At 43.9% G+C, this 507387-nt stretch overlaps 7 protein-coding genes across 11 annotated transcripts; 4 read left to right on the plus strand and 3 right to left on the minus strand.

Moving 5' to 3' along the window:
- Positions 1-20642: 20642 nt before the first annotated feature.
- Positions 20643-37315, plus strand: SSPN (sarcospan). Its single transcript, XM_054282105.1, has 3 exons — positions 20643-21100; positions 31907-31993; positions 36774-37315. The coding sequence occupies exons 1-3, from the start codon at positions 20777-20779 to the stop codon at positions 37134-37136; spliced, it is 774 nt and encodes a 257-aa protein (XP_054138080.1). The 5' UTR covers positions 20643-20776; the 3' UTR covers positions 37137-37315.
- A 29006-nt stretch (positions 37316-66321) lies between these two features.
- Positions 66322-310199, minus strand: ITPR2 (inositol 1,4,5-trisphosphate receptor type 2). Its single transcript, XM_054281843.1, has 57 exons — positions 309993-310199; positions 281390-281460; positions 274219-274334; positions 273016-273102; positions 272190-272348; positions 268245-268343; positions 267047-267130; positions 266015-266161; positions 264696-264791; positions 252886-252930; positions 243999-244153; positions 242531-242630; positions 242250-242410; positions 239861-240002; positions 238951-239109; positions 237910-238082; positions 235648-235767; positions 235361-235546; positions 234519-234770; positions 233536-233680; positions 232461-232611; positions 218225-218418; positions 215789-215921; positions 214801-214858; positions 213132-213297; positions 211033-211206; positions 206323-206412; positions 206032-206157; positions 204816-204938; positions 203113-203313; positions 199454-199705; positions 197896-198021; positions 192881-193009; positions 192178-192298; positions 182217-182407; positions 180771-180913; positions 179099-179207; positions 144044-144152; positions 142294-142481; positions 141004-141187; positions 140166-140422; positions 139064-139264; positions 136995-137105; positions 132163-132258; positions 130983-131102; positions 112738-112845; positions 111016-111208; positions 107889-108014; positions 104325-104500; positions 102845-103009; positions 100600-100795; positions 98420-98512; positions 93851-93978; positions 92335-92500; positions 90954-91114; positions 70457-70618; positions 66322-69222 (listed from the first exon to the last, which is right to left on the minus strand). Exons 1-57 carry the CDS (start codon positions 310082-310084, stop codon positions 69136-69138), a joined length of 8103 nt encoding a protein of 2700 aa, XP_054137818.1. The 5' UTR covers positions 310085-310199; the 3' UTR covers positions 66322-69135.
- A 36407-nt stretch (positions 310200-346606) lies between these two features.
- INTS13 (integrator complex subunit 13) lies at positions 346607-363332 on the minus strand. Of its 3 annotated transcripts, XM_054282144.1 has the most exons (18): positions 363234-363332; positions 361941-362172; positions 360960-361034; positions 360060-360262; positions 359821-359901; positions 358563-358653; positions 357477-357605; positions 357305-357328; positions 355754-355838; positions 353963-354052; positions 353431-353520; positions 352251-352429; positions 351325-351495; positions 350788-350942; positions 349651-349881; positions 348619-348758; positions 347823-347958; positions 346607-347014 (listed from the first exon to the last, which is right to left on the minus strand). In XM_054282144.1, exons 2-18 carry the CDS (start codon positions 362163-362165, stop codon positions 346975-346977), a joined length of 2145 nt encoding a protein of 714 aa, XP_054138119.1. In that variant the 5' UTR covers positions 362166-362172; positions 363234-363332; the 3' UTR covers positions 346607-346974. The 3 variants fall into 3 exon arrangements, with proteins under 3 accessions (XP_054138119.1, XP_054138120.1, XP_054138118.1); XM_054282145.1 differs by lacking the exon at positions 357305-357328 and having other exon boundaries at positions 363234-363331; XM_054282143.1 differs by lacking the exon at positions 363234-363332 and having other exon boundaries at positions 361941-362189.
- Positions 363333-364741: 1409 nt separating this feature from the next.
- Positions 364742-375842, plus strand: FGFR1OP2 (FGFR1 oncogene partner 2). The gene is made up of 6 exons (XM_054282062.1): positions 364742-364845; positions 367678-367814; positions 368917-369034; positions 369922-370064; positions 373035-373148; positions 373489-375842. The coding sequence occupies exons 1-6, from the start codon at positions 364842-364844 to the stop codon at positions 373624-373626; spliced, it is 654 nt and encodes a 217-aa protein (XP_054138037.1). The 5' UTR covers positions 364742-364841; the 3' UTR covers positions 373627-375842.
- Positions 375843-378594: 2752 nt separating this feature from the next.
- Positions 378595-397053, minus strand: TM7SF3 (transmembrane 7 superfamily member 3). The gene is made up of 12 exons (XM_054281880.1): positions 396973-397053; positions 390848-391002; positions 388888-389038; positions 387180-387300; positions 386247-386418; positions 385782-385959; positions 384436-384522; positions 383958-384038; positions 383093-383245; positions 381934-382031; positions 381209-381371; positions 378595-380743 (listed from the first exon to the last, which is right to left on the minus strand). Exons 1-12 carry the CDS (start codon positions 397040-397042, stop codon positions 380481-380483), a joined length of 1692 nt encoding a protein of 563 aa, XP_054137855.1. The 5' UTR covers positions 397043-397053; the 3' UTR covers positions 378595-380480.
- Positions 397054-398182: 1129 nt separating this feature from the next.
- MED21 (mediator complex subunit 21) lies at positions 398183-401375 on the plus strand. Its single transcript, XM_054281957.1, has 4 exons — positions 398183-398270; positions 398522-398636; positions 398859-398959; positions 401102-401375. Exons 1-4 carry the CDS (start codon positions 398229-398231, stop codon positions 401276-401278), a joined length of 435 nt encoding a protein of 144 aa, XP_054137932.1. The 5' UTR covers positions 398183-398228; the 3' UTR covers positions 401279-401375.
- Positions 401376-454996: 53621 nt separating this feature from the next.
- STK38L (serine/threonine kinase 38 like) lies at positions 454997-499057 on the plus strand. 3 transcript variants are annotated; one of them, XM_054282034.1, is made up of 14 exons: positions 454997-455047; positions 482565-482709; positions 484496-484547; positions 485829-485951; positions 486508-486591; positions 488229-488352; positions 488897-489051; positions 489914-490016; positions 490625-490686; positions 492195-492312; positions 492485-492608; positions 494889-494984; positions 495869-495960; positions 497130-499057. In XM_054282034.1, the coding sequence occupies exons 2-14, from the start codon at positions 482576-482578 to the stop codon at positions 497255-497257; spliced, it is 1395 nt and encodes a 464-aa protein (XP_054138009.1). In that variant the 5' UTR covers positions 454997-455047; positions 482565-482575; the 3' UTR covers positions 497258-499057. The 3 variants fall into 3 exon arrangements, with proteins under 3 accessions (XP_054138009.1, XP_054138007.1, XP_054138008.1); XM_054282032.1 differs by lacking the exon at positions 497130-499057 and having other exon boundaries at positions 495869-496103; XM_054282033.1 differs by lacking the exons at positions 454997-455047; positions 497130-499057 and adding an exon at positions 477677-477815 and having other exon boundaries at positions 495869-496103.
- The last annotated feature ends 8330 nt before the right edge of the window (positions 499058-507387 follow it).

Consider the following 507387-nt stretch of genomic DNA (forward strand, 5'->3'; position numbering starts at 1 on the left):
GTGCCAGAGGAGAAATGTGGGCTCCTGAAGGTTCATCACAGAAAGAATCCCGGTAGGATACAACTAGAAAATGAGCTGGGAAACTCCACTGTCCTAGAGCACAATTACATACTTTTGGAGCACAATGGAGTGATGGATACCAGGGGAAAAGCATTCTGGTCATGGTGGAAAAGTCTGGAATGAAAGGTCAAATACGGCACAAAAGTTTTAGTGCATGAAAACGACCTATAGAGCACATTGTTAGGTGGTGTCTGGAGCAGGAAGTTCTGAGATTATTATTTTAAAAGCTGGCAAGTGTTTTAAGCCCCACGGTGTTTCTGTGCATTTCCAACAAGGCTTAGCTAAGCTAAGGGGAAAAGTCCTACACTGGTTAAGAATGAGGAAGGATGTAGAGAATGCATGCAGGAGATGAATGCCTTTATGGCAAATAACAGTCCCACAGAAACACAGAGACACCCCATGAAACAGTATCTGACAGACTCATTCCCCTAATGGGCTGCATTGCCTGGTGTCCTTGGGTTTCTGTCTGGAGCACATTCTAAAGGCTGCAGACTATTTCACAAAATGCCCTGGAGCTTGTCTGTTAGGACACCAGTGCCAGATGTCCCAGTGAAAGACGTCCTCTCCCTCCAAGTCCTAGGAGGTACGGGAGGATTGCACAAAGCTCGAGGGAGAAACTCTGAAGCCAGAACTTTTCAGCAGATCTGTGGGGTGGTTGGGATCCCTAAAACAGTTCCATGTGACCACAGCCTAAAGGGTTGGTGTGATTTTTTTTTTTTTGCAGACTCTTCCAGTCAAGTGGCTTGCTCCTCAGAACTGCCTGAAGTAACACCCAGCATATTCCAGTCCTTTGGGAGGCTCCAGGAGAAGCAAAGCACTTCCTCACCATTTTGATGAAAACCTAAGGCCTTCTGCATGCCTTTTTATGGACTTCTGGGAGAAGAAGAAAGAGTTTTGGGTCATGCATAGAAGCACATGTTCCTTTTTTTTTTTTTTTTAATCAAGTGGAAATCTGGGATATTTTACAATCTTTGTGTGAAAGTCTTTAAAAGGATAAACCTAGAGCAACACTATTGAACTTGCTGTATAAAGCCATATGGTACTGACCTGGATATTTATGGTGGTTACACACTACAGTGGGGTCCCAGGCTGTCACAAGGCCCATTAGAAAATGTAGGAGGAAAACAACAAACCGGGCAAACAAAACTTCAGGACTTCGCTCTTCCTCTGTCCTTCCTTCACTGCCAATGTAGCTGTGGAAAGATGAGGCTGGAGAAGTTGGAGCACAGATCCCCTTCTTCCCTGCTAGGGGAAGGGGCAGAGATTTGCAGGAACACTGCAGGGCACCTGGGAGTGGCTGCCTAGAAGGAAATCAAGGAGCAGAAAACTGCAAGAAAGGGGCGTATAAATGTTTTGGATTAACGATAGGAAAATACCTTCCTGAAGCACACTGTGTAATTACAGTAAATAAGAATGTGTCATTCATCACTTCTTAAATTATTTTCCCTCATTCACAGGATGGTGGGTTTATTAGAGCCTTGTCATTCTGAGCTCCTTCAGAGTAAAGGAGGAGGCTGAGAGGTCAGATGTGGCAGGGAAGCCAAGTCCTTCTAAACCCAAGTGTGCAGGACAGGTGGGACAGCCTCCCTCCTCTATGAAACAGAAACCACCCCATTCCAGACACTTGGCAGCAGACAGGTGAGTGCCAAGAAGATGTGAGAGAAGTCAGAGGAGAAGCCCAGTGTGTGTTTTTGGGTACAGATGGTACTTGGAGCAGGCTGACTCGGAGCAAAGAGCCCAACTGCTGTTGTGAGTCCTCCTGGGTTCTGCCTGGGAAGGGCTGAGCTTTTTAGCTAGAAGGACAGGAGGAGAAATCAGGGGATCTGTTGGCACCTGTCTGTTTCAGCCACCACCCCAGATGTACCTGGAATGTGCAAGCAAGGAGAAGTCCTCTGCATTGTATAAACAGCACTGTAAAAGCCAAAGTATTCCATAGGCACCAGCTGCAGTCCAGCCCCAGAGCACAAGCAGGACAGCACAGAGCTCAGTACAGACACTCAGGAGAAGGGACAGGCATGTGTGATGATCACTAAAACCCACTGTCCCAGCCCTTAGACCCATCCTAGCTTGTCAGGATGTATCCAGGATACCTCTGGACCTTGTACCAGCTGGGAAATACCCCCTCAGCCATTGTGCCTGAATTCCCTGCTCTCTCCAGCGTGCCCTTTGCTCCCAGAGCAGATGGCAGCACGGTCCCCTGTGCTGGCAGTGCTCCCTGGGGTGTGCAGTGCCACAGGGAGCTATCCCATGGTACGTGGGGCTCTGAAGCTCTTGGAAATCCTGCTTGCAGGGTCATTTCCCTGGTGTTATTCACCTCCCCGGTGTTTTACCAGGCTGCTGCAGCCGGGCGGGAGCACGGCCTGCATGCGAGCAGTGGCGGTGGCAGGCCTGGCAAGCCTCCCTCCTCACAGGGAGACTCTCCTCCCCCAGTGAGCAGGTTTCCAGACAGCTGCCTTTTATGAGGGCAGATTTCAGGAAGGCTCTGAAACCCAGGCTCGTTCAGCTCGTCTCCAGCCCTGTGCTCTGTGTCCTGCTGGGGAGGCACTGCATGACCCCTTCCAGCTGCCGGCAGCCAGGCTTTCAACGTGGCAAGGGGCCGGGCTGTGTCTGGGCAAATGTTTTCTTTGTGCGGTCAGAAAGCTGGGCTGGGCACAGGCGCCTGCCCGAGGCACATCCTGACAATGAGCCCCTGCCCACCCAGGCCACGCCGGGTCCCGATCTCCCACGTTGATGGCAGCGACAGCGAGGGTGGCAGTCACCCTGGGCCTTCCCCAGGCCTAGTGCTTTCATCTCAGGAGCAGCAGGGACACTCACCCTGGCGGGGAGGGATGCAGGGTGCTGGGAAAAGAGCCCGGGGTGCGCCACAGGATGGGGACAGTGCCACCCACACGGCCCACCTGGGGAATGGGCTGGCACCCGCTGCCTCCATGGCTTGGCTTTAGTGTTGGGCTCTGAGCAGAAGGTGGTGTGCAGCCTGTGCACCCCTGCAGGACCACCAGGGACTCCTGTCCACAGCCAGGCATTGCTGAGGTTGCTGTTCCTTCATTCTCACACACCCCACAGCATGGGGGTCCAAATCACCTTAGCATTCCAGACCCCAAGCACAAACCTGCCACGCCTGCTGGTGGCCTTGGCAAAGAGAAAGGCATTAAATCACCAAACCCTAGGCTTCAGTATGTGCCCATTAAAGCTCATGAATTTATGTCAAAGTTAGAAAAGGTCTGCGTTGTGCAAAGGTCAGTGTTCTGTTTTATTGCCCTTTGCTGTCCTTCCAAGGTGTGAGGAGGAAGCCACAGGCTGGAGGGGTGTGGGACTCATGGAAGTGAGCGGATGAGGTGTGACAGCCAAGCCAGGCAAAGCAGTGGGTGATGCTCACCCCACCCTCCCACTCAGAGCAGGGCAGGCAGCAGGTCCCCCACACATCTGCTCTGCTGCTAGGAGAAGAAGCCATGCAGACATTTCCATATTTTCTTTGAACTTTACTCTGTGACTTTTCTAAAACAGCTGTGGCCAAATTCAGCCCGCGGATCTTGGCACAGTGTCCAGGCCTTTGGAAGGAGGTCTCACTTGTGGGATTTCCTGTATGGTACAAACCACTCTTTAAAACCCCCAGTGTGTGAAGTCTTTAGCAAGGCAAGACCTGGACCAGAACAGGTTTTTTGCTGAAGATCAGAGGCACAGTGAGGGACAAACACCTGCACCTGCCCTTGGAGCTGAGCTGAGGTGTGGGAGCTCAGCTGACCAGAGTCAAGCAAGCAGGACTATGACCACATCCCCATTCATACCCATCCATGGCAAGGAGTTTGGAAGGAGATGATTTTTAAGGTCCCTTCCAACCCAGGCCATTCTATAATTCTGTGATTCCACAGCCCCACAAACCTGAGGGGGACAAGAAAGCTTAGAGACTTTTATTACCTTCCCATTTTGCAGATTAGCGTTATCATTCCTGTTATACTTTTCATTTTAAACACCTTTTCTTGGGGTAGCCAAAACCATTTAGAGGAGTTTCTTGAAGCCCTACAGAAGGGGAACAGCAGCTGGGTGCTGGCAAGTGCCTGCAGCAGGACAGTGTGTCTCCTTTGTGTCTCCATCTTCTGTGAGGCCAGTCCATCCTCTCCCAGGAGCACTACCCTCAACAGCTGGGGTTTTTAGCCTCCTTTCTGGGGCTGACCACTGCAAGAGTCCCCTCAAAGCACTTGTACGCAGCTCAGTGTGGTAAAGTCCCTTGTATGCAGCTCAGTGTGGCAAAGTCCACGCTGGCAGTTCGAGATCTCCACTGGCACCAGCAACGGATGCCAGAATCAGGCAAATTTCAGATCTGTACCTTCATACCTGGAGAATTCAGGCCAGATGAGACAAGAAGTGGAGACTTTCTCCATAGAGGGAGGAAAGAGACCCCAAGATGCCACACTGATATCACTCACCCTGCTTTTGCCACTGGCTGGCAGCTGGAGCCCTGGCAACAGGAGAGCTGGAGGCAGTTTCCAGCCTGTGTGCAACATGGTGCCTTAGGGACCTATAATCAAAGTTTTGATTATTAGCGTAACATGGGTCATAAAGAGGAAATAGAATGAAATAAAATGAAAGTGCAGCTATCAGCTTCCCTTGAGTTTAGCTTGATCTATTTTAATTTAAATGGAAAATGCCACATAACTTATCTATAACACTCTAAAGCCCTAGTAAGGAACACATTGCCTGCGCAAGATAGTGGCATGTTTTAGCAGCAATATGATGGACATAAAGCTCTTTAATACACAGAGAAAACCAGACCTCAAATGCTCTATGAGGAAAATTATTTGGGCCTTGTCAAGAAAATAGGGAGCTTGGGGCAGGGAGAAATGCACAGTAGCTGGCACAGTGTCCCATAGTGTACCTTGGCACCTTTTTATCTGTTTCTGGAAGTTCTGAATGGCAAGAATAGAAAACATCCATAGCAAAGGTGCTGTGAGGCAATTTTGTGCACGTGAAATGTTTCGAAAGCCCCGGGAGCCTTGCCCAGCTGTCACAGAGTCTCCTCAGGCAGGGAGGGGGTCATTGCCATGAGTTCCCAATGTCCCTTCAGCAAAATGGCTGGAGGAGCTTTGCTCCAATGCAATTTGCACTGCACATCCTGAGGGCAAAAGCTCTTGGTTTGATGGACTCCTCAAGATTATGTTCATGACAGATTGCAAGTGGAATAAAATTCCTCTTCCCCTCAAAAAAGGCTTTGGAGAGGTGTGCAAGGTTTGTCTTCTGGAAATGCCCCCTCACATGGAGCTGGCACCCAGCTGGCAGGGACCGTCCCCCTGTCCTTGTGCCATGGCCCTGGGAACGCAAACCTCTTCCAGCTCCCACCAGCACACTTGAGTTCCCACTCGACGTGGAAAGCACCGGGATGGTGTGGAGAGCGCTGCTCCAGGGCCTGGCACCGATATCAAAGGCAGGTATGGGGCCTCATTTGCCACTCGAGGCAGCTGCAGGACGGCGCCGCTTCCCTCTGCAGGGGGAAGCTCGTGCACAGGGCCGGAAGCCATCATGGAACAGCCAGCTCAGGAAGGGGCCAGGGCCAAGATTTTGTTTTTGACCTGTTTCTTGTTTATTTAAGCCTTTGAGGAAGGCGAATAAAAGCAGCCAGTGAGCGAGGCGGGCGGTGTCGCAATCGGAGCTGCGTGTGCTGGCCGGGCCGCGGCGGAGGCGGCCGTGTGACAGTGGACACCGCCTGTCCGGCCACTCCTGGGCCCCACAGAGCCAGCAGCGGCTTGCACAGCAGCCAGGCTGCTCAGAGAAGGTGTCCTGAGCACATCCAGCAGCAGCTGGTGCTTTGGCTGGCTGCAGGAGAGCCGTGCTCCTGCCAGGCAGCCCTGCGGGATCAGGGCGCTGCTGCTGAAGGAGGAGGAATTAGAGGCACAGATGTTTTGGTTATTTTGTGCAGAACAAGTTAAAGTAACTCGTTCCCTTTTGCAGAGAGGCATCAGTCCCAGATGCCTGGTCCCTGCTAGTGCTGCCTGTGCCACAGGGCTCGCTGCCTCCTGCCCCAAGCACAGGGACAGGGACAGGCCAGTCCTACAGAGCTTCTGTCTCTCTGTGCAGCACCAAGAGATGTAGCACTGGCACTTATTTGATGCTGCAATGGGACAGCAACAGATTTGCCATGATCAGCCAATTTTTGTTGCAGTTCAAATCTCCTTTGCCTCATTCATTCTCCCCTGTTTGGCCAAGTTATTTTTGCTAAGGGCAAATTCATGTTCCATCAGAGCAATGCTTACCAGTGAGAGCAGTGGTCCAGGTATGGGCTGTGGGGAATGTCTGCTCCTCCCTCCCATCTGCACCAGCTGCTGCTTCCCCTCTCTGTGATCTCACAGTGCTTTGGTTTGGGAGGACACTGCTTTGGGAACCCCCAACTATTCCCACCAGGGCTCAGCAATGTGGAGCTGGTAGCTGGAAGTGGGACTGGGATCACTGGGGTGGAATTTGAACCAGAATTTGACTGTAGAGCTGGGAAATAAACCCACAGTTTCCTATTGCAGAAAATGTAGACTCAGGTAGAGGTATCTTGTTGTTTTTAACAGGCATAGGATTAGTGCCTCTTTGAAGTCATCCTGATTTTCGGAAGGGTAAATAAGATGTAAAAACTGAATTAAGTGAGAATGTCACCATGGGGAGGGTCTGACTGGGGTTTGGGGTTAAAGTACAATGTATGGAATAAAGTGAAAGCATCGTGGGTTTAGATCCTCTAACTTTCATCACTAGGAGCTACCTTCACCTCTTAATGTCATTTTAGAAGGACCCATAAAGGGCACTTGGTTTAACCCATTTCAAAAAGCTCTAAGCCAATGTTAGGATGCTTTTCTGAAATGCTCTATTCCCCTAAGACAGTGGATGGACATGTCATTATCTATTTGTAATTCTCTTTCCAAGTTTGCTTAAAAAGTAAATGAAGCCATTTCAGAAATTCAGCTGACCAAAAAACCCAGCTCTGGCCAGTGATTTCAGGCTAAGCTAATGCAATTATAATTCTTATCCATATTGTCATGCAGTTAGTCCCGCTGAGCCTAGCACTCAACTGTCCTGATTTTTCATCATAAATTCTCTTTGTTCCTCTTCAAGTATTACTCCTGATTAAGGTCTGTGATTTGAAAACCTTAATGTCAGATTTTAAAGTGACAGCTGATTTTTCTTTGAGCAAGTTTGTTTTGTATGGATAAGCTTTTACACAGCATTGACATATTTTTGACTCCTCTTTGCCATTCGGTTTCCTTTGTAGATACTCTTCTTATTGTCTCTGAAAAGACTTTTGAGCTTGTGCTCTCAGAGACGGTAACAAACCCTCTTGCAGGTGTTGTTGTGCAGCGGGGGGCAGACATGAAATGGAAGCAGGCACCAGGAATGCAAATTCCCGCTGCAATTTGGGTCACATGTCCAAAGGGAATTATAATTCCTCACATGCTTTCTCACGCAGCAGGACACAGGACCAGAGGGAGTGCTGCCTTGGACTGGGCTCCCAGCTCATCTACTCTGCTCTCTTCTCTCTGAAGGTGCCCAGTTGCCAAGTCCTGTAAACCCAGAGCGATGAACACCAGAATGGCTGATCCTAAATTGCTTATAGGAAAATATTTTCCTAACCCTAGGCATATATCACTTGGCATGCCCCCTGAAGAGCTCTGGTTTATATTGCTTCTGCTTGATTATCTCCAATGAGGTAACCCTGGAGATATGCACAACCTTTATAAATGCCCATGCATTTTTTCAGACCTCCTGAGCTCTGCGTCTCGGCAATCTCCGGTGGCAGTGAATCCCAATCCTGCAATGCTCTGCTGAGCACATCCCCATTCCTCCTGCCGTTCACTGCTTGTTTTTAAAATCAAATCAAGCATTCCCATTCCCATTCCCTGGACTTTCCTGCCCCAGCCTCCCTTGGGCTTTGCTCTCTGCTCTCTGTATCCATCAGTCAGTACCACCTTTATTAATATTCCCTTCCACCCCGTGATCCACCTTTGCACAAAAGCTTTCCAGTCCTCTTGAGCAGGAATTTCTTTGGCTCTCGAGGCACGGAATTGCCTGCCCTCCAGTGCATCCCTCTCCCTCCTTTACTGCTCCTCAGCAGGACTGCAGATGTGGTATGGATTATTTTGAGGTCTGGGCATAGGGACTCACACTATAGATAAAACTGTGCTGAAATCAGGAGCTGTCTCAGCCAAGGTAAAAAGATTTGCTTTTGTTACCCTGCACTGGGCCAATACCTACAGCAGGGACATCAGCCAGGGCCTGGTAACTCCTTCCTGCAAGTAGAATTTCACCCTGGCAAGCCAGACCCCCACCTTCACCTTCCCTGTGTCACTGAGGCCATTCACCTGCCCGTGCCAGGACTCTTTACACAGCTGCACAAGGCCTCACTTGCACCAGAAACTTAATTTTGTGTAGAAAAATGTATGTCCATAAACCCTGGTTGGGATCCACAGTGCTGGCAGTGGGCAGTCTGCTCTCAGCCATGCTGGTGGATGAAACAGGTGTAAAAAAATTAGGAGAGGGATTATAAGAGCTATTACAGCCATCAGAGAGACAAAAAATTTAATCTAGCACAGACAAGGCACTCACATGGCACATGGAGAGCCATTGGAGTGAGGGTTTGATTGCCAGCATCCCTTTGATAGTGCTGTGAGAGCAAAACAGATCCTTCGAGTGCTCCCAATTCAGCTGTGGCTGCCCAGAGGAGAGCTCCTGGGCCCTGGAGAGCAGGCAAAGCCAGCAGGGAGCTGCCAGAAAGCACTGCTGTCACTGCAGAGGAGGCCCTCTGGTTGCCTGTTTAGGCTGCTCATGCATGCCTGAGACAAAAGGCTGGTTTTGCTTTTGCCTTGCAGCTTGAGCTCACTGACATCTCCCAGAGCAGGGGATGTCCAAGGGCACAACTCCCTATGAAGTTATGCACCCATATAAAGTGGCCTGTGCTGGCAGGAGGCAGATGACAGTCACAGATAGCACTGACATAATTTTAAGGCTGGGTGAACACACTGCAGCTGGAAAAACATGAAGAAAAAAAGGCATTTACACACCTTGTACAGGCAACTGCACTACAGGCAGCTCTTGTCGGGATGTTTGCTTTTCAAGTTACTCAAGACATCCCATTATACAACCCCCTTTTCAGTCAACTAAAGCTTTGCCAAGCATTTGGAGGTGATATTTTCCATGCTGTATGGCTGCCTCTGACATCTTTGAGGGAAAGATCCAGCCAAATGGACTGGGCCAACACCTGGCATCGAGCACAAGAGGAGAGGGCAGAAGAAGCTGTTTTGCACCACATGAAGTGCTTCTGGTGACCTTTTTGCTGAATGGCTTGAGCATAGCCTTGCTTCAGAGCAGGGCTTGAAGTTTGGCACAAGGGCTCAGTGTCATGTCAGGGGTTTGCCATGGATCTTTCCACTCCCACCCTGCACCACCTCCCTGCTGCTGCCAGTCCCTGGATTGTCTGAGGGGTCTCACCTGGTACCCCCTGGTTTTACAGCCCTGCTAATGAGCCATGGGACTGACAGAGTGGCATGAGACCATGGGATTTCTGTCCTTTTGTGATTTGCAAAGCTACATTCAGAAAGTTGTGTTATAAATTATTACAGCTGCGCAGTGAATTATTGAGAGGTTTAGAAGTGCCAAGATTAAACTGACCTGTGCAAATTCAATTCACTGTCCAAAGCTGGTTTGAAAGAGATATCTGTTGCTGCTTTCTTCATCCCACACAGCTGGCCTTTCCATCTGAAGTTTCCTGTAGTTTTAGTTACAACGTATTAACCACCCCCAACCTTTTGGTGTGCTTTTTCCAACATAGCTTGAACTGGAAGTTCCACATTTGAAACCAGTTAAGATTTCATGAATGTTGCTGTGCATCCTTAAAGAAATACTCTTCCTTGCCTCTTGTGCAGCAATGACATGGAAGAGATGTTTAGGAGAAAGCCCACCCTTTGCCATCAACCCACCAATTTTTGTCTGGATACCTGAGAGCCCCCAGGCTAGCACTGATGGGGCACAGCTCTGTGAATGATGGTCCTGAATCACAGAATGGTCAGTGGGTTTTCAGCCACATGGACAGCCCATTGTAATTGTCACTCTCTGTTGTCTCATTGTTGTGTGTGAACTGGTTTTTATAAATGTCACCATAGCAGTGCCACATGAGCAGACAACTGAAGCTGAAATTTCCCTGGGCATAGTGCTTCTAATATGCGGCTAATAACTCCTCTGCAGCAGAGGAATTAAAGGCATGAGTGACCTTGCTGTAAAGGTACTTGCCTGGGCTCAGATGGCAGGAGGACAGCTCCCATCCCTGCCACAGGCTGCCTGTCTGACCTCAGACAGGCCTCAACCCAATTCACCAGGCACATTTGGGGATGCACTGGCATTACATTGGCATTACCTGGAGGCAACCTGAGCACCCTGTGGACCTGCTGCACTGAGGATCCTCAAGAGAGCCTTTCTCTCATCATCTGGGCAGCCTCTGTCCCCTCCTACATGGCCAGTTCCCTGCACACCTTGCCAGGCTGGGCACTGAGGTGGCTGCTTTGTCCTTCTCACACTGTGACACTTCCCAAAGAAAGAGAAAGGGCCTGGAGAGAAGGATGAGTCCACAGCTGCAAAAGGAGGTTTTCTGGAATTAAGGACCATTACCAAATACTGAGGAAGCCCCTGGGTGCAGTGAGCTGGGATGAGCTAGAATGAGGTAGAGGAGAACCCTGCTTCAACACAGGTCCTAAGGAATGGATAATAAGAGATTAATCTAAGAAACACACAGGATCCCTGGCAGGAGAGAGCAACACAACAAGAAATCACAATGGCATCTTTGGCTCTACGGTGCTTGTCAGAAGACACTGCTTTCAGCATTGCTCCATTGTCACAGTTTCCCTTGCAGTTAGTGCACAGCTCCACGGATCTCAGTTTTAACCTGTGGGTTCCTGAGGGATTTGTGCAGGTGAGGAGCTTAACTGTCTCAGGTGCAGCCAATTTTGTGGGTAATACTGATGCGGAGTGAGCGGCATTCGCAGCTAATTAAAAGTGCTACGCTTTAAAATAATTTCTGCTAATTACAAAATCTTTAGCAGCACTATTTTAACTACATTTTCCATGTTCCATGGGGATTTGAACTCGGTTAATTTTGCACTTAGTCTCTTGGCACCATTTAGCATATCAAAATGGCCATGAAATTAAAAAATCTTAGCCATTTTTGCTTCTCTAGGAATTAATGCTAGCAGGAACAGAAAAGAGTTTTGCTGCAGGAAAAATGTAACTAAATTCAGGTTCTTTTTCCCTTTTTCTCCCCACAAAAGGGCATTATATTATAGTGCTGACTGACCCAGAGGAGCACAGGAGCTGCTCTGGGCACAAACTGTGATTGCTGTGCCAGGAAGAGGATGCACAGGGCCACAATTCCTTGTCCCATAAGGCTGGACAGTGAGTTAGTGCTAAATGACATTCTCTTGGCCTCAAAATGAGTCAGTACCTGTCAAAATCAGTACCCTGGTGTTTTAAATCCCACTCTGGGCACTGGCCACTGAGATGCAGCAATGTCAGACACCAAAGCAGCATCAGAATGAGCACTGGGCCTCAAGTGTGTCGTTCCCAGGTTCCCGTTCTGCCTCACAAACTACACTGCTTGCCCCTGTGAGACAGAAATGTCCTTTAAAAAGGGTGAAAAAGAGAGGGGGAATGTGAGACTTCTCTTTGGAACCAGTCAGAGTGCATTTGCAGGGTCCTGACATGGTCACAGCAACCCAAACACACAAACAACGTCACTCTGTGAATTTGCAAGAAAAATGGCTCTGTTATTTAGCAATGAGATCTCCAAATCAGACTCTGACAGTCACTCTGAAAAACAACATAAACATTCAATACAAGAACCATAAAAAATACATCAGGTGTTATTTTTTTAACTGAGAGAGAAGACTCACATCATTCCACTGAATGCATGTCTACACAGATCAATGTCAGCCCTTATTCATCAGCTACTTCTAACTGTGTGCATTTATTCCTATTTCTTAGGCTGTAGTCACCTAGCCACTGTGATGGCTTTGTTCTGCATGCTCTGATGAAAATGAATTCTGGGTCTTTCTCTGGAGCACATGGCACACAATTTCCTAGTCCTGCATCATCCACACAGCACCCTATGAGTGGCCCTGCTCACAGCCCTCACTGGCAGCCTCTCTGTCTTCTCCCTCTTTGGAGCAAGGGATATCCAGGAGAGTTATCAGCCCTGCCTCCTCCACTGGATTGCTTGTGGGCCCTGTGCACATCATGGAACCTCTCCTTGCCTTTTCGAGCCACAGAGCTGCATCAGTCCTGGTGGGATGAGCCTGGCAGCAAGGATTTGTTCTGTGTTTGCTTTCCCCACTTGTAAACTGAGCATCATAATACTTGCCTAGATCAAAGGGGGTACGGGGAGAATTAAATAATTAATGTATGTAAAGCGCTTTGAAAGATAAAAGATGCTATATAAGTACAAAGTATTAACTACAAAAAAAAAAAAAAAGAAAAAAAAAAAGAAACTGAACTGGTTACTGATGTAAGCCTCCAGTTTATCCTGTAAGAAATGCATGAAATCAAAATAATTGCTACTAACAAATTAGGAGTTTGATTATGCCAAGCCCTAACACAGCTAGTCAGGGGGCTGGCAGCCTTGCCTTCTCCTGTGGCTGAGTTAGGGCACCCATGTGAGCAAGAAGGCTCCAAACGCGTACCCATAATGGGGATTTGGAAGGGAAGGCACATCCTGCATCACTGAATCACCTCAAGCCCCATGTCAAATGGTACAGTTCAAAAACCGATGCTGTGGTGCCTTACAACAAGCTGCTCCTTGCTGTTCCTGCCCCTCACTGCTCAGTGGCCAGAGTGGTTCCCAGGCTCAACGCACTCATGGCCATTTGTATCCATTTGTCCTTGTGCCAACATTGTTTTAAGTTTAGCACAGGATATTTATAGATCAATCGTGTCCTCTCTAAGCACTGATGTTGTTGGGCAGAACCAGGCAATCCCTTTGCATTTCCCAGTGTTGCACAGGGTCTGCAGCCCCCAGCGAGCACCTCAGCTACACCTGGTCCTGTCACTGTTCATTTTTCTCTAACAGAGATGAATAAAGCTGAGTGCAGCCTCCTCACAGGGCCCACCAGTACTTGTTCTCCACCACCAACACTTTTCAGCCCCCTGTGGGAAATACTTGGTTCATCCTCTCTCACATTTACCTTTCTCTATGTCCATGCTGTGCTGCCATTTCAAGGCAATCCAGCGACCAGCCAAGGTGCCTGAGACATTTTATTTTCCCAGGGAAACTCTGGCCCTTCAGCCTTACGTGCCAAACCTTACATTTGGCACAATTGAATTTCTTCCCATTCCCATTGTTCCCACCCTCGAGGTCACGCAGTTCTTCCTGTTTGATAGGCTGGGGCCTCTCTGTATTGACAAGGGCTCGCGTGTCTGTGTCATCAGGAAATATCACCACGCACTCCTCCCTCTTTTGTGTGACAGAAAAATATGGACTAAAAGCAGCCCCCAGGCAGCCTCAGACAAATCCACAAGCTACCTTCCAGATCTGCTTTCAGCTCATCTTGCTTTCACCTCCTACCCCACTATGCCTCACCTATCTTGCAGAGATGGTTGAGGTTCCTCTGGAGGGAAGATGGTGCAAGTCCATAGGGCTTCCCAGACCCAACCAATGCTTTGGAAGTGCTTGTGTTCCCTTGGGGACATTGCAAAAGAGAGTCAGACAAGTTGCGAAGCTCTGACATTTCATAACAATGTCAAGGCAGGGAAATATAATACCCAGGGTAACTTGGGATGGAAGGGAAAAATTCTTCAACATCTGGTGGAGCACATGCAGTAATTCTGGCAGCACAGAGAGCTCTGTGTCCTCAAGAACCCTCTTACATTACAACATGTTGGTATTGCTGCTCACAGGGAAACTGAGCCCAGGTGGAGGGCAGAGACAAGGGCCAGGGAAGAGGTGGGCAGAGGTTGAGCATGCCAAGTCTGTCACACAGCTCTAGCCTAGACACCAGGCCTCTGTTTCACCTCAGATGGAGACCAGACAGCTTTGGTCATTTGTGGAGATGATTTATAGATGGTTTACATCAATGCAGGAAACAAAGGGATACTGATTTTTGTGAGTAACCAGCTCTTTGTGAGGCAGAAGATTATGGCTCAGCTGGGCCCTGCAGTTGCTAAGGCAAGCTCAGGAGGAGACTGGAAAAGACAAACCCCTATATACTCTGGCCTTCTGTCTCCAGGAAGATCATGGGGTCCACCTTGGAACCAGCCAAGAGGTAAAGGCAAAGCTTGGCCATACCAAGGTCAGCAACCAGCTTCACTTGGGCTGAATAAATCAGCTCCAGCACTCAGGTGCTTCAGGGCTCCAGAGATGACTTTGAGAAAAGCCACCACTTCTGGTGGACCTGGTCACAAGAAAGTCACAACCACTCGCTTTCGAAAGACTGACTTCTAGAAAATTCCATCTGGTGCCTTCCAGAGGACCCAGAACTGTATTTCAGGCAACTGCAGTGCCTGTGAGTACACCAGGCCTGGAAGTGCTGCTGGAGCAGTGAGTAACACAGCGAGACTGCCCAAGTGTGAGACCTCGAGCCAGCTGCAGAAACAAAGCCCTGAGTGTCTTCGCCTTCCAGAAAGTGCAAGAAATGAGATATGTGTGAATATGCTCCACAAAGTTTGTCCTGGATCTTTGGAGAGAACACCTTATTACAGCTGCTGGTAGCATTACACTGGCTCAGAAACAGGTTTTCTCATGTGTCTCTTGAAAATAAGGCCTTTCTAACTTTATTACAAAACATCCACTTGCATGGGACAAGCTGAGCACATTTGGCACCCACTGCTATGAAGCTCCTTCGTTTTATCCCTCTTTTTTAATGAAAAGTGAGAGCAGGAGCCCTTGCCCTTCCCTCTGCTGCCCACAATGTCCTGGTGTATAGCCATGGGCAGATTTCCTGGAACTTGCATATGGCTTAAAACAGCACCCTGAGCCCTGCATGTGCATGGGGGGGTGTGAATAATGCATTCCTGTGAGCACAGACATTGAACAGACCTAATTGTTATCCTCAGCAAGAGCATGGCTGAGAGGATTTGCCTCTGTTTAACCAGGTAGTGATTAACACTTGGTGAGAAGATCTAACAGCCATAATATCTCATTAGTGTACTTTGACAGACGATAACCTCTTAAAATATGCATGGGAGAGAGAGAGGACTGGCTGTGGAAAGGGCACAGAGCGTTTGTAAGCTGGTCATCCCTGGTTTTCACACTCCTTAACCCTGCTCAGGGAAAGGCAAAGGTCTCTGGGCTGGTATAAAATTCTCACCAGAGAGTGGTGATGTGTAGAGCAAGCTGCAGCACTCAGCTTTGCTTTTGTGCAGCATCTCAGCTTCTTGCTTCTTACTTCTCCAGCCCAGTTTTGAGGGACTATCAGTTGTAGCCCATAAGGACCCTCTCCAGGCCTCGTGCAGAAATGTGATAATATGTACCTTCCAGCCCAAAGAACCTGCCCTAAGAGTAGAAGATGAGGCAGAAACAGTCAGATCATTATGGACAGCTTAAGCACTGTTAAGACCCCAAAAAATGCCTGAGCCACTGGATCCAGGGAACCACAGCTGGAGGTGAGGAGCCCCAGGCACGAGGCACCTAAGGGAGCTTTAGCAAAAGCAAAGGTCTAGGAATTTGAACTGGTGTAGGACAATCATTTTGGAGACTGCAAGACACCATTTCTTCCCAAGCTGATTTTTTTAATATGCACAAATTTACTTAATGGTCAGAGGCATTGAAAGGAGTAAGGTGCATTGTTAAACAAGTGGCCTCCAGGACTAGAGTACCCTGACACAAAACAACTCCTGTTCTCTACTTCTTCCCACATCTGTCATCCCAGCCAGCTAAACTGAAATGCTCTGTACCTTGGTCTTACCCCAGTGATGCCAAAAGGGCAGATGGAGCACATGCAGAGTACTGTGGGATGGATGGATGGTTCCTCTGGAGGTCACCTGGCACAACCCAGCTCTCACAGCAGAGCCCACAGACACTCAAAACAACATGAACTGACCTCAGCAGAGCCTGTTGAAAACAAGCCTCACCTCCAGATGACCTGAACTTTAAAAGTGGCTGTGGCAGAAAAAACAGCGTGGATTGCATGTGTTGGACCCATTTCTAATTGGCCTTGTCTTTTATGCAAATGTGCTTTCAAGAGCTACATGTTGTCATTATCTGTTGTCAATGGGCATGAGGTTTTGGAAATCACAGCTTGATTTTAAACCTTTTTTCAGGGAGAACCTTTCATCATTTGCTTTAAGGGAGAAGCCCCCTCCCAGTTTGGCCCAGTCTCTGTGCTGAGCTTTGGCTACTCGGCCGTGCTTGGCCCAGCTCTGCAATCCATGGCTTGCTGTGGAGTGAGGGGATCAGGAGAACAAGAAGCAAGGGTTAGGCAAGGTCTTAGCTTCTCCTGAGCCCAGGCTGGCTTGGAGAGTGGTGATCCTTTGGCTGGCTGTGGCACATCTGGCTCCCTCCCAACTCCAGCTGACACACTGGGGGTGGCACCTCTGAGGGGACCCTGGGTCAGCAGCAATTTGTGGAGTGGCTCCTTGGGCAAAGGGAGCCAAATGTCCCACAGTACTTGGGGCAACGAGGACAGCCCTGTTCCAGCCTTTGTTCCTTGATAATTCTGCTGCTCTGCGTTTGTGTGCTGCAACCCTGCCTCTGGCACTTGGCCGGGGCGCTGATGCCTGAGAGAAATATCAGCATAAATGTGATTATGTGGGAACGAGCGCCTGGATGTCTCTGGCAGCCCAACCACGCCAACCCCGCTCTGTTTCCAGGGCAAAGATGGCAGTGGGGAAAAAATCCCAGCTTTCTGGAGTGCCATGCAGTGCTGTGTGTCCCCAGCCCTGGGAGAAGCAGTAGGAAAGACTGTGTCACCATAAAGCTGCGGCCCAGACCTCGCCGCCTCCACGCCTGGCGCTGTGTGTGCTCTTTGACTTGTTGTCACCGTCACCCGGGCTGCGCTGCTCTCTGGCAAGGAGAGGAACAAGAGCAGGCAATGTTTGACAGGGGATGGTGTCTGGCCATGGAAAAGCTGTGCAACATGACTCATTTTGTGTAAAGGACATGAAATTACAACTGCGTGCCACATGAGAGATGCTAGCTGGGCTCGAATCAAAAAACATCCTCATCCAGGAAGGGTATTCAAGCATGTGCTTAATTTAAGAACATACTTAATCAGGGCCTTTGGGCATAAAAGGGTAATGATTATTCTTGTGTTGCTGGGAAAATCCAAGTGACATCCGGAAGATGTATTACTCGAGAAAATTTAATGTTATTTCAGTGTCCTCGTTTAATCTTTCAATTTCCAAAAATGTAATTCTTTTAATTTGTCATTGCTATGAGTTCCTTCACAGCTGTTTTACACTCGATTGTTAATGCCAAGTGGAATCAGCAAACACAATCTGGTTCAGATAATAAGTATGGAAGATCAATCCTGCATCCGTCTCTTTTCTCTGTCCCTATTAAACTTCCCAGCATGTAAGATATCTGAGTTTGACTTTGCAGAGACAGCTAGCCACAGCAAAAGAACCTCTGGTACACACAGTTTAATAATTTAAAATCAGCACTATCCCTGCCTGGAGTTTTTTCAATTGATTTGAGCCTTAATTTTCTCTCTAAATAGCCATGTATTGCTGCAGAGATTAGAAATGGTGGGACTCTGAGATGGATATGCCTTTAAGTGTGCAAGGAGCCAAAGAGAAGCTCCCTGTCTAAGTGTGACCAGGGCAGATGGCAACTAAAGTCTTTGTTTTCCTTGGAAAAACCGTGTGGCACAGCTACTCCAGACCCAGCAGCTGGGAGAAGGCAGCTCTGCCCTGTGTTGGCCACATTTCATGGTTTCATACCCAAACCTGTCACTGCAAAGAAGATGTCCCCTGAGCTGGCCTAGACTTCTCCTGCCCCAAAGCATCTGGGCACCAGCTGGAATTTTCAAAAGGGATGCAGGGATCTGGGACCCGAGGGGACATCCCACGTATGCCCTGGAGGAGAAATTCCAGCTGTGCCCTTGGGCATGGCCTCATTTATTGGTTACTTGCTGTACAGTAAGGATATTTGGGCACCTGTTTTACCAGAGATTCTCCAGCTCAGAGATAAACAAGGGTTGTTATTGGCCATAGGGTAAGTTCTTGTTAATTTTATTGACCTTGGGTTAGATCCTGTTCATCGTCCTCAGGTGATTGCTCCCACTGAAACCAATATGAATGTCGGCACGAATAAAGCAGCTGAATTTTGGCCCCTTTGAGAAAACAGCAATCATAAATCCAGCCACCAGCACAAATCCAGGTGCTAAACCAGGGATTTTCCTGGGGGAAAGTCCACAGTAAAGATCATTGGGATAGAACCAGAGAAATGGATGGGCATAAAGGAAAAGAAAATTCTAACTTCATTTCACTCTAATTATTATTAGGATAGATGCTCAACTGGGCATCATTTAAACATGCCCTCAGCTTTGCCAGTGCTTTCTGGTCTGACCTTGGTGATGATCCTTGAACACCCTGTCCTTCTCAAAGCTGTGGTTAAATATAGTTGTGTGTGGCTTTGAGAGGCAAGATACATCCGTGAGTGCAAGTTATTGTAAGGATATTTTAAAAAGAGGATGATAGTGACAAAACATCTTAGTGGGAAACTGTGAAAACATGATACTCTACTCAACATGACTAGAGGAGGAGGATTTTTTTCACCTCTTGTTTATTTTCCTCTTCCTTTTTTGAACAATGTATCTTAATCTCTCTCTATGGATGTAGCACGAGAGTTATGTGTGCAGAAAGCATCTGAAACCACTTTGTTTCTAGTTTTCTTTCATCCGTTTGGTGTTATAAATAAGCAAAGAGGATATTGCTTAATCCATAAAACAAAGTGACATCATAATTTATTAATACAGAAGACACAGTTCATTGCTGTTTAAATGCCATAAAGAGCTGGAAATGGAGTAGTTTCTCAGAAGGCAGTGCCAGTGTGTCAGAGGAAATATTTCCTCAATGCCATACCAGCATGTGCAAGATCCTCTCTGAGTACCTCACCATTGTGGCCAATCCCAGCTGAGCTGCTCTGCCACATCCAAAGGCAGTTTTAGTGGGGATTTCTCCAGTCTCTGATGTCTTCTTTCCACCAGCCCACTCCTCCCAACGCTGCACTCCTGCTGTCTGCTTCTATGGAAAAGGAAAAAAACTGCACCAGCCCCATGGTGTGACAGGGCTGGCTGGGCCATTTAAGGTTCCCTCACTGGTGCCTGTGGGGCAGCAGCACGAGCCCACGTGTCCTCAGGCTGTCCCTGTGCCAGCGGGGACACGGAGCTGCACGCACGGCGGAGCGGTGCCGTACACACGCTGCACACACTCGGCCCCGCGCCAGCAAAGCATTTAAGCACCTGTTTACCCCTAAGCTTTTGAGTAATTCCTCTGGCCTGAGCTGAGCGCAAGCTTCCCACAGCCTCCCTGCCTCCCTTGGTCTTCCCTTGCAGGATTGTGCACCGTGGCCTGGCTGAACTCCGGGCTGCCAGCACAGCCCTGGCACGGCCCCACTCAGCACCCACCTCTTGTCGCTCCCTCCTCTCCACAGAGCCAGAATCGAGTCTCTGCAGACCCCATTCCTGCTGGCACCTCCATGGGTGAACCCCTCCAGTGCCTGAGAGGCTCTGCCAGAGCTGGATTCAGCCACAGAGCAATTTTTGAGTATTTCAGGAGAGATTCCACCAGTTCTGTTGCTGTGCTGTCTCCAAGCACCAGCCTGAGCCCACATATGGATGAAGTGCAGTGACCACATGTCCACAATAAGACATCCCCTCTGTCTTTTAGGTAACGTAAACAATCTTTCTGCTATGGATAACTGGAAACATGCTCAGCAGATGTTTGCTCCACGCTCTACCACTGCCTGCCCAGAAGCACCCGTCCTCACTGCTGGTCTGCTTCATCATATAACATGCCTAGCTTTTGCAACTTTTGGGAAGAGACAGGATCCCTTTTGGCTCCCCTGGACATTAACTTGTATTTTCATTTGTACTTCGTGCTTTCCATACACGCCATCAGCTCCCTCCCGCGGGGCCGCCCCTCCTCACAGCGGCTCAGGGGGTGTGTGGGACGGGCACTGCGGTGCGGGTGGGTGCCCCCAGCCACGCTGTGCCTGCCCCTAACCCCCCCGCGGGAGCCTCGGTGCCAGGAGCTCCTTCCTGCCGCTCCCTGCACAGGCTCTGCAGCGTTCCCGGCTCCTTGGCCAGGCACATCTCCCCGGTGTTCGGGAGGTGCGGAATTCCTGCCCTGCTGTTTGCCCCGAGGTGCGCTCCCACCAGCCCGGCCCGCTGCGCGCACGGCTGCGCCGGCGCCCGCGCGTTGGCAGTGCGCTACCCCCCTCGCATCCCCCCTTTCTCCGGGCTATATGTGGCATTTCGAGGCTCTGACAATCTGCTTCCAAATGTTTTCCATATTTGTTCAGCCTCCTTGATTCCAATACCAGGAAGAGCTCGGCCGGCACAAAGCGGAGCTTTGGGGGGCAGAACGCTCGCAGCCCCATCGGCGGCACAGACACACACACACACACACACACGCACACACACACACACGCACACACTCACACGCACACACACACACACACACGCACACACTCACACGCACACACACACACACACACACACACACACACACACACACACTCACACGTGAGAGCGCAGAGCCCGCCGGCATGGCGAAGGAGGAGAAGAAAGCCCGGCACGGCACGGCCCCGAATTCCCAGAGCCAGACAGGGAAGGCACCCGGAGGGGAGAAGAGCACCGGCTCGACGCAGGAGCCCGCGACGAAGAAGAAGAAGAAGCAGAAGAAAGCCAAGGGGGATCCCAAAAGTGGCCAGGAGGAGGAATCCCACACTTGTTGTGGCTGCCGTTTCCCGCTGCTGTTTGCGTTGCTGCAGCTGGCGTTGGGCGCCTCTGTAACAGTGCTGGGCTTCCTTATGGCAGGCATCAGTTCCTCTCTGCTAGTCAGAGACACTCCATATTGGGCTGGGATAATTGTAAGCATAAAGTCTGTTTCTCCATAAAGTGCCTGTGCCAGCATTAATGCAAGCTGCATGACGCTCCACTTAAGACTAACCAACTGCATGCACAACACCATTTGAGTTATGCTAACTATAAATATTCCTGGGATTAAGTGTCTGGCTATACTTTCCCAAGGAAAACTGCTCCTGCAGAATAACACAGCCTTTGGTATCCTTCCCTGCAGTACCCAACAGACCTGAAATAAAATACAGGGTTGCTGTTCACTGGATGTATGTATTAGCTTGTGCTTTGCAGTGAACTCCTGCCTGGTGATGCTGAAAAACAAAAGTTAATTTCTTATGCTGCCTACCCTCTTTGCCCACCAAACCATAGCCATCAGGTTTTGGAGGTGAGAGCATTACTCTGTAACTCTCAACTTTTACCTGGGTGAGGAGAGCAGTGTCTGCTCTGGAGCTTCCTCACTGTGCTGTGCTGGAGAACCGCTGGGATTTAACCCTGTTCCTGCTGCTGCTCTGACTGCACGTGGCCATGGGGAAGGGGATGGCACTGGCAGATGTGGCAGGGACAGGGAGCCCTTCCCAGGGCCTGCTGGGGGCTCCTGCCAAGCCAAGTTAGCAGTGACACCCCAGCCTCGCCGCGTGGGCTGGGGGCACTGGGCAGAGGGCAGCACCCTGCTGGGTGTAAATCAGAGGCATCTCTGCTGGGGAAGCCTGGGGTGGCACCACACACCCCATCCCCAGCTGCAGCCACCCCTGCAGGGGTGGGCACAGGGGGTGTGGTGCCATCTGTGCTGTGACTCTGCTGGCTGTGGGCTTGGGGAGGTGAGGTTTGCCTCTGGAGGGACAGGGTCAGTGATTATCAGCCTGGGATAGGCCATGGATATAATCAAGCATGCAGGTTTTCTTCCCTGGGCAACAGGTTTCAGGAAAATGTGTCCTGAAAATATGCCCTGATGTGTTAGCACAGTCCTGTAAGAATTCCCAGCAAAAAAAAAAAATTGTGTTTAGGTACTTGGAGAAAAGATTTCTCAAAGCACTGAAGAGCTATGGGAGTGTCTTCTGTAAATGGAATTTGTTGTTAGAAGATTATCTGAGCATCTGAACTGATTGGGGTTTGCTGTGTTAATCCTGCTGGGCATCCCTTCAGAGGGTGGAAGGAGCAGGGTCTGAGCTCCCAGAGGAAGAGCTCCTCTGACTCATCTCTTCATGTTTCTCTTCTGACTGAAGAGGTATCCAAGAGTTTAGTGGTGTTTTGTGGAGCAAGAGCCTGCCCTTGCTTGGAAGAGGAATTTCCTCCTGGGAAGTTTTGACTGTTACAAACCAGAGGGGAATACAGATTATAGAATAGCAATATTGGCATGTTCACTCCTCCTGTTTACTTTGAGGATTCTGGAGGTCAGATTATGCCTTTTCCAGACAGCACTGTTGCTATCACAGGTTTGAAATAGCTTTTTCACTGGAAAAAGGTGGGGAAAGAGTGAGCTGGACTGAACTAATGTACAGCCAGGGATATGAGAAAAGCCATGAAGCAGCCCCTAGCCTGTGTGAATGTCATCAGGGCCCCAGCAGCATTCATCTGAGACATCCACAAATGGCTGGCCTCCCCTGGGGAGGCCTGAAACCCCACCAAAGTCGCTGCTTTCTGAAAACAGAGCTCTAACCCCTGTTGTTTTTAGCAGCAGCTGCCAGCAGTAGTGACATTTAGATGCCCACACGAGGCCAAGCTCAGTCACTTTCAGAGCTCCCCCCTGAAAATCAGGAATAATTCTCCATGGGTGTTCCTGAGCTCATTCCTGACTCGGAGCAAGGCTCAGCTCTCAGCTGAGTTGGTGGCCACGTTCTGCACTGGCCAGCCAGGGGAATCCCTGGGGAAACACTTCCTGGGGAAACACTTGCTGGCACTGTGGGAGCTGTGGGGGATGCTGCAGGGTGCCCTGGCTGTCGGGAGGAGCAGTGCAGGCTGTGGGCAGCCCATGGGGAAGGGTTAGAGCACCTCGGCTCTGAGTCAGACGGGGACTCTCACCTGGGGACTCTGGTGAGATGTTGAGTCACCAGCACACTCCAGCGTGGTTTGGTTCATCCCTGGCTCAAACTGGCTCTTGGTGCCCCTCTGTTTACCCTCGGGGTGGTGACAGGGACTGTCTGCTGGGGGCACGTGGCCCGGCAGGCTCCTGGGCAGCCATGCTGCTCTCCTGTACCCTCAGCCCAAAGCAGAAGGGAAGGAGGGATCTGGCACCAGGTCAGAGGGAAGTGAAAAGGAAACTGGTGCTGGAAGGAGAGGATGAGGAGGTGGGGCAGCCCCAGAGCTGTGAGGAGCTGTGGTACCATGGGAGCAGTGCAAAGCACATCTGGGGAGCAAAATGCAGCAGGTGCCACACCGTGCTGCATCTGCTCCATGGAGGGACTTGGTGCCCACTGGGACATCAGGTGGAGACAGCCAGAAGCTGCTGAGCTGGAGATTCCAAGTGTGCAGTCACAGGGTGCTGCTGGTGTGCTGTGGTGGGAGCTGTGCTGAGGACTGGCCTCTGGAGAGCTGGAGAAAACTGGTCCATGAAGGAGAACCCTTGGCTAGGAGCTGCATGTGGCTGGATGTCCTGTGGGCTGGTTTTTGGGCTGCAGGAAGGTGTTAGATAGGGGATGGATGACCCCTGTGCCGCTCGAGAATAAACCTCATGGCAGAAAGTGGCTTCCCAAAACTCATATATTCACACTGAAATGAGCAACAGGACAGAAAGATGTGGTGTAAAATACCAGAGCATATTTGTTTTAGTAGCATCCCACTCAAGTGCTCTTTTTAAAGGACTTGATTAGTATTCTGAATCAAGAACTTTAAAAATCTATTATCGAGACCTTTTTAGCAACATTAGATATAATGGGTGAAGCTCATTCCTGGTGTTACTCCTTTGGAATTACACCAGGCTGGATTTGACCCCATGGCTGTTAATGCAGGATGGCAGAAAAATGAAGGAAAATTGCTAATGTGTTAAATAGACCCTGATTGATTGAAAGATGTTTTTTTTTCTTCTTCTTTATTAGTAGCAAAATGGTGACACCATTCCTTGCTGAAAATCAAGTGCTTCAGTGCATTACCATGAATGGAAAGGAACTGTTTTTAGAGAAGCAGCCAGTGGAAAATGCTAGTGAGGAAAACCAGGCTAGGCTGCCTGAATTAAATGGGAATTCAGAATTCCCCTTTCAGAACTCAGCACTAAATGGGTTCAGAACCTGACTGTGTATGTTTGTGAGGCTGGAGCAGGCCAGGGGTGGGGTTCACCATCCTGGGGAATAAATGTGGCCAGGGATGCTCTGACAGGGAGTGGAGGAGGGCTCCAAGCCTGCAGGGCTCCATCCCCAGAGCATCAGCCCTTCCCTCCTGAGCCCCTGCAGAGGGAAACTTGCATTGCACCCAGAGCATTTCACCATGAAAAGCAGGTGAAGCCCACTTCAAACCAAAATGCATTTAGTCCAAAAATGCGTGGGCACAAGTCAGAAACCAAAGGAAAATTTTATGGACAGCAACTACAAAGCCTTCAGGATTTACCACTTCTGCTTCAGCTTCAGGAACCTATTCCCTGTACAAGCCTCTCCCCCACTGCTAGGACAGGCGGATAAATGCAATAAAAGCAGTGAGGGTAGCATTTGTTTCACCTGCCTGGAACCAGCCACAGTGGAGGTGCCCATGAGAGCTGTCCTGATCCCCCCAGACTGCAGGCTGGACTCCCTGGAAGGCAGTATCTTCCTTCTTGCTGCTTTGCAGGACAAACTCTTCACAAACCCACTCATATGGGTGCAGGGCCTTATTTTTTCCTGTGTCTTGCCTCTGGCTTGGAGCAAAGCTTTGGGCAAGTTACTTAACCTTGCTAAGACTTTGTTATTTCCCCTGCAAAGTGGGGTTAATAGTGGCCATCCTTCACCCCTTGCTTTGAGATCCTGGGATGAAAAGTGTTGCAGAGACAGTAGATATTAATGGTATCCTTTTCATTCTTTTTCATTAGCTTGTGGCCTTTTGACACCCAGAAGAAGTAACGATGTATTTCTCCTTGAAAAACCTACTTTAGATGATTTCCACTGCGATCAAAAGTGGAGTATCAGAGTTTTCATGGGCAAGCTCCCCTTTCAGCCCTGTTTTGCAGACTCAGAGAGTTAAGAAAGTTACAGAAGTGCTCATCAGAAATGATTATCCAGGCTGTTTATTAGTTCTGCCAGGAAGTTATTTTAAATGTATATGTATAGATGTTCATAAAATTAGGACTTTTAAAAACATTTTAAAAAATCTGATTCACGAGCAGCTCAAGGCAGCAACTGTGGCTCCAGCTGTCACTGATTTTATTGCAAAAATCATCCCAAAAGATCTGCCATGGGCTGAGCCCCCAGCCCAGCAGCTCTGACACGTCTCCCTGCTCCAGCCCTTCTACATCAGGGAACACCATCAGGTGTTCCCCAGGCCAGAGGGTGCCTGAGCTTTACTCAGGGGTGGCCATGGCTTGTGGCTTTTTGGCATCAGTGCTCAAGCATTGGCTTCTCTGCCCTGCTGGAGGTGAGGCTGATGTGGGGCTGTGGGGTGCAACAGGCAGGCAGATTTTAACTGAAAAAGCAGCTTAATCAACCTTCATTTACCTGGAATCAGAAATGTCTCTGTAGCTGTTTAATGTCTATAATGTTTATGTCTCTATAACTTTTGCTTGGTTTTGGGGAAACCATTTTCAATTTCTAATAGAAGGTGACTCTTGAAACCTGATGCCATCAAAAAGTCATGTAGGCATCCATATTTTTTTGTTACAGCCTAGCTTCAGTTAGCCATGGGCAAACATTAAAAGGTTTAAGGTAGGACTGCCTTGAAGAAGAGTCCAGTGCTTGTTTAGAGCCGTGTGTAGTACCAGAGCAGGACTCTTCAGAACCCTCTGTCCTTAAATCTCATCCTCTTCCAGGAGTAACCATGCATTGATTTACTGAAATTCACACTTTGGATTTGCTCAGGTGTGGAGTGGAAAACTTTGATGGGGAGAAATGTCCAAACACTCTGAAGGAATGTTTGAGGAGGTAACTGCACGCCTGAGGTGTGTCTGATACCTGGCCAGGGCTGGTCTAATCCTGGACCCATCTGTGGCTTGGCCCACAGTTTGACTGCAGAATTCCTGGCAGGAATTTGTGCAAAAAGCCTAGGTAATATCTGGAGAGGGATATCAAGCAGGTTTCCCCAGCCCAGGCAGCCTCATGACTATGGGGATGGTGGCTTTCACAGCCACAGACACAACCCAAACCACGAGTGGTGTTCACAAGTACTCTCAGCCACGCTGCACTTCTCGGGCTGAAAATCACTGCTGGCTCTGTGAACTCTTATTTTATTTTATTTTATTTTTTTGATCCTTCAGGCATTTGTTCAGCCAGGACTGTGTTTCGGGTTTAACAGCAGCAATGGGCTGCTGCTGCAGCTCCTGGCTGTGTAAGCAATTGTAGCCTTTGGGGGAATGAAATCTTACCTTAGCACAAGTGATGAGCAACTGACCTAAACAGCAAAGATTATTATGGAAAAAATAGCATTTCATTTGATTGTGGATGCTCTTGCAGGGTTTTGATGATTTTACAGGATTTAAGAGAAAGTTGTGGATCTGCCAGGGGGTGTTATTGCATGGCCTGAAGGGACCTGTAGTAAAGACATCATTATTTTATTCTGTAGGTGGGGCAGGGATGGGCAGTTATTGTGGGGTTTATGGCTGTTAAAAGAATGATTTCCTAGATGATGATGATGGACTTTGCCTGCAACCACTATAAACATGTTTGTCATCATTATTATTATTATTATTATTATTATTATAGTCATTATTTCTGGAAGTAACTTATATGCAACTAAATTGTCCTTAAATTTAACAAGAAGTCTGTAAGGGGTAAAAAAAAATTAGGGCACAGTACCTCTGTGCTGCAGACTGGCTTCTTTCACACGTGACAGTGAGACCCAGGCTGACCTGAGGCTGATGAAAGCTGGCAGTGGAAGCTGCCTGCAGCACCCACTTTCATCACAGCTTCCTCAAACCTCATAAAGCCAATGAACTTCAATGCTGCTGTCTGCAGCAGCCTGTAGAGATGTCTGGCACCAGAGATGATCCAGGTTTATACTGGCAAAGCCAACAGGGACCGGTTCTTTCCTGCATCAAAATCTGTGTCCAGTGGGAGTGTTAGATTTGGGGGATAAAGCAGCTTCTCCAAAGGTGTAGACAGGAGCTAAGCCTTGCTGTGTCTGATAAACTGGGAGAATCATCAGCCAAATGAGGGAGAGCCAGAAACTCCAGAGACAGCTGCAAGAGAACATTCTTTACCTGTGTCCCTAAAAACAGAGAGATCCCCAGTGTCTCCAAGTGAGCAACTACAAAATAACTTGTCCATAATGGAGCTGTCTTCCTAATTCTATTAACAGCAATTTTCCTCCTGAAGTTTGAGTTTACATTCTCATTAAATAGGAAGAGTCCTCCTGTGGGTCTCAGAAGTGCTGTGTGGCATTGCAAGTGTACCTGGGAGAGGTTTTGTCCTGCAGTGTGTTTGCTTTCTGCCCCTAAAAATCGTGGCAGGAGGTTCTTGCAAACAAAGCCCCCATACAAAGAGCTGTACTGTGCCTTTGTGAGCGTTTGCAGCATTTGCCTTGTGATGTGGCACAGACCCAGGATGCTCCTTAGAGCCAGGTTTTTGTCTCCTGCCTTCATTTCTTGGTGGATGTTCCCAACCCTCCTGCTTTACCAGCCAAGGTTTTCAAGATGCTCTGGGTAGGAGATATTTCGCGAGAGAAAACCACCCATTCTACATTTGGGCTAAAATTGTAGCAATAACAAAAGGAAAGCCAGTTTCACAAGCATACAGGGGAGAGATGGAGACAGATTAGAGCAATCTGTGGTTTTGAAATCTGTCAGAATAAAGCAAACCACATGAATATGTCAGCGTGCAAAGATAATGAGTGCAAACCGCAGCGGAAATTTGTGCCCTGCGTGTTCAGATTTCCCCTAATTACACCCAACCTTCCTCAGCCCTGCCACGGGGTGTCCTTGTGCTCCTCGTACACCTTGTGCTGAATCCTTGCAGGAGCAGATGGGATAGCATGACAACAGGTTCCTGCCCTCTTTGGAGTGGGAGCAAGCTAGAAAACTTCTCCTCCTGTTTTGATTTTGGCTTAAAAAACCAACAATTCTTAAGTCACTTTTCAGCCCTGAGGTGTTCCTGCCCAATGGGAGGAATGCCTACTGCTTCCCTCCAAAAAGAAATATTATTAAAAATTTTGTATAGCCTAAATATTTAAATTCTTCAGCCAGTGTTAGTAAATAGCCGTTCTCCTGGGTTGTGAACTGGGAGGATTTCACAGGGTGTGCCTTAAGCAAAATGAAATCTCTACCTTTCCTAAATACTTCTGTATCACATTTGGGTCTTTTTCTAAGCAGTGCTTTCCAAAATTAAATTCTTCCCTTGGATAACCTTTCACGTCACTACCTATTCAGGAAGGGGTGTGTTAGTCCATATGGAAATTTTGAAGTAGGATCTTGAAATAAACTGGAGTTGAAACATGCACAGAAATGCAAATTCCTGGATTTCTGGGTAACAGTTGACCAGAGCTGATCTAATTAAGTGCCATCCTGCAGGTCTCAGAGAATCAGTTTTATTTGTGTAACAAATGCACATTGATTGGTGGCAAGCACGTGCTGAAGTGGGTTCAATTGCATTTTATGTTGTGTGCTCAGTCAATAAGGCATGGGAAATGTGTGCTTCACACTGGGATGTGGCAGTGGCTGTGGCAGCACCAGGATGTGGGATTACCTAATGCTGCTTAGCAATCAGTATCGACAGCACCTGTAACACGCCAGCAGCTGTTATAGTTACTTAGAGGCTCCTAAAAAATACTTAGCAGTGGATTTTTATAGTTATTCTGTTACACTTCACAGGTGTAATTCAAAGCTGATCTATTAATAATGTATAAAATAGCAGCATAGAACTGTTTCCTATATAAACGTTCCACGCTTTGGTTTCCTCCAAGGAGTGAATTTACCTTTAAAGAGCTGAAATGTTAAACATATGTGGGTCATAATTCTCAGCCACGTTATTTTTTACTGCCACTTAGAAAAACACACATCTCTGGTTAAAAAAAAAAAAAATTAAAATGTTACTGTGTTCTTATAAAAGAAATGCTTAAGCTTTCTGAAATATCCTGGCCAAGACTTGCCGGAATCCTGACCCAGTGTAATCCTTTAGAAATACCTCTCTACAAATGTGCCTCTTCAAGTGTCCCTGAGTATATTATTTAAATCCCAGAGGACCTGTAGAAAGCATGTGCAGGAATGGAGCTGCTTTTAAGTGATAGCCCTTTGTATGGGAAGTTTTCTGAAGAGGGAGGTCTGATCCTGCCATGTGTGAAGCCAGCAGGAGTTTTTGCAAAAGTTGTCTGAGGCACTTGATGGCAGAGAGAAAATTCCAGCATTGGTCTCTGCTCTCGGAAATGAATGCAGCCCTGTCAGCCCTCTGTGGTTAAATGGAAGGGGAAGGAGGAATGGGAACAGTCCCATGATGTCTCATGGCAGTCACCTGGAGGCAAATCTGGCTCTCGGTCCATGCAAGTGTAAATGCCCACTAGTGTAGCTGAAGCAAAGCAAATTTGATTTATTGCTCACAACAAGATCCTTCAGCACCAGATCCTGAAAATACTTAGGTCCAGCTTTGATGTGAGGAGCCCCTATGATTTGTCATGAATTTTGGGGATATGATGTTAAGACAGTGTGTTTAAGCTTATTTCTTTTTTAGTTCTTGCTGCAGGTTCTCTCCTTCAGCCATTACTGGCACTGGGGGAGTTTATCATTTGGATATTATCAGCAATAGAATTTCTTATGATTTAAGTTTTATGGGCATGTTAATTGAATTAAAAGATTAATATATGGTGCAAGGGACCAAGGACATAGGCGATTAATCCTGAGAAATAAAACATGGTTCAGTCATACAGAAGCACTACAGGGAAAAAAAACCCCAGCACTGAAGGACCTTTGACAAGAAAGGTTGTTTTTTCCCCAGACAACCCTGTCAGCTATGGCTGTCAACAATAAAAAGAAAGAAACAAATAAATTGGAGGCCGTGTGTAAGTCACAGGACCAGAATATAAATACACATGACATAGAAAGGAGTAAATAATACTGACGCATTCTTTAGAAATGTTCTCGGGCAACACTTCCTATTCATGTCCCACTGAAATGACATGAAATAAAACTTCATGGGGAAAAGTGTTACTAATTGCCCAGGTTCTGGAGGGACATGGCTCTGTGTGTGTTGGGAGGTACTTCTCCTTTCCAGGGCTGCTGCTTGGGCCTTGCACCAACAATGCAGGTGCAAAAAGTTTGATACTCTTTCTGCAACAGATGATAAAAGGAATGTGTTTATCCATTACTGTCCAAAAGGACAGCTGGGCATTTTTCACTGCAGGTCAAGGTCCCTGTGGAGCTGGAAATCTGGATGTGAGCAGCACTTCCAGGGCATGCAGGTGGGGATGGGGCTGTGATGGAGCCCCACACTCCTGCAGGCATTTCCATGGCTTGGCCCCACCTTGGCAAAGGCAGCTCACATGTGGCTCTGACCAAACAGGGCAAATCCCACTGCTCTGGGAAAGCAGAAAGCCTCAAATTAATGACAACTCTTCCAAACTTCAGAAGTAAAATGGAGAGGGTAAAAAAATACAGAATTTTGCTGCAGTCACTGAGAATTTAACAGCTGTCATTTATAACCAAGATGCTCCTAGCAGGGAGGCACGAACTTGCTCCTGGCCCTCCATGTAGGGAGGACCTCTGAAAAGACAGTGCCTGATCTCATCCAAAGTCCCCACTAAGGCTCATCACACCTAAAATCGCTTCTGAAGGTGTGATTTGAAGGGTCATTTAAAAACATGTGGATGCCATCAACTGACCTGTTTTTCCAAGGCAGCTCAAACATGCGCAGATTCCTCCAAACACAGCTCCAGCTGCCAACAGTCTCTCTCAAGCCCAGATCCAGCCCCACAGGGAGCCCTCACCTGGTGCCTGGTACCCAGCTCCTCCATCCAGGGGATGAACTGCCAAAACCAGCACTCTGCTGCTCCTAAGTCCTCCTGTCAGGTTTGCTCACTGATCCTCCAAAAAGTGGGAGAGGAGAACACTTGACTGGAGTGCTTAGCACAGTGTGGGGACACATTGTGTTTTCTAAACACAAAAAAGCAAGTCACATTCATTGGTTGTTGCTCAGAGGAGGATATTCCCTTCTTACCTGGAAAATGCCAACCTGTGAGTACCTGCTCCTGCAGATAAATCCAGAAATAATAATAAACATGGCTAAATTAATAAACAAGTATGCAAATACTTTTCCATTATGTTTAATCTTCAGCAATTACTGTCACAGGGCTAAAACACAGTTTCAGATTGCAGGGGAGATAGATATCTTCTTCAGTAAGGTGTCTACTCCAAAAGAGGGTGAAAGCCTCTGCAGTAAACTCTGCTGTTCTTACCCAGTGGCAGCCATGGTTTAATGATTTAAAACTTGCATGGGTGACATAAAAACCCTGTCAGCACCCAGAGCTACATAGGATGGTGATCTTTGGGCTTGCAAGCCCAGCTTCAGAAACCTTCTGCTCTTTTTTGATGGTTGTGTGGGCAAAAACTCAACACACATCCTGAGGGCTGTTGCTGTGCTGTGTCTTTGATGACTTTGCTTCCACACTGCTTCTTGAATTATGGTCCTGCAAACACAGAAAGGTGTCTTGGCTTGGGGGGGAAAAAAATTGTGTTTTGTAGTGTATTTTTAACCTTGACACATTTTACATCTCTTCCCTTGCAGGTCTGTGTGGTGGCCTTAGTGGGATTTGTTCTGCTTTGTATCTCGTACCAGCCTGATGAGAAGACATGTGCACAGTTCACAGTGAAGGTACCTGAATATTTTTTAAGCTTTTTTTTTAATTCTCATGTCATTAAATGCAATTTTAAAAGTTGGTACAGGGGATATTTTTAAGACCACAGGAAAAGAAGTGAAAATGCACCTGAAATGCAGGAATGGTTTTCTGTTACTTCCCAGGCAGCCAAGGAAGAAACTATATCCTATAAAGGGGAAACTCTAATAACATTTCAAATCAGAACAAGATACCATTTTATTCACCATGTTTTAGGAATATAGACAAAGCTGGAATAATTTGGGAAGTGTTCAGAGAGTTTAAGTAGATTAAGTGGAGATAGTGAGTGGCATAAGAAGTAAGGTGGCATAAAATGAGTCCACTTAAACCAACGTTTAATATTTAATGGGAAAGTACTGGGAAAGCACAGGGACGTGCATTCTCCCACAAAGCAAATTCCCATCTGAGCATTACAGGAACTGCACCATACCCCACCTTTGTCTCCAAAACTGCTTTGCTGACACTGGTGAGCAACTAGAAGAGCAAGGCTGAGAACGCTTGTTTTTAACACCATTTCTCCTGGGCTATTTTTCCTTATTATTGTAATTTTCAGGGCTCTTAATATTTTGCAGACACATAATAACAGAGAAAAATACCGACGCAAGCAGCACAAAATAACAGTGATTATTAACTGGAAACAGGCAGAAGGAAACAAAATGCAAGGAGCAGCTTTTCAAACCCTGGCATCCATCCTCCCTTAGAAATTAGACCCCGGTGTGTCTTTTGTGTCTTTCTCGAGCTTCTCCTGTACTTAAAGAAAAAAAGGGAGAAGAACAATTGTGCCTGCCCTGTGGCTGCCTCCACATTGTCCCTTGTCACCTTTCTGCCCCCAAGGAAGGTTACTGGGCTGGGCGGGGGCTGCCACGCCAGGCTTTTTACTGCCTGCCCCGCAGCAGTAAATTGAATTTGGCATGCAGGCAGGAAGGGAGTCATCCCTGGTGTTGGGAAGGGCATGTCGGGCTGGGCAGCTCAGATGTGTCTGCCACCCACCCTGACGGTAAGGAATGTGAGCCATCGTTCCCCGTAGGAAAACAGACATTTTGGAATTGCTCCCGAGGTGATGAAAAATGGGCCATTCCTCATCACCTGGCAGAATTAGAGCTTAAATCTCCCTGGTTCAGTCAATAGCCCATGGACTGTTGCTTACCCAAGCCACTATCCTCCTCAAAATCCCCCTTCCCAGCATTTCCTATTGCAGCATGCCACAGAACTTCATCATTCCCAGGCTGTTCACCTCTCCTGTCCCACAGTTTGGGATAACAGGACCAAAAAAAAAAAAAAGCTTCTGTCTGAAGGGCTCATACCTATTTTAACAAAGTAGGAGCTAAAACTCTTCTCCAGGACTTCGATCACATAAGACTCATCTACATCTCCAGTATCACTTCTCAAATCTTTGAATTTCAGTTAAAGGCTCTCTCTGAACTAAAAACAAGCATTAGCTATGACAAGGCTGAGGATGCAAGACTGCAGTCATGAGACATTGTTCAGAGGGTTGTTCTTTTCTCCTTGAGGGCCTGAAGCTTCATCAAGCCCTGCAAGTAGGTTCAGCCAGATTGACTCTGACCATCCTTACCAGGTGTGGCCCAGGTCCTGCCCTCACACTGATAGCTGGTTCCCATCAGGCAAGCAGCATCCTGCAGGAAAATCCATGCTGAACTTCCCTGGAGTGCATTGAGCACCCCAAGTTCCCTTGCACAGCCCAAGGATCACTGCGAGAGGAGGACCACACACACACACACAGAGGCCTGGGGGACTTGGGTCATCCCCAAGATGACCCTCTGACCACTGGTGAGTGACTCCCTCATGGTGGAAAACAGGAGGAGACCTGTGCAGTCCTCTCTGCCTTCCTCCCTCTCAGCAGCTGCTTCTTTCATTTCACACTTGCATGAGCCCTGGATCCTGTTAAAGAAGGAGGTGTCAGAACTGCTTTCGGCAGAAGTCCCTTCCCGAGACTGCTGTGGGTACCCGCAGCACGCCATGTGTCCCTGAGAAAGGGAGGCCACCCAAAGAGAGGGTGGCTGTGCCCTTCAGGGGGACAGCAACAGCCAGTGAGTGCCACACAGGGAAGTCTTGAGCCATCCTTGGAGCTCCTGGGCTGACATTTGACAGATCCCTCCCTGCAGCCCGGGGCAGTGACACCCTCTGCTCCCGCACGCCCACCCCACGCCGTGACACACCATGGTTCCTGTTCCCTGCAGGGGCTCATGCCTGAGCACCACCGCCCTCAAAAGGGGCCTCTCCTGATCCACCTCTGCAAACCCCTCTGCTTTCACCTCTGATAACTATGAGCAGCCTTTTCCATGAGGAACTTAATCCATCTTCCTGTTATTTATTTCAATTTAGTCATGGAGGACAACTATTGCCAGTAAATGTTGCTAAAATGTCTCTTCCTCATATGTGGAGCACGAAGGAGGATGAGCTGCCATGCTCTGAGGTCACTGTGCACTGTCTCTCTCCACTTCCTTTTTCTCCTTCTATTTAAGCAGCAATTGCAGTGCTTGTCTCTCTGAAGCTGTTAACAACCAGTTTTCCAGTGACAAGTCCTGGTTCCTGGGCAGAGCCCACCACACAGTTGTATTTGTGATGCTGCAGTTGCCTCCAGGTCTGGCATGTGATTAATCTGCTGATGGAATCTCAGCACTCACTGTCTTGTGCTCCCTCAGAGGCAGTGCTTGCATTTGGCTCACCTTTGATATTTGGGAACGTGTTCATTTTCAGCAGCTCGCAGAGAGATTCCTCTGCAAACATCTTGTGAGAATAATAAGCTTTTTGGAAATTGCCCTGAGTCCCCCATGCATCTCCCTTTGCCTCCAAGGATTATCATAAGAGCTGCCTGTGTATTCATATTCTGAGATCTCCTTCCCTTTAGGAACACAACAGACAAATTCTCCCTTACTGTACCTGGAGCATAGACTGGGCTGTTGTGTTCTGACTTTGGATAGAAGTTGTTAGCTAAATAAAATGCCTGCCAAGGGAGAATCAGGCACATGGTGCAGTCTTGGCTTAGTATCCCATCTATTAGGGAGGCCTGATTCTGTCTTCTGCTGGGCTGAATCCAGGGACTTCCACCAGGACTTCTATATCACAGAACAACCAACATTTGTCCATTTTCTGTTTTCCCCATCTTTGAAAACAATGCCATTGGCTTATGAATTACCACACCTTGGTTTGGAGGGGGTCCATCGGTCAGCAGCACTCCATCTTCTGTATGCTTCATATGAGGAGGTGGCCCCATTTTCCAGCTTCACCTTTCCCATGGACCCTTCCCTTGAAAGCTGTGGGGGCAAAGTAATTGCATTTAATAAGAGCCACCCTCATTTTGAAGCTGCCCTTGGTTTAAGGCCACATGGGAAGTAATTAAATTTAATAGCAGCCAGGTCTTGGAAAGTAAGATCTTTCAGTAAGAATTTGGTGATATGAGGGGGAAAATGTACATAGTGCTTCAGGACCTGCAATAATCCCAAATATTTTTTTTCAAGCTGGCAACCAAACAGAAAATTGATTCACAGTGTAGTTCTAAGATAAATTCACCAGGAGTGTGAATTTTATCAAGACATACATAGTTGGAGTTTCAAGGTCAAAAAAAAAGCTTTTATATTGATATTTTGCTTGCAGAATTGAGGTTAAGAGAGAGAAAGAGAGAGAGAAGCTGCTGTTTAAAATAACAGATTCCCAACCATGCCATGTGTCTGACAGATAAGACGCCAAGGAAAATAAATGTTTTTACAGTGCTGAACAGAACCAAAAAATGCAATTTTGGCTAAACACAGAACATGATTTTAATATACATTCACACATATTTTGTACGCAGTGCAGCAACAGCCAATTCCAGCTACCAAAAGCAAAGGGAAGCCCATATGTGCTGGTATCCAAAGCTCTCAGGTGAATCCCAGAGTGTCAAAGGCTCTGACTTGCTGCCAGTTTCCATGTGTTTGTGGGGGTGGACTCTGCAGAGCTACCCTTGATAAAAGCCACGCTATTTTTAAGCTGCCACTGCTGTGAGGAGCAGTGGAGGTGACGAGCAGACCCTTGTCCTTCTCACTCTGTAGCACTGGGAAAAGAAAGGTGCTTGCTGCCCTTTCATGCCTGTGAAAGACTTCCCCATGTTTAGGGGACAGGTTTTGGAAGCAGACTGAGCACAGCACACACTTTTTCTGTGGAGATCTGCATTCCCATTCCACAGTGAGACCTGGGAAGCAAAAGGCTGGCTGCATCCACAGGGTCTAAAGTGAGAGATCAGCCACCCCACGGCCTGATTTGCAAGTTTAAATCAGATTTGTTTGGACATGCAAACTGAGAATAACGCATGAGCAAAGCCTCAAAAACACCTAGAGCTCAGCACAGCCTGAGGTAAGATGGCAGCCCAAGGCTCATCTGCTCAGCTCTGCTTCCAGGCACTAATTTGTCTCAGCTGATGACTGTGGCTCCTGTCAATGCAGGTACGACTGGAGAGGAAAATGCTCCCTCCCTCTCTAGAAAGCTTCTTGATGTATAGACACACCAGTTCCTTGGTGCTCTCCCCAGGACTCCAAATTGCAAGGCAATGCTCATATAAAACATGCAAGGCAAGTTCTTGAGATGACCTGCTGAACTGCTCATCACAAGGAGCCTTGCTTGCTGAAGCAGCCAATCTCCAGACAGTACACTGAGGATATGTGTTCCCTGCAAAGTACATGTGCTGCATTCCTTGTGAGTTCCTCAATCTCTATGAAGCTGGGAAAAGGGGGTTTATCTCTTTTTTTCCCCCCTTTCTTTCAGCTGCTGTATTTTCTCCTGAGCGCCCTGGCTCTGGTTGCCTGTGTTTTGGCAGTGGCTTTTGCTGCACACCACTACTTGCAGCTGACCAAGTTCACCTGTGACACCATCCAGGATTCCTGCCAGTGCAAACTGGACACTGCCGACCCGCTGGGCCGCACCTTCGTGTACCGGGACGCCGACTGTGGCAGCCTGAGCAGCATGCTCAGCCTGTACCTCCTCCTGCAGATGGCTCTCAACCTGGTGGCAGCCCTGGTGTGCCTGCTCATGTGCTTCGTGGTGTGGAAGCACCGCTACCAGGTCTTCTACGTGGGCGTTCGCTTCCAGCCCCTCACAGCCACTGAGGGCCACGGGCAGCAAGTGTAGGGGCTGGGCTGGGCTGGGCTGGGCTGGCAGGGGCTTGTGGCCAGGGATGGGATCTGCCACCACAGGCACTGCAAAGGGATGGGCCCTTGGAAGGTGTTTGATGAGGAAATACGCTCACATGGATTTAATGAATTTATTTTTCAATCCTTTTGGGAGCATTTTGTACGGCTGCTCTTGAGAAAAGGCCTCTTGTGAGATTTGCTAGAGGTCACAGAGTCCTAAAGATGCAGCTGTACAAATGCTCCCCGCAGAGGATCTGTCATAGCCATGGATAAACTCTTTGGGAACTCATCTGCAGGGCTACAGCCATTACAAAATAGGGTCCATTTCCCTCTTGCCTTCAGAGAACCTATGCCAATTTCTACCAGATAAGGATCTGATCCAAACTGCTTAATTATATCAGTGGGAACATGCTTTGGGAATATATCATGTCTCGGTGCTCAGGGTGTAATCCATGCTAACCTGATGGGAATTTAACATTCAGGTAGGGACGAGGGAGGTCAAGATCTCTTCCAATGCAGGTTGAGACCAACACCAAAGTGAATATATTGATGGCTGCCATATAAAATATACATGTAACTTTTCTAAGTGAATAATGATTTAGGCTACCTAACCCAATTACTAATAAACAACAAATATGAGTGAGTTCACTGAAGGTTCTTTGGCAGGGCCTGCTTGAAATCCCAGGCAGATTTCTGGTGTTTGGGAGAAAAGATCAGTTTAAGGAACCTTGAGTTGCACTCCTAAAGTAGAGGGACCCTGAATCAGTAGTCATGTTGAAAACTATGTCCATAATGCTCTAATTGCAGGCTGACAAACCCGGATTTTAGCCAGTTCCACCAATTATACTTCCAGCACAAAAGGCCAAATGCATTTTTGGTGTAACTCCTCTGAAGACAATCAGCCTTACACACCAAGAGTGGAGTTGGGCCAACAGCCCTGAAAGATATATCCCTGCAACAATGAATGTTTTTAAAATGGGGTGGAGGGAGGGAAGCAAGAAGAGACTGCCAGTCTCCCAAAGACATCTCTGATAATGATGAGGGCAACAGAATAATAATTTCTTAATGAGGATGGAAAAACAAAGTGTATTTAAGCAGTGCTTTTTCACCCTGAAAGTGCAGCTCTAGAAGTACTTTACATCTCTTTAGCCTTATACCGAGACAACTACGTTGGTTTGTCCCTTGAACTGCCATTTCCACTTGCACAGCATGGACAGCTAAATTTAGGAGCAATTCCTAATTGGCAGCATTTGGCACTGCCTCCTGATCCATATCTGTGCAAGGGCAAGCCAGCTGGTGCTCACACCCTGCCATGACGAGGGATTTCCCGATCCCAGCCAGAACAAGGATGTCTCGGAGGTGGGGTGGAGCAATCACATGGCAGAAAAATTGTGCCATAATCACTAGCTAGGAGGAAGCAAATGAAATTTATATAAGGCTTTAAAGAAAAAAAAAACAGCCAAGTTTATGCAGCAAAAACAGTCATCAAAAAGTCAAAAACCCAGACTGGCACAAACCTAGCTGTCTAAGGAGCTCTAATCCTACAAAAAAACTGTCTTCCATATGGTGATCACACATCATCCAGGGGCTAGACCATCAAGCCTCCAGGGTCAGGATATCACAGTGTAGTGAAGCCTCCTGTGGCCCACCTAGAGCACTGCTGGGTGTAGGGGCTGTAGTTTCAGTCATGGAAAGTGCCTCTGGAGCAGACATAGCATCACCAAGGTGCTCTCTGCCAAGCCACAAAGCGAGGAGCTGCAGGACATGAAGGGTTTTGAGACCTGCTTCCAAATGATCTTTTTTATTGCACCTAAAAGTAACAACCACTCCTAAGCCTGGCTGCAGGGCACATTTGCAAGGGTGCCCATGTCACCACCCATCCAAAGACCTCAGTCTGCCTCCCAGGCCCTGCTGGGGCAAGCTGAGACAGGAGAGGACCGGGATGGCAGGCTGGTGGTATCAGACTCATCCCTGGGGCCATCCATATGGATCTGGCAGGATCCAGCCCATCTCCCATGGCTCTGGAGGAACGTGCTGCCAGCAGTGCTCGCAGACCTGCAACACCATCACTCTGTGGCAGGGCCATGCTGTCTGGAGATGGGTACACAGGGGTGCCTCTCACCTTGTGCTGTGCTCAGGTGTGTCCCCCATCCCACACACGCTCCGGCCCCGCTCTCTGTGAAGCTCAGGGCAGAGGATGTACCTTCCTCCTACCTGCATGTCCCTCAGTGCTCCTGCCCCTCTCTCCAGCCAAGATTGTGGGTTCCTCTCTCCACACAGAAGACAACAAGGAGCAGGAAAGGGATCAAAGGGAGCCTGAATGACAGCTGAGCTCTGGGGCCTCCCCCCACCCTCACCATTGCACGATGGCTGGCACAGCAAGAGGAAGGCTGTGCTGGCAGAGCAGGGCATGCTTCCCCCCACCCATCCCAAATGTCCCTTTGCTCAGGGGATAGCTTGGTGTGCAGCACTCCATCCTGGCCCACCAGCATGTCCAGCAGAGCTGCCCTTTGTCTCCTTGATCCCCTGACCTGTGCCTCACCCACACGTTCTCACCGGGTCTCCCATCACCTCCAGGTGCTGAGGATGGGGCTGGGCTGTGGTGCCTGGGCTCTGCCCGCTCACCCCGGGGCTGAGATTGGCTGGGGCTGCTCTGGGGCACGGCAGGCACAGCGGGGATGATCACAGAGCTGCTGTGAATGCCTTCGGCGTGTGGGCAGGGAGGAGAAGCGAGGTCTGGATAACAGAGCCTGCTCCACTTAACAAGCTCTGCACCTCCGTATCAGCTCGCCCTCCGCTTCCAGCCACGAATTCGGTTTGCTAATCAGCACAATGCAGCTTAACCCTTTGCTCTGGAAGAAAGCAATATTCATCATGTATTCTGTTGGTGGTTTATATGCTTAATGAATAAATATGGGGCATTTCGATCTAGCAAAGATGAACTTCTTTATTTCCTTTTCATGTATCTCAAGAGCATAAAATCAAAACAGGAGAGGTGGAGAAACAGACACAGAAGGTTTAGGAACTGGTTTCCCCCTGGGTATGGTTTTACAATGTGTATTTTGCTTTGATTGAGAATTTTGGAAGGTATTAATTAAAGGATTTTCACCTACCACAGCATATCCAGACACCTCCCAGCCTTTTCCCAGTGTCAGACTCCACGTGGACTGCACCAGGAGAAAGACTGGGACTACAAGGCTTGGAAAGGACAGAGGTGTTGAAGAAGAAAACAATTTTTTATAAGCCTGGGAAATTTATCTTGTAGGTGAATTCCACAGAAACGGGTAGGATTAAACCTCTATGGACACAGAATTTGCGAAGAGCTCGAAGAGCTCGATGTAATTTACTCTCACAAACCCAGGTGTGATTCTCATTTGCACCCCGGCCACTTTACACTGTTTTCCCAGTGTAAAGGGGTTGTAAAGACGGCATCAATCATCTTTACACCTACTTCATGGCCATTTTACACAGCTAAAAGGGCCCTTTGTGTAAATGAGAACTCAAGCCCTAGAGAATTTAATAGAGAGGAGATCCTTTCTATAGACTGTGCTAGACCCTCTAATAGGGTCTATTACTGGGATATAACTCTCCGCTGGATTTTATAGCTTGGCTTAGAGATCATCAGTCTCGATTAAATTCAGTTCTGCAGAACTTTTCCAAAGGCCATAACCCTCTGCTGTCATGTCTGCTCCTCCACCCCGAACACACACAGAGTGATGGTGTTGCATGGATAACTGCTCGGGATTTTAAAAGGAGAAGCAGCAGCAGCAGCCGCCCCTTTCCTCAGGCTCTCAGGCATTTTGATGTCGTGCTATGCAAATGCCGAAGCAACAACAACGGCAGCGAAAAGGGAACCGAGACGCGGCGCCTCCCGGGGAGCCAAAATGTCACATTCTCATCCCCGCCAGGGCCTGTGATCCGTCCCTGCCCTGCTGCCACGGCGGGGCCGGGGGCTGTGGGCGAAGGGGAAGCACGGCCAGGCCCGGCCCCACGCTGGGGCTGCCACCAGCCCTCATGTGACGGCCATCTGCGCCTCGCTGGCCCGGCCGCCGCTGCGTGGGCACCGCTTGGAGCTCTGCCTAAACAACAACCCTGCGCAACAACGCCGGGAGCTGCAATCAACTCGCTGGGCTAATTTTTTTCTAATTTTTTTTTTCCTTTTTTCACGCTCCCAGCCAGTGCAATATTTGCTCTGGGGCCCTTTCGAAAGAGAAAGCACGCTGCTAGCGTGTGAGAGAAGCCGCAGCTCAGGTCCTCTATATTTAGAAAGCCAGGATGTCATACCTCGCCTTGAAATTTTCATAGTCCCCTGCACCCCACCCACCCACACACGTACACATGCTCACGTCTGGAAAATGTTTTTCGGTCTTAGCGAAGGGTGTTGGCTTAGGGGGATTCGAGGGAGGTGCAGAGCAACAACAGCAGCTCAGGCCCGGGCGCGAAGCTCGAGGCCTCCTTAAGGCAGCGGGCACGGCCGGCACTGGGCACCCACCGCTCCCGTGGCTGCCGGGCAGGATCGCTGCTGCTTTGGGTCTGTAACACAAACCCCAAGGCACGGCCGGCACTGGGGACCGCTCCCATGGCTGCAGGGCAGGATCGCTGCTCCTTGGGGTCTGTAACACAAACCCCAAAGCATGGCCGGCACTGGGCACCCCCTGCTCCCGTGGCTGCAGGGCAGGATCGCTGCTCGTTTGGGTCTGTAACACAAGTCCCAAAGCATGGCCGGCACTGGGCACCCCCTGCTCCTGTGGCTGCAGGGCAGGATTGCTGCTCCTTTGGGCCTGTAGCACAAACCCCAAGGCACGGCCTGTTCTGAGGCGTAGGGAAGCCCTGTCCTGTGTCACATCAGGCAGTGCTGGACCCTCAGACAGCCGCATCTTGGCCAGGTCATTTTTGAGTGGCCACACACAGACTGCAGCACCTGTAGCAAAAACTCCAAGAAGGTGAATTGGTGAATTTTGGGGGTAGCTCATCTCTGCAGTTCCTCCTTCCCAGGGGTTTTTACTTTCTGCTAAATGGCTCTCTCTAGTAATCTCTACTCAGTAGCATTTATCCTCTGGTAAACTGCCTCTGTAGCCAAATATCATAAACAGTGATTGTGTCTATGAAGACTGGGGTACATTTTTCTTCTGGTTTTGGTACCTGGTCTCCATGCCTTTGTCTGAGCATATGGTTGCAAGCCTCATCTAAACTTCAAACTTGTTGAGGGGGAGCTGGCGATTTCTTTTTCCTTTCTTTTTAAAGAAGATATGGGCAATACCTATTTAATTTGTTACCTCAGTACTCCACAAAGCCATCTTTACATTGGAGGGAAAGATGCAGCAGGCCCCAAGGCTGGCTTACAGTGACTGGCTGCAGAGACAGCATGGAGCTGAGGCCACCCAAAGTCACCAGTGTCCCCCCTCTCCCCCTGGGTGCATCCAAGTATCCCTGCCTGGCACAGACATCTGAGACACCAAATATGAGCAGCAGCCTGGTCTGAGAGGAGAGAATAACCTACAGAGGGTGATTTGAGGACCTGCCTCTCCTTCAGTCGGATGGATTATGACTGATGAGTGCTGGGCTGACCTCAAGTTACAGGAGATATAGAGAGTGACACCGATTAAGGTAGCCCTCGGCTTTCCAAGCCATGATTGTCCTGGAAATGAGATATTTGAGCTAGACAGGGTTTTAACCCCATTTCACTCTCATAACTTGCAAGGAGAACTATTTTTAATTAGCCCAAAGCTAACTGAAGAGGGATTTCTCCTCAGTGTAGGATTTCTCTTTCACCGAAATGATGATGAGAGGAATCCTTTCCCTGATCCATGAGTCTGCCTGGGAGCATCACTGCTGGAGCCACAGCTGCATGCATGCAGAGGTGTGTGGAACTCACCCTCATTTCTTTTTTGGGACATTTTCTTGCAGTTCCACAGCTGCCAGAGCTGACACGGGGAGGGCAGGGGAAGCTGATGTCCCAGATCCATAATGTGCCCGAGTCAACCAAGCCCTGCAGCGATCCCCATTTATACTGACACTACTGGTCACCAGGGATTTGGTGGGATGGTTTAGGGAACAATCACACTGAAAAGGGAAGAAAATAGACATTTACACTTTCCCTTCCACCTTGTGAATCCAGGCAGGAGAGCAGCACGCACATGAAGGAACCCAAGAGGAAATACAAAATCCTCCCACCCCGTTTTGCTGCCCAAACCTGCCAACGCACTGAGAAACAGTGAAAACATGCAGAAAACAAACCCCCAGAAATCAGGCACTTTGGGCTTTCAAGATCCAAAGTGTTGTTAGATTAGGAATGTGAAAATTAGTGTATTTTTGTGTTTTGTCCAATTCTTCCAGACTGCCTCAGGTGAGGACCCAGGCAGCCAGGCTTCTTTGCTGTCACCAAAGGAAGAAAATTTTGTAACCTGACTGGGAGAGAGGAGGGATGGGAAAGAGCAGTTTTATAGCATGTACTCATATATCTATGTATATATATATATTCTGGTAAGGCTGCTTCTTGCATAGATTCAGCTTTTTTTTTTTTTTTTTTTTTTTTCTTGAGTACAAAAGGAAATTGTAGGATCTCAGCTGGCAAAATTCTGTGATTCTGAATCAACAGGAGTCACAGCATCACAGCATCTGCACTTTATTTCTAATAGAATTTTTCTGTCACCACACCCAGGTTTCAGTGCTTCTCTTGCTTCTCCATTTTCCACTGAGGCAGGACTTTTCTGGCACATCCTCCCCTGACCCCACAAAAGGCACTGGGTCTGTGGGCTCGTGTGAGTTGCTCCTGCTTAGCCAAGGCAGGGGAGGCACGATTTGCAAACTGACTCCTGAGACTTTTCCTGAGTTCTCCAGGCACTGATTATGCTGTTACTTACAGCAAATTATCAAAAAATGACGGAGATCTAGTGCTTGAAAATCCCATAGGATAACTGCCTGCTAATAAACAAGGGCATTTCATTAGCCTAAGTGGCAAATGTGGCTACTGAGTGGTGGGAACAGCAGGCCCTGGTCTTAAAACCACCAAATTACACTTGAAAGGGAAAATCTGGGACCTGCAGACAACAACCAGGGACTTCTCTGTGCTCAGGTGCTGCACTGAGTAAGAGAGGCTTGCAGGGCATGTAGGATCACAGGGTATGAAGGCTCAGATTCATCCTCATCCTTGAGGGAAGCTGACCCCATTTGAAAGGTTCATTCCAGCTGGGGCTCAGTGCCAGGCTGGCTCCACTCCTCATCCCCAGATAGCTCTGGGGTGACAGATCCTCAGCCCTGGAGGGAAGAAGCAGGTGGAGTAGAAGAGGAATAAAGATTTGTTTGATTTGTCTTTGTCTGAGCATGGCACATCTTACTGCAAGGCTTTCCCCACTAACAGGAACATGTTGATTGGGGCTGGGATGGAGCCTGATGGATTTTTTTTTTCAGTGCTTGTATTGTATGAGGATCTGATTTAAGGCACTAAAATGGATGAAAAACTAACTCATATTTCCTGTGCCACTGAAATGGATGAGAAACTAATTCATATTTCCCACACCTAATACAAAGCATCATTAGCCCTGCTGCAGCACAGCAGGGGCAACACCAGCTATTAAAGAAAGCGGGCTGATTAAGGGACAACCTTGAAGACTAAAAATAGTCAGGGAAATAAGGATCAATGCCATATGAAAGCAAACATGCAGTCAGTTGTTATCACAGAGCTTTCACGTGATGGTCTGTGCACTGATCTCACCCGGAGAGTGTTTGTTTTGGACAGTCTTAAAGGGTCCGGCCCCATGGATTGGCAGCAGCACGTATGGAGTGATCCGAGAGCACAGGCCTGATCCAAAGTCCATGGAAGTCAAGGCAGTGACTCCTCCAAGCACTCCCTGCAGGAATCACTCTGGGTTTGGAAAGATATGTTGCAGTTAAAGACATTGGTCTGGGCTTAGGGAAAATGTACTGACACTGTCACTGTCAAATCCAGCCAGAGACAAGTGAAAAACAGAGGGGTTGTAGCTAATAAGTGCAACACTGAATGAAAATAAAGTGGCTGAAGGAAAACTTGAGCAGTCAAGGGAAAATGCAGCAAGTTCAAATGAACTGCCTTGGCCCAGACACATTGCACAGAACATGCAGTGATTTGAAGGGGAAGAGAAGAAGGATGGCAGGAACTCAGCATCCTGCTTTTTCACAAGCCTCAAAAACATCGCAGGCAAGGCAAGAAGAAAAAAATACATGGCTTTAGTCCTGTCTGGGAACATGTGGCACAAACTGAGGCAGGGGAGATTAAACTTGGCTTTGCCCTATTTCCCCCCTCTTTTTTCACTCCCCTGCTCTTTGCTAGTATTAACCGGGCTGCTTGGTCCTCAGCAAACAACCGAGTAGCCAAAATATGGGCAGGATTCACGCCATAACCAAACCAGCCAATGAATGAAATAAGGCACTTGTTTCCCGGAGCAGAGGGAGGGGAAGGGGGGGGATTTAAGCATTTCTGTGTGGTGTTGGAAACCCACCTTGAGCAGAAGCAGTCCCTCAGTTCACACAAACCACCGGCGCTCCTCTGACGTCAATTGGCAGCCGCTGGTTTGCACCATCCCAGGGCTGGCTGCAGCAGCACAAGCAAACAGCTCACCCAGCCAGCGGGACACACGGTGAGAGGCGAGTCCTGCACCGCTTCCCTCTGCCTCACTGCTCTCCAGCATCACCCACTGCTCTGTTCTCAGAGGCAAAAGGGCACAGACCAGCTATGGCAAGCGTGTCTCGGGCGATGGGCACGTTGGCTGGCACTGGGTGGGTGGCACGGGGTTGCAGGGGGATGCCAAAAACCCAAGGGTGCAATGAGTCTCTGCTGCTGAGGCCCTCGGGAGTCAGGGCCACCCCTGAGCTGTGGCAGTGCCCGGGCAGGCTGCCAGGGAGAGAGCAATGCTCATGGAGCTACAAGAGAGGCAGGACCTGCGTCCACAGGGAGACTGCTGGCTCCATGAAAGGGATGGCTGATGTCCTCCAGTCTCCATCTGGGATCCTGTGAGAGAGGGTTTGGGGGAGCTTGTGAAAGAAGGATGGGAAAATTAGTGACCATGGCACATACCACAGGCACTCATCTGCTGTCCCCTTTCTCTCTTTCCACCAAAGAGACTCCAGGCCTGAAGGGAGTGGGAGCAGGAGGAACCTGACTCCTCTCAGGGTGCTTCCTGCAGCCCACAGCAGGAGGAAAAGGAGGCAGCAGCTGTTCAGCTCCTTCCCTGCCCTCCCACACTGGGTTCCATCCCACAGCCACCCATTCCAGGCCATCCCAACCCTGAATGCATCCCACAGGGGACACAGAGGGAGCTGCAATGCAAGAGCTGTGTCCCATCCCTGCTCGTGGGGCTGGGCAGGCCTCGGTTTCGGGGACGCTGCTGAGGCAGCAGTGGCAGGATGAGGCAGCCTGGGGAGCCTCTGGGGACCATGCACAGCTGCCTTCCTGGGCTGCACTTTTCAGCAATGGCAGAGCAACCCACTCCCTTTCTTCCCACCTGAAAGGCCTCCAAAGGCCTTGACTTCCAGAATAGGAGGTAGCTACAGCCCCTGCAAACCAGACCCGATCAGATGAAGCTGCCCTGAATGAACCCACAATGAAGGCAGCCAGAATTGCTGATTTGTCTGAAAATTAAAGCACCAGAGACCTTTAACTCCCATATCTCCTTCCCTATCTGTGTTGAGGGCTGATCAGGAGCTTGGCTTGTGTGGTGCAGCACAGAACCCCCACTGAGGTGTCTGCTCCATCATTCCCAAGGTCAGCACTCATTTTCCAGGAAAAAGCAATGCTGTGTGGAGCCACAGGCTGGAGCTCAAAGGCACAGTGGAGGAAGAAGGCTGGACGTGAGCTGTTCCCAAGCCAGAACCAGTTTGCCCCCAGCACCTTTGCTGCTTCCAGAGACAAGAAGTGGGCTGAGAGGGTGTGTTGTTATGTCTCTTCACAATACACCTCCTTGTTGGAGACCCCTTTGTGGAGTTCCTGGACCTCCATATTAACTGCTCCAATGCAGTTGAAGCGAGGCATAACCCTGCCCTGGGACTTTAGTTTGAACCTGTTCATTTCATGGGACAGTGGGAGAATGTGGGTCCCTTTTCCCAAACCTGCTTGTACAAGTTTTGGTTGAAATGCTCACTGAGAAGGCAGAGGGCCCAGCTGATCCCCTGCAGGGATACAAGGAGACCCAGTTTTGAGGCAGGACAAACTCAGTGACCAGCTGAGGGCCATGGGCTCCATGGGGAGGCAGGAGCCCTGCGAGACAGGGACACAGGGGGAGCACCAGCTGCCTGCAGAGCCCAGGGGCTGGCTGGGACAAGCACAGCAGTGGGCAGGTGTTTCCATCAGCAAAACCTCTCGAGAGCAGCTACTTGCTAAAATAGATGCCACGCAATCAGCTGAAAAAGAAAGTGCCAGTGCCCAGCTGCCTGCTGCAGGCACAGCACAGAGCAGAGTGGCTATTTTTGTCAGGGACAGCCAAAGGCTGTGGAAGGTGATAGGGGCAGCTGGCAGAGGTTTTCCCTCTGCACCATGCCAGGGCTGCATCCCAGCAGTTCCCCGTGCACCTGGGCATCCTGGCTGGCTGGAGGGCCTCTGCTCACCTTCCCAGGAGCTGCCATCCTCCTGCAAGCCCTGTCACCATCGGCTGCACCTGATGGGGATGCCTTCTGGGGATGCCCTCACTGGCAGTGTCCCAAAGGGGAGTTAAGAAACAAACCAAGCCACCCACACTGTGCTGGGTGCTGAGAGAAATGAATCAGCCCCTCCTGCCTTAAATCATGGGATCAGCCTCCGGGTGACTGGGGTGAACTCTGTGTGTGTATGGTACTTGGGAGTGGCCATTCCTCATCCCTGGGGCACCACGGGGCTGGGGGCACCTCCCTGAAGCACAAGGGAATGAGTGCTTGTGCAAAGCAGCACCCTGGGGGCCGAGGAGCCCAAGCAAGCCTCCCCCAAGACATTGTGCAAGCAGAGGGAATGTGTGATTTCTGGGCACACTGGCTCTGGCAGCAGCATCCCACAAGCTCCTCTGAGCAAGCCGTGGTAGCACAGCCCCAAGACTCACACCCCAGCATATGGAATCCAGCCCTCCTCCAAATGTCACTCCGTGCCTCTACAGGCACCACCCAAACCCACCTTCTGCTCCAGTGAAAGCCTGAGTGTGGTTGTGTCATCTGCAAGGAGCAGGATGGCCCCAATCTTCCAGCCTTTCTGCTTGAAACGGGTGGGCTTTTTCCCTATTTAGTGGGCCACGTGTGTTGTGATAATTGTAGCAAACTAGGGCAAGCAAAAAAGAAAAAAAAATCTACAAGAAAAGGGGGAAAAAAAGTAGAAACGTTGTTCTTCCTCCTCCTCTCCTCTAAGATACCCTGCAGCCTCCATCCAAAATGCCCTTCTGTACCCTCACAAGCAGCTCTGTGGCTGGGAGAGGCTGGCACTCAGCAGTGCCACCAGATGCTGATGGGAGGACCACCTTCTCTGGGACTGAGCCTGAAGTTCATCCTGTGGGATTGCAAGATTCACTGCTGATAGCTACTCATTTCCATGGTGATTATTCCCTTCCACACACAGAGTAAATGGCCTGTGTGGCTCTGAGCACCACAGGAGGCAAAGCTGTCGTGGGAAAGCCAGCCCCAAAACACTTGGAGAGAGGAGAGGAAAGGGGGGTAATGATTTGCCATCATGGACCAAGCTCTCAGACTTGACAAATGCCCCTGCTGGGATCCAGACCCCGAGCAGGCTGTCACAGCTTGGTACCACCAGTTGTCCTTTGGGTCATTTGGAAGCTGGCAGCACAATTCCATGTGTGCTAACAGCAGAGCACAAATCTGAGAAACACAAACCCAGCTCTGCTGCTGACCTCCAGCACGGTCCCAGAGAGCCACAGCATCTCTGTGCTCCTGCCCCCAGCCCTTTCCCTCCCCACTGCAAACCTTTTGGCCGGGCACCGTGGGTTTCATGTTTGCAAACAAGCGTGTGAATCATGTGGGGCAAACCCGCTGGGCTTGGGGCAGCATTTCTGATTTACACCGCTGTAAATTACTGCCTCTGCTTTCAAAAATGTTGTTATTCTGTTGGACAGGGTCCCGGTAACTCTGCAAAGAAGGGAGTGGGAGAAATTCCTCATGGATGAATTCCTTATGATTTATTTGCAACCACTCGCCTTGCGCAAGGCTGAGCTCCCCACGAAGAATGACAGGGGACACGAGTGACCTGCAGCTCGTTTGTCACCACCATCTGTCACCAGGGCCACGCAGAGAACCAGGCATGGAGCAAATGGAGGCCAACCTCCTGCTCCAGGGTCCCGGCAGGCTGGCACCAGCAGGACAGGGCTGGGCAAAAGGCTTGTCCTGAGCATCAGGGAGAGGCACACAGGCCCCCAGCACTGCTCTGCCCTCCAGGTGAGCAGGGCAGGGCTGCTGTGTGGTGCTGAACATTTGCTGCTGCTCTTCAGCCTCCAAGGCAAGCTGGGCATCTTGGTTCATTCTCTCCCTTGGGCAATCCCATGGAGCTGCTTGGAGAAGCTTCCGCAAAAGGATTTATTCAGGGGCTTGTGTGTGTGTAAAAGTGCAAAACTTATTTCTGGGCTAAACAGACAAATGGGGATACAAGCATTGTAAAGTCACCCCAGGACATTGTGTTAATATTTGAGGTGTCTGCAGCTCATGTGCTGTAAAAATCAGTGTCCCACAGTGGATAGTGGCTCCAGAACACTTGGTGCTGTACAAACAAGGAATAAATTGGCTGCTTCTACCTAAGAAGGAGCTCACAAGGTTGTTTTTCACCATTGCAAGAGGAAGGTGGAAGAAATAAAAGGAGATACAGGACAGCTCACCAGTAAAATGCACATTGTGACCCAAGGTATTCATTCATCCTTTTAGCAGCAGGTCCAGCCAAAGTCGCTTTGACTGATTAGGAAAACTTTCCAAACATAGATAGGGGTCAAATAAGAAGCTCAGCCATGAAAATACTCATGCTGGGTGGAGGATGAGGAGGGAAGAAGAATATCCTTGGGGAGGGAAGTTGCTGAGAGCAGGGCTGGTGGGGCAGGCACAAGCAGGAGTCCTCAGACTGTGCTGCAGCCAGGGATGCTACACAGATGTCCATCAGGCAGGATGGTTCAGGAATAGAGGTTATATCTCCACAGGATGACCCTCCTGCTGGAGCTGTCAGAGCTACCAGGAAGGCTCTGATTGCTTCTCCTTCTGAGAATGCATTTATCTGTGGGTAAAAATTAGGACCTAGTCTACATCAATCTTGTTGGTTAATTCACTGAAAGTGGTCTGAAAAAATATAGATAAAGAAAAAGACTTTCCCTTGTTAGTCACCTTCCTAGTGATGCATAAATGCTCTGACAGACAATTACCAGTGATATTGATTCTAACTAGGACAGAAAATGAACAGGTGAGTGTGAAACAGAAAATTTTTTATAAAGATGCAATTGAAACAAAATCCATCCTGCAGGTCTGAGAGTCTAAGAAAGAAAAAATGCCTTTACTCCATGTCTTTGCTCTCTCTGCTGAGGTTTGGATGCGTCCTCAGGAGCGGGAAGGCCACATCCCTGGAAACAACAGGCTGAAATAAACAGGCAGCATGGCAACAGCTGAAAATAGGCATGAAGAGCAGCCAGAGAGGGACCCTCGGACCAAGGCAGAGCAGTGCAGCATCCATCAGGCTGAGCTGGTGCTCGCTCTACCCTCCACAGCAGGACATCAATAGTGAATGCATTTTAAAATGGAAACTAAATCTCAACTGTGGCAAATGTGGCTGTAGGTGCTTCTTGCAGAGCTGGGACATGGAAAAATGCCACCACCACTGGTGAGTCTCCTCAAGGCACTGGTGGTGACTCCATTTGCCTCTCCTGGAGACCTGGCCTGTCTTAGCTCTGTGCTTGTGGGTCCTGCAGCCTGGCAGCTGCAGACTCTCACTGTCACAGCACTGAAACCCTTTTGCAGGCTTGTCCTGTGCCAGAATCCCGTGGGAGGCTGTGCTGTGGCTGCTGGCCCCCAGCACCAGGCTCACTTTCCCCAGCCACACATCCTCAAGCCAGGCCAAGACCTAATTTGCTGGCCACAGGCTGGAGGTGGCTCTCGCTGGGGAGGGAAGGCTTTTGCCAATTTGTTATTAAATCACAGCACTATTCATGCCAGCATTAGGCTGTCTGGGACTAAATGCACAGCAACTGCATACCTGGCTTCTGCCAGACAGCTTGGGGCAGGGATGCAGGGAGAGCTGGGTCTTTGAACAGGGCTGTCCTCCTGTGGCTGACTTGAATCCTTGCCCTGCTCAGCCTCTGTTGCTGCCAGATTCGTGACTCTCACCCTGGAGGTACAGGAGGGAGAGAAGGCCTCTGGAGATGTGCTTTGGGGTGTAGGAACCGCTGCAGTGCTGAAGTCTTTTTGCTGCTTTATCCCTCAGTGTTCAAGTGGCTCGTCCTCGCCCCACCCAGAGCCACCACTCCTGGCAGAGCTGTGACAGCACAGAGTTCCATATCTAATGGACAGCTGGTCACCCCCAAGGACACCCCCAAGGCTCTGAGCTGGGAGGAGCTGAGTGTCACAGGAGGTCACCTGGCAACAGTGAGGGTATCCACGTGGAGCTGCATCCCCCAGCAGTGCTGTGTACCTGTCCTTGTGGAGAAGGAGATCCTCGGGGGCCACCAGCCTTCCAGGAGCGGTTCAAACAAAACAGGAAGGCTTATGAGCAGATGTGGTTGCTGCAGCACTGCTGCCAAGGCTCTGCTCCACAGGCATCAGCTGTGGGGAGAGGTTTAACCCGAGCTGTAGTGCCACATGCCCGGCATTGGTGCATAAACAGCCTCCAAAATCATGAGGGGGAGTGTGTAGCTCTTTCAGAGCCGACCGGATGGTTCCCTCACTTGACATGTCCTCGTCTTGAAACAACATCACTTTGTTGAATTTTGTGGCTTTCTATGTGGAACAACATTAGCTCATCCAAGTCTGTGGTTTATTTGAAAATGAAATTCCGGTAAGCTTTTGTACCATCTGGCAGCGTCCAACCGAGTGAGGTTTAGCGAGAAACCGCTGCACACGTGTGCACAAACACATACACACACCAGAAACACTGTAATCATCATAATCAGTACTTGCAGGAAGCCTGGCATCGTCAGGGCAAGGGGAAGAGGGAGAAAATCAGTGCCTGACTCCTCTCCCAGCCGTTTGCCTTCCGTGCGGTTGGCTCCTTCCAGCAGAGGGCATTTTTCGCGGCGTCCCTCCTGGTCCGCTTCTGCCCCTTCCTTCCTCTGACGTGAACTTCCAAATGGCTCCAGATGTAAATCAAACACAGCTGGGTGAGCTGCGAGCCGGCGCGCCCCGTCAAATTCACAGCTGCTGCAGGTCACTGCCCTGCTTTGGGGGAGAGGTTCTGATGTACACCAGCCTGGCCAGAGGCATTGAGGAGGGCCTGAGGCATACAGGAGAGGTGTGGGGCTGAGGTGAGAGCTTCTTGGTCCCTGCAATAGCTGAAGTGTTTCATTAGATGGATTCCCTCCTGGCTCCTCTGGTCCAGGCAGGAAGCAGGACACATGGCAGATCCTTGAGATTTTGTACCACCCATCTCACCCTTTCCCTCCTCCTCCCACATCTGTGTACAGAGACCTGCAGCTGGCAAAGTGAGAGAAGATGTGGCCATCACCCAGGTACACAGGAGACCACCAGGCATCCATCTGTCATCTTCTCCCCTTCAGGAGGGCTTGTTTCTTCTCCCTAGTATCCAGGGATAGGATGCATGGGAAAGGTTCAAAGCTGCACAGGAGAGGTTTGGAACTGGATATTAGGAAGCATTTCTGTACCAAGAAGGTGGGGAAACTGGAGCAGACTTCCTAAAGGGGTGGTCAGTGCCCCGGGTGTGCTTGAGAGGCATTTGGACAATGCCCTTTACAATGTGCCTCAACCTCTGGTCAGCCCCAAAGTGCTCAGGCTGTTGGACTGGATGATCATCATAGGACCCTTCCGAGTGAAATATTCTGTTCTGTTCTATTATACTCTATTCAGTTGCTTTCCTTAATTTCTTTCAGGTTTCTCCCTTCTTTCACACTCAGCTGCTCATGGGTGTAGTATTAAATGTGTGTGTGATGGAAAAGAAATGGTAGGGAACACGAGATGCTGGTTAGGACATGGAGGGCAATTTAGTGGGAGAGAGCCAAAGCCAAAGTCCTTTGGAGCCAGCAGGGAGGTTTCCAGTCATTCAGGAAGCACAGGGTGCCTATACAGGCTCACCTCCACAAACTGGGGGACAGAGGAAAATTGATGTAACTGCTTTAAAACAACCCTAAATTACAGTAGAGACCTGCTTTTGAGAACAAGCAATGGGAGTCTGAAGGATAAGCTCTGATGATAAGCCATCTCACCACTGAAAGACTTCAGATGCACGGAGGTCACGCAGTGCCCTGCTCTGAGGGGACATTTTCCAGCAGCAGCAGCTCGGTTTTTGCATCACAGTTTCCGACTGCATGAGCAGGACTTTTGATGGAAATCGTTGTGGATATCTCCATTCAGAACCGGCACTGCTGGATTTCAGTCAGAATGCATCACATGCATTTAAAACCTGTGCATGCACATCTGAGAGTATTTTTTCCCTGCACTGAACATGAGGAGAAACCTGTGACCCTGAGGCAGGTGGAGGGCAGCAGAGGAAGGCAGGGTGCCCTCGGCCCCAGCCTGACAGGGGCTGCTTTGGCCTGACTGCTGAGTCCCAGCTCCTTCCTCCACATGAGATCACCGGCACCAGCCTAGAGCTGCTGACAATAGCAGGAATTGGATCACCTAAGAGCATCCCCTGTGATCCTGACCAGAGAAATAAAATAAAATCCACTCCATCCACAAAGGCTTTAAGCCCAGGCAGAACAGCATTTCCAAAATGTGGCCCTGGTGAGGCGCTGCTCCAGCTGAGCTGCGGATGGGAGGCTGACACGCTGTGATAATCCTGCTCTAATTCTTTTTTTACAAGGATTTTTTTTTTTTAATATATATATAGTTTTGCCTCCGGCATATGCTGTACCAGTGTAGCAGCTCTTCAAGTACCATGTTTTGCAGTGAATGTGTGAGTGACAGCACCTAAAAACAGCAGCTGTTACATAAATAAGGCTGGCGCTTCCCTGCGAGCGCCGCCGTGGCAGTGGGGACAGAGGCCAGCACAGCCCAGGGATGACATCACTGTCCTGGACAGAGGGGCACAAAGTGGGGGACACCCCCCAGGGCAGCCCTGGGCAGGGCTAAGCTCCCCAGCCCTCACAGATTGTCACCTCCCTGGGGCAGAGGCTGCTGAGTGCCTGCTGTTTGTCACCGGTGACGTTCCTGTCACTGCCATCCTGTAAAACAGCAAATGGATAAAAAGAATAACCTAAACCATGGATTTGTGGCGTCTCACAGTTATTCTGCTGATGCTGTGTATAAGGATTAACGTGGCCGTTGTTCCAGCATGATATATGTTGTGTCTTAATGAGCAGCTTAATTATTTTACTTAGCAGGAGATGGCCAATAAAGTATTAAGAAGCCAAATTTGGGACTTGCTTTCCTTTCATATTAAGATGCAAAAGTCTGATTTGTACTGCCTGTAAATTTGCCATATCTCAGCATGCAAATACTCCTGAATAATTTAGGCTTTCTTTAAGAAGCGATATACTCGGAAAAGATTAATATTCAACAGACGTCCATCATCCAAGCAAACACTTTCTTTTTTTTCTAAAACTGCATTGAGTTTCTCATAAATTCCCTTAATGGGACAGAAACCATCCTGGTCCTTCTTCATAAGGCTTGTCTGTTTGCCTCAGTTCATGCATGTGACAGGAAAACTTCTCCTGCATAAAGCTTAAGAATGTTTGGCCCCTTGGAAGGACAAGAGAGGATGTTGTTTGAGCACTCCCCCAGACCCAAAAGGGAATAACAAAGAGGACAGCAGGAGGAAAGCTGGGATCTGAGGTCTTGTTTGAGTCTGTAGGAAGAGGAGATGGCAGAAGCCTGGCTGGATGCAGCTTTGCTCACACACCCCTGCCTTGGTGGACAGGAGCAGGGTGAGGGTCACTGAGCACTCCCAGGGTGTGCATCCCACTCTGGTAACTCTTCTGCACGTTGTAAGGTGGCAGTCAGGAACCAGGACTCCCACGTTTCCATTTTGAGAGTGGAATTCACTGAAACATAAGCAGGAGAACTGAAACATAGTGTGCTTCAGGCTCAGGTATCAGCAAAAGAAGGTTTTCTCTCTCTGACACACCTACAGCTGATACATCTGTGAGGAAAGTGCTGTGAGTGCATCAGCAAAGGTGTGTGATTCACCCATAACTAAGTGGGTACAAAAAAATATCACCAGGTTGGGATTATAAAATAAGCAACACCTTTAAAATTTATGTCTCTGTTCATAAAGCCAAGATTTCTGGGAGGAAACAAATCCAGCAAAACATAAATGGCCATTGATTATTAATTTTAGCAGAACTTCAAGTTTTTCTGAAGCCTGAAGTGGTCTCAGGTAGCTCAGCCTCCTGGCAGGTGAGAACCAGGTTTGTGTTTTGAACCTGGAACTCAACTTTCTGTGGGTCCAGATGTATTTTTTTGGGCTTGGAACATCTGGCAAAGGATTTATTTCAGATTGTGAAGTCTCAGAGGCAGACATCAAGTCACAGCAGGGAAGAACTGCTCTCTAAAAACTGTTGTTCTAAGAGCAAGTGCCCAAGACATTGATCATTACAGAGGGTGACTGTAAAGGCTGGAGGGAATTAATGGCTTCTTAGGGGTGATATGGTCCCACAGAGGAATTCCAGGCAAACAGCTCTGGAATAAATGATGCTGCTTACTACTTGTTGGAGAAGCAAATGAGTTCCCTTAACTACAGGCTGAGCCTCAGAGCATCTTCAGCCACTTTGGCTTCCCTGGATGAGTTGGGGACACAAAGCCTGTTTGGAAGGCCCAAATATTCCTGTAAGAGCAATGGTTGGACCCCCTTGCCTCATCCTATCAATCCTTTAATTTGAGACATTTCTTGCCCAGGGCATGACTGCAGCCACAGCAGATCCTGCCTGCCCAGCTTCCCCTGGTCTCAGTGCCAGAGGGCAGCCTGGCAGCAGGATCAGCTGAGTGGGACTTGGGAAAGATTTAAGTGAGGGATCAGAGAAAATCCCTCTCTGGTCTCTTCTTTCTCTAAACTACCAATAATGGAAGTTTAGGGAAAGGAGAGTCTCTGGGAGCATTTTGGAAGCCAGGGCTTGGTATTTTGTTAAAGTGCTGCACCTGACAGGAAGGATATAAACACAGCCATAAAAGATACCCCAATGTCTAGTCCCTTCATGTCAAGTTGCAGAGTCAGGTAAGATTATTTATTTCAATAAATAATCAAAAAGTGTCTTCAATCAAGTGACAGCTTGTTCTCATACTGTAATTAAGTTTGAAGCTCAATTACTATTGTCTAAGTCAATGGCATAGACAAGATTATTACAGGAGAATCCCCAGAGATGCCAAGATTGGTATAGAGGGGAGGAAATCAGAGTTCAATGTAAAGCTCAGTGTAGCCCAGGCCAGATCCTGCTGCTGAGCTGTGTGCCTGTGGAACCACACATCAGTCATGGAATTGCCAAAAATCCTTTCTGCAGCCTGCAAAGGGAGGTGAGAACATGTGTGAAAGCAGGAGCTAGCCCTGAGGAAATCAGTGCAAGGTGGACATCAGCTGGATGGGCCAGCAATGTGCACTGGCCCCAAGCCCCCCTGTGCTGGGCTGCAGCCAGAGCCCCAGGGCAGCAGGGCAGGGGGGATTCTGCCCCTCTGCCCCTCTCTGCTGAGCCCCCCTGCAGGGCTGCATCCAGCCCTGGGCCCAGCACAGCAAGGACAGGGAGCTGCTGGAGCCAGGCCAGAGCAGGGACACCAAGGGGAGCAGAGGGATGGAGCAGCTCTGCTGGGAGGAAAGGCTGAGGGAATTGGGATGGTGCAGCCTGGAGAGGAGAAGGCTTTGGGGAAACCTCATCGCTGCGTTTTTCAGCATTTAAAGGGGGCTTGATAAGAAAGATAGGGGCAGAATTTTAGCCGGACCTGCAGCAATAGGACAAGGGGTTATGGTTTTAAGCTAAAAGAGTGTCAATTTAGATTCGATATAAGGAAGAAGTGTTTCACAGCGAGGGTGTTTTACATAGGAATAGGCTGCCCGAGGAGGCGGGGGATGCCCCACCCTCAGAAACACTCAAGGTCAGGTTGGATGGGGCTCTGAGCAACCTGATCTGGTTGAAGATGTCCCTGCTCGTCGCAGGGAGGTTGGGCTGGGTGACCTTTAAAGCTGCCTCCCACCCCGAATTATTGGCTGTGTGTGACTCCACATGTGCGGCCGGGCGCTGCCAGGCGCTGTGGCTGTGTGGGAGCTGCAGCTCGAACGTGCAGCTGCATCCTGCGAGCTCGTTATCCTGATGGGCTCCTCTCCTTCCCCTGCTCCTCTTCCCCACACGCTGGCTCCTCCAGCTGCTGCTCGGCCACACCGGCAGGGCTGGACGGGGACAGATCGCGGCACCGGCAGGGCTGGACGGGGACAAATGGCGGCACCGACAGGGCCGAGGACCTCCCGAGGTGAGGGACCAGCCCTCCCACAGCTCCCTGAGGACAGCTCTGGACCTGCTGGTGTCCAGCTCGCAGCTGTTTTTCCTCAGCTCAGCTCTGGTTACTGCCCGAGAGCTCCATCCCTGCAGCTTCCAAGTCCTTCAGCTGCTTCTCCTGTTTGTGCTGAGGGACCAGGGAAGGCACCAAAGCCTAAACTCTGTGTGTTCCCACTCCAGGGGACAAACAAGGAGAGCATCATCGAGTTTACTTGGCTTGCATTTTGAAATAATTTCAAAAGTGCCTTTAGCTTTGGAGAACCTGGGTGGTAATCCTAAACACAGGGGCTCAGATGTCACTGCTGGGATGCTGCTGCAGCTGGCTCAGAGCCTCAGTGCAGCTTAAGCTCAGGGCCCTTTTGACCATGGAGAACTTTTTGGAAAGTGGGGATGGTTTTTCTCCCCCTGCCCTTTTGAATTTGTTCATGAAGTTCAAAAGGAAACGGTGCCTCTGAGCTGCCAATAGATGTCTAAGATAATGAATACACACAGTGCTGATGGAATTACTGCTTGTACACACAAAAATCCTCACTATAACGCAACCCAGAAGTTACATGATCATTTCATTTATTAAAAAAAGTTATATTTCCTTTATCCCTCCTTGCCAAGTGTTGTCCTGTTATGAAGAAGTTTCCTGCTCTTGCCTGTCCTTTCTGGCTGCCTGTTTGTGTTCCAGGTGTCACAGCTTTACATTTCTTCCCAGCTCTGCCTGAAGCAGCACCACCACTGCACGGAGCTTTTCCTAAGCCCTTTCCCCTCCTGCTGTGAGCTCCCAGCATGGCACCCTGCAGGAAGCCTGGTGCTGAGTGTCTCACTGGCACTCCTGGGCTTGACCAGCAGCTCAGGGCCAGCCAACGTGACCAGGGGCTTTGTCACACTGCTGGTGCTCAGTGTCAGCAGCACGGCATGCTCCAGCCCTGCTGTCCCCTCAGTGTGGGATTGCCACCAGTGCCCTGTGCTGGGCACACATCCCATACCCGTGGGATTGACACCAGTGCCCTGTGCTGGGCACACATCCCATGCCCGTGGGATTGACACCAGTGTCCTGTGGTGGGCACACACCCTGTGCCCGTGGGATTGCCCTCAGTGTCCTGTGGTGGGCACACACCCTGTGCACCTGCCCTGACATCCAATCCCAGGCTGTTCGCCCTGAGCGGAGCAGGCACTGCAGCCTCTCCTGGCTGTGCTCTCAGTGAGCTTTGCTCCCAGCCCTGGGGATCACCTCTGGGCACGAGGAGCCAGCCCAGGCCCCATTGTCTCCTCCACACTTCATCTGCTGCCAAGGAAAGTGCCAATTAGTGCCAGCTGTCCTCAGCTGCTCCTTGCAGGGCTGAGAGGGGGCCTGGAGCTGGGCCCCCTCTCTTGTCTTCTCTTTGTAGTGTTTAACTCCCTCAGTTTGCCCATTGATGCCCAGGGATTTCCTAAAAAAACCCAACAATAAACATAAAATCCTTATTCAGGCAGCTTGATGTTCAGTTCCCTGTTTTATTTCATATGTTAGAAGTGTAATAGATTATTATTAAAATAGAGCAATGTGGGAATAACTCTCCATACTGTGAGGATGCTCAGAAGCCAGAGCAGCCTGGCCTGGGGCATTTGCAGCCCTCTCACCCATCTGCACTTACTGGTCCTTGGCTGCTGTCCGAGTCTAGCACAACCAGCAAAAGGAAATCAAGAGGCATCTCCTAAAAGGAAATATTTCTGGGTTTCAGATGGTCACCAGCACCATGGTGCCACCAGAGCAAGCTGAGATGTCACCAAAGAGCAGCAGCACATTTCCCAGCACAGGTTAGCTCATTTAGCCATCATTCCCAAAAGCTGAGGATCTTAGCTGGAGTTTGAGCCATCCCCCAAGGCTGAGTGGGTAAATCCTTGCCCATCAATGCTGGTGTGCAGTTGTGTTTGAGCCTGACCTGGGACATCTGTGCTCCTGGGAGGCGTCACCAAGCCTTGAGGGACAACAGGGTCCCTTTGGCCACCCTGCCCTGCTGAGCCTGCAGGACTCAGGTGATGGCTCTGTCACCTGGGGTGGTTTTGATGCCTTAAGTTTTAGCTTTCATATTTCCCAGGTTCTGTACTGCCTTGGTGTGTAACTCTGAGCTTCATATAAAGTGTTTGCAAGTTCTCTTCACAGTTGAATTAGACAAAACAATCCTTTTCCAGCCTGAGAAGCAAGGACACTCTTGTAGCTTCAGGCCCAAAAAGTACAAACAACAGCAAATTGATGAGAGCAATATGAGAGAATGGGACTTCATAACCTGAAGCTGTAACTGGACAATTAATCCCAATATGTAAATGGACCAAAACTTATAAAAGTGTGAAAACTCGTGACCAGTCATCCATCTTGGGTAGAGCCACAGCAGGGTTCCTGCACTGCCCAAGGTGCATCCCTTGAAGGCCTTTTAATAAACACCCGCTTTATTCCTTTAACCCTGCCTAGCCTCTGTTCCAGGTAGCCTCTCCTGTTCCCCGTTAGCCTCTCCTGTTCCAGGTTAGCCTCTCCTGTTCCCTGTTAGCCTCTCCTGTTCCAGGTTAGCCTCTCCTGTTCCCCGTTAGCCTCTCCAGGCATCACTTTGAGCTCAGGCCATACAAACCAGTCCCAGTTCCAAGCAGCAACTCCCTGCATGGTCACGGCACTGGGCCCTGCATGGAGTCAGGCTGAAAAGACAGAGGCGGAAAGATTTTGCCACAAAGTAGGAGGCAAGGCAAAACATTTTTTTTTGTCTGAAGCCATTGCTTCATCAAAGCACTGGCATTGCTCACCCTGGCAGTGATTCCCAGCTACCAGGCAGCCCCCCTGGACTCACCGATGGCACGTGGATAACGCCGCAGCCGGCCACTTGGCCATAGCGTGCTTGCAATTTATAGCTGACTTCCCCAGAGCCCTGCTAAGTCACTAAGCAGCCTTGTGGTCTGAGCAAAGGTTTAGGAGCCAGGAAAATCTGGATGAATCATTTGCTCACGCACTGGTGACCTGAGAAAATCAGTTGACCTCCTTGTGCCCGGGCTGTGGGAGCAGCCACCAGGAGCTCTGCAGATGTCAGGGACTGTCTTGCCTGGCCCCAGCCAAGAGCAAGTCCCTGGCCCTGGCAGCAGTTGTGGAATGCTCAGGGTGTGTCCCAGAGCCAGGATCCCACAGAGCTGCAGCCACTCGGGCTGCCTTGACGGGGGTGCCAGCCCCAAGCCCTTTGAAAACCGAGGGAAGACTTGCAGAGATTCTGTGTGTTGCAGCTCGGGACTCACTCACTCCCCTCCAGTGTCTGTCTGGATTTTGAATAGCTCATATAATATGTTATAAATGACAATTAAAACATAAAATGAAGAGGGGAGCAGATGGCTTCAGGCAACATTTAAAAATACCGGGACTATTTCTAAATGCAGATCACCAGATCCAAAACAGCCCTGGGCAGACTCAGCTGAAGGTTGTTTGCTGGCCTGGCTGAAAGGACATGTGTGGTCTCCATCAGTTCTCAGAAGATGCTGTTAACAGGACATTTCTGGCAAAGGCAGGAGGGGACACCCCTCATGGGCAGTGCTGAGGACACAGACCTTCACTCCTCTCTTTTGAGGGGTAGCAGTGACAAAGGCAGGCTGGATCAAGGTCCCTGTTTCGCCCTGAGGAAGGTGCTGTGCTGGAGGCTGGATCAGGGGAGACGAGCTGTGCAGTGCCCTTAATTCCCAGCCATCCTCTCCTTAGGATGTGGCTGCTCACACCATGGGCATTCTCTGCCACAGCAATATCACAGCCACATCATCACACTGTCCCAGCAGTGGCACAGCTTTGTTTCCTTGCCTGACACCTCAGCTGACATAACTTCTGCCTCCAAATATTTGACCAGATGGGGAAAATTACAGGGACCCCACAAGATAACTTGTCACTTCCCTGGAGAAACTGTGTCTGTCAATGGCTGAGGGAAGGCCATTGTGAAGGGAGCCCTTGCCATTAAAACAAGGCAAAATAAAAGGAAAAAAGAGGTGATCTGGCAGCACCACACCTGCCTAGGTTTTGTGTGAGTACAGAACCACATTCAGCCCACGAGACAACTTCACATTTGTGCTCCTTGCCTTGGAGGCGATGACCTCGAGCAGGGTGGGCACGGCTCTTCCTCCACAGGCTCAGTGATGCCCCACCCAAGGCCATGTGCTGAGGCATGTGGGCTGTTATTACAATGCCTGTGCTGCAGAACAAGATTTGCATCCCGAGATTGTGTTAGACTGGATTTCCCTCTCCTGGAGAAATGGGAACCTGCATGGCCCGTGGGGAACCAGGTTTGCTTGGCCAGGATGCAGCACTTGGGCTGAAGAGGAGTCAGATGAGAACCAGCTGGCAGATGCAGCCCATGTCTTCTGCCCATGGAGACTTCCAGGCCAGGTTAGCTCCCATTTCCAGCTCTGTGCCACAGAGGAGCAGATGGATAAACCCTGCACTGCATGTGATGTTTGAGTAGATGATCACAGTGGCCACTTCAAGCATTCTAATTAAGAGTTTGATTTTGCCATGCTAAAAACAAGCATGATTATAATTTGCTTTTGCTTTTCTTTTTCCTCTCTTGAACACACTTCCACCTCCCGCTTTGCGCTGAGCCCGGAAGCAGAAGTGTCACGTTACTCTGAGAGAAGGGAGTCTTGTGGTATTTCCATCCCATCCAGAGCCAGGAAACACAGGCAATTTTGCAAGACAGCTTGTACTCAGTAAATTTCCAGCTTGGTTTATATTTCTGTATTTATTTAGAGCTCATGTAAGAGAGCACTCATCCCAAGTGAGGTGCTGTGGACAAACTTGCAAAAAACCCCAGAGTTCATAGAACAAGGACCCCAAGCAATAGGGATTTCAGTGGACCAGTGAATCCTTTCTTCTGAAAAGGCACTCAAGATTGACAAAGACATGGACAGCCAGCTTCTGGTAACACTAATTCTTCACAGTAACTCAAAGCAAACTTCTAGTAAATCCCACCAGTAAAGTCACCATCCCTGACAACATTTTCTTGTGCCCTTGAGGCCTTCCCTTGAACTTTCTTCCTTCCCTTTCTTTCCCTGCTCTGTAACACATCACATTCACAACTCTCACAGACTGGGGCCAGGTGCACAATGCCCTGCTAGCATCTTCCCACATCCCAGCTGCCAACCAGGAACCTGGACAGATGTTTGCACCTGCATAGGAAGAGCCATGACAGCTCCAGGGACCAAACTCTCCTCTCCTGGCTCCTCCACAGGCAGCAGGATTTGCATTTCTCACGGCAGGGCAGCGCTCACACCAGCTTTGCTTGTTTAGGGCCGCAGCCAAGCCGTCCTGTTCCTGTTCCAGTGTTCCCAAATACCCTCAGACCGGGCTGTGTGTGCAAACCACACACAGTGACACACAGCACGGACACCTCAGCTCCCAGAACAGAGAGATGAAGGGCTGGGAGGGATTTTGGGAGCACCAGGAATTCTGCTGGTTTTATCAAATTGGGGTGGGAGCTTTTGTGCCAGACAAAGGGCTGCAAATGGGCCAGAACCAACCTCAAAGCCAGCAAAAGGTGACTTGAAAAAAAAATAATATAAACTCTGAGCCAACTTCTATCATCCAACACCGACTCACGACTGAAAATGGATTTTTTCAACCCTGTTTCTGGGTTGTCCTGTGCTCTGCTGGACACAACTCCGGGTCTCTACAGCAGGGACTGAGTTAACACAGGTCCCGGGTGTTTCATCCTGTAATGCTGGCAGGGCAGGGAAGAAGAAGCAAGGAAAAATATCCTCATATCTTTGGTAAGGGAGCAAGTGCTCCTAGGAGAGGATTATGAAATTCAGATTGACATATCCCAGTTGAAGGCCATTACAGGAAACACTGAGGACGTGCCAAAATCCCCAGTTTTTGTGGCAACTCAGTGTTACTGGGAACAAAACCTATAAATGTTGCAGATTTTGGGGGCCAGAAGGGAATAACTTATAAAGGGAATTTGGGCCTTTGGGCTGTAACTGGATCCCCCCACTGCTCCTGCCATCTGGATGAGATGTGAATGGTGACAGAGCCCACCCAGAGCAGGACTGGGCTGACCCCACAGCCTTGCACACGGGTGTGCAATGCCTTGGCAAAGGCCACATGGCTGCTCCATCAGGGGATGGAGACTCTGCAATGATTTACCACAAGAAGGGCTGCTAGGAAAACCTCCTGCTTACATGGAGTCAGATATTGGATGCTGATGATCTACAGCATTTAAACAGAATTATTAAGTCATAACAACACCATGCTCCTACACATTTTAGCTCATTGCTTTGGTTGATCAGTAAACCCCGTGGTCCAGGACATGCCCAGGTCTCACCTAACCTGAGTGGCAGCAGACAGAGGTGGAGACATGGAGAAAGACACTGCTAGTACAGAAAGAAAATTAACTCTTGGCTGTTTGCAGCAAGAGAAAAACATGGGAATTGTAAAGTTAGAAAGGCTGCTTGTCTTCTGCCTTGTAGTTTCTGCTCCAGCCTGAAAGAGTGCAGCATATAAACAGAGGGGGCAAGTGTGAGTTTATGGTGGCAATACACCACTGCACATTTCACATCCCCACAGCCTGAGTTCCTTTTGAGGCATTTTGAATGATTCTGTGCAAATTCAGGATGTTCAGCACGGGCACCTGCAGGCAGGAGTTGTGCTCCTGCGGGCATCCCAGGGCAGCAGAGAGGTTAGCAGCCTTAAATCTCAGCCTTCTCCCCCCAAAAATGAACGTGGCAGCCTTTCCCAGAAGATAAGCACGTGCTTTCCAGAGAAAACATCCTTGCCTGCAGATGTTTTTTGTCACAGCAGCAGCAGCAGCAGCAGCAATGGTGGGAAGGGAGGAGCAGAATTCACTTGCAGGCCAGAACAGTGAGCCAGTGCCGAGGGAGAGGTTTGCTCCCTGAAACACCTCTTGAATTAAAATGTGCCTCGGGGGCAAACATTTGGAAAAAGAAAAGCCTTGGCATTAGGTTCTCAGTCCTGCATGTGAAACTGCTCCCCTTTGGGCTTAGAAGCTTAATGCTGGTTTGGGGGCTTTTTGACTGAAATCTTAGGTTGAAAGCTTGCTGCATGAAACCCCGTTTTCTCTTAGGATATACTTTTTGCAAAACCATCTAACAAACCTAGTAGTAAACAAGCTCCTTTCTATTTAGCCTTAAAATCATGCCAGAGAATAGAAAAGGAAGTTAATTCTACTCAAAATCTCAGCAAGTTGGTGGAACAAGTGCACAGGAGAAACAGCATGCTCCATTTAATAGGATTTTTCTTACTAGTTAATTAGCAGGCTTTTTCTTGCTAAGAAGAGGCCTTATTTTTTTCCTCATTAATATTGACTATTTGTAAAAAAAAACAGCTGGGAAAAAGGAAAAGAAAGGACTTATATGGTGTAGTTTATTGACCACAGGTTTGTATGGAGGGCTCTTCCATTTTTCTCAAGACCTAATGTGAAAAGTGCATATTATATGGCTCTACGCAGATATTTACCATAGGTATTTTGCTGTATTGATTAGTAGTGCTGTATTAACATTTTAATAATATGATAAATGTAGTCTTGTAATTAAAAGGTAACTTTTGTAGTTAAAATAAGAAATATGTTCAGTGGGATTTTTTAAGAAAGGAATGAGGCACTCGCACCAGATACCAGCCCCAGAACACCTAAATCTTTCAGAGAAAAAGAATTTATTGCCCTCTTATCAGATGAAACGAACTTCTTCCCACCTCGAAGGTGCTTTTGGGATTAGAAGGAAGAAGTTGACGATGACCACAGAATCCTTTGTTTGAATGGAATTTATGCATCATGTATGAGGTGTATGAATATGCAACAGGCTGTTGTTTTTAAGAGTTAATCCTCTGTTAATGGGTGTCCTTTTTCGGGCTCGTGCTGCCCAGAAAAAGGCACTTGGACATCTGTAACTCTTTGTCTTTTTTGTCTCATATTGTCCTAATTCAATTTGTCCAAATTATTATTACTCTAATTGTATTACTATTTTTATAACCATTTGATTACTATTGAACTTTTAAAATTTTAAAAACAAGTGATTGGCGTTTTTCACACCTAAGATTTCCTTAGCCCAAGTTGAGAGACACAATTTGTCTTTCTCAATTCTTTCACCCAGAGGAGTGGGGAGAGCCCTTGGTCTCTCTCTCAATGTGCTACCTGAGTGAGTTACACTAAAAACATTTTAAAAAAAAGAGAGGACAAAAATGTGCAAAATAATCTCACACAGAAAAGCCTGCATGATGGTACTGTGGAATCATAAAGGTTGGAAAAGATCAGGCAGCAGCAGAACCCCTGAGGCTGTGTGCCTTGAGCCTGCTCATCCCCACCTGGTGACACCTGAGCCATCGCCATCCCTGGCTCTGCCCACCTGCACCCAGGGCTGCCCTGGCCTCCACAAAGAGCACCCAGCAAATCCCACACCCAGCAAATCCCACACCCAGCTGCCACCCAGATGGAGCAATCTGCACCTGAAATGAAACCAATTCTTGCTTTCCTTGCTGCATTCAGCCTCCATCCATTCAGGGCTGAAGGAATGGGTGCACACCCAGAGCCTGACTCCCCACCCAGCCTGCTCCTCCCAAACCAGAACACACATCTCTCCCCAGCCTCAGCACCAAGAATGAGACAGACATATATAAAATGACACATTTTATTAAAAGTTACATTCAGCAGCAATGGACATATTTACTTAAGTAGATTTTAACTGTCAAGGAGCTTATAATTATAAATCTCTCTCTAAGGCATTGAAAGCTCTTAGATGTTTTAACTTCATTGCAATCATTTAATATAAATAGGTAAGGTAAATGATACTTGCCTAGGAAAAGGTTACCCCAGCTGCATTAAACAAAGATATACACATAAATATATGTATAAAACAATGATTTTTGTTATAAACTCATTCATGGGGATATTTCACAATCTTTAAGTCTTGGGGCCTGGTCCTGCAACCATTATCCACACAAGGAGCCTCCTGTTTGCCTTACCACGTGTGAGTGTACAGATTGCTCACATGGATGAGAGCAGGGCAGGGCCTGAGTTTTGACAGAAACAGCAAAGATGTTGAAATTCTCAGTGAAATATATTTACAGTCTGTGCAAGTAGCATCACCTACTGTTACTGATTATGGAGGTCTCTCTGGGAAGCTGTGAACAGCAGAAAGGCACCGTGGCCAAGGCCAACCAGCATCTGTTCTCTGATTTAGATGCTGTAACTCTCCCTTCTGAGGAGCAGGAGCTGTGCTCCTGAGCCCCAGGGGATGTGGGCTGGGTGTGAGCACCAGCAGCACCCACCTGCAGCCCTGAGCTTGGGCACAAACCCATCCAGCCTCGAGCTCTCCCAGCTCCAGCAGCAGAAGCCTCCCCTGACGTGCAGCTGCTTTTTCTGAGTGTAAACAAGAAAAGTGCCAACCCATTCCAGTATTAGCCAACCTCACACCCCCCCAATAAATAATGAGAGTTTAACTTATAATTGAACTGTGCTTTGTGTTTTAGAACCACACTTGTGAGAAAAGGAAATTGCTGTTGCAACAGAAGCTGTGAGTAGATCTGATTAACTGTATGAACTAATTTGAATTAATACAGCTACAGGGTCTGAGTCCCTACCACCTTACTGCTGATTTTATGTTTGTGGGCAGCTCCTTTGGCCATCACCTCTCACAACCAGGGTGCTCTCTGGACTAAGGCCAACAGAAAGAGATTTGCTTCCAGTAAAATACACAAACCTCTGATTTCTACACTATTTTTGAAGGACACAATTGAAGGCAATCGGAGATGTTTCAGTGGTAGAAGATATAAATATGTTGCTACTATATATTACTTTTATCTCAGCCACGTCACTGCCATAAAAAATAAGAAAAAAAAGTAGCTTCAAGAACTGGCTCGAATTTGGGATAAAGAGAGTGATATACCCCTTCCTTCCCTTTACTCTAGGCCTGTTGGTTTGAGTAGTGCCTTCACAAGGTCAACAGCATTTCTCCAGGAAGAAACTGGAAAATATTTACACCAATAATATTTTTTCCTTTGATCAAAATGGCTTTTATAACAAAATTAAAATTTTACGGGGGCTAATAATTGCAAAAATATTTTGGTTTTAAAAGTGGCTCCATGTAACAAGAGGTGAATTTTCCAATGTGAGACAATCTGGTAACTAAAACCCACTGAAAGCAAACTGAGGACACAACTCCCATTTGTGCCCCTCAATTTTTTTCCTAAAAGACAAAAGAGTCCCCTAGGGTTCTGGGAAAACCTGTAACTTTTCTTTCAAGCCATCCCAAGAAATACAGGATAGAGCAGAAACCTGCACTGGTGACTCAGCTGCTGCCTTTTGCAGGGCTGAGAGCTGGAAGGAGCCTCCCTGATGTTGCCCCCCTGTTCTCCACAAGGCTTCCCTGCAAACCCCTGGAAGTGGGAAGAGCAGGCAAAACCATCAACCCATGATCTGTAGCTCAGAGGAAAGCTGGCAGAATTTGGTGTTTATTTACTCAAATCAACTCTTGCTGAAGATGAGTTTATGGAAGGTAATGACACCATTACATGTACAAAAAGACATTTCTAAGCTTTTTTGTAAAAAATAAAATCCCATACACGCTTCAAACTACAGGTATAATTTTTTCCCCTGAATCCTCCATTGGAACTTGAATTTAAAACACAGTTTAACTCCTCAGTATGTGAAACCTCATGGCCACATTAATCGAGAACATCTGAAGCCAGGAGAAAGAAATCACTTCCAGTTATGTTGTCAGTATTATGTGCATAACATTCCCACAGCTGTAGATCCATTGTGCTCCATGTTATAAATAAGAAATTGCATGGTGACAGCTAAAATTCAAAAGCGTTAATGTTTCTCTTTGCAACTTTTTCTATTTTTTCCTTTTTTTTTTTTTTTTCTTCCTCCAGTCTTTTGAGGTTTCTCCCCTTTCCCTCCTAGTAGAAGTTACTTGAAGCAACATCACCGCTTAGGGACTGACATATTTTTGGTAATTAAAAAATAGTAAATGCCAAGCAAATATGACTAATGTTGCTATTTGGCAAGTGAGCCAGAGACGACCTATTGATTCTGAGCCAGGCTGTCGTGCTTGCTTCAATAAATACCTCTCCTTCTTCTGCTCAGCTCGCTCCTCCCGGTGCTCCAAGGAGAAAGGGGCTCCCAGGATGTGGCCAAGTGCTGTCCCAGCCTGTGTCCCAGCCTGTGTCCCAGCCTGTGTCCCAGGCAGCCCTGGAGCCGGAGCCAGGCAGGGAATACAAACGAGCTGCCTTGTATCGCTCACATTCTAGGTTGTGGTCCCTCTCAACCATGAAAAACAGCTACAAATTGTTCCCAGAGCTAAACCACTTAACATCTTGGCACTTGGTTGTTTTTAACTTTGTAACAATAGGCACTGTTCACTCCTCTCAATCTCAGTTTTTTATTCTATAATAAAGCAGGAATACTGATGAAAGGCTAGTCACGGCTTCTCCCCGTGGTATCAGGGTGGTGGCATGTGATGATTCACATGGGGTGTGTTTGATCCAAGAAAGCCCAGCCTCTGCTTATTCTTCCTTTGTTCTGTCATCTAAGGTGGAAAGGCAGAGAGAGACGAGTTGAGATTTTTTTTTTTTTTTTACTATTATTTAGCAGTCACAGAGCAAGATACATATAAGCAAAACAACAGGGAGTGGAATTCTTTTCTTCAGCATAGAAAATTACACGTAAGGGATGCCTTTGAAGTGGGAATCTGATTCCTGCAAAGTATGGACATTTTATTCTCATTTATACATTATTCTTATCCCCCGGCAGGTCTTACAGAGTATTATTTGTGCTGCTATTGTGTTGTGTAGCCCTGCAGAGGGTCAGAGTTTGCACTTGGTGCTGCAGAATCACAGAAGGAAAAGATGGCCCTGGCCACACAGGGTTTAAATTTAAGCCAGGAGAGAACAGATTCAGCCAGAGGGGGATGAAAAAAATCCCACCAGGATGTTGTGGGTAAGCACAATGAGCAATGGTCTCAGCACATCCAGCCTAAACCTTTGTTGGGTTTTTCACAGGGAAAGGTTTTAAGGAGGGATTTGAAGGGGAATAATTAGATAACTCTGTTGATGCCACTGAAGGGCTTCCCATAAAGAAAACACACAGATGCTTTTCTGAAGCTGTAATGAGCAAAGCAGAGGTGAGCAGCACCTGTAGCAAAAAAGGAGCTGGCCTTTTGATCCTGAAGGGAGAGCAAACACAGCAGGCAGGTGATGCGGGCAGGAGCAGGGCTTTAAGGGAGGCTTTGAGGGAGGCCAGCAGCTTGTGCTCCATACGGGAGAGCAGAGGGAGCTGCAGGAGGGGCACCAGCACTAGGGTGACACAAGCAAAGCAACAGGCTCTGCAAATTGTTTTCACAAGGGCACTGTTGATGTTCTCAGTGGGGGAAAAACCCAAGGGCTGGACACAGAAGGCTTTTTTCCCTCCAGGCTCCCATCAGTATGCAGCTATTCCTGACACTACACTGCTTTCACTGCCGGGTTATGCAGCCCCTCATCCCTTCTGCAGTTTCCCCTCTGTCCTTGCACACTCACCATGAGAATTTCATGACCAATTCCCCTCCCTGAGTTTTCTCCTTACCTGATCTCTGCTGTTGCTAACAGAGTACAATTTCACTCCAAACTCTTATCAGTGTATCTACCCAGAAAGCTTGCTGGAGGGAAAGATAAAACCTTCCTGAGACAAAAGTCTCTTTTGTAACGCTGTCCTGACTGCGACGTGATGGAAGGCAGCGCCTTCACCCACACGTGCTCACTTTGCTGCCCACACAGGGCACTTACCTGCTCCTTGAGCTCAGCCAGCTGACTGGAAAGCTGTTTCACAAGGCTCATGGTTGATTCCAGCCTCTCCTGCAGGTTCCTGATTTCATTTTGCTCACTGTCGCCTTCATTGCTAACCAGAGACATGGCTCTCATCCGAGGGAACCAGTCCAAATTCTTCTCCTACATGAGTATTAGAAAAATAAGGCATGTTAGTAGGGGTTTATGCAGGGCTACTAAGCTGAGACTAGAGAATGAAAGCTCAGAAGGACTTCTGCTCAGTGGATGACACACAGCAAGTGAGCTTAAGCAGTAAATTCAGAAAGTATTTCAAACGAGCAGTCTTTTTATTTTTGGTTCTCATTAGCTACAGAGAAGGAACCAACTGGAAAATCTGGGTTCCCCACAGCTGCACCTGCACTGCAGTGTGGGCAGCGTTGGCACATTCACATGTGGCTCTGGCAAGCAGAAAAGCCCCCACTGGGAAGACTCCTCTGGTACACCAGGAAACCCTCAGTGCTCCCCGTGCTTTGCTCTTAAGTGTATGCAGGGACACATTTCCCCTGTGTCTCTTCAGCTTGGCTGGTCTCCATCTATCTCGGCTGTCCTTGCAGCAATGTCAGCAAGGCAACACCAGGGAAACAAGACAAGAACCTTCCAGACCAGCCTCAAGCACTTCTGCTGGAAGAGCAGAAGGTCCTGGAGCCAGCTGCCCCCAGCAGGAGATGTGGGGTCCTGGGAATGGCTTGTGCTTCACTGTGCTGTTCAGACTGTGCATCTTGCATAAATGCAAGCACAACCCCGGGGCCAAGGGCTAACCTGCACTGCATGGAACAGCACTGAGCTGGGTGTTTCTTTATCCGTGGACTCAGGCTATGAATTCAGCCATGACCAAACCACTGTAAACAGACGATATGAGTCAGGAAGGTGCTGCGCATCCGCACGAGCCCGAATGGCTCCATGGCTCAGGGGCACAGATATTTGTGTGCAGAGCTTGACAGATGGAGGAGACAGAAGGGTGCAAGACTAGAGGAGTGGCAGCCACGTGGAAAGCAGCCTGGTTTGCCCTGAGACCAAGGGAACAGAGCAGGTCCTGCAGCGGCAGCACGCACACACCTCTGCCCTGTGCCTCGCGGGCAGCAGGAGGACGTGGCTGGGCCACGTGCACTTGATAACTTGAGAAGCAGAATCAGTGTGTTTCTTCCAGTCCCCTGAGCTGTGAATGGCCCCACACAAATAGCACAGTGTCAGGAGGAATGGAAAGGAGCTCTTGCCAAAAGTCCACCTACAAGACACCTGGAAGGCAGGAGCTCTGCTACTTATGTTGTCCAGGTATTTGGTAGAGTTTTAAGTCCATCGAACTGATCATAGTTTCAGACTTTGCCTCTATTTTTCCTGTGAAAATAGAGAAGGCAGTGATGATTCTGCAGCATTCACAGCTGGGCAGCCCAGGGCAGCCATGCCTGAGCAGGGTCCAGGAGGGCTGGTCTGGCAGAACTGCGAGCTTGGGATACACCAAGGCTTTTATTGTGCTTCCAGGAGGATTTCCTTTCACCTCTGTAGTGCTCTGCCCTGATCACCAAACCCTCCCCTCCTACAGCAGCATGATTTAGAAACATCTAGGCTAAGCCTGAGTGAGCATGGCAGTGCTAACAGTACTCGTGTTTGTCCACTCTTTGTGTTAGCCCAGTCCCCTCTGTTACTCTGCATAAGATTAAATGCAAAGCAAATGCAAATGAATTTTAGCTTTTTTTCTTCTTTTTAACTCAAAAGTGCCAATGGGTTTTGCCTGGCTGTGCAAGCCCCGGTCCTGTCCCCAGATCCCCAAGGCTGCCCAGGGAGCAGGAGCGTGTCCCCGGTTGCATTCGGCAGCCCCGGGCTGGCAGCCGCGGGCGCCGGTGGAACGCGGCCTCGGTGCTCGCCGCTCACTTCTCCAGCCTCGTGATCTCATTATGACAATTTACTGTGGTTACACATGATGCCATTTTCAATGGGTCATAACTCATTCAAATCAAAACCTGTTTTCACCAGCCCTGCTGGTGAGCTGGAGAGGAGCGCACGTGACCCTCCCTGTGGATATCCCCAGCTGACACGCCGGGCGGGAGGATCCTGTTTCTGCCACATGCGCTCCTGCTTACAAGACCAGCATTCATCTCACACCAGTACACGCCGATATTCGTTTTAAATTTATTTTGGCTAGGATGTAGCAGAGCATTCATCACGTGCCTGGTGTCGAGCACAGGTGTACTCATTTATACTAAGCTTAGTTTGTGCACAGTGCCTTTCTGGATTGATGCCTTTTTCTTTTTTTCTTTTTTTCTTTTTTTTTTTTTTTTTCAAAATGTTTGCCAGCAAATTTGTCTGCCACTACAGGCACAGAACTTTAATTCAAGGCAGCTACAGTGAACAGAGCTGCACTTGTACCTGAATGTTTCCTGGAAAGCTCTGGTATCTGTACTCATTACAGCTCCTCCAGCCTGAAACACCTGAGGATACCAAATGCAAGGCCATAGGAGCCAGCGGAGGGAACAGGAGCCCTTTCAAGCCTCACAACACCAGAGTCCCTAAAGCCAGGCTGCACAGGGACAGCAATTTGAGACTCCATCATTGTGGCTCCTCTGTTTGCAGAGTACTGCTGCCAGGTTTGTGAAATGCATTTTGCTAGTTTTGTTTTTTTCCATCTGCCACTCCCTCGCTCCTCCAGGACACAAGGCAGACACCTCTGGCTGCTTTGGAAAGATTTTTGTGGACTGACCCTGCAGCCCACTGCAGCATCCAGAGGAATCTGTGCCAGACACCCTGGCTGTCCCGAGGCTCCCGGTGTCACCTGCTTCCCTCCTCCTCAGCATGACATTACACTGCCTGGAGAGAGGGACGGCCAGGAGCAGCTGGGGACAGGGATGGCATGGGGGCAGCAAGCACCTCACCCGCTGCTGTGGAGCACAGGGAGCAGATGCGGCCCTGCAGCTGGAACCACCCTGCACCACGTGCCAGCTCATCTCAGCCACCACCAGCCCCAGAGTCACGGGACTTCAGCGACACACTCGTGTGTGCCCAGTTATTGCCTTCTTAGAAACGCTGTGACAATCTCTTCCAGGAATGAAACCCAGGTGTGGTTTGGTTACATATCAGGAAAATCTGGGCCTTTTTTCCCCCAAAGTATTGTGGAGGATCAAGCAAGGACTTGATCCAAGTTCTAAGAGAAGCTGATGGTTTGCACGGGCTGGAGACCTCCTGAAAAGATGCTGCTGACTTTTGTAGTGCCAGAGAGGCAACAGGTCAAACATCTGCCCATGGGTCCCACCTGGAGTGCCAAGAGCTGTGCTAGGTGCAGGCCTCTTGGTTCTCAGCTGCAATACACATCTGATGAAATCAGTCCAGCTGTGTATTTTTGTCATGCAAAGGATCAGAAAGATTCAAAATTTGGTAGGAGACACATTATTGCCTGCCAAGCTGTCTTTAGGTTAAAAATACTTACCTAGCTTTCACTGATAGTTCCTTTATAGAGCACACAGCAGGTACTTTCCCTTGCTGAACCACATGCTTTTGCCAGTCAATATGATCTTACTTTTTCATTGCATTATGAACTGCAGAACTTTATTAAAGGGCAGCGTGAAAATTAGCTTTGGCAGACAGCTCTGTTTGCTGAGTCTCTACCACAAACAAACAGCAGTTGGTGCTGGGGACAACAAACTTTTGATCACAGACCTGCCAGGATCCAGAAGGCAAGTTGGACTAGGCTCCTTGGCCAAAAATTTCAGTGTTCATAGGGGGACACGCACTCTTGTGACTGCTCAGCAAGGGGAAAGCTATTTTTACTTCAAGGTAATTGCTTGCCAATTAACTGGAGGTCATTAACATGTTTGTACACCCCTAAACCTTGTTCTGGGACTTAAATGTTTATGGGCTCGGTGCAGGGTTCACCTTGACCAACACCTTCAAGCTGTAACATGCAGGAGCACTCCTGGGGGTGTGCAGGATGTTATCTGTCATGCCTTACCTATTACTCTCAGAAATCCAAGGATTTTGCCCAGGATAGCGTTCACTCAGAAATTTGAACCCTGCCTGGAATGGAGAGGTAATTTGGAGGAGGAAGGCAGGCTGCTGGCAGGGAGCAGGGCAAACCTCTGCAAACAGCTGTCACGGGACTCAATCAACAGCCACCAGGTTAGCCCAAGGTGACACAGCTCGAGCATTAATGAGCTCACAGAGGGTGAGCTATGTGGACGGGATGCTTTTAAACCAAGTAGCTGCCTGGATAAATAATTAATTGTGAAAATGTACCGAAATCTTCTTTCTAAACAACCACTGTTTAAGGCAGTATGTTGTTAGTTGTTATTGTTATTTCATTCTTGCACAGGACGGCAGCAATTCACAGCCCACCCAGGGATCACAGCATCTTCCCTCTCCACGCTCTTCCCGCGAGCGCAACTTGTGCCTCGCAGGATCCACATTGAAGCAGACATCTGTGTCCAGGGCACAGTGTCAGCCAGACAGGAAAGCTGCAGGGACAGAAAGGAGCTGCAGCCTCCTCTCCGTCAGTTCAGCTGGGGGAAAGGGGAAAAAAAGAGAAGAAAGGCAGGTGGGGCGAGCCAAAAGGCTGTGGGCCAGAGAGGCTGCACACGAGCAGAGCAGAGCAGAGCAGAGCAGAGCAGACACTGGTGTGGCGATCCAGCGCGCTCGCCCCTCTGTCCTCCCCTCGGCTGGCAGGGCTCCAGCCACAGGCACAGCTCCCCCAGGGCCAGACTCTGTGCAGGGCTCTGGGTGCACGTACTCGAGGTGCCCACGGCGAGGGCACATGCCTGAGAAATCACAGGGCTCGGAGGATTTGCTCCTTGAGCTCGCTGGAAAACCTCAAACCCTCCGTCTCAAAGAGGCAGGCTCAGAGCAGAAGTCTGTGTCTGCCTCCTGCAGTTTTCTGTGCAACTCTCTCCTTCCCTTCTGTGGGCTTTCCAGGGGGATGGCAGAGCTGTGGGATCAGTCCTCCCTTTGGTAAAATATTGCCATTTTTCTGACTTTGCTGGCTTTGTTTGAGCATGGATGGAGGAAAGACTGAAGAAATCTGTTTAGAGTTTCTATACTTTGTACGAAGCCTCTCTTGAGCCATCCCTGTCCTGTTGGCACAGCCAACTGGCTTCAATCAAGCTCTCACGCTGAGCTGAATCCCTGCCTTCGGAGTAATTGGCAGAGGGATGTTTCTTTAGGAGGTGCTGGTTTCACAGGCTAGCAGCGAGATGGATCAGCTGCAACCAGCAGGAAAGACTGGGCTGAGCCTTTAAAAAATAGATTACTAGATAACAGTGAGAGAAAATAGGTCAAAGAGTAGGACAAGGGGGATGAAGTAGAGGAGCAAAGGCAGCCTAATGCAGACTTTCAGCCCGTGCTACTGCCACGGGCTGCGAGGGCCACGCCGCCGTCAGCTGTGCCAGACTCATTTCTCCAGCACGCTCTAATGCAGTGACTCTCAGCCCTTTCCACCCCGTGACCCCTTGTTGCAACATGAAAACAAGCCCTTTCAGGACTTCCCTCCTATCTGTTCACCAGGAAAAGTGGTGATTACTGCTCACGACTGCTCCTGGGCTGTGATCTGCCCCCCTGCATGCACCAGGGCAGGGGAGCGGCCGCTGTGTCTCCCAGCCCACAGTCCTGCAAGGATCCTTCTCTCCTCGGTGACTCAGCCAGGCTGTCATCAGGAGAGCTGTGCCCTACTGCAGGGCTGAGAAAACAGGGGTGCTGGAAGCCCTCTTGCTCCTCAGCTAGATGGTTGCTGAAGGGTGCACAAGAGGAGCGTGGACATCAATCACCAGGAAGGTTTGCTGCTGGCATCTTTACGTGCTGAGCTGAGCTATCCCAGAACACATCTTTGTGGGCAGGCAGCAACCACAACAGCAGCCCCCAAAAAACCCTCCTACAGCTTTGGGAAGACTGAGCCTCTTTAGAAAGACTGTAGCCCCTCAAGTGCCCCTTTGGGTTGGCAAAAACCCTGCAGAGGTCATCCCGTGGTCTCCAGGGCTGAGGAGTGGCACTGCCAGCCCTCTGTGCCCTCAGCATGAGGGCAAACAAACTGGGCATCACTGCTCTCCAGCAGGCAGCCCCTGTCCTTTCAGGCACGAGAAGGAACAGTTCACTCCCCTTTTCTGGGCCAGCACCTTGAATAAATAGTTCAGCGCTGGGTACAAAGAGATCTATTTACTGAGAACTATTCTGTATGTCTGAAATGCAAATAAATGCATCCGTTCCCTTCCCAGTGTGCTGCCCATGTAAGCAGAGAGGGATCAGTCCAAATGACCTTTCAAAAGCTATTTTTTTTTGTCTAGGAACAGAGTCTGGTCCTAAAAGTCCAGCGTTATGTAGCTCCTATAGCCACCTTAAAAAGGGATTTTCAAGATTTAAGCTATCGTGTGCTTTAGATGACACAGGGCAATAACCACTTTGTGATTTAATCACAGACAATAATAATTTGGTTCAGTGCATGATTCAGCTAATCCACAATTTGATAAACGTTCATCCTAAACTACAAACCCAAATAGCTTTCTGCAAATCCTGTTTGACACTTTAATGTTAAGACTGTATTTGATAAGCAATCTGTGCTGTACAAGAATATAGGGAGGGAAATTAGGAATTGTTATGCATCTATATGCATCCAGAACAGTAATTCAAAGAAAATAAAAATAAACCTTGGCAATTACAGATAAATCTTTATGCAACAAGAACTAATAGGTTTGGCTGGGTCTGCACTGGATTGATACGTGCTACAGCTCCCACAGCTCACAGAAAAACAGAAAAACCTGTTACCCCCTGAAAGAAGGTTGAAACCACAACACAGACCCACAGTCTGCTTTAGCAGTGTCATTGATGCATTTACTTTCATTTTAACTTGGCTGAATGTTTTCGAGGGCTGCAACAGAATCTATCGCCGTAATTCTGAGTAATTGCAAGTTCTTCAAGACTGATATCCAGGCCAGGCAGTTATAAATGTCTCAGTGTTTCTGTATCAGCATTCTCACTTATGATACACCCGCAAAAATTATGGTGAGGAATGATAATAAACTCCAAATTGCAAAGAATTTTCTCTGATGCTCTATGGGGCAGTTTAGACACTCAAATTGAAGCTCTGTAAAGGACAAGCACCACAATATTTCTGCTTATCAAACACACCTAAGGGACTTTGCATTTACCTCCAAAAGATGGAAATAATAATGAGAGTAATTTTTTCCATAAGTTTGAATGTGCTCTCACACTGCAGTTGTGGGCAAGCCACGTGCCAGCAGCAGGTCTGTGAGTCACAGCGTGTCCCTGGAGAGGAAAAGGCCACCCTGACCCCGGCTGCAGCAGCCACAAGGGGAGAGATCCCACTCCAGCAGCTCTGCCCTGGAAGATGGCAAGCAGAAACCAAACTAAGCAGCTTTGTGTCTGAGATGGCACATTCCAGCCATTGTCCAGGTGAGACCCAGGGATCTGCAGGTGTGCAGGGACCTCAGGGGACTCGTGGGAGAGCCAGGGCACAGCTCCTGTGTGCTTGGAGAGCCTCAGCTGGTGTCCCACCCCAGCACTGCTCTCCTTGAAGACACCTTTGCTCCTGGTGTCGTCCCTTCCCCACAGCACATTTCTGAGCTGTTGCTTTCTTCTGCTGTATCAGTTGCTCTCTGCCTCCTTATCTTTCTCATAACCTTGATAATTAATATTGTCCTGTGCAAATATTCAAGAATCCCAACACTACCATCAAAAGCTAGGATTTGGTCCATAATCTTTGCGCCCTTAAAATAGATACAATTATAAATTTGTGTAAAACATGAGTTTATTTTTCCACATTCCTATGTTTTCATGTTGTTAGTGGTTACGAGACATACTTTAGGAAAAACACTTCAGATCATTCATTTAAAATAATTAAATTATTTCTGATATAATCCCTGGATCTTGTGCATAACGAAACATCTGGTACAGAGGTTAGAAAATGAATGTTCTTGGCGTTTTTTTCCCTTCTTTTGTTAAACAGATGTTGTTGATACAAAACACAGAGCTGTAAATCATAGCCTGCATGTGGACACAGACTGTCACTACTGAGCAGGAATTTACTGTGGCTAGATAGAGGTTTGAAACAGCAATGAATCACTGGCTTACTAACTTTGTTCACGTGGGTATGGTTTCAATATTCTGACATTAAGCGCACATGTCCTTAAAGAAAGGACCTTGTAATGGCAGCCTGGGAGGCTCTGCCTCAGTCCCAGCTGTCTCGGTGTGGGAAGCTCAGCACAGTGCCAGGGCAGCCTGTGTGCAGGGAAGGTGGCAGGTCTGTCTGTGCCCTCCCAGCTGGCTGTGCCCGGGGTGCTGCTCAGGCTCAGCTCCCCCAGCGCCACCGGGGCACTGCTGGCACAGCAGAGGGGCTGAGCTGCCCATGCAGCCCCAGCTCTGCCACCAAAACGCGTCCAACTCAAACCTGTTCCTGCCTCCTCTGCTTCCCCTGCTGCTCCCCACAGCATTTCAGTGAGTTCATGCTTGGTTTGTGGGCCAGGACCCCACAGTGACATCGCTGCTTCCCGTTGGCTTTGTTTGGAGTGACCAGAATTCCGATGCCTCTCCGGCCCCTTGCCCTCCCACTCCCACACTGCTTGCACCAGCAAGCTGGAGCCCCCCCTTCTCCCATTCCTCTTTTAATATTGATTTTCCTTCACAAAACACGCCAGCAGCACATCCAGACGCTGAACTCCAGACAAAAGCCACTGGCATGAATCCCACTGCAATGTAAACGTCCCCTGCAGTACCAGACCACAGATGATGTCTTCTCCTCAGACACACATCTACCAACCAGCTGCTGAGGACACCACACCACAAATTTGGACCTGCTTTTTGTCAATGTGCCTGCTGGTTTCATCCAGTAGATCAGGGTCTAACTCCATGGTAAACTCCAAGGCACAACCTCTGCTTCCTATCTTTTGAAGCACAGAATTCAGGAGCATATTTGTTGAAATTTATGTTTTGGGGATTTTTTCACATTTAGCTTTAATTCTCTGGTCCTGTCACCTTGTATTTTGCAAGTACTGTCCATTTCCTGGCTTTAGCTTCAATTTGGTGTAACAGAATCTTTGGGAAATACAAAGACTCAGCTGGAGACTCATTTTTCAGAGGCTCAGGACTTGACCTTGTTCTCAGCTTTACACAGGCAGGGCTCTGCTGATGGCAGTGCAATTGTTCTGGTTTAGGATGCTGCCAGAGCAGAGGCATTTTGAGTCCTGATCTGAATGTTCCTGCTTCAGGCCCATTGTCACTCTGATGCATTTTGCACATGGGGCAGTACGAAAGGACAACTGAAAGAATAACACTTTCTTTGAAAATTAATAAGAATTATTGACTATCACCACACAGAACAGATTTTTAAGCAACGATACAATCATGCACACACCTTACACACGCACAAAATCATGGAGTCATTAAGGTTGGAAGAGACCTGGAAGATCACAAATGCACATACTTGAGTACCACTCAGAGGACAGGATTAAGATCTGAGTTCCTCTATGAAGCATCTCTGGACAAAACAGCCCCAAGCAATGGCCACCTTCCAGCCCTATGGGCTTGAACACTATCAACCTGCCCTCTGACCTCCTGCTCTGCTCAAATGCTTGTCTGTGGCTTCCTCTGCACAGCAGGAACAGCTCCTTGCCCATGCAGGCACAATGGCCAAGGACTGGCCCCATGGCAGGTCTGGCTGCAGCACACAAGGTGCCACCTATCCACTTGCACTATTTCCTTCAGGAAATAGGTGGGAAACAGCAAAACTGGGCCCTCTACTTGTTCAGGTTTGTGTCTACTGTGGGTTGTTTTCAAGGCTGCAGGCATAGATGAATAAAAGAAAAAACCACTATGGTACTGCATGACCCTTTATCTGCCTATACTGCATTTTCATTTAGTGCTTTTGCTAGGAAATATTATGGATCCTCTGTACAGATCTGCTTTTTCTTTTTTGTTTTCTTTCAGTCCAGCATTTTAAATGGTTTGCTGTGTTCAGTTAAACTGAATTTTCGCTTGAGAACAAGCAGATGATCAGTTTCACAGGCCTAAACTTGGGATTTTCCTTCTGCATCACCCAGCAAAATGAAAAACAGAAACAAAACATTTTAATCACATGTGTATAAAATACACAGGGTTCATTAAACACGATTTAAAGCTGCCTGTTTGTTTTGGAGGCTCTTTAGAGCTCCTACTACCCCAAACTCACAGAAGTGTAATGTGATTCCCGATCTATTGAATTTTGCAGGATGGCTGCAGTGGGTTCCATTATATATAAATTGGATGCAGCCACTTCACAATCTCCGATATATACTTTTATCTCAAAATGCCCTGTGAGGCAATTGTGCAAAGTACTTTATCAGGGACTGTTGTTGGTAATATTGCAAGAATTCATGATGTAAAAAATACATCAATGCCATTTAAATTGAACAAAATGGTTCCTATTTTTTTTTCTTGTAGAGCATTTTTAACCATCTTCTCAACAAATTTGTTCAATAAATACTGTATGAAACAAACATTTTGCACTTTGTCCCACAGATGCAATTTGCCAGCCTGATTGATTTCTTTCTCTACAACTAATCTGATTTCTTTAGGCTATACATCTTTGCTTTTATTAAAGATGATGCAATCTTAGCTTTTTATCATACACACATCCACCACACAAACAAGAGAGAAGATTCTGCAAAGCAGCCCTGCAACCAAATAGAAAAGCCTGACACAAATCTCATAAAGCTGATCCCAAAAGATAAATGGCACAATGAGACCAAAGTTACACAAATTCAGAAACTTATCCATGCAGAGTAATATGGGCCAGTGGATTTTTCCTTCCATGATAGATTCAGCAAACAAGTAACTTCATCATATCTGTAGCACCTTGTAAATCAAGCTCACACCAGTGTTGCACTAAATCCCCCCAAATCTGCATTGTGAGAGGTCAGAAGCAGAACTGCATTTTTTTTGTAGCCTTTCCCTGGTTTGCATCTTGCAGAATCTCACTGCTATGTTTTGAGTCCCAACAATTTCAGGCCTTTTAAATGTAGTTCCTGGTAAGGCAATAAATTCATCTCTCTGCTCTTTTACTGACTGCCTTCATGTCTTTGGGGAACCCCACTGTCCTCCCCTTCCTCAGCATCTGCAGATATCTGTCTTGGCTGTAGACAATTTTTCAGTCTCTTTCCCATTCAAGCAGCCAGAGGCTTAGTACCACTGTAATACAAAGAGCAATAATTGTTTTCAAATGTTGCAATAATATTCTCAAACAGCACTGAAGTGTTTTGTGTCTGTTGCCTCTCCCATCGAGCAAAGTCAAATTAATTCAGTTGACACGTTTCAGGATCTGCTCATCACACTATTCCTCTGGGGTTCAACTTCTTATCACTAGCAGTGATCCCAGTGAAGGTCCAGCTTTCACTGGCAAAGCCCTGTGCAGCCAGTCCCAGGAGAACCAGGGCTCTGTCACTGCCAGGATTTTAGGTGCAACAGTAGGTGCCTATGCGGTGCTTGGAGAGCCTTTCCATCACTTGGAATCACAGACTAAAGGTCTGCCCACACACAGATCCATCTCAAGCCACAGGCTTCTTTAACAAAGGGATAAAAGATGGCTTTTGCAGGCTGCCTGGCAAGTGAAGAGCTCCAGTGCCTGGCAGGTGGAGGCAGGAGCAGATTCCAGCAGGGAGCTGCAGCCCGTGTCCTGCCAGCAGCGCTGCTCGGCGCGCTCCAGCTGGAACCCCTCCCTCCCTGCTCCTGGGATGTGCAAGCTGCAAGGAACACAGCCTCGGGTCCAGAGCCCTCCTCAGGTTTTTAAGGCCAGCAGCAAGCAAACAAACAGGAACCCAACTCAGCTCATTTATTTTAATTTGCAAATTGAACAAGAAAAAGTTGGAAGGAGGACAAGGAGGCTGTGACTACACTGTATTGTCAAGGCAGAACCCATCTTTGTAGCAAAATCTTTGAAGCCTAAACAGACAGGTGGCCAAGTCTTGAAAATACAGAGGAAATCAAGCTAAGCTTACAAGTGAGCCACAATATCACAGGGGCCAAAAAGACTAGGTCTGGGTAGCATCAAACTGCTGATTCTGGATCTCAGGGGGAAAAAAGCCCAAATATCAATGAATATACTTTTGAGGAGATTTATGCTCTGCTCTATAACTTGAAATTACATCACAGCTGTGTTCACAGAAGTGATTTTAAAGGAAAGAAGGAAACGGACAGGATTGTGTTGGTACTTTAGAAGTTAACAAGAATGTGAGGGGCTGAGCAGAGACAAGGGTTCTGTGCCATGGCCAGTCCCTCCCCGAGTCAGCTGGGAGACAAAGGTTACCACCATCCCCTCACTGCACACACCACACCTGCCTGTGCTGCAGCACCTGCCCTGGATACCAAGCTCTCTCCTGCTCCAGCTAATGACATCATTTCTAAGGAGGCAGGATCAGATCCTTGGCTTCCTGTTCAAGCAGCAGCAGGATAATGAATTCTGCCTGTCTGAAAAGGATGTGTATAAACATAAACCCACTGAAACCTCAAGCTTTTGCAAGGAGGTACCAAATGAAGCCCACCTTTCCCTTTATTTACCCAAGTCTCATGCATCACTGAGCCAAGCAGGCCAACTAAATTATTTATGGCAGGCCAAAGAGCCCATTGCTGGAAGATGCAGAACCCTTCAAGTAGAAAAGAAGATGCTCAGCTCTCTTGAAGAATAGGAGCTTTGTGCAAAGATGCAAAGTCCTCACGTGATGTTAACTTTTCATGCTTTGAGGAACACAAATGAGCAAGAAAGCAGCTAATTAGGCATGTTACTGTGATTGCTTATTTTATGAAGTGGAGAGGGAGGTGTTCAGCACTTTAATGAGATAATAGCGTAGAGGCAAAATTGTACAGAGAAGCAAAAATAGCAGTGGTCTTCCCACAGAAATGAGAATTGTTTTTGAGGAACAAGAAAAGCAACAATAGAAAAATAACTCTATACCTAGCAGCAGAAAGAACAGTGCCTCAATTTATTCTATCCATGTAAAATCTGGCTAATACTTGGATATCTGAGGGTGGCTCTGTTTTAGTGACTGCATCACTCAATAGTGATCAACTCTGAGCTCCTCTGTGGATTTGGGGCAGGCCTTGATGCAGAAGAAGGACTTTCTCTGGCACCTGGTGCACCTAAACCAAAGCCCTGGACTCCCCACAGGGCCCATGCCCACATGGACGGACACAGAAAGCTGTGTTCTCACTCTCCTATTTTGAGCACAACAGAGAAATGGGAGCTGTAAATCATCTATTTAGGTGTATTTCTTTAATTGCTTATTTTATGAAAACCCAACTGCAGACAAAACCAACACTGCATTTCCTAGGAAATGAGCCCTTCTCAGAGACCTCAGGTCTTATTCAGCAGCTGGCTTTTGTGCTCTTGGTGTCACTGCAATGGTAAGTAATTACTCATAACGTGACATGCATAGTATCAGCCTTTTAAAAGTAATTAAGAAAAAGTTGCATTGCTTAATGATATGCACATACATCTCATCCTTGCAAGTTTGCCTTCGATAACATCTGCTAGTTTTTGGAGCAAAGCCAGTCTTAAAAAGTAAAATAACCCAGCCCTAACAATGGGAGCATTATTAACTTCCCAAAAGCTATAAACTCCATGCCCCACTCCAGCACAACATTTGTGTGCATGAGTCCTGTAAGGATTTTCAAGCCTGTGAGTTGCCAGATCAGAAAGTTCATGCTGAACTGGAATTAATGATAAAGAAGAAGCCTCAAAAACACAGTTCATTTATAGTGAACCAGTTTAGGAGCAGCAGCTCACCGTCCCTGGCAGATTCAGCTGCAGCAGCTGAAGGGGTCACTCCAAACAGCTGGTGCCTTTCTCCCTGCTGACATTATCCCACCTATCCAGAGGCAGCAGAACCAGAGCTGTGTCCTCTCCTCAAACAGTGCAGCTCAGACTGCTGTGACTTCAGTGGCCATCAATTTTCACATTAGTACTCTGGGCTGTGAACTGCAGCAGCTCAAGAGTGAACAAACACGTCCTGGTCCTCCCCCCTCTGCTCTCACTGCAGCAGAAGGGTCTGGTGGACATCTGGGGGAGGAAACTCCTGGAATTGTCTGGGATGAATCACCAAAGTGCATGTGAAAAGCACACAGAGTGTCTGCCCGAGATCCCAAGTGCCCCTTCTGCAGCATTCATGCTACCTTGGGTTGACATTTCTCTGCTTTAGGTCATTCTCTCTACCCATACAGTGTTTCGTGATCCTTGGATGTAATAAGAATATCTACAGAACTAGCAGAGAAAACTTTTACCTCCAAAATTCAAAAGAGTGATGGATAACACAATAGAAGAATTTTGGATGTCAGAACTTTTTTTTTCCTTCTGCAAAGAAGCTTTATTTTAAGAGCAGAGGTCAACAGCCCTCTTAGTACATATAATTTTATTACATTCTTTGACAAAAATCGACAGCAGTAAAGAACAGCTTGTTCCACAAACCCCCATGCTGTCAGCATGCCTTCCCCTTTCTGTACAGCGCTTTTTCACTGTCTCCACCTCTCCTGCCTGAATTTCCCTTGGAGCTGCCTCCCCTAGAAGCTCCACGTGGCCTGCTGGGGGATGGCCACTGACTCTGTCAGACACCAGGGGAGCACACCAGGGCCTGGCATCGGTGAAATGCCTTTTGCTCACTGAGTAACCCTGGAGCAACCTCCCTCAAGGTGTGAGGGGCCGGGCAGGCAGCCTCCTGACCCACAGCTGTTGGGCTCTGTAGGTGCCCTTGGCTCACACCTTGGCTGTTTTGACACTCAGCTACGTCTGCTGGCGTTGGCTAAGATGAAAAAATCCCCTTTGCAAGGTGTGCCAGGGGCTGCACGCCAGCAGCGCTGCCTCCAGGAGGGAGCCTGTCCCCTCTCCCTGCTCCTGTACCGGGGGTCACAGCCTCATGGAGCAGCTCAGGCAGGAGCTGCCATGGCTCACATCACACCTCCCCTCCCGAGGCGGGAACACGGCAAAGGCAGAGCACAAAGAGAGGAGGGTGCCCAGGGAAAAGGGCTGGCGCTGCCCAGCACACAGCATGGGCAGAGTGACAACTATTGTGAGGCTTCTCAATGGCTCATTTGGCATTATTCCCAGCACTGCTTTTCAATCTAACACCCACTTCTGGGTATCTAATAGAGAAAGAAGGCAAAACCATGAGGCTGGAGATAGGAAGAACAGAAACAACAACACCAGCTCAAAGAAGCGCTACATTCAGCTGAATTTTCAAAACTTCAGTATTTAAAAGCAGCAAACAAAACAATCAGAATGTTTCAAAAGGGGAATGCATTTTTCCTCGTGACATGCCTAAATACTTCTTTTATTCAACAATTTAAAAGAAAAATAATAATGGAAAAAAGCTGACTCCTTCAAAATATTTAAAATAAAACAGTTAAAATATTTTGTCACACGGCCAATGCCAGGTCATTGCTGTGTGCCATAAGTGCTTTTAAAAGAACTGAATCAGAAGACAATTGTTCAGAATTTCAGGCTGGTGTTGCTCAACCTGTCTGTACTGCTTCCTCCCTGCCACAGTGATGGGAATAAAAGGTTCATGGTCCCAATGACCATAATGGAGAAAAGAACCTGTAATTTCCCAGCAAAGATTGCCTTGCTTTAGAGAGATGTCCAATTCACCGCAGTATCCTTTACTCTTAGGAGCATAGGCTGGTTTTAGAGCATTTTTCAGCTGACTGAGGAGTTACATAATTGCACAATTACATCCAATTACATAACTAGGGTAAATAAGTAATAATATAATTAGGTGCTGTAATTATGTAGTTATGACAGGTAGCACTAATGCTGATAAAAGCCATTACGAAACTTGCTAAGAACTGTGGACAGAGCACGTGAGAATGAAAGTTCCAGGGCTTCATTTGCTGAAGTCTTTCATTCTTTCAAAGGGAAAAATAACTAATTTAATTGCTAAGCCAATAGCCTTTTTACTTTTGCAAATGAATGGAGGTACAAATCATAGGCTAATTCATATCTCTGTTGAGCTGCAAAAAATTCAGTAACTAATAATGTCCTTTTTTTTTTAACCTCCATATATCTATTTACAGCTACCAAGGCTTGGGTGAAATATGTGTGTACAAATTACACCTTTGAAAAGAGAAGTATAAAAGTTTGGACATTAACCTTCATTGTTCCAGTTATCACATTAAACTGTCTCCTCTGACAAATGGACACAAGGAACATTCAAAGATTGCTGTATCAATGTAATACAAGTTATGCGCATCTCTGGCTTTGCTAGGGATGGTGTTTCTGGTCAAATGGGTCAGATAAACAGGGTTTTTCTACAGGAATGAAAATTCAATAGGGGAATCATTCATGCAGGTTCTCAGTGCAAACACAAGGCATCCAGCCAGCTTTTCAAAGTTTCTGTCTCTTCAGATATTGTATAATACCTGTCTGACTTCATAAAAGAGGCCTGGAGAGCCAACAGATAATAAAACCTACTGCCCTGCTTTAATATTCATTAATATTTCACCCAAAACCTGATAAAAGATAGTGTGCAAGAAGAAAGGGCAGCACTGGAAGAGCTGAAGTGCTTTATTCCCACCAACATCTCCATGAAGCTTGAAGTGTATAAACTGTGTTTTGCTTTAGAATACATTTTATGCTTGATGCTTTTTTCTAAAAAGAAAAATCCCAGAAAAATTAATACCTTACTTTATGAAGGCTGCATAGGTCCTGACTACTTCAATCACTGCTCAGAGCAGTATGCTAAGCACTGAAGCAAACACAGAGCTTCTGGGAAAATCAAAATCACAGAGAATACCAGGAGTTTTCAGAGACAATGTCCACACTCCAGAGCAAGAAAGCAAAAGAAGTGCTCTACCCCAAGGTCATCTGAGGCCAGAGACATGACAGATAATGGGAATACCTTGGAGCAAACCCCCCCTGGAACAGAAATACGAGTGAACTTAGAAGTCTGCAAGAATCTTGCATTTGAGGGAGGGGTGTGTACAGCATCACCCACATGTTTCATTCCCCTTCTTGACTGAAAAACTGGAGAGGTGATCAATGATGTGTAAATAATTGCCATCATTCTGGCATCCAGCCTTTCAAATAACATTCCAAAACAAGGAACAGACTTCCTGGTTTTTTATCTGTTTTATCTGTTGTGCTATCAGCAAACCTTCCAACCAGATGCTGCACTGTTTGCTGGACCAATAATACAAAGTAGACAGTCATATTTTTGGGCTCTGATGAGGGTGGGCAATAGAGAAAAGGACTATCAGAAATTGTAGTTGCTTTCCCTGGTGTTTAGTTAATACTGATCATTATTCCAATGTTACTTTTTGCAATACTTTGTAAGACAGGGGTCAGCAAATGGAAATAATAACTGGCTCCTTATTGCAGTTGTAGGGACAGTGAGGATGATATTTGGAGCAAAACTCTACTTTCAATTAAAGTTACTGCAGCATATTCCAAAATTCTGACCTATGTGTATTGAAGGACTTGAAGACTGGATTTGGGTATGAGTTCTCCTTAAGTGATTTGGCTGTGAAAACACAGAATTCCATTAAATTCCAAGGAATCCATTAAAGCTACAGAAGCAGCCACAGAAGGTATTCCTGATCATAACAAAAACAATTACAATGAAGAGAGTTCTTCCAGGAGTATGAGTCACAGAGTTTTTTCAGCCATATTCTGTATAGTATGAAATATAAAAATCTCATTCCACCTTGTCCTTTTCAAAGAGATCCTGAGACTGCCCTGCTATCCCAACCACTCATTTTTATAAATATGTCCTGCAATCCCATACAAACCCAACAAGCCTTTTTCAGCAATGAGCCAATTCCACTGGCAAGTCCCTTGTGAAAAGTTAATTTCAAGTCTCTATTCTGCCAGATCCTAACCAGGACGTGCTGTCCCACCTGGGACTTGGTCACCTCTCCCAGCATCACAAGGATGGTCACACAGCTTTCAGGCTGTCACAGAGTCTGAATCAGCTTATCTGTCCTCATGACAAAGGCCATGCTCAGGCTTAATTAGTGCATGGAATGCAGCACATCTCACGTGCCTGTGGTGTAATTCATTATTATCAGGCTGTGTTAGGGACACTCCAAACACATTTGCTACAGCAGCTCATATGTCTGACAGCTGCAAAACTGCCTCTGAGAGTTTTCCTTGTGACTCTTCTTTTGGTCCTAAGCAAAGCTGTATCTCTAAATTTTTTCCTCCAGTCAAATATCATACTCCATTCCTGCAGTCAGATTATTTTCTTTAATTTCTTAGTATTCCTTAATGCATGTGACACACAGTAAATTCTCTGGCTTCAAGAGAAAGTGTCCTTTTTTTGTTCACTTAAGAAGTTCCAATTGCTTTTGCTATGCAGCACATCTTCCCTGGATTTCATACTAGGACTTTAAACTACACAAAGACACAACTACTAATCCCATACCAGACACTTGTAGTTTGTACAACCATTTATTTCTCTTTTTTCTCCCACTCTGCCCTTTATACTTTCATCCCACGTAAGCTTTACATTTCTTGATCCATGGGTACCTCTCCAGAATTCAAAATAAACTTTAACTGGAAAAAGAGAGTTTAATAATCCCAAAATCTGGATTACTGCTAACCACTTAAACTACCAGCCTTCTGCCTTGGAGGAACAGGGGCTTTGAGAAATCAGTGCAGTGCTTGGGGTCACGTGAGTTTTTGGTGCTTTTCTGTTTTAGATATTCAAAAAGGAGTTCCAGCCATTAATGCAGAAATAAAATACATTAGTGAATTACACATCAGAAAAGTCAAACCACTGCTGCCACAGGATGAATATACTTATTATGAATATTAATGCATCTCTTGGAATTAAACATTAATACTTAACATACATACCACAAACTTTTAAAACCCTACAAATATTGCAGGGAGAGGAAGAGGAGGAATGAACAAATGAGACAGGCCCCAGAGTCTGGTTCCAGAAATTAAAATGTATTTCTGACATAAGCTAAAATATTACCACGGGTAACAGGACAACTTGCCACTATGAATAATTTTTCTAATGCAACGGAGTCTACAGGGATTTGTTTTAGGTTTTCTACCTCACCCACCAAACTGCAGAAGTGCAGATCCATCACTGCCTACAGCATAAACACTCTGAGCTGGGCAATGAGACTGATGGTTCAAAATTGAAGGAAATAGGCTGTTCCTCTGCACCTGAGCACTGATTTCCCTCACCTGCCACAGCACCTTCCCTTCTAGTGGCAATAGCACTTACAAAAGCTCAATTTAACTGCAGCAATCAAGCATACACTCCTGTCTAAACACCACCATTTCCACTAATGTGAGTTCTTCCAGGTAAGCTCTGCATAAGCCTGCCCAGAGCATGGCAGTCAGCTCTAATTTTAGCCTGCTCCCAATTAGGCACCTTGTCTAAACTAACCATTTGGGCTCTCAATAGAGTGAGAAAGGTGAGTCAGCCCAGCTATCCTGGACACCCATCTGAAGGCAGAATAAATAACCCAGCTTTCTGCACTGTCAAGGCAGAAAGGAGCTGGGATCGATTGAAACCTGGCGCCTGACCTGACAGCTGAAGTGAAAGGAGAAGAATCTTCCCCTTGGCTAAACTGGGGAGTAAAAGGCCACCCAGCACCTCAGTAATGAGGCTGGGTACTATGTCCAGCCAAAGGCTTGATGAGGGATAGCAGGGAGATAGTCTTGATAAGAAATGTGGCTGCAGAAGTGCAGAAACAGCGAAGCCTGATGCGCGTTGGTTACAGCCTCCTCCGGGATTCAGACATATGCCAGCTCTGCAACCACAGAGCCTGGCACAGGCCCTGAGCACTGCAATACCTGCCAGCAAGTCCACAGGAAGAAAATGCTGCATCAGAATAGCCCAGCAGGCAGGCAGAATTCCTCAAAAATTAAGCCCCAAGCCAGGCTTGATAATCCACTCCTATCACTGAGCAGAATGAACCCTCTTCAGCAGCGGGCTGGAAACAAACTGTAATTGAACACCTCTCTGGCCCAGCATCATCACATTTCCCTCTCTGAATCCAAGTACTCTCCCTGCTTCACAAGGCAGTTTCTGTGGCTCTTCAAATCCCTGTGGCTGCTCTGTTTGGTTGTTTCACTAGCATGTTCAGAGCAGCCATAGGAGAAAAGCACCAGCCCTGAGCACTGACCCCGCGTTTCAGTGTGCAGCAGGAAATGTTATTTTTCTGGACAGCAGCCCAGAGACACTGGACAAAGCTGGAGCAGCAGCAGATGTTATGATGCATGCTCTCCTGCCTCAGCTCTGCCTAATGAGGCAGCAGAACCCACAGAGCATGAGAGCACCGACGCCAAACTGGGGACTGAGGCCTGCACCTTCATCTTTTTCATTATGTTTAAGGCCGGGTTTTGTTGCAGACTAAGACATGTGAAAAGATCTTTAAAAATACAGATCGATACCTCCTATTGTTCAGAGAGAGAGGAAACGAAAGATATTCTCTGCCCTAGCTGCAAGGAGCATCTCTCAGTTGCATAAAGCACTTGCCCAAATTGACTCACCACAATCATCTGTGCCACGTAGCTCTCCGGGCCAGTGTATTCAGTTGGATCTTTAACTTTGACAAGAACTATAAAGTACAAATAATGCCACATGTTGTGTTCTGCCTTTATATGCTCCTCAAACGAAACGGTCTTGTTATCAAATTTGTCTCTCTCCAGTCCTGCAAAAAGAGAAGAACATAAAGCCAAAAAATAAACTTGAACATAAAAATACGCAAATCTGTTAAATATGTTAGAGAAGGGAACCTAACTTAATTTAAAGGATCATAAATTTGAAAGATCTTAATTTAAAAGCCATAACTGCCAGGCAAGAAATACCAGGCCAGAAGGCATTCCTGACAGAAGTCTTTCAACGCAGCATTTATTCTCTTTTGTGGTATTTCCTCTTAATAACAATAACAATATAATAAATATGTTACAGTTTAACAGAGCCTTCTATGCTGAGGGCCATGAAGTGTTTTACAAGTGTTGGCTCTGGCTCTTTCTAGATGTACACTGGGAAGCACATAGTGTGCAGTCCAGGCCCTGATCTCCCAAAGATTTATGCACACTTTTAGCATCAAACATATAAAGAATCCCACTTAAGCTTCAGTGGGATTGTTTGTGGGCTTAAAACCTGGCAGAGAGGGTGAGTCCCTGCAGCTCTGTTGTCACACAGTCTTTACAGAGCTGTAGTCATAGGAGTTATTTTTTATTTTTCCCTGTAATGGTTCAGATCTCTGAAGAATACCAGAAGTGAGGAAGGAGAGGAATCACCAATGTTCGTCTCCCTGGATTTCCTGTCCACAGACACTAAAGACAAGTAGTGGTCTGCACAGCATTCATCCCTGTCAGTACAACCACCATGGAAACAGCACCCAGCCTACAAAAAAGCAGGTGTCTGTGAAGTCCCCCAGGGAGTGAAGGTATGTCCCTCTTTGTGAGTGCACTTCAAAATAAGTGTGGGGATGATTTCCACCAAACTCTTTGGTTCCCTGCTTCATATCACCTTCTGAAATGGGCAGCTCTTGCTGATGCTCCCTCTCTGGAGTGCCCTGTGCTGTGAAACAGAAGCTGCACTTTCATCTGCAGCAAGCCCTGAGAAACACAGTCAGCAGCTGCCCCATCTCCATTAGTGGTGATGCTGCAAGCGTGAGACACAGCTCTTCTGCCACGGAGTCTGGGTGGAGACTGTGAAGCCACCTCTCAGCAAAGCTGGCTTTTGATTCACAAACCAAATCTGTCTCCTACTGAGAGGGAATAAATTTGGAATCAGCCTCTGGAATTTTTACACTTTCCTTGTAAAAGACAACCACGCCTGGGGTCCAAGTTTATTTATTGAGGAATAGTTCATTTTCACTCCTTTCACCCTCAAATATCTCAAGAGATCAGTAACACCTACCACAGATAAAACAGGTGGTCTTTAGTATCTCCTCCTTTTTCTGCTTTTCACTCCTGAGATCAGCAAATGTATCAATGATGACTCCAAAGATCAGGTTGAGAACAATAATGATGACAATGAAGTAAAACAGAAGATCATAAACAACTCGTGCAGCAAACAAGGGCTCCTGCAATAGCAAGGTTGCAATAAGGTACAAAAATAGCACAAATCTAAAATATTAAACAACATTTTCACATTAGCTCAAGCAAAGTTACAGTTCTTTCTTTTCATATGCCAAATTCTGCTAGCCTTACTCACAGGACTAGGGAGGGACTACCCAAGTCCTTTTCTTCACCATGATAGAAACCTGAAGTCACCCAATTGCTCCAATTCCCACACATTCATGGGAATGATAGCAGCAATAGCACTACCCTTTGTGGAGTGCGTCAATATAATTAGCATTAAAGAGCTGCTAAGTGGCAAGGGTCAATTTCAAAGGGTCACTTTCAAAGTCTGTAAGTGCTTACAGATTCCACTGGGAATAAATTTTGGCTCCTGCAGAACCTCCCAGTCTGTGAGACAGGATATAGACTGCTAAAACCAGCACAGGGAGCTCTTCCATGCAGATCTGAGCTGTCTCTGGACTCTTGCAAGCCCTGCTGAGATCCTTTATCCTGAATTTATTTATAACATGTATGGTGTGGCTCATCAAGCAAAGTGCTGCTAGATTGCCTTTATTTGTAATGTTCTTTTGGAACCTAAATAAAAATGCATGAAACCACCCAAATATTAAGGGAAGTCCTTAAATGAACCACATTTTTGAGGAAACTTCTGGAGGAGAAAATATGCCACAACAGATTAAATTCTGGTTTGATCTTCATGCTGGTTCAGTACAAGTAAACATCAGGACCTATTCCAGGGCAGGTGCCATGCTGAATATAAACTAAAATGTCCTGGTGGAACCTCCTGGGCTCAGTCCCTGCCCGTTCCTCTGGTGCCATTGCTGGGCCCTGGAGCAGAGCCTGGGCCCTGCTCGGAGCCCTCCCTGCACACAGGGACACCCAGGGCTGAGGGCCCCTCTCAGCTGGGGCTCCTCTCCAGGCTGGACAGCCCCAGCTCCCTCAGCCTTTCCCTGCCACAGATGCTCCAGGCCCTGAATCATCTCTGCAGCCTCCACTGGCCCCAGTCCAGGAGCTCCCTGTCCCTGCTGTGCTGAGGAGCCCAGGACTGGACACAGCATTCCAGATGTGCCACACAGGGCTGACTTCTTAGCAGCTCTTTGAAGGTTATAATATTCTACATTTTTCCAGAAGTGGTAAACAACTACCTAGAAATCCTTTCTTCAAGTATCATCATCACACTAAGCCTAGCTCTTCCCATTAAATATCCCATCTGGGATCTAAAAATCACATGGATTAGTCAACTGTGTGACATGAGATCAGACTAGATACAAACACTGTCTATAACCTCCAAAAATTGACTTTGGCATTCATGAGGTGCACAGGGAGTAATGCATTTCCTGAGCCAAAACACTCACATCTTTGGAAGGCTTTCTGAGCACGTCTCCCACGCCACCACCATTGCGCAGGCCTTGGTTCAACACAGTCACAATGCACATGAGCAGGGTGTCACAGGTCCTTTCTATTCCATCCTCCTCTTCTTCACCTGCAAACAGGAACCATGGCATCAAACAATCACTCATCAAGCAAAGCCACAATTCTGTTTCAGAAAGCAACTGCAAGACACATCTGCCTCTCGTATTTCTCATGCAGAACCTCATTGATCATCCCCACCCATGTGCACATCCCTGCTGGTGACATACTTAGGCACATCAGGCACACTTAGCCTGAAGAGAGATGGAGAAAATCACAAGCAGGGCTCCCACCAGAGCTGTTAATGACCCAGAGCCACCATCTCTGCTCATGGGAGCACCCCCTCTCCTTGCAGTCCTCCCACTGCCTTTCCAGTGGGCCCCCTAAAATGCGGCATAGACAAGAAGCAATATAAAAAGAGAATTAGAAGCACATTTGTAAAAGGATTGTCTTCCTGTGAAATCATTCCTCTACCTACTCATGTAGAAGCCAAGTCATGTTAGCATTTCAAACCATGAAGGAGGGGCTGGCTTTTGTTCGAGTCCGTCTGTCCGTGATCTTTCCACCAGCACACGTGCCCAAGCACAGGTCTGACAGACATTAAATGAAAGGCTCTCCCTGGCCTCAGCCTGAAAACTTGGATTCTGCTCTTATCTGTGCTGCAGAGCTGCTGTGTGGTTTTGGCCGAGCCACAGAGGGTACTATTGTACAGGAGATATTTGAACGTGCAGAGGAGCTGGGCTGGAACACCAAACCCCAGGGGGACTTGGTTCACCTCGGCCAGAGTCCCTCCCACCACATACTCACTGCTTCCACAGGCTCCCTTTGAAGAGCCCTGCTTGAGCTGTTCCCTGTGTGCTGCTGGCTTGGCTGAAGGCTCAGGGCTGTGACTGCCATCCCTCCTGCCCTCCTTCCCCCTCAGGGACACCCTCGCTTGGGGGGAGGCAGCGATTCACACTCGCTGTGCTCCGTGCACTCATTGGAACAGAGTTTAATAAATAACAGCACCCTGCTGGGAGAGCTGACTGATACACATATTTAACAGCCCCAAACCACCACATCTGGGCCACTGAGATAGACTCTGATAAATTGAATTGACTGCAAGCACTCACATTGCAGACAAGTAATTTGGATTTAAATTTAATTTTGGATTTGGGCTCCCAGACTGTGGTGTGTGTATCCTGGCTGGGATGGGCAGGACAGCGCTGGTGTCTGCTGCTTTTGCCACCACTCCTTCTGCTCCACAGGCAAATTAAATGAGAAACAACTCCCTACTGAAGGAGCTTTGAGCAAAAAGAAAAGCAAAAGCAGACATCAGCACAGACTTCCCTGTTAAACTATATGGTCATTACAGACACTACTCCCACAAATAATCCTGGATTTAAAAATAACTGCTTAAATATTGAAACTGAAAGGATTGAAACAAAAAACCTTTTTTATCCTGTCATACCTAGATTTTTTTTTACTAGCACAGTGATGTTATTCATACCAACTAATCTTTGCTGTTGTATCCTGCTATTATTCCCTCTTTTCAAACAATACTCCATTTTTTTTTTTTGCTTGAGAAGGTGACCTTCCACAAAATAAATAAAAAGCCTTCAAAAAAGCCACAGCTTCTATTTGTTTTAGGCAACTACAATATTTTCTCTGTTCACAAGACCAGACTTAGGTGCTGGAAGCAGCAGATGATCAGATTCTGGTGAACAGAGAGGATAATCCAGGGCTGAGAATTGAAGAGGGAATTATCTACCAGCAGCCCTAACACCCAACTCTCCCTGTCCACTGAGATGCTAATTCAGAGCAAGCCAGGCTTCAGAGAAAAAGATACATCACCTTGCACATCTTGCAACACAGACCATCAGCATCCCAGCCAGAAAAACTAGCTCAGGTTGCAAGATCTTTGCCAGAGAACCAGACAGCCCAGAGTTGGCAGAAACCTCTAGTGCAGCAATGTAGGCTGTGGGGAGTGTACAGACATCATTTTTGCTGTTCTATTCCACTCCCAGATGTGGAGCTGCCTTCAAGCTGGGAGCCAGGCACCCCTACAGGCACATGCTCTGCCTCAGCTGTCTGTTCTCAATGCTCTACAGCATTCACAGTGCAGGCTCAGCCCCTCTAGGCACCAGCAATGCCCAGACTTGAAAGAAAGGAGTGGATCTGTAGAGTGCACTGTTGTTAAGGACCCAATATTAATGTTAATTCAGGTTCAGGGGGGGTTATTTGCAAGCAGTTCCACCCTGGAAAGTGGCTTGTGAGGGTCTGGACAGCATTAGGCAGGCTGTCTTCTGATTAAATTTAATTCACAGGCAAAACAGGTTAAGGACTAAGACTGCCCCAAAATGTTAATCATGGGGCAGGGATAATAGGGAGATTTACTTCAAAAATCCTCATCTGATGGCCCACAGCTCCCTGGGCCACACGAGCACATCAGGTGAGACACACCTGTGCCCACGTGGATCCAGCAGGACTTGCACAGAGCAGGACCAGGCCTGGCAGTGGCATGGCTCTTTGGAAATGTCCCATTTTACAAACAGGTATCTGTGCACCTTTCCTGCACAGGTCTTTATGGGCTACAGAGGATGAGGAGGTATGTACTGTAGGATGTGAAGCTCCTATAAGTGATCAGGGACTTCACCAGGCACAGACTGAAGTGCTATGGAAATGTCTTTGGAGGGGAGAGAGGGACACTCCAAGGCAGATGAAATGAAGCATTTTCATGCTGACAGCCCAGAGCAGAGTGAGCAGCAGGCTGCAGAGAGAGGAGCACAGCACACTGCCTCCCAGGCAGCTCCCTCAGCAGTAAGAGCAATGCCTGGGCAAGGCTCCACCAGTGAAACCCAAGGAAGAAGCAGAGCGCCATCAGAAGAAAAGATCAGCAGTGATCTGATCTGAAAAGCAATGTAATTCCTGTCTCACTGGGGACTGAGATGCCACTGAGAACATTTTCTCTCTCCCACACACAGCTGTGGGCTTCTCTGGTGCTGCAATGTGAAACTCCCCAAATCTCACAGAATCAAAGCAACATTAAAGCTGGAAGAGACCTCTGAGACCGAGTGCAACCACTCACCCAACCGTGCCATGTCCTCCACTAAACCACTTCCCAAGTTCCCCATCCCCACAGCTTTTAAACACTTCCAGGGATGGTGATCTCATGCCTTTGCATTCCACCACACTCACACTTTTGCCAGAGGAGAAATTTGTCTCAGGAAAAGACAGAAAGTAGAACAATTCTTTTGACCAGGTGGCTACGGTGAGCAAAACTGCTCTAGCTGAATGTTGGTGGGATTTAATGGAACGGGATAAATAAAATCTCTTCAAGATTAAGTAAGAGTGCACTTAGATGTTTTGTCAGCCCTCTTTCATTATGGTTTGATTTTAAAGGAGCAGTACCCAAACAATGAGAAATGTGAGATTTCTATCATTTAAAGAGCTTGGCAAAAGCCATACTGCATCTTTTTGACTGATTGATTACTCTTTGAATGCAGCAGCTTTGCCAATAGCTCTTAGACTGTTTTCTCTATCTAGCCAGACAGCTTCCCATGTTGTTTATGAGGCCTGTTTACACACCAGCTGGGGAGAAAAAGCCTGCTTTTATAGCCCTCTCCCTGAAGGCTTTGATCCTAAAACCTCAAAAATTAGTGGAAGAATAAAGCTTATGAAACAACATTATACTGGCACACAGTAAGGGACAGTTTGTGTCCTCACTTTCAGCCCCCAGCAGCCACAGGCAACTGTGGCAGTAAATACTTGGAGCCTGCAGACCATCCACTGTGCACACACCTCCACTGCAAAGGCCGCAACATATCAAACCAAAGACCTGCACTGAAACACCAGCCACTCAACTAGGCTGTGCCCCATGCAAAGAGGGGGACAGACAGACAGACAGACATGTGGGCCTGGAGCAGGGTTCTCAGGTCTTCTGGCTACATTACACCCTTGGCCGAGATGCATATAGAAAAAATACACAGAAGCTTGCTGACAGATATGCTATGCCATGAAAATGAATTTCTGTGGCCCTAACTGGACCTACCAGTGCTCAGTGTGTGCAGGTGAGGATGCTGCAGACAAGCAGGGAGCTGCTTCTCTCTGCTAAGTCACTTGGCAAGAAGCAACCTGCACATTCAAGCATAATGATTCAGCAAGTTCTTTTAATAACAAAATTAATGTCAGTGCATTTGGAAATCAGGTGTGGGAAGCACTCCCATTAACAGCAAAGCTGCCAACTAAGCTCCCAGCCTTGCAGAAGTTGAGCACTTCTGACTCACAAGAGTCACTGTCACTTCTCACATCAGCAGAAGTCCCTGCAACAGCAACACACAGATCAGAGAATCCCAGAACCACAGGTCTGGGTTGGAAGGGACCTCAAAGATCATCTCATTCCAACCCTCTGCCATGGGTAGGGGCATCTTCCACTATCCCAGGCTGCTCCAAGCCCAGTCCAACCTGGCCTTGAACATTTCCAGGGATCCCTCAGCTCTAAGTGATCATTGGTCTGAGGGAAGTTCTGTACTGACCTGGGTTAAGAGCTGGGATGCTCGTGGAACAGTTCTCCTTTGCACAGGCTCCCATCATTGATGTCAGGGTTGTAGTGGGAACTTCACCAATACCTGTGGAAAAAAGTGGGATGTTGACAAAAAGACAGGCACTACATTGATGTTAAGTTTTAAATCATTATTTCCTAGGAGCTGGAGAGTTAAGAAGGAAAAACAGAACAAATTACACCAGCAGTTCCTCCCTCCTTGAAAGATTCTGCCTCAACAGCTCAAAGCAATCACAATGAACAAAAACACAGTTTTATATTTACTGTATATCACAGCTATTCCCATTTCATCTCCTGAAATTAATGAATCTACATCAAATGCGGCTGCTTCTGGTGAGCACAAAATATATTCAAAGCAAGAAACAACTGTCAGATATGAAAATAATGTCAGTTTTAAAAACCATTAGATAAATTATTCACAAAAGCTGACAAGAAGGACATCGAGCTGACATTCAGTTATCCTGAATGTAGAATATTTAAGGGTTTTCAAGGATTATAACACAGTTTGGTACTCATTTGTAAATATGTATGGGTTTGTGTAAAACACTAATTTAACATTCCCAAAGTGGTAAATGTGTACATCAGCTTGATTTTATCAAACCAATTTTCTCTTGTGCACCTTCAACAATTTTCTGCATTTCAAATTAGAGATACAAAAAGGTTTAAGGAGAAAAAAATGAAGGCAAAACTATACAACAAAATAACAGCCTAAGACAGTATGTGTAATGCAGAAAACATGCACTCTGACTTACTCTTTCTGCTACTTTATAAAGAAAAAATTTAAAGCACTTGTCCTGGGAAGCATAATGTTCCATCAACATGCAGTCAGCATATTTTCTTGATGAGTTTTTGATCAGAAATGGCAATGTATGAAGCCAGCAAGAACATACCCACACCACAAAAATCTGCCAAGAACTCAACAGAAGCAACACAAACACACAGGAGCTGCTGCCCTGGATCAGACCAGAGCTCTGTGTAGCCTCTTTTATTAAAATGGTCACAACTACCTTTCAAAGTGAAACTTCGCACCCTAAGTTCTGTCCCAAAAATGAAAGGTAAGTCAAATATAAGCCAATTTAGCCCCTAATGGATGATCAGTGGCAGAAAAAATAAAAAAACCCCAAAAAATCCCATAGTATGTTAAAGAAATCTGTCAGGTTTCTTTTTTTTTTATATGGTTTTGAACCAGCTGCAGAAGTATGCCAGGCCCATGAGTCTTGAATGACCTTTGCCTTGTTTGTGAGCTTTAAATCCTGGAAAAACAACTTCAGGGAAAGACTGGCAAACACTGAGTGCACACAGGCCCAGCTGGGTTCCACCAGTTCTGTGCTTGTGTGCAGGTCTGAAGAGCTGAGCATTTGGGAGAATCATGCCTCGAGGAATTTAATCAGCAGCTATTCTCAAGCATTTCTCTGCAGCCAGTCGTTCCTCCCCTGCCCATGTCCCAGCAGGCTGGCTGGCAGCACACACAAAGCCCTCAACTGACCAGACCTGGCTCTTTTCTAGCAAAGCAAGTTTGTAACTCTCTGTTCACTTTGCTAAACTCTCTCATTCCAGAAAGCTGAAATCGTGGCCTTTTTAAAACTGGTTCCAAACCTCCCAATGACTTTACTGAAGCCAGGGTTATACACTAACGATGATGATCATGAAAAACACACTGAATTTAAAAGATGCTCCTATCAGTGGAAATGTGAATTCTGTAAAAAATTTCTGCTGGATGAAGTTTAAAAATCAATGAAATTAATACAGCTAATGAACATGTTAAGATCACATGCCTCATACAGTACACAGAAATTACTATGAGCTGCTTTTAAGTGGGATGAGAACCAATACAATCCACTTGGAGCTGCTTTTCACTTAGGAAGATATTTAGGAAATACAGATTTTTTTTTTAATGTTATCATGAGTTTGTGAAGTAAACATAATAAATCAAATATGCTAGATTTTAACATTTCAACAAATAAGCCCAGACTAAAAGAACCCTATACACATTAAATTTTACACAGAGATTTAATTAGTTCTAAGGTATATGGAATCAGTTCTGCTCTCATGCAGGCACAAATAAAGAAATTTGATGTCCTTAGATGAAAAGTTCGGTTAGGCAGACAGAAAAAGGGATACATCAGAAGCAAATTTTAATATAAAAAACAATACCTGCAGGAGGGGTCCTGATTTTCAACCTGTCAACCTCCATGATAAAGTCATCTTTCAGGAAGAGGAAGCCAATGATGGAGAAGAGATAAACCAGGATGAGAGCAAGCACTGCAGTGAGGATAATTGAACGGCCATTCCTGGTAACACTTTTTATCACATTTAGCAATGTCTCCTCCCTGTACACCAGATCAAACAGCTGGGGAAGGCAGAGAGTAGAGGAAAAATGAATACAAATGAGGCAATATATAGATGCTGCATAGGAAAACAATCTGAACTATTGAAGCATGCATCGAGCCATGTTCTACATTCTCAGCTTCATAAACGCACATTGATCTCAGTGAGAGCTGGTCATGCTTATGGAGGAGGAAATCTAGCACAGAACTTTATATTTTAAAATTAATTATAGCAAAATCCACAAAATATATTTGAGCCTGATTCAGATGGACAACACCTACCATCAAGATCTGTTGTTTCCCCATGTTTAAAACCAGGCTAGATTAAAATTTAAACAGTGTCTTCATACTATGGATATATATCTACAAAATAATTTTTCATATTATCTCTCATCTGACAAACATGCACAGGCTGCAACTCAAAAATACACTCATGGAAGTGATTACATATTTGTAAACTTTCTTAGAGCTCATGGCACCATGTAAATGTCACATGTTCAAGGACTGGGGCCACTTCTTAGGACAAAATTAAATTCATGACACTGTTTGGATAAGACTAGAAACTTCTGTTCTTCTCTACCCTGCACTATATGGTTTCCTGGTATTTAAATGTAAAGAAAACTATATATTAAATAGCTTTAAATGTCAAAAGCCTAAACCAGCAATTAAATGTGACAGGAGCTTTACAAGGACCTTTAACTTCTTTTTTCCTCCTACAATTTTCTTGATGTCCTATAGTGCTTTGGACCTTATCTATGATGTATGCATTTCTACTTCAAAACACTCAGATCCCAGATATAAAGAGACACACTATGATTTATCAAAATGCTCCACAGAAGAAGGTATTAGCCACAATTTATAAGATCTGAAATCGACAGCCTTGTGAAAGGATTAATAATAAAGAAAGAGGGGAGACAGTTATGAACAAATATTAGAGTTTAGACTACATGCACTACTAAGGGAACACCTGGAAGCAACCTGAGTATGTGAATAAAGTCCATGAATCATGGACATTGGTCAATAGCAGTCACTGAAAAAAAGTAAGTACATGTACAGTACAGTAAAATGTTTCTTAAGCTGCTTGACACTTTGCAAAGTATTTTAAAACAGAGATCATTGAAAGAACAGCAAATAACTTGTGCATTTTGTAAGTAGAGAGTTACATCCATTCCAAGAGGGTCCTGCACCTACAGCCACAATCTTGGCTCCTTAGAAATCTTCCCAAACTTTGAAGCAGACTTTAGTGTCAAAATCTGGAAAGTCTGATTTCAACAGGAACTCTACCTGAGTTAGCACTGAACTCCTGAAAATTTTAGTGTGCTCAACACATCTTTGAAATGCTGGGAGTTCACCACTATTCAGGAAGTTGAGAAAAAATACAACAGGAAAGGTAATGACCACAATTTAATTAGTGTCCCTACAAGTTTCACACGTTCCACTATAGAGCAAAAGGATTAGCAAACAAGAGCAGTGAAACACCTTTTACTGCTGCTCAGTATGAAGGGAGCAGTTAGTGGAGTTTAGCATAATTTTGTGTGATTCATTTTCACTGCACCTGTACCACATTATTAAAAGGCATCCCATCTGGAAAATGGCAACAAAAGAAAATGAAGTGAGAAACATTTCAAGTGATGAATCTTCTTGCTACGCCAAAGGCATTCCATCCCCATTTCTAAGTAATTTGTTAAAAATGTATTGGGGATGAGGAATGGGATCCTTTGGTACAGGTATGATCCACACACCCCTGAACAAGTGCCCCCAAAATGTTAGGACTGACAGAAGGCACAGGAACGTTGGACACAGAATATGGAGAAAGCTGAGAAAAAGGAGTGGGCTGGGTGATGACTGTCTGAGAAGAAAGGAACAAACTTTCAGCTCTAAAACAGATAAAATAAGTCCTAACAGAAACAGGTTCTAATAAAAACAGCAGCTCCTAAGGGGCAGCAACACAACGGCATGCTAAAAATACACATGATTTGGCTTGATTGTCAGGAAGAAATTGAAGACAGCTGCAGGGTAACGGTATTTTCTATTTTTGCAAAGTTTTCCCCTCCACAGCAGCACGTACTTACCAGGAAGCTGTAGAAGAACTCGTGCACACAGAGGCCCAGCATGCAGACCAGGACATAAGCCACGTGGTAGAGGAAAGCCATGTCCATGATGACTGCTCTGTAGCCACGGGTGAAGGTCCCACGGTTCCCAACAAAGCTCACCAGGAACACGATTTTGTTACAGAGCTGTGGGGGGAACAAAGGCTAGGTTTATGCCTCAGAAAAATGCTGGTATTTATTGTTTGGGCTGCTGTCTAGATAGGTTGGTTTGACTAAATGCACAACCTTTAGATAGCTGGAGTGAGGTGAGGGAAATCCCTCTCTGACAGCGCTCTGGGAATGAGCCCGTGAGGGTGAGTGGAAGAACATCACCTCTCCAACTCTGCACTGTGCCTCATCACACTGTGATTTATTTCTATAACATTAGTGAATAGGGGGGCAGGGTTAATGTCACAAGGCATTAAAATCCAGCTGGGGAGTGAACTCCCAGCAATTCTGAGTTTGGACCCGAGACACTGTGCTAGCAGCTAGGTATGCTACTACAAGAGAACAATAGTAACACAACAGAAAGTGTGTGTGTGTGGGGGGGGGGGTGTGTGTGTGAGATCTATTTCCTTCAGATCATGTTCTTCAATTTAAAATCCCTAAAAAACCCCCCTCAGAACTGAGGACATTTTGGAAGTATAGCATTGAAACAACAGCATCAGATTCTCCATGGCTCCTGAGCTTTGCCTGCACACAAGTGGCAGTGAATACGAAAGGGTCTCACCTCATCTCTCTGGCAGTCCAGGACAAGGAATGAGGACTCAACACGACTCCTTTGCTCCCAAATTTGACATAGACAAGTGCTGCTTACTTGCCTTTACCTGTGACTGTATGTCTGGGTATTTTTCAGCATGTGAAATTCTCACATACAGAACTGATGGCAAACAGCCCAATACTTAGTGCTGGGGTGAATTAGAGCTATAGCAGTCAGGCAGAAATTTAAATAGATGACTTGTGAGCACGACTGTGTATCTTACCAAGCTCAGTAAGCATGCAGACTTATTCATGGCTAAGTTAAGAGATCTGGCAAAGGGCTGAGAGAATTTTTAATTTTGAAAACTCTTTTCTTCCTGAAAATATATTTAAGGTCTCAGAAACATTTCACAAATTTGTGTCAGTAGTGGTGAGAGTATTGATAGAGAAAATTATTCTTTTAACATGAGAAACTGTAGATTTTATTGCCCTTACGCAGCAATATTTCTTTAAATTTCATGTTGTTTTCGTTTTTAAAATATTTGCATATGCACAAAACTAAACCAACTTTTTTCTTAGCTTCCCACTTCGCTGACACTGCTGTTTCAGGATGACTGGAAATTATTTATTTTTTTGGCTTAAACAATAAACCAGAAAAAGAAGTTTTTGCACAGCTCTAATCAAATGAGTTTTTTATATAGGAGACCCTTAATATCTTTCCTTCTGCTGAAAGGGAAATTCTGGTTGCTTTTGAAGTACTTACATTAGCAGCACCAAGGAGTATCAAGGTAGGACCGAGCCCTATAGTATATATAGACCTGAGAATAACAGACACCAAAAAGGGTCGAATGCCAACTGGCTTGGAGATGAAAAACAGCATTGCTGTGCAAAACGCCACTGCTATCCAGAGGAGCACGGAAAACAACGGTGAGAGCGTGCCTGTGCAGAGGAGAAAGGGAGATTTGAGAAAGGCATCTTTGGAGACTCCATTTTTCACCAAGAAACGGATCCAAAAGATCAATTCCTTTGCCAGCAGAGCTAACAAAAGCGTGATTCATGCATCACAACTGCTGACCACGGCTTGTCCTAATTGCAGCAGGAGCTATTATTCTCAGAGTATTGTTGCTTTTCGCACAGGTAATAATACAGCTAATGAAATTTCCATTAAAATCCAGGGAGTGCTCAGAGATGGAACAGTTTACCCTTCTCCTGGAGCAAGCCACTAATCAGCTCCCTTCTTCAGGGATCATTAGGGCCCCTCCGCTCTGATTCCATGATTGCTCAGCTACAGAAATAGCCGGTCCTGGGGGCAGCACGGCAAGTGGGAGCGCACTGCAGTGCCACGTTTCCAGCCGCGGCTCCCGAAAAAGCAGCGACCTCCCGAAGGGCCGCGGCTGTTCCGCGGGAGCCTCCGCCTCTGCAGGGCAGCGCAGCGCTGGGCACAGCGGGATCGGCCCGGGCAGGGAGCGGGGAGCTGGGCACAGCGGCATCGGCCCGGGCAGGGAGCGGGGAGCTGGGCACAGCGGCATCGGCCCGGGCAGGGCTGGGCACAGCGGGATCGGCCCGGGCAGGGGGCAGGGAGCGGGGAGCTGGGCACACAGGGATCGGCCCGGGCAGGGGGCAGGGAGCGGGGAGCTGGGCACACAGGGATCGGCCCGGGCAGGGCTGGGCAGAGCGGGATCGGCCCGGGCAGGGAGCGGGGAGCTGGGCAGAGCGGGATCGGCCCGGGCAGGGCTGGGCAGAGCGGGATCAGCCCGGGCACAGCTGGTTCAGCCGGGGCAGCGCTGGGCACATCGGGATGGGCCCGGGCAGGGCCCGCAGCGCTCGGGCCGCGCTCGGCTCCGGGCACGCGGCGGGGCCCGGCTCCCGCTGCCCGCACTGCCCGTCCCCGCTGCTCTGCAAGATGCTGGCTCCAGGCGCTCCCCGAGCTTTGAGCGATGCCCCTGTTTTCCCTCTCCCCTCTGCTTAAAGCTCTGGAAGCACACCATGCTGCTGGGATATAAAAAGCACATTCAGATCTCAGGGCACTGTCACACTTGTACACTGACTTCTATTGTTATGGGATGAACTGAGAGGTCAGTGACGGGGGAGAAGGGAATAGAAAATTTAACTAGACTCACAATAGGAATCTCTTTGGCAACAGATACACAGATGAGCAGCATCACTGGGATTAGAAAACAATGGGACCAGGCCCTAGCCTCAACATTCAGATGGCATCCGAACTTTTCCAAAGTTCAGGAGTGTTTCTATCCCTGGTGGGAGGTTCAAGGTCAGCTCTATCAGAGAACTTCTTTGCCAACAAGATTTGGAAACTTTTAATGGATCCTAAAAAAAAATTACTTTTAAGCCCATCTGAAAGACAAGGCCAAAGTTCTCTGTGGTTCTTTCACAAACCATTTTCCTTTTTCCCTACTGCAGGTCCAGCAATTTCATGTTGCAGGACCCACACCAGCACCATGTGGAGACAGGCACCCACTCCCTTGCAGAGGCAAGGAGTCTTCACAGAATCATGGTTTGGGTTGGAAGGGATCTTAGAGAGCATCAATTTCCATTCTCCCTGCCATGGACAGGGACACCTTCCACTATCCCAGGCTGCTCAGAGCCCCATCCAGCCTGGCCTTGGACACTGCCAGGGATGGGGCAGCCACAGCTGCTCTGGGCAATGTGTGCCAGGGCATCACCACCCACACAGGGAAGAGTTTTTTTCTAATATCTAAACTAAACCTGGTCTCTGTCAGCTTGAAGCCATTCTCCCTTGTCCTGTCACCATGTGCTCTTGTCTCCTTTCTTTCTTTTAGGCTCCCTTCAGGAACGGCCTTCAGCAGGAGCAGATTTGCCTATGTCCTATTACATAAGAACTGCAAGTGCCTACTAAAAGGCAGCATTTTGGGATGATTAGATCAGCCCAGGCACCTCAGACAGGTGAATAGAGGTGGATTTACACGGGGTGAAGGGGAAAAATGGGAGACAAACTCCAGCTGTTGGATGAGGCTTTGATGGAGAGGGAGGCTGGAAGTAAGGAACTGCCTCATGACCTGCTAATCTGGTTTGGCCACACCTATTCCTTATTGCTCAGGAGTCACTTTGGCTTTACAAGCACCAGGAGCTGGAATCCTGAAATGAGCTGTGACTGGATTACTGGGGCCACTTAAACTAATGCCATATAAATCTGCAGTTCAGAATAAGTATTAATACCTACTGATTGCAGACTAGAGGATTTCCACGAGTATAGATTAGCTAAAATTTAGTCGCTTAAAAGGTTTATTTTTAACCCTTTACTTCTCCTCCCATCCTCCGTGGGCTCTAACATGCTCTGAGTCACTCCCCAGTTTACAAAGCACGAGATGCTTCCCTTCTCCAGGGCACAGCCCTGCAAACTCTGCCTCACTCCCTGAGGCTGTGGAGCTGCCTGAGCTATGACCTGCAGAGACCACCCCGTGGGCTGCCAGGGCAGTGTGGTCCCCCTGCCAATATATGTTAATCTGCTGCCTTTCTGTTCCACCAGGCAGCAGGAATGTTTGCTGGTGCCAGCTGTGGTGTTTGTGAAAAGCACATGTATCTACTAGAAGCTGGACTGCTTCCACCAGCCCAGTTCACATGCCATCAGACAGAGGTGACTTTCAGTCACATTACTGACTGGCCCCGAATCAAAGGGGCCCAGAGGTGAATGGCTCTGCTCCCATTACCAGTATTCTAAACTATTTAGTGTCCTTTATCCCAATTAAGCTTGTTTGGGCTTCAAAGAGGCCTCCTGCTAGTCTGCTGCATTTATAGCAAATAAAAAACTTCATTAAATATTTCCTGTGGCATGGGATGATGCAGAGACAGAATCATAAGCTTTAATAGTATTTTTACATAATGCATTTCTCCTCTGCAAAAGTTATGTCCTTTTATCCCAATAAACAATACAGTCAAAAGCCAACAAGCTAGTTTTCAAATACTTCTCTTCCATATGTTTTCAAGACTGCAAGTCATTCAATTTGGTCAGCCTTAAGGAATCTCTATCCCTCTGCTGCCAGGAGTCCTCCTTCAGTTCAGAAGCTGCAGCTAAATGTGTGCAGTAGGACACTGCAATATGGCAATATAAAAAAATTAGCTGAGATCATCTAGATAATCTCCATCTTATGCTTTGTCCATTCTGCTCTGCATTGCGTGGGCCACGTGACACACAGATCAACCACCACATTTCAGACAACATCTGGCACCTACTTAGGAGACACTAAATGGCTTCCAGATATCACTGCACCTGAAAATGCAGCTTTATTTGTTACCTTAGAAATGAAAGCAGCTAAAATTAAAACAAAAAATAAGACCAAACTCTACTTGCCTTCATCTCCATCATCTCCAAAAGGGTAGAAGAGAGCAACTGCTAAATTGATGAATACAGCAAGGTTGAAGGAAATGCTTCCCCAGAGAGAGATGTGTCTGGAGAACCAAAACAGGGCTGGATTATCTAGAAAGGGAGAAAAGCAGCAGTCAATAAGCTGAAAGCAAGCAGAAACTCAATCACCAATGGCCCCAAGGGAATTAAATACAGATTAATGTAGAAAATATGCAGATCTTTAAAATAAACTAAAATAGACAAATATTAAACATAAATTTGCCATAAAACAAAGTTTCAAGCAGAGCCTTTAATCCACAGATCACAATACAGTTTATATATACTGGAGTTTTGCCTCTGGTAAGATTTTAGGATATTTTGCAAGGGAGTCTTTTCAGCTGCATCTGAATCTGCAGCTTCTGTGCATGGGGACATAAAACCAAGCAAACAAATAGATTTTAGCACTCTGAATGCCAGTCAACCAGAACACCCAGAATGTACCATCCAGATGACCTATTTGGATCAAATACACCAATGACATAGGCAAAGAACCATGGAATAGGCATGGTTTCAGAACTGCAGCGTTTTCCCCACCTCTGTCAAACTAAAAGCATTTTGATCTGCTTGGGAAGCAGGCAAAATTTGGTCTGCCTGGGTTTTGTTTCTAGAAAAGCTGACTATTTCCTGTGTGGTGCTCAGAAGCTCCATGGTCACCTGCTGACAAACAGCTCTGTACTCCTGCTTCAAAGGACTCAAACAAGCCATGATCTCCGTATGTGAAGTGTTGTACAAACACACAGAAATAGTTGTTATATCCCAAAGATCCTACAGCCTCACTAGAAAAGACTAAAAAGGGGCAAAACAGGGTTGAATTTTTGTCCAGAGCCACATACATGGTTCAGCAAGAAGGTCAGCAACAAGATCAGAGTGTGCTAAAACTCAGGCAAGGACTTGATATATATTAACACACTAAAATACGTTTAAATGAACATTTGAAACAAGATCCTATGTGCAATAGTGTCGAAATATCTCTGGTCAGAGAGGTTTCACACATGATACATCCCTATTAACTAGATTTTAAGGTACTGAAAACTTCCAGCAAGTATGCAGAGCACCCAGTGAAGGTTTTATAAACAGCAGATTCCCTCAAGTGCATATGGCTGCCTCAGGCTTTAGGCCAAACAGTCTTTAATAGCAATTAGGTAAATATTCAGATTTCACTGTGATAACCTTGTGCTGATGACTGCTGAGATTTAAGCATTTGGAGCCACTCCAGAAATGGCACCTATCAATTTAAGCAGCACAGACTTCATGCTAACAGACACTCGGCTAAAAAATGAACCCAGCTCCATCCTGAATTATCTTTTCAAATAATAAAAAGAAAACCAACATGGAGACTTGTGGTTTATTCCACTGATGAAGAAAATGAAGAAATTTCTGCTCTGAATAAAAATAAACACATTTTATTTGTTCATAGTATTAGGCAGGTCTGGTTTATCTAATTGTTGGGTTGGCTCTTTTATTTGTGTTTCTAATGCAAAATCCCCAGATATAATTTTTTTTACTGAAGTAATTTTTCTACAATACAACAACTTTTATTCCCAAATATTCTGCAGATTCTGGAATCATGTATTTTTCAACTTCTATTCTGGTCAGTTTGTCACTACTAAGTTTTTAGGGTGCAACCAAGAGAAGCTGATTTGGGTTGATGGGGTTTACACTGAAGACTTGCTGCTGCTGAAAATTAAAGCCTGAGAATTGACATATAAGAAATTCCAATAGCATCTGTGTTTCCATCACATTCAGGATGCTCCCACATTGCCCTGACTATCATGCTGCTCTAGACTCTATTTCTTCTTTCCTTCCTGATAGTTGCTGTGAGCAGATGATGTGTGACACTCCAAGAACATCTGCATTTTGGCAGTGAATGAAGGGATCACTTTAAGACATTTTTATATATGTTAAGCTTGGAGAAGAGAAGGCTTTGGGGTGACCTCATTTCAGCATTCCAGTGCCTGAAGGGAGCCTAAAGAGTCTCTCTTTAGAAGGGCCTGGAGTGACAGGACAAGGGGGATTGGCTTCAAACTAAGGGTAGGTTTAGATTAGATATCAGGACGAAATTGTTCCCTGTGAGGGTGCTGAGGCCCTGGCACAGGGTGCCCAGAGCATCTGTGGGTGCCCCATCACTGGCAGTGTCCAAGGCCAGGCTGGATGGGGCTCTGAGCAGCCTGGGATAGTGGCAGGTGTCCCTGCCCATGGTAGGGGGGGTGGAACTGTGTGATCTTTAAGGTCCCTCCCAACCCACACCATTCTGTGATTCTATGATATATAAAATACAACTTTCTTCTCCAAAAGCCAAGGGCAGAGTTGACATGGCTGAGCTGGCAGGAGCCTCCTGATGCAGGCACATTGGCAATAGCCCCGTTTCTGCCAAGGGCCAGCAGCTGTAGTGCCCACCAGGGACCTAAAGACATTCAGGGTACCTGGTGGGGCTTCCCTGCCCCTCCTCTTGGTGGCCCTACTTTGACCTGTCTCCCATGATCTTGACCGAGCAGCTCAAGGCCACACCGGTGCCTCCCCAGTACCATGGGCCACACACCAGTATGGGCAAACTGGGACACCCTGCAGCCCAGTCATGCCAGGCTGATGTGGACTGGCAGAGGGGCACTGACTCCATGGGAGCTGGGCAGATTTAAAGCAGCTGAGGTTCTGGTGAGAGATGTTTTTTAAGTGACTGACATTTACAAGTCTTTTAATGGCCTTTCAGGAATCTGCAAACCTCAAATATGCAGCTACACATGTTTTTGTTAAATATTAGGGGCCTTGGTTTAATTAGGTGCAACACTATCAAGACTAGTAGAACTACACCCAGTTCTTCCATCCCTCAGTTTAACCTTTGGAGTCCAAAACATCATCTTGAACACATTAATAACTGCTCCATATTACACTTTTTTTATGGTGGCATGCAAGTGTCTCAGCAGAGCTGCACTCTCAAGCCCAGAACAGTTTTGTCTGTTGTAGTGTCAGAGTGAACAGAGAACAGTGTATCATTAAAATGCAAGTATTTGAAGGTTTAAAAGCAAGGTTTTAGCATAATGAAGCTATTTTTTTCAAATTACTTCAAAGTACTTACTTCTAATTTTCTTTTGCCATTTCATCTCGTTGTACAGATCCTCAGTCTGCTGGAAAAAGTCATTGACTTTGCTCCCTTGCTCATCTCTCTCTGTTGTATTGAACACCCGACTTTTGGATTCCCGAGTGAGGAACTCACAAATATTGGGGACAGGAAAAACAATCTTTTCCATTGTTCTATCGTGGCGAACAATCTATAAATAAAATGCACATTTTTGCCACAGTCAGTGACTACTCAATCATTTTGTCTTTTCTTGTTCACAGCTCCCCTTTTATTTACAAATGAATGCATTAATTATTTGAACACTACAATAAAGTCGGACCAATCAGCCCCAAAAGAGAGTAAAGCTGCTTTTATTTTCAAAAGCCTGCCTGAATAAGGTGGCAAATATAAGTCTCAAGAAAAACCTAGGTTCAGGCTTTGCCAAATATAAAAAATGTTGTAATTCAGAATGCTTCAATTTGTCAGCAAATTGAAACGAATGTGACCCAGTAAAAAGTGGAGAAGTTCAGAGGCTTTCTGCTCTGATTACAAAATGCTTTTCTCATCTTGAATCTATTTCTATGATGGGATAAATTGTAAAGGTGAACATGCAAAAATATCACTCAGGCAGCACCCATATCTTGTCAGTCTTTATCTTTTTACCTGACAAAACCCAAGGTTTTGAATTGTTTGCATTTCAGCACCTTCCAAGCTACTGGTGAGCGAGCTAGATTTTATTTCATCTCACCACACTGCCATCAAAATTGCTTCCCCATTCTGATCGTTGACTCTGCATTACTAAAATTACAGAAATGGGTAGAAAACCCTTTTAGACTCCTACAACCATGCCTCTGTGCAGCCACTGGTGAAAATAACAAAACACCACTATTTGAATTTCAAAACAAACAAATGAGATACATTAATATAGGGGAGATAATATCTGAAACACCAGACAGGTCTAGGACTGCTTTCCAAGACAAGCAGTTATCTATTTTGTATAGCAGCAATGCTGGGTTGAGTTTCACTTTTCTAGAAGAAGCCATTGGCCACATAAAAGTTGACCATTGTGCTCGTTTAATGCCTAAATTTACAAGCTACCCAGATAAACTGGCTGATAATTGCTAAGAGAGATCTCAGCATCAGCCAAAGTATTAAAATAAAATAAAAGCATTAAGAGAAGCACTGAGATACCCCCTGGACAACCAAGGCCGTGGATCTTCCACCCATCCTGTGGGAGGATACCTCTGTGGACCTCTATCTAAGTCCAACCCATGGCAGGTGTAGAATTTAAAATAGAGAACAGAACTGCTGAACCAGGCCAAGCCTTGGTATTTTAAACAAAAGCCATATTGAATGTCTACACCACTTCAAAACCTCTTTGTACTCCAGCCAGAGTTTTAATCTGACCAGCCAGAATCAGTGGCTTTGAAACTCATGATTATTTACTTGAGTGATATACCGTACAGGACAATTCTTGACTTCATGACACAGCTCCTGTCCACAGTCATTATTTCCCTAACAAAACATGTTTGGTAACACACAGGAAAGCTACTTTGAAATGATGGTTTGGAGCCACTTCTAATACAGGTGTAGTCCTTTATCTTCCACAGCCAAAAGCATATTATTCAACCTTCTCCTCAAAAATAACCCACACCGTTTGGAAGCCTAAAGAGAGGAGATACACCCCACACAAGATGCAGACTTGTCTCACAGTCCATCTTCTGGAGAGCAATCCTTTACCTCTATCTGTGCCGTATGTTTGGCATAAAACCTCAAGGCTTCATCTCCTTCATCTGGATCTGACCCTGGCTTCAGCATCTGTTGCAATGTTTTATTGTGGCAAGCCAACTAGAAAAAGAAGAAAAATCTGATTTATGTCCTGCTATGTTTTCAGCTTTATCATCTCTGCTTAACTAACACAAATCCTCCTTCCCCCCATTCCCATATACTTACGTGCTCAAACCAGTGGGGCTCTTTCCACAGATAACAACAAAAATGTAATTACTCGAGAACAATAGAAATAATTTAGTCTTAAGAAGTCAGCAGAAAGTCCTCAATTGAGATTTATGAAAGGCAGCTTAGTCTGCAGCCTGGATGGTTTTTGGAAGGCTTTTGACAAATGCCAAAAAATTAGACTGAATGCTTCTTTTCACTTGAGTTTAGACATAAAATCTGCATACCTCTGAATACTAAATTACATTTACAATTAATTTTTCTCAGTGACTTCAAATGGCTAAACTAGGTTGTAGGTTGGTATTCCAGGGCTGTAACTATTTCTGAGGGAGCTGGACTGTAGCACCAGGCAAATACATCCTTAACTGTAGAGTTTACATATATAGCAAATAGATACATACACACATACACACAAACATGTATCTTCTATAAACTTTTACAAATTATACACTTCACATGATTGATAAAATACATCTGCAATATGTTGAGTAGTAGATGTTTTAAATGCTATATTGCTGTACAAAGTTTAAAAAGAAAGTTGTTGGCAAATGCATTCATGATGTCCTGTAAATGAGTGAGAAACAAAGACTTAATTATAAGGCATAAGGAAATTACTAAAAATTCAATTTTCCCTACATCATAGCAAGTGGTTTCCATCCAGAATAGCTGAGGCGTTTCACCTGTTTCAAGATGGGAAAAACTGCAGCAGGAAAGAGAGGAAAAGCCACCTCAGAGATGTGATCCAGGGCTGAAGCATCACAGCTGACATTACCACAACAGACCATTAGAAATGAGGCAGGCACACACTCAAAATGACCACAGGAACCGGGGCTTTGAAGTGATGATCACCACAGGTGGGCTGGGACTGTGCTACATGAAATAGCACAGCCTGGTGAGGAATTATAAAATAATTGCACAGCTACAAAAAGCCTGACAGGAATTAAGTCTAAAAGTAACAATGGATCCAAACAGATACTGTAATAATGTAACCAGCACAGGGTCTCTCACATCTGGAATTTGCATGTCTCATTATCTCCCTTTTTTTTTAACAAAAAGGCAGGGGAGAGGTACATATACAATTTAGTCCATTTATTGAAGTTCCCTAGAATCTACTGATCAAAATAAATTTTCTTCTGGATCTCAATACAAACTTATTAAATAAAGATGAATAAAAAATGGAACATGCAAAAGTAAGAGAATACCAGAAAGAGATATTCAGGAAGAATAAATGTGCTTCCAGCAACTTCCTTGGGGACAGAAGTCTGTTTGGTCCTGACAGCACAGCCCGAGCCAATGTGGCACAACATCAGCATTTTATAAAAGTGTCATGAGCAGATATTCAGGGAGACCAGCAAAGAAATGACATGAGGGTTAACTGCAGAGGAATATTCCTTCCATCAGTAGTAGATTTCTGTCCTGAATAGTTAATTTTTCACTCTATCTAGAAAATGTATGGATAGTATCTTTACACACATCAATGTCTTTACCTAAACTTGCACTTATTTTTGAGACTAAAAAGGTTCTTTAAGACTATTTGACAAGTTGTTCCCCCTCACACAAGCCAAATAATCTGATCCAACCAGCAGCTTTTGCAGCATGACCACAACAACTGCTTAGCAAGGCAACTTGAATTCATCTCCTAGAGGTCCATGCATGCCCCTCAAGACATGCTCTAGAATCACGGAGAAAGAAGATGAGCCCTTAGAAACAAGATAGTTACTGCTTAAAAATGCCCTTTCAACAGTGTTATTACTTTTGCCTTCTGCTTTATTGGATGTCCCTCTGCTTCTGTACTTACAAAAGGGCAAGCAAGAGTGCCCAGTTCACCTTCTCTGTATCATTCATCATTCTGTACACTGCTGTCACGTTCTCTTTTATTTGTCTCTTCTTTAAATTAAAACAATCCCTATCCTTCCCATCCCTCCTCAAACAGAAGACTCTCTGTGACTCAATTATTTTCCCTGTCTATCTCCAAGTGCCCTTTACTTTGGCTATATCTCTTCTTTAAGATATGAAGAAGAGCACTGACTAGACAGAATGCAATCACACCGTGCTTGGAGTGATGAATTAGCATAACCAGGAGCAAATATATTCCCCTTTTATTATCTTCTGTAATACAGAGGAACTTTGCCTGTATCTTGACCTTTATTTCTCCAATGTGAACCATTAAGATTTTCAGTTTTCTAACAAATGACAAGTCAAGGACATATGGAGAATTCTTCTTATTAAAACTATGCCAGTTTGGAGTAAGGGACCTGCTACAGATTCAGAATTGGAAATGCCATTTGTAAACCATATAAAAACTCTAGATATTGCTTCCTGATATGCATTGAACTGTCCATAACTTTTACTGTAGAAGTCTCTCTTGATAAGTATCAGTAACAGAAATTCCCTTATTACATGGAGTAGAAGGGAAAACAATGTCAACCTCTCATGCTCTGATGGGACTGGCTAGAACAGAGTGTTCAGAGCCTGCTGGGGATTTGAGATTGAGCCTATTTTGCTATCAAGTTTCACATGAACAGCAGCCATGCTCTTTAAAACAGTGTGTATTTGGTGATCTGCACTGTGCTTTCTGACTGTCCCGTGCTGATGTGTGAACAGAACCTAGCACTGCACAGCTGGGCTTTCCAGCACAGCCACTGGACAAAGTGACCTGAAGAACAAGCCAGGATTTTCTGTGCCAGCCCCTTGACTGCCAGAAAAGACACATCAGAAACAACGAGGGATTTCTGACCAAGCTGGAGGAGCTGCAGCACATTTCAGATGGGGAACCTTCCTAAAGGCACCAGCAATCTTCAGCTGGTAAAGCTGAATCTTCTTCACTCATAACTTCATTTCTCTCAGCTTCCAAATCTCTCAATATCCACTTACCTTCCAGACATTCAGACAGTAAGCTCAGGGCAAAGGGCCCATTAATTTTCTGCTGATATCTCAGTTTCTACACAGGATGGATTCCTCTACATCGACACAACAATAGCTACTGCTAATATTTCTGTATTGCCACAGCCACACTGATGAAAGAACGTTGTGGACAGCAATCTGAGAGAGCTCAGATCCGAAGCAGAGGCCCACAGTATGACACAGAACAGCTTTAGGAGTGCTGTTATTTGGCATCCACGGTGTTTTCTGAAGCTCTGCTCTCATGAACCTTCTTTCGCCCCTTAACGAGCTCAGAGGCCCACGTGGGCCAGGGGGACTGTGTCAACAGATGCCTTGACCAGGGCAGAGCTTTTTGTGAGATCAAAGACACAGCAATGAAAACAACAATGAAGTGACAAACTGTGAACCTCAAATACTGACAGCTTATCCAAGTTTATAATACACCCTAGGTGAGAGTTTGTGCATGGCAGATGAAGGCCATGCAAGCTCTGAGTGATTTTTTTTTTTTCATATTTAACTGCTGTGATGCAGTAAAGTGTTATAGCCAGTGTGCTGCACAAACCTCTTGGGGCAGCTGGAGGACATGGCATGGGATGGACATGGCTGAGCGCAACTACAATGAGAAGAACACTTCCATTTATGTTTGCAAAGCAAAGCTCAAAAATGCACCTCAAAAATACACTGCAAGTGTAACTGATACAAAAAAAAATAACCATCATTAGAGCCTGAATTTGCAAAGAGCCCCAGAAAAATCACCATTGTGGAGAAAACTCCCTCACTCACTCACTCACACATCAGCCATGCCAGTGACAATATTTTAAATGTCAACACTGTATTTTACTGCTCATCAAGGCGTGTAGGGACAAGAAGCAATAGCACATAATGGAACAGTGATTTCCAAAGAGGGGATGTGCAAGGCAATAGCTATATGAATAAAGATCATTTGGCTTTCAGTCAGCTCCCAAGGAAGGACTGCTGTTCATCTTGAAAGATTTTTACTTAAAAAATTTGGAAAACACGGTAATAAAGCATCAGTACAAAATGTGAAAGATTGAGGACAGACCAAGAACGCTGAAGACATTAATAAAGAAACAGTAGAGATAAATGACAGAATTACAAGTAATACTCAGTCTAAACTCCTGACACAACATGACTATAAAATCAGATCTGCTACTCATCTGGGATGCCATATATGATCAGCAGTGTGGAAAACCACAGCAGACCCAGCTTTTGCAATTAATATATGAGTTTCCTGCAGGCCTATAGTTTTGTAGCCAAGATTACCTTGAACAAAAATGAAGTTATTTAAATGCTACTAAAGAAAAGACTGATTTAAAGCTGTGAACACTCATTTCACCAGCCTGTCATTAACTCACTGACGTGGTATAGTAGATTGGTTTGCCAAAATACCAGTGTGTGAATACATGTGTGCATGTGGAAAAATTGCTTGGAAAGAGAAAGTTTTTCTCCTCTTTTCAATATTTCTGTAAAACACAGAGCCCTTCCATATTTTAATAAGGGTGTGTCAGTCCCTGGTTGTAACTTGCAAACTGCAGGGGCCTCTCAAGTTCTCATCAAAGGCATGAGGTCTTACCCAGTACATAGCTGAGGTGGTTGTCAAAATTCCTGCTGATTACACCAGGCTTTGCTGAAGCCCCCAAAAGAACAAGAAATAAAAGAATAAAGTACAAGAAATACAGCTATATATACCAGGTTGGAGACCCCCAAATTCGGAGAGATTTATTTCACTCCCCAGCATTTGAAAACTGCCAAACATGGTAGAGGGGGTGGTAAAGGTAACTTTTTATGACTAGACTTGTATAAAGAGATCTAAGGGAGTGAGGTTTAGTGTCCTGTAAGCAATCAGGCTTTTCAAGGAAGAGTCAGTTCACAGGCTAAGTGTCAAACACGTGATTTCCTAGGAAAGGTTGATGGAATAGTACAAAAAGCACTGGATAACTGGCTGAGAAGCAGAAATAAAGACACAAAGAGCACAAACAGCTCCTGTGCCTTGATACAATTTACATTTATAGTATTACTACTAAGCGTTACAAACATCTAAAAAAAAATAGAAACAAAATTCTTGAAATAATTATTATGCTTGTTGCAATTCTCTCAGTTGTTCTCCCAGCTGCAGGGCAGCAGTGAGGCTGGCATGTGATGGGACACTCCTGGCAGGGAGAGGGCACTGGGTCAGGCAGCACCAGGAGTGTGCTGGGGACTGGGGCTTTTTTGGGAGGGAGCTGGGTGTGGACATGCCTGTAAGCTCTGTCACACTGTACAGAGCCCTCTCTGCCCGTGCCTCACTCCCCCAGGCCGCTGCACAGGCCTGGAAGTGAATGAACAACAGCCCCTGGGGGAAGGGAGGTGAGAGTGTTTGTGCCTGATGTCCAAGGTGTGACATCTGGGAGATGTGCTGCAAATTATCTTCACCCCTACCCTGTCAGTAACCACACACCTGCAGTGTGGGTTGCCAGCCCAAAGGCCAGTGGTCTTTCACCGGGGGAAATTGCGACAAAATGTAACTTGCAGCAACAGCAAAATAATGCTCAGATGAGTCTCACCTTGCTGTGCCAAGAGGCTTGTGCAACTGGGGCTCATTTATAGCCTCAATCTCTTCCTCTTTAGTCCCTTTGGATCCCAGAGCCAGGCAGTGTGAGATCTGGCACTACCAAACCCCCTCACCAGGGATCACCCAGTCAGCTCACCAAACACTTCATTTGCTGCTTAGAGAGCAAGAAAGGATAAAAAATCTGGCTGGGGACTGACAAGAAAACCCCCAAGGACTGAGAAAAAACAGCCAAGAAAAAGTCAAGGGAGTAGCAAACAGGATGGGTGACAGACAGAGGAGCATAGGAGACAGAAAGGGAGCTCATTTTCCTTGGTGTGCCAGGACCTCACCATGTGCCAGCTCCCTGGCCAGGGCAAAGGAGAACATTCCAACTCCACCAGTAAACAAGGAGAGAAAAAAGCAGGGAAGAAGGAAATGTCATCTTAACCATAACTGAGCAGAAATTTTTATTCCAAGTAGCTGTACTAAAAGCAATAACAACTCCTCAGCTCCCCATGTTCCAATCAAAACTGAATGGTGCTTTCTGCAATACACAGGGCAACTTCCTTTCCAGAAGTCATTACAGTTTTATAGAGCGGCACCTTTGCACTCTGCCACAAAGCAATCTGTTAACAAACATTAGGAACAGCAGGGATGGAGCAATGGGAGACTCTCAAATCAAGTATTCATTGATTTCATTTAGACAATTATACCGTGCAGAGCAACCAAAAGGGTTTAGAGTTAATCTTTCCCTGATGGCTTGTGGTACATGAGCAGGTCCCTGGGTGGTCCAGACGCTTTGGATTCTGTTGCTGGGTCTTCCACGGCCTCGTGTAACCTCTGAGGCACCAATTCTCCTCCCCAGCCTCCACATGGGGCACACTACAAATTGTGGCTAATAGTGATCTACCTCACAGGGGAGAAATAAAACACCTCGATATTATCACATAAAAGAAACCACCACAGCTAAGTGAACTCTATCACTATTATGTTTGCAGCCCCCCATAGTAATTTCATTGCTATTTTTGTTGTGGTTTTGCTGTTCTTTTTTATCCTGATGAAAACCAGCAGAAGACAAAACAACTTGTTAATATTTCAATGAACTTTACTTCCATTTGCCTCCTTTTTAACTTCTTTTGCAGGCAAAGCTGAGTTCCAAAAACATGAAGTGCACACATGTGTGGGGAAGTTCAGGTCAGCCAAAATGCGCTGCAACCAAACAAAATTAATTCGAGGTGGGTGGATGTGAAACATCTCCACAGGCTACGTGGAAACTGTCACTGACAGCTGTGCCTGATTGAGTCAAACCAACCCAATGCCTACACATGGATTTTGGTGTACTCTGGCCATACCAGACAGCAGTGGACACAGGATGTGGACAGCAGTATCCAATCCAGAATATTCCACCAGGAGGACACAACTGCACTCAGAGACTGCCTCTTGTGATTACTATAAGCAAAATTTTGCAAATTTGCAAATACAGGATAGAAGGAAATCTGATGATGAAAGTGTCAGACATGATTTAGAGAGGTAACGACAAAGTTCAGTGGAAAAGAAAGAAAAGGAGAGAAGAGTTTCTGCAATCAGTCTTCTTCAGAGCAGAAGGAGAAGATCCCAGCCACATGCTACTCCGTAAAAGGCAGACAAAACCACTGGCACCAATGTTGTATAGGCACAGTCTGGCAAAGGCCCAAACCAGCAGTATATGGATCCCAAATCTGCACAGTGAGAGAACTGGTCACCTCTAAAAGCCACCGATACATTACATACATCCAAAATACACAAATACACCTGAGATAAGAGAGCTGGGAAAGGCACATCCTTTTTAGAACTCTTAAAATCCTTTTGCTCCCAAGTCCTTCATTTTCTAATGTTTCTCTTCTCTGCAGAATGGGACTCTCTGTCAGCTATCCTCTTCTGCCTACTATGTGGCTTCTCTAGAAAAGGCAGGCCAGCACAAACAAAAGGAGGAATTGCTGCTGACTCTTAATTTGGGGGCAATGTGGTGAGGGGAACCACAGCTTCACGTTCTTAGGAATGGACAGAAGGAGATGTTGACTGACACTCAGCATCCCTTCCTCTGGCACCATGAGCAGAAAGTTCCTCATGGGTTGATCCTATCAGAATGGACTCATCCTTTCCTTCAGGATCTACCCACTCTTGTCTTCTCTCTTACATTTTCAGGATAGTGCCATGGTTTCTTTGGCACATTGTGACCCCTTCAGCTGGATGCAGTTCACCAACCCAACATGACATCGTCACCAGCTCTGCCATAGGCAGGTGTGGTTTGGAAGACAGCCCTTGCAAAGGCTGGGATAAACCATCTCCCTGTCTTCAATGAGGCACATTGAAGGGGCTTAACTCCTCAGCTGCAGCCTGTAATCATGGTTTAGACTCTGTGATTCAAGTTACATTGATGTCAAACCAAAAACCCTGCTCTTAGCCAGGCCTGTTCACATCCCACCTTCTCAACACACAGTTCCACAACACTCAGAAAAGCATACCTTGCTCATTCAGAGTCAAAAACATACGAGACTGAAGCAGCAAGCTAACAGCTGAAGCTGAAACCTGTTGAATTCCCAGCAGACATGGATTTCCTACTATCTGCTGGGCCTGGTTGTGCATTGTAGGGTACAAAACAAGGCAGTGTGCAAGTGTGGAGATGGACAGGAACTGAGAGATGACTCCTCTCAAACAGTTACAGTGGTGAGATTTTCCAACATTTTCAACCATGCTGTTGAATCTCTGCCTCCCCCTCCAATCAGCAGAGCAAAACATCCCTAAAAAAATAAAACTAGGAGCATAGGACCAGCAAGAAGAGAATGAAAAATGATGAGTTATTCATTCCAAGTCTGTATTATGGCTATTGTCCTCAGGAGAGCACTTTCACCTGGCACCTATGAAATAAGAGTTCTCGGTAGGAGTAAAAATTTCATCTCTCTCCTTATCAGATATTCACAAATAATGCTGTTTTACCCAACCAGCTTAAATGGTGTTCTGCAGACCCAAAGACAGAAAAAGCTGGAAAGATTTTTCAAATTAAGTTCATTTAGGGTTACCACAGACTATCATTTGTGAAACAAACTCTGAAAATCCTTGCCCATAGAAAAAGGCAGAGAAAAGGCTTCTTTAACCCCAGGTTGATTAGATGCTTATCTGTGTGCAGGTCTGAAGGTGACCATAAGTAACTGATCACCTCACTTTTGGTGTAGAAAAGCATAATCAGCTGTTAAAACTAAATTTCACAGCTGGACACTTTTATTCAGTATCTCATAAAGCTGCCTAAGAGAAAGTGCAAGGTGAACCTCATTTTCACTTTTCTGCCCTGTGTTAAATGAATGAAATACAGAGGATGGCAACAGAGCTCTGCTGATTTGTAGATTACAAATTCAGATCTTGTCTGGAAAACTCTATAGTGACTGAGAGACCTAATTAAATTGTGACATCAGAGGAGATGAGAGTTAAAACGGAGCAACTGTGAGGAACAGACATATTTTGACATTCTGTTTAATGCTCTTTATTTTTGTTAACCTGTAATTACTTCAATGAATACTGAACATAAAAAAGTATGTCTTTGTTAGAAGAGATGCCCCCCTCCCTTGATTTTAATTAAGGTGTAGGATTTCACAATGCAGATATCTGAGGCCTATTAGAACTGCTCTGATACTATTAAGTGAGACCAGATTTCACTTCCATGGTATTTCCAAGGTTACCTCATTTCCCCTCCAACCAAACCCCAGCTTAGGGTAAAATGTTTTAGTTGGGCTGTACTTAGAAGAAAAAGGTGCACCTTGGTTCACTTGAAGGTTACTTCTAATGGAAAAGCTCCAGCTCTGTCTCCAGTGCAAGAACTCAATGCTTTGTGTAGATCAACTTCCTTGATGAGGGGAGTTTGCAGCAATTTGAACAAAATAGCTACATTACATACATTTCTGAGCCAGGGAAATGTGCACACAGCACTCAGGGCTGGCTGAGTCTGCAGCGTGCTTTGAAGGGTGGCTTAGGAAAGATGGCACTTTGTGGTCCCACATGTATTGCCTCTCAACAGCTCCTGGATTGAGTTTACTCAGTTTCCAAGGAAAATTATGCTTAATTCTACATAATGCTTCTCCAAGCAATTTCAATCTAAAAGTTTTAAGTCAAGTCAACCTCCTCGTGACCCCCATATCATAACTCTTAAAGCATGACAAACATGAGCAGGCAGCTCCAGGGTAAGAGTATGGTTTGAGGGCAACAGGGCAAGTTCTCTACCAGTATAAATCAGTATAAATCAATATTGCTTGCCTACTTTGAGTGGAGGCATTCCCACGTAGACCAGCTGTGGACACAGCTAAATGAAGAGCCATTGTACAAGTGGGAAGAGAAGGAACTGCCTCACGGGTGACAGAGAACCAAAGGAGGACTGAAGTCCCCCTGTCCACCCCATGCTGCTTCAGACAGCAATAAAAAGGTAGAGTGGTTATTGCTAGGACAGGACTGCAAACAGAGCCTGAGAGCAGAGAATGTTTTGAACAGTATTTCATTGTCCCACAGCCAATTTCAGAGTAAAACCACAGACTAATGTGAAGATTTCACAATGCAGACATTTGACAAAGAAAGGATATTTCTTCTGGTGTAACGTTTGGGCCCCGACACCAATTCAACAGATTTCCCAATGACAAAAAATCTTGTAAACCACAAAACACAAGAACACAAGGATTACAGAAGTTAAAGACAGAAGAAGAAACCCACAAAGCAGAAATATTAAGGCCACCTGTGCACTAGTGAAATGCACACTTGCCACAGTCAAACAGGATATATTCCTCATTAACATTACATATAATAAATCACATACATATGTAGAATAGACACTTCATCTTATTCTAGAGAAGTGGAACCAGAAAAATTAAAATAAGCTAAAGCTTTTGTGGCCAGTCTATGGTAAAAAGCTCTAGCTTGAATCCTAGCAGCTCTTAGCAGCCCAAGTCAACACAACGCCAGATGGAAAACAGAGGTTCCCATGTAGATCCCTATCAAAGCCAGGACAGGACTCTGAGGTGAATGCTTCCAAGGAGAAGGGGAGAAAAAGAAAACATCAAAGGACAAGTTGCCAAGGTTATAACCTGAGACCTAACATCAGCCAGAGAGGTTTATTTAACCTTTCAGGTGCTCATTAGTGTCAAGCCCTCGTGGCAGCCTCCATGCTGTCTCTCCATCCTGCAGCTGGCTGAACGTGGAGCTATATCCCATCCTAATGAGCCACAAGGAGGGTGATGTGCGTCACTGGCTTCTGCTTCAATCTTGGCAATCTCAGCGCAAAAGCCTTGCAACATCTTCTGATTCTCCTGACATTTAATTAGCTGGTGTCATTTTGATGCCATAGCCTGTCTCATCAGGATGATAACTACAAAACAACATGTGGAGCATAAAAGTTCCATGAAAAGTTTCAGGTCTGGCAGCCAAGCTTACGAGTCCCCTGACAGTCACGGTTCCTGGGACTGGTTCCCATTAGCTCTTTGTTTTGGCACTGCTATCAGCAAGAGCTTTTCTGTTAAGGACAGAGAAACAAAAAAACACCCAAAACCTGCAAAGCTCAGCGTAGCCTTGCAAAAAAATTACATCCTTTAGCTTGAAAAATTGTACCTGTCCTGCAGAAAGAGAGCATCCTCACTGCACAAACTCACACCTATTCATCCTGAAGGACAGGTTTATCCTACAGTATAGAGTCCATCATCTTCTGGCCTCAAAAGGCAGTCCTATTTATTTAATTGTGTACAATGTTTTTCTCTATCTGTCATCTGGTACTTGGGAGGACAATCTCCAACAACACCTGCCAACTGCTTCTTGTCCACATCAGCCTCAAAATTTGACAATGGTCATTGCTAGACAAAATGTGAGCCATCTACACCATCTACAGTGGTCTTTTTTCCAAAATCCTAATCTCATACATGAAAACTTTTCTTTTTTGAGAGTGTACCAGTTAGAGATGTGTAAAAACTCAAATGAACCAAGACATTTCCTTCACAAAACAGAATCAACTGAAAATCTTTTGTCATCAGAACCTAGGCACAAGCTAATGTTTTGTATAGACAGACTACCTGAGGCAGAGGATGAGCAGAAAGAACTCCACAAGACTTAAAAATTTACTGAACCACGGTGGTCCCCAGACCAAAGCTCATCTGAAGGATCCTTGCCTGAGCTCAAAGCTGCTTCCCAATTGGATGAGCTTATCTTTTAAAGCAAAATGCTCTGGGAACTCACAGCTCTGACAGGGAGATTTCTTTAAGGCAAATGTTATGGCCCAGTAATGGCAACACCACTATCAAGGATGAAGGTGCTCTTGCAAGACTTTTCCACTTGTCTTCTGTTAATCTTATTTCCAGGGTATAACCATGATGTTACAATTTCAGCCAGTTCGTGCCCACTGCAGACTACTGGGCTGTAACTGCTCCCACCAGTTCCCCATCCTAAACAGCATTTCAGGTGCTTCTTTGCTGTGTCTTAGAGAAGGTGCTTGCCAATGCACATTACTGAGCACCTAATTTCTGCCTTCCTCAGCAACATTTCTTTTTAAAAAGTCAAATTTCACCCTGATTTTACACCTGACCACAGTCACACTTCATGCAGGACAGGGTTTGGTTCAGAAAGCTTTGGAGGAGTCACATGCAGTGATCCTATTCCACATTTGGAGGCCTACATTTACAGTGTTACTTCTTGTTTCCTCACACATTAAACCATGGAAGATCTGCACCCATCATAAGCAAGGTCTTGGCATGGAATCCCTTCACCTGGCTTGAATTATATTCAGGTCAAGACAAATGGATGAGTATAAGAATCCACATCTACCTTTTAGTGTAGGTTTTAATACTTGTCTTTTATTTTATACATGCACACACATACTCAAGGGAAAAAGAAGGATGAAGATCTAAGTGAATCTGTCTAAAAGTTAAAATACAGCAAAGAGGAGGAAATCCAGGAACTGCTCCAAAGTACAAGACCAAAAATAATCACTCACAAAAAAATCCTTAAGCCCTACAATACCTCCCTCACACACATGAACACATTTGCACCCATTACCTTCTTGCCTCAGCAATCCATAACAGTAGCAGCACGGGAAAGTTTATTTGAAAAACACACGTTAGCATGTCTCTGAAAGACTTCTGAAGTACTAATGTGCTCAGTGATTATGCACTACCCAACAAATGCCAACTTTCCACGTTAGCAAAGAGGCTGGGAGAGAGTGAGCATAGGAGGGAGGCCAACGTGGCAGTCAGAGCAAAGCACTGCGGATCAAACAGCCAGACTTCCTTCCCATGACAGCTCTGACTTGCTGTCTGTGCCTGCTTCTGCCTTGGTGTCTTTATCTGCAACACCAGCTAGCACCACCTACCTAAAAAGGGGCAAATGAAATTAATGAGAGCTTTTAACTGCTCCAAAATCCTGTAAAAAGTAAGATTAATTCTTTAAAAGTTTCTGAAACAATTACTATTGCCATTTCTTTGTTCTGCTGGAGCATGTGAGAGTTCCAGAACTATGCAGCAGTAGGCACAGTACTGATGTGGGAAGTAAAAGTGGTCCCAGTCCTGGGTGTACTCAAGTCTGATGAAAGCTACAGAAACACAGACTACAGAGAAAGCCACAGAAACAAAAAGCTTTGCGCTTCTTAGAATTTTTCCTATTTGGATAGCTAATTTTTTTAAACTGTCTTTATTTTATCCTTAATGAATGTATTATATCCAAGTCTCATTATCAAACCTCTGCTATTTCAAATGTCAAAACCAGTAACTTTTAAAAAATAGCTGGTAGTGTATGCCTACTCCCAAACTATAAATCCATGCCATCAATTATTGCCATTTTAATTGCCCAGGTAGCAAATACCCTTCATCTCTCTACACTATTAAGCAGTGAAGTAAACATGGCAGTAAGACATTAGTTTGATAATGCTTGCCAAGTTTGATAAAAAAAATCTTGATTCTGTTATTAATATACTAACAAATATATAAGGCTGAGATATTTATTTTGCTCAGCCCATTTAAAACTAGCACCAGAGAGGAAAATGTGTGTCCTTAGCAGTACCTGCAGTGAGAACCTTACAGCCCACAGCAGATTTTTCCTTGGTTTATTTTAAGAACTTATAAATGGAAGGACACTTCCAACTGTGTTAGTCTATTAGAAGATAACCTGGTTCAAATTTGTCTTCACTGCACTGATATCAGACAGTGATAATTCTTCTAACCTTATGGGGTGAGGAAATATTATTCATTAAGTCTTGGTGGCACCAGATAATTGTATAAATATAAGCAGTTTACTTGGTTGGGATTTAAATAATATTTTAGCTTAATCTTATTGAAAAAAAAACCAAGCAAACAAACAACCTTCTATTTACCTGGAAGTGACAGAGGTATCGTGGAGTTCCAAGACTTGTGCTCCCTCTCCAACACGGCATTTAAGCAGAAACTTAAAAATGAGAAAATTCTGCTAGCCTGAGAGCACAGAACGTGCATCAGGAAAGGGTGACAGGCTGTGTCAGCAGCACTCCACTCCTGCCACAGCCTTGGGAACCAGGCAGAGTTCACGAGGCATTGGAAATCTGAAAGTTTTGTTACAGTTTGCTCCCTTACTCCCCCCTGACTCACATCCTTCCACACCAAGGACATCTCTGCACAGCTCTGCAGGCAGAGGAAAGTGCACTCTTGCCATGCTGCAAGCTGACAAAAAACTTATTTCACATCCTTGTGACCCTCATGAATAAAGCCTCTGCTGAAAGGTACAGTGGATTAGCTTGGGCTCCATGCCTGACTTAGACAGTTTGCATGAGCTGAAAAACACAAATACTCCAAGTATTTTCTGTTAACAGAAGTGCACACACACACATATATATATATATTCATATATATGTATGTATATATATATATATATATGTAAATGTGCATACAGACTACAGGAGTCTCTAGTTATAAGCACTGCCTTATCTTGCTTCACAGTATCACAAAGGGATCCTGAACCTCATGGAAACACTGACAGTGAAGTACTGTGTTTTAGTTTACAAACTTCTGAAGTACTTTGTTATGAATAACAGGCAGCCAGCTCAAGCAGTGATCTGAAAAGCCAGAGGATTTCTTTAGCTTTTTCTAATTTTTTTCTTTGTGTAACCATTTAAAACCTTGATTCTCCTACACTAATGCTCCTGCAGATAAGGACAAGAATAAAACTTTTTTTTGTGCTTCTGTGTCAAAAGCTTTGGTAATTTCCTACAGAGACATCACATCAAGATGAAGTCTCTTTGAGGACAGCCTTACTAACTTTGCAAAATAAAGTGTGACCAGCTCTAACACAATCTCTTAAGAGAACAGGAGCAGAAATACCATACCTATTGACTGAGGCTGGAAGAGGTGATGGCCCTGTCCATAACACACCTCTGGCACTCACCTTCCTACTGCAAAGAAATAGCAAGGTCAAGGCTTGGCTCTGAACATGACATTTGAACCAGGGAAAGAAAGCATAATCTCCTCCATGGATTCTCAAGAGAATTGTGAGCCCTTTCTACCAATAGCAGGCTTATTTTTCCAGGATGTGACCTAAAGTGCCAGCTCGTGTCACTGCTCCACAAGCAGCTGTAGAGGAGCTGGGTCTGGAAGGAGCCCCAAAACCAGGCTGCAGCTCAGGGCACCTCCTCGTGGACAGCTCAGTTCTGCTTTCTCCCTGTGGCCCTCCCTTCTCCCCTCTGCTCAAGGAGGAGCAGGACAAGAGAGGAGCAGCAGAGCCCAGACAGCCCGGGGGCAGTGCAGGGGAAGCAGCAGAGCCACGGCACGTGGCTCACCAGAGGAAGATGAAGAAATAAGGGAAAGAGAGGACCATGTGGAGGATGTGTGATCACTGGCATGACGCAGTGCTGTACCCACACACCTCTCTGTGTGCACCATGTGCACATTTAGGGCAGGGGCTGGGAGGCTGTAAGCAAGATTTACTAACAGAAATCTCAGCCTTGCTTGTGACACATGTACAACTTTCTATGCACTGTGGGTCGAACATTTACAAGAATGCCTCTTGCTTCTGGTAAAATCAACCACAGGAAGGGCAAGGAAGGATGTAGTGGTGGCAAAATGCAGAACCCAGCTTTGCCCTGAAGAGTGCAACGACAAAAACTGAAAGTCGGAGCTCCCCAAAATAAACTGTCTGTGTTTGAGGGCTGGAACAGCAAAAAGGGGAACTCTGAGTCTTGATTCTGCTATTACAGAGGGACCCAAAAGCTGTAACTGGAGCAAGTGGTCACCAGGAAGTGCAAGGAAAGTGACTGAAGAGCCACAGTGGTTGTAGAAAAAATGTAAGAATGATGAAGTGCCACAGCAAAGAAATATTATGCAAATCAGGTCAGCTAAGCCAAGCAGAAGGCCCAGGCACCAGAAAGCCACTCTGACAGCAAAGCAGAGGGTGTTTGTTTGGAGACTGAAGCCAGCAAAGGAACCCAGCAACAATGGCCTTACTGAGGAGGGTCCATGCTTGTATCCTGCCCATCCCAGGGCGAGCAAAAAGGGCACACATGGAAAGAGTTTGGGGTCAAAGATTAGCAGCTCTGTGCCAAGAATTGTAGCACTTCATTAGCAGAGGACACAGAAAGGCCCCAAATTGCCTGTCCTTGCACTGGTTTGTTTTGATATGGGGCTTGACATGGGTGCAAATCTATTGTAAACACATGTACTATCTTACAGAAATGCAAGAAAAAGAAAACATTATTTTTTCTTTTATTTTCTTTTTTTTTTTTTTTTGTAAAAAAGATGGATATTTTTACAGCATACACAGCCAATCATGACATTTAATTTTACAGAACAGGAAGGAGCTCAGTAAGTTGCTGTAAAAATATCCACCCTTATGCAACCAAAACAGCAGCTATGGATCAGGAATAGCTGTGGAGTGGCACCATGGACCTCTCCAGCACTGCAGATATGAACCTAGGGACAGAGCTTAACCTACACCTCAGCCAGCTGGTGCACCCCTGGCAGTGACCTCTTGTGTAAAATGACCCCAGCAGTCACTTCATGTATAGCTTTAGGCCCATATTCCACTCCCCCAAACCATATTTTCCATGTCACAGACCCTGTTAAGTAATTTAACACAAACTGTAGGCAGAACACAGAAAATACCAACATTTCAATTTGGCAGGCATTTAAATTTTCATTATAAGCATTCAGACAAGGAGTAAATTCAGACAAGGTAAGGAGCTGCAGATGCTTTCTAAAAATATTGTCATCTCTGATGGGTATCTTATGTACAGCCCCACACACAGCACAAGAGTAGAACATGGGCAACCACACCACTAGCAAGATAATAACAATACCTACTTATTTAAATGTTCTGTGAGCACACCAGCATAACTCAGGAACTGTTTTTCTGCATTCCTTGCTTGAAAAAAATATTGCATAACACTACTGTAACTATGGATTGTATTCTTTTCTTTTTTTTCCACCGAGTATTTAATTCCTAACAACACTTAATAAACATAAGGAATGAGGAAGACTCCCTATCCCCATCTGTTTATTTCTTCTTAGGGAAAAACATTTGTTTTAAATTTGGCCCTTATATGAAATACCAAATGCTGTAATTTATGATATAACCAAGAAGTTTGTGGCTGTTATTCTTTCAATTACAAAAAACTTTTCAATACTCTGAACATAATTGAAAGATAAACTATTTTTGACACCAGCTACTCTGAAGAATAAACAGCATTAAATAAGAACCTCCAGTGTACATTCTACCTTTACCAGTAGAGAAGTAAAAGTGATCAGAAAAAGCCTGAGGGCACTACAGCATAATTTGAAAGGAGAAAGCAGTGAAAAGGCTGAATTATTCTTATTGGCAAAGTAATATTTCTAAAATAACAGGAATCTTCTGAAATCAAGTTCAGTTGGTATCACAACTGAAGGAACTATTTAAAATACACCGGTAATGGTAACACAATTTATTATTTGATTGATGTAAATGAGCTGTTAATGTTAAAAGAAGACAGAGCTAAGTAGATAGTCACTTTTCTGCTCTACATTGCAATTTCACACAAATAACAATTTGTGTGAAATTTCTCCTCAATGGGAGGACCAACATATTCAGGATTGCCCTCCCCTTGGACAAGGAATGGCTCTCAAGGTTGCTTCTCAAGACTGAGGGATTCCTTACTACAAGAGACTTTTGCAGGTAAGTGGTTAAGAACATGCTAAACTCTGAATTCTTGATGGCTAAATGACATAATGAATTGATCATGCGCAGATAAACCTTCAGCCAAACTGCTGGGAAAGCTGGGATTAAGACTGGATCCAGCTGCACCTAAATTCCCACCTGAGAAGGAGTTTAGAATGCCAGGGGATGCTTCCTTAACATCATGACTCAACAGGAGGGTCTCCCTGACAGTGTGGGCTGAGCCTGTGCTGTGTGCAGCAAACAAGCAAGTGTGCCTTGCCATTGAACCTGGTTAACCCACTGCCACATCTGCCACCAAACTTTGGTTTTTATCAATAAACACATTGTTACTTCTGTCTCACCCCTGAAGTGCATGACTCCATCTCTGACAATGTGGAGTCTAACCATGTAAAGCTTTTCTGGAAGCTGTCACAAAACAAGTAAGACATACCTGATGTGCCAAAATATAGATATTATGGCCAACATCTTTTGGGGAGATGCCATCATCTCCATTCTCCTCCTCGTGGTCACATTCCAGACCTTGGTTGTAGGCATTCTTCATCACATCCACCTGCAACACAAACCCAGCCAGGGAGAGATGAAATAAGTGTGGTTCTTGGGGAAAAACCACACTGTGTTTGAACACAGCCACTCTGCTCAGCTCCAGCCTGCATGGGTGCCCTGCAGTTCTGCAAGAAGAGGGAGCAGCCTGAGAAACACTTTCTGAATAAAAACAAGCTTGAAGGATTTATGAAGTTCCAAACTACTACATTTTTCATCAGCAACCGTGAGAAAGGAAGAGGAATGATGAGCCTTTGTGAGCAGGTATTTTCACAAATGCTTCTAAAGACTGGTCTAGATATGGCAGGCACTGTTGTGCAGCACTTAAAGAGTGCAGCCATGATCTTCTGGCCAGAGCAGGCAGCAACACAATTTCACAGGAAAAACCACACCTAAACCAAAAAGGGATGGCCTCATCCTGCTGAGATGCCACCTCAGTGGTGATTCCCTGAAACCAGCAGGCATTGGGCTCTGCCTAAGGGCAGGGAAGATGTTCCCAGATTCTTCCCTAGAATCCCTCAAGAACTCCCAGATCTCTCAGTCTCTGTTCTTACACAGTCAAGTGGTATTGGAAATTACTCCCCCAGATTTCCAACCCATCTGAAGTTCCTGGAGACCTCCATAAACATCAGTGTTGTTCCAAAACACTGCAACAGCTGCTTGGAACTCTCTTTGTTCACGAGACATAAATAAATAACATACATGTATATTAAACATATAATATGTCCACACACACATTTCTGTTAGCACTGCTTCACAAACTGTACAAGCTTAATTTGCCAGCCCCTGACAAACTGCACTTGAAGACAGTCTACCAGAATATGATAATTTAGTTAGGAAACAATTAAAGAAAAGTGCTTGGAATGGATAAAAATAATGAAGTCGTAAAGACTGAAACCATGCATGCTTGATCCTTTTAAAGTAATTTTGTGAATTAGTACTATCCTGATACATTGTGCCACCATACGCTGCCAACACTTCTCAGCTTAGATACAGATCATTTTAAAAATGTTTTAATGACAGATTTTTTTTCAGCCAAAAGATTTATGAATATTCACAAGTTTTCTCACCAGTTCTCTTGGTCTCATGTTGAAAAGGATTCTTTCCGCATTCTCACTGTCTTGCCTGCTTTCCATAATAGCCAGCAAAAGCTTGGAGGCATTGTTCTGGAGATACAAAACCAAATTAATGCAAATTTTAAATCTCTTTCATGGATTAATGACCCTTGCATTTGTTTTAATTGAGATTATGAGGACCACTTTTTAGTGGATAAGATTTTCAACCACTTGCATCTTTTATTTTACTGACATATTTAATAGCTTTTTTTTAGTGTCAGCATACTGTAACACTAACTCTGCACGCTATATTGGAAGGAAAATTTTCAACACTGAAAAATATTTTACTTAAATACAGAGTGTTGCTGCAGACTGTGCATACAAAATTAAATTCCATGTCCTTTCCTTATTTCCCAACTAGCAATTTTTGCCTTGGCTTTCTGTTAAAACAAGACCCAACAGAGATAATTACAAAACATATTACACAGAAGGCTTTATCATTCAGGCAGGTTTCCTTCCCCTTTGGTTTTTATGAAGTCCAACTGGTTATTATTTGAAAGGCTGCAAAATAACCTGTTTTCATGCACTCCTGAGATTTTGTTTCACTACTAAATATTCCTGGGGGAATATATAAAGACAACCTCTGCTTTGTCAGCTGGCTGCTTTTCCCCAAGGCTCAGGATTACACAGCATGAGCTTTAGCTGCAGTAGCCCAGTGGTGCCTCAGAGACCTGCCTGCCTCCCAGTTAAATCAGCTGTGGTGAAGTGGAGAGGAAGAATGGTTCTGGAGCTTTGGCTGCTTTCTGGCAGAGCAGGGTTGCCTTGGCTGACCTGTCACAGCATCCCCATCATTCCCTGTTACAGACTGAGCTGTTGGAACACCTGGAAGCAGGAGACAGTCCCCAGGGAAGAGGTAGGGGCCGGGAAAATTGCCAACCCATCCTACAGCCTCATTCTCAGCTGCTGATTGCCATTATCAACAATTCCAGCTGAAATTTCTCCAGTGAGGGTGTGCCTCAGACAACTGGCATGGGCAGTTTCAGAGGAAAAAGGTTCAACTGCTTTTGGGACCAGGGCAAAAAGAAAGATGTTATTCCCTACATGTTTAAACAACTTGTGCTTTAAGCAGCCTTTGTATCCCCAAGTTTTGATAATAGACCTAAAATGGAGCACTAGAAGCCAATAGAACAATCACATGAGTTGTAGTCTCCAGGTCAAACTTGTCCAACTCAGAAGCATTTTTTATTATTATTATTATTACATTACAATTTGAGTGCTATAGAGCACAAACACACTCATTTCACAGCTAAAAGCTCACAGGGGTTATTCCTGGTGAGCACAGAATCACAAAACTGCAGGATGGATCATAAAACCACACACTAAAAGCTGTCCTCTGGACTCAGATTCCAGCAGTCCAGCCCCTGCTCAAAGCAGCTTGCTCAGGGCTGTGTTAGGCTGAGCATTAAACACCTCTGACTGGAGGACTGAAGGTAAATGGAAGGAGAGTAGATTAGAATGAAGAGTTGTATGTAACTGGGGAATTAGAAACTTCTGGGAGAAGAGACTGGGAGTGAGACAGAAGCCAGGAGAGAGGAGCCTGGGCTTGCCAACACAGGAATGAGATAAGAACACAGAAAAAGAGATGGAAAGAAAAGACCTAACTGGGACTGGCTCAAGGAGAACAGCATTCCATATGAGTTTTGCCATGTCCCTTTCCTTTTGCTTCTAAATCAAATCAGGACCATCCATGGGAAAGGTCCAATCAGACTCTCTACCTTGCAACCAACACTGCAGAAGTTGAATGTGCACAGTGAACAGGGAGAGGGAGAGAACAGCATTTTGATGAGGATTCCTGACAGGATGCTGCTCTAAAAAGCAGGATGCCAGGCCAAATCAGTAGTGGTAGCATTGACAGGATCTCAAACTGAGGAGGAGGGAAGGGGCTGTGCCAGGCTCCCAGATAGCTTGGTAAGAAAAGGGAGGAAACAGCAGGAAGGCATCAGTCCCCTCACTCATGGCTGAGGAGGACTTTGAAGCTCTTTGCCAGTGCAGACAGCCCTGGGGATGGACAGAAGCCTGCTGCAGCTTCCAGGAGGCTGGGAAAGGTAGAGGGTAGGTAGGACTTTGTGTCATCAACCATCAGCTTCTTGCTACTGACTCAGCAGAAGTGCCTTGCCATGGCATAGAATTACAGCAGGCATTTGTGATGGTTATTTGGCTACTTATTCCTCACTTTCTGAATATTTGGAGAGCCTAGGATCTTTCCCAAACATCAGTGAGGAAAAGACATCCATCACTTGGAAAACACAGCATGAAGTTCATAACACATAAGTACAGTGAAAAATCAGTTTCCAGGTGCTAAAAAACAGCACAGTCCAAAGCACTTCTACTCTTCATTTCACCTTTACCTGGGCTCCCATCTCATCTCCTGATAAAAATTTTGGAAAAGCAAATTAATGAGTGAAGCAACTAGATACAGCTATGAGGGAAAAAGGAAGACACTTGTCTTAGACTCTCTGTACTCTTAGACTGACAATGTCTCCTCATCCTGTCAGATGTGGCAAATATTGAGCTCTTCCCGTGTGCCAGGGCTTACACACCGGTCAGTAAGGAAGGCCAGGGGGTCACACTTGAAATAAAAAGAAGCAGAATTGAACACTGGCCATCTCTGCACTCAATAAACACTATCTGCTCTGCTCACTAAATGATTCAGGAATCCACTGGAAAATATAATCCATGAAGATGTAATTGAATGCCACATCAAAAACTAAGTGCAAAACAAGCTAAACTAAGATGGCATGGGAAAATATAACTCTGCACTGCCTTTCCTGTGGTTGGAGGGTGTAAGTTCAACATATAATGCTCCCTGAACACAGTGCCTGAGCTTGTTTGTAAGTGTAAATGTACAGGCCTGCATACTTTGAATTCTGTATTTTCAGTATGAAATTGATGTATTTGCAACTTCAAAGTTGCCTATGAACACTGACAGTTAAACATTACTTGGTAAATTCATTGCTTTATTACTTCAATGTGTGCCACTCAGAATCAAAACCAGCAGCTTCTTAATTTGGATCCAGTTCTTGAGATCACATCTTGCAATGTGTCTAGATCCAGTACAAGAGTGATATGGATGTAATGGAATGGGTCTAGCAAAAAGCCATAAAAACCATGAAGGGAATGGAGCATTTTTCATATAAGAAGCCACTGAAAGTTGTGACTGTTCAGTCTGGAGTACAGACGGCTTAGATGGATCTCATCAATGTGTATAAATACTTGGTGGGAGGAAATGCAGAAGAGGCTGCCAGACCCCTCTCACCAGTGTCCAGTGAGAGAGCAAGAGACAAAATAAAACACCCATGAAATTCTATCTAAACATCAGAGAACACTTTTGTACTGTGAGAGGGATCAGACAGTGGGATAGGCTGCCCAAAATGGCTGTGGATTTCCAACTGTGGAGATATTCAGCTGCACATGATCCTGAGAAACCTCTAGCTGATCCTGCTTGAGCAGAGGGCTTGGACAAGTTGACCTCAAGACATCCCTGCTAAAGAAAATGACTCTGTGATTCTGCAAATCTGAATCATTTCCACAGTCTGAACCTCTGGTATATTCACCACAATTTTTGCTAATTGAATGAGTCTGAGCACAGCCAGCCTCCTGTGAGCAGGATCACACTGCTCCTTGCAGAGGTGTCTCTAAGCTCTGTGTTTGGTCACTACACAGAAAAGCTGCTCTACAAGCATGTGCTAGCCTCATGGCAATGGCAAATCAAAATGGCACTGGAGTGAATGCAGATACATCTTTACAGACACTGAATTTGGACTTCAAAAGAACTGCCTGCATGCTCAAAGTTAAATGTCTGCCTAAGTGTTTTGCTAGAGGGGGCCTGAATTACATTGCCATTCAAAAAAGTAATTACAGTTATTAAAATCATATGTAAGGCACTGTTGATTCAATGTTTCATTGTACATGATATATAGCTATATTAATTATTTTATTAGACATGTATAACATTGCCAATATGATGCAATGCAGCTACCACAAAGTATTTGCTGGTTTGGGGAGGAAACAGACCATCTGCAATGGAAATACTTAATTTGGGAGGCAAGAAAAGGCAATAACCTAGGGCTCCTCCTGGAGAGATTCTACCCTGCTTGGCAGACAGTGCAGCTGCAGAGCTCCCCTCTGCATGCACTGGCACACAGACAGGAGAAACTTATCTACCAGCCTGTCCAAACCTCCCCACAACACAGAACAAAATTACATTACAAGTCCTCCCTCTCTAGGCTTTGCCCTCACACCCTACACTCTGTGTTTCCCCTCAGAGGACACTCAGAAGGGAAATAAGGTACAACTTACTTGAACCTTGTTTTCAACTTTATTTGACATTGCAGGTCACCTGATGTATTGCTCTTTTTCACAGCATTTCCTTCTCAAATAATTTTTAAGAGTTCGGTATTTAGAGAGCATGGCTGACTTGCTGCATGCTGTACAGTGTGGCTGTTTATCAATCTTGAGAGATTTTACATCCACAATACACACTTTTCATGCTAGCTGTGTCATGCCTGATTGATAGGATTTTTTAAAAAAAAATCCTATCAATCAAGATTTTTGAGATGTTTGAGACATAGTCCCAAACACAGCAGTGGGTCAAAAGGCCTGTGGCAGAGGGCTTGATAAGGATTCAGAAGCTGAGATGAACTCATTTGCAAAATTTTTTTTTAAAGGTTTCTGAGGATACTGTGCTACGGTAAGATTAAGTAAATGTCAGGCTGCCTAGAGCTCTCCCATAGGTATGTCTTCTGTTGCTGCCCAAATTCAAGTAAACAAATTTCCATATACCGTACCTTGAGCTGAAGCACCAAGTCCATGCAGTATTTGCCAAGAGGGTTTATGTCGTTCAAGATGAGTGCAATTATAATATCAATCCCATTAGACTCATGGGTGGCTATGCATGTCTGCAAAACAAGAGAGGAGAAGGGAATGGGGCAGGGGCAGAAGGAAGGGGAGGAGTGGGAAAAAGAGGGAGATGATACAGCCAGAGGGAGGGAGAGAATATACACATCAGCAAATTTCCAAAAGAAGGACCCAGAACTTAAAACACCTTGCAAGAGCAATGAAACCTTCAGTCAGAGCAGAACAGCCTGAAAACACACCACAAGAAGTGCTGGGGGAGACTTGTGTGTACAGAACTAACCCAAACACTGCCAGTAGTGAAATACCCAACTGGAAAAAAGGTGGTGCAAGCTAAAATCTGCTCCCAGAGAATCCCGCAGGGCTTGGCACCAAGCGGCACAACTTGCAGACAGCAGCCCTCAGGAGCACTGCCAGACTCAGCTGAGCACATGCCAGCCTCAGACATAAAAGAGAAGCTTGACTGCAAGCACAACCAAATTTGCACGCTCAGATTCTTCATTTGCCCTCAGCAGCCAGCATTAATATTGCTGTTACAGTACAAAATGTTCATGGAAATCAAAGTTTTTTCCATGAACCTGGACACGTCCTGTAAAGAAGAGTATTTCTGGATATGGAATTTGAAACTGTATTTGTGAGCAGTGGTACTTCCCAAATGCCTTTGCAGCTGGAGTTCTGGGTCTTCTAGGCCTTGTGCATAACAGCCAGTTGTACAAGAGCCTATGGCACTTTTTCCTCTGGCAGGTTTATGGGACAATAGGAAAGGAAAAGACAGAGAGAGGGGGAGAAATGAAAATGTGAGAGTGTGGGGCATTTGCCCCTGAAATATATTAAATTAGAATTGCAGTTGGTGTAAACAAGTGCAACTCAAATCCTGAGTGACTTCCCAGCAGATAGGTCAAAGTAATAAAGTTTAATTCATCATTCCCTTCCATATCAGTGTTCCTCCAGTGCTTCTCACTAACTTTGTTGGAAAACATGTTAACTTGTAACATTTTTTTATCTCCAGTCCTGTAGCTATACTTTTTTATAGTTGTTTTTCCCATCCCCAAGTGGTTTAAATATTACTGCTCAGAATTTATCCACTTAAAGGACTTCTGTTTGTTTTTAAAATATTAAGTAAAGGCAGCTGATTACCAGCAATGGCAGTAATAGCACTTTACATTTCATTGGAGCACATTAATGAAGAAGCATTAATATTGCATGTATTTCTTCAGCTATTTCTAGCATAGAGAACAGATTGCTTCTGTCATTTGTTCACCACAATTTTCCCACTGCTAATCTATAGCAAAAATTCTGCAGTTTCATCCACTATGACAACTTTATTGCAACTTTAATTCTCTTCAGATCAAATATGGCAGCATGTAACCACATCCTTTACATTTCTACACTTCTTCAGCATGGCACTAAAGAGACTTTTACCAAAAGTCACAGCTGTGTGACTTCCAAAGGCTGCAGTGAGGAAGGCACAGAAGATCAGAGGCATGGTCTTTAGTGTCATCCATTTCACTACTGATACCATAATTAAAGATGCTGCTAGGTGGTATGGCAGGAGGGTAAGTTAAACTTTGTGGCAGTTATGTGAAATAAGGAAAGTAAGTGTTAGCAAGATGTACAAACACCAGCAAAAGCAAAATGTGTGAAAATGAAACACATTGAAACACAAACAGTCTGTGTTTGCCATGCACTTCCAAAACTCTTGACTGCAAATCCAGTCTCACAAAGTGAGGGTTAAGCCATGGACACAGCAACATAAAACATGAAACTCCCCCCAAAAGGTCTGCAAATTCTCAGAGGAAGAAGAGGCACTACAGGAAGAGTCTGTTTTGAGCTCTGACTTAAAAGGGTTGCTCAGGCCTCAGGAAAGCTTGAAGCATGTTAAGCCTAGTCATAGCAGCTCCAAGTGAATTTATGTTATCAGGGATCCTCAAAAGTTTGTGATAAGCACCCAGACAGAAACATTCAGGTACAGCCTCCTGCACCCAGAAGTTCTTGAGCTTACCTGGTTTTCATGGCACGGGCCCTGGCAGTATTCTGTCAGGCTTTCCAGGGTCTGGTTGACAAGAGCCACGTTCCTCTCGTTGATGTAAAGCCCCAGCAAGCCCAGCCCACCTGTGGTGCTGCCACAGATACAGTCCAAAAACTGAAGGGTCTCACAAACGAGGTTGTAATTTGTTTTATTGTTTTGATGTCTTAAGAAATTCTGGTGGGTGGAGGAAAGGAACACAAAACAAAACAAAACAACAACAAAAAAAGGAGGAGAGTCAAGGCAAACAAAGTCTTTTAGTCTTTTTTCATGAAAATGTTGAAGGATACAATTTATAACCATATGACTACTGTGTCTCAGGTACTGAAGTACACTGCACTACTATAGAAAATATAATAGGCCTTAATGCAGCAATTGAGAACTATTATCTGATTAAATCATAGAGCAGGGAAGGCTTAGGGAAGTGAACTTGGCAAATATCTGCACTGGCCTTAAATGTCTTTTATATGTCCTGCAGACCTGCTCCCAGTCACCCATCACAGCCCTTCTCTTGGAAGCTGTTGCCCCACAGCCAAGCAGGTCTGGTGGCACATTGTGGAGCTCAGCTCAAACCACCCCAACCACAGCTGGAAGGGGAGGAACCACTCCTGGCCACAGCATTGATGTATATTGGCAGAAAATACATTTTGCAGAGGTTGCTATGGGGACAGTAATTTCTACCAAAAGAACTGACAGCAGGGACATACAGATCATCTTAAAGCCTTCAGCTGTGATACTCTGGGAAAGGGGCAGTACCCAGAAACTTCCTGTGCTCTTCAAGTCTGTGGTAAGTGATTACCAACTATGCACAGGAACCTTACTAACAGGGACATTTAGACCCTGCTCAGTTCCACGTGGCTGTACTGAGATCCCCAAGCAATTCTGAGGATATAAACATGCACTCCTCCAACACAGAACCCAAATGGTTCTTGGAAAGGGTTCTTTTATCCCTTGGACCCAACATTTCAGACAGCCCTATTCTGTAACAGGGGCCAGGCACAGGTGTGTTTTTCTCCCCTTATGAAGGTGCAGCCCCTCCAACATCACCCCTATAAAAGCTCAGCTCAAAACACTTTACCTGGAGCTCTCGGTTGTGGTTCTCACACAGCAGTTGAAGAAATCTCAGTATTGGCTGCATGATTGCAATGGCAGGGCTCATGATTGCTTCTTCTGCAGACTTCTCTTCTGCATTTGCAGCATCTGCCCCTGAGCCCATCAGATCTATTTCTGGGTCCATTTCTCTTCTGTACACAGAGTAAGCCTTGGAGGTTGCAGAGGATGCTTCTGTCAACTGTCCCTTCATTCCCTCCTTCAGATGTAGAGTTGAATCCTTAACTGAAAAGAAGATAATTTTCCTTCATTTCTCCCCATTTGATTAAACAATAAGAAAAGAATAATAATGAATGCAACTTTTTCTTTGTTAGTGTCTAACTCTTCAAAGACCTCTAGGCAACTCACAAAGAATATCAAAGCAACATTCATGCAGGGATAGCACGTTCCAAATAAACCACAAACCAGAGTGAAACAGAACATTAACACAAAAAGCCCTACTATTTCTCTCCCATATACAATAAATGATGAGAACAATGGGAAGACCACAGGGTGGGAAATCAGTTCCTGAGCCTGCTCTTGTGAAATATCCCCAATAGCAGCAGCCTCTGCTTTTGCTCCTCTAAAAATACAGCTCAATATCTTTTATTGATGCAAACTGGCAGAGCTTCACTGATTTCATTAAAGCTAATTCCTTGTGGCCAACCTGAGATGGACTGTAATTCAGAGAAAAACAGGCAAAATATGCAAATTGGCAATGATTAATATTAAAGCTTATTGATCAACTCAGCAGAGCACCAGTGGTGCAGCACATGCAGTGTCAATATAAAGCCCTGCTCCCCTCTCTCCCAGGGGTGCCTCCTTACCTCTCTTTTTGGGAACAGATATGGTGAGGTCACTGTCATCCTCCTTCTTTTTGCTCCCCAAATCAATAGTGTTCACTGTCACTGTGGATCTGATCTCCTGCTGAGCAGCTTTCATGCGATCATACAGCACTTTAAAGAACCTTTCTGACTTCTTCTGCTCCTTTAGTTGCTGGTAAGTCGAATACTGCAAAAAAATAATTCTTTAGATATCAATCTTCTACGGAGGAAGAAAGAAAAAAAATACTATTCTTTTTGTGAAACAAATGATGAATAATTACTTCACTTACACAGAACAAATGTTGGCCACTGCCTGACCGGTTCTTTCACAAAGTGATATACAAGGCTGGTAACAAAGACTGATGATAATATTTTAAAATTTGGGTAAAATGGTGAACTGTGCTATTTGCAGTCTTTTAAATGTCACAATATTGTACTTGAAGTTAAATTACTTTGTGACACTCTCCATTTCTCCAGACTTACTAGTCATTATATTCCATCTACAAGTAACAGTGAAAAGTGACTTATTATGTAACAACAAGAGAAAGCATGGAACATCAAATATGTAATATTATAGCTTGGATTATATTAATTTTTTGGGCTACAGATAGAATTTATTATTAAACATTATTTTAGATTATTAATTCCAGTCCCTTAGTATAACTGTCAAGCAGGCTGAGGACCATTTGAAACAATTTGCAAACAATCCCAATTCTCCCAGCCTTCCCTCCTCATATTAATTCTCTCTATTCCCTCAAATATCTGATTTGGCTAAATCTGGGTGACAACACCTAGAAACCATAGTTTAAAGCAAATATATAAAAAAACACCTAGAAACAAAGCAAATATATAAAAAACACCTCGATACTTTAAAGCAAATATTTTCTATCAACTGGAATACTGGTCTTCTCAAATAACCAAGTTTTTTTCTCTTTGGAGATTTTGATAAACGTCTCTGAAGGTTTCCAGAAAATAATGTGCTTTTATAAACTTAGAAGTATTATAAATTTTAATTTCACAAAGACTGACATAAAATAACTGAGGATAATGCTCACATGGCAATGACCAGATTAAAAGCAGCACAGTGCTACACAGAGAGGGAGAGCTGAAAAACCTTTCCTTCTCCCGAGGAGCTACTGCATAGTAATAGGGCATATTTACATTTGTATTACAGTGGTACATATTCCAGTGACAAACTTCTCAGAGAACTCACAGCAAAAAGGTTCTCTTTATTTGTCTCCAGACCACATGCACCTGAGAATCAATATGTGAATAAGCAGATTAAACAAGTACCTGTGTTTGCGTATTTCCACCTTCAAGCAGCGCAATACCCAGCAGAATGCCCTCGGAGAAAATCCTGTCATTTCTGGTGTTCACTATCACATCTATGACCAGCTCTGAGGCACCTTCTTTGTCCAGGAGGCACTGGATATCAAACATGGTCACCCCAGACTTATCTGCATCTTGTCCTGAAAATCCACCTGCAAATTAGACAAATACACAAATACCATTCGTGTTTGCTTCACACACATGTATGAAAATGAAGCTATTAGTAGTGATAAAGCACACAATAGCAACACAATAAATTTAATTTTGAAATTCTGTCAGGCAAAGTTCCCTTTGATAAAAACAAGATTTTTGTATGAAATTGCAATGTTGGGCTCTAAGAATAAGAAATAAAACAAATCCCTAAGTCATTGTTCTGTCAGGATATTCAGACAATAAATAAGATGGAAAGGACATTGATTTGTTCACTGAGCCCTTTTTTAATTCCACTGCTGCATACACAAAACTGTGAGTAGGGTCAGTGCTCGGAGATGCTTTTTTAATCTGCTCTTCAATCTCAGGCCTAATCTAAAATAAAACTGTGTCCTGGTAAATCCACCCTGGTTATGGGTCTGACCTTCCAGCCAAATGCTTTTGCCAACTCCTAGATCATCATCATCACTATCACCATCATGATGCTTTTTTTAAGAACACAGACCCAAGTTAATCCAAATTAAAGGTGTGGGTTGAAGAAATTTTGCTAAATTGTATTAGCTCATTAAATCAACCACCTTTTATTATCACAGATGATCATCTTTCCTGCTATACTTACTTCTCTAAAGATGTAACTGTGCCTACTTCATTAGTAAAAATACAGTACTGCTTTAATCAGCCAGTACTACTTTGATTAAACTGATTAAAATGCTTCAGACTCTGTGATGATGCCATACACACACACACTTTTTAGAGAGAACTGAAAAAACAGTAAAACTTCAGTCTCTTATTTGTTAGAGAGCAAAATTTGGCATACAGAATGTTAAGACTGCAAAGATTTTCAGAGTCTATATTGTAATAGTAAAGAAGGAACAGCTGGGTAACATCTGCAAAAGCTAACAAATCTGGGCATGCTTTCAGTGTGCACTGAAAATGCAAAATGCAGCTCTGACCTGGCTCTATACCTAGCTCCAGCCTCATTTCCTATGACATCCATTACTATGGGTTTTCCTAGAAATCACCCTGCAGTCACTTCCTGTGGCTTCTACAGTAGAATGATACAAAAAATTAGCTTATAATGGACCTACAGAGATCATCTACTGAAACAGGAAGATAGGACAGGTTCATCAGAGTCTTGTCCAGTAAAGTTGTAACAAGAACTGACACATTCTACAACATCTCAGAAAAATCTGTTCTGTTGTCTAACCAGTATTTTTGTGAAAAGCTTTTCCTTAGATATCTTTCATATATCGATAAAGGATCTGGAATGTCAAAAAATTCTTTAATTTCCAGAAACAACACCATCTCTCTTCAAAAGTTTTCTGCTTTGCTGAATTTCTGGATGGGGATTTTCTGGTACCTGCTTTGGTACCTCCAAATGCACCATCTGAGACAAGTGTGAGCAACTTAAAAATAGAAGAGTCTGATGCTACCTTTCTTCTAAGTGCTTACAGAACACGTTTGATTTATTTACCAACTGAATGCCTGGAGCATGTCCAATGTGCCTATTAGAAAAAATAGTGCTGCTAATTTTGCTCTCTTGAAATGATGTGTGTTGATTTACCTCCCACTTGTGCAGTTTTGCTGTAGCTGGCAGACAGGGGCCCATTCATACCACTTCCATATTCCCCTTTAAAGTACCGATACAGGAGGATTTTCCTTAAAGTGTTGCCCTTTAAGAGAAAAATAAAAATAGAAGAAATGAGAGTTGTGGCCAATTTCCTTTGTTCGAAAAGCAAGCTGTTTAACACAGATACATAATTTAGTAGGTCTTTCCATTATAATTAGTAAGCACACAAACAGGAAAGTTGTCCAGAAAACAAATATCTAACAGTCTTATCTAACAAATCCCGGGGGAAAATTCCAAAATAGTGTTGTATAAACTTTTTTGAAGTTTTTTTTACTTTTTTGAAGTTTATTTATAATCAATAAGTTTTAAACTTATTGATTATAAATAAAACACCTCCACTTCAGTAATTCTGACTGGCTATCTGTGAGATGTGTGTATTGAAACAAGCTCCACAAATAGCCAGTGCTCTGCAGTCAGTGTGTCTGTGCCCTACCCTGCCATGGCAGCACTTTCTTCCTATTTTCTGCAGCTGAGTAGTACCACTCCCTTTTCTCTGATCTCAGATAATCCAGCTGATCATCTGAAAGAAGCCACATCACATAAAATATTAAAACAGAGATATGACATTTGATAGAACAGCTTAAAAAGCATTCTCTGTATCGCCTTGTTTCTTGACTTCCAAAACCACAACCAGTCAAAATTTGCATGCAGCTCTCTGAAGATCTTCCCTTTCATTTCACTTGTGTTCTGCAACACAAGACACCCTGGATTGAGAGTCAGGGGTACCAATTACTTGGCATTTTTATTTTGCCTTCAGTCTCCACAGAACACCTGCAGTCAACACTCAGTTTTACAGAGGCAGAAGGTGACACAACAATTGTAGGCATATGTGTAACCTCAGATTTCATAAAGAGGAATAAGTAAGGTCTCCAATGCTCAACACAGAAGGGGGAAAATGGTCGCTTCAAGTGTTTGGCATTAAAATTGAACATTTTTTTCCCCACTTTTACTAAACTGCTGATTTTAATGAAAAAAATCTGAAAAATATGTGCACTGGAAGCATTCTCAGCATTCAGCAGCTTGCCAGTGCCTGCACATTAGTGCAGCAGTCAAATTTTCAATCAAAACATCTCTGTGGCCGCCACAGGCAGCAGGCAGCAGGGAAGCAAGTCCCAGACACTCTCACTCCCACTTCCCTGTTAACTTGGCAATATTTCCAGTGGCAACCACACACCACAGAGGGGCTTCACTGCTTCAGGCCTTGTCCACCTGAAAAAAGTGCCAAAATGCAGGACTTTGTGTGATGCCTTACAATACCAACCAGCCATTCTTTCCTAGTTCTCCCATTCTGATGTTTTCATTTGATAATAGTCTGTACAGAATTTCCTCATACAGCCAAGGAAAGTACAAGGCCTACAGTAAAATATCAAAAGCTATAAATATAATAGCTGCAAGAAAAATAAGAAGCATCACCTACAGGGAGTTTACTGGGTGGATTTTCCAGGTCAGATTAATCCAGTGTGCTCTGCATGACAGAGCAAGGCAAAGAACCAGAAGTCTCTGAGGACCTCACACAGATTCCTAACCAGCCTGGTTGTGATGGGGTTTAACCTGGAGTGGTACAGTAATGGACAAGTACAGTAACCAAGCTCATAAGCCATTTTAAGATGGGTAAGAGCACCAGCTCCTCCTGCTCAACATCCTGTCTTTAGCTGGGACCAAAATCCAGTGTCTCACAGCAAAGTAAACCTCATTTTCCTCATCTCCCGAAGAAGAAAAATATATTAGTGATGGGAAAAGAGTTCCCAACAGAACTGGTAAACATGGACTGAGAAAAAGGCTAAAGCCCCTTTTCAAGCTTTCACCGGCATATATATCACAGAATCATAAAACTGCCACACAAATGGGATCACAGAGCAGAAACCTTTCCTAACTCCCAACGAGGACCCAATCCAGAATGGATCATGTCTTGAGACATGATCTTTTCAACAGAAAGGCTGGCATTTGCCATAGCACTTGACTAACCACTCAGTTTGAGTCAACCTCCTCAACCAGCAACCTCTGCAGTCTGCTGATGACTAATGGTAAATTATATAAACAGTCACAGAGCAGTCATGGGAAGAAACACCAAAAGCCATCTATAGATAGTTAAGAATACTACCTGTGGTCACGAGCTTTATTGTTCAACCAGAACAGCCCTTATTTTATCAAGAAGAATGTTTAAAACCATAAAATAGCTTTTGACTAATAAACTGAGTGATTTAGCACTGGGGTCTGAATACTAACTACCAGCACATCTCAGATCTTCCTCCTGCCTTGTTACCTTCAAAGACACCAGGGGATATGAAGATGTTTCTCCAGCTGGCTACAGAAAGGGGAAGGAATCCTGCTCCACCCATATCCAAACTAAGGAGCAGATTTAATTTCGTCTTCCAAGAAGTCTTAATTATTGGGGTTCCTGCTCTCTCTCAACCTCCCATGAATCCAGACAATAGTTATAGTTCCCAGAAGCTGAAGTGTCAAGAGTCAAGGATGCCGTGTTTGAAAAGCAGAAATGTGGTGGAACCTCTGCTTTGCCTGACAGCTGTGTCAGAAACGCACCCCAGGCTCAACCCACATATTTGCAAACTCGGGATCCTCATCGCCTCTGTGATGACCTCAGGCAGCCATATGACTTCCATGAGTCTTGTGAAATGAGCTGCCACTACAAAGAGCAGAAGGGCCCAGCCACACCAACCGGGGCTGAGGAATGCACAGAGAAACGCCCAAGGAATGTATCAGAAACACCCATCATCTCCAGCATGTGACTGTGAGGCACCATCCTAGAAAAAGCTGGAAAGACCCAGCTTCTAGAAGAAGTGCTGATCCTGCTGGCATAGGTGTGTGGGAATGCTTTTATGGGAATGCCAGCAAACACAGGCAAGAACAGCCCCATCACACGGACGAGCTTGTTTGGCCGCTGCCAGGACCAGCCAGACAGCCACGCCATTGATGTCCCTGGGAATGGGCTCCTAACTTAGCACAGCCACAAAATTAATACTGCCCAAAAGCAAACGATCACAGCAGCAGCATGAATAAGCAGTTTGCTGCAGCTACTACACACACTTGTGGCACTAAAGCAGAGGCCAAAAATAAAAGCACACTAAGCAGGGCAGTGCTATCTTCCCCGATTACGTTTCTATACGAGGCAGAAGTCCTGGCCTTCCATACTGAAACTCTGCCCTGTTGGCTACAATACACTTTTATACCTCTTATTAGGGTATGGAAGTGACATGTAAACATCACTCAGCTGACTTCAATCCTTCCATAATGGATAGAACATTGTATAGCTTTGGAAAAAACACAATGAAACATAACAGTCTTATTGTTGCTGATGAATACCACTGCATTGTCCCTAACAAAAGCTAGGATAAAGACTGAGGACACAAGAAAGCAACAACTGGATATTGTTGTTGCAGTTTTAAATAGCTGGGGACTGACAGGCAAAAGTTTCCAACAGGGAATAATTATTCTAGTAGGAACATGTAGACACAAACAAATTCCATTTTCTCAGTCCGTATTTCATTATACCCGTTGGTCTTTAAACTTGATTTAAATGCCTTAATACAATGGTTTATTCACTTGCCCTCTCTGGGCCTGCAAAAGGCTGGTTCCACATGAGGATGTGCCAGGAAGCAAAGGCTGAGAGAGGTACCTAAGTCTTATCATGGATACTTGCCTCAGCACCAGCTCTCCCTATTACACCACCAAAACTTATCTATCCTGCCCTGTATAACTCTGCACACTGCTTAAGGAGTTGGAATTATACATACAACATTCTGGAGGCTGAACAAGAGGGTCTGCGATCTCTTCTGGTTCTTAATCTGTATTAAATTAATGAAGTGGAAATGCTCAGATTATCAGTGATTACACAGAAAAGGCAGCTACATCCAACCAGTAATACAGTGGATGATGCTGTGAGCATATTTCAGCATTAATCCAGGAAGAGGTATGAAAACTAGGCTTATTAAATCTTCATATTTTAATAACTTGCAGCCAAGTATAAAAGAGGAGCTGTTGGGGATCTCTGGTCTACTAATACAGATTTTCAGAAAGTTTGGAAGAGACACAAAATCCCAGAGAACTCTGAGACGTCTCACATGCAATGATACTTTTCCAAAAGTACCAGGGAGTACTTACACATTTTAATGATATCCAGCTCCCTGCCATGAGTTTGATGTCAGTTCTAGGAGAGGCAAAGGAATGGCTGATTTTGCATTCCATTAACACAAAATTAAAGGAAGTTACTGTATATTGATGGTAGTTTTAATGTTGGCATCATGTTGTGATAATTGCCTCAATATAGGTTTGCCAAAACAGACCTTCTGAAACTTCTGAAGATTATCTTCTGCTTTTGCTAAAAATAAAAATGTCATTCTGGTAAAGTTTGATAAACTGTGCAGTGTGACACAATGCTGTAGGGCAAAATTTTTGATTAAGTAAGCCCAGAAGGATAGTTATCAAGTGGCTTAACAACTCAGTGACTGATAGAATTCAATGTGCAATTTAAAGCAAGAAATCATAAACAAATATATGGGCTTCTAATGGGCAAACTCATGAAGTATGTATTGTGTGCCTCATTTGGGGCTTTTCTTAATGAAATTAAATCATACAGAAAACAATTATTAATTGTGTTTGGAAAGGACACACACACAAAAAAGAGGGGATAAGGTCAAGTCACTGCTAACAATTTAGGCGTCATTTATAAAACTGACTAGAAGTAAACAATATGAGTGTCATTATGTCCAAACCTCTGTATGTCTTATTAACAATAAAATAGAGAACATACCAAAAAAATGGAGGATTCTGTTCTAGGAGGTCATGACTTTGGGGAAGAATGAAAAACCCAAGAGAAAAATCAGTGCAATGACAACTCCCCAAATCCCACAATTCTGCAAAGGGTAACAAGAGCTGTTAAGTGGGATTTGTGAGACTCTGTCACTTACTCAAATGCAGGAGCACATTACTGTAGCAATAATACCACATCACAAGTTAGTGTCCACAGTTCAAGAATGCTGACAAATTGGATCAGGTTTGGAGAAGCTCCACAAGAGTGATTAGAGAATAAAACAAATCTTTTCATCAGAAATTCAAGGCATTCAATCTACTGAGTTTATCAGTCTAAGCATGAACTCTGTTTCTGACTATCTACATAAGAAATCTGATATAATGGATGACTTCAGTCTAAAGATAAAAGGTGCAAGACATAGTGGTGAGAAGCTGAAAATGGAGAAATTCAGCTAGAAAAGAGGTAGAGGCAGCTGGGTTATTCAGTTTGTGGGTTATGAATTTTATTTTTATTTTATATAACAGTAGTGGCATTTAGCTATTGGAACAGCTTAAGAAGAGGTGTGATAGTCTGTACTGCTGGCAGTTACTAAACCACGACTAGGTGGCTTCTCAGACAGAAACTATTTGAAGATCTTGTGGTCTACATTAGGAGAACAAGCTGGGTGAAAAAAGCATGTCATCTCACATAATCTATGAAGACATCATGCTACCTTTTCCTGTAGTAAATATAGATGAGGCTTTCTATGAAGGCTGTTTAAAAGACACCTACTTCTACATGTTTCTTGTCATTATTTATAAATGAAATTTCTAGTCTACTTAGTCTGAGTGTCTGCCTCAGGATGATTTTTTTGGTTGTTGCTTTAGTTGTTGTTGCTTTTCACCCATTTTGTTCCCTTATTTCTCTTGGAGACAAAACATGGTGGGAGAAGGAGTTTTGTGCAAGTGGTTTATGCAGAGATACCACAATTGGTTTTAAAAGTCTTTAAATTATGATACAACCTGCTCTTGAAATGCAAGATGACACAGAAATCTCCCTGTCTCCAAAAGGGATCAGCTGAGGCCACGGCTACCACACGCATGGAGTTGCACAAGCACGGGCTTGGAAGAGAGCCCCGAAGTCTTGACTCCTATTATGTCCACAAAGTGGAAAATTTCTGTTTTCATGATGCCAGCAGCTTCCAGGGGGCTCACAAATTGGGAGAAGTTGTTTGTTTTGGGGAGTTGTTTGTTTGCTTTTACACAGAGTGAGCTTTTTCTTGGTTTTGATCTTTTTGCAACAAGATGTTTTCATAGCCAACTGATAGTTGAAAGTGATATATTTTCACCAATAAAATATGACGCCCAACAGCACAGTTATTTGCACACTGGGGCGTTTATTCACACCAGGGAAAAAAGCACTTTCAAATATGAAGTTGGGTCCAGCTGGTGTCCAGTTCTGCTTCCACTAAAATGAACGGGAGATTTGCCAGCAACTTAAGCAGGAGAAGGAGCAGACATGCACTTTGCCACGCAAAAGCTTTTTATCCAAGTCTAAAAAGAAAAAACAACCCAAAATATGCACCAGACTTCATGACACAGTTCTCTTAGGAGAACAGAGCTGGCCACCCACACCTCTCAGCTGTCTCTCATTAGGCAGAGACACCCCACATTTAAAATGTGCCATTGTTCAATCCTACATAAAACTGGGAGGAATCCCACTTCTCTCCATACAAATTTCCTGCATCACAAATACTAACTGATAAACTTGAGACTGTAACTAATGCAGAGATGCATTGACAGGCTCAGATAAAAAAAACAACTGAGCATGACCTTCTTTAAAACCAAACTATAGTAGCTCTAAAAAGGAGTTCATTTTTCAAGCAGTCTTTTAATTCTTCTTTCCTTTGCAGTTCCAGGTTCCATAGAAAGCTGGAAGCTCAAGTGCCAAACTATTGCAAAATAACTGCTATTGCCAGTCCATTTTCAATATGGATAGAGAAAAGAATACTGGATACATCACAAAAAACCCCACACGTTTTGCCTGATAACTGTCCAATTTTGCACCCTGAAGAAACTCAGGAAAGCATCATATTAAGAGAAAGATTTTTTTGGCAGTAACTCTAAAAAGTGGCTCCACTAGGAATATAGCAGGAGAGAAAAATGGTTTGGGTTAGTGAAAACCACAGCATTGGGACGTTTATACTTAGACTGAGAAGAAAACACTTTGAAAAACACAGTTTGATTTTGTAATTATATAATTTTTCTATTAGGCCATAAAGTATTAGTAGCTGCTGAATGGGGGTTTTTTTTGCTCAAATATCAGATCTCTAGATATGTATATATGTTTTTATATATAGAGATAACAAGTCTTTGCTGTGGGCAAATATTATTGTTTATATCTGTCACTTGTGCATATAAACTGTGCACTTACAAACCAGGTCATGTTTGCACCTCTGTAATTTTTCCTTTCAGACTTCCTCCAGTACAAGACAAAGCACTGAGATACACAATAACTCAAGTTCTCCAACACAGAAGGAAAACAATATAAGATTTGATCACAATTATTCAGAAGCATTTATGAGTGCACCATCAATAAAAGACTGTAGGAAACGACCAGATCTGAGAAGCACAATTTTCAAAGACTAAAATTATCTAACTCTTATGCTGCAGGGGGTAAACTTTCAAAGTGATGCACAGGGAGTTATGCACACAAATCCCATTATTTTTTTAACAGGATTTCTCTGTGGAACTCCTCATACTCTGGAAGAAAAAAAAAAATTACCCCTAAGTGCCCTAATGTGAATATTTACCAAAACAGACACTTAATTTCCAGATGCATACTTATGAGCACTACCATGCGCTGACGTTCTATGAGCAATTTGTGACAGGCAGCAATGGAAAATAATAGAAGTGGCCAAACAGCAATTTCATGACATTATTCTCTTTTGCCATATTGCTATTAGGTTGAACTTCAAAGCCAGATCATTACAGACACCTGGTTTACTAGCTAAGGGATGCTCAGCAGATGCAGTGCCTGCCCTGGTTTGGATCAGATACAGCAGAATCTTCACCTGTTGGCTCAGAGCTTTCAAGTTAGGTCAGGAGTCACTTCTGTATTTCAGTTTTCTGCTCATTTTTACCTGCCACCAGTTCCACTCACTTCTTGATGTCTTCCTTGACTACTAATAAAGATCACAAAATCATAGAATGATAGCCTGGTTTGGGTTGAAAGGGACCTTAAAGATCATCCAGTCCCACCCCCTGCCATGGGCAGGGACACCTTCCACTATCCCAGGCTGCTCAGAGCCCCATCCAGCCTGGCCTTGGACACTGCCAGGGATCCAGGGGTAGCCACAGCTGCTCTGGGCACCCTGTGCCAGGGCCTCACCACTCTCACAGGGAACAATTTCTTCCTGATATCCAATCTAAACCTGCTCTCTGTCAGTGTGAAACCATTGTTCCTTGTCCTGTCACTCCAGGCCCTTGTCCAGAGTCTCTCTCCATCTTTCCTGTGGGCTCCCTTCAGGCACTGGAAGGCCAAATGAGGTCACTCTGAAGACTGTTGATGACAACTCAGAAATTCAGAATTTGTACTTAGGTCACTGCTTACCTTTGAAGGAACCTATGCGCTTTCTAAACCAGGTTATCAGAATTATTTTGCAACCCAGGTTATAGGCTTTTCTTTGGATTTGACATGATTTTTGGGTAGTACTAATAAAATACTAAATGAGTACTTCTCATTGGTTCTTAACAGTTTCTAGTTTTACTGTGTACATGACATTAAACCATGTCCTGTGCCACTTTCTTCAACCAACAGAAATGTTCACAGTAATATGAATTATTCAGTTAGAAGTGCTCTATATGTCTATATTACTTTTTTAAAAAAGTGATTATAAAAGAAACTAATTTTCAGCATCCTTGCAAAACAATCAAGGGGCCTATGAAGTGTCTCAAAACAATCCCAAGACTGAGTCAAAAGTGACCATTTTTTCCTCCAGTGCCACTCACCTCAGAACACCACTATATTCAACACACGGAACTGCCACATTCTGTCTTTCCATGATTTAAAGATGTGCTTTGGACAATGATAAGCAACCCTGTATCCAGAGTGCCCTAGAGCCAGCCTGACAAAATGATCAACACACCTGACACTTCTGGGAAACGCCTCTTGCATTCTTAGATGGAAACAGATACCAAATTGTTGCTGATTTCTTGGATTTCAGGCATTAAGAGGAAAAAAACCAGGTGTGTATATGTGTTTGTGTCAGCCTCCAAATATACTTGTGGCTAGTGCAAAGGAAAACAGCTGGTCAAAACATATTCCAGCAGCTTCCATCCACACAGCAAACCAGGAACAGAAGGGAACCAACCTTGCAGAGGTTCAGGGCAGCAGAAATATTTAAATCATTATCAGTGGTGTGTGGAAACATTGTCTTAGCATCTACCTTGCTGGAAAACCAGCACAAATCTGCTCCAAAAAATAATGTGGGTGTGGTAAGGATACAGCAGGAGATGTCCTAAGTGGTGACTGCAGTGATGGGCAGATTGTCTCTTTGCTCTGTGCTGCACAGCACAGCAGGGAAAAAAAAACATCCCCCTCCTTTTCTAAGCAGAGGAGAACAATTCCCACCTGGAACAAAGCCAGCTCCTGCACTGCTTTTACTACATCTGTGAAATTAGGTGGCATTTCAGACAAACAGAAAAGTAGAGCAAAGTTAGAAAACACTACAAGTCTAGCGCTTTATTAGCTATCCATTTTGACAGGGATAATTTGAAAATATTTATAATTCATGTTCCCCAGTTAAAAAAAAAAAAAAAAAAAAAAAAAAAAAGAAGTAGTAGTAGTAGTAGTAGCAGCTTGAATAAATTTCCAGTAAATTTGGTCGGGAATTTTCTATTCATGTCAACTCTCCCAACTGTATAATCCTTTTCAGGATGGTATCATAAAAACTGGCACCTGAAGTCCAGCACCTAAAATTTTGTGCTTGTATGAGAATTCGAGTCTACATTGAATAAAAAGTCCAGAACAAAGCCAATCACCCCACCACTATGCTAATTTCTACTGCTCCTGGTCCTAGGAATAGTACTTGGAAATGTGAAACCTGTGCGGCCAGAGCCAGAGGGTCATAAAAAAAAAAAAGAGAAAGACAAGGAAAAAAATCCCTAAAATATGTGGATAGACATTGATTGCCAGATATGGCAAATACCAAATAAATATTAAGCAACTCCTCTGGTAGATTTGTTGATTTTTGTCAGGACCTTGCTGCTGACTCTCAGCAAGCACATAGCTGCTAACACTTGGCTGTCACCACAAGGAGCCTCACCTCCTCTTCCTCAAACAGCAAATCCACTCCCAAGTAGCTAAGAAATAATGGCAATGCAGGATTAGGAGCTAAAGCCTCACCAGAAGGAAGGGACCCCTTGATCAAGTGTGAGAACTGGATCATCTTGTGACTAAAACAGCGTCATTCCCCACCTGAGCTCTTGTTCCTGCCCTGGCAAAGGCTGGGCTGCCACAGAGAACAGTTGGGCTCTGCCACATCCCTGGTGCTGAGCTCCTCAGGAGGCTGGAAAAAGGCCTTTGGGAGGTTTATTCCCCAGGAATGGGGAACCAGCTCCTGGCTCAGGGCCTGGGCTAGGCCAGGCTACCCCACCTCCCATTAATGTCATTCTTTAGTGAGCAGGATAAGCACCTCTCCAGGCTCACTCAGGGATTACCCTGGACTTTACCTACCGATTCACAAACCTACAGTGACTTAGTGATGGAGTTGGTCTTTCCTGGCATATCTGAAGTTTTTATGACAGAGCTTCTCTTCCAAACAACAGACAGACATTCTGATTTTTGAAGGCAACTTTTGCTAGGAAAAACCTCTCTTTTTCCAAAGCAGTTCACAATCTTCCCTTTTAAATTAGAGGCCAATATTAGCTTTTCACTCTTGGAGTCTAAAATTTCATCAGTTCAAACAAATAAATCCAATAACATCCTTTGAAGACTGCCATGGAAATAATTCTGACTTTGTGCAGCACTGCAGCAGAAGGTTCATAAACCACTTCTATTAGCCAAAGTTGCTGCATGAAACTGAGACGTTGTATTAAGAGAGTAGCATTTTGTTTTTAATAACTGTCAGAGATATTTGGCTGTCACATCAGAGCCCAATAGTTTTTTAGGTGTCATCCTATTTCAGGAGCAACAACAATTTCTAAATGCCAGATTTCCCAAGATCGGGAAAAAGTTATCTTCTATATTACACAGAAAAAAACCTAAAACATTGAAGTCACTCCATAACTAATTGAAAAAATGACCAAAATTTGCTTGAAATTAAATCAGCTGTTCAAAGGTACAGACAAGGGGGAGATGAAGTCACATTTTCATGAGCCTGTCTCAGCTTTTCAAATTCCCACTTCTAATAGACAGATTCATATTTATATAAAATTTAATATGCAAGCTGCTCACCCATAATATTAAATTGCCCCTTTATATTTAATATTTGCTAAAATTGTGGAGTTCTTTATGTCCCAGATAAGACTGCAGCACATGTGCATTAGCTGTTTCATCATACCAGATTTTAGCATATATTTGTTATGAAGCTGTTGCCATTATAATGCCTAAATGTCTATTGCTTCCAAGGAGAAATATATTATCACTGGAATGTTCCTACATGCACAGCATGTAGCTATGGAAATACAATGTCATGGGCTTCTTTAGAGGTGTTAAGTACAGCACAGATTGACTGGGAGCCAGCAGGAAACCTGCTCTGGAAGTCCTGGAACAGCAATTTTTTTCTTCTGTGTTTCAAGGGTGCTGATATTCCCACTCCTGACATCTCTGATAAATGCCACACAATATCCCAACATCAGGGCTCAACAGCATTATGAAAACCAAACAGAATTTTACAGTTCCAGTAACTGGGAATTAAACTGCACAGGCATGGCACCAAGTCAGTGCTTTTAATGAACACAAAACAAAACCCAGCAACAGTTTTAGAGGCTACAGAACTGACTGTTTAGGGTATTCTGATTATTGGTAAAATCCTCTGCTCTGAATGCAGCAAAACATCTTGTGAAAACATGGAGTAGGGTGAGAAATAATACAGACAAAATTAGTGCTCTAAGTTGAATCAGTGACACAGTTTCATCTAAGAGCTGTGTTTTCACCAGGTTGTCATTTCCTAGAAGGGTCAGAAAAGTGCTGGGAGCACACAAAGTTGTGGAAAAACTCTGGTATTACAGATTGAGATTGCTGACCTCGGAAAAAACACAGCAAAAGCACAGCAAAGCTTCAATGGGGTGGGGATGGGAGGTTGGGAATTCCTGTCTCTTCTCCCACTCAAAAAGTATCCCCCAGTGAAATGTGAAGAGGATCAATGAAAAAGTGATAAAGAAGGAATTGTTAGCCCACACATAATTACATGGCCATGGGAAGTCACCAAGGCCAAGAATTCAGCGAGACTCAGAAAAGGATTTGGGCATTTCTATAGACAACAAGTAAAACCAGTTACAATAGCAAATGTTAAAAAAACAACTATGGGAAAGAAGACAAAATCTCTTGCTTTAGGGCCCACAGATTTATGATCTTACTGTTAAGGATTATCCCAAGATTTCAGGAAGAATAGAAAACTTGAAGTCTGCCTGCAGTGGGGGTTCTTAGACCTTCTGAAGCATCTGGTGATGGCCACACAGCAAGAAACACTCTTAATCCTCTGGTCTGACCCTCTTTAGCAATCCACATGTGTTTAAAAGAGAACATGAAGTGTACCAAGTCTATCTGTATTGGATCCAAAATCCAGTGCAACCCAATGTAAATTCAAGAGGAAAAGGTTTTTATGAAATCTCTGATGAAGAGACATGGAGAGCACGACAGTGATCCAAAATATCAGCTGGAACCCTGACTCCAACAGGCTAAACAGAGAACTCCCATAGCAAGAAAACACATTACCAAGATCCTAACGTGAAGAAGATCTGCATTTTGTCTATCTGATAAATATTCTTAGCAAAATACTACTGGTTTATACAAAAAACAATGGTAGAAACACTTCAGCTTTTGAACAAAAGGCAGTTTCTTAGAGAGAAGCTCCAGGCTCCCTTCCCCAGGGAGACATTCTGCTGGTGTGGACCTGGGGACACACACTCACTTACTCAGCCAGGTGACTCCAAATTCTCCTTCTCACTCCCACAGAAAACTCTTCTGGTTTGTACTAACAAAGTCCAAAGTACCTTATCCTCTGAGGCACCAAAGAATGTCTCTGCACGGCAGAGACAGCCACAGCACCAGCCTTCTCAACTCTGATGACAGCCTATGAACACCAGATCCCTCATTTAGCCCTAAATAACACTGACCAGAACGTCACCATTATTTAGTTCCTTTAATTAATTACCACTTTGCAAAGGCTTTGTTTCATAAATTGGTTTCCTATACATATTAGTGCCTTTCTGTCTCCCTGTGGGTCCACTTGATGATGAAATGGCTTTTTTTACTGCAAAGGACTGAGTGTCACTCGATGCCTCCACCTACATACTTAATGTCCCTCTCTGGCCTAAAACTCCTCATAAGTAGAAGCAAGCATTAGCATTCTAACTGTGGCACCATGAGCTGCTGAGACTCAGCCAAAAGCCTGACAGATTTATATAGTGCAGAAGGGATGATGCAGGAGACCAGGAGAGGATCTGGATTTTGTCTCTCCTTCTTTGCTGTCCTCCATCTTTTTTCTTCCTCCTTGTCCCCTCCAAATTTGCCTTTTTCCTCCCTATCCCCTGGCTGTTCCAAGGACACATTATAATCCATGTGACACTTGATTTGTAGCTTTTGCCCTTCAGTTACTCTGGCAATCCTGCCTCTTGTTTAACAAAGCAGCTCTGGAGGACACTGGGAAAGGGCAAGTGAGCACTTGGGAAGAAAGCATCTGCTTAAAAGTTGAGCCTTCTCCTTCTCCTCCACACTTGAGTCACCAAGCCAAACTCCCAGCAGAAACACACCTGATGATTCACTTTAGCAAAAGCATTGGAACTGACAGAACAAACCAAGATGAAGCAAAATGATGTCCAAAAAAATTAGACAGGAAAACTTTAAGATGGGAGCAAGCTGGCAGATGAAAAAGTTCCAAGCATGGCAGCTGGTTCTGCAGAGAATTTTCCTCAGGCTTTGGTATATGCAGATAAGTACCTCAGACTACTGCAAAAAATCATTATAGACAAGAACAGAAACTCATCTTGATGAACATGTATTCTGCAAATCAATAAGGAGATGGGGAAGGAAGTAGGATAATTTTTGGAGTCTAATCTTGGACTCAACTATGAGAGAAGTCAAAGAAAACTGAGTATACCAAGTACTGACAGAAGACCTAGATAAAAAAAAGCTATGGCAAACCTCACAGCAGGATGTTCTGCAGTGTTAAGTAGAAACTTTAATTTGGAATTTGCTTGCTGCAAAGCCCTTAACATTTTTAGCACAAGACTCAGGTTTAATTTGAATAGGTCTGAGCAACAGACATATTTACAGTGGCAAAGTTGTTTTATTTTGTTTTCACTAGCAGAATGCTCAAATGGCTAATTAAAACCAAATTCTATTACCAAAAAAGAAAAAAAAATATTAGAGCCAGTGCCTTTTTTAAATTACCTGATGTTTAAGGCAGACTAAATTGAGTCAGTTTCTGGGAATGTGCGTGCTCTGACCTGTGTGAAAAGGCTGCCGAGGGACTGTGTACAGGCAAGACAGTTACCATGGATACCTCACTGCTTTAGGTGTAGAAGCTTAACATTACAAACAACTTTGCAGCATTAGGCTGCCAGCCTCATAAAAACACTGCAAAATAACAATGAGCTCTGAGATAACCATTATGATCTGCTTTGTGACATGCAAATATAAATCTTCTATCCTAAGGCAAAAGACAAAAGTAGGATTGAGGGGACACGGCCAGATCTTGCAGGCCCTAATTTACAGTCTGCTTCAGAAAGATGCTGTGGTCTTTGCATAGCACTGATGATAATGGGAGTGTGCACTACCTGCAAATAAGGAGTGTGCCTCAGAATATTCTCCTCCTGCCTAAAGTTTTACCTAAATTAGGACTCCAAACTTCAGCCACCACAGCACAGGCAGAGGGAAATGCAGTCAAGAGTCAAAAACCCCACAATTATTTTAATTTTTCCCTTTAACAGCACAAGTTACTCTGTAAGTACTACCACAGGGTTTATGGTATCACCCACACTGATTGCATTGAAGGACAGAGCTTTCACATGAGATGTATTATTCCCACATCCTTCCAAGAGCATGGGGTCTTTGTGGGGAGATGCTGACTGTGCCTGCTGGGCAGTGAGCTGTGTGCCTACTGAATGCCCTCAGCCTTGAGAGAGGCCAGAGATTTTTTAGCTTTACAAATGCAAGCCCATCTCTTGGCCTAACTACCACTGCAACTGTCACACAGACAGCCTCAATGAGAAAAGAAAATCTGCTTCATACCATTCTAATAGTGGCAAAAGAGATTCAGTCCCTCACACCAAACTATCTGATCTATTGATCCAACAGCCAACCATTTTTCAGGCAGTGAATGCATCTGTCTCCTCCTTCACCTCGAGCAAAGGTTCACAGGAAATCACTTGAGATGCTTTCTCCTGCTGCTGGTATTAAATTACACACAAAAGAAGTTCAGGTGCAAGTAGGGCCGGGGTTATGTTTCAGGGGATGAAAAATCCATCTCAAGGAGATTTATGATCATTTCAAGTATTCCACAGCCAGGAGCTCACATGGCTCAAAAGCAGTGCTCAAGAGCCAGCTCTTATGACATTAATTAGGATGCTTCAACAACAAGATTATAGATGCATTTATTGCAAAACTGTGATGGCCAAACCCTTCCATGAGGCAGGACAGCAGAACACTGTGCTGGGAGAGCTGCAAGTTACAGGCTGAGGAGCAACCAAGAAGTTGGAGCTGATGTGGGATGCAGAGAGGGGCATTTAGCTCCTGAGACTCAGCTGAGCACAGCTGTGCATACCTGCAATGTTTCATAAGCAAACAGCAGGTACCCCTCCAGCATTTGCAGACATACCTAGCAGAGCAAACTGGACTTCTTTCATGCTCTGTCAAATATTTTTGGCAGTGGGTACATTCCCCCACACTGGAATTAATTTTGCACTGAAGGTACCCTGAGTTGTTGCCAGCACAGAACCATTTTTCAGCCTTCATGGCACAAATCAAAAAAGGCTCATCCAAATGACTGAAACCCTAGACCTGTGCCACAAGAGACCACGTTTTCAATGTCAGGCTTTGTACCCACAGTTACAAGAAGGAATAATGCAGATCACATAAATGGCAAACTAATTGATTCTATCTGCAAACCAGGCAGGCAGATTTTAAATAACAGCACCAAGGGCCCACTTGGCTTGGTTTGAGAGCACTGTGGGTGCTCAGGTTCCCCTGCAGCTCTCCCCATCAGCATTTCATTACAGCTACATGAGTTTTGTAATGGCCAGGAGCAGGTGCAATGACTGGGAAACCTTTAAACCAGTAAACACCAGTTTCCGGAGAGCAGGGGTGCAAAAGTTGCTGCTTGTTATCACTGATCCCACTGGGAACTCTGAGCAGGCAATGCTAGCAGCAAGGGCACAAGGAAAGTGCAGCTGGAGTGATCCCATCATGGCTCTAATAACATTAGAAATCTTTTTACTGGCTTTAATGGGATTTGGATCAGGTGCCAAGGAAGCCACCTTACATTCCCCTGATCTGTTACTCCTACCAGCACAGCAAAACAACCAAATCCCAAGCATCTTTTTTTGCATGTCTGCAGTCTATGAATGATACAATCCCCCCACATCCACACAAAAACAACCTCTGCAGTTGCAAGACAACTTGTTTCTTAATCTACTAATGAGATGAATTAGTAAAGTAGGCAAGAAAAGGAAGTAAGGAATTAAATACGAATTTTTAACTTGGCATTTTCCCCTCTAACAATGTTGCTGCATATTTTAAGCAATCAACCATCCAAAAGAGGCCTGTAAGTGGCTAGAGCTATACTTACAATATTATTAATTTTAGTATCCAGAGAGAGGGAAAGTAAGTCCTCAAAATGCACATTACAGCCTCCCATGTAACAGTGCTGTGCTCCATATCCAAAACCACTGCTAATGCTGCATGAGCTGCAAGAAAAGCCACCTGATTTTTCTGGATTCTGCTGTGCTACAGTTTAATATCAAAGGGAGTATTTAAACAAATACTTCATTATGCACAGTGTTGGCTGAGGTTTGTCACTATTCCTTGCCTTTCTAATGAAGAAATTAAGTGGATTTACAGAAAGACATAAAGTCCTTGGTGTTTTCCTAGATAAAGAATCCCACTCCTCCTCATTTAAAAGCTGCTAGCCTTGCTGTAGGTGGTAATTATGTTGAGGGTGAATTGCTGTGGTTACTGTCTGGCAACACCCAGCACTGGCACATGTCATCCCCACAGTGTCTGGAAACAGCATTACATCAAACCATCCAAGCTAGTGGCTTACACAACCAGCTACACCCCTTTGAAATCTGTCAGCTCCAGTGACTTGCTGTGTGCACTTCTGCTTCTCAGGCATCAGCTTCATCGCTTATATCACACAGGTATCAGCCACCTTTAAAAATAGAAGTTGGAAGCATTGACCTTTATCCTAACTTAAAATCTTAGGATGAAAAAAAAAATCTACATATCAAACAGCAAAGAACTGCTTGATTTTAACACCAAATCTGACCTCAGCTCATAAGAGGCTGTGGGTGCATCCATGCATCACTATGGAGAGGAACCTTAGGAAACAAAACAAGACAGCACCAGAAAGGGAAGCTGCAAAATTCTGCTTGTGAAACTAATTTATTAAATGGGTTAATTTGGAGCTAGCCTAGAGATCCCCAAGGCAGGGCAGCACTGCACGCTGTAAGCAGGTACATCCCATCATTAAATCTAAGGGCTATGGATCAGGTCCTTAATTAAAATCAGTTCTGCTGGGATCTCTGCACCAAAATTAAAAATCACTGAGTAATCTCAAATCAAACAAGGTGTTCATGTCTCCAGCTCTCAGGCAGCCATGTCATATTATGTGAAGACCTGTGAATAAGATTTGTCTCGTGAAATCAGTGGGACCAGACACCAAGCAGGGACTGCTCAGCTCAGAACAGCTGTATCTGCAGCAGAGCTGTCTGCTAAGCAGGCAACAGCCTAAGCCACAGAATCACTGCATTTTCTACAGGATTGGAAAACAAACACGTTGTACTTTAACAAGAAATACTGTAACTATGTCCTTGGAGGATTGTTGTTCTGTACCAAAGAATTATTTCCCTTCCCTCTCCTCTCCTCCCCCACTTCTCTCCCCTATGAATTAGTAAATGAATTTCTGCCACAAACCCTCAAACCATATTCTTCCCAATCAAAGAGTCAAACCATACCCAAGAGAGCAAGGCAGCACAGAACCAGTGAGATCCTGCAGACAGCCAGACTGGGTGGAAAGCTCCTGTCACTGCCACACACAGATGGGCACACACACAAAGCCTATGGGGGGAAAACAGGACAATACCAGAAAGAGGATTACATCCAAACTACATTGCTGGAAAATGTTCTCCTGCAACTGGACAGATGAATCATCTGCAACTGGACCAAAAAAAAAGATGATACTCAACAAAAGACAGTCCATGTAATTTAATAAGTGAGCAGAGTTTTTATGTTTTGCCCTTTTTTTTAATTATTATTTTTTATTTTGATCCTACACCACAAGTTTGGAAACAATTCCTTAAGGGCAAGGTCCATATTATGGGAGAATCCAGCACAGGCAAATCTATTACAATCTGCATATATTTCCAGGGGAAATGAAGCCTGCAGTTTAGCTCAGGGTCTGCACTTCGGTGTTTTAGCAAATGGGGGACATAATGTGTGCCTGTGAACTCAGAGAGAATACAGATCCAAGAAGACAGGATTCTTATAATTTTTTTTTTTTTTTTTTTTTTTTTTTTAGTAAGACACAGTGCTACAGGGGCTAAATAAAAAGCTTTTGAAAAAGTCATTGCACATAGCATGAGAATAAAGTGCCAGTCGCAGCAGTGGCCGCACAGCCGGCATCCACATTGTACAACAATCGCACAGCTCCGGTCGTGACTATGAAAGGACAGCCTGAGCAGCAGGTGGCAGGGAGGGATGGCAGGGGGCCATACCCCAGCACCTCTCTCTCCAATCCCTCCGTTCATCAGTCATGTCACACGGGCTGTTCCCCTGCAAGGAACATCCAGAGGAACAGAGGAACTAGAAATGCAGGTCCTGGGCAGGGGAAGCAGCTGGTAGGCATCTGTAATTGAATTCCAGGAGGACTTGGGCTATTTTTAAAACTCTCTGTAGGCTGGCTTTCTTTCTTTTTTTTTAAACAGGTGAACATTTCCAAAACTCAACAGAGTTTTAAAGTTTCACTGCATACATCTCTGAGTTTCAGCACCATGTAAAAACCAGGCAATAACAGCAAAGCCCAAGCAATCAGAACCAGATTCTAAAATTATGCACCAAGGAGGGAAAAAATAATCAGGTTTTTTTGAATATACAGTTTTCTCTGCAACTGTATATTTTAAGAATTAAGAACTTTTGTCTTGAAGCACAAACACACAAATCCTCTTCTACTGTATTTATACCCTACGGGGACACTGATTTCCTAACAACTCCAAAATAAAACAAATGTCATTATTTATGTGCTGTGCTTCTGCAGTATCTAGTAACCCACAGCTCTGAGGGCACATTGGTATTTAAGGAATGAAGCCCCATAAAATGTAGGCTACAGAATGGGAAGAGTTTTGCTGTTTTCTTCCCATAAATGGTACCTGAATAAGATGATTCCATTCAACCAGTCAAACACTTTCAGCACTGGCAGAGTGCAGCAGGACTCCTGGCATGCTTTTGCTCATAAGCAACCTGACCTGCTCAAGCTGTAGTCAGAGCTTTCCACACCTTTGGAGCTCCTTTATCTCCTGTAATGTCTGTTAGATGATAACCAGAATCCTAATATTCCCTCCCCACCCCTTGGGAGAAGAATGGCCCTTTATTCTGAGAGAAGGCCTGTTGTTAATCTCCAGCTGTCAAGACCTCTGAATCTGTTTACCTGTCTGGGCACTCCCTCTGCTCATGAGAGGCAGGGTCTGGCACCACTTCCATACCCATCCTTGGAAAGATCAGCAACGGATGGTTAAAGGACCTGAACCACAGCTCAGCATGACCGATACGAAGCAGAAAAACCAGAGACTGCTAAAGCTGCAGAGAGGAGAAGTTCTCATTTTGCTCACAACACAGTCCAGTCTGAGCTGTACTCATTTATTTTCTGAGTTGCTGCAGCAAGTGAAATTCTCTGATGATAATGAGCAGTCACCAACTGCATCACCAACTCATTAAATCAACTCAGTATCCACTCGTTAGCAAACACATTTATACTCTTTGGTTTTAAGACTCACTGGCTAGCAAAAGCATGGCATATGACATTTGTTGGGGTTTAATTTCTATTATTTTTGTTCTGATTTGTAGGAAACTATCCTTATGTAGTAGCAGCATGCCTCCCTCTGTCTCTTGACTGTGCTAGATTATACACAAAACCTGTTAATTTTAAAAAATAGAAGATAAAGCCAGGGATCATTTTTCAGCACTTGCAAGACAGAGTTATGTAACTACACATAACAATGTATATTTAAACATGAGTCTGCTGTATATAGAGAGGTGAAGTGAAAGAATAGAGGAAAAGCAACAGAAGGGAAGACAAAAACCTTATATCCACCAAAACAAAACATCCTTTTGTGATGCTTATTAATATAAAAACAACTCCAACAATAACTTCGTCTTGGAAATACAATAAATACAGGATAATGGAATCTGTATCATATGAAGTGGTATTATTTGTTGAATATTCCCCAGATGCACAACCAGTACACCTGATCTTATGAAACAGTATTGGAGTTTGTTGCAAGCACAGCTTTATAAACAGCTATTTTCTTACTGTAGTGGTGGCAGGGGAAATGTTTAAGAGGAAAATGTTTTGACTGCCATGCAATCAGACTGCCTGTAAGCAGTATATTCCGGCCCTTAGAAAGTAGGGGAGATTTAATACAGCTCAACATTTCAGAGGGTTTGGTTTCTTCACAGCTCCTGGGCAGCACTATTGTTCTTTTCAAGGGCAAGACAATGAACATTAGCTTCCATCAGAGGAGGAACGATGGGATTTCAAATGGTACTTTGGAGAAATGGTGAATGCTGCAGGGTGGGGATGGGGGAAGCACTTTTCTATCTGTCAGATCTGTTATGTCAATTTGCTCCTCAGCTGGTTATCAATAAAAATTGTTACTGAAATTTAAAGCTGCCCCAGAAATGCTCCAAATTTCATGGTTTGGTTTTTTTTTTTTTTTTTTTTTTCTGACACAGGACCTTGTTTTTTTGGTTTTTTTTCAGAGAAGTAGAAAAAAGGTGAGGGGTTGATGGCAAGAACATCTGCAGCTTCACACAGGCACCCCCGTGCAATGCCACCGGGGAGTCACACACAGAATAATTTATGGGAACTCCTCGCAGGCCACCTGCACACCCAAACCTCAGTGCCTGCACTCCAGCATCCTCTGCCAAATCCCGCATCCCCAAACCGGGGAGGCAGGTTTGGGGATGCAGGATCCTCTGCTGCCCGCGGAACCCCTCCTCCAGGCGGCAAAGCGGGAGAGGAGCAGGTTAATAAACAAACCGCGTTCCGTGCTCTCGTGGCCGAGGGGAAGGAGCGGGGGCTCCGCTCGCCCCGCGGCGCCGCGTTACATAAGGCGCGGCCGGCGGTCGGGGGCGCGCGCCCCGTGCCCGCGCAGCCCCCGGGCCGCTCGGGAGCCGCTCCCGCCGGCGGGGCCGCGCTCCCCGGGGCCCGGGGCCGCCGCACGGAGCCGGCACTGCGCCCATTACATAACAGCGCCCGCGCCTCCCCCGGCGGCCCCGCTCACATGCGCCGCGGTCACATGCGCAAACAGCTCATTAAATGCTGCCCGGGCAAAGGCGATTACAGCGCGGGGGCCGCTTGGGAAGAAAGGTGGGAGCCGGCGCCTTGCACTCGCCCGCATCCCCCGGCACAGCGCCCGCCCCGCTGGGCACCGCTGGGCACCCCGGGCACAGCTCTGCCCCCTCCTGCTGCCGCGGCTCCCACCCAAATCAGCCTCCTGGCACCTGGGCACAGGGCTGGGCACCCCTCTCCTGTCACCACCACGCTGATCGCCCACACAATCCCAGGATTGTTAGGGCTGGAAGGGAGCTCTGGAGCTCGGCCAGTCCAACCCTCCCCGCCTTGGTGACAAAGGAGCGCGTCCAGGTGGGCTTTGAAATGCCTCCAGTGTCATCCGCAGGGATTTTCTGCAAACAAGGCAGGTGGTATTTGATAATGGATATGTAGTGGCTGCTGGGGATAAAACCTGCTCCTCCCCGTGCCAAATCCACCTGCCCTCCAGGCAAGGGGCTCCATCCCAGTGTCACCGTCTGCAGGGTTGCATCCCCACGGTGTGATGGATATAAACATTTCCACAGGTATGACAGCCATGGATCACAGGAGTGTGAGGTTGACACGTGTCCCAGATCTCCTAACCAGTATCCATCTGGCTGCCTCAGAAGCTGGTAGCCACCCCAGCCACCCTGGGCAGCAGTGCATGTGTGCCACAGGCACGTCTGTAGGGGAGGGTGCTCCATAGAAGCTTTGTCTTTTGTTGGATCATCCCCTTGGGTTGCAGATTTTTGGAGCCACCTTGACCCAGAAATCCGCCTTTAGGAGAGCAGGCACTGCAAATCAAGTTGGCCAACACAGCAGGAAGAGTCTCTGGAGTCTGTACAACTCAAGAAGCGGCTCCTTTTGTGTATGCCAACATTGCAGCAAATTTCTAAAAGCATGGCTTTTTCCAATAGAAGCCAACTTCAGAACAAGACTTTACACAGTAAGCCAAGCTTAATAAATTAATTTTTTTTAAGACTTCATCCCATTTTTTCCCCCCAACAAATCTTTCATTCACAAAGCCCAGGAGCACACTCCTTGATTTAGGAGGAGAAGACGGGCGCCCTGCCAACCTGCGAGGTTCTGCACTGTCATACACAAAGTCCTGCTTCCACTTTCAGAGAGCCCTTCTCTCAAGGTGAGTCACTCAGTCCCCTGGAGAGGAGCCCAAAACAGGAGTGAGCTTGTGCTACTTTAAAAGTGCCCTGTGCTGCACTGACACACTGTGCCCGGGGTGGTGGCAGCTCTCTGTGTGTGCAGCAAGCTCAGGGCAAGAGGCAGAGCTGTGCCTGAGCAGCCTGGCAGGTGGAACCTCAGTTCCCCTCCCTTGTCCTTCAGCAACCCTCCTCACCACAAAATAATCTAGAATTACCAAAGCCCTGGGCCTAAGCACAGCGCTCACCGAGTCAGAAACAAGCATTAGGGCAATATATCTGTTGTCCAATCTCAGGGAAGGAAAAAAAAAGAAAAAGAAAAAAAAAAGACAGCTTCCCCAGGGTGGCTGTTGCTCAAGTCAGATGGGCAGTGGAACTTGTTTTAGCTGCACATGTGCTCTCCTAGCAGGAACGTGTGTGAAAGAGCCCCTTTGTGCAGGGCTGCAGCTGCCTGGTGCTGCTGTGCCACCTCCCGTGGCTCTGGAGGCCCCTGCTGGAGGATGGAGCTGGACGGGCACGGCAGTGGCAGGGGCAAGAGAGCAGCCACTTTTCAGCTGTGAAATGAAGAGTTGAGAGTCGTGCAGAAGAGGCTTGAGAGAACTCTTTTAATTTACTCTGATTTTACTACCTCATGGCTCTTGCAGGGGGCAGAGCCCCAGCTGGCTCAATGGTAACATCACACTGCATAGGGCTGAGCAGCAAAACAGACAGATAGTGATCAAAGTACTGAACTTAAGACACAGGAGCCATAAACTGTGGGGTAGATCAAAAGAAAACATTATTCCAGCAACATTTCCTTTCCTGCTCCCAAATAAAGTCTTTCTTTAGCTAAAAATCGGGGAAAAATAAAGAAAAAGGAAAAAGCATGTGAAAAAATAGGAAAGAGATAAAGAGATAGTTTAAAGAGACAAAGGAATTGTTTCTTTAGTTTCAATTTGTTTATAGTTTAAAAAATATCTTAAATACATGATGAATTAAAGTATATATCAAATAGTTGACTTCTTGGGTTTTCTTTTTACTTTTTTTTTTTTCTTCCTTTAAAAAGGGAAGTAAAAACCTGCATTTAGAGTACCCAGTGTGCTAGAATTTGCTACTGAGTTAAAACAAGCTCTTTCAGTATTGCATGTATGGAAATAATATCTTTATATAAACAGCTTCGTCTAAGTCAAGTGGCTCCCTGCAGACCGCACTGGGGACAGCAAACCCTCCTCAGCAGCCTGGCTGAGCATCAGCTGGGACTCCAGGAGGAGCCAGCTCAGCTGCCACCCCCCAGCCCTGTGCCCACACACACAGCACTGCTCTCACCTGATGCCCTGCACGGGCACAAAGAGGTACCACTTTGCCCAGACTTCTGCAGTACAAATTACTCATTTCTGTATAAGCACACCCCAGCCCCAAGTAATCTCCCAAACTTGCTGCTCTGACTGATGGTTTGGTTTGTTTCTTTTGGGTTTTTTTCTTCATGAAAACATTTCCCCACACAGAACAAAAATCCAAATTCAAACAATAAAATCTGAGGTTTTCCCATGCATGAAGTTATTTGCTTTGAGAATACTTAAATATGAAGGAAAAGAAGAAATGGTTCAGCTTCCATTTTTCAAACAGCCCCTTCTAAGCCCTTATGGTTGGTTTTATTGTGAGAATTATCATGACTACAACAAAGTGCCAGCAAAAACCAGGGCAAATTTAATAAAGACTGTGACATATAACCAGAACAATCCTCTGTGCCATCCTGGGTGAATTTACTGACCAGCCCACACTTTATTGCTAGCAGTGAATTACCACTGCTAACATCCTCTGCCTCACAAAAGCAACCTAGTTAATGTGGGTCTTCTTGCAAAATCAAGAATACTCAGGCTGCACAGTCTGTTCTCCAGGAACATTTTTTAGCCCCTTCGAAAAAACTGTAAAAGCAGAACTTCCCAACGATGTGCAGGGCTTCCAGCATTTGTTTAAATGCAAAGGTTTTCATTTTTAGAGAGCCACAGTCAAATATTTGTATATTTAGACGAGTTTGGTTTCTTAAAATGCTGAACTGCACCCAGTAGAGCAGCCTGGGAGGAACCTTAGAGCTGGGAACCTCTAACTGGTCACAGCTGAGAAAACACCTGGTTCAAGGGAAGCTTGTTGTTCCTCTGGAAGCAGTAAGGAGTCTTAAAGCTGAAAGACCTGAGAGTTAAGGTTATCTAAATTTCTTTTGCAGCAGAGACAGGCAGACTGGTATCCAGCCCTACTGGATGGAGGGCTAATAGGACACAAATGCTACTGTAGACAGCTAAGGAGTCAAAAAATCAAGTTTTTTGCAAGAAAGGAGAAAAGTAGTAAGAAATAAGTCGGGGGAAGGGTAAAAAGCTTGCAGGAAAAATGAATATAAAAAGATTTTGCTGGTGTAACTGCTCAGTAAATGGAGACAAAATGTTTTGGACAAGTCTGCCAGAAGGAATTTTCAGAGTGACAAGGCCCTGTTCCCAGCCCCCAGTGACAGCTCTGTACCTGGAGTTACCATCACCAGCCCCACCCTGATGAGCACATTTCCCTGTGCCCCAGCTGAGGGCCAGCACTGCCCCTTGCTGGCACCCTGGCAGTAGAAACCATCCCCTAATGTGAGCTCTGAGCATTCTGCTCTTTTCCCCACGAACTGCAGAGGTCAGGTAACCATAAATGAACCTGGCTTTTATTTCAGTAAATAAACACATGCATAATTCAGCAAAGCATACTTCAAACTCTGGGATTTGTACAGTAGAACTGGAAGAACAGACACTCTGAAGACTCAGAGAAATCCCAAATAAACTATTTGTAATTAAAAAATCTCATGATTTTCAAGCCAAATCTCGTGATTTGTTTGTGGCCTGACTCAGGGTTTTCAGTGCTTGGGGCTGGCAACTCTGACTAAGCAGGGATATGAAATAAGAGCGAGAGTGACTGCCCGCCAGGCTTCTGTTTTCCTGGGACAGAAGACAAAGCAGCTCTGACAATTCCAGCTGGCAATACCATCCAGGCACTCCTCCAAGGCCAAACATGCTGGGTAAAATCCTCATCAGACCAAAAAAAAAAACAAAAAAAGGAAGCCTATCAGAAGCAGTTACTGTGGTTGCTTAATAGCTGTTTTCCAAAGTTCAATATAGCATATATTTTCTTTTTCTTGAAAAGGGGGAGATGGGCCACATTACAGACTAATCCCTTGCCAGATGTCATTAGTGATGAAGTCCCTTAGAAATTACATCAGTTTGAAACGAATCAGAAAACAGTGAATTTCCATTTCCTCCTCCTGCCTGGCTAGACAGAGACCTTGGGATCAGCTTTCATCCACAGCCTGGAATCAGCCCTCCTCTGTGTCTTGCTTGGTGTGGCAGGGGTGTTAAGCAAGTAATTGCAACCATTAAAAAGAAAAATAGCTCACTTGCTCCTGCTCCCCATCCCTGTCAAATAGCAGCTCCTTCATTAGGCTTCCCAGGAGCTGTCTCAGCACTCTGCAGGAGACTCTCCCTGCTCCTGGTGGAGGTGGGTGCACCCAGCTGTGGCACACATCTCCAGCCACCACCCCTGCGTGCTCCTGGGGATGCCAAAGCGGCAGCTGTCCCCTCTCTCCTGGCGACCCCAAGTGTCCCCTCGCAGCTGGTGGCTGCTAAGACAGCCTGGGCAGGGAGTGGAATCTAATTTCCACCCCTGTGCAATGCCCAGCCCTCCCTCTGCCTGCTCACAGGGTGATGGATGAGGAGCAGAAGCACAGAAAGAGGCTGAGGAGAAGGGCCTTGCTGGGTCTTAGGGCTTTTGCTGCCCCTAGTAAGGCAAGAGCATGCCCCATCCTGGATCTGAAAGGGATGTATCTTTAATTCTTTGTGCTTGGACCGACTAAACCAGAACAATATCATAGACTGATGTTTTCTGCAGAAACTCAGTGCCTGAAACACATTTCTGGATCGTAAATCTTGGACTAGACCAGTTTATGTAATGCCACCTATTCACGTTGCCCTAAGTAACCATAACTAACCATTCCATTATAATGAGTCCATTATCCCCTGCTTTATTGTATTTTCTCTTAAAACAGAGATCAAAGATTTGGATCTAGTGGCATCATGCCGATTTCATTTTTATTACTGGCTCCCTAGGTTTATCATAAATATTCATTGGCCATCCTTAATACAAGGCATTGAATTCTGCTCACTGCTATCTCTGGTGTGACTGCAAAGTACAAACAGGGTTGTTGCTCAAACATATTAAATAAAGCAGCAGCAAATTTGTGATAGACGACAACAACATCATCAACAACAGAAAAACAACAACAACAACAAAAATCTCCCAAAAAGCAAAAAAAAAAAAAAAAACCCAAAACAAAACAAAAACAAAAAACCAAAAACAAACAAAAAAACCCCCCCAAAACCAAAAAACCCAAGCCACCCAGAAAACAAAAGAACCCTTTTCCCCTTCCAAGGAAATTCAGAATCAGAGGAGACGTTTTCCCTTGCCCCCTCCAGGACTACTGCAGACATTTGCCTGCTGTGGGAATTGAGCCGTGCAGCAGCAGCAGCAGCTGCCCTGCTGCCACAGACAGGAGATGTTTCTGAAAAGTCCACAGTTGCCACACTGTGGTCTCTGCGATACTGCAGCACTCTCTGTGCTTCCCAGCAAGAATTATAACCATTACCTGGCAGTGGTACTGAAACTGCTCATAAATGTGGCCTTTCCACAGAGGAATTAATTCTGAGAAGGGAGTGGGAAGCGTGTGGGGAGAAACATCTTCTAGAATCACAGTCAGGGAAAAGGTCTATGCAGTTTTATTCTCCTGACTCCCAAAAAACCTTGCAACCATCCCAAACATCAGGGTGCCTGCTGATGTTTCTCTCACATGCTCCTCTGTGCTCCCTTCCCACCTCAATGTAGCTGCTCCCAGGGTATGGAAAGCCCTGCTGCACCCATGTCAATTGCTCCTGCTCTCAAATAAGCACAAAGGCTCCTTGGGATGTCAACTGGGCACTCTGAACAACCACCAATCACTAAAATTAGGGGGGTCATAGGAATTATGTTTTCATTCCTGTTAAGTAACACTGAGAGCATTAACACATATCATTCTAAACAAGACCATCTAATCTACTCCATTAAAACCAAAACAATATGCTAAGACACCAAATTAACATTCTAATATTTATCTTCTAATAGAACTCCAGGTAAAAGAGAAAGAGAAGGAATAGGAATAAATAATCTAAAATTAATATTTATATTTATGGATCTATCCTCACACAAAACTCCACACACCTGGAGACATGAACCACATGATAAAACTGTTGACTCATTTTACATATTAACTTACAACATATCTTTGGTCATTTACCTAGTCCTTGCCAATCCAAGACCTGCTAGAACTTTCCACTAAATTTCTAAAAATATGTTTTATTCATAATTTTAAATATAGAAATAAAACAAATCAGGGAGAAAACCTTGATCCTGATATCTTCATGATGTAGAATTTGATTCAAAGAGCTATAGTGAACATGGAATTTAACTTCCAGATGTACTGAAGTCTTTAGTGAAATTCATTTCACCTGTATTCAAAACAACTAGAAAATCTAGTTGCTGTTGTTTACAAAAAGGATCCTGATCAGTTCCATGAATATTGTACCTGAGTAAGGTGAGATGAATCATCCTCAGAGCTCTAACAGTTTCATTTATCAAACAGCTCTCTTCTCTTGCACTCTTTTTTATTTGTTTTTAATGAATAGCAATGTCAATAGAGAAAGATGTCAAACAGTTTGCAGGCAGTTAAGATTTTCATGCTGGTTTGCTCTTAAGATCACATCCATAAGAAGATGTTAATGTGAAATAAGAAGGGCAAACCCCCTATGTCCCATACACGGTGTAAAGGGCAAATTCCAGAGCAGAAATTGGTCATTTGAAGTTCAGAGTAAGGAACAAGCTACTCCAGTTTTATTGGTTTGGTTGATGCTGTTTTAATCAGTAACTACAAAAAATATTTTACAGCATCAGATGCTCCTTTAGAGGAGAGATGATGTATGTGAGAAGGGCAGATGATATAAGTTCCAAAATAATTTATCAATCAGGATTTGGGGCTTAATATTTCTGAAAGAAAACTGGATAACAACATACCATAATCTTAAAATTTGATAAACATGAGCTGCTGAGAGACTACAATCTTTTGGATGAAATGTGTTAACAACCATGTGTTTTTACAGCCTGGGCATCCTGCCATTAGATTTGTTTGTGACTTGAAGAACAAACAAACAAAGGAAAAATAAGGTTTGAAACAAAAAAGAGTAAGTACCAGAGAGTAGTGAGCACCACTGCTCACTGAACTATCACCTGGGACAGAAGTACCTTTAGGTCTCTGGAGATCCTTTATTTGCATCATGGTGAGTTAACAATTATGCATATTAAAGAGAGGGCAAAATCATGACTGCAGTGTAGTTAGGCCTGTGCTCACTGCCCCTGCAGGAGATTAAACTGCTCCTGCCTTTCACTAGATCAGGACCTGCACTTTGTAGGGTGTCAGGAGGGCTGTCTTCTGAATTACCTGTCCTTGATACATGAATTTGAGTTTAAAGTTCTTGTCCAGCTCAACAAGGGCAATGCATTCTGCCTGAAACCACCCAGGCACAGACCCCTGTAGGTGCCTCACAGCTGGCCCAAGCACAGTGGCTCTCAACAGGCTTCTGAGGGTGACACAAGCAGGTGACAGTCCAAAGCTGGAGCAAATCTCCAGGGCCTGTTACTTTCAGAAAAAAAAATCCCCTTAAAAATAAGTCACACATTTCATATACCCAGTTCTCCCAGGTTTTTGCATCGATAACAAATGGACGTGATCGAAAATCCAGCAGAATATCAGGGGGCTGTCCAGCAGCATTGTCCTTTCAGCCCAGAGCAATGCACATCACAGGAGGGAAAAGGGCTACCCCAAAGATGAGAGATGCTAATTCAGAATATTCTGGTTGATGCTGCCTGTCACAGCCCCAGAAATGTGCAGCAATAACAACACAACAGTGATGGCCCGAGGCTCTGAGCGCTGTGGCTGACAACACCTGGCTAGAACAAACAACACCATCACCATCACATGCCTCCTGGTGTCCCTTTGCTTAATTATCTCAGCTTGAAGCCTAGAGGGGGAAAAGTGAAACTGTGTTCATTTGTTTTTCTGTAGATTTTTCTCTCTTTTGTAAAATGTCAGTGTGTGGGTCTAATGAGAAATTACCACACTTTCAGGTTCTGACCACGTCCAGTGTTTAGTCTTGCATATCTGAAAGCTCTGGTGCTCCTGCCACTGCAATTACTGGCTTAGATGATTCAGGGCAAGAGCAAAGCTTGAATCCTGTGCTGCAATGAATTCCTGGAGGCTTTGGTTCTGCAGCTGATCACCACTTTCACACAAAGCATCTCCAAAACTGAGGGGTTTGTCCCACTTGTGTTTGAGTTTTCACTCATCATTTAACTCCCATGACAAAGCCACAACAGCAGGTTTTTGACCATACCAGAAGTGCTGGTCCACAACCAAGCTGGCACTGCTGGAGATAACCAAACATTCTTCCTCCCTGCACCTCCAGTCCCTCCCTGTGAGCTGATTTCCTAAGGAGTGAGTTTTTAATGCAGGACCCTGCAAAAGTGTCCTTTAGCAGCTAAAATAGATAAGTGATTTTAAAAAAAAATCAGTACAAACAGCACTGAGCATGCATGTTCTCCTGTGGTGTTTCTGACCCCCTCTCACCTTGCAGGCACACTGAGTTTTCCCTGTTGACAACAGGGAAAAGCAGGCCAGTGCACAGGTATTTTTATACATCAGCACAAATAAAACTGACAGCAGAAACAGGGAAAAATTAAATGTAATTCTTCAAAATGCCTGCAGTGCCACTAACCCAAAATGTGAGTAGTAACACAAATAAAGGAATTCGGATCCCACTCTCCCATTTAAAAGAAGCATTCTTTTGAGGTATGATACATTCAGCAAGCAACACATTTTCAAAATTATTCTCTTTTTCCTCCTCTTTTTTTTTCCACCTACAAATGCTGTTTATCTGAAGGCTGCCTAATTTGCAAATGCAAATAAGTCAAATCATCTTGAAAAGATGAGGCTATAGAATAGAATGCAGTTTAAGTTGAGAATGTCTGTGATTCAATGAGCTGCAATGCTGGGACACTGTAGTGACTTCCAAAATCTCCTGGCTTCTAAAACCCATTGAGGCCATTTACCCCAGCAGAAAAAGAGCTGCAGCTCCCACTGGCTTCAGCTTGCCTGGTAGATCAATACAATAATAAACTGGCACGACTGCTTTTGACAAACTCACTGGAGTTTTGTCAACAGCTCCACATGAAAAGATCAGTTCTTCTGGCACAAAATGACCAGAGCCAGCAGAGGCCATATCTGGGACCACATCTTACAGGAATAAAATACATTTTTATTTCCACCACATTTTCTTTCTCATGTATATTTGGTGGTGTTCCTGCAAACAAAGGTGAGAGGACAGCTTACATTTCATATCTAAAGCTGAATACAGAAACATTAGGCCTGCAAAACAAAAGGCCACTTCTTCAAGAGCTACTTCTATGATTTTAAATCATGATCTAGTACAAATGTCTAAGAGAAAACCCAACATTTTCATGAGTTTTTTTCCAAAAAAGGCAAAAAGCTCAACTACTTATTTCTGACAATTAAGCAGCTTACAGAGTCTTTGTTCTACTGACACTTAAAAATGCAGTTTTCAATTATTTATACTGAAGTTCAACACCTAAAAGAGGAAGGAAGAGTATAAAGTGTGAGCTCTGCAGCACAGGCACCCCTTCCTGAAGGGTTCCGTTCATTTACAGCAGTGTTCTCAAAGGAGCTGCCTTAGGGAGGGACACACAGGCCTGGATTCTGCCACATTCTGCAACACCCTCCCATCCACCAGCACATCTGATCAGATGTAATATACACATGGTAACAGGGATGATATTCTTCCCCCAGAGGTGCTGACCTGATTTATGAACAGCTGGGAGATCAGCAGGTTGTCCCTACCCAAGGCATTGCCATGCCAGCAGCTGGAGTCAGGCAAGAAGTCCACATGAGCACCATTAGATCAAGAGATCAACAATTTAATTTAAGCTTTTGAACCCTCTCTGAAGATGCTGGACCACCCTTCCTGGCCCAGCAGCTCTGTTGTATGGACAGACACTTTAAGCAGGGCAGCAAGGTAATGCTAAGCTTTTAAACTGCTCCAGTCATTTGCAAAGTGAGCACACATCAGTCTACACGTCTCAGGTGCTTTTGGAAATGTTACTCAGATTCAAACTGAGGTGTATAAATAGGTCTAGAGGCAACATTCACAGAGAAATTAAAGTGATATCAAGCACTACGGTGAAACACAAAAAGATATGCCTAAATAAATTCAAAAACCCCAGTCCAAGACCCTTCTGGTTTTGAAAAAAAAAAACAAAAACACAAAAAAAGCCCAACAACAACAACAACAAACAATCAAAACAAAAATACTGCCAGTTTAGAAACTGGCATTAAAAACTGCCAGTGATAAAAACTGCCAGTGATTCTAAACCCAAATATAGATGGGGCACATCTAGTGCAAGCACAGTCCTTTCGGCCCCTCCTGCTTTTCTTCTCAAACAGTCAGTCTGAAGCAAGCTTTAGATAAATACATTTAGATAGTGCAGGAGCTCTCTCTGAACAGAGGCAATGTGAGCTCCCTACACCCTGCTTTCCCCAAGTGTTTTAATGCTGTTCTGGAAGAGAGGGGCTGTAGATCAGGTTTCAGTCCAGTTGGTGACCTAATCAATACAAACAGGGCTAGGACTCAATGCAGAACTCCCAGGAGATTGCAATAATCACCCACAATTACTTATGAAAGCCAATCAATGGCCAGGAGGTTTTATGTCTCATTTATATACCTTAAATCAAACTTCTGAAATTAAACTTTGGTTCCCAGCACAATTAGATGCTGTAGTGCTCAGCAAGACAAGGCACAAGTGAGTGCTGCCTCAGAAGCTGACTGCCAGGAAATTCAAGGATGTGGAGCCAGGAGAGCACCAGAGACCTGAAACTCACCACCAAGGGGAGGTGCAACAATAGAGTTGATATAGTGGATGCAGGAATAGGTATAAAATCAGTGAAATAAGCCCCTACTCCTATTTTGCCTCCTGTTTCTTCAGCAAATGGCATAGGCTACCTTCCAGTGGTCAAATGAAGGACAAAGACAGTAGAAGGTGCTCAGTGGTGGGCATTAATGTGAAGAGACGGGAGGAAATTTTATTTCATTATTTCACCCCTCTTTCTCACTGTGGGAAAGCATGCAGAAACTGGAGGTTTCTGTCAGGTTTATCACAGAAAATACAATTTGATGGGTGATAAGCAAACTCAGGCTTCCTGTCAAAATGTCCCACATCCCCCTGTAGCTTTGTTCTGGATATGACCATTATGTATTTACTACTATTTTTATTTTTTTTAATATCTGCATGCCATAGTTGAATAACTTTGCAGGCAGTGAGATCACAGCCCAAAAAAAAGATGGGAAACACGCACACGAGGCCATTCATTGTGCTATTTTTACTGTTCTGAAGTCCATGGCATTGAACAATGACTCATAAGAATAGCAAGCCAGAGAAGCACTTGCAAAGCATATCCAAGCTTGTTTATTCACATATTTGTTTGCACTGATTCATCACATTCCTCAGTGTAAAACCAATGGGACTCCAGAGGAAGCACGGGGGAGAAATTCTGTTCAGAAAGAGCTTTTCCACCCACCATACACCCCCAAGATGGTGGAGGTCACATGAGGGATTTGGGAATACACCTCCTTTATCCACTCCTGAAAAGCAGAGCCCTCACAGACCTAGGGAGCACATTCCCTCTGATGGGAATTCCCTCCCTTAACTCTGTTTCCCTTCATCAGCAGCCAAAGCAGGGTAGAAGGAGCAACTGAAACAAGCAAATTTTCTTGCTTGTTTCAAGTCATACATTAAAAGTGTTGCCTTTTTTCCTCCCCTGTAGTCCTGAGATGAGGTTAAATTATGGTGGGTCTATGTAGTTCTTTTAAGGAGGTTTGGCAAAGGTCAGTTACAAAAGCAAATTCTTCTTCCCATGTGATGCAGTGGTGTTATGCACCCAGAATGCTATTAGAATAAATATGAATAATAATCAAGAATAATAATAATTTTCATGATTGAATAATAATCATTACAATGTTATCATTCATAATTTGAATAATAATAAAAATCAAAAAATTTCCCCTGTGAAATTCTCTTCATGACATTAAAAAAGAATTTGCCCAGGCCTAACCACAGTTTTCTTTGAGGAGGAGGTGAAGATGGGGTTGGTTTCCTCTGCTTACACTGGTTATTTTTGCACAGGGCAGGTCTGATGTCAGCACTGAGAAATTAGATGATAACTCCATGATTCATATTTAAGAGTGAGTAATGCTGAAAGGGTTTGGGGAATGCCCAGAAATATGGATAAGAGGAAATTACACAAAAGACACTGGGATCAGGCTCAGAAAGAACAGGGACAGCTGACATCTACATCTGAATCTGCCTACTGATAGCCAAAGGAACAGGCAAAATGAAAGAGGCATTTGAAAGACTTGGTTTTGCAAGAGAAAACTGGGCAATGAGGGGAGAGAGGAATGCAAGAAATAATTAGACACTTACAGAGTACAGACTATGTCACTTCTTCCCAAAACTGGCAGCTCTGCTTAAACATTGCAGATTTCCTTTCACACATTTGGGAGCATTAAAAAGCGTGTGGAGTACAAAAGTCTGGCACCACAGGCAGCAGGGAAAAGCTGTACAATTGCAATTAAAAATCCCTATATTTCCATTGATTTTATGGTAAAGTTGGGTGTGACAAATTAAGACTAATCTCCAGAAATAGAGAATATTCAATATATAATAATTATACATTGCCACTGCTAATTCATTTCATCTTGCTTGCCTTGACTCTTATGAAGTCCCTTACACAGAACTGTGTAAGGCAGAGATTTCTTTTGTTCCAAACCAACTTGCTCCCTTACCACACTGTTCCTAAGACACCGGGTTAGCTCTAAAACATGCACAAAACTGAAACCATGTCAGATTCTGTTATTAATACCATGCTGTTAGTTCTATATTTAATATTAAAGTGGAAGCAGTACCTCTTCTGCAAAGTTGGTTTTCTTGTCAAGCATTTCTCGTAAAGTTTGGAGGATTTTAATGCAGAGCTTTTCTTCTTTCTCCATTAGCTTCTTTGTGTGATTAATCAACCTGAAAGTAAAATATTAAAACTTAAAGAGCATTACAGATTGTTGCTAAGCCATGCTGCAATTTCTTTATGCAAAAATTGCCCATCACTATATTTTTCCTCAAGGAAAAGAAATAAAATGGTCAAGAGAAATCATAATTAAAAAGGAAATGGGACTTTCAAGGTGTTGGGAGATTTTGGTGTCAATTTGCATATCTTACTGCCCATACAGAAGACAGAATTCTACATCCACTTTTTTTGAGGGTTTACAGTTTAAGATCCAGACTTGCTATTTCATCCTTTCTTTATTTAAAGGTAACTTATTTTAACCATTATTTAAAGGTAACCAGTGTTCACCATGCATCTTGCAAACTTTAAAAGCTACAACCTTCACACCTTCCAACTTCTATGATGGTTATAATATATTTATGATATAATTAGCAAGTGGTATTCAGCCAAAAGGATTTCCAAAAAACCTTACATGGAAATGTTCAGAAATACAGACATTTGGATGAAACATAATTGTTGTTTACATTCACACAACCACTTGACAAGCCAGAAAACAAGGTCCATTTCTGTCTCCAGCTATGACTGTGACAGGAGTTTGGATTTCAGTCAGCTGAAGCCGATACCAGAAGCAGCCTTTCTGTCTTTGTGCAGAACAGATCTGTGCACAGGTCCTTGCACTGGTTCACACATTGCTGGAGAAATGGTTGTGAAAATAGGAAGGGAGGAAATCTGAAGGCCTTGGACAGGTTTTGGTTTTGTTTTTTTTTTTTCATTTTGATGCTGGCTTCAAACAGGAGTTTGGACAAAGGACATGGGATGGGATAATATCAAAATTTAATTTTTATTTTTTTAATTTTACCAAACATATAAAACATATTGTTATAATGCTCCTTCTGCAGAATATGCAAATACCCAAGGAATCAGGAGAGCTGCCAAATGCATTCATTTCCCCCAAGTTATCTCTGTTTAAATTATAGTTTCTCAAGGGCGGGGAGGGCATCTCACTTGAGGACTAATAAAAAATTTGCAAGACTCTATTCCAATGCACAGACTGCAAATAAAACATCTAATAATTCAAGACCAGATAGGGGTCTCAGTGAAATGTATTTTCAAAGAGCTGTTGGCAGTTTAAAATAAAAATATCAATTTGCTGTACCAAAAAAAATCTAACAAAAAACCCACGAGCCTTGAGCAGCCCACTGCTTCATTATGAATTCTTGAAAATTCTGCTATGGAAAATCTTAAGTTTCTGTTGCAGATTTGTTGAAATGTAATAGCAAAGTAGCCCATTGAGAAAACAGAAGTAGGCTGAGCCTACCACAATTTTAACAAGCTACTAAAATCCCATTTCTAGCAGGTAAGGCAAGCACCCCTCTCACTCTGTGCTCTCCAGACAACAAAACTGTTGAGAAATATAAAATATGGATCAAAGGACCTCACTTCAAGCTTTCAGCAGTAAACTTGGTCACCTGCATGCTTAAGTCTCTGCTGAAAACCAGAGGTAAATGCTGTTGAAAAAGCTAAAACCCTGCCATCTTTCCCAAAGAAGCAACCAGGCCCCTCTGCAGGCCACTTACTTGGACATGAAGGCACCACATCTTATTCTGGCATCGCTGCCCTCGGGGAACAGGAGCTCTGGGCTGTGCAGCACATCAACCAGCACTGAGAACTCAGCTTGCATCATGGGCGTGAACTGCTGCTCCAAGGAGGACACCACGTCCTGGGGGGACACAGAACATCCATAACTGCAGGAGAACTACAGCAACGTGCTGTGGAGTCACACAGTTCACTGTGATTCACCGCTTGGCCCAGTGGGATGCCCAGCTGCAAGAGCCCTGGGAAGCCCAGGTGGCTGCAAAGCCACCTCAAGCCTTTCTTCACACCACTCCTCACACAGGGCAAGAGGGACAAGGTGCCCATTGTTACTCTTTTGAATTTCTCCTCTGCAGTAGTGCTCACAAAACCTGTGGCAACAGTTAGGATGATGGTGTGCTGGAAAAACAATGCTCACCACACACAGTTAACATGTCACCTCAGGTGTTGTGTCCTTGGTGTTTAAGGAACCTCCATTTGTCTGGGTCCTGCTGTTTCCTCAGGTCATAAACCCCTGCTGCTGTTTAGGCTCTACATGAACAAGGTGATCTCCACCTCATGGCAATCTCCAGTGACACAAACATGACCTAAAGTCTCTAGTATCTCCTCTACAGCTCTAGTGACCTAAAGTCTCTAGTATCTCCTCTACAGCTAGTATCTCCTCTACAGGACAGGACACGTGGCCATAAAAAGGCAGAAAGGAGATGCTGCTCTGTGAAGCACTTCAAGGAGAACACAACTTGAATATTGTACACAGTTTTGGGTACCACAATGTAAGTGTGCAAAGGAGGGACATGGAGTTGGTGAAGGGCCTGGAGGAGAAGCCACACACGGAGCAGCTGAGGGCACTTGTTCTGTTCTGCTGGAGAAGAGCAGACTGAGGCCAGAGCTCACAGCAGCTGTGCAGCTTCCTCAGGAGAAGAAGAGGAGGTGCAGGCCCTGCTCTCTGCTCTGTGTGACAAGGGACAGGACCTGGGGAATGGCTGCAGCTGTGTCAGGGGAGGATCAGGGTGGATATCAGGGAAAGGTTCTTCCCCCAGAGGGTGCTGGGGCACTGAACAGGCTCCCCAGGGATGGTCACGGCCCCAAGGCTGCCAGAGCTCCAGGAGGGTTTGGACAGCGCTCTCAAGCTCAGGGTGGGATTGTTGGGGATTGTCCTGTGCAGGGCCAGGGGTTGGACTCGATGATCCTCGTGGGACCCTTCCAGCCCAGCTCATTCTGTGATAGCTCCTACTCCTCTCTGACTTCTGCAGGAGCCAAATTCTGATCTTGAAGAGCTGAGCCTTTTCAGCCATTCCCACCCAGAAGTGCAGTGGCTCCTCTCATCCACACTAAAACTGCACTGGGCCTGTCTCTGGTGTTTTCCACACCTGGCACATGTGAGGTACCTGCAGTCCCACTGCTGCCCAAGCCATTTGCTATTTCTGTACCTGCAGTTTCTCTATGATGTTCCTGTAATCCCAGGCTGGCCCACCAAGAGCTTCCTTGAAGCGAGGTCCAGTGCGGGCTGACATCCTCCAGCCCATGGCTGCCCTCTGCACCATGTTGGAGTGACTCTTCATGAACAAGGTGTTCACCTGGCTGTCCAAATCCACTGGAATCGCAATCCCACGGTTCTTTGCTTTCATAGGAAGGAAAAACACAAGACATTTAGAGTGGGAAAAACTTGGAAATCTTATAGAGATCATGGCATGCAACAGCCTGGTCTCGTTGAAGTTAAGGGGCAGGGTAATATCGCTTCAACAGGTTTTAAAAATAAGGATCCTAAAAATAAGAACCCCTAAAAATAAGCATACCTAAATGGTAGAAATCAGCCATAATCTAGTTAAAGAAAGCAAGCTGTACTATTTTAAATGAGATGAGAATAATTTCCAGTATGTATTTTCACAGACACAGGTATTTTTTTTAAACAGAATAATTTTTCTACTAACTTGAAAAAAAAGAGATATTAATATGAGTAACAAAAGGAGTATGTGTTATTTCAGCAGTTAGTTTTACTCTATTCAGAAGCAAATTCTGAAATTTTTCTTTCTAGCGGACATAGGCACATTTATCCAATTTATCGCAAGTACTCTCTGTTGCTTTACTGTATATTCCTCTTGTGAAGACCTTGAGGAACGAAGTGCATACAAATTAAATTTGAAAAAGACTGTCTCCTTCTCTCTGGGTTTCCTACACTGCTAAACCCTGGTTTCCTAGATGGTGCCTGGATGCCACTGCAATGTATCCAGTAGTTAATAAACACCTGATTGTCTAACTGATAGTTAAAAAAATATTTAATCAATAACTAAAAATTGCAATTATTTTCTTCTTTTTAGACTTTAGAGGCAGGAAATAACAACAGAGAGAGTATCAGAATAAAAAAAAATTGGAAGAGACTTGCAGGAGTTCTTGCAGGGCATCCACTATTAAACTACTATGGCATCCTGAACTGTTGTTTGAAAAGGAAGTTTGAAAGGCAACGTTAGAAGGTATCTGCCCCCTCCCCCAGTAAAATCTCTGTGTTAGCTGCTCCTTTCCATCCCACTGGAGATCAGAGTGACACTGTTCTCTGGCTCAGCATGAGCAGTCTGAAATTCAACCAATGAACAAAAGTTTGCCCCATCCCTGGAAATGTTTCAGGCCAGGCTGGATGGGGCTCTGAGCAAGCTGGGATAGTGGAAGGTGATCCTGCCCATGGCAGGGGGTGGAGCTGGATGCTGTTTAAGGTCCTTTCCAACCCAAACCATTCTGTGAGCCTATGGTCAATATCAATATCTCTGAATGACCAGGTTGTGTTCCAGTGATTAGGCTCTGTATTCCATGTCATTTCATTTAATTTCTGTGGCACAGCTTATGTTTAATAAAAATTTAAAAACAGAATGGAGCAGTTCTAATCCATTTGTAAGAATGACCAATAATAAGTAATTTTTCAGTTTTCCTTATTGAAACAACCTGAAATTTAAAAAGCAATTAGCCCAAATTGCAGTTCTGCACAACGTTTCTCTGAGGCATTTCCCTGCTATTCCTCACTAACACACTTTCCACAGTGGAAGAAGGCATCAAAAATACTCCACCTCTTCCTCCCAGCTCTAAAATACATCCAGCTTTATGTCCTGAACCTGTGAAGTCAGCAGGTGCCCTTCTGTCCCAAGCAGCCCATGCCTCCAGCCCCGGGGAGGACGTGCAGGCAGAGGCACCACACAGCTCTGATGAATGAAGGCTGCAGTGCTGCCAAGCACAGTGAGTCACAGATCCCAGGCACAAACTTTCTCTTCCCTCAGGACTAAATTGAAATGACAGCTTTTATTATAGACCTAAATCTGGCTGTGACACCTCAACCCCCAGCCTCAGAGACTGTGGCAAGGGCATTCTGTCATGGGGCTCTCTTCCCTTTAATGGATCCCACAGGTTCAGGGCACCCTCCTCTCTTCCCGCTGCAAGGTTGGGTCCTGATGCAGGACTGGGGCTTCCCCCATGGATTAGGCTGTTCCATTGGGATGGAAGAGCACTCTCTAAATCCATTTCTGGCAGGCACTTTTATTTAAATGGTTGGCCACAGGGAATTGAAAAAAAAATTAGGTTAAGCTGGGAAGACACAAATTGACTTTTCCTTTCCACTCTCCATTTGTTTTGAAGGCAAGTTCCTGATTAACATGTGGAAAATGCCATGTATGGCTGGCCATTATTTCTAATGATTGTTTTTCCATGTAATTCAACTGGGCTGTTTTTCAAAACACATTTGCCCTGTTGCTGCCTATTTTACTAGAGAAGTCCAATAAAGTTCTGCCAGGGTGGGTAGGGTGCTGCAGCCTATTAATCCAATTTATTGTGTCCTAATGTCAATCACTGGAATGCTACTGGACAATGCTCACTTCTCAATTAAGTGCAGTGTATGCAGAATCTGATATATCGAAGAATAAATTTAGCAATGGGGAGCACACTGTTCAGAGGAGAACCCAGACTTCTGCAATCCTAGAGATGCCATTTGAAGTTAACAACTTCCATCAGTGTCTGAGGAGCAGTCATGGACTATGATTGTTCAAAGAGTTGGAGCTAATTAAAACTATCACAAAGAAAACCAGAGAAAGAAAAAAAATACTCCTTTGTTTTGAGCAGTTCTTACATGTATAATTCCATTTGTAATTAAGATTTGTATTGGTTGTCAAAGGGCACTGTTGAAGTCTAAGCTATAAACAAAGCCTTTGTCTTCTTATTTCTTTTCAGCTTGTAGAAAGTTTATCTTTCATTTGTTTCACATTTCATTATTTAAAACTACATGAAACATATTTTTACATTTTGGAAAGCTGATGAACAAATGTGAACATAAATATTTATTTTTAATTTAGGTGTTGTAGGCTGCTTTCCTCTTCAAAATGTGTCAATCTCCCTTAAAGTATCAACATCAAATATTTAGAAGCATGTTTATTTTTGTTCCACTTAGAAATACTTTTGGACAGCACTCAAACTTGCAAAGTATGGTTAGAGCTCGTAGACAAAGGAGCCAAGATGGGGTAAAATTCTGTCTTTTATCTGGTGAATTTGGGAAAAAGCTACGTGGCTGTCTGTACATAAGTATTCAGCAGGATACTTATCAGGATAGACTCAATGATGCTTGTGGGTCCCTTCCAGCTCAGAATATTGTGTGGTTCTGTGATGTCTTCAGCACAGGTAAATTCTGCCCTGCAGTGGAGGAACGTCCCAGGCTTACACAGTGCCCATTTCCCACCTAGGGCACTGTGCACAGGGCTAATTACATCCTGAATATACAGCACCATTTTGCCAGTGTCAGAGGAGATGGAATTTCTGGGAAATCCTTTAAACTACTAACTCTCAATCTGCTGCTCCCAATTATCTCTCAGCAAGAGAGCCAAGAGGAGCCAAGACAAGCAAGCAAAGAGAACCCATGGCAGTGGTAAGAAACACAGTGCTGTGAATTCAGCCAGGTCCCAGCTAAATGCCCTGCCCCCGTGCCACAGCCCCGGATGGGTCTGTGGGCATCCAGTGATCAGCAGCTTTCCTCCCCCTGACTGCTTAAACAATGAAATAGTACACAAAGACTCAAAAGAACAGGGCACCAGGAATGCCAAGAATCAAACAGGTAAAAATCAAGGCACTCTGGACAAGCAAGCTCCAGCCAAGTCCCAGGAGCACAGTCCAGCTGCTCCCAGAGAGGCTGAAATGGGCCCAGGTGTTATTTTGTTAAATTACCTGCATGTAGTTCTCTTCACAGGAGCACAGCAATTGGACCTATTTCAGGAATGCCTCCTGAAGTACCATCCTTTCACTGTGCTGCTGCCTGTGTCTGAGGAGCAATTCAGTCCAAAGGATTTCCAGGAAGTGGCCCTTGCCTGTAATTTTCCTTGGATGCCCATTCTGCAGAATAATCTGTTTTGCCATAAGGAACCTTGCTGTTCTCGCTGTTTCCACCTACTGCTCCCTCATTTTAAATGTCACTCCATTAGCTTCTGCAGTATATACAGAACTCACCAGAGTGTGGTGGCTTCACAGCTAATTAACCCTGAAGCACCCTTGGTGTGGGTTTTCAGGGGGACACGCAGGCATTTAGTCCCTAAAGCCCCTCAAGGAGGAGAGTGCCAGGCAGTCTGGGTCAGGAAAAAGCCCCAGCTGTAGCTGGCTGTGAATCCTTTGCTCTGCTCCCAGTTTACACCCCCTGGTAGTCACAGACAGCTCTATCATGTTCTCCCACACTTCCCAGTTGTCACGTAACAGAGTGATGCATATTTAGTTCAATTAATTTTGTTCCATAAATCAGTCCCTCCAGCTCCTTAATCATTTACTGACTGCTTAACAAATGCATTCGGATGGAGAGACACTAATGCTAGCGACAGCAAGACTTTTTAAGGGAAATAAAAGCTTTGTGTAGACAAGACACAAACCTGCCAATCTTGTACCCTTCACTTGGATGTTTTTTTCCAACAGAAAATCTACGCTAAAATATTTATCAGCCTGTAAAAAGATCATCATTGAATTTTTCTTGCAATTAGGGAAACACAAACAGTTAAAATAGAATAAAATATGTGCTTCATCTGAAATGTATTCTTCTTGCTGTCAAAAAAGTAACAACAGGATAATTATTTTATTTGAACTAAAAATTGAAAATGAAGGTCTAGCTTTTTATAAAATGGAAGAAAGATTTTAAAATTCAAATGGGAAGTGAAATAAACGTACTTTCATGACTGAAAAAAATTGTTATATGAAAATTCATCTATATGGACATTAAAACACACATAATCATTTCAAAGAAGCAACAAAATGTGACCTAGATTTTATGTTTAATATTTCCTATATGTAATTTGTCAGGTAAAAGTAAAGGGCTTTAGTGGGCATAAAAGCATGGTCAAGAAGAACCAGAGGAGAGGGGGTTTTTTTTTGATTCTGTACAAGGAGGTATTGGCGATTTTAAATTAGGGAATAAATACTCAACTAGAAAGGACTTCAGTACACCTTCAGACCATCTGCTCTCTGTTACAGACAACCCATGCTCTTTAATATCTCTGGAAAAATTTATTGAGCCCCATTTAAAATGATGGCAGCTTATCTGCCATTCCTCCTCCCTCTGCTTTCTCTCAGCCCACTGACCAAGGACATCCTTCCAAAGTGGGTTCTAATCCTCTGATTTACAATCTACATTTATTTAGGTTATTTACAACCTAGTGTAATTTATGTGCAGTTGGTTTTGGGTCAGCACTGTCCTTCAGCTTAAACCTCTCTGTGACTATTTATCTTCTTAAGTACATTTAAAGAGCAACAACACAGGTCTGTGTTTTGCTGAGCAAAACATGTGGGGGTTCTGAATTCCCTTCCTGTAACAGAGTTCTCCTTTCCCCTGACCACCTCAGCAGTGCTTCCTCTGTACCTGTTCCAGCTTTGAACTTTGGAAATAGCAATCTTACAGAGCTCACCTCAAATTGGGTAGGATGGAAACAAGAATTCTCCTCTTGCTTCTCCTGCACAACATCCTAGAACATAATCTGATAGTGACTAATGCAATTTGGCCTGCTAACAGATTTTTTTTTTCTAAGGGTCTGCCAAGAGACATAGTGCAACAAAATACAGGTTCCTATCTGGCACTGTTTACTCATCTGGGAAATTCCAATTATTTCATTACTGGTGGTCACAGCACAATCACAGACAGACCATATCCTTGGGATAGACACAGTACCAGAGGAAAGATTCAATTTTTTAAAACATAATGGAGAAAACTAATGGATGCTACAGAGACAAGCGTGTAAAACAACTGAATTTATCCTTGTAAGAGAAAACTGATGCTCAGAGAAGATACAAGAATTGCTGCCTTAATTAAGAAGCAAAGACAGTTCTTTGCATGGATCCTGAAGGACTGGTCAGGAAAGGCCCTGCTTCAATGCCATTTAGGATATGTAATTTAAGATATGCAATCTTTGGTTGCAAGGAGAGGTGATATTCCCCAATCTTTAGAGAAAGAGCTGGTTTAAAATGCAGACTTTGAGACTGGCCTCCACCCCTCTCAACCTTGCAAAGATCATAAAATGCATGAACTGAAAGTACTTTGATAATGAATTCATTTGAAATAAATTAAATGGTTGGATGTCTTATTTCCTCTGTTTTCACAAAGGTCTGGGTATTTTTCAGTTGTTTCTATTTTACCAGGGAGATGGAGCAGTTTTGATTATTCACTTTTTGGACTGTATTTTCAAGCAAAAGCTCAGTTCTATGTAATAAAAGAGAAAAGGCCAAAGTGATATATGTATGTGTTCATTCTCACCAGTGTGGTAACCTGCTTCAGAAATCCATATGAACAAGTCACACACACACACACACATATGTATGTGTGTATATATATATATATGTATATATATATGTATATATATGTATATATATATGTATATATATATATATATGTATATATGTAAATGTGATTTCACAAGTGTTTCTACTCAGGCCAAGTAGCCAAATGTTTCCTGGGCAATAGAAACCTGGTGCACATTGATATCTGTGTTCCAAACCTCCTGGATCTGCTGAAGAAGAGGAGCAAGCCTCTATGCTTCCTGCTGAACTGGAGGCAGGAAAGTGCCTGGAGACAAAGCAGCAAGTGAGGCTTGAAAAGCTTATGCAGTTTTTCCCTGGTGGTAGAGTGGAGTTGAAGTACCAGGGTTATAAAAAATAAGCTTCTGTGAGATATCCTTTTGTTGACCTGGAAGGTAACACACATCCTTGCAGTACTCATCAGAAAACAGATGTAATGATCTCAAGCTCTTGAGGCAGTGCTTGCCAGCAACAAACCAGGAAGCACTGAACAGGGTGTATGTTGCTTAAACTTGCTCTCAAGTGTGTCATTTTAGAAGTGTGTCATTATATGGATCTTTGATATCTTGGGAAATCTGTGTATGATCTTTCTTTCTTCCCCCTGAGATTCATTTGTAAATCCAGGGCAATGACACAAAAAAAAAAAAAAAAAAAAAAAAAAAAAAAAAAAAAATCATGTTTGTTCTTTCAGGTCTATACTCCACTTATTTTTCCTCAGAAGTCTTTGGTCCCTGCTGTAAATCTGTCCAATACTCCATCTCTCTGATATAGGCAAAATCTTTTTAGAGGTTTTTTAAAGCCTTGCTGTGAAACACAAAGGCCCTAGCATTAAAACTGTAAGATTCTCAAGTCAGAAAAGGGGAAAAAATGGACCACCTATGCAGCCAACAAAAGAGCACAAGAAGCTTGCTATGTTTGTGTTGTATTATGGAAGATGCCTCCAGCTTCTCAAAGTGAGGCATCATTTTGGGCAGAGGAACACCCGACAGAGAAAGGCACCAGGCACCCACTGCAATCACAGAAGGGCCTTGGCTGTAAAAGCCTCTGGTATCCCCAGCTGGGGAAGTTTTTCCAAATATTTCCATGGAGAACAGGCCTACTCCATTAGCCCAGGCAAGACACATTTGTCACCGTGCCCAAGAACACCAAGTATCACCCACAGTTAAAATCTCTGCTGGCCAGGCAAATTTTGCACAGGGGGGTTTGTCAAAAACTCTGCTTCCACTTCTTCTCCAGCTACTTTGCGATTTGGGGAAATTCCCCTCACCCCTTTTCCACTGTCAAAATAAAACACTCAACAAAAACGTGGCAATTGTCTGACACAACACAACTTTACCATGCTGGATATTGCTATCAGTGATGAATCCCTGAGCAGTTGTTAGGACATGGGCAAGGAAATCAGCAGTGCTGTGTGCTTTCAGGGAGCTGCTCTGAGGCTGCCAGCCCATGGCACCCCAGGGGCTCCCAGCCTGGCAGTTCCTGCTGCAGGGAAGCCCCAGAGGAGGACAGAGAGTGATGCCCTGCACTGGCAGCTCAGCTCTGCTCTGCCACACCTGAGAGCACACAAGGCAGGCTGGGGGCCCATGGGTGGGAAGCCAGAGGAGCAAGAAGGAGCCTGGACCCATAGGATAGCACAAGAGCTTACTTTAAAAAAAAAAAACAAACAAACCAACTCTATACTATCTCCAGGAAAAAAGAAAACAGAATGAAAGAAAGGACTGTAGTGGAGGTAGAAACTGAGTTCCACAAATAGGATACAAAGTCACATATCTGAAGCAAACTCCAGACATCAGCCATTCCTGGAGCCCCAGAAACAAGAGGCACACAGAGGACTGCCCAGCAAAGCCCACCAGCCCTTTCATATGCTGGCATGAAAGACATGAAGCTGAATCTGCCATGCCCTTAGGGTGACCTGTGGTTTCCCTCTCAGGCTGCTGTGGGGACAAGTTCAGCTGGGCTGTCTCAACAGGGCAGAATAATAGAATAATTTAGGTTGGAAAAGACCTTCAAGATAGAGTCCAAGCAGTAACCTAACAGTGCCACGTCCACCACTGCACCAAGTCTCTAAGTGCCACATCTACATGACTTTTAAGTACCTCCAGGGTATGATGACTCAACCACTTTCCAGGGCAGCCTGTTCCAGTGCTTGACAACCCTTTCCGTGAAGAAATTTTTCCTAACATCCAACCTAAACCTCCCCTGGTGCAACCTGAGAACTTTTGTTCTTGTCCTAGCACATGCTCCTTGGGAGAAGAGAAAGCCCAGTGAGAGCCTGGCCTGACTCATCCAGCAATCAGCAGAGCTCTGCATTGCTGGAATTTGCTGGGAATTTTTCAGGCTACAATCAGCTGTGTGCTGTGGGCACGTAGCCAAATGGAAAATAAACCCACGCTCAGATGCCTCCAAACAGCCTCATCTTGATAAGATAACACAATGACCTCTCTGAGCTGGAATTTGATTTTAGATGCAGCTCTACAGAAATGAAGACATTGAGCTGTCTACAAGCACACAGAGGGCATAGTGGTCTCAAATCTACTCTCACCTGCCCTATTTCTCCCCCTTTCCCCAGACTCCCAAAGGAAGTAATTTATTGAATAGAAATGCCAGAGAAGAGCAAGGGGATGAATGTTAAACACACAAACAAGAATTTGTAGAGATGGAGCTTTATGTGAGACTGTAGTAGTTATTGCATAAAGGAAATAAAATGTCTTCAACTTCCAGAGTTCGTTTGCCAGATGGATCCCTAATTAAATCATTTGCACAGCAAATAAAACAATTGAAGGTTGATAAATTTTTAGGTATCTGCTTATTCACATTCACACAGAAAGTTAATGGGATGTTTTGGCTAAAATGCTAAATGATACTTCTGTAAAGCTATTCCAAAAATCTAAATTTAGAGTTGATTGTTACTGTGCTGCAGGTGGCTCTGGGACCCTCTCATATTGTTTTATCATTATTTATTAATACTTTTTAATAAATGTATCAACAATAGAATTTAGCCAGTTTCTATGTATCTGCCTCTACTCAGCTTTCATTCCCAGTGAGCAGAAACTTATTCTACAAGCAACCATCACCACTGACTTTTGGAAACTACATTGAATAATCCTTTATTCTGTCAGAATAGAATGGCAGAAGATTTTAAAATCATATTTATAGAAATTTAACTTAATTAACTTTTGCCAGTCTTAGCTATGTTCTGGTGAAGAACTTTTTTCTAATGTAGGATAAGAAGTTTTAAAAAAATTATTTTAACAGGGATGCCTTTGCTTACATTGTGATTTAATACCATAACTTGCTTGATATTAAAAAGTTAAAATCATCAAGAGTTTCAACCATCAAATTAAAATTGATGGCAGAAAGCTCAATCAGCACTCACTTAGCAAGCTCATCCCTCTGCCCTACCAGTTTCACCCTAACAACCCTATTTGATGGGGCAGGTTTGAATGGGTTATAAAAGAAGGAAGTATTTAGCCTCAGAAAGTGGGATTTCTGAAATCACTGCTGACACAACTTCAGGAGGGTAGAGTCAAATTAAAACCTGTTAAACTTCAAGTCTGATCTTTAAACACAAAGAGCAATAATCAAAGTATAACCTGAACCTACCCACTTCAGCCAAAGTCTTGATACAGGACTCCACTGAGGCTTTCTGTGTTGGGTTTGGCCAGGTACAGTTGTAAATTCTGAAAGCAGACTGCAGCAGCTGAATAAAAACAGGCTGGTGTGTCTGAAAACAAAAACAAACACAGAATTTTACCCTTAAGGATCTCCTCACAGCTGCCCTAGGGTTTGACACAAAGTAAACCAAGGGGATTTTAGCTTGTAGACTCAAGTTATGGCTCCATTAAATTCTCTTTGATCTTTAGGTCTGGCAGGAGCAGAAATCAATGCTGCACCTCTAAAAAGGCCAAATCATGCAATTTTTCCTTAGATTGCTTCTGATATCAAGCAAACACAGTACACACCACAAGGACAGAGGAGTTTTTCCCATTCTCAGGCATGTGTCCCTTCTGTCACAGGACACAGCATCTCCCTCACACAAAGATTTTTCTACAAGGATATCCCCTCCAATGAATTCACAAGAGGCAGAACTAACTCTGACCACATTGAGCTGTCCACTGGTTCAAGGTGCAAGTGACTAAAATGAAGAATTGTGTGTTTTAAGGAGGGATTAAGCTGGTAGTCAGTGGTGTGAGAAAGGACAGAGAAATCAAAGGAGGATGAAAAGAGACAGCATTCCTATGCAGGTAGCAGAAGGTATCTCATTAATGTTCTGAGTAGCTGATTTGTCTGTGTCTCTTCTCCTTACCTGGAGGCTGGTGCTGTTATCTGAAAATGGTGAATTGAAGAAGCCACTCACAATGCTCATGACAGGCTCAGTGACATATTTCTCCAGAGACGTGTCTGCGTGTTTACGATCCGTGGTTGTGTTACAAACCTGCAGGGAAGGAGGAGGAAACAATGAGATTTAGTTCTCCCCAGTAAGCAAGCTTTGTTATTTTGTATTTATTACAACACATCTGATATTTCTTCTTAAAGTAAAAACAAAAGATTTTTATATAGTATCTATCAGAGAGAACTATGTTAGAGTTGAAGCTAGATTTATCATAGCTTATCTTTCTTCTTGGAGGTCCACCCTTTTTTTCTGAAATAGTTCTTTCTGGCTGCCTGCCTTTTCTTTCCCACACCATGAAGAAAAGATCCCCCTAAATCAGCACACTGCATGCCACTTACACATTTAGACAGATTCAAGAAGAAAATGGACCTTTCCTCCCATTGCAGGGCTGGTTGGAAGATGCTTCAGAGACAGATGAGACATAAACAACTCAGGTTAGAAAGATTTCATACAACATTTAGCTTCTCTCAACAATTAATCACCACAACTGGGTGGAAAAGGTGAAGCTCATTTGCAAGAAAAATGTTTAAAAGGAGGGAAGGAAGGGAAACAGCACACTCAATACCAACAGGCTTTAGGATGGTACTGGAAGAGAGGCAGCATTTCTTTGGGAAGCCACATGGGGAAAATACAGAAGCCAAGCTAAAACAATGAAAGAAGGGAATGGATGATACCAGGACAGCTCTGGAGCACAGAAGGATGATTGAATGGTGGGAGGAAGTGGGAAGATTTGTACATAAGGTTCCTGAAGACTCCCTTTGGTACAACACTTAAAGTTTGTTGCTGCATAAAGATGTCACACTTAAAGAAAGGGAAAAATTACTGGTGTGGATTACATCCTTCAGTATTTCCTTTATTTCTCTTCAACACTTTTGAACATCTATACAGAGTCATGTTGACTTTGCATGTGTCAGTGTACACAGTACTGAAAGGAGCCTACAGAGAGCCAAAAACAATGAGAAAGGCAAGGCTGGACAAATAAGTAGTACAGACTGTAGTCATACTACCTCTTCAACAGCCTTTGAATAAGCAGCTGTAGTCATGTTTAACAAGAAATGAAGGCAGAGTTGTTTTCTCTTTCACCTACATAAGCCAGAGATGACTGTGATGTTCTAGGGAATCTATGCAAAAGCAGAATTTATTTTGCATACAAAAATTCCAGGGATAGGAGTCATTGCCATGTGTGCATTTAATACATAACCCCAAACCTGAGTGGCACACACTTACCATTACATCTCTTCAGGGATGGGGAGTCCAGAGAAGCTGATTGAATTGCTTAAGGAAAAAGTTGGTGACAGAAGCAGAGAGATAATCCACAGCACCTGAATCTCACACAGGGCAAAGATTGTCTCTAATTACACACTGCCACTGTCACTTCAAGACAGCAATTCCACCAGGAATGTTTTAAGGAAGTCTACTGACATGACATCCAAAAGCTCCTGTGTTCAGGGTGTGCTAGAGCTCAGGGGAACACAGAAGCACCTTGGGTCTAGCACACAAACATTGTCATGCAGCAGGCAGAAAAATAACCAAAGATAATTTCAGACCTAGACAAATGAGGCATCTTGAGGAGTTTGCTTGTCTGCTTATCTAAAATGTGTCAGATAAATCAGTCATGCCTCCACCGAGTGCATTTTTTTATCACCCCAGGAAAGATTTTGGTCAGAGAAGCAACAGTGGCTAAAATGAAACCATAAACTTATCAGCCCTTCTGTTTTGGGAAAAGTGTGACACCACCACCACCCCCAGTCCTTCTGAAGGTAAATGATTCAGTTAATAATCAAAAATTTTTTAATTTTTTTTTTTAAAGAGATCAGAGAACTAAAAATCTCTGGAATTTCTTTTGCTTTTCATTAATCTGCATGCCAATTTTGGCTGGAGCCAGTAGCTCTGAGCTCAGCATTTGCAATCCCAATAGGAAGACAGGGAGCTGTGCAGTGCTAGCACAGTGAATGCAGAAATCACCAAAACTAAATTCCACAACACTTTTAAGCTTTCCCCTTCAGCTGCCCGAAAGGCAGAGCTATATGTGGGAATGCCCCTCTGCTCAAACACTGGTCTGAAAAATTCCCAGCACAGAAGGAATTTGGAAATCCTCTCATTTATTCTTATCCCTCTGCCCTTTGGGGACTGACAGATCTTCCTCCGTGGAAGAAAAAAACAAAAACCTGAAATGCATGAAATGGAGATGAGGATTGAGAAAGCAGTGTTTAAAAACCCCTTAAGAGGCTTTGGGACCAAAACTCACATGACTAATACTTCAAAAATTCTGCGGAGAAAGCCAGGATGACTTTACAGCTGTCAGATCCTCGGCTCTTGTCTTTAATCCTGCTCAGACTACAGCTGCTGACTTACACAGGCTGGGCCACACACAGGAAGGGAAGCCTTTCCTTCAGCAGCACCCACTTTGCTCAGCACAAGGCTGTAAGTCACACCCAGCAGAAAGTAGGTTGGCAGAAGCTGTAGAAGCAGGGTGCCTTTGAAAGCACGACAGCTTTTGGCATACCCAGTTTATACACGGATCCGCCTCGTGGCTGCTTTGCAATGTATCATGTTGTTGAAAGGAAAATGACAGCTGGGGACTAAATATTTCCTTCCTCAATCCAGAAACAGATTTTAAAAATCAGTTACTTTTTTTTTTTTTAATATATCTGAAACAGAAGGAATCCAACCTGAGGATAACACTCTCCGTCTTTCACCTTGGTGCTCTCCAATAACAGACTCAAAGCTCACAACCTCACCCACTGACAGGCATTTGTAGCAGCTAAAAGAAAAGCATTTCCCCTTCCCCCATGCAAAAGCATCCCTTTTAGCTCACTGGAACACAGAGGATCAAAGGGCCCTTTTTCTAAATGCTTTGAAAGCTATTGTAACATCTTTCATGAGGCTGACAGCATTCTAACTGTCCTGATAGCTACAGAACGCTGATGTATTTATAACACTTGGGCTCTGTTGGGGCCCCAGAGCACCAAATCTGAACAAATACACTCCATAACCTGGAAAATACAGCTGTCCATGGCTGAAGAGCAGGACAGGCCAGAGCAACTTGCAGGAGAGCAGAATAAACCTGCATTTTGCCAACAGCACCCGCGCACAAAATGCAGAATTTCCCCTCTTCACCTCTGAAGACCTGGGGTCTAACTTCTCTCAGGAGAGAGGTGTGTGAAAACAAGCTCAGTGGTCACCAGCACCAGAACAAGCCCCCAGCATTTAGCACAGTGCAGTTTGTCTCCAGGCTCATGAGAGGAAACCTGGACAGAGCCCTCTCTCTACTTGCCTGCTTCTAGCCCAGGGGCAGAGAAAATTGGCCACGTTCAAGGGCTAGGGAGGAGGGAGAGTCTGTTTGGAAAGTCAGGGTCAGGACATGTCAGGAAAGGGCAACCCAGAAAGGGAATTAAATAGAAGAAAATACTTCTTGAAATAAAACCAGTGAGGTTAAAAGTCAGAATGCTCCTTCAAGGATGTTTCTCATCTTAATTTTCAACCCAGGTTGTTTTTGTCCAGGAGGGCTTTCACTGTGTAACACAACCACAGAGACAAAGCAGCAAGAAAAGATGGTTTGTAGAGGACTAATTACTGCTGAAAACAGCTCCACCAAAAAAAGAGAGCACAAACATCCCTGCCTCAACCTGCTCCCATAGAAAAATAAAAGGTTAAAAAAATAAACCAAAATAAAACAAAAACAAAACACACACACACCCCAAAAGAAAGGAAAGGGAAAAAAAAACACAAAAGAAAAAACCCAACCATATATAAGGTTTCTGTTTCACAGAAAAAAAATGAACAGGTCCCAGTAACTATTGTACAGCATAAGTCTTCGTAGTCCTTCTTCTTTTAGCCAAAAAATCATTGTATTTTCTCCTAATAGGTCTCACAGGAATTATTTTGTGGCACACTATTACTTTGGGGTCATTTTCAGCTGCAGGACCAAACTAAGATTCTTTACCTTTTAATTTCAATGAAATGAAGAATGCAAGGAGTGAGAACTTAAGTATTATAAAATGTAATGGACCATGGACTGGGAAAAACCCAAAAAGCCATGGTTCTACTTCTTGAGCAGAGAGAGCAACACCATTGTTTGTCATTAATATTGTAATTATTTATAATTACAAGAAGCATTAACCTCCTAGAAAAGGATGTGTAGTGCAGGCTATAATCATTACATCACACTAGCATCCCCTCATGGCTCTACTACTGTATTTAATCCCTGTGGAAGTCATAAGATTGCACTTGTTTTCTGCCTTCAAAATCCCTGGGAACAAAGCTTAATTCAACTTGTAACTTAAATTTTAATTCAACAAGTACTGACACCATGAGGCTCAGTGAGGACTACAGGAATGGCAGGCTTGTGGTACTGATTGTGCCCTGTCCTCTTGCAGCTGTAATTTATATTTGAATTAGTATTCTGAGGGACCACAGCTCTACACCTGCCTTTCACTTTGGCAGTGAGAATGCAGTGACAGGAGAACGAAAGACAAAAATAGAGACTAAAGAAGGAACATGAGCCAGAGAAGATCTTGATCCCTGATCCTCACTATAACAACAGAATGAAGGAAGAGATTAGAGATGGAGGGCCTTTTAGTTACCACCATGATGACATGTATTGCACATTCCTAAAAGATGTATACAGGCTCTCAACCATGTACATACCCCCAGTTTATTTCTTTGTAAGAAAAGAGAAAGGCACAGGTTCCAAGATGCCCTTTTAGAAAGAGAATGCTACTAGTAATTAGCAGGTTAAATTATGATAAAGATCATAGAAATTACTGTTTGTTAAACAAACAAACCAACTAACCACACTGATCCTATTGTCAACTTTGAATAAAGATAGTTAACAAAATAAAAGTTCACCAAAAAAAACCTTGTTACTGCCAGTTCAGTTGTCACCCATGACCATTCTGTAATATTTAACACCTGGTGAAGCTTACCCTTGCCATGTCAACAAGGAAGTTCTCAAAAAGTTTCCAGATATGGTTACTGGCATAGATTTCTTTCATTTCCACTTCAGTGTCCACGTAACAGTGGTTAACAAAATTAACATAGGCAATTTTCACCTGCAAGAACAGCAAAAACAAAATCACTATGAAATGGAACAGTAAAAACAATCAACGTAATGTTTTCTATCTGCAAAAATACTGAACAATAAAGATGAACCTTCCAGTACTAACAAACATTCATAACCATAATAATGCACATGTTTGGTTCTGAAGATTTAGGGAGAAGCTGGGCAACACATGCCTTAATATGTTTACCGAAAGACCACGGGAAGAAAAATGAAAAGGCTTTGCAAACCTTACTCTAATGACAAAACCCCCACAAGACAAACCAGTAATGATTCTGGTATTTAACTGATATTAAGACCAGCAAGGCCTGGCTCCAAAGCCAGAGGCTGTCAGAATGCACTTGCCAGTTGACTGTGGTAGGTAGAAGCCTTGTGACAGGCTTGCCAAGTATAAAATAAGAAGTCTTTTGCAGAGATGGGACTGAAGTCCCTGTATTCCCACAATCCTAATGCAGCACTTGCATCTGGGATCTGAATGGCAGAGAAAGGTTGTGGTGCACTGGGAGTGCAGCAATGGCAGCACAAGGCTTAGGAGGAGGACATGCCAGGACTCCTCTCCGGCATGACAAGTCTGCATGTGCCCAGCATAAAAATGGATACCCAGTGCCCAAAAATGTATAGATTAAATATAAACATATGCAAATGCACTGAAAATTTCTTAGCACGGTCAAGGGAGATGAGATAGTTCCATATGTTTAATGCAGTAAAGAGAAAATTCAGATCAGACCTTTAGGTTTCTTTTGTTTGGGATTTTTTTTCTAATTACCATCTGTTCAAATTAATCTTAAGGGGAACTTTTGGGCAAAGCAAACATATTTCTTTTTAGCAATAAGATCATTTGATCACAAGGGCAATTCTCATGGCACAGAGGGAGTTTTAACTCCTGCAGGCCCTAGTTCTGTTGCTTGAGCCCCATTTTCCCACCAGATAATATCACAGCCCTACTTTAGCATGACACATGCAAAACTGTGCTTTCATCTGCAGTGAATAAAAATATTTGCTGGACTGCAATTGAGTTTAATAAAATGAGACTTCACCCAAATTCCCACTGACTTCAGCATGGACAGAATTTTATCTATCATTTCCAAGAAATTCAGGCAATGGCGAAACATTGGCTTAATCCTACATTCAGCTGGGTCTTCAGAGTTTCAGCCACAAGTTAAGAGTGTATTAAACTCTGACAGTGGCTGGACAAACCCAAAAGAAGGTGTCTGAAAAGCCAACAAACAATGCATTAAGGACAAGGAATGTTCTGTGGAATAAATACTGTCTATCCTTTCTCACTTATTCACCTTAAGAAGCACCACCCATTTCCAGCCCATTCCCTGTGCAAATATTCAACTTGTCAGTGCATTATAACAACCAAACATGGTCTGCTTTCTAAAAATGCTAAGTCTGCTTGCTCCTGCCACGAGGGATCTTACCTCAGGAATGCAGTCGTCATGGGTCACTACCCTGACAATATCATCCAGGGGCAGCAGTGAATTGCACTTGATCTCTGTGTACACGTTCTTGCCCTCGGTGCAGGCGGCCAGCAGCTCCACCAGAGTGATGTGATAGGCCAAGGGGCCGCTCTCGTCGGCTCGGTCTCGCTCCGAACACATCATCTGCAGCAGCACTGGGAAGGATGCTCTGTCATTGTAGAATATCAGCACATCTTCACCGCCATTTATCAGCTGAGAAAGAGAGCACAAGGTTCTGAGCACCCTGCACTGCAATCATTTTGGACTCAATGATTTTAAAGGTCTACTCCAACCTAAATTATTCTATGATTTTCTTAATTTCTTATTTTATCTCTAAGTATGCGAAGATTCTCTAGCTGAAACCCAAACAACAAAACAAAATTTACTCTGACGTGGTTTGCCAAATGAACACGTCAAAACAATACCCAAGGCAAACTTGTGCTCTTATCAACATAAGTGCAAATCTGGAATAACTCACCAAGGAATGCACTAAGGCAAGGTGAATTTGAGGTTTAACTTCTGTGTAGCTCTGTCTTTACCTAAGACAGCATGCCATCCTTATTATTCCTACCATGTCAATGTTTGTGTGAAGTTAATTAATTATCCTCACCTCCTGCTAGGAGGCCAGGATGCATTATTATCCCTGTTTCATAGATGAGCACTTGAGGTGCAGTGAGATTAAATCTTCCACGCTGCCTCACACAAAAAGCCCGTGGCTCACCCGGAATTGAACCCAGCTTTTCCCCACCCTTGCTCAGTATTGGAAACAAAGGAGATTCTTCCCACCCTGTGCAAATTTGGCAGGTGGGTCATGACTTTGTCAGTGTCATGTCAGCACTTTCATTTAGCAGAAAACTGGTGTATGTGATAAATGTTTGATTCTGCTACAAGTGCTCTGCCCATCTCAGGAGGATCCAGAGCAGCGCTGGATGCAGCAGCCCCATCTCAGCACATCTCACTGAAGAGCTTTGCTCTAACCCTGTTTGGAATCCTGTCTCCATCACTGTCCTTTGAAGCACAATCCACTCTCAGTGTGGGTGAAACAAGCTCCCACAAACCCCTCCTAGTACAGAACACACCCTGGCAGCTCAAAAATCGCACTTATTTTGTGAGTTAGGCACTTGACCTATTCCAGTCCATATGTGACATGAAATCCCAGCTTATTCAATTCAAGGGTAGTCATAAAGGTTGCTGGAGCTGCTGAGAAATGGGAAAGCAGCAAGAACAGGAATTAAAATTAGTCTCCCAGAATGAAAAGTCAGGAAACATTTCGTTACACTTTCCAGGGTTTCAACACTTCAAATTTTGAATTCACAGCATTTCTGTTTGTGCTTTCCCTGTTTCTTGCTTATTTTTACTTTGACATTTGGCTGGAGTGAATTGTGAATTCAGTCTCTCCTGCAATTCCTATTTCTCATTTATCTTTGGGTTTCTACAGTATTTCTATACCCATGACTTTTCAGACATTTTCTAGACAATCCACAGTACAGAAAAAATAATTTAAAGGGATGAGAGCTTAGGACAAAACAACGCAGCAACATTTTCTGCTATTAAAGTATATTTTCAGCAAGTTTAGAATTCTATGGTGATATAATGAAGGCTATCCAGCATTGGAGCAGCTGATGATATTGAGCAAAATATTACTCCAGAATACTACAGGTAATAGAAAACTCTGCTGCCACATTGATCTGGCCCAAAGTAAATTCTGTTTTCCCTTCTGTAATAGTGTTTGCACTGACAGGCAGGGTTCTTCCAGGAACCTCAAAGCCTGCTTGTAATGAGAAAAAGTGCCCTAAGGAACCTTTCCCATTGGTAAACATCATTGCAGACATGGAGACCAAGGAGACGAGAACAAGGGAATCTGCCAGACTGGGGGAGTCCAATAGATTTTATGACAGTATTCTCTTGTCATGGTGCTCCTTCACCTGCATGCACTTTCTAGAACATGTAAATATGAAGGTTATCCCTCACTCCCACTAAATGGAAATAAGCTACAATGTACTTCCTGTGGGTGAAAAAAAACACAGGAGGAGCTGAGGCAAGCTGTACAGTCATATTCTATCTTGTCTTGTGGTAAATTGTTTATGTGCCCCATCTGGAGGCACAGGAAAAGCTGCAGCACTTGTTTAAGGTCACAAAGTACATTTCAGTTGTCTACAGAGAAACTGTCCCAACTCGGTGGCAAGTTCCAACCATTTGTTCCCTTGCGAGTGGATTGCCACTCAAGTGCCATTCAAGTTTCACAATTAGGATCCTATTCTAAGAAGTCATAATTACTTACCTGTAATTTCCTACTTTTTGAAAAGCAGATCATTATCTCACCCTATTTCATCAAAACAGGGTTGCTTCCTCCCCCCAGGAAATTCCTGCAGGACTTATGATGTGAATGCTGTATCCAAATTCATTGCTACTTTTGTCATGGAGTCAGCTCAAAAATGTAAAATGACAGTTTATCTTTGCACTGCTACAGGTCAATAGCAAAATATACTGAAATTGAGAAAAATCTGAAAATTTTGTTTGATGATAAAAAAAATCTCTACAAGAGCTTTTGGTGGAAGCAGAAAAATCTAAAACCACAAAGGCACAAGAAGTGTTTGAATTATGTAAATCAAAGGCTTGTAATTGATATTGCATGTTAAAATACTTCAGTCAAATTGAAAAGGTTGAGGTGAACTTCATTAAAGGTTATCCATGTAGGCAGGAGTTTTATTTTCTTAATTAGAAGTTTTTCCTCTTGTTGCTGTGGAATAAAATTTCAGTGGGATTTCATTTTGTTCATACCACAAAAAACTAAAGCTTATCTCTGATTTCTTTGTGAAGATGCCTCTTAAAAAAACCAAAGCAAGCCAAAAAAAAAAAGCACTTTGTAAAGCAAATAAAAATGTTCCTTGGACTCTAATCCAACCATGACTTTTCACCATATTCAACTTTACCCACTTACTAATCTCAAGGAACTGTTAACATAATTACAGTTAAATGCACAAGTGTCTGCAAGTTGAAGACTTCATTTATCATGCTCACAATATATCAAATCCTAATTACAGAGAAAGTCAATTACGTATTTTCCTAGGAAATTTATTGGCATAAAGATTTTTCCACAAACCACTTGATTGAATTTACTGGATCCAGCTAGTTAAAGCTAAAGCAGCTCTACTGACCATCACAGAAATGCTATGAAATAAAATAAAACAAAAAAAGCAGAAACTAGGATTTAGAACTGCTATCTGTAAAAAAAAAAGGTCTACAACACTATTTAGACAAATCCATAGAGGTAAGAGCCTCTTGTATGGCAAACCCATGCCCCAAGAGTGGGTAAAAGTGATCCTAAATTACATTACAGGAAAATGAAGGTTTATGTAACTCTCAGATTTCCATGCTACATCATCTACAAATAGACATCTCTGTATCACCATGCTAACACTCATGTTTTCTTTCTAGTAGTTATACAGATGGCCTTACAAAATTAGATCAAACTCCCGAAAATGTCTGCTAAAATATTCATTATTTGTGACGACGCTTAAAATTCTAAAGCGAGGATGCCATTATATCTCATTGGTATCAAGAGCAGGAAAAACAGCCTCAAAATACTCAAGTGATTAACATGTGAAGCCTTTGCTTACCTCTGTCATTACCATGTCCTGGCACTTCTTCACGTATTTGCCATCTGCTTTGACGATGGTCTGCAGGAATCGCAGGTACTCCACGTGCCGGCCGTGGGTCTCGATGCAGTGCACAAAGTGCTGCACCACCCTCTCGCTGATCTCGTTGCACAGGAGGTAATTATTCATGAAGATGTGCCTCATGGTCTCAGCTTCCAGGAGCTGAACAGATCAAAAACATCATCATGAGCACAGCAGATCTGCTTTGAGACTGCAAGAGGCACGGGATTCTCAACTAGAGGAAGGCTCACTGCTAAAGGGAAACTGGAGAAATCCTTTTCAGTGATATCAGGGTCCAGCTTTCAGTTTTGAGGGGATTTCTCCACACCTCCCTATGAGTACAAACAGTCCTAAAATGGGCATAAACCAAACCTGTGTCTATGTGGAAGGTGAACACACAAACACACACACTACACTGCTAGAGCACTCTGCAGGGGCTTTGGAATATGAGACACCTGAGACCACCCTGGCCCCACTCACCATCAAACTTTGCAATGAGACCACCAGATGAGATGAAGAGCTGCTCTGGCTCTCTCTGGGGCTCACAGAGGAGGCATTTCCAGCAGGCAAATCCCTGCACGTGCAGCCTGATGGTCTCAAAGAGAATATCTCTTTCCACACTAACTCCAAAAGAAGCCTAGGGCTGTGTGTCCATGAGCAGCATGGAACAAGAGGAACAGATCTGGAGCAAGAAGGGATTCTGCTGAGGACATAGCACCCAGAATTTGTGCATTCTTGGGGCTTTTGTTCTAGGTTGGTCCTTTGGACTAAAGGCTCCTGAGGGTCAGGTGTGCTCCTAAAGTATACGTGTCTGTTTAGTGTCATCTGATAGGAATCTACATCCATTGCTCCACAATGTGCACAAAAGCACAGTAACTGGGATGGATGATCAGGAAATCAGCTTCAAAAGAACAGCAATACAAGTGCAAGCTGGCTCCACACTTTGCACCCAAGTTAAGTGTCAGCATTGGATGTGATGGAATCCAGGCTCTGGTTCCCACTGGGGTCAGCTCAGAGCTGCTCACTAATGTCACAAAGGAGAAAAAATAAAAAACAATGGAACAAATGTTCCTAAAATGCACAGGCCAGGGTCTGCAATCCTCATACTCACAATTCCTTCTAATAAAAGCATGTTTTGCTCATCACTGAGCAAGTGTCATTCTATATGAATATGTCTGTAGACACACACACAAATATATACAAAGGGATTGTGACAAAAAGGTGTATTGTAAAGACAATGATTTAATAGAAGGTCAGACTTTATATTAGTTGAATCAAATGAGAGCATCATCAACAAAAATGTGTGAGTCTGATTCTGTTGTTACACAAGCTTTATGACAGCAGTCACAGTATCTTCTACCATGACTTTACAGTCCATCAGTGAGTGAGTCAGGATGAATAAAATCAGAGTCAAGTTCAAGACAAGGATGTGACACATACTCATAGATCCTTCCAGTAAACCCCACAGGTTCCTTGGTTTTTGTTTTCCACTTTTAAAATGGCAAGATTAAAGCCAATAACATAAAAAGCAACATTAAGGGAAATGAGAGAGGAGAGGGGAGGGGAGGCATAATTTAGTGAAATTATTTATTTAGCACTGGAATGTTTCAGCAAACCCAAATTTAATTCCAATTATCATATTCTATTTCAAATTAAATACTTACCCCTGGAGTTAAGAATAAGTTGAGATTTTTGTGGAGGAGAACTTGATTCTGAGGATTTCCTCGGCAGAAATTCTGAAGGAAAGTGTGGGCTAGATTCATAACTTCATTCATCTTTTCATCACTCTGCAGGAAGTAAGGACAAACAAAATCAGCTGGTTATACCTAAACATACTTGTTAAAACCACACAACATCAATTCAGCCAGGAATAAAAAAATTCTCCCAAGCCTTTATAGGGCAGGAATTCTCCCTCTGGCAAAAGTAACTAAAGCAGTTTCCTTTGGAGTCCATTAGCAGCTGTGCCTTACTCTGAATCAAACCATAGGGAATCACAGGTAGGAGCATAAAATCAAAGTAGGATTTCTTCTTGTGGGGCTATAATTTCCTAGTTTTAAAAATTGCTAATGTACTTGATTTAAAAAAAAAAAGCAAAACAAACCAAAAATGTAGCTCTGCATTAGTTTTAAGCTTTGGCAAACATTTGGTTTTTCTATAACTACATCCAGAAACAGATGTATGTGTGCATGTGTTCATACACACACTCCCACACAAACATATCTGTAATTTCATCCCCATTTTATATTCCTCTCATGTAGTATCCTAAGTATGATTTGATGAACCACCTGTATGGACAAGCACTGTTTTACTGATGACAGCTGAACCAGTGTCTGTAATATAACATGCAGGAAAACACAGCCCATCAAAGGTTTTATCTCCTCTCAGTGACTGCTAGAAGATTTAGAAAGATGTGCTCTTTCAAAGCCTATCTAGTTCATTAATTTGTATGCTTAATTCCATCAAATCAGTACCAAATAACTATATCTTGTGGGAAACAAACAAACAAACAAACAAACAAACACGTGGAACTAGGTTAGAGATGTCCACCATAAAAACAAAGAAGTTATTTCAGATTTGATCTGTGAAAGCTTTTGGTCTGAGGGTTTGCCTACTTCAGGAATGGGTAGAGGAATGACAGCACTGTGACATCTATGTACCCAAGGCAGTAAATATAAAATGTTAAATAAAACTGTACAGGCAGCTGTATTTAAACTGAGTCCAAACTCACTATTCTGAAGGAAAAAATGACATCATCATTTCATGTTTCTACCACAGCTGACAATTCAGATTTTAAAAAATATTTCCATTGATTCTTGGGCCTGTCGAGGCCTTTCCCTTCCTTGAGTTTGTGTTCTCTATCACTAAAATTAGGAAAATAACCTTTTCATAAGGGATCTGCAGAAGGTCCAAGACCACCAAGTGGGCGCCCATATTTTTCAGTAAACGCTGCTGTTGATTCCGGCATTTTTTATTCTGAACACAAAGTTTGCTGAGTCGAATCAAAATCTATAAATTAAAAAACAACAAACCAAACAAATAAATAAGCATGTAACCAAGAAAAGAAATCAGTCATGTCACACAAAACCAAACAAGACAATTAATTTCAAAATAATTACTAAATCTACTAATCAAACAGGTATGTCAAGCAACTTTCTTGGCAGATATACTAACCTCTTTAACAATATTGTAGTTATTGCTTTTAATGCTGTCTATCTGGGGTTTTTTGGTCCCATCCTGTATTGGGCTCAAAATGTTTGATTCCTGTAATAAAGAACACATGACAAGTGGAAATTTATTGCAATTTCCTCAACAGGAATTAATTGTATTTAATAGCAGCAAGTGACAAAGTATTAGAGCAGAAAGATACGTTTGTTCTTTATCCAGTGAGTGACAAGATTTACATCCAAGTCCTTCCTCTGATTCAAATTTCCAATGTAATTTGAGGCAATTACTCTATGTCTTCATGCTTCTGATCATTCTGAAGGAGTATGTCCCTAAATCAGAGATTATATACACCAAAGAATTCAATACTTCAAGGAGATGTACCAAAAGTGTATTTCAGCAATGACCAGACATTCCAAGAATCTGTATTTACAGCTGGAAAGATTACAAAATCAGTGTATATGAACACTAAAAAGTCTCGAGAAAGACAACCTTTTCAGTTAAGCAGGTTGGAGTTCTTAACAGGAAGAAGCAGCATGTGGAAATTAGAGATGTTCCTCCCACAAAGGGGATGCTTCTGCCTGTATCTCTGGATGATGCAGGAAAAGATTTAAAAACAAATAGGAACCATATGTTAAAATGCACCATCAAGTCATGATGCTGTATGCTCTGGGCCCTGGCTCCTGGAAAGCCCCAGCTGGGTATGATAAATAAGAGAAATCAAGTCAGCAAGGAACTGCCAACACCCACGCACCTTTCCATGCATATCTCTCAATCAAAACATGGCAGAACATGTACACAGATACTGCCACTAAGAATACTGGCAGTGTTGGGGGTTTTTCTGTCAGCTGTGGTAAGTCTTTCTTAACAGGAAACAAAAATAAATTGAAATATTTGACTTCGGATGCTGACGCTATAAAGAAGAAGAAAAAAATCTAGCAGATCTTGAGACTGACTCACAGTATGACCACAAGGATGTAAACCACTATAACAGCATTTAAAAAAAAAAGGAAGAAACAGGTGCACTTCTGAGTTTCATTGTGTTCTCAAACTTCCTACTGTTTTAGAAAAGAGAAATACACTAAAACAAATATATGCATGCCAAGCTGAATGTTTATATGTCCTGAAACCTCTCTCTGAACTTTCTTAGCTGATGGTGAAGTTCAGGAGTTCTATAAATCCCATCTGGTGCTAATTTCCAGTGAGGTAAGAACAGCTGCACCACTTGGCCATGGGAGCTGTTTATAAGAGTGTCAGCACTGCTGTTCAGTGCTGATCTATGTAACAACAGCAGATTTTATTTAGTTAGGTTTGTTAGTATGCAGGCTGCCATCTCTCTAGCTGTTTGAATCAATACTTTGGGAGATGTTTCAGGCTTTTTGCTATAATTAACCACCCTCCTCCATTCTGGGATTGTGGGTTAACCAAGATTAATTTACCTGTTAGTTTATCAGCATTCTTCCTTCATCAAAGTAGTTTTATAATCCATGTGAACTGTATGTCTTATCTGGAAGTACTGATCAGCATTAAACTGCTGAATCTATCCTTTCTCCTTACAAAATAAACAATTGTTTATTGAACCCATAAGAATATGCCAGGGATGCAGTTACCAAGAGATAATCACATCACTGGGATACCAAAGACACTCAGTTGCAGATCTGGCCTCATTATGCCCCATGATAGACATTCCCTGTCACACTTTTCCACAGGGGACAGGCAGGCATAGAGATCTCAGGGAGAAAGGTTCTCACCTGAGTACCCCACCTTAAGGAAATTGTATTTACTGGAAGAGACTACTCCCTCTACCCATAAAATTCCTGGAATAACACTGCATCAGTAGATCCTTTCCTGCTAGCTTCCAGTGGAGACTCAGATTTCAGCATTCAGTCTGAGCAGGCTCCCTCATCCCAGCAGGACAGCAGTGCAAGGCACATGTCAGTGTCCCCATGGCACAGCCCTGCCCTCCACAGGCTCTACCAGGGGAATGAGGGACACACACAGAATTCTCAGTTCACAACCTCAACCTTTATGTGATGTTTGTTCAGACATTCCCAGAACCAGAGCAAGGTGTCACAGACCAGAAAAGAAGGGAAGTAAGGGAACACCAGGTGCTTACAGGTGCTGAGTTTAGACCACTTGAAGCCTCACTGAACTTTCTCAGCAGATGGAAAAGATGAGGAACTCCATAATGCCACTGCACTCTTTTCCAGCTTCACCGTAAAGTCCTTTCACTGAGCCTGTTTCTTTTCCTCAGAGCTGCATTTCTGGTGCTGCACCACCAAACATCCTCCAGGGACAAGACAGTAAAAATCACACTTTCCATGGTCTGTGGTATCTACACAGACCCAGAACACCCTTCCTAGAGAGAACCAAGTGAACAGGCTTTATCTGATTTCCCCTTCTCAAGCAGGGCTCTTATGTGAGCTCAATTTCAGCATTTCTTCCTAACCCTACTGGTGTCTCATTTATGTCTGGCATAACTACAAGTACTCTTTCCAGCTCTGATCTCCAGTCCCTACCCAGAGAGTCCTGCATGGATGTAAGATTTGCCATTTTTCATGTGGAGAACTCTGGATACTTTTATAAGAGCAAGGCCTTTTTTCTACAAATCCTATTTCTGGAGTCATATGACTTTAAAACATAAGAAAAAAAGGCTCACAGGTTATAACAGTAAGGTGAAAAGCAATTACCTAGGAAGACTCAGGCAAAAAAAAAAGTTTTGGTGTTTTTACTGTTATGTACACCTTTCAACAGGCTTCATGTGACAACAGAAACTTGGGTTTAACAGAAGAGTTCTCTGGAATGTGATTTAAATCCTTGTGCACACTTTAATGTTGCTTGGGAAAAATTCAACACAGGCAAATGAGGCATATTCCCTAAAGACCCAGAGGCTCATCCAGCTCTGAATACCCAGTGTCCATTCCAAGGAAGCATGGATCTCATGGGATTTTAGTCTGCTTAAAGCTAACCACCTGCTTCACACATTGCAGATTATGCCCAACATCACACCTCCAACACCTGATTTAAGACCTCAAAGAGAGTACTGGCTACCTGATGTTACTATTTGCCAGGTAAAAACACCTCTTCACTGTTAAAGAAGAATTTAGCAGGGGGAAAAGAAAGATGGACAAGATTCTGAGCTATTGTAACCTGGCACAGCTCTCAGGGAATTACCAGCAGATGATCTAACCAGCAGATTACATATTACTGCTCTGATACAATAATCTCTCTGATCTGCCAGAGATAATATTGTGCATCTACTGAAGCACTGATAATCCATACAGGTGCCTCATGGGAAAAAAACATTCAAAAAATCCCATTGAGAGGTGCCTCTGTTTCAAACACATTGTTTTGCCCCCTTTTCCTGGAGTTTCCTTGCTAATCAAGTCTACCCATAGGAATAAATTTCAATTTAAAAATGTAGTATAGCTAAAAAACTTTGTAATCCTGACACAATTCTATTTTCTGTTTCCCCATCACCTTTTCAATTCATTAAATACATAAAGGAACATTTCCTTTCCTAGTTGAGCTGTGCTTGAGGAAAGAAAGAAGGAAATACCACATAAGCTTCAACTCCAGATTCCTCCCTAATTTTGACCCCACTAAAGATGTGGCATCAGAACATCAGCTAAGATACATCAGAGAAAGGGTAGGACCTACACTGTTGCAAGAATTTGGGATTCTTCCTTGAAGTGTTGGATTTGCCCCTGCATAAAGCCACCAAAAATCTGCTTCCCCATCTAAAAGGCCACGTGTGTGTCACAGATGTTTGCAAACATCTTCTCTCTTCTCCATGGCTCCAGCTTTTTTTCCTAATGTGGTCTCCACAATGCTGTATAACCTCTACTTGGCTTTCTACTTCCCTGGGAGCTTCCTCACCCATCTTTCTTGGCACCAGGAAAGAGAACAAGGAAAATGCTGTGTCAGAAATCACAGCTCTTCATCTCTCCCCACCTCCTCTGATGAAAAGGGAAAAGTGGGAATAAATATTGCTGGAAAAGCCTGCTCTATCTACTCTTATGGCACAAACCTCCATCACAGCAACACTTTGTGTTTTCTTAAAAGCTCATGCTGGAGATAAATGATTAAATGGCAACCTCAGTTTGCACTGAAAAGCAAAATTTAAAAAATATCAACAATGAAATCTTTTAGAAAAGAGGTCTTCACAGTCTTAGATTCAAGTTCTACATCCAATCAGAGTATATCCTGAGAAAATGATATGACAAGGGCCAAAGAAACTAAAACATTAGGTCACCTACAACATCTCAACATTCTTAGGTCAGTCTTGTGTGGTGAAGAGTGGAATTACTCGTGATGTTTGCAAACATGGGTTTGACTGTGCACCTCTCCCTTGGTTGCAGGACACTGTCTACTCCTCTTTTCTTCCAGCAAGTCAATCCAACTGCCAGCACACAATTCCCAGATTATTGTCAGGGTGCTGCTGCACACTGTGGCATGCACCCAGAAAGGAAGGCAGCTCTGTGACCTAAGAATGCAATATTCTTTCCTGATGAAAGCATTGATATCAGGAGAGAACATTGATATCAATACATTGATAAAAGAAGTGTTATTTCCTTTTCTGTCAGTTCCTAAAGCTCAGCCAGAATACTTCACATTCTCACTTTGCCACTTTGCTTAACCAGACCATGATTTTGCAGTTGTTCATGAAACTACCTATCAGTATTGAAACAATTCTGACAGCAAAGGTTTTAAACCCACCTCCATTGGCTCTTCTCCCCCCTTGGTTTGACTGTCGCCCACCTCTCCACTCTCATAATTGCTGCTCTTCTCAACCCACAATTCAGATTTTTCTACAGTCAGACGGAGCTGGTCAAGATCAGCCTTGATTTGTTTGTAGTTATCCACATCTTGATTGGACACCAGCAACTGAACCTGGAAATGGAGAAAATTGTGAAGCTCTTACAGCAGTAGCACCAGCATTAATGGCTGGGTAATTTGCTTGACAGTTCCCATTCTAAGCCTCTTTCCAGGTGCCTTGTGCAACCTTCCCTGTGCAATTCAAACATGGCACATGCAGGCTTTTAGCCCCCATTTATCAAAAACCTTTAGCAGAGCTTGAAGCTGTAGTTGTCCAAAACAGGATAGTTAAAACATTCACAACATCCTCTCACCTTCTTGAATGCACTGCAAAACATTTTCAGTACAGGCAGATTTACAGGCTCTTGGGTTCTGCGCAGAGTGAGCTCTGATGCACTGATCATGATCCTCATGGCATTATAAAATACAGTTACACACTATTAAAGCAATAGTTAGAAATACCTACTGTATTTTAGGACTGTACTTCAGAAGGAAAAAAAAAAAAGGATGGTATGACAAGGGATCTGGGCATCCAAAGAAAAGTCAGAATGGCCAGCTATTTTAATGATCTCCTACACCACCATAATCAAATATTGAAAAATAACAGACTTTCACACTGTTAGGCCAGCTTAGAAAAACTTCTCTGAATATAGCTGACAAACTGACTTTCAGGTTCATGGAATTTCTCACCATCTGAGTGGTTGCCACTTATTAAGATTAATGTCATTTTTCCTTTTCCTGTACTGCTCAAATTATCTGGGTTTTTCATTGTTATGTGTAGTTTTTGATTTAGCATGACCTACACATTTTCTTTCTTTGTAATGCTTTCTGTTCTTCCAAGATTATTAATGAAGATAATATGCCAAAAAACTATCAGCAATTTTTACAGTAAATTAATAAACACACTTAAGAAATCATACTCATGTAAAAGATTAGGGTCACTGACAACACTGATGTTGTTTATAAAATCACATTACATCCAGGCAAATATTCACTATTTTGTAATATAAAGTTTTTGTCATAATAATCTCTCTTGGCTTGGCAAAACCTTGCTATTTTACAGAATTTATGAAAGCTGCTCAATTGCAGGCATTCTTATTCCACGTGCTCTACAGTCTTTTTTGTTTATTTCTCCATTAGCCTTTTCCATCCTTCACAAAAACACATTAAGCAACTCAGTCCTTGCTTACCTGGGAATAACAGCTATTTATGCAACTAACCAGCACAGCCTAGCTTTAAATACCTGGTGGGAGGCCATTATGCTGCACAACAAAAACATTAAACAAAAGCTTTTCAGGTCTTTATCATTCATCTGTTTGCACAGGAGAGGAACCTCCCTACCTTACATAACCATGAGACAACACGCTACCCAGCTCCTGCAATAAGCATCAGATGTTCTTATCAACATATGTTATAAAGGGTTATGTAACAGAGGCATCTCTGTCCTGCAGCCCCATGACATCAGATCTCCCTGTCCTAATCCACGGACACATGGAGCCTGCACATGCACTGCTACCAGAGGGACAGAATAAAAGCTGAAAACAGGCTTGGCTCTGTCCCTGCCTTCCTGCTACTTGGGCATGGCTGTATCAGGCAGGGGAGCCCCGTGCAGAGACACCTGAATTGGAATTAGAAGCACCAGGTGAATAACAAGATAACAATGCCCAGCCTAAGTGGCCCTTAAGACAAAGCAGTCTCACTGCTGACATGGGGACACTGCCTGCCAAACATGAGGCACTGGCTCTGCCCCTGAGGGATCCCTGTGAGAGGCTCACCACAGACCTACACTCTCCCTAATGGATGCAGTGCCAGAAATAACCATTTCTGGGGGGCACAGAACTATAACATATACCAGCACAAATGGCCAAAGAAGTCTGCTGATACTTGACCTCTGAGGAAATAACACTGTCATGCAACAAACAGCAATTTAAGTAGCAGAACAGCCTTTGGGAAGGCTCCCTGCATTCAGTTTCCTGGGATAACACTCAGCCCACCCATACCTGTTTGAATGCCTGCAGAACTTCTGCTCTCTGGCTGAAGTGCTTGAAGAGCAGGTGCAGAGCCCCTGAGAGCAACGGGGGGTAGTCGTGCATGATCAGGTGAATGAGGACCCGTAAAAAAGTTCTGCCCCCCTCATCATCAAGCTGAACTGCATTCTTCTCCTTTCTGCAACAGAAATGGGGAGAAAGGATCAAATAAAGTAAAGTAAATGCGAAAAAATAAAAGCTCTTGAGATAAATATGCCTCTATACACAATCTTCACTCGACAGAGCTCTTAAAATCAAATTAAATATGCTGCAGGAAGGAAATTACAAATATGAGTTTAACATATTTTACAAGGACTTCTCTCCTACAGTTATTGCAGCAATCTTATAGCACAATGGACACCATGGAGCAGAAGTAAGTATCTATGAAATGTGTCAAACATTGTGATTAAAATCTATATTGTAAAAGCATTCATTTATGTCATGGATAAGTTGAGCCAGGTTCATTATCAGCCCAAATTAAATGAAACAAACTGCACTTCCTCAGACATTAATTTGACCCTTTCCTTTTCACTCCTTCCCTTTTCAGCTGCTATTAAAATTTCATTTAAGAAAAAATAAGATCAAAAATAGCAAGAATTGCCAAAAGCATCATATTTCTGGAATCATATTCATAATGTGGAACGGCAGAAAGCAGATTTACACTTAACATATCAAAGCAGAAATAATGTTTCCAAGAAACCATTCGGTCTCTCTGTTCATTTTAAAGATGCAGATGCCAAGGGCTGTGTGTTGTTTTACATTATGGGTGTTCAGGAGAGGCCTGGAGGCATTGCTTGTGCTGGTAAAGATTGAGAATGCATAAGGGACTGAGAGAGGAAAGATCACAGTGCCCACATTGCAGATCCTTCTCCTTAGCTCCAAGAAAACCTTTAAAGTCTACGGCCTTGTCTAAATGGAATTAATTTTTACTGGTATAATTATAATTATAATTATATCCATAAAATTAAACCAATATAGTGATAATGGTAATAACTCTCCAGTGTGACTGTTTTTCATGGATTACTTCTTTCTGTTCAAAACGCTGCAAGCATAAATTGTGATCTACAGGCCTCTGGTGGACCTCTGGATCATGGCAAGTGGTCCACTCCTGATCTGAGGAGGCACAGGAGAGATTACTGCTGGCACAATGTCCCCAAGGACTTTGAACACTAAGTGCAATGAGAACAGGTCATGCAATCTAGGAGAATTCCTGAGGGCCAACAGCAAGCTGCTGATCCAGGAAATTTGGGATTGTAGCCATAAGCCACACCAGAAAAAGAGTGGCTTTCCAGCACCCATGTGAGGCATTATAAGATAAATAAAAAATTAGTGTGGTTCAGCCCAATACACCTGTACACCATTCCCCAGCTGCCTTTGGGAACACAACAAAAACTTTCTACCAACTCTCTTACAACTAAGAGGGTGCTCATAGGCAATCCCACAGCCATCCAGGCCAGCTGGGCTGTTTGCTTGATTGAAATCCAGGTCTTTCCTGGCACATTTCTGTTCAAGTATGGCTTATGCAATTAACAAGCAGGCAAGGGAAGAGAAAGCACAGAATACACAGAGATTGGCCATGAGAAATACTGACATGAACAAAAAGATATATAAATATATATAGAGGTAAAACTTCAGAATATACCTGCCAGCAAACATGGTTTCAGCCTGAGCTGCAATTTCATCTATGTCAGGAACAATTGCTGGGGAAAAATCAGAAGAAAAAATTGAAGAAAAAAAAAAAGAAAGAAAAGGAAAAAATAAAGAAAGCCAGTGATCATCATTTAATCTGCACAGCAAAATGGAATTCTGTTCCTCTTTAAAGCAGATGGTATCAAGTAAAGGTCTAACTAGTCATTCCCCAACTACGCCAAATTTGCTTTCTGCAAGACTAGCAGAGAACAAACAAGGGTATGGGGCAGAGGTAAATTGTGTATTACTGTTCCTGAGGAAGAGGAATTGTTGTGATGAACCAAAGCCACAGGGTGCTAGGAACTGTACTAGTCACCAACAGTGACCCACAAATGATGCAGACAGTCAAACTTCTACATTTTTTCTTATATTTTCTTCTTTTTCCTTGAGCCAACCCCAGCAAAGCATATATATGAATTTAAAATATTTACCATAAACCTAGTCATTTGCCACACCATCATTTTGCTTTAGAATGGCTTTAATATAACTTATTACTTAAGACTTCAGCACCCCGGTATTATACATATGCCACCTCCAACTGGAGCAATTCTTCCCTGCCTTGCAGGTATTCACACAAACCTTCTGAGCACTTGTGTGTGCATGGGAAGGCTCCCTGGAAAGCCAAATGATTCCTGTACCATGTTCACCTCACTTAAACCTGTCCTCATCCATCCCCAAACACTATCCACTTACCACCATGCAGTGTTTTGGGAAGAGCAGAGATAAAAGAACAAAATACCATAGTGGGGAAAAAGGAATCACTTTTTTGTTAGAGGAGAAGAACAGGCCAGTAAAAAAAAATTGTGGAATTCCTTAAAATTTTTAATTTTTCACAACTTTTCAAGCTGCAGTAGCCTGTGTCTTTCTGCTGCAGTTGAGCTCAGTGTTTGCAGTTGCCCACCCAGAATTACTTTGCTTTGAAAGAAAATAGCAAGGTCTACCTGAGGCAGTCCCTGGTGTGTCAGGTGGGGATGACGTAGAGCAGTCAACATTCTCAGTGTTTTCCCCAAACTCTCTCTTATAGATAGACAGCATGTAGGATATTCTGTAGTCCAGTCTAACACTGAGAATAAACTACAAGAAAAAACAAAAAAAGTGAAGCAAATTAATTTAGGTTTACTATGAAAAACCAATCCAATACATTCACCAGTTTTCTGTGATTCCTTTCTTTCCCCTGCCCATCCTGAGACATGTTGAACTCTGCCCTATGGATTGCCTGAGCACCACTGGGTGTGTACAGGGGCTCCAACACGCTGCCTTGTCCTCACTGCCTGCGAGCCAGGTCAGAACCTCCAAACCCACACTGACATCAACTATTTCATATTTCAGCTGGACTTCCAATGCCTACAGACTGGAACAGAGAGCAAGAATAACAGGCTCAAGGCTCACCCTCTCAGATACCTGAAAAATTCCTTTTTATTCCTCAGCTGTGAAACTGGAAATTCATACAGGAAAAATCCTAATTCAGACCTGGAAGTGGTGTTTTTATATTGGAATAGTGAGGAAAATAACCAGGCTGGAAGCATTAGTATCAAATTAAGGGCTGACACTTATACACCTGGATGCTTCTTACCCATAGGAAATGCAAGAATGTAATCAAACACCTTTAAGATTATTTAACATATTTTACAATCAGTGGGGATGAAAGACATATGCTGAGTTTCCAAGGCTGAAGTGACAGGTGATTTGAAAGGTGAGTTAGCAAATGGTGGCAAACTGATTCTTTGATCTACAGCTAAAGCAAATATTCTTCCCAGAGCCACTGTAATAGGATTTCTCTATTTTGGTTCCATTATTAAGTTGCCCCAGAATTGTACAGGCAAGATTTTTAAAAATAAAAATTTCCCAAGTCCATGCATAGTCAACTAAGTCTATCAGACCATCTGCTTAATTCTGGCTGAGGGCAGAATAGAAATCATAAGTTAAACAGTCTTTACTTAAAGCAACAGGAAGATATGTTGAGAATTAAATTACTATAAACTGAAATATTTCTGAGAATAGAATAGCTTTAATCACCATTGTACTTGCTTTGCATGTTAGTACAATAAATCTAAAATATTCTTACTTGGCATTGAGGCTAATAACACAGTAATGAAAGGTAACATGATTGAAATTAATCCATCCTCATGGCATTTTAAATGAAACTGGATTATTTTGTATTTCTTGTGGGCTAGGATCATATATATGCACATTTACTGGGATTCACCCAGCATATCACAACTCACTTATCTGAAGTAATTTGACTATGTGACCAATCCTTTACTACCAAACCACAGATTAAGTAAGAAATTAGGATTAAGTACTCTTCAATCCTGAGTGGTCTTGCAATGAATGTGCTGTGAAAAAGGAAAGGATGAGACAACATGTGATTTCCTCAGGGAATGCACAGGACAAGGTCCTGGAATCATTCACCTAGGCATCAACCAGTAAAGCAGGACAGCATGGAGAGAAACTCAGTCATACAAACAAGGAAAATGGAAAGCAATACACATGATTTGTGTTATTTAGGTCATATAATTTTGTAACACTCTGTCTTTCACTGTAAGTTTTAAAGTAAAGGAGGCCTAGAATCAAAGAATGCAGTATTGAGTATATTCTAACAATTGATAGCCTTTCAGATGACAAGTAATTAGAGTAATCTAAATAATTTATGAGCAGTCAGAAAAAATGGAATCCTTCAAAAGTGACATTGGTACCAACAAATCCAGAGAATTTATAGAAAACACTGAAACATTCCTTCAGGGCCCAAGCACTGCAGAAAGCAGGATTCAGTATACAGAGCAAGCGTGTGCCACTTTACTTATTAACAGCACCAAGTGAAAACTGCATCTCAGAAGGCAGGCTGGTGTCACCCAGATTGTCACATCAGCTGGGAGAAAATCACAGCAGCCCACAGACTGTTCTCAGCCCAACAGGAGAAATCTGAAATGCATTAATTGTACCAAAAGTGTGCAGCCTCCCCCAGCTTCAGCAGGGCCAGGGCCAATTCTGCCCTTTATCCAACTACTGCAACAGAGGGGTCAAATGCTTAAATCAAGCAACCACCCCAGTGTTAAGTGTGTGAAAGAAACTGGAAACAGACACACTGCGTTCAGGAAACATTAGTGAGGCAGATTAGAGGACAAGTTGTCTTTGCACAGTTACAGTGAGAAAGTTTCTGCAGCATCCTGTTCCTTCAAAAGTGAAGCTGGTACAACAGGGTGAGGACCACAACTCTGCACTTGTTCACACAGAGGACTATCCTTCCTCATGTCAAGGAGGTATTTCTACAATGAGCAGCCCAGTGAATAGTAAGAATGTGGGAAACAGAACTGGCCACTGTGTGAGTAAAGAACTGTGAAATAGCTGCTGTGCAATATACCAGTCCTCATTATTACCTGCAAAATCTCAATGATTTTCAATTTGGTGTCCATTACAATCACATCTTCACTGTCTGCAGTGCTGGCTTGCTTGCTTGGGTGAATGCTTGGCTGTATGTCAGGAGTACTGAGGGGAAACACAGACCCTCTGCTCAGCACCATTTGGGTCATCATCTCTCCTACCCCATGGATGGTCCTCATGACGTTGTTCCCTGTGCATGAAACAAAAACAGACACATTTCCTAGGACTAAAGCATGTTTACAATGTTATATATCACACATACATCCATGCTGTCAAACCCCTTTCCAGTCTCAAAAGGCATTTTGAAAAAGAAGCCCTGAGCTCCTGAGCTTATTCATATTACACAATTAGGCAAAAATTTTCTATGCTGATTTTCCAAGACATCATTTCTTACAGGTCAAGAGATGGTAAATATGCCAAAATATTTCCAGAGTCTTAACATGCTCAACAAATGATAAAAAGTAGAACTAAAGAAATCTCACCCATTCCTTTGCCTGAAGATGTATTATCCACATCCAAGACAATTTCTTAAAGAGGTTTAACTTGTTTTTAAGAATATTTGCAAACTGAGTGCTGCATATCCAGTATTATAGAACATCCCTAGGCAAGCAATTCCAGTACTTGACTATGCTTATGCTTATTAGAAAACTGTTATTGGTATTTTATTAATACAATCTATTGCTGAAATTTGGAGACACATGGGAAGAGTTTTAGATGTCACATTGAAGGAGAGTAAAGAGATGAGCTTGTGCCAGTCTGATCAATCTCTTTATGTGGTCCAAATGACAGGGCACAACCCAAACCCAAGTGACACAACCAGCCAACCATCCCTCTTCAAAAAAAAGTCCCAATAGAATGCCAGGCTTGAAGGCTGTCCTGAAAGTCAAGCTGCTATCTGTGATCACAGTGCCTTTTGTAAGTTATTCATGAGGGAAAAAAATATTTTACACTTATGTGGTAAAACCTTTATCCAGGTTGCAATGGTACACTGCAAAATCTACCAAGAAATACCATCTGTTCCCACAGGTTTTACTGGTCATTATAGTGAATTTTGATGGGAAAAGCATCTCAGTGAATCAGCGGCTTCCTTGCAAAGGTGGGACACGAAAGTGTGAGAATATCGTGCTACCTACCTACATGAATCAGTTTCTTTTCTTGCAAAACACAGGTAGGAAGGAATGGAGGAAAGGAAAGGAATGACAGCAACTCCTCACAGGAAGAATGCCAGGACCTAGGCTACACTAAAGGCAAAGAAAAGACTGAAGGAAATGTAGCTTTGCTGAGAGAAGCCTGAATAGCTCTTGTCTGTCCTTTAGTACACTTTAATCACCATGCCACGGCCAAGCTTTACTCACACTTAAGAAACCCTCTTCCCAGATAATCTGCTGTAAAAGTCAAGGCTGGATTTTATTTTGTTGGCAAAATCCTCCTCTTATTCTCTTCTTTCTTCAATCCATATACAACTACAATGTGTATGGAAAGAGAATGCCTTTAGCCCTGACTTTAAAAGGGAAACACACAAAGAAGGTGCTTTTTCAAAGTGAATGAGGCAGATTTGTGTCAGGTTTGAGGTCCCATTCAGCATCTTGTTTGGTGTGCAATCACTCTGATTCAGTCTTTTAAAAATAATACTTCAAGTCTCTACAAAAGAGGCAGGGGAAATGTACTTCTGATTTTGCATGCTGTTAGGGGAAAAAACCTACAAGTCAAACTACAGGCTGGATCCTCACATTAGGCAGGCACAGAAAGTTCTAACTGCTTACACAGACATAAAGCAAATAAATTTCAAATAGTCGCCATGACATAAAATGAAAATGGAGTGTTTTCCTTTCAAATCAAATAAAACAGTGTGGGAATAACATGGGATGGATATCTCTCTCCCACTCCCCAACTCCTTTCTCCCAATGTGCTAAACAAGTATTTGTATTGACCACCACCCAGTGCACCTGTGCAAAGCCACAGTACTACATGAAGGACCTTCAACCCTTAAAGTACCTTCAGTTAAACCAACATTTTGTGTCTTCTTCATCTTCAAACCATTAAATAAATGAAATCCATTTCATTCTGTCCTTAATGTTGACAGATAAGCCCACAACAAGACCTGTAGCTTGGGCAGCTGCATCATTGCCTGCAACACCACTGGCATATACCTCAGTTAAGAAATTATCATCTTTCAAAATATCAATTCAAAATCTCTTTTGCTCAGTTGGACAGAGGGAAATATAAACAGAGGGCATTTGGAAAGGTCAGGAATTCTTTAAAAACAAACTTCAGTCAATGGGGTTAATGATAAGGAAACCACTCAGGTCTAAGACAAGTCCAGAAGATATTCTTCTCAAAAACAAGACACAACTGCAGTTTGTCCAAAATAAGGAAGAAAAATTCCACTTCATCTTGAAAAGTCCCTGCTCACCCCTCAAGACTGAAATCTACTGGGTGTAAAGCTAATGAAAAAGTTAGTGTTTTTTGGACATCAGATAACATCTTGGGTGGACCTCAGCTCCTGGAGAAAGAAAGCTGGGATTTTGCCCAGACCATATCTTGCTTATTTCTCAGCTATTACTGGGGTGCTGCACAGGCATGGCAGGGAATGGGATTCAACTCCTTTAGTGAAAAAGGATTTAGTCACTGTTGCTGCATTTCAGGACAACCTCCATAAATGAGTAGATCACTTTTTCCACCTCTAGGAAGGACAGTGAGAGGCCTGCAATAGCAGAGACTCTAAGGCACTCAGCTAATGTGATACTGGAGCCCAGAAAAGCATCTAGGAAATAAAAACAAATGAGATGACTGCTGTCCTTTCCTGTTACCCACAGAACACCAGTGCTCAAACGTGGCACAAACCAGTGAGAGGCAGCTATGAAGCTGCTTCCCAATGGCATCAGTAACAAGGATAAACCCTCTGTCCACAGCATTCCTTCACTATTGACCTTAATGCAAGTGATCTCAAAAGACAAAGGTGGGAAAGTGAAGGAGGATTAAGGTGGTATTTATTATCCCTGCCATTTCAAACAGCATTTCATTAATGCATAGGAAAGGAATTTAGTAAGAGAAAAGTCTACTTAATCCAGTTCAGTATTTACAGCTGAAATGAGTAGTGATTCAATACTGCATTATTTCTGTCAATACCAGCAGGGAGACAAGGTGTCATCTTGGAAAACTTTTTAACCAACTGCCTGATGCTGACTATAATTTTCAGTTAATTCAGAGCAGGCTTGAAGGGAACATTCCCAGAGTTAAAATGCTGCTATAACTGGAGTAATTCAGCATTCTTTTCAGGAAAGGTAGCTCAACAACCATGTTTTGCAGGGTGCTGATGAAACGCAACCCTCTCCAAGGAGCAGACAGCAGTGGAGCAGCACATTCACGGATGGCAGTGAAGCAGCTGATGTGTCTCAACTGAGAGGAGCTGCTCTGCTTTGTGAAAGAAGCCAGGGAGATCTCCCATGTACATAAGGAGTGGGGGGCAGCTTCTCTTCCAAAAGATCCCCCAGTAATCATCACTGGTGATACTCAGTGTTGCCTGGACCATGTTAAGCATGGATTAAATTGTCAGTCACAAGCACGAGGGGCCAGCAGCAGTTTGCTTGAAGGTGGTGATCCCAGCAGGGAAGGGTGTGCTTCCCTGAGGTAAGGCATGCAGGAAGGTTACTGCAGCTTAAAAAGGGACTGGCTCTCTGTCAGCTAAGCCTGCAACAATGCAAGACAAAATACATTGGCTCAATAAAAGAGATTTAAGTTCTTAGTACATGTGCACACAATGACTAAAATAAGGGAGCTCTGATCTTAGTCACATCTCCAAAGTGCTTCCTGAATACCAATGACCAAGGAAAAATTAACTTACTGCTTCAGCTAGTTAACTGAGATAAATCAGGAGAGGGAGCAAGTAGATGTGAACCCTGATTACTCTTATGTGCACTTTGCTAGAGATAAGTGAAGAGAAGCTGAGCTGTGCCTCCATATGGCACTGCCACCCTTAACCTGCTGACCTCATCTCTGGCTGTTTTCTTTGGGGTCAAGGTACTAACATTTATATATGGCTGTGAAGCGTGGCAGGGAGAGAACAGTCCTTGCAATGCTGTGAGGTGCTAATGTGTGCAACCAACCACTTCTCTCAGCAGCAAACTGCGGCACAAGCGCTCAGAGCCGTGACTGACCAACAGAGGAAAAGAACACAAGAAAATCTCCTCAAATCTTTTTCCAATTTTCCCTTCTTCTCTGCTCCCCCCTCTGCCAAACAAGTCAGATGCCAAAAGCCATCCATAAGCAGTGGACCCATTAGAAATGTCTCCTATTTAATGTACAGTCTCAACAAGATTAGTTGATGGAAGAGTGAATTCACTATGCACAAGTGGTAATTTAAAGGAGCTGCAGATTGACTGACACTGAAGGAAGAGGAAAGAAGAGAATGCTTGTCATGTTTTGAATAGACAACTGTGCATCTCCTTTTCATTACTTTTTATTACAGTGATCACAACTTCCTAATGAGTATCAGTTTCTGTCACAAAACTGTAGCACATAATCTCATACAATTTGGCACGATTGACAACACAGCGGCCTCTCTGAGAAGAAAGGCTTTTCAGAGGAGTCAATTATGGGAAAAAAATAACAACCACCCAAGTAATCGAAACAGTGGATAATTTGACACTTCATTTTCTACATAAACATATTTTCTTGATAAGTCATTTACTGGTTGCAAAAATTCTAAAAGCAGAATATAAAAGTGAACAACAATCTGCTATGCAATACTGTATGGATGATAAGTGACAAAATACCATATTCAGTAAGAAAAACAACTGCTGAAGGCAGCTGGCAATTCGTGCCTTTTCTTCCAATTGTTCCCAGCCCATTGCTATGGAGCATCCTCAGTTTGCTCTCCAGGATCCACAGAATTTTGGATATTTCACATACAGTGCAGAGAGCTGTGCAGAACCTGAGGGTGAGCAGTCAGTGGAAGCCTCAAAGGCTGGCAGATCCCTTTAGAGCCAGAGTCCTCTGAGTCCCCAGAGTCCTCTGCTGCACAGAAGGCTCCAAGATGCCAGGGAGCCAACATGCAGCCTTGTTTATTTAAAAATTACCTATAGGCACCTGATCTGGTCCCTAGCTGCCATGGGGGGAAGGAGCCTGCTCTTACTATCATTGCTGTTCAGTCTTCCTCAGAAGAAAGAAAAATGAAATGTGGATTCCTAGGACTCAGTTTTGAATACTGCTCAGCTATTTTTAGCTTGAACAGTTTCCCACAGTGCTCATCTCCCTACACAGAAATTTTTAAAGTTCCCATTTTTTCAAAAGGATTTTAACATCCAGCAGCTTTCATTAGGGATTGGACCAGTTGGATGCTCAATGCTTCTGGAAACTAAGAACCTAAAAGGGAGCTGCCACATGGAATCATAGACTGGTTTGGGTTGGAAGGGACCTTAAAGACCACCCAGTTCCAACTCTTTGCCATGGGCAGGGACACCTGCCACCAGGTTTCTCAGAGCCCCATCCAGCTTTGCCTTGGAAAATTCCAGGGATCCAGGGGCAGCAGCCACAGCTTCTCTGGGCAACCTGTGCCAGGGCCTCATCACTCTCACAGGGAACAATTTCTTCCTAATATCCCATCTAAAATTCCTCTCTATCAGTGTGAAGCCATTCTCCTTGTCCTGTCTCTTCATGCCCTTGGAGTAAATAGTCTCTCTCAATCTTCCTTGTAGGTTCCCTTCAGGTACTGAAAGGTCTGATCAGATCTTCAGTTAGAGATCTGTTAAAGACCAGAAAAGACAAATGCATCCACTACCCCAACAACCTCCATTAACCTGTCCATAAAAATCAAATATATTATTCAATCTTGCTTACAGAAAAGAGAGGAGGGAGGAAGAAGAAATCAAAGGCTTTACAAAAATATGACAATTCTCACATGGTCTATGCAGTTATTAAGTTATAGCAACAACTCTTTGATGTCATCAAACCTTAACATGCTTTTGATTAGGACACTGACACTTCAGTCAAAACCAGCACACAAGACCTTGTCTCAACCCATGTGGCAGTGCAGTGCGTTCAATCAGGTTTTGAGCAAAACTCCATATTCAGTAAGAAAAACAACAAGAGCAAAACTCCAAATATCCTTGGCTTTGGGGATTTCAGTGAGATTTACACTATTGCTCCACCAAAAGCTTCCCAGAGAAAGCTTTGGCGCCATCTTAAAGCACACAACACCTCCAGTCCTCGGGGATCCTCCGTGAGGGAACCACGTGTGCAGCAATGTCTAAATACCAAGGGCAAGATTAAGAATCCAATGGCAGCTTTAGCTCTACATTTCTTTGCTGATTTGGCTACATTGCTTCATGCAGTTTAATTTTTCTGCATGAAAAGTTACAGCCATTTTAAGGACATATAATAACAACACTTCACTACCTAAAGGAACACATTTTATTTCAAACTCTTTAGACCTGTATATTATTTGCCAGAAGCATTAAAGCCTTACAGCTCTGCTTGTGAAAGAGGTATTAATTTTTACAGGTTTTCTACAGAATTTGTTCATAAAGACTTCAGAACCTACCATAAACAGGCCAAGAATCACACTTTATGTCTTCATTAAACCATTTTTCATTGCTCAATAACTAGCTGACCTCAGGTAAGGCTTACAGAAAACCTAATGCCTGGCATTAAGGACACATGGTGAGGCATCACTTCCATATTTTGTAGTCCTCACAAGTAATGAGGCAGGCAAAACAAAGGAAAAAACTTACAATGTGCCATGGATGTACATTTGCTCCCCAGCCCCTGAGTGAATCTGGCCACTCCAGCCTCCATCACAACATAGCCACAAACCTTCCCTTTTTTATATACAAACTCTCAGCTGCCCAGCCATGGTGAAACTCCATCAAACTTCACCTCCTCCTGACATTGTGCAGGTTCTGGGCTTTTTTCCTATCCCCAAAACCACTGAGCTCTGTCAAGCATGGCTTTCATGCCACAGACATTAGTCCAAGGAAATAAATACATACATCAGCATGCTGGCCTTGAGGGTAAAAAGCACCATGGGAATCAAGCCTCCTAGCTGAGTTACATCTGTACGACAGATATTGATTCCTAGAAGAGCAATGGTCTCTGGAATCCCATTAATGCATGCGTCTTATAGTGAGGGAAAAGTAAGGAGGGAAGAGGAATGGTTCATGCCACAGAATTAGGCTCTCAGTCTGACCTCCCCTTTGGTCTGGCAGTACTCTGCACTGAACAGCAGTTTCTTCTCTGTAGCTAACTGTGACTAACACAGTTAACTCTCCTTTTTCCTCTTATAACCTTTCTTTTCTTGTAAACTGCTGGTATAAATTATTGCTCCAGCCTGCCAGGCAGCCACTGCCTCATTAGCCCTGCTAATCAAAGTATGCCTCAAAGAGGATACTGCAAATTGTTAACTAGACAAAAGTGCAGGTAACAGATGCAGGGCTGAGAAACAGTAATTTTGAATAGTCTTGGATGAAATCTGGTCCTTGGACACAGAGAACCTATAAGGACCACAGAAAAGGCAGGTGCAGCCTTGTTGTCAACCCTCTGGTGCTTCCAGACACTGTGTACCTCCACTTGCAGCCAAAAGGGCTGGAAGAAAACGTGACCTAACTGGAGCTGGAGCTGAGGAGGCTCCTGGGCTGTGTATCAGTAACAGAAGTCTGGACAAGAGTCCCCTGACACACAGAATCACAAGCATTCCTCTGCAGAGAGAGGCAGCAGATCTCACCAGCACTGAAGATGTTACAGGGCTTGCAAGGGTTGCAGGTGAAGAGAGGAGACGAGAACGTTGACCTCATGTTCAGAAGGCTTGATTTATTATTTTATGATATGTATTACATTATTACTATGCTAATAGGAATAGACGGAAAGTTCCCAGAAGCTAGCTAAGCTAAGAATAGAAAAGGAATGAATAACAAAGGTCTGTGTCCAGGCAGAAAGCAAGAACAGTGGTCAGTAAATTCAGACACCCACAGGAGACCAATCACCAGTCCACCTGTTGCATTCCACAGCAGCAGATAAACATTGTTTACATTTTGTTGCTGAGGCCACAGCTTCTCAGAAGGGGGGAAAATCCTAAAGAAAGGATTTTTCACAAAAGATGTCTGTGACAGAAGACTCCAGGAGAAGGCGAGGCTCCCCTGTCCTGCCCCCTGGCAGGATGGAATCTTGTGTCCCTTCCAGCTGCAGGAGGAACACACCACCAAGATACAGACCCAAGCACAACATGAAGCAGCTGGGATATCTGACCAACAGTCTGAACAAGTGAAAAGAGCCATCTCCTTAGGCAGTTGTGGGCAACACATTGAACATGAGAATCGCAGAGGTGGGAGCAATTTAGGCTTATTACAGGCAGTTTTTAAAATTTATTTTTTCAAAAAGACTGAGCAAAGTCAACCAAAAGACTCCCACTGATATCAGTGGACAGTGGCTCAGGAAAATTGTAGAGCTCCTGAGTGACAGATACACTCTGCAGATAACCCAGATTTGTACCACTGAGGGCTTTTCCAGCTGGTGCCCAGGACTGTGAACTGCATCCCAACACATATGCAGCTCAAATTCAGGGATGTATTTCCTGGCATGTCATTATTCTCACTCCCAAACAACAGTAACTAAACAGCACTGAGCTGCATGGCAAATGTGGGGCTTACCTGCTGCTGCTACCATGTTGCTTCCTCCTTCAGACCTGACATATGCTGTAGTTGCATGGTTTGACTAAAATCAGCTATTTGAAAGAGCAAATAGCACCTAGAGAAAGATGTGCATTTTAATTCACAGGGAATAAATTAGCAGTATTGGACAAGACAGATTGGCTCCTTACTCTGGAATGATACAGCAGGGTGCACTTACTAGGAAAGCAATGACTTTACCTTTTAATTAAAACTGCAAGAGATTATAATGTTCTTGAAAGGTGCCAAAATGACAGCAGTACTAAATGAAATCCTCATTTTCTCCTTAAAAAAAAGGTATCTCTTTAGAATAGAGGTAGTATATTTTGTACACCCCATATATTTTTTTAATCTAAAAGAGGAAAAAAAAAAGAAACAGAAAATAGCTTCAAATATGCACAAAAATAATTCCAAGTTAAGACACACTGACTGAAACAAAAAAAGAAGATGGTTGCAAGATTTTCAAGTCAGTTCATTTTTAGGGTGCAATCTAGATAAGAAGCATTTCCAAAAATATACATCTTTACTTTTTACAGGATCTTGTCTCATAAATGTTTCTTAGCCAGCTTTCTTCAATCTGTCTTCATCAAATAAGGTCACCCATGAAACTACATGTACATTAAATTTAATTCTGGTTCAAGTAACTGACAGTGGCATTAAAACTAAGTTTTCTAAAGGAAGTAACAAACATTTACAATAATGTAAGGATCAACAGGACAAGGGAGAATGGCTTCACAGCAACAAGAGTAAGTTTAGGTTGGATATCCAGAAGAAATTGTGCCTTGTGAGGGTGCTGGGGTGCCCAGAGCAGCTGTGGCTGCCCCATCCCTGGAAGTGTCCAAGGCCAGGCTGGATGGGGCTCTGAGCAAGCTGGGATAGTGGAAGGTGGACAGTACAGTTTAAATGAGATGATCATCAAGGTTCCTTCCAACTCAAGCCATGCTATGATTCTGTGATTTTCGAATCTTTGCCAAACCAAGACAGAGAAACCCAAGAAAACATCAAGGACTACCTCAGCCACCAAGATGGCTCCAAATTTAAGCAAAGGAGGGAAAAGGACTTCCAAATGTAAAAGGTTAATTAAGTCTTCATGCAACTTCCACTAAGCCTAAAAATACATTCCATTTTGCAGATTTGCCTCAACAGTTCAACACTTGTCATATATAATTCCTCACTTAACAAGTAGTTTTACTGAAGTAAGTGGGTGTACTTAAGAAATAAATATTAAACAGGGAAGAAGACTCATGTCTGCTGGTTGAAAATTTGGTTCTTTCAGTTCTGAGGTGCACACATCCAGGAAAGCCTTCTACAGCCAAGACTCACTACATCCTCCCACCCATCATTAATATATTTCCCAAAATCCTGACTATAGTTTTCACAATGTGGATTGGTCAAACCAGTCAGGAATCCAGCTCACCAGTTCCCAACAACTTCACATTACCAGAATCAGATGCTGGAAACTTTTGTTGCTACTGACATGGAAAAAAGTAAATGGAAAGACAGCATAATCTACCTGTCCCCAGATTTATTCAGGACTGATTTCCCATAGAAATCAATACATTTTAAGAAAACTAAAATACAAAACCTATCATGTAAAATACATAGATCCTGACCAAAATTCTCAACTTCTACAGAGATGTTACCTTCCATCTACTACAGCTGTAGCATAGAAATTATGTGACTTGTCTATTTGGGCAAACCCCTTTTCAAGTCATTTTTCTTAGAACCTGAAAATAACTGTGAATCTGAATTGGCATAACTATTGACAAAGTCTCGTTGTTAAATATAGATTCACTATCAATCTATGCAAATTTACACTTAAATAGTGATGAAAATTAAAATATACAGAACCTAAGCTGGTATTCAGTAGCACTTTTTCTACAAAAGATTTACAGGATCATGCCCCTAATGCTTGAAAAAACTTAAACATATTTGTTTATACCAATAAACTGTCAGTCTCAGGCATCATGACTGGCTTTCAGTGTTTGTCAAAACTGGAGTTATGAGCTAAACTTCAAAGCCCTAAGCTCAAGGAATGAAATACATGTTCTTACTGAATTAAAGCTTATGACTAGACATTTGTGATCCCTGACTGGAAGCTTTAAAAAAAACACTTAGCCAATAAACAAACATAAAAACCCAAATAAAGCCCCATAACTTCTATAAACTCCAAAATTTAAACTTCCATACATTGACAATATAGACACAAAAATCACAACAGAAACAACCACATCTATTTGTTTGTTTGTTTAAAGAACATCAATGTAATGATTTTTGCAACTCAGTGAAGTTATTTTTTTCTTTAGAAAGGAGCTAGGTTAACCTGCACATCCCTAGAGTAATAATGTGTTGGAGGGACACCTACCTGCAATATTCTGCAAAGGTTTGGTATGACTGTTATAAGCATTGGACCTGCCAGAGAGGATGCTGCAGTCTGCAGAGATGTGAGAGAATGGAATCTGACCTCCTCTAAAGGCAAGAACTCACCCTCACACCTCCCTGACTGGAGAGAGAGGTCCCACCACCCTGAAAGAGGGCAGGGAACAATCCATCTGTCTGTGTTTTATAGAAGTTATGAATAAGAAAACACTTGCTGGAAAAAATCAACAGACCATTCTGATTTTAGAAACTGCCATCACATTTTCCAAAATCTAAAAAAGATGACTGAGGTAATTCCTACTTTCACCCTTTTTAATAGCCTAAGAAACCAGTATTGTAAATTAAAAGAGATAATAAAAAGCCAGGACAGGTAACTAATAAAACAACAAACATGTTCTGAGCAACACAGTTTTATAAGAGAGGGTATCTGTGTAAAAACAGAAGGGAATCCTTGCATGTACAATCTCATAATTACTATAAAATGGAAACCCAATGTATACCTATAGCTTTGCATGGTGAACAGTCCTTACTCTCAGAGTGAGGGGAGATCTAGAAAAAATTCCTAAGACCAATTTCTGTGCTTGCCTGTTCATTCCTCAGGATCCAGTGCATCCTGGACAAGACAGATCCAGACTCCACAGGACCCAGGGAACGCGTGTGCTTCTGCACTCATCTTTGGGATCATCTGCAGTCCAACACAAGAGAGGCCCAGCAGTTCCAGCCCAGCACCACCCCTCAGTGGTGCAATGTGCAACTGAAGTGATGCTGGTTGATTCTTGCATGGTTCTCCTCAATGAAAAGCAATCCCCTGTTTTGCTCGAGTTGTGATTTTCAGACATGAAATATGTGCTTTGAACATGAAGCTCCATGAGCTGGGTGCTCAAAGATAGTGAAAAGGAGTTAATAAACTGCTTCAACTTCATCCTTGTGAAACATGCATCTCTATAGCTCGTGGGCAGGTAAGTTTGCACCTCCAGGGAAAGCAGGAGGAAAGGCAAGATGCTTGGACACAGCAGTTATATACTCAGGATCATGCTGTCTCAAGTGCAAAGGGAATGCACACTTTATGTAGTTTATAGTTTCTCAATCAGAAAAGAAAAGGGAGGTTGAAGAAAAGATCTGACCACCCAAAGGCATCCTTTTCTTTTACAAAGACTGTAGAAGGCCTCTCCAGGAAGTCTTACAGCTATTTCTACATAAAAACACATTGTCTCACCACAGCAAAGTTTCAATGCCTGTTTTTAAGTCTAGACAGAACAGCCAATACCTCTAGACTCCTGTAAGATTGCAGACAGGACTGACAACAGTCTGCACCAGCAAAAAAACCTCTCCAAAGCTTTCTAGACATAGTTAGTAGAAAAAGGGGAAAAACCCCCACCAAAGAAACCAAACCAACCCACAGGTAATTAACAAGAGAACATTCATGGCTTGTCACATCCTGACCTGAACTGATGAGTTTTTGAAAGGTAAACATCCATGGAGACAGCTACAGCAGGAAAGAAATTTAAATAATCTGTACAAAGGCTGAAGGTAATAAAAAAAATCATACCGTTGTTCTCTGCCTTTTTTACTGAAAGAACACGAGACAAAACTAGGTTTCTGACAAAAAGTTCCCAACAGGGCTCCAGTACAAGGTTGAGTATTACTAAAAAGGCTACTAAGCTTCCATTTGCAGGGTGGTGCCATTTGCAACACTCCTTCACTCATTTATTTCAAAGCAAATTCATTGATTTGCATGGAATTGCCAAGGAAATTCATATAACTGAGAGCAGGTCTGTTTGCATTTAATGGGTGTTTCCTTCCTCTCTTACATAGCTTGAAAGGAAACTCTTCTGCAGAAATAAAAGGGAATTAAGGACAAAACATGATTTTATGGGTAATAAATGTGAGTAAAAAAACACTAAACAAGATGTATAGTCAAGATTAAAGGCTTGGGCAGAGTGAGAACTAAGCAGAAGAACCACATCTGCATGTCCCATGTTGCAAATATGCCAAGATTGTGTCTGGAGTCAAACTGTGTCCAGAGCCATTTAAGAGGAGAGTCTGCAATGCAGTCTTTCAGGGACAAAAAAGGAAAACATAATTCCAAGTGTCTGGGCATACAGTCTTTTCTCTAGTGCTGAGGAGGGACTGCAGCCAGCTACAGCATGACTTGGTGTGCACTGCATTGCAGGAAAGACTTCCAGAGGGTGTCAGTAAAGTCTGCTGGCAGTGATGGAGAGAAGATCAAGAGAACCAAGCATATGACTTCTTGGTTCAGAGATGACAATGACAGTCTACACCTCTCCAGAGTGTGTGAGCCTCAAAGAAAAGAGTTGTGAAGAACAGCACGCTCCTGCAGGGCATTTGTGGGAGTGACTGAGCAAAACGATGATTAGAAAAACTCAAGGCTGGGAAAAGGCCTCCCAGAGAAAGCACAAAATAATTGTTTCCAACAAGACAGCTCATCCATTTTGGTGCTGTGAGCCAGCTGGCTGGCAACACCAGCTACATATTAAAACAGAATTTGCCATCAGTCAGCCTTCTGGACCCTCAGCCCACACCACTGTCACGCCTCTCTTCCACTCACACAGGAAAACTAAATGCTACATTTCAGCACCTTCCTGGCATGCTCATTCTTCAACCCAGTTTTAAACCATGGTAGCAAAGGCAGTGGGACATACAGAATAGTCCTAGGGTCATCAGAGAGGCATTGTGGTCTGGGTTCACAAAAGCATATTCTAAGCAGACAAACACAGGCAGAGGATGGCCTTCTCTGGACTTCCTTTGGGTACTTCTGCCATTGTGGGACCAGAACATCTCATTCTCCCTTTTCAGTGAAGTGCTAAGAAGATTAACAATCAGCTGAGCCACAGATGAGCCACCATAATCCCTATGCCCAGGCAAATGCTGCTTGAACTCCCTTGGGATGTTCAGAGCAAGGGGCATTGAGATTTAAAACCAAATCTGAAAACTCCAAATAAGCAAAGGAGCAGCAACACCAATGCAGTACCCAAAAGTCATGAAGGATGCAGCTCTGTTCAAAAAGGTTCCTTTTTAGCTGATCATCTTAATGCCCCCTGCAATGCATTCCTGTAGGTGGGCTGATGTGGGAATATAGAACCTTGAAAGAGTAATGAGATTTTCCATAAATTATTTCCAACTTAAAAAGCTAATTACCCACTGGAATAACAGTCTGTGCTGCTCATCTCACCTCCATCCTGAAACTTGCTCAGCCTTTCGAAGTATGATGAGATGGGAACTTGAACAATATCCAGAATTGCCAGAAGCGTCCGGGTCAGCCTGAGAAGCTCACTAAAACTATAAAAGCCAAAGTATATGAGGTTTCGAGCCAGATGTACCACCTAGGAGAAAAAGAAAATAAAAATGAAGGAAGTACTGACAGCCTTTGTGGTTTTCAATTGCATTTCACACAGTATTTTCCACAGAAATTCAGATCTTGAGTGCATTCAAACTAGCACAAGTCTTGCCACTGATTTTTGGACTAAGGCCAGTGACATTAAATGTTTGTCAGGATTAGACAAAGGAATTGATCAGTCAGGTTACAGCAGACAGCAAAACCAACATGAGATTTAGGAAGGCTTGAGAGGATAAAATTGCATCTGTGAAAATATATAAGATGAAGAAGAAAGACTCTGGGAAATTATTTAAAAAGGCAGCAGCCTTGGGGAAGATGGAAGTCAGCAGAAGAGTAAGATGACTGTTATAGGTTTGCACAGAGGTGATTTCAGGTGACCAGAGGCAAAAGCAACAAAGAGAAGTACTGGAGGAAGAACTATAAATGCTGTAAGCATTTCTCCTTTATTCTTTGCTATGTGAATCTAGAAAATCTAGGCCTATCTTGAGTTTCTGTAAAGAATTTCACACAATGTTTAATCCACAGGATTAGATTATCCAGAGTGTTTCAGTAAGTGTAATACCCTATGCAGAAAACAGCACTTACTTATACTGAAGAATCCTTACAAATTGTTTCACTAATTTAGAAAGAACAGAAATATTCACCATTCACTCCCCAGAAATCCCCTCTCCCTCCACTGAAATGCAGCCACCCCAGGAGAAGGAAAGAAAGGTTAGAAAAATACAGGAGACAAGAATATTATTTTCTGCAGTACCAGTCAGCACCAAGAACAACAGAATTAGGAACAGGTGCTTCTTTAGGCTATTTTACACCAACATTTTTTTGCAACTGGCTTTATTTTGAAAGAAGCAACATCATCTTATCTGAAATGAGGAATAGTGTAAGTAGGATGCAGATAGCTGAGAAGTACCTCAAATGTAAGTTTGTTTTTCTCTTTGTCTCCAAAGGGAAAGGGCTGATTCACAACTTCTTTCAAGTACTCTTCTACAAATTCCATTGTTAGTGCAAACTTTGTCTTCATTTCATTCCTTGAAGAGTCAGTGAAGGAATCATACCTACAATACAAGGCACAGAAATAAGGAAAATTAATTATCTCTAATATCAGGATCAGCTGTCACTAAAGAAAAAACAAACCAGTCATGACCCTCTGAGATTACTTAGTTCAGCTCTCTGGAGATATGGAAAGTAGATGCCCAAACCTTCCCTTCAACAGTACCAGGAATGGGAATAATACCGACAGGATAATACCACTCTTGTGGCAGATAGAACTCTTAAATCTTGCTGTGGCAATTCAACAAGGTCATTAACAGAAACAACACTGCCTGATGCACTGCTGTGCTTCTTCCTCTGTCTCTCCAGCCAGATTTTCCCTGGCTGGGAGCATCCCAGTGCTGCTGCTCCATCAAATCAGTGGAGCCAGACACGGTTTCCACTGAAAGCAATGGTCATTTCTCTAAAATTAAATTTAACACACGCTTAAGTACTTCACTAAGTGAAGGCCAAAGCCTCTGTTAGTTGTTTGTGGACAGAGGCTGTGTCTTAATTCTGGGTTCCCAGCTGTGGCTTTCCATTGAACCAAGTTCCAGCCTAGCAAACCTGTCATGTGAGACACAACAGGATTACTTGGAGTGCAGCTGGTCTGAAGGAAGGCCATTCCATCTTCCCCAGCTTGTCCAATAAAAGAATATAGTGAAAAATAAAATTTAAATATTTAATGACTGAAAGCTGCCCATTGAAGTTTCCAAGGATAACAATAATTAATAGTTCATGCTCTGCGACAAAATGCCTTTTCACACATATGTTTTGTGGACTCTGGACATCTACAACCATTTTGCTCTGAGACTAACCCTACAAAGAGTTTTTGTACTTTAGTTTGAAGCACTTTCAACTCACTCATGAATGGTGATCTTGGTAGGAATTTCAGTCCACAATCTGGCGTACTTGACAGGCACCACAGATTCCTGGGGATCTCTGTCCACATGCATGTGCAGCATCAGGCGGCAGAAGGAAGCCCGCAGGTCATAGGGGAGGCTCTCATCAGACATACACCTGAGGATCAAGTCCACTGACAGCTGGGCAGAAATCTGGTTGATGGCGAGATACTGGCGGTCCAGGCACATTCTTGCAAAGAGGTTCAGTTGGTACCTTCAAAAAGAAAAAGGTAATAACGTGGTATTCAAGGAAATGGGTTGGAAATGAAAGAACACACCTCAGAATCTTGTGTTACAAGCCTGTTGTGAGCCTTTCTGATATAAATCCTAAAAAATAACTAGAGTGATTTCGTTATGTAAGGGAGCAACTTGACATTAAAATTATTTGTTCAATTGTTGCTTCAATTTTGTAAAACATTATTCCACGATCCCATTTCTTTTCTAATCCTCAAGACACTCAGAACACTTGCTTATCAGATCATGCCTTGCTTCCAGGGCAGCACAACCTAAAATTAAAGCTCAATAAATAAAAGGTTAGAGGCAAAATAAAAGACACACAAAGAGATGCGATGAGGAAAGGAAACTCAAGATTGGCCTGGAGTAGGCAGCAGAGACTGCAATAACTCCCACAAGAAAAAGTTGAAATTAATTCTTAGTCTCAGTTTCTGGCATGAAACTGATTTCATGTTTTTTCTTTCACGATTCTGGTTTCCTTTTTTGATATTGCCAAATTAACTGGATAAGAACAGCACTGGGGGTCTTCAGAGAGCTTACATTTTCTTCCCTTTGAACAAGCAGTTTTACCTGTAGTAGGTAAGAACTTCTAAATCAGCTTTTGTGCCCTCCTTTGCCTCCTGAGCCAGATGTCTGATGGCTTTGCCGTGAGGCTCCTTGTTGCTGTCGATCCAGTAAAGCCACACCTCCTCTTCATCAATGTCATCTGAGATGACTGGGCATTCCAGGGGATTGTCCATTTGGGTTGAAACCAGCCTGCAAATACAAACCACTCACAATGGAGCCACCAGCAAAGTGCTGGGAATTTAGGACAGCAGACAACAAAAAGGTGGCATGCTCAGATTACAGATACTCACTTGGTCTGGATGAGAATGTCAGCATTCCCTGGGCTCAGCATAAACTTGCAGATGAGTTCCTGAGTTACTGGTATTGCTGTGGTGTTAGATACACACAGGTCTGACAGATAATCCAAGAATCTGCAGTCAAAAAACCACAAATGCAGCAGAACGTGAGACTTAAACTACTACTTGGGAACTGCAGTAGAAATCTCCAGCACTCAGCACTAGAGGATGGCTGGACTACAGGGACTCTGTATCATGATATTTATCAATATATGATCTCTGCCAGTTCATACTTTTGCAACTCACAACACCTTCCACTAGATCAGGTTACTCCAAGCCCCATCCAACCTGGCCTTGAACACTGCCAGGGAATGCTGGGGCTACCAGAGAAGAGTGCAGATCTGTCAGGACCTGCAGATAGGACTCTGCATTCAAAGAGGTCATTCCATGTAAAGCAGAAAGAACAAAGCTTTGCAGGGAAATAATCTTCCTATTAATTTATCTCTCAAATTTAGGTCTTCTGATGTTTAACAAGGTTCAGGCTGAGGCTTTCCTCACAGCTGGGACATTCATTAGGTACGTGGGTTTGTCTCTTTTCAGGGATTCCTGTGTGTGCAGTAACAGTAATCCATTTTTCAGCCTTTGACACACTGCAGTATAAAAAGGGCCTCTTCCTTCTATGTAGTTTCCACTTTCCATTATAGGAATTAAGTATCTCTGAGCCCACCACTCCTCTAGCAAATGTGGCTAAAACTGAGCAAGGTGCTCAAGAGCTGGTAGGGGAGCAGATGTGAGTGAGCACACACACAGATCACATATTCCACTTCCTTAGAAATCTACATACAAACCCTGGCCATCTCCTATCAGCCATCCAAGGATCCAACAGTTTGAACCTCTAAGCACAGACCACAATCCTCACTAAAGTCTGGGAACTGTAGTGGGTGAGTACAGACAGCATTTTTAGGGTAGACTTAGGAAAAAATCCACCCACATAACCGAAATGAAGCTTTGTGGCAACTGGTAATTAAAAGTGCATAGCAATCACAAAGATAAAATTAAGCAAACAGCACATAATTACATGGAATTCTGGGGAAGTCACCTGGTTGGAGCCAAAACTCAGGAAGGTTTTTTATTTTGTAGCTCATGTGTCTTACAGCAGAATGCCACAATTCTCACTCACCCCAACAGTGCTGCAAAAATCTACAAGACTCTCCATAAAAATCAGTATCAGGATCAAGTCTTTACAGTTCAGATTACACCATTCTGGCAAGGAGCAATTTTGAAACACTTATTGCTCCTGAACTCCTCAAAGAAGTGGATACACAGCAGTTGCATGATATGGTTATGGCACAAATTCCATTACATCCTCCACCACAAGAAAATGCAATGCGTGATTTTCAATAAACATAGACCCTTCAGAGACAGAGCTGATCCTGTGATTTCCTCTTCATTTTGACCAAACCAAACACAGCTGAGCAGGGGAGAAGCAATGAGATTACAGAGTGAGGCCAAAGAGGCATAGAGAAAATAATTGAGGCAGTGAAGCACCAAGGCCTTGAGCAATATCCTTAAAGGCTACCTGGAAAATGGTATTCCCAATTACAGAGGACAATATTTGGCCTTCAGTACATTCATTTCTTATACTTGTACTACTTTGCTCATTTTACAACTGAAAATCAAATCATAAAGAGATTTTTCTATTTGAAAATAAAGAAATCCAATTCTTTTATATTCTGACCTGAAGCTTATTAAAAAAAAAAATCAGCTGAGTGAAGTTCAAGGCCAGAAATTTTAATTTGGAACAAAATCTGGTCTAGGACACAAGTTTATGGGATCTTCACTGTCCTATGCCCTTTTCAGGTCTGACCTGGAATCAGAACCTGCAGGAAAACTGATATTAATAAAAGCTTAGAAAAATTGACATGTGTGTATAACTTACACCAGGATTATTAGCAGGGGAACCAACACAAGTGGCAGTTTCACAGAGGAGCTGCAGAGCTGGGAGAAATTAAACTTTTTCTTAATTTCTCTTTGCCCTAGTCAGAACTGAGACCAAATTTTCAAGGTTGTCCTGTAAAGTATAAGCCCTCTTTTCTGTAACCTCTAGTTTTAAAATGTGGATATGGTTAAATTCCAAGAATTACAGGTAGTTCTAATATTTCCTGTACAGGTGGGGTTTTCATTTGCCAGGTCAAAACAGGGAGAAAGAGACATCAAAGCAATGAATAGCATGCAATTCACAGCTACTGCAAAAATGCTACATGGACCACTTCAAACCTTGGCTCTCGATTTCTCCTGAGTAAATTCACAAATGTCTCTATTTCTTTAGCTGTGATGTGTTTCTCTAGCAGTTTTCTGTTGTTGTGCAACAAAGCTGTGATGGTGTCTTCTGCCAGGATATCATAACCAATCTGGGACTGCATGACGCAGAAGTTCTTAGCAATATACTCCTGAAAAAAGGAAGAATTCCCACGATGACCTGCTGAGCAGCAGTGCTTTCTCTTTTACAAACAAGAGGCATCCAGATTAGTTAGCAATCAAAATAACACTCAAAACTTTCCTCTCTGAACTGGCCTGAACAAAAGAACTTCTGAATACCTCAAATATGTACCCTGAGAAAAAGATTCCATATTAGGGATGACTAACTCTTCTTATTCTTTCATAAACCAAAGGAATGAATTCATGAAAATATATATAAAATTCAAGAAATGGCAACCTCTTTTTTTTTTTTTTTTTTAAAAAAAGGAAAACTGAAAGGTTTTTATAGTGTTTAAGAAGCTTTTTTCCTGAGTCTTCCCTCCTCCTTTTCTCTCCCTTCAGGACAGAAATATTTCTGTAAAACACTGGAAAGAAAACAAAGAAGCCACACAGCGGTTAAGGCTTTTATCTCCAGTCCCTTTAGTCCATGTTCTGAAATACCTCCTGCTCACAGGGAGTCTCCAGCAGTGGGAAATCAGGCTACCTGATATAACAACCTCTGCTCTGACTCACTGCCATCCCTCTACAAATATTTAAGCAAGAGAAACAGACAGCTTCGCAGATTTCCCACTTTGCAATCCAGGCTCCAAGAACATATTTTTAATAACAGAAAGCTCATGAATGAAGCAGTGAGCCCCAGTCTCAGTCTGCAAAAGTACAAAGTGAGCTTGTGATATTCATTGTTGAACTTTCAATTCACACACTACTAAGCTATACACACACAAAAAAAGGCCTTTCCCCATTACCACAGAATCCCACTTGTAAGGGTAGAGCACCATGTCAAACCCAGGACATATAATTATAGAAATCAGGAGGAAAATTATCTTTAATACCACTGACCTGGTTCTTCCTATAGTCCTGTTGGGAGTGTCTTAGAACTCTGTAACATAATCTTAACATGTATTTGTAGGGAGCATATCTCTGGTCGCCCAGGTCTTCAAGTCTCAGCATTGATCCTTCACCTTTGTCCTTAAAAGGAGCTTTGAGGATGCCAAATATCTGTTCAAAATCAAAATCACTGAGAGTGAAAACCAGACCCAGATTTTTGCTGAACTTACATAATGGAAGTTCAGCAGAAATCAAAGACAATGGAAATGTGCTCTGACAGGATCAGCACAACATCCTTGACTAAATACAAGAGGGGACACAATCTGAGACATCACAGTTTTATGCATTTGGGGTTAGCTTTACATTTCCCACCAACCTGATTGATATTGCTTTTTCTTTACTATCCCCAAATTTAAACAGTTTTAGTTACATGTCTTAACTTTGGATAATTTAACGATGGAAAAGGAGGACAACACTAGCTTCTGTCCAGTCTCATCCTTTTCCCTTTTTTAAAAATTTCTTTCAGTTGACTTCTCAAAAATGACATTAATTTTATTTACTTGCAAGTCTGCCCTCGTGCAAAGAAAGAGTTCCACAGGGGCACTGTGTGGGGAACACTTGCAGGATTGGGACAACATTCCATGTTTGTCTCAAATTTTCTGAACAATTTGCTCTCAAACATGATCTTAAATCTTATCAGAATCACATGAAATTAAGAGCCTTCTACAGCCCCTTGTGCTTGACTCTGATTTAGGGACCAAGAGATGAGCTTTGACCAAGTAGTGTCATTTCTACCCAATCCAACAAGACACAAACCCAACCTGGCATAAGCCAACTTACCCAAAAATAACTTTTTCTCACCTCACTCTCTCCTGCAATCTGTTTGGAAATACAATTAAGTTATAAACACAGTAGGACATACCTGAGCCAATATATTTTGCTCCCTCATTAATTTCTGTCGTTCCCGGTTTGGCTTGGTAATAATCACATCCAAAACTTCTTGCCCGTTATTGGGCACATCAGCAACAAAGAAAATGAGATCTTCCAGTAGCTTGGTAACAAATCTAGAATGAATAGACAAATCATTACTATAAACAGTCACTCCACACTTGCTAGGATTCATTAAGAATGAGAATCACATTTATGCTAAGCTTTACGTGGCACAATGGAACTTCCACCACTGCAAAGTTAAGTTTGACATGTACATTAAGGATTCCAAGCCTTGGTTCAGCAGAAGCTTAAATCAATCACAGGGCTGTTTGCCAAGGCATTAAACAACAACCAGAGGGAAAACAAGAGAAAAATACAGGCTGCTGGATTGATACAGAGTATTCAAAGACCCAAAATCTATACCTGGTGGCCTCAAGGCCCAGGAGCAGTAAAAACAAACTTACACAGCCTAGCAAGGATTTTTATGCTTTATCATGGGTCCATGAAACAAGATGATGGACTCACCAGAGGAATAAAAACATTCTGCCACTAGCTAATTTCCCTACTGACCCATGAAACTGGTTCATATATACATTTTTTCATAAATATATTCATATATAACTGTTTTCCTATATATATTGACCCAAGAAACTGCATTTGTTTCACTCTTTGCTAAACAAAATATTTGTCAGAAGCAGGTGCTAAAAACAACAGAGGCAGTAGTAATTCCTTCTCTCCCACCTTCAGAAAATGCAAAAAGACAGAATATAAATGGAAAAAAAAGAAAACAAAGTCATTGCTGCCTCCTTGTTACTAACACCTTGCCAGACATGCAGTGAGAAACACAGATGTCCACAGACTTCAAAGAATATCCCCTAACAGCACCAGCAATCTTTTACATTAAAAACTCAGCATCATCTCAATTTGATCAATGGTATTTGTTAGTCCATAACTAACAAACCTACAAGCTATGAAAGAGGCAGGAAAATTCCCAAGAGATTTTCAGTCACCTGTGGGAGCCAGACACAAAGCTCCCATTACCCACAAGTGAGCTGGGCTGCTCACCTAAACCCTCTGAGTGAAGGGGTGTGTCACCCCCACAAAATAAAGTAGAAAAGGCAGCTGTAGGATGGAGCTCCTACTACTACTACTCTATACTAGAAGGTGATAAGACAGGAAAAAGATGGTTTGGGTTTTTTCCTAAAGGAAATCACAAGAACTAACAAATAATGGCACTGTTGTGAAACATCTCTGAATTGTTTTACACGTTTGTTGCATCAATCTGTCAACATCAAGACCTGACAATACTGACAGTGACAGGTTCATACAGAGATGTCCCTCCTGGACACTGTCGTATCCCTCTCTGGGTTGACTCAATCATGAAATGGCCCCCACAGCTTTTCAAGTCTGAGTCCCAACAGCCAGGCATTAAAAATCTGCATGTTAGGGTATTAAATCATCTGGTGTAATTTCTACTAGAAACTGACTGCAAAAATTCAGTTTCATCACCAAAAAGACACATTTCAGAAAAAAAATAGCTTTATATGACGTATTACAGTTATGAATTCACACTGCCAGAGATGCTGTCTTATATTCAGTTTAACCACAGGCAGCTGAAGACAAACAGTGAACTCCATCACTGGCAGTGGAATATATCTGGCTACAATGTACAACAAAGGTACTACAAAATCCCTTGATTCAGGGGAGGGTGTGAGGAACAGACATTCCAATAGTGTCGCAGACAAAACGGGGATGAATACAAGGGGTAAACACCAAATTGATGTAAAATAGAAAAAGAGAACGGGGGAAAACAACTATGAAAAAACAAATGGAGCAGCTTCTCAGTCACACTGAGACCTCCTTCAAGGCTTTTGCAGATTTTGCAGTGTGGTGAGCTTCACACAAGTCCAGAGCCCTGCAGTGCTGCTTTCATGTACATGAGAATCAGATGCAATGCACCCTCACATTACAGCTCAGAAGCAGATTATCAAAAGAAATCCAGACAAAGACATTTGCCCAGGGAGCTACCCATTTATTTATGTGGCCAGTGAGCTGGGGAAGTGCTGTTTCCCCCCCTTTTACACAGGAGATACACAGACCAGCCTGAGGAACAGCAAGGATGCTCCCTTTTACACAGGAGATACACAGACCAGCCTGAGGAACAGCAAGGATGCTCCCTTTTACACAGGAGATACACAGACCAGCCTGAGGAACAGCAAGGATGCTCCAACAGAGGTAGCATCTAACCCCAGGCTGGCACTCTCAGAAGTGAAGTGTCCTCTCCCAGTTGCCTCTGTCCATGTGGATATCACCTACCCATGACTGTGTTACCACGAGCAACCAAACATCAATTTAGCAGGGGAAAAATAAAATTCACTAACCTCCTTTCATTCTGGGTTATTGTTCCGTTCTCCAGCTTTTTAACAGTTGATGCTAGAACCTTGTTGGCATCATTGGCAAAGTCCAAGTCTCTAACCTCAGACAGAGGAACTGATACAATGGCAAAAGCTTCCTTGTCCTCTTTGGTTTGGCATGTCCCAATCTGCAATGATTTTTGGTTTAAAGTGGGTGAGAAATCCTCTTCCCTTTATCCTAATTATTATGCACACTTCATAGGTTAGAAGTGAGCCAGCATCAGGAACGAGTTTGGGGTTTTGTTTACCTTTAACATCACAGGCCTCTCCTCCTCAGTGTCTATGGGGATGCTGGTGCTGGTGACCCAAGTGTTGGTGCACAAGTGCCTCAGTCGGACGTAGGAGTTCCTACAGGGGACAGAGCAAACAGCAGCTGAGATGGATCAGTCCTGAGCCCACGTGGGCAAGTGGAGTGCCCTGCAACACCTGCCTGTGGCATGAGCCTGGAGAGCAGCAGCCACACCAGCCACTGCAATAAAAAGGGGAGGTGGACCTAAAAGACACTGCAGTACTCCTTCCCTTGACTCCTTCTTTCTCACCCAGAGCAGAGCTGCAACAAGAACAGCCAGCATCTTGGGATTATGCAGAATGCAGGGTTTAAGTATTTATGTAAGTCTAGGAGTAAAATATTCTTTAAAGGAAAAAAAAACTAAAAGGAAGATGTTATAAAATCCCATCTGAACAGAAATACATTTCATGAATAAACCCAATTCTTTTATTTTTTTTTCCTGCAGAATAACGAATCCTTTTAAGCTGTCACAGCACAAAAGCCAGAAAGTAAAGCTGACCATGGTTTCACAGCTTCATCATTATGATCTGCAAACCCTTGTTCCAGAGCAAGCATTTACAGTACCAGTTCTCAACTGAAAATCAAGTGAACAAAGAGCAGATCTGAGATCCTCCTAAATTCTTTCCATATGATAATCTGTGGTATTATCAAAAAGCAGAGCTGAGAAATCAATTACAATTTTAACTCTGAATTTTACTTTTGAAATATATTCACTGTGGTCTCCATTCACGCTCTCCCTTTCACGATGATGGGCTTTTGAGTATTCAAGTAAGCAAATTATCTGGCAGAACTTAGCATAGCAAACACACTTCAAAGTCACATACATCAGTATTTGTGGGTACCCAGCTATAAAATCCACCCTCATAACAACCAGCCCCAAGTGTCTGCAAGCCCATTCAGTCACAACCAACACCGTGTGACTTATCTAACCAATCTCAGCTATGCTACACAGCTAAAATTTCAAATATTGACAATTAAAACCCAGAAGCCACTTGCTGAATACATTTGAATAACAAATGTGCTCAGTGGCATCATGATCTGTCAGGGAAATACAAGCCCAGCTCACCCCACACATTATTTTGTTGGGAACAATTCAGTTAAATCTATTGAAAGTACATTTTTTTCAAACAGTGCACAGAGCTCAATTCTGTCCTCGCACAGATCTGTGCAATATTTAGACCATTATTTTTTCTCTCTCTCTAAGTGTCACTTGTTTTATCCTTGTAATTATTTTACCCAGTCACAGCAGCAGTATCATATTTTATACATCCCTTATTTATCCATGAACACTCCTCAAATTTTAACAGAAGGATAATACTTGCTCATGTTTGCTTTTTTTCTGCTTTACTCACCAGCACAATGCCAGGAAGAAACCCTGTCAATACTATTTTCTGCCCTTTTTTCATTTCCTTTTTTTTTTATTTTACCTTGGAACCAGGCAATCAGCTCTCTGAAGGGTGGTGGCATCCAGTTCAAAGAGAGATGCAATGTCATTTCCATGTGGCACAGAGACCAAAGTATACATAATCTTCTCCCCTGCCTGGCGTTTCTTCTTTGAAGCAGGAAGGTCGCCTTCTCTCTGCTGATTAGGTACAAGGGTTATTTGCTTGCATCAGGGCCCATTAGAAATTCTTCAATTACCTTGCAGACAAGTAATACATCTGAATTTTATTTTTTTTTTTTTTACCTTTGAGCAAGAATCTACCACGACTGGCTTTGGAGTAACACAAAGGATGCACTTTGCTACATGGGGTCTCAGGCAGTCATTAGGACAACAGCAGGCCACAAGCTATAGAGGCATTGCAGCACTGCATATGCTTTTTTGGACACCTACAACCTCAAAAACCTGCAGTAGCTGCAGACCCCTCACTCCCACCTGATGCAACTACACAGTGCTGATCTGGAAAGGGCCACGTTTGAAACAAGAGAATGAATGAAAATTAGTTGTCTGGGGTTTTTTTAAGACAAGTAGGAGATTTAAAAACTAAGCAATTTGCTTCAATCTACTGTTGTTTTATGTAAGTTTGATGGCTTTTTCCTCTCAGATTGCAGAATCAGAGCACCACGCTTTCAGAGAATCACAGAATCATTTAGGTTGGAAAAGATCTCCAAGATCATCAAGTCCACCTTTGACCACCTTGTCACTAAACTCACCACCTTGTCAACTAAACTCAAGCCATGTCCAGTTGTTTCCTGAATACCTCCAGGGATGGGGACCCCATCACATCCCTGGACAACCCCTTCCAATGTTTGTCAGACCTTTCCAAGAAGAAATTATTCCTGATGCCCAACCTGAATCTCCCGTGGAGCAGCTTGAGGCCATTTCCTCTTGTCCTGTGCACACTCTCCAAAGAGCAGGAGGCAGAACATCTGCTCCATCAGGACCAGCTTGTCATGGCAAAGAGGGCAGGCAAAGCCCCAGCTGGATTGCATTACAAATCTCAGCACAGGCTGATAACACACCAAGGCTGGGTCCAACACAGGTCTGATTTTACCCCCTGCAAGGGCAGGAGTTGTCCTTTTGAGGGACAGAGTTACTCAACCGAAGCCATGAGCTAAGGTGGGATCAGCCTCTCACCACCTGCTGAGAGCCCATGGGAATTTTGTGACACCACAGCACCATCCTCATATTTTTAGTCACCTCCACAGCTTTGCCTACAGACTCCAAATGCCACCTTCCCTGAGAACATTTCTTGGCTTGATGGAGTCACTCAGAGTCTGTATCCACACAGCAACCAAGAGAATTACTGGTGTGAGTAAAAGCTGCTCCTCTGGGGTGCCGAGTTACACATCTTACAAAAGACTGATAACCAATTAAGAGACTGGCAGCCCAGGGCCATTCATGTACACAGAATACATCACAGAGGGAGATGAGAAGAGGAATGAGGAAAGCCAAAAGAGAAAAAAATCCAACCCTGGAAGCATGAAATGCTATTATGATGATTTACAATACACCACTAAGGAAGAGCTGTACAACGTAAAAGGCCAGGCTGTACTTGGTTTGCATTAATAACTTGATTAAAACCAAACTGTAAGGGATAATCAAGGGCAAAGCTTTGATTATCCATATTGCCAATTGAAATTAAACAACAAAATTGAGGATGGATGAAATTATGGAAGAAAGGGTTACTTATCAACTCATTTCAAGGCACTTTTTTAATCCTTCCAAAACATCCATTTTTTCATTATCAAGCTTACAAAATGCCAGCTCTCCATCCCATGACTTCTATCAAGGATGGAGAGAGCAGAAAAAAAAAATACAGAAAGACATTTTTCCTAGGCTCCTCTAGTCATTAGGGTAGTGCTACAAGTATTTCAGAGGAAGGCTTGCTAAGACAAATAGCAACCATCTCCTGTGACTTGCACAAGAGTAAACTCATCTGACAGTCCCCGCAACCTCTTGTATCTTATGCCCAAAAATACTACTGAAAAATGCACAAAAAATTTAACCTATATGCAAGGATTGAGAAAACAGCAAATTGCTTTTGTAATTTCCATACATATTTTGTTGTACGTACTCGTGATGAGACACAAACTGAAAAGGCATAGAAACAATAAAAAAATCCTTCTGGGAGCTTAATAGGTGTGAGTCAGAGTCTAATATTAAATGAAAAACTACTTCCTACACTTCATAACAAAACAGAAAACTGGAAATCCAGTTTAAAATTCAAGAGATCTGTAAAGGAGTGAGTAGTACAGAATAGTTTAGGAGAGCATCCAAACTTTTTGATATTTTCCACAACTTACATTGAAATCTAATTAGGGTTTCCCAGAAACTACCCACTTCACTATAATTTCCAAACTGAAATGACTGGTATACAAAAAGGCAGGACACTTCATAATTGTATAGTTTGCTTTTTATCCTGGGGCTCTGAGTAAAATACAGACCAAAACATGAAACCATACTGGGAGGGAACATGGACAGGGACATCTGACCCAGACTGGACAAAGGGATATTGCCCACCACAGAACACCATGACCAGTGTATAAAGTGGGTGAGCTGGCAGGAGGCAAAGTCAGGTCTCCTGTGCTTTAGGAGTTCACAACCATTAGCTCTGTGGACAAGTTCACCCAGCAGTTTGGGGCTAACCCTGCTCATTCCCCGGTGACCCCAGCAGTTGTACAGATCCAGCTGAGCAACGAGTTCACCAGCCCTAAGTCCCATCAACCCATCAATGTCTGCCAGGTACTAAGCTTAGTACCTGGCAGACATTGGAACAAGATCTGGTTTTTAGCCTAAGAAGTAATTCTACTTCAACAGGGGGCAAGACAGTGCCTGCAACACAGCTAACTGCAATGCCAAGCTTAGGTGAGCAAAATCAGACCTGCACAAGAGCTGTACAGCAGTTCCACAAAGCTGAACTCCCCCACAAACCTCAGAGCTCTCCTTACAGCATTAATTTAGAATCTCAATCTCACAACCCAACCTGGGTTATGGGAGTTAAGCTCTACTCATGAGAAAAAAAATCCAAGAAGTGACCCCCAACCTGACAGCTCTGGAAACAAGTTTTATACAAGGGGTACATGAGAGACAGCAATGCTGTCATTACATAGAACCAAACAGGGATGTGTATTTGTGCCTCATTTTATGCACATGCCTGTGTGGGAGAGAGAGAATGCACAGACACTTGCATACAGAAAGCCTTTCACAATAAATTAAATTTAGTAAGCAGCCATCAGAATCTGCACTTAACCCAGCTGTTATTGAATCAGCAGGTGAGTCCATGTGAGGATGTGGAAAGAAGTGAAAGTACTAGGCTAGTTTAAATTAATTAGACAATAGCTTAGGAGAAGTACTGCATTCCTAAGCAGATGAAAACAAGATGACATTTGCTCAGGTAGAAACTGGCATATGAGCAGATGCAGCCAGCAAAACTGGATTCAATTAAGAGAAAAGAAGAAAAGAACTGCAAAGGAACTCAAATGCAGAGAGAAGAAAATTCAACTTAAAGCAGTGTGAAGAGAAAGCCAATGGAACAGTTTCAGAGATGTTGGCAATATGGTCAGTGACAGCCAAGGAAAGCACTTCCAGGATTTAATAAAAAACAAACAAAACCAGGTGAATTACATGCCAGGAGTATAGAGAACTGTGGGTAAAACAATATTACCAAATAGTACATTCCTGGAAGGAAAATGTATATAGTTTTGATTGTCCCAAACTACAACAAACTAGCAACAGGCCATCACAAGTCACATCAGACACATACCCAAGGTGAGGAAGGTGCAACCACTTCATTCTTGTGCACTGGTTAAATCACTCACAAGGATCAAGGAGGTCACACATTGAGTTCTGCTTTTGCCTGGCAGGAGTTGGATCCACCCCTTCCAAACAACCCAGTGTAAGTATCAGAGGTACAAAGAGCAGAGTCAGCTCCTTCAGCCTGAGAAAACTTCAGTGTGCACTGACACAGAGAGCTGTGAGCCCCCATCCTTACTCTGCAGCAGCAAAGCTCAATAATCACATCCAGGAAGGGGAACTGAGTAAACTCCCATGGCACAGCCAGGGTGGGACTCACCTAGGAAAGCAAAGGCTGAATATTCAAAAAAAGAGTCTTGGGTGGTGAGAAAAAACACCATTTTGGTGAGAGAGGGAAATACTGATCCAGGCCCACAGCAAAGTCTGTAAACAACACTGATTTACACTGCTCCATGATTTAAAGAGAAGCTTAAAGACAAAAAAAAAGCACAAACATACTGCTTGCCATGTAGAAGGCAAATGTAAGGAGAGACAAATCCCATGCTGGAATCAGTGACGAAATAATCAGGTCCAATGAGATTTGTCCTCCTTGAGACTTAGAGCTCAGCAGATAACCCTTTTCACAGCTCTTAACAGAATTTGCTACTAATTGCTACTATCCCAAAACTTTCTTATTTAAGTCAACTGGGCATCATACCTAAAATTCAAGAGATCTACATGGAGTTTTGCTTACAGGAGGGCCTTAATTTCAACTGCAAAAAGCAATCAAAAAACATGACAGACCTAAAATACCTTTTCTTTTAGAAACCCAATCTACAATTCCAATTGGTGAAAACACCTCTTGTGGCATAGAGACAGACAAGGATAATGCCCTGCTCCTGAATGAATACATTAAGCTGCACTACAGATTTCAGCAGAAATTAAATTTAATAGCAGCCAGAGTTCTGAAAATGCCTGTTAAATCCAGAGCAATGTGGTATCTCAATACGTTAACCCAGTTTAGGAGGCTCTTACAAAACCAGCATTTTCACAGAGCAGTAACGTGAGCAGAACTCCATAGGTTAGATTATTTTTAAAATTCTTTATGAGAAGAAAATGGAGTAAATGAATGGCCAGCCTTGCTCCTGCCTGCTAGGAGCCCTGGCAGACAGCACAGCAGTTAGCCTCCTGTAACACCTTCACTGTTGACTCATTTGTGAGTCATCGCGTTTTTAGCAGAGACATCACGTTGCAATCCTGTTGTTAGGAGCCAGAGACATTCTGTAAGAAACAATGTATGCATTTCCAGAGCTGATTCAGACCCGTGTGCAACAGCAGAATAATAATAATGCGCCAGCATCCGTGTCTCCCCTTCTCCCCCAGCCTCCCCAGTGGTCTGACTGCTGGCTTTATATAAACTGCCATTTTTAAGCTGATGATTTTTCTTTTCTCTTTTCTTTTCAGTGTTTTTCAGATTGTCTACTCTACTTGTTTAAACAGCATCACCCGCATAAAATATATAATTCAATACAGGTCATTCCTGGAAGGTAAAATAAAATATTTTTTTAATAAAAACAAATTAATTTACAGTTTTTATCAGGGAAAAAAAATCTCCTGGGTTGGCAGCAAAAAGGAAAAGTTTGAACTGCAGAATGTTGGGAATTCATAAAGATATATAAACAGAAGTCAAAGGAGATACATCAAATTGTACCTGGCAGCCCACAGTAGAACTGCCCAACTTCTTTACAAGATAAGCGAGTACATACCAGTCTCCACCCTAACAAAAATCTCAACAATAAAAGACAGATGGGAACTAGTTAGAATTAGCCCTCTCATGAAAATGCAGACAAATGGAGATAAGGTACCCATCCAAAGTCAGCCTTTAACACAAAGGCACTAACAAATGCCAGGTTCCCAGCTGCTCCTGACATTTCCCTGATGTTGGTAGCATTCTTCTTGATGCTGTACATTTCTCTCCTTAGAACAAGCATAGTAATTTGCAGCATAAAAAACACCAATTTTGGGGTTAGTGGGAGCTGCAACACAGAGCACTGCATTTTGATACATGATACAATACAATCTCCTAGACTTTAAGAGATGAAGGAGCCCTCTTTTGATAAGACCCTTAAATCTCAAAAAGGTCTTCCCACCTAAAAAAAAATATTCTGGAACTTAGATGTGGGAATATCAATAACTCATTGCAAGGCCAAATTTTACCAGAATTAAAAGCAGTGCTTCACAAGACAATTTGGCTGGATTGTCAAGAAGCAGCTCATAAACAAGCAATGAACCTCAGTCCAAACATACATTTAATGCTTGGGAACAGAAATCCCAGTGACTTCCAGTAATATTTATGCTCTCTGGAGCCAAAACTCTTTCAACCCTTAAGTGACTCTGGAGTCACTTAAGGCAAGGCAGAAAAGATGTGCTTAGGCAGAACCTTGGTGTCCATGCCCACTGCTGCATCATGGAAAACCATTCTCCATTGCTGCTTCCCAAAATTCAGTTGCCTGAGCCACTGGGATCAGGCCTTGTAAACCAGGACATGAACATGCACAAGCAGCCCCAGCACATGCTGAGGGGTTCAGGGCTGGCACAGACTGCACATATGGCTGTGCTGCCTTTAAAACCCAGGCAACAGAGAAGGAGCTGCTCCCCTTTCATCCAACAGCCCAGAAGAGAAAAGAGAGTCCCAGGATGGCTCAGGCTGAAGGGACCACAGTGGGTCAGTGCCACCTCCCTCCCTGCTCCAGCAGGGCCATCCCACAGCACAGGTTTGTGTCCAGATGGTTCTGGAATATCCCCAGTGAGGAGACTCCACACCCTCTCTGTTCAATCTGTTCAGTCCTCAGTCACTGCCCAGGACAGAAGTTCTGCCTCGTGCCCAGGTGGAACCTCCTGGGCTCAGTCCCTGCCCGTTCCTCTGGTGCCATTGCTGGGCCCTGGAGCAGAGCCTGGGCCCTGCTCGGAGCCCTCCCTGCACACAGGGACACCCAGGGCTGAGGGCCCCTCTCAGCTGGGGCTCCTCTCCAGGCTGGACAGCCCCAGCTCCCTCAGCCTTTCCCTGCCACAGATGCTCCAGGCCCTGAATCATCTCTGCAGCCTCTACTGGCCCCAGTCCAGGAGCTCCCTGTCCCTGCTGTGCTGAGGAGCCCAGGACTGGACACAGCACTGCAGATGTGCCACACAGGGCTGGGCAGAGGGGCAGGATCACTCCTGACCTGCTGGCACTGCTCTTCCCAGGGCACCCCAGGATTCCATTGGCCTTCTTGGCCTCAAGGGCACAGGCTACAGGTTCAGCCCTTCAGCCACGAGGATTTGTTTATTCATCTCCTATTTCCCTGCTACTCAGACTTCAAATTTTGCTGGGGTAGGTCCACTTCAACCTCTTCACTATAGATTTACTTCATGGGCAGTATTTCAAAATTAATTGCTTCAAAGGATGGAAAAGAAGGTGCCTTTGCTGTGAGCCAGTTAGGCAGAGACCAGGCAGAGGAAACACTAGATGATAACCAGAGCAAGGAAAGCCTGTGTGCTCCAGGTTATGTGCTATTGGATACAAGAGTGACATAGCTGACCCTCCAAGAACTCCAAATATTACAAGATTCTTTTACTTTTGAGGGACAATTCAATGCACTGCATCATTCTAACATCAAAGAAATTCCTGCACAGGGATATGAAGTTTCTATATTGGGTTGCTCCAGGGCTAAATGAAGGCTTAAATAGCCATTGCTGACTCATGGCATTTCCAACAAGATTATAAAGGAGTGAAGGATCCAAAAGGATTTTTACCACACTAATAGAGCCTGTAGGCTTGGATTTACATGGAGGTGTCACCAAAAATTGCTAGAAGTTCTTCCACAAAACATCTTTCATAGGAAAGTGCTGACTGCATAAATTAAAATGTCCACAGAGATATCAGCTTTAATCATCAATCAGCTTTGATTACTTTTTTATTGGAAGCATTCCTCTAATGTGATTTATCTGGTCTGGGGTTTTAGCTGAAACCAATATCCAGGAGGAATAAGCCAAACTGATAGTGAAGCCACCTTTAACATTCATGCTTACATTACATTTGTGCCTTTGTCATTATCCAGTCCAGGGAATATTTAACTATTTAGATGAACTGGAATGGCTACAGAGGGAAAACTTACACCATAAATAAGTATGGTGTGGTACAACAGGATTGGCTCCTCAGTGACAAGGGCCTAACACCTACTCACTGGAGAATTCTAGAACTGATCTTGATTTCCATTCCAAAGCTTCAAAGGCCTCAAGTTTCATTCCAATACAAAAGAGAAACAACTGGTGGAACTTCTGTGCTTTCATAGGAGAGAATTCTCATTTCTCTAGACAGCTTAGCTCTTATTGCAATATCGCCACTAATGCCAAATATCAGGGAAGATGGAAAACCAATGTAGCCAACTCCTATGAAAGGCTTCATTTTTATTAAAATTGGAGTCCTCAAGGCATGTAATTATGTAAGAATCTTGGGTTTCTTGTCATGAAAAATCAAAAATTCCTTCTCTGTGCAGAGAAAAACTTGAAATTGTGTCCTCTTAAAGAACAAAAGCCGGAAGGCAAGCAGAAAGAAATTAAATTGAATTTTTTTGAAGAAGATCTCGGCTTTTCCAAGGCAATCTCCTGAATTTGATGGAGGAATTATTCTTTTTGGGAATATTTGTTGACTTAGTAACAATAAGACTCCCTCAAGGAGACTTCCCCCAACTCCACTTCCTTCACACACTAAAATCTCCATGTCTGGCCTCATTAGTCAGAATTAGCTAAAATACTGTTGAAGCTGTATCAGGCAAAGGCTGTTGCCAGGAAATAACACATCTGAGCTAAGAACCAATACATTTCATATCTGCAGTCAGACAACAAGCAGAACAGCTTCAACTAATGCCACTTTGATGCAGAATTTGAATAAGTTTCTTATCATTTGCCTCAGAGTGAGGGAAAACGTTCTGAATTGCCAGTTCCGAGATGCATCCTACCTTACACAGGATATGGAAAGCAATCCCAGCAGCTGGAACACATAAGGAAAAGGAAAGCTATGAAGAGCTTCCATATGTCAGGATGTGCTGGGTTAAGGATACAGCATCCCCCAGATTATATGCAACATAAATTCCACTTACCAAAGCTTTTCCTTCATTATTACCTTCTGGGTAGTGTGGGTTAAGCTGGAAAAGAAAAGAAGTCAAATACTATCTTGATAGCTTTCAGACATTTCATAACTGGGGAGAGGGTTTGGTTCAGTTCTCTGTTATGTTTCCAGCCTGCAAAAGGAGTGGAGTTTTAGAAGCAGTGTGAGAGTAAAAGACTAACTGCTTCAATTTCTGGCTGACTTAGCTGGCTATGTCCTCACCTCTAGAAAGAGCATCTTACAATCAAGCTTGTTAACTCAAGAGGAATCTCAAACAACCAAACCCAAAAGGGACGATGAAGAAAGCACAGTTACTATTCTAAATGCAGCCTGTTACAGTCACCCACACAGACACACACGCAATCAGTTCCAGGATTGACCCTGAGCAGATAGACTGAGATAAAAAAATAACAGTCTCTATGTCTACTGAGATTTTACAGGAGAAGACAGTGAACTCAGAACTAACTCATCTTTGAAACAGGAGTGACAATGCCACTAGAGAAAATTATTTCATTACACTGTAGTTCTGTTTAACTATTATTAATGGGAATAATATTTTCTATGTCTATCAAGATTATCAAGCATTAATCAGTACTAGGAGAAGCTTGGATGAAAGATGGTATACAATAATAACTTTAAAGTATTACTATTTAAAAGCTGTTAAATATCATACTTTTGACAAGAGAAATATGTAGCCTATAAGATGAAGGATTATGGAGGCAGACATATTCACAAGTAAACAAAAACACACACACCCACTCACTAGCTGCACACGAAACCTTTAAAGATTTGATTTACACGAAGAAACAATTTTGTGTCAATATTTACCAATATTCCCTGACACAGGATATGCTGAAAATGCTGAAGTAAGATTATAAGTTAGAAAAGACAATTTTCTTCTTAGGCAATTACAGTGTGTATACATCTTACAGATGAGTACTGTCATTTTCTTGGCTTGAATTTGGCATTACCAGTGTGGAAGAGTCAGAAGAGAATTGCACAGGGCATGATGCATGAGTCCCAGAGGAACTTTTCAATATCACATTATCATACATCTAACATTAAACAGACAACTGTTGTGAAGAGATTCTGTTACACTGATAACACTTTTATTAAAAATTAATAATTTGTATCTCTTTAACCCCTCAAAATGCCCACTCCTCTCCACAACAGAAGCCTGAAGAAAGGAGGAAAACTTTCAAATCTTTGTCAAATGGCTGAAAATACCTTCCCTACATGTCACAACTTGATGTGTTAACACAGAAATGACCAAGGGTTTATTCTGTCTCCATATCGTTTTTTGCATTAGCCACTGTGTTACCATTACAAACTTAATTCAGAGACCTTGCTTTCTTCCCTGAGCTGACACCTGTCTCAAATAGTCCATTTTGCTCCTCCCTGACATTGTCACAGTCTCCCAACTCCAAGTGCCTCTTGCTACTGCTATACAGCATCAGGAATGAGAGATGAACACCAAAAAACTAGAAGTTATACACATATGTAACTATCTTCACAAAGTTTTGGTTCCTTCTTAAGTTTCCACATTTCTTTCAGCATGACATTTGTTCACCTGACACCTTAAAATAATCCTGGTGTCCCAATTTTAGCAGCCAAGCTGCCTTTTGGTCTGCCTTTGGTCCCTCATCAAGAAGAGACAAAATCAGCAGGCAGTCCCCCTCAGTCCCAGCCACGCACTGTGGCCTTCCAGCAAAGGTGCAGAGAAGGTACAGGAAGGCTGAAATTCTATGCTACCTTCAGATATTGCTGGTTGCAAGCAAGCAAGCAAGTCTGGGTCATCTCAGGTTTGCCACTAGAGCCAGAACAGAGAACTTGGCACTGAGGATTTGATCCTACAGGTTTCCATTGAAGGACTCAAGTGAATAGAGTTACCTACCCAATATGAACTGAATTCTGATATCCTTCAGCTGCTTGCTTTCAACATAATGGTGATTAAAATATATATAGATATTTATAACAGTAACAGGAGAAATTAGGAGACTCCAATTGACACATCCTGCCTTCTCAAAAAATGACTGAACAGACTGCCTTCAAATTTCCAAAACAGGTCACTTGTGGACTGGGGTGATGGAGACAGAAGGCTCAGGTGAGAAATCAAGTACATCCTTGATGATGATTTTTCTTGCCCTGCTGTTACAGAAATAATAAACCCAAAAAGATATTGTTTAGAGAAAGTTTTGAGATGCAGACATTAAACATAATGGAACTCAGTTTTCAGGCTGACATCCATGGCCCCATTTTCAGCTCTGGTCAGCAGCTGCCACTTTCATTTTCATTTCAACTGAGATTGTTGGTGCTGAGGGTTTCTAAAACACAGACCAGCAGCTATTATCCCATGCTTCATTCTCCAGATAGAAGGGGCATAAATCATCTAGTGTTGTGTGTCATAATACACCTGTTCTGAGTCCCTTTCAATATCCCAGCCCAGAATGACCTAAGGACACAATGACAGTCTCAGCACTCCAAAACCTATTGCTTTTTCTGATTTATGTAAGATCACTTCCACATTCTTCAATAAATTGCCAAAACAAAAGAAGCCTTGAAAAGAACAACATTAGTATTTTTATCTTGCTACTAATGAAATCAAGTAATTTGATTTCTGCAGGTGTTTAGAAAGAAAGAATGCTATGCTAAAATAGGCCTCAATAAAGCTCAACACTTTTCAAGCTTTTTTGTGTCATTGGATGTCTTGAAATTTCAATTTACTGAATTGTACCTGAAATACAGCAGTGAATATTGCTGTAAAATGCCACTGGAAGGTGCATGCAGCCAAAATGCACCAAGAACAAGAAGAATTACAAACTGCAGAGCTTAAGCAAGTGTAATTTTATAAATTATTATTGTAATAGTTTCATTATATGTTGTTTTGGGTTTGGGCTTTTTTTTTTAGTATATCTTCATCAGCTTCTTTTGCAGTAAAGAATAATCCAGAAATCATAATCCTCTGCTGCTTGTTTTTCAACAAACTCAGGCACAGTAATTTTTACCCTTCCATGAATGGGAAAGAAAAAGGTACCACAAAAAGAGTTTCTCATTTACACCTCTCATCTGGAGTTTAGAGACAGATTTTTTCTTTTAAATCTACATTTAAATAGAATTTAGTTGCACCCCTCTGCAAGAAGCCAAATTCCCAACTTGTGATCCACACAGGGTATCTGAGAGAGCCTGAAGGTGCTCAGGCTCAGGAGCCAGTGCTGCAGGTGGTCCTCCTGAGTATAAAAACTGGTGACTCTTGGACAGATTTCAGGCTCAGCCTTTGTACACAGTGCTATGTGAAAAGATGAGATGTCTGAATGCATACATATATCAGCATCCTCACCCTGTGGCAGCAGCAGAAGGCCCCCAGGAGAAAGTATGTATGACAAACTCATAATGGAAGTCAGCTTTTACACATGGAAAACTGAGGAATCAACAAAGTCTTTATTTCTGGTTAAAACCACATGGACAGGCAAAAAATCTCATTGCTGAATTTTCACTTAGTAACTTTACAAAATCTGTAAAGTCTGCATAGCAGGAAGGCAACTTTCATGTCTGTGTGTTTGTGTGCTACTTCTGGTAGTTGGTGCTCAGAGAATGCCAGTGACCTGCTAACCCTGAGAGGGATTCCACAAGATTGAGCACCAGAAGTTCCAGGCTCTGTCATTTCCACTGATTAAAGCTACTCAAAGTTGTACCTTAAAGTTTCCAAACCTCACAAGTCTACAGTGCATCATTTCCTGGGGTTCTACTATTGTCCAGATCATCTCACAGGTTATTCCTGGCTTTAATTTTACTTTTGCATCTTCACATAGCTAGATATCCTTTACAATTCAAGAAGTTTGAAACTCCACATTTCTAGTGAACGTTGTTTTCTTGGAGGAATGCATGGAAAGTACTCAAACAGGCTATTTTTGGACGCTCAATTAAGAAGGAGAGAGAGGAGTTTGGAAAAAGAAACACCCATGCTGATTTTAATCAAATTTTGTTGACTAGGTAAAGGATATTTAAAGCATCTTGTCAAGGGAAGAATTAGATTTTCAATTTCCAAATTTCAGCTAAATGAGCATTTTAATGACTTGGTTAAAACCTGCATTTATGAAGGAAACCCTGACAGACAAAGCATAAAAGGATCTAATTCAACACACTCAAACATTCCCCATTTCATTTGATAACCAGCCTGTTAACACACAGCCTGTTACCCAGCCAACAAGGGCAAGTGTTTCAGGGAAGAAAAGCCAGGACAAAAGAAAAATAATCCACTTTTCAAATCTTTCATCTTCATTAGGCTTGCTTTGTTCTTTGTTAATGTCATACTGATTAGCTTTCGATAAATCCAAAGGACTTTTGCACAATTTCAAAGACTTTCAGTGGCATTCAAAGGACTTTTGCCATCTTATTAACTTGCCAGACAAAGCCTGGCTACAGCTCTACCTCGATAAACTCCATTCAACCCCTCCTCAGCATCAGCACAGAGCTCCTGATAATCATCATGCAAGGAAAGTTTAACAATCTTAAAAGGCCTTTTCTTTCAGGACTGTCTTTTCCTCATGAGCCATGTCTTAGCAGATCAGACAAGTTTCAGGGAGCACTGGGAAAGCTGAACCTTTTTGTCTGCTTCAGGCCCCCCTGCTAGTCAAAAACAGGACTGAGAAGCAGCCTCAACACCTTCCTGTCCTGATTTTTCACCTTCATTATCAGGAAAAAAGATTATCTTGATGGCATTTCCAGCTGCTGTGTAAGCAATGGCAGGCCAGCATTTTGCCATGCCTAAATCAGCACAGATTTAAAGGTCTCACACAAGCAGCATAAGCTGGAGTAGCTCCATGTTATGAGTGGTAACTGGGAAATTTCATTTCATCTACAGGGATCAAGGGCAGAGAACCTGAAACCAGTGCTCAGCCCCATTCAGCCATATCCCATTCTGCAGAAGAAGTCAAAAGAAAGGAAAATGTCTAAGAGATCCTTAAGTGTAACTTGGATGCTGGGCCATAACCTTAGTCTGAGCTTCAGCAGCTCTGTGTCAACCTGTGTTATATAGAAGAAAGAAAGCATCCTCATCTCTTCAAGAGTGATGTTCTAAATATTAATTAAATATGCCTTTCAGTGGTCCTCACAGGAGTAACTAGGGATGATTGAATTAGACATGACTGATGTTTCTACTGTTAAAAAAAGCAAAACCAAAAACAGGCACACAAAACCCCAAAAACAATAAAAAACAAAGGAGGGAAGTCTTGGAAACGTCCATCAAGCATCACAAAGAGGCACAAATACAAATGAATAAAAGCTTCTCAAGTGATCTTGAAAAAATAAACAAAAATAATGCGCTTAAAGACAGACCACATGTCTACATTTGCTGTTTTGGAAGACATGAAAATGCAAGATGTATTTTTAATAACATAATTAGGCCTTGTAATGACTAAATGACAATAAATGCTGCATTAATATTTTGTACTTCCTCACTCCTAAATCTTGTATATGTACAAACATGGTCCCAATGCAGCCAGCTTCAGGCAGGATTGAAAGAGCTGAACACTCTCGCAGATCACAATTGCAAATTAGTTGGCTGGGGGAAAAGACTTTCCTCTGAGATCCAGATTTATAAAGGCATTTGCACACTGACAGATTCCACCAAAGTCAAGACAAGTCAGGTCATGAAATTTAGCCACATTCTCAAGATTCTTAAAAGCCTTGGAGAAATCTAGTTCTGGGTTTGGTTAAATGACATCTAGATCTGTCACTTTAAAAAGCCATATCCAAGTCTGCAGAACAGGTCAGGCTGGCTCTGTAAATCAGTAATCCATCCTCCTCCTCTGGATCTCTTCCATCTCTTCATGCATAGCTGTAAATTATCCTTCACTCCTTATAGAGCTTTAAAACAAACCCACACTCCTATGAGACAGAAAAACTGAAATAAGGCTTCCAGTGCTGAGTTCACCCTGTCACCTCGGCAAATCCTTTTTCTTATGAGAACCTTTAATCACAGAGCCAAACAGACAGAAAATAATCAGAGTGCTGTGCTAAAATTTAATGAAGAGACACTGGGGAAAAACAGCCCCAAAGGAAGATTTTGATGCAATCTCCAGGTGAGGAAGTCCCACAGTACCAAGGAATGAAATCTGTGAGGAGATGTGTGAAGGCCTTGGTAGATGCTGCCATCTCCTGGCATCTTCTCTGGCTTACAAACTGTTCCTGAGCAAAAGGTAGCTCACATCTCAGTTAAACAAGGCCATTTTTATTTTATTTTATTTTATTTGTTACTTGCCTCATTCTTCTCAAGGCAGAAGAAACCACAGAGCACTTAACACTGTGTTCACCTTCTCTGCATGACCAGGACATGAACAAGGCCTTCTGCAAAGGTTTGTTTCCATGTCAAACAGAAAAGAAAATAAAATTACACTGGCAAGCTGTGGTTCTGTTGTTGCTTCCTAAATAAAAAACATCACTATCAGTAGTCCAATTTCCAACAAGTGGATAACAAAAGACCTAATTTTTGGACTTCAAATAATCAATCTCAAATGCCTTAATAAAACATCCTATGCAGGACTCCATTTTCCAACAGTTTAAGGAAGTGGAAGAAAAGTCCATAAAACTATAGAGACAGTTTTTTCAGGGCACCAGGAGTTTAATCCTGGTTTAGAGCCTCAAGTTTAAGAACTGATTTGCCTTTTACATTTCTTTTCTCTTAGCTAATGCTGAGTATACTATTACCCATACAATTATGTAATCTTTCTTAAAATCTCATTAAATGCTTTGTTTTCCATTCTTGTGGGATTCTTGTGACAATCTTTACTATTCAGAAGCAGGAGAGGATTATTTTCTCTCAATATTAGCTTGAGTATGTACTCAGCTATCTCCACCATGATCCCAATCAAGTGATTATTACAACAGGCTTAAATTTACTATGAAGGGCATGGCCCTGTCCATCTGAATAAATTCATAACATAACAAAATCTATAACATGGAAGGCTAATATTTTTAATCACAGAATCATAGAATTATTTGGGTTAGAGGGGACTTTAAAAATCCTCTAGTGCCAACCCCCCGCCATGGACTGTAAAAGCAAAATTTAACATCAATTCTCAATCTAAAGTGAATGATGTACATAAGCTTCTCTGAAAAGAAAGGGACAGCTTGGGGCAATTTTGACCAAAAAGCAGAGTCAGGTAATACGGAAAGAAATTATTCAAGAAAGACAAGAGAAATATGAGTGACTTCTACTGGCCATTGATCCAAGAGTTCTCAGCAAGTGGTTTACACCACAGTCTGGTGAAAATCAGCTGACAGTCCTGCAAAGCTTCAGCAGTCCCACCCAAAACACTCATGCTCTGATGCCTTAGCTCAGTGACCTTGTTCCAGCACAGACTATTCCCTCTTCACCAAGCCTACACCACCTCAGGGACAGCACCTTGTGTCTGCACAATCCAATACCTGAAGAAAAAGGACATTTCTGAATCCTGTATTGCTACTGCAGAGCTCCACCACCACCGCCTTGCAAGCTGGACTGGACTTCCTGTTCAAATAATATTCATCTAATTGTCATTTCATCTCATGTGTGTGTAACCCTGTGCTGCTCAGCCCAACTAAATTCAATCATTCCCACCTTCAAAAGAGTATTTAGTGCTAAAATAATCCTAAAGCTGGTAGGGTGTTTCATGCAGGATTTTAAGAACAGAGTTTAGAACAAAACTCTGATCAGAGTTGATCCAACTTAGTTACTGTAATTGATTACAGCTTAAACCCTGCCCTTTCACTTCTACAAAGAGAGGAAGGAGAACTCTATGAGAAAGCCAGAGAACTTTTCCACAGCAGTAATTGTTTATGGCCACAGTTCTGGAGAAGCACAGAATGTGAACATTCAGGCTGCCATTTTACCTGCCTTATCTTAATTCATTGAGTTTAGTTGAGGTAATTTGGTGTTAAAGACCTCACTGGATTTACTGCCATATTTTGGCCAAGGTATCTAGTAACTAATCTATTCAGCTAGGTAAAACAGAATTATCACTGATTTTTTTTCCTTACAAATTCTGCACAGTGATTACGTACATGCTCACAAGGTTTCATAAGGAACATACTGTGGCTTATCTATGGTCTACTGCAATATCTGAGATCAGCATGTAATCTGATGGATGCAGATATATTTTGTAATTATTTTAGCCACACCTGAGAAGTTGAATATGAAATGACAGACTTATCCTGCATTTCTTGTGTGTGGGCACACATATCAGTTTAGCAGCCTCATAAAACAAGTGTTAATGGTTTCAGTATGAATTGCCCAGTTTAGAAATCACAGAACCAGAGCCGCTCTAAATGTGGAGAACAATATTAAAAGTGCGTGTTTTGGTTTAGCACAATTGATAAGCTGATATTCAGTTCAAAGAGACTTTTATCTTGGCAATTTAAAATATTTAAAAGGTTATGTGTGTTCATGAGAAAGGCACAGCTGTGTGGTCCCAACCTGCAGCATCTGCAAAGCTATTCAAGCAAACTGCAGCTCACTCCCACATACACAGATGGCTTTGGGTGCATTCTACATGGCTACATGCACTGAAAAGACTTTTGGGTAAATCTTTGTTACTTTGAAACATCCGATTTTCACCTAACCTTACAGCCTCTCTTTATAAATGTAAAGCTTCAGAATAACTTGGGTCATTTTCCTGTAACCAGGGCTATAAAAAGGATCTCCAGCAGAACTTTTTCTGAAAGACTGCTGACTCTGTGAAGATGAGAATAAAACTCTGTTCTGAGAATGAAACTCAGCAGCCCAGATCTTAGCTGGTGGCTTAGTGCCTAAATCTCCTGCTGAAGATCTGGCTCAGCTCTTTTGGGTGAAAACAAGCCCTTATGACACTAACAGCAGAACTCCTGCTGCCTCTAAAGAGGACAATTTCTCTTTCCAATTTTTCAGCTGAGTATTTGGTTCCACTTCTTTGGGAATGTCTAAGGCTGTGGCTTAAGGTTTCCTAATGTCAGACATCATTACCAAGTACCCAGATTTCCAATGCCCCAAATTTTATCACCAAACATCAAACCCTTTCTTCAGTATATTCCTCCTGTCTTAAGTACTTGTGTGAGAGCACCCAGACACTGTGAGTGACCCAGGGTGTGCAGAGCAGCAGAGGAAAGGGAATGCAGGTGTGTGGAATCACCAAGAGTCTCCCATTGTGACTCCTTCAGCAGTGGCCCTTTCAGGGTGGCTCACCTTCTGCCCAAAGTCTGGGAGAAGGATCCAGGTTGCTTTAAGGTATTAGTAGGTCTTAAAGAACTTCAAAGCACAGTAATTAAAATTAGGCTAAATAATGCCAAGTGGAAAGAGGATTAAAGGAAATACTACTACTTGAGATTGTGTCAGAAGTCAGAGATATCAGAGGTCTTTGAAAGGCAACAAAAGCTGGACAAACTTCTTGTACTTCTAAGGAACGTGGAATTTAGGATTTACATATCCTGACTTCATCCTCTCTCAAGTTTATAACAATTAGATTTACAAGTACTCACCTATGTTTTTTTTACTGAACAATGGTACTGCCTCACTTTTTCTTTATTAATTTGCTTACTGTAGTATTGGAACACCTTTATCAGCTTTAAATTCCTTAGTTCTCTGAGGCAAGCATCTTCACCTTTCTTAGTCCCCAGATTATCCCCTGACCTTAACAAGCTGCAGGGATACCCCTTCACAGCAAAGCTCAGTAGTGACCCACCAGTCCCAGACCAGACTGACCAGCCACATCTGGCACAGGATGACTCCAAGGAAAAGAGAAGGCACAGGCTGCTCACACAAGGTATGAGAGGAGAAAAGGGAGGCACCCAGATGAAGGACACTTCTCCTTGTCTGAGAGTTGACCCATGCAAGACTGCCCTGCAGAAGCCTCCATGGCACACATCAAGCTGATTTAAGGGAGGATGAAGTACGAAAAAAGACAGTTATAAACAGTGATGAATCCTGATTTACAACAGCTCAAACTGTGACAGAAATTGCATCATTAGCCAACAACAGAATGCTTAAAAGATTTGTGAATTTTCTTCTTGTGTTTTTGCTTTTTATTCCACTCTAGATACCTTTATCAAGGAGGCTTAAACAAAATCAGGTCATGGCAATGTGTGACGCTGGTGATAATCCATACCATGAGTAATCTCCCTGTGCTGCCAGAGCACAGATAAGTGCTCAGGAGGCTTTGCCCAATTGATTTAAAGTTAGCTCACGCACACAAGGTGTCTGCCTGCCTGTTCATAAATCTTTGACGTGTCTGGCTGGCTGGTGTGTTGTGCCTGACATATGAACTGTGCAAAATACAGTTCACAGGGTTTTATTACAGCAGTACCTTTAATATCTCCACCAGAGGTATTTTACACCTCACAGACACAGTCACCAGTGCAGCTCTCCAGTCACTAATGCAGCTCTCCAGTCCCAGCAGATCACCTCTGTTCAACCCAAAAGCTCTTCCAGCTCTCACTCCACTCTTGCCAATAATATTCTCCATATTACAAATCTGCCTGATGGGGACTTCCTTTTCAGAGGTAGGAAGGACCTAAGCTCAGGTCTGACACTCAGAGCAGCGTGGCACCTCTTTACCTGAAGATTTTTCACCTAAAAATCTCCCAGACAGATCCCCTGGGGGAAGAAGGAAGCCCATCAGTATGCTCAATGCTTTTCCTGACTCTCCATCAGCTCAGCTAGCAAAATCTTCCTACTGGGAGCATCCCTCACTATAAACAGAAAGGAAAATACTCCCTTTCTCAGGTGGGAGTACTGGTTGCCTCTTGAAAATTAGCTATTATTAGCTATTATTAGCAGTCCACTGTTTATGCTTTCATAGTGGCCTTGACATAATTAGAAATAAATGAAAGCTTGATAGCTCCTGTTTGTTCTTCCTCTGAATTCAGTGCAGGCTGTTACAGGAGCTGGAACACAAAAGCAGCACCCTGGGAATACTAAAGAGTTGTCTGCATACAGAAGTTGCACTGCTGTAAATCTAACTCAAGCCAGGCAGAGCAAGTCTTTTTTCAGGGGTTCCCTTACATATGATTTATAACTTTCTTCTTGCAGTAAATTTCTGCACTCATACTTCAAAGCATAAGTTAAAATAAGCAATCCTAACTAAATCAGTGGGGAAAAAACCCTACTTTAAACTCCATTGATAAAACTTGTACACAGATCTGTGTCAATATGGATTAGATATGAAAAAAGTTCACAGCTTCTTGCTGTGATATTTTAATGGTTATTAAAATATCCAAGACTGTACCACTTCATACACTTAGTATTATCTGCTGTATTCCAGCTTGTCAAGAACTATATTTTATTTTTAAGGAGTCTTAAAATATATTAAGCTGCTGTTTTGGGGAGTCGCAATACTCTTTTGCTTTAATACAAAGTACCAGACAAGTTGCAATATCTTCTTTCTTCTCTGGAACCTTTCATTCCATCAAAAGGGGTAGAGACTTCCTCAGAACTTTTTTAATCCAAATTTTAGTTAAAAGGCAAGAGGGCAATAGCAGAACCCTGCAGCCTATATAATCACAATGAACTTGCATGACACCAATCCACAGTCACAACACCACTCCAAAAATCAAAGGAGCAGAGAGATAAATGAGCCCAAGGGTTTTCAGTACAACCATGGTGGATATTTAGCAGTGCTGTTGGCCCTGCAATCCCTGGGTGCAGCAGTACAGTATGACCCAGCAGGGGCCCAGTGTGGGATTTCTGTGATCTACACTGCAGACCCACCTGCTACAGCAGTTCTGAACCAGCATGACTTGGTCAGGCAGCACACAAACACTTGTTTAACTGTTTTAACTGTTTAACATTCTTACCTCTGCAGCCAAGTAGTTTCCAGTTGCCAAATGCTTGAATCTAAACAAGCTGTTCCACTGTCCTGCCCCTCCCCGGCAAGGGTCATGGTGGACAACCTAAAAGAAGAATTTGGATTTTAATCCTGCTCCTCAAGATCACACTTCAGGTCACTGACATTTCCTGCAGCTCAGTCCTAATAAAAATATGCAAACAACATCATTGCAGCCTGCCAAAGAGAGGAATTCTGTGCTTACATGAAGCTCACCATAGATAACAACTACTTACATTTATTTTTTGCCAAGTGCCAGGAAATACTCCTTCTATTACTTTCCATGCTTTCAGTAATTTATTCCCTGCAAACATGATGAGCCAAATTTTGCTTTTTAGTGACATGTTGTGACTCTGCAGCTCAAGAAAGTAAGGAGAGCTGCTCTACACTACTAGGCACTACTTGAAAGCAAAACTCAAACCATCTTACATTATTTTATCAATTATACCAGCTCTGTTTTTGTCAATACTAGGGGCTTCTGAAAAATTTTCATTCAAGTGATATATCCTCCTATCATCTTATCACAGGTTATTTCTTTTATCCCTTGAACTCTAGGTCATTTGCTTTCTTCAAATCTAGCAGTGTCTGTCTCCTTTAAAGAGGAATCTGCAGTAAGTGCAGGTGCAATACACTCTACTCCAGACAATACCTACCCAGACAAAAATCAACCATTTTTCTGAAGACTCCGTTCTAAATACACAAAGTTTATCCATCACAAGAACTTTTGGGTATAATAGGAGTTACATTATTGGAATAGCAAGGATTTGAGACATACCAATTTCCAATGTTTCTTAGTTGAACAAAAATGTTTGCTAGTTTCCCTTCTCAAAACCACCTCCATTCACAAGACCCCCTTTATTCAGGCTTACTTTAAACAAATGTTGATGTGTTGTGTGATGTTTGGGAGATTTCCTGTCAGCCATGGTTCTCCATTTTTTTATACTGCACATGAAGCTAAACGTAAACACTCAAAACTCAGGAGAGATGAGTGTCCTTTGATTGGCTTTGGTAAAGTCACACCATTTACGTCAAGTCTGAATTTGAAATTTGACTCTCCCTCATTTCAGTGCAGGCAAATATAGTAGGAAAGCCTCCTGTCTCCAGACACACAGAGAATAAAGCAGCTCGTCAGGGTTCATCCTACACAAACCGCTTCATGAAATAATAATAGTTACAGGGAGGTGTGTGATGATATCAGGAGCCCATGAATGACTCATGTTGTGCTGAAGTTTTTTTACTGAGCCCTGGCCTTCAGGTCCTAAAATATTTATAAAGAGAAATAAAAAATACCTCTATCTCCCACAGTGCTTTAGAACTTGTTGCAGACGTGGCTGACTGACGTAACGTGGTGCGGAGGAAAATGTGTTGTTTCTTCTCATATTCATCACAGGTCAGAAACTTCTCTTGCTCTGCATGAAACAGCCTCACAACATCTCCCTAAAGAAATAGGGAAAAGAAGCACTGTTAAATGGTAGGCAAAGCCTCCAGAGTAATTTTCTATTTGTAACAGCTCCAGTGATGCCAGCAGAGCTGACAGGAAGAAAATATTTCTGAGCTTCCTACTGCTGGAGCAGGTACCAAGTGAAGAGCATTCAATCTTAGCACCAAGTCTGGAAATCAGACGGGATAATTCAGTCCTGCAGGAGACCCATAGCCTTTTGGGAAAGCACAACAATGAACAGTGGGCAAAAATTAACCTAAAGGTCATTTTTAATTCTATGTAACTTTACTAAGTTGATTTTTTTTTTTTTTTTTGTTTCTAATCTCTCTTATTACTTAAGGGAAGTGAAGAGATTTTTCTAACATTGTATTATCTTATCACTTCTACTCTGCAATCAACACCAACGCCCCCTCTCTATTTCTTCTGCTGGATTCATTTTTGTTTCCTCCTGCCTCTCCCCAAGACTTGAAACACTATCCTTAAATGGGTCTACACAAAGATACCGTTTTCCCTTTCAAATTCTTCTTCAAAAACTGCTGGTACCTTGACACCTATTGAAAAAATAGCCATTGATAATGATTTATTAAGGTACATGTGAGGACAAATTAAGCTTATCTCTAAAATGAAAATGTAAATTATCTCAGAGATTAATCTACAGGCATGAAACTGTGCAATACCTCAGCATGTAAAGCTACATTGTCTTGTTACAGTTATTGTTACAGTTACTTGGAACATCTCCATAAAGTCCTTATTTCTTCTTTTATTCACCAGGTAATATTTCTCTACACAGTAAGATTTATAAGTCTTTCTAATACAGTAAGATACTAAGATAAAGTAAAATACTTTCTTGATTCAAAAAACAATTTAAAAATCATACTTACTCCTTTCAGTACATCATCTCGGTAACTACTGAATTTCATGAACAAAGTTATTTTCCAGCTTGTGTTACAGTTGACAGCATTTACCTTTAGAGGAAAAAAAAATTCGAATTATAGTATGTGGGGATGGGGGTTTTTTTTGAGACATTCCATTCTTCTGAAAGATCAGACCACATCTGGGATGACAGGGGACATGGCTTAGCTGCATTTCTGTACAGTTCTTAACACTGGTCCTGAAGCTCTAAAGTGTTAATGAGAAGACTGGGTGGGGAAATGCTGCTCTGTTTGCTGACAGCCTACCAAGAACACCCCAAAGGGATACTGAGTGAGGATTCACTCTTACCTCAGAGTTTGAGATACTCAAGGAAACCTCATAGAGTTATCACTGCAGCAAATATTTCATTTTGGGTTTTTGAGGCTAAGCTGGAACCAGTTCTTAAGGTTCCATTTGTGGGCTCATGGTGGGTTCTGGTTACCAGTAAAGCACAACATATCACAGAATGGTCTGGGTAGGAAGGGATGTAAAGATCATCCCATTCTAAGCCACTGCCATGGACAGAGACACCCCTTCCACTATCCCAGGTTGCTCAGAGCCCCATCCAGCCTGGCCTTGGACACTGCCAGGAATCCAGGGGCAGCCACAGCTTCTCTGGGCACCCTGTGCTGTCGAGAGCATGGTGGAGGCACAAGGGACACCAAAGGCAGCTTCAAGCATCCACAGCCCTTTAATGTTCTATGTTTCACACTCTTCACCTTACATGTACTGCACCTGTGTGCCCTCTGCTCCCTTTGGTGACTGGTCAGCACAGCTGGGCACTCCATGGTTCATTACCTTCAATACTGCACCCCTGCCCTGCACAGCTGTAGCCATTGGGGATGAGGCTTGGCCACAGCCCCATTTCCAATTACCACAAACTGTGTGCCTACAACACTGTGCCAGGGCCTCACCACCCTCACAGGACACAATTTCTTCCTCATATCCAATCTGAACCTGCTCTCCGTCAGTGTGAAGCCATTCCCCCTTGTCCTGTCACTCCAGGCCCTTGTCAAGGGTCTCTCTTCATCTTTCCTGTGGGCTCTCAAGGCCACAGTGAGGTGATTCCAAAGCCTTCTCTCCTCCAGGCAGACCAATTCCAATTCCCTCAGCCTTTCTATAACCATGTCAGATCAGCAGCTCCCCCTCCTGCCCTCCTGAACTCACCTCTTTGCAGCCAGGGTTGTCTAGAAGCTCAATGTTGCTGGCATGCAGAGGCTGTCCTGCATTGACTGGCATGAGAACAACTTTATCTCCCACCACAACCTGGAAGTCAGAAATAAAATGCAATTTAGACCCAAGTAGTTATCCAATAAAATAATGTAGCATATTTAGAAAATGACTCAAATGCATGCTCTAGTAGTGGCACTCAGTGAATTTATTTGCAGACAATTCACACAGCAGTTGTGTTCCCCCACAATATGCAATCACTTGGGTTCAAGATTTCCAACTAATCAACCCTTGCATTCCCAATAAGCATGTCCCCTGGTTCAGCAGAAACTCCAGACCATGAAATAGATATGAATCTACAAAGTCCAGGAGCAGCTCAGTTCATCCAAAAGTTACACTAAGTTCTCTTTATCCCAGAGAAAGCTTAGAAAGCAATCATGAGCCCTCAGCTCTGTGGACCATCTGCTGGCAAATGTCCTGACAAGCTCAGTAGTTCTCCAATCCAGACTGCTTGAATGCAACCTAGAAAGACACAGAAATAACTGGAAATTCAGAAAGAGGTGAACACACTCCATCCCCTCTGCTGGTGTTCCCTAAATGATGTTTGAGCTCAGCACAGGCAGCAGGTACAACAGCTGAGAGACCTTCTCTCTACAGGAGGAATTCCTGGCTGGCCCCCTGCAAGCAAATTCCCATGCCCTTGCAATTCTTTACGATATACAAATCAATATAAAAAATTTCTTTGACCTAAAAACTGCTTGAGACATGCATATGGAGAATTCAATTCATGCCTGGAAGGGGGGAAAATAAATAATAAAAAAATATCAATCCACATAGGCTGGTTGGCACTGGGTCCTGATTTGCTTATGTTCTTCACAGCAATTTTGAGCACACACAGACATGAAGACAAGTGGCTACATGTGATTTTTTTCTACATGAAATGCTGCACAAGCCATGCTTTCTCTTGGAAGACAAATAAATAAAAACACTTTCTGCATTGATCAGCACATTTCCTATGAAAAAGCTGAGCCCAGTTCAGTCTTGTGCAACTTCAATGCAGGTGAATTTGGCCCCCTCATTGCAGAGGTGAAAAGGAAGGTTTGCCTGCTCTTTACCAACACAGCCAAAATAAACAGTAGCATAAGACAGTGTCACCATGCTGAGACCACACACAGAAATCCTACTTGATCCAAGGCATGGGAACAAGTTCACTGACAGAATCAAAATAATCACAAGATGCCTATAAGACACATTCCTTATGCAATACATTCCTGCATGCCATGCTTCACACAGACATTACTTACAGCCTGTTTTAAGAAGTTATGACCAGACAATTCATTAACCAAAATACCACCAGGTTTGCATCCTGCAAAGTGGAATCAGGACTTCAAAATTGTTGCATGCACACCAGGACTATCACAACTAAATCAGTAAGACAGCACATCATTAAGCATCTTATTTAAAAAGAAAAAAACCCACTAAAATGGCAAATAACTGCAGTCCAAGCCACACAGCATCAATCCTGCTATTGGGGAGTATTTTGTTATTCAGTCCATCTGGAACCAGCTCTAGCCTTAATCAGTCCTATCTTCCATTGAAGAGCAGCTTCAAAAATGATGAAGACTTAATAAAAGTCTGCAGAAAATACTGTAGTTATGTCAATTACTGTAAATTTTCAGTCATAATCTTTAATTACTTTCATTGACTTGCAAAATTAATCAGTTGCTAGTGAAACTAAGCTAATCTTCTTTTAGAAAACAAAGTTCTAAAATATTTCACAAGGCTAAAAATCTCTGCTCACTTACCAGAGGAGTCACACACATGACTTTCTGTATCAGATTCCCAGATTCCTTTTCTTTTAGGATACATGGCATACCTTGCCTGCATTACCTGGCACAGTAGCAGCCATCCAAGCAGTAACTCAATACTCACTTCTCTTGCTTAAAAGACTTTCTAAAACATGCTTTCTAGGGAATTTCCTCATTATAGCACAGGAATATAATTTTAAAAATACCAAAGTTTCTAAACAGAGTAGGAGCCTGATATACCTAGCTAACTCCATGAATTCAAAGGTTTCCATGACTGGGAGTAACTGGAAAGGAAGCAGTGGGTACAAGGCTGAAGCCTCCCCCCATCTGTGAGAGAAAAATGAGGACTTCCCCCATCACTGGCTACTGCTGTCCTCTGTGAAACAGCTGCCTGGTTTGTGTAGCTGTTGAAGAGGTAGAAATGAACAAAAGCAGAGAGAGCTACCAGAGCACTAATGTTTATCGCTGGAAATTTGCAAAGAAAATTGTCAAATCCTTTTGGGCCTAGTAGAAACAAGATACAACTTCCCTTTGTAAATTCCCTCTGTAAATTACAGTGGCAAGTTGCCGGCTCTGAAAGGCAACCTGGAAACAGAAAATGAGCAGCAGGCCATTCCAAAGGAACCCAGTCCATTGAGTTAGGAATAAACCAGTTTGCCACATGGCCCTCACGGCTCAGAGCCTGTCAGATAAATCCCCACGGGAAGGGACTGGGAAAGGGGTCTGTGGCACTGCCATCACTGCACTGATCTGCAATCCTTGTAGATCAGCAAGTCTGCTTCCAAAGCCTCATGTGTGCACAACAGTGGAAAATGGAACCAAAACCTCTGTAGTGCTGAGGATGACTTTGAAGGCCAAGGATGGTTCTGCTGCTCTCAGCTCTAAGGGCCCACCATGGTTTTGCAGATGACAGGTAGGAATGCCAGATCCTCCCTCTGGAGAGCATGACACACATATTATTTTCCAGGCATGAGAAATTTAAAAAGATGCTGAACTGATGTTATTGCAAGAAATTAAGCCAAAACAAGAAGTCACCATTTTTTCTCTAAAGAAGGGAAAGAAATACCAGGCTAATGTTTGTGCCACGTTTGTTCTCCTTAGCTGAAAAGCCATGCAGAAGCCTCCCCTGAGGGATATATTTGCTCTATTTCTCTGCAACAGGCTTTGGGAAAAAGGAGGATTTTCAAATACCCTTTTGATCACTACATGAAGCAGGGAATATTTATCTAGGGATATTTGACCAGGAGCTGGGAATGTAATCCTTCTCCTCTCCACAACAGATTGCAAAAGGAGTGGCAAGCAACCACACTCATTATCCTGGAGAGCATCCCAAGGGCTGGGTAACCACAAAATTAAGGAGAGAAAATACACAAAAAGAAGCCATTCCCTTCTACAACCCTAAGAAGGCTTTCACTGATTATGCACAGAGGAAAACAGCCAAACATTCCCAGCCAGGTCTGGGAAAAACCACACAAGCTCATCATCGTGTGGCCTTCCCAGAGGCAGATCTGAATTCTCCATATCAGGCACTTAACCAAGCCACAGAATGAAGAAGGGAGTTGTGATCTCATGGCACAGCTCTCAGATCTGCAGCAAAGAGCTCTCCTGTGCATTCTTCCTCTCATCAATATGCAAGACTCCAGCTGAGTCTTGCAGAAACCTACCCAGAAAAGGCTTTCCAGACTATTCTACTCAGCTCCAATCATAGATACCATTTTCACATCAGAAGGGAATACAGATTTAAAGAAAGCTGATGTATTTCCTAGAGACATTCTCTATTGACCCCTTGAAAAAAAAGTTGCCACAAAATTTTTAAAAAAACTCTTAAAAAAAAATAAGTGTCCAGCATAAACTATGATATCTTGTCAGCTTTGTAAGTCTGCACTAAAAAGGTAGACTTAGCAAAGATGCCCCAACAGAGAGGCTCAGTTATATGTGGCAACACAAGAGATTCCAGACCATATAATTAAGTAACACCTTCCAGTTACACATGAAAGGTAAAAGTCCCAATTACTCTTCTAATTCCTTCTTTCCTGAACTGAATCCATTATGAAACAGGCCAGCAGTGAAGAAGTTATTCCTCCTGGAATTCCTCTCCCTTTTCCTCCTTAACACATTCAGTATTTCCACTTACATTGTCACCTTCACTCCTCAGTTTCCAGAAGGGCTGGATATAAAACCAGGAGCCCTCATTCCCTGCAGCATCCAGAGACACTCGCATAGCATTCTTCTCTAGCAGAGCTGGCAATCTCTTGTTGACTGTGAGGTACTTGTTGCTTTTTATGTGCAGTAGCTGGGAACAAAAAAGAAATTAAAAAAAAAATACAGCTTTTAGTTGCTTTTTCTCCCTCCAATCAAAAGAAGAGGCACAGGCTTTCACATTGCAGAAATTTTCAAATATAAATATAACTAGAAGGCAGTTATCAAAGTATGCTACAGTTTAGGAAAACAGATGATCTATCTCAGATTGTGAGAAATGTGTCAGGGATCAATTTTACAGCAGGGCAAGTGTCCATTGCAGTTCTCCCTTCAGGAATTACATCCATTACAGAAAAGTTGTACTGCACTTAAGAACTTAGCTCCTGTCTCATTTATATGTCATGAAATACAGATTACTTCAATGATTTAAAAGGAGCTGCACAGCACCTCTATAGCATGATTTTGAAATAACTCTTGAAAATAAAAGACATATTTATGTTCAGATTCTAAACTGAAGCACCAAGAAATACACACAGAATTTTTATTATGACAAATTATTTAAACAGGAATATGCAGCACTTCTGTTAGGCTTTGAAACAGGCAGAAAAGCACAATATTGTAAACTTCACCAAATTCTGTTTACCTGACCCTTGACAATTCAGATTACAAAGGGTAGACAGTTAATTTTCACTGTAACCTTGACATGAAACAACTGTTTCCTTTCCAACACTGAGAAGGCAGATGGATTTTAATAGGTTTACCTGGATGACGTTGCTGTATTTTACAATTTCACCCAACAGCTTTCTGTTCTCGCTTTCATTCTGCTTTTGTTCCAGTTCTGCTGCATGCTGCAAGAGAATGACTATTTCTTTAGACTCTACAAAAGAAGTACCTGGAACACACAGTGCAGAAAGGAAATGGCACCATATTTAAATCCTGCAACCTACAAGCATTACTGCACTGGAAATATTAGCACCCAAATCCTGACGCTGATTCTGACTTTTTAATTACCCAAAATAGGGACTCTGTCACAATTTATTGGTCACACCTGAGATGCATGCTATTTTAAAATTTTTCAAGCTCAAAACGTAATGTCAGGGGCTTTATTTCATCCTATAGAGGATAAAAAGGTGCCTATGATTAGCTTCTCCCTGTCACCACTGCTTTTACTTGTTGGTGTTTAATTGTACATAAACACATAGACTTTACAACAAAACAAAAACATTAGCTCACAATAGGCAACATTAAAATTAAACACAATAGACTGGGCAAGCACAGCCACAGAGCAAACTCCCTACTCCCAGCACTAATTGCTGTGTAACTCTGGCCACACACCACGTGCCTTCCTTGCTGTTTTTAACTGGAAGCACTGGTGAATTCTCCAGTGCCCACAAAACTGTCATCCAGGTTTGACAGGACCTTGTTTTCACTTAATCTCATGCATTCAGTTACAGCATCAGGCCAGCTGTTTTTCAGATACAGGTGAGTTGTTCCATCCACACTGTATTGGAGACAAAATAAAGACTGCAAAAAGGTTCACAAAAGAGTCACTTAGACTGAAGGCAAGGACAAACACAATTTTGAGGAATTTCCTGGCTAAAGCATTGAGGACATCTCTTGGTCCACTCTTCTGCCTAAGTCCTGGGAAGAATTTCCAGCATTATTTAAACCAGGGCTCCATCCTGATTTAAACAACTCCATTTTTACATTATAAAATTTCTGAAAGCACTACCTTGCTTACAGCAAAGGCAAAACCCCCAGCCCAAAGTAAGATAAACACCAGGTCAGGGGCTATAAATGCCAGTCAGGAGGCAGGAGAGCCAAGGAGAATATAGAGTTGCTATGGTGGCACAATAATGCCCATCACAGTGGTTCCCAAGGCACTTGTTATTATTCTTTCTGGTGCTATTGTAATTCTACAGCCTGCAGATTGAGATAAGATTACAAATACAGATGTCTCTTACTTGAAGTTTCTTCAGCAGTGCTGCTTCAGTATGGTTTCCTTGTTTGGCTTGCTTGGCTTTCCAGTACTGCTTCTGGGCTGAATATCTGTTCATAGGACACACCTTGAAAAGGCAGTCTGGGGAAAGATTGAAAGAAATACTCCTGAGTCATGTTGAAAGACATTTCCTTCATTTGTAAGTATGTGTTGGTTTGGGTTTTTTGTCCAGAAATGTCCAGATACCAGTGTTTAAACACAGCCACCAGGTCAGCTTGGCGGCAATGACACCCGAAACAGGGTGGCACAGCATTAGAGTTGAACCTAAAGCCCTTAAAGCCTCACAGGTTCCCACTTTGTGCAATCTCTGTAAGAGCCCCAGGCTGTGATCCTGCCATATCTGCCTGCTGCTTTATGAGCACCCCAACATCACAGATGCAGTGTTTGAAGGCACGTGAAACCTTGGAAGAGTGGTCCTGCTGTCTGTATGCCACACACTTGGCTTGCCCAGCTCCTCCTGGCACTGCTGAATCCAAGGGTGGCTGAGGAATTCAGCAGCCAGCCACCAAGCAGATCCACACAGGGTCTGGGTCTCTCTGCCTTCACTGAGTTGTTTTTACTGTCAGGGTTTTTTAATCCAAGTGACACAAGCTGAACATCACCACTGTCCAACAGAGCAGGAAAAAAGCAGGTGAGGAGAGAGGAGCCATCTGAGCAGGGTGGCTGTGCAAATGAGAGGAAAGGATGAGGAGAAGGAGACTGCAGCCAATGCTGAGATGCCGAATAAGAAATGAACAGCAAAGGAAAGAGAATATCAATACATCAACCCTCATCCCATCCTCACCACCTCCCCATGTGGAGTGAGGGGGCTGCATATCAAAGAAGGGGAGAGATGTCTGGAATGAAGCCAAGGGGTTCTTCCCTACATGCTTGTTCAATTGCTCATCTTTATTTCCCAAAACCATAATCAATAATTGAAAGTTAATGTTAATTGGCAAGAAACTGAATTTTGTAAAATTCCCTGACTCAAGGGGTTTTGTCCAGTGGCAGTCCTATAAACTGGAAATAGAGTTCATGATTCATCTAAAGCCAATTACTTTAGAATGATAAACAACATATAGTCTTGCACAGTCACAATCATCAGCTGCTCTAAAAGCAGCGAGACTTGACAGACATTTCACATAGCAAACATTGGGAATTGTCCTCTCACAAGCACATTTATTAACAGGCAAGAAGAGGGAAGAGTCCTGCTGTGGAAGCAGTAAGGACACTCAGGACTGGGTGTTGTAGGGTGAAACTCTTCCCCAACATGGGCTGCAGTCTGTGGATGTCAAAGGAAGGACTGTCCCCAACTATGAGCCCTCCATATTTCACTGGCACAGATGGCCAAGCACTGGATGAGGATTGACCCAGCCCCTGTTCAAGCAGCAAAGTTTGTCCATACAAAATTGCCCCCAGTGGCAGAACCTTCCTTGGCACTGACCCAGAGTGCTCATGGATTTACCCCCCCTCACAGCCCTGAGTTGGTGTTCCAAGGAAAAAGTCCCACAGATCCTTATCAAAGCAAACCCAGCCACTCTGCAAAGGTGTTTGCTCTCATTTAACATTTATAATGGGAATGATATCACACAATCCCAAGTATAGAACTCCCAGGTAAATTTTACAATATTCTGGAAACCAAGAAGGTAAATAAACCCCAAAGTATTGTGTGCCATTAAATTGTACTGTATATTGTAGGATATTTTAACTGAAGTATCAGGATTTCAGCTCATAAGACAAAAGTCTGCTATTATTTTCTGTCACAATCTATAATTAACATGCCTTCTCAGAAGGCTTCATGAAACATTTATTTCTCCGAAGTAACAATACCTTCTTTTAATAGCACCAGTCTTCATTTCTCAGTTACTCCCCACACATCCTGCTACTTGGAGTAAACACAGTGCTTCCCATCCTGCAGAGTCTCAGAGCATGGTGCTACCACTTTTCTAAATCAGTATTCAATTGTATTTCCCTCAATTTATAGACTAAAAAAATCATATTATTTGTTCCCAAACAAGCTTTTTTTCCTATTTTATTTTACTTTTTAGGATTCCAGATGCATCGGAACCAGGCCATCTCATTATTTTTCTCTGGGGTTTTTTTTCATTTTTTTTATTAGAGTAATAAAGCTATGTAAATTCAAGCTTCATGATCCTAAACATTGTAAGGAGGTGGAACAGTGCCTTCAAATAAACAGGAAAAAAAAGAGAAACTGAGGCATAAGATTATAAAGCAACTTTCCACCACACAGCAGATCAAAAAGCCATTCCCTCCTGGAGGTCAGTCTAGCAACCCACTCATGAGACAGAATGTCTCTTCTGACTTCTCCAGACATTCCCAGGTAGTCCTAGTTCCCAATCCATTACTTTATGGAGTTTTACATAATTAGTCCTCAGGAAGAGAAACATTTAAGGAGGGAATATCAAAGGTAAGCAAATAGCACCTTCACTCGGGAAGTCTGAAAAAGAAAATAACTCGTATTATGTCCTTTAAATATTTCTTGATATTGGATAAAGATGGTTTAGAACAATATTTGTCAGATGATTTCTCTCCCTGCCCTCTCTTGGGTTTTTTTTTTTTAAGTGTTAGAAATTCAACTCTTGTCCATCGTGGAAGATTTCTTTGGTTTGCAGAACTAGAGAAATTATCACATGGCTTTACTAAACCAGAGAAATGGGTAAGTGGAAGTGACAGGGCTATAAAATCACAGTGTGTACAAATCTACTTGCTTTGGGAGGAAAAAAATGGACAAAAAAGTAAAAAAATACTAGTGTGAAAATGAAAAGAGAAAAATGTGGAGGAGCAAGGAGTGAGGCAATGAAGTTTCCTAGGCAGGACAACAAGAAAGAGAAGGAAATTAAAGCAATTATGGAAATGGAAGAAACAAGAAGAAAATAAAAAGATAAACCAAAATTATGTAGACAGCAAGTAAAAAGAAAATGGCAGATGGAAGAGGAAAGGGTGGGAGGAAGAAAGGAGAGAGTGCAGAGAAAGATAATGGAAGAGAGAGAAGAAAAAAGAACAATGTCAGGAAAATCTCAGATCAGACTAAAACCTGAAAGGCAAAGGAGGCTATTTAGGAACCAGCATCACTTTCACTGAAGAAGTCTCAAGAAATCACAGTAATACAAGTTACAAATAAGAAAGTTTAGACCAGTTTAAAAACTTAAGTAATTTTACATTTAAAATCGGAATGAGACTCGTGCTCCTTTTCCTTGATCAACAAGCTGGTCTCATCTGTGCTATTTTACACCTTGGAAGCCGAAAGTGTTTCCTACTGGAGATAGGAGCATCAAGCTGGAGTGTTGGGGGTCCCAGCCTAAGGAAACCTGCAGTTGTGTGGCTCATTATGTGGCTTTTCTGCAGAGGAACACAACTCCTGGCACACACTGTTCTTGCCAGTCTCTGTGAACCCAGCCCTGCAACACAGTGTGTGTTTCCATCTCCACACTCAGTGCTTTGGATCTCACCAGCTTCAGCTGGAATTAAAACATGAAGCACCTGGTTTGATCAGTCCCTTCAATGCAATACAGTGAATGCTCTGTGGGGTTTTTCACCAGGCTTCAGGAACATGTGAGACCAAATTCCACCCTCCTCTGCACTGATGCAAATCTGGATGTGCACCCTAGTGAACACAGAGCCACTCCAGGCTCATCCCAGTGTGACTGGGACAGGAATGGGGAGCACAGCTTCTTCATATGGACAGAAAATGAGAAGCAACCACATCTTCCCTGAGCTTAACAACCCTCCACGCTGCAGGATGTTCTGAAACAACCAGAATAGCAACCACCCACTCAAAAAAAAAAAAGAAAGTAAACACATAGCAAAAATGAAACTGCTATTTTGGGACACCTCTTTACATAGGCTTTCAGTTCAGGCCAACAGCTCAGTACCTTGATTTGATCTCTGAGTGAACCCCGTAGGGGAGATACAAGTCAAGACCACAATCTTTCTTTTTTGTCCCTCCCACTGGGGAAAGAGTTGATAAAATATTACCAAAAAAGAGCAAACATAGTCCTCTCTGATATTAATTTTCAGAGTCAGCCCTTGAAATCTAAACATCTTGTTAGAAACATGTTTTTCTCATACTTCTTTGACTACCAGGTCGTGCTCTAACCTCAAATCAACGCCAGTTCAGCTATCAGTGATAAAAACACTGTAAACCATGCAGACAGCAGTTCCTATTAGTGAAGAGGCCCTACTCATCCTGTTCTTAGATGTTATTTTCAGCTGCTTATGTCTAATCATACAATTAATCATTCATGCCTAAGTCTTCCTTTCATGTTAAGAACCTACTTAAAGCAGTTTTTGTTTGGTTTGTTAACTTTGCTGCTTTAATTGAAAGCTATTTCCCAGAAGATTCTTGGGAAGAAAAATATGGATTTTGCTTAGATTCTTGATTATAAGAACAATATTTAGAAACTCTTTTGCCTCAGGGCTCTGAGCAGAGCTAAGAAATTTAGCAAAGCATAGCAGAGATGTGCTCTTGGTTGCTCTCATGGCAGAGACACCTCTGAGGTTCAAGCACTAAATGTCAATTAGACAGCAAGTTTCTGCTGGGCTCTCAGCAAAGCTCCTGCTGATCTCACACTTGGAATTTGACTTAAAGGATGAAGGAGAAAACATCCAAATGATAGGCTTATCTTTCCTGCAGCCATCCTCCTGAACACACATTGCTTATGGATACTTAAACTGGTATGATATTCAATGCCCCTAACACTATAGCCATGCTTTTATAGAAAGGTGGGTTGCATAAATTAATGTGACAATTATATTTTCACTAATTTAGTTTCTCCTTCCTACAGGTGTTAAGAGACCTTATAGCACCTATCAGTACCTTCAGGGGGCTTACAAGAAAGCAGGATGGAGAATGACTTTTTAAAAGGACCTGGAGTGACAGCACAAGGGAGAATGGTTTCAAACTGAAAAAGGCTACATTCAGATTGGACATAAGGAAGAAATTGTGCCCTGTGAGTGTGGTGATGCCCTGGCACAGGCTGCCCAGAGAAGCTGTGGCTGCCCCACCCCTGGAAGTGCCCAAGGCCAGGCTGGATGGGGCTCTGAACAACCTGGGATAGTGCAAGGTGTTCTTGCCCACGGCAGGAGGTTGGAATGAGAGGGGCTTTAAGGTGCCTTCCAATCCAAATCATTCTGTGTTGTGGCTCATTCAAATTTGCTTGCTACCACCATGTCAGCAGTCCCAAAATTAGGCTGTGGAGCACTACAAAGAAGAGAGAGCTAATGAGTGACTGGAAGAAAGACTGCAAAAGGAGCTAAGCAGCAGCAGGCAGGAGCAGAGTAGCTACTAAAAAGTTTTGGGGCAGGGAGGGAGAGAGAGAAGAAGGAATCTCCAAAAAGAGGAGGATCTGAGTTAGAGGAAATGAAAAGTTTGATAGTGTGGAGAAGAGGGAGCAGAGGCAACTGGAGATAAAGGGATGTGTTATGCAAGCAACAGACAGAGGTTACAATAAGGGACAGAGCCAAAACTGTCCACAACTAATGGAAACCACTCCCCTACAGAAGCTGGGATGTAACTCAAGAGAAAGGACCTCGGCTTCCCCAGCAGCAGAAAACAGCTGTACATTTGTCAGTGTGCCACCTCCCTCTGACTCTGCCTCACATGTGCTGCCACCACTGATGGCAAATCATTAGTGCTAGGAGCTCAATCAGCTTCCACCCTGCATCAAAGTGCTCAAATCATCAACACAGAAAGCTAACAACTTTTTCTTTCTCTGCCTTTTGAAGTTAGAAATGAACAACACAGAGCTGCAAGAAAAGAACCCTAATGTACTGAAGTTATAAAATCAAGCCCCCAAACACTCGACAGTGAAAAAAATATGCTTTTCTTATAAGCTCTGTTGAGATCCTTAGTTATAGGCATTTGGGTGTATTCAATTATCCTACCCCAAATATTTCCCAGTGACCTTGGTCTCATCTAGAAATCTGGATATGGTCAACTTTAGAAACACATCAGGGTAGTCCAGAGACAGAAATATCATCCAAAGAATCCCTACCTGATATTTTGTGCAACCTGGAAACTGTGAGTCACTTGCAGGCAGTGAGGAGGTGAAATCACAGTTATGCAGCCTGAAAGCCACACTGGATGCTACCCTCAGCTCTGCTTTAAAGTTATTCAGTCACACCAGGGACTGAAATTTATTACTGTTTGTTAGTTTCTAAGTATGCATCCTCACTTTCAGCCAGCGTGCTGAACACTCACAGCTGGAACTGGAAGAACCAACTGCTGATGTTTCCTGAATATATAATGGAAAAAAAGTCTTGAGCTCTCTGGGAGAGTAGAACTTCACTCTCCTGATGTTTTAAATGCTTTACTTTTTGCAATAGTAGCATATACATAAACACTGCAAATAAAATACTAAGTTAAGCATGTCAATGGAAGCCCTGACAATCATAGAATGGTTTGGGTTGGAAGGGACCTTAAAGGTCATTGAAAATAGATACAAACAGCCATGAAACACATTTCTCTTGCTCTAAATCAGGCACGTCATACTCTCTTTATCTCAGAACCAGTGTGAATCCAAGCCCTTTAAAGCCAAAATAGGCCTGGATCAGGCTCTGCTCTGGCACAGCTATGAGTACTTTTTTAGCAGTCATGAAGTAAAAACTACAAGTTGTCAGCACACTGTTATTTTTTTCCAATAAGCGAAAGAGCAGAATTATCCAAATCTACAAGGTCAAGCTGAAAAAAATCATACTGTTTTAAGTAAAAGCAAAACAAAAAGCTGACAAAATATTTGGGGGTACTCCTTAAAATGGTATCTTATCTTGAAAAGAAAATAAACAATTCATCAGCTCAAGTAGCTTTGGACCTCACAAGCTTCTCTCCCATTGACAGAGAGAGCAGAGCTGGAGCAAAGAGTTTGTCGCAGGGCAGGGGATCATTGTTCAATGTGCAGCACAAAGCAAGCAACTCTTGGACTACAGGAAAATTCAGCTCCTTCCCCCACATTTTCCACCTGCCTCTGGTGCCTTTGCAAATTTTGTAATCCATTCTCAAAATCTGCCATTCATGTTCCAGTTTGAAACTCAGTCCCTGGGTCCACAAACCCTCTGGGAAGAAGTCCCATGGTAAAGTGCCCAAGGAGGTAGAACAGCACCAGTTGGTCATGAAAGAGAAATGATCCCCAATTACTGACCTCGGAACTTCTTTGGAGGATTGGCAAGGTCACCGGCCTCTGGCTGGACCACACACCGGTCATCCACCAACCTAGGAAAACAGAAATTATCACACTCACTAAAACATGCCATCAATGTTTATAAATGCACAGACACGTCTGCCACACCACAGAGCCAAAAGCTTCCACATTTCTCCAGTGTAACAGAAAAAAAACCTTAGAAACTCTGTTATTCAGTTACTAAGCATAACCAAAAAAGTTTACATTTTCCTTCCAGACAGGGATTTCTTCTACAGCACTAAATTATGGTCTGTGTTTCAGATCCCACTTCATTTAAATCCAGTTAAAATCCCTTTTGTCACACCAAATACATTGATGTTCCATGTAAAATTTATGTTTTCCTTCATCTGAGCCATTAACCCTCAATCAGAGACAGTTTTTTTTCTCTGCAGCTGTCAGATTTTCTTCTTCACCATTTCCCATTTTTTTCCTCTGAGGAGGCATGTGGAATTAAGGTTCAGCTCTGATCAAAACTCCCAAGACCACACTTTCCTGTGCTAAAATGAATAAGCATTTCTTTAGTCCACAGCAGAAAATCTAGATGACAAATCTAATATATTTCTTGTAATATTTTAGAAGTTAAATAAACAATAAAATTTAAAATATGAATTGTTAAACTTATCTCAGAACTTCCTACACATAAATTTAGCTTCCTTTCAGGAAGCATCCTGTAAATAATTTGCCCATTTCAAACAATTATTCAGGAAAATCATGTTTAAGGACACACTACTGCCCTGCCACTTCACAGCAACATTCTTAGCAGCATTTTTCTTGGAAATTGAAATAAAAAGCACAAATTGGCTTCAGCCAAGTTACACAATAGATGCATTCAGCTTTGGCTCAAGCTGGTGAAAGCTTTGCCTCCAGCCACAAGCACAGCATGGCCAATCCCCCAGCACACCCAAGAGTTTTCTACCTCTAGCAAGATGACAAAGTCTCCACTGTAGCTGCAGCTCCCAGAAGCAAAAATGACAAAGAATTTTGGAAGTCAGCACTTCCAATCTCATTACAGACTTGGATGCAAACCTGGTCTCGGTGAGGAAGGGGAATTGAAGAAACAGCTTCAGGAGCAAGCAGGGGGCCTCAGGGAGTTGTGTTCTTCACAGTCTAGGTTAGGCCAGGCTTAACAAGAACAGAGTGATGTTTGGGAAGCAGGCCTCAGGAAGAGTCTTGCAGGCATCCTGCATTCTGCCCATGTTCTAATAGGCCAAATCTTCCTGTAAACAGCACCTAAAACCTGCAGTCACTGAGAGCTGACTGGAAAGGATTACCTTAAACAGGAGCTTTGCCAAAGGGTTTTTATGCCAACACTCACTCTCAACAAAATCCCTGGAAGGTTTTTAAGGGGGAACCCATAAGATTTGACCTTAAGCACAGTCAGGATGGAGGCATATTGAAAAGTCAACCATAACTCACAAGGAATCTCCTGTGTTCCCTGGTGACATATTGTACACCCTCATGACAACAACTATGGGTGAAATTCAAAACTTTCACCATGGCATGTTACTGTAGCAAACGCCAGATAGAAAACAAGGAGTTGGTGCTGAGCAAAACAAATGACATCCTGCACACTCTCTGAGCCAGCCAGCTGCAGTGCTCAAACACACTGGCCTTGCAGAGAACGGACATCCAACAAGTAATAGCAATCACTTGCTGCTCACCATTCTCTAAAGGCACAAAGATAAGGACCATAAATGAGTTTGGCAGCATTCAGGAACTAAAAAGATCAGAGAAGACAAAGGAAAAAGGAGCTGGTGCTGCTCCCATCCTATGGACACAAAATCAGAGCACAGAAAGGTTGATTGACATGTGTCAGGGCAGTGGCATGACAGAGCAGGCACATCACCTCCTAAGTCCTTGCTCAGCACCCCAGTTACTTACATCTTTGTTTCTTATAACACAGGACAAAAATCTGAGGAAAGTATTGCTTTAGCAGTTACTAAATTAACAATTTAATCCCCAGCATTTGCCCATGATGCCATTCATCCTGTATTCCAGCTGCATGACCTTCAGGGAGGCTAACAGCTCCTTGTTTACTCTGGAGGTGCTTGTTACAGTACCACAGGGAGAGCTGGGCTGCACATTCCACATGATGCAAGACTTCAGCCCGCTCTGTGAAGGGGAACACAAGAGGCTCTTCAAACACAGACCACTTCCTCTGACACACAATTTAAAATATTCAAATCCCACTTTTATAGCGAGCCAAAAGCAGCTGCTGGTTTGTTACTGACACCTGCGAGGTGGCTGCCTTAAACAAGCAGCAATTCAAAACCTTTGTAACCTGCTAACAAATCCATTTGAGATGAGTGAAACCAAACAACAGGCTTGGCTGCAAAAGGTCCTGAGCACCTGCAGTGACTGTCAGACCACACCACAGCAGGTTTTAAGATCACTTGCTAGTAGGTATAAATAGGAGGCCAAAGTGCACCAGACCAGGCTTTTCAGATAAAGGCAGAATTTATTGTATTGTATTTATTGTATTATATCATAAAATGTGCAAGCTATGTAAACACTGATCCAAATTATGGTGCAAATATTCAAGCCACTTAACCATGGTACTATCAGAGAAGCTTTAACAAACTTCAAGGGGTTTAATTCCTCAGCTGGACTACAGACAATACTGCTTTGTGCTCTCTGCTGTCATTCAGCACCTGACACATACAACACAACTGCATTTCAGTTTTCCATACATTGGCAGTACATAAATGACAAAGGAGATCCCTGCACATGTATGAAATGATCTCTAGCTGAGCCGGTTCTCCCCTGAACACAATAAATACCTGGGGTTTGCACAATCCGTCCAAGTAACTGCTATAATTAAGCTTTACAGTTCCTTGGCAGTGCCTAAGATAAATCATCAGGAAAGCCAAAACAGAAATTACAGCCCTGGACTTTACGCATGGCCCTTTGTATTCAGTAATTGCAGAATTAGGGGCTGAAAGCAACAATGCTCATGGGATTGCTTGTCACAGATGCCCAGGCATTCTCCCACTGAAGCCAGTGGAAGTTTTTCCACTCACTGCAGGGCAAGCAAGGGCAGTTCCTCATCATTGTGCCACAGGCAGCCAACCTCACAGACCAGCAGGTGTTTAAGCCATTAAGGCCTCACATGTACAGAAGTGTACACAGCTACAGTGTACAAAGGCTCATTAAACAAGAATTGGAGCTACCTGAAGCAATGCCTAGCAGATAAGGTGCGCCTCTCCACAGAGGCAGGGGGGAAGTAAAGGCAGTTTCAACTCTCTGCTATCATCACAAAGTCACCCAGGATGGGTCAGGGTGGAAGCAGCCACAGTGGGGCAGCTGGTCCCACCTCCCTGCTCCAGCAAGGCCACTCCAGAGCACAGGATTGTGCCCAGGCAGCTCTGGATCTCCAGAGAGGACACTCCACACCCTCTCTGGCCAATCTGTTCAGGGCTTGGTCACTGCACAGGAAGAAAGCTCTGCTTGGTGTCAAGACACCAGAGCATGACCCTGTAGAGTTCTGTATCTCTCTTCCTCTCCTCCCATTATCTGGTGTAGTTGAAGCTGCCTCTTCCCTGCAGAAATGGGAGGAAGAACACTGAGGAGGAGCAAGACTGAGCAACAGAAGTATAACTGATAAGCAAAGTATGTTGGCAGAAAAGTCTAATGGTGCCTGAGTTCATAGATAGGAATCATATATGTTCCGTAAGTCTCTGTGTCCTGCAAGCTCCCCTGATTACCTAACACAGGCTAAAGGTAAATACACAAAAGGTTTCTAGGAACTTGAAGATGTAGCGTAAGAGTCAAGGAATAGTTGTACAGCTGTAATCCTAGAAGGACTGTTCCCAGTGATGAGTTATTTTAGATTTAATACTGAGATACAGTTGAATTCTCAAAGAACAAACACCAATGTAAGAAAACAGTGGGAAAGGAATTATGGCAGGTTTCATGAATTTTAGGTCTCTTTCATAATATAAGATGCTTTTTAGATTGTCAAAGAAAGCAGCCACATATTATTTATCTTAGCTTTATACCTTGAGTTTCAAAAATACCATCCTGAAATGTATTTTGTCCCTTCCTACCAACAGAGATTTCCACCCAGCAATCATAGCAAATATTATAAAGTACAACAATACCTAAATAAACACATGAGCACAGACTCTCCCATAGGTGGAACTGCACATGTGTGTGTAACTTGTTTAAAAATACAAGACTCAGCTGCTGATGTCTATTATACATTTGGTACTATTTAAACATCTATGGAGTATTTTACTCCTCAAAAAAGCTGAAAAAACTAAGCTAGAGGCAATGTCTTCAATGCAAGACACTCACATTGCTCAGCTTTTATTCTCTTGATGGTATCATAATTTCACTGCCTTTTTGAGCAGCACAAGGCCTGGGCAGCAGCAGGAAGAGGGGCAAAGTTGGTAACAGGAATCAGCAAGAGAAGCTGGACATTTTAACAGCCAGTGGAGCCCAGCAACATATTTGTTCACAAAGAATGCTGAGGTTCCATCCCAAAACCGCATAACCTCAACATCCCCTCGTGAACAAAGGGGCAGCCCACAAAGCCTCCCTTGCTTTGCTCCTCAGATTTTCCTTCACACAACCTCCTCCACAGAACTGTTCCTCCAGAGCACCTTCCACCCAGGACACCTCTTTCTTCCCAAACTGCAGCACAAAGCCTCTCCTGTGCTCCACACATCCCAGCACCCACTCGGGACGGGAGATGAGAATCATACCACCAAGAAACTAACCAATAACGAACAATAGGTGATTAAAATTTTGCTGCCCTGGAAATCAAACATCAAATACCGAAGTGCCAAAACAATCAGATCCACCCAGTTCTTCTCCAAGTCCACCCACTTTTCATTTCATTGAGCCTCTTATCAGGCATCTAGGTCAACCCACTTCTTGTGTGCTTCAAGTGGTCTCCTGCCAAAAATCTACACTCATCCTACCTCACCCTTCCCAAAATGTGAGTTCATACTCCTTTCTGACTACCAGTCCTGCTTCAAATTATTTACAACTCAATGTTTAGATACCCTGTATGAAATGTGTCCTTTTTCCTGTCTCTTTCCAATGCCAAATTTTTCACCATCATCCTTTCACATCTTTTAGGGTCCCCTAGATTAATCCCAGCTCAAGCAGAAAATAAAAAGGCTCTTCCTTGCACTTATAGAAGGGCTATTAAACCTCTCTACAACTTAGGAAGATTCCATGCTAAAAAGCTTTTTCAACAAACGAGAGGACAGCAGAACACAGTATTTTAAGAACTTCACTTCATACCAGTCAGGTACAGCAGCACAGAGACAAGAAAGTCTGGCTCCTGCCTGCCTCAAACCTTAGGAACTTTATACTTTCCTTCCTGAAAAATTTTAATTGCCACAAACACAAAGCATAAAACAGGTTGAAAGGAGATGTTTAATAAATACCCTTACACTAGGAAAGCAAAATTCTATGCATCTAAAACATTCCAAACTCCTGAAGGTGCCTAAAAGAGCACACAAATTTCACCATTAACAGCCTTCAGTGTGAAACCAAGGTGTGGATGAATTTTATCTGAGCTACACAGAGCAGGAACACTCAGCCATTCCCACCATCCCAAAAATGCTTGTAGGGTCATTTTGTACTAGCAAATGGTGTGGAGACACAAGGGCAGAAAGCACAATCCCAAGCAGATAGTGGGGAAAAAAAACCACCACCACACAAGCAGGCAGCTCCACGTTTGCACTAATAACTGCACAAATAATTAGCCCTAAAGTTTTTTCCCTTATCTGATAGTGCATTCATATATTATTGTAACTGTACCTGCAGGCTTGCATGTCAAGGGGGAGGGAGTAAAAGCAGAAGTTTTTCTGCTCAATTAAGTAATCCAGCTATAAATCCCAAATGTCATTTTATTATTCTATTGTATTGTGCTATATCCAATCATGCTTTTAGATTGCAAAAGCTTCTGTTCGGTAGAACTTGTTTATCCCTTTTTATAGCTATATTTACATTTAAAACATTGTGCAATTTGCATTAAATTATAAGAACAGAGCTAAAATAAGTTATAAATAAAGGAATAAAATGTTATTTGGAAGTTGCAGAGGAAGGGAGAAAGCATGGTCCTTAGATTTTAGTCTCAGTTATGCAATTTTCTTGGCCTGTGTAATAGGTAAGCCATTAATGCACCAAGAAAATGGTACAGACGTATTCTTGGACATACTGATTTTTGCCAAGCAAATGAGCATTTGCACAGAATTTCAAGATCCTCACATCAATACAACATACATCAAGTCATTCTCAGTGGTGCCAAGCACACCTCTATTCTGCTGTCAAAAGGGGACTGGGAATTGGTCACAGTCACAAGGCTGAGAGAGCTCAAAAAGTGTTCGGACAATGCTCTAAGGTACAGGGTGTGATTCTTGAGGCTGTGCAAGGCCAGGAGTTGGACTCAATGATCCTTGTGGGTCCTTCCAGCTCAGGATATTCTGTGATTCCACGGGGAACTGGCCATGGGAGGAGGTGTGCCAGCCTATCCCACCCAGCTCCCTCCCCAGGCACACCCAGTCCTGCTGTACTTCTCTACAACAGTGGCACTCTGCTCCCAGGCAGGTTTTGGCTTCAGTCTGTCTCAGTGCCTTTGATAAACAAATTACATTCCCATAAACCCAAGGAAATGGTTGATTTCTTCCTTTGTTTCTTTTCAATTTTTTTTTTTTTAATATGAAAAGTAAGAGTCTATCACACAAGGATGTTACGACAGCCTAAAGGCATTTAACTGGAAAACCCTTCCACAGGCAAACCCTCTTTTGGGTGATATTTGTATTAAAGCTAAAAAACCTGAAATTATAAAATGAGTATTAGGAAAGCTTTTTGAAGGCTTTCTTTGGTGGCTTTAGGACACAGACCCAATAATAATGCACATCACCTGGAGGACTGAACAATTTTTCCATTACTAACATTTTCCTTTTAGGTGAAATCTTGGCTGTCTTTGAATGGACAAGATTTCCACTGATGTCTCTGAGGCCAGGATTTCACCCCCCACCATCCCAGCTCCCCAGAACTGCACTGAGGGATGAAGTTTAAAGAAGCAGCAGTGTCAGCACCTCACACTGAGGGTCATTCATCAAAGATTTAATTGCAATCTAATCTCTGCAGCATTTCCACTTAATCCACCTAACTACATATGGAATGCAAGCACTGTAACAAGCCCAGGATTTGGTCCAAACTTAGATGTAAATCAAGATTACACACAACTTTAACTCTGCTTGCTCACACTTTACAACCACCCATAACAGGTCTGCAACTCAGCTGTCTCAATGTAAGAAAGAACAGATAAAGTAGAATTATTAGATATATCAACCTAACACACATTAGAAACACTGACACTGGGACCACTGTAAACTAAAAATGAGGGTGTCAGAAGCAACCTTGCATCTTCATGTGAATTTTTAGACATGCAGCTCATTAACTGGTCCCTATCAGACTGAGCAGTTTAATTCTCCATGGTACACAGTGACTTCAGAAAAGAGATCCTAGTAACAGCATCACGGCTCCCAAAACCAAGCAGAACTCATTGCAGAGTTACCTATTTAGCCACAGACAACAAAACTAAGCCAGCAGCATAGGGAAAATAATCCAAAACAAAAGAAATTCTACATCTAGTTTACAACAGAAGAATTTGAGGTTTTTTTCTCACCTTTGCCCGTATTTGCGAATGGCCACTTGAAAGGACTGCTTTGAAGAACTATGTGCTAATAAAAGGAGTCAGAAAGGCTGGATTGTTCACTGCTAACAGCACTAAATGAAAATGGAGAGATTTACCCAGAAAAACACTGTTGAGAAATGCCAATATCTGTCCAGTGATCAAAAAGTGACTTCATCTCCATAATGAAGGCAGTCACACCTACTCATCAAAATGGCAACACTTACTGTAGAAAGGAAGCATAAGCAAAGGAAGAAAATGAGGAAACTTTGCTGAAATAGCACAATGTAAAAATATTGTTGTTTAAGCAGACAAACCAGCCCCAGACGCTACTGTAAGGCCTATAATGAACCTCAGCATCTAGAATGACAACATACATGCAGGCAAACAAATGCATACAAAAACATATACATGAAAAAACTATCAATCCAGCAAACACAGGTTGGAATGTAAATCCTGGAAAACGATCCAAGTTCTTTCTCCATTTTGTAACACAAACAACAATAATCCAGCAGACCAACCCATGTCACACTATGTAAAAATGCGAGTGGAAAACATTGCTCAACCAAAGTGCTGACATTTTACACATTCTGAGGTGCTTATTTTACACAGGAGAGGCAAATTTTACATGCCTTATTTTTTGCTTAATTAAAAAAAACCCCAATTTTTCAGACAATACAGATAACAAAACCCTCCATGTTACAAACACTGCTATATGTCAGGGTACCAAACAAAGAAAGGGCTCATCTCATTTCAGAGGTGAACAATGGGGACAAGTCCCAGGCTAGTGTGAACACATATAATTCCACTGAAACTAGTCAGACAGCCCTTTTCTGCAGCAACTCAGCACCTGACCCAGTGCTTTTTATACCCCTCCTTTAGTGCACCTTCCTTCAGCAGCCACAGAAACCGTCCAAGCACACTCATGCAACACATCCTGAGCTCCCCCAGCCACAGCCCCTTTCCATGAGATGTGCCATATCCTGGCACTGGATGCAAACCTCGGCTTTACACTGGGAACAGTAACCTTTCCTGACCACCCCCTTGCTCTGGAATTACAGTGCTGCCTGTTTTGCCCTCAGATAAAGGAGACAGCTCTCAGGTTGAACCAACAAGCATAACCACCAACAAGCTTGTAGCCAGCACGCAGTCCAGCTCCCAAAATACTGCTGCTGGTTTCAGCCTTTCCTTCTGCCCCTGGGGACAATGACTTTGGCTGGCAGGAATTCCCTGAGCGAGGTCTGCTCGCCCTTTGATGTGTCCAGCTCTCACCGGTGGCAATGAGAATTGTGCACAGGAAATACCTCCACATCAACACGTGCTCCAATTCTCTCAACAAAGGATTGTATGATTTTTATTTTCACTTTGCAACAATAAATGTTTACAAATTTTTGCAGCTTGCCCAGGTATTTTTGCATTTTCTTTGCTCTTCTCTTTCTTCAGTAGCAAGTTAAAAAAAACTTTCCAAAAAAAATAAAAACAGCTGAGAAATCAGAGTGACTTTATTTACTTGTTTTAAAACTGAGAAGAGCCAGTTTCCTACGGGGAGAGATCATTTTGGGAGCTGTTCCAGATTGTCTCAGAGCTGCTTTCCCAGTTGCTGGAGCTGCTCTGGGAGCCCTTTGCCACACCTACCCCGACCTGTACACACTCGCTTGAGCGAGTCCCACGTAGAGCACAGAGCAGAACCCTGGAGAGGAAATGCTTGGGAATGCTCTGGCCACAGTGGAAGGAGCTGGGAAGTAGGAGAGTCACAAAACAGCAGCCACAAGCAGGGTGGCAAAGCAGTCACCTCTGTGCAAGGGGACAGCTGTGAGCCTGTTCTACTTGTGGGAACTTTTCATGACCATCATTTTAAAGCAGGAAAATGACATCACAAGCAGGTTGACATCTCAAAACTGTTTCAGACCTTTCTCAAACCAACCACCAGGCAGGCTGGCCTCTCCCACCAGGAGGCTACACTCGCAACAGCCCATCTCACATGCCCAAGGACTCTCCCAGCTCTGAGACACATCTGCTCAGCAGAGCTCAGCATTCTAACCAGGGTGGCTGAGCACTTCTAGGACCCCTCCAGACCCATCCCTGCACAGGGTTTGGGGACAGCATAATGGCAACAATCACTCCAGAAAACACTTACAGCAGTACAGGCTATTGCATCCAGCACCCAGAGCACACAAGAGCGGGTGTTTATTTATTAATACAAAATTTTTTTGGGTCCACCTGAGCTCTCAGTAATGACTCTGCTGAGCACCAAGGAGCTCTGACTCTGGCTGTGCTGTCACCTGTCAGTCAGATCATCTTCTAAGGTGTGTCTTAACAAGCTCTGTTACAAAGAAATTAATTTGGCCTTCTACCTTCAGGCCCTCCAGTTCAGCAGCATTCTTTTCAGCTGAAGGAAATGCTTCCAGGTCTCCTCACACAGCTTGTCCTGACACCTTAATGGAGGAAAAGCACCTGCAAATAATCACTTTCTACTGGGAAAACTGGAGTCTTTTATCACTTACATATATTTACTGGGAATTAACTGGCAGCGAAACAAAGAAATCAGGTTTTCTAGAAAAGCCTGCACTTGGTGATACGATAAGTGGAACAATGATATCCACTTCATTTTTCCTTTTTAAGTGCAATCCTGCTGTACACACATACACTTATCAGCACTCATGCTACAAATCCCACAGAATCCATGGCTTTTAAGGATGCAGACTGTGTTTGACCTGGGAAAAAGGAGCATGGTTCTTCCCTCTGGATCAGTATCAAACACAATCTGGGCACACACAATGCACCTTCTCCCTTCTGTGCCAAAGTATATACCTCAGAAAGCAAAGGCAAACCAGCTCCAGGGTTACATCTAACCAAGCCAAAGCCAAACCAGGGTTACACCTCTCCAAGCCAAAGCAATCAACTCTAGAAGAACTGCGATGCTATCACAAATTTTATTCCAGACCATGCGATCTTTGGTGTCTTTTCTATTGGTCTCCTTCCTGATGCTGCATTGAGAGATATTAAAATCCCTCTACTTTCACTGGAAAAGAATGTATGTTCCTTGCTGTCACCACTGCCCTGAAAAATGTGAAAAATGGCCTCCAGCTCTGAGAGCTCAAAAACCAGAAGACCAAGAGAACAGATGCACGCATGATTACTTTTTTTTTAAATCTCACCATTTTTCAAACCCCTCTCTTTTGTTTCTGGGGGATCTGACTCATAATTTTCAGAAGCAAACAGGAAACACTGCAGACATCTCCAAGTGTTTCCTCTCTCCACCCTCCCACCCACCCCTCTTGTCTTTTACATAATTTCTGGAGACTTTGTTATTCCTTTTGCTGTATTAGCAATGAAATAGCACTTCCCTACACCAGCTCCAGTGCACTGAGGTGCAAGAGACCCTCCTCTACCCAGTTCCAAGGGAGAGACATCCTTCATCCCCTTGACAGGACAAAGCAGGGCTTTCCCTGCCTGAGGAAGCCAGGCCCTGGGGGCATGCAGGAGCCAGCTGTGGGGAATTCAGTCCTGCTGCCCACAGCAGAGTGGGACCTGGAGCAGAGAAACAGGATGAAGAAGTGTTAGAAGGTAATGTGCCGGGAAAGCCTTTTTACCTCACTCCATTTATTACAGCGCTTCCTTTCATTGTATACATGGGAAAAAATAACATTTCCCCTTCTCCGCTCACCGGCAGGACCTGTCAGAGCACTGGGCAAGCAGCTGCTGGGCAGGCTGGGCAGGAGGCATGGCAGAGGGACAGCCTTGGGATCAGCTCCTCTGCACACACAGCAGAGCCCTGGCTGAGCACACGGGGCTTTAGCTTGTCCTGCAAGGAGCTCTTGGTGCCCTCAAGCAACAGGGAGTATGGGAAAGGCTGGCAATGAGATGGCACAGGGCTCCAAGGCACGAGTGATGGGGACAGAAACAGTATGAGGGATGACAGGAGAAAATAAATTACCTGGTTTGAAGAGAACCGTGCAGCTCCCACAAGGAACTGGAGTAAGGTCAGAATGTGCTGGGTGATGGACTAAGTAGCCACTCTTCCTTACTCCTGCATGACCATCTCTCAAGCAGGATGGTGGGGACCATGCAGAAATGCAATTGAAAGCCACCTGATTCCCTTTTTAGAGATGTCAGCTCTCTCTGGCCAGAGCAAAGTAAATGGGATACATTTCAGCAGCTCTTCTCAGGAAGAAGGCATTGTGCTTTTCAGGGTGTTTTGTGTATTCCATCTCTTTGTGTCAGTGCAAGGTCGTAAATGCAATTACAAGCAAGCCTGAGATACTGAGGTTTATTTTCATTACACCCCTGTTCCCATAGAGACTTTGTAGGAGCAACCACTATTGCACACTCTCCCTGCAAAGGGAACCTGGACACAAAAACAAGCACACCAAAGCCCACATCTACTTTCAGGTTAAACTAATTGGTACAAACAACCCTCATTTAAAGAGTTCTAATCTAACACAGTGCAATAATATTTAGCACAGTAAAAGTATTCTAACCTTTTCCTTATCACTCCACAAAGCTCTCGGACACATTATCACAAGAGCTTAACCTGCTGCCTGGCACATTAAGATTAAAAACCTGCCCACTGCCTCAGCTACTAGTCCCTATTCACTTGTGCATAGTAAATAATACTCCACAGCTATAAGCTGATCTGAAAAGATAGCAGAGCTCCATTTTTATCACCTCCCCAGATTTTATGACCTAATCAAAAAGCCAATCGTCTATCAGAGTGCTGCAGCTTTGCATACAGTTACACAGTTCCTTCTCCAAGTCAAACAGCACCACATTGTCTGGGATAATCTCATCCACTCACATAAACAATTAGCCTGCTATATTTTGATTAACACTTCCGTTTAAGAGGACATTGAGACGCTTCAGCCTAAGTGGAAGAAGGTCTGGCCTCCTGCTAAAACAGACATGCTTTTCCCAAGCTTCCTCCCTGACTAGAAATCCCAGCCTTGCCCCAAGCACCTCTCTGGAGCAGAATTCTCCACTATTTTCTGATTTGACAGATGGAAATAAAACAGCATAGCTGATGTTGCAGCACATGTCACAGTTGAGACAGCCAGGATACACAGAGTGTTATCACACAGTTTCAGAAGGCTTCAACCCATACAGAGTAACACCATGTCACTCCAGAAGGCTGCAAGCATCCTCCCTTCTTGCTCTTTAGCCCAACCTCTCATACTCCTCACGTTCATGCACTGCACCTGTGTGCCCTCTGTTCCCTTTGGTGACAGGCCAGCACACCTGGGCACTCCATGGCTCAGTGCCTTCAATGCTGTTCCCTGTCCTGCACACCCCCTGTAACCCACTGGGGATGAGGCTCAGCCACAGCCCCACTCCCAACCACCACAAACTGTGTGCCCACAACCTGACACTCTGAGTTACCAGACCCACAGATCACAGCATTCAATAACAGAACTAAGTTGACCCAAATGCAGGCAAGGGCAAAAGTAAACATTAATCTGGGTCATTCATTTCACATTACAACCTTTCAGAGCCTGAGGGTCTCTAAGCAACAGTCAACCCCGTTGGCACAAATCATCTACTAAATTGCTTAAGTATATGAACTCATATTGCTTAGAGAGGGCTGAGAACACTCACATAAACTGTTTTGATGGGGAGCAGTAATGTGAAACCACTGATAAAAAACAACTTGCAGAGTAAGTGTACATCCACAGCCTTGGTGGTTTGAAAAATTATTCACCAAGGCAAAAGACACCATCATCTCTGACACCACAGTTCACTCACATATAAATTCTTCCTAAATAAGACATCAGAAGTTAACTGCTCTCTTGTGATCCATTAAGACAGAAACAGATATTAGTTAAACTTAAATATTATCATATTTCCTAGAAAAACTGAAACAGAGACAAGGCTTTATTCCACTTTATTCCATATATATATGCTGCTTGCTACTCTGGTTACTTAAAAAAACTACAAATTATTCCTGTACCTCACAAAGTGCTGTTCATCTGGCTAGACTGCAGCTTTGTGTCAGCAATTATGTGAGCTGGAAATGAGCTTAAGCCTTTGTTCTTTCTTTTTTCTAACCTTTAATCTGAAAATGTTTTAGAACATGTTTTTTTGTTTATTTTTACCTTTCAAGTTTAATTTTTGTCATAGGAAAAGAGCACCAAAAATAACTATTTGTTTGTGTTTAAAGCTTTGTGTTTACACAACAGAAAAGCTTGTCCCTAACTTGTCATCCTGAAATTAGAAAAAAGTATCACAGCACTTACCTCACCAAAGTTCTGCTAAGTTCCTGCCAACTAACTTTGAAGAGATCCTGTCATAGCTGTGGAGCAGACTTTCAGTGGCATTTAAATCAGATATTCTGCTGACTTGCTCTGGCAACAAAGTGCCCAGAAAACAGCTAACCAGCAAGTGCTCAGTTCTGTATCTATGAGGGATGGCACAAATATCCAACTTCCCCTCCTCTGAGCACACTGTAGCCAGGGTGGAGGAAGTAAAATGAGACTTCACAGCACTCCTTGTAATCCCCTCTAAGCAAGACCCATTTGAAAGCAGCTGCTGCCACATTAGGCTGATATGAATCAGAAATCCAGACACAGAATTTCATCTGGACACCTAGGTGCCAGTTCAAGCTGGGAAGAGCAGCCTCCAAAGGGAAAATTCCCCATCCCCAGACTAGGACCAAACCACACAGAAAGAGCTACCAATATTCACAATGCACAGGAAAATCCTCCTCCCTCTTCTCTTCAACTAGATTAAATAACCTACACCTCATTGCATTCACAACAATTCCCATTTTATATGGAGAAGAACTGAGAACTTACAGAAGGCATTTAAGGTCCACCCTACAAAACAGATCCATATTTCTTTTGGCTGCAAAAGTCAAGGAGAAAAAAAACTGCACCAGTTTTTTAACACAAACAATAAGTGCCTTCAACAATCCTAAGAAAACAAGTATTCAGATTGGATCCCTCAAGCTACCAGTACACAAAAACAACCAAAACCCAGCCAAAACAGAAATTCTGAAGCTCCTTCAATGGGTAACATCATCCACCAACAACAGATACCTACAAGCAAGGTGTAGAGACCACTCTGACAGCATTTGAAGATACTTGAAGACATTTCATCACCCAGACAAGCCTGTGAATGCAGTATCTTCATTATCCTCAGAGGACTGAAGTGATTGAAAAGAACAGCTGTCAAGATATTTTCAGTCCTTTCAGGCTAAAAGGATAAAATTCCTTTAGTTCTTCTATGACCTCTGCTAAACTGAGGTAATAGATGAAAAGCAGCTACTGAACAAAATGCTTTCACCTCAGCTTGTTGGAAATCTTTATTCTTGATCTGGACATGAACTTGGTCTTTTCAGTCTATGCACTTGTCACTACAAGGGTTGACTATTTGAACACATATTTCAACTACATAGGAAAAGGAGGCACAAAGGGCAGTTAGGACTGAATTCTCCTTGATTCATTATGTCTCATTCCCATCCAGTCAATCCCTGGACTTCATAAGCTCTCCTGTAAAATTCCATCCAAGAGATGTTCATGTTACCAAACAGGCTGGAGCAAGCTTTTCCAGCCTAGTGTTTGATCTTCTACACAGTCCACGTCACCCCAAAAGTTCTTAATGATGTAGAAATTTGTTTTATATTGAAATAAAATAGCTTCTGGAGTATAATTCATATTCACATCCACTCCTGTTTTAAATTCCTCAAAAGCAGTGGGACACAGTGCCCTCATTTCCTTGAATCTACAAAGTGAGAGAGTTGAAGGTAGAAGTCCATAATGATCCTTTCTACCCACACCCATCAGCCTGTGGGCACATTGAGATAGGGTGTCTTTTCTGAAAGCCTGCTGTCTCAAGGACTTAGCAAAATACTTGGAATTCCAAATTCTCCTTTGATCCATAAATGGTTTACTCTTGTTTCTATATCTACAAAAGTCATTCAGCCAAGTTTCTCCTATTTGCAGAGCCCTTTGGTGCCTGACTTCACAAGCACTGGGTGATTTTCTGAAATAAATCACAACTGTCTCAGTGGACAGCCATAACTACCAGTTCTCTGGCAGAAAAACCCCTCAGCTCCTCAGCCACACACTCCAGAGATGCCCCTATAAGACACGTTGAGCTGTCCTCTCTCTTTTATCTGTCTTGCCAACGTCACATTTCCTGCACCATTTCCCACTTCCTGCTTACATGCCACCAAATCACACATTTTGCAAATCAGCCATGACTTTTCCAGCACCCCCAGTTTCAAAGCCACAATACAATTTCTGAATTAATATAACCACCTGTGTACCACCTCATTTCTAAATTCCAAACTTGCCTGATGAGATCAGAAGACCTTGATCTTGCCACTTTGAGGGGATGCTACGCTTTCAGATGATCATGAGAGCCCAAATGATCTGTGAAAGCTTTTGGCTGATCTGCAATCTGTTCCAGGAGCAATATATTCATCAGGTGTGTGATTCTGCAGGTTTTGCACCTTATTCAGAAGGTTTTGCAAATTATGAGAAGGAAAGAAAAAGCAATGCCTTTTTCAGCAGTCATTCCTTGAAATAGTTCCTTGATCTCCTGCCTAAGGAAATATCTGCAAAGAGTTAATTTGGGTGAGGCATCAAGATGACCCCATTGCTCCCAGATCTGTAAGCATCCATGAAAGTACATTTAATTCCTATTAATTCCTTCAGCAAGATGTGCCAGCTGCTCTCAAGATGCCTCAGCACAGTACTGACCCTGTACTTCTTCCTCAGATAAATTAAAATGAAAAAATCTGAAATTTTAAGCACCAAGAGGAGTTCTCCCCAGAGAGGTCGAAAACTTCTGTCCTACTTTGTCACCTTCTAAGCTGCCCCTTGCCTTCTCACACCTGCGCTTCCACAGCTGAGTAACTGATCTGCAAGGTCATTCCTAAAGTCAAGTCTCTGCTGAGGCTCAAACACAAAGCAATCCAAAGCTCCTCTCACCTATATTTTGTGGAAAAATAGATCAGAACCACAGCAAATATATTTTTGACCAACTCAGTGACCCCACCCTGCTGTTTGAGAGTGGCTGTATTTGACATTCATTTCCCTAACTTGCCTGAACAGTTTTTAATTGCTGCCCATAAAATGTTTCACTTTCATCTGCAAATCAAAATGTCACTAGGAAACCTCTTTGCTTTTACTCCTCCTAATGCACCCATCTCTTTTTCCAGATGGCATTTTTATTATTGTTTTAATTGTACCCCCAAGGCTTCCAGTTCTTGTATTAGAAATAATATAAATTCTCTCTGGTCTTTCTTCTTTTCTGTGATTGCTTCTTGCACCATGGATTCACATGAATACAAATTTACACTTTGGAAGTTGGATCCATCCCATGATACCAGATTATTGTTAGTCAGAAGCAATTGTGTCAATTCTGGAGACTTAAGGACTGTTTCTGCCATAAAGAAAAGTTTGAGATGATGTCAGGTATTTTTTTCATTAGTTATTTGGAAATAGTTGTATATAATCATAGAATCATTTAGGTTGGAAAATACCTCTAAGATCGTTGAGTCCAATGAGTCCAAGAACTTGTGAATTCTTGTTTTCCTGAACCCAGGACATATCAAACAGCAGGAGTTTCTTTGATAGCAGTTTTCAGAGAGAAGAGTGCTCAGTGGCACACTCACTCTATTGCTTTTGGGCCAGCAGATTTTCTTGTCTATGACTGATGTTTTTCTCTTGTATTCTCTGTACTCATTCAGGCCTGTACACTTTGCCCTGATGATGCTGAATTTCTTTCTAAGAAAGAAATTCTTGGGTTTTCTTAGAAGAAATTCTAAGTTTCTTGGGTAACACAGCCCAGTTTTTATGCAGCTTTACCAAGTGTAAGTGCTTTGGGTGGTGACTTCTATTGCCCCACTTATCAGGTTGCATAAAGGATTTTCTCTCTCACCTCCATTACAAATGAAGAGCATTAATTATATTTAGCAGTCAACGAGGTTCCCCTCAATGGATGAGCATAACAATAATGCCAGCAAGTGTAAGACTCTCTTCAGCACACAGTTTTCTCAAAGTGATAAATTCTGCATCTTTAGACACAGACTTAAAATAAAGCAACACACCTTTTGAGGTGGGAGCCTTAATGAACTAACTAGCTTTGTCACTACTGGCATAAGCCCAGTTACTGTGAGATAAACCAATATAAAAGAATTCATGCATTGAACAGCTCAGTAGATCAATGCCTATAAAAGAGCACTGGCCCAGAACTTGGAGTCTTTGGTTGTATCCACAATTTGTCAACAACCTTGCACAAGCGGCTCCTCTGCTTGTGTCCTACCCCTTAATCCAGTTTCCCTTCAAACATTCTTTAGATCCATGCTTAAAACTCAAACCAGCACTGTCCCACTTCCAGCTGTGCTCAGGGAAAACAGTTCCATTAGGAGCAGCCTAATCACAGGGACAGTTTAATCCAGCACAGAAAGGAAATGGATCAGATGAAACCCAGAGTTTGACTCCACCAGCCCCGTGCACAGCACAGCCTCAAATGAGCTGTCATAACCAAACTTTACATTCCATGGTTTTCCTGTACCCCAGACACTACAGGGAGAGGGGGTGTGGGACATTCATTGGTCCTTGCCTTCAGTGACAGAAAAACCTGTTCAACTACAAAAGTTAATACAGACAAGACTTAATTGCCTGCCAGGTCCTGACCTTGTTTTGTTTCTGCAAGAGAAGCCACTGCTAACACAACCTGAGCAAACCTCTAAGCCAGACCTGCAGCTGCCCAGGAGCCACAGCAGTGCCCTCTCTGAACTGCCTCTGAGGGGGTTTCTTGATCAAATCCTAATTTACCTTTTAATACTCATGACAATCAAGCCAGGGAAGTAAAAAATCTGAATTTGTATCCTATTCAACAGGTTCTTTTAAAAAATTGTCTCATGACATCTTTTCAGTTTAAGTCCACAAATTTGCAGGTGTAGGACCTACATCTTAAATCACTTATACAGGAAATAATGTCATGAAGCTTTGCAAGGATTTTTGTGAGTTACTTTTTTTTGAGGAAAATAATATATAATATCACAGAATGGCCTAGACTGGAAAGGTCCTTTAAAATAATCTCATTCCATCCCACTGCCGTGGGCAGGGACACCTCCCACTATCCCAGCTTGCTCAGAGCCCCATCCAGCCTGGCCTGGAACACTTCCAGGGATCCAGGGGCAGCCACAGCTGCTCTGGGCACCCTGTGCCAAGGCCTCAGCACCCCCACAGGGAACAATTTCTTCCTCAAATCCAATCTAAACCTCCCCTCTGTCAGTGTGAAGCCATTCCCCCTTGTCCTGTCACTCCAGGCCCTTGTCAAGAGTCTCTCTCCATCTTTCCTGTGGGCTCCCTTCAGGCTGAACAATCCCAGTTCTCTAAACCTTTCCTCACAAGGGAGGTGCTCCATCCCTTTAATTAGCTTGGCCAGCCTGTCACACATAAGTTGTTACCTCCTCACATCAAAATAAAAAAAATAATTAATTTTTCTGTATAATATTTTGTATTTTATGATTTACAGACAAGGTTCTTCTTTATAAATAACATGCTACAATGGTACATAAGGATATCTGCAGAGATATCTGAAAATCTCATTTGAAACTTGGACTTCCTGTATTTAGTGAAGTCATCAGCTTTATAGTTCTCACAGCCACATTAAAAACCAAAATATTATACATCAGTCCAGGACTTAGGAAATCTCTTTGACAGTAAAGTTTGAACTTAGTTCTGTCCAGCCTGGGAGGCAGCGTAGATGTTGCCCTTCCTGATTTTTATATCAGCAAGCCTGATGGAAAACCTCATTTTACTCCACTGTAATTCCACAAAAGTCTCCACTAAACCCTGACTTTTCTGCTCTCTGTAAAGAGCCAAGCTCACTGAGCCCTGTCAGATTTGGAACAGTTTATGGATTGGCACCCTCACCAGTGCCAGGCAGCAAAGCAAGGACAGTGCATTCTGCTGAAACTGAGACCACCTTAGCAAAAACTGATAATCTAAAAAATTGTCCAAAACATCAAAGAAAACATTATTAACAGGCAGTTAACTTTTTTCAGTCCACACAGTTTGTTGGTTTGTTTTCCTTTTTTTCCTATTAATAAAGGATTTTTTAAAAAACCCAACTTTCTAGGAAGGGTTTAAACTTTTACTCTTTGATCAGAAGAATGGAACTTGCTTAGTAATGCATTTGAACATTTCTCAGCATTCACAACTGAACAAAGATCTGCTCTCAGTGTTTTCAAAAGTGATATCCAGTCCTTCCTAATACATTGGTTTTGCTTCCTCTCTTTATTTATAGTTTCTGAACGTTAAAAAAATATATGCCAAACTCAAAAGGTGATGAGAATATTTTGGCAAAGCACATGCGGGAGAAGCTGAAGATATCCACAAGTGAGAGAGCTGTAGGAGCTGGGATTTTACAAATCAAGTCAGGTATTGCAAGATCCAGGACAAAATTATACTGCTCACATCCAACTCTGCTGCCCTCTAAAGCTGCCAAGTTAAATTTTTCACATCACAGTGCTCAACGTGACCCAACTACCCAAAATCTACTCTTAAGAACTGGATTGCTGTCTTTTAATTTTGGAAAGCAGGTATAAAAAATCTGGGGCTTACTAAGAGTTTAGGCAGTTGTTTCCCTAATTCTGTGTGCTTTCAACTGCCCCTGCAGCACTGATTAACTTGTGTGTGTCAAGTGCAGGGAATAAAAAAGCTGTTTGAAATTCAAACAAGCCTCCAAGAGAAAATCAAGATAAGAAGCCCAAGCATTGAATCACAAGAAGTTTCTGTATTTTGAGTTGCATATAAAGAGCCTCGTTTCAGGGTTTGTTTGTTGATATTCCTTTTAAATGACATTGATTTTTATCTGTCAGAGGTCAAAGAACAAAAACTTGACTACCGTTTTAATATCATACAGAAAAGAGCTGGAGGAAGCTTAACTTGGTGTCAAATCACAGAACCACAGAGCAGTCTGAGCTGGAAAGGACCCACAGTGATAACCACCACATTTGGATATGCTCTTCCAGCCTCCTCCTGCCAAGAATTTCATACAAATTTCAACCCAGTACCTTCATTCATGCAGCAGCAATGACCTAGAGGGACATTTCAAATTAGTTTTCCAAACTTATAGAAGATTACCAAGTACCACAATTTGCTATATCTAACTTTGGTTGTTACAAAAACTATCACAGGCAATCTTAAAACTGCAATTTATTTCTGAGGAACTTGCATTTTACCTCAGACATTCTCTTGGAGAAGGTGATATAAAACATTCATTTTCCTGGACAAAGTCAAAAACCTTCAGAACAAAAAACAAACAAATATTCAAGTATTTGAAACCTCACCAGCCTTAGCACAGGCCTCAAACATTTGAAATAGCAAAGTAAACAGTGGCAAAGGCAAGCTGACTTCTTCCCTCGGAAAAGAACAGTTTGTCAGTAGCTTTCAGAGCTATTTTCTCTCTCAGTAGCTTCTCAGAGCTATTTTCTCTCAGCCCCTGCTGCTCTTGGTAACTGCAGCTCCTGCTCCTCTTCAGCCCCACTTCCCTTCTAACACTTGCTCTGCCCATTTCTCATCCTGAATTCACCAACACACCTCTCTTCTTCCTTTTCATCGTCCAGCAAGGGAGCACTGGAAGGACAGGGGAGGCTGTTTTCCTCACATTCTTTTCTGCACTCTATAGCCCACTCTTCAGGGTCCTCTTTCCTTTGTTACAAAGTAATGAATAAGAGTTGTTTTTAAATCACATACTTTGGAAAACACTTTATTTCTACTCAACAGGAATCAAAACATGCAAACAAATGAGGATAAGAAGTAGGTAGAGATGGAGGCACAGAGTCACAAAACCAGCAACAACAGCAACAAGACCATTCCTGACACAACCTTTTGGCTACCACAGCCAAAACAGCCCCTCAAAACCTCAAGCAGTACTTAATATCAGATACGAATTAGTGCATTTTAACCCTGTGGTTTTCTTGTTTAACTCTGTTTCCAAAACCTTACCTTGCTAAAATGTCATTTCTCTTGTTTCTTATTTGAAGTGAACTGAGGCACTAAAAGCAGAAATTATCTTTACTTCTCCAGAGATAGGGAACACAAAGCAGATGGACAACTGAAGCCCTCCTGAGGCCTCCCAGGAAAGGAATCTGGAAGTCCTGGGAATTGGGATTCACCTCCCACACAGATGCAGGTCAGGGTGAGGGCTCTTGGTGCCCAGTGTCAGCAGAGGGAAGCTGCCCCTGACAGGTAAAACTGCTGCCCCCCAGCAAGAGGCAGGTCAGGACAGCCCACAAAGTCTTAGGGTAAAATCCTTCCTCAACTTACACCTGCTAAACCTGAGCAAAACTCCACAGGGGCAGAGAAAGACAAGCCCTCCATGCTGGAGAAGTGGTGCTGGAGAGAGCCCTGCCCTCAGGAATACTCTTGACACACATCTGCAAGACTCTTGGGTTTTTTGAAAGATGGGGATAACATGCTTTTTTTGTTAGGTTTGGTGGTGGTTTGGGGTTTTTTGGTTAATCCTGTTCTCGGAAAGGTCATTTTACTTGAAACTTTCTACAGCAACACATTCAGCTCCAGGCATCTACCCTGGGTCCCAAACATCAAGGTTTAGCACCATGAACAGCTGAAACCAGAGCCCATGTCAGGAAGTGCCTACACATCTACATAGTGGTGGAACTGCTGGTTCAAGTAATTAGATGGAATCAGATTTACAAATAACAAATTTGTAAGATTTGAAGGTTTACAGGAATCAGTCATAAGGGGGATTATGTCCTTAACAGAATTAAAATATGCATCTCTGATCAAGTGACAAAACACAGCACAGACAACTCAAAAAGTAGACCTTGAATACTGTTTGTTTTCTTTTCTCCATTTTGATACCAAGTGTATCAAAGTGATGGAGCTTCACCCACATCCCTTTTTTGCTACAAGAAGTAGCAGACCTTTGAAAGCAAGCAGAAACCAGACTTTCAGGTGCAGAGGACACGGCTTTGAGCTGCTGCCCAGCAAACAGGCTCAAGCTCCAGCTGAGCAGCATGGGCGGGGAGGGCTCCAAAAACCTCACTGTGCTGTGAAACACCCAGCTGAGCCAAGGGCCCCTTGTGAAACAATCTTCCAGGCTGGGGAAGTCAGAGATTGACTGACTTCTTCCTCGGCAGTACTTTTAAAATACAGGGTAACTGTGGTTTCTAGTGACACCAAGAACCACACACAGGTGGTCCAGTTTAATCCCCTCATTATGTAAAAGCAAGGTAGAAAAGACTTCAGGTCACTCAGGCCAAACAATCTCCTCTCTCTTTCCTGACTACTCCCCACATCACCCACAGCCCAGCTCAGAACTACAGAAGTTGTATGACCTGTCTCAGTTCAAAATCCAAGCCCTCTCCTGTTTCCAGTTACCACCACACAGCAGGTAAGCTCACTTCCACACCAATCAATCAGTTCTTTCCCTAATCCCCATTTTCTCTCCAACCCCTTTAGAGAATGAGCCCTTTGGAAAAAGGATATTACATTTAAGCATGCAGCCTCATAAATCATACTGCTGTAATTAAGTCTAGTGTTATGTTCCCTCACACTGAGGCTGTGCTCAGTGAACAAGTAAAACTTCTGAAACAAACCAACTTCCCCTGGGGCTCATGGCCTGCTGCATTCCCCTGAGGCTGCTTTGTGGAAAGCTTTGTCTCATTGTTTATTCAAAGATGGCACTGCTCTTACAGTATTTGAAACAAGCATCAAAATAAGGTTGTTAGAAAAGCTGGAGCTGTGCCTAATTGCTGGTGAGAGTGGATAATTACAGAGGATATGAGCTTTGATATATGGATTGAATAGCAAGGTATGTGAGATGCAGAGGTGTATTTATATGCCTACATCTCCACTTACATGGCATTTATTGTAAGATCAATGAAAGTAGTTAATAATGCATTATTAGCTTATTAGTTATCACAGAAGAGAAATACACTGTGCAGCTGAAAAGTGTACATCACCATATACTCAAAGCAGCTGCAGAATTCACACCAGGGCTGCTGCATTAGAAAGACAACCAAGAGAAAATTTTCCTGAAAATGCCAATCCTACACAGTATTTAAAAAAAAAATCAGAATCACACAATCAAAACTGTCAAATTTCATTGGTTCTATCAGTCTAGAGGATAAAGTACCTAGGAAACAAAACACACAAGTACTTTTTCCCACAGAAAAGCTGAAATTCATACTCCCATCTCTCTTGTAGGTATTATTTGATTCTCTACGTGTTAGAATCAAATTATGATTAATTATAGTTATGCCACTCTCACTTTCTTCAGGCTTTTTATTCTTTCCTGACTAATTACCTTTTCCAGCTGGCACATGAAAGAAAAGTTTGCTGTTAATTAGAGGATGGATACTCTGTTCTTTAACCATAGCTTATACATACAGACAGCAGGAGAGAAAGGTTGAAAAAATGAGTTCACTGATGAAAACACTACATGGGTGTCTTGGAAGCATCATCAGTCACTACACCTTTTGTCTTAGCACCATTCCTGAAGCCACCAAGATGACATATTTCAGCCTTTGCTATACTTGCAACATTTTGATTTATGCTGCTTCTAAAGCACTTTCTACTTAATTTGGCCTCTTCAGAGAGTATGATTGACTCAACCTCTCTGAAGCCCAAATTCAACAAGACAATTCACAAAAACCCAGTGAAGAAACCTGAATAAATCTGGGATGTTTTGAATAAGAATGTTCCAGCAAGCACTCCCACAAATTAAGAGAAGTTGTTCAAGAAAAATCAACATTACATGCAAGGAAATGAGTCCAAAGTATTTTGCAACACAATTTTTGCTGCTTTTTAGAAGTAAGTCTCAGCACTCCTCGTCATCCAGGGCCATCTATCACAGAGCAGGCAGCTCCTGCTGCATGCTCCATTAATTATGTTCCAGGAGATCTCTGACTGCACATTTATGGAGGTGAGACAGGAATGCAGCTCCCCATGGTGACTAACAGGCCCATCGTCAAACTTTCCTACAGCTGATCCTGGCCATTGTCATTACTTTTTTTTTTTTCCCACCTCTCCAGTGAAGAATATTTTTTTCCCCTCATTGTACTGATAGGTGATTAATACACTTTTAATTGCCACCATGCATCATCTGAGAGCACTCATGGCCAAAATATTGGGAAAGGGGGTCTCAACAGCAGCCTAGGGCAATGTGAGATCACTGGATTCATTGCCTGGCCCTGCCACACATCTCCTGTGGGACATAAGGCCTCCAACTGGGCAGAAGCCAAACACACTAAAAGCTAAAGAAAAAAGGGAAAGCCCTACAGAATTAGCACAGTTCAATAATCCAGTATCAAACCTATCTTGCAATGACAGAATGCTACCAATGGATACAAATCGCTTCTCCCAAACATTTCCTCAACTATCAGCTACCAAAAGCATTCTCATTTTTTAAAAGGAAGGAGGGCAAGTGAGGAAACTCAGAGAGCCTTGAGGTTGGAAAAGCCTACACATCATCAGCACCTCAGAGCAGCATCCAAACCCAGAGGAAGCCCAAAGCCAAGCAGAAAAAAGAGCAGGGAATTTCTTGGGCTCTCAGTACCTCAAGAATCCAAAGGTCAGCAGTTGCCTAGAGGGAATGCTGAGGCCTGAAACCCTCTCCTTTACCATGATCCAGAGGTGCCCCTCTCCTTGTGGGATCCACAGCCTGGAACATTCTCCTAGAGACAAATGGTTAAACCTCTTCTTCCCAAACTGAGCAAAACTGCTCTCTTTTAAAATATAGACTGAGGAGCAAGAATTGGAGCAGCAGTGCCCAGCTTCCCTGCTCCCATCCCACCCTACAGCACTAGCCCCAGATGCACAAGAGTGGTTCAGTTTCCTCTTCTGACTAAGAGGGATCAAAGCTCAAAGCAGAGCCTTCATGCTCACATCCAACAGCTGTTTATAGCACTGAAACCACTCAGAGAGAAGGAGGGCAAGGGCAAGGACACAGGTTTCTTCCAGCTCCAACAAGTGTTCCAAGCCTTTGGGACCCACTGACAGAATGTAGTTGCAGCAATTCTCAACCCTCTTTGTAGAGGGAGGTGTGGAAAGGCAGCCCTGCCCTCACCTAGCACCTCAGCATGCTCACCTGGACACAGGGCCACGGATTCTCTGTCTCCTATAAAGAGATGGTTTACACCTCCTGAGCTACACCAGAGCAAGATTTCCACACTCAGGTTACAGCAGGTATCAGCCTGGCCCAACACACAATCTGGACACTGAGCACGTGAAAATTTCTGCACTGGCAAGGGAGGAAAAAATACTCCAAAATTCAAGAAACAGCCTATGCTTTGAAATCTCCCTCAAAACTCATGTGCTGAGCTGGATCAACCCTTCAAAGAGTGATGTCCACCAATGCGACAGACCTGCCCTGCTTGGAGAGGTGTTGTGCCCTTTTTACCTTATTTACAGAATGGCCTTGCTCATGCTTCATTTAAGAAACAATTAGCCTTTGACAGCTTAAAATAAACAGGACTTTCTCTCTGCTGAACAGTCACTAGCCCTGAGCTGGATTTCAAGTTGTTGAAACAGCATGAGACTCCCCAGTGGGCTCAGTAGTGTAAGAGAGATGCTGGGCAAGCTGGGTTTCCTGACCAAAAGAGGTGCTGGGCAAGCTTTCAGAACAGCACCCTGAGCAACCCGAGCAAGAGTAATCAAACAAGGATTGCCACCAGTCAAATGAAGCAAGCAATCATTCCCAATCCTACCCCACTTTGTCCTCACCAACTGGAGGCACCTTTGGAAGGTGAGGCCTCCTCTTTCCAGAGATTTGCAGAGAACCCACGGGAATGCAGAAGGTGCAGGAGTTCAGCAATGGTTGCACACCAAAAGTGCAGCTGGTCAAGCTTTTTCCCTGAACATAAGAGGTTTTTCTGCCTCCTGTGTTGCTGCAGCCAGTCCAAAGGCAGCAAGTGCAATAGCTGGCACAGATAATTGGCATCACAATTTTAAATTTCAGTCCAAGCTCTTGTACCACCAGCAGAGGGGTCAGCATTCCCATTGAGTAGCCATGGAAGTTTTCCACTGGTGACTTCAAGCTTCCCAGAGCTGCTCCACTCCAGTCTCCTGGTTCTGCAGCTGCCTTTACCGTGCCAGGGAGCAGGGCACAAAAGGGCTGTGCTGAAAAGCCAACATCAGCATTCTTGAACTCCTGTCTCATCCCAGGTAGCTTTTTTGAGCTGAGTTTCCTGACAAAAAGAGAGCCTAGATAGAACATGTTGGCTCGAGCTCACTTGTTTCTTCTAGTAAAGATCCATATGCCCTAGGCAAGCCTGGATCTTGGCTGCTCCTCTATAAAACTGGGAGTAAATGTCCTGCCTTAACTCCAAGGGATCAGGGGAGGATCAGCAGTCTGAATACTGTGTCAGGGCGATGCCAACACGCATTCAAGTGAGAGTTGTCCAGGCACCAGTCACAGCAGGAACATCCATGCCATGAGCAGGTGTTCTCAGAAAGGAGGAACACAATGAAAAGCACAAGCACGGCACACGCAGCTTCCTCCGGATAAGAGAGCCCAGTGATGAGACACAACAACACCACCAAGCAGCAACAGACCATGCCAGCAAAAAGGAAGTGCTGGAGAGAACAAGAATAAGAAACAATATCCAGTAATTAACATCTAGAGAAAGCAAAAATTTTCAGACGGAATTTAAAGTTGTAGGAGTCAGCAAAACAAAAGTTGTGAGACAACATGGGGAGTCACGGAAAGACCAGGCGCCAAATTAACAAATAGAGGAACACACCGTGGAAAAACACTTGTCAACGGATCAAAAGAGTGAACTGCAAGGATTGGATGCAATAAGGTATCAAAAATATAAAAGCCCTTGAACACCAGCTCTTTTCCAGTAATAGCAGCACACCAAGTTAATCTAGACATTCATTGCTCACACTTTCACACCAACAGTCCCCCCACCCATCACAAGGACCTCAGAACACAGGGAGCCTAACACAAACACTGGAGCGATTCCCAGGCACACATTAACTTGCCCTAGCAAGTTTCACTGCTACTCCGAGGGTACCACGAATGTTTAAGCAGATATTTACAAGAGTTTGACCTGCCTTGCCGATCATGCACTTACAACCACGCAGCACAGGAGCTGTTTCCAGCGGTAAAGGTTTCAGGACATGCCACAAAGTCACTGAAGCTCTCGCGGCTCTCCTACAACATCAGAGGGAACCACTGCGCCCTCCGGACAGGTCACTGCAACCGAACTACAGGACGGTTTTAAAAAATGTATCAACGTAAAGAAATGTATCAGTGTAATTGTCATTCTGCTCTGAAGCTTTCCCTCCTGGATTCCAAAAGGGTGATTTGCAGCGGTCACTGTTAATAAAAACCTGGAACAAGCAGCAGTTCAGTGAAGTAAAATACATCTTTTCACCTCGCAAAGAGAAAGAGCTCACGGGAAAAGCATCCCAATGAAGTTAAACATCTGATTAGAAATATCTCATCACTGTCAACCAGATTGTTCTGGACACAAACATGAAGTGAAGGGATACAAACTAAGGAGCCTATTAGGACAATGAGCAAGAAAGCAAACGGTTTGCCTTTCACGTCTTTGTCAAAAATTCTCGGACGGGCAATTAAACATAATTATTTAATTAATTAGAAGGTCAGCTGTAGATGAAGACGGTGGGAAGGCGCTCGGGCAGGGCACAGAGCGGGCTCTGGCGCTGCGCTCGGGGCCGCCGCGGGGGCGCAGCCCCGGCAGGAGCCGAGCGGGGGATCCCGGCACCGCCGCCGGCTCCGCGGCCGCCCGCGCCCCGCTCGGGAACTTCTCTCGTCCCCTGCCGCTCCCCATCACTTCCTACTTTCCCCGCTCCGCCGAGCAGCGCTGCCGCCCCTTCCTGTGCCGCCGCCGCCGGCGCTGCCCGCGGGCCGGCTCCGCGCAGCGCGCTCGGCTCCGCGCCCGGCCCCACTCACCCCAGCGTGCTGATGAACCCATTGACGGAGCCCTCCGCGTACAGGGACACGATGTCCCCGATGTACAGAAAGCTGGACATTTTCTCAGACATTCTGGTTCATTTTCCAGCTGGGTTCCGCGCTCCTCCCCTTCGAGGTGAAAAAAAAATTAAAATAAAAATTAAAATAAAATCAAAGCAAATGGCAGCGATCCTTGGGGAAGCCGGGGGCTGAGGCGAGCGGGCGGGGGGCTGAGCGCGGCCCCGGAGGTGCCGAGAGGGCTGACAGGACCGCGGTGCGCGGCTCGGCACGGCCCGGCCCCCGCCCGCCCCCCGCGCCTCCGCCCCCGCCCGCCCCTGCCCCGCCCCGGGCCGGAGAGCGAGGGCCGGGGAGCGGGCCTGCAGGCAGGGGACCGAGGCTCGGCGGGGGACCGAGCCACGGCCGGGGACTGGGCCTGCGGGCAGGGGACCGAGCCTCGTCGGGGGACCGAATCTAGGCTGGGGACCGAGCTCCGGGCAGGGGACCGGGCTGCCGCTGGGGACCGACCCCCGGCGGGGGACCGAGCCTGCGGACAGGGAACCGGGCCTCCGGGCAGGCGGCCCCTGCAGCCCTGCCGGCCCGCAGAGGGGCTGCCGAGCCCCCCGGGCTGTGATTCCCCGCGGGCGGCTCCCCGGGGCTGGAACCCGCGGGGGAAGCGGCTGAGGGAGCCCACACAGGGGGGCGTGAGGGGACGGCCGCCCTTCCCCACAGCCGAGAGAGTGTGCTTGGTGTGGTCGCCCAAAGTGTCACCCTCTGTTTGATGGCTTGCAAACTTCAGAAACCGCAGCTCCTGTAGTTATTGTTTTTAATGAGAAGCAGAGCGTGATGCAGTGCTGTGCCGGAGCTCACAGGATCACAGGATGGCTCAGGCTGAAGGGGCCACGGTGGGTCTGTCATCTGGTCCCACTTCCCTGCTCCAGCACGGCCATCCCAGAGCACAGGGCACAGGATTGTGTCCAGAGGGGTCTGGAATATCCCCAGTGAGGAGACTCCACACCCTCTCTGTTCAATCTGTTCAGTGCCTGGTCACTGCCCAGGACAGAAGTTCTGCCTCCTGCCCAGGTGGAGCCTCCCAGGCTCAGTCCCTGCTCGTTCCTCTGGTGCCATTGCTGGGCCCTGGAGCAGAGCCTGGGCCCTGCCAGGGCTCCCCCAGCATGCCCAGCTAGAAAAGGGCGCGGTGTCCAGAAAGGCTTCAGGCCATGCCTTGGTGGCCAGAGGGACTCAGGGGAGATGCACAAACTCACCCTGCTTCAGTTCACTGCCCAAAACAAGGACCAGCCCACCAAACCACACATTCGGTATGGGATGGAAGTGTTCAGTTCCTAGGTGAGGCTATCCCCAGCAGGGGACTCTTAAAACACTGTGCATTCTTTAAACAGACATGTGATTTTCACTAACAGTTCTAAGAATCAAACTATATGCTTTTTATGATTTTTCAGGTGTAATTCACCTGAGACAGCTCTCCAAATTACAAGCAAACTCAGTATTTGTTAACCACTGTATTTGAAAAAAAATACTGTTTGGAATAAAAAAATTTAAAAGGGCCTGATCAAGTACTAACTCTTAAATTATAAGAATACTAATCTAGTCACAGGAGTGTGCAGACTGCTAGTAATGAGTAACAAGCTGAGGCTTTCACACTTAGATTTAGTCTCTCAAATCTACAACTTCCAACCTTATTGCACTTCTGAGCATAAATTGTTGAGATCAGAAATTATGAGTTTCCAAATTAAAAAAAAAAGGGTAAAAGGGTCTTAGCATCTAGATGTATGTTATGCCATTCTAGAGGTCCCTTTTTGCCCTTTTATGGTGAATATATTGTATTTTCCCCTTTGTTTTGTACCCACTGCGATACAAAAATGCTAGCAAAGACCCCTCCTATGGAGACAGGCTGAGAGAGTGGGATTTGTTCAGCCTGTGGAAAGGAAGGCTCCAAACAAACCTTATAGCACCTCCCAGGTACCTAAAGGGGGCCTACAAGAAAGCTGGAGAACGACTTTTTACAAGGGCAGAGAGTGATAGGGGAAGGGAGAATGGCTTTAAACTGAAAAGGGATGGGTTTAGATTGGATATTAGGAATAATTTCTTCCCTGTGAGGGTACTGAGGCCCTGGCACAGGTTGCCCAGAGAAGCTGTGGCGGCTCCATCCCTGGAAGCATCCCAGCCCACATTGGATGGGGCTCTGAGCAACCCTGGATAGTGGAAGGTGTCCCTGCCCATGGCAGGGGGTGGCACTGGGTGGGCTTTGATGTTCCTTCTGACCCAATCCATCCTGGGGTTCTGTGTACACACAAATGTAGGCCCTAGATCTGACACTTCCCCAGATTCTTCCAGCTCAGTCTCCTGGAGTCACCACAGTTGTTAAATCCTTTCTTGAAAAGCCATATGAAGAGGACAGGTGCCAGAGCCCTCATTCAGGATCCAGCCCTTGGACAGGAAAGCCAAAGATGAGGCCCTTCAAACTTCCCCAAACACGCAGCAAACCCCAGAGCTGGACTAAGTTAAAACACAGCAGAATTAGAAACTGAAAGTCCAAGCAGCACAAGGCACCAGAGGGCAGAGAAACTCTGGCTCCCTGCCCACGTGCTGACTAGGTGAAAAGCATTGACCCAGGGCCCTCCAGGAGCCACCACACAGAGGGCTCCGGGTTTTATTTCATGGAAATGTGCTTCTGGACAGCTTGAGCAGAGCAGCAAAGGCTTTACAATGCACTGACAATATCCTTTGCCCTCCTGACCCTGTTTATCTCAGCCATTTTATACCGGGCTCTAATGGCCTAATTAAGACACTTTAGCCAGAGCGGTTTCACATTTCCCAGCAGTAAATGAAATCCTGGCATGCCTTAGATCAGTGGGAGTATTCCTGAGAATGAACTTCAGAACTTGGCCAAGCAGCAGGATTGTGTGTCCTTGGTGTGCCTGGGAGCCCCATTTGGGACCATTCTGTCAGGAGAGGACAGCTCTGTTGCCTAAACACAGGTTATTGGGGCTGTTTGAATTGTCCTTTGGCACCTGAGACATGCCTGTGGGTTGTCAGCAGCAGGGCAGGACTGCTGTGTCCTTGACAGCTCTGCCTGCATGGGATGAAAGGGGCCCACAGGTTTTGCCACTACAAGAAGGTTAATTTGGGTCACTTTACAAAATATTTAGCATATGCTTGCCATGGCAAAGCTGGAAACTGATAGGAGTCCTATACTTGCAGTCCTCTTTGCTCCTTTTCCCCCACAAGGAAATCAAGGCACAGGCTGCATTCTCCTGGGTTTGTTCATCTTGGCTCAGGCTGGATGGTGCCAGCAGCTGAGTGCAGTTGCCACCTCGTAGCTCTCCAGCGGTAAACATGGAATGAACTGGAAATCTCAATCCAAGCAGAGAAAGCTGTTAACTAAAAATGAGTCCTATGAAATCGGTAGTTTTGCAGAAAAAGTCACATCCTGAAGGCAGTATTTAGGCTTCATTTTAAACCTGTGCCGTTTAAACACTCTGATAATCTCAGGTGATTTGTATGCTCAAAATAAGCCAGCACTTACCCACTTCTGGAGACCAGGTCTTAAACTGGTAGAAAGATCAGCCTGGAAAAGCAGATCTGAGGAACCCTTGCTCTTCTTCTCCTTGGAGACAGGAAACATAAGTAATGACAATCCTCCAGCATTTTTAGCAAGTATTAACTCTCTCTTCTATTAAAAGTAATGATTATGCCTCTCTGAGTGCTAGTTTTATGAAGATGGTATCTGGAAAAATTTAATTAAAATGAAAGAGATTTTGTCATAACAAGTCTACATAGAAAAAGATAAAACAGGGCCAGAGATTATGATGGAATATTGCTTCATTTATCTGTAGCAGAAATACACCAAATGAGTTATTTGGATAAATATGGATCTTTTTACTACATTTTTAACCTTGTAATTAGCTGCAGGGCGAAGGTGAGCTGCTTAGTCAATAACTGGGATATGTTTTCCATCAGTTATCTCTGGTAATCTTTTGTTCCAAAGCTGGGAATACAGGCTTTGCTGTGAAACAGGACCCAGATGCAGGAATCATCAGCTGGTGCTGACAGACTGCCCTGTGCACGTATTCCTCTGTACATTGTAAAACTGAGGAAGTCTTCCTCTCTCAACTCTCATTTCTGTCTATTACTTATTGTCTGAGAAGAAAATATTCAAGCAATTCCTGCAGTGGTACTCTGACATTAAGTCTCTTTATAGAAGTATTTGACTATATTTTAATGCAGGGAAATTTCACCTTGATGTCTAGGTCCTAGATTTTGATGTGCTGAGGCACGGAGAAGCAGCTTATGCACAGAGAGTTCAGCACAAACACCTCATTGCAGCGCTGAGCATCCACCTTAGGTGTGAAAATACACAATATTAGAGAGCCCTCAGACTCCAAAAACTCACTGAGTTAAATAGGCCAATGTCATCCTATTCCTGCTCCTTTTTCACTCCTCACATCTCAGGAAGGTGTCTGAATTTCCTGCTCACCTTGTCTAAACAGGGGAGGCTCTGGGCAGAAGCTGAGCTTTTTATGCATTTGAAAATTGTCTGATTGGAAAGGTTTTCATCTCGCACCTACACAGCCTCCCTGTTGGATGAAGTTACAGATATGTGGGCCACTCCAGAGAAGCAAACTGAACCAACCAGAGTCTTACACAACAGGCAGCATTGATGTTTGTTTTCTCGAGAGCAGAGGATAGTGCCTTCCAGCTGCAGGGGAAAAGGGGGAAGAGAAGAATGCCTTTAACTGTTTTTATACAATAGATGTAGATGGGAGCAGGCCAAAATCCAGGCAGGCACTCCAGAGCTTTAGCATGAAGCTATATGAAAGTTTGGACTCAAAGCTTTGGGTTTGTTTCTTATCTTTTTAATAGACAAGAGGGAAAAAAAAAAGAAAGAACAAACCATTCCAGACATTTTGGTGTTTAAAATCCAGCTCTGATTTTAAAGCCCATCTGTAGCTGGAGTATATTTAATAAATTTATCTCAAGCAATGCACAATAAACAGCTTACTTGAAGAAGGCCTGGTTATTCAAGGCACCCAATGAAGTTTCCCACAGCAGCTGAAGACACCCATTACCTTGTGAATATTCATATTTGAGCCAGCCAAGCTTTTCCCTGAGCACGGTGGCATTTCAAAACACTGGGATGTACAAAATCAGCATGACTTGGCCCATGGGTTGGATCAGAGAGCTCGAGAACAGCTCATTTTGACAGTACCCGCACACAGGAATTGATTTACTGCTGGTAGAGCTTTGTTTTACTTTGCCTGTAGCAAACGTCAGAGCAGGAGCTGATTTCTTGAGAGATAGCCAGCTGTGGGGACTCATTTTCCCTTTTTTCTCCTTGTGGGAGTTAACTCTTTCTGATGTTGTTTCAGACAATATGTTGGTGTTGGAGCCATACAAAATATCAAACATTTGGTTAAAAAGAAAATTGCACCAACAGAATACTCCAGGAAAAAGAGGCCTGACAGAGATAAATGTGATTTAGTAACGTAATAAAGCAGTGAATCATGCAAAATAAGCGTCATTACTTGGTTGAGAATAATGAGAAAACAGAATATGGAGCATTCAGTGCTGGTTTACCTACTTCATTCAACCTGGCTTAGGTAGGAACAGGAAATTCCAGCTCAATTCCTAACACCTTGTCTTGTAAAAGACTTTCCCTTGGAGGGAAACACATTTTTCTTAACATCAGAAAATGAACACCTCTTGCAGACAACCTCTTGGGGGTTTCACTAGGAATTGGGTGTGAGCTTTGCATCCTCACTGTCCAGGCACACTGGGTCACATTGTGGTGTGAAGGAACAGACAGGGGCTGTCTGACTTGCTCTTTGCTACATCTGAAATGCAAGAGCTAATATAGCTGTTAATTCAAGTATTTAAATAATCACTGCCTTGCCGCAATAATCTAAACTCCTTTTGCTTAAGGTATTAATTCACAAATAGCTTCAGTTTTCTTTATTTCTAGGTTTGTTTCTTTCAAGAGATTAAAGAGGAAGCTTGGCCACCCTTGTAGCTGTGGCACGACACAGCAGCTATGTAAATAAACTCCTGAGAGCTGCTCCAAGCCGTTCCAGTGAAGATATTTCCCCTTGCCATACACTCGAACCTCTCTGGAATCAGTTTCCAACTGTTCCACCACCAAAGCTGTCCATTCAAAGAGCCAAACACGAAAATCCAACCAAAGCAGAAAGCACAATGTGCCTTTCTCTGGGGGGGAAAAAAAACACAACCAAACCAAGCAAACCAACCCCTAGAGAAAGGATGCTTTATTTAGAGGGTTCAGGAAGTTGAAGCGTTGCCTTCTATCAGCTCCCGACCGCAGAGCGAGCATCAGGAAGCGCACAAAAATGAACTCACTATTCTGCAGGGAGCAAGTGCCAGCGGCTACACCGGGTTTGCTTCCAACCTTGCAGCCCTCCCTGCCAGCCCCCACGGGCTTGTTAATCAGCCACTGTCTCCTGGGGCTCCTGTGCTGCTTGGCTGCTGCAAAACGAAGCCTTTCCCTACCGCACGCAGAAAGGGGCACTTACCTTGTTTGAATTTTCTCTTTTGCCAGCTGTCCTGAGGCTTCAGAAACCTGAAAACACAGAGGGAAAAAGTGAATCATCGCCATAAAAGGGGGGGAAAAGCCTCCTATAGAGGACAGTGACTGTAATTAAAAGGCAATTGTGTTTTGAGTGCTCTCATTAATACTGGCTGAGGCAATGGCAGTGGCTACAGTGTGGATATACCATCAGCAATATACAGCAGTTATTTAAAATAAATATATCTTAAACCATGCAAGCAATATTGCAATATTCCACATGAACTCAATGTTGTCTTTTTTTTTCAATTCCAAAATTGAGAACATTTTGCAAAAATTTCCACAGTAAAGTCTAAGAAAAAGAACAGTTCTAGTAAGAAGCCTAAAAAATGCAGCTGTATTTCCAAGCTGGATAAAGTGGCAATTGCTAGCAACTAACTAAAGAAGTGAAAAAAATATCTGTAATTTCTGCATGGCTGCAGTTTATTTGCAGACATGGAGCTTGGAAAGCATACCTGAGGAATACCTCCCTACCTTTCCTAATTTTATCGTGCAGAGCCTCAGGAAAGATGCTTCAAACCTGGGGAAAGATGCTTCAAACCTTTACACTTCAGGACTGCTTAAAAAGGCTTGTGCTTTTGATGGTTTTTTTGATCTACAATTTTTTTTCCATTCTAAAAAGCTTTTGCAAAATAAATACAGTTTTTTGGTTTTTTTTTTTTTTGCCAGAATTGTCTCCTTTCACCAGCATACTGGCCATGTTTAGAGTGAAAAAAAGGGCTGTGGACAGCTTTTTTCTTTTATGGGACACATTAAATATTATCAGAGTGGGGGGGGGAAAATTGTCATTAGTTTTGTTCAAGCAGCTGCCACCAGACCCATCCTTCCTAGGCTCATCAGCATTTCTGACCTTGGGATGAAGTGCCTTTCTCTTTCTGGTCCATGTTCAGGCAAGGGAACATCAGGAAAAACAGCTTTTTTTCAGGAGAACCAGTCTTCCCTCGTGAGAGCGGGGGCCACATATCTTCACCTCAGGCCCACTCTAGCTTTCAGATGGGTAAAATAAACTGAAAATACCATCTTAGGGAGGGGAACACAAGTCAACAGCCTTTGGATAGTTGGCACTGCCTTTCCAGAGAAGTAATTTAGGGAGGTCTGGAGTCATTCAAGCCCATTTAAAGCCATCACTCCTCTCCCTGACCCCGAGAATTGATGTTTCTCAGAAATGTGTTTGGAAGGGAAAATTAGAGGTCAGAAATTTTATTGGCCACTCTGTCTAGGGATTTTTTGGATGGGAGGTCCAAGAAATCCTCTTTGCCTGTCTCAGCTTTGCATGCCCTCATCTCTGATTGGTGCTGGCTCTTTCCAAGTTCATTTCTACTTTTACCTCTGCCAAATGCAGATTACTTTCCAGGACACTATGGAATTATTTAATTAGCACAGCCAAATGGCTGGGCTGTGATTCCAAGTAGACAGAAAATGTCTTTGATGGCAAATATGTACCAAGATTTGATATTCACACCACCAATATTTCAAACTGATTTTGTGCTTAGTTGAAGGAAGTGCCCTATATGGGAGATGTTCTCAAAGTGTTTCTGTCATCTCAGCCCAGCTATGACCAGGAAATGAGAGCTGGAGTAAGAATAAGAAAAGAGAAACAATTTTGGTGTTTTTTTATAAATTAATATGGAATTATGAACATCATCAAAACATTACAGCACATTTGGATTCCCCAGACTGGAGTCTCTCTCCTCCTACCCATCCAGAATGCAGTGGGTTGAAACAAAAATCTTATCTTAAAGTATGTTGAATGCTGAACTGCTAAATTTATCTAGAACTTAAAAAAAAAAAAAAAAAGAAAAAAGAAACCTGCATACTAATCACATGGAAATACCTGATTTGCTTTTTCATTTAGGAATGCCTTGTGCATTTGCCTCTGTCCCCTACCAGTATTTAACATGGTATTAAAGGTGTAAGACATGAGTCAGGAAAAAAACTGCTTTATATTCGTGCCTTGTCCCTGAGAACTGGGGGGGGTTGTTTGCTTTTATTTTGTGGGTAGTTTTTAAATATGTTCCTCATTTGGGTGTCTTCCGTAAGCACAACAAAAGTTAGCAGAACAGCTGAATCCTGAAAAGCTGAGACATGCAATTTCATATCCTCCGGCATCATAGGATTTAAATAGATCCATGATGTGGATGCTTGATGAAATAAATCCCTGTTTCAGTGGACTTCACCTAAATCAGTGAAATAAACTCCTGTTTCTCAGCAGCTCTTGCAAGATGTTTTGCATCTCTGCAGCAGTGGAAGTTAGAAATGTGAATGTGTTTAGGAAATTAGATTTTAACTAATCCATAGCTAACCACAAATGAGTACATTAAAAAAGCAGAACCATCACCCACCATTTCTATTTTGTCAACCCAAGAAAGGAAAATTTAGCAGCAGATTAATTATTTTACCAGTGAAACTGGATTTTACTTTAAAGGAACAGAAGAAATGTATATTGTTACCATGTCACAGGCAAAGAAACTGCTGGAGATAGTAAAGCCCAACATTTAAAATGCACATGGGTACATTTAGCACTACACTTGACATTATCTCCTGGGTGATCTGCAGAGATATTAAGGTGCTGGTTGAAAACAGATGGGTAACATAAAAGTGATGCCTGCCCTCTGACATCAGCACAATCAGCACCTCTGTTTCACAACCAGGCTGGGAACTGCCACCTCTTCAGTGGTAAGGACATAAAAACACCAACAGGAGACGTCCTGCCTGGTGCACACTCCTTATTCAACAGCTGCAAGCACCAAGGACAGGCTCACGAGGTACAGGAGTGGATCACATCAGGGCAGACTGGATGGGCACTCACCCACAAGTTAATTAAAGAGATTATTAATGTGAAAATGAGGGTGTAAAGGCAAAAAGGGGGGGGGGGGGGGAATGCTGATTTCTATCAATTTTCCTTTCATGGTACAATTTGGTTTCTGACATCTAGGAGAAAAACACTTCTCGTGGCAACCAGAGGCCATAGAAATCCCCTGCCTGCCTCCCTGGCAGCTGGCTGGTAGAGCAAAAGGGGAACAGGCAAATGCTTCTGTGAGGACACTGCTGAACCCCCCTGCAGGACAGGGAAGGGGGCAGAGGATGTGGTTGGCCCTCGGTGCCATTTCTGTGACAGTGAAAACACCAGCAAGGCACCATTCCTGCAGCATTCCTGTGCTGGGATGAGCCCACTCCTGCTCCCAGGACATGCTGCCAAGCTCTCATTTATTCCTCACTCAGCTCTTCCTCTCCATCACTCCTGTACCTCCTATTTTCAATCTTTGCAACAGCCACAAGGCCACTCCATCCTTCCCTGGCAGGGACAGGTCATGTCTGGCTGCTGCTGCTTCCTGATGTCTTCATTCCTCCTTTCCAGCCCCTGGATCATGCACATGAGCTATGAACAGCAAGCACAGGGCATTTTGGAAGCCATGGAAAAAAGCAGCCCTCCCCCAGCACCAAAATCTTTCAGTGTATTTTGAGAGATAAAAGTTTCCTCTTGGCCATCTCATCTGAAAAACTGGTTTATCCCCTGTTCCCACTGTACATAATTAATGAAGCCAATTAATGAACATATCTTGATAAACCCCATGTGAGAAAGCAAACTATTAATCAGCTGAGTAGGGTACAGCACAGAAGAGAAAGGAAGAACTGAGAGATCTGGGAAGATATTTATGAATTAAGCCACTGAGAAGCAAGCAGGTAGGAAGATTTATCTATTTTGTGACTCAGCTGAAGCACTTGCAGAGATCAGTGAGACACTGGCTCTTAGCTTGGCTATCTGCCTTTGAAAATCTGGGAGGCTCCTATCTGAATCTTAAATCTGAGAGGCTCCTCTCTGAATCTCAAATGTTTTTGGAAAGAAGCTTACATGATGAATCCAAAGAACAGTGGTGGTGTCTCCAGGTTCCCAAGTTAGTGCTCAAACTACCAGGAAATCCTGGCACTAGGATCTGCTGGATCCCACACTTTAAATCTCGGGGATACAACAGGGCTTGGAGAGGATGTTTGTTTTAAACCCATCCCATAGAAAAAGAGGATGCAGGCTTGACTGACTGGTATAGTCCTCTACAGACATATTTGAATTAACAGGTTCTTACCGCAGATCATCCCCATCAGCTGCAGTATCTGTTCATCAAAACAGCTGCTCAGAAACTCCACAGAAGTGGAGGCAGAGAGCCCAGAGGGAGCAGGCTATGGCAGGTCAGGCACAGGATATTCCTCCATGGTGAATTCTCCTCCAACAAGTTCTGCACGTGGTGAGGAACCCCAGGAGGGACTGCTGTGGTTCATTTTGTGTTAAAGTTTTTGTTCCTATTTTCGCAGTTAGCATGGCAGCATGATTCCTTTATTGATGCTTAAGTTGACAGGGTTTGTGTTGCAAGGTGACAACCCCTACTGAAAGGCTGTCACACATATGGCAGAGAGTGATCTGCTTCAGGTGGGAGGTGCAGGACTGGGAAGGGCAGTGTTTGCTGCTTATTGGCAGGTACCCATCCCTCATCTCCCTCTAAAAGGAAAGCACACATTACTCTGCAGAGAAAGGAGTTGCTTTCCTTCAGATGCCAAGCTAATAATTGGCATTTGTGCTTCACAGTGAATATTTATTCTTCTACCTCAGAGCCCTTGCCAGTCATTAGGAGCTAAGCAAATGCACATCCCACATGCACCAGGCAGCAATTTCACCTTTACATATGACCTCTTGTGAAAGAATAAGGAAAAATCAGTGCGCATATTGTTCAGCCCCTGAAAGGCAGAAAAACATTCCTCATTTTCAGTGGGCTTTTATTCACGTTTCTCCCCTGGATGGGGTGCCCACTGCTCTACCCCAGACTCCCGTGTGTGTGCACACACAGACTCTGCTGCTGACAAACTCCACATCATCACTCATCAGCTCACTGCTGCAAGGATGATCTGCATTCCCTGAACAAAATCTATGAACTTGCTGCAAAATTTTTACAACCCATTTCCAGAAAAGTACCAGCACACAACACACAACAATGTTAACAGCAAAGAGATATCCACAAAAAATGAAAAGTAGGATTCAAATGAAAGGGAACACCCAGCAAATAACGGAGGCAGGTTCTGTGTTTCTAACAAAGTTAAAGATAAATGGGTATAAACAGAGAACACAAGGAGCTATGCATGGCTTGCTTGTGTGGGGAATTATCTGTGTATTGCATAAATCTCAGAGTAAATGAGATGCACCAGGGAGCTCTTGGATGCTCTTTACTAGTAGTAAATCAGCTGCTTTTCATTATTTCCCACTGATGCTCTTACTGGGATTGTATTCAGCTAATTTTTAAACAAAGTACTTTCTGTACCCAAATGGCAAACAAATAACTGATTAAATGGAGAGATAGCATACCCAGAAGATTTGCATCTATCTAACAGCACCTCAAGTCATATAATTATGCTTTGTAACACCACTGCAAAGGGCTTGAAGTGAAATTTCCCCGAGATGGGGAGAGTAATTGCCCCAACATGAGGTTCCTAATTTATTTTTTAGTATCACACACAATCCCCGCTAGGGGTGTTGTGATGTCTGAAGATCCCCCCCAGTCTCCAAAACAGGAGTAAGTTCAACTTTTGCACAGTATTTTGTGTTTACTGATATGAAAGTGTTTTGTGCAGGGCTTTTTTCTCTTCCCTCCCAAATCAGCATGCATGAAACCAAGGGCAGAACCAGAGAGATGTCCCACAAGTCATCATTGCCTCACCTTCACAGTGAGATGCAACAAACCCACAAACAAACTGACAATTACACTCCTGGCACTCACTTTTCCAGCCCACCAGCTCCACAGCAGAGATCCTTGCTTCTGGACCTGCAGAACCATGAGAATTCCACATCCACAAAGGAGCCACTTCTGTACTTCCTCCCAGGAGTACTGGGGGTAAGACAGCAGCTCCAAACCTGCAGGGAGGTGATGGCAGGCAGGACAGGCAAGCTGTGACTGCTCTGCAACAAGCTTAGACATTGCACTTATGTGACAGCTGTTTGGGAGAGGGAGGCATTACTAGTCATGGCTTGGATTAGACACAGGAAAAAAAGGGAAGCAAATATGACTTGGAGTGGAAAATAATTTGGCTTGTACCACTTACTTTACAGCATTTATTGATGATGGTTCAAAAACATTTGTTTCTAACAGCTATATATCCTCTAAGATGTGGCCAATTAAGATGGTAAATAGGCTCTGTGCTACTTTAGTTTCCCTTGGTTCACCAAACACCTGAGCACTGCATTTGAGGAGTCAGCTTCCAGCCTCTTCCTCAGATTTGCTGCCTCATCCATCCAAAACCACCTGGCCTCAAGCATGGGAGAAGATGAAGAGAAAAAAATCTTGAACTCCCAGCTGGAGAATATTCCTAGTGTAGACAAAGTCCAAATAATTGCATTCCTCTTGCTCAATTACATTTATTTACTACCTGCTCAACAGATGAGAATCCTACATACACAGAAATACATAGGAAACCTCTTGCAGATCCAAGAACTGCCTAAAAATGAAGCTCCCTCCCCCTTCTCAGCTCCCAAAAACTTCTCTGTCTCTGACCAGCCCAAAATTACACTGGCTGAGGTGTCTAGAAACAGGAGCCCAAATCATGTTTGTCCTGATGGGGATGAGACATATGATGTTTCTTCCAGCTTTTACTCAAATCCCTCTTGCTGGGGAGCTCTCCTGGGCTGCAGCCAGCTAAACCCTTGGAAGAGGGGGAATGTCCTTTCCAGACTCCCTAACAGGATAGTCCCAGTGCTCAGCAACAAAGTGGTGCAGGGCTTGTTAAGGGTTAGCACTTTTCTCCTGTCAGGAGAAAAAAGAGGAGCAAACCAGACAGAGGCTCTATTCCACCACATGAACCTAAAGTTGGCGCAGAGCTCATGATAAAACCAACTTCCATTAAAAAACAGAACAAGCAAACAAACAAAAAAAGCTCCACAACAATAAAACCCACAACATAAAGTGCACAAACGTTCTCCAGCAGTCTGCCACACCAGCAGTGGCATGTGGATGATCTCCAGGGGCTGATGCTTGTACAGCTCTGATAATGCAGCTCAGAGGTGCAGAGTGAAGCCACAGAGAGGAACCACTCAGAGAACAAACCAAAGACTCAACAGGCAGCACATCCACATGGATCCTTCCCCCAAGAAACTGACAAAGCTTATAGAACATCATGGGGGAGCAGAGACATCTTATCCAGTTAGTGGATTCCCTGAATTGTCTGGAGGATTTGTCACTGCACACTTACCTGGTTCTTGTCTCTCCTCAGGCTCCCATCCCTGGCCACTGCTGGGCGAGAGGATTCTGAGCCAGGTGAATCACCAGGTGTCCCCATTCTTGCACTCCTGTCACTACTGAAAAAAAATGGCTAAACTTTAGCTGGTTTTAGTATTTCTGGTCCTGGTTCCATTTAACTTGTTTAGAAAGTCTAAGATTATAAGGCAAGCTACAAGAAGTTTGGCATGCAGCTTGCAAAGTGAGGAGATGATTAGATATAGATATAGATGAAGATATAGATATAGATATTGATATAGATATAGGTATAGATATACATATATATTATATATATTATTTTATATATATATACACACACATGGAGGGAGAGTCTTGTTGCTACTAATGGACAGAATTCTCCTTGGGATTTGTCCTCAGTCACAGCTGAAGCCTGGGAGGAAGCAGTCAGGCTCTGCAGTATTGTTGAACATTTTCATGCAGTGGGATTCAGACTGATTCGTAACCTGCATGCCAAATTCCACTCCTTAATATCATGTCATCCTCTTGGTTTTCAGCTGGGTTGTCTCTTTGCTTAAAATTAAAATTGATAAAATAAAACAGTAGAGCCTTCTCTGGGGGTTATTAAAGGTGGTGTCCTATTCCAAGGGTTGGACCTGAGCAAACACTGGAGCATCTCACCATTTTCTGTAACACCACAAGTGAGAGCTGAAGTGATGCCAAGAGCTTTGGCCTGCCAGCTCCTGAAGCAAAGCTGCAGCCTGGGGAGAACCACCTCATGAATTTAGGATGTGTGTAACAAATGGATTCCTGAAAGCACAGCAACCCCCACCACCACTCCCAGCAAACCTGAACCTGTCAGACAAAACGTCCTCTCACATTTGAGTTGGAGTTTAGCTGGAGCAAAGAATGAATGAACGAATCTCATTTCTTGTTGCTTGACTAGAGAGAGGCACTGGAGATACCTGGCAGGTCAAGTGTGCCTGCCCTGCCCTCTCCTGTGTCCCAGGAGCCAGCTGTAGAGACAAGATGTTTTGTTCTCAGTAATTACCGAGACTCTCCTGTTTACCCTGGTGGAAACACCAGTAGTGGAGCGTGCACCTCTGTTTTACCTGCATTGGCAAAAACACACAGTGGAGATCAAGAGATTAAAGAGAAAGCTTTTTCAGCATTCTGGCTAGCTGCTCTGGAAACCCTAGGAATTCAGCAGCAAGGATGTGCATAGACAGGCCTGGAGCGCTACAAGCAGCTGTTGGCTTTGCCAGATCACCTCCTTCTTTCAGCTTCCTTCTTCCACCAAGCCAAGGGTGAGGACAAGACATTGTCAGCCTCCTTTAAAAAAGAGGCAATGAAATAAAAGACAGTGTGGTTATCCCATCACAGAGCAGCCCCTCAATTAGCACAGCTCTTGAAAGCCAGTGCTGCAAATGGGGGATTGAGGGATTTGGGGTTTTTCACTTGAGTCAGGAGCGGCCCTTCCCTCACCCACCAGCAGGCTCTCTTCAAAGCTGTGAGCTGACACATCATTTTCGGCATAATTTCACCCTGTGGGCAGTGCCTGGACCAGCCTTGCTGCACACAGTCTTTTGCAGGCCTGCTCATCTCCAGTTATCCCCAGGGGATCACAGAGCCCCTGGTTTTGAGGTAACACAGGTTTATAGTCCCAGTACCTGCCCTGCAGCAGCTGGGTCTAGTGGAAGTGTTTAGGATTTACATAGAATTGTAGAATAATTTAGGTTGGGAAGGGATCTTAGAGATCATCCAGTTCCATCCCCTTGCCATGGGCAGAGACACCTTCCACTATCCCAAGTTGCTCAGAGCCCCATCCAGCCTGGCCTTGGACACTGCCAGGGATCCAGGGGCAGTCCCAGCTGCTCTGGGCAACCTGTGCCAGGGCCTCGGCACCCTCACAGGGAACAATTTCTTTCATGCCTGTATTCAGGGTAGAGGTTTCCTCTTGATTTTTCCCATGCCTGTTGTGTGCTGGTGAGGCAGAGCTGCTGTGCTCACCCTGCCTGCTGCGGGGCCGACATTAATGCATATCAAGGAGACACAGATAGATTTATGCAGACTTTTTCATTCAAAACTAAAAATGCAGTCAACCAAACAAGCAAGACTCCAGCCATTCTTCACCTGCCTGTACACAGGTGGGGGAGGGAAACGGGAGCACAGGAACTTTTCTAAAAGCACAGAGGGAATTCTTACAAGATGATTTCTGAAGCTCAAAAAATAGCTTCCTCTTAGAGGGGTGTTTTGCTCCTCAGTATTACTGAAATCTCTGCATACTTACAAAGAAAACACTCTTTTCTAGCTGAAGCCCAAGCTGCCTCTGGACAGAAGTCACAGAAGTACAGATGAGGACGTGGCCTGTCCTGTACCTCTGCAATGTTTGACTCTTCCAGACTGTCCATTTTCCCGACACTTTCTTACTGTATTATCCATGGTCTCATCACTTGCCTGTTTTCCATCCTCTGACCACTGCAGTTTTCCTTCTCCCCTCTGCTCCTGGGCTTGCTCCTGCCCAGGCAAAACTAGCAGCCAGGCTGTGGCAGATCAAAAGGTCCGAGCTGTCAGTATTCAAACCAGCTGCACAGCAGATAAAAGCACTTTGCCTGTGCTCTGCTCACTGCTCAGGCAAGGAAAGGCCCTTTTCCCATGTAGCACTTCATTGCAAGAGCTCCTGACAACATGAACAACCCAGCAAAAAATCCTGACCCCTCTTACAACACCAGCTTCACTCTCTTTTGCCTTTCTCTAGTAAACTCCAGTTTGGAGACTCCAGTGCCATAAAAGTTGCTGGAGAAAAGAAGTCTTCAAGCATAAATCCAGCACAAAGCCTACAGCAGCACCTTAAGCTCTCAAAACAAAGGGGTTTTTGCTTACAGGTGTCAAATTTCCAAGGACAAATATTAATCTCACTTTAATTTTCTGAGCTGTAATTTATCTACTGAAAACAGAGCTGGTTAATCCCCATGTGTATCAACTTTAAAAAAAAAATATTTTTCTCCTCCTTTTCTACAAGAACAACGAATACCAAGGATTTCAGGTTCTGATTTTTCACCCATGGTTAAAAACAAAACCTCAGATCTGAAGACCATGAAGCTTTAAGGAAAGGTGTTTGGTTTCAAACATTCCATCTAAGGCAACTCTTAAAAGCTTTCTGAGGGAGAACACCCCACACCAGTATTTTCATTCCTTTGACACAGATAATCCCATGCAACCACAAATAAATATTTATTTTTCCCTCTTTTCAAGAGAGATGCCACACACAGCAATGCATTACAGAAACTGGTGGGGGGAGGGGGTTTAAGCATATTGTCCCAAGTTGGTGCTACCTTGGTGACCCCAGGACTCGAGCCCCTTGCTGTTCTTGGCAAAACAAGCACTTTACAATAACTCTTCCTTGCTTGAGGCCAAACTGGGCTGGGTTTTAGGGCTGACCATCTCAGAAGAAAAAATAATTTTTGTGTTGCTTTGATCATCAAGTAAAATACTAAGGAGGTGTAGATTAAAAAAATAATCATTCTTTCAACAGAAATAAAACCTTATCCATGACACACTCATCAAATATTTGTAACCACCCTCCTCCAGTGCCTCTCCACAGCCACTTAGGGCTTGCTGTAAAAACGTTCTGAAGGAGAGGACAAAAAAAAGAAGTTATCAGCAGGAATTGTGTTAATTGTCACCAAAAGGCTTTGGCTAGATCATTTCCTGTGCCCTGGATCCAGCTGGAAGCGCTCTCTGTGGGGAATGCTGGCTCACAATTGCCCGGCCCTGCCGCTCGCTGCCGCACAAACGGAGGAAACTGCAGCCTATCATAAATCTGTCAGTCATGGACCAAACGGGCATCACGAGGGCTGGGCTCCTCTTCCCCCCCGTTATCACTTGGCGGGCACACAGAAACGGAGCTGGGAGATAAATGCCTTTTTTCAGTGGCCTGCTCCCACAGACTCGGCTTAGAACATCAGGATGGCCTGGGTTGGAAGGGACTTCAAAAATCATCTCGTTCCACCCCACCCTGCCATGGGCAGGGACACCTTCCACTGTCCCAGCTTGCTCAGAGCCCTGTCCAACCTGGCCTTGGACACTGCCAGGGATAGGAAGCTTCTCTGGGCAATCTGTGCCAGGGCCTCACCACCCTCACAGGGAAGAACTTCTTCCATACCTCTGGCCCAAACTCCTGCTCTTTCCATTTGTACCCATTACTCCTTGTCATTCCAGCTCCTGATGCAGACTCCCTCTCCATATTCCTTGTGGGCCCCTTCAGATCCTGGAAGGTGCTGTGACCTCTCCACACAACCTTCTTTTTTCCAGCTTAACAGCCCCAACTTGTCTCAAAGCCAGAGCATGAAAGAGGCTGATCCATCGAGGAGTGGGATCAGAGGGAGCTCAGGATTCCTGCCTCCAGTCCTGCTCTGCCACTGGTCTGCAGGGTGAGCTTAAAACATTTCTCCTTTAAAAACAACAATCAGTCAACCAACCACCAAATAAAAACCCCAACCAAAAACTCCAAAACACAAACCAACAAAAAATGCAAATCCTAGCAAAACCAAGACCAACCCTTCTCTTTAGGTGTTTTTGGTGGATGAGCTAGATAGTGATGTCAAGCAGTATTAAGCTAATTTATTTCATGCAAGCTGATCATCGCTGTTTTGACATGCACAGGCATATTTGAGAAATAGGAAAGTAGGTAGAAACAAAAAGAGAAAACATTCAGTTTCAGTAACAGAAGAACCGTCCTCAGATTCCTTTCTCCAAGCAGCTGGTCCTGAAAAATGTCAACAACATTTGCCCAACAGCTTGGTGGCAATTACAGATCAACAGAGGTGAAGCCACAGTGACAGCCACTCCTGAAGCCAGCAGGGCAAACCTGGGGTCAGAAGGGAAACGGAGACACCAAGAGGCAAATGGCAGGAGCTACAGAGGAGTCTGGGGGAAGCAGGGAGGCCCGGAGTCCCCCTGGGATGTGGGAAGGGGAGTTGGGGTCGGGGGTGGCCAGCGAGGCGTGAGGAAAGCCCTTGGATGTGGGAAGAGTCCTTTAAGTAAATGTTGTGGGTGCCAGAGGTTGCTAGGCAGGGACTGGGTGGCTGCCCAACAACAGGCACACAAACAAATAAATAACAAATAAATAAATGCAACCACTGAAAGGCTTTGCTGGCTCCTGCCAAGGGCACCTCAGGCAAAGGCAGATGCCAGCAGCCAAGGCAGGATGGAGCCCAGCTCTGCTGGCTACTGGTCCAGCACCCAGCCAGGAGGTCGAGGTGCCGCTCTCATCCTGCTTTCAAAAGGGAACAGACAAAGTGTTACCCTGGCAACTTGCAGAGCAGAGGCTGTTGCAAGAGCAGGCATTATGTATGCAAATAAAAGCATCCAGGCACAACAGCCTGGAAAAAAAAAAAAAAGGCAAATAGCCAGCCTAATATTTGCAGAAATAAGTTACTGAAGCAAGACTTCTAGATCCAGAGCTAGGACTTCAAAAAGATAATTTAGTTTGCAGAAGCTCTGAAGGACTGCAAGGAAGGAGCTTGAACTTTTCCTAAAAACTGAGCTAGTTTATCAAATGCCTTATTACAGCACCAAAACCTTTTGAGGCCTGGCTGTGAAAACACAAAAACCTCTGCTGTGTTTTATAAGAGCAGCCACAAAGCTCAGCTCAAGGCTTTTTGCATTGTTTAATGCATTATTTCATTTCAGGCACAGGGCATCTATACAAACTAAACTAAACTAAGTTTTCTCCATCCCCTGAGTTCAACACAATTTATGGCTCCTGCACTTTCCCTCTGTTAAACTCACTCAAAACCTCAACAGCTGCCTTTCCACCCTTCTTTTTTCCTCCCTATTATACTGATAAGCCTCCATAAAAACCCTGGAGCACCTCAACATGAGCCATACACACATTTACCAGGGCCTTGGAGCAAGCCTAAACCCACTCTAAAATCTGACAAATTGGTTGTCTCTAATGCTCACATATTAAATATTTAGGGATTACTTTCAATCCCCTATCAAAGATCTGTCTTCATCACTGATAAATCATATAACTCCTGTTAGAGATGAAAGCAGAGTCACAGCTGCCTCTCTGCAGAGGCCTCAGTTGTTGCTTTCACACACAGGACAGCACTTTCCCTGAGCTGTGGTTTTCTGGGCAGCACTTGTTAACTTCACCTACAAAAGGACAATTGGCAGAAACTGAAAAAAAATCGAGGCAGAAACTGAATCCCACTCATAATTCAGGGCAACCCATTGGAAAGGAAGCTGTAAACATTGTCAAGTCAAGAGTGAACATAAACACTACTTTAGCTATCATAGAAAGTCCTTTATTTTAAAGTGATACCATCCTTTCTTCCCCTCTTTTTATTACTCCTTTGCAACTGAGGCAGCCCAGCCTCAAGTGCTTTGCTGAGGATATGGATTTTAATTCTGCTCAAGTGCTTTTAGCAAGAGCAGGAGCAGCTCACCCAGACAGCTCCAAGAGATGCAGAAAACAAGGGGCCTTTTTACAAAACAGGCTTCGAGGGACTGACTTCCACCTCGGTGCCATGAGGAAACAAAGCTTGTGCAATTGCAGCCTGTCCCCTCCAAAACCCCGTCCTCTCCCAGCCAGAAATGCCTGATCCCATTATTAGCCAGGTTAGGGCATTTGCAGGGGGAGGGATCTTATGGATGCCTTGAAAATTATGTTATGTCAAGCTTTTTTTGAGAACTAGAAGTTGGCTAAAGTACAGAAATTAAAAACTGTGTCCCCACTGAGGGAGGGAAAAGCCAAAAGCAGCCCTGCTCAGCTCCTGGCTGCCCTTCCCCGTGGAAAATATAGCAGAGAATGAAGCTGAGATCATTAAGTCAGAAGAAAGGGAACTGCAGAAAAACCTGAAGGAAACCAGACTCCATCAGCTGCACCACTCAGACAGCAATTTGTTTAGTCAATTGCCAAAGTAAAACAAACATCGAAAGAAAAACATCTGGGAGGAGAAATTGGTGAGAGGGCTCTGGCTGTAAATTCCCTTCCTTCCCCCATCAGTCAACAGCCTCTCGGCTTCTGCCACACAGAAAGGCACCGAAAGGGATTCAGCTGTTATTTGCTTTTTGGAGAGAGCTTTAGGACTGGCTTTACAAAACAGCAGAGGGGAAGGAGGGAGCACAGCTCAGCTGCCCGGATTTCAGCACTTCTGGAGGTGCCTAAGGGGGAAGGAGCTGCTCTGAACACCCAGACCCAGCCAGCTCCCATCTGCTGGGCAATGCTGCAGCTTCCCCATCACTTCCAGGCACGACTGAGCTCCCTCTCCTTAGGAGAAGATCCACAGCTGATCACATGGAAATGAGATTCTTTTTCCTTCTTTCCAGCAGAGAAGACAGAAACCATCTCACACAAAGACAGAGCAATGGCAGCAGCACCTGTGTTAGTGGAGAGACAGAGCTGGATGGAGCAGAGAGCTGTGAGCCACATCTGGGGCTGGTGCCAGGGGAAGGGAGCTCTGTCTCAAAGTGTCACATCAGCTGACAGCCAGGTGAAACCGAGCCCATTGAGTGAAACACCAACCATTTTAGGGTTATGACAGCAGCTGGTTTGAGAGCCTGCTGAGGGAAGGCAGCAAGGCTGGCTGAATGCAAAGGCTGGGCCCAGAAGCAGCAGCAGGCTCCATAAATAAGGTCCTGTCAGCCTGGCCATTATAAACCTTGTGATCCTTGTTTGGTACATATCCCACCCCCTTTGGAAAAATCACACGAGGCTGGAACTTGGCCCAGCAGCCTCCATCCTGCCCTGGGGTTTGTGCAAACCTCAGCCCTGCTCAGACTCCTCCATCTGACCAAGAAAATGGCAGAAGGAAAAAAACCACAAAACAACAGTGAAGACTTTGCCAGAAGACTTCAGCCACTAGCTCTTTTTGCCATCCAGGACAGCCCAGAGTGGTATCAGCTGATAGGATTTCTAGAATCCCTTTTGAAGTGACAGCCCATGCTGGTATTAACAGCTGGAGAGAGATGCAGTTTTAATGAGGTTTTGAAGGTTTGCAGGTCTCACAATGAGTTTAACAGATGTACAGGCAAAAGTCCTGCTTTATGAGCAGCTCTGGCATCTTCTGCCATCTCCCTCCCACAGAGCACAGTGTTACAAACAAAGTCTTCCTGCAACAGAGCATTTTTATTCTGGTCAACCTAGTGATCTTTCCCTTAAAGGGATTAAATGACTAATAACTTTGGAAAGGCCAAAATTTTACATTACTTCAAAGTTTGTGAAAAGCAGATCTTTCACTAGGAAAACGAAAAAGGACATTTTGGATTTAACCCATTTTCCTCATTTTCAAAGAAGCTGAAATGGAAGACAAAAAGATGGTGCTATGGAAAGTGAAATCATTGAAGTAAATTATTTCTTTTCACTTTTTAGATCTCCCCAGGGAAAAAACCCAACAAACAGCTAAGATGAAATAGTGAGGGCTTGTCTGAGCAGGAAAGCTTTATCTGCTAGATATGTAGCTGTAACTCTCTAAGTCCCTGACTCCTTTTAGTTCAACCTTTTCCAGCTCAGTTTAATCAGTTTCCAGTGTCATAAACTGAACTTAAAAGGGAAAAAGAAAACCATAATTTGGGAGGGTAAAAAAAGCTTGTAGCAAAACAAGAGTGTTCACATGGGTAGTTAAAACAAAATTTAACCTTGGTATAAAATCATCCCTTGACTTTCATGTTTAAAACTTTCCCACGTAGACGATTTCTCAGAGGAAACATGAGGCTTTGGGAGGGAAGTGGGGTGGGAAGTGAAAATACTTTCCCACTGCTAAGCAGAATGAGAAATAGAAGCAAGTAAAGGCAAGGCTTAAGAAGCAGCTTTCCCTCAGATGTTGTTCCTTTCTTTTCCACTCTTTCTCCCATTTGTTTTAAAATAAGAGAAAAAGAAACAAAACCTGAGGCAGCCACTTGAAGATAAAACACTACCATGATTAAAATTAATAAAATTGGAGGTGGAGAGGGAGTGCATCATTATTTTGAAAAACTCAATGCTTTTCCTGACACTTATCCCAGATACCAGAACCCTGACTTTCTAATTAATTCACATTTGGCAACACAGGAGTGCCATGGTTGTGACACACAGGTTGTAACATTCAGGCTCCATTCTCCCACCATATCAATTTCTGTCTTTCCCAGCACTCAGTTTCCAGGATTCTGCCTTCCAGAAACAGGCAATGTGTTAATTGCAACAGCCCAAGCAAAACCATCTCCCACATTTTGCATGAGACTCAATGCACCAACAGCCAATTTGCAGGCATATCTCCACAGGTTTCTAGGCAACTCAAACACAGGAGGCTTTTCCTGGAATTTAATGGAAGTCAAAGGTGAAAAACTCCTCATACTGGACAATTCAGCAGAACATGTGCTACTACCAGGCTTCCTGTTATGTCCACACAAACCATTCTGGAACTGCCTGGCATGTTACCAATACATGGCTTCCAGGGCTGCCAGCACTGCCAGCTTCAGGCATTGCAAAAGTAATGAACCAAGCCACCAAAACACTGCTCTGACATCACCCTCTGCCTGCTGGGTTTGCTGGGGCCACTGGGAGAAGATCGAGGCTTCCTTTGCAGCAGACAAGGGGGCTGGAATACCAAAGACACTTGAAAGGAAGTTAAAGTTGCCAAGCGATTACTTGATTCCAGGTGCTGGGGATTTAATAGATACAAAAAACATCATTAAAAACACATTCCTTTTGTGTTACAGGCTGTAAAGCAGAACCATTCTAGGCTATTTGGGACGTTGCAGGAGACCCCAAACCCTGCCAAGCAGGCTTGCTAAACATGGGCAGAGAAGTATTGGACATTTGTTCCCCATTTCCTCTAGGAAGGAGTGACAAGAGAGTGCCTTAGGGCAGCACAGGGAAACAAAACAGTCACAATTTCCATTTTACAAGATCACCCAAAACGAAAGCAGAAGATAGTGTATCCTTCAGCTGTGTCCTTTGGTGTTTCAGATAAGGATTAAGGGGTGTTTCTGCCCCTGGTTTCAGAATCATGTTTGTGCCAATGCAGCACACGCTTGTAGGAAAAAGTGTCTAAAGCTGGAAGTGAAGCAAAATAAGCAAGTTATTTTTGTCTTTACAAGTACTTACAGGTGTCCCAAAAAGATCCTGTTTGATTCAGTTGCCCACCTTTATCTCTGCACCCTGGTCATGAAATCACATGAGAATGAAGTTATGCCATAAAACTTTTGATATTTCTTGGTTCTGTGTGGGAAAGATTCGCCACATTTGTTCCCAGGTTTCCCTGTATTTAGTCAGAGAGTGACATTTGAGATAGTTTCAGAGAATCATAAGATGGCCTGGCTTGGAAGGGACCTTAAAGTTCACCCAGTTCCAAACCCCTGCCATGGCAGGGACACCTTCCACTATCCCAAGTTGCTCAGAGCCCCATCCAGCCTGGCCTTGGACACTGCCAAGGATCCAGGGGCAGCCACAGCTGCTCTGGGCACCCTGTGCCAGGGCCTCACTGCCCTCACAGGGAACAATTTCTTCCTCATATCCAATCTAAACCCATCCCTTTGCAGCTTGAAGCCATTCCCCCAGTCCTGTTACTGTGTGCTTCTCTATGAAGTCTCTCTCCCACTCTCTCATTTTTGTTTTTATCAAAGGCATTTACCCAACAGACTGCCACATGCCTCCGTTGCAATTTAGCAAGAACAATTCATCATGAGCTCAGTAATTATACAACAGTGCAGATTACAGGGAGACTCCAGAGAAATTTTAAAAATCTAATTATTTTAAACCCTTGCACATTCATGTGAGATTTCAGTAAGTTTATACCCAGAACATCACAACAGCAAGCAGTGTGAAAATATTCAGCCTCACCTGGCACTGCAGAGTAAATACACAATGTCTGCTGCTGTCAAAGCAAATGGACAAATGTTACTAAGGAGGGACAGGACCCAAACAGGTGAAACACTCACTGACATTCCCTCACCTGAAGCAAAGGTGTGCCCATAGGCTTTGGAACCCTGAACTGGGCAGATGTTGCCCTTGAAGAGGAGGTTTGGACTGCTGTCAGCTCACAGCACCCAATGGATCTGAGTATTCCCATCATTTCAGAGCACACTGATGATTCATGCATGGTTACACGGCAATATTTACTCAGCTCTCAGGAGGCAAATTCATTTGCAGGGATTAGTCAGCTGTCAAGCACCCATTCCCTTGCATAAGAATGATATTCCCTAAATAAAAGTCTTCATCTCCAACTTGAACTTCTGCCCCACCACCTATTCCCTCTTATTTAATAAGGGGTGAACGAGGACTTGTCATTGTTTTCATGGATTGCAGGAGAAAGGAGCGCGGGAGACGTTGACAGTGAAAAATGGAGAGGTGAATGTAGCAACTTGTTCCTCAGCACAGCTGAGCATAATCAAAGGAGCACAAACTTTTGATTTATTCAGAGCCAATCATGGTTGCAAGGGAAACAGGCTTGCTGGATAAAGATTTATCTCTGGCCAAAAGCAGACAATGGCATCAAGCACTGCACACCTAGCAGCAGGGCAAGTGGGTTTCTGTTTTTCCAGAGTATAGGAGCACACTGCAGGCTCTAGCAAACCATTGTCTTTTGGCAGATATCGCACAATTTCTGTCTTTATGTAAAATTTGCATCACCACTTCTTGCTCTATCCAAAGCATGCTCCACTTGTGGCTAAAATGGAAGGGATCTGTGCCATGGAGCACGACAGAAAGCTTGTCAACTGCTGCAAACACATCCACAAACAGAAGGAAGAAAATACTTGTTAAAAACCAGCAGAGCACAACCTGATTCCTTGATAAATGGCCACTGAATTTGTAGGGCCAAAGCAAAGCAGGCCGTGGTTTTCAAGCTATCCTGCTGTCAGAGCTGTACCAAGAAAGGAGCACTCCCTGCCCTGCTGCTGCAGTCATCTGGCTCCAAAACATCATCCGTGCTTTCTCAGTTCTATCATTTGAGCCAGTAAATGTTATTTTCCTCTTGTATGCTTTTAAATAAAGCTGTCCTAGGCAGGACAGATCAAGCATCTTGTATGCAGTGCTCATCTAAAAGCTGGAAGCCACTCACAGGTGTCTGAGAGCCCTTATTTCTGCTTTTATCCACCCTTGAAGAAGCAGCATCGAACGTAGCAAATCAAATTCCAGCCCGTGATGCTGCAGAGGAAAGGACAGTGAGTCTCAGCCTCCCTTTGTCACTGTGATCAATGCCATTTGCCATACTCACCTTTCCCTTAGGTACCACTACACCACAAAATCCCAGCAGGTCAGGTTACTGCGCTGCTCACCCGCCTCTGCCCTGTGCCATATGTTGGAGGCTGCCCTGATGAGGCCCTGGTGTAGCATTTCACCTCTGAGTGGGCTTCTATCACAACAGAAACAGAGATGGGAGCAACAGTGAGACTGAAGGCAACTGGGTCAAAAACATCATGAACCAGCTCTGTGCTACCTGTTGTTTGCCTGTGGAAATCCTTCATCTGAACAGAGCAGCAATGGTGAGTACTGAGGCTTCTGAAAGCCCAGAGCCCTCCCCAAATGTCACTGTGACCCAAGGAGACCTGCAGGGCTTTAACCAATGCAATGAGAGGCCTCAGACATTTAGCAGTGTTCTGCCTGCCTGGGAGGTGGGGCTGGCTGCCCTGACGAGCACCTGCCCGTGGGTTTGGGTTTTTGTCTCCCCTGCAGCTCCAGTAGCAGCACCCGGCTGGCAGCAGCACTGGAGGAGGATGGAAGATGCCTGCAGGGACCCAGGGCACAGCCAGCACAGCCCTTCTGCCTCGGGCTCCCCTGTGCTCCCAGGGCTCAGGGTGCTGCCCCTGCTCCCCCTTCCCTTTGCACTGCTGGCTGCCTGTGTGAGCTCCCCTGCCGAGGGCGCCAAGGGATTGAATCACAGGTGGGAAGAAACAAAGAGCCTGCAAGGAATAATCCCAAATGCAACTGCCCACATGGGAAAAATATTCTATTATCCAGTGCCAGCATTTGCCTTTCAGGGAATGAAAACTCAGTACAAGGTAATGTATTCAAAACCTTTCCTGGTGCAGTCCTGCAGCAAAGACATTCACTTTATGTTTAAAATTAATTCACTAAATATCTCTTTCCAGAAAGTGCCTCAGATGTATTAGAAACAGGTAGAACTGATTGCAAAAATCTCACCATCGTTCACTGCCAATCCTGCAGTTCCCTACTCAGCAAATAAGCAACCTACAACAAACCACACCCGTGGTTTATCTACCAGTAGTCTAAAGAGCGCAGGGTCTTGGAAATGGACAAAAACTGTTGCCATTATGCTAAAAAACACCCCAAACAAGCACTACAGGGAAAGCCAAGGTACTGTGGTTTCTGAGATTTTTTAATGGATCAGTTGTGGCTGTTTCTGAACTTCTGTTCAGCTAGAGCTTACAGTATGTAAAACTGGAGTAGTAACACCATTTCCTATCACTAATTCTGTTTCTCTGCCATCCTCTTATGGAGAAGGTCTCTTTAGCCAGTGGTGCAGATTTGCCGAAGTGGTTGGAATTCGACCCCGAAGCAAACACGCTGCAAGGGCTGCCGATGGCAGGGGAGGGAGGAGAGTACCTGCTCAGCCTTGCTGCCTCTGGGGGGCTGCCTGCCCAGGAAACGCTGAGGGCTGCTGCAAATTTCACCATCCACGTGCAGAACAGCAGTTTGTCCTTGGAAATGCAGAGCTTGAAGCACATGCCAAACAGCCACCAGTGAGTACTGCTGGCCTCCGTGACTTCTGCTCTAATCAGTGAGGGGAGGGAAAAACGATTTTAAAGAAAAAGAGATGGGTGCTCCCTAATTGACACAGGGTGGGTTTTTTCCTGCTATGGAAATGTGACATCAAGGAATTGAAACCAAAACAAAACCCCACAAAATACTGAACAAGCGCATGTTGAATATAAAAGCAGGAGGTTTTGTTGTCCCAGAGCAACAGTGCACAGCAAACATGGGCATGAAGGCTGCAAGCCCAGCAGCACAGGGACACAATTCTCCATTGTGCAGGGGGCATCCAGCCTCCGTGCTCCAGTTCCCAACTCCTCTGTGGGCAGGGAGAGAGGCAGGCTCTCAGTGAGGCTCCAAGTTTCCTCCACAAGACACTGTTTGTTACTGCTGATGGTACTTTCTTAGTGTAAGTACCTCCATTTGGTGTGTAACGGACTGGGAATATCTCTGAAATTAATTACTTCCATAATGAGGACAGTGTTTGGAAATTCAGCCTGTGCTGCTGTGTTCTGCACAAGCAGTAGGATCAAACTTAGCAACCAGAGAAGTTGGTGGGATGGGAAACATTCATGTATGTGACCGTGTTCACAGGGGTCTTAGGATTGGGGAAGAGACGAGGATCTGACTCCATGTTTCGGAAGGCTTGATTTATCATTTTATGATATATATTACATTAAAACTATACTAAAAGAATAGAAGAAAGGATTTTATCAGAAGGCTAGCTAAGAATAGAAAAAGAAAGAATGATAACAAAAGCTTGTGGCTCGGACAGAGAGTCCAAGCCGGCTGACTGTAATTGGCCGTTAATTAGAAACAACCACATGAGACCAATCACAGATGCTCCTGTTGCATTCCACAGCAGCAGATAATCATTGTTTACATTTTGTTCCTGAGGCCTCTCAGCTTCTCAGGAGGAAAAATCCTAAGGAAAGGATTTTTCATAAAAGATGTCTGTGACACATATATTCAAGGAGAAGGAAGTTTTGGATTAAGAGCTAAAATTTTGAGCAATTATTGACTAAATTCAAACAGGGATCTTCACAGAGATGGGAAGGGGTAAGAAGAACTACTGTTAACCACTCTAATTCTGGCCTTTCAATATCAGGTGCGGGAAGGAAGCTGCCATCACTGTTGCAGAAATCATCCTCAGTGCTGGGGCAGCAGCCCTGGGAGCCCGGGAGCGCCTGCGGGTGGTGCGGAGGATGGCGGAGTTCCTGCGCCGGGACAGCTCCGCGCTGACGCTGCTGCAGCATCCCCATCCCGGCCCTGGGGGCTGGCTGGTCCTGGCCGAGCGTGCCGCGCACACCCAGCCCGCCAGCAGCCGCCTGGGGCTCTCCTGGCCCCTCACCTGCCGGGCCTCTGCCCTGCTCCCCGAGTTCAGCCAGATCCTGCAGCACAACGTGAACTCACATCGCCTCTCACGGCTGCTGGGCTATGGAATTGCAGGCTGGAGAATACTCAGCACAGGGGAGTATGAAAGAAAGTCTCCAAGACTACACCGCAGGCAGTTAATGGTCACCCCAACACCTGCATTAAAACCAACTAGAATTACCCAGAGACCAGCTGCAGCAGAGGCTTCCAGGCCTTTGTTCTTTCCTGTGCCAAGCCAGTTACTCACACCACTTGTGCTGTCACTCAGAGCTACTCAGAGCTTATCAACTTTCTGTGCAGAAAGTGTGACCACGACAAGTTACAAGATGCAGAACAATATCCACCTTGCAAGTCAAGAAAGCTTGGTCACCTTAGGAATGGCCTCAGCGCAGGACCTGCCAACTAAGCCCACAGCACCCATTATGTTTGCAGACCCTCATTTCCCAGATCTTTCACCTTCACTGATGACTGAAACAAGGCTTCTCCTCTCTGAACTGGGAGTGCTGCCTGCTGGAGTTTCTGGTACATCCTTGCTGTCAGAGTCTCACGTGCCTGAGGCACACTCCTATTTCCTTTCCAGTAAATCAGAGATACCCACACACCATCTCCTACAGGACATCACTTCAGGCACTGAGCAGCTCTCCAGGCCATGGGTGATAAACACTCCTCAGGAGTGGCCTCACAGCTCAGCAGCGGCATTTTGTCCTAAGACAGAATTACACCCATTTTTACCTGGAGCAATGTCAGTATCAGAAGTGCCAGATTACAGCAATGAGGTAAAATGCCACTTTCCAGAACCTGAAAAGCTTTCTGATACATCTCTCTGTCCAGAAGCATCAATACTGGACATACTCCCTTCAGTAGTCCAAGAAGCTTCTGTAAGGGCCACAACTTTGTCTCCCATCAAGGACACATTCCCAGCTGTCCTAGCAAGCAGCAGTCTGAGCCAAGTGTTCACTAATGGCTGTGAACCTCAGTCTAAACCTCCTTTAACTATCCCACAGCCCAGTGGCTTTTCATTTGCTGGAGGGAAAAGCACAGCTTCTTCTGTGGCCCAGGGAGAAGCACAGACCCTCTGTTCCAAATTGATTTTCAGTGCTGAAGCCTCAGCCAGCTTTCCTCACACATCAACCAGCACTGTCCCTGGTAAAGCTGAAGCACCTCTTGAGCCAAGTCTGATCACTCTGTCCCACCCTGACACCACTCCAGTTCTTACTGTGCCAGAAGACTTTTCTGCCTTTCACATGCCCAGGTTATCCAGAGCAACATTCCCTCCTCCTTACAGCAGCAGCATGCTCAGAACAGAGCCACAGCCCACGAGGATTTTACCCAGGGGCACAGAGGAATTGCTTACGCACAAAGATCTGGGAACAAGTGGGATTTTGCCAAGTGTCACTGAGCCTTCCCTGGAGTCACACAACATCTCAGGCGTCAAGCCAGATGCTGTAGAAGCACCTCTGATGACTTTATTTAGTGCCACATCTCACCTGGGCAGCAGCATACCAGGTATGTTTAAGGTTTGACTTTCCTTTTGTCCTCTTTCCTGCCAGAATATTCTATACAGTTTCTTGTGCAAAAGCACAACTTCCCTGCGTTAGGCATGTGCCAGCAGCTGTCTTCCCAATAAGGGAATGCAATTTTTTTTGCTTAGCTGGGAGCAGATAACAGCTCAGCTGAATGATCAGGCACAACTTTGACCAACCTATCTAAGGAAAGATGTGCACCTTTAAAAAAGCTCCAAAGGAACACAAGGATGGTCAGAGGTCTAGAAAACATGTCAAAGTAAAATAATTAGTCTAGAACACTGAGAAAATACATGGTTTTGTAAAATATTTTGCTTAAAAGATGAAAGATGCATTCTCAGAATCCCCTGGGAACTAACACAGCGCTAATGACCTTCAAGTGCAGTTAAGATGATTTAAGTTAGACATTAGATAAACTTTCTCACAGTAAGGATAATAAAGCATTAGAAAAGATGCTTGAAGAACATTGTGGAGGGTTTTTAAGAACTGAACAATAAATATTTATCAAAAATGACACAGAAGCAGTTGAGTATCTTTTGGAGTAAATAATTAGGCCAGACACACTTTTTAGTCTGCCTTCTCTTCCAACTGCCTGAATCTGTGACTCAGGCTTAAGTGTATACTAACAATAGAGATGGTTTGTTTGTAGTGGTAGTTGGGTAAATTTGTGGGATTATGCCTTACATTAAATCTGTAAAAATGTACACATGGTTTATTTTAAACTGTTACAAAGTGCAGAATTCAGAGCCTTGTTAATGCCTTTCAGAGTTGTCTTTGTAAAACTTTATTGGACCTACATTAAGTCTATACCCAAAGCCTGCACACAGACTGCAGTCTGAGGTATTTAGGTTTGTAATAAGGTGTCCCAGCAAGCATCATTGGGATAAAACATGTGGGGTATGACAGGACAAGGGGGAATGTCTTCAAACTGAGAGAAAGCAGGTTTAGATTGGATATGAGGAAGAAATTGTTCCCTGTAAGAGTGGTGAGGCCCTGGCACAGGGTGCCCAGAGAAGCTGTGGCTGCCCCTGGATCCCTGGCAGTGTCCAAGGCCAGGCTGGATGGGGCTCTGAGCAACCTGGGATAGTGGAAGGTGTCCCTGCCCATGGCAGAGGGTTGTACCTGGATGATCTTTGAGTTCCCTTTCAACCCAGGCCATTCTGTGATTCTGTGATCTGTCAAAGCCCTCAGGTGGACAATACAGCCCTAGCACATTTCTGTTATTAGCACTCATCCAAGCACATGCCATGCAGAAATATTTAAAAAACCCCAACAACTTTATTCTCCAGAGACAGAAGCCACTTCCATTCCCTCAATTTTTAAAGGGGGGGATTGAACTCCAGCCTGCTTCCCATGGTCCTTCCTGTGCTGACAGAAACTGGCAATGGTCTTCAACCACATGCCATAAAAGCATTCAAATACTATTCCCAACCCTGTAACACATTATTGACATAAGATTCCTTTTACATAGATCTAAATGGTCTTTCACCTTAAACTGTAATGATCTCACTGTCACAGAGGTGGGTGAGACACTGCTGCCATCACACCTGGAGCCAAGCACCCAGCTGTTTCCCTCCTCTGAAAGAGTACAGTTTGTGCAAAGTGAATGGATTCTTCCTCCATCTTCTGCTTCACAAGAGCTGCAGACTGCTATCCAAGGTAAAAACAAATTTACTTTTCTGTTCTTGCTTCTGAACACAGGTGTCATCAACCTTTTCATCCACCCTGCAAGGTGTCTCTGGCATCCTGTACTAGAACCCATGCAGTCCTCAGACTATCACAATCAAAATATTCATGTCCTGAATTCAGCCCTCCCTAATATTTACAGGAGTTAATATACAAGGGGATAATAATGGCATGACTTTACTACTCCTCACCATAAAGTCCAGAAAGCACAAGTACACAAGATCCAGAAATAGTGGGAACAGAGAACCATTGTTGTCACAAGCTGCAGGAACTGTGTGTCGTGATCCTTCACTCTTTGAGCCTGGTAGCAAACTTCACCTGACAGTCACAGAGAGGAGATTTCCTTTCAAATTTGTCCCCACACTTTATCATCCTCCAGCTTACCTGGTTTTTGCTCCCAAATTCTCTGGAACTCTTCAAAGCAGGCAGACCTGAAGCACTTACAGCAATCCCATCCCAGGCATCCATACTCTCATAAAATCCTCCCCAAAAAAATCCATTATTAATGTTGGAAATAGAAGACAAAACAATACCATGTTGTGGTATTTCTGTGTAAAAGTTACTAGAATTAGATGTAATTGTTTGGGAAGGAGCCATACAAGACTTAACTAATATTTTGGACTAGACAAAACAGTGTTAAGGATATTTATAGCTCTTTAAATAAACAGCTCTCTAAATATGCTTAACAAATTAGGTCAAGATGTGATCAAGGACATGACTTTACTGTTAAAAGTTTCAGTTTCAGTACACTCCACAATCCTGAGGCTGACAAGATTTCTTTGTCATCACTCAGCAAGAGATTGCAATTTTTTCCTCCTAATTATTTTCCTCCCTTTTCTCCCTCCTCTCTAAAGGTCAAGCAAACACTTCCCCAAAGGTTGTTCATTCCATTAAATTCCTAACAGCAACCATCGGCTGCCTGTTCTTTGTGCCCATACCTGCCAACACATTTTATGACAAGGAAGATGGCAACTCCACTCAGTTATCCCTACAGATCCTCCCAGCTGATGGCTCTCCATGGGGAGCTGAGAGCTGGCTGCAGTTTAACACCTCCCAGCAGGCCATGCACGGCTATCCCCTAGAGATGGACTTCCAGCATTCCCCACAGGAGTTTGTGCTCTCTGCCACGGATTCTGGCGCTCTGACAGCCCGGCAATCCTTCACCATCGAGCTCCTGAAGCCCCCCCAGCCACCCTGCCACCATTTCACCGTGCGGACCAAGAACAGCTTCTCCTCCTTCCTGAGGGAGAGGAAAAGGGTGGCTTTGTTCCTGGAGAAGCTCTCCTCCTTCCTGAACTCCAGCAGCCCCAAAGACATGGCGCTGACAGCTTTGCAGCCCGGCTCCACGCTCATCTCCTGGTACAACAGCTCACTGTGTGCAAGCGCCAACACCTCTTCCAGCTGGTGCGGGAAAAGCGAAATCCAGCAGGCCCTGGAGAAACTGGGGGTGCCAGCTGGCTCTGTGAGCCCACAGTTTGTCCAAGCAATGCTGCCAGAGTACAGAATCGATGTGACCTTCAGCATTTCCTACAGTGAGGACTGCCCAGCCAGCACCCAGCCGTTCCCCGGGCCTTGCAGCAGCACCGGGCCGGCGCTCCACGCTGAGAACGACTCCTTGGTGAGGAGCAGCCGCCGTGCCCTGCTGAGCAGTGTGTGTGCCACTGCTGGCCTGCTGCTGCTGGCAGGACTGATCTGCTGGCTTTGCAGGTGTCCCAGGAGGATTCCTGGAGCTCAGCCTGTGATGGGTCAGACAAACTCCCAGCTGAGCCCTGCTGATGTGGAACTGGACACCCTGAGACCTCGCAAAGCCCCTGTGCACGAGTGCAGGGCTGCACGTTCACCTCCGTTGTGGATTCCACCTTCAGGAACACTTCCCTCCCACGGGCAGCATCCCAGGCCCGTCCTTCACATCACACCACCCTTCCAGCCACCAAAATACCAACTCCCTCCCCTCTATCCACAGGCTCTGACCACCCACCATGGCCAGGGCAACATCCAGAGGCTTAAGTTTTAAAAACTTTTAAATGGTATTAAGAGCAAATCTACAAAAAGACAAATTGCATTATAAGGCACTATTCTCAACACCCAGAAAAAGCAACATAAACAGGCAGTTAGTGATTTTCACCATGCTTCAATTTAGACTAGAATATATTTGACCCACACCTGACAAAGAGGCAGTGGCAAAAGCAGAACCCAAGTGAAATGGGCAAAAGGATCTCTTGATGAAGAGGTAGAATTACAACCCTGCAAAAGTCAGAACAAGAAAATACACATCAAGCTGATGCTGGTGGGAATGAGGGGTCAGAGTCAGTGCTGGGCAAATCTCACGGCATTATGTCTCCCTGACTCATAAATATACATTTTATATAGAAGAGGCAGAACTGTCACAGAAGGATCACCAAAAACCATTAAGGTTCCATTGAAATTCAGAGGTGCTACAGCCCTGGAGTCTAGGCCATCTTGGAATTTTAGTTTTAAAAAATGCCTGACATTGTCCTTTCAATCTTCCAAAACTTTTTAAAGCGTTTCTATAAATACACCATATGTAGCATTTCTAAAGGCAATAGTAGCTACTGAACTCCTCCTGTTAGGTAATTTGGTGCAATGTATCTTTAAAAATACATTTTAAAGTTCCAGTCTTGCCTTCTTTACAGTAAAACTGTCTCTTGTCTGCTTCCACCTGGGACAGTTCTAGCAGAGAACTCCCTAAGTCCTGCAAAAGAATTTATAAGGACTTTTAAAACATTTTGAAATCCTTCCAGTTTAATAGATTATCATATACAAAACACAATCCACAATTTAATTATGAACTGCATTTTGCAATCACATAATTACAGATCAAGCTACTTAATCCATAGCTTCCAATTTTAATCTGTAAACTCTTTTTAGAGCTGACAAAACCTTTCCTAAACCTGAAGGCAGTGAGTGAAATAGGAGCAAAGCAGCACCAGTGCCACTATGCAGGGCAGGAGAGGAATGTGGAATTGCCGTTTCCAGAAGTGCAAAGATCAGCCCTTGCCATCTCTTGAGTCCCTGTGAGACTCTTCAGGTACATGAAACAGACCCACAGCAACCAGCCCTGCTCATTTAATCACCAACCAGTCTGACCTGGCAGATGCTCCAAATGAGGAGAATGGAGTTAGTAAACAAGCTAAACAAATACACATTTTAATAGCAGGTGCTATCAAATTTCTCTTTCTCTAATGAACTATTTAGTTCCTGCACATATTTGCAAGGAGTGCAGCTGAATATTAATGGCACATGAGGAGATGCAACACACAATTCCCAAGGCACAGGATGAGCTTTTCAGCTCTAACTCTCCAGCCTAGCAAATTGCAGAGCTGACATTTACATGATCCCCAGCTTCCAGACTTCAACATTCCTCCTGGAAACAAGATATGCAGTAAAATCTCATTAAAATAACCCAGAAAGTTATGAGAAGCAATAATTTTGTGGCAGTTTTCTCCATCAGAACATTTCAGCTAGGATATCAAGAGATGTGGTGATGCAGGACATTCTGTTCTCAATGAAGTAGTAAAAATAAAAGCAATAGGTCTTCACACTAGATCTCCAAGAGTTACATGTTGCTTCTGTAAAAGCTACAAATATTTTACCATATGATAGAAAATATTACCATGCAAGTACTATTTAATCACTCTGTAAAAAATGGTTCTAAAATCATTTAACAGAAAATACATCTCCATCAGAGTGGCTGAATAATCACCTTGAAATTATTCATGGTACTTCAGCAAAGCTGAAGAAAGGATTCAGTCACAAATGTTCAGTGAAGAATATTTGTGTTCAGAGCTATACTTCACAAACTATGGTATTTAAAGCCGCAGGTGAATATAAAAATACTGATTTAGCTTTAGAAAACCTCAAAGATGTGTCTCAAACCAACTATAAGATATCCAATCTGTGAGCCCTTCAGTTGCTTACAAAGCCAGATGCAGACCAGAGGAAGGCTGACACACTTGGAGAGCTCAGGAATTCATCTTTCCTTAGCCTGTGTGGATGACAACCCAAAACCTGGCATGGGATCAGACCACAGACATTGGCTGAGTTTTCCCAGTTCAGAATTCTACTTCTCGGTGCAAGAGGCTCTACTCAAAGAAACTGAAGACAGATCAGCTACCTTTTCATTCACAGCCATTCCAACTCAGGCCCTCAGACTTGCAACCACAAGTATCTCACAGAACACACTTCATCAATAATATAATTATTAGCAAAAAATTTTATTGTACTTTTGCTTACAAAGCCTTAACTCCAACACAACAACTTGAAAGGCTTTGCTTTCTAAAGACCATTTCCATTCCATTTTTAAAAGTCTTTAAACCAACAGTTTCTATCTGTAAAACCCCTCACCCTCCCACCCCTCAGATGAAAACCAAGACTGGCACTCTCTCAGCTCAGTGTCTGGGTACCCAGTGTGCGGTCTTTTCCATAATTATGGACTCCTGAGGAATCCTCATATAAATAAAAGGTGTTCATGGACCAAAATTAAGGATGTTATCAGCTTACTGTAAATTACTTCAATTTTTCTTTTTTTTTTCAGACAGTCATCACTGATTTTGAAATAGTATCCAATACTTCTGGGCAAGGACTTTAAGGTGACTAACATTTTTGATTACTTGATTTACTCCATGGCAGCAGAGGTTTTCTTCATCCTAAAGCACGACTGGAAAACGCTTCAGGACAGCTCCTATTTGCACACAGCTGGTTTAACGTGATACGCAGGTTTCATACTTCATAGCAAAAATAGGTCTAGAAAAATGTAAAAACCAATCAAACCACAGCTATACAATTGTATTGAAACAGTACCAGGAGCAATTCCAGCATTAAATAGTTTTGCATTTTGGCCAGGTTTTGTCCCAAGAAACAGAATTAATCCTCACTGCCGGCCTGCTTTTCCATTTTCTGTTGTTTCCATTCTGAAAGGCAAGCAAACAAGTGGTAAGGCTTGTTACTGGAAGAAAAATCAAGTTAAAAAAAATCAGATTTAAATACTTTCATAAATACATTTTACTTCACGAACTGTCCTGTCTCTCCCTACCCCATATGCAATCTTATCTCCTCTTAATACTTCTTTAAGCAGCAGTCAGTACATAAAGGAAAGGTTTCTGCAGAGATACATTTCAGCTGTGAAAAACCATCCACTATCAACTTCACCAAAACAGACAATATTCATATGACTGGATAATATTCATGTGACTGGAGAATCCATTTTGAAAACTTGAGCTTTGGCCATTTTTTCCAAGGACTTCATTTTCAGCCCTCTTACACTGATCATTGCCTACCATCATCTGATTTCCTTCAGAGGAGGCTGGTTTGGTTTTCCAGTATTTTTTGTAGAACATGGACTACTTCATTACAACACAGCCTAAGAGTCAACCACTTTATTACCAACAATATCTCTGTATCAGCCATTCCTTTGGAAGCTAAAGCAAGCAGAAAGTCTCAGCTACTGTTTAAACCCCTGCAGTTTAATAAGAGTTTTGCTGCAGGGGTAGTAAGAGTTTAGTAAGTTATGCTGAGGCCCAGGGAAGCCCAGCTCTCAGCAGTCAGTCTCACTCAGCACAGATGCAAACAGAAAACCAAACACTGCTGTGGTTCTCCATCAATGCTGAGAAGCAAAGGAATGTACTCAGATATTTTAATCATCAAAGGAGTATCTAATGCTGTAAACTCCACACTGACTGCTACCAAGATATGGGTAGTGGTGCATTTCCTGATACAAACCCATTTTCTTCTTTCAGATGTTGATACAGCTCAGCTTTGTTGTTGACAGAGTTCAACCGGCCAATAAATTCCTGGTGTTTCCTAGAGTTGGCAGTATTAATTCTGTTGCTCCATAAAGACAGCAAGGACATTGGCCCTAAAATTGTAAGCAAAAAGAGTCTAAGTGATGAAAATTTTGAATTAACATTACATCATTATAACACCTTAAAGGAAATTACAGATTATGGTAATTCAACATGTTAAAACAACTAATATTGAACAAACTTACAGTAGTGGCTAAATAAACAGAAAATATGCAAAGTGATAATGGCTGAGGAGCTGCTGCATGTGAGATGGACTCTGCTTTAAATGCAGAATCTCAGCATCAGCTCAGCCACTGTGACAGAAAATCATTCACACCAAGGAAGAGTGAGAACTGTCCATTCTGACAACTGCACTGCTTAGGCAAGTTGATTATTTATTAGCAGGAGACAGTGATTTCTGATGCCTGCCCTCAAACAGCATTTCCCACATACAGGAGGTCAGACAGCACCAGCAGGAACTTGGCCACCCTCCTGTCAACCCAAGAGTCAATCAGCAGACCCATACAGTGTCTCAGTATCTCCCTTTTTTCACAGACCTGGCAGGTTAACATGTTTTCCAAGAATTTCTCAACATTTAGCATTCAATTAAACATGATCTTCACTGACTTAGCTTTAACTCCAATATGATTCACCTCATTACTTTAGAAAACACAGACTGATGCAACAACATCTACCTTTAAAAGAAATAATCTGTTGTAATTGTTCTGGTTTACCTTTTGCCTTTTCAACTGTGGGCATTTCATCCATTGTAATGAGAGGCTTTTTGTTGGGGGGCTCAGGAGAATCAGGGGAGTCTTTGATAACTTCAGCTTCTGCCAGTTCTTCTTTCTCCCGATCCAAAAGACCTTTTAACCTTTTCCAGAGGGAAGGAAAAGGGTGAGGAAAAATATGCTTGAGCACAACATAATTCTTGATAGCTTTCTGTACTGCTCAAAATTATACAGGACCTGTACCATAAGAAATTTTCTTTTGACCCCTTGAAGTGGGTGAAAAAAAATAGAGAATTGTAAAATAATTGTCAAATAATCCTCTGTATAAGCATTACATATAGGAAGGGTTCTTAATAACACAGCTTCACTTTAGTTGTTGAGACAATTCATGTCTGAATTTTGAAGGAAAGACTAAATTAAAATAAATACATAGAGAAATGATACAATTTCCTATTATCTTTTCTAGGTGAATTCAGACCCATTCACACCAAATCCCTTTTATCTCAGTCCCCATTTCTGTTGTAGGAATGATCATTCACATGGAAGGCATGGAATGTCACCAGCACGGTGACAGCAGGGTAGATGAAAAGGCCCTCCCGTCCTAAGTGATCCCAGCATGCACAGAACACATGCAAATTAAGCTTACTACCATGAGTTTTTTGGATGTCTGTAGAAAGTAGTTTCAAAGAAGGAATACAGAACAGATTGACAGGTGCTTGCCACTTAGACAAGCTACAGTAACAACATGGTAAATGGCAATAATCCTTATGCTCAGCTGAAGAGAAGAGCCAAATCAAGCTGGGTTGTTTAATCAACCTGAACACTGAACTATCTACAGCTTGACAGAAGAAAACAACTGCTTGTCCCACATTTTCAGCCATGCTTTAGGTTTCTATAAAGCAGTTTAATATCTAATAGGTGGTGTGGTTATGACAGAATCCAACAGCAGGAACTCCTCAAGCTACAACACTTGGCTAAGAGGTCAGCTAAGAACAACAGCTATGCTACAGTTTGATTTCACTTTAGAAAATGTACCTCTCTGAATCCTGCCATGGCTTATCTGATTCATAGTCTTTGCCCAGCTTCTCTGACTTGTCCTCTTTGTCTTCTCTCTTCCTGCCCCGTTTCTTGCGCTCCTCCTCCTCGGGGGGTTTGCTCCTGCAGGCCATGAGGCACTCCAGGACGCGCTGGTGTTTGTCAGAGTTGTTGATGTGCGCTCGCACCAGGGTCTCCAGCTCGTTCCACATGATGCGGTACTGCTCATCCCTGAGGGCCAGGAAACACCACACCGAGGGTCACCACCACCATTCAGCTACTGACTGGATGAATGCAGGCCTGAACAAGCAACACAGAACCCCCAGACCAAAAATATCTCCCCAGAAATTATCTGTCCTCCTCTACTGCAGGTTTCTCCACCTGGGATTACTCCATGCTTGAACCACATTAACATTTCCCAGTTAATGCCCAGAGTGAAGTTTAAATTGAAATGGATTATGTTTTGTGAAACCTCTCAGGTGCTTGCTAACAATGCAATGTCAGAGGGCCACTCATGCACTGACATGCAAATTAATTACTACATTATTTAGGTTAAAAAAAATTAGGGAGGATTGCACCACACTGTTGTCAATAACTCCCAGTCATGTAGGCAAATCAGGAGCTGAATTTCTTTTCAATCCATTCTTGGAAATACAAGGAACACATCCCAGTGGTTGAGGGATCAGAATATTCCATGCTTATTTTAAAGATGTATCCCATATTTGAAATAACTGTTCCATAAGAATTCCAATATATCCCAATTTTAATGCACCATTCATTTATAATATACTCAAGTTTTCCTTTTTATTAATTTGAAATTATTCCACTTTATCTGTCCATATTGTATCAATTTCTTAACTTTGCCAATAACTATCTTTGATTTCATATTTTTTAACATTTTAAAATTCTTAGATAATAAAATTGTAGAGGTCTTTTCCCTAATATACAGTACTATCAGTACTGTTATAGCCCCTAAATGATACAGGTGATACACACAGCATTTGGGATGTGCAATACAGTGTTTAGTTCACTATGCATTACTTTTAGCTATATTTTAAAAATCTGGTATGAAAACATTGTCAACAGAGTATTTCTGAGAAATAGTCCAGAATCAACAAAGAGAGATGTGCACATAACCTTTTTGGCCCCTTTCCTCTGGTACCAACTGTTGAAATTGGCAGTGGATCGTTCTTCCTCTCCATGTCCACCAAATTGTATATTGTTTTTTGACAATTCAGCACATCCTCATCAGTCATTGTTTCCTTCACAATCACACTGGCTAATGGCACTACCTGCAAGACAAAACAGGAATGAACAACAAGAAAATGTGTGTGTGTCACAGGAGAGCAACAGGGATTAAAAAATTAAAGGTAATGAAACAACACACAACAAAACCCACCCTTTTATTCTCAGTTTACTACTACTTCTAAGTGTAAGTAGATGCTTTCTTTACCCAGCAGAACTGGAGCTGTCAGGTTCAAATTACTTTATTTAAATAGCATTCCAATAATCTACTGCATTAAATACAGAATTAGTTCAGGAAAAATAAAGCTGAAAATAAACTGATTATACAGCAAGGGATTTATCGCCCCATAGAGTTGGTATTTCATCAAGTGACAAGGGGAAACTCAATCTAGGAACACAACAAAAATGTACACAGCCCAGGTTACTTACAGCTTGCATGTTGAAGATGGTGGTCTGAGAAATAATCATAGGCCAGTAACGAGTATGTTTCTCTAACTGATCTTTTGCACGTTCCAATGGAATTTCAAGACTTCCATCCATCTTATATCTGGGCTCTAGAAAAGGAGTTAATCGGTTTTCCCTCATAAATTCACCAAAATCCTAATGATAACCAAACAAGATACAATTAGGCATTTCTCTAACAAAGTAACTTTCAGTGAAGGGGCTAAACAGCTTAGCCTTGCTTATCACTTTGTACCATCCCACTGCCACATCCGACCCTACCAACCACAGCCCTGTCTCTAACTCTCATGCATTAACCAGGGGGAACACAAAAACAGGGGCACAGATATATGGGGTAAAGATCAATGTATGGGTTTTGACAAGAAGAACTTCCAGATTTGCAAGGTATATCATGTATGGGAAGAGTTATATCTTTCCAGAAGGAACTTCTGCTTATTTACAAAAGATATCAAGGATGTATTGAAAAAAATAAAGGATAAACAAAAGACATGTCAGCTGATTGTCTGATATCAGGGTTCAAAGCTGTCAACTTCATCTTTTTTATTTACTGTACAAACACTCATATGCAATCTATCCTTTGACAATAAGCACACAATATAGTCCGATGTGTATCCAATCCACAGAAAAAACTTGCTAAGAAAAATGTTTTTCTAGAACCAGAACCAACTTTAAACACTCCTAGTGAATTAAGGAGGCATTCCTTGACACACAAAGTATTTTATGAAGCAGGCATAGCAATCAACAAATGCAGTATTTTCTACCAAATATCTATCAAGGTATTTATTACAAAGAAAGCTTGACCATGCAAGCCACTCCAACATTTCCTTCCCACACCTGCCCAGCATCTGTTGTCATGTGAGAGAAGCAGCAGTGTAGCACAGAAAGACCCTTACTGTGATCCTGTAGTCAGTGACCCTCCCACCGCAGCCCTCGCTAATTGAGGGGGGATCTTCCAGGATTGAGCGGGAGCTGCTCAACACGTGCAAGAAAATCTCTCCCCCGTGGCTGCTGAGCATGTGGCTGATGACTTTTGAGCCAGACTTGCGTGGCTGCTCCAACAACACTGAGCGACCTGGTGGAGGGAGATCAGTTTCATTCACTCATTCCTGGGTGCTGCAATTTTAAATTTTGAGCTGCATAAATACAGAAGAATCTGAACCCACCAAGGTGGTGTTTTCACCCAGCTTAATAACAAACTTCCATCTCCTCATTTCTTGACACAGAACAGGGTATATGCACCCTAAAATTTTACAAAGCAACACCAAAAGGCCTCTCCTAGACCAACCAATCATTTCTTCTATAGGATATTATTCTTAGGAAAAAATACATATTCATAAGGCATTCAAATGGCCCTGCTGCAGAACCACTCTCATTACAAGTAACTTTCAAAAAGTAATAAAATAACCTCTTGAGCATAAAGGTATCAGTTGATACTGATACCTTTATACTCAAGGTATAAAGGTATCAGTACTTATACCATTAGCTGATGCTAATGATTAAAATGGATACTGTTCTTCAGACAGAAATAAAACTGCATTTGTCTTATTTTCAGTAGAATACACCAAGCATTAAAGGGTGCATTCTCCAAATAAGTTTCTTTTGCTAAGGAAGCAAAAATCAGAAGAATGAGCTTACCTGAAATATGCTATTAATTTTGGTTCTAACCATTTTTATTAATCAAAGGACATTTTCACTACACAATCTCTAGAGAAAAATACACTAAAATATAGTTTTTAATAAAACCACTGCATGTTTAGACAATCAAATCACTTGACTGAAGGAAACATTCTGTTAAAAGGATGTTTGTTAATGCCATTTTGCTTGTAAACACACAAACCTCCATTTCAATACTTGCTGCTTTACATATTTCCTCCCATCTTTAAGATTCAAAATACATTTGCCTTTGAGGACATTTAAAAACTTTCTTCTCTTATTTATAGGACATTTTAAAATAAATGTAGTATTTTTACAGTTTATACACATTACTGCTACACCAATCAAAATGTGCCACATGCTCCATTTACAAAATTAAAAATTCTAACATTGAATAATTAGCCAAGGACACAAATTTACCATTAAGGAGAAAGTTTGTAAGGCATGAAGAAGGTCTGCTATTTACATCTACTGGTGAAATTCTGTATGCTCCGGTGCAATAGTGCAGTTCTGAAAAATAAAGGAGTAGGAAAGTAGAGTGTAATTCCAGAGACAGAAAAAAAAATTCCACAAAATAAAACAATGGAAGCAGAGGAGACTAGTCCACAATGAGCAGAACTAGAAAGTCTAGATGCCTCTGAGTCTGAAAGTCCTCACTGGGAGGGTTCCCAAGAATCCACAGCTGTGAGAATCTCATACATTCCCAACCAAGCCCTGTTTCCAGCAGAAACCCCAATTCTTTATCTCCTGAATCACTTCACTGATCAGTCAGTCTGCTCTTATTTCTTTTACCTCTATTTCTGGCCTGCTGGCTCAACAAGTCAACATAAATTGCTAATAGTTAACAGGGTGCATGAGCTGCACAGCCACCTCAGAGCTGCCCTGGCTTTCTCTCCTGTACTCAGATTTGAACAAGTTACCAACCAGGTCTGGAAAGTTCCATGGCACCTACCCACACTGTTGGTTCGAGGAGTGCACCATTTCAGTGTCACAGTTTCTTTAAATGTGCCTTCTCTGCTATTGCCACCCACGTGGTTATCACCTGCAGAGAAAGGCAGAAAGTGGGGGGATCAACCAGAGTTTATTACAGAAAAACAACTCTAAACTTAAGGTACAAAATGTAACATGAATATATACACAAAGCAATCTAAATTTAAAACTTAAGATACCAAACCTTTTGATTTGACAATTAGAAAGTTCTACATAAGTTTAGTTCTATCAGTAGTAGGCAATTTTTTACTGCTAAAATGCTCAGGACTTTAAGACAATATCTTTATCAAAATTTTCCACACAGAAATCAGAACTCTTACATACTAGAGCTGACTGTTTCTTGTACATATTGTATTCCCAAAGTCAATTAAACCAATCTAAAGGTACATTTGACAAGTTTAGTTTTTTGGGGAAAGAAATATTTGGTCTCATCACTATGTCAGATTCAGCCTGAATTCTCTCAATGTGTTCTACTGACCACAAATGCTTTATTATTAAAATACTGGAAATACTTTATTATTAAAATTAACTGCAGCAATTTTAGAAATTATCTCTCAGAATATCTGAAGGCCAAACTTATTTATCCTGAAAATTTCTTGGCAACATTTCAGAGAAATAAGACCAGTGTAACTAAATTCCCACTTTCCTAGCATCAGAGCTATTACAGCTGAATTATGTATTTAGAAACAAATGAAAGAACCCAAAATTTACAGAATCTAAGAACAGACTTTTTCCTCTCAAAGTCCTGATGGGAACATGTGAAGAGGAAATGCAGGCAGAGTGCTTTTGTATTTTCCTAGGAGACCTAATTCCTGGAGCCTACAGGTTTTACAAAACTGCTTCTGAGCCCTGGCAATAAATGCTGTAAGATTTCAACATCATAACACAGTTCAGGTGAGGCTGAGGTCATTACTGCAACACCCCATGCTTTTCATCAATCTTTAGTCATCCACTCCCCTAAAATTTGGAGCACAGCACTTGGAGATGACAAAGGAATTACCTCCTCTTCCTCAAAGCAATGGGACAAAAAGCACAAACTCCCCAAAATGGCTACTTATGGATCATATGACATTAAATTCTACTAATAGAGAAGTTATAAGCTGATTTTTAACAAAGTTTTACATCAGGCAGTTTCCTCAACAAAATAATTCTGCAAAAGGCTAAGTGTTGTGCTTTTCTAACTTTGGCTGAGCTATTAAAAATTCACCTCAGAGGAATGCTAGGTAATAGTTCCAAATTTACAAAAAAAAGAGATAGGTATTTCAAATACAACAAAAAACCTCAACAGCCAAACAAGTCTTGTTTTTTCCAAAGCCATTATTGCCATAAACAGGCCTGTGGGATGTAAGTGGTGCTAATTATTATTACTTAACAAAGTTCAATTGTGCAAGGCATAATTTTGCACAAATATCCACAAGAAGGACTTCCTTTTGTAAAATCTCCCTGCATATCTGGTCTCTCACCTACTTTTTGTATCTCAGTAAGAAACTGACATGCCCTTCAAATCTCACAGCAATTTCCTGAACATATGTGAATCTGGCCTGTTTTCTCATTGCTGTATTAAAATATGTCAATAATGAGTAAAACTCTAATGCCAACATTACAAATTAAGTTTCCTGGGTTACAAGGAATAACTGAAATATTTACTATTTGAGCCTGAAAATTACATGGATTTGAAGGTCTCAATCTTCCTTTGTGAATACTCCCAAAGAGGCTGATCAAAAGCCACCTTCAGAGGGCCATTCCTACTCACCACTCTTTAAAAAATCCACATGTGCCTCTTTGTGATGAAGCAGCTCCACATCATAGTTGGCTGATGTGTTAGCATGTTGTTCTTCCTTCAAAAGAGAAAGGTAGACATAAACAGAATTACTTTAGCTAGAGGTCACCATTTTCATAAATGATTCTACATTTGTCTTTCAGTCTGGAAGAAAACAAAAAATCTCCAAGTGCCTCAGACAACAACAGGATTGCAATGCTGAGGGAACTTTGCTTTCTGAGCAGTTTAAAGATGCAGCCAACTTCTTTTCCCTTTATTTACATTTTTGAAACCCTGTTCCTCTTTACACAAGCCTCATGTCACCATGCAGAGCATCACATACAAGTAAAAACTAGGCTTGACTACTTCACTAAATTAGTGAAGTTAAGGAAGCCTACAAAATGTTACATAATCAGCAGTTACAACTTACTGAGCAGCAACAAAGACTCACTGCAGGGTAGAGTGACAATTACTTTTCAAAACCAAAAATAAAGAATCCAAACCAAAACCCACACTTTGAACTTAGTACTTCTTAAGCTTATGAAAAGAAGTGCACTTGCAGCTGCAAGTTTATAACTCAAAAAATTGATTTTTGTAAAGAGGACACTGCATCTTCAAACAGCTGCAGAAGATCAGCAAAAACAGAACAGTAACTCTGCTAATTTACTCCAAGTTTAAAAAGAAAAACAATTTAAAAAAAAAGAAAAAAACTACAGAGAACCCAACATAATCTATTACTATAAAGACAAAGGCAGAAGGGAGAGGCACACCAGCAGCACACAGGTCAGAAAGTTACAGACAAGGTATTTGCAAACTGAAGTCACATCTATGTCATGACCCATGTCAAACTCTCATAAAAACTGAAAATTATTTTGATATCATGTTTTAACTCATAAAATCCATGCAATATTGCTAGATTTCAAATATGCAATGATTGGCTGTGTTACAAGTTAATGAATTTTTTTAATCATGAAGGTTACCTGCCCATGGCTCATTTTCTGTTTGAAAACTGACACACCTGTCTCAATTGTCTCTTGCTGCCTGATCAGAAAATTACTGTCAACATAACACCTGACATTCTAAACTGATTTCCCTCCAAGTAGCAAAAAAATTTAAAATATGGACATAACTTCTACCACAAGACACTTAATTGAATCTCTTTCTTAACTAGATATATCCTGTCTCCATTTCATGTTTATGGATTTTCAGAGTAGAAAACCCACTGGAAAATCCTTGGTAAAAAAGCAGCTTTTAGTTACAAACACCTTTATGTTGGGTGGGCATGATAATGAAACAGAGGAAAAAAAGACTCACTATGCCACTATAATGCACAAGGGTCAAGAATATCTAAACACAACTAGAAAAAGACAAAAGAATCACAGACAAATTGATCTGAGGTAAACGAGACTGTATTTATATAAAGTAATACAAACAGAACTGAAATAACACTTGTATTGCTACATCAAAAATTGAGATTTGGCAATACAATATTTTGTTCTGTGATCCTTCTTTACTTTTTTTTTCCCCTACTTCATTTTTACTAACCTGATCACAGACATTGAATGTGGGCTAATAAAAGAAAAAAAAAAACAAAACAGAAAATATGATATGGAGAGAAAAACAATGTAAAAATTCAATTAAAATAAACATCAAAAGTTTTCAAACAAATTTAGAAGTGATGCATCTGGTTAACACAGAGCTGCAGACACAATATTACCTTCATAGGGATGTTAGTTATTGTGGTTGAAGCCAGATCAAAGTGTTGCTGTACTAAAAGATTCAGTTTTGTAGCCAGGTGCCTCCCTGCACGGACACTGTGCACTTCACTGGTTAGAACAGGGGAGAGCTGAAATGAATTGATACATAGAATTCATAGTTTAGGTTGTGATATCATTCAGCACTACAGTTTGTTCAATTCTCAAATAAGCATTTATACTGCTAAAGCTACCACTCAGAAACCCACACCAGGGGAAACTACTGAGCAAGAAGCAAAAAACTATTTTCATTCTGAACTCTGAACTTTGAGTATGCCAACTGCTACAGATGCAGTGCTTAAAAATGGTTAAAAAAAATTAGAAGTGTGCTAAAAATTGAGTCACTAATTGTTGATAGGAAAAATTAGCATCACAACATGGGGAATAAATCTTAACAGCAGCTCTGGGCCTGGTTTTACATTCTTTTACCTGCTGAGTAACAGCAAAGTAATTTTTAGATGTCTACCTGTAAGTGCATCGTACATACACAAGGCAAATAAACACAAGCTAGGAGATGTATTTGATTTTTCCTTAGCCAAAAAGAACATTGGGTTGGGGCTCAAAACCAAAACAAAGTAAATTTTAAAAACCACACAGCAAAAACTACAACAACCCTCCAAAACCCCAAAACAAGAACCCCAAACAACAACAATAAAAAAATCCCAGGACCCAAACCCAGAGACTGCCTTAGAGAGAGAAGTAGTCAATTTGCTATCTTCTATTCACAATTTTTAGCACAACTACAGCAGAGTTCTGTAGAAATGAATCACAGGAATGTACCTCCTCATAGTCCTTTTCATATATTAAATACTATGCAGCACTACATGCTTTTCATGTTAAGTCATTTTTCTGGGGTCTTTTCTTACAGACAGCATGTTAATGCAGAGCAGACTGTTGAATAGCAGAATATATTACAGATTTTTTAATGTACTTGGTTTCAAACAACCACCACATGTGCTTTTGCTACTGAACAACTGAGAATAATTTGCACTACTTTCAGTCTGACATGGTTCAATCTGGGATAAGCTTTCTCATTTTAAGCTCCTCACCTCTTTTTTAGGACGATCTGAAACAAGGCTGTCTTCACCAACTGGGTACGTGTGGATTAACACCAGTTCACATTTCTGAATCTGCATTAGACTTAAAAATAAAATCATTTTGCTTAGCCTACAGTGTGGCAGATTATCTCCAAAAATTAAATTAATTCTGGTATCTAGAACACAGAATCAAAACATATGTTAGTAACATGTTGTTTATAAAAGCGTGCTGCAGGAACTATGTTACAGATACGAATTTCAAAAGCACAGACTTCAAAATAAGTTCTGATCAGAATAAAAATAAAAGCCTAACACTTCTTGCTCCTCAGATGCTACAGCACTGTGCTTCTTTTTTGGACACATCAATGGAGTAAGTCCTTAACTGGTGCAATCCGTTCAGCTTTATTCAGCTGAATGTTGACACTACAGAGGATTTGTGTCTCCAAGTGTAGGTAAGAATGAGGGGATTCCAGGGAACATGAGAACAACTACCCAAACAGCACAGAGAGCTGGGACGTGTAATGGGATATATGCTAATCCTGATGTGGCTGGAAGTTTGGAGTGATACAAACATTGTACCACATCTCTACCTAGGAATGAGACATCCCTGTCTTTACAATAGATTTTACAGCTAATTCCTTGGGCAGGATCCTTTATAAATCCATGAAACTGCAACTGCAGCAGGAAGAAAACAGGAGAGTGCTGCTTCTGCTCTTGAAGTGCCTGAGGAGCAACCAGGAATAGGATCTCAACCCACAACAACTTTACAAGATAACACAGTGCTGTAGACAAACACTTCAGTTTCATTAGACAAAACATACATGGAGAAAGACTTCTCAGAGGAGATGCACTCTGTATTTTAAGATTCCTTTATCTCAAGGGAAGTTCCAGGCAATACAGTCATTTAGAAACTGAAACTAGTTTCAAAGAAGTTAGCTATTTTAGTCAAAGGAAGGTGAACATTAAAGTAAACAGTATAATCAAGAAAAACTGCTCCAGATAAATTAGTGATTAAAAACACAATGTGTAACAAGGCACAGTTATGCATCTCATTTTGGAGCAGATGTAGAAGGTAACAAGCTAAAGAAATCCTGTCCTACGAGGATGACACTAGAAAGAAAATGATCATACATCAGCTCTAAGCCAACAATATGATGATTTACCACCTTCTACTTCACATTCATTCAAATGGTTCATTATAGTGAGTTTTGTGACAGAAACACAACCATATTTCCTAGAGGACACAAGAAACTGTAAAAGGCATACTCACTGGTCAGAGTTAGCTGCAAGCTTGTTGTGCTCATGAATGGTCTCCTGAACGCAATCCTCCAGCATCCGAACGTGGCTGTCACTACAAAGAAAAGTGGTTTCATTAAGGATGCGCCATCTGTCAGAACCCCATAACAAAACCTTTGATAAGGTGAGAAGTGCTCTGAGAAGGATCTGGCAAAGGAGCTGCCTGCAGCCCTGGGGGCAATGCCGGGAGCCAGCAGAGCCCGCGGTGCCCACCTCTTGGCGTTGGTGATGCAGATGATCCTGCCGCGGTTGCCGACGCGCTCGGCGTTCTCCATGAGCGTGGTGCGGGCCTCGTGCTGGTACTCGGTGATCTTGCAGAGCGCCTCCACGGCGGCCACCAGCCCGTGCAGGATGCTGCAGCACTCGGGGTCCGCCCGCGGGTTCGGCGGCCCCACGGCCGCCAGCGCCGCCATCAGCTGGGCGGGACAGAGAGCAGTTACCCCCAGAGGCACCTCCCAGCTTTTCTAACACTCTGACTGCAGATTAACATTGATAGAAGGGCAAATGGGACCACTAACGAACCTCACTGGCAGCCTTCTGGAAAACATTCGGCCCTAAATTATCCTTTGCGATTTAATTATTCGCATTTATTACAGAAAAATACCTAACTAAAATAACGACTTATTATAACAACTTATATCCAACACCCGAAAGACATTCTAATATTGCTCCTTGCTTTCTGCTTTCATTTTCTGAGAATTTGGAAATGCATTTCTTCCTCCAAGTAAATTTTTCAGAGGATGAAACACAACCATAAATAGGATATTAACAATTAAAGTATTTAACACAAGTTATTTGCCTCTCATGCAAATATTTCAAAAAAGAATTTAAGTTCAAAAGGTAGCACTAAATTACAGAAGAAATACGTAACTAATTTATTCATAATGCTTATTTTAAATATTTAAGTCTCTACTTAAAGATACTGGATTCTTTTTAGATTTTGTCTGTAGAATAGTCCAGGCTCACAGGCGGCTATTTGAAATTCTGTTATACAACAATTTCAGACTAGCTCCACCAACACTGTAATTAACCACAGTTACTTCACATGGAACACAATGTTTATTTCACAATGAAATCTGAACTACAAAACAAAACAACAGTTACAAATCATACCTCCTGCAAGTTCTGATCTTCCTGAGTCCAAGAATTCAACACATGAGCCCCAGAATCACTCACAATGAAGTTCACCTACAACGATCAAAAAAGCACATTAAGGTAACAGCCATTAAATTGTTACTTTCCCAAATTTAAGCAAACATGAATTGCACTTCTTTTGTCTGGAGATAATGTGCAATGACAAGCCAAACTCAAAATAACAAACCCACAAAAATCACACACTCCTGCTATATTAAGTTTTCCCCTTAGTAATATGATTAACAACTTATATTTTTACACCAGAAAATAATTCTCTACACCAAATAAGATTTACAAAATATTAGTATTTTAAAAATTATATTTTCAGCAGGATAGGCACAAAATAAAGTAAATTCTAATACTGTAAACTGCACATCATTCTCCAAAGTCTGCCACAGTACATCATGGGGTAAATATCTACCGTGATTTAACAAACTAAGAAAATATGGTTTTCTAAACAAGGAGCTGTGTGTGTCAGGAAACTCTCCTCCCACTTTTCCAAACTGTTAGCTCCAGGGCAATCCTACTCTCTTCCTAAAGCCCAGAATTCCTTCAATGCTGACACCAAAACTCTTACAGAGAGCCTACCACGTGTATTCAGCAAGAAACTTCAATTTAAGACAATTCCTCACTGAAGCTTTTGTAAAGTCATTCCTCAGGAGAGCACAATAATAAAGCTCTAAGTTGCCCTAAAGCACCTCTCCATGTTTTGCACCAGCTTGTAATGTGACATTAGAACAATGAAAGATTCCAAAATTAAATATGCAATGAGATTTACATACTACTAAAACTAATTAAAGGATAATAAAGTATATAAACAGCAAAAACAAATTTTAAGTGATAAATTACAATTTGATATCTTACTCTAAACAACACAAAGATATTAAAATACTTCAATAAAAAATGAAAACATCCCAAATTGTATCAAGCATGATATGCAGCATGGCTGGCAGAACCTACCAGTTTCTTGAAAGGGAAAATATCATACATTATTCTACAGTATTCCATGGATGACTCCACTGAGCAGGTCCACAGGGACTTGGAGATGGGTGCCAGAGGAATGATGCCCTGGGTGCGGTTCTTCACTAACATATCGAATTCCACGTGCTGCCTGCATGATTCTGCCATGTAGGGGCAGTGATCCACAACGAAAACAGTTTTGTGAGACTCAGAAAATATTTTCATTTTTTTCCTGAAAGAAACAGACATCGAAAGCGGAAAGAAATTGCACACGGTGAAAAAAAACCAAACAAAACACATCGTAAATTGACTCTGTAAATTACACATACATCCTAGAAATACACAAGCTTTAGACTCCGTGTTTAGTAGACTACATTTCTTATCAAAAAAAACCTATTTTTTCTCAGGAGGAAAAATGGAGCAAAGTGGAATTATATTACTGAAAAGTCAAAAATGCACAGTTTTAGTCTCCCCACTTCTCTATTTAAAACCAACTTTAAAGAAGTACACAAACTGCTTCCTACTTAAAGCTTATTTCCTAAAACAAGTAACACGCAAAAGAAAAAAAATTATTATTAAACTTTAAAGACCTATAAGTAACATAATCAGAATTTTAAGCCAGTTTTCATTCTTGGCTTTGCTAAATATATCTTACTTTTAAACGAATAGTTGCATCTGTACTTCAACATCTCACTGACAAATATACCAAGTGTGGAATTATAAAAATCACAGAGCAGGTAAGGCTGGAAGGAACCTCCAGAGATCATCTGGTCAAACCCCCAGCCAAGGCAGGTGACCTAGAGCGGGTAATGCCTTCACTGGGTTTGGAATGTCTCCAGAGGGGGACTCCCTTCCCAGGCAGCTGCTCCAGGGCTCTGCCACCTTTTATGTACAGAAATCCTTCCTCATGTTGAGGTGGAACTTCCTGTGTTTTCGTTTATGGCCACTGCTCCTCTCCTGTCGCTGGACACCACCGAAAACAATTTCTAGCATAAGAATTTACTTTTCCACGTCCTTCTGCTGAATTACAGAATACACAAGACAAAAAATACATGTAAGCTCATTTAGAAAAACCTAAAATATCAAAGCAACGAGGATCACGGAAGCGAGACCGCGGCTTCCTCGGGGGGAGGCAGCGGGGCAGCTTTGGGCCCCGCGCTCGGCTGCGGCAGCCGGGGCTCACCGCGGCCCCTTGGCCTGAGCCGGCCGCTGCCCGCCCTGGGCGGGGCAGGCAGCCCGAGGGGCCGGGGCCGCGCCGCTGCAAGCGTTCCGGCGACGGCGAGCGTTCCTCACCTGGGCCGGCTCCTCCTGTGGTGCAGCAGCCCCGGTCCCGCTCCTCGCCGCGCCCGGCCGCGCCCGCGGCCCCGCTCCGAGGAGGAGGAGGGACGAGGCCCGCGGGGCGCCCTAGACGGGGCCAGGCGCGGGCGCCTCCGGCCGGGCGCCCTCCATGTCCCTGCGGCGCTCTGCTCCCCCTCGTCGGGCGGCTCGGCGGGGAGCGCGGGGCCCGGGTCCGGCCTGCGCGCCCGGCGCCCGCGGGGGTGGGAGAGGCGGCCGGAGCCCCCCCCGCTCCGCCCACCCCTGAGCCCGCGGGGGCCCCGCGCGGCCACGGGCGCCGCCGGCACCGCGGCTCCCCCGGGGGGAGCGCCCGGCCCCTGTCCGCACTTCCCCGGGCCACAGCGCCCGGCCGGGATCACTCGCCCAACATGCCGAGGCCGGCGCCGGCCTCGCTCGCGTTCTCGCTTCCGTTCCCTCTCCCGTTCCCCAGCCCAATCCCGCCTGGGCGCGGACGCCCCGCCCGTCCCTGCGCTGACCGCACGGCTCGGGGGAGGAGCTCGCGATCTCGCGAGAGCACGGGGACGCCCTGTGGGCGGGCCCCGCCGAAGCCGCCGTGTTCTCGCGAGATCTGCGGGCGCGGCGGGCACACCGAGGGGCGGCCACTCCGTGAGCTGTTCCAGTTTCTGTGGGAATTCTGTCTTCCAGCGTGCAGGGAGCCGGAGCGTGCCGACAAAAGGCTCCCCGATCACCGAAACTTCATACTTTTTATACATTTTAAGAAACAGAAGCATCAGCGATCACAGGCAGAAAGTTACGTAATTTTTTTGTTAATTAGTACTCAACCCCGTTTGCTGGGTGTGTCTGTGGCTTCTCACGCTCATCAGTGCGCAGCCGAAGTTCTCCCCATTTGAGTCTGGGCTCTGTTTTTAGGAGGGGGTCGGTGGTTGCGATCGCCGGCATTAACTTTCCCCGTTATTGCTGACTTTACCCTTGATGGCTCTCAGCCACACAGCCCAGTCATTTTGGGACTGTTTCCCTTTTTTTCTTATGGGACAAGATGGGACAAGAATACGAATATAGAATCACACAACGCCCTGGCCTGCGAGGGATCCTACTAGTCCGTGCGGATCCATCCCCCCTGCCATGGACAGGGACACTTCCCACTATCCCAGCTTGCTCAGAGCCCCGTCCAACCTGGCCTTGGACATTGTCAGGGATGGGGCAGTCCCAGCTTCTCTGGGCACCCTGAGGCCTCAGCACCTTCACAGGGAAAAATTTCTTCCCAATATCCAACCTAAATCTATTCATAGTGCAATTGCTTAATCCTGCGTGTGCCGCTAGAACTGCTGATGTACAAATGACCACAGATCCCGAGGTTTGGCTCGGCATCCTCCTCACACCTGCAGGACCCGGCATCTCTAGGAGGGTGGGGGCGTTCTCTCGCGAGATTTGGAGCCGGCGGCCGCGGAGGGGCGTGTTCTCGCGAGAGCGGTGCGCGGCCGGTACCGCCCCCGCCGCATGGCGCCCCCTGGCGGGGACGGGCCGCGCCGGCCTCCCCTCGCGCCGCCATTTGACGTCGGTCGGGGCCGGTGCGGGCGCACCCCCGGCGCGGCCGGAGCCCCGGGCATGAGTGAGTTCGGTGGAGGGGTTCGGGGACACGGCGGGGGGTTGCCGCTGCGGCCGCCGCCGGGCGATCGGGAGCGCGGGCAGCCTTGCGTTGGGACTCCCCACGGCCGGGGGCGTGAAGGAGCAGGACGCCCCTTGCCCCCGCCTCAGAGCCGCGGGCCGGGCCGGGCCGGGACCCCTCACGTGTCTCGACTCGCGCCGGGGTCACGACAGGCGCCGGTGTCGCCCCTCAGCGTGGCGGTGGCGCCGCGTTTTGGGGGCGGGAGGCGACGCTCCCCGCGGTGACACCCCCGCGACGCCGCTGTCACACCGGAGGGGACACCCCGGCATCTGTCACGGCGGGGGTGCGGCGGTGACACCCCCGGGATGCTCCTGTCGCGCCGGGACCTTTGCCCCAGCCTAAATTCCTTGGAATTCCTTGGAAATTGCAGTCTGGCTCAGCGCTGCCAAACTGGTCTCCGTGGTAACACAACCCACAAGCTGTGGGAAAAGGTGGCTTCCAGTAAGGATGAAAAAAGAAAAAAAAGAGGCAGAAAGTTAGGAGAAGGCGGTGGTCGCACAGAGATCTTTATTGTTTGGTGTTGTTTTTTGGTGTTTAATTTGGTGATGAAAGGCATTAGCAAATAGCAGGAAGTGACCGTGTGCAGTAGGAGTGTTGCTGGGGTGACTTGGGGCTCTGCTACCTGTTGACACGGCTGCAGTAACGAGAGTCTGTGCAGCTGGGCATCTCTGTAGGGCAGGGCTCAGCAATCATTAACTTCAGCTCCCATAGTCATGCTCATAAAAAGTAATACACGATAAGGATTTGCTTAAATCAGTTATATTAATGATTAATTGGAGGTTTTTCCACCTCCTAAATGTCCAGGCTAACTCACAGATTTAGCTCAGTTTCAGCATCAGGCAAAGGTTTTGTTTTTCACAGGCGGCCAGAGAGCATTTTAAGATTCAAGGATTAGGACCAGTGTCCTGGATACTAAAATGTATCCTAGCCATGGTTTGGAGCCACTGTGAATCACCATGATACAAACAGTGATTCTGCTTTTTGAGGTACAAATGCTGCCTGAAAACTGGAGCTGGGCCCTGGCCTGACAGGGGACAGTGACTGCAGAATTTTTGGGGCTGTATTCTACACATCTTTCCCGGCACATTCCCTGTGAAAAGAAACATCAGTGCCTTTGCCACAAACAAACTTCCTTTCCTCTGACATGGTTGGGCTGGGGCAAAAACAAGAAAGTGCATCTATTAAACAGATGCTGTTTAAAAATTTATGTGGATGCAGACAAATTGTCAGAGGTGTTAAGTGCATTGTAGTCTGAATGCCAAATGCATTCCCAGCTCATGCAGAGGCCTCAGAGGCTTTGTTTATACTGGTCAGAGAATTCCTGGAGAGTGAGCTGAATTAAAGGCTGCTCTTCAGCAGCAGCATGGATCTCACTGAATCAATTTCTGCAGCAGTTCAGCCAGTTAGTGGGGAAGGTCATCTTTTGTCTGGGACGTTTCTGTAGGAGATCTGACTGGAGGGAGGAGCAAGAAAAGCAGATCTCTAAAAACAGTGCAGTGTGCTTGCTTTCCTTGTCGTGTTTGAAAGAGCTCCAAGTGCTAAGTCAGGGTGAATAAATCAAGCACCTGTGATAGCCCAGCACTGCTGGGGGCCTGACTGTCTCAGATACATCCTATGGAAAGTGAAATGCCAGTGTTATCTGATGAACAGCAAACCTGCACATGCCAGAGTGCTGATGCTTTTGATAGCACATGAATCCCAGAGCACACAGGTAAAATGTCTTGTGTTTGAAATATCCTTCCTTCTGCTGCTTGCCCGGGATAGGAGCAAAAGGTCAGCTGAGGCAAATTTGAGGATTTCTTTCAGTTTAGCTTAAGATCCTGGGTTATGATTTGTAAAGGTGCCTGAGAAAGTTAGAAAATCAACCTGAAGCGATTTTTCTTTTCATGTAGCTGAGGAAAGACTCAATAATCTTTAATGCTTACAAAAATCTTTACTTTTGCAAATAGCCTGGCTAAGAAATGGATTTAATAGATTCTTTCAGTACCTTAGAACATTTCCTAAACCAGATATTAAGCCTGATATCAACAAGGCCCATAAATCCTATAAGCCTCTATCGCTGCTGTTTGATTGCTGAAGACTGCTCAAGGAGTTTAAATAGATTTCCTTTTCAGTAGACTAAGTCCAAGGTTCCTTAAAGGAAAATAAAAACATAGGCTGAAAAGCTTGGTCTTGAAACTCAACCTACCAGGCATGAATATGGAAAAATGCAGTGTAAAGGCCAGTAGTGTTTGCAATAGACACAAGTATTTTGCAAGTTTGCCAGTTCTGGCAATCTGCAATTCCTGTGAACAAGTGCTGCAGGTGGAAGGGCAATGTTTTAAGGGTGCAGTTGCTTCTTTTCATTAGCTGAGTTGCTGTCTCTCTCCATGCTTTGAAAATGTCACAGTTCCATTCCAGCAGCAATGCTTGTGTTCAGTTATAGACACGAACAAAACTCGAGCCTTTTGTCTTCTGAACCTTCCCCTGAGCAATTTTCTCTACTCCATCAGTTTGAGCTGTGCCTTCCCTGCTGATTTAAGTCATCAGAATCTGTAATCCTTCAGCATTCTCTTTTGTGCTGGATTTACACCTCAGTTACCCTGAAGTATATCTGTTAGGAGGGCAAATTACAAAAAAGTAGCGCTAAAATGAATGAGTTGATGTAACATTCTTTCGCTTTCCGTATCACTCTGCCCGAAGCAGGGCTCTGCCCAGCTTTGCCGTGCTGCCCTGCCTCTGGCGGCTGTGCTGAGTAGAGGTGCAGGGTGCCAGCGCTGCCTTTGTCCCGTTCAGAAATGAGCTGCACCATCGAGAAGGCGCTGGCGGACGCGAAGGCGCTGGTGGAGCGGCTGAGGGAGCACGACAGCGCGGCCGAGGCGCTCATCGAACAGACCACGGCGCTCAACAAGCGGGTGGAGGCCATGAAACAGGTCTGCTCTCCAGCCCCGCCTGTCCTGGCACTGCAGCATTCCAGCTCTGGGGGTTCTGTGCAGCACGGAGTGAGCGCGTGCTGGGGTCAGCCTCTAGTGTAGACTGGGTGTTTTAGTAGGGGTGTGGCTGTCATCTAAAAATAGCTTGTTTGTGTAGTTTGAGACTGTGAAAACATTTTCACAGTTACTCCAGTTTAAAAATGAGAACAAGCATTTATTTGAAGAATGCTGGTAGAAATCGGCTTGGTATCTTACAAACCACTCTGTGGTGTCTCTTGGTTTGCTTTCCAATGCAATACTACACAATTTTATTAATTTCAGCATGCCCATTTAATCATACAGAGACTCTTGACATGTTTTCTTCTGTTCAGAATACTTTATCTTTGCACTGTCTCCTTTTGTTTCCAAAATAGCCTTTTGGGCTTCTTTGTGCTCACTTCTGTTCTGATGTTGAGCTGCTCAAGGCATGCTGTTAAATTGAGTGTGAATTTCACAAGACAACTCTTGGGAAAACGTAAAGGTGTCCTGTGACTTTCCATATGGGAGTCCATCCTGTCACTTTAGTGAACCCAAGATATGTTAATGGGCCTATAAAATTATAACACCCTGCGTGCAATTCAGCCCTGTAAAACTAGGCATGCTGAGGCTTCATGGCTTCAGATCAAGAGTATCACATGTCCCCATGTGTTGGGAGTCAGGATCCATTGACTCGGGCCTGAGTGACTTGTACCCACACAGCCTTGTGGCTTAAGGTTTTGGGAAGCCACAGTAAATGTCAGGAGGTTAATACCTCATGGTTTGTCTTTACCACATCTCTGAGTTTTAAATTGCCTGATGGTGAACTTGGCCTGCATTAACTGAAGGTTAAATAGCATCCACAACACACATCTAAGGTGATGCTTTTGTGTCTCTAAAGGACAGGATGTCTGCAACACCTTCTGGTGTGTGTGTGTTTGATATTATTATTTAAAAGCAAGCATTGTCTTCCTGGTTACAGACTGTGAGTGACAGTAGAACTGGTGCTTTGTGACCTGCTGAGTAATACCTGCCTTTGGTTAATCAAATATGCTGTCCCTTGTTGGTTTGTTTTTGTGATAACCAGTACCAGGAGGAAATCCAAGAGCTCAATGAAGTAGCAAGACATCGCCCTCGGTCTACTCTGGTGATGGGTATCCAGCAGGAAAACAGACAGATTAGGGAATTGCAACAGGAAAACAAAGGTAAAATATGAATATTCTACCCTTTTCAAGCTGCAGCCTGAATCACTGGAAACAGAGTTTTACCACTGATCTCTTTTCAAAACAGAGCTGTAGAAGAAATATTTTCTTCTAATTTCAATTTGTCAGTTTAACTGATCAAAATTCAATTCAAGAGTCCTAAAGTCTCAACCTCTGGGACTTTTGAAGAGAGATTTGGGAAAAATTACGTTTTTTGGTCTTTACCTAATGTCCAGCACAAGTGAGGAGATAAATAGAACTTCATTCTGCAATATAGGGATCTTTTTGGAAAAGTGTTTAATGACTGCTGAAAATAATAGGAACAGTCAGGACAAGTCACAGTGTAAGTAGAGAAGTATAATTCCTTCTGGAATTCTGTACACTAGGAATGCACTGTTCCTCCAAGAAAGTCTTAGATTCTAACAGTTCTGCCCAGCAAAGGATTCAGTGATCTCAATTCAGATGAGTCTTGCCTTATTTCGGGCATTATTTATCCTTTGACTCAGTAGATTTTGAACAGAAGCATTTTTCAACTCTGGTTTTACCAAGCTGCAGATTAAGACAGATCTGTGAACTCCTTCCTGCCTTTTGAACAGTGTGGCTTGTAGTGGCTGAGGTGAAGCTGCTCAGCCACACTCCAGCTGGCTTTTGTCAGCCACAGGGACTGAACACGAAGTCACACCAACAAAAGACTCTTTGTTACTGACCAGGATTTTGCCCAGGCTGATCAGCATCAAAGGCATTTGCAGAGCATGTGTAGATTTCATGGTGCAGGGAGCGGGGACACTCAGCTTTGGGCTCATTTCAGTTTTCTCAGGCTGAAATCCTTGTGCATTTTGATTTGGTTCTCTGTGTTAAACTCTTACCTGCATTTTGAATTCTGTTGGCAGAGCTGCGCACGTCTCTCGAAGAGCACCAGTCAGCTCTGGAACTCATCATGAGCAAGTACAGAGAACAGATGTTTAGGTTGCTTATGGCGAGCAAAAAGGATGATCCAAGCATAATAATGAAGTTAAAAGAGCAACATTCCAAGGTAATGACTTCATTGAGGGCTTTTGCTTTGTTTTTTAGTTAACCTTAGTTTGTAGTGAATCAATTCAAAGCTCACTTCATGTCAGTTTTTATGCTATTGTACTATTAATGAGCCCTAATTTTTATAATCCACCCTGTGCAACACAATCAGGAAACTATCAGTTGAGTGAGTCAACCTTCTCATTTATTAGAACTTTAAACAGGTAGCATTTCATTACTGCATTTGCTTAATTTTCTTTTGTTTCACTTCAGTCTTTAAGGCAACTGCCCTGTTACACTGCCAGAGGTTAGTAATAGTCAGACTTTTAGACTAGCTTTAATTTATGCCTGTGACACCAACAAATCATTAGTAAACCTCTGCTTAGAGAGAGTAGGAGGAGCCAGCTTTTTAAATTCAATATTTAATTTTTTCCCCCTAAATATTGTAAATAAATTTTAAAAAATTAAAAGTCTTTTTGACTGTTGATTAACTGGATGAAGCAGGAAACACAAGTATATGTTCAGTTATTTAATAGTCAAAAAGACTTTTAAATTTTGGGGGAATCCATTAATCTGGGCCACTAACAGATCTAAACAGGAGCTTTTTAGCAAAATATTACATTTCATTGAAAATGTAACAATCATTAGAGCAATGCAGCTGTGTGGACAAACATGTTCTAAGTGTTTAATAATCTTTCTCCTCAGCTAATTTAAGTTTGCAAAGCAAACTTAGGGTCTGCTTACTGGGAAAACAGAATTTAAGAATTTGATTCTTTCTTGCCTGCTTACAGCATCCTATGTGTGTAATTATTGACATTGGTATGAAAAAATATTATTGGATTAGAACTTTATCTTTAACATAAACTCTTGAAAAATGACAGATAAAAATAATTTTCAACAGAAATTACCTCAGAATATGGTGTAGCACCTGCTCCAGCTTCAAGAGAGCCAACACAAGAGGGGTAAAATGAAATCCATCCTGAAATGGACTGTGATAGTTCATTTAGGAGCACTTCAATAGAAAGACAGGAAAAAGAAACAAAAAAAGAAAAAATAACATCTCACAATGTAATTGGAACAGGAGATTTGGGCTTCAATATTTTCATTAAACCTCTTCCTTCATGAATGCCTGATGAAAAAGATTTATCACCCTTATCCTGACACGTAGGATTTCTGGAATTTCATTATTCATTCTCTAGCTCAAGCTTCACATTCAGAAAATTGAACAATGTTGAAACACTTTTTAAATACCTCTCTCTTGTTAAGCAAAAAATACATTATACCCAAGGAGTTAAGCTCCCTGTTCCCAGTAATGCTATTTTCCTGAGTGCCAGCTGTTATTTTAGTGCCTGTTCACAGATTATTACAAGAGCATTGATTGCTGCAGATGAAGAAGCACCTCCTTTAAATAGAACAACAGTGTCTGTTGGTGTTGTATGCAAGAGAAAAGTGTGTGTTGGTAGCAGTGACCCTGATCTAAGTGTGCTGTTTGAATTTGCTGAAACAAGGCCCTGAAATGGGTGCAGCCCCTTTTTGGTTTTATCTCTTTAGAGAGAAAAATACCCCATGTGTATGAAAGAGAGAGATACACAGAGGCTTTCACTGTCACTGCACTCTTCTTTTTGTTTTCCACATGTGCCTTCCAGAGCAGAGCCTTCCAGTTTGGTGTTGGTGTTGGGGTCTGACCTAACATCAGTGACCTTGGAACAGCCCCGAAGTTGTATTGATCAGTTGTATTGAGCTGTGAAAGCAGGAAGCAGGGAGAGCAGCAGAGTATCTGAAACCCACAGCTCCTACCAGTCCTTCTCCAGGGTGCATCCTTGCCTGACCACAGCTTCCTGTCAAGCTAAATTTGGGAGTTCTTAAAAAAATACACTTCATGTCATCACCTGTACTAGAAACTGAGAAGAAAATGAAGATTTACAGCAAGTTCTTCCCCGCCCCCTCAGATTGAGAGTGGGCATTTAACAACTGCTAAATTATAGCTTGGGCAACTGGAATGGCAGAGGGGAAAGGGCTGATGTTTATTTCAGTAAAGGGTATTTGTTTTGGTCAGATGATTCATTATGATTCCAGCTGAGGCAGTTCTTTGTGGTAGTTTAAAGGCAAGCTGATCATCTGCCAGCTGTATAGATCTCCCATCAAATTCGTCATTTAAAGGTGGGATTTAGCTTTAGTCTCTGCTGTCCTTCATTTCAGCCCTCCTGACCTGCTTTTCTTGATACTAGCCAGTAAATATTGTGGATTTTGTCCAAAGGCCAGGTCAGGCACAACTAGACTGGCATCACAGCAGAGTTGGAATAAAAGACAAGTTGAAAAAGGAAAGCTGTTGGAAATACCTTTAAACTGTTTGGCTTAACTGAGCAGTGAATGCCAGAGGGGCACAGGCTTCTCACATAGCATTGCAGGGAAAGGAAGCAGTGACCCTTATCCTGAACCTCTGAAGTCCACAGCCCAAATAAGCTGCAATTGGAGGTGGAGTCAAGCAAAAGTATCTAAAATAGAGAGTAGAGAACAGGTTTGAGTTTTGCAGTATATGACATAGCAAGGATGACCACTGCACCTGCTCTTTTTTAGAGCCTGTCCATGGAGTGGTACTGGAGATCCAGTTTCAAACACCTGGAAAGAACGTGGCTTTCCCTGCTGTTCTCACAGGAGTGGAGCTGTTTTGCATATCCAAAATAACACACATCAGTTCCTGCTGCACAGGAGGGCCTGGTCAGGGCAAGCACAGCACCATCTTGCAGCTGTTTTGGGGCCAGGGTTCACAGCCAGTTAAGCTTCTATCAGATTCCACTGTGAGGCAAACCAGGTTTTTTTAAATAAACAGGACCACTGTGGCTGCCCACACTGTAAAGTTAGAGAGAATTGGTTTTCCAAAATTGAGGTCTGTGATAAAAAATGTCAGAACAGCTAAACGACATTTAATGCTTTGCTTTTTTAATAATGCAGAAAATGCATCACTAAGATATTACTGAATATTGTATCTCAGGAGCTGCGAGTGCACGTGGACCAAATTACAGAGATGGCGGCGGTGATGAGAAAAGCCATCGAGGTGGATGAAAGGCACGGCTGCAAGGAGCAGGAGCGCATCAGCCAGCTCGAGGTGAGGAGAAAGCTGCAGAGGCTCAGACATTAAAGGGAGTAAAGATCCTTCCAGCTGTTTGATGGAGTTACTGTCCCAGCCACTCACTGCTGTTGTGTTACCCTTGCCTTGCTGGAGCAGGGGAAGCACCACTACAGCTTAATCTCTAGGAGGGGGTGCTTAAAGCCCATCCAAGAGAGCAGGAGGGTCAGAAACCTCATGAGCTCCCTTGGAGAAGATGACACAGCACTGATTTCAAGTCAGTGTTTTACTCCTTATGCATTAGTTTGGAGTAGAGGGGAGGCTTCACCTGATTTCTTTCTGGAGTCCTACTAATGCATTTTTCACTCTCTGGTTTTAGCAAGAAAACAAAGGCTTGAGAGAAATTCTTCAAATCACTAGAGAATCGTTTCTGAACCTCAAGAAAGACGATGCATCAGAGAGCACGTCCCTGTCAGGATTAGTTACAAGCAGTGATCTGAGCCTGAGGAAAAGCTAAGGACTCTGGGAATCAGCAAGCTTCAGTTGCACACTTAAACCAATGGAGCATCAGGGGGCACTGGTCAAGCACTTGTTACTGAATAGGGCACCAGCAAGAGGATACACCCAGCTCCAGCTCAGTGGCTTTTACACTGTGTGACATAAATTCAGCTGGTGTTCTGCAATACCCTCAGTGACAGATTGATTGCCATAGATCTAACCTCAGTAGGAAATGGATTAATGCACTTGCTGAATTGCAAATTTTTTTATATGAACTTGTTTTACAGATAAAAGGTGAGATTTCAAGTAATTTATATAAGTTATTGCTCATACAAAGTTCAGTGCAACTCTTAGATAATAAAGGTAAGATTTCAAGTCTAATCTCTGCCTTAGAAAGTAGTAACTTATGAATTTACTCTGTGCATGATCCATTTAGCATTTTTTCCTTTTGTTTTGGTTTTAATAACTTCTCATTTTGCAACAAACCTCTTTGATGGGAGGGGCACACAGGCAGCATAAAATTTAAGGATTTCTGTCATTTAGCCTTGAGGTATCGCTTTAAAATACAAGGCCAGTTTTTAAACATAAGGAATGCTGTCAATCAATAGCTTGGAGTTTTTAAATCAAACAAGATTCTTTCAAATACGTGCACTGAATTGTATTGTGAGAACATGGAAAGAGCTGTTCCCGCTTCGTTGTTCTCAGGAACACAGGAGCAATACAATTCTGCCTCAGCTTTTACCTTTCAGAGGGGAAATCCAGCTCAGCTCTCTGTCAGTAAGAAACCACACAAGTCCCGTGTCTTTCTTCTCCAGTTGCCTGCCCAAACTTCCTGAGTGAAGAATGGTAACTGGAAAGCACAAAAGCAGTGGCAGCAGAAATGGGGGTGGAGGAAGGAGGAAGCAGCTTCATGGCAGAGCTGGCAGCCTGCAATTAGTAGTCTTAATTTTCCTTTCTCCAGTACTAACTAGTCATCAAGAAGGTTTTAAAGTGAGTTAAGCAGAGTGAAAGCTGTCAGCTACATAAAACTGTGGAGCTACAGCTGCCACCCCCAGTTTCACATTCTGGCTGTTTAATAACCCACCAAGCAGCGTGAGCTGAGCTATCCTGAAATCAACCACCACTTAGTCAAGTTTGATTTTCAGTCACAGCAACACAGAAGGAACTAAGCATCCAACACTTCCAAGCATGCCAGCTTCAATGCAGCTTCCTGTGCCCCAGCACAGCTTCCCTGAGCTCCAGTTAAATGTTCCACAGGCCTAAGGGGGAGCTTCCAGTGGCACTGAACTGACTTAGGAGCAGCTCAGTACCTTTGTTCTGTTCTCTCTGTTGCTGCTCCTTCCCGTGGTGCTTTTAAGAGGAAATAAGTGAGAAAGGAGCATTAGCAGGCAGTAAATACTGCTTTTCAGTGAATTAATACACGTGCTGACAGGACAGGTAAATCAGGCCTCCACATTCTCACAGGCTGCTTTAGAAATGGAAAAGCTGCTGCTTCTCTGCAGAGCACCTTGGCTTCTTGCTAGGCTGAGGAACACATTGAGGACATTCACATGCATGGAAAAAAGTTATGGCCATTTCCACACTTGTGAAACAGCCATGGGGAAATTCTGAGGGAACATTTTAGCTCAAGCACAAAATATTCTTGTCTGCTTTTATATTATCTGTAAAGCTTCGCTGGTGCTTCTCTAATCTAGATTTTGCATTTCTGCCATGGCTTGCTGGCTTACCAGAAGCTACATCTTTTTTCACTGGAGTGTTCTGTTGTTGCAAACTTACAAGGAGTTTTGGGTTCAGTTGTTGAAGTTCTTGGTTCTAGAAGCATCTTTTCAACCATGCACTGGTGTCAAGAGGCATTTCTATCCATTTGATGCTGAATTCAGCTTCGTGGCTGACTTCTAGTTTGGTTTCCAAATACAGAAGAGGGTTGTTGGTCTGTGGCAGTACTTTGAGGTTGCTCTATTAGGAAATAATGCTTGAGTAGTGCTTATTTTTGTAAATTAAAAAGAAAAAGTGACTTAATTTATCTACTCTTAGTCTTCACATTTGATACGTCTCCCCTTTCAGTCCCCTGCCCTGATCACTGTAGGATTTTAAAGAGCCTTCACAGTGTGTGGAGTGACTATTTTTCATTGCATACCTGTTATTTTTGTAATGCAGATGGCTTGAAAAGGATTTATGGCTAGAATTGTGTACTGTACAGTAAACTTATTTTATCAATAAAGTTGACTGAAAACATGGATGTCTCCATAAATAAAGTAGGGTCCTGGCTCAGAGATGAGCCTTGGTGGCAACACAAGATAAGAAAGTAACCAAAACTGTTCTATGTGGCAGCTGTTCAGCTGAGGGAGACTGAAACTAAACTTGTCTGGTTTGTGCAACTAAAAGCTTGGAACAGCTTTGACTTTCTAACAAGCACATGGGATTAGAAGATTGTTAAAATACAGAACTAATGACACTGCAGAATTATGTGTACTGGGATCCCTGTGCAAATGCCCAAAGGCTTCGGGAGTTTCCTTAAGCTCCTTTTCTGGTTAAAAGAGGAAATGTCAAGTGTTGTGTTGGAATGTAAAACTTGAACTTGTTTTTTTTGAGAGCCTGGAGCCTGAGTGTCCAGGGCATGACCGGCGTCACTTTGGCCAGGAGAGCCCCGTGGTGCTGCTCACAGCATGAGGGCAGAGGGAAGGTGAGACCTTAAACTCCTCCTGTGCTACCTCCTGTCAGGGGCAGGGACACCTTCCACTGCCCCAGGCTGCTCCTAGCCCTGTCCAACCTGGCCTTGAACACTGCCTGGGATGGGGCAGCCACAGCTGCTCTGGACAAATATTTTGTAATTTTTTATCAGTTCTGCTGTGACAAATCTGCTGCACACACCTGTTATCCAGCCAAGCTGATAAGAGAGCACAAGTCAGCTAAATGAAGGCTGTAGTAGATGCTGTGTGCAAAACTATTATCAAGTGATTCCTTTGCTTCTGGCCCATGTAGCATATATGGGACTGAACTGGAACTGTACGGGAGGAGAGACTGAGTTCCTGCTGCCTGCAACCTTCCTGTCCCCAGACATTGGCAGCCAGTTTGGCCCTTGTATCAGGGAATATCCTTATTTCCCACGTCCAGAAAACACTCACCTACCTTAACTGACTGCTCAGCAAGGAGGGAAACACTTTGTCACTGCAGTCTTGGAAGAAGCACGTGCTGACAGCACTCCTCAGGCACCAGCAGAGAACAGGCACAGGGAAAACCCACCAACTCCAGCTGCAGTCTCTTTCCATTTCCCAAGGTGAAGATTTACTTTTTTGGAGAATGGCAGACAATGACTTCTCTGCAGTGTGCTCAGCACCAGAAACCCCCCAATCCATACACCTGAGGTGGCTCTTCCAGCAGTGAGCAGCAGTAGAGTTGGTTTTGAGAAGTCAGTTCTGGGAAGCTCAACACAGCACACCAATGGATGCAGGGTGATCAGCACCTTCCCTTTTCCAATACTACATTCAGGAACACTGCAAACACATTTTTAAATGACTCATCATCTGCAACTCATTGCATTCCTGGCTAAACAAACAGCAGCTGCCTCCTACAATTCTCCACCTGTGCTTCTTTGCTTCCTGCATATGGCTTTCCCCCTCACCCTCAACATTCAGGGTAAAAAAGAAAGTCAAATCCAGCTAATTTTGAGCATATTAGGTATCGGAGGCTTTTTCTGATGAGGCAGCCTTGTGAAGATCCAGTTCTGAAGCAGGCAGGGAAGTTTTACACAGCCCTTTTCTCCTGCCACTCCCTCTCACCCCCAAAATGAGCTTGTTTATTGCTCTGGTTTGAAGCTGACTTATCCCAGTGTTGAAGGAAGCACAAAGCCCTTCATGCTCAGCAGGAGTCAGCTGGCTGCCTGGAGCTGGGGGCTGGAGCAGACAGGCTCTGAGAGCAATAAAATAAATAGAATAAACAACAAGCATCTGTTGAACACACAAGTGTTACAGGAGCTGTTGTTTCCAGAGAAAACTCAGACACCAGAGCCTACTAATCCAGGATGTGGGAGGGGAAGGCAACCAGATGGACATTGGCAAAATCCAAATAAATCTGGATATATCAATATATCAATGCATTTCCTGCCCCTGAGTAAGGACACAATAATCTAACACATTACTCACCGTCATACCCAAGGTTCAGTGTTTCTTATGCTGACTCTTCACTGGATAACCAAAGTTCCACTAAAGCTCCCCAAAAACCACTGCCAAGATCACTGCAGACCTACAGCTGCTGACAGGTCAGAAGGCAGAGAGATGAAAAGCTCCAAGGCTCAGTGAAAAATGCACATTTTGAGATGGAGCCTACTGATTCCTCTGGAGAAGCTCCCTCTTTTTTGGAAGCCTTTCTAGATCAAGGACAGCTCTAGGCAAGGACAGAAGGGAATCACAGAAACATAGAAGGGTTTGTGCTGGACAGGGCCTGAAAGAGACCTGTATTTCAAGAGTTATACAAAAAAAGGCTTGAAAATACCCCTTCAACACTACAGTGGATCAGTTCATGCATTCTGATCATCACCACTGTTAATCACTGTGCCTTAGGGACTATGGCAGAAAATTCCTGAACCATCTCTTGGCAAAGCCAAAAAAAGGAAATACAATCTCCAAGTCAGGATCTCAGAAAAAGAGTTCAAAGCCCACTTCTGCTAGAAGATTCCTATCTTGCAGACCAGTTTTCAGGCAAGAAGGGGATGACAACCATTTCTTTGTTCTCCAGAGCCTCATCTGACAAAGCTCTCAAAACAAAAAGCCTCTCTGGACCACACGCTTCCCTCAGTGGCTGCACAGAGCACACTCTCAGCCTCTGGGTGTCACTGCAATGCCAGCAAGCTCCCCCACCTCAGCCCTTAGCCAGAAAAAATTTTACAAACTCTCCATACAAGATCAAAGGCAGAGGCTAAACTGTAAAAGCGTCATTGAATTCAAAGAGACCGCTTTAGTTTCAACATTCTTTGAAAAGACATCTTTATTATAAAAGATATAGAAAATTAAACTTGTTTCTTGCACAATGTTAATCGCAGCAGTTATAAAAACCCACCAAGGTAAACATGTTTAAGAGCATTTCTATACCACAGAAGGGTTTGCTGCCTGCCATGGCATATGGCAGAGACACGCTCAGGATGAGTGCTGGGAGGATGGGCAGAGACCCAGGGAAGAGCTCCTTGTTTACCCCACGTGTCACAGGGAAACCAGAGCCAAACCACAGGATTGCAGCCTTGCTTCGCTGTTTGAGGCAGATGGTCCAGCTCCAAGCAAGGATGGGGTTTGTCTCTAAACATCAGAAGGATTCAGTCACCTTGGACACTGTCTTTGAGCTCCCACTCCTTAAAGAAAAGCCATTTAAAAGTAATTCATTCCTACCTATGCCAAGGTGCTTTAATTTCCAACAAAGTTGCCAGAAAAAGTTATTTTGCCAGTTTCTTCAGCAAGAGCTGTTTCTTACAGATTTCCTACCAAGAATTTAAAGGGGTGGCTGAGAGCTTAAGCTTCCATCCCTGGGGAATTCCCTCACGGAGGCTCCATGCAGGCACCTGAGCAGCCACTCACCTCACACAGGCAGGACTGTGCATCAGCTGCCCTCACTGAAGGTTCAGACACAGGGAGAAGGAGGCAGAGTCACCATACCCTGTGTCATTACAGCATGTGAGACTTGAGCCATCCTGCAGGGCATCACAGACCCCCACTGGAGACCAGGACAGGGCACAAGGGACAAGCACAGGTAAAACACCCCCAGGTGTCTTTGGGATGAGCCAAAACCACATTGCTCCAGCTGAAATTTGAAAATGGCTCTTGGGGGTTTTTTTTTGAGGAAGAGCATAAAGCCACTACAGGAGATTGGTCCCTCATCTGTTTTTATACTAGATTCTGTTTCGGGCAGATGCAATTCAAATAGGTAAGGAACACATTCAGTCAGCAAGGTTCCTGGTCAGCATCTTGCTAGCTGAATGCCGTTTTCACCTCTTAAAGGCAAAACTAAAAGATGATTAAAAATAAATAATTAGTGTTTCACCCAGCTCCAGGGGAAAAAATTGCAACTGGCTACAAGGAGCTTATTTCCTTTTTTTTTTTTTATGACAGCACCATCAAAAAAGATACGATACCAGAGCAGAAACAAGACACAGGCTGTTCAGAAAGCAAATAGGGAGACAAACCTCTTGTGTTCTGTTAGCAGCCATCTCTGCACAGAGACCAGATGACTGACTTGCTACAAAACCAGCCAAAAGCAAAGGAAAAAGTCTTCTTGTCTCAGATCAGTCCCCATTCCCAAGCCCCACAGTGCACACATACAACAGTTAACTCAGTGCAGTTTCAATTCAAGTCTCTCAGTTCAGCTTGCAAGGTTCAGTAACACTTCTTAGAAACCAGCATGTCTGCAGCCACATGTTTTGTACCTGTTGGAAGGAGATGCTCAGTTCCTGCTGGAAGAACTCCTTGCATGTCCAGTCCCTGTCCCTCCCCTCACAGCTGGACAGCCTGCCCACCCTTGGGAGTGAGCTGGGCACTGCCTCAGCAGACATTTCCACACGCAAGGAACAATCAGCAGGTTGCTTTCAAAGGCCTGTTTGATATTCCACATACCCAAAGAGCAAAGTAGACCCCACAGGACCAATGCCTGTCCTTGGCTACGAGTACAGGATTCTGCAGCTGGACACAAGCAGGTTGCAGCAGGCAGAGTGTGCCACAGGAGTCACAAACAGCATGTAGTGTACTGGACAGTGAACTGCTCTGCCAAGCAGCAATCTCTTATTCAGCAGGACAAATTAGCAGTGGTAAATCCTGCACCACTGACTGGTTACTGGTAATCATCTCACCATTCCCAGTTCCCCCTCTCCATTCCCATCAGTTATTTGGCAAGTTACAGAAGCAGTGGAGTTCTCTCCCCGGCTGGCTGGTCTTTCTGGAAGAACTCTTTGATATGCAGCAGCTTGTTGTGGATCCTCTCTCTCAGGGGAGGGATATGATGGCTGGGGTCTAAGACATTGGTGCTTCTACGCTCCCTTTCCCTCTTCCAGGTGAGATAGGGATGTGGTGGCAAGGGCACCTCACTCCTCTCTCGGCGGAGCTGCACAGTGACCCCGCTGAGGGCCAGCATTGCCCACACTGACAGGATGATGAAGTCTGGAAAAGCAGAAACAGATTCCTGTAGCAAAGCAGAACATTCCTTGCTTTCCCAAGCACAAACACTGAACTAGTTTTGTGACAGATAGGAATGAAGTATCATCCCCACACCCTCAGATGCACAGTGTGATTCCATGCAGAGGCCGGGACACACAGAGTTGGGAAGAGTCTCTCCACTGTATTAGGCCTTGGAATGCCCACTCTGCACATTCCTCAGCAAGCTGCCAGCACAGGTTTGAGCAGCACCTTTCACAAGGGCCTCTGTCACAGCACCTGCAGGAAGGTTCCTGCCTATGAGTCTACCCAATACTGCTTTTGAAGGACTAAAATTTCTCATGCAGATGTTAAATCTCACATTGTACTGTGTTCTCCTTCCATCCCCTTCCTGCCCTGACTCTGTTTACAGCAGAACCAAAGAGACAGTGATTCCTCCTTAAAAGGATAATAAAGTCTCAGAGGACTCACCATTCCTTTGAAAAGGCACATTGGTGTAAGCTCTGCTGAAGTAATTGTTGAGGACCCTTCTGAGCAGGTCTAAGGTGATGTAAGCAAGGCTTGTGTAGACGTAACAAGCAATGGCCAGGACCACTGTGTAAGAGCCCACTATTCCAGAAGCCAAGATGTTCAGCTAGACAGGGAGAAAAACCACATCTTTAGGAGACTGATGAACACTCTTTATTCCCTACCTCCCTAAGACAGCACAAGCATAGAATCATGGAATGGCCTGGATTGTAAAGGACATAAAGCCTACCCAGTTCCAAGCCCCTGTCATGGGCAGGGACACCTTCCACTGTCCCAGGCTGCTCCAAGCCCTGTCCAACCTGGCCTTGGACACTGCCTGGGATGGGGCAGCCACAGCTTCTCTGGACAAGTATTTTGTAGTTTTTATCAGTTCTTCTGTGATAAATCAGCTGCACACACCTGTTATCCAGCCAAGCTGATAAGATAACAGAAGTCAACTAAATGCTGGTGGATTTAGTGGATGCTGTGTGCAAAATAAGTAATTCCTTTGCTCCTGGACCATTTAGCATAACTGGGGCTAACAGGAACTGCCTGCAACCAGCCCTGGGCAGAGCTTCATAAAGCTGTGCTTAGTTTTCTGTATATATTCCATGGGACAAGATTTTGCATTAAGAAGTCTGATCCCCCTTCTCCCTCCCTCCTTCTGAGGTGACAGAAGAGTTACTTACAATTCTTGGGCAGCCAACAAAAAGCACTGGAATCATCAAGGCTACACAAGTAAAGGTCACCCAGAACACCACATCGTCACGGAAGACCCTGTAGTCTCCTGCCAAGACACCACATTCAGCAGTAAGGAAAACATTTCCTTTTTCACAAATGCTTGGGGGTCAGCTTTTTCCCCACAAAATTCTGTACATTCAGAAATACCTGGAGTACATTGTTGAAAACCCAGCTTTTGAGCTCAAATCCTGCCTGTTTAAGATGTATTGGAACAGTTAATCAAGAACAGAAAAACTGTCCTAGTTGAGCACAGATCTTGTCCATGGAACAATTTTTAACAAGGTACATGTTCCTCACCTTGTAAGAATTAAAAGCACCAGAGTACTGATGCCCAATAAAAAGCTGTTTTGTTGCCTCTGTGGGTTCCAAACTAAAAATCTGCATCAGGCTCCAGAGTATGGTGCAAATGTAGCCATCACCACACCACCAGGCAACAAATTCTTCTGGGCTTTAGGAAAATTAAATCATTCAAACCCTTCTTTGCTCCCCCTGCCTTCTAAGGCCTGTGGGTTCACCAGAGGGGATAAGCCAACCTCCAGCTCAGTCACTGTTCCACTTCAATGAAGAGCAACCAGGGACTGCATGGATTACCACAGAATCATGGCTTGAGTCAAACATAGATGACTGGAGAACAAAAACCTGTCCCACCAAAGGACCTCAAAAGGAGAAGTTCTGAGACTGAAAATTACAATAGCTGATGCTCTGATGTCCCAGAGGGGCTCCAGCTCCACAGGCTTACTGGCTTTTAAGCAATTTGTCTAAGGCCTTTATGCCTGAAGCCTTCAAATTAGACTGTACATTTTCTACTGGGATTTGTTCTGGACAGAGAACAAGAGAGCAAGTGCATGCCAGGAGCAGAGCTGCTGTTACAGACATGGCACACAGCTTCAGTAGGAAGAGTCACCAAGTTCTCTGCAAAACAATCAGTTCCCTTTTCCCCAAGTATTTTTAATTACAGCACAGCTGAAAGAAGCTTTCAGGTGCATGTCTATTCCTCCCAGCACTGGAAAGGGAAATTAAACATCCCAGGAAGATAAACCAGAGAGTGCCATTCACTCTGCAGCCCTGCAGGAACACAGCACTCACCAAGAGGATTACAGTGCTTACCTAGGGGGGTAAAGAAGAGCGTTGAGGAGAAGAGAAATCCCAACACAAGTCCAATAACAAACATGCTGAGCAGGACAGAGCCAAATCTCCACCAGCTCACAACCAAGAGCAGGCCTCCAATGATTCCAGCCACTGCCGTCAAAATAAGACGCACTGAAAGAGAGAAGAGAAAATTCCAGCACTCTGGAAACTTCAGCTCCTGCAGGAACATGTTCAGCAGCTTTATTTACATGCATGTTTGGCTTTTTTCAGTGAGTTTGCATGAGATTAAAAAAGTACCAGAATGTGCTTTATGTACTTCACTTAGACGCCAGCCTGCAGCTGGGGATGTGCTGCTGAAAGAGCGGCAGGGGGGCTGGAATGGAGGCCTTGGCACTGTGTACATGAGTTCCCTGAGCTCCCAGGGAGTTCAGGTGGCTACAAGCTACTGCACATGTGTCAAAAAAAAGAATTCTATGAGGTGGCACGGACAGAAAGAACTAATTCTGTCTGGTCTGACAAGCTGGGTGCAGACAACCTACTTCCACTTTACAGATGAAACCTACATTTGATCTGAAACAGAGGTCCATGCATTGTGAAAGCAGGAAGAAAGTATGTTGCAAATTCCCACAGTTTCCAAACACCTCTAATCTTCCTTGGTTAGATACTGAAATTAAATCCAGCTATTAATTCTGCATCACTGTGGTGCTGGAATGAACACTTACTCCATTGCATTTTCAGCTATTGTGGCAATCAGAGCTCAAGCACCCAGGCATCACCCTGCTGCCCTTCCTGTGGCTGGCCAACAGCACAACTGAGATTGTACTTAAAGGGTTCCTAACAAGAGTTTGGGAAGAGCACAGGATATCCTGACACATCTACTCACCATCATAGCTAAGGCCAGTTACCCTGGTAATGAACACAAAGAAGACAAATGCTGCAACAATGAAGCCCATGAAGAATAAGTCTAGAGAAAAATGAAAAAATTTTTAGCAAGCTTCATACCAAGCCCCCATCAGTGGATCTTCAGACATCTTCATATCACAAGGAACACAGCAGCTCACAAAAGGAGAGCCAGACAACATTTTGTTCTAAACAGGGGTGTCCTCAAGCACTACACATAGTCCAAAATTACATATTTATAGTTATATTGCCCTGCATGCACCCTAGTTCTAGGTTTCTATTCTTTGCATCCCAAAAACTTTCTGCTCTGAGCTTAAAGGCTCAGAGCCCATAAAAGCAAAGCAGTGGGCCTAACTGGCACAGCACCATTATCAAGTGAATCTTGGTAATAACATCATCATTCTAAGTTACACAGAGTAACATTTATGAAGTTTCAACAAGATTTATTAAATATTCAGTACCTGTTTTCCAGAATCTGTGTCCAAAAAAGCAGGTGAAAAGACCAAGAACAGCAAAAGCAGTGAAGAATACTTTGGTAGAGAGTTTGCCTACAAGAAGAAGGGTAGGTTTAGTAGAGCATTCCAACTAGTAGTCCCAACAAAGAGATTAAAATATGGTCAGGTTGTTGTCACAAACTTTACTGACAACTTGAGAGCTGCCACTCTGTCAGATCTGCAATGCTTGAACTAACAGTTGGCTTGGTAAGATCTCCAACAGAACATTGAAATAGTCCCAGACTGATTAAGAAATCAAGTGCTTCCTCCTTATTCAAGAGAAGTTTCTTTAAGTAGATGTAACTTATTTATAGTTCAGATATAAATTTGCCAGAAAAGTGTCTGCTCAGGTTTAAAAAAAGGGACATCCAGTCATCTGTAAAAATCAATGTTATGGGATTAGTGACCCAGGCAGCAGCTATAGGCTTAATCACTGCAGCCTTCACCATTTGTCTCCCTCTCATACATTTGCCATGCAACAAAAATGATCACCAGCATCCCATTATAGCTCACCTCCATCTTCTCTTGAATTTCTTACCTATATTTAAGCTATTTGCAAAAGTAAACTATATTTTCCATGTGCTCTGAATTAGAGAACTTTAGCCTAGATAACTTGTCTCACGTTGTCATAGGACAACATTGAGTTTGACAGTGACTTGTGTTACAGTATATAAGAAAATAAGGAGAACAAATCTTACTTTATGAACCAAACTCTACCAATTACTTGCGTCCCTTCTCTATTCATAATGAAAGTGGCAGCTTTGCTGTGTCTGCACAAATTCCATCATTATATAGCTTTGTACAAAGCAGCATGACTTGGTAGTCACTCCACTACTGCTGACATTATCTTCACTCTTATTTTAGATGACTGCCTCCTTTCAAAATACCTGCAGGATTCCTGTTAGCACAAGTACAGTTAGAAAAATCTGGCTGGAGGCTAATCTAGTCTGTGTTTTATTAGCTCAGCTTCACATCCAGCATCTATAGTCCTACAAATTATTTGAAATTATGTATCCAGTTGAAATGGACAAAGCTGGGGTGGGACTACAGAGTTCAGAGTTACATTTGCAAGCCACATACTAAACCTCCATTAAGTTAAAGATTTAATTGCTAATGGTTCTCTTTAGTCTTACTTCATCATTCTAGACTTTCTCCCTCATCAAGAAGGAGATTTCACTAAAGTAACAAAATATACACAGTGTAAAACAAATATCTCCTGCACATGTTGGAAAAAGAATCTTAAAGCACATTTGGCATGTTGGAGCACAAGAAGCTACAGAGGAGTTGGCAAGGACATACAATTCCCAACTTACTGAGGGAAGAGCAGTTATCTACCAGGTCAGTAAAACTGCAGGCATATGTATGCACAGGTATGTATGCAGCAGAAGTGTTCCAAAGAGGATCCCACACTATGACATTGTAGATCACACCTTGCCCAGGAAGTGAGGAGAAGTAGACATTGGTCTTGTCATCAGCTGTCAGCGTAAGCATCTGGAAAAGTAAATATCTGTGTTAAAGGCTCACAGGATGGAACCCTTCCCTCCAGCACTACTGTTTTCTGTCAGGGGAGAAAATTCTCCCACTCCTGTTTTGCTCCTCCCTGCCTGAGGGCACAGTTCAGGTTCCCCACCAGCCTGAGGCAGGCAAGGCTGCCATTCCGCTCCCCAGCAGGGCCAGGGAGCTTGCTCACATCTCCCCTGCAGGAAGAGAAGCACAGGGGAGGAGAAAACAAGAGAGCCCCACTGCCACGTGGCTGGCACCCAGTGCTAGGGGCTCACCTTGATGCCGTTGGCTCTGACGCTGTGCACCCCGGACATTTTCCGTATGTGGCTCATGAGCGCCATCTCGGCCAGGTCGCTCTCGGGCAGGAAGTACTGGTACACGTCGTAGCGCAGCCGCCAGCGGGAGCTCTGCCCGGTCCCCGAGTCACAGGAGGGGGGGCTTGCTCCTCTGCAATGAAAAACACACCAGCCACAAGGCCCCACACCTTACATCAGTTTTCAGCAGTTACCTGTCCCCAGAGTAGGGGGGGAGGGTTTGCCTCTACTCTTCAGAGGTGCACACCAGCAGCAAAGTCAAAGCTGGACTGTATTTGTGAGCACAGGGCACAGCAGCATCACACAGAACCACCCTGGCACAAGTGGTGGCTGTGCTGGTACCTGCCTTTACACTTACAGAGGTGTCCTATGAATTGCCATAATGAGAATTCCAGGAGGCCACAACAGCCAAAGACCACAGCACTACTGTTTGTCTTTCCATGCAGTTCTGAAGAGTCTTCTCCATTCCCTGCCTATCACTTGTGACACCAGGCACCATTCAGGAAATAACACCTTTTAACTTGAAGTCTCAAGTTAAACACAACTCTGGATCATTATCATGCTTTAGTACTAGGAAAGAAATAAAACTGGCTGTAACATACAATTGCTTCTCAAACAAATTAAGCTGTTAGAGGGAATGGAAAGATCCAGTATTTACTGACTGCTTACATTTCTGAAGTTGCATAACCTCCCCCACAAGATGTAACTCTCAACCTTTATCTCCCTCATGCAGTACCTCTTCCCCTCCTCCTTTTCTCCATTTACACTTGTTGCAGCAAACAAGAATCCTGCCAGCAGCTGGATGGTTCAGCTATTACAGCAGGGTCTTATTTTAGCCTTTTGGCCAACACTGGACAGAAGGCCTTGCTCAGTGCACTATAATTCTCCACACACCTGGTATATCCCAAGTTTGCAGGGGCAAACTTGATGTGTATATCAACCAATGTGTAGTCCAGGTAAATATTTGGATCCACTTCCAAGTCAAATTCTAGATTGCAGCCCCCAGGAATAGGATCTAGAACACAGAGAACATAACTGCAGTTACACACTTGCAGGCACAATCCACTTGCTGAGCACAGAAAATCATCAGGTCCTGGCCCTGCAGGCAGCAGAAGGGTTTCACTGCAGCCTGTGACAGGTCCCCACACATGGGTGACTCCAGGGACTGGAGTGTTGGAATGAAAGGATACAAGCTCCTGCCAGGTCCTGCACACATGGCTCAGGGCAATCCCAAGCACAAACACAGGCTGGGTGGGGAAGGGATTGAGGGCAGCCCTGAGGAGAAGCACTTAGGGATGTTGGCTGATGAGAAGCTTGACATGACCCAGCAATGTGTGCTCACAGCCCAGACAGACACCAATATCCTGCATGCAAAGAGGAGTGGGCAGCAGGGCCAGGCAGGGGGACCTGCCCCTCCAGTCTGCTCTGGCAGGACCCCACCCCAACACAAGAAGGATGTGGACCTGCTGGAGTTAGTCCAAAGGAGGAATATGAAGATGACCAGAGGGATGGAGCACCTCTCCTATGATCAAGGTTCAGAGTAGGGGTTGTTCAGCCTGAAAAAGGCTTTGGGGAGACCCTTCCGGCAGCCTTCCTATACCTGAAGGGAGCCTACAAGAAAGCTGGAGAGGGAATTTTTACAAGGGCCTAGGGATGACAGGACAAGGGGTAATGGCTTTAAGCTGAAGGAGGGTAGATTTAGATTGGATATTGATGGGTTGGGTTTTAGCTTTCATATTTTTCAGATTCTCTGCTGCTTAGGTGTGTAGCTCTGAGCTTCATATTAGGTGTCAGTAAGTTCTCTTTGCAGGGTAGGTAGACAAAACAATCCTTTTCCAGCCTGAGACCAAGGACAACCATTACAAGTTTCCAGAAAGTATAAACAATGGAGAACTGAAAAGAGCAACAAGGAGGATGGGACTTCATAACCTCAAGCTATAATTGGACAATTAATTCCAATAGGCAAATGGACGAAAACTTATAGAAGTGTGAGACCTCGTGACCAGTCATCCATTTTGTGACCATTTTGGGTCCATCTTGGCTGTAGCCCTGGCCAGGGTCTTGTACTGCCCAAGGTACATCCATTAAGACCTTTCAATAAATGCATACTTTATTCCTTTAGCTCTGTCTAGTCTCTGTTCCAGGTTCAGCCTCTCAAGGCATCAATATGAGGAAGAAACTCTTCCCTGTGAGGGTGGTGAGGCCCTGGCTCAGGTTGCCCAGAGCAGCTGTGGATGCTCCATCCCTGGAAGCATCCAAGGCCAGGCTGCATGGGGCTCTGAGCAACCTGGGGTAGAGGAAGGTGTCCCTGCCCATGGCAGAGGGGGGTGGAACTTGATGGGCTTTATGGTCCCCTTCCAATCCAAACAGATCTGTGATTCCATAATCCCATGCACAGCAGTTTTCTGTTCTAAGGCTTAAGTCATGGCAAGACCATAGAGTACCTCCAATACACAACTCACAATTCAGCAGTGACAATAAAAACCTTTTCAAAAGAATTTCTGCCATCTCCATCAGATTTCCACCATGTAGGACTGAAAGGCCAACACTTCATTCCCCAGATGACTTGCCTGGGCAGAGCTGGCACGGCCTGAGCACGTACCTCTCTCCGTGTAGGGGATGGAGATGGCGGTGCTGAGCACCTGGCCGGCAGCCAGGGCGCGCAGGTACCACGTGCACACCGTCTGCTCGGGCCGAAGGACGGACACCAGCCCTCTGTCCACCCCGACTCCCGAGCCGTTCACCGACGGGGTCTGCGCAGAAACGAGTGACAGAAACAAACAGTTCTTCTTCAGACTCTTCCTATCACAGTTTGATAACATTCCTGTATTTGATAACATCACAGGAGGCTATTCCTGCCACAAACCTGCCAGGCACACACATCAGTGCCAGTTACAACAGATCAGGCTCTGCCCAAAATGTATTTGTGCTTGTAATTGTCCAGCTCCACGTGTAGGGCCTTGCACTTGGCCTTGCTGAACTATTTGAGGTCTGCCCACCTCTCAACCTCTCAAGGTCCCTCTGGATGGCATCCCTAGCTGGTGAAAAAAGGGAGCTCTGACACCACACACTGCCTGGCTCAGGCTCAAAAGCCCAAGTGACAAGTGTGGGACTACTAAAGAGCTGATAATCACAAACAAGTTGCAGTGAAATCTAGCTAGTAGATCTGACAATGGATTGACTAGTACAAATGTAAAAGAACTGGAGTATCTCTCACAAAATGTTGTGAGATGGCAGCAAGGAAGGGTTCTGGCAACCAGCATACAGAAGCACCTTCCTATCTCCACCAGAATGGACATGACTGTATGACAGCTGCCTTAACACTAGCAATGCCAGGTGTTTTTGGGGCCAGGCCAACTACTGACCCAATCCCCAGCACCACCATCCCTTCCATAACAAGAGCTCTTAGGGAAAGATAAGCAGCAATGACAGTACCACAATCTCACAGCTGGAACAGCCAGTTGACCTGCAGCCACATTTTCAGCATGGAAAGTGCCTTTGGCCAAGGCAGCCACAGTTACCCAAGGCAATGCTGCAAGGATGCACATTGGACTTGGCAGACTAAGATCTGGCTCAATTTCATATTTCTAGAGGCAGGAGAGCCCTAAAAGCAGCACAGCTGCATTTATGCATCTCTGCCCTGGGCCTGGTAAGGCCCATGAATGCAAAGAGGATCTGAACTGGCAGCAGAGGATTCAAGCAAAGACTGAACAGGTCTAACAGTAATGTCTTAGCCCTGTAATCCTGGCTGTTTCACCAGTACAAGGATGGCTGAGCTGGGTGACTTGTGTTACAGGTCTACATCTTCTAAGCTTCCCAGGATACTTCTTGGCACGCAGTATATTCTGATTTCAAAGATGCTGCTGGAGAGAGGGGAACTGGATTGCAGCTGTCAGATCTCCATCTACCACCTTCAGCTTAGTCCATGTTCTATTCAAACACCAGTGAGAGCCTCCCAGCACCACCACAACAAAAATCAGTATTTTACTGACTCATTTTGTCCCATCATTACTGGGATGCATTGTACAGCAGCAGGAATGTTTCTACTGCTGTCTAGAAGTAGCAGCTTTCACTGGAGTAATGTAGAGGAATTTCTCCATGTGTTACCAAAGGAGGATTAGATTCAGGACAAGGAGCTGGGATAACAAGACATTATATCTGCAGTGGTTAAATCCAAGCCATGGGAGCAGCAGACAACTAAACATCCCAAACTGAGCATGTATGGAGCATCTGGCAAACACTTACACAGATCTGGTTTTAATGTGACAAGCTGGTGGACAACAGTCAGTAGAGCCACATGACAAAAAGCACCACTGCCACCAAATAAAGAGCCTTGAAACATTTTCAAGCCAGCTCTGACATTCCTTTGGCATTCAGTCTTTCAAAATAGCAGCTATGACATATAAGAATGAGAAAGGATTTCTGAAGCTACAGTAACACTGCCTAAAAGCCAAGCAGGTAAAAGACATTATTTATACAGCTTCAGTCCATTAGTCCTACATGTACCAGAGCCAAGTGTTTGTTGAAAGACAGGCAGCACTTAAAAGAAGTGACACTCTTACCTTATCAAAGGATATCACCACATCACTCTGCTGGGCATGCACTTGAAAAATAACCACAGTCACATTGCTGGCGATGTTCCTGATTACAGCCTCCACTGGATTGGTCTGGTTAAGTAGCACATTTCTGAATTTTCCCAAGGAGAGCTCAAGAAGACCTGCATTACAAAAAAAAGGAAGATACAGGGGGTTTTTTTGGTCCAGAGGGAAGCAATTACCAGGGAAGCCTGGAAGTTTCCAGCAGCCCAGTATTAATCAGCTGGGAGCAGAGCAGGATGTTGCTTTGTGCTGCTCTCATCCTGTGAGCTGTACCAAGCTTTCAGAGACTGCTGCACACAGAGCTGTACCTGCAGACACAGGCACAGCCAGGGTACCTGCCCTGCAGCCTGGCACTCACCTGAGCACAGGGACAGAGCTTCCTTCCTGCCATGAGTAAGGATTCCATACAGCTCAGCCAACCAGCCAGCTACACTCCAAAAAGTCAGTAAAACGATACTGAGGACTGCCTGATCTTTGGCAGATACAGGCAGGTATGTTTGTACCAGCCAGCCAACTAGCACAATATCCATCAGACTTTGCAGGTGAATTCTTACAAACCATGGGAATTGAAGTCAAGTTCCAGAAGATAGACTCAAATCTGTAGTTTACATACATATGTTTACCCACTTTCAGCTATCCCACATTTTTCATTGCCAGTTTTTAATCATTAGGACTGCTGCATCCCCATCTCTAGACCAAAAAATCTGACTAATTTTTCCTAGACACAACCCAGACCATTTCTTCTTACAATGAGCATAACCCCATGATCCCCTGTCATTTTAATTTAAAGAGAACCACATGACCTAGGATACAAGATCTTTGAGAATCAGCTTTGGCTTGTCATTCAAGTCCTGCAAGCAAGCCTAGCTTCTCCCCGTGCTGCAGGGACAGGGCATGCCAAGGGAGGAAAGCGAAGCAGCCACACCGAAGCCACAAGATGCTCTTTGGTTGGTGGCTGCAGCCAGGCTGCACAACGCCTTCCAGGCTTTTCCCTGAATTCCTCTGCCTGCCTCTGTACCCAAACAGACCCAAAACTTATCAAGCCTGAACACACACTTCCTCAATGAAGTTGCCTCTGGTGGAAAGGGTTGGTACCGCCGAGTTCCCTAACACAGAGTCACCAGCAGCACCATATGAGGGACACTTGCTGGTGACACTGAGGGGCTCCCATTCCACAGGGAGGGTGACACTTTACTTACCTGAAACTATACCCAGTACCCTCTGACTGCTTTTGTTACTTTTCGCTCTCTTCTGCCAAGAACTGGCATCATTGGCCAGTTTTTTGGCCTCCTGATATGTTAACAGAGGGGAGCTGTTATGCCTCCTCCACTCCATACACAGTGAGGGAAGGAACTTCAACCCCTACAAGCTCACTCCCAAAATTCAATTAATACCAGTACTGCATCACCAATAAAACCTCAGCTAAAATATGGGGGTTCATAAACCACTTGTGAGGAAAGAAAGATGCTCCATTTTTCTCCTCCATCATCTGCAATTTGTATTAAAGTAGAAGCTTCTACATCAATTTTTCACACAGTAATGTAAAATTAAAGCTGCAAAAAACCCCTTTGTGCATCCTTCAGTTTCTGATTCTTCAGAGTCCCTTGAGCAGCATTCAGATATCCTCTGATCCTCCCTCACTCAAGTTCTATCACAAATGCAAGCAGCAGTATGAATGCTAAAGAAAAGCATTCAGAAGGCACAGACTATACATTGATACATTCAGAAATTTACAGTGAATGCTTACAATTCACAAAGAATATTTTTCTTTGATCTTTAAAAACTTTAGCAGAGCTTCCTGAACCACAAGACATTCACACTTTTGTTCTTTGAGAAAAAAGCTGAGACCATACACATTTTCAGTGTGATCTACACCAAAAGGAAAAAGCTGCATTGCTCCGCCTTGTTTCTCACCTCCACTCTGTACCCATTCCCAGGGGCCTCTGCATAAATAAGGACAGATTCGTCAGCAGGACACACAGCCACTACTTCAGCATGATCATGAGACTCTAAATGTCAGAGGCACTCTCTCAAGTTTAATTAGCGTGGTGAATTAAGGTATGGTGCTCTATATTGCTTTCTGTTTGCATAACTGCTCCGAGAACAGCACATGTGACACACGTTATCCCAAAGTCTGGGCAAAGAGCAGAGACTCAGGGTGAAGAACATCTACACCCATCAGACAAGTCTTGTCAGGCTTGCTGTTCACAGGCTCCTTGAGCCACACTTCCAGCCAGGCCTAAAAGAGGATGAACACTGCAGAGCAACAGAACCTTCTAAGAAGTTTTTGGAAGAGCAATTGCTCCACAGCCACACACCACAGCACCCTTCCAGCCTTCATCTCAGTCATTTGTCACTACTGGTGCACTGAGACAGAAAGGGAAGGTGGTGAGCAAAACTAATTGCTTAAATTAATCAACTCACAAGTCTCCAGGCCTATTGCTATCACCAGTTCTCTGGTTCTAATACCAGACAGGCATTAGACTCCCTGAGCACAGAGAGCTCAGTCTTGTCAAACATCCTTTGGACACAAAGACCTCAGTGACCATGTAGTGCTGGTCACAGTGTGCAACCTTCTCCTTTGGGCAAGCTTGAGCTGAGGTGGCCCATCAGGCAGGACCAGCAGCACATTTAACACCATCTCACAAGTGAGAGAGTTGATCCAGCAAGTCAGAAACAGAGACAGGACCAAAATCCAGGCATCCCAACTTGTTTTATTGCTTCCAACAGTGAAGGTCTGGAAGCACTCCAAGATGTCAGGCTATGCTCTCCTCCTTGCCCTGTAGGAAGGACTGTAACAGTCACTGCACATCAGAGTAATTTTGGGTTAGATACATGAGAGGAACCCAAACTATTACAGAGCTTATCAACTGCACAGATGCTGAAAGGAAGTCAGCTGCTGAAACCGAGCAGCAGCAGAGCAGAGATGGAGCACTGAGCATGTATTACTCCATAAAGAGCACCAGAACTGGAGCACAGTTAGTCCTGCACACAGCACTGGTGAACAGAGCAAACAGCCCACTCTGTCACCTCACACTACCTCTTCTCTCACATGAAGGGCAAAGCCAGTAAAGACAGCAAAGAAATAGAACCTTCTGAAATTCTTCTGAGATCAAAAGTCCTTATTCCTAACTCAAAACAACAAGACAAAACAATTCCAGAGCCTCGGCACTTGTTATCCCTTCCCTGTGACACACAGTTTCCCCAACAGGCTACACCCAGTTTTAACTGTTTCCATTGTGCTGATTCAGTGCCAAGCTCTTGGCTGCTCTGGTGCTTTGAGTAAACCACATTTCCAGCTCCCATAGCCAAGTGTCAGTCCCCACCACCACGGAGCAGCTAACCACACAGGGTTCTTGATTAGACCTAGCAGTCCGATTTCCAGTAAGAAACACAACTGAAGAAATGCCCCTGCTGCCTATACAGAACAGTCTTCACCTGCAGGGCCATGCTCAAACACTCTGCTTCCCTCAGAGAGGTTCTGTGCAGGCAGAGAAAACCCATTTCTACTGGGTGCAGAGCACCTTGCAGTGGATATGCAAAACAACCTGATGTAAGCAAACTCCAGGAGCTAAGGAGAACCTTCCAGTGCAGGGAGTACAACAACAAGTAGTCACATGAAGACGTTTAATGAAGATGAAGTGCAAGCTCAGACCAACAACCAGTTTGAGTAAGAAAAACATTAGCATACAGTTACTTAACAGAATAAAGCCTGGAGCCATATCCTATCAGACCTGTAAGGCCATGCAGACCCAGATCATGGGAGTCTGGCTACAGGGTCTGTCTTCCCACACTACTGAACCCCTCAAAAATACAGCACCTACCCAGCTCCCAAAAGAGGCAGGAACACTTCTGAAAGCTTCTGAACTTTGACTGTGTGTGTCCTGAGACTCATGCTTAGAACAGCTTGATGCTTAAAGCAGATGACACCACAGAATGTGGCTTGTCACCATCTGCACCATTCCCATCCCAGAGGACTATTCTGCTCACCAGGCTAGAGATCTTTACAGCCTCAAAAGTGAGGGAAGAGTTTTGTGTGAACTTCTAAAGCATCATCTCTGCATAGACTAAACAGCTGGCACAAACAAGTCTCACCCAGATAAGCTCCCTTTACAAAAGCACCGCTCAGTCCTGATTACACTATAAACTCACTGTAGTTTTTCCAAAACTAAACAGCCCGGTTGGGATGTAGCAAACACAGCCAGCTGAACTCCTCCTCAGGAAGGCAGAGCTCCCTGGAAGGCAACAAACACAATGCATAAAGCACACCTGCACAAAGACCAAGTTTGAGGAGCTGCAGCCCATCAGAAAACCAGAGAGGTAACACAGGCCATCGTGCAAAGATTTCACTAATCAGCACTTTTTAAATGAAGCAGGATCTTCAAGGATTAGGAGTTAGCAGAGCCCATCCCTGCAAAGTGGGTGTCCACAACTGAATAAGCACAAGACAATTTCAAATCAGTGAACCATTAAGCAAGTGGCCTTGTTTAAAGGCCCTAATGATCAGCTACACTCTGGCACACAAATTACACAGCTTATTAGATTTTCACAAGGGAAATACTATACCCCTCCACCCTCAATCATGCACAGAAAAACAGCAACAGGTTCCTTCAAGGCAAAGCAGTTTGCTTAGTCTCATAGTTGCTTTGCCTTTTTACATATTGTAAAAAAATTACTCAACACATGACCCATTTTCATCAAGTCCAGGAGACAAACTGCTAGTTAGCATCCTTTAAGTTATCTTAAGGACATCAAGGTCTAAGAAAGCAGAGCTTTCATTTTCACACCTGCTTGTGACCATCAGGTGCCCAGCCAAAGCTTTTAGGTCCTGCAAGAAACAGGGAATAGTCAGCTCTCCATTAGGATCTTGGGCATGAGACTTGGGCAGAGAAAAGACTCCCACACCCAGGACTGGTTCCAAATGCTGTCCTGCAGCCCTTCAAAGTATTCCAAGAGTCTCCTTTGGGACAATTAAGCTTCATTCATTCAAGGCCAGGTTGGGTGGGGCATTGAGCAACCTGGTCTAGTGGAAAGTGTCCACTAGACCATGGCAGGGAGGTTGAAATGAGATGAGCTTTAGGGTCCCAAACCATTCTATGAGTCTATGGTTAGAAGCAAGTATAAAAATAAAGCAAACCTAAGAGGAGGAGGCTTACATCAGCCCTGATACAAAGAACTGATTGCTTATCTCTGAATTATCTCTGAGAGGAAACTGTTTATTTTTTCCTTTATTTAAACAGATAAGAATTCAACCAGAAAAAAAAAAAAGTGACTGTAAATCTTCCCAAACTATACTTATTATAGCACACTTAACTCTGGACTTCTATTTTAGTCACATGCAGGAACGTAGGGAAATTACAAAAAAAGCCCGTGCCAAATAAAGTCAGATTACATCAGTACGGACGAAAAGTAAGTTTAGGAATCAAGCTGCAAATTCTAGCTTTTGCTCCTTTCCCTAGTTTTATAGCGACAGTGTTTTCAACCCACCATCCACTAGGGTGGTGGGAACCTATGCACACCTGTATCCGGTCGGGGGGGATAAAACCAAGCAAACAAAACCAAACCTCCTTTTAAGCATGGTCCCTTTGTCATGTAAGCTCATGTCCATAGGTAGCGAATGCCACCTTGTTTCTGTTCGGGGAATCCAGCCCTACACCAGCCGCATCAGCTGTACCGCATCCCCGCAACGACGCGCCTGAAATGATTCCGAATTATCCATGAAACAGTTAAAATTATGGCACCCATAGCAATTAAGGTATTAAAAAAAAAAAAAAAAGTGGATAGGGAGGGAAAGGGGGGAAAAGGGTGGTTCTCCTTGTCCGCATGAAAGATTAAGATAATCACGAATCGCTTCTACAGCGCCGCAGGCAGCTTTGCTCCGCACTCCTGCTCATCCCTCCGGACAGCGGCCAGCACCGGGGACACCCCAAAAGGCTCCGCACCGGCAGCAAGCCCCAAAAGGCTCCGCAGCGGCTGGCAGCAAGCCCCCGCCGCAGCCCCGCGGTTCCCGGTACGAGCCGGGTTCCTCCGGCCGCTTAATGGCGGCCACAGCCCCACGCGCCCCCCGCTCCGGCCCACACCGCCCTCACCTGAGGCTCCGCCATGGCGCAGGACCCCCACGAGCAGCAGGAACAGCGCGGGGCGAGGCGAGACCCACATGGCGCCGCGGAGGGAGCGGGCAAGGGGGGCTGAGGCCGGGGAAGGCCGGGCAGCTGCGGCGGGGCGGGCGCTGGGGGCGGCCCGCAGGCGGGGCCCGCCCGCCCGGCTGATGGAGCCGCTCCCGCCCCCTCCGACACCTGCGGCAGGGCCCTGCCGGCAAGGGCGGTGGGAGTGCGGGGGTAAACGCTTGGCCGCGGTGACAGCTGCGAACTCTAAAAAATGCACGGTGGGGTTCGGACTGGCGGTTTGGGACTTGGGGTTTAACTTTGGAGCGTGAAGAGATCCCACGTCCCAGGAAACAAAATCCTCACCCTACCGTGCCGTCGGGAAAACACTTTGGGTAGATAATTTGTATGATTGCTGCACCCGCAGCATCAGTGACAAGGCTACAGAGGGGTTATTTCCAAAGGTGTGTTGCGACAGAATAATAGAAATGGCTTCAAACTGAGGTTTAGATTGGATATTAGAAGAAATTCTTCCCTGTGAGGGTGGCAAGGCCCTGGCACAGTAAAGCTGTGGCTGCCTCATCCCTGGAAGTATCCAAAGCCGGGTTGGATGGTTGCCCTGGGATAGTGGAAATTGTTCCTGCCAGTGGTGGGAGTTTGGAAAGAGAAGATCTCTAAGGCCCACCTGGGAGAAGGTTGGCATTGTACCCAGCTGTCAGAGATAAGAAAGATGGGCACAAGCCGACTGTCACAAATGGCATTTATCCTCCAACCCCTGGGCTTGGAGGCCGGATGCTGTCTCTGATTTGGCTTGTTGGGAGCACTACACTCTGGCTTTTCCCCGCTCAGATCGGGGCTGGAATGGAGCACCCGAGCGCTGCTGCAGCCTTCAGCTGGGATCAGAGCGACTGCTGCACAGCAAAAGCTGCCCAGGCCGTGGCAGTAACAGAATCACTTAGGTAGGAAAAGACCTCTGAGATCATCAAGTTCAACTTGTGACTGAACACCGCCGTGCCAAGCAGACCGTGGCACTGAGTGCCAAGTCCAGCCTTTCCCTGAACGCCCTGAGGGCCGGTGACTCCAGCACCGCCCCAAGCAGCCGTGCCGAGGCCGGCCCAGCCCCGCTGCGGGCGGGCTCTCCCCGCTGCCCCCAACGGTTCCTCCAGGCCGCCAGGGGGCGCGCGCGCCCCGCGGGCCCGCGCCTCAGGGGCGGCGGCGGCGGCGGCGACTGAGGCGAGGCCATGGCGGACCGGCTGACACAGCTGCAGGACGCCGTCAACTCGGTGAGGCGGGCGCTCGCCCAGGGCCGCGGGGCACGGCACTGGCTGCGCCGCCTGTGCGGGCATGCGGTGATACGGCCCCCCGCCCGCAGCCCCCCGGCCGGGGGGATGGCCGCGGGTGTGCGGTGCGCTCCCTCCACACGGCCGGGATGCTGGGCTGGCGGGGGTGCGCCGGGAGCCGGCTCACCCGGCTGTGCAGCGCGGCTGTAGCGGTGGGGCAGAGTGATTAACGCCGTGTTAATTGGTGCCGGCAGCTCGCGGACCAGTTCTGTAACGCCATCGGGGTGCTGCAGCAGTGCGGCCCGCCGGCCTCCTTCAGCAACATCCAGACGGCCATAAACAAGGATCAGCCCGTGAACCCCACGGAGGGTGAGTCCGGCTCCCCGCGTCCCCTGCACACGAACGTGCGGCGGGGCAGTGCGCTCGGGAATGCAAAATGCGGCCTCGGCAAATAGTTCCCCCTTAGCTGGTAGAGGTTAAATCGTCTATGGATGTCGGCTGCACTTTCTGCATAGCATTGTGACAGCAGAGTTGTGCTTGTTTCTCGTAATTCCCTGAGTGATTGCCTGAGTTGTGCTGTGTTTTGTGCAGAGTATGCCCAGCTGTTCGCAGCTCTGATCGCTCGCACTGCCAAGGATATCGATGTTCTCATAGATTCCCTGCCCAGTGAAGAATCCACAGCAGCTTTGCAGGTAGGAGTTTTCCTAATTCCAGTATCAGAACGCTCCTGACGGCAAACTTCCTCCTTTTTTTTAAACACGTTTTTTCATCTCTAAACCATGGCATCACTGAAAAATTATTTAAGTACAAATCTGAATTTTTCATGAGGGTAGCCTGTGAGTACTTTGTAGGCTTAGTGGAAATACTGAACTTGCATCTAGTTCCAAATAAGATTATAATCAGTAACAATATTTTTGACTTAATTTTCTGTTGCAATGTAAAAAAAAAAAAAGGTTGTTTTATCATGCCACCACTATACTGGAAACTGCTCACCCTTTTTTTTTTTCCAGATATTAACAGAACAAATATAACAGTATTGATGCTTTGTGCATTGTTTTATTCTTTTTTTTCCCCTTGTGCAATAATTCATATTTTCTTACATTTCATTTTGTAGCCACCTAACCAACACCACGGAAGTCTTTTGCTCTTCCGCTTTGTTTCTGGTTAAAGAGTTTGCAGGGTGTCCTTTAAGTTCTTCAGCTCTGTCACAAAATAATTCCATCACTTTTTAATAACAAGGAGTCTTCCTTTGAACAAGTCATACTTGTTTTTTATTTTTTTTTCCTATTGTTTCACAGATTTTACCTATTAAAACCATCTTTTTTTTTTTTATTCTTGATGGCTGGATTTCCATCAAGTATTTTCTTTTTGGAATGCATAAAGGATGCAGAATACAAACCTGATGAGCACCTTGAAGATCACCTAGAAGTTTTAAACCTGTATTGATACTCTGTAACCATTCAAAAGTGTTTTACAGAAGATTGACAGCGAATGGGCCAAAGAGAAATTATTTGGCAGTGGCATCACGTTTAGTTTTGAACAGAGGAGGTTAAATTTGGGAACTTTTCTAGTCACAGTAATTGCTGAACATCTTAATTGGCCTCGTTAACACTAGCATAATTTCCTATAAGTGCATTTTTAATAGCTGAAGATAGAATGCCTGCTGCAGACAAATTCCAGTTTATTCCGTGACTGAGCAGGGTCTGATCAAAGTGGCAGCTGGTGTGGGCAAAGCAGGGTGCTCCAGAAGGAGGAGCTGGTGATCCACAGGGATATGCTTTCCTCAGAGGTGATACTTCAACAGTTTCTTACTCTCTTAATGAAGAACTTCATGTCACAAAAAGTTCTGATACTTTCTGTCTGGTGTGATTTTAAGGTAAATTAGCTTGGATTTCATCACTTGGATTCCAGTTTTGATTTTTATTTTCTGTTAATTTTGTGCAGTATTAAATATTCTGATAATCTTCAAATAAATGGTTTTGAAGATGCTTGAAACATTCTCAAATATGCACTATAGGTTTAGTTGAGAAGTGGTAGATAATACTTGGTTAATTAGAAACTAGAAAAAAGTTGTTTATACTAAAGTTGTCTTGGTGTGTGTTTCAGATCCGAGTCTTGTCTTAAATTATAAAAGGAGCTGCTAGATGAATGCTCAGCACAATTTACCTGCCCCTTGTGAGTTCCCTTCTGGTGAAGTTGACAGTACAAATTCTGCTCTAATCTGTGAATTAGTTGCAGTCAACTATTAAACAAGAGAACCTTTTTCTTTTTAGGGAGCACCAGCTGTTTCCTCAGCATCCTTGAGTAGCAAAGTCACTTCAGGGTTCTGTTGAAGATCCTTGCTTTTGCCTGTTGCCTGATATCAAAAGAGCAACTCTTGCGAGAGTGTTAAAATAGTGGAATTAAAAGCAGGGCTTTGTTGGAAGCTTCCAGGTGTCCCAGTGGTCATGGGCACACCCAGCATCAGATTTCTACAATTTTGTGAGTTTAACAAATTAGCATATCTAATAAATACTGCCAATTAGAAGAGTAGTCGGTTAGGCAGTTTTCCCTGCATTCTGCCCCATTGGAGTTGTTCCAGGGGCTTCTTCACTCCATTTCTTGTGTGTTCCCAGATTCTGGTTGGAAAACAAAACATCCCAGTCAGGCTTCTTCATAAGAATAAGACTGAGCAGAGTTCCAAGTATGCATTAGAAGGTTTAGCTTATTGTTCTAAAGGGAAACTGCAGGAAAAATACTAGGACTATGTGATAGTAGTGTCCAGAGGTATGGATATATGAAAAATAGATAAACAGGCAAAGATCTCTGGGCGTGATCCCGGTTTTGCTTTGAAGGCTGCGAGCCTGCACCGGCTGGAGGAGGAGAACCACGAGGCGGCGGCGCGGCTGGAGGAGGTGGTGTACCGCGGGGATGTGCTGCTCGAGAAGATCCAGAGCGCCCTGGCCGACATCGCCCAGTCGCAGCTGAAGACGCGGAGCGGCACCCACAGCCAGCCCCTGCCCGACTCGTAGCGCCAGGGGGCAGCGCGGCCCTGCCCGAGAGCCTCGGGAACGCCTCTGGGTACCCCGGCAATGGCTGGGCTGGCCCGGCCCTCCCGCGGGGCTGCCCGCGCTCTGCTCCGCTTTGGGCAGCTCGGCTGCGGGTTTTGTGTGAGAAGCGCTTCTACGGGGGCTCTGTCAAGGATCGGCGTGGATTGATGTTTCTTTGATTTAAGACGAGCTTTCTGTTCACAAATATGATTTCGATAGAATTTGTTACCTATTACAAGTATTTGTATAAGTTTATCCCGTTATGGTCGTGGTATGTTTTTTTTGTAAGTCTCAGACACGTAGGAGTTGGCCAGAGTTCCCTGGAGTCAGTGCTGTGAATGCAGTGATGGTCATGTTTTAATTAACAGCGCTGGTAATGTTGATTGGCTGCTTTACCACCCTTTACAGAGCATGGGAAAGGATAAGTAAACTCTGATGTTTACAGAGTGATTGTTCTTGTCATTGGCATCACATTTACAAAGAAATAAACCTGCAGGTGTCTGATATTGACATGTATTATTGTTTGTGCTTCACAAATGAGCCTTTGAGTCCACTGTTGCCACCGACACATTTGCTCTTGCTTGTGCTATTTCTCTGCTTTTACTGCTATTCTATATTTTCTTGGCAACTGGTGAGTGCCTCTAAAGCAGGCAGTGATGAGGAAGCATTGGATGACTGGATAAAAATCAGCAGTGAGAAAACTGAAAATAACTTATTACATAAAGTTGCTTTTCAGTGTAAGCAGTGGCTGCTGTATGAATGCTGTGATCATAAGCAGCAAGATTCCTGTTGTCCCCAAGGTGCTCTACAGAGGTGTATTTATCTTCATGCACTCAGTCACAGAGTGAATTTCTAATCTTTGTTGTAGGACTAGAGAAATACTAGTATCTCTTTTAATATTTGAAATAAAACCCCAGCACCAAACCAGCAGCTAATGTAGGGTTCAAAGCATGAACTTTGGGATAAACTTGCTCATTTTTTGTTGTTTTGAGTTACCAGCCTTGTTATTGCAGGATGTTGTTTGTTGCCACATAACATCTGCTCATTTTCTGATCAAAACCACCTGTTTCTATATATATTGACTATACTGTCATTGACTTGAAATTTACACATATTGCTAATGCACTCAGGCAAATCAGAGCAATTCAAAAATGCCTTTAGCATGCAACAAGTGTAGCACAGCACAGTGTTTTGAGGATTAAAAATGACAAAGGTGTTCCTACCTGTAACAAATACTACAACTGTAAGTACTTAATGAGACTGATATTTAATTGCTTAATAATATTTTATGAAATGTGCTTATCTGTAGTCATAAACTTAATCTGCTGTTGTGGAACTCTTGTACTATCAGATTCTGCAGAAGGAAAAAAAGACTGGAGGGTGAACAGACTACAGTACAGCCCTAGGCCTGTTGTAGCTTGTCCTTGATTTATTTTGCCCATGTCCTGGGGAGGCTTGAGAGGCCACATTTTCATTTGAAGTCAGTCCTGGGGCCTGGTTTTTGTTTTTTTTTCCTGGAAAAACTACATCTAGTGCTTCTCAAGATGGTTTGGATTAGGGTGGGGTGAATTTTTGTTGTTTTTTTTGCTTTTTGAATTAATGGACTTGAAAAGAGGGAAAAGTTTGGGCTTTGTAGATTTTTTTTTGAGATGTCTTAAATTGAGATATGTTGCTGGAAAAGGGATTTGATCTTCATAGCAGACTCCCTGTTACAGCTTAACATGTGCATCACCTCACACTTGTTAACTGGGGTACTGTGGAGACAGTGCATCTTCAGGAATCCCAATTCTTCTCATTTCATACCCTTCTATTCTTTTATTCCTGAAACCTGCTCTATTTCTGCAGCCTGATGCTGCCTCACTGTGGAAGCTCTTGCTTCTAGTTGCTTTTTAAGCATCAAATAATGGTCACACTTGGAAATAGACCTTAACCAGAGATATAAATTAGTTTCATCATAACTATGTTAGATCTTTCAACACTTGAGCTGTTGTAGATTTTCACCTGCTGTTTCACAGTCTGCAGCTTGGTCAGCAAAGTGTGTATCTTCTGTTGGGTCTGACCCAAGAAAATAGGGGAAACATTGATTTGTTACAGCTGTTTAATGGACGAAGCATTAGATAGGGGCTAGAGATGTGGATTCCTTTGGCCTTTATCATGTGCTGATTTGTCCAGCTGCTGCTATTGGGGTTTGAACATCTCTGTTCAGAGCACACTGTGTGATGGTAGTGACCTGCTTGTGCTCAGGCAAGAATTGTTGGGCATGCAGGATTTTTCCTACTTTCATTGCATTAGAAAAGGGTTGGGAGTCAGAGAATCATAGAATGAGATGGGACATTAAAGCTCGTCTCACTCCAACCCCCTGCTGGACACCTTCCACTATCCCAGCTTGCTCAGAGCCCCATCCAGCCTGGCTTTGGACACTGCCAGGGATGGAGCAGCCACAGTTTCTCTGGACAACCTGTTCCAAGGCCTCAGCACCCTCACAGGGAACAATTTCTCCCTGATATCCAACCTAAACCTGCTCTCTGTCAGTGTGAAGCCATTGTTCCTTGTCCTGTCACTCCAGGCCCTTGTCAAGAGTTTCTGTCCATCTTTCCTGTGGGCTCCCTTCAGGCACTGGAAGGGCACAATGAGGTCACCCCAAAGACTTCTCTTCTCCAGGCTGAACAATCCCAATTCCCTCAGCCTTTCCTCCCAGCAGAGCTGCTCCATCCCTCTGCTCCCCTTGGTGTCCCTGCTCTGGCCTGGCTCCAGCAGCTCCCTGTCCTTGCTGTGCTGGGCCCAGGGCTGGATGCAGCCCTGCAGGGGGGCTCAGCAGAGAGGGGCAGAGGGGCAGAATCCCCCCTGCCCTGCTGCCCTGGGGCTCTGGCTGCAGCCCAGCACAGGGGGGCTCTGGGTTGGGGCAGGGCCAGCTCTCACCCACAGCAGCCCCAAGTCCTTCTGCCAGGGCTGCTCCCTCTGCTCATCCCCAGCCTCTGTGTCTTCCTTGAGAAGCCTTGACTGCTTCCCAAATTTTAATACCAGAGAGAGGGGGATGAAGTGGGGGGGAAACAAAGTGGACATAGCAGCTGGTAACAAACGTATGAGATTACCTGCAAAAGAGTTGTGAAAGGAAACTTAGGTTGAGACAAGAGAATAGATGGAGGCAGAGCACATGGGAAGAAAACAAAAGTATTGAGCAATGGTTCTGCATGTTATGTTGGACAAGGAGTACTGTCCAGTGAACAAATTGTGCTTTGAAGAAAGATAGTACAGGGCATAATGGAAAATTCCACTGAAAAACAATCTCAGCCACTTGAAATGAGCAGGAGCATCTCACACTGGGAATCCATACAGCCCACTGGCAAAGATGTTGGAATCAATTTAGTAAATATAAGCAACTGATCAAAGCCTAGTAGTCCTTACTATAAACAACCATGCTTGGAAGAAAGGAACACCTCGCAGCAGCTGTTCTCTTTTTCAGAGACAAGAAAACAGAGGAATTTGTACACTTGTTTTTAAAGGTATTGGGGAAAGTGCATTGACATTATTTTACCTTAATATCTGTATAGAGTTAATCTTGGCTTCTAATGCAGATGATCTTGGAAGATCTGGGAGCTTCTGCTGTGTGTGGCATGGGGAAAGTGCCTTGGCCATTCCCACAGACTTGATACCAAAAGATTTTGGGAGTTTTCAACAATACAGGTGAGAGACTGGCAGGCTGGAGAGCTGCTCTGCTCAGATGGAGCTCAGGCCTTGGTACACAGCAGGCTGAGCATGAGCCAGCAGCTGGCCCAGGAATACAACAGGCCAGCAGCATCCCAGGCTATGTTAGGGGAAGCACAGCCTGGAGGTCAAGGAAAGTGATCCCTTCCCTGTGTTCAGCACGTGTTGGAGCCCACCTGGAACACTCCCAACAGTGTGGGCCCCAGGGTCAGCATGGGCTGGAGCACTTCCCCTGTGGGAAGAGGCTGAGGGAGCTAGGCTGGGAACAGGAATGGCTTTGGGACACCTAAGAGCAGCCTGCCTGTGGGATGGCTTTGGGGACACCTGACAGCAGCCTGCCCACACCTATGGGGGCTTATGAAAGGACAGGACCAGGCTGTTCACAGTGGTGCTTGGCAGGAGGATGATGGTGGACAAAGATTGGAACAACACAGACTGGTCACAAGGAAAAGCGTTTTCCACATCGGGACAAATAAATTTTGCAACACAGTCCCCAGAGAAGTTGAAAATCCTGGGAGGTTTTTCAAGACTTGGCTGCTTAAAGCTCTGGCCAGCCTCATCTGACCTCACAGCTGACAGACCTCTGCTCAGGAGGTGGAATCAGACTGCTCCTGAGGTCCCTCCTCTTGATCCTGTGGATACGAGACACGCACAGCTTCAGAAAGAACCAACCACGTGTTAAGGAATGTTGTGTCCCCGTTATAGAAAGGCAGATCTGGAGGGCAGAAAACTTGAGGTATCTCATATCAGCTCATTCCTATTGATGAGACTTTGTGATGTGCTGGGAGGCCACTGAGTTGACCTTATGTGTGGTGTGAAATTCCACGCTGTAGCGACCCAAGTTTCCAACAGGTGCCCTTGGAGAGTGTGATATGCAAAATCCACATCCTACACTTAGAGAAAATTGATCTGTCAGATGATGCTGACTCACTGTTAGACAAAGGCAGACTCCTCTACAGAAAGAAATTGTGTTTTACATCACTTGTTATATAGTCTTACATAAGAGATAACAAAACTGCAATTTTCAGGGATTAAACCTGAGGCTAGAGAAAAAGTTTTATTCTAGCTTTTTCTTTAAGATCTGTGGAAGAAAGCTTGAATTACTTTTATTATCTTAAAACCATTTTATTGATTGACTGACAGTAACTTTTTACCTGTAACCCATGTTCTAGCAACAAAGAGCACAGAAAACAAAGTTTGCCAGCTTATGTTCACATTTCAGGTATGTCAGCACAGTTTTAGGTGCTTGCCTTAAGTGGCATCCACAGTGGAAATGATCTTCAGGAAGCTTCTGTCTGTTTCAATGTTTTTAGTGTAACATGCTTTGAAGGAGTGCAGCTTGACAATGACTGCATGCTGTTTGTGTACACTTAGATGCAGGTTTTATATTTATTTTTGTTTCCTGGAAAGCCTTGTAGGCTTGTTCACTGTAGCTAGACCAGGAATTTTATATTCTTGCTGCTGGTGCTTACTCACCAGGCATGGACAAGCAGCTGAACACATTCACCTCATGCTCTGAGCACAAAGGATTGTCTATTTTACAGCTATTTACACCAGAACCATGTTTCTTTTGAATTTCTGTTTGTACCTAACACTCAAAAAAGCATAACACAACAGTGCAAATGGTTTTCCACTTACCATTTTAACTTGATATTTGCTTACTGTAAATATTTCTTGGGTCCTGGGTTTAGCCTCTTACATACTCCACTGATGGCCTAAATGAATAATTTTGTGAAGTAGAAATTTGTAGCTGAGTAGGGACTGTGTAATTTTGCTCTGAGACATCCTTCCTCCACCCTGCCCACTTAAAAAGAGAAGACTGGAATGAAAGCCTTCTTTCAGGAAAAAATGTACTCCATTCTATGGCTGTGTGGGAAAGCAATTAAATGCACATTAACTTTCCACAAGTGCTACAAAAAAATCTCAATTTCTTTCTCAAGCCATGATCTGAGAGAGAGAAGCCACATTCATTAAAGGAAGCACAACACCTTTGAAGCTAAGAGCTCAGAATAAGAGAGCCCTTAGACTTGAGATTGTGAAGGTAGGCGTTCTGCAGGAGTTTCTTGGTGCTTTCTCCAGGTATTGCAGAATGATGAATAGGCAGAAGTAACAGTATATGTGCTTGGTGCCTTCCACTGGGAAAGACAGGGGAAGGCAGATTTTATTTCAGCACTGAAGAAGGTCGATATAGAAGGAAAAATGTCAGGGCAGTCAGAATACAATTGTTCCCAACCTAACAAACCTTGCTGAAAAGAAAAAAAATCTTGTTCCCTCTCTCTGTTTTCTTTCCAGAGGTATCAGAAAAAGTGTGGGTTCTCCTAACAATCAGCTTGCCATTTTATTTTGAATGCTCATGTCAGCAAACAATATAAGCAAGGATTCATTCCAAAAACTGGGCAGTGTTCCGATGTGCCAGTGAGCACCCTGGGTGTTTACTGGGTTTGGGACTGAAGGCACAGCTTTGGCAATGGAGGTTTTCTCTTGGTGGTGGCCTAAAATCAGCAGTAGGCTGCTGCCAGGAAGCTTTCCCTGTGTGGCAGTGCAGTGAGAGTGCAGTAATTTGTCCAGCTACAGAAAAGCCACCAGAATCATCCAGCTGTTGTCAAATGGTGATGGATGGAGTGGAAGCAGATCCTGTATTTCCCAGGTCCCAGGTATGTGTGTGTGAAGCTAAGAAGGCATCCTGGCTGTCCTCAGCACCACAAAGCAGAACATGTACAGCTCCTGTGGGATTTACAGAGACACAGTGTAAAATCATGGAAGGGAAACACTGCAGAGAAGAAGAAAAACATCTTGGACTGATTCAAGGGCAGTGAGTGAGTATCTAATGCCACCTCTCAGCAGATGTCCTGGTGTCCCTCCTCGCTCCCCACAGCGTCAGTCAGGGCTAGGGCTGCAGCATGGACGCATTCACCCTCAGCAATAGAGAAGCCAAGTCACACCTAAATTGGATTACTAAAGAACGCATTATGTCGTTCTTCTTCCCCAAAAGGCACTGAGTTGAACATAAAATGATGGAACTGGTTCAAATTACATGGTTTTAATTTGTGCTGTGGGAGCCAGCTATGGAAAGGTACCTAAAGTGAATCTGGGTAGAGCATTCCAGCTTGCCTCTGGCATCCAAGAGCCCAAACCTGAGTGCTTTGGCAAAGGAGAACTCACATTCCCAGGCACTCTGAGGTTTTCAGGTGCTAGACAGATCCATGGGGAGCACAGGGTGGGATCTGCCCTTGCTGGTGTTGGTCAACAGCAAGAGAAATCCTTCCTGTGGTTCCAACAGGCTGGCTTTTGTGCTGAGAGGGAGTGAAATCCTCCAGTGAGGCAGAAGGAGCAGCTCTGACTTGTTCTGGTGTGCTCAAGCATGCAAAGGGCAAATCTGCTCTGACATTAGTATTTTTCAGCAGAGAACAATTGTGTTTGGCTGCTTCCTCTGCAGGTATTTTGAAGCAGCTTCAGGTGAATGAGTAGGGATCCACTTGCACCTGTGTGGCTCCTTCCACCTGGTCCTTAATTGAACAATTAAAAGTAATTGAGTAATAAATCCCTGCCAACCTGTCTAACAGGAGAAGGAATTCAGGAGGTGGGGCAAGATAAAAGGCAGTGGTTCTAATCTCAGGTGTAGCTGGATAGTGAGGGATCAATTTTCTCTTCACAAAAGTTGTCATGAAATTGTATGGTTTAACAAAATGGCTCGGCATCTGTAGATGCCAGTGATCCTGAACTGTGTGACTTGTTCTTTATGACTAGGTCATATTTAATTGTCTGTTGTGTAACAGTGGATATTAACCTCATCTGAAGGCTGACTTTGATGAGCTGTGGAATACACAGTAAATTGTAGGCTACAATGCAAAAAAACATTCATTTCAGAGAAAGTCTATCAGGAAGAATCCTATGGAGCAGAGTCAGAAATGAATCTGATCATTAGAGTAATGAAGTGATAATATTCACCACAAAAGCAAGATATCCTGTTCAGCTCTTTGTGCTTGGTGGCTGCCAGAATAAAGCTGCAACAATGTAACTTCTGAAATAACAAAGTTAAAGTGCAAACGAGTTGTTGTTCTCCTCCTAAAGGGAACTTGTGGTTCCTTTCTGTCCACCCCATCTTGCAGTGAGGGACAGCAGAATTTTGGCAGTTAACTGTACATTTTCCAGAGTCACCTGTGTTCAGTCCAAGCCATTGTGACTTATTGCTTTTCAAAAAAACATCAGCCCCAGCCTTAGTGACAGGGATTGTTAAAATTCTCTGTTGCCTCTTCATGGCATAGAACTGGATTATTTCTTAGATTCAAGCACTTCATCTCTTACTCCTGCAGGGAATGGGCACCTGACCTGTGCCCTTGATTATCTGTGCTCACTTCCTGTGGTTTTCCAGTATTGGTGGCTCCTGGGTCAATTTGGTTGTGTCACTGGATTCTTGGAACTAAACACCACGTGGTGCTGTGCAGCAGGTTTTGCCCCCCCGGCAGCCCCTTCCACTTTCATTCTGTGTTTAGCCCTTGTTACGTGAATTCTGACCAGCACACGCACAAAACCTGATCTCTGGTGTTAGCAGAGATTTATTACTCTGCCCCACTAAGGTCAAAGGGGATGGGATTTCCCAGAAATGAGAGTGCAGGACTGCACTGGAATGCTTGTGAGGAGACATTGCACTGCACAACTTTGAATTCCCTTTTTTGCTTATGATTCATAATCCTGACGTACTCAGGAACTCTCGACCAGACACAATAGAGGCAGCTGCTGCACTTGCCAGAAATGCATTGTTCTGGTGTTTTAACCCTCCTTAACCTTGTGCTGAGGAGAGAAGTGTCCAAAATTGGTAACAAGAAGGCACTCTTCCTTGTGACCAGCTGGATGGGTTCCTTTCTTTCAAAATCTTCAGCTCAGTCCTTTGAGAGCACATCTTCAGGTCAGTCTCTTAGTCTAGAAGAGTACAGTTGTAGAGAACAAAGAGTCTCTGTTTGAACTGTCTGTGGTCATGTTTGTTCACAGTTTTCAAGGGATACCCACACACTATTCTGTCAAACACTAGATTCAATGTCAGGCTTTTCTCTCAAAAATGTTCCACCTTGCTTGGAATCATATTGTCATTTATCCAGACAGATGGATTTAGAATGCATGGATGTGGTATACGTTCTAGTGGGAGTCAATATATCCAAGAGGAGGGGGCAGTCACAGCCTCCAGTCTTTGCACACAGACACGGAGTAAAAGTGGAAAAAGGATGCAAAGATTCACCATTCCAGAACAGTCTGTAACCCCAGGTTGAATAGCTTCAGGTGCTGAGCATGGAGATGAATAAAATCCCACTTGAGAGACTTGAGGGAGTTCTCAGACTCACTCCATGGGCACAGCTTTCAGAGGGATACAGTTCATGCCTCTCTTAAAGGAAGGTTGGCTTGACCTACATACTCCTGGAACAGACACTTGAGATAGGAAGCCCCTAGAACAGCTAGATTTGTTGGCTAATTAAACTGAATAAACAAAGAGGAGTTATTAGAAAACAAAAGGTGAACATTGTGCACAAGTTTTTATTATTGCAATAATAAATTGCACCGATACAGTGTCTGGAGGGACAGATGTTACTGTTTGTCCATCCAAACCCAGCATTTTGCCTTGGAGCAGTAGGAAAGGATTTCCTTTGTGTCCCTCTTTGAGCAGCTTTAAGGAGATGTACACAAAGAACCACAGAACTGCTCCATTCCATGCTGGCCACCAGATGAGGTGGCATCAGCTGGGGACAAAGCTGGCCTTTGTTACCTGGGAGGGTGGCAAATGTGTGTGTGAGGGGCAAGGATGGGGCAAGTTACTCAAAAGACAAATCAGTCACATTCCCCAGTGCAGACAGATCTGTGTGCCCACCACACTCCAGCTGTGCCTGCAGTCTGACAGGATAAAAGGACCAGGGAAGGACTAGGACCTGCTGTAATTCAACAGCAGCTTAAAGGGGAGGTGTGTCCCTTTGTCACCAGGGCCACATGCACAACGATGACCAAAGCCACAGTGTCCTCTGGACATGACACTACAACATGAAAGCTGTATTTGTACAGTTTCCTGTCTGAGGCTGATTTTCTCCCCATGCAGCCAGTGAGGTGCCACATTTTGGAGCACAATAATGCTCCAAACCCAGGAAACCATTTAATCAGCTGTTTTAAGCTTGCATGCCTTAATACTGCAAAGGATGGGGATTTACAATAAACTTTGTGAAATGGGTATAAGTTGGGGGGGGGAAATAGCCTGATTGCCTGAAAGGTTTAGAGATCCAGAATATATCAACAATGTGCTTTAATTACTCTTTGTAGCAATGCCTCTGTCACTGCTACAGCTTTCAGAAAACTACCTTTTCTAACTCTCTCTATTTGAAGGTAGAAAAAGCAGTCTAGGATGACTCACAGGTGTCTGGAAAGGCCAGAATACTTTTCTCCTTGCATGTTTCATCACAGTATTTTTAAGAAATTACTGCAGAGTGATGTCACTCAAGGAAAATGTCATCCCACCAGAGCTGCCCACAAGTCTGCCTTTATAAAGAAGGTTGAATAGTTCAGCCTGTGTTTTTGGTTAAGCTGACCACACATTTCTCACTGATCACATTTTCTTTGATGTCCTTTTGGAGAGGCCATGGCACAGGGGTTTTGCAGACATACCTCATTCCCAAGTCTGCTGTGTTTACTTATCACATGTTTGGAAATACCTGCTCTGGCATATAAAAACAGCTTCAGGTGCTGAGCAGGGAGAAGAATAATCCCATTTGAGAGACTTCAGGAAGTTCTCAGATTCGCTCCATAGGCACAGCATTCAGAGGGATGCAATTCATGTCTCTCTTAAGGGTAGGCTGGCTTGACCTAAATATTCCTGGAACAGACTTTAACCAGGAAGCCCCCGGACACAGCTAGCCAGATTTGGTGGCTAATTAAAGTAAATATAGGACAGGTAATAGAAAGCAAAAGGTGAACATTGTGCACAATGTTTTGTTATTGAGTACTGAGGTCACCATATCAGACTTCAACAATTTGTCTGCCCTAGGGCTTGTCATGTGCCACCTGAGAACCAGAGTGGGTGTCAGTATAGAGGAGTCTTTGGTACCTCTGCTTCTGGCCAGTGAATTATGTGCTTGTCCCACTGTCCCTGGAGACAGACTCCATTTCCAGATTCATGGGAAATACAGATGATTATTCTAAACTGAGCTATGTCAGAACAGCAAAATGATTCCAAGTGTCAGAAGATGGGAGACAGAAAGAGGGAGGACAGTAATTCACTAACAGATGATAAATGTAACATACTACAGGCATCACACAATTGTTAACCTACTATTTCTGCATCTGGTCTCCTTGACCCATCACCTGCTCTGCCTTTACACTGAAATGGAGCCAAGGCAGCTGGATTCACCAGCTTGATCCCATGGATGCTGCCCCTCAACCCAGCATTTCCTACATCATTCACTTTGCAAAGCTTTTCACATCCCATTTTTGCCTGGCAGGTGCTGTCTGTGTCTGCCAAACTCCTGTGGCTCCTCACTCCAGTCACTTCCCTGGGCTCCCTCAAAGGCTCTCTGCCCTCAAGGACCTGGCATAGCTGTCCTCCCAAAACCCAGCAGCCTCACAGCTGGCTCTGCTGCCCCAAACCCCTTCATGCTGCTGTGGGAGCAGTGCTTCCTCCAGAAAAACTGAGCTGCTGTCTCAGGAGAAAGAAGCTGTCATCAGGAAGCGAGGAAATCAGGAACATCTCAGCCATGGGCTTTGTCATGCCTGTTGTCAGGGTCTGGAGAAGGGAAATCTGTGCCAAAGGGGGAGGGGAGAGGAGAGGAGAGGAGAGGAGAGGAGGGGAGAGGAGAGGAGAGGAGAGGAGAGGAGAGGAGAGGAGAGGAGAGGAGAGGAGAGGAGAGGAGAGGAGAGGAGAGGAGAGGAGAGGAGAGGAGAAGAATAATTTTTGTCTTTACTCATTTCTTCCCATCCTTCCTAATTTTTCTTCTCCCTTATAAATACTTTTACTTGTGAAGGCTGATGTTTCTGTGAGCTCATGGTTCCCTCCTAGCCAGGATGGATACTGTATGTGCAGTGGGCTGTGGGGGCACAGTGATTTAAACCAGCAGCACTGTTCCCCTTGGAAGCTCTGTCCCCCTGTGATTTTAGGCACAGTATTTCCCAGTGGCACTGCTAATGGCAGACAAGCAGTTTGCTGAACCTTTTAAGTGCCTCTGGCTTTTTCACAATACAAAAATAAACCTGTCCTGACCTCTTTTGAACCCATTTCTTTGGAACACAATCTCCACTGATGTTGGAGGGTTCCAAAACCTTTCAGGAAGCATTTTAAGTACAGTGCATTAGACTTCTTTCTGAGCCTGATTCAGCACTTAACGTGTGCACAGCCTGGCCTGTTGGTACTATACCATTCTCTCTGAGCTGTGCACATCCTGAGCTGCCTCTGCTGGGAAGCAATGGATCAGCTTCTCATCATGCTCCCTGTCTGGCCTCAGACTTAGTGCAGAAATTAATGATCCAAGCAAGGGATTAAATCAATCCAATCCCAGCTATATACACTGGAAAATGCCAGTGTCAGCTGGGGCTGCTGTAGCCAGCTCTGTTTATTGACCTGGGCAGCCTATGCAGTAAAACACCAGCTTGAACCCAAATGCCAGACCCTACATCCCTCAATGCAGGGGAAAGTGGATCCAAGCCTGCCTTTAGTGCAACCAGCTTTCCCTCAGCTTTGGCTGCACCCCTGCATGGCTCTGCTGGAGGGGAGAATGAATGCTATAGAAACACAGATGGTTCCTGTCCTCTCAAAGGCAGCTGCTGTGCTCCTGTCACCACTGGTCCAAGTTGGTGGCCATTTTTATAACCCAGCATTTCTGTACCTGGACTGGGCAAGCCTGAATCTAGCTGTCAAGTGCCCTCTAGACTCCCAAGTGATACCTTACTGCACACAGTAAGGGCTCTTCTGTCAAGTATTACACACAATTGTTCCTGGATCTGATCCATAAAGAAAAGGCAAATCAGGGTTGATAATTGGAGTAGTGCATGCAGTAAGGCTTTAACTCCTAAGCATGTTTTCCAGCTTTACCCCTAAATATCCAAACCCAATCCTATATCTTGTGCATATAAATGTGTGCATAGCCATCCCAGACACAGTGTTTGTCTCTGAACACAAACTTGCACCCACATTTAACATTTTCATTTTCTTCTATGTGTGACTGAAAGATGAACTGTAAAAATAAACACAAGGAAATTATAATGATTAGGGATCATCTTAGTATCTTACCACTTGTGTTTCCCTCATTATGAGAAATTTCTCTAGGTTGTGCCATGAAGTGAGGACCACTAATGACTGAGGTTTCACTGTTTGTCAGTGCATCTCCCTCCCACCACAGTCTCTCTCTTCTTGGATTCTTCTGTCCTTGTGTGTTTCCCCCCTTCCCACTCATCTTCTCACAGGATATGAGTAAGCAGCACTGAAGTCAAAGTGAGTTACTCACTTCCTGCAGCAGGGAGCTCAGATCCCTGCAGTGCCCACTGCGGGATCACACAGCACTGAGTGCCTGCTCCACAGTGGGAACAGGCTCTGAGACAACCAGCTTGCAAGGTTTCTAGCATTTCATGGCTTGAATCTGCTGGGGAAAAAAACCTCTGAAATGCTCTTTCATGTAGTCATACAGAATGAACAGTCATAGTTTAAACACTGTTGTTATATAGATGTGATAAATGGTGTTATATAAATGATGCTTCATGGAAAAAGGACCATAATCTTGTATTTACTTTGAGGGGGTTTTATCACTTCTTGGTTTTGTCAAGTGCTTGTTTTATTTTTTTTCAGTTCCATATCTCTTTGTCCAGGAAATTGTTCAGTCACTTTCTAAAATGAAGCTGGAGCTCAATGGGCACAATGTTTTATATTTACAAAAAATGTCTTATCAGAGCTAGAAATATGATCAAACTGAATTGTTAGATCTGAATAGTTGCAGTCATCCATGGCTGGAGCTTGTTAGAAACCTTTTCAAATGCTTGAATCTCTCTCTTCTGCTCTAGGAGCCCATCTGGAGTGAATTCTGCCCTTCAAGCAGACTGACTGCATCTTTAAATATTTACTCACACTTCCTCTGGAGGTACAGAGCTCTCAGAAGCACGGCCTCAGAAGCCCTTCTGAAATATGCTGTGGAGCTTGCACCAAACAACAGCAAGGGCTTCCTGATGGTCCTGCTGCATCCCCAGGGAGCAGCCTGGAAATCTGGCTGGTGATGATCAGGAGAGGAGTTGTTTGGAGAAAAAGCTGCCTCGTGCTTACATGTACTTGTGGTGGGACTTCAAAAACTCTTTTAACTCTAGGATTTGGATTCCAAACTAGAGTTGGGAAAGACAACATCTCAAGAGGGTTTCCTTACATGGAAAACTCCTGTTTGGCTGACCCTGCACATGATAAAATCTGAAATCTGTAGCAGCATCTGTGGTTGTGCTTTCAAAACTAATCTAGGCAGCATCATGGAGAAATGGTGGCACAACAGTTCTGGAAAATATCCACTCTTAGTATCACTGGGGGAAAGAAGCAGCACTGCAAAATCTATTTCACAGGAGTACACATGATTAACCATGCACAGAAGACCTGTATCCATAAGAGTTGAAGCCAGAGGTGAACACCAATACCTGCAATTTTCAGAATAAGAGCATAGAAAAGAAACCTAAATTTTCAGCCTGAGTGGCTTAAAAGTGCAGTGTAGGGAAGTAACACATACAGCACAAAAGATTTTTCTTTTATTCCTGGCTTCACAAAGAAGGTGAGATAATGATACAGCTGTCAGAAGCTCCAGGTGTTTGTCAGAGCTTTTGTGCTCCTGGAGAAAATCCTCAGGATTCCTACAAATCCAGCTGGAGTTAATTAAGCCTTCTGGAAAGAAGGTACAGAAAGGCTGTGCCCATGGGTCACATCCCAGTTCCAGCAGAGATGCCAAGGAGCCTTCTGGGGGTTCACTGACATCTCAGAGTAATCCTGAAAATGCTGCTCTCATCGGGAGTGATTTCTGTCAAAGGAGCAAAGTCTCCTTATGGAGCCTCCTCTGCCAATGCTCCTTTTCCTGCTCTCTTCCCTTGCTCAGTGGTGCAGCTCAGAGTTCTTTGCCTTCAGGACAGCATCTGCTTTTTGGGAGTGCTGTCAGGCTCCCAAAATCTCTGCCAGAGCTGGCTCTAACCTTTGGCCGCTCCTGCCCAAAGGAAGAGCTGAGAAGTACTTGCAGTGCAGCACAGGGGAAGGTTTTCACATCTTTTTGCTTCCCTTCGGGGTTAAATCCCTGCCTTGAGGAAGTCAAAGACTAAATTGCCTTTCCCATCAGCCCTCCCCAAGAATATCTTGCCAGGGACCTACAGTGATAACCACTGTTTGCCTTGAAGATTCCTTAACCAATCTCTTCATCTTCCTTTTTTTAGACATTATTCATACTAGTTTTTTCCTGGTATAAAATCATATTAAACCCAAAGATCTTGGAAAAACCATTGCAGGAATTTTTTTTTTCCTGTGGGAGGAAGGAGAGCCATCCCATTGGCAAACTCTGATTATTTTTTCCCCACCTAAAAGCATTTTTTCTTTGCGTCAGCTTTTGCTGTGTTTCAAGCCTTTGAAATAAAAAACTCTTCAATATTATTCATACTCAAAGAGCTAAAGAATTTTTTTTCCTTCATAGGACACACATTGATTTGTATCCTGAAATAGTTTTAAGATACCAGAGAAGGAGGCTGGAAAGGACAAAGAAGGGGCAGGAAAGAGAATTAAAAGGACCAAAGGACCAGAGAGAGAGGGGGCACTTTGAGGATCAAAAAATTCCTGAATTCTATTAATTCTGTCTGCCACAGGTTAAAGAGGTAAACAATAGGACCAGAGAAAAGGCTGGCTAATTCAGGCTGTACAATATGGTTTACACTGGGGAAAAAAAAAGGCAGTAACTGAAAATAAACAATGTAACAACTTGGGATTAAAGATGTACTCAAGATTTGATTCCCTAACTGCTTCAGTGAGAAGCTAGGAAAACAGTATTTCTGACAGTTCCCATAAATGTCTCAGGAAAGCCAAAACATTTCATACTTCATTCCTATTATTTCTGAGCAAGAAAGCCTATGGGGGAAATGGATTTTCACTTCTGCTGTCAGAAAGCAGAGTGCTTTGTGTGTGTCTGTGTGTGTGTGTTTATATAGCCACAAAGCCAATTTGTTTTTAAGCTTGAAGGTCACCATTAAGCAAAGATCATGGCCACAATATTGAGTTATATTTAGGGACAAAAACACAACAAAGGAACAGGATAGTCTGTATTTTGTCAGTGCCTGTGACATTTTTATTACCTATTTGTTATTTCAGTGTTATGGGAAAGTCACTGAAGCATACATTATTATTCACTGCTCCATCTTCATTCCATATGCTCCAAACCAGTTAAATGTAAAGTTTCAGACTAGCTGTGGAAAAGTCTGCACATGTCACAAGTGATTTTCCATCCAGCCCTTCATTTGCCACTGTCCTGCAGATAAGTGGGGTTGAGCCACCACTTGACCTCGTGCTTTTCCTCCTAGGAATCCTTGACTAAGAGCAGCCACGTGGGTAAAACACAGACAGGTTTTTAAGCCCTTTCTCTGCTTACCAGTTATAAATTCATTTTCATTCTTTGCTTTTAAAGTCGGTATCAAGCTGTCACAAGAGTTACTGATATTCCCTGAACAAGCATCCATTAGCCAATCATTTCCACCCAGCCCTGAGTCTTCCTGAGCTGGTTCTCTTGGTGCTCTGCATATTCCAGCCTTGGAAAGAATTATTTAATAATCCTGCTGTTATTGAGGCAGCTCTATTAAAGTCAGGAGAGCAGCATCAGAAAGGTAAATGTAACTTTGTGTAGGTTTTTAGGATTGTGGGAGAGTGCTCAGCAGATGGAATTTCCCTGTGCAGCCATGCTTGCCCCCTTTGCCAGTTCCTGATGAAGCTCCCTGGATCTTGTCATTGAAGAGCTTCTCTCCTCAAGTGAGGAGGAAGATAGTGCATAGGAATAAGTTAAATGGCAGCAGTTACCTCAGCCAGATGTTGCCACACAAATTCTGGCTTGCTGCAGCTCAGGTTGTTTCTCTTTTAGCTTACTCTTTGTTTGCTAGATTTGTTCATCTGAAATTGGAGCCAAGAAACCTGGAGCATCTGTTCCCATCGCCACAAGGAATCCTTCTGAGTTTCACACAGAAACTTGTGAGTCTTTCAAGAATAGAAGTCAAGGGGAACATTCAGCTTGACTTGAATGATTTTTCCTTCTATTTGAAGCTATGAAATTGAGATTTCTTACTTACTGAGTGAAAGAACCCCTGTGCACCCACCCCTATGGAGTGAGGGCCTGACAATTCCCCTGGCAGCGGCAGCTCCATGGGGCCAGGTAAGAATACTGAAGCTGAAATTCCCTCACACAGACCTGGAAATGTTAGCAAATGGGAGTTTTGCTGCTGCAACAGATCCTTAAGCAACTGCTGTCTGTACTTTCAGTTTACATTTTTACATCGTTTCCCCACCTGATCAGTTGCCCTCAAAATTTCTCTGTCCAAGTTAACACTACTCTGGGCTTCACTTAAAGGTTGCTCCCTTCCCTGGATGTATGCAAATACACCCAAAGCCATCACTACACAAAAGCTCTTCTGGATTAGACAGGAATTTTATGTAAAGAAGGTCCAGACTTGTTTGATACAAGGTCCCCTGGCATGTTTCCAAACAAACTTGGCACATGCATTACAGGCACTCTGAGAGCTTGGGGTTTTGATCTTGATCCTTCAGGATCTGAATTTTTAGAGAGAATGTTGAAATTAGATGTGACACTTTCCTGTGTGGGTCTGAAGGTAAGACTGCATCCTTAGCCTTCCTTCTATCCTTAGGTACAGGAGGCAGGAACAGAAGTGGGTTTAGTGTATATTATCAGTATAATAAACATGGCCACATGTTTATTGTACTGATAAATGCACAGTCATTCTTTCTGATAAGAGCCACCCTTTCCCATCATTCCAGAATCTACTCCTGTGTTTCAGGGAAATTATGAGGATACAACAGAAGTCATTTATTTCCTTTTGCTTTATTGGGCTGATAAGACACTGAGCTGACTTCCTTACATGTGTGTTATTCCTGCCAGCCTGTGAATTGCAGCTGGAGAGAAGGGTTTGTGCCTGATTTTCTGGAGAATATCAGCCACTTAACCAACCTGTCCCCTCAAGGAAGCTTTCCTAGCCCGGAACATCTCAGTGTGATTACAAGACAAGCTGCCATGCACAAACAGTGACCTCGCATGTGCCAGGACAAACAGACTGGTTTGTCATCTGCAATTTCAGAGGCAACAGCTCAGTACTATTCATTCAATGCACACTGGTTACATTCCCTTGCTGGGACTGAATTTTTAAATACTTCCATTTCAAGGAGCTCTAAAGAGAAGACAGAGCCCTTGGCTCAGACCTAAGCAGTGCACAGCATTTACAGAGGCCAAATATCCATTACAGATGTGCTCAGCTCCAGAAAGAGGAACCATATAAGAATGAAAAACCATTTTAAAGGATTTAAAAGGGGCAACTGTGAGAATTAAGTTCCTGCAAGCTGGATGGAGGTTGCTGAGGAGTGCCAGGCCAGTAATTTACTGTCTTTGTGGAAAGGCTTGAGGAAAGGGCAGAAGACAGCCAGCTTTGTTCAGCAGCAAAGCAAGGAAGGGCAGGAGGAAGAAGTACAAAAGCTGAAGGCATGTGCAAAGGGAGGAAATAGAAAGGATCATAACCTCTGACAGATTAAATGTAAAAATATAATAAAGGTGATCAAAAAAAAGGACTTTGAAGACCAAAACATGGAATTATCCAAACTAATGATGATTTTTTTTTTTAATAGAATCACAGACTCATTCAAGTTGGAAAAGACCTCTGAGATCTGAGTACAACCTCTGACCCATCCCCAGTTGCCAACTAAACCAGAGCACTGAGTGCCACATCCAGTGATTTCTTGAACACCTCTGGGGATGGGGACTCCACCACCTCCCTGGACAGCTCCTTGCAATGCCTGACCACCTTTTCAATGATAAAATTCTTCCTGGTGTCCAACCTGAACCTTTTATAATGCTGGTGAGAGCACAGCCACAGGGACAGTGAGGAGTGTGAAGGTGTGTTGTGTTCATTCCCTCCTTGGGCAGCAGTCAGGGCCCTGCAGCACTTTCCATGAGTGCTGTAACATTTCAATGCCTCTCTTGGAGCCTGCCCACCCCCAAACCATCAGGTCTAATATGAAATACCTCCTCAGGTTGCTTCAGAGGAGCAGCTGGAAAGATGAAATTACCCATAGAGTTGTGTTACAGCTCTGTGATGGTGCCATCCGTCCTTCACAGGCTTTTAAATGTTTACTTCTTCACTGAAATATGAAATTAATATGCTGCTTATCTCATCTCCCATAGCAAGGGGCAAGCACTCAAAATGTCAGTGACACACATCCAGAGAAATTACTATCTGCCCTCCAATTCTGCTGTCAGAAAATAATGTTTACTTTGCAAAAAGGGGATATTTCTAAAAATTCTTTAAGAGGTCCTAATCATTTTGGGGCCAAAAATAAACAGAAAACAGATCCCTTTAAGTGGTGCATTATTCATTTTAGAGAGACTGTAAGAAGCTGACATACTTCCTTATTTATTTCCAAGAAGGAAAAATTTCATCAGGTAATGCAGGAGAAAATATAGTGCCACGTTATGCAAGAGAGGTTTAATTTAAAATAAAAAAGTACTTAAAATTCACTTTCTTGCTCATTCAATGAAGGACTCAGCAATTCTAAAGCTGGAAAAGGCCATTAGTATTATCTTATCTGACCCTTTCCATAACAGAAGCAACTAAACTTCATCCGATTTCCGTCAGTAATGCAATTTTTGGTCAAAGCCTGGTTTGAGAAAAGGATCTAGTCTTGATTTAAAAACTTCTGGAAGAGAATTTGTTGTGTTCCATATTGGTCTGCTCCAATGCCAAATGATATTCAAAAGACATGTATTTTATTTTTCCTGACCTTATGTACCAGCCTGGTGTGGGTTTTGCCTTCCTCTGTCAAAGGGAAGGATGAGCTCATCCCTCAGTTATAGAAAGTTGTGTCTAATGAGATTTGACTATAAAGGTGGGGAGAACCAAAGGTTCAGAGCTACAGACTAAGCTTCAGAAAAAAGTGAAGAGGGAAAAAAACAACCACTGGCAAAGCTGTTCTAGAAGTGTCTGGAGTAAAGGCACTGTGACTGTGGATCACACCATGCCATCAGGAGGGAGGAGTTCTGCAGTCTTCACTAAGGCAAAATGTTCATCAGCATTTAATGGGAATTTCAGATTTGTTGTGACTGATACAGCTTTATGGCATTGCTGTCCATATTTAAATGTATTTTAAATGTATTTTAATTTCTGATAAGTGCCAAATACTTTTAATTTCACTTCTAAGAGCATTTTTTTCTTATTCCATTGTTGTAACTGCACAAGTTATCTAGTTCAGTTAAAGACATTGAGAAATCTGCCTTTTGACAGAGATTTTACAGTATCAAAGAAAAGGGGTTATTACAGATTCAACACAGCCCTTGAAGTGTTCTTCTGCTAAAGACACGACTTCTTGTTGAAATGTTTTCCTGAATCAAAGCCTTAATCCCCTTTACATTTAAGTCTGAGTGATGGGCAAATCTAGTGCTGTGATCCCAGGCTCTCAGATAAAACCATGCACCAAGTAACATTGCAAATCCCTCCGTGGCTCTTCCTGCAGGGCAAACCCATGGGGAGGGGGGCTGGGAGCACACAGTTTTGTTCCCAAAGAATGGAAGTTCCCTGACGTTTCTGCCCCATCCAACCACGGTGCTGCTGAGCTCCTCCCCAGCAGCTTCAGCTCCTCTGCCTGGATGGGGAATTCTGTGTGAGCCCCAGGTGGGCAGCAGGACGTGGCTCAGGGTGGAGCTGTCCATGTGGCTGAGGCAGCTGTTCCTCCTTGCTGGGTCAGGAGAGCTCAGGACAGCCTTGCCCAGAGACATAGAAGGGCATGCCAGGGGTAAATGTGTGGCACAGGAGCCATTTCAGTGTCTGCAGGGGGGCAGACTGATCTGTCAGCTGCTGGATGCCCACTTGGAGATGTACAGTTCTAATGCCAGTTCATGGAAGAGTTCCTGCCTCTAAGCTCTCTTCTTTACCTTACAAAAAGCAGATATTCTGGCTGAAGTGTTTGTTACTATGTTTTTCATCTTTTTGCTGCTGAAGTCCCCAGGTAACAGCACCAATAATCCCAGAGTTCTTACGGCTGTTTTCACATCAATGCAACTGCAGAGTGGTGAGGGCTGTTTTCTCAACAAATTCTCTGCTAAAGAATGGCAAAGTAAGCCTCATTATTTCTTCCTGCTGACAGGCCCAGTAATACACCATGAAATAGTTTTTCCTCCAGAAAAATTATTATGGTAAAAGGAGAAGTCCCTGAAAGGTTTGCCTCTCAAAAATGAGCAGTAATCCAGCTAACTGGAAAAGCAGAGAATTTCTTTGGCTTTTGAAAGAGCTCAGCATGTATCGCCTGCACTTGGATTTCTATGTTGAAACACATGAAACAGTGTCATTTTTTGGGTTCACATTCACTGGATGATTTTCCATCTAACAGTCAAATGTTTCAACTTTTTCCAGCTTGTCAAATGCCAAGGCAGTTTCTTTTCACCACTGAACAGAGGGAAAGCAGCAGATGCTTTTTTCTACAGCCTCAATTAAGCAGATGCTGATGGAAGATGAGAAGACTTTTGATGTTAAAGCATGTCCTGGCAGCAGTCCTAGCCCTCATCAGTTGATTTTAGCAAATTGGAAATAAATGTGCAGGACGAGAATTTCCAGAAATGTATTTAACTGTCGATGGAATGAGCTTTCGATGGACTTTTTACCATATTGGCAAACCAAAAGCAACTCTTGTGTGCATCATGTTCTGTTTCTGAAAGTACATTTTGATCCATGGAGAGCTTCACAAGAGACATCCTCCAGAATTCAGGAGACTTATCAGAGCATAAATGAGAGCAGGACACAAACACTGCAAATTACAGCATGGTCTGGCCCCTCTAAGAAATTTTGGGCCTTAACAGGAGTCTGGAAGGGTCTGAGTTGCAAAAACAACATAAAAAGAATTATGTTTATAAAGCATCCTGGCAGTGGGATGTTGCAACAGAGATGTTGTTTTCTTTCCTTCAGAAAGGTTCACACTCATTACCAGAGTCAGTGATTTTCCCGGATACATTCATTTGGCTCCATTTCCCTATGCTTTCCCACCATGCCAAAAGAAATGCTTGCCAGAGATAAATTCACAGATCTGGCAGGCTGGGAGGAGTCTCAGGAGATCATTTTGCCCAACATCCTGCACTGAAGCAGGCTAAAAGTATCTGGACACCTCTCTGACGTTTTTATCTTCACCTTAAGAAATCAATATCCCTGGGTAGTAATGCTCTGCCACACTTCCAGACAGATATCCTGATATCCTGCTGAAATCCTTTGGGTGAAAGGGAAACTGATTCTTTTTTGCTCATCCCAAAATGGACATGCAAAGTTGTTGCCCCACCTGCATCAATCCCTCCCAAGCTGCTGCAGCACTTCTCAGCACTCCTTTTTTACCCCTCTTATGCTGATCACTTTCCTGTGCTTTTCCCTTGCCTGTTTCTACTTACTGCTTCCAGCTGAGACAAAGGACTCCAGCTGGCACTTCACTGCTGCTTCAGAAAGTGGAACAATTGCTTCTGCTGCCTACAGAAAGAGAGTTTTATTGTCAGAACAAAGCTCTTCTCTTCCTCAGCAGTATCTGATTATTGACATGTACCTGACTGGAGCTCTGTAGTGTGGATCACAGAACACCAGGAATGTGAGGGGATAAAAAGAGACTCTCCAATGAATGATACCTAGAAATCTTCAAAAGATGTTTGTCTCCCTTGTTCTTAAAAAATGTCCAAGAGGAGATTTCATTGTCATTATAGGCAATCCATTCCAGTGCTTTGCTGTCCTCACATTCAGGTGCTAAGGGACAAAATGCTGCCTTAAATCAGTAGGGTGCAGTCAAAAAAATCTGCTGTGATGCTTCCTAGCTGATAACTTCCATTTTTCTGCTTGCTTACTGAATTTCTCACCTGAAAGGAGAAAGACTTGGCTGAATTTTAGCTGCTTTCATTTCAGATTCCCTCTAAATTTTCAAGCACATGTTGAATTCTGATGCTTGTGTCCACAGTACTTGCAACCTTGATTTATTTTCCCAGTCCCTAACACTAAGACCATGTTGTCTCATTGTCCTCCACACTGAGCAGTGCTGAACAGAGCCAGGGCCAGAACAGAGCATCATAAAAGAGCTGTGAGCACCCTTTGGGAGCAAGTTTCCAACCACTGCATGCCTTTCTTCTCACAACCACATCAACACTCTATTTCCTTGATTTGCTCTTGGGAATGTCACTAAGAGGTGGCAGAAATGTCACTGGGGTTGAGATTATACCACATGAGTGAGTTGTAGCCTCCTTTTTCCCCCCCCTAGGCCACTTAAGAAGCCAAAGGCAGAAGCTCCACAGGCTTGGAATGATCCATTCTCAACAATCCTTGTTGGTTATTTCCTTTATCAGTTTATATCATTGAGATACTTACAAAGTCATGTTTTAATGGCTGTTTCAGGACCTTCTCAGGAATCAAAGTCACACTGACAGGTCCAAAGAAGTAATACCTTCTTTTGCATAAAAAATACAGGCTGAGCACATGTCCACAGTGTGTCCAAAAATCCTCATTTCACAACACAGGTCTCCTTTCCTACCTGAAATGCTGCTACTGTTAGCTCAGAACTTTTTCCACCATCAAACTATAACCTCATCAGAGGCTCAAGCATGGCAGGAGTGACATTTCCAGGGTTTTCCATTGCTGAGCTCTCCTTGCCAGAGGTTTTGTGACAGAAGGTCTAAAAGGGATTTTACCCCAAATCAGAAGACACTGGCCCTAATCAGACAGTGATGCCAGAATCTCTCTAAGCAAATCACCAAATTATTTGTAAGAGGACAAAAATTTATGCTTTTTCTTTCCAAACTCAAATCTTGGAACTGAAGAGTTGTTTTGATTGACTCTTTGAGGGAAAGAAAAACAAAGAATGCAATTATAGAGGGGTAAAAAAAGGCAATGTCCTGAGTGGGACAACACAACCTGAATGGAAGTCTGCAATGCTATGGATATTGTGGTTATAAGTCTTCCTGCATGTGCCACGTGGAAAAAGAACTTTTCCACCCTGTGCATTCCATATGAAAACATTAGAAATGGTGAGCTATATTTACATCCTTTTCCAGGAAGCAGAAAATATTATTAGTTCTTTCTTACAGTCAGGAGAACATAAAGAGGCCTTGTTCAAGGTCAAAGTGAGTCAGCAGAGAGCAGAGGATGAAATTAAGCTACTCTCATATTTTAATAACTCAGACTAGTTGCTCTCCTTCTTTTTCCCTTTCAGATAGTGTTTACCTGGGTAACCTTATCTCCAAACCAGAAATGCTGCCCCAGGTCTGTAGTTGAAACACTGGTAAAGGGCAAAGGGAAATCAACATTCTCAGTGGACAGCACTTTGGTTTATGCTCCATTGATTTACAATGTCCTACATAAATGTTAGGGGATAGTCACTGAAGTTAGCTGTCATGCTGCAGGTACTTTCTCCAAAAAACAGCCTTTTAAAATAGATGTGTCCCTTACAGATGCATTTATGAGGTCAAGAGTCCTGTACATTCCCTGCTTTAGTTTTTAAATTTGAACTAAAATTGAAGGGATAAAAATCAGAACCGTTGATGGTGACACTGCTTTACCAAACTCCCAGATTCCACTCTGGAATCTGAGCAGGGATTCAGGTCTCCCTCAGCCAAGTGCCCGTTGTTCCAAACAGACATTACTGACTGGTGTCCTCACCTCAAAGCACTGCAGCTCGGTGCTCCAGAAGAAAATCAGCAAAAACTTGTGATGCACTGGACTGAAGGAGAATTTCTAGACATAGAAATTCTAGAATGTGAAATGTGCCTCAAGAGCAAACAAGTGACTGCATTTCTCTGCCTGCAAACCAGTCATGGTCTGATGAGCCAAAGCATATGTTTGGCAGATGCTAAATGCATGTATTCAATGGTCTTAAGCTGAAGGAGGATAGTTTTAACTGGATTTTGGGAAGAAATTCTGCCCTGTGAGGGTGGTGAGGCCCTGGCACAGGGTGCCCAGAGAAGCTGTGGCTGCCCCTGGATCCCTGGCAATGTCCAAGGCCAGGCTGGATGGGGCTCTGAGCCAGCTGGGATAGTGGCAGGTGTCCCTGCCCATGACAGGGGGATGGAACAAGTTGATCTTCAGGTCCCTTCCAACCCAAACCACTCTGTGATTCTATGATTTTCTTGCCTCATTCAAAAGAGAGAGGGTTCTTTTTATCACAGGGATCTGTGTAGGTGCATCCCACTTGTTGGAATCTCTAATCCTGCCAAAGACTGTTGTGTAGATAAAGATTCATTGGCAAAAATACCCTGGAAGTACCATTCTACCTACCCCCACATTTCTGAGGGTGCACAAGGTGGAAATGATCCTGTACTCATACAGAAAACAAAATGAAAGAAGGTGCTCAGGTGGCTGCTGGTGAGCCACATTGCAGTTGCCACTTTAACTCACATCTTTGCATACACAGGGTGCTTGAAAAGTTGAGTATATGGAAAAAATATTATCTAAAATGTTTTAGCTGACAGATAAGAAGCTCAAAGGAGAGCTGGAGCATTAGGTGAGAAAATTCACAAAGGCTCTTTACAAGGCTGGGAAATATAAAAGCAACAGCAAATTATCTGTGAAGTAGCAAAGCTTTATCCTTTTTTTCACTTGTATATGATTATATGTTGTAATAGTCTTTCTGTGTAAGTGTTGTGTTTATAACACATGCTGTGTTTATAATCATAATCCTGTAATCATAAAACCAGGGAAAACCCTGCTCTTTGAACTTCTGTGGGCAAGGACATCTTCCACCAGATCACGTTAGTCAGAGCCCAGAAACCTGAATGTTTCCAGGAACTGGGCATCCACCACATCTCTGAGCAACATGTGCCAGTGTTTCATCACCCTCATTGTAAAGCCATTTCTTCCTTATAGTCTGAATTAGCCCTCTTACAATTTAAAGCCAATTACTCCTTGCCCTATCACACCAGGCCCTCACAAAATGTTTGTCCCCATGTTTCTTATAAACCCATTTTAGGTGCTAGAGGGCTACAGTGGCATCTGCCTGGAGCCTTCTCTTCTCCAGGCTGAAAAAGCCCAACTGTCTCAGCCTTTCCTCACAGGAGAGCTGCTCCATCCCTCTGATTCATGGCCCTCCTCTGGACTCACTCCAACAGCTCCATGCCTCTTCTGGGTTGAGGACAGAGCTGGATGCACCACACCAGCTGTAGAGGTGCAGAATCTCTTCCTTGTGCTGGCCACACTGCTTTTGATGCACCTCAGAATCTAGGAATTAAGGCTCCCATGTCTTAATTACTCATCTGTAAATTCTGGATGATGGTCCTTCCCTGTTTTAGTGTGCTACTGGGAAGATAAATACATTAAAAGCATTTAAATACTGCAGGGTAAAAGGCTGTGCAAGTAGCAAAGATAGAAATGAGCCACAGCTTTTAATGCCTTCCTGGAGTCATGAGTGTGGAGGGAGTGCAGGGGCTGGAATCAAGGGAGAAGGAAATGGGATGTCAGAGACCTGCCCGTCCTCGTGGCACACTTCCCTGCAGGGCAGCAAGGGGCTCTCAGTTTGGAAGATGACAGCAAAGCCAGTGCCTTTCACAAAGGAGAAGGCTGGGTCTCTTCTGGGAGCAAGACAAAATCCTCCCCAAAGCCTCAGCAGAAGCCAAATGCCTGTCCCTGTGGAAGAGGAGGGTTCTATGGGTTTATCCAACACCTCTGGCTGGAGCTGAGCACCCTGGGGCCACAGGCTGGACGTGCCAGTCGTGCCTCTGGTGTTAGACCCCAGGAGCAGGGGTTAGAAAAAGGCAGCCTGGTTTCCACTGCACAAATTACTTTACTTCTCTCTGCCTTTCCTTCCCTATTCCCAGCAGTGTTCTGGAAGGCTGCAGTCCCCAGAGAGGAGAGATGTCATAGTTTGACATCACTGGGGTTTTGGTTTTAATTCCCTGAAGAACTGAAAGTGGCTGTTGCTGTCTGATGATGGAAAAAGGACCTGCCTAAAATACTGAGGCTCTTAGGTCTCCAGAACCACGCAGCAACTCTGACAGGACTTTATTATGGTCCAAAATTAAATATTTTTGATGGAGGATTGGCACTGGTCCTACAATGAATGTGGTTCCCACCCATATTTCCATAATTTCCCTCCTGAGAAGAGCTGGTAGGACAACAGGCATAACGTCCCCATGGTGAAAATCCAGGAAACCATGGAGTGTTCCAGAGCACCTGCAGCCCCTGGTAGTGCATAAAGGAGGATCCAGCCCCCAAAGGGTTACAGACAGAGCACCACCTGCTTCCCTCCTGACTAGAACTTTGTACATCCTTTTATTTGATATTCTAGTTACTGTACAAATATTTATTATCTTTTAGCCTGTGCAGCCCAAATGGATGATTGTTTCTGAATTGCTGGTCTGGTAGTCACTTAGAAGAAGTCCCACTTCCTTGTGAGGTACAGTGTGAAGCATGGACAAGATCCTCCTTCTGGAAAGATCCTACAGCATCCACTGGACAGAGGTTGAGTTTGTACCTTATGCCCCTTAGAAGAAAAGAATTCTCTCATCCTCCTACTCAGCCCATCTCCTAAAACAGAGAGGACAGAAATAAATGTTTAAACACACCAGCTGGTATCACCACTAGATAAAACAAACAGAAGAAAACGGGCATATTCAGCTGGCTTAAATGCCACCAAGTGTCATCTTTGTCTCCTGTTTCCTGCTGTCTGATTCAAAACACTCACTCTGCACCTCCCTCAGGCTTTCTGAATTGCTCTCCAGAGGCACTAAACCCACTACAGGCACAGACATTTAGCTGGAATTTAGGCTGGAAATGGCTCAAAGCAATTTGAAAACAAGTTAGAGCCACAGAAATAGAAATGTTCTCCTTGTTCATTGATACTCTCTGCCCCTTGAAGACCTGGTGTGGACTAATTGAAGGTCTCAAATTTCATGAGACCATTTTCCTGTAATTTTCATAAAGAGCTCTTTTGCTCTGGTATTTTTCATTTTGGGATCAGAATCTTGGCAAAAAGAGAAATAACTGGAAAACATGGTATATTTTCACTTTGGTGATAACTGAAACTTGTCAGCAGGATTTTCATCTGTGGAGCTCTCAATAGCTCTCCAAGAAAGGATCCTCCCTGCCTTTCCATGCAATGAAGCAGGCTTTATAGATCCACCAGTATTTCAAATATGTCCTCTGGTGGAAGAGGAAATATTTCTGCCAGTCCTTCCAGTGAAACTCACCCAGGCAGCTGCTGTCAACTGCTTGATTATGCCAAACTGATAATGCCCATGGGACAGGTGAGGAAATGGAGCTGTGGGCATGTGCTGCTTCTGAGTGACATTAAAAACTGGCAGAAAGAGCATCCTGGCACAATGCATGGCTGGAATACAATTAATCTTCCTCAATACCAAACCATACCAAAATTATTTCCAGCTCTACAGCCACATGAGTACATTGAAAAGAAGAATAATGCTTTAGAAGACGGCTTTGTGTGGAAAATGGTCCGGCTGCAGATCCTGCTATGTTGCTCTGCTCCTAGGTGGGAACTGTGGTCTTCTATCCCATAGTGGATGCACACAAAAGACACAACAAAATGAGCAGTGTCTCACTCCACAGTGCTGTACCAGGAGGGAAGAAATCCATCCTAAAAAAGCCCTGAGGCAGGAGAAAGGCCAGGGTCTCAGTGGTTTACCAGAGGAAAACGTGGTGCAGAGGGAATCAGCTGTGTTCAGGAGACACCTGCAAGACAAGAAAGCTCCGTGCTCTGCAAAGCAGCTGGCTGAGGCAGCAGCCAGCTCCAGTCCCTTCCAAGTGTCCATCTGCTGGGCAAAACACCCAAGAAAGATTTCCAGCAGCTCTGTGTTGCTGCAAGACTCCTTCCTTGGATGAAGTTAGAAGCTGAAAGGCTCTCACCCACTGCAGTAACACTGCTAGTGATGGGAACGGGTCATGAAAGGTCCTACAGCAGCTTCATCTGGAAGAGGAACAGCAAATCCCAGCTAGTGATGGCATTGCCTATACAAGTTTCTTTCTCACCATTGTCCAGCTAGGAAAGGACTCAGCAGTCTTCATCTTCTGTATTTGTACTCTCCAGAGTATTGGTTGTCAGCTATTTCCCACACCAAAGAGAAGGGCTTTCCAGCAACTGCCAATTTCTACTGGGAAGAGGTGCCACACAAATACATTAATTGACTGGGGAGAGCTTTGAGACTGGCAAGCAAAATATCTAACCAACGTTTAGAAAACTCCTCCAATTGCTATTCCCAAAGTTTTAGCTCCTGCTAGTTTATTTCCAGATGTGTTTCCTTAGTTTCTCTGTGGTTATAATAAGGACTAATGCTAAGCAATCTTCACAGACAGAAACCCTTCGTGAGCTAGGCCAGGGTAAAGCAGCACATGAGGGAATTCTGGCACACTTCACTGGTGAGTTTCTGCCCCTCTCCCCCAGTCCCCACCTGAACCTGTTGGTAAAAGTGTTTGGACTGGCAGAGCTCCAGACTCCCCAGCTGGCTCTGAAGTCCTTGACCTGCAGAGTGAAGCATGGCCTTGGTAGATTACAGTTTTAATGGGTAAGTCTAGGATTTCAGCCCCAGCTGCTGTAATTCACCATACATTTTTATTTGATCTATAATCCTAAGAAAAGCCACTTCCTGTGAAGCCAAGTTGTGCAGGAGTGGCTGCTCTTTTACTGGGAAGTAAAAAGCCAACAAGCCTCACAAATTACGAGGGGCTCTGAGCCATCAGATGTGCTTCCCAGCATTTATTATCTGATTTGATGTGTTAATGGCTGGTTATTCTCATTAGCTGCTCTCTGGATTGACACAAGCTGTTTTCCTGCACTTAGGCTGTGCAGCCTAGTGTGTAAAGGCAATTAGCATGGGGCCTATGGATTAACTGGGGAATCAGATGTCAGCTGTGCTCCCATTCTCCAGCACTGGCCTGAGGAGATGCTGCTTCTGCAGCTCACAGTGCCAGGAGCCCTGGCTGGGGTGAAGGCACTGATGTACAACAGGAAGGCAGGAGCTGCCCTTCTGAACTTGCACCGGGGAGAGACGAGACAAACAAGGCAGGGCTGAAGCAGAGCCATAGAGATGGAGATATTTGTTAAACAAGGAGGTGCCAAGGGGGAAGCAGGGCTCTGCAAACACGCTGCTGTGCAGGACAGCACTGATGTTAAAGCAGTGCGACCTGCTGTGACTGATCCCTCCCTTGTGTCAAATAAAAACTGTCCCCTGTGTTAAGGAAACCTGTGCACAGCTGTGTACAAGAACCCATAAAATATCAACCAGGAGGGAGAACTGTGGAAAGCTGCAGCACTTAGAAAGAGAAATCTTTGTCTTATGAGGCCTGACATTTCAGCACACAGATTTTCTCTTGTTGTGTGTGAGGTAATGCTGTCCTCAAGGGCAAAATCACTTGAAGTGATATGACTGCATGAAATATAGCACTTCACCTTACTCTGAAACCATCTGAGAGCAGAAGCCCTTTTGTTTTGTCCTTTTGTTGTTAGAAGCTGGAAACCAGAGCACGAGACACACGTACATTTGATGCTGAAAAGATATTGTCTCCACAGCTGGAACAAAGAGCTGACAGACTTCTCCTCTCGGGCATAAAATCCTTGCCCAGGCTGCATGGAACCCTTCTGTAGGCAAAAAGTGTTAGAAAAGGTGAGGCCAGATACTAGAAGGGGCCTGGAAACAGATCTTGCTGCCCAGAATGGAAGTATTGCTTGTGTGCTGCTGATGGGTGAAGCAAGGCCAGCATTAAGAGCCTGCCTGCATAGCATGCCCAAGACCCAAGTAAAGAAAGGTAAAAAATAGCACATGCAGAAAGGAAAATGTGAATTTTCAGATCAGAGGAGGAAAGCATGAGGAAAAGCATAAACGATGTGTTAGAAAAGCTGAATCTCTGATTGGGATCTTATAAAGTTTGTGAGTACAAGACTGACAAAAGAGAGATTCAGGCTCACCTAGATCCCTTTGAACAGCCTAATTGGACCCAGCCTAGGTTTGTGTCTAAACTGAACTGGGAAAGCCAAAACAGCCAAGGCAGCCACAGGGGCTCCCTGTGCTGAGTGTGAGGGACACAGGCAAAAGGAGATGTCACTGCTGCACAGGGCTGCATCTGCTGGGTGCCCAGAGAGGCTCTGCAGCTCAGCACGGAGGAGCAGCCACAGGCTGGAGAGGAGGAAACAAGCTACTCACTCACCCTGGCACCCCCACTGCCCCACGCCTGCTGGGAATGGGCCATTGTTCTCAGGACACTGCTCTGGGACACCCACAGTGCTGTGATCTCACTGTGAGCTGATGTTGCTGGTATCAATTCACAAATGCAGCTCCTTATCTGCCACCACTATGTTCTGCTCCTAAAATTAGCTCCAGAGCATAGCAAAGCAGCCATGGTGTGGATGTGATCTGCCTGCTTTGAAACTTTGTGAGGCTGAATCCAGGCTAAAAGACTCATGCCCATGCACTATGGCAGCCAGTTAAATCCACTAAGCTTCCCTGAACAAACCATCACTACATGGATATGATGAATTTACTGCCGGTCAGTCAACAGATCCTTGTGTTCTCCTGATACACCCAGAAAGTCACCAAAAACCCAGCTTCAGTGGGTCCTTTTAGGAGAACCACCTAAGGACACAATGCACTGTACTCTGAGCTGTGAGGAAAGGCTGAGGGAATTGGGATTGTTCAGCCTGGAGAGGAGAAGGCTTTGGGGTGACGTCATTGTGGCCTTGCAGTGCCTGAAGGGAGCCCACAGGAAAGATGGAGAGAGACTCTTGACAAGGGCCTGGAGTGACAGGACAAGGGGCAATGGGTTCACAGTGACAGAGAGCAGGTTTAGATTGGATATCAGGAAGAAATTCTTCCCTGTGGGGGTGCTGAGGCCCTGGCACAGGTTGCCCAGAGCAGCTGTGGCTGCCCCTGGATCCCTGGCAGTGTCCAAGACCAGGCTGGATGGGGCTCTGAGCAACCTGGGACAGTGGAACGTGTCCCTGCCATGGCAGGAAGGGTGGAACAAGATGATCTTTCAAGGTGACCAACCCTGGCCATGACCAACCCAGACAGGGCTGGTCTGACAGGGGATTTGAACAAGATGGTCTTTAAGGTCCCTTCCAACCCAGGCCATTCTAACATTCTATGAGTCTATAGATTATTTAATCTATAAGAAGTTTCAATTAGCAGAAGCATCCCTGGGTCTGCTCTCCCAAGGGAATTTTTATTGTGATGGCCAGACTAAAGGATGCTGAAGATTTGACCTGTACTGATGGTTTGGAAAGTGTGTGCAGTGTATCAGCTGCAACTCCTGAACTTGGTTTGGCCACGTGTGGGACCAGTATGGGTCCATAATGTGGGTCCATAATGTGGGTCCATCCTGACAACAGCTGGTTACACATTCCCTTGGAACAGGTGACTCTGAAAAGCACTGTGTGAGCAGAATCCAGTAGAAGGAAGTTGTGGCACATGAGGCTGCAGCTGTCCTCATCAGCTGCAGGAGATTCAGAGAGAAACCATGTGACAGTGCACTGGATACGCTGGCACTGATGGGGAGGGGCATGTCCTCTTCCACCTGGGACAGAAACAGCATCAGAGGTTGAAGCAGAGGGGTCACTTATGATTAGGGGGAAATGCTGAACAACACAGGTGCACAGGCATCCAAATGCAATCCCACTGCTCCAGGGTAACCCCCTGTCCTGTGGGATGATACTGAGGGAGCACACACCGAGGGCCTGCAGAGCCATCTCTTACACTCACATTCTTATAAACTCACAAGAGCAGCCCCAGCCTTTTGAGGAATAACCACAATGGGCACAATAGGAGCAAAAAGTAATCTTATCTGCTCATGCCCATGAAACCACCCAGAGGCAGACACCAGCTCAGTGGTGGGCCCTCAGAGGCTGTTTCACATTGGGAACTGAAAGATGCCAGTCACAAGCAGCTGTGACTGCTTTTTAGGCAAGCCAGGTGGTAAATTGATGGCACGCAGTGACACAGATCCAGTTCAGCCCCAAAACATGGAGAGTGGGGCAAGGGGAGAGCGAGGCACAGGCTGCTGTCAGCTGTGCCACCACGTGTGGCAGCTGGAGAGTGTCAGCCATATGAGCAGTGAGGCACAGAACCATCCATCTGCATTCCCACAATGAGCATCTCTGCATATTGCAAGCATGGGGCCGTGGCAGCACTCACCACACTTCTCTCTAGCAAAGCAAAACCTGCACACACATCCCGCTTGCACGTGCAGCTCAGGTAAGTCGGGAAATAGTTCATGGTGCCACTGACCCAGCCACACAGGTGGGTCACCAGCAGGATGCCCTTGGCACAGCAAGGTCCTGCCAGCTTGGCTTGTCTGAGCTGCCTTGCCAGAGCTGGATACAGCCCTGGGCTCTTTCCTTCTGCACAGAGCATTTTCTCTGAGGTCTTAGGAGGGCTATTAACGATAAAACCAGGGCTAAACTTCAAGGGTTAAAGGAGGATTTGAATGTGGCACTGAAGCTTTTGAGAGGGGAGCCTCCTCCACCCCTGGTTGTAGGAAGTTGATGCAATTGGCATCTTTGATTTTTGTTTTCAAGAGTTAAAAAAACCAGCAAACCCTGATCTTCCCCCAGGGCTGAGCTACAGAAACTGGCTGGGATGAAGCACTTCAAATTCCAGACAGACGCTGTAATAAAATGTGGAAATTGGATGCAAATTATTTACTACATTTATGATACCACATTATTTACTGGTTCTGCAGTTTGATAATCACAGCAATAATTTTCAAATTACCTTTGCTCAGCATTCACTTTTATGAGTACTGAAATGCTTCTTAATGTTCTTAAGCAGAGAATTCTTAAGCAGAGAGCATTTCTAACACTTGTCCTGTGCTCCTAAATTAAAACAACTTGCAAGTGGCTACAGAGCCCCAGTGAACTGAAGGCTGACTTTCAAGGGCACAAATGCCAGTGAAACATTATTTCTTTACAGACAACAGCAAATTCAACTAATGACATGTTGCAGACCACACGGGAAGTTTTACATAAAACACAATGTTAAATTTGCAGCTCTCTATTCCGGGTTAGTGGGGGAAAATAAACAAAAACCCACTAACCCAACTTTCTTCTCCTACAGTGAGTGGCTGTGTGTTTCTGAAGAGCGCACAAGTCCCTGAATCCAGTAGAATTGAGATGTTAATCTGCACCTGATAAGCTGCACCCTGGGACACCTGTTCAGTATTGACTTGCTCAGGCATAATTGTTGGCTGGGGCACATGGTAAACCAGGACATCAGATACCTACTGGGAGGAGGTGGAAGATCAGAAATAGGATCTGGGAGCCACTATCTTGCCATCCTACATATCCAGGCAGGCAGGATTGTAAAGTTGACTATGAACAGGAAACTTTCCTCTCCCTTGAAATCAATTATCCATTAACAAATTAACCAGAACAACAGGACAAGAGAGGTCTGAGTACTTCAGAATAAACACAGCAAGGCAAGACATGCTGACTCTCACAACTTCTAAGAGGTGCTCAGGGAGAACAATCTCCCAGAAGCTATCCTCCATCAAAATGATCTGACTCAATATGAAGAGACACTGAAACATAATTATTGCATGATTGTCATCTTTCAGTTGTTTCAGTTTCCTGATGCCTGCACCCTTGGATAAAGGCAGACATGGATTACTTGACTGATAATGCAAACAGTGTGTATTTTTGTCCCAGAGCCATCCATAAACAAAAACACATTTATATGCTTATTATGTATAATGCAAGAAAAAAAATAACAAAGCAAACCCAAAGCAGTGAGTCACTTCCCTGAAAGCAATTTGCTTAATCACGTGCATGGTCATCCTGAGTGATGCTGTTGTGAGTACACTGACACATCTTCAGTTTGCTCTTCTCACTGACTAAAAGAGAAATGTCTGTGAAATACTCATCCACATCAGCAATTTCATGAGTTGTCTCATTCTCGTGCTTCTGCTAATTAAGGATGTTGTGCATGCTAGGCAGGGCAGCAGGCAGCAGTGAGATGTGGGCAGTGCTCTGCTCTGTGCCACAGAGGAGCAGAGCAGGAAAAGCCTGGAGTGATCATAAAGCTGCTCAGGAGCTTTCTGAGGCACCTGGAAGTGACCAGCCCTTTTACACATCTCTGCACTGCAACTTTGGCTGCTGCCACATGAAGGTGGAATTTCTCTCACCTAAAGCACCCTGTGTCTGGACTGATTCTGTGAGCTGCCTTTCAGGGTGATGGGGGAGAGGTCCTCAGCTTACATCCACTCACAACCACTTGCAAGAGCCACAGGAGCTTGCAGGTGCCGAGTTCTCTTAGGGATTAAACAGTCAGCAGAGGCAGTGTGTCACCATAAAATATAAATTAGCATCATCATGGCATATAAGCAGCACAACTTCATGGTATTGCCTTACTCTTACTCCAGGATTACCATCCTTACCCTCACTGCAAAGCCATATTTGCTTCCCATGGTCCCTATCCCATGAAACCCCTTGGTCTGCAGCAGGCTCTGAGGGCTGTGCACCCAACCCCTCATCAGACAAATCTGGGTGATCTACCCCAAAACTCTGTCCTTCCTTTTGACTCTGGGGAAGCAATGATGCTTTGAGCAACACAAACCAGCTGGATGTAACCAGCTAAATTACTCATGGATTTCAAATTCACCACCTGTATTTTCTTGACCCTGAGTGTTTCACAGGAGGTTTCTTGCTCAACCAGACAACTCTTTGCACAATTACAATGCAGGCTTTTGCTCACAGGACAGAGTAGATATTTGTATTTCACAATCTGCATTTATTTGACAAACTCACAGTGAGAGATTCTGTTCTGCTATAACCACAGATTGTCTTATTTACAGAGTAAAACTAACCATTAGTCTAGTGAGACAACTAGACAAACACCATTAATTAGCAAGTGTGTAAACAAAATAGGTCTGCATCAGCATTCACAAAGCTGAACCTTTCAACCACAGGGAAGCCTTTGCCTTTTGTCTGCTTTTCTTGGATTTGCTCTCCAGTGGTGAGTTTCCAACAACCCACAAGGTGCCCCTCTTGCCATCATCCCACTACTGTAAAAACTGCTCCCATTTTCATAAGGGACATAGGGGAAGAGTGATTCAAATTTAAGCATAGAGGACCTGTGGAGAGCTACTGAGATGTTTAATCACGCTCTGCACACACATCTTGGGCTGGGTGTTTTCTTCTGGTCCCTGACAACACAGACTGCCAAGAGATCAAGCTCTCACATATGGATCCAGCTCTCACAAGTTCATCATACACCAGTGCTTCTTGTTATGCTCAAGGCTACATTTTCAGTTGATTCAGCTGATTTTTTGAGGTCATAGGAATGCCTGATCCCATGTGGAATGCTCAGTAACGCCAAAAATCCTGTCAAGAGGAATAAAGTGCATGGAGATCCTGTGCTGGTAAACCATAGCACTCTAAAACTCAGAACAAAGCAAAGAGCAAACTTGGCTGAGATTTCATACCTTGCAGAAAAAGCATTGGCTTCCCAGTGTCAGTGTATCTTAATGAACATGCATCCTCCCTTTAAAGATTTCATCCTAAACCATGATCCAGCAATCCATAAGAAGCTATAAATTTTTTATAACACCCATAAAGGCCCATAAGATCCATCTAGTCTTTTGGTTTTTCCCTGATACAGACTTTTTTTTTGTCAAGAACCAGCTTTCAAATAGTGGAAGCACCATGTTTGGAGGGCTGATCAGCCCAGTCCAATTGTGTTACCTCCTGAGGTCTTCCCGGGCCCTGAAGGATCTCCTCTGTCTATTTGAATTTTGTGTTTGATGGAAATGGTCTTCAGCCTCCAAGTCTGAAAAGTGCAGGTTTCAAACACACCTGGTTTTATCCTGGGAACATCACATGCCATAGGTTTGCACTGCTCCATGTAGGATTTGCTGATCCGCTGGGATCAGACTGGAGCGTGTGCTCATCCTTGGAACACCCCCCCTGAAATGCCTTGAACAGAGAACCCAGACAAGAGTAAAGCTTCCTAAGAGAGCTTCCCCCCTTGCTTCTAGGGGCTAAGGGTACTTCCTTCTGCCCCCAGGAATTCCTGGCACACCTGTATTTACCTGTAAAGAAATATAGGAGTGCTCAATCTGCACTTTAGCCCTGAGGCGTCTGCAAGGCAAAACTGGCTCTGGCTTGTTCAGCTGTGGTTCCAGGAAAACAATTAAATCAAACCCTGAACCATACACAGGATGAAAACAGATGAATATTTGGTCACAAAAACCCTGTCACGGGTGGGAACACAGATTCTAAGTTGCAGCCTTCTGTGCCTTTTGCCCTGCTGTTCTCCCTTTCCTTGGGAAAAAGTTCCTTGCTCCAATACTTTTCATGAGAGATACAAATGGAAGCAACCCCTACAGTGGGAACCAAGAGAGGCTCAGGCCAAAACACAAAGACTGGCATTAGGAGACTTATTTTTACAGTCCCACTGCAAATCAGTAAATTTGTGGGGTTTTAAGTGTCTATCTGCCTTAACAATTGCCTTAACATGCAGCTGAAATAGGATGCAATTTATCTTTGGATTTGGGCTTTTCCCTTTTCCTTGATATGCCAGGAGCTCGATTAGGCACCAGACTCAAGAAGGGAGTTTATGCAGAGGGAGAAGCACACAGGGAATCACCGACTTAATCTCTGCACTGTCTTTGGGCACTCACCTTGGGCATACTTCTCTGCATTTCCTGCTGGCTGGTTTGGGGAGTTTCTTACTTAACTGGCTGCTTTCTCAGGATCTCATTTTCCCATGTCCATGTACTGCAGTGCATAAACCCCTTTTTGGGTCACTGCGCCACAGTTTGTAAAGCAGACAGAAAAATTTACAAATCCCATGTCCACAGCTTCACTTTTTCTAACATTTGAAACAGTAATAGAGAAACTGAGAGCCTGTGAATATGAGCAGGCAGCATAAATTCCTTCTTTAGCTAAAAGACTGCAGTCACCACGAGATTGGTTTTATAAATCCTTAGTCATGCAGCTTCCACCCCTCAGCTCTGATGCAGTAAAAAATATAAGGAATTATCATTTTATTACTGTGACCTCTGCATTGAGACTGCTGCTTAATGATGCAATTCCCAAGGTTCAGTTAAAGCAATTTTCTTGCTGTAAAATCCCCATGTTGCATTTGAAGCATTTCCCTCTGATACATTAAGAGCTTTTATAGCTGACAGGTGACAACTGAGGTGAGATCAATAAATACAGGGCCACTCCACCCATTCCAGCCTTGAGCTCCCTTCTAAAGACAACCTGCAAACAGGAAAGATGCTGAGTGCTTTCACTTTAGTTTCTCTTCTGATGTAAAAGCAGATGTGAAATAGCTTGACATTAGAAATAGCAAGGCTTGTTTTCAGTCCTTGCTGGAGATTTCTTTTGGAACAAATTATACTTCTTTTTGAAGGGTTTTTAAGTCTTCTTGGGAGGAAACTGAGGGGTATTTGATTGTTGTTAAACACTCAGACAATTAAAAAAATATCAGAAATGTAAACTATATTGAAAAGAGTGCAGAATTAAGAGTTCTAGGAATACAATTTAAGGAAAGTTAAATGTAGGGTGTAGTTTTTAATGAGTATAATGAAAAGCAGAAGTATCACAGAGGGAAAAAAAAAACCTAATGCCTATCCAGTCTTCTTAAAAATTAGAGAAAGGAATACATTTCTGGACCAAAATCCGCAATCAGTAAGGAAATACTCAAAAAGATGACAAAATGGCAAGGGATAGTATAAAAGCAAGAAATGGAAAGTACATATGAGATCACAGATGAGCTAGTAATGCCTTGGTCATACAAACTCCCATCCTACCAACCTTAAAATTACAATTCTGTTGTTTTGCAGAATTACACAGTAACTATCTTGAAGTTGTTGTTACCTTAAACACAGTAACAAGTTGGAGAACAGCAAATCATTTAAAGCCTCTCCCCATAAAGAGAAGACACATTGTAAACTGCAGTTCCCCAGCTGTGCAAAGAGCTCCACACACTTGACCAACAGCATTCAGAATTTATATTGTACTCCCAGCTGCAAAGGCCTCACGAATATTTGAGCATAAATAATCCTCCCAGTCTGCTGCTTTTTGGCACAAGCTGGAGGTTATCAGTCACTTCCACTGGTGTGAGTGAGGAACACTCACCTGTACCCTCCTGAGCAATTCTGGCAGCCAGAGGGGTGGCAACATCCACAAGGAATGATGCAAAGCACAATTTTCAAGTCCTTTTGCTTTTGTTTTTTTTTTTTGGTGTTTTGGGGTTTTTTTTGTTTGTTGTTTTTTTTTTGTTTTTTTTTTTTTTTTTTTTTTTTTTTTTTATAATGCAGGTCTGATCCTGACTTCCCTATGAGAGACAAGTAAATATCGTTATTCCTAATGGCAATAACGCTCCAGTCTCAGATCTTCTTTTGGATATCACTGCATCCATAAAAATTTCCAGCCTGTTCCCTCTCCTATTGAAGCTATTGGCAAGGTAAATGATGATTTATTGATGCTGTGTTTCTGCAGCACAGGATTCCAGCAGCAATAAATCTCCGTTCAGACAGATGATGTAATAATCTGAGCTTTCTACAAATGACTTAATGTTTCTTTACAAATGACTTCATGTTTCTTGATGGTTCCTAAAACAGTTCATATTTCCTAACTGAATGAGAGAATACATGAAGTAGTTTCAGTAAAAGGTTAGAATTTTAATTTCATTTTATTATCCTTCCTGTCTGAGATGGTAAATTGGTCCAGTTGATCATAAAAAAAAATGTGCTATTTCTCAGCTTTTTCCATCTGTAAATTTTTAGGTACTTTGTGACTCATCCAGTAAAACCAAATGGAGAAATACATAAACCAAAGGGCCAGGTCTGAATCCACACACTCCACCCTTCTCAAGGAGTGTGAGTCAAACTTCATTCCATCAGCACAGGCATTTTGATAGATACATTTTTTTTGTAAACGTGATTCCTTCAAACACACATGAACATGCACACATGCACACACAGGCATTTTAAAAAGCTGTCCCTTAGCACAGCTCCTGAGAAATTTCCTGCTAATTTCCTTAATGCTGGTCATGTTTCTTCCTGCACTCAGGTAAAGTTTAAAAAGTTCCTCTTGTTGTGTGTTTATAGGATTGGCATTGAGTATAAGATAAATCACCTTCTGTTGGCAAGATAGATATTACATAAAAATCACCAACAACTTATTGCATTTCTAATTCCCTTTATTTCAAGCACCTTAGCTCAACAAGACCTGCAATTTGGCTTGCTCTTACTTCTCTAGTCATTCTAGTAGTCAATTTTCCTTACAACATAGTCCTTCTCTGTATTTTTAATTAAAATCTCATCATTAGGATGCACACAGGAGAAGACAGGTGAAATTAACAGAGTCCTTTCCCTCTGAAGAATTACTGGAGGAAGAGATGCTGTGGTGATAAAAGCCATTAATGAGGGAGAAGAGGCAAGGTGGGAGTGATGTGGTTGCTGCCCTCAGCTCTGTCCCTAAAGCCAAAACCTCACGTGGGCACAGGAGTCAGGGAAGCTTCATCCCACGAGTGGTGCCACAAGGGGACAACCTCGCTGCAATAGGAGGAATAAGAAGGCAGAGCTGACAATGGTTGAGAAGAGCAGCATCCCTTGAGCTCAACAGTGTGGGACTGAAATTCAGCTGGGAACTGGAACTGGGCAAGTGCTGCCATGTTCTGTCATTGACAGTGATGTGGATGGTGCCTGCTTCTCTGAACACTTCACCTGAAAATATCTTATTTTGGCACTCATCAGGAGCCTTGCTGAAGGGACTGTTTTTAAGAGAGATTAAGAAACTGGACTGAGAGTTTCAGTGCCTGATTTAAATATTGCTTGAACTTTGGTCAATCACTCACATGTAGGAGCTGTCTCTCTAAGAATTCCCTTTCCTGGCAGATCCCCTGTGCCTGTGTTCACAGGGGTCTTAGGATGAGGGAAGAGACAAGGATCTGACTCCATGTTTCAGGAGGCTTGATTTATTACTTTATGATATATATTATACTAAAACTATACTAAAAGCATAGAAGAAAGGATTTCATCAGAAGGCTAGCTAAGAATAGAAAAGGAATGGAATGAATAACAAAGGCTTGTGTCTCAGACAGTCTGAGCCAGCTGACTGTGATTGGCCATTCATTACAAACAACCAACATGAGACCAATCCCAGATGCACCTGTTGCATTACACAGCAGCAGATAATCATTGTTTACACTTTGTTCCTGAGGTCTCTCAGCTTCTCAGGAGAAAAAATCCCAAGGAAAGGATTTTTCATAAAAGATGTCTGTGACATCCCCAAACTTGTTCAGAGGGGTCACCTAAAGAAGGGTGTGATGAAATTTTCACCAGCAAAGGGGTTGTAGTCTTGGCTGAAATTTTTAATTGAGATGCATGTGTTGTTTTTTATTCCTGATTGTCTCACTGATGTTACTACACACCTCAGAGCAGCATTACAGGCAAGAGCAGCAGAAATCTGTCACCTGCTTCATGCCATTGCAGCCATCCAATCTCTGGGAACCTTTCCTGCTTGCAGCTGATGTAGTTTTACAAATAACATGTTAATCTTGCAAATCTCCAGCTGTTTGCCCTGTTTTATCAGTGCCTGTATCTATCTGCTCCATGAGGTGAGTGTGTGCCTGGAGAAGATGTGGCAGCTCCAGAGTTACTGTACTAAAAGTGACTTGCCACTGCTCCACAAAGAACTGGGACCTTTGGCCACTTGCTCTGGCTTACAGAAGGCATTGCCTGGTGCTTTAGACATAAGGGGAAGAAATTGCAGCAATTTAAAATAAAACCAGAAAGTTTTACCATTAGATAAGTCAAAATTGCTGGACCAGATGTGGCAACACTTGAAGCATGAAACAGCTTTATCAGTAGGTTACTTATTAATTATTCCTTGGTGAATGTTCTATTTTCCAAGAGTTCTTAAGTGACTTTTTTTTTTCAATTCTACTTGATTTAAAATAGTTCTTGGACAGGGGAATGGCACAATTGGACAGGGTAATAACACAATGGCATAAGCTCTGCCTTTTTGGGTTCAGTTGTGCTACATCATGATCTTTTTAAAAGTCCATCTACTGAAATGTGATTTTTACTGGCAAGAGAAGCAGCTTTTCATCTTTTTACCTAATCAAGAATAGTAAAGAAATCCTGGACCAGGCTGCAGACAATTATTTAAAATGTAGTGATAGTTTGCACTTTGACAGGATTAGCTCTGTTCATGTAGCTGGTTGACCATGAATTACATGCAAAATACAGCATGTGAGCTTGAAATCAAATGAAGAATGGATATAAAACAGCAAGCTCCAAAAAAGCACAAATGTAGTGATCACTTAGCTAAAATTAATGGTCTGGCTCAGTATGACATACCAGAACAGCAGAAGCATAAAAAATCCTGCTTGGAATAGATTTTTTCTTGAATGAGGGGAAAGTAGAGGTGCTTGCAGTGTTCAGCTTCACTAATATTTTGTAGAGGACTGTAAGGAATCACTTTAACATTATTTCAATAAAATAGGTCCTTACAGAGAGAAGCAGAACAAGCAGAACACTCTGGTCAGCATCTCTTGAGATAAAACTTCTATTGCTACACCTGAACTTAGCTGGGAGAGCCACAGCCTTGGATTTTGCCCAGAGCACCCCAAACCTCAGGGTACAGGAGTGTCCAGTGAAGCCCACTTTCACAAAATGCTTCACCTAAATACCTGCTTACTGCATTGCACTTCATGCCTGCTTTGGCAGCAACTGATGTTGTCTAACAAAGAATCATCTAAAAAAGCAAAATAGATGAGACTAAATGAGAGCAAAACCACCCTCAGGGGCAGTCTAAGAAACACACTGACAGCAGTTCAGTGCCAGCATGCACTGCCAGAAAACCTCTAATGGGCAATAAAAGGCAATAAAAGGCCTGACTTAATCCATGCAACATTCAGTGTGCCATCAAGAGCTCTGAACTCAGGCTCCAGAACAACTTCTAGGGGAAAAATATCTCTCAGCCAGATGGTTTAACAGGAATACATTGCACCAGCCCTAGACCTCTCCACAAAGATTCCAGGTGATCCCAGAAGCTGAGAGCAGTGTGATTCTTACAATATCCATAGGCATATGTATAGAAAAGTGAGTTTTCAGATATGCTCAGGGCTATTAGAGATTACAGCCAATACACCTTTCAGGGAATAGTAAAGAAGACAACAACATCAACACCTTTTGATGGCCACTGCTGGTTGAAGATTATCAGCTGCAGAAGCAACTCACAGTCCCAGCCATGTGGTTGAAATATTTACCAGTTGATTAATAAGTTTGTAATATAAAATACAAATGCCTCAAAATGAAAAGAAGGCATTTAATCCTAAAGAAAAACAAATATCTCTGGATCTCCTTATTCTACTCTCCTCTCTCTGACAGATGTCCTTGGACTTCAGTGGCTGTGCACCTCCTGCAAACAGCCACAGGATAAGCAAATATTCCTTGTGGAGAGACCCATTCCCCACTGCCAGTTACAAAGAGGATCACATAGCACTTTTGGCATCCTGTAAAGTAGTATAATAATTTAAAAAATGATGAATTAAAAAGAAAACAAAACTGCTTTTATAGGAGCTACAAAAATGTCAAGCCAAAGAAAAGCCAAATTCTAAGCACTGTAAGATGGTCTATGAAGATGTGGAGGCCACAAACTCTTCTGGGTAGTCCAGATTGGACACTAGGATGTGTTTTTGATGGGAAGATGGAAAAACACTGCAGTAGATAGCCTTGGAGGTTCTCAGAACCTTGCTAGACAAGACAACCCATGAGTTGGTGGCAGCCCCAGTTCAAGTGGGTGTTTGGACATAATGATTTGCAGAGTCCCTGCCAGCCAGAGTTGCTGAGCTCCAGGTTCACAGGCACAGATAGATCTAGAAGGCAATTTAGGGAGCAATTCCATTTATGCTAGGAGGCAAACATGATGTGGTGGTATTTCTGCTATTTTTCATGTTATCATGTTGTTGTACACTTCCAGATCTTATTTATTGCAACAAATGTTTATGAAAAGTGAGTTCAGATATTCTTTTGCCCCTTCAACTATTTGACCAGTTGCTCACTTCTGAAATATTTTCTTCTGATGAGAAATTTCTCCAGCTTCTCTCAAGAATTTGGTTGCTGTTTGCTTTCAACACATTTTTTTCTCTCCATATTCACTGCTATGATGTTTTCTCAGTAGCCACTACTTAAGGTGCTGAAATAAACGTTTCAGTTGTGATTTTACAGTTGCTCTGTGCATCAGTCCCCCACCTCTGTATGGGAAAAAATCACAGAATGCATTGGGTTGGAAGGGACCTTAAAAACCATTTCATTCCAACCCCCTGCCATGGGCAGGGTCACCTTCCACTATCCCAGGATGCTCAGAGCCCCATCCAGCCTGGCCTTGAACACTGCCAGGGATGAGGCAGCCACAGCTTCTCTGGAAGGAGGACAGGAGCCTCATTAAAGAGAAGGGCTTCTGAGTTTGTTCAGCTGATGAAAAATTCCCAGCTAGTGGGAGAACTCTAATATATGCAATGTCTTTGGAAATAGCCTTGGAGCTATGGTTTTTACTAAGGAGTGCTGCTGTCCCAGGGAGACAGGAGACTAGTTAAACCATAGAAACCTAAGAGAGTTTTTGTCCATGCTTGCACCTTTTTGTCTGCACTCCCTATCATCTCACTGTTTGCTTTGACCCCCACCAAACCAGGCCAGATATCTGACTGCTTCTTGTCCTTCCATAGCTACTCTCTTTGGTCAGTAATCCTTCTGAGTGCACTGATTTTTTTCCACAGTTTTGAGCTAACTCAGGTGGTCGAGCTGTGGTCATGCATGGCTAATTACAGTGGAAGGAGAAAAATGAGTACCTTGATTAACATTCTGTTCCTTTGGAGAGACCCAGAAACGGCTTTGGCAGCTCCAGCTCCACTGCCTCCCTGCTGGCAGCTCATTGCCTGTGCTTCTGAATCCCAGTAATTCCTGAAAAACGTGGCAGATCCTTGCCTGGGAACTGGGAGGGTAAGAACAGAGTGCTGGGGATTTGATGTTTGATGCAGTTTTAAAAAGCTTTTCTTCCCTGGGTCCCCTGTGGCCTTTCTCCACAGCAGGCTCGAGCACTGCAGGCTTAATTACCTGCTCTGCTTCCATTGGTGCACAGAGCTCTGAGCTCCTGAGACTCCACAAGAATTCCATCCAACAGGACAGTGAGAGATCCAGCATTACACAACTGGTCCTGCTGGTCCAGTGTAATGAGCCCGAGCTGGCTGCTCCACCTCTGTGTGACATTGGACCCATTCAGGGACAATGCACAGAAGGCTCTGGAATCAGTCCATGGGAACCAGATCTTTTGTTGGCTTAAATTAAGACCTTAAACATACTTTTTTTTTTTTTTCTTTAGGGCTCTGCCTCGTTTTTTATCAGACCCAACTATTTTCTTCATGCTGTGACAATTAATTGGATTATTTTCATTTAAAGATCCAAGCCCACAAGATAAGTGGAATGGAACAGAATTGTTTTCCTTTCCCTGCTCTCCCTCATTAGTAGTCTAAACAAGTGTGAGGCTGCATTAAGTTTGTAGCTATTTTGTTGGCTTGAAATCACTTTCTTCTCTTCTGCAGATGGAGACTGTGCTTAGATCATTATAATCCAGGATGCAGTTGTGGTATATTAAAAGTGAAAAGGCTACTTACAGAATTTATGCTTGCAATTACCTTGGTAGTGGAAAAGGACGGCAACAAAAGTAAGTTCCACAAAGAAAAGGAGCAAAAAGGAAATTACAGCATGTTTACTTTTTTTTTTTTTTTTTACTGTGAAAAATGGCATAAAAGTGTCTGAACAAATCTCTAGGCTGAGTTGGGCAGATGTTGGTATCACTGCAAACCCTGCCTGCAACACAAGTGAGCCTCCAAAATGTGATCCCATTTAGCAGGTTGGTCTCCACAAGGTGATTGTCTCAATTTCACACGGGCTTGACCTACAGATGCAATGGTTGACCAGTCCATCTCCTTAGCAACCTTTGAAAACTCTTGCTGGAATGCCAGAGCTGTTGGGAATCTGTCAGAGCAGTCAGTGCTTCATCTGGAAACTTTCAGAGGGCCACTTTTGGCATGAATGGGAGAGGGTACATATTCTTTATTGGCATTAAAGCTTCAGAATGCCAGAGATTTTGCTGCCTAGGCCAGTACACTCACATCTCCATGTGCCAGATTCTGTTACAGACTGTGTGTGGATGTGTTTGTAACTAGGACAGACAAATAGACAGGGATCCCATATTTTGGTCAACTGAGAACTGATTCTTGATAGCTTATTAAGACTTCACCAGCAAAACAATTAATCTTCTTCTAAAAAATTGGTTAATTTTGTGTATATTCATAGTGATTGTGTGACACACAGAAAAACTGGCTCTTAAACCCCCATTTCAAATGAAAATTACACTTTGGTTTTGAAATGTTTTGCCTAGAATCTCCTGCTTCACATTAGGTGCTAAAGGTAGCTAAGCCAATTTGCAAAGCCAGCTCATTTAAGAACTGACCTTTGCCAAAATGAGAACTATCATTTTTTTAACCCTGAAGATTTTCCTGCATTTCATTGATGTGTGAGAAATGCCCAGACATCAAGGGCTGACAGCTCTAGTTCTGCAAAGAGTTTTTTTTCTTTCTTTCTTTCTTTGTGTAGCAGAACCAAAGTTTACTGGTTGCTGTCTAGGTTGGAGAAATGTCCTTTCTGCTACTTTGTCACTAAAGATCAGATGACCATTAAAAATCCAGAACAGACTTCTGCTGTTAACAAGCAGCAAACAACATGGAGAACACCCCCTATCCTGTTCAGTAAGAAGAACCAGTGGTGAAAGGCATGGCAAGAACAGGTTCACACACCCTGGAAACAGAGGAGAACCTCTGCCAGGCTGTCAGTGGTTGGGGAAATGTAGTAGAACAGTCAGGTACTGCTCAGTGCACTTAGGAAACAGGGCAGGCTCTAGGCAAGGGAGCTGGAAACAGAGAGTGAAAGGACTGGAAGTGTAAATCAAGAATGCAGCAGAGCAGGGGTTGCATATCTGTGGGAGTACTTAGGATGGAGTTTTTCAGGCTTTCAATTATTCTATTGAAATTTAGAGAAGTGGGGGAACAGGCCAGAAAAGATTAAATAACTAAAGAACTTGCCTAAACTCTGGGATTTCATCACCATCATCTTGTTTTTTCCCAGACTCATGGTACTGTAAATTTTGTGAAAGTTTAGCAGGAGAGAGCTGATTTAAGATTTTTGAGCCCTAAAGGATTTGCCGTACTTCCCTAACCTTAGATTACCTTAACTTTGGGTTAGGAAAACCTTCCAATTTCTTTCCAGTGATCCCTTACTTCTTCCACCATGGAAACAGCAGCCCTGCTCCTAGGACTCCTTGATCCTTGGGCCTGTGGTTTTCTCAGGTTATCTCTGACCATTTCTCCGATCTCTTCCCTCACCAAAATCTCCTCCCTTCCTTGCAACTCCTCTGAGGTACATCTGGATCATTCATGTTAGCAATGGAGCAATGGAGCATGACCACACAGCTCATGGTCTAAGCTTACACCAGGTCCTTTCTGCACAAACCTTTCATGGCTCCAGAAGTGCTTCTTCACAGCCCCACTGAGAGTTATCTCATTTCCTTGTAATCCATCCTCTTACCTCCCATATTGGCTCCATACATTCATCTACAGGCTCTGGAAGCACAGCTTTTGACTCTCCTGCAACTGACCATCAATCCATGAGATACCAAGAGGGAGAGCTGGTCACTTCAGCCCCATTCTGTGGCACCAGAGCCAGACTGTGCCCTGTGACTGAAGTGTGGTGTTCTGAGTTACATCACAAGACGTGGCAGCTCCAGTTCCAGTCCGGGTGGTCGCTCTCTGTGCCTCTGTGCCTGCTTGGCTGTCCTTGGCTCTCCTGTGTGATGCCAGCCAGCCCTTCCAAGCAAGAACATCCTCTCCCTAGGCTCCTCCAGAAGCTGTGTTCACTGGGACTGCAGTATCAGGCCCTAAAATAGATGCATTAGGGTTGGAAAACAGGGAACAGAATGTAACGGCAAGTTGCATCATTTTGTTTACATCTTTCTCCAGTTTCTTTTTTTCCCTAATTTATTTTGAGAGCTTTATGTCAGACAGAAAAGACGCACTTGATCACCATATAGGAAGCAAAAGCTGAGTAAGAAGACAGACTGTGGTTAAGCTTGCAACACACAGTGATCTTCCATCTCTTGGGATAATTAGAAAAAAACAATGTTAGCAAAGAATCTGCAGAGAATCTTTGCAAAGAAAAAAAGTTCTTACACTGAACCAGTGTAAGAACAGATCAAGTATACTGGCTAAGAATAAGATGTCTGGAAAACACAAGTATTTTTGTTTAGTATATTATTTTGTATCCTTGGGATTGACTGGGAAAATTGTAACCTTTATTTTTCTCTGGAATTTTGAAGGAAGGACAATGCTGACTGTGCTAACTGATGAATAATACTGAGTTTCCCTAATTAAAAATAGTTATTAATAGTTAGTGTACTCGTTAACTGTTTTGTTCCAGACTTTCCATGTTTCTTTGTTTATGGAAAAAGATCATGTACTAAATATGTCTCTTGCAAGTCCACCAAGGATTTTGTCCAAGGAGAATCCAGGAATAATATTTTAAGAGATGACGTTGTTTAAGCGAACTCAGCTATAAATATTTTAATTGCTTACAAAACAAATCAAAATTGTCACATCCTTAACTCCTGCCTGAGGAATCTGGTATCTCTGTGCCAGGAAGAACTATGCTGTGGGTTCCAAATTGCCTGCAAAAGTCACAGCCAAGCCAGGAATTCATACTAAAAAAATAATACTACTTACATAGGAAAGAAGTAATTCCAATGGTATTGAAAATTGGCAAAATCCTGGTTTTGGAAGGGCTGCTGGGAGTTGCTAAGATGTTCAGGATATGAGTTGACAGTCTAAAAGGTGACTATACCAATTTCCTTGATTTTGCAGAGCTGAATGAGTTGCTTTGTTCCTTAGACTATGCACATGGAAATAGGAATGGTTTCCCTTTGACATAGACGCTATTAATATAAAGAAAGTTATCTGGGCTTTCAGGAAAGTATAAACCAGAACTTTCTCAGAAAGGGTGTGGATATAGAACAGACTGTGGTTGCCTCTATGCAACTGTTTCAAATACCCCCTAAAGGCACCTCATTTTTAGAACTGAACTAATATTACTTATTTGTTGACATAATTTAACTTTTTCTTATTTTTAAGAGACATAGCAAATTATGTGTTCTGCCTCTAGATTAAGAGATGGAGCAAAAATTTTGTACCCCTGGTTAAATTCATGTTTTCTTCATACTTTGAATGGTAAAATTCTGGTTCCTTTCCTTCCAAAAATGTAATAGAAATTGCAACATTGCACCATGACTGATGAGAGTATGGAATGGCTTCCAGGCTAGGAATAAAGAAAACCGAGAAGGAACAGGATATAAAAAAAAGAGTAGCACTGCCAGGATTGACATGAACTGACAGTTCATCATCTGTGCTGGTAACAAATTTGGGATCCACACCAAGATGCTCTCAGAACCAGGTCCAGGACAAAGGAGGTGAGTTTCACTCAACAGGCTGTCCCATGTGCTGGGAATACAAGAGGTTTCCAGGATTTTAAGAGTGGACTGCACAAACATTTGGAAGAGCAAAACCCTTCAAGTTATTATTTAGACAGACAACATCAGGCTTGGGATAGGTGAAGGGTGAGAGGGTTTAAAGGAATTTTTGTGAATTTTTTCCATTCTTCCTTTTGAATTTTTTCCATTCTTCCTTTTCCTTTGTGATTTTTTCCATTCTTCCTTTCCCCTAGATGTCAGGCCATGATCACCAGGAGGAGAGAAATGTGACTGAGACAGAGCCCAGCTCTGAACCAGTGCAGACATTCTGATGCTGTTAGGTATTTTTAAATATTGATGATGATTTCCTGAAGATGGAGCATGGCAGGAGACAAGTGGGCGAGCAAATATTATTTCTATGAATGGTCTCACAGAAGTGAACCCAATGCATTTCTGAGTTGTCTGATTCTTCAAGAGTTTGCAGACCCAAGATCTAAACTGTTTAATTCAATTGTGAGACATTGCATATGAAGTATGACCATATATGCTTCCTTTTAAATTTGCATTCCACCTATTAAGAAAATACATTTTTGTCCATGCTGCAGCATTTTCTGAACATTTGATTCACTACTGTGCCCCACTGAAATCAGGCAACTAAACAGCTACAGTGTACTCAGCATCTTATCAGAATTGTGTAGCAGCACTAAAGTGTCATAAAACAGATTAAAGCATTTGGGTTTAGCATTAAGCATTAAAAAGCATTAAAGCATTTTTCCTGGTCTTCTACCTGTTGAATATAAAGAAACATAGACTTCTGTTATTCAGACAGACCAGGGAGCTACAAGTAAAATCTGGATTACAAGTAGCATCAACAGTGGCTAAAAAGGTCCTAATGAACCAGTAGAAAATTTGTGGGAGTGTTTCTGAATGGCTTGCACTATGCTTACCCAGCTCTGCATTATTTTCTGACCAGTCTCAAGTGTTCTGGATTTTTTCTGGCTTATTCTTAAGAAATACACCTGGGATGTATTAGGAAAATAGTAAGAAAGAAAGGAAAGTCAGAAGTGATTCCTAAATGTTGATTAAGTAGTTAGATGCAAACTACTTGTGAATTAAACAGTTCTAAGTTATTTCTGAGGCTGAGAGGGAGCTTTCATGGTTAAAACCCTCTCTGAATGTTTCCAAGAGACATCTCCAGCACGACTCTGATCCAGCAATTTGGATTTGTTACACCAATTGTCTGCAGAGAAAGAAATGTCAAACCCTCCCATCAATGTCCTTTCTCTGACAAGCTCTCCCTCCTTTGAACTACAATAACGAGGACAGCATTGTTTTGCTTTGCCACAGACGCTCCCCTGAGTTTTCTGAAGGCTTCAGAGGTTCGGTGGAATTTGACAAGAGGTATTTGGGCTTTTGTGTTTGCCTTTAATTGCTGCGCCCGGGGTGGATCGCCGGACCCTGGGGACTGTCACAGCCTGCAGGAGTGGCACTGCACGCAGCCTGCAGATGTTTGCATGCTCAGAGCAAAGATTCTGTTCCAAAATGTTTGTGTAACTCCCATGCCTGGCAGCTTAAAGAGCTGCTGCCCTCCTACACGGTGAATAGGTGCTTATATTTCTGTATGATGGGCTAGCTGTGGAAATACACAGAAATAAAAGTTTATTGGGCTGTTGGTAATGGTTACACTGTGTCACAGTTTGGGTTAAAACCTTAGGTATTTCTGTCAGCTCTCCTTCAACAACAAACAAATTCATCTGCTTGTTCTGGCTCTGCCACGGTTCATTTCAGGATGAGCATTTGGTTGTAAGTTTCTCGAGATGCACAGACCTTCAAAAACTATGGACAAACTCCAATATTCATGAGGCACCAGCCCACTAACTGCAACTGCAACAGTGGTGAACCCATTAATCAGACTTTTATAGCAGTGAGATAACCTTCTATGTGTACAGCTCTGTTAAAAACATATATTTAAAATCAGAAAATTAAAATAAACCGTGTGTGTTTTGTGATGGAATGTCTGCTAACATAAATACTTTTACAGCCACATAAAAATAGAAACATTAAATACTTCGTTTTTCCATAGGTCTGTTAAGCAACAGCCAGTGCTTTTATTAATATGCTGTTTCTCTTTTTAATTGCACTTTTATTTAGAAAAATTCACAATCCTGACTTATGAGGAAAGTTAAATGGAATCATACAGAAAACTCGAAATGCAAACAGACATGCCTCATTCCTCTAAAACAAGAGACTGGTTCTTCATATGCCAGTAGTTTTTTCTAGTCTTAGGGAGCCATTTGTTTCCCTTTCTCTCTTGAAAAGAATTAAATAAATGGAAGTTTGCCCCACTTCCCCCCTCACACATCCACATACATGCACAGGACCAACAAAACGCAGTAATTTTCCACTGGCACAACAGCCTTTCAGTGCCTGCCATCTGCTGTGCTGGCAGGACCCACCAGAGGAGCTCCAGCAGCAAGGCAGGAACTGGAATGTCACGTTGTGAATATTCATTCCATTTTCATTGTCACAGCTGGGCCTCAGCATCCCTCCCAGACTGACCCTGCCTCCCCCGGCCTCCCTGTGGCAGCTGTGGGGAGCAGACAGGAGTAAGGCACTGAAATCAAAGCTTACAACTCACAAACACCCAAGTCAAAACCATTCCCCGTTCCTGCTAGGGGGTAGGGATGTCTGTCATTCCCACTGACCACTGTTACTGACACAGATTTTTAAGGACTTCTGCTCTAGGAAGAGCTTTGGTGAAATACAACTTTTCTAGATCCATAACCAGTTTATTCTGAATTTATTTATTGTAGAGTGTCCTTTCCCTTCTTGCTAATTCTGTTTCTGGATTAAGTGTCCGTACTTCCAACATGGTGAACATGAGTGCACATCTTCTGCAGGTTTCAAACGTGGGACCGGAGTTCAGATGTCCCAAAGGACAGTCAGTCTCTTTAGGAAGCACTCCTGCACTTCATTCAAGTTAAAACATGCTAAATTTAGACTTCTATTGAAGCCTACCTTCTATTGTTTCAAACCTACCAAACCTAATGTTTCCAAGAGCCGGTCTCAGCAGGTAGGTTTACAGTGCTCTGGGAGGTCCATGGTGGATTCTCTGGGTCTGCCTGTGGATCCTGAAATTGTGAGATCCCTGGGCAATAAATCTGCTTTAGTGCACACAACTCCTAAGTTCCTTATCTCTACATAAAGACTAACAAGGTAAAATAAACCAAATCTGTCAGTTAAGTCCTCCTCATCAGCAACTCTTCCCAAGTCAAGTGATGACATCAAGACAAACTTTCCCTTACTTCTACATGCTCCATGTTCTGATGGGAGCAGATTATCCTTTGTCACTCCTCACACGTGAGCTCACAGATTTGCCTTCTGCACAGCTGAGGCCAGTCTAACTCCTGACTGTGAGACATGTCACAGCCATGATCCCTCAGGGAGTCCCGACTGGCAGAGCTTGCTGAGTGCCAAGGGCTATGCCGGGCTGCAGGGAGAGGATCGTGGACTGCACTGGGAAAAGCATGGGTTGCAGGTAGAGGGAGATCATCCTGCCCCTCTGCCCAGACCTGTGTGGCACATCTACAGTGCTGTGTCCAGTCCTGGGCTCCTCAGCACAGCAGGGACAGGGAGCTCCTGGATTGGGGCCAGTGGAGCTGCAGAGATGATTCAGGGCCTGGAGCATCTGTGGCAGGGAAAGGCTGAGGGAGCTGGGGCTGTCCAGCCTGGAGAGGAGCCCCAGCTGAGAGGGGCCCTCAGCCCTGGGTGTCCCTGTGTGCAGGGAGGGCTCCGAGCAGGGCCCAGGCTCTGCTCCAGGGCCCAGCAATGGCACCAGAGGAACGGGCAGGGACTGAGGCCAGGAGGTTCCACCTGGGCAGGAGGCAGAACTTCTGTCCTGGGCAGTGACTGAGTCCGGAGAGGATGGCGAGTATCCCTCGCTGGGGATATTCCAGAACCGTCTGGAGCGAATCCTGAGCCGTGCGCTCGGGGATGGCCCGGCTGGAGCAGGACAGCAGCCGCGGCAACCCCAGCGCTGCGCTCCGCTCCGCTCCGCTGCGCTGCGCTCCCAGCCCGGTCTCTGTCCCGCTCCCTGTCCCGGGGAGCCGCCGCTGCGGGACGGGGCTAGGCGGGGCGGGCGGTGCGCGCCGGCGGGCGCGGCCAATGGCGGAGCGGGGCTCGGCGGCGCGCGGCTCTCGCGAGAGCCGGCGGGTAAACATCGGCCCCCGCCGCGGGCCCGCCCGCTGCCATTAGCGCGGGGGCGGCGCCGCGCTCGGACCGGGCGGGAGGTGAGTTCTGAGGCGAGCCGGGTCCCGAGGGGAGCCGGGCGCTCTCCGCCCCGGCGCTGCCCGCGGAAACAGCCCCGGCACGCTGCCGCTGGAGACTGGGAATCTCCCCCTGCCTCCCCTCTTTCCTCCCCCCGCACCGTGAGGCAGCAGGAGCAGCCATCGCCGTGGAGGCTGAGGGAGCGCAGCCTCAGCCTCGGTGCGGGGACGGTCGGGGGTGGCTCTGGGCTGCGGGGCAGTTCGCCCGCCTGTCCCTCGGGTGGCTCTGCCCGCAGCCCCCGGGGTGGCTCTGCCCGCAGCCCCCGGGGTGGTTTGTGCCCCTGCCGCCGGCTGGGAGGCTGAGGTGCCCCCGGGGTGTCGGTGCGGGCAGCGAGGTGAGCCCGGCGCGGGGAGCAGGGCCGGGCTGTGCGGACACCCCGCCGGCAGGGTCAGGGCTGGGCTCTACTCGTGCTACAGAACGTGGCTCTGGGCTTAAGGGAGTCCTGCCCTCTTTAGAAATAAATAAATAAATAAAGGGCCGAAATTATCTCCGTAATGCGCTTAGAAAAGCAAACAACCTTCACAAGTTTCCACTCGCGGGAGGAGCAAATCGCAAACCTTGTGCAGAGGCGGAGGAGTTGGGGGTTGAGGCCCCGTGGTTTGGCTCTCCGGCTGGTGCTCTGTGTCTGCAGACAATTCTCATTGACTCAGGTAAAAGTTAAATGCCAGGGACTTACAGAGGTCGCGCTGTTGTTGTTTGGTTTTACTTGATCTGGAACGCCTTGGGTTAGAATAGCAGAGCTCACACGCGTGCCTCGCTGATGTACCTGCCTTCCTCTTGCAAAATCCACACTGGGGATGAGTGAGCCTTGCTGTAGCCTCTCAATCAAAAGCAATGTCGATGTTTCATTTTTGTTTGTTTTTTTTTTTTAAGAGAAGTTTCCTGTAAGATATTTGGTTGTTGATATTGGGATGTATTGGTTTTGCTTTTACCTCCTTTTTGGCGAGCAGTAGGGTTTTTGTTGACTGTAGATGTTGGTCAGGTGTACTGATTCAGTGTTTTGATTACAGTTTTAAAAAGTCACTTAAAACAGAGGGATCTTGTTTATGAGTGTTTATGATGCTACTAAATCTCGCTAGAGTTGTGCCTGCTCCATAAAAGATGCCTGAATATACACAGGAATCTGAAAAAATTGTTTTCATTCCTTATCCTTCAGGAGTGAAAGAATATCAGCTTTTAATTTTACTCTGAAGAGTAAAAAGAAATAGGAGCCCACAGGCTACTGACCTGAGAGGTGTTGATCAGTGGGCACCCTCATTGCATTTGAGACATCTCTTACTGTATCCAGTAGAATTGCTGCAATTTTACCTTCTGTGCCATATGTAGACTTGTTTTCCTGGCTTTGTTAAGAAGTGTCTTGGATAGGAAAAGTCAAATTTGCATAGCTCTGTGGACTCATTTGTTTTTCATCATGTACATGACATACTAGATGTTCAATTTAAATATTTTTGCTTAACAGAGCTTAAAAAAATTCTAAACACTTATTTCTCAAGCATTTCAGGGGAAAACAAGTCCCAAGCTACTAGCTAAGCAGTATTCAGAAGCAAATATTTACAGAGGACAGGTATCATGCTTTTTTTTCAGAAAGTTAGTCTGCCTTAAAAAAACAAACAGCAAATGCACACCCCATCATTAGCTTGCAGTGGACTTGGACTAGGCCTATGGTCTGGGTGGGGGAATGCTCCCAGGAGAACAGAAATTTTGGGTTTCTGTCAGAAATTTTGGGTTTCTGTCAGAGGATCTGCTGGGGACCTGCTTGTGTGAGCTGCCCTCGGGTGGTCTGATGTGCAGTGGAGTCCCTGTGGGGCTCTCCTGGCTTGGAGCAATGTGGGATGTCACAGAGGAGTTCAGTGCTTGTGGCTGAGGTGTGCTCACCTGTCCTTTCTCAGGAGTTCTGTGTAGCCCCCCTTGGCTCATCTGTCTTTTTGTCCCCAAACTTTGAATGGTGGGTGGGAGGTTTTTAATCATTTGGGTTACTGCTGTAGTTTGGGATGGCTCTTGAATCCTGTGGTGACCACAAGGAGCTTAGTCACTGTCTGTGTCCCCTGCATCTGTCTAGGCAGTGAGTTTGTCTTGCTTCCAGAGCTTATCTCCTCCCTACAGATTCAGCTTTTGCTCAGTCCATGTTTATTCCAATAAAAATGTTGTTCTTCCCACCAAGTTTAAGCTGAGCATTAGTTAAAATGCGAAGCCAGTTGATAAACTTTGATATTTGTATTCCAGGAGGTGCAGGGTAGACATGGAAATTGCAATGAAAAGAATTGCTTCTCTGAATGCAGTATTCATCAGCACAAAGCCTGCTAAGCTGATATTATATGGTAAATGGTTTGCTTTTAGTCTCCCAGAAAGAGGCTTTGTGTCTTAGGGTAATGGCAGTTGACATAAATCAAACATACAATTGTCCACAAAATCATTTAATCTTCTCTTGTTGCTCCTTCTAACATATAGCTGCACTTAGAGCAGACCTGCCACTAGTGGTAATTGCATTGCTGTGCCTTGAAAATATGGGTTTGATAAATAACTGGAGTCTAATTTTTGAGATGGGTTGGTGCAGAATTTTTCCAAGTCTGGTGATTAAATAACAGCTTTTGTTGTGCAAGAAATTGTTATACTGGGATAAGCCAATTTAATATTGTGGGGTAGGAACTCGGGGAAGAGTTATTTATTTTGTGTTATGAATTTAAATAGTGAACTGTATTTAAGGTGGCAGGGTCTTGTCTTGAAGACTCAGAAATTAATTGTCAAATGCAGCAGAGCAGACTTTCTAATTTGATTGGTACAGAAGATCCTGCAAATCTGTAGTTTAAAACTACAGAATAGCTTCAGCAGTCCCACTGCTCCAGTATTTGCATGGGGAAGTAATAGAACATTTTCCTCTTAACAATATAAAACAAAACAGGAAGTAGGGGAAGAAATAAATGATCAAGAGAAACTCAGTTTCCTTGACATAAATAATTTGAAGCTTTAGTAGTATGGGAAGCATTAAAAGGGGCAGTTGTTGTAGTTAACACTGCCTTACTTGTGAAATCAGGTAATCTTGTAAGGCATGCATTGATATATCACTAAATACCTGTTACAGATTAAAAAAGCAAAGGAAAATGGTGGATCAGGAAAGAATATAAATTTTTTATGCTTCAAGTAGCTGATTTTTCTGATTTCTTGGTAATTTAGGTGCTGGATTTTGTATTCTGGTTTGTACTGTAGACCTGAAACTTAGTTTGTGTTGTGTGTCTTTAATATTTATACCTGCAGACTTGCAAATTTGTTAGCTGACCTGTGGTTTCATGAGAGTTACAGCTAGTCAGAATGTGAAGAAAAGAGAAATATTTGGAAGAATATTTCTATGGGATTTTGATTGTCTAAGGAACAGTTGTCTTTATGTTTTTACTTGTAAAAGGAGCAATGGTTGATTAAAATGGTAGCCTGGATTTAGGGGATTTCAGAAGAGTGAGAATGCCCTGAAGTAGTAAAAAGGGAATCAACTCTTCACCTTTTAGTAACAGGGAGCAGCCATGATGAAGTCATAGTTTGGTGTGTGCAGGTTGTGCAAACAAATGGAGTTTATCAAAGGTGACAGAATGAATGGGAGGGAGGAGGAAAAGGGATAACTCAAACCTGTGTGGGAGAGGAAGAGTGTTTACTGTACTGCAGCTTATATTAGCTGTGCCTCTTATGTTCCAGAGTTTGAGCCTGTGATCACTGACGTGCTGTAGAGGAGCTCCAGTCTTAGCAAAGACCTTGACATATTGGAGTGTGTTAAATTTCCTTCCACAGAAGGGGAAACAAAAAATATTTTTCTTGTCTTTGACCAGATGAAAGGTTGTGAAACCTTTTCTACTCTGTGTCATAAAGAGAGCTGTTTACAATTCTGAGAGCACTGTGTGTAATGTCACATTAAGTACTGCACTTATAAAATGTGCCAAGGTATTTTAGCAATTAAATCTCCTGGTAGGAAAACAAAAGCCAGCTGATCATCCCCAGACAAACCCTTGGAAAACCTGGCCTTCCCAGAAAGCTGTACTTGATTAAAGGCCCTTTTCATGAGCCACTGTAGTGGAGTAATGCTTATGAGAATCACACTTGTGCATCAGTTGGTTGCAGTTAAAATGAAGATTTTAACACCAAACCAGAGGAGTGGCAGAGACTCAGCTTGTACCCAGGAGTGTACAGAAGGGGCAGAGTTATAACTTCCATTGCCATAGCCAAGGGATGGGAAGGGATGGCAGTCATCACTTCAGCAGGGCACCTGACTGCCCTGAATGGCTGCTGAGGGCAGAAGCAGCAGAGCAGAGGGGCTTGGAGGAGCAGCTTGTCACAGGTGGGGATCTCTGTGTGCCTGGGGGCTCTCCTGGTGGTACAGGCTCCACGTCCCTGGTGCAGCAGAGAGGGAGACAGCTCCTTGGCATTGCTGTGCTGGGCCATGAACTTCCTGCAGCATCGCTGAGAACCCCCCAAAGGACAGATGGGAGCCTCCTCCTGACAGATCACTGCCACTCTGGAGAGTCTTGAGCCTCTTCTGTGGCTAAAAAGTCTCAGCGTTTTTATGACTTTACTGGTATAAACCTGCTTACATCTGAAATGATAGGTAAATTCCAAAGGATATTTCCTTGTCTGCAGGAGGGCTGTTGTGTACAAACCAGCCAAGCTGTGGATGGCCTCACCACAGATCCCTTTCCTTGTGATTAGATGTCCTAGATTTCCATGGATCACACCTGCACACAGAGGAGGGGACAGGATGCAGGGATCCCAGTGTTGCCCCTTCATTACCCAGGGCAGAGCTGCCTCTTTGGCTGATAGCTAGGTTTGAACCAGACTCAGGAGAAGGCAGGGCTGGTTCACAGGCTTCCACTGTTTCCCATAAAAACTGAGGAAAACCTTTCCTTTCAGGAGAAATCCCCTTTTCCCAGATTGGCCCAGTAGAAATGGCAGACCTTAGACCAATGGAATCAGGCCCCTTTTCCAATATATAAAAGTGTTTATTACAGACATTTCTTAAAATTTGTTTTAATCACTTTTTACAATGAGCAGTTGCATAATGTGTTCCCTGCCCTTCCCTCTTGCTGGTGCCTTATAAGGGAGGTAACCAGAATGGCAGCCAAATATCAGCCTGATGATGAAAGAATTGTTCCACTTAAAATGTCACTAATTTTTAGCCTGCTGAGTCCTGTATGAAGAGGAAAGCTTGCATTTGTTGCTCCCCAGACAAAAGCACTGCACTGCATTGTTTAAAGACAGCTGTTGCTTCTTACAACAGCTGAAGTTAAGGATTGCTCTGTTCTGTGCTCTGTGGCATTCACAGAGCAGGAAAGGAGAACAAATTTAATCACAAGGTAAGGATTTAGTGGGAGTACCTGTTTCTTCAAACAGTAGCAACTGGATATGTAGAATGAAGGCTGTTTAACAGTAATTAAAAGTATAATTTAACAAGCTGTAAAATCTGGAACTAGAAGGGAATTTTGTGTTCTGCATATGAGGATCTCTGTGGGATGTGGGACAGTCATTCAGCAGTGAGAGCCATGGCTGGTGCAGACAGGTAACAGGCAGCTGTTAAAGCACATTCCCATGCAGTGGGGTAATGGCTGGGGCTTATCACACACTGGTGCAGCAAATACTCTTGGTGAGACTCAGCAAGGCAGTTTAAAAGGCTGGGAGAGCTGGGATTGGTCAGCCTGGGGAAGAGAAGGTTTTGGGGTTCCCTCGTTGTGGCCTTGCAGTGCCTGAAGGGAACCCACAGGAAGGATGGAAAGAGGGCCTGGAGTGACAAGGGGCAATGGCTCCAAGGTGACAGAGGGGAGGTTTAGATTGGATGTGAGGGAAGAACTGTCCCTGTGAGGGTGCTGAGGCCCTGGCACAGGTTGCTCAGCTGTGGCAGCCCCATGCCTGGCAATGTTCCAGGCTGGATGGGGCTCTGAGCAAGCTGGGATAGTGGCAGGTGTCCCTGCCCATGGCAGGGGGCTGGAATTGGAAGTTCTTTAAGGTCCCTTCCAACCCAGGCAGTCTGAGATCCTCGGAAGTAAGGCTGCCTTGTGGTGCACAGCCTGTAGTTGTATGTCTTGGAAGGCAGTCAAGTGCATCTCAGCAAATTCTGACTTTCAAGATAAGGTGAAAGAAAGGAATTGTGTAATTTCTGGTGTCATTAACTTGCATCTTTGTCACTGGTTTTTATTTGTGCTTGGTTGGTTCCACTAAAGTGATAAAGAGCTCTGGTTGAACAGGTGTGTGGCTGTTCTTTGACTGACTTGCCATATTTCACTTGTGTAAATCAGAAGTTTTATTGTGCCTAAGGAAAATTTCTCTTGCTAAACTGATCTGTGTGTTGATAGTTTAATTTATTGCCTTCACTTAATGAAATTAGTTATAGATGTATCTACATTTCCATGAATGCTGTAGGAAAGAAAATATTAATATTCAGGTTTATTGGGGAGGAGAGGAGAGGAGAGAAACAAACCAACCCTGGTGATATTGCAAGCACAGTGTCTAGTAAAGTCTTATTGTTTAGTCCTTTCCCAATCTTCACAGCCATAGGGAGTCTTGGGAAGTAGTGACTAAGGGCAGAGAATTGAGGTTTATCAGAACAGGAATTCTTCATGAATTCATCTCTCAAATTTCCTGTGAATAAAGAATATAAATGACCACTTTATGTTAAAGTGTGTTAGATGATTCCTCTTATGGTTAATTATTTTATGGACACTCCTGCTCTCTGTTTAATTTAACAGAGAAGGAGAGATCATCTAAAGTCTGCACCACTTGAGCATCTTAGCCCACTTGTAGTCTGCATATGGTGACCTCACTGCACAATTGTGTAAGCAGCAATTAGAAACTTTCCTGTGGGGTATTTTTTTCCCTTCTTAAAAAAAAAAACCAAACAAACAAAAAAAAACCTGCAAGAATTATGTTAAGAACACCTGGAATAATCCCATGTAAGTTGCTTATTCTTTGTGAAATCAAAGTGAAGTTGGACAAAATGCCAGTAAGCACCAGAGGCTGGGGCTGTAGTTCCCAAGGCCAGTGAACCCCAGACTGCTGTCAAGGCTCAGCACATTCTCAGCCCATCATCCCCCTCCCAGACCTCTGCACCATGGGTTGGAAATCACTAAGTTATGATGAGCTGTGGTGGTAGGAACGAGCATCTTTAGAAATAGTTTCAGATAGGAGATGGAATTGCAGGAAGATTTTGAGAAGGAGATCTGGAGAAACAATACCAGTTGTTTGGGAGATGAAGGGAATAAAGAAGGGAATTCTTCTGCCTGTTAAATCTTTTTCTTCTCTTTTCTTCTTGTCTTTTTTTTTTCCCATGAGCCTGTGATAAAGGGAAAAGAACAAAGTGGAATGCTTTAAATTGTCAAGCTTTGCTGGCAAATCATCAAAGAAATTGGAAAATTTTTTTACCTTTCTTACATTGCACCAGTTCTTGACTGCTCTAGTTCTCAGTAATTACCAGTGTTTACAGGCAACATTCACCCATTCCTTCAGGAGGAAGGAACACACTGTGAGCCCCATGTGCAAGGCTGTCTCCAATATTTGAGGCCAGGTAGCTATGGTAGTGCCACAGGAGAACAAATCTGTGGGATGAATCTTTGGGTTCCAGCTGTGCTACTCACATATAGAGGTGTCCAAGATTAGAATGTGTTTACCAGCTAATCAGTTTGAGCAGGTAAATCCTGGCCCTTCCAAGGGATTGGTTATACCTGGCATGTAATTTAGGTGCAAGTGAACTTGTATGAAAGTTTCTTGTGACAGGAATGGTGGATGTGTGCTCTTGTCTTCCCAGCCTTGCTCAGGGCTTTATTACAGTGAGGAGTGTGAAATGAATGCCATTCTGATATGATCAGTGCAGAGAATTTCAGGCCATGGCTGTGTCAGTGGGCTTGACCAGTATGTGGATATTTAGGTTAATGTATTTCAGCTCTAATCCTGTTCCTTCCGTGGGGATTGGTGGTGCTGATGCTGCTGTCAGTGACCTAAAGGAACTTTCCACTTGTTTTTTCAGGAGGCATCTGAGTACAACCTGCCTTGCTCCCTGCTCCCAGGTCAGGCTGGAAGCATTGTAAGCATTGTCTCTGGCAGCTGGGCTTCATTCATAACTCCAGAGTCTTAGGCTCACACTTGGATACCTTTAAGCCCCATTTAATCCCAGAGGGCACCTGACTCACATGAGCTGACTGCTTTTGCTCTCAGACACGTAAGCCACTTTTGTGGTGGCACACGAAAAAAGCAAGAACAAATCCCTTTCAGAGTTCAGGAGAAAGAGTTGAACATTGTATCACCAAAACCAGGGAAGAGAGAATTTCACCTGTCTGCATACACACTGACCTACAGCACTGACTGGAGCTGCTGCTCACAGCTTGTGCTGCAGCCTGGCCACTGACAGAATAACTTTGCTGAGCACCTCTGCTGCAAAGAGGTTCCTTGGAGCCTGCCAAAAATACTGTGCCTTCACCTGTGGTCCTCAGTAAGACACAAAACTCTGGCCTTTGGGAGGGTTTACAAAGAAGAAATGTGCTTGCCCTTTTTATGTTCAAATTAGCAAAATAATGTTCTGCTCTGTAAAATAATTTTTACAGTCAAAAGGAACATTGGGAGAACGACCAATGGATACACGTATTCTTTTAATGTGTACTTTGGATCACTGCATTTGAAAGGATTGAAATCATAGTGGAAAGTTACAAAAGAAAAAGGAAGTAATTATGAAATAATTGAGGGGGGGAAATTGTTATACTGTAATAAAGATAAGTAGTTTTAGCTAATTTTCTCTCTGCCTTTTTTTTTATTAAACAAGCAGCAATATTTTGAAAGCAAATTTCAGTTTTGTTTATGGTTCAGCCCAGTTTCAGGTGTTGACCCCCAGGCACAGAATGAGCTTGTGCTGCTTGGGGAGCAAGGGCTGCAAGAGAAGAATTATAATGAGAATTTTGCTTTAAGAAAAGAAATTCAAGAAGCTGAAGCTGTTAGTGTTAATTGTATTTTTATCTTGTAGAAGCTAATTTTTGAAATGAGTCCTGACAGTGTCTTATTTCTCTATGTTTGTAATTTTCTCAGTCTGAGAACCAGAGCATAAATGTATTTTCTTGGTTCTTTTGCTGAAGTGCTCCTCATCAGTTGTGTCATCCTTAAAGATGTGCAGACTGAGAAGACAAAAGCTTCTGTATCCTTACTTAGGACATTAGGGAGAGTGAATCTGCATCTGCCTGTGTGCAGCTGGAGAATGCAGTTGCAGGATGAGATTTTCTCGAGTCAGTGTGGAATCCAAGTGCTTTCCCTCCCTCACTTGCATGCCCAGGCAAACCGGGTTTTGCCACGAAGGCTGGTTAATTAAGGACCACCCACCCCCCTTCTCCTTGAATCCTAGAGTAAATCCTCCTCAGATATTGCAAACTGGGGAACCCCAAGCAGGAGCATTGCAGCTCCAGCTCCATATTTGTCTTGGATGGAAGGCCAGACTCCTGTCTGGAACATGTGAATCAGTGCTTTGGGTGCAGCTCCCTTGGTTCAGGGTGGGGATGATCTTGTCAGCAAAGCACCTGCTGTGCAAGATGCAGTCACTGACACCAGTGGGCTGCCAGTATTTATGTACATCAAGGCAGGGAAACAGGAGCTTTTTGTCCTGTGCTGCAGCAGGCACCTGCCTTTGCTTTCCCTTCTTGGGTAGATCAGGAAGGTAGTTTGTGCTTGACCCTGACTTTAATGAAATAAAATTTAGCTAAGGAAGCTTTACTGAGTGCATTCCAATGGCTTTCCAGATTAATGGCATTGACTAATGTGTGAATCAAATAAACAGCTAAAAATTTATTGTAATTCTTGATTTCCTTTGGTACCTCAGTCAATGCTAATTCGAACCAAGAAGCCTCTTTTTTTGGATAAATCTGCTGCCCATATTGAATTTGGTGGTATAATTCTCATCAGCTTTGAGGGAGAGGGGACTGACCAAGAATAATCCTGCCTCTGTTGTGGATACTTGGGTGTGCTGAGATGTTTTTTACGAGTGCTTTTTCAATATTGAAATGTGGTGCTCTTTGAGGTACTGACCACATTTGACCTTGTGTGCTTCACAGGCATTGTTCAATCAGTTTAGCAGCTGTTTATAAAGCACCAAAATTCAGAAGGCTTTCATCTCTGAATGAAACACATTCTTTTTCCTCAACTTGGCATCTCTGAATTTTCTGAGCAGCACTAATCCCCTAATATTGTGTGATTAGATTCAGTTACCTTGTGCCATCCCAAAAAGTTCCAGTTAATTAATGGAATCGAGTGATGCTTTCAAAGCTATTGCTCTGGATTGTGACACATCCAGCTAAAATGACTTTGTTTTCTTAAAGCACAGAGTCTAAAATACTGTTACTTAGTTTTCTAAATTTGGCTCGCTTGCTTCATGCCCTTTTACTGGCAGATACAAGGCAAATGCAACTAATGATTGATTTCTTTGAAGTGAATTGGTTGGTTCAAGGGGAACCTCTGCTTCTGTGCTAAATTTTCTTAAAGAAAAATGCTTGAGAGCTCTGAATCTTCTGAGCTCTTTCTGGCTCCAGAAAGAAATACGGTTAGAATGTGGGATGGGAATATTCCTGCTCTCCTTTTGCATGGTTCTAGCATGTTGGAAGCCAGTAGGGCTTGGGCTTTACTACTGGTAAAGTGTTGGATTTCAGGTATTACTTAAAGGAATACTTAGATTAGTTCATATTTAGCAAAAATGCACTGGGATGCTTTCACAAAGGATGCTGGTAAAAGCAATTTGAGTTTTGAAGGAGAGTGCTATTTTGAGGGAGGATAATCCTTTTTCCCTACCTTATTCAGTCCTTGGCCTTCAGATTGGTATCAACAAAGGAAGTGACTCTTACAGATGCTTTTGTGATGTGGTTCCTAATTTGCTGAGAGCTGGACTGAGATCCTTTGACTCATTTCACGTAAGCCACCAAAGAGCTGTTTCCAGTTACTGCCTGGACCAGGTCTTGGAGCTGAAAGATGCCATCTCTGCCTGCCAGCCATGCCTCACAAGAATCATAACAACTTGCATTTCAAATATTTCAACATGATAATTCAGCCTTTGAAGTTTTGGCACCTATTTGGCAAGGGATGTCTCCAAAGAGGTATTTTTAGCAAACACTATATATAGAGCTTCAGATCTTCATCTTCTTTCTTTATGTGAAGAATATTTTTACCGTCTGTGAGGTGCCCAGAGTTAAAGGCTGTAAAAATGACAAGATGCTCAAGCCACAGTTGGATTCAATGTGTCTTAAATTTGGTGGGAGCTGTGCCTATCCACATTACAGACTTGCCTGTCCCTCTCCTGCTGGAGAGCCCGATGTCCTGGGGTGCAGGTGGGGATGAGGAATGCCACCTATTTTGTTTGCTTCACTGGGCTTTTGGAGCATAATTTAACTGAAAGTGAAATCTGTTTGCTGTAGGACTGTTTGCTGAGGATGGGTCTCTAAAGGTGCTTGAGAAGGCTGTTGCAGGCATAGCCAACAGTTAGAGGCTTTGGAGATTATGAGGAGAAGCCAACTGCTAAATCCAAAGGCTCATTCCAGATATTCTCAGCACAATGAGAGTTGGCATTGTGTCAGATGCCAGGCAGGATTCATCTGCTTGGCCTTGGGTGTTTAAAAGTTGCACATCCAGGGCAGTTGGACATCTTAACCTTCCTGGGTGCTCAGTGGACTTGGAGAAGCATTGGGAGGAGATGTTTGCTTCTGCCTCCTGCAAGGCTGACTACAGTTGGAAAATATGGGTGCAGGGAAGGCCTGGGTGGACTTGCAGTCATGTTGCCTGGAGTGAACACCCTGATACTGCTGTGTGACTTCTGAGGAGCTCCCTGGAGCAGGTGAAATGTCAACAATAACAGATCTAGCGGGTTCACTTCTGTCAAATATCCCTGCAGGTGCAAGCAAGAAGTTGTGAATTCCCAGCCTCCTTTTGTTTTGCCAGCAGAGTGGTCAGGATCTGTTTGTTTTTCTCCAGAAGACCGTGAAGAATGTGCTCCCTCAACAGCAGCTGAGAGCCCCAGGGCTCCTGTGATCCTCTGCAGTTGCACCTCTGAAAAATCCCCAGGCTCAGGTCAACTGAGCTTTTTCTTCTGTTTCCTGCTGTAATTCTAGATTTTCCCATAGTTCATTGTGGCATTTAGTGTTAAAAATAGGATTCCATAAAGCATTTTTATGTTCCTGAAGTGCACACACTTTATTTTTCAAACGTGTGTCTGTGTGAAGCCTTGCCAGAGGAGCAGTGTGTCTTTGCCCAGTGCTGACCTGATCTGACTGTAATACTAAACTCAAGGTGAGATTCAGGACTAATGCACTCATTCTGTGCCTCAGCTCTTCCTTCAGGTTTTTGGCAGCTTCTGCAGTTACTCTTTGTGCCTCAGACACCCGTGCTGCATAGTTAACTTTTGATTTAATTTAGGTTTTGGTGGCTCTGATTAGTTTTGTTATGCTTTTTGCATTTCTGAAATCAGACTGAAATTGTCTGCATTTTTTGAGAACTGCAGAAGTGCTGTGTCAGCATGTGTGGCTCACCATCCCTGGAAGTGTTCAAGAAATTATTTTAGTTGGCACTTAATGCTGTGCTTGAGTTGATGTGGCAGTGTTTGGTCAAGGACTGGACTTGATCTTGCAGGTCTTTTCCAACCATGATGGCTCTGGAATTCTTTGCTTTCTTGGATAAATTTCTGCTACTAAATGGAAGGGGTCTGTTCCCTACAGGCTGCTGCAGATACTTGTTACAAGTCAGGGATCTTCCCTTGCTTGTTCACCTTCAAAATCCTGCCAGGCCTGAAGGCTGGGTTCACTTTGTTTCCTTCTCAGTCCAGGTGATACAGTTGCCAGCTTGCATTATCCAGATCATGTGTTTTAGGTTTCAGTTTTGCAAAGTACCTCCAGGTCTGGTTGGAAAATATTTTAAAGGGGCAAAACATAATTTGCTTGAAGGCTGGATGGAAGGTACATGGCACAGAGAAGCAGAATAAAGCCTGCAGCTCCAGTTCTTTGCAAGATGGAGATCCTTTCTGGCATTATTAACACGAGGGATAACCCAGAGGAGAGAAAAGCAGCTTGAGGCTTGCTGGCAACCCCAAGAGACCTTTGCAGCTTTGAGCATGCTGGGAAGAGGGAGGGCACACCTTCCCTCCTGGAGGCTGCCAGCAGAGCAAGCTTCCCTGTGCTTTCAGGATTTGCTGAAATTTCCATAATTTATTTTGCAAAATTTTACTCAAGGGGATTAAAAAAAAAAAGATAGACTAGCCTCCAGATCTTGCTTCCAACCTTGAGTTACCATCTTAGATCTAGGGAGAGTAATGAATTTTTTATTATGGATCTAGGCTAGGGAGGTAGGGGTCAGTATCAATGGAGCATAATCTGTGGAGCAAAAAGTGCTAGTTTCTCACAGACCTTTTCTGACTGCCAGGAGTAGTTCTAAAATAAGGGCTTTCACTTGCTTTTCATTTTGTAAATGAGTGCAAGTTAAAATATATTTTAAGGCTCAATTGAAGCAATAATTAATCATCTGAGGAATCACAGATGTAAATGTTTTTAATTCTGTGCTAATACAACTTTATTGGACTACTTTTTCTTTATTTTTTGGTGCTACTTATATTTTCAGAAGTGAAGAGAGTAGAGCAGAGCAGCTGCTTCCTTGTGATTTGTGAAACTGGGACATGTTCTCTCTTACCCTGTGCTATATCAGTGTGACAAACCACATTCCTGATACTGTGTGTGGCTTTACAGGGAAACTGTAAAACTTTCCAAAGGTTGCCTATTTATCAGTGCTTTTAAAGCAGCTGATTAATGTTATTTGCATGTGAGCAACAGAATATGTAAACATTGACTGGAGAGTCATTGGAGGAATGCTCTCAGCTGGACTCACAAGAGCAGCATTTCTCCAAGGCTGCTGGAGCTCAGCTTGGAACTGCTATCACCAAATTTGGCCTCTTGCAGAGCATTGATATTCAGTGTCCTTCCTTTGCTCATTCCCATATATTTTCCCCCTGTTTCTGAATTCATGGTGGGATTTCAGCCCTGTCTTTGGAACAGTGCAAGCTGTCTCAGGTGCTTATCTTGCCACTTGCCCTTCCGAACCCACAATATACAGACCCATGCTTGGCTGCAGCCCTCAAACGGGCAGCTCACACAAGTGCACCTAAAAAGGAGGGCCCATATGTCTCATATGTTTTAGGTTAAATAATGAATTTTCAGAATGAATTAATAACTTCTTAAGACCCCAGTCTTTTGTGCCTGTGAACTCCTTAAGCCTCCTAAAATGACCTGCTGGCTACAGGAATGATGTTTGCTTTCTTGTAGGGTGACTGAGGCACACCCTAAGTACATGTTTTCTTTTTCTTTCTGTATGGTTTGTTTTTGCACATAGGAAATAAAGTAGAATCCAGATCATCTGTTACTTAATGCAGTTTCCTGTGCTGTAGCCACAAGAGCATCCTTCCTCTGTACATACATCATCTGCAATTAGAAACAGAAAACTCCAGATATTCACTACTTCACTGCTTGCATCACTGGCAAATGACAGAGACTTAATGTGGTTTTAGTCTGCAGGATTTGTGCACTTCAAGTCAGCATTAGTGGCTTTGTTAGGGATACCTGAGCAGGCAGCTCTTCTGGGAGAGTGGTTGAATAGACTGAGGGGAGATGCATTAAGGAATGAGTGAGAAATTAGGATGGGCCTTTAAGTGGATGTTCCTGGTGTGTTCCCATAGATCAGGTACTGGGCATTGCTTTAAGTGTTTGAGTGCCCATAAAACGATTCAGATTCAGGTTGTGCACTTGTGTCTGTGTGTGCTGCAGGGTGGGCTTCTGCTGCAGCTCAGCATTGCTGTTGGAGCTTGCTGTCCATGCTGGGCTTTGCTCAGTGTGCTGGAACCAAGCAGTGCCTCAGGAGAGCTCACAAGGCAGATGGGAGCAGCACATGGACAAACCCTTCCTGGACTTTGTAAATGTGACTGGGGTGATCCATGGGGAGTGCAGCACCTGGATGGGTGCTCAGCTGTTCATCATGATTAGCCTCACCCTGACCACTTCCATCAGAATCAAATGGATTGTGTTCTGTACTGTTACAGCCTGAAGAGAAGGGAATGTCAGAAAGTACTTACAGCCTCTGTTTTGAGAGCTTTGCACAGCTCTCCTCTCCACCAGCCCATTTCCAAAGGGAGCCAGCCAAAGTGGGGGCAAGAGGGATGTGACTCATTGGTGAGAGGCAATGTTTGTGTAACAGTTGTCACTGTGGGGCTCTGGGGTTTCTGTTGCACCCAATGTGACACAAATGGCCTCTGTCCAAAGGGACAGCCCTGTACTCCCACTGCCACAAGTGTATCCAAACTTTACTGGGATGTAGTCCAAGTCTGGCTGCCTGCAAAAGGGACAGTGCTGTTCTCCCCCTTGTCCTCTGTGCCTGTCCCTATTTAATTGCTCCCCTTTCACTGAATTTGTGGAGTGGGAGGATGGGACAAACCAATTTGCTGATCTTATGGAAGAGTTGTCTCCTTTTCACAAGAACATGGGCTGGTTGGTAGCTCAGTTTTGTCCGGCTGCTGAGTTGCCCTAACTGGACTGTGGCTGCATTATTAGGAAAACTGTAGGAATGTGGCTGAGACTTGAGGGCTCTGCCCAGTGGAGAGGAAGGGACTTTGTTTGAGCCCTGGCTGCTGAGAATTTTCTTGTCTTTCTAAGAACCAATTGTAGACCTGCACTGACAAGTCCTTGAAGCAGGACTTGGCATCAATGTCTGTCCTTTCTGTGTAAAGGCCTTGAGCATAGGGCCCATGCCCATAAGGAAATGTTAATGTTAAATAATATTTCAAAAGTGGAAATGATCTCATTCTTCCTACGGCTTATTTGGGTTTTTCTCTGGTTACTATTTATGGGAAGTAGCTGCTTGTATGCAATTTGTCAAGCAATTCAGATCACTGCCTGAAAGTAGTCTTTATTTGCCACTCCACCAGGCTCCATCTTGACCCATTGTTTGTACAGAACCGGTATTTCTGTTCAGATTTCCTGCAGGTAGCTCCACTTGTATTTATCTGCACTTGACAGATGAAGAAATGGAGGCTCAATGACACTTGGTCACCTTACAGGGGCAGTAGAGACTTTTCCCTTGAAAAGGACCTGAGAGCCATTCTGTAGGAGCACAAGTGTTTCTGCTCCTTTGATTGAGGTGACCCCTGTTCCATGAAGAGTCCTTCTTCTACTGAGGAGTCCTGCTCCTTTTCTCAGTCAAGAGAGTGCTTAGCCCTCAGGACATGCTCCAAGGCTTTCTGTTCTGAAGGCTTCCTTGGTGGGAAAGGTTTGCTCCTAGAGAATTTATCGTCTTTTTCTGCTTCTCTTGCCATAATCTGTTTCATCTTGAAAGCTTAGGAAACTGGCTCCTGAAATTTTATTTATTTATTTTTAATCTGGAAATTTACCCTTTCATGCATGTTTAACATACAGCCTTAATATCTTATAGAAACTTAAGCAGATCTCTTCTGTTACAGGGCTTGCAAGGGTCTTCAGGGTGAAGAGGGAGACGAGAATGTTGACCTCATGTTCAGAAGGCTTGATTTATTATTTTATGATAGATATTACTTTATAACTATACTAAAAGAAATAGAAGTTCTCAGAAGCTAGCTAAGCTAAGAATAGAAAAGAATGAATAACAAAGGAGCTCGCTCTGATTCTGTCCCAGAGAGAGCTCAGTCCTCGATTGGCCATTAATCATACACATCCAACATGGGCCAATCACAGGTGCACCTGTTGCATTCCACAGCAGCAGATAACCATTGTTTACATTCTTTTTCTGCGGCCTCAGCTTCCCAGAAGGGCAAATCCTAAAGAAAGGATTTTTATGAAAAATGTCGGTGACACTCTTCTGTTCCTTTCGCGCTACTTCCCTTGCAGCTGGATACAGCCAGAGCATTTATCCACACCCTGGTTTGCTTCTCTTTTCCTTTAACTTGGAAACCAGATAATAGAATCAAATATCTGAGATGAATTTAGGGAAAACAACACCCATTCTGAGTGAACTTTCCCAGGCCAAGGCTGGAGAATTACTACACACTGGGAGCTTATACCCATCACAAACCTCATCATCTTTCACCTGCATGCAGTTCCTTTTTTGCCTTCCTCTGCTCACCCTAGAAGGGTCAATCTGCAGTTATGTAGGAGGTGAATATGCAGGCTGTCATAACAAAGCATTCCTGGTGCCCTTCAGCCCTGGAGGAGATGAGCAGTTGGGATGTGACGGAAAGGCTGCAGGAGGACTCTGGGATTCCACAAGGCAGTCTGCCTCTGCAAGAGCTGTTTCCTTTCTACCTAAACCTCTACATTTCAGAGGGATAAATTGCAGCTACCCACTTGCTGTGTGTTTGTGATATATGCATTCTCCATGTGATAGAAATGTTGGAATACGAGACCACAGTTGTATTGACTGTTCTCCCCTAAACCAGCCTGATGATAAGGCACAGTGGTAAAGCTTTCTCTTCTCAGTTATCCTTATTATCACTGTGGGGATTAGGTGTTGTGATTAGGTTTCCTTTATGAGATAAAGCTTCATTCTCCACCCCTGTTGCTGGTGATTTGTGGTAAGAGTATGGCTCAGCTACATCCCCACCGTTCCAAATCTGCTCCCCAGCTTCAGGCACCGGGAGGGTGGTACCGTGTGCTCCTCTCTCACATCAGGAAACCACAGACATCTCTATCTCTGGGCCCTCACCAAGTCAGTCTGCTTTGTGTGCCAACAGCTGTCTGCTGCTCCAAATATCCCAGTTCAAGGAATGAAGTGCTGTAGTGGGATTTGAATGGGCAAACATCTGTTCTTCAGTGTTGTGTACACTGACAACAGACACTAACTGCATTTACAGTTTTGCAGGGCCAGAGGGATCTGTTGTGCTCATTAACCCTGACTGGAGGCACTGCACAGGCCATGGCCGAGCACTGATGTTCTGCATCTCATTTAGCAGTCAGCTCCTTTGCTGGCACAGACTTCTCATGTGTAATTACTTAATTTGATTGATGTGATCTAAAAAGAGCCTGGCAAGAGTCAGGGATTTGAACATACATCAGTGGAAAAGAAAAGCAAACTTGGTGCCTTCTTCTCCAGCATTCTTCAGTGCAACAGTCCCTCCTAAATACTAAAGGTCCTACTTCCCTAGGCTCCTTAGGAAGTAGAAGGGCTTTACAAAAATACCTAAAATCTAAGAGCAGAGCTTCTTGGATGACATCTGAAAATGTAACATGGTTTCCTTGACTTGTACTGGTGCTGTGTTAGAAGATTCTTTGCTTATTCATTGCTTTTGTGCCAACTTTTGCCTCTTTGTCACAAAAGATGTAGAGAAAGTTGCTGTGACTGAATGTTACCTTTGGGCAGTTGTGCATGTTTTAGAGTGGGACATGTTTTTCATTGGACCTGAGTAGGACTTTATCCAGAAAACCAATAACCGAGGAGGAAGCAGATTTATGATTCTTGACCTTGCTCTGGTTGTATTTATTTCATGATCTGAAACATTGCAGCAAGATATTTAGATGGACTTTTTAATACCAGTTAATTCAATGGGTCTTAAAACAAGGTTTTCTTACACCTGGATGCAAGTACCTGCTAAAAGCTGTGAGAATGCTTAAGTGCACAGGAATGCAATTGCTCTAGTAAATAGAGAAGCTTCCTGTTTTTAGACACTTCCGAGAGGAGAAAGATTTGCAGCACTGTGAAATGTGGGGAGAGCCAGGAGGAAGGACGGAGAGAAGTGAGCTGAAGCAAGCTATGAAATGTTGTTTCACTGCAGAGCACTGTGGCCCTTCAAGCTACTGATTTCTCTTGTCCTCAGGAAATTAAAATGCATGCAGTGGTAAACACTGGAAGTGAAGGCGTGGCTGCTTGGGGCTGCAGGTCTGGTTCCCTCATCGCGTCTCACGCTTCATTGAGTCATGCAGAGTGTTGTCCTGAGCTGACCTCCCACGTGGAGCACTCCTTGGATGACAGCAGTGTGTGGAGACGCCGCACCTCCGCTCCCTTCCTGTTCCTGGCTCCAGCCCTCCATCCCTGCAGGTGGAGCAGAAGTGCAGCCCCGTGTGTCCCCTTTCTCAGTGAGCTTGGGTGGCTGGGGGAGTCCTGCCCACAGCCACAACACGTGCTCACTGAGGCAGTCTGAGTGGGTCCTGCTAAACCCCAAAGGCTGGGTTGTCTTAAGAAGGAAAGGGAATAAAATGAGTTATTTGGAAGAGCTGAGCTCAGGGGGATGTTGGTAAGTCATTGCGTGTCCTTCGGTGCTGAGGGAGTGTTTTAAATATGGAATGTCTTGAAATGTGCTCCTCACTTTGGGACAGAGCTATTGACAGAGCTTAAAGAATGTAATTGTATCACCAAAGGCTGAAGGCAAGTGGAGCTGGGATGGAAGTGACCTTATTAGTAGATTTGCTTTTCTAAACTTCACATGGCCAGTCTCCCGTTGTTTGTGAAATCCAAGGTTATGACGTTTGGATCAAAAGTTTCTTTCCTACTTGAATGGACAAAAGATTAACTCTCAAGGGAAATGAACATAGTTTATGGATCTTACATAGGTATAGGTAGACCTAGGGATTTTTAAATGCATATATTCCCCTGTATCCCCTTGTATACCCATATATAGTTTCAGCCTGTACCTTTTCCTGTCAGGGAAATGAATTTGCACCCGCTGCTCGTCGAAAGCAGCAGAGAGCTGAATCTCGGCCGCTGTTCATGGGAGACTTCTGCTGCTCAGCTGTGTTGAATAGCAGGAAATCCTGGAGTGCAGCACAACTCCAATATTCAGTTTTTATTCCATATTAGGAAATATTTCCTTATCATTACTGCGGGTGTGTTGGAATGATTTCCGAGATTAATTTCTGCGAGCCAGATTAAAAGACGAGAAGGCCATGCCCGCTTATTTCCCGCTTTGGACTGACTCCATGGGAAGGGCCAAGTGGGCTCAGCCTGGGGCAGGGTGGCTTTTGGCAATCCCTGCAGGTGAAACCAGCCTCACCCCAACTATCTTAAAAAGAATTTATTTCAGCCTGGTAATGGTTCCTCAGTGTGGGTCGTGCAGCTTCTTGTGCTGGCACAAAGCTCGAGCGGCAGCAGGAGGGAAACAAACAGATGGTTGGATGGAAAATGGGATGGCTCCTTTCAGAGACAGTCCTGGCTTGTGCCAGCTTACAGCACACACATGGCCCTGGCCTGGCCTGGGAGGGGTTCCTGCTGCTTGGGAGAGGGATTTGTTGCCTGCTCTCATCAGAGCCCCACACTGCTATTTTGGGATGTTTTAGGTTTAGGAATCAGCCTCGAGGCAGGAAAGTACCTTCCTTTCCTTCATCTTGAAAACACCTTTTTTGGCTGCATAAAGGTCTTCTGGTGTTTAGGGAGCATATTGGAGCTGGCTGCTGACACCCCAAAATGCTCTCTGGGTCTTGCTGTCCCCCAGGTTTCCCTGGTGTCATCATCATCATCATCACAGTGGCTCCAGGATGCAGTGTTTGCATCTGAGTCCTGTGTGCCTGGCAGTGTCTCCCCAGGGTTTTGTCACAGCCCTGGGGATCAGGCACTGGGAGTGTCCACTCCTTTTGGTTCACAAGTCATGGAGCACTTTCTGCTTTTAGCTGCGGCTATAACAGGCGCCTCACCCAGATGCCCCATGGGGGAAGAATGGCTGAAAATGGCTAAAACATTTGGACATCTTTGGCTTTTAAATAGCAAAGCCTGTTCCAATGGGGCTAATTTTACTTGGTTTCTTAGTGGTGCTTTAAATAGAACAAATGTAATTAATTCTGTAACTTTAAAGTAACAAAACTCATTCAACCATAATGCACATTGGGGAAGGAAGGCTAAAGGAGATGAAGAAAATAAACAAGGTTAATGAAATGCTGAAGTGTCAGTGATGGCATGTTGCAGTCTTATTTTGTTTTCCCTTCCCAGAAGGAGACTGTTGTAACAACTGAAGGGTGTCAGAAGGATCTGGTCATGGCAATAATGTTAGAAAAGAATCTGCATGTGAAATATCTGATTTGTTTTATCTGGCAGGGAATGTTGTTTCCTTTCAGTAGCAGATTAAATAAAACAGGGGCTTGTGAATGGTGATATTACTGAAAACGTGAATTAAGGAGGAACAAAATATTTATTTTTCTGTCTGAAACATACCCCAGAGCAGTGCTTGGCAAACATGCTGATCTGATAATTATGAACCTCACTAACAGCAGCTAGCATCATCCTGAGGCTGGAAGGGGACTATTAGGTCAAAACCCATTGAGCTGAAGGGGTTTTTTGTTGACATGAGTGAACTTTGGACAAGGTTCTGTTCTAAGCACAGAAAGGTGTACTTAGAAATAACACAAATATTAAGATCACGCCCCAAGAGTTGAAAAATACTGGCCCATGATTGACATAGATGGGACTAGTGAGGTTTTCTTGTCAGCTTGCTGCTTGGAGACTTCTGGGTCCTGTTGAGTTTTGGTTGTTTCTGGAGGTTAATCAAAAGCTTTGGAATTGGATTAAAACTAGGTTATAGCAAAAGAAGATAGAACCCCCCTGTGCTGGGCTGCAGCCAGAGCCCCAGGGCAGCAGGGCAGGGGGGATTCTGCCCCTCTGCCCCTCTCTGCTGAGCCCCCCTGCAGGGCTGCATCCAGCCCTGGGCCCAGCACAGCAAGGACAGGGAGCTGCTGGAGCCAGGCCAGAGCAGGGACACCAAGGGGAGCAGAGGGATGGAGCAGCTCTGCTGGGAGGAAAGGCTGAGGGAATTGGGATTGTGCAGCCTGGAAAAGAGAAGGCTTTGGGGTGACCTCATTGTGGCCTTGCAGTGCCTGAAGGGAGCCCACAGGAAAGATGGAGAGAGACTCTTGACAAGGGCCTGGAGTGACAGGACAAGGAACAATGGCTTCACACTGACAGAGAGCAGGTTTAGGTTGGATATCAGGGAGAAATTGTTCCCTGTGAGGGTGCTGAGGCCCTGGCCCAGAGAAGCTGAGGCTGGCCATCACTGCCATTTTTCAAGGCTGAATGGGGCTCTGAGAAAGCTGGGATAGTGGGAGGTGTCCCTGCCCGTGGCAGGGGGGTAGAACTGGATGGGCTTCAAAGTCCCTTCCAGCCCAGGCCATCCTGTGATCCTCAGCAGGAGGAGGTTCAGTATAAACAATTGGATGGTGAAGATATGCACAGCACAGTTGCCAAACCTGTGCTAGCAGAAACTGTAGTGCAGAAAGTCATTTTCCTCCTGGGCTTGATGGCACTTTCTCCTTCTGTTCCCTCACTGGAACTATCAGCTGTTGTGCAGCATTTTTATCTCTGCTGTCTGTTTGCTCACCCCACGTGTGGCTGCACGTCTCAGAAGCTGCTCAGAGTACATCCCACCACATCATCCTGCTGAGCCTTGGGCTGTTTTTTTAATTTGTCTGGCCCTGCCCACTGGCCCTTGGTGTGAATCATGCTGTTATTTGTGTATGGTGGGTTGGTTTTTTCCAGTTTTATATATATCCTGTCTCTCTTTAAGAGAATTCAAACAATTTGGAGACCGTGGGGCTGGCGCTTGTGCTCAAAGCTTTGCCGTGTCTGTGCTGTTTCCTAGATAGCACCTCATTTTTAAAATATAATCCTTGTCATTTTTTAATATAATCCTTGTCAGCCTTGGGGTTTAGTGCCCAGCTTGGTGAGTTTTTGGGCTGGGTTGTCTGGAAGGAGCCAGGCAGAGTCTGCTCTCACTTCTCAACCAGAAGAGCCCCAGCTCTGGGCACCGTGGTGACAGCTGGAATTTTGAAGGTACTCACTTCATTGTGCTCTGTGTTTGCTTCTCTCTCCTTTCTCTTTTATTTCCTAATTCTTGAAAAATGCCATTTGTGTACTTCATTTCAGGAGCAAGTTCAATGTCATGTTGAAACCATGGGAATTTTGAAAGGCAAAAATATGTTTTGGTATGTTACTTATCCAGGGGCTTTGATTCAGGAGGCAAATTCTCTTGGAATGTTAAATGGAAAGTTCATTAATTTGGCAGTTTTTACTGTAATAGCAAACTGCCTTCCTAACTGCTGGGCTTTAGAGGTATGCTTGGGTGGATAAATTAAAATTATTATCAGTCTTTCTGTGAATTGATGGCACTTTGGAGGGAGGATTGCTCTTCCCTGTCCCTGTCCTGCTGAGCATGTATGTAGCTTGACATTGTAAATCCAAATTGGAGACCAGCAGCATCCTTCTGTTATTTGGAAAAAAGGTGTTTTTCTGTCTGGCAGAACTGAGTGTGGGGTTTGCTCCCTAACTTAAATACTCACTGAGTCCTGAGTAAATTTATTCTAGGGCTACTGTATAACTGTACTACACACGTGGCTTCAAAAAGAAACATGATGTTTCCAGTGTGTGACTTAGGTTCAGATTAGTTTGATAATATAGATCCAGCCTGATTTGAAATATCCTGTGGCTCTTCTTAGTGACAAGCAGGAGACTTGCTTGTGCAGGAGGCTTGGATTCTATCTTCTTATCCCTTCCTGATTAGAAAGTGATCCCACAAAGTGCTGTGTTCAGGGCAGAGCAGTTCTCCATTTGCTTTGATTTATTCCATCTCTCCTCTTTGGAGCTGCTGCAGCAGGTGGGATTGGATGCCTCAGTGATTTTTTGCACTCATAATAATACTCATAACAACTTAATAACAAACTTAATCCAATAGTTGAATGAAAACATTGACAGGCTCTGGGAGCTGCCAAGAGGTGCCCCAGAGAGAATGTGGGGTTTGGAGTTACCAGTGGAGTAGCAGAATCTGGGTGTGGGGGTTTAAAGGGTGGGAACTCCAGGCAAACAGATGCAGAGTTTGATTTAGAGCTGTTGTGACAAATGGGAGTGCAGATTGAAGTTGTAGTCAATGCTGCTTGGCCTTTCTCTGCTTCCCAGTCAGGAAAGATCTGGGAACAAAAAGGTCAAATGCATGCTTTGATTAGGCAACATTTTTCTACCAGGAGGGAGAGGGAGAATTGTATCCAGCTGACATATTCTATTCAATGATAGATCAGGAGGGGATTGCTTGGAGACATCTCTTGAAGGCTCCAGTTCAGTAGCATTTGGCTGCTCTCCCCTTTCTGTAGCTGTTCCCTGCTCTCCCTCACCCTTGGGGAACATCCCTCCTCTCCTCTCTTCTCCTGCCCTCTGTGCTGTTCTCCCTCCTGCCTCTGGTAGCCAGATTTTCCCTGGCTGCTGCACATCCATAGCTCCTTATCCCCTTGCTGCAGGTGCTGAGCTGGCATGAGGAGAGCTCAGGCTGGGATTTCAGCCATGCCTGCAGGAGGCACGGGCTCATTTCCTGGGCCAGGCAGCACATATGGCATCCCTGCTGCTGGCAGCTCGGAGCCCTGGTCCCGCGGGCTCAGCGCCTCCTGTCCATTGCAGCCCTTTGATGTCTTTCTTCCTCACACTTGGGGATGTTCCAGGCCCTTCAGAAAGATCCCTGTCAGCCAGAGGAGTTCTGGCTAAATGTGGCCAGCTGGTTGAATATGACATTCTTCGTGGTCCAGGGAGCCTAAAGTAATTCCAGTGATGCTGCAGGAGTGGAATGGTTCCATTATGGAGGTGGCATGGATTTGGGTGAACTATTAGGCTTGTGAGGGCATTTCCAAGAATCATGGGTGGCACCTTTTGAAAGCATTCCCGTTAATGTGGTGAGGTCAGTGCAAGTAGTATGCTGTCAATAAAAGGTCCTGTTTTGGAGCTCCTTCCTTCCCACCCCCATCCCTCTGCATCATTTGTTTTTAAAGGTCATGCTTAAGCACTGTACTTGGTGACTCCCGGATGAATATTTTGTCTGGGATATGGATTTGTGCTGTGTTTGGGGGCTCGTTAGTGGAAGCAGAGACAGGAGGAGAAAGGAAAAAGGCTGAAGGGGTTTTCTCGGCTGTGAGTTCGCACAGGATTCTGTGGGATATCTCGTGCCTCCTGCCAGGTCTGTGCTCTTTTTCATTTACTTTGGGGACTCTGGAGAGCTAAAGGCATCTCCTGGTTTTACAAATATTTTCTTTGTGGTGGTTGTGCGCTGGTTTTCTCCCCACCGTGGCAGAGCTAACTGGAGACACTTATTTGTCTTTCCCTCCTATGAAGCATAGGAGGGTCGGTCCCACTGTTGATAGTGCGGGGTGCCAGTGCTGGGATTGGGAAATCCTTTTTACAAGTTTAATAAAACCCAGTGACTTGGATTTGCTGTCTGGCAGTGCCTGCATTTGTGAGTGTAGAGCATGGGCAAAAGAAATGAAGAGGAAATCAAGTTGCAGTGTTGGTTTATCATACCGGGAATACAAGATGTGCAAAGGAGAAATATCCGGTGTGACAGTGTGCCTGCTATACCTTAAGTAAAGGTTAATCCATTTCAAGCCTGGCTTAATGCTGCTCTATCCTGATGTTCCAAAATTATCAGAAGGCAGGTTTTTACTCTGTTAGGTCATTTCTTGAAATAACTTAATCACAGATGCCGGTGTGTGGTCAGCTGTTGCTCTGTTTGATTTGCTCTTATCAGCTGATTTGTATTTATCTTTTCCCACCTATTGAGGGAAGAAGTGTAAAATTGTACAATAAACACAACAGGGAGAGCAGTGCTAAGTTCTCCTGGCTTTTGGAGACGTGTCCAGCATGGGGGATGTTTTTGTGTGAAGAACAGAACTGCCTAATTTTTAGTAAACACTGCTAGGAATTGACAGATCTCATCTTTCTTCAGTAGAAAGCTGAAGGGAATAAAAGATTGATTAAAAATAGAAATATTGGCATCACTTTGAAGCAGCTGTAGTGCTATTAAAACCTCTTTGTGCCTTTATGAAGAGATGTATTTTTATTCTCAGAATTCTGGTGTCTTGTGCGCTTCAAAATAAACAGCTAAAATAATACCCACATGATGCCATAAAACGCCTTTATTTGTGACACAGCAGCTGCATTTCTGGCAACAAATATCCTATTGTCACATCAGATCCCATGAAAAATCCACAGGAAAAAATCCCACCCTCTCAGAGTGCAGCAGGCAGAATCCAAACAAAGAGCCAGAAGCAGAGTTCAGGGATCCTCCTGCCCCAGTGTGGACGTGCAAGTTCTCTTCTGTATGAGCCCCTAATCAGTTCACCTTCAAAGCCATTAGGATCTGCTTAAATTAAGCCTAATTCAGGATTTGTCTTCTGCACAATCCTCTGGGGAAATGGAAGGATTAAATAAATAATAAAAAGGAAGCCAAGTGCCTGAAGGGAGCCCACAGGAAAGATGCAGAGACTCTTGACAAGGGCCTGCAGTGACAGGACAAGGGGGAATGGCCTCACACTGACAGAGAGCAGGGTTAGATTGGATATCAGGAAGTAATTTTTCCCTGTGAGGATGGTGAGGCCCTGGCACAGGGTGCCCAGAGAAACTGTGGCTGCCCCTGGATCCCTGGCAGTGTCCAAGCCCAGAAGGGGCTCTGAGTAAGCTGGAACAGTGGAAGGTGTCCCTGCCCATGGCAGGGGGGTGGAGAACAATGTGTTTGAGGTCACTTCCAACCCAGGCCATCCCATGGTTCTGTGTGCAGAAGACAGGTGATGTACACATGGTGCTGTGTACTTCTGTGTAATTTTCCAAAACTAACTTCCAAAACAACCTGACCGAATGGGAGTGGGGCTGAGATGCTGGTTTTCATGGTTTTCTTCCATGAAGCTCTCCTGAAGTGCCTCAGCTCACTTCCAGGTAGGACATGAATCTTAGGACAAACTGTGCTGGTTCTTTGAGTTTTTTAATCTCCCCTGGCTTTCCGGGATCAGCTGCAGGGCATTCAGAGCTTCCCTGAGGTGTCTTTTTCCAGCATTAAAAAGTGTTGTTCCAGTACATCCAAGTTCCTTGGGTTCAGGATAAAAGCTCTCAAGGAGTGCAGCCTTTCTTCTTTCTGCTTTCTTTCTTCTTTCTTCCCAGTTTTTAGGTGCCCAGTGGCCATGTGCCTTAAGCCATAAGTACCACCTGGCCACGTGTAACTTTGTGGAGCAGCTTTAAAATTCAAATATATTCAATGGTTATCTTTATCCTTGAAATAACTTCTCTGGACTGGGGTTAGGCTTTTTTTCCATTTGCTGTCTTATTTTATTCCACCCTATTTTTTTTTTAGCATCTAGAATTTTTGGAGTCTGAAATTGTCACAGAGCTGTGACAAGTCCAGCTCTGGGAGCTGCCTGATCCTTCTCTCTCCTACCCTTTTCCCTCCCCCAGGCAGGGCCCAGGTCTGCCAGAGGGACATTTTCCTTATTTGTGGACAAGCACAGCTGGGTCAGCTGCCCAGAGCATGCAGTACTATTTGCTATGATTCACTCTTTGTTTTGCCAACATGTTGTTATTTTTTAGAGTGGGTAGCACATCCTCCTGCTATCTTGGGATAATTTTATAAGGCAGCTTTTAATAGAGTTTCTTACATCTAAAGAACAGTGCCTTTACTGTGAATTCTGGAGTGCCTGAGAACTTGGAGAGTGGGGAAGAGGAATATATATTTTATTTTTCTTTTTGAAGTGAGTAATGATTTGACCTGCTCTGTTTCAGTACATGTTACCATGGCGATGACTGCAGGGACTACAACATCCTTTCCCATGAGTAACCACACCCGGGAGAGAGTGACGGTGGCCAAACTCACACTGGAGAACTTCTACAGCAACCTGATTATACAGCATGAGGAGAGGGAAACCAGGTACTGCCTCTGCTTCCCCTCACCCCTCTGCAACTTTTCTTGCTGTTTGTTCAAGGGTATTTCAGTCCCCGGGGATGGGACAGCTCTGGGAAGTTCTTCTGTATGTGGTGGCAGGGAGTGAATTCCTAGAGGGCACAGGCTGTCTTTGGGGGGATCTGTGAACATCCCTGGATCACTGTCACTGAGTGGCCAAGGAGCTCCACTTCTGATGTTTTTGTGCAATTCACCTCCTCATCAGCTATTTTGTGGAAACTGCTCTGTGCAGGGTGTTATTTTGCAGTAACATGTGAGGTTTCTCCTTTTGTGTGAGGTTGGGGACCTCTGATTCATCTGCAGGTGCCCCAGGGGGTGAACTCTGCAGAGCTGCTGAGGGACGGGAGCTTGGTTTGGGTAAGGCAGCTGCTTGTGGTGTCTGTTCATGCTCTGCACCATGGAGCTCATGCCAAGACTCCCAAACCCTGCAGGAGGGAGTGTGTAGGAGACAGGGAACAGGGCTGAGAGGTGTTTGATGGGATGATGGGGTAAGGAAAGGAAGCAAAGAGCTGGTGTGGAAATAAGTGGCAGCAAAGAAATCAGGGGTTGATGGTGGAGGGTTTGAGAGGCTCTCAGGTAGGCAGGAAGACTTTTGGGGATAATGTAATCCCAGTCTGTAAATTCTGCTTGGGTGGTGCTGCCTGGTACTCCTTGCATGGGAGTGTGGGATGGTCATCCCCACTCAGCTCCTCCCAGCAGTGCCCAGTCCTGTCTCTGAGGTGTGAAGTGCCACTTGAGTTAGGTGTCAAAGCACCAAGTGTTTGGCTTAATGAATCTTGTGTTGGATTGTCATTAGTGTGTGAAATTACCATTCCTCTGGTAATATGTTTTTAATTGAAGGGTTTTCAGTCAAGCAGCAGGGTTTCTCTCTTCATCATATTTAGTCATTATTCCATGTAATGGAGTTGCTTCTAGTTAGGAGAATAGACTGTCTATCAAGGGCCTGTAATTTAGAGGATCCTGCTGTACTTCCCAAAGTGCAGAGAGGCACCAGCAGCCTGGCTCCAAGCCTTTGAATTCTTGCCTGCTGCAGGGGGTAACCAGCCTACAGAAAGCTGCACCCTGGCAGTTGTAAAGGACCATCCTGTCGGTCCTGACAGAAAGGAAAGAAAGGAAAGGGACAGAAAGGGACCCTGCAGCCACATTGCCATGTGCTGACCCTCTGCCACCTGTGGGGTATTCCCTGGCTTTGCTCCCCTCTCAGAGCCTCCCAGCCTGGCATGGCACTGGGGGAAGGCTTGGAGCTGTGAGCCCTGGCCTGGGCAGGATGCTGGGGTGAGAGGATGGTGCATCCAGGGGGTAGAGTTTAGTTGGTATGGGAAGAAAGAGGGCAGGACCAGGGGGAGTCATCACACAGAGGGGATGGAAGCTGGAGCTGGCTGGCATGTGGGAGATGGAGCTGAGATAGAAATGGTGAAAAAACCAATTTTTATTCTGGTTTGTAATCCTAATTGATAAAAACAGCCTTAATTCAACAAGATAAAATCACTCTAATAACATACTTTTTCATATAGGTTTAATGCCTGATTCTGCAAGTACATAAGCATGTGCTTAAATTTGCTTCTACATTTTCCTCAGCTTTGTTCACAAATGAGTAACTGGGTGGAGTGGGGCTGTCTGCCTGTAAATTTCCATCTGAAGCAAATTCTTCTGTACTTGGAGTATGTGAAGCAAAGGTGTTGACTTGCTGTGGTTTTATGTTTGGCTTTAATAAATAATAAAAGGTGCAATCCCCTGTTTTTCTCCTTGGCAGGCAGAAGAAGCTGGAAGTGGCTATGGAAGAGGAAGGCCTTGCAGATGAGGAGGTAAATGCTGCTTAAGTAACCTCACAAACTGCTTTGCTTTTGTCCCACTGCTTCAGATGGGCATTTGAAGAGCTCACAGAAGCATCAGCCAGCATGACAGAAGGTTTTATTTTGCACATGAGTTTTGCCCCTTTAATAACCTGTTTATGATAGGGAAGCTGGGACTATGCTTGACTGATACTTGCAATAGCTATCCAAGGCTTTTCATGCTACCTGCAGTTCTTATGAGACATGGCCACAGCAAGTAGCTAGCAAGCTTTGCAAAGATTAAAATTGTTTGCTGCTATATTTGGCAAGAAAAAAAAAAGTGGTTAGAAGTGGGTAGTAAGCAAAATGCTGAACCATTTTTTCTTGATTTGAACAATAAACCATCACACCTTTGCTCCTTTTGGATACAGATGAGGAGGGATCTCAATCTGGTTGCCACCTCTGAGAACTTTGGTCAATGAGTTGCTTTTCTGAGGTCCATTACTCCATGTCTGCCTTCAGGATAGGTTGGGAAATAAGCAGGAAGTGTGTCAGTCCTGGAGTTTTTGTGGCTGCTGTAACCCCTGAGAAGTGGGAATATGAGTGTGGGTGTGTATTGCCATCTTGTGGCTTTAAAGGATGCTGTAATCCCAGCACAGTCTGGCAGGTGCCTGATCCAGGGGACCTCCTTAGCAGACTCTGAGCTCTCAGCATTTTTGGGTGCAGCATTTGTCTTCTCTTGGGGTGAATCCCAGTGATATTTTCATCAGACAAAATAGATTATGGCATTTAGACAGATTTTTCTTTCAGAATTGAGTGCTTGCCTGCCATAAACCAAGTGGATTTTGTTGTAGATCTGTAACCAAGGCCTTGCTAAGCTCCTTGTTGCCTGTCATCACTTGGGATACAAGTTTCAGCTTTTATTGGTCCTTCACACCGCCAAAAAATAGTCCTTGCCTCAGGCAGTGACTTTGGCCTTGGGACTGATACACTTTGTTTGGACCAGTATGATAGTTCTTCTTCATAAATTTTCTTTTTTTTTTTTTAATAACTAAGTAATAAAATTAAAGCACCACCAAGTAATAAAATTAGAACACCACCACCCACCAACCAAAAAAAGGTGGGAAACTGTGCCTGAGACTTCCACAGAAAAGACCATTCTCAAGGACTATACTTTGAGAAATTCAGAAAGAAGTGTAGAAGGAGAAGTTTTTCTCCTGTTGGGATTCCAGAGAACAGCTTCCCAGGAAGGGAGGGTGCACATCTTGACTCTCTGTTGCCAGCTGACTGACAGGTTGCTGTGCTTGTCCTCAGAAAAAGCTGCGCCGGTCACAGCACGCTCGCAAGGAAACCGAGTTCCTGCGGCTCAAGAGGACCAGGCTCGGCTTGGATGACTTTGAGTCTTTGAAAGTCATAGGAAGAGGAGCATTTGGGGAGGTTTGTGGCATTCTTGCTTGAACAGGAGATTAAATGGGATTGACCACTGTAATGAAACATTCTAATTAAAATTTGATGAATTGTTTTATTGCAGAATGGCAGCGATTTTTGTCATTCTTGAAGTGTGAGAATTCTGGTGATTAATCACATGCATTGATTTCCCAAGGCATCTGGAAAGACACTTAGTTTCCCTTGGCTTCCCACACTGATGTTGCCCTCATGGCCCTCTGCAATTATGGATTTGCAATGGCATAGCCCCTCTTGATAAACCTCCTTTCTGCCCTGTGTCACATCAGTTATTTCTCCTGAATTTTAACCTACACAGTTTAAGTTACTTGGAATTCACTGTGCCTGCTGACTTTTCCTAAAACAAAAACTGTTCCTCATTAGTGTTAGTGTTGTACATGGTGCAGAATAATTCCCTTTTCAGTATTTAACACATTTAAATGTGTTTTTAAGTATTTAACAAGAGAACTTTTCCATGGCTGTCAGTTGGGAGCCTTCCAGTGGATTTCTGAGGCAGAGGAGACTGACTGGGCTCTCTCTCTTGGTAAAGGTCCGCCTCGTTCAGAAGAAGGATACAGGTCACATTTATGCAATGAAGATACTGAGAAAAGCAGATATGCTGGAGAAAGAGCAGGTTTGTCATCTCTAAGTCCCCTAAATTTCAAACTTACCCTTTCCAGAAAATCTTTTCCACCTTTGAAAGCCCCTACAATGGTCTGGCAGTCTGAAGAATCTGTGCTGTTGCTACCACAGCACAAAAGCAGCAGAGGTTAGGAAATGAGGTCATGCAACTACATTTAAAAATTACTGATTTGGAACAGTCACAAAGATTTTATTTTTCTCCCCTTATCAAGGGGAGAAAAATAAAATCTTTGTGAATGCATTTCAAGGAAAATATTTCTGGAAAAACTTTACTGCATTTCAAGGAAAATATTTCTGGAAAAATAATCCTGTGCCAAATTAAAAACTGAGGTATTTGATGTTTTTTTTAAAGAAAACCAGCAGAAATCACATTGTTCATCAACATTGTCTTCTTTGGGTTTGCTTTATAGTTGGGTTAATCTTGTTGGGGGTTTGTTTGTTTTGATTTTGTTAGTTTGGTTGGTTTTTACTTTTTAGCTAACAATACACTGTGAGGACACATCAAATACTTTAGCACCACAAAGCAAAGAAATGAAGGGTGGGTAACTCGGGAGATAAGAGGGCTTTTGTCATACTAGTCCAAACCTTACTCATCATTGGCACATCATTTCCCTGCAGCAGTGGTACTTTTTTTTTCCTGGCACAGATTTTCTCTCTTGCAGCCCATGCCCTGAATTTAGGCAACAAGAGGAGCAGCAGGGTGTGCAGAGAGTCAGGATTTGTGTGGTGCTGCCCCCATTTCAGAACCTGATGTGGGAAGGAGTCTGAGCTCATGTTCTACATTCAGTTTGAGACAGTGATCTTCCCTGGCCAGTGTTTATCTGCTGGAATTTTCATTGCCTGCATTGTTCTGTGGAGAAATAACAGAGGACACATGTAAAAAAAGGAAATCTTCTAGTATTTTTTCCCCTGAGTCTGGTAGCACTGGGAGAAATCCTGGCTATTTTTAGGCAAAGTTTTCCTGTTGTATTTTAGAGCTGCATTGAGGAGTTGAGGGTGGAAAAAAGTACTTTCTAATGAGACTAAATAAAGGCAGATAAATCCAGGCTGGAGTGTCTCCTGCAGAGGGAGAACCTTGCCCCATGCAACCCTGTGACCAGATTCATGTGAAGATGTTCCTCAGCAGCAGAACTGGAGAACAGATGCAGGAGACTGTTTGCTGCTTTTCTTACAGCTGTCAAGAAATGTTTTTCCATGCAAATGTCTTGAATCTTTCCTCCAAGATGAGGGTATGTTGTAGTGAAAACACACACCCCTCCTCCAATCTCCATTATTCTTAATTTCCATCAAATTATGGGGTAGCAGCTTTCCCTGTGTTTTCCGAAACCTTAGCTGGAACTGGAATACCCTGAGCAAGGTCAGATATTCCTCAAATTGTACTTTTTCCACCAGCTTTTTCAGTTCTTTCTAACAAACAGAACCAGTTTAACAAGCTGTGCTTTGTGTTTCTAGAGAAACCCTAGGATCTTGTAAAAAATAATGGAAAATATGAGTATGGAAAGAGCTAGAAAAATAGTTCCTTTGCTAAAGGTCATGAAAATGTGCTGTAGGGCTAGGAATGTAATGTGGTGTTCCTTGTTGAAATATTTCAATATTTGCCTAATAATAATAATTTTTTTCAAATTTTAGGTGGCCCATATCAGAGCAGAAAGGGATATTTTGGTTGAAGCAGATGGAGCCTGGGTAGTGAAAATGTTTTACAGCTTTCAGGATAAAAGGAACCTTTACCTGATCATGGAGTTTTTACCTGGAGGTAAGCTGGGTGCTGTGGCATCAGGTGATACAGGTACTTCTTCCTTAGCTTTTGTTGGCAGCTTTATAAAATATTAGGAACAAACATGCTGTATAATTTGTGAAAGTAAAAATGTTAGCACTCTTTTAAATGACGTTTAAGTCATGTGACCATTCCTGATTTTTAGGGGAAGGAAAAAGGTTGAAGGGCTATTAAATAGACTTGAATTAAATAATTATTTTAATAGAAATTTCTTTTTTTTACAATTGAGGATATTAACAGTAAAAACAAACCAGAAGAAAAGCCCTTGTTCAAACAGTTTGTGCAATAAATTTAACATGTGTAAAAATCCACTGTATTTTCTTGGGCTGTTCCATTAAAATTCCTGTTTAGGATTTTCAGCTAAAAAAGTAAGTTGGGTTTGTAGGTCCTTGCAGTAATAGTTTTATGATTAGTAACTGTAAGGCCAGTTACAAGGTTAAATTTGGATTCTACCGGGGTTTCTTACAGTTTTGTGATTTAAAATGTTCTGATCCTTAAGCTGTGTTTTCTTCTCTTTGATGAGGTGACATGATGACCTTACTGATGAAGAAGGACACACTGTCAGAGGAGGAGACCCAGTTTTACATTTCTGAGACAGTGTTGGCCATCGATGCCATTCACCAGCTGGGATTTATCCACAGGGACATCAAGCCAGACAATCTCCTGCTGGATGCCAAGGCATGTACTGGTGCTTCCAGGATCCCAGGCTGCACATCACTGGGAGCCACTGGTGCCACCCCAGGGATTTCAGCTGGCTGGAGGGAAGGCTGGGAATGCCCAATGTGTTTTCTCTGGAGAACACCAGTATGTTTAAACAAAGCCAAATCTTACTCAGAAGCCTTTGAACCATTTTAAGGCAAGGCTTTTAAGGAAAAAACCCACTCAGCATGGCCAGATGCTGATATTCACACACATTAAAAGGTGCAGCATTCCTTTCATGCATCTTGAAGTAGCTGTGGACAATTCAGACAATGCTAGATGTTCAGTTCCTACAGTTACATTTATTTCATCACCCACTCAGCTGTGGAAACTCCCTCAGTTAGACTGACCATTCTGGCCATGAAATGCACCCTGTCAGCATCACCAGATCATGGAATTATCTAGGTTGGAAAAGATCTTTAAGATGATGGAGGCCAGGCATTACCCCAGCATGCACAGGTCTGTCAGGTTTGATGGGCTCTATCAGCACTGATGTCTGGGAATCTGATTAAAGCCAAGGTTACTATCAAAACAAAGCAAAGGAATTTTGTCCTGGAGGCTTGCTCAGTCACAGTGGTATCCAGTTCAAAACAAAACCAGGCAAAGTAGCTGCCCTCAACTGTTGGGAAATTGTAGATTTGACCATTCCTGGGAGGCCATAGCCTGTTGGAGAGAAAACAGACCCTTCCAGTATACCAAGGTTCAGTCTTTGCTTCTCTGCTTGTCCTGTGCCAGTCCATCATGGCCTGAGAGGGCATGTGCAGTGATTAAAACTCTTTTTTCCCCCCAAACACTACCTATATAAATAATGGTTTTGTATTCTCTGATTATGTGTTTTCAGGGTCATGTAAAGCTGTCTGATTTTGGGCTCTGCACAGGTTTAAAGAAAGCTCACAGAACAGAGTTCTACCGGAACCTCACACACAACCCACCAAGTGACTTCTGTGAGTATGAGCTGTCCTAGTTGAACATGTAAATGGTTTTGAGCTGCAGCTGTACATTGTACCTGTGTTTCTGCTGGGATAAGCAAGATGGAGCAGGCTGATTGCATTTAATTGGAAGACTGGAAATGCTTGTTCCCTGGGTCATGGGAGCATTTCACAGGCAAGAAATGATGATTTCTGCAGTGGTCATGTATTTTTGCACATTCATACACAGATATGAATACACATAATGTATTGTATCTATATTGTTATGTATTTTTCATTATGTTAGTGAAGTTACAGAACTGCTCTTTCAGGAAGGACATGGGTTCCATGTGCCAAAGGACTGCAGTCAGTGACAGTCTCATGAAACTTTTCAGAAGCTGATCTAAAAGTTTGAACAAGTTCTAATTTAGAATTGCTGATGTGTGTCCTACTTACATGAATTTCAGCGGTGCATTGGACAGTAGTTATTCTCATGTTCCCATTTTCAGTTATAATCAAGCATTTGTTTCTGGACTAGGGTTCTAAATATCCAAGACAGTTACTTAAAACTGGAGCCCTATAAATCTTTCTTCTCTTAATTCTCACAAATACACTTGTTATTTAATAACTACTTTGCAAATTAGCATTTCAGAATATGAACTCAAAGAGGAAAGCAGAAACATGGAAGAAGAACAGGCGACAGCTGGTGAGTTAATTAATGTATAATTCTTGGTTTGCTTTTAAACTAGTTAGAGGAAGTGTTAAATTAAAACTCAGTGCTAATGCTCCTGGTTTTTACAACCTGCAAGATCCTCATATGTGGCTCTCTACAAGCTCCCAAAGTAACAAATAAGTCAAAAGAAGGGGATCCAGGTTGGAAATAGCAAGGCCTTGCTCCTCTCTGTGCCTTTGTTTGCCTTGTGAGCATCTGGCCCAAGCCCTCAGGTGTCCTCAGCCCCGTGGCCAAGCTGTGTCTCGGGCTCTCTGCAGCACTGGCCTGCTGTGGATCCATGGCTCTGATTCCTGTAGCTCTGTCATAAGCAGATGTGTGGCTGCAGAATTCCTTTCCAGAGAGCTCTGGGGAATTCCCATTCTGCTGAAAGGGAATGTGGTGGAAAGGCTGTGGGAGGGTGTTGGTGCTGGAGTGCTCCAGCCTGGGTTTGTGGTGAGGAGTGGTCAGTAATGGGGGAGCTTGTGGCATAAACTGAACCAAAGCAAAGTGTCTATCAGCCATTCAGACTTCCATCCCTGCCCATGATTTTCACCAAAAAAACCCCAACTCTCAAATTTTGGGACCATTTATTTTTCCACACCCTTTTAAAAAAAAGTGATCTACTGCAGTATTCCCTAAAAGCTTTTGGGTGCTCTCTTCTTTCCTCATGAGGCAAAATGAGATTACATTGCAGCCACCATGCTGCCTCATGGGGCTGTATTTCACAGCCTTATTCCAGCCTGGAATTAGATCCCTGAAAAGAATTTATCTCAAGTCCAGTAAAGGCTGATGTGGCAGAACTGTGTAGTGAGGAACAGTCCCACAGAGACAATAAAAAGGACAAAATGACAACTTGCATCAACACTGTTGGGAAAGGAGCCACGTTTTCAGTTTTCCATTGGTTCAATCCTAAATATCTCAGGTCTGTTCAATTAAACAAAGGGTTTCTTTATGGTCAGACAAATCAATGTAAAATATTTTGCTTTTGGGGGACTTTTTTGTTCTTTAAGTTTGTTGGTTTTGGGTTTTTTTGTGTTTTTTGTTGGATTTTGGTTTTATTCTCTCCCTCCTGCCTCATGGAGGACTTTTTATCAGTAAAGAGAAATTCTCAATACATGACTTGTGTATCATGAGTGCGACACTTGGGAACCTACCAAATTATGCCTTTAAAAATAGACAAAGACCACAACAATAGAACTTCTTGGGTATTTTTATAATGCAGCTACCTGAAACTTAAGCTAAGATGACCTTCTGATATTGCAGTTGCAATATTCTATGATTTCATCTCATTAAAGAGGATAATTTCCATTTACTTTTGAGGTTCTCTGTGTTTATTAATAAAAAAGAATAATATTCTTGGGACTTGAGTTCCTGTGAATTCTCAAATTAAGCGTTTTGTTCACCCAAAGAACAAGATCCTGTATGTAAATCCCCAGGAAAAAGAATTGCAAAGTGTAAAACCACAATATTTCTCTTTTGAAGAGATGATTCCTTTTTTCCAGGCATATTCTACTGTGGGAACCCCAGACTATATTGCTCCAGAAGTGTTTATGCAGACTGGCTACAACAAGCTGTGTGACTGGTGGTCCTTGGGAGTGATTATGTATGAAATGCTAATAGGTATGTTAAAAACCCCAACTTGAGAGTTGTTCAAAGGTAACAGGGTCCATTTGTCCAGAAGAGAAAACCTCTGGCTAATACTTGTTATATTTGGGAGCCCCAGTGACAAAAGCAGAGGCCCAGGTCACTGCTCTCCTGGAAAAAGTTTAATAATTTTTATTTGTTTGTGCAGGGTATCCACCTTTCTGCTCAGAAACGCCACAAGAGACTTACAGGAAAGTTATGAACTGGAAAGAAACATTGGTATTTCCTCCAGAGGTGCCCATTTCAGAGAAAGCAAAGGATTTAATTCTAAGGTCAGTAAGAAAAACCCAATTCTGGCCTCTTGCCCAGCCAGGGTCATCTTCCATCAGGGTAAATTCCTGTTGTGTGTAAAGGAAGCTTTATGCTGGTTTCTTCTGTCACCATCCCTGATGGATTTTTTAAGTCTTTTTCTCTTTGCCACTTGTTTAACATGAAGGAATAAGCTGGAATGATCTTGATTTGTCCCATGGTATCAGGAGAAACAGAGCAGACCAAAAGTAAAGTGATGAACACAGAATTTTTTTCTTCTCTGAGGTAGCAAGAAAATAACTACTCATCAGCATTTAATGCACTGAATAGAAATCTTGGGATGTTTTGGATTTACTCACTTCTTTCAAAATCCCAGTTTTTAGTTTGCATTGAGGTTTTTGTGAAGGTTTTGGTGACAAGGTCAGGCAGAAAGGACCCTCTTGTAGAATTTTACAGAAATTACCTCATTTAACAGAAATGACCCTCTTGTCCTTGGGAGGTTTTGAGGGGCACATTGTTTTTGGGTTTGATACTTACTCCTTTTTTTCCTTTTCAAAGCTAATGCTATAGCCTTATATGATTTTGTTACAGGCAAAAAGGGGAATGTACTTGACAAAACTAGAATTTATAATTAGTTCCAGCAGTGCTCCAGTAACCTACAAAAACATGACAAATACAAGAAACAGTTATCCTGCATCCAGCTAGTGATACTAACAGCTCAAATAATTTAATTGTCACTAATCCTCATGAATAAGTCTGGTCAAACAGTTAATATTGCATTTTCAGTATCTGTTTCTCTGCTGTTCTGCTCAACCTTCCTTGTCAACATCCCAAGTTCTCTGTGGACAGAGTAGAGCATTACTGCTGAGGATTTCTTCCTCCTCAATCCTGGCTGTGTTTGGGGAATTTTTAGAGATTTCAGTGTATTTGTTAGCATGTCTTGCTCGTGCATCTACTTACACAATAACTACTTTAATTTATCAGTTTGGCTCCACAAGGAGGAGGGTTAAAATTGGGGTAGAACTACTTAGTTATAGGTAATCTATTAAAATGAGGTCAAAACAGGTTGGACAGCAACCACCTGGGCATTTTGGGTACTTTGTCCATTACACTTGGACAAGTTAGGCAACGTGTGTTCTAGCTTAAAGGGAGATGCAGATAAAGCTAAAGGGTTGTGGATAGAGATAAATCCAAACGAAAACAAGCTCAAGTTCAGACAATGCCTGACAAATCCTGTGGCTGAGTGTTGTTACATGTTTGAGGTCTGTTGTTAGTCCTTGGCACCACCCAGCCTGCTGGGCTGCAATACAAATACAGGGAGGTTTTCTTCCCCACTGACACCCAACAACAGGAAAAAGAACTTTAATTTATAGCTGGATACAGTTTGTAGCTAGCATATGTAGCCTGCTGTGCTACATATGCAAAAAATGGAGATAATGGCTGGGATTTAATGAATTCCTAGGCAAATGCTGGTGTTCCCATCTCCTGGATGAGATACTTGAAAGGCTTTTCCAGTCCAGTGGAGAAGAGTCAGCCTCTGCTGCTCCCTGGAACAAATCCCTGAGGTCACTGAGTTGCTGTCAGAGAGCTTCCACCTCCCTATTTTCCTTTGGGATTTTAGGCTTTTCCTTCTGGCCTGCTGGAGCAGGTAACAGTCCCCATCCCACCAATCCTCTGTCTCCAATTTCACCTTTTTCTTCCTGCTTTTTCATGGCTACTTCTGATAAACTGACAATTTCTTGTGGGGTCTGAGCTGAGGTTATGCAACAGGGCAGTATCAGAAACAGGCCTTGGGTCTTTGTACCACCTGCAGCTCTGAGGGAAGGGGGAGAACAGGGACATGGCGTGCTTGGAATGTGCTGGCTCACTGGGATTCCAAAATACAACATGAGAGAGCAGTCCTGATTTACTAAGTATATTTATTCTTCTTAGTTTGACTTTGAAACAGGGATGTTTAAATAGTTGAGAACATGCCAGGGCAGTTCTCAGTAGAAGGGATTTGAGCCTCCATTCCAAACTGATCCTACAGGACCAGAACATGCAGCAGCTTTTCACAAACCTGGAAGATGGGGATGCAGTAGTTAAGAAAAGGTATCAGTCACTGGCATCATAGCTTTTTGTTGCAGGATTTAACAATGTTCTGCTTCTACTGTTTGCCTTCTCTCCTAGATGCAATGGGTTGCTTTGATGTTAACCCAACTGGTGAAACAATTTGACAGAACTTCTTCAAATTCTTGATACTGGATACTGTTGCTTCTGTGGAATTTATTGTAACATTCCCTTTGTTTTTTCCCCTTTTCCAGATTTTGTATCGACTCAGAAAACAGAATTGGTAGCAATGGAGTAGAGGAAATAAAAAGTCATCCATTTTTTGAAGGAGTAGACTGGGGACATATCAGGTATGTATATACACACATGTTTTACAGGGAGAATTAAAGCCATGAAAGCAAGAATTTCATGTATTGTGATGTCAAGGACAATTATTTCTGATTTATTTTGAAAGGCAGCTACTGGCAGTAGTGGGTTGACACTGAAGGTTTTCTGGCCTTGCTGACATGCACAGAAATGGCCAGAGTTTAACTGACTTGAGATACCTCAGATTATTCCAGACTGCCCAGAACAGAAAGAAATTGTTGTGGAGTGGCTGTGGAGTTCATTGTAAGTGTAGTAATTAGACCTGTGGTGAGTTTACAGGTGTAAACCACTGCCTTTCCCACAGTGCTGTGTCCCAGTGTGAGCATTTTGCTGGCACAGATTCCTTGGGCACTTTCAAAAGCCACCTTAAAACTCCTTCAAGGGCTTCCTGGCTCTGGAGGTGCTAAAGCAGAGGCAGCCTGCTTTGGGAGAGAGATGCTGAGTGTCACAAAGAGGAGTCACAGTCCAAAGGTTTTGGATGAGGTCCAGGCTGGTGAGCACTGGAATTGTAAAGCTCTGGGTGCAAGTGCAATCCTGCTGGGCTGGGTTTGTGAAACAGGGTAACCACACTGGTGGCAGGTGACAAGATCAGGGTGATAGCTGTGTGGCAGATAAGTGTGGGATGCTCTCTCAATGGGAAAATGATGTTTGCCCCAAGCCTGCCAGGAAGACACCAGTGGAGATAAGGAACCAAACAATCTCCCCATGGTGTCAGCAAACAGGAGAGTCAGATTCATCTGTGATGCACTCAGTGGAACCCTTGGGCTCTGCATTAAGGGAAGCTATAAGTGTAAAAGCTAAGTTAAAACTGGAACTTAATGTCTCATTTCCCAACATTCACTCCTCTGGCATTGATCTTTATTTGCAGGGAAAGACCAGCTGCAATCCCTATAGAAATCAAAAGTATTGATGATACTTCCAACTTTGATGAATTTCCTGAATCAGACATTTTACAGCCAGGTGAGACTGCCATTGTAAATTCCAAATCTCCATCCATGCCAGAACACTGCACAGCTGCCTTTGTTGTTGTTTGTGTTAATTTTACTAATGACCCAATCAAGTTAGTCTGTAGATCAAGTCTCTATATTTTCTTTGTAATATGAGTGTAAACCTGTGATCTTTCATAGCTGCAAAGCCCAGAGATTTTCAGAGTCCAAACTCTTGGTAAAAATGGTTTTCAGAGGTAGTGAGCACAGAAAGCAGTGGAGTTTTCTGCCTGGCAGTCTGTCTAACCAGATTCTGGTAAAACATCATGCACTGATTTGCTTTTCATCTTCAGTGACTTTTGAGGTTTGTGCCCAACATAATTGTTGGGATATTTGTGGGTCAGAATTTTCAGACAGTTGATTACTTAATGCAGTATTTAATGAACCTGAGTTGCTCTGTAAATCACTTCAGGGTTTTTTTTAGTTGTTGATTTCTCTTGGCAAGTTACAGGAAATTTTCATATGTAAAAGACTTGGTTCTGTGAAATACAAATAGTCCCAGGTCCCACTGTTTTCAGTTGCTTGGAGATTGGCAGATGATTAATTGCTGTCTGCTAAGTGTAGCTGTGTTAACAACCATAAGAATTATTCAAAAGCTGTTGTTTTGTTGTTTTTTTTTTTTCTGAAGTGGCTTTTATTTAATGGTGAGGAAGTTTGTCCTTTCAATGCAAAGCAACCCATCCCCAGTGCCTAAGCTGGTTATGTCCATATTTGGGTAGTTCCAAGAACATTTGTATTATTTTGGTATTTCAGACCCACTGAAAATGGTACTGTACGTGTAGGTACCTAAAAATCAGAACATCAGAAATGTCATGAGGTTTGTAATTGTGTATCCTGTGGGTGTGTTAGAGTCTTCTGTCAAGGTATGGAAACCTGGTGGAGTGTGTACACATAATTAAAAGAAAAAATAAAAAAGGCAAAACGAAAACCTCTCTTTTTCTGCTTCTGAGTTCTATGTTGAAATTATAACTCAGACCATTGACAAAAGGCAACTGACCTGATTAGAAGCAGGAATTCTTCCAGGAGTTTCTGCTGACTAAGGAAATAAGAGTTCAGGACTGTTTAGCTCTGTGAAAAGTCCTCTAAGAAGCAGCCTGGGTTTAACTCTTCTAATGTGTGTTTGCTTTTGTTTCTAAATTCTAGTGCCAAACACGACGGAACCCGACTACAAATCCAAAGACTGGGTTTTCCTCAATTACACCTACAAGAGGTTTGAAGGGCTCACCCAGCGTGGCTCCATCCCTTCCTACATGAAAGCTGGGAAGTTGTGAAACAGAACACAACCCCCCCAAAGGAAATTGCAAACACAAACCTCAGGTAGCTGCATCACCAGGCCCGCTTGGCGTTAGTTATCAACACATCGACTCTGGTGCGCATCGATTTCACATGGAAATTCTACAGGATTAGGATTTCTAAGACTACTACAGGAATTAGTTGGCAGTGCCAGCTGGCTTTTTTTTTTTTTTTTTTTTTTTTTGGTCCTTTTTTTTTTTTTAATATTTGAATATTTTTGTTAACTTTATTATACAAAGGTACTGGAATAAAAGGAACGTGCATCGCTTTTCCTGCACTGCCTACGTGTGGATAACGGTTAATTATGCCTCTCTGTACTGTGGCTTTGTTTGTACTGTAAACCATCTAATCCACCCAGGAGGGAAACATATCATTTGATGCAGCATTGGTGTTGTACTGCTCAGCTGGTGGGGTTTAGATATGCAGTATAAAGAAAACTGTCCACATTTGCAAACCTCTCTGAGCAATTGCTCAGGGGTGTTCCATTTGTGGGCTGCAGATCCCCCATGAGTGTAGCACATGGAATTATTTTAAATAGCAGTGTCCTCTCGGCCTCCTTGTGTCCTGTGTGCCCTCTCTTGCCCCGAGTGCAGGACCTTATCAGCCCTTTATCATCATCCCTTTTGTTCCTTTTCCCACAGTGTGTGGCAGTGAGGCAGTCCCTGTGATCTGTTTAGTGGTATTTCTGCTTTAAATGATGGTTGGCAGTATTGCTGTTAGAGGTGACGATGCCTGCTGGCAATTTCAGAAGCAAAAAGGAATCTGAATAAAAAGGTATCAATATTTTTAGCAGAAGGGAAACACTCTGATAGGAAGTTTTGAGGGGATGGTAGAGTTTCCAAGACTGCATTCCTGCCTCTGCTCTAAAGCAGATCATCTTTGAGCTGCTCATAATTCAAACATTCTCTTCCCTCTGTGAAAAATGTGTTCTAGAGAAGTGATCAGATTGGTGCTTTTTCTTTTTTTTTCCTCCCTGAGCAGCTGCAGGGAGAAGGGATCCTGTTTTAACCTCTCCTGAATCGCAGCCTCTGCTCACATAGAGGAAACTGAGTGTCCCATTAGGTTCAGATTCTCCAGTGGGTTCCTTTTCTCCCAGGATCTCCACTTGGCGTGGCCATGGGATTAGAAGGGATCAGCTGAGTCTGCAGCCCAATTTCCAGGGACCACCTAATTGTTCTTGTGGCCAGTCTGCAGGATGGTGACACCCTGACAGCCAAACCACGTGTCCTTTCCCTGGGCAGAGGAAACAGAAGCAGAAATACCTCCATGTGCAGGCTCTGTTTTGTTCATCTGCCCAGCAGCAGCTCAGGACTGAGTTGTACTCCCAGAGCAGTTTGCAATTATCTGGTCGCTGGTGACTTTCTCTGCCTGTACTTACAGCTTATCTGCAGGGCTTTGAATCTGTCACAGTACAGCAGAGATCTCTGCTGTCATTTTCTGGTCAAATGAGATGTGCAGCACTGAACAATTCCCCAGTGGCTGAACAAGCACAGTCACTGTTGCTGTCTCCCTCCTCTGAACACCAGTGAAAGGCACCCTACAACCTCTGCAGCCCCTTCTGAGTGGAGCACAGGATGTTTTGGCATACAGCAGGAAAGATTCCACTGGACAGACTTTTGTAGCAATATGGAAACTACTGTTATAAAGCCATTAGAGAAATATTTATTGCTGTTAGGCACTGTGGTATCAGCTGTTCTGAATTATTTGTATGCTCTGAAAAACATACTGGCATGTTGATCTGTTGCATAAGAGCCCATTTGCCAGCAAGATTTCTGTGCATCAGTTCTTCCCTGATCCAGCCTTTCCTCCACAGTTTTGTCTCCCTTGAAGCATCTAATATCTGTTATTTATACCAAACAGTTTCTGTCTTTAGCTCTTCAAAGAGGAGTAGCCACTGCCTCAGGCCCATCCAGTATTAGAGCAAAGCTAAGCTGAGCTTCTGCCTGAATGCTGGACTGAGGTGGGAACAGCTCCTTGATCTCTCACATTTGTTTCCCAGGCCTTACACTAATTAACATCTTGCTGTGGGGCAAGGTCCTTAAAAATTCTCCAGTGTTCTTAGCCTTGTCAGTGTGCTGAGGCTCGACCTGGGGCCATCCAAGGGCTGTAGAAAAACAATAACTCGCTTAAATCCACCTTTCAGGCATCGTTCTGCCAGTGCCCCAACAGCTCCTGAGGCTTCTCAGGAAAGGAAATGCCTTTACTAAGGCCTTGATTCCAGGGAAGCTCAGGCAGGAAAAATGATCCTGAGATGTAAATTTGGCCTCAAAGGACACTGCTATTCAAAATACTTTTCATTGGTTTTAATTTCCAGTTTCATCCATGGGGCACCGTGTGCGCTGGAATTGGAATTCCTGCAACCACCACCTTTCAGAAGAGCACAGTAACCCCATTAACATGACCTACAAAGAAGTCTTTGCTCAAACTTGTTGAGACAAGCTCAGTTTCATGGAAACTGCAAATGCTCAGTGATACTGGTGATTTTTTTTTTCCTGTGGGGCTTAGGGGAGGGCAGAGAAATACACACTTAATTTAAAGCTATCTGTTAAACAACTATGTCTGTACATACTCACTGGTTTACAAACTTGGGAAAAAGCTCAACCCTTCTACTTGCAACACTAAAAATAATACTAATTTAAAACTGCAGATGATTAATGATATCAGTGCTCACATAGGAGTTATATCCATAAGGAAACAGCCTGCAGCCTATCTAGCATAAACTCCTGTATTGTGGTAGTTGAGTTTTTAAAATTTTTTTGTAAACATAGCATTATTTTAATCAGTAAATCAAGTTAAACAATATTAACTACTGCTTTTAGGATGATAGGGGTTTCTTTAAAGGTGAAACTGTGACACTGTACTGGATTAAAGAGAACAGCAGGTTAATCTACACTGGCTTTCAAAAAAAAAAAAAGGAACTGCAACATATCTTTAATTTTGTTATTTCTATCTGATTCCTTTGGATGGTTGTGTGTTTTCCTTTGGCAACGTTTGTCACTGTGCCATTTATTTTTTCTTATTCTTGGAGTACCAAAGATCCTGAAATGGCTTGATGATTGCAACCATGTGAAAATTTATTTTCTGGAAGTATGTTTTGTTAAACTTTTGTTAAAACGCTCAATTGTGTATGCAAATTGTTATCAGAGGTTTGCTGGGATGTTTACCTATTCCAGCAGGGAAAACTTGAGTGCATCGATGGAAGTGGAGAGCCTGAATCCAAATTCTGGATTGGAATTCCCTGGAAGTTGGGGAGGAGGCTTGGATTGGGAACTGCAGCTGAGCTTTTGCACTTCGTTCCATCTCAAATCAGTGTGAGTGAGTGGCCTTAGGTACAGGACATCAGCAGAGGTTGTCTCATGTGCAAAAGGAGTTAAAAAAAATTGCCAGCATTCAGAAATCAAATCTTGTTGATACTGCATTTGCACTGTTCAATTTGCCTTGCTGGAGAGTTATAGAAGTGTTATTTTTATAGGTCAATTGTTCCCCACCTGAGCCGTTGGAGACAGTCTGGGATAAGGGCACCTGCTGGGGGCAGTTCAGCCAGGGGGCACCACGAGTGGGCACCAGAACAGCACACGGCTGCTGTCAGCTCCTTCCCCAGGGCTGACATTCCTCCTGTGCCCAGCAAGCAGGGAATGCTGCAGTCTAGCCCAGGTAGTGCTTAGGAAGTGCTCTCACTTTCTCAATAACACAAGCAATTACAGGCGTTGTAACACACTGAACCTTATCCTTTACTGTTGGGATCTCACAGCAGCTCGTTCTTGGAGTCAAAATGCAACTGCTATATTTTTCCTAGACTGTTTCATTAGTTGTGGTTGGGAAAGTTACATAGAAGCATTATAAAAATTTATATGAGGCTTTTTACAGCATTTGAAAATAAAAGTAGCATTCTTTTTGTAAAGTTGCAGTTTTCGTTTCTTTCACCCCGGTGTGTACTGGATTTCTTTTCCAGAATGGGAGACATCTAAGGAATTGAGATCCTGTTTTGTGGATTCTCATCTTGAATTCCATGGACAACAAAACACCCCAGTGTTGTTACACTCAATCAGAAAGTAGAGAAAGCAAATAATGTTTGACTTGTCCCACCTGCAGTCACGTGAAGAAGCTACTTCTCAAATGGTTACTGATCTTCTCCAGTCTTACCTTCCCCATAGGCTGTAATTTATCCAGGAAAGGCTTCCAGGGGCAGTTGTGTCCTTTGATCCACTATAGAAGCCTTTCTGTCCTAATGTTCCACTTTCCCTGCCAAGTTCAGAGCAGCAGAAGCACTGAAAGTTGTGTAAAAAGATGATCAGAGTGGAGCAGCTGAAAGCCAAGAGAAGTGAGCAGACACTGCCTGGCCTTGTCTGAAGCCCTCCTGAGAAGAACAGGAGGCCTCCCTCCCTCACTCCAGAATTGCTGCTCTCAATGAAGGTAAAATGCAAGAGAATTTTGTAAATTCTATTTAATAGGATCACCCTTTCCTTCCCTTGTGTGTGCATGATTGTATGGCAGAGCTATATATCATAAGGAAATATAGGTTTAGTTCTTTACCTCCTTGCATTACCAAATCAGATATTCCTCAAAAAAAGTGCTTGAAGGCTATGCTTTCAGCATGGGTAAATCTCTTTTTAAATCTTAGAGTTTATAAGACATACTGCAAATATCTACATTTTTCATTTCTTTGTTGTACATGGTACCTAAGCAAAACAATAATGCTTTGGACAATAAAAGGCTTTTTCTGACATTCCTAAGGAGGGAGAAGGGAGGAGTATCCAAAACTGTCTGTCTTGGCAGTGGGGACAGTGGTGGCTCCCAGCTCTGGACTAGGCAAGGGTATATTTGCAGTTCAGGAAGTGCTTAATGTATTTGGAAATGTAGAAGGTTGTCAGGCATTGGAAGGGGCTGCCCAGGGAGGTTTGGAGTCCCCATCCCTGGGGGTTTTTAAGGAAGGACTGGATGTGGCACTCAGTGCTCTGGTCTGGGTGACAAGGTGGGGATTGGTTACAAGTGGACCCAACAATCTTGGAGGCCCTTTCCAACCTTCATGGTTCTGTGATTCCATTTCTCTAAGGTAATGTGATTTATCACACATATAAATTTTAAATATTGGAGAGGTACTAAAATGCCTGTCCCACAGCTGAATTTCCCAGGTGAAAGCAGGTTCTAAGGATGGGTGCAGGCCCTGTTCCTTGTGAGCCATGCTGGGTTCAGCCATGCCAGGCTCTGCAGCGTGGAATGCCTGCTCCTAAAATCCACCAGCTTCCAGGTGCTTTAATATTAGGACAGCTGAAGGGCAAATTGGTGTGTCTGTCACACACTGAACTGGCACCAGGGTTTGGACACTTCATCACTCAGGAACACTGCTGCAGTGGGTGTGACAGGAAATTAATCTCTCCAACGCAGAGGGAGCTCATCCCTGCTGCCTCCTGCTCCTCCCAGTGCCACTCCTCAGGTTATCTGAGCCCTTGGAGGTCCCTGTTCCTGGGGTAGGTGGGGCACACAGACTTCAACCTCCTTGTGCTGAGGAGGGAATGAGCACTGGGTTCTCCTTTCCCAACCAAGCCAAGCTCTGCTAGGAACAGTTTGTTTCGGATCTGAACCGGCCCTCGGTGCTGAATCTTGTTTCTGTAGCAGCTGCTTTAATCTGTTTCTAGTGAGGCACCATCTGCTGCAGCTTCTCCTCCTCCAGGAATACGTGCTGGCTCTCCGTGCTGTCCCCAGGCAGTTCACTTCCACTGGCAGCATCTCCTTCCCCTCCTGGTGCCTCTGCCCATCCTCCCCGCTCCAAAGACAAAACCTTTGCCCTTGCTTCTACATTTCCTGCCATTGGAATTGAAGGATGAGGGACACTCGTCAGCAGAGTGAGTGCTGAGCCCTTGGAGCTGTTGTGCAAAAGTGTAACCACAACCCCTGCTCCACACCTTGCAAGGGAGACTGCAGCTACAGAGTGAGTGTTACAGACACGTGGAGGTAACACCATCCCTCCCTCCTTCCAAAGCTGTGTGCAGGATCTGCCCCCAGTGTGGGGCCAGGAGGTGGAGGTGATGGAGCTCCAACAGGAGGCAGATGCCAAGATATTCCCCCCAGCCTCGTTTGGGCATGTGCAGCCATGCACAAAACCAACTGGAAATGGGAGCAGTGATTTACTGGGAGTGCAAAACTGCAACAGTTTTGGACACTTCACTTCCCCAGTTCTACTTCTGACTTCACTGTCTCTATTTAATACCAGGGGATGATCAGATAAGAACTTCAGTGACTTTTTTGATCAGGACAGGGTGAAATCACTGGCAATCTAGACCCACACATCAGGATCTTCAGCTTTCTTTGAGGTCTCATCCAACTCCCATTGACGTCAGCAGAAGATCCCTATCTAAAGCCCAAAGAAATCAGGAACAAGGATGGCCTTCAAAGCAAACTGGTTGCTGATGCCATGCTTTGGTGTTCCTTACAAATGAGACAAAAAGGTTTCGCTATTTATACAACTCAGGTGGTTGAAAGGCAGTGTGTGGAGAGGAGGCCTTTTGGCTTCAAACACAGTGGTGAGAAACTTGCATGGCACTTCTGCTGTTAAACAGGACAATGTTACCTGTTTTCTAATAACCAAAATCAAACTAATGCCTTAAGGAAGCTTTGAAAAACATACAATTTATTTAAATGCCACTTTTAGGTTCTCATTAGACATTCAGAAACTACCAGTTTCTGCCAGGAACAAAAAGGCTATTTCAAAACTGATTATTTTATTTTTAAATCAGAAGTGGCACTGTCAAATTGAAAGACTTTGGGGTAAGAGATTTACAAGCAAGTGTATTATTATTTTGTGGGCAAAACCCTTGCAGGCCTGGACTCCAAAATTAAGCAGGCACTTTGGAAAATGTTAATCCTTTTGACTGCCTTTAATTTTGTTAGAAAATCCCACACTAAATTGCCATCCTGCTGGCTCCAATACTGAGATTAGAGAGGAAGTGCAAGTAGGATTCAGATGCTCTTCTCAAGCTAAACTTGTTTCATCAGGAAAGGAATTTGTCCATGATTCCCAGATGTCCAATGCCAGAGTATATCCCTGTCACAATCCAGTTGGATACTGCACAACATAATCCATGCTCCCAGTATTGTGCCAGCACAGCACAGTCCATTGCTAGTGAAGCCTGATATTTTTTTTCCTGTTTTTTGCTTCTTTGAGGGGCTTTCATAGTAATTATTAAGCACAAATAATTTTAAAGAGCTTATTTTTCCTATTGGCCAATGACAGTATGATTATGCTATTTATATACTTTTTGAGGCTAAAGAGTCTCTGATTTGGGGAAGAAATATTACTTTAAAGTGATTTTACCAGATTTTACCCATACATAGTCACAGAATTTGTAGCAAAGTCAGTAAATTGCTTGTGGTGCCCTTAAAAGTAATCCAGTGACCTTCAAGCAGAATAAAATACAAATAACAGACTGAAATAGATTAAAAAAAAAAAGGATTAATTCTTGTAACTAGCCAACTTGTTCATATGTTCTCTACAAAACCACACTTGATTCTGTACTTTCAGCCATATAAGACCAGAGTCAGAGGGGAAACCATAAACATTTGTGTTCTGGGAGAGAAGGTTATGAAAAATCTCTGTTTGGACTTACAAAGCTGGGTCACTTCAGTTTCCTGCTATTAAGTTTCAGCAGAAAAAAGTTTTCTGGCTCTCCCCAGGGGTGTTATTGTGAGAAGTAACACAAGTCACCCTATTAATGGAGAATGACTCCCTGTGTTCCCTCTCCCAGGTCAGTGAGGTGTGTGGGGCCAGCTTGGCCCCAGCAAATACACAAAGAAATGCAGATCACTGGGACAGCATCTGCCAGTCCTGGGAAACAGCTGAGACATGCTATGCTTTGGATGTGACTGAAGAGGGGAAAAGGAGGAATAATACAGACACTTTAAGAGCTCAGTCTCAGGCTATTATTTAACTGCCCCGAGGTTTGATTGTTATTTTTACCCCTTTAGCACGTTGTTGTATAAGTTGTTTGGAGAAAAGAGGCTATCTGTGGCTTACATAAAGCGTTCTGTTCCCTATTTTATTGCTGAAAGCTACTCAAGAGAAAGTGCTCACCTTAAAATGGGGCAAAAATATCAAGTGTGGCCTACTCAAAATCAGTGCCTTACATAAATTGGGATCCTGCTCTGCCAAGACTGGAGGCAAACTGTGCTATAAACACCAGTTACTGTCATGCATTAAAGGTTCAGCGAAGGGCCCAGTCATCACCTTTGAATAAGAAACTACTCTAATAAATGATGTCTCAGATCTGTGCTAATGATCTGGCAGCTCTTTATGTTTGTAGGAATTATCCAAGCGCTGGCTGACATGACACTGACCATGGAGGAGGAGTACAGGCAGAAATACTGCCAGGAGACTGATCTGATTTTCTGACCTAGTGCCAAGAACTTCTGCAGTGAATTGCAACTGCACTAAAAAATATGAAACAAAATGTGAATCAGGTACAGTAGTTCTGTTTCTAGTGAGTCAGTTAAAAAAATATAAACTAAAGATTTTAAATCCTCATTAATGTTCCCATGTGGAAAGAGTTTGTATTTAATAGCTGTTTAGCTATTAAGCTTGTTAAAACAGTTTTGGGGAACTATTTAAATGTTTACCTCATTGAGCTTTATAACAACAGCCGTTTTCAGTGGTTCCTGAGTCCCTGAAACATTTTCAGCCAGTGTGGCTGACTCACTTCTGAAATCCCCTTAGCATTTGGGTGTCCACTGATGATGCAAACCTGGAGGAGGGAGCTCCCAGCTTCAAAACTGGGGCAAGACATTATTTTAGCAGGACAAAAGATGACATTTAAGCTTCCTGGGAATAAATCCATAAAAATTTTCTCAGTATCAGTTGTGGTATATGAATAAAATAAGTGTGCATTAATGCTAGCAGTTTATCAAAGACAGCAACAGCATCTTAACTGATTTTTAGCTCTCCCTTCTGTTTTTCTGGTTTTTATTTCGTTTAGGGCAGAAAGGGTTTGTAATTCCTTCCGTTCAATGCAAACTCTGCAAGACCAGATGAACCCATCATGATGGAGATACACATACATATATATATATAGAGAGAGAGAGATATTTGCAGTAGTAACAGTGGGATTACATGGAACATAAATCTCTAAAATGAAAAGTCAGATTTCCAAGGGGAAAAGCAACCTATGAAGAAGTGTGCATTGAGACTCTCAGAGAAGTACCATGGGATTTCTTCAGCAGCATCCCCAGCTGGCAGCCACGATTCCCTGGCCTCTTCCCTGGAATATTCTGTCAGAGCCATGCACCCACTCCTTCCACGTGCTCTAACCCTTGGGCTCTGCCATGGGCAAGATGCTGAGCTGCCCACTCCCACACAGACAAGGAGCTTCCACATCAGATGGGAAATGTGCTGGGAGCTTCCAATTATAAAAGATGTCATGAATGGAGTTCAGGATTGCGTCTGAGGAACCATCCTCAAGATTATATTTTGGAGTTCAGACAAGTGAATTCTGCCTACATCTCTGAAAGCAATGAAAGAAACACATCTTTGTTTTCTGGTTGGGTTTTTTCCCCCCCAACTCTACCTACCTAGGTGAGTTGCTGATTTTCCACCACTTTACATAAAATTCATAGATGTTCGAATGTATTTGGCTCACAGTGTTTTGTGAGGATTTACTTTCTCAAGCCTTTAGAATCACAGAATCATTTTGCTTGGAGGAGATCCTGGAGATCATTGTCTCATTGAGTCTCAACACTGCCAAATCCACCACTAAACCACATCCCATAGTGCCACATCCACACATGCTTTAAATATCTCTGGGGTTGGTGACTCCACTGCTTTCCTGACAGACTTTTCCAATCCTTCAATGAAGAATTTTGTCCTAATATTTAATCTAAACCTTCCCTTGCACAGGTTGAGGCTGTTCCCTCTCATCCTACTGCTTTTTACTTGGGAGAAGAGACCAATCCCAGCTGCCTTTTCACATATATTTAGTCACATTTTCTTACTTTTAGCAAAGGGTGTTTTTATCTTAAGAGTCTGCCCCTAGACCTGAAAAAACTGATTCCTTGTCTGCAGCTCTAAAGACATAAATTGTAACTTTGACAGTGACCACTAGAACTGATGATTAAAGAACAT

Source organism: Melozone crissalis, unplaced genomic scaffold, assembly GCF_028551555.1.
Source record: "Melozone crissalis strain CALT ecotype California unplaced genomic scaffold, PUWL_Pcris_2 ptg000033l_1, whole genome shotgun sequence".
NCBI lineage: Eukaryota > Metazoa > Chordata > Aves > Passeriformes > Passerellidae > Melozone > Melozone crissalis.

Excerpts from the sequence above, each read along its gene's own strand:
- SSPN (XM_054282105.1), top strand. The coding sequence starts at position 20,777 with ATGGCGAAGGAGGAGAAGAAAGCCCGGCACGGCACGGCCCCGAATTCC. Across the intron at positions 21,101-31,906 it reads CATATTGGGCTGGGATAATT|GTCTGTGTGGTGGCCTTAGT; the intron begins GTAAGCATAAAG and ends CTTCCCTTGCAG. Across the intron at positions 31,994-36,773 it reads GTGCACAGTTCACAGTGAAG|CTGCTGTATTTTCTCCTGAG; the intron begins GTACCTGAATAT and ends CCTTTCTTTCAG.
- ITPR2 (XM_054281843.1), bottom strand. The coding sequence starts at position 310,084 with ATGTCTGAGAAAATGTCCAGCTTTCTGTACATCGGGGACATCGTGTCC. Across the intron at positions 137,106-139,063 it reads GCCCGTGCCATGAAAACCAG|ACATGCATAGCCACCCATGA; the intron begins GTAAGCTCAAGA and ends CTTGTTTTGCAG. Across the intron at positions 112,846-130,982 it reads TCTATATTTTGGCACATCAG|TTGGCTTGCCACAATAAAAC; the intron begins GTATGTCTTACT and ends TTCTTTTTCTAG.
- INTS13 (XM_054282143.1), bottom strand. The coding sequence starts at position 362,189 with ATGTCTGTTTCTTTCAGGAAAAAAATGAAAATATTTTCTGAGTCTCAC. Across the intron at positions 351,496-352,250 it reads TCACTGACTACAGGATCACA|GATTTTGGTGAATTTATGAG; the intron begins GTAAGGGTCTTT and ends GGTTATCATTAG. Across the intron at positions 350,943-351,324 it reads CCATCTTCAACATGCAAGCT|GTAGTGCCATTAGCCAGTGT; the intron begins GTAAGTAACCTG and ends TTTGTCTTGCAG.
- FGFR1OP2 (XM_054282062.1), top strand. Across the intron at positions 369,035-369,921 it reads ATTGCAACAGGAAAACAAAG|AGCTGCGCACGTCTCTCGAA; the intron begins GTAAAATATGAA and ends TTCTGTTGGCAG. Across the intron at positions 370,065-373,034 it reads TAAAAGAGCAACATTCCAAG|GAGCTGCGAGTGCACGTGGA; the intron begins GTAATGACTTCA and ends ATTGTATCTCAG.
- TM7SF3 (XM_054281880.1), bottom strand. The coding sequence starts at position 397,042 with ATGTGGGTCTCGCCTCGCCCCGCGCTGTTCCTGCTGCTCGTGGGGGTC. Across the intron at positions 391,003-396,972 it reads GCGCCATGGCGGAGCCTCAG|GTCTTCTTGAGCTCTCCTTG; the intron begins GTGAGGGCGGTG and ends TTTGTAATGCAG. Across the intron at positions 380,744-381,208 it reads TGTGCCTTTTCAAAGGAATG|ACTTCATCATCCTGTCAGTG; the intron begins GTGAGTCCTCTG and ends CTGCTTTTCCAG.
- MED21 (XM_054281957.1), top strand. The coding sequence starts at position 398,229 with ATGGCGGACCGGCTGACACAGCTGCAGGACGCCGTCAACTCG. Across the intron at positions 398,271-398,521 it reads TGCAGGACGCCGTCAACTCG|CTCGCGGACCAGTTCTGTAA; the intron begins GTGAGGCGGGCG and ends TGGTGCCGGCAG. Across the intron at positions 398,637-398,858 it reads GCCCGTGAACCCCACGGAGG|AGTATGCCCAGCTGTTCGCA; the intron begins GTGAGTCCGGCT and ends TGTTTTGTGCAG.
- STK38L (XM_054282032.1), top strand. The coding sequence starts at position 482,576 with ATGGCGATGACTGCAGGGACTACAACATCCTTTCCCATGAGTAACCAC. Across the intron at positions 488,353-488,896 it reads CATGGAGTTTTTACCTGGAG|GTGACATGATGACCTTACTG; the intron begins GTAAGCTGGGTG and ends CTCTTTGATGAG. Across the intron at positions 492,609-494,888 it reads GCAAAGGATTTAATTCTAAG|ATTTTGTATCGACTCAGAAA; the intron begins GTCAGTAAGAAA and ends CCCCTTTTCCAG.